The sequence below is a fragment of the Meles meles genome, chromosome X (genome assembly GCF_922984935.1).
Source record: "Meles meles chromosome X, mMelMel3.1 paternal haplotype, whole genome shotgun sequence".
In the NCBI taxonomy this organism is placed as follows: Eukaryota; Metazoa; Chordata; class Mammalia; order Carnivora; family Mustelidae; genus Meles; species Meles meles.
The window spans coordinates 75073152-75649867 of NC_060087.1; the positions used below are offsets into that span (position 1 = coordinate 75073152).

General features: G+C 36.4%; 1 protein-coding gene across 1 annotated transcript; it reads left to right on the plus strand.

Moving 5' to 3' along the window:
* The first annotated feature begins 5815 nt into the window (after positions 1-5815).
* Positions 5816-372444, plus strand: PCDH11X (protocadherin 11 X-linked). Its single transcript, XM_045996484.1, has 5 exons — positions 5816-5837; positions 6661-7244; positions 47152-49656; positions 360902-360982; positions 372328-372444. Exons 2-5 carry the CDS (start codon positions 6705-6707, stop codon positions 372442-372444), a joined length of 3243 nt encoding a protein of 1080 aa, XP_045852440.1. The 5' UTR covers positions 5816-5837; positions 6661-6704.
* The last annotated feature ends 204272 nt before the right edge of the window (positions 372445-576716 follow it).

A 576716-nucleotide genomic window follows, 5' to 3' on the forward strand; every position in this document is an offset into this window, starting at 1 on the left:
GGACATGATTCCTCCATTAAAAAACAAAGTTTGAACACAGAATATGGATTTACTGTACAAATTAAGGACAGATAAGAAGTAGTGTATAATGTAACACATAAGCAAGAATTAAATTTAAAGCCAGAATTCTGAATTATTGCTTTTCTACCTCAAATTAAATATATAAAAACTTGACCTGTGTATATCCCATTTATAGTTCAACTGTTTTACTTTTTTTCCCCCAAATTTTTCTTTAAATTCCAGTTAGTTGGGACACCTGGGTAGCTCAGTTGGTTGGGCAGCTGACTCCTGGTATCAGCTCAGGTCATGATCTAAGAGTCCTGGGATCCAACCCAGTGTCAGACTCTTCAGTGGGGAGTCTGCTTCTCTCCCTTTACCTCTGCCCCTCCCTGCACTCATACATGTTTGCACAAGCACTTTCTCTCTCTAAAACAGGTGAGTAAATCTTTAAAAAGTTAAAAAAAAAGAACTCTAGTTAGTTACTATGCCGTGCAATATTAGTTTCAGGAGTAGAATTTAATGATTCGCCACTTAACAGACAACAAACAGTGTTCATCTCAACAAATGTCTCCTTGATACCCACCATCAATTTAACCCATCCTCTCCAGCCACCTCCCTTCCAGTAACCCTCAGTTTATTCTCTACAGTTAAGAGTGTGTTTCCTGGTTTGCCTTTCTCTCTCTCTCTCTCTCTCTCTCTTTTTTCCATAGGTTCATCTGTTTTGTTTCTTAAATTCCACCTATTAATGAAATCATATGTTGTTTGTCATTCTCTAACTGACTTATTTTACTTAACTGTTTTCTTTTTTTTTTAAGATTTTATTTATTTATTTGACAAAGAGAGATCACAAGTAGGCAGAGAGGCAGGCAGAGAGAGTGAGAGGGAAGCAGGCTCCCCGCGGAGCAGAGAGCCCGATGCGGGGCTCGATCCCAGGACCCCGAGACCATGACCCGAGCCGAAGGCAGCGGCCCAAACCATTGAGCCACCCAGGCGCCCCCGCTTAACTGTTTTCTATCCATTTATTCCTTCATGTCATTTGGTTCATTTTGGTTTAGAGATGATAGCAAATAAAAATCAAATCAATTATATTAAAATAGATGTATGTGAATACAAATTAATGGAAGGAGAAGGGATTTTGTGCTGAACTTTTAGGCTGAGGCATCTGTTATTAGGCAATTGATGAACCAATAGTACAATTGTTTTTTTTTTTAAATATTTATTCATGAGGCGCCTGGGTGGCTCAGTGGGTTAAAGCCTCTGCCTTCTGCTCAGGTCATGATCCCAGGGTCCTGGGAACGAGCCCCACTTTGGGCTCTCTGCCCAGCAGGGAGCCTGCTTCCTCCATTCTCTCTCTGCCTGCCTCTCTGCCTACTTGTGATCTCTGTCTATCAAATACATAAATAAAAATCTTAAAAAAATAAAAATATTTATTCATTTATTTGAGAGAGAGAGCACACAAACAGGGGGAGGGGCAGAGGAAGAAGGAGCAAGAAAGAAGCAGGCTCCCCTCTGAGCACAGAGCCTGATGTGGGGTTCCATGCAGGGGTACAGTAGGGCTCAAACTCACAGCACTGAGATCATGACCTGAATCAAAATCAAGAAATGGATGCTCAACCACCTGAGCCACCAAGGTGCCCCAACAAGATTGGTTTTTAAAAAGTTTTATGTCATTTTCGCTTAGTGGTCTATGATATGTAGCTATTATTTGTGGATTTATATCACCCCAAAGTCATCTTACCAGGAAGATATTCTTTGTCTCCCTGGGTGAATAAATGAAGCTATTAAGGATGAATGTCATCTTCCTGTTCTTTGGAACAAATAGGTTGATAGCTACTATTCATTTTTGGATAACTAATATCTTACTTTGATTCATTTTACAGACTATAACTGAGATCCTTTTTTCAACCACCATTTCAAATATTCTGATGGTATATCTCATTTGCTTTGAACTGTTGATTTTATTGCATCTTGATTTTGATACATTAACAGGTGACACAAAAAATATACTAATCCATCACTTATTTTCTTTTCTGGTTAGACCTATAGTGTTTTAGTCATAAGAACACTTGCTGAAAGTAATCACTTATCCTTACATATCTAAACATCAAAATAGGCTTTTACAGCAAATTCCCAATGAAGTCACAAATTTATCCTATGAATTTTTAATCTTAAAACATGACCATCTAGAATATTTATAGAGTATGAAATTAATGTCTATTTAATATAAACATTTAATATATAAATTAATGTCTACAAATATTTATATATAGCATGCAGTTGTTATAAAATTGAGTAAAATAATTGACTTGAAATCAGAGCAATTAAAATGTTATAACAAATGAAAATATTCCTAACCTTGAATAAATGAAAATATTCCTCTTAACCTTGGTGAATATAAGATTTATTTATTATGAGAATATGATACTTACAGACCAAATATATTAAAATAATGGGTATTGAAATAATTATGATTAAGTTCACCCTAAGATGATATAGAAGGATATGTGATGATAAGCATTATATTTTTGCCTATAGAATATGTCTCTTGCTTTATTAATCTGCAAAGCCATTTTCTTATTTTTTAAGTCTTTATTCACTTGTTTGAGAGAGAGTGAGTGAGAGAGGACAAGCCAGAGGAGGGCCAAAGGAGAGTAAGAAATAGACCGGAGTGCTGGGCTGGGAGCCCTGATACAGTGCTCAATCCCAGGATGGTAGGATCATGACGTTAGCTGAAGGCAGACATTTATCAACTGAGCCACCCAGGCACACTAAAAGCCATTTTCTGAATAATCCCTGTTAGGGTGGCCAGTGACACAGGTGACAAAGAATTGCACATAGTAGAGCAACAATCAGAAGAGAATTTATTCATTCTCCAAGAGAGAAGAGAGGCCAGATTTCAAGAGAAATTTTGCCTGAATTTTCTGTTAGGCTGGGACTTTAAAGGGATTTAAAGGATGTGAAAAGTTTGCAGCTGTGCACGTGGAGGAGGGTGTAGGGAGAGGGGGTCAACTCTTGGCCAAGTAGAGCAGGAGGTGTCAGTTTCTTGGGGGACTTTGTCCAGGGTTCATCTGGGATGTGGATTGTGGTATGGCTAGAGAATATGTTCTGTAGTAGTGATATATTTTCTGAGAATGAAGAGTACAATGACCTGGAAAAAGCAAAGAATTATACCAAGTACAGATACCTGTTAGTTTTGTCTGTAAGCTTGGTTGGGGAGGGGTCTTTGAGTAGAATTCTTTAACTTCTTAAGTCATATATAAAAATCCAGAAAAAATTAATATGGAAAAGCAACCATCATAAATTTACTTATAAGTGCTGGTTAAGCATTGAGTATTAACACATTTGAAACTCTGATAGAGAATACTGCAACAACTGCTGTGAAGAGTTAGAGCAAATCAACAAAACATAAACATTATAAAGAAAGAAACAATATTAATGGGATCCACTTCTTGGAGAAGAGTAGACACAAATGTGAAAATTAGACCTGTACAAAAAATACAATAAATGAGTCCTTTCTGGAATAAAATTTAATAAAAATACTAACTTGATTAAATTACCATACTTTATTAAATTTTTTGTTTTGGCAGTTCAGGTTTCAGAATACATAGCCATGTCAAGCAAGACAGCCAAAGCACCTATTTCACTCTACTTGTAATCCAGTCCCTTTGAATGTGCTGAGTTTATTAGTTGCTCCAGTTTCTTTCTACAGATGTGGTTACTTCTTTTTTATTATTACTATGTTAAGTTAGCCACCATAGTACATCGTTAGTTTTTGATGTAGTGTTCAATGATTCATTAGTTGCATATAACACCCAGGGCTCATCACAACACAAACTTTGCTTAAGTTTGCATAGTACTTACAAAATCACCCAGACACTGAATTATTTTAGATGTCCTAGATTCATATTACATAGGACACAAGTATATTTGTGCATATTAACATATTAAGTATAAATGGGTTTTTTATATAGGGCCAACAATTCATAAGAGAATAAATCTTGAGAAAAGCTTTATATTATGTAATCCCAATGTTCATCATTGAGAAAATGGGCTAAAAATACCACAAGCAATAGTCATTTTGTATTGTTTGCTAGGATAGAGAATGTCTTCAGTATTAAACACAGGAAAATGGGTGAACTCATATATATATATACTTTTTTTTTACTTGGGTAATAATACTTCCTTAAAATGAGATGTTTCACTTTTATCTGGTTCATTTCTTGGTTCTATTCATGACCTAAACTATTTCAATTTTTGTGACAAGTACATTTATTCTATCACTGATTGCAAATAAGAAGGCTTCTTTTTTCTCACTTTTGTGTCTTCTGACCTGTCCATATGCATATTTTTAAAATGCAGATGCACAATTATACAGTGGGAAAATTATTTAATGCAATACATTGTCTGCCATAATCAGACCATAATATTTATAGCAAGTTATTTACATCATTTCATGAGTCTTCCTATTTTTAGAACTATTACTAGAATTTTTTAATGCTATCAATTACCAATAAATACTGAAAACTTCCTTAATTAGTTACCTTATTACTTACCTAATTTTAGTTACCTAAAATTCTATTTACCTAGAATTTTTTTTTCTGTAACGGATTTTTAACTGGCCATCTGTTGGCTAATCCTTTAAAAGTTTTGAATGCATTGATAGCTGCATTAATTCCTTTTTTAATTTGAATTCAAGTTAGTTAACATACAGTGTAGTATTGGTTTCAGGAACAGAATTTAGTGATGCATCACTTAACATATAACACCCAGTGCTAATCACAAGCGCCCTCCTTAATGCTCATCACCCATTTAGCCTATCGTCCCACCCATTCAATCCTTCCTCCCTCCCATCCACCCTCAGTTTGTTCTCTATAGCTAAGCGTCTCTTATGGACTGCCTCCCTTTCTGTTTTTATTTTATTTTATTTTTCATTTTCTTCCCCTATGTTCATCTGTTTTGTTTCTTAAGTTCTACATATGAGTGAAATCATAATGTCTTTCTCAGGCTGACTTAATTTCTATTAGAATAATACATAATGTCTTTCTCAGGCTGACTTATTTCTATTAGAATAATACACTCTAGTTCCATCCATGTCATTGCAATGCAAGATTTCATTCTTTTTGATGGCTGACTAATATTCAATTATATATATGTATACACCACATCTTCTTTATATATATAGGTATATATACCACTATATATATACCACATCTTCTTTACCCATTCATCAGTCAATGGACATTTGGGCTCTTTCCATAATTTGGCCATTGTCAATGATATTGTTATAAATATTGGGTGACTGTGCATTGTAGGGTCATTCTATTTTTAACATTTTGAAGAACCTCCATACTGTTCTCCAGAATGGCTCCACCAGTTCGTATTCCTACCCAAACTGCAAAAGTGTTTCCTTTTTCCTGAACCCTTGTGAACACCCGTTATTTCATGAGTTGTTAATTTTGGCCGTTCTGACTTGTGGTGTCTCATTGTGGTTTTGATTTGTAATTCCCTGATGATGAATGATGTTGAGCACATTTTCATGTGTCTGTTAGCCATCTGGATATTTCCTTGGAAAATTGTCTATCCATGTCTTCTACCCATTTCTTAACTGGATTATTTGTTTTTTTGGGGGTGTCAGTTTGCAAATATGAAAACCCATTTTAATGTGATCTACTTTATTTTTTATATTATTTTAAAAATATTTTATTTATTTATTTGACAGAGAGAGAGAGGAAAGCAGGCTGCCCGCTGAACAGAGAGCCCAATGCAGGGCTCGATCCTAGGACTCTGAGACCATAACCTGAGCGGAAGGCAGAGACTTAACCCACTGAGCCACCCAGGTGCCCCAATATCATCTACTTTCAATTTATAGACATAAATTCTCAAAGTTGGAATGTCTTCTAGTCCAGCTCTCCCAGTGAATGTTTTGGATGTCATCTACCTAATCATACATATGTAGACATAAACTGGTTATCTAGCTTCTTACTATCTCCTGAAAATTGTTTTTTTTCCCCCCAGAATGTTTTAATTCAGTTATTTATGTTGATCTGAAAGTAGCCTCACTGTAATTTTTACATATCCTTATTCCTCTCATCCAAAGAAAGAAAACTTTAGTCTTCTTTTCACATGGTATTCTTTCTCACGTTTAGGCATGTGTCATATCAGCCCCTTCCTTGCTCAAAGGAGTCTCCTTCTTTAATGCAAGAACACACTGAACACAAGAACTATTGTATAAAACATTGCCAATGTATTCTATTATTACCAATAGAAGAATTATATTTGAAAGCCATAATGAGTAATGATTATATTTTTTGATTAGTAACAAATATTCCTTACTTTACCTTAAGTATTGAATTAAGTGTTTTTAATCATGTTTATTAACTTTATCTATCTTGGTATGTTATGTCTTTTATATATTTTATCAATGGTGACCACTTTTACAAATACTGTGTATTTTAATTACTGTAAGTATGTTGTATAATTTACCTTCTATCTTAAAGAAAAATGCATAATATTATTTAAGAGTCAATTTTGCTAATATTTTAATTTAATGATTTTAAAACTGAGCATTTAGTTAACATACATTTAATGGTTGGTTGGCTTTAATAATTTCTTCTTCATCTTTCTCTCTCTCTCTCTCTTTTTTCCGTTTCTCTTTGACAGTTTTCTGTGGCTTGATACAGAGAACCATCACAATTGTGCCTGGTATGGACTTGTTGTCTGGGACGTATATATTTGCAGTCCTTTTAGCATGTGTGGTATTTCAGTCTGGCGCCCAGGAGAAAAACTACACTGTCCGAGAAGAAATGCCAGAAAACGTTCTGATAGGCGACTTGCTGAAAGACCTCAACCTGTCACTGATTCCAGACAAGACCTTAACATCTCCTATGCAGTTTAAGCTAGTGTACAAGACTGGTGATGTGCCTCTGATTCGAATTGAAGAAGGTACTGGTGAGATCTTTACTGCTGGAACTCGCATTGATCGTGAGAAATTGTGTTCTGGTATTGTGGTGGAAACCCGTTGCTTTTATGAAGTGGAAGTTGCCGTTTTGCCAGATGAAATATTTAGACTGGTTAAGATACGTTTTCTGATAGAAGACATAAATGATAATGCACCATTATTCCCAGCAACAGTAATCAACATATCAATTCCAGAGAACTCGGCTATAAACTCTCGATATGCTCTCCCGGCAGCCATTGATCCTGACATAGGAATAAACGGAGTTCAAAACTACCAGTTAATTAAGGTACATTTTTAAAACACTTTGTTCAAGATAATTCATTTTTAAAAAGCAAAAAAAAAAAAAAGGATCTTTGCATACTTCAAATTTTAAGCAAGCTATGACCCTATTTTATTAAAGTTTAAGCATAATGGGGCAGACTCATCAATGCAATTTTTGTGATTGTATGAAGTTTATGAATTTTTATTTTATTTATATTTATTTTCAAGAATTTGCTTATGTTTCCCTTAACAATCTATTAAGGGGTCAGATAAGGAGCTCAGCCCTGCTATTTACAATAAATAACCCTCCCAATACCTCACTTTTAATTTGTCTAGTCATCACTCTACCACAAGGTGGACATAAAGAAACAAATTTAAACATTAAGAATGAATACACAAATTTATCAGATTTACTCAGTGATCATCATAGATTGGAAGTTTTCTCTTGCCATTTGAAAAAAGTACCAAAAAATTTATTTGAGTGGTGAATAGAACATTTTTATTACTAATGTTTCTATACATATATAGAATAATTAATATTTTTCATAGTGATTTCAATTCAAGGCAATAACTTTAAGCATCTCTTGAGTCACTAGAATGAGATTTAATTTTAGTAAATGTGCTATTAATGTTAAATATTTTCATTTTGTTCTAATTCTTTGAAGACACAGAACACCCATTTGCTATAAAGGGTATGTAAGATCTTTAGCCAAAAAATTTCAGTTTATCTGAAGAACCTGTTTTGGTTTGATTTGGGTCTTGGGATTGAGATGGCAGAAGGCAGAAGAGGTGGAATAATTTTATTTGAAATATGTGCAGAGGGATCTTGTTTATCAAGTGAATGGACACACTTCTTTTTAATCACCTATATAATATATAGAATAGTAGAAACTCAGATTTGAATATAGGAAATAATTCAATGCACTTGAATTACCTTGGAAAATGTGTGAATGAACAAATATTCAGACTTAATATAGATTGGTTAAGGATTTTTGAAGTTCTATAAACATTTCCTGACTATTTGCTACCAGATTATTATGAAGAACATAATGGCCAATATTACAAAATATTCTAAGAACACATAAATATTTTGATGTATATAACCTGAAGGTTTTGTCCTGGAAGATGTATAATATTGGAAAACTACTCAGCTGATGTTGATATGTTGTAAAGACATATTTAGTTATAAATACATGCAGGAATAGAAGGTTATGTATTTCTTGAGCAAATTCAAGTGAAATGCCCACTAGTGTGTGACTATAAGAAATAAAAACAGAAAGGGAAGGAATAGACAATTCATAAATGGGAATTTTTTAGGTAAAATCCCTACAATGGTATCTTCTTATTTGATGAAATGTGAAAATATGCAGGATTCAGAAAGATATGGATCACAATTTTGTGCTTACTGTTGACTAGATATGTCACCTCCAGCTTAATTTTTCTGAATTTCAGTTTCTTCAATCATAATATGAGGATGTTAATATATATGTCACAAAGGCAGAATTAGGAGAATAAGCACCAAGTAGAAAGTAGGTAGACTTGCTGATGCTATTTAGAGATGCTTCAAAACATTTGACTTTTTTTTTTAGATATGTGAGATTTATCACTTTAAATTGTAAATTGTATAGCAGAGTACATACTATCCTAAAACAACACTGTCCAATGTAACTTTCTGCATTGACATACATTCTATAATCTGTGAATAACCAATATGGTAGCTATATGTGGTTCTTGAGTACATAAGATGGGGTTAGTGCTACCAAGTAACTGAATTTTTAATTTTATTTAATCTTAATTTTAATTGCCACAAGTGGTTAGTGGCTATCATATTAGCTAGCAGAGTCAAAACAAAGAAAAAGTTTATTTGGAATCTAAAAAATAACAGAGAAAATCAAAATGGGATGTTACCAAATTTAAATCTGTATTTGAAAATAAAAATAAGTATAGTGTCTCTACCAACCATCTATACAAATGTATTGTTTTGAAATGCAGGTTTCTATTATTCCAAAGAAATTATTTCTAAGAATAATTTTGTCATAGCTCCCTCAGGATAGCATAACAAATTTACATTTCTGATTTGTCTTGAAAGCTGCTTAAAACAAATAAACCAACTGACATAATTTTAGCTTTGTTAAAATCTGTTTTCATTTCAGTTTCTTTGAAATATTATCACCAAATAATAAGAAGTTTACAAGCTCACTAGAGGTTATTATATGAGTCTTAGAGATAGACATATTCTAAAATATCATTGTTTTAGAGTGTGTGATAAGGCAAAAGTGAGCTATGTGATCTACTTAAAGTATTGAAGCATTTGTGTAGCTCCATGGACAAATAACTGTCCTGTTTGTTAAAAATAATGAGTATGACAAGAAATAATGAATATGGGACACAAAACATAGCCCCAGGCATGCAGAGGGCTATGACAGGGATGACATTAACTGAGTATACTTTGATTTACAGAAGGGTCTTGTCATGAAAGTGGTATCTATGCTGAAAGGATGGGAAAATTAAGTTTTAAAAAAAGGAAAAGAAACCTGTTATGATTTATCCATAAACTTTAATAAATGTTGCAAGTAAGCCAACCATAATAATAACCTCTGTCCTGCAGAATAGGATGAAAATTTAATTAATATTAATTTGTTCTATTTTGTTGAATAGAAAAGACTAGCAAAATCACAGTTTATTCCAACTAGGGATATATAAAATGTATATGTAAAATTCAGATAACAAAGGAAAAGAAGAGGGAGATATAGGGACAAATTTTAGGGAAAAATAGGTCAATTTACACATGAAGGGGTCTTGTGACTGACAATTCTATATTAGTTAATTGAAAATAAAGGCAGTGGTGGAAAAGATTTATTAAATGTATCAAAAATGTATATAATTGGGGGCACCTGGGTGGCTCAGTGGGTTAAGCCTCTGCCTTTGGATCAGGTCATGATCCCAGGGTCCTGGGATCAAGCCCCACATCAGGCTCTCATCTCAGCAGGGAGCCTGCTTCCCCCTCTCTCTGCCTGTTGCTCTCCCTCCTTGTGATCTCTCTCTGTCAAATAAATAAACAAAATATTTTAAAAAATGTATATGATATTAAGTAACATAAAACTTAGAATATTTATCTTCAAAATTTAACATATAAATATTCTAACTTAATTTTGCTCTTTTGTGATATTACATATGATTTGTCATAAACAAGGAAAGCATTACTATTCCATATTTTGAATACTTTGAAAATGCATTTCAGAGTAATAATTTATTTTGCTTATGATCATAAGACTAGTAAGTAATAAAGTTAAGGACCAGAATAAGGTCTTCTGATTCTTAGAGTTAATTGACAAATAGGTAGGTAACCTTGAGGATGGGGATCACAACAAGTTCATGATATAAGAGGAAGGAAGAAGAAAAAAAGAGGCAAAGAATAAAAAGGAGAAAGTGGGAAATGAAAGAATAAAGTGATTACCAAATGATTCTGCTTAGTACAAAGAAAATTATGTTAAAACTTATCTATGTGACCTTGGCAAGGTTAATTTTCAACTTTTAAGAGATTAGGATTTTTTTTTTTTTTTTTGAGAGAGAGAGAAAGAGAAAGAGAGCGCCAGTGCACAAACAGATGGGGGGAAAGGGAGAAAGAATCTTAAGCAGGCTCCATGCTGGGCATGGAGTCCACATGGGGCTCCATCTCATGACCCTGAGATCACAATCTGAGCATAGTTTAAGAGTTAAATGCTTAACCAACTGAGCCACCTAGGTGCCCCAAGTTTACAGTACTTTCTAAAGAAATAAGATTCATTGAAAGTTTCTAATTTTGGTTGCCACTTAAAAAAATACCTAGAAGCAAAATCTTCACTTTTCCCTATGTTTCAAGTAAAGTCATGCTACAGTGAGAATTCGTCATATTTTTATATAATTTCCCTTAATTTGACTACCTATGCTTACATAAGCTCCTCAAGTAAGTGAAACCGTATGATAATTGACTCTCTCTGCTTGACTTATTTCACTCAACATAATCTCTTCCAGTCCCATCCATGTTGATCCAAAAGTTGGATATTCATCCTTTCTGATGAAGGCATAATACTCCATTGTATATATGGACCATATCTTCTTTATCCATTCGTCCATTGAACTACTTATGCTAAATATTTATAATTTTATATATATACACACACACACACACAAATGCATATATACATATATATCCTATTTTTGATACATATATACACACACATATATACATGTTACATGTATTATTTTATATATTATATATTATATATTATATTTATATATCTATGCATTATATATTTATAAATATATTTTATAGATATATATAACATCTATATAATATATGATATTATATATTAATAATGTATGATCATGTATTTTATATATAAAACCATATTCATATATTAGTAACATAAATATATGATATATGATATATGATGTGCAATATATTATATATTAATATAATTTTATGTATTTAAAATTCTATTTATATCATATATCATAATATATAATAATCATATATAATTAATATATAAATAATTAATGAATATAATATTGTCTACAATAAAATATTATTTATATTATATGTAATATATAAAAATATATTTATAATTTATTATAAATGTATTATTTTATTAAATGTTACTAAGTAATATATTGTAAAATATTTTGTTATATATTATATATGGTATATACAGGTATATAAACATCTGAATCTAATTGTGCAATTAGTAGTTGAGCCCTTGCAGTATTTGCAGCTGTTGGCCAGGAGTAGGATACTATAGTAGCTCTCTAACTTTCATCTTGTTATTGTGATCCCTGCTATTTATAAAGCTTTTTTTCACATTCTTAGTCTTGTTAAGAGGGAAGCCAATATTTTCACAAATAGAAATAAACTTCAAGTACCCATTATGATTCAAGATATGGATATAAACCACAAAGACCTACTTCTTCTGATGTTTGGAACTAAAGGTAAATTAGTTTGCCTAGTAATATTACATATCTCTTCATTTTCTTCTTCAGACTTCCATCTTCCTTCACATATGTCAGTAATATTTCTATGCTAGTCCAGTGACATGTGTTGATTGGTTTCCTTGAAGCAGGCATGACAATGTTTCAAAGGCTTGCAGTTTCTACTAACACATCATGAAGATCAAGCTTTTCTCAGATTAGTGATCCTGCTTGAAACCCTCACCAATTTTTCCCATTCCATAAAGCATCTTTGTCCTTTCAACCAATCATAAAATAAAAAAGAAAAAGAAAATTTAATCTTGGGCAGAGTCTTTTCACATAATCAAGATTTGGGCATTTATTTCTATTTTATTTAAAACCAGATATAAATATTTGGTCTTTATGTTTAAAGTTAAATGAGAATTCACTATCTTTCCTCTTGATCAAGAGTTTGGACTTATGAAGCTAAGTTTAGCGTGAGATTTGTTTTGAAGTCTGGGATTAGACAATCCAAATTGCGAAAATTTCATTTACAATTAGATTTAGTAATTTTGAATTAAAGTTCCAAGAATGAGGCATCCAATAATATATGCTGGGTACAAAAAGCAAACAAACTATTATTCTGAAGAAGCTCTTATTTCTTTATCTTATGTAACCTAGTTCAAAGTGGTGTGAAGTAAGTTATCAGGACCAATGAATGAAGATTCACTAATGTTCCTGCACGCAGAACATGCAAACTGTTATATAACAATGTGTTCATCTTAGAAAGCATAGTCATCATCACTAGCCATCAGGGAGATTCAAATTAAAACAACATTGAGATACCACCTGACACCAGTTAGAATGGCCAAAATTAGCAAGACAGGAAACAACGTGTGTTGGAGAGGATGTGGAGAAAGGGGAACCCTCTTACACTGTTGGTGGGAATGCAAGTTAGTGCAGCCACTTTGGAAAACAGTGTGGAGACTCCTGAAGAAATTAAGAATAGAGCTTCCCTATGACCCTGCAATTGCACTACTGGGTATTTACCCCGAGATACAGATGTAGTGAAAAGAAGGGCCATCTGTACCCCAATGTTTATAGCAGCAATGGCCATGGTTGCCAAACAGTGGGAAGAACCAAGATGCCCTTCAATGGATGAATGGATAAGGAAGATGTGGTACATATACACAATGGAGTATTATGCCTCCATCAGAAAGGATGAATACCCAACTTTTGTAGCAACATGGACAGGACTGGAAGAAATTATGCTGAGCGAAATAAGTCAAGCAGAGAGAGTCAAGTATCATATGGTCTCACTTATTTGTGGAGCATAACAAATAACATGGAGGACATGGGGAGATGGAGAGGAGAGATAGTTGAGGGAAACTGGAAAGGGAGATGAACCATGAGAGACTATGGACTCTGAAAAACAACCAGAGGATTTTGAAGGGGCGGGGGGGGGGGGGTGGAGTGGGAGGTTGAGGAACCAGGTGGTGGGTAATAGGGAGGGCACGTACTGCATGGAGCACTTGGTGTGATGCCAAAACAATGAACACTGTTATGCTGTAAATAAACAAATAAACGAATTAAAAAAAAAAGAAAGCATAGTTACTTCTAAGAGGATGAAAGGAGTTTGAATATAGTGATTTCCTAATTTTTCAATTATGAGATGAAATTTTAACTAGAAGTTTATCTTTTCAAAGCTAAAATAACTCAATTATATATTCTCTGATTTATATAATGTTTATATTATACCATTTTTGGTCTTCTCTAAAGAGCAAAAGAGATGACAAATCAAATGCTAATGACTACTAAGTTCCTGAAAACTGAGGGTTATTATCAAAATGCACCTTCAGTAGGGAGAAATGTAAACAATAAATCTCATTTTTTTCATAAATGGATCTTTATTAATGCTCAGTTCTTATTAAAATGAGAGTTTAGTGCTAGTAGGATTAATTGACATTTGCTAAATATATTTTTAATTTTTAAATTTCATTTTGATTCCAGTATAGTTAACATACAGTGTTATATTAGTTCCAGATGTACAATATAGTGATTCAACAATTCCATACATCACTTAGTGCTCATCATGATAAGTGTCTTCATTAATCCCTACCACCTACTTTACCCATACCTCCACCTACATCCCCTCTGGTAACCATGAGTTTGTTCTCTATAGTTGAATCTGTTTCTTGGTTTCTCTCTCACTCTATTTCTCTTGCTCATTTATTTTGCTTCTTAAATTGCACACATGACTGAAATCATAAGGTATTTGTTTTTCTTTGACATATTTCTTTTAGCATTATACTCTATGGTTCCATCCATGTTGTTGCAGATGGCACAATTTCATCTTTTTATAGCTGAATAGTATTCCATTTTCTCTCTATATACCACTTGTTCTTTATCCATTCATCTCTCCAGGGACACTTGGGCTGCTTCCATAATTTGGCTATTGTAAGTAGTGCTGCTATAAGTATTGGGTTCATATATGACTGTAAATTGTGGGGTTTTTTGTTTGCTTGCTTGTTTATTTCTTTGTTTGCATTTTGGAGGTAAATACCCAGTAGTGCAATTGCTGGATTGTGGGTAGATCTATTTTTAACTCTTTGTGGGAACTCCATACTGTTTTCTAGAGTGGCTCCACCAGTTTGCATTCCCACCAACAGTCCAAGGGAATTCATTTTTATCTACATCCTTGCCAACACTTGTTTCTCATGCTCTTCATTTTAGACATATTGATAAGTGTGAAGTGATATCTCATTGTAGTTTTGATTTGCATTTCCCCCATGATGAGTGATGTGGAACATCTTTTCATGTGTCTGTTGGCCATCTGTGTGCCTTCTTTGGAGAAATGTCTATTTTTATATTTTTCCAATTTTTTATTTGGATTATTTGCTTTTGGTGTTGAGTTTTTATAAATTCTTTGTATATTTTGGATACTAATACTTTATTGGACATATTATTTACAAAATATCTTCTCCCATTGTGTAGGCTGCCTTTTAGTTTTGTTGATTGTTTCCTCTGCTGTGAGGAAGATTTTTACTTTGATGTATTCCCAATAGTTAATTTGTTGTTTTTCTTTCCCCTTGCCTCAGGAGATATATCTAGAAAAATATTGCTACAGCTGATGTCAGAGACAATACTGCCTATGCTTTCTTTAAGAATTTTTATGTTTTCAGTGTTAACATTTAGGTCTATAATCAATTTTGGATTTATTTTTGTGTATGGTGTAAGAAAATTGTCCAGTTTCATTCTTTTGCATGTAGCTGACCAGTATTCCCAACACCATTTGTTAAAGAGATTGTGTTTTTTCCATTGGATATTATTTCCCGCTTTGTCAGTGATGAATTGAACATATAATTGTGGGTTACTTCTGGGTTTTCTATTTTGTTTTTTGATCTATGTGTCTATTTTTGTGCAAGTACCACACAGTTTTTATTACTACAGCTTTGAAGGATAACTTGGTCTGTAATTTTGATACCTACAGCTTTGTTTTTCTGTTTAAGATTGCTTTGGCTATTTGGGCTCTTTCATGGTTCGAAAGACATTTTAGGATTGTTTGTTCTAGCTCTATGAAAAAATGCTGTTGGTATATTGATAGGGGTTGCATTATTTTTGTCTCGTTTTATTTAAATTTCAGATAGTTCACCTACTGTGTAATATTAGGTTCAGATATAGAATTTAGTGATTGGACACAAGCCTAGAAAACCTGGTGCTCATCACAAGTGAACTCCTTAATCCCAATCATCTATTTAACCTATTCCCCCAATCTCTTTCCCTCTGGTAACCATCAGTTTGTTCTCTGTAGTTAAGGGTCTGTTTCTTGGTTATCCTCTTTGTTTTTTTTTTTTTTTAACCATATATTACTTTGTCCTGTTTCTTAAATTCTGCATACGGACTGAATTAAATTTTTAGATTGCTGTGAATAGTATAGGCATTTTACCAATAATTGTTCTTCCAATCCATGATCATGGGATGTCTTTCAATTCCTTTGTGTTGACTTAAATTCCTTTGATCAGTATTTTATAGTTTTCAGAGCACAGGTCATTTACCTCTTTGGTTAGTTTTATTCCTAGGTATCTTATTTTTGGTACAAATGTAAATGGGAATGTTTTCTTAATTTCTCTCTTCTTCATTATTTGTGTATAGAAATAAAACAGATTTCTGGACATTGATTTTGTATCCTGTGACTATACCGAATTCATTCATTACTTATAGTACTTTTCCTGTGGTCTTGGATTTTCTATATACAGTGTCATGTCATTGGCAGATGATGAAAGTTTCAATCCATCTTTACCTATTTCGATGACTTTTACTTCTTTTAGTTGTCTGATAAATATGGCTAGGACTTCCAGTAATATGTTGAACAAAAGTGGTATGAATGCACTTTCTTGTCTTGTTCCTGACCTTAGGGGGAAAGCTGTCAGTTTTTCCCCATTAAGTATGATATTGACTGTGGGTTTTTCATATATGGCCTTTATTACATTGAAATATATTTCCTCTAAAACTACTTTGTTAAAGATGTTTATCATGAATTGGTGTTGTAATTTTCTGTATGTTTTCCTGTCTCTATTGAAATGATCATATGGTTCTTATCTTTTCTCTTATTGATATGATGTACTACATTGATTAATTTGCAAATATTTAATCACTCTTGCATCCTGGGAATAAATCTAATTTTATTGTGGTGAATCATTGTTTAACATATTGTTGGATTTGTTTTACTAGTATTTTGTTGAGGACTTTTACATTTTTCTTTAACAGAGATATTAACCTGTACTTCTCTTTTTGTGTGGTTCCTTTATTTGTTTTTTTGGTGTCAGGGTGATACTGGTTTCATAAAATGAATTTGGAAGTTGTTTTTTTTTTTTAGAATAGTTTGAGAAGAATAAGTATTTGTTTGTTTATTTATTTATTTTTGTTACATAAATTAACCCATTTATTAAAGGTTAACAATGTTTCAAATGATGGAGCTTCTACTGGTCTTTCAACTTAGTCTTTTCAACAAATTGTGTTGGGAAAACTGGACAACAAAATGCAGAAGGATGTCATTGGACCCTTTCTTATGCCATACATGGAAATAATTTCAAAATGGATGAAAGACATTAATGTGAGACAGGAAATCATCAAAATCTTAGAGAAGACAGGCAGCAACCTCTTTGATCTTGGCCATAGCTTCTTCCAACTATACATGTCACCAGAGGCAAGGGAAACAAAAGCAAAAATGAACTATTTAGACTTCATCAAGTTTAAAAGCTTCTGCACAGGGAAGGAAACAATCAAGAAAACTAAAAGGCAACCTACACAATGGGAGAAGACGTTTGCAAATAACATATCTGATAGAAAGTTAGTATCCAAAATATATAAAAACTTATCAAACTCAACATCCAATAAACCAAATAATCTATTAAGAAATGGACAGAAGGCATGAATAGACATTTTTGGAAGAAGACACCCAGGTGGATAAAAGACACATGAAAATATGCTCAACATAACTCATCATCAGGGAAATTCAAATCAAAATCACAGTGAGATATTATCTCACACCTATCATAATAGCTAAAGAAATAAGACAAGAATCAACAGTGGTTGGCAAGGATATGGAGAAAGGGTAACCCTCTCGTACTGTTGGTGGGAATGCAAATTGCTGCAGCCACTCTGGAGAACAGTATGGATGTTCCTTAAAAATTTAAAAATAGAACTACCTTATAATCCAGCAATTGCACTACTAGGTATTTAACCAAAGGACACAAAAATACATATTTGAGGAATACATGCACTTTGATTTTTATAGCAGCATTATCAACAATAGCCAAACTGTGGAGAGAGCCCAAATGTCCACAGACTGCTGAATGGATAAAGAAGATCTGGTATGTATATACATAATGGAATATTACTCAGCCATCAAAATATGAAATCTTGGGGGGCCTTGATGGCTCAGTCAGTTAAGTGACATTTGGCTCAGGTCATGATCTTGGGATCCTGGGATTGAGCCCTGTGTTGGGCTCCCTGCTCAGCAGGGAGTCTGCTTCTTCCTCTCTTGCTTGTGTTCTCTCTCTCTCTAAAATTAATAAATAAAATCTTAAAAAAAGAAGAAATATTGCCATTGGCAATGATGTGCATGGAACTAGAATGTAGTATGTTAAGTGAAACAAGTCAGTCAGTGAAATACAAATAACCATATGGTCTCACGCATATGTAGAAATTTTTTTTAAATTTATTTATTTATTTTCAGTGTAACAGTACTCATTGTTTTTGCACCACACCCAGTGCTCCATGCAATATGTGCCCTCTCTATTACCCTCCACCTGGTTTCCCAACCTCCCACCCCCCACCCCTTCAAAACCCTCAGGTTGTTTTTCAGAGTCCATAGTCTCTCATGGTTCATCTCCCCATGTCCTCCATGTTCTTTGTTATGCTCCACAAATAAGTGAAACCATATGATACTTGACTCTCTCTGCTTGCCTTCTTTCACTCAACATAATCTCTTCTAGTCCCGTCCATGTTGCTACAAAAGTTGGGTATTCATTCTTTCTGATGGAGGCATAATACTCCATTGTGTATATGTACCACATCTTCCTTATCCATTCGTCCGTTGAAGGGCAGCTTGGTTCTTTCCACAGTTTGGTGACCGTGGTCATTGCTGCTATAAACATTGGGGTACAGATGGCTCTTCTTTTCACTACATCTGTATCTTTGGGGTAAATACCCAGCAGTGCAATTACAGGGTCATAGAAAAGCTCTATTTTTAATTTCTTGAGGAATCTCCACACTGTTCTCCAAAGTGGCTACACCAACTTGCATTCCCACCAACAGTGTAAGAGGGTTCCCCTTTCTCCACAACCTCTCCAACACACGTTGTTTCCTGTCTTTCTAATTTTGGCCATTATAACTGGCGTAAGGTGATATCTTAATGAGGTTTTAATTTGAATCTCCCTGATGGCTAGTGATGATGAACATTTTTTCATGTGTCTGATAGCCATTTGTATGTCCTCATTGGAGAAGTGTCTGTTCATATTTTCTGCCCATTTTTTGATATGATTATCTGTTTTGTGTGTGTTGAGTTTGAGGAGTTCTTTATATATCCTGGATATTAACCTTTTGTCTGTACTGTCATTTGCAAATATCTTCTCCCATTCCGTGGGTTGCCTTTTTGTTTTGTTGACTGTTTCCTTTGCTGTGCAGAAGCTTTTGATCTTGATGAAGTCCCAAAAGTTCATTTTTGCTTTTGTTTCCTTGGCCTTTGGAGACATATCTTGAAAGAACTTGCTGTGGCTAATATTGAAGTGGTTACTGCCTATGTTCTCCTCTAGGATTCTGATGGATTCCTGTCTCACGTTGAGGTCTTTTATCCATTTCGAGTTTGTCTTTGTGTACAGTGTAAGAGAATGGTCGAGTTTCATTCTTCTACATATAGCTGTCCAGTTTTCCCAGCACCATTTATTGAAAAGACTGTCTTTTTTCCATTGTATATTTTTTCCTGTTTTGTCGAAGATTATTTGACCATAGATTTGAGGGTCCATATCTGGGCTCTCCACTCTGTTCTACTGGTCTATGTGTCTGTTTTTATGCTAGTACCACGCTGTCTTGGTGATCATCAGAATTTAAGAGAGGAAACAGATGAATATATGGGAAAGGGAAATAGAAAATAAAGAGAGAGAGAGGAACAAACCATAAGAGATTCTTTTTTAAAAACATGTTTTAATTTAAATTCAATTAACTAATACACAATGTATGACTGGTTTCAGATTTACGGGTCTGTGATTCATCAGTCTTATATAATACCCAGTGCTCATGACTTCACATACCCTCCTTAATGTCCATAACTTAGTTACCATATTTCCACACCACCCTCCTCTTCAGCAATCCTCAGTTTGTTTCTTCTGATTAAGAGTCTCCTATGGTTTCTCTCCCTCTGTGGTTTCATCTTGTTTTATTTTCCCTCCCTTCCCCTATGATCTTCTGTTTTGTTTCTTAAATTCCACATATCAGTGAGATCATTTGATAATTTTCTTTCTCTGATTAACTTATTTCGCTCAGCACAATACCCTCTAGTTTCATCCACATCGTTGCAAATGACAATGTTAAATGTTTTGGATGGCTGAGAAGTATGATGACAATGACAATGTTTCATGTTTCTGATGACTGAGAAGTATTCCATTGTGTATATACACAATATATATAATTAATATATATTAATTATATTAATAATTAATTATAATAATTAACTGAATTAATTAAATTAATTAAATAAATAAATAAATCAAGTTAATTGATTAAATAATTATATAAATATAATAAATAGTTAAATAATTAATTAAATAATTATAATAATCAATAATAAATAATTAATAATATATAAATTAATATATATAATATATTTAATTAAAATTAAATTATATATATTTAAATATATATATAATTAAAATTATATATAATATATAATATAAAATTAAATTATATATATTTAAATATATATAATATATATTTATATATAAATATAATTAAATTAAATTATATAATTAAAATATATATATCTAATTAAATTAAATTAATTTAATTAATTAATTAAATAATTATATAAATATAATGAATAATTAAATAATTAATTAAATAATTATAATAATTAATAATTGATAATATATAAATTAATATATATTATATATATTATATATATATTATATATTATATATATATTACATCTCTTTTACACATTCATCTTCTGATAGACATCTGGGCTCTTTTCATAGCTTGGTTTTTGTGGACATTGCTGCAATAAACATTGTGGTGCAGGTGCCTTTTCATATCACTACATTTGTATCTTTAGGGTAAATACCTAGTAGTGCAATTTCTGGGTCTTAGGGCAGCTCTATTTTCAACTGTTTGAGGAACCTCCATACTGTTTTTCTCAGTGGCTGCACCAGATTGTACTCCCAAGGGCAGCATAGGAGAGTTCCCCTTTCTCTGCATTCTAACCAAATGTGTCATTTCCTGAATTGTTAATTTTAGCCATTCTGACTAGTATCTCATTGTGGTTTTGATTTGTATTTCCCTGATGCCAAGGGGTGTAGAGCATTTTTTCATGTGCCTCTTGGCCATGTGTATGTCTTCTAAATGCAAGACAGGAATCCATCAAAGTCTTAGAGGAGAACACTGGAAGCAACCTCTTCAACCTTAGCCCCAGCAACTTCTTGCGAGACGGGTCTCCAAAGGCAAGGGAAACAAAGGCACTTTGAACTACTGGAACTTCACCAATATAGAAAACTTTTGCACAACAGAGGAAACATTCAACTAAACCATAAGACAACTGACAGAATGGGAAAAGATATTTGCAAATGACATATCAGATAAAGGGCTGAGATGAACCATGAGAGACTATGGACTCTGAAAAACAACCAGAGGGTTTTGAAGGGGCGGGGGGGTGGGGTGGGAGGTTGAGGAACCAGGTGGTGGGTAATAGGGAGGGCACATACTGCATGGAGCACTGGGTGTGATGTCAAAACAATGAACACTGTTATGCTGTAAATAAACAAGTAAACAAATAAAAAAAACAATAAATACTGTCACACTGAAAAAAAATAAAAATTTAAAAAATATATTATTAAAAAAAAAAGATAAAGGGCTGGTATCCATATCCTTGAGATCTAATTTAATCGGGATTTTAATTTATGGAGGATATTCTCATGAACATTTCTCATCCTCCTGCTCATTTTGAGTACAGAGGTCCATTGTTTCAAGCTTCTCCAATGGAATGAAGTAAAATTCTGAATAGTAAAAAGCTGTTCTACTGAATATTGTCTTAGTTTTAACAGTAACTGACTCCTACTATCTTGGTCTAATTCCAGTCCTCTAAATTTAACATGTACTGAATCATTTCTGAGTGAGCAAAGTCTCAAGAGTTAAAAAATATGTTTAAAAAATAGGCAAAATGCCCAAAGAGCTTAATAACAGGCTTTATAGGGAATATATTTTACACTAATGATAGTAAGGAGGAAAAATATTATTTTCTAAAAATTTTTTTTGACTTGGTCATTCTTTTATTAACATGGGGTTATTTTCAATCTTCATAGTTTCAGAATAATTACAATTTCCAAATGTACTTTTAGTGTATTTTCACTCAGTACCTTTATTCATTTATGATATTTTATTTTTAACTAGGTCTACAATTATGGCAGTAATACATTTTGCCTTAATTTATCTGTAAAATATTTGTGAGACTGGAGCTAAAACCCTTGTAATGAAATAAATGGTAATTCCTATGCTAGACATGGTAATTACACAAGTTTTTCTATTATCTTAGTTCTCAAACTTATCTATTCTCCAGTTCCTCTCCAATATAATGGAGAGAATTAAAATTATCCTTTTAAAAAATGCAGGGCTGAGGCGCCTGGGTGGCTCAGTGGGTTAAAGCCTCTGCCTTTGGCTCAGGTCATGATCCCAGGGTCCTGGGATCCAGCCCCATATCCGGCTCTCTGTTCAGCAGGGAGCCTGCTTCCTCCTCTCTCTCTGCCTGCCTCTCTGCCTAGTTGTGATTTCTCTCTGTCAAATAAATAAAAATATTTTAAAAAATGCAGGGCTATTACAAAAATGATGAAATAAAAATAGGTAAAATTTCCTGAGTGCTTTAAAGAAAGTTATTCCATAAACAATAGTTATTTTTTGTTCTATACTTTAAGATTAATTGTGGTTTTCCCCAATTTTTCTAAAATTATGATTCACCTTCTTTAAAAAGCTTACTTTATAATCTGAACTTATTTTTCATACATATTTTACATATGTAAATATGTATAGCATCAATTCTCAATCAATGACATTGGCTTCACATTTATTTTTGTATCTAGTTCAATTTAAAACAAATTTCCATTTACCATCTTTAGCTCATCTCTTGAATCAAATGGCTCTCTTTCTTCATCTGTCTGGGCCTCCTCCTGGCTCTCCATATGAGTATTACATTGCTAATGTGATATTTCCTCATATACAGTTCAACCATCTGAAATTTCCTTTTTCCATTTCATTCATTTGCCATTAAAAAAAATAAAATGTCCTGTCCTGTCTCTTTTTTCATGATGAGAATTTTCTATTTTCTTATTTCTTTTCTTATAAGTCAATCATGATTCTTCTTGCATTGACTTCTGTTGAAGAGATATGCAATAACAAATTTGAATTTTTATTTTTAATTATTATAAATTAAATTGGTTTTAAATATCATTTTTCAAACAGGATATTTGCTAGAACAAGCCATTCATGGATGTTAGTATGTTTTTCTAGTTTATGAGGGGGTCAAGATATTCCCTGAGTACAGAAGTTTGCTGAAAAGCATCCATTTAAAATAGAGTACCCAGAGAAAAGGAGACCCTTGCTGTTAGTAATGAAAATAATTAAATAAATGATTAACTAAATAATAAATTGATGCCTTAAACAATTCAGGGATGCATAAATTAAAAAATGAAAACAATTTAATGGTTATATATAAATTAAAAAGTATAGAATTTTATAGATTGCTTTTATTTGAATATAGTGTTTGTTTAAGTCACTGAATGATTGTATAGATGAACATGATACTGCACATAGCTATCAAAATGTTAGAAAATACAATCATTATTGTTACAAATGGCCAAATATTCAATATTCATCATCATCATTAGTAGTTAATTTATTCAAATAAATTTAAGTATCATTCAATAAATATAAAATGAAGTCTAACTATGTTGATTGAATACACAAAAAATTTAAAATTCTGATGCTGATTATTACATCTTCTACTTCATTTAGTGGTGTCACACTGCTTTTTCTCTGAGGATTTAAGTATTTAGCAGATTTTGCTTGTTTCAGTAGGCACTTAAACCTTTTCATTTTCCTGTGAAAAAAGTGATTCCTAATGGATCAGCTACCAAAAGCCATACCATTTCCTTCACTTCTCAAATACATCACTATTCTAGATTCCAAGCCCAGTGTAGAACTCTCTAAATTGTAAAAGTAGTGATGATCATTCTATCATTTTTAAGTATTTTAAGGAAAACAATTTTAATGCTATAGAAATGCATTTTTTAACTAGAAGTATTCATGTACTGGGAAAAAATGAAAATTTCTTCATTGGGGATAACATATATGCCACTTAATTGGACAATTTTGGGCTGGATTGTACATATGCTGGCCTAGCTTATCCATCTGCAGGTTTTATGATTCTCACCATTTCTCTGAAGTCAATTTTTTTTTCCAGAAATCACACCGTGAATTTTTAGGCATATACAGGTGCTTGGAATTTTTTCTTTAGACCTTCAAGCAATGCTTAAGATCAAATATCTAAATGATATGATGTATGGATTTATATAAAGCTAGAAGTCTCATGTAGAAAACCAGTTTACATACAAAATAACTAGATTAATAAAACTGAGATGTTAATTAGTCTAATTCTTAGAAATCTGATTATTATTTATCTAATAGATATGATTTCTAGAACTATATTTGCTTAAACAAATATAATTATACATTGGCAATTTTAAATAATTTAGAGTAATATATAATTTTTCTCCACTTGCTTTTGTGGTTGTTTTGTAAATAGTAATATCATTTCAACTATGTATGGTCTTTTATAATGTAAATTAGTAGTGGTTTGAGGCAAGAAACGGACTCCTACCTGAGATAATGTTCTACATATCACACAAAAGAGTGGCTGGCCTTATTTGGGTGTTGATAGCTGTAAAAATAACATTTTAACAAAAAACCTATTGATATTGCAGGACAACTGTGGATTTGATGAAGCAATTACTTGTATATGTATTTTTTTTCCTCTAAAGACATCATGTCTTAAATTAGATAAAGCTGTAAGTAAACATAAACTGTTGCCTTGCATAACTTCAGGAGTTATTCCAAAGTATCTCCATGCTTCATTTGCCATGCAGTTCATTGACAATTTTTTCATCTGATGTGGCTCTTAAGCTTTCTAAAACTTGTGATTGCTTAAATGGATTAGTGATAGTTGATTCATTCATATTTGCAGTGCCACAATGAATTATGGGCAGTTCTTACTGACAACAGCTTTTGTGTGTTACTGTGATATTGGAAAATTTTTATTTTTTTTAATCAAAAATAACTGAATACATAACTCTATGTTTTTACACATGTTTAGAAATTTCTGTTTCAAAAATTGCTGGATTTGCTTTCCTAGTTGCAATTATCAGTGTTACTTTAAAAGATAACTGCTTAAATTAAGAAACAGAGTCTTAAGTATAGAGAACAAACTGATGGTTACCAGAGGGGACATAGGTCAGGGAATGGGTTAAATAGGTGATGGGGACTAAGGAATGCATTTGTGATGAGCACTGGGTGTTATATTGGGGGTTTTGAATCACTATAGTGCACACCTGAAACTCTGTGTAGAAATATTCTGCAAGAATACTTTTATCATTTTATATTTTCCTTCATTATACTGATTTAAGAATAATTTATACCATTAATACAGTATAAATTTCACTCTGTTGCTTCTCCATTCACTAACATTAAAATTATGATGTCACCAATAATTAATTAATTGTTTCCCATCATATGTTTTGGCTTTCTTCATGGATTTGCCTGGATTTTTCAGTCAGGATTTTGGAGACTGTGTGTGTGTGTGTGTGTGTGTGTGTGTGTGTGTATTTGCATACATACACACCCCCACATATATAAATATATACATGCACATATAAATATATTTTAAAAGTATAAATAAATATGGGCACTTAAGTCAACATTAGAATACATATCTACATATGTATGCCTACATTTTTATTTATCTGACATGTATAGAAATAATGTATATCCTCACACATCCTCTTTTTTAAAAACTTGTTAAAAATATTTATTTATTTAGGAGAGAGAGAGGCAGAGAGAGAGCATAAGCAGGGGAAGGGACAGAGGGAGAGAAATTCAAACAGACTCCCTGCTGAATGGGGAACTATTCATGACTTATGCCCATTTCTTAACTAGATTATTGGAGTTTTGGAGGGTGTTGAACTTGATAAGTTCTTTATAGATTTTGGGTACTAACCCTTTATCAGATATGTCACTTGCAAACATCTTCTCCCATTCTGTAAGTTGTCTATTAGGTTTGTTCACTTTTTTCTTCACTGTGCAGAAGTTTTTATCTTGATGAAGCCCAAATAGTTCATTTTTGCTTCTGTTGCCCTTGTCTCTGGGAAGATTTCTAGTAAGAACTTGCTAGGACTTAAATAAAAGAAGTTGTTGCCTGTGCTGTCTTCTAGGATTTTGATGGTTTCCTGTCTCACATTTAGGTCTTTCATCCATTTTGAATTTATTTCTGTGTATACTGTAAGAAAGTGGTCCAGTTTCATTTTTCTACATGTTGTTGTCCAAGTTTTCCCAACACAATTTGTTGAAAAGAGTGTCTTTTTATCCATTGGATGTTTTTCTTGCTTTGTTGAAGGTTAGTTGAGCACATAGTTATGGATCCATTTCTGGGTTTTCTCTTCTGTCATTGAACTATGTTTCTGTTTTTGTGCCAGTACCATATTGTCTTGATCATTACAGCTTTGCAATATACCTTTAAGAACAGAATTTTAATGCCTCCAAAGTTACTTTTCTTTTTCAAGATTTCTTTGGATAATTGGGATGAAATAAATAGGCAGACAAATTAGCAATGAAGAAGTCAAACTTTCTCTATTCACATATTACATGATACTTTGTGTAGAACACCTGAAAGACTCCATTCTGGAGTCTTGATAAGGATGGCATTGGATAGTATAAATATTTTAACAATATTTGTTCTTCCAGTCAATGAACGTGGATTTTTTTTTCAATTCTTTCTGTCCTCTTCAATTTCTTTTGTAAGTATTTTATAGTTTTCAGAATATAGATTTCTTACTTTTTTGGTGATGTTTACTCTTTAGGTGTCTTATATTTGGGGTACAATTGTAAATGAGATCAATTCTTTGTTTTTTGTTTTGTATTTTTTTTCCTGATTCATTACTGATGTATAGAAATTCAACAGATTTCTAGTGGCATCTGTGTGGCTAAGTCAGTTGAGCTTCCAGCTCTTGATTGTGGCCCAGGTCATGATCTCATGGGATGTGGGATAGAGCCGGGATTAGGTTCTATGCTCAGAAGGGAGTCTGCTTGAAATTTCTCTCCCTTTGCTCCCTTCCCCACAATTTCTCTCTTTCTCCCTAAAATAAATAATTAAATCTTTAAAAAAATTAAATGCAACAGATTTCTATATGCTGATTTTTTTTAAATCTTTTGATTTTACTGAAATCCTGTATTGGTTCTAACAATATTTTGGCAGTGTCTTTCAGGTGTTCTACATCAAGTGTTGTGTCATCTGTGAATAAGGAAAATTTGATTTTGTCATTGTTGATTTGGATGCCTTTTATTTCTTTTTTTTGTCTGATTACTGAAATTAGGACTTCCCTTACTACATTAAATAACAGTAGTGAGAGTAGACTTCCCTGTCTTGGTCTTAACTTTAGAGAGTTTTCCCCATTGAGGATTATATTAGCTGTTACTTATTCAAATATGGCCTTTATGATGTTGAGGTATGTCCCCTCTATCCCTACTCTGTTGAGGATTTTTATCAAGAATGGATACTGTACTTTGTCAAATGTTATTTCTGCTTCTATTGAGAGAATCATGTGGTTCTTATACTCTCATTTCTTTTTTTTTAAAGATTTTATTTATTTATTTGACAGACAGAGATCACAGGTAGGCAGAGAGGCAGGCAGAGAGAGAGGAGGAAGCAGGCTCCCTGCTGAACAGAGAGCCCAATATGGGGCTCAATCCCAGGACCCTGGGATCATGACCTGAGCCGAAGGCAGAGGCTTTAACCCACTGAGCCACCCAGGTGCCCCTATGCTCTCATTTCTTTTTTTTTTTTTTGACATTTCATCCAGAGCATTTTATTTCTCTTGAATGCACAAAGAGCTCAGACAGATCGTTGATGTTATCTGTTTTTTTTTCCCATTTTATTTATTTTTTCAGTGTAACAGTATTCATTCTTTTTGCACAACACCCAGTGCTCCATGCAAAACGTGCCCTCCCCATTACCCACCACCTGTTCCCCCAACCTCCCACCCTTGACCCTTCAAAACCCTCAGGTTGCCCCAACCTCCCACCCCTAACCCTTCAAAACCCTCAGGTTGTTTTTCAGAGTCCATAGTCTCTTATGGTTCGCCTCCCCTCCCCAATGTCCATAGCCCGCTCCCCCTCTCCCAATCCCACCTCCCCCCAGGAACCCCCAGTTTGTTTTGTGAGATTAAGAGTCATTTATGGTTTGTCTCCCTCCCAATCCCATCTTGTTTCATTTATTCTTCTCCTATCCCCCTACCCCCCCATGTTGCTTCTCCATGTCCTCATATCAGGGAGATCATATGATAGTTGTCTTTCTCCGATTGACTTATTTCACTAAGCATGATACGCTCTAGTTCCATCCACGTCGTCGCAAATGGCAAGATTTCATGCAAGCTGGTGCAACCACTCTGGAAAACAACATGGAGGTTCCTCAAAATGTTGAAAATAGAACTACCCTATGACCCAGCAATTGCACTACTGGGTATTTACCCTAAAGATACAAACATAGTGATCCGAAGGGGCACGTGTACCCGAATGTTTATAGCAGCAATGTCTACAATAGCCAGACTATGGAAAGAACCTAGATGTCCATCAACAGATGAATGGATAAAGAAGATGTGGTATATATACACAATGGAATACTATGCAGCCATCAAAAGAAATGAAATCTTGCCATATGCTCTCATTTCTTAATGGCATTGATTGATGTGTGAATATCGAACCTCACTTACAGCCCAGGAATAAATCCAACTTGATCATGATTCATAATTCTTTTAGTGTACTGCTGAATTCAATTTGCTAATATTTTGTTGAGAATATTTGTACCCACATTCATTAGGGATATTGTCCATTTTGTGGTTTTATCTGGGTGTGCTCTGGTTTGCTTGGTAAAAGAGGCTAGAGCTCATTTTCTGTAGAGCTAAAGCTTTGCAGGGCTCTACGGTCAGTAGATATAAATGTGCATGTGGATTCTGCTGATCTTCTGGGGGAGCAGCCAGCTGCAGCTTTGACTCTCAGGCACACTTGTCCTTACAAAAAAGAATCTGCTGAGCACAGAAATGGGCTTGCTGTAAGTGGCTTAAGCCTCAAATGTGGGCATTGTGCTGCTCACTGATGTATGTCCGTGCTGATGGGCAGGGGTAAAAATGGTGTCAGCCTGCTCTCTTATCCCTGCAGAGGCAAGCTGGCACTTGCTGATGTTCAGGAAACCCTCACAGAAAACTGTACAGTCTCCCCTCATTTATCTCAAGCTTTCCTCAAATCTCTGCCTTCACCCTGTCAGTGTCCAGACCATCTGCCCGTCTGGCTGAGTAGTGAACCTGTGTTTTATCTCAGGCTTGCTGGCTGGGTTTCAAAACTCCAAATTTTATAGACCCAGTGTGACAAGGACATAAACTGATCCTCTGTGGGAGGGTCTTGTCATGATGCGGTTGATACTGATTTGTCCTGGAAGCCCAGTTGAACATACATGTAAGGACTTGGAATTTATGGTTAGTGCAGCTAAAAGCTGGCATCCAGGTTAGGTGCCCTCAGCAGCTGCCTCTGCTCCTATTAAAAAACAGGGCATCTCAACAGTGCCTGCTGGCTTTTTTGTTCCTTCAAAGTTAGTGGCATCTCTCTCAAATTCACTCCAAGAGGAATTCTCTCAGTCCCAGGGCAATCCAGGGCATCTCCAGTCCATGCTATCCACTCCCAGGTCAAGGCCCTCTTTTCCACAGGAGCACCTCTATGTCCACCGGGCTCAACCCCAGTGATGCTGCAGACTTATAAAACTTCAGACTTTGAACTCTGCTGCTTGTAAAAACTTGCAATGATCAGTCCCTCTCATTTTCCCATCAGTGGTTTAGAGGAAGTGCTTTTCTTGTGCTATGAACTGTGTCTCTCTCTCTCTTCATTCCCTGATCAGGGCTCCCCCTCCCACCAGCACTGGTGTTTTCTTTCTTTCCCAAATCACATCTCTGTACCTCCTGTCTTGCACTGTGTGGCCTCTTTTCTCCCTTTAGCTTGGTTATTGTTCTCTCAGTCCTCAGATGGATTTCCTGGGTGTTTGGAATGATTTGATATTTATCTAGGTGTATTCTCAGGAGCAGGTAAGCATAGGGTCCTCTTACTACTCTGCCAACTTGCCTCCTCCTCTCTCTATTTCTGCTTTAACCTTTATTTTTTCCTTCCTTCTGGATTTGGGTTTTTTCACTGCTGTTTTTCTAGCTCCTTTAGGTGTAAGGTTAGGTTATTTGCTTGAGATTTCTCTTGCTTCTTGAAGTAGGCTTGTATTGCTATAACCTCACTCTTAGAACCACTTTTATTACACCTCAGAGGTCTTAGACCCTTGTGTTCTCATTTTCAGTTGTTTCCGTGAACTGTTTTATATCTTCATTTATTTCTTATAGATGCATTCTGTGTTTAGTAGCATGCTATTTAACTTTCATGTATTTGTGTTATTTTCTTATTTTTTCTTGTGATTGATTTCTAGTTTCATAGAAACTATGGTGAGAAAAGATGCATGGTTTGACTTTAGTCTTTTTGAATTCTTTTTTTTTTTTTTTTTTTTTTTTAGTTTAGTATACGTATGCATACACATGTATTCAAACCCACATGGGTGAAACAACGTTAGATGCCCGCTGTAAGCCCTCCTACAACAATGAGGACGGTAAAGCAGTGTTGACTGGGCAATTTGCTCCAACCTTCTGAGTGTTTCCAGCTGGTGATGTTGGAAACCCTCCATCTCCCCAGGCAGACCCTCACCTGCTGCTTCCCCACCTTCTCTCCTCCACTTAATTATTCTTTGAGACGTGTTTTGCAGTCTAATGTGTAATCCATTCTAAAGAATGTTCCATGTGAACTTGAAAAGAATATGTATTCTGTTCTGTCCTGATTGAATGTCTTGAATATATATGTTAAATCCATCTAGTCCAGTGTATCATGCAATGCCACTCTTTCCTTATGGAAACAAAATTGTTGGGTGAATTGTTTGTTGATGTAAGTGGGGTGTTAATCTCCTCTATTATAATTGTATTACTATTGATTAGTCCCTTTATGTTTGTTATTAAATGTTTTATGTATTTGGGTGCGCCCTTGTTGGGTATATAAGTATTTATAATTCTTATATTTTCCTGTTGGATTTTCTCTTTTGTTGTTATTATTATTAGTAGTAGTAGTGTATATACCCTTCTTTCTCTTTTTATAGTCTTTGTTTTAAAGTCTATTTTATTGTTATTTTTGCTTACTTTTAACATCCATTTGCATGATAAATGTTTCTCCATCTCCTCCCTTTCACTCTGTAGGCATCTTTAGGTCTGAAATGAGTCTGTGGTAGGAAGCATATAGATGGGTTTTGTTTTTTTTTTATCCAGTCAGTCCATCACTGTATGTCTTTTGATTGGAGCATTTAGTCCATTACATCTAAAGTCATTATTGATAGGTAAGTATTTATTGTCAATTTGTTACTTGTTTTGTGATTATTTCTATAATTTTTCTCTGATCCTTTGTTCTCTTGCTCTCTCATGTCTTGCTTGTTTTCTTTAGTGATATACTTCGATTCCTTTTTCTTTATTCTTTGCTTATCTATTACTGGTTCTGATTTGTGGTTACCATTATGTTTGTATATAACATCTTCTGCATATCATAGTTTAAGTTTATGGTTGATAGTTTGGACCCATTCTTTACTCCTCTCTTCCACATGTTTTAGATATATAGTGTCATGTTTTACATTCTTTTATTTTGTGAATTCCTTGACTGATTTTTATGGATAATCTTATTTTCATATTGTCAATTTTTTTTCATGTTTCTAACTGCAAGCATTTTATCAAAGGAAAAAGAAACCAGTTGCTCCTAATGTTGTATGTGATGAAGTAAACAAAAAAGAAATTTAAATAAGAAGAATCTTATGGGATGAATATCATTATTCTACTAAGAAGGCTGTGCTAAATTTCAAAAGATAATAGTTTAAAAATGAGGGTTTTGAAGGGTCAGGGGTGGGAGGTTGGGGGAACAGGTGGTGGGTAATGGGGAGGGCACGTTTTGCATGGAGCACTGGGTGTTGTGCAAAAACAATGAATACTGTTACGCTAAAAAATAAATAAAATGGGAAAAAAATGGAAAAAAAAATGTGTGATACCTTAAACCCTGTGCATGGGTTTATTTCTTCAAAAGAGAGTTAATGTTTTCTTAAACATGACTCTTTTTTCCCTAATACAGTTTTAAAATAAGGAGGAACATGGTGACTTCAAGGGTATTGTGAAATATATGACTAACAGCTCAGGTCCTTTTACATGGAATACATTTTTTATTGTTTTTCCCTTGACATTGGTACAAATGAAACCTGAAAGAAATGTTCTACAAATATTCCATACAATCTAAATATTACTACAATATTGCATATTTAGGAAACAGTTACTATTCTCTCCATTGGTTCTAGGTAGGCTATAGCAAACCAAGACATGTTTTTCGGAATTAAAGTACATTTATTGTAGTTCTCATTGTATTTGTATTGAGAATATTAAATTTCTTTGCCTATTGTTTTCTAAAATAGCCATATCTCTGTAATTTTAACAATTTGAACTATATCCTTGTATTTCTCTTGCTCAAATATGTGTCAGTAAGAGTAAGAAAAGGCTAAATTTTTAAATTAAGTTGGTTTGGATAAATCAAATAGGGGTAAAGCTCAGAAATAAAATTTTAGTCTTTCCCCTACATTCCTAAATCTACAGAGTAAACAGCTTTTTTTAGTCAGTTTTAGAATCCAGTCTATTTGGAACTACTTTTATTTATTTTTTAGGTTTTATTTTTAAGTTCTAACTTAAATTCCAGTTAGTTTTTTTTTATTGTTTGTTTGTTTTTTTTAAAGATTTTATTTATTTATTTGACAGATGGAGATCACAAGTAGGCAGAGAAGCAGGCAGAGAGAGAGAGGAGGAAGCAGGCTCCCTGCTGAGCAGAGAGCCGGATGCGGGGCTCCATCCCAGGATCCTGGGATCAGACCTGAGTCAAAGGCAGAGGCTTTAACCCACTGAGCCACCCAGGCGCCCCATTAAATTCCAGTTAGTTAACATAGCCGAGTAATATTAGTTTTAGGTGTTCAATTCGCGATTCAACACATACAATACCCAATGCTCATTACAAGTTCTCTCCCTAATCCCCATCACCTATTTAATCTCTGTCCCCACCTACCTCTCCTCTAACAATTATCAGTGTGTTCTCTATATTTAAGAGTCTTTTCTTGGTTTGCATTTCCCTCTTTTTTTCCCCTATGATTGTTTTGTTTCTTAAGTTCCACATATGAGTGAAATTATATGATATTTATCTTTCTCTGGCTGACTTATTTTGCTTAGCATAATGCTTTGTAGCTCCACCCATGTCACTGCAAATGGCAAGATTTCATTCTTTGTTATGGCTGAGTAATATTCCATTATATATACCTCATCTTCTTTATTCATTCATCAATGGACATGTGGGTTGTTTCCATAATTTGACTATTGTAGATAATGCTACTATAAATGTTGGGGTGCATGGCTCCCTTTGAATTATTATTGTTTTTTATATACCTTGTAGTATGATTGCTTGCTAATAAGATCGTTATATTTTTAACTTTTTTAGGAAACTCTATACTGTTTACCAGAGTGGCTGCACTAGTTTGCATTCCTACCAAAAGTGCAGAAGGGTCTTTGGAACTATTTTTAGTACTTGCTGACACTGTATGCATTTTCTGGGCAAGTACACCAGATTTAAAACTCTGGAAGTGCTGTGTTATTTATTACTTTTCAACATGCAATGAAGGGATGACTTGCAAACAAATGTGTCAAAAACGTTGAAGTTTCATACAATGATTTAGTTGCTTTTGGAAAAATAGACAATAGCTTTTGAGTTGGCAACAAATGTACTTTATTTTTTTTCCAAAAGCATGTATACTTTTCTTCTAAGTTTCTCTCTTTTAAGTTAAGCATGTATACTTCTCATTTAAGTTTCATTTCCAACACCAACCTTTTCTTCTTTGATTTTCTAAATCCCTGCTAAGAATTGAAGTCTCAGATGAAATTAACCTCTTGCTTTTTTCATCGTTTTTCATCCTGTGTTTGGAAACACTAAGCTTATTCTTGATTTTAGGAAGAAATATTTTTAACAAGTGAAACAAAGTCTTTTGCATTACATGAGGTTATTAAAAAGTCCACAATTTTGAAAAGATTTATTTATTCATTTTAGAGAGAGAGAGAGTGGGGCAGAGGGTCATGATTTGAGCTGAAATCTAGTTGGATGTTTAACCAACTGAGTCACATAGGCACCTCAATTTTTCTTTTTTAACTTGAACTGGAACGTGCTGTTTTGTGTACTTAAGGTCAGTGTCATTTAAGATATCAGAATCCAGAATCAACACACAATGTGTTTCATCCAATTTATATAATACGTAGTTTTTTTCGTTGAGATTTTGTTTTACTTTTTTTTTATGTACACATGTGTGTTTAAAAGATGTAGAGTTTTGTATTTTATAAATAATGCACTGGCCACTTAATGCACAGTATTTGTCATTTCTTCTAAAAATAAAGTATTACTAGTAGGTTGTAAATTGTTACCAGAGATTGACACTTTAGCCTGCTATAACCCTAAAAGAAAAAAGAGACTTGTTTTAGGGGTGCCTTGGTGGCTTGGTCAGTTAAGCAGCTGATTAGATTTCGGTTCAGGTCATGATCTCAGGATCTTGGAACTGAGTCCCGAGTCAGGTTCTATGCTCAGTGGGGAGCCTGCTTGAGGATTCTTTTTCTCCTTCTCCTTCTGTCCCTCCCCCCCATCTCTAAAAAACATAGTTGTTTTATAAAATAATTTTGAAGTTGTTTCTTGGAGAAGTTTATTGTTGACTTCAATTTTTTCTTTTATAATTTATTAAGACTTAAGTAAATTAATGAGAGAAACACATATGAATAATATTTAGTGCCACTAACAAAAGATGAGCACTTGGGAAAATTATCTGAGGTTTTCCTCAGGGAAATTTTGTCCCTGTAAACAAGGGCAAATATCTCCATGTGGGTTTGAAATTCAGGATACTACAAATCAAGTATACCAAACTTTTTACCTTTTTATGTACATAAGACATATCTCTGTTAAGTTTGTGAGGTTATGAATTAAAGATCCATGCATCTTTATTTGCCTTTTCACTTTTCCCACTATTCTCAAGTCATGGTCTAACATATGGCAAAAAGCTTATTTTTTTTTTTCATTTCTCACATGGGTTATGAATGTCAGTTGAATAACTGTCACCAAGGTAGCACTAATGATGGATCCATGTGTCATTTTTATTCCTCAAAGAGATAAGGCAGAGGAACCACCTTGGAATAGTCATCCAATAAGGATAGTGAGCTCAGGTTGACACCACACTTGGGCATCAAATTTAGATATCTAGCCAAACTTTGTTGAAATTTATGTCTTGCATGTGGGTAACTCCTCTTCAATTCCTTGGACAGTATGAAATTTAAACATGTAAATCAGCAAAGAATCCATAGATTTGTAAATATCTGGGGGAGGTTCACATGTCATCACCTAACTGAACATAGAATTTTGTTAAAGAAAAATATTATAACAACTTAGAAGAGTATAGTCCAACAAAACTTCATGCAATAATAGAAATGTATATCTGTGCTATCCAATGCATTAGCCACTACCCACATATAGATATGAAAACTTAAAATGTGGCTAGTGAGACTAAGGAACTGATATTTAGATTTTATCTAATTTTAATTAATTAAAATTTATATTTAAATACTTGTGCCTAATCACTGCCATACTGGACAGAACAGTTGTAGAAGACAGAAGGGAAATATGAACATTACCTATTATCTGGCATGTAAATCCTATTACCCCTTGAATTTGAAAAATATTTTAAGATTTGTGTCACCTCTCATAAAATATTTAAAAGACAATGAAGATGCTGTTGTTAGATTTTTCAGCCTATACAGCCTTGCCTTCATCTGTTTGAGAAAACAAAGGCCAATTCAAGATTCAGGCCAATGCATAAGATTAAACCCTGAACAAATAGCAAAAATTATAGAAATATAAATACATAAACTTAAAAATTAAAACTAGCATGTTCTTTTTCCCAGATATATTATAGTCATAAATTAGATAATTGGGTGTGAAACTAAAAGCTTAAGAGCATTTACTTGTTCTTTTTTACACTATAATATATATGTTAGTTTCTTCTTATATAACTCCTAATAATACTTTATATTCTCCCTCTATAGCTCTTAGTAAAAGTGTAATTATTCTTTTTTTTAAAATTGTAACAGTTTTTTATTTCATAATTAAATAATCCCTTTTCTTGATACAGAATATCTTTCTTTTTTATTTTTCAGCTTAACAGTATTTATTGTTTTTGCACAACACCCAGTGCTCCATGCAATACATGCCCTCCCTATTACCCACCACCTGGTTCCCAACCTCCCACCCCCCGCCCCTTCAAAACCCTCAGTTTCTTTTTCAGAGTCCATAGTCTCTCATGTTTCACCTCCCCTTCCAATCTCCCTCAACTTCCTTCTCCTCTCCACCTCCCAATATCCTCCATGTCACTTGTTATGCTCCACAAATAATTATTCTTTAATTAATATAAATGTTAGTATCAACAACATAATTATATGTTTAGATTGCCATCAATTTTTTTTCTCATCTGAAGTCAAAACTCTATTCTTATTACATTTGTAAAATATGTTTACTCACTACAATGTCCCCAGTGCCTACAAGAATGTTGTGACTGGGGGCACCTCTCTGTCTTCAGCTCAGGTCATGATCTCAGGGTCCTGGGATCAAGCCCTGCATCAGGCTCTCTGCTCAGCGGGGAGCCTGCTTCCCCCCCACCCCCGCCTGCCTCTCTGCCTACTTGTGATCTCTCTCTCTCTCTGTCAAATAAATAAATAAAATCTTTAAAAAACATAAAGAATGTTGTGACTGTATTAACCGCTGAATATTCCGTTTGTCAAGAATTAGCAAAAATTATGGGGCACCTGGGTAGCTCAGTTGGTTGGGCATCTGTCTTTGGCTCAGGTCATGATCCAGGGTCTTGGAATCAAGCCCGTTGTCAGGCTTCCTTCTCAGTGGGCAGCCTGCTTCTCCTTCTGCCCCACCCCCTTCCCCTGCTCATGCTTGCATGCTTGCTCTCCTTTTTTTCTGAAATAAATAAAATCTTAAAAAAAAAAAGAATTAGCAAAATATTATTAAGTGCCATGGATTTTTATGAAGTGCAATTTAGAAACTATTTTTCTACCCATAAATGAGACATTTTAGGTTTGATCCTCCCCAAAAGCCTTTTGAAATATCTTTACAAAAACAAAATTGTATTAATAGCTGTGTTTATTTAGATCAAATTATAATATGAAATATTGCATTTGCATTTGACATTATGGTCATAAAATTATTTTTTTCTTTAAGTATGCAAATGAAGAGTAGTTGATAATTTTGCACTTGTAATTACCCTTGCTAAACACTTTATTCAAAGGAAAAAGGAAATTATTTATTGGTTTATATGAATGAGATATTAATAAAGCACATATTACAGTTGCATGAATTTAAGTCAATAACCAATAAACATGGATTACTGAATTTGAAATTTTAAAAAAATATTTTATTTATTTGACAGAGAGAAATCACAACTAGGCAGAGAGGCAGGAAGAGAGGAGGAAACAGGCTCCCTGCAGAGAAGAGAGCCAGATGCGGGCTCAATCCCAGGACCCGGGCATCATGACCTGAGTTGAAGGCAGAGGCTTTAACCCACTGAGCCACTCACGCACCCCCTGAATTTGAATTTTTAAAATTCACATTGATGCAGATCAAGAGTAGAGGAAGATAACAGCAGAGTAGGAGGACCCAAATTGGTACTATTTCTGAAATGCCACCTTAAATTTAATAACAGATATCTGGGGCACCTGAGTGGCTCAGTGGGTTCAGCCTCTGCCTTCAGCTGAGGTCATGATCTCAGGGTCCTGGGATCGAGCCCCACATCGGGCTCTCTGCTCAGCAGGGAGCCTGCTTCCTCCTCTCCCTCTCTCTGCCTGCCTCTCTGCCTAATTGTGATCTTTGTCAAATAAATAAATAAAATCTTAAAAAAAAAAAGGTAGAACTGGCAAAGAGTACTAGGGCAAAGCTAAAGAGCCAAGGGGAACATTTGAAAGTAGTTACTTTAAAAAAAAATAACAGATATCTAATTCTTCTACCGAGATATATTATGTCTCCAGGTTTGAAATAAAAATGTATGTGAATCTCAGCAGAAAAAAAATCCCAAACTGCAGAATTATCTTCAAACAGTTCAAGAGGAAAAAGATAAATGTATATGAGTATAGTACAAGATCATGTATAGACAATTATAACACTTTGGTAATTTAAAAATATAAACATATAATCTCATCATATATTTTAGTGAGTGCATGTTAAATATTTTACAATTTTACACTAATTGCATTTCCTCCTTGGAGGCTAAAGAGGAAGCCAGAACCTGAGAAGACTTTTTAAAAAATTCCCATAATCTGACTCCAGGGACATGAAGAGAAAATCGCTGCTGTTTCAAGCTGTATTTTCCAATTTGACATATTGACATATAATTTTCAGTCCAATTGTGCTTGCTCAGTAAAAAATATAATAATAATAACAATAATAAAGTTAATTAAATAGCAATATGTTGTTAATTTCCAGGGAAATTGAATTTTTAACAACTGTTTCTGTAGGTAAAAAACAAGGAAACTTGGTGTATTTACCCAGGGCTTTATTCTTATCAGAGTTTGTGTATGTTCTCCCTCTACCAGAAGTTTTAAGTATTTTTCAATGTATGCTCTTGTCTTGGATGGATATTTTATACCTGATTGTTAATTTTGGGTTAAAAAAGCATCCTAGACAGCTAAAATCTATAGTATAATATGTTAATTCATTTAGAGTAACTATGATACATTGTTTTTTTATTTAAATTCAGTTAGGCAACATATAGGACATCACTAGTTTCAGATGTAATGTTCAATGATTCATCAGTTGCATATATTACCCACTGTTAATCGTATTATGTGCCCTCCTTAATGCCTGTCACTCAGTCACCCCATCCCCCTACCCACCTACCCTTCAGCAACTCTCAGTTTGTTTCCCAGAGTCAGGAGTCTCCCATGGTTTCTCTCCCTCCCTGATTTCTTCCCATTCAGTTTTCCCTCCCTTCCCCTATGATCCTCTGCATTATTTCTTATAGTCCACATATGAGTGAAGCCATATGATAATTGTCTTTCTCTGATTGACTTATTCCACTTAGCATAATACTCTCTAGTTCTATCCATGTCGATATAAAAGATAGGTATTCATCCTTTCTGGTGGCTGAATAATATTCCTTTATGTACATAAACCACATATTATTTATCCATTCATCTGTTGAAGGTCCTCTCAGCTACTTCTACAGTTTGGCTACTGTGGATATTGGTGCTATGAACATTGGGGTGCAGATGCACCTTCATTTCACTACATCTGTATCTTTGGGGTAAACATCCAGGTGGGCAATTGTTGGATCATAGGGGAACTCTTATGTTTAACTTCATGAGGACCATCCATACTCTTTTCCAGACTAGCTGTACCAGCTTGCATTCCCACCAACAGTTTGGGAAGGTTCCTTTTCTCCACATCCTTCCCAACATTTGTTGTTCCCTGTCTTATTAATTTTTGCGATTCTAACTGGTGTAAGGTGGTATCTCATTGTGGTTTTAATTTGTATTTTCCTGATGCCAAGTGATGTTGAGCATTTCTTCATGTTTCTGTTGGCCATTTGTATGTGTTCTTTGAAGAAATATCTGTTCACGTATTCTCTCCATTTCTTGACTGGATTATTTGTTTTTTGGCGGTTCAGTTTGATATATTCTTTATAGATCTTGGATACTAGCTCTTTATCTCACACGTCATTGGCAAATATCTTCAACCACTCAGCAGGTTGTTTTTTGTTGTTTGTTTGTTTGTTTTGCTGATTGTCCTTTGCTGTGCAGAAGCTTTTTTATCTGATTAAGTCCCAATAGTTCACTTTTGCTTTTTTCTCCCTTGCCTTTATAGGGGTGTCTTTCAAGAAGTTGTTAGAGTGAAGGTCAAAGAAGTTGCTGCCTGTATTCTCCTTTAGGATTTTGATGGATTCCAGTCTCGTATTTTGGTCTTTCATCCATTTTGAGTTTATGGTATGTGTGTGGTATAAGAGTTTGAGTGTATGGTATAAGAGTTTCATTTTTTCATTTTTCATTTCCAGTTTCATTTTTTTGAATGTGGCTGTCCAATTTCCCCAGCACCATTTATTGAAAAGACTTCTTTTTCCTTTGGATATTTTTTCCAGCTTTGTCGAACATTAGTTGACAATAGAGTTGAGGGTCAATTTCTAGGTTCTCTATTCTGTTCCATTGATCTATGTGTCTGTTTTTGTGCCAGCACCATGTTGTCTTAGTGATCACACCTTTGTAAGATAGCTTGAAGTCAGGCATTATGATGCCTCTAACTTTGGTTTTCTTTTTCAACATTCCTGTGGTTATTCAGGGTCTTTTCTGGTTCCATGTAAATTTTAGGATTGTTTGTTCCAGCTCTGTAAAAAATGTCAAAGCTATTTTAATAAGGATTGCATTGAATGTGTAGTTTGCTCTGGATAGATTGCTCTGGCATAGACATTTTAACAATATTTATTCTTTCAATCCATGAGCATCATCTCTTTGTGTCTTCCTCAATTTCTTTCATAAGCATTCTGCAGTTTTTAAAGTACAGATCCATTATCTCTTTGCTTAGGTTTATTCCTGAGTATCTTACAGTTTTGGTGCAATTACAAGTGGGATCAATTTCTTAATTTCTCTTTCTTCAGTTGAATTGTTATTGTACAGAAATGCAACTCATTTTCGTGCATTTTTTTTAACCTGCCATGTTGCTGAATTGCTGTATGAGTTCTAGCAATTTTAGGGTGGAGTCTCTTGGATTTTCCACATAAAGTATTATGTCACCCTTGAAGAGTGAGAGTTTGATTTCCTCTTTGCAGTCTTAAGTGCCTTTTATTTCTTTTTGTTGTCTGATTGGTGAGGTTATGACTTCTACTACTATATAACACTGGTGATATTTGACATTCCTGTCATGTTCCTGACCTAGGTGGAAAAGGTCTCAGGTTTTTCCCATTGAGAATGATATTCACTGTGGCTTTTCTTAGATGGATTTCATGATATTGGGGTATGCTCCCTCTATCCCTACTCTCTGAAAAGTTTCAGTCATGAAAGGATGTGTGTTTTGTCAAATGCCTTTTCTGCATCAATTGAGAGGATCTTATGACTCTTTTCTTTTATTAATATAATCTTTCATGCTGATTGATTTGTGAATGTTGAACCACTCTTGCATTCCAGGAATATATCTCATTTAGTCATGTTGAATAATCCTTTTAATGTATTGTAGGATCCTATTGCGTAGTATTTTTGTGAGAATTTTGACATCCATGTTCATCAGGGATATTTGTCTCCTAATTCTTCTTCTTGGCAGGTTTTTTGTTTGATTTGAAAACAAGGTAATGCTAGCCTCATGGAATGTGTTTTGAGGTTTTCCTTCCATTTCTATTTTTTGGAATAATTTCAGTAGACCAGGTCTTATTTCTTCTTTAAGTGTTTAGCAGAATTCCTCTGGGAAGCTATCTGGCCCTGGACTCTTTTTTGGGGGGCAGATGTTTCTGATTACTCCTTCAATTTCCTTTCTGGTTGTGCATCTGTTCTGTTTTCTATTTCCTCCTGTTTCAGTTTTGGCAGTTTATATGTTTCCAAGAATGTATCTATTTCTTTTCCAGATTGCCCAATTTGTTGGCATATTGTTACTCATAATATATTTCAATTATTGTATGTATTTCCTTGGTGTTAGTCATGATCTCACCTCTTTCATTCATGATTTTATTAATTTGGGTCCTTTCTCTTTTCTTTGGGAGAAGTCTGGCTAGAGATTTAGCTATCTTTTTCATTCTTTCAAAGAACGAGCTTCTAGTTTCATTGATCTGTTCTACTCTTCTTCTGGTTTCTAATTGATTTCTGCTCTAATGTTTATTATTTCTCTTCTGCTTAGTTTCAGTTTTTTTTTCCTGTTCTTTTTTGATCTCCTTTATGTGTGAGGTTAGCTTGCGTATTGAGGCTTTTCTAGTTTCTTGAAAAAGGCTTGCACTGCAATGTACTTCTCTCTTAGGACTGTCTTTGTTGTATCTCAAAGGTTTTGAATAGTTGTATCTTAATTTTCATTTGTTTACATGAATATTTTAAATTCCTCTTTAATTTATTGGTTGAGCCATTCATTCTTTATTAGGATGCTCTTTAACCTTCAAGCATTTAGTCCCTTCCAAGTTTCCTTTTGTGATTGAGTTCAAGTTTCAAAGCATTGTGGTCTGAGCATATGCAGGGAATAATTCCTTTCGGTACTGGCTGAGACCTGATTTGTGACCCAGTATGTGATCTTTTCTGGAGAAAGTTCCATGTGCACTTGAAAAGAATGAATATTCTGTTGTTTAAAGAGAGAATGTTCTGTATATATCTTTGAAGTCCATCTGGTCCAGTGCATCATTCAAAGACCTTGTTTCCTTGTTGATCTCATTAGATGATCTGTCCATTCCTGTGAGTGGGGTGTTGAAGTCCTCTACTATTTATGTATTATTATCACAGTGTTTCTTTACTTTGGTTGTTAAGTGATTTATATAACTGGCTGCTCCCATGTTAGTGGCATAAATATTTACAATTGTTAGAACTTGCTGGAAACACCCTTTCAGTATGATATAGTGTCCCTCTACATCTCTTACTACAGTCTTTTTTTTTTTAAAGATTTTATTTATTTATTTTTTTCCATTTTATTTATTTTTTTCAGCGTAACAGTATTCATTGTTTTTGCACAACACCCAGTGCTCCATGCAAAACGTGCCCTCCCTATTACCCACCACCTGTTCCCCCAACCTCCCACCCCTGACCCTTCAAAACCCTCAGGTTGTTTTTCAGAGTCCATAGTCTCTTATGGTTCGCCTCCCCTCCCCAATGTCCATAGCCCCCTCCCCCTCTCCCAATCCCACCTCCCCCCAGCAACCCCCAGTTTGTTTTGTGAGATTAAGAGTCATTTATGGTTTGTCTCCCTCCCAATCCCATCTTGTTTCATTTATTCTTCTCCTATCCCCCTAACCCCCTATGTTGCTTCTCCATGTCCTCATATCAGGGAGAGCATATGATAGTTGTCTTTCTCCGATTGACTTATTTCACTAAGCATGATATGCTCTAGTTCCATCCACGTCGTTGCAAATGGCAAGATTTCATTTCTTTTGATGGCTGCATAGTACAGTCTTTGGTTTAAAATCTAGTTTGTCTGATATGAGGTTTGCTATCCCCAGCTTTCTTTTTTTTAAGATTTTATTTATTTATTTGACATAGAAATAGCACAATTAAGTAGAGCGGCAGGCAGAGGGAGAGAGAGAAGTAGGCTCTCTGCTGAGCAGGGAGCCTGACGTGGGACTTGATCCCATGATCCTGCAATCATGACCTGAGCCGAAAGAAGCAGCTTAACCAACTGAGCCATCCAGGTGCCCCTATCCCCAGCTTTCTTTTAAGGTCTGTTAGTGTGGTAAATAGTTCTCCACCCCCTCATTTTCAGTCTGGAGGTGTCTTTAGGTATAAAATAAGTCTTTTGTAGACAATATATTGATGGGTCTTGCTTTTTTAAAAAGATTTTATTTATTTATTTGACAGACAGAGATCACAAGTAGGCTGAGAGGTAGGCAGCGAGAGAGGAGGAAGCAGGCTCCCTGTGGAGCAGAGAGTCCGATGCGGGTCTCGATACCAGGACCCTGGTATCATGACCTGAGCCGAAGGCAGAGGCTTTAATCCACTGAGCCACTTTGGGTCTTGCTTTTTTAATCTAATCTGATACCCTAAGCCTTTTGATAGGAGCATTCAGCCCATTTACATTCAGAGTAACTATTGGAATATATGAATTTAGTGTCATTGTATTGCCCATTATGTCCTTCTTTTTGTAGATTGTCTCTTTTTCTCTCTTATCTATGTTACTCTTAGGCTCTCTCTTTGCTTGCAAGATACCCCTTAATACTTCTTGTAGGGCTGGCTTAGTGGTCACATATTCTTTCAGTTTCTGTCTGTACTGGAAACTCTTTATCTCTCCTTCCATTCTGAGTGACAGCCTTGTTGGATAAAGTATTTCTGGCTTCATGTTCTTCTCATTTAGTACCCTTAATATATCATGTCAACCCTTTCTGGATTACCAGGTTTCTGTGGCTAGGTCTGATGTTAGTCGGATGTCCTTCCCTCTGTTAGTAAGAAACCTCTTATCTCAACTTGCTTTCAGGATTTTCTTTTTCTTTAAAATTTGTAAGCATCAGTATCATATGTCAGGGTGTTGATCTATTTTTATTGATGTTGGGAAGCATCTTCTCTACCTCTTGGACGTAAGTTCTTATTTCCTTCCCCAGATTAGGGAAGTTCTTAGCCATTATTTGTTCAAATATACCTTCTGGCCCTTTCTCTTTCTCTTTCTCTCTCTCTCTCTCTCCCCCTCCTTCCCTCTTTCCCTCTCCCTCTCTTTCTCTCTCTTTACTCTCAGGCACCCCAATAATTCTGGCATTGGTACATTTCATGGCATCATTAATTTCTCAAGGCCTTTCTTCATAGAATATATGTCATTTCTCTCTCTTTCCCTCAACTTCCTTCCTTTCCATAAGCCTGTCTTCTAGATCACTTACGCTCTCTTCTGCTTCATTCGCCCTAGCTGTTAGAACAACTAATTTGGACTGCATCTCAGTTAAATCATTTTTAATTTCTGCTTCATTAGATCTCATATGTGGTCTAAGAGATTATCTACTGTCTTTTTTTTTCAAGCCTCGGTATTAACTTTATTATTGTTATCCCAAATTCCATCTCTGATGTCTTACTTATATCCATATCAATAATGTCTGTGGCAGAGAACATTACCTCTTGTTCTTTCTTTCTTTTGTTGTGAATTCCTCCCTCTAGTCATTTTTCTCAGAGAAGAATGGAAGAGCGAGTCAGCAGAATCAAAAATATCAACCATGACCCAAGCAAAATACACACCAGAGAAATCTGAAGCAGTCAGAAACCAAAACAGATAAGCAAACTAAAACAACAAAAATGGGGGAGATATAATCTCACAGGGTGGACAAAACACACTGATCCACTTGTTCCTGAGTGAATTTTGGCCTTTGTGTTAGAATACACTAAATCCCAAAATTGCAAATAAAACAAAACTTACGTATTTACAAAATTAAATTGAATTAAATGAAAAAAGGCCAAAAATGAAACATAGATCTATAAAATGTAGATGTAAAAAATACATGTTAAAATCAACTTAAAAACAAACAGTTGATAAAATAAGGAACTAGTTGAAAAGGGAAAAAAGAAAAAACAGAAATGAAAATTTTGGACTGAAAGATGAATGAATCAGAAAAAAAACCTTGAATTCTATATATTATATTCCCCTGACTCTGGATTTTACAGTCTTTTGGAATTAGTAAACTAGTTATGCACCTGTTCTTCCAGTTGGTCTTCCGGGGGAGGTGTCTTTGCTTGTGTAGAGTTGCACTACCCCTTGTCTAGTCCTTGGCAGAGGACTAGATTCAATGTAAGCTGGTCTTCTGTGGGGCTTTTTTTCCCTGAAAAACTTCCACACCTCTTTAGATGATCAAAATAAAAATGGCCCTGGGCCAACCTTCAGCTCCAGAGCCAAAAGATCATGATTCTCCCTCTTCAGTAAATTCTCTGGGAACAATGGTCTTCACTTTCATGTGTACCAAATTCCTCAGACTCCTGTGTTGTGTGCCCACAGTGAGGCTCCTGGGGGGTGGGGAGAGTCTGAGGGTCTCATGTTATTGTCCTCCGTTGTGCCCTGGTGCTGACAGTGGTCATGGGATCATGCATGTGTCTGTTCCACCACTCCTGGGGGGATGGCTGAGTGTTGCCATACTGTCCTTTATGGGCCTACCACCCTGAGAATTGTTGCCCTGTTGTGGGCATACCGGTTCTCCCCCTCCTGGAGGATGATGAATGGTCTGCACTCTCCAGTTCTTTGCAGGGTGCCCAGGCATCGAGTAGTCACTTGATGGTCCTTGCTTGCAGTTTATGATGACCAGAGCTAGTAGTCCCCTCCTTGGCTCACTGACCATAACCAGGTTCCCCACTCCACTGCTTGGGAAATTTATCAGTTCTGGCATCCTCATGACTTCTAGGATCCTGAGACCACACTGACTGACCTAGAATTCTGCCCTTTTCATCCCCTGAGACCCTTTCATACAGGATGTCACTCACTGGAGCAGATTTCTAAGGGTTCTGAGTTTACTTTCTGGGGTTATATAACTTTCTGGTAGCCAGCTTATGGAGGTTTCCACTCCCCTCCACTTATCTCTGGATATCTACTCTCATATTCATGTCTCTGCACCCCCTTCCTTGCAAAAAAATAGTGGATTTTCTACTTGGAGAGTTCCAGATTTTTTTCTTACATATCAGGCTGAGTTAACAGGTGTTCAGAATGGTTTGATAGTTACCTAGCTAAACTCAAGGGTCCAAATGAAAGGAGGTCCCCTACTTACTGCCATCTCACCTCAGTTAATTCACTTATAATTTAAATCACCATGTGAAACACTGACAACTCTTTATACTTTTTCCTTTTGTAGACTTTAATACTTTATATAAGTGAGTTACACTTATCACCATAAAATGCCATGAACTGTAAAGCTCTCAGATCATCTTATAGAACAACTTTCTAATTTTACAAATGCATGGAGATGTTAAGCAACTTGCTAGTGGTCATAATACTAGTTACAGTCAGATTTAGAGCTTATAAATTGAGTTTTCTAACACCTATTTCTAGCTGATCCTATGTCACGTGGCTTCAATAGATTGAACACTGGTCTCATTACATAAGTTAAAATGTGTTTCTTATATGTTTTCCAGGGTCAAAGTATTTTTGGGCTTGATGTCATTGAAACACCAGAAGGAGACAAGATGCCACAGCTGATTGTTCAAAAGGAGTTAGATAGGGAAGAGAAGGACACATATATAATGAAAGTAAAGGTTGAAGATGGTGGCTTTCCTCAAAGATCTAGTACGGCTATTTTGCAAATAAGTGTTGCTGACACAAATGACAACAGCCCAGTCTTCAAGGAGGATGGGATTGAAGTCAGCATACCAGAAAATGCTCCTGTAGGTACTTCAGTGACACAACTCCATGCCACAGATGCTGACATAGGTGAAAATGCCAAGATTCATTTCTATTTCAGCAATCTAGTCTCCAATATTGCCAAGAGGTTATTTCACCTCAACACCACCACAGGACTTATCACAATCAAACAACCACTAGATAGGGAGGAATCACCAAACCACAAGTTACTGGTTTTGGCAAGTGATGGTGGATCAATGCCAGCAAGAGCAATGGTTCTAGTAAATGTCACAGATATCAATGATAATGCCCCATCAATTGACATAAGATACATCATTAATCCAATCAATGGCACTGTGGTTCTTTCAGAAAATGCTCCACTCAACACCAAAATTGCTCTCATAACTGTGACAGATAAAGATGCTGACCATAATGGCATGGTGACATGCTTCACAGATCATGAAGTCCCTTTCAGATTAAGGCCAGTATTCAGTAATCAGTTCCTCCTGGAGACTGCTGCATATCTTGATTATGAATCCACAAGAGAATATGCCATTAAATTACTAGCTGCAGATGCTGGCAAACCTCCTTTGAATCAATCATCCATGCTCCTTGTCAAAGTGAAAGATGAAAATGACAATGCTCCTGTTTTCACCCAGCCTTTCATAAGTCTTTCTCTTCCTGAGAATAACTCTCCTGGTACCAAGCTGACAAAAATAAGTGCAACAGATGCAGACAGTGGGCACAACGCTGAGATCAATTATCTGCTTGGTGTTGATGCTCCATCTGAATTCAGTCTGGATCATCATACAGGCATTCTGACTGCAGTGAGGAAACTGGATAGAGAAAAACAGGAAAAATATTCCTTCACAGTTCTGGCAAAAGATAATGGGATGCCATCCTTAATAACCAATGCCACAGTTTTAGTGACCATTCTTGATCAGAATGACAACAGTCCAATTTTTACTCACAATGAGTACAACTTCTATGTCCCAGAAAACCTTCCAAGACATGGCACAGTAGGACTGATCACTGTAACTGATCCAGATTATGAAGAAAATTCTGTAGTCACGCTCTCCATTTTAGATATGAATGATGACTTCACCATTGATCCACAGACTGGTGTCATCCAACCAAATATTTCATTTGACAGAGAAAAGCAAGAATCTTATACTTTCTATGTAAAGGCTGAGGATGGTGGTAAGATACCACATTCTTCAACTTCCAAAGTGACCATAAATGTGGTTGATGTCAATGACAACAAGCCAGTTTTCATTGTCCCTTCTTCCAACAACTCCTATGAATTGGTTCTACCGTCCACTAATCCAGGCACAGTGGTCTTCACGGTACTTGCTATTGACAATGATACTGGTATTAATGCAGACCTTCGTTACAGCATTGTAGGAGGAAACACAAAAGGTTTGTTTATAATTGACCAAACAACAGGCAACATTACGCTAAAGGAGAAATGTGTTGTTACAGACCTTGGTTTATACAGACTGATGGTTAAAGCTAAGGACTTAGGACAACCTGAATCTCTCTTCAGTGTTGTTATTGTTAATCTATTTGTGAATGAATCAGTGACCAATGCTACATGGATTCATGAACTGGTGCACAACAACATTGAAACACCAGTGACCCCAAATATTGAGACAACTGTTGCATCCTCACCAAGCAGTGACTATGTCAATATCATGGTTGCTATTATTGCTGGCACCATAACTGTCATCCTTGTTATTTTCATTACTGCTGTAGTAAGATGCCACCAATCACCACACCTTAAGGCTTCTCAGAAAAACAAGCGGAATTCTGAATGGGTTACTCCAAACCCAGAAAACAGGCAGATGATAATGATGATGATGAAAAAGAAGAAGAAAAAGAAGAAGAAGAAGCATGCCCCTAAGAACTTAGTGCTTAACTTTGTCACTATTGAAGAAATTAAGGCAGATGATGTTGACAATGATGGAAATAGTGTCACACTAGACCTTCCCATTGAGCTGGAAGAACAAACCGTGGGCAAGTACAATTGGGTCACTATACCTACTACCTTCAAACCTGACAGCCCTGATTTGGCCAGGCACTACAAATCTGCCTCTCCACAGCCTGCCTTCCAGATTCACCCCGAAACTCCCCTGAATTCGAAGCACCACATCATTCAGGAACTACCACTTGATAACACCTTTGTGGCCTGTGATTCCATCTCTAAATGTTCCTCCAGCAGTTCTGAACCTTACAGTGTTTCTGAGTGCAGCTATTCAGTGACAACCTTCAAAACTCCTGTGTCTGTACACACTAGACTGGTAGGTAATCCAAGTTTCTAACTAACCTTTCTAACTTTATTTTATTTTTTAAAATTATTTTCAGTTGACATAGAATTTTACAGAGTCTGTTGTATTGATTCCAACAATAAAAATGTTTACACTCTGCAGAAATATAAAAATAAATATATGTTTTCATCTTAAGTTTAGTAGAAAACCAGGGTAAAATGATTCCTGATGGTAGGAAAATTGGGTGCCAAATGATGACTATAATAAGGGCAATGTTGTCTGCAAATGGAAGTACAACACTTCTTGCTAAAGAATATACTGGAAAGACCCTAAAATAAAGGTTTTGGCACTGTCCTCAGTATCATTATGTGCATGATGATCAAAACAGGGCTAGCTAGATACATCACAGTAAAGCTTTTTAGAATCTGATAAGAAGGTCTTGATGCTTAATGGTGTTGAGAATTCCAGCTTCACTTGGGAAAATCCGTGTCTACTCAAGAAAATAAATTAACTTCAATGTACCCTCCCCACGCACTATGCTCCCAAACTGCCACAGTGGAATAAGAATATTATTTTTTTTAATATTTTATTTATCTGACAGAGAGAAATCACAACTAGGCAGGCAGAGAGAGAAGAGGAAGCAGGCTCCCCGTGGAGCAGAGAGCCCGATGTGGGGCTTGATCCCAGGACCCTGGGATCATGACCTGAGCCGAAGGCAGAGGCTTTAACCCACTGAGCCACCCAGGCGCCCCAAGAATGTTATTTTTAAGATTAAGAGCCCACCATTATTCTTTTTATAAAATCTTTATTTACACAATGTAACAAGAATGGAATTAGAAAAATAAAAGAATGTTACTCATTCTCATCTTCAAGCCAGAATACGAAATATATATGAGATTTCTATTTTGGACACCCAATTAAATATTTACATATTTGTGTAAGGTATTGAATGCCCTCCAGGAGAAATTCTTAAAAGATAATGACTTGGATAATGGAATCTGTTTGCTTTCTTTAATGGGCCTGAAGTTAAGTATGGGCACGTTAAGACCCAAGAAATCTATGTATAATAATTTAAAACGCAGCAAGCTTATGAAGAAAACAGCTTATACAGTGATTTTTATCTGTATTCTGTGAAAAAATGATTACAAATTTATTTAGAAATTCATAATAAATTAAATGGTTTAAGTATGGTTACTTCTTTAATAAAGTCAAGCAATATAATTTATCTACATCTTTTCTCTTGAAATTATATCACATGTTGATTTTATTGTTTTGTTTGTGCTACTTTCAAAAAAGATTTTCATCTCAGTTTCAGTGAATAAAGGCTTTTGAAAACCTATTCAGGCTTAATAAAAAGGTTGTAATGTTAAAGTCAAACTGGGTATCTTTTCACCTAAGTTTAGAAATACTAAAGAAATCTGGGGCGACTGGGTGACTCAGTCATTAAGCATCTGTCTTTGGCTCAGATCATGATCACAGGGTCCTGGAATCAAGCCCTGCATCAGGTTACCTGCTCAGCAGGAAGCCTGCTTCTCCCTTACTCACTTCCCCTGCTTGCATTCGTTCTCTCACTGTTTTCCTCTCTGTCAAATAAATAAATAAAATCTTTAAAAAAAGAAATACTAAAGAAATCGATCAGAATTCAAAATAACAATGAAAATAATAATTTACCATAATTTTTGAAATGGTTTTAAGAATTAAGGTCATTCAAGAATACACATATTTAAATTACACAGTAACAATAACCATTCTTTTTTTTAAGGTTTATTTATTTATTTGATGGATAGAGACCACAAGTAGGCAGAGAGGCAGGCGGGGTGGAGGGAAGCAGGCTCCCCGCTGAGCAGAGAGCCCAATGTGGGGCTCAGTACTAGGACCCTGGGATCATGACCCCAGCTGAAGGCAGAGGCTTTAACCCTCTGAGCCACCCAAGGTGCCCCAACAATAACCATTCTTAATCACGCAGTGGAAATAAGCTCCCACTCCAGTTGTGGGTGCATTTTTGTTACAATAAGTCCATAATTATGCTATTGCAGACAGTAAAATAGAACTTCTGTACCTATAGAAACTATTCTTTGTGGGCAGAGTTGTGTTACGCTTTGAATGAGTTTATAAGGTACAAGGTGTTAGATGCCTAACATCTCCTCAAGGTTTGTTTTTGTTTATATGTAATCATTCATAAAGGTATGTTATCATTTTCTAATTTTTACTGCTAATATTCTATTTATTGTAAATATTTATCAACAGGAAATTATCTTTTATGAACAATTTCTGTGTGTTGTGCATCTTGTGTGTGTGTTGTGTATCTTAATAGCACTTTCCCCTGGACTAAATTTATGGCTCACTTAAAAATGTATACAAGGGGGGGTGGTTTGTGAATTACATTAGCAGGTTATCATTTGTGTTAGATTGGCTCATGAAGTTTATTAAAAGAGCAAATTCTGGTGTCAGTGGTTTTTGAAGACATGGAGATGTTTTCCGGGTTATATTTATTTTACTTGAGAATGTGAACATATAGTAAGCAAGGCATAAAGGAAGAAAAAATTGAAATATTTTCCAAATATGCTCCTCTTTTTATTTTTATTTTTTTCATATTTTGTAATTCCTAAAAAGTCATATAAATCAATAACTTTTTCAACAATGACATTTTCTATTATTTAGCTAAGAGATCATTTCCTAAGCACATAACAAATAACTTTATGAGATAGGCAAAATATGAGAAGTAAATGTTAATTAGAATAAGTTCTTCATTATCCTTAGGTTTTTATTAGCTAAAAGGACCATCTTACAATCAATTAATTTTCAGATGATTTATTTTATATTTTCACATCTTAAAAATAGATAAATTATATATTTTCTATCATTGGTTCACATTATTAAATTACCACATATCTGCTGGACATGAATTGGTGAACTTAGGCAAATTAATATATTAAAAATTATTTTATTCTTATATTTTGTGCTACATCTGCAATATTCTTCATCCTTTCTATACATTCTTCAATTTCTGATTAATGCCAGGAGAGGCATCTTATATGTACTGATGTTGCAGAGTTGTAAAATAAGTGAGTACTGAAGAAGAATACATGTACTTAAAACTTTCAATATAGTAGTTGTGTTCTTTTTTTTTAATATTTATTTATTTATTTGACAGAGAGAGAGAGGTCACAAGTAGGCAGAGAGGCAGGCAGAGCGAGAGGGAGAAACAGGCTCCTCACTGAGCAGAGAGCCTGATGCGGGGCTCGATCCCAGGACCCTGAGATCATGACCTGAGCCGAAGGCAGAGGCTTAAACCACTGAGCCACCCAGGCGCCCCAGTTGTGTTCTTTTTGAAGAAACATCACACAAAAATGAGGAAAATGTCAACAAACACAACAAAAATTCATTGTTCCTTAAGGAAATTCTGACAATGAAATAAAATATTATTGTTAGCAGAAGGCACAAAACATTCCAACTGATTTTAAACAAAGTATGAAATACATTTTCAAAAGGAGACTTTGGGGTGATATTTACATTTAGCTCATTACTCACCTAAATAGAAAATGAAAGTAAAGAAATGAAATGGTTGTAGTAGGCTGTAATATATAAAGGTATTTATCAGAAATTTCATGTTTTCAACAGGGAATAAAATATTTTCTATAACTATTTTGACTCAGATATTCTGAAAAATGATAAAATATTCATGAAAAATATATCTATTTTGGGGTACCTGGATGGCTCCGTGGGTTAAAGCCTCTGTCTTCGGCTCAGGTCATGATCCCAGGGTCCAGGGCTAGAGCCCAACATCAGGCTCCCTGCTCAATGAGGAGTCTACTTCTCCCTCTCCCTCTGTCCCTTGCTCACTCTCTCTCTCTCTCTCTCTCTTTCAAATAAATAAATAAAATATTAAAAGAAGATAAATGTATCTCTTTTACAAAACCATTTATACCTTGGAAATATGATGGTCTTCTTCAGTATAAATTTTTACAAGTATTCTGGAAGGCATTTTGGTATATGTTGTAGGAAAAAGGAAAAATATGAAATTTAAAAGATCATTGTACAGTTTACCTTCAATTAACACTTTCAGAGCATGCAGATAGCATTTGGTTGGTATGACTAGTAAAACAAGAAGTATAACCATTTTAGAATCAGTTTTGATATTGTCATGTAAAAAAATACTGCCAAATCAAGTTTAGCTTAGGATACTTCTCCCATCAAAATACTGTGAAGACTATGCTTGAAAAATAGACGAGAATAAAAATGAGAGTACCATTTTATGAGGGCCTTCTATGTACAAGTCACTGTCTTAGACATGCATTGAAGTTACCTTATTTAAAAAAAAATTCTAACCAATTTCTGGTGATTGGAGTTTGTGTAGTTTTGCAGATTCAGAAGTGATGTAAAATGAATAGTGGAAGATTTATAAGCTAATTCATGGATGTAACCATGTGTAGGTATTATACGTGGTTTCAAAATGATAACAGGAGTCTGAGTTAGCCTGGAATAGGATTGACACTAAATATTAAATTCAATATTTTGATTTTATTATTCTATATTGTTTGGCAACTAAGACTCCTAGAATATAACCATCTCGTTTTGTTAACCTATTATTTTTCTTGTCCTGGACTGATTCAGGGCATGAACTATTGAAATCAGTGAGATACAAATTAATAGGAACAACATACTTCCATTCCTCTTCTAAAAACTCCAATAATTTGTGATTTCAAAATTTGGCTGAGATCATTGATTTTGTAACATGGATTTCCCATGATAAATGCAAGCAAAACAAAACAAAACAAAACAAAAAACCTTAAAAAGAATGTCTCATTGAACCTTACACTTACTTCAGCTGTAATCTTGCCATAAAAATTTAAAAACTGTGGAAGAAACAGTGTGGTTTAATAAAATAGTTTTGTCATGCTGTTTCTCCATTTATTTACTCTAAGTGTCAACAATTATAATTTAATGCAACACTGTCTTATTGTATAAACTTATGGTTATATATCAATCATTCAGCATGAAACTACTTGCCCTGTTTTATTGCTATAGAGTTTAAGCATCGTCTCTGGGAGTTTGGAAGTGAAGTTGAACTATCCAAGCTACCTTCTGAAAGTTACTCAGGACAAGAGAATTTTTAAAGACAAAAAAAAAAAAAGTTAATTTTTTTCCTGAAAAGATTCACTAATAGAGTACTGTTGAGAAAATAAGTATAATTGCCTATCACTATGCTTAAAAATTATTTTTGCTATAATCATGTTTCCTTTTTCTATAAATAGTGAAAAAATAAGTTCTTTCTCTTTCCATATATTAAAAGGAGAATGTAAAGTTCTTTGTATTCCTTGAAGTAGCTCCAGTCATATGAGAGGAAAAACAAGGATTTGGATAGGATATATAAAAAGATTTTATCATAATTGTGAAACTACCTAAGAAAATATAAACCACTAGAGATATATCTAAATAGTGACACATTTATTTTCTTTCTTTTAAAAAATATTTATTTATTTGACAGAGAAAGACACAGCGAGAGAGGGAACACAAGCAGGGGGAATGGGAGAGGGAGAAGCAGGCTTCCCACTAAGCAGGGAGCCTGATGTGGGGCTCCATCCCAGGACCCTGAGATCATGACCTGAACTGAGGGCAGACGCCTAATGACTCAGCTACCCAGGCACCCACTATTTTATTTCTCTGGCATCAGTTACCAAGAATATTTCATTGCTTTGAATAATTTGCTTTTTCAGAAAAACTCACTTTCTCAGAAGGTCAATTAATTTCCTAAACAAATCACTGAATGCCTCAAATTGGGTGTATATTTTATTTTATTGAGGAAAGAAGGACATGACCCAATTTATGTGGTATCTTATAAACAGTTTATGACTTACTGAAACTACTTAACATCATTTTTAAGTGATTTCTTCAGACAAAAAGGAGTATAAAGGACCTTTATAATTATGGCATAACATATGTTTCCTGGATTTTTTTTTAAAGATTTTATTTATTTATTTGACAGAGAGAGAGATCACAAGTAGGCAGAGAGGCAGGTAGAGAGAGAGGAGGAAGCAGGCTCCCTGCAGAGCAGAGAGCCCGATGCGGGGCTCGATCCCAGGACCCTGAGATCATGACCTGAGCCGAAGGCAGCGGCCTAATCCACTGAGCCACCCAGGCGCCCCTGTTTCCTGGATTTTTGTTCAAATGCTTCCTTGTGTGTCATTTTACCTTACAAAGTGGAAGTAGGATTTGGTTTATTATCTATGTACACAATGATGTTAAGATCCTTGACATGCTTGCTATGTGACATTTTTTAATTATTTATTTTTTCCAGTATTCCAAGATTCATTGTTTATGGACCACAGCCAGTGCTCCATTCAATACATGCCCTCCTTAATACCCACTGCCAGGCTCACCTATCCTTTCAACCTTTGCCCTTCCACAACCCTCAGTTTGTTTCTCAGAGTCCACGGTCTCTCACGTGGTCTCTCCCCCTCTGATTTGCCTCAATTCACTTTTCCTTTCCTTCTCCTAATGTCTTCCATGTTATTGCTTATGTTCCACAAGTAAGTGAAAGCATATGATAATTGAAGTTCCCTGCTTAACTTATTCCACTCAGTATAATTGCCTCAAGTCCCATCCATGTTGATACAAAAGTTGGGTATTCATCCTTTTTTTTAAAGATTTTATTTATTTGAAAGAGAGAGATCACAACTAGGCAGAGAGGCAAGCAGAGAGAGAGAGAGGAGGAGGAGGAGGAGGAGGAAGCAGGCTCCCTGCTGAGCAGAAAGCCCGATGTGGGACTTGATCCCAGGACTTGAAATCATGACCTGAGCTGAAGGCAGGGGCCTAATCCACTGAGCCACCCAGGTGCCCAGGTGTTCATCCTTTTTGATGGACATAATATTCCATTTGATATATAGACCATATCTTCTTTATTCATTCTTCTGTTGAAGGGTATCTTGGCTCTTTCCACAGTTTGGCGACTGTGGTCATTGTTGCTATTAACATTGGAGTACATATGGTCCTTCTTTTCACTACATCTGTATCTTTGGGATAAATACACAGTAGTGCAATTTCATGGTGATAGGGTAGCTCTGTTTGTAATTTCTTAAGGAATCTCCACACTGCTTTCAGAAGTGGGTGCACCAACTTGCATTCCCACCAACAGTGTTAGAGGGTTCCCCTTTCTCCACATCCTCTCTAACACTTTTTGTTTCTTATCCTGTTAATTTTGGCCATACTAACTGGTGTAAGGTGGTATCTCAATGTGGTTTTGATTTGAATCTCCCTGATGGCTAATGATGATGAATATTTTTTCATGGGTCTGTTAGCCATTTGTATGCCTTCTTTGGAGAACTGTCTGTTCATGTCTTCTGCCCATTTTTTGATGTGATTTGTGTTTTTTGAGTGTCGAGTTTGAGAAGTTCTTTATAGATCTTGGATATCAGCTCTTTGTCTGTGGTGTCATTTATGAATATCTTCTCCCATTCCGTGGGTTGCCTCTTTGTTTTGTTGACTGTTTTCCTTTTCTGTGCAGAAGCTTTTGATCTTAATGAAGTCCCAAAAGTTCATTTTCACTTTTGTTTCCTTTGCTTTTGGAGACATGTCTTGAAAGAAGTTGCTGTGGCTCATGTCAAGGATGTTACTGTCCATGTTATCTTCTAGGATTTTGATAGATTACTGCCTCATGTTGAGGTCTTTCATCCATTCTGAGTTTATCTTTGTGAATGGTGTAAGAGATTGGTTGAATTTCATTCTTCTATACATAACTGTCCAATTTTCCAAGCACCATTTATTGAAGAGACTGTCTTTTATCCATTGAATGTTTTTTCCTGCTTTGTGGAAGATTATTTGACCATAGAGTTGAGGGTCCATATCTGGACTCTCTACACTGTTCCACTGGCCTATATGTCTGTATTTGTGCCGGTACCATGATGTCTTGGTGATCACAGCTTTGGAATATAGCTTAAAATCAGGCTACATGATGCCTCCTGCTTTGTTATTCTTTTTTGACATTTCCTTAGCAATTCGGGGTGTTTTCTGGTTCCACACAAATTACAGGATTGTTTTTTCCAGCACTTTGAAAAATGCCAGTGGAATTTTGACCGGGAAGGCATTGAAAGTATAGATTGTTATGGGCAGCATAGACATTTAACAATGTTTAATATTCCGACCCATGAGGAATGAATTCTTTTCCATCTTTTTGTGTCTTCTTCAGTTTCTTTCATGAGTGTTCTGTAGTTTTTCGAGTACAGATCCTTTACTTGTTTGGTTAGGTTTATTCCAAGGTATCTTATGGTTCTTGTTGCTATAGTAAATGGAATTGATTCTCTAATTTCCCTTTCTATATTCTCATTGCTAGTGTATAAAAAAGCAATGATTTATGTGCATTGATTTTGTATCATGCTACATTACTGAATTGCTGTATGAGTTCTAGTAGTTTGGGGGTGGAGTCTATTGGGTTTTCCATATAATGTATCATGTGTTCAGTGAAGAGAGAGAGTTTGACTTCTTTTTTGTCTATTTGAATACTTTTTATTTCTTTTTGTTGTCTGATTGCTGTTGCTAGGACTTCTAGTACTATGTTGAACAACATTGGTGAGAGTGGACATCTTTGTGTTCCTGATTTCAAAGGGAAGGCTGTCAGCTTTTCCCCATTGAGGATGATATTCATTGTGGGTTTTTCATAGATAGATTTTATGAAGTTGAGGAATGTTCCCTCTATCCCTATACTTTGAAGCATTTTAATCAGGACTAGATGCTGTATCTTGTCAAATGTTTTTTTCTGCATCAATTGAGAGGACCATGTGGCTCTTCTCTCTTTTCTTATTGATTTGTTCTAGCACATTGATTGATTTGCAAATGTTGAACCACTCTTGCATCCCATGGATAAATCCCTCCTCATCATGGTGGATAATCTATTTAATGTACTGTTGGATTCTATTAGCTAGGATCTTGTTGAGAATCTTGGCATCCATATTCATCAGGAATATTGGTCTGAAATTTTCCTTTTTCCTTTTTGGGGTTTGGGGTTTGGGGATCAAGGTAATGCTGAGTTCATGGAAAAAGTCTGGAAGTTTTCCTTCTGTTTCTATTTTTTGATACAGCTTCAGGAGAAGTATTATTTCTTCTTTGAATGTTTGGTAGAATTCTCCAGGGAACCCATCAGGTCCTGGGCTCTTGTTTTTTGGGAGGTTTTTGATTATTGCTTCACACTCGTTACTAGTTTTTGGTCTATACAGGTTGTCAATTTCTTCTTGTTTCAGTCTTGGAAGTTTATAGATTTCCAAGAAGGCATCTATTTCTTCTAGGTTGCTTAACATATTGGTATATAACTGTTGATAATAATTTCTGATGACTGTTTCTAGTTCCTTGGTGTTAGTCGTGACCTCTCCCTTTTCATTCACAATTTTATTAATTTCTGTCCTCTCTCTTTTCCTTTGATTAGTTTGAGCAGTGGTTCACTGATCTTACTCTTTCAAAGAACCAGCTTCTATTTTTTTTTTTTGATGTGTTCTACTATATCTCTAGTTTCTAACTCATTGATCTCTGCTCTAATCTTATTTCCCTTCTTGTGCATGGGTTTGGCTTAATTTGTTGTTGATTTTCCAGTTCCTTAAGGTATAAAGAGAGTTGGTATATTCAGGATTTTTTTTTTTTTTTGAGTGAGCCTTGGATGGCTATGTATTTCCCCTTAGGACCACTTTTGCTCTATCCTGTAGGTTGTGTACCAATGTGTCTTCATTCTCATTGGTTTCCATGAATTGTTTAAGTTATTTGATTTCCTGGTTGATTGAAACATTCTTGAGCAGGATGGTCTTTAGCTTCCAAGTGTTTGCATTCCTTCCTATTTTTTCCTTATGTTTCAGTTCCAATTTCAAAACATTGTGATCTAAGAATATGCAGGGAATAATCTCAATCTTTTGGTATCGGTTGAATCCTGATTTGTGACCCAGTATGTGGTCTATTCTGGAGAAAGTTCCATGTGCCCTCGAGAAGAATAAGTATTCTTCTGTTTTAGGGTAGAATGTTCTGTATATATCTATGAGGTCCATCTGGTCCAATGTGTCATTGAAAGCTGCAGTTTCTTTATTGATTTTCTGATTAGATGATCTGTCTATTACTGAAAGTTGCATGTTAAGATCCCCTACAATTAATATGTTCACTTAGTATGTACAATTAATAACTCTTTATTTTGATTAACACTTGGCTTATATAATTGGCTGCTCTCATATTGGTGGGCATAAGTATTTACAATTGTTAGATCTTTTTGGTGGATAGAACCTTTAAGAATGATGTAGTATCCTTCTGTATCTCTGACTACAGCCTTAGTTTAAAATCTAATTTGTCTGATATGAGAATTGCTACCCCAGCTTTCTTTGGAGGCCCATTGGCATGAAAGGTGGTTCTCCATCCCTTCACTTTCAGTCTGGTTGTATCTTTAGGCTCCAAATGTGTCTCTTGTAGACAGCGTATAGACAGGTCTTGTCATTTTATCCAGTCTGCAACCCTATGCTCTTTTATGGGAGCATTTAGTCTGTTCACATTGAGAGTGATTATTGAAAGGTAAGTTTTTATTGACATCATGTTGCCTGAGAAGTCCTTAGTTTCTATAGATTGTTTCTGTAAATTTCTGTGCTATGTCACTCTTGGGTTCTTTCTTCTTTTATAGAACCCCGCTTAATATTTCTTGTAGTGCCAGCTTGGTGGTCGCATACTCTTTTAAACCTTGTTGGTCTTGGAAGTTCTTTATCTCTCCATCCATTTTGAATGTCAGCCTTGCTGGATAAAGTATTCTTGGCTGCATGTTCTTCTCATTTAGTGCTCTGTGCATGTCTTTCTCACCCTCTCTGGATTGCCAGCTTCCTGTGTACAGGTGTGACAGCATTCTGGTGGTCGTTTCTCTGTATGTAAGGAATCTCCTTCCCCCAGCTGCCCTTAAGACCTCTTGTCTAAAATTATGGTTTGTCAATTTCACAATTAAGTGTCTTGAGGTCTTTCTAGATTTGTTGATCTTGGGGGGTGTCCTTTCTGCCTCTAGGACACAAACACTTGTTCCATTACCCAGACTGGGAAAATTTTCATCCAGAATTTGTTCAACTCTATCTTCTAGACTTCTCCCTTTCTCCACCCTCTCAGGGATTCCAATAATTCTGACATTGGAGTGTTTCATGTCATCATTTATTTCTCTAATTCTGTTTTCAATGCTTCTATGCTGTTTGTTCCAAACCTCCTTTTGGTCCTTCTTTTCTATTGGTTTGTCTTCTGGATCACTAACTCAATCTTCTGCCTCAGTTACCCTAGCTGTTAGAGTATTTAGATTAGATTGGATCTCACTGATAGCATTTTTTAGTACTTCCAGATCAGACTCACTTTCGCCCTTAGAGTTTCTATGTTGCAACGAATGGTCTTCGCCAACTTAGCCATTGCCTGGATAATTGTTACCCTGAATTCGCTTTCAGACCTACTGTTTATGTCCATATCCAATAGTTCTGTGGCAGAGGGCACACTCTCTGAATTTTTCCTCTTTTGGGTGTTACTCCTCTTAGTCATTTTGGTACGAGGTGGTTTGGGGGATGTATAGCTGAATATATCAACCATGATCCAGGAAAGGTGCACCCTGGTAAATTTCAGAGCAATCAGAAGTCACCACCAAAAAGAAAGAAAAAGAAAAAAAAGAGAGAGAGAGAAAGAGAAAACCCACCAAAATAAGACCCTAATGTAAGATTTATAAGGTACATAAACAAAAATGAAAAAACAAAAGGACTGACAAAAGTAAAACACAAGAAAAAGAAAAAAAAAAGAAAGAAAAACCAACCAAAATGAACCCCAAGAATGACATTTATATAGTACGAAAACAAAAACAAATACACCAAAATACTAATGGAAGAATAGATGGGAAAGTGGTTATAAACCCTTGATATGGGTGAGGAAGATTTTTTCAGTTCTTACTGGGTTTATCTTGGAAAGTTAATATAGTAAATGTTTGATAGCTCCAAAGTATGCTCTTAACAATGTTTACCACTTCTCAAACACCTTTCTTCTGATTTTATTGGCTTCTTTTTGAAAGGAAACAATGTATCACAATTTGGGAATTAACTCATTGGAAAACTGATACCCAGAGTGGAAGCAGAAATTATAGAGGAGCTAAAGAAGGCAGAAAATCTCACGTCTGGGCTGTGTGAATAAGCAGCGTTTTACAAAGTGTTTGTGGGGTTTTGAAATAAAGCTGCTCATTATATTTCCATTAAAAAAAAGTTATTATGTAATATGTTGTATTAAACATCTAGTTGTAGTGGTAAGTAGGTTAAAAAAATAAAAGACAAAGAATTGTGAGAATGAATTTTAAAAACAAATCAAGATGTTGTATCTATGAAATGTACAGGTTTGGGGGCAGTACTGGAGGCTTAATATATTGTTTTACCCTGACCTTGGTGTTTTACAATTTTATGGGGACACTGTGGTTGTTGTCCTCTTGTTCTTTTGTCTTGTTTTCTGGGGGTAGGGCCTGTCACCTTGTTTTCCAGTCCATCTTGTTTGGGCTTAGTTGCCCTGCCCCCTCTCAAGGGGCTGGGCTCTGTGGAAACCAGTTTTTCAGGCTTTTGTTCTCTGGAGATTTTTGTTCTTTGGTGGCTTTTTGTGGCTTCTGAGAGGGTTAGAGCCAAGTGAACTGACCCAGTCCTCTGCCCCAGAGAGAAACCTCAGTCTGCTTCCCTCTGGATGATCCAGAACATACAGACACCCCCTCTGTAAACTCCCACAAGTGGTGCACACCGCCAGCCACTGTCTCAGTGGTCCCCAGACCCCCCCGCCCCCGTCTCTGCACCCCTGTGGCACTAAAACCATGAGTGATATTCATCCAGGAAGCCCAATTTCAGAGGCTGTCATTGTTGGGACTGCTGTCTGGAGTACAGGCCCAGGATGGTTAAACTCACACCCAGCGGTGGGAGTGGCGGTGCAGGTCACAGAAGGTTGCGGGTCCAGGGACCTCTAGCAGGGGCTGTGCTGGGCTCTCTCAGGTGTGAGCAGGGGTGCACCCAGCCCAAGCAGTGGTGCAAGCAGTGAAAATCTGCAGGCTCAGGGACCATGGACTGGAGCTCATGCTGGCCTCTCCCAGGCACTGGTAGGCCCCCACTGTGACCTTATTGGGACTTTGAGTTTAGGGCCTTGCCTGTTGCCCCTTAAGACCCTTTTTTTTTTTTTTTTTGCTTTTAACCAGACTCCAAATTAATGCTAGTCCCCAATCACAGGGCACTTTCATATTGGGGTATTATTTTTCAGTGGGTAACTTCTGGTGGTTCCATCCCCTTTTTGTTTATCCTCTGATATCAGTCTGCATATTCCCACTCCAATTTACCTCTCCACTGATGTCTTCTGTCCCCATAAAGATCCAGAAGTGTATACTCTTACATCTTAGGCTGATTTCATGGGTGTTCAGAGTGCTCTCATAGATATTTAAGAAGGGACTGGTTGAAACAAAGCCTCCTACTTCTCTGCCATCTTGCCCCTCCCTCAAAATACTTATTATACTTTTTTTTTTTGCTAAATCTTCATGTTATTTTCATTTAGTATGTCATATTTCATTATGATGAAACAAGTAAAAAGAAATTACACTATTTTTATCAGAAGCTGATTTTACATACATTACACTTTTATAAATTTAACTACTACATTTATAAAACTTGTTAACCTACCAAGAGTATAGGAATGGAGAAACCACTATTAAAATAATGAATTTTTTAAAAAAATACACTAAATTCTTAAGAAAAAAATATATTATTCAAAGTAGAAATTTTTTTTAAGATTTTTTATTTATTTGACAGACAAAGATCACAAGCAGGCAGAGAGGCAGGCAGAGAGAGAGGAGGAAGCAGGCTCCCCACTGAGCAGAGAGCCCGATGCGGGGCTTGATCCCAGGACCCTGGGATCATGACCTGAGCCGAAGGCAGAGGCCTTAACCCACTGAGCCACCCAGATGCCCCTAAAGTAGAAATTTTAAGAAGTGCTTTTACCTAACATTTGTGAATCATGATTTTTAATTAGTCAAATCTGTTCCATCACTTAATGAAGAGGGTCCAGACTTCCTTGTCTTGCATTTAATATCTTCCATGATCTGGCTCCAATCTGAAAATTTCAACTAATTTTTCAAGATTGCCTTATATCCTACAATATACAACCAAACTGTAATAGAGGCAGTCTGTAAAGTATATTTGTCTAGAGATAATTAGAATTTATCAACATTTCATCCTATAGAAATTATAGATTTATAATTTGATTCTATGATTACAATACCTAATTTGAACTAGAAAAAAAAAATTAGAGAAAGAGAGCATGAGTGAAGGGGCAGAGGGTGAGAAAGAGAGAATCTCAGGCAGACTCTTTGCTGAGCCCAGTGCAGGCTTGATCTCACTATCCTGAGATTACTACCTGAGCTGAAACCAAGAGTTGGATGGTTAATAAACTGCACCACTTAGACACACCTGAACTGTAAAATATTAAGAAATTTACAGAGAATGTTAAAGTTTTATGATAAAATCATTTGAAACAACACATTTATTTTATAATAATACTCTTCATAGACTATCAGTACATTACACAATGAAAAAAACTAAATCATTAAAATTATAAGAATCTTTCTTTTAGGAAGGATGTTTTTTAATATATACATTAAATTATAATTCTATAAAACATTCATAAGGTTGTATTAATCTGGTATATAGAATGAATAGTATCTAATTAGAAAGAGAATATTTTATGTATAAAACCCAATGTATTTTCTAGAATTCTTCAAGTTAATATATTTTCATCAGCAAACATATAAATTTTTGTGTTTGTAAACCATATAGAGAATGGAGATCCTTATTTAGAAAATTCTAGTGAGTTAAAGACCCAATAATTAGCTTCTTTTTGTTAGTATTGAATTCCAAATTGTTTACCTTGCTATCCTACTTTAAGATTTTTTTCCTTATTCTTTGATGTATTATCCAATGGTGGGACATAAATAATCAAATAACTATGTTTGTTCCTGAACTTCTCTTGCAAGGAGAAAGGATACTTATGGAATATATTATTGAGCAGAGAGCCTTGCCCTAGAAACCTGGCCTTCTGATGAAAGGAGAGTTACCTTTAAAATGTAGAATTAGGGCACCTGGGTGGCTCAGTTGTTTAAATGACTGCCTTCCACTCAGGTCATGATCCTGGAGTCCCTGGATCAAGTCCCGCATCAGGCTCCCTGCTTGGCAGGGAGTCTCCTTTTCCCTCTGACCCTCCCTCTTCTCATGCTCTCTCTTTCTCTCTCATTCTCTCTCTCAAATAAATAAATAAGATCTTAAAAAATGTTAAAATCTGGAATTAGATATATTCCTGTGTGCCTTGAAATACTTGACTAATTTTTAGACATATTTGAAGCTAAATTTGTTGATTCATTGACAGCTGTAATTAGAGTTAATCACCTCTCTAATAAGATTTCTTTGCCATTATTTCACTTACCTTTTTATCCAGTTGCTTTTGTTATGATATATTGCTTCTACATCTTAGTCAGCTGTTTGGCCTTCCCAAGGAAATTACTACTTAGCAAACAGTCAATCTCAAGTCTTTTTATAATGGGGTGTTTGTGTGTGTGTGTATGTTTATATACTTGTGCCCAAGGAGCCTGGGGTGAAGAGTTAAGGGAAGTGTCATAGTTATTATTCTTTTTTTTTTTTTAAAGCCAATTCCCTGTGGACATCTGAAAGAGTATATTTTTTTTGTAAAGATTTTATTTATTTATTTGACAGAGAGAGATCACAAGTAGGCAGAGAGGCAGGCAGAGAGAGTGAGAGGGAAGCAGGCTCCCTGCCAAGCAGAGAGCCCGATGCGGGGCTCGATCCCAGGACCATGAGATCATGACCTGAGCCGAAGGCAGCGGCTTAAACCACTGAGCCACCCAGGCGCCCCCATAGTTATTATTCTTATAATGATTACTATTACATAAAATATCAATGCACATCACTCCATGCTTGCTTTTAAGTTATAGGGTTGCATACATTAAAAGGGCATTAAATTTAGAACCTATTAGAATTTAGTTTACTTTGACTCTGCCACTACTAGCAAGGTGAATTTTGTCAAGTTTTTCAATCTCTTAAACTGAGCTTCCTTTCTTGAAAAGGAAAGTCCTCTTTAATATTTGCTCTAGTTTTTCACTGTATTATTTTGCTCTTGAAGAGAGATCACATATAAAAGTGTTTTGCTCTTACTGGGTGATAACACAAGCAGAATGTTATATATTGTTAATTGAAATATTGAAGTTGTGTTTCAAATGCTTATTGTAAGCATAATTTTCCAACATAAAGTATATACACTAATATTCCAAGAAGAATATAAGTTTATTTGGTACCTAAACACTGGAGGACAAGAGGAGAAAGATGTCTAATAGTGATAGATAATAATGAACTTGATGTAGATCAAAATGTAGTTGATCAAGAGGCATTCTACTGAGCCTGAAATGTGTTTGAGGAATAATGCTATGGAGATATTTACTGCAATTATTTTTCACATTTTGTGTTAATGGTGGATTTTCCCCTTGTAATCAAGTAAAGTTCTAGAAAGAAAGAAAGAAAGAAAGAAAGAAAGAAAGAAAGAAAAATTCTCACTTCAGGGCAGTAAACCTGAATATTCTTTTTGCTTTATTAAACCTCCTAGAATAGCAACACAATTTTTATGGATTCATATATAAGATTTTATTTTTTTAAATCTATTGAGGTATAATTGACATACAATATTATAGTTGTTTCAAGTATACAACATAGTGATTCAGAGTTTATATACATTGTGAAATGGTCGCCACATAGTCTAGTTACCATCTGTCACCTCACAAAGTTCATATAGTATTATTGACCATATTCCCCATACTGTACATTACAGCCCCATGACCTACTTATTTTATAGCTGGAAGTTTATACTTCCTTTTTTTTATTGTGTTATGTTAGTCACCGTAAAATACATCATTAGGTCTTGATGCAGCATTCCAAGATTTGTTGTTTATGTACAACACCCAGTGCTCCATGCAATATGTGCCCTACTTCTTAATCCCCTTCACCCATTTTGTATCCCCAGCCTCCCTCACCTCTGGCAACCACCAATCTGTTTTATTGAAGTCTGGATTTTGCTTTGTTTTGTTTTTAAGATTCCACATATAAGTGAAATCATGCATTATTTCTCTTTCTCTGACATATTCATAAGGTTTTGTATAATATGCTATGAGGTTTTCTTTTTAAATTTACCATGGCCACATGGCATATGCTATGAAGTATTCTTTTCAAATTTAACATGGTCACATGATAAATTATTTCTTTAAACATCTACTGATATTCTAGCTCTCTCTCTCTCTTTTCAAATATTAAGAAAAGTGCATGTACTAGCAGTAGTTCCTTCTGGGACACTGCGGATAGGCTATTACCCACAGAAAAGGATGCAAACCATTCTGGGAGACTGAAAAAAATAAAAGTCATAAAATTAGGGAATACAAAGGAACAGATTATTTTTTTCATTCATTAAAGATCTGTAATATTACAGTGCTCAGGTGCAGATAAAAACTACTTGGGTTACTCTGGTTTCTCTTCAGATCGCAAAAACTACTTGGGTTAGAATCAAGTTGGTTCAGTAAGAGATAGCACAATAAAAAAATGAATTGTTCTCTGCTGAGCCAGTCACTATCAACCTCCTGTTTAAAATGTTAGAGCAGACCTGTACCCCTGAAACAAATAATACATTATATGTTACTTTAAAAAAAAGAAAGTAACATACCTTGAGAAACACATTTGTGTCTTTAGCAATCATTCATTGAGCACAAGTGGTACCAGACCTTAAGCTCACAATCTAATATAAATAAAAATAATTTCAGTAAAAAAATAAATAAAAATTGTCAGAGCAGTCAGGGTCAGTTGGTATTCACCTGATGGCACTATCTTAATGTCACCCAGTCTTCAAATTATATTTGAAGTCTCAAAAAAAGATTATCATTGTTTTTAGAAATAATATTTGAATCAATAATTTGGGGACAGTAAAAGAGTGATGTGGGTTGATTCAAGTTTACAAGTTGTAGATAATTGTCCATTAAAACAATATATTAACACAACAGGTTGGTTAGAAATCACTGAGGCAGAGAGAATATTTGCATATATTTTCCTTTCATGTCTTCATCAAAACTTTTGGAAATTATTGTTTTCAATGAATTTTTGCTAGTTCACAGCCTCAAAAGCTTCCTAGGCATAATCTGAAATTGGCCATCATACATGGAGGGCAGGCAGAAACCTAAGAAAGAGGCAGGCAATTACAGATTTGTAGGTGAAAGCGTTAATAAGCAGAGAAACTTACATACAATGCATGTCTTTGGCAGCTGCAAGATTGTTGGGTCTGTTATCAAAGGAACGAGACTGAGACAAAGTGAGTGTTATGCAAAGCCTTATTCTATGCCAAGCATTAGAAGTTAGACTGACCAGCCCGGAGAACAAGGCTGAGACAAAGTGAAAGTTATGTGAAGTTTTATTCTATGCCAAGCATTAGAAGTCAGACTGACCAGCCAGGGCCACCTCCGAAGAGAGCAACACCCCCTTGGTCTTACAGGCTAGTTTTATAGGGCACAACCACAGACATCTACATATGTGGCTTTGTCTGATTGGATATCTCCTACCTGTCTGGCCTTATTTTAGGTGTGTGTTTTAGCAAGGGTTACCCGGAACCGATACCAGTAACTGTTGAGGCATTTATTAAACAACAAAATGGCTACCTAGGCAACATGGAGTTACTATGGCTAAGCAGGCTCAGCCAGGTCCTAGGGGTTTAACAGGTTTTAACGTGGAATTGGCCCCAACAAGTTGAGTAGATCTCTGCCTCTGTCTGCCCAATATTAAAAGTTTATATATCAAAAAATGGGCAGAAGATATGAACAGAAACTTCTCCAATGAAGACACACAAATGGCTATCAGATGCATGAAAAGATGTTCATCATCACTAGCCATCAGGGAGATTCAAATTAAAACTACATTGAGATACCACCTGACACCAGTTAGAATGGCCAAAATTAGCAAGACAGGAAACAACGTGTGTTGGAAAGGATGTGGAGAAAGGGGAACCCTCTTACACTGTTGGTGGGAATGCATGTTAGTGCAGCCACTTTGGAGAACAGTGTGGAGATTCCTCAAGAAATTAAGAATAGAGCTTCCCTATGACCCTGCAATTGCACTGCTGGGTATTTACCCCAAAGATACAGATGTAGTGAAAAGAAGGGCCATCTGTACCCCAATGTTTATTGCAGCAATGGCACGGTCACCAAACTGTGGAAAGAACCAAGATGCCCTTCAACGGATGAATGGATAAGGAAGATGTGGTCCATATACACAATGGAGTATTATGCTTCCATCAGAAAGGATGAATACCCAACTTTTGTAGCAACATGGACAGGACTGGAAGAAATTATGCTGAGCGAAATAAGTCAAGCAGAGAGAGTCAAGTATCATATGGTCTCACTTATTTGTGGAGCATAACAAAGAACACGGAGGACATGGGGAGATGGAGAGGAGAGGGAGTTGAGGGAAACTGGAAGGGGAGATGAACCATGAGAGACTGTGGACTCTGAAAAACAACCAGAGGGTTTTGAAGGGGAGGGGGGGTGGGAGGTTGAGGAACCAGGTGGTGGGTAATAGGGAGGGCACGTACTGCATGGAGCACTGGGTGTGGTGGAAAGACAATGAACACTGTTATGCTGAAAATAAACAAATAAAAATTTAAAAAAGTTTCTGAAAAAGTTTATATAGCAGTCTTATCTGGGCTCAGTTGAGTTCAAATGAACTCGACATCACATCACTATGTCAAGACTGTGTCCTTGGAGCAGCTCCTGTGAGCAGGGAAGGCAAGAAGAATGCACATTCCAAGGATAGAGGAGAGGGTAAGGAGCTCCTATTGCTTGGGTCAGGGCCTGCTCACAGGTCAGTTGGTGATCATGTCCTCTTGATGACCTCATCCATCAACTTTGCACTCCACAACCAGAGCCTGAAGATTGAGGTACTGAGAAAAATAGAACCGAGAAAAAGTAAACCTCAGGAAGAGAAACGAACATTGAAATGAAAAATAATTATAATGTTTGGGATTGATAAGTATAACTCATTATAAGAATTAAAGGAACCAAGTATAGTATGTTTCCTCTGAAACAACTTGATGGGCCAGTCCTTGTGATTGTCTTGAAGTAACTTTCAGGTGTTTTTCAAGTAAATAACTGATGGGAACTCAACTTGTTGAAAATGTGCTTAGTTACACATTCAACAAGGCTGAAGGACTATTGTGATTATTTTTGTCCTTTACAGAGTAAGTGTAACATAACACTAATAAAATCTTTTCTATGGAATAATTCATGTGCATCACCTTCTAAAGTTTAGCCTAAGGAATCAACATTGTCAAAAACATATTTTATTCCCTTCACTTAATTTCATTTGGCAGGACTCCCTTTTGACTTTGTAAGAACATTTATATTTTCCTCCAATGCATGTTAGAGCACAGAACAATTAAAAGAACATGTGAAATAACCATAGCTCTATAGCACTGTGCAAGCACTGGGGATATTTAGAAATGTTCTATGCAATAGTGAATAAAATAGGGATGTGCTATATTGTATCAGAAGCATTTTCTCTAGACCTCAAATAAATATCTTCTATATTAAATAATTCAAGTTTTTATTCTACATTCAGAAAACAATTGAAAACAAAAGCCAATGACTTTTTTTTTTACCTGATGAGAATTTATTTTGTATTTCTTATTAGTTTCATAGGCAGAATTTAGTGTTTCATCAGCTGCATATAACAGCCAGTGCTCATTACATCAAATGCCCTTCTTAATGCCTATTAGCCAATTATTCCTGCCTCTCCAGCAACCCTCAGTTTGTTTCCTAGAGTTCAGTGTCTCTTATGGTTTGAAGTTTTAAAAGCAATGAAGGGCAATGATGTTTTAAATGAAGCTTTGCACAGTCAATATACTTCTTTCAATTCTAGGAGTAAGAGTAAAGGCAAAGAAATCTGGCACTCTATTTAAAAAAATAAGGGTTTTGGTCTTTATTATTGTTATGATTTGCTTTGTGATGTTTTCTTGACAACTGAGACATTTTTACTGCATACATTATTTATATTTTTGTATGAAATAATATTGATGAAAATAAAAATATTTGTGGAAAAAAAATCCCTGAATATAGCTTGTTCTTTTCTTATTTTTTTCTCTCTCACTAACTATAATTTTGCTGTTACTATGTTCATAACTTGAAAGATTCTAAGTCTTAGAAAATCTTGGAATCATGTAGATTCTTTTTTCCTGCTTCTTAGCAGACTTATAATTTTAGGTAATCTTCAAATGAGAACAATATAGCCAATTACACTAATTATTCTGTAATTTTATAATCTGAATGCTTACAGAAAGCACACTCTTGGAAAAATCTAGATCTACAAATGCTTTTGGCTAAATGGATTTCCAGACAGAATCAAAATATTACTAAAAACTGCTAATAAAATTTGCTGCAGAATCTCCAGTGATGGTTGGCTTGTGGACGAATTTCCCATTTACAAACTTGCCCTCAGTATATCTCTCTTCTTAGAAACATTTAATCACCTTTCATTTTGAAGATGATAGCACATAATATCGCAGCCATTTTATAACTCAATGTTTTCTATCATACATAAATGCCTTTTATATTTTAGTCTGCATTTGTTTGGCATTACACATGCACATATAAAATTTCCATTTTTTAAAATGAGACTTTGTTCCATAATATAGTTAGTAGTTCTGAAATCAGTCAAGATCTATTACTACTAATTTTAGTAATGTTTTTGTAGTATATTACACATTTTAAATAATTCCAAAATTTGTTATAACTCAGTAATAATGGCTAACATGTGTATAACACTTAACTGAGTGCCACGTCCTGTTCTATTGACATATATTTTCTTATTAGGTAATTCTGTTTTACAGGTTAGGGAATGGAGACATAGCATGGTTAAATGACTTACTGAAGATGACATAGTTAGTAAATGGTAAGCCTTTTATTTAAACAAAGTCAATTCAGCTCTTAATTTTGGGACTATAGCAGCAATTCTTATGATACTTTAGATGACAGAATTTGGGGCTACTATTATAAATATCTTTCAGAAATTAAAAATATTTTAGCAGCATACAAACCAGCAAAAGCAAGTGTTGTAAAGTATCTCTCACTCTTAAACAACATTCAGAGGATCTATAATTCCACACAGACAAAAAACACTTTCTGAAAATTCTAAATCAAAAGAAACAGGTGCCTGAAATAATGAAAAAAATCCTATTTTGTATGCTTCCATGTAAAAAAGACCTATTTTATTATAAAGAATAATGTTTTCCCAAAGTTGTCCATGTCACAATTCCTGGAACCTGTGAATATGATATCTTACTTAGCAAAGGAGAATTAACTTACAGGTGGAATTAAGGTTGCTAACCAACTGATTTTATGGCAGATATCCTAAATTATCCAGGTGGTTCCAATGTAATCAATAAGTTCCTTAAATGTGCAAGAGAGGGACAAAGAGGCCATAGAGATGAGAGAAGTTAGAAATGCTGACTGGGGTGCCTGGGTGGCTCAGTGGGTTAAAGCCTCTGCCTTCGGCTCAGGTCATGATCCCAGGGTCCTGGGATCTGAGCCCCACATCGGGCTCTCTGCCCTGCAGGGAGCCTGCTTCCTCTTCTCTGCCTGTCTCTCTGCCTAGTTGTGATTTCTGTCTGTTAAATAAATAAATATATATATATATATATATAAAGAAATGCTGACTGCTGCAGGCTTTGAAGATGGAGGAAAAGGGCTGTATTCTAAGGGAATATGAGTGGCCTCTAAAAGAAGGAAAGGGGGCACCTGGGTGGCTCAGTGGGTTAAGCCGCTGCCTTCGGCTCAGGTCATGATCTCAGGGTCCTGGGATCGAGTCCCGCATCGGGCTCTCTGCTCAGCAGGGAGCCTGCTTCCCTCTCTCTCTCTCTGCCTGCCTCTCTATCTACTTGTGATCTCTGTCTGTCAAATAAATAAATAAATAAATAAATAATTAAAAAAAAATTAAAAGAAGGAAAGGGATTTTTTTCTAGAGCCTCCAAAAAGGAACAGTTATGCTGACACCTTGAGTTTAGCCAACAAGACTCATTTCAGACTTCTGAGCTCCAGAATTATAATATTTTTATTGTATTAAACCATTAGCCCAGTGACAATTTGTTACATCAATGATGAAAAATTAACACACACTCACACACATGCACACACACCACATATTTGTCCTGAATATCTGAATGTTCTTCAAAACAAGACAATATTTTTGGAAAATTCTCAGAAAAATAGTGATAATGTGGTCAAATATGATTCCAGGTTGTTTTCATTGGCAGTTACATTACATAACAAATTCACCATCTGTCAAAGACTTTATATATATTAATTTATTTAATTTTCACAATAAATATATGATATAGATTCTATTACCTTCCCATTATATATATGAGAAAACAGAAGAACAGAGAGTTCACATAATTTGCTGAAGATCTGAGAACCTGTAAGTGGTAAGGAAGGGATCCAGGCTTTTTGGTTCTAGAAGCCATGCTCTTAACCATTAAGCACACTGCTTTTCAAAGATGATTAAAATATTTTTTGAAGTCTTGTGATAAATCAGATATTGTAACCATGCACTATCAATGGCAGAGATTTTAGACTCACAAAACTAGAAGGGCTTTCTTGATTAATTCTTTCCTTTATTGATGAAGTATCCCAGGAAACCAGAGAACTTAGAGGACTTGTCGAAGCTCATGCCTCATAACTTTGATATCTTTCACAGCCTTTCTGAGAATTTACCCCATTGCAGATGATTGATGACAGCTAGGGAAGGCATGCAAAAACAGAAACAAAAACAAACAAAAAAAACCTACCGAGAATACTGAGAGAGGCAATATAACACCTGAAGAGTCCATTTTCAGGTCCATTTTCAGGTTCTGTTATGCTGCTTAAGCAGGTATTGGCTTAGTCATGAATAGGCTTCATAATTCACAAGGGTCTGAAGGAGAAAGAATTGTACTCAGAGCCCCATAGTTACTAGGGGAGTATTAATTATCTGTCCAGTGCAGTGTCAAAACAGATTTAGTTTAATTTATAGTCCAAATAACTGGCCAGATAAAAATACATTTATTTTTCTGTACCTATTTTTCAGTTAAAAGGTGGGCTTAGGAGAGGGGTAGGGGGTTATGGACATTGGGGAGGGTATGTGCTATGGTGAGTGCTGTGAAGTGTATAAACCTGGCGATTCACAGACCTGTACCCCTGGGGATAAAAATACATTATATTTTTATTAAGAAAAAAAAAGAAAGGATGAATACCCAACTTTTGTAGCAACATTCACGGGACTGGAAGTGATTATGCTGAGTGAAATAAGTCAAGTAGAGAGAGTCAAGTATCATATGGTTTCACTTATTTGTGGAGCATGACAAATGACATGGAGGACATTGGGAGATGGAGAGGAGAAGGAAGTTGAGGGAAATTGGAAGGGGAGGTGAACCATAAGAGACTATGGACTCTGAAAAACAGCCTGAGGGTTTTGAAGGGGCAGGGGGTGGGAGGTTGGGGGAACCAGGTGGTGGGTAATAGGGAGGGCACGTTTTGCATGGAGCACTGGGTGTTGTGCAAAAAGAATGAATACTGTTACACTGAAAAAATAAATAAAATGATGTTGCCCTGAAAAAAAAAAAAAAACAATGAATACTGTTATGCTGAAAAATAAATAAATAAAAATTTAAAAAAAGCTAAACACTTAGACTGGAAATTAAGTTTCAAGATTTATCTTAGTGATTGCCTTTATCTGTTCTCACTATGACAGCAGCCTATGAATATGTTCTTGACTGCTGCACTCAAACTTACCTCATTATGTTAATAAAATGAACAACCTAATCAAACTTGGCTTTTGTGGTTTAGATTCTTTGCAGGCCCCCATAGTAAGAATATAGCCTTCTATCATGTCGAGAAGCATCATTTAATCATATATATTATATAAGGAGTGGTTGTTTTCAATAGGGATGATGCCAAAAGTTCTATGATTACTTTTATCAAACACAAGGAGCTATACAATTAATTATTGTTAATCAAGAAACAAATTTGGAGCCTTAAATTGAATACAGATATTACTCTGAGAAGTTTGTGATATTTGCTGAACTTGAAATTTAACAGGCGTTTGCCCAGACAGCACACTTTCAGACACCCTCACACTGCAGTTCAACAATTAGTGGTTTGGTGTGTGAGCAAAATGTCTCTATAGCAGGAAATGAATTGGTGGCTCATCTTAGCTGACAATATAAATGCCATGGGTAAAAGGTCATAAAGAATGATACATGCTCTGAAAAAGACAGAGACATGTTGATTTCTTTTCAAGTATTGTACTCTGAATATCCTTGAAATTGGTATTAAGTAGCATATTACAACTTAGAGAATTCACCACTCCAGGATATAAAATTAATCAAATGCTAAAGGTAGATTAGGGGAACAAATGAATTGCATAAGCATGTGAGCATCAAAAAGTAATGAGTCAAGCATTTTTGATAAATGCATATGCATCAACTTTTATTTTAATTAAGTTAACCCTACATATAGAAGTCTTAGGGCATTTAAAAATGTTTTTATAGGCTTAGAGAACTTAAAAACCATTAACTGAATCTGATTAAATGATACCTAACATAAATGGTAATGAACGGTCTATTTTCTACACAGCTTAGTAAATTTGAATTAGAAAATGAAGTAATAAAATCAAATTCTGACAAAATCAGTTATGTTTAGCAATTTTTCTGAAAAATTAAATGACTCTCCCTCCATATATTTTATAAAATTATTTTAATCATTTTGATAATTGGTTTAAATTATTTTTTATATTCAGTGATAGCTAATATATTACATTTATAGTCCATATGATGGCCATGTATGTAATCTAAAAAGATGATCAACAAGGTTTATTAAATTCTTATTACATACTAGGTACTAATGTAAGCATTTGGATATATGTAACAAAAGAGCCCTATGAAATACATTTCTTTATATCCTGTTTTCTAGGTAAGGAAATGGAAGCCCAGAAACACTAAGTAAATTTCCCCAAATCACCAACCTAGGAAGTAATGGAGGTAGGATTCAAGCCCAGGCAGTCTGGCTAGAAAAATCCAGCTTTAAGTATTTTTATTGATTACCATGGCCACACTGATCAGCAAGAAGATAGCATTCTTACCAGTACACTTATAAAAGGATGAGACATGCTGTTAAAAATAGAAAATCTGGAGGAATTATAACTTAATTTCATAGTAGAGAACATGCAAAAGAAGTAAAATAGAAATTACTATGTTTAATAACTTCAGTTGTTGAAACAAATTCTAAGTTTATATGGAAAGATATTTTCATAGAGATTTAATTATTGTTAGAGAGTTTGATTCTCAGAAAACTGGTTAACACTACTTCTAGCAGTGTTATGCAAATTCATAATATGTTGGTGATTATGTGTTTTTCAGATATTTGGCAGGCTCATAAATTGTCTCCATTAAGATCAGTGCAGTGATTTATTCAATAACAGGATGTTAGAAATGACAGAAGGCAAGTTGAAATCCATAAGGTAGCAGAACTGATTAATAACATATTAATACAGCAATGCCTGGGTGGCTCAGTTGGTTAAGCATCTGCCTTTGGCTTGGGTCATGATCTTAGGGTTCTGCAATCAAGCCTTACATCAATCTCTCTGCTCATCCAGAAGTCTGTTTCTCCATCTCTCTCTCTGTGCTCTCTCCATCTCTCTCTTAAATAAATAAAATCATTTAATAATAATAATAATGTATTAATGCATACACATGATCTCTTAGAAGACATCCAGAAATTATAAAAAATAAGAGAAAGTAGATAAATAAGAGTAGTTTCTTCAGGTCAAAACACTCTTTTAAAAATATTTATTCATTTATTTAAGAGAGCGAGTGAGAGAGAGAGCAAATGGTGGGAGGAGAAGAGGGAGAGGGACAAGCAGACTCTACGCTGAGCATGGAGCCCAATATGAGGCTCCATCTTAGGACCCTGAGTTCATGACCTGAGCCAAAATCAAGAGTCAGACACTTAACACTCAACTGACTGAGCCACCCAGGTTCAAAAAATTTTGATAGATATAGGGAGAAATCCATTTTAAATATTAAAAATATAAAAAATATTCAATCCAGACAGTTCCCTGTAGTAATGGTGAATTGCTCTGTGTGTATGTGTGAAAGAGAGAGAGAGAGAGAGAGAGAGAGAGAGAGAGAGGTTAGTAAAGAATAAAAGAAAATCATTTTCTCTAAGGCACTATTGAGAGATATATAATTATACAATTCTATAACATGACAGATTAGAAAGCACAGGAGAGAAAGATAATTTGGGTATAAAGAGTGGGGGCAAAAAAAAAAAAAGATCTTCAAAGAGACCTTTTTCTACCTTGAACAGAAAAAAGGGAAACTTTGGGGTTCAACTTGTGGTCACTGAAAGTGAGAAGTAGGGTCAATAGCCCTTAGTTACCACATGTAACAGAACTGGTGTTCCTTTTTTTTAAAGATTTGGTTTATTAGACAGAGATCACAGGTAGGCAGAGGCAGGCAGAGGTGGGGGGAAGCAAACTCCCCACTAAGCAGAGAACCTGATGCGGGGCTCAATTCCAGGACCCTGAGATCATGATCTGAGCCGAAGGCAGAAGCTTAACCCACTGAGCCACACAGGTGCCCCAAAATTGTTGTTCCTGTCATGAACTCCAGCCCATTAAAATGCCCAACATAATGGTAACTATTCACTTTGGCTTGATGACTTAATTTATCCCTTGATGCTAACACCAGAGGGCATTTTGGATACGTTTTGAAGGTGGCCTAGTCTCTCTCTCTCATCTATTTTTTTTCTAGAGAGAAACTAGCTAAATATATAGGTATAGCTAGAGATTATATAGATATATAGATATAATAGGGAAACCTGTGTGGCCACTCCTATGGTTAGCCTTAAATAGACTTAGATCTCTAAATATGTAACATTTAAAAGTCCAATTAGTTCTAAAAGGAATATTCAGAAACAGTGCTCAGGAAAGGGGGCTCAGGTGAACTTAGGCTTTGGGGTTCATGTAACTAAATTTTTCATTTTCTTCTTCCCACAAAATTGTGTATGTGTAAGTGTGTGTGTGTGATTGTTTACTTTTGATTAACTCTCACAATAAACTAGCATGAAAGAAAAGATCTTCAAAACTTTTTCAACTTGTCCAAATAGCTTTTATATGATAAGATGCACTAAAACTATGTGTATATTGGGCTAACAGAAAAAAAAATGAGAAAGGCAGAGTTACTTATGATGAAAACTCTCTGCTAATATACTGGGAGTAATTAGTGGTAAGTATGAATGGAGTTTACACAGTTTTTCTTTCAGTTGAAGTCAGAATTTTCTAATAAAATGGAATGAAGAATCTAAGAAGATAGTGAGATTCTCAACACTGGACTTCACTGTTTTTATCTTTTTAAAGATTTTATTTATTTATTTGACAGAGAGACACAGCCAGATAGGTAACAAAATCAGGAGGAGTAGGAGAGGGCGAAACAGGCTTCCCAAGGAGCAGGGAACCCAATGTGGAACTTGATTCCAGGACCGTGCGCTCATGACCTAAGCAAAAGGCAAAGGCTTAAGGCCTGAGCCAACCAGGTGCCCCCAACACTGTACTTTAAAAACCAAAGGATTCACAGCCATTAACAGAGGATTCAGCTGAAGGAGTTCATAGTGGGATGTGCTGTATGAATTCTTTTTTATATATAAGATTTTATTTATCCATCAGAGAGAGAAAGAGAACACAAGCAGGGGAGTAGCAGGCAGAGGGAGAAGCAGGCTCCTCACTGAGCAAGGAGCCTGACATGGGACTTGATCACAGTACCCTGGGATCATAACCTGAGCTGAAAGCAGACCCTTAACTGATGAGCCACCCAGGAATCCTGAATTCTAAAGCCACTTTTACTTGTGTTTTTAAATTTTATGATTTACTTAAACATTTCCAGTTGCAAAAGAAAATATTTTGTTGTTGTTGTTGTCGTTGTTTGGTTTTGTTTTGTTGGTTTGTTGTTGTGTTGTTTTTCTATTTCTATTGATAAGGGTCTTTTATGATTTGTCTCCCTCTCTGTTTTTATCCTATTTTATTTTTCCTTCCCTACCCATATGTTCATCAGTTATGTTTTTTAAATTCCACATATGAGTGAAATTGTATGTGGATTTCTGTGGCTGACTTATTTTTTTAAAATTTTTTATTTATTTCTTATTTTTTTGTAAACATAATGTATTTTTATCCCCAGAGGTCCAGGTCTGTGAATCGCCAGATTTACACATTCACAGCACTCACCATAGCACATACCCTCCCCAATGTCCATAAACCCCCTCCCCCTTTCCCAACTCCCCTTCCCCCAGCAACCCTCCGTTTGTTTTGTGAAATTAAGAGTCACTTATGGTTTGTCTCCCTCCCAATCCCATCTTGTTTCATTTATTCTTCTCCTCTCCCCCTAACCCCCAATGTTGCATCTCCACATCCTCATATCAGGGAGATCATATGATAGTTGTCTTTTTCCGATTGACTTATTTCACTAAGCATGATACCCTCTAGTTCTATCCACGTTGTCACAAATGGCAAGATTTCATTTCTTTTGATGGCAGCATAGTATTCCATTGTGTATATATACCACTTCTTCTTTATCCATTCATCTGTTGATGGACATCTAGGTTCTTTCCATAGTTTGGCTATCGTAGACATTGCTGCTATAAACATTTGGGTGCATGTGCCCATTCAGATCACTACGTTTGTATCTTTATGGTAAATACCCAGTAGTGCAATTGCTGGGTCATAGGGTAGTTCTATTTTCAACATTTGAGGAACCTCCATGCTGTTTTCCAGAGTGGTTGCACCAGCTTGCAATCCCACCAATAGTGTAGGAGGGTTCCCCTTTCTCCGCATCCTCGCCAGCATCTGTCATTTCCTGACTTGTTAATTTTAGCCATTCTGACTGATGTGAGGTGATATCTCATTGTAGTTTTGATTTGTATTTCCCTGATGCCAAGTGATGTGGAGCACTTTTTCATGTGTCTGTTGGCCATCTGGATGTCTTCTTTGCAGAAATGTCTGTTCATGTCCTCTGCCCATTTCTTGATTGGATTGTTTGTTCTTTGGGTGTTGAGTTTGCTAAGTTCCTTATAAATTTTGGATACTAGCCCTTTATCTGATATGTCATTTGCAAATATCTTCTCCCATTCTGTTAGTTGTCTTTTGGTTTTGTTAACTGTTTCCTTTGCTGTGCAAAAGCTTTAGATCTTGATGAAGTCCCAATAGTTCATTTTTGCCCTTCCTTCCCTTGCCTTTGCGGATGTTCCTAGGAAGATGTTGCTGTGGCTGAGGTCGAAGAGGTTGCTGCTTGTGTTCTCCTCAAGGATTTTGATGGATTCCTTTCTCACATTGAGGTCCTTCATCCATTTGGAGTCTATTTTCATGTGTGGTGTAAGGAAGTGGTCCAATTTCATTTTTCTGCATGGGGCTGTCCAATTTTCCCAGCACCATTTGTTGAAGAGGCTGTCTTTTTTCCATTGGACATTCTTTCCTGCTTTGTTGAAGATTCGTTGACCATAGAGTTGAGGGTCCATTTCTGGGCTCTCTATTCTGTTCCATTGATCTACGTGTCTGTTTTTGTGCCAGTACCATGCTGTCTTGATGATGACAGCTTTGTAATAGAGCTTGACGTCCGGAATTGTGATGCCACCAGCTTTCTTTTTCAATATTCTTTGAGGCTTTCTTTTTCAATATTCTTTGGCTATTGGAGGTCTTTTCTGGTTCCATATAAATTTTAGGATTATTTGTCCCATTTCTTCGAAAAAAATGGATGGTATTTTGATAGGGATTGCATTAAATGTGTAGATGGCTTTAGGTAGCAAGGACATTTCCACAATATTTATTCTTCCAATCCAGGAGCATGGAACATTTTTCCATTTCTTTGTGTCTTCCTCAATTTCTTTCATGAGTACTTTATAGTGTTCTGAGTATAGATTCTTAGTCTCTTTGGTTAGGTTTATTCCTAGGTATCTTAGAGTTTTGGGTGCAATTGTAAATGGGATTGACTCCTTAATTTCTCTTTCTTCTGTCTTGTTTTTGGTGTAGAGAAATGCAACTGATTTCTGTGCATTGATTTCATATCCTGACACTTTATTGAATTCCTGTGCAAATTCTAGCAGTTTTGGAGTGGAGTCTTTGGGATTTCCACATATAGTATCATATCATCTGCAAAGAGTGATAGTTCAACATCTTCTTTGCCAATTTGGATGCCTTTAATTTCTTTTTGTTTTCTGATTGCTAAGGCTAGGACTTCTAGTACTATGTTGAATAACAGTGGTGATAATGGACATCCCTGCCATGTTCCTGACCTTAATGGAAAAGCTTTCAGTTTTTCTCCATTGAGAATGATATTTGCGGTGGGGTTTTCATAGATGGCTTTGATAATATTGAGGTATGTGCCCTCTATCCCTACACTTTGAAGAGTTTTGATCAGGAAGGGATGCTGTACTTTGTCAAATGCTTTTTCAGCATCTATTGAGAGTATCATATGGTTCTTGTTCTTTCTTTTATTAATGTGTTGTATCACATTGATTGATTTGTGGATGTTGAACCAACCCTGCAGCCCTGGGATAAATCCCACTTGATAGTGGTGAATAATCCTTTAATGTACTGTTGAATCCTATTGACTAGTATTTTAGTGCGAATTTTTGCATCTGTGTTCATCAAGGATATTGGTCTGTAGTTGTCTTTTTTGGTGGGATCCTTGTCTGGTTTTGAGATCAAGAAGATGCTGGCCTCATAAAATGAGTTTGGAAGTTTTCCTTCCATTTCTATTTTTTGGAACAGTTTCAGGAGAATAGGAATTAATTCTTCTTTACATGTTTGATAGAATTCCCCTGGGAAACTGTCTGGACCTGGGCTGTTGTTTATTTGGAGATTTTTGATGACTGTTTCAATCTCCTTACTGGTTTTGGGCCTGTTCAGGTTTTCTATTTCTTCCTGGTTCAGTTGTGGTAGTTTATATGTCCCTAGGAATGCATCCATTTCTTCCAAATTGTCAAATTTGTTGGCATAGAGTTGCTCATAGTATGTTCTTATAATTGTCTGTATTTCTTTGGTGTTAGTTGTGATCTCTCCTCTTTCATTCATGATTTTATTTATTTGGGTCCTTTCTCTTTTCTTTTTGATGAGTCTGGCTAGGGGTTTATCAACCTTATTGATTCTTTCAAAGAACCAGCTCCTAGTTTCGTTGATTTGTTCTATTGGTTTTTTTTTGGTTTCTATTTCATTGGTTTCTGCTCTGATCTTTATGATTTCTCTTCTCCTGCTGGGTTTAGGGTTTCTTTCTTGTTCTTTCTCCAGCTCCTTTATGTGTAGGGTTAGGTTGTGTACTTGAGACCTTTCTTGTTTCTTGAGAAAGGCTTGTACCGCTATATATTTTCCTCTTAGGACTGCCTTTGGTGTGTCCCCCAGATTTTGAATTGTTGTGTTTTCATTATCATATGTTTCCATGAATTTTTTCAATTCTTCTTTAATTTCCTGGTTGACCCATTCATTGTTTAGAAGGATGCTATTTAGTCTCCATGTATTTGGGTTCTTTCCAAATTTCCTCTTGTGATTGAGTTCTAGCTTCAGAGCATTGTGGTCTGAAAATATGCAGGGAATGATCCTAATCTTTTGATACTGGTTGAGACCTGATTTAGGACCCAGGTGTGATCTATTCTGGATAATGTTCCATGTGCACTAGAGGAGAATGTGTATTCTGTTGCTTTGGGTTGAAATGTTCTGAATATATCTGTGATGTCCATCTGGTCCAGTGTGTCATTTAAGGCCTTAATTTCCTTGTTGATCTTTTGCTTGGATGATCTGTCCATTTCAGTGAGGGGAGTGTTCAAGTCCCCTACTATTATTGTATTATTATTGATGTGTTTCTTTGATTTTGTTATTAATTGGTTTATATAGCTGGCTGCTCCCACGTTAGGGGCATATATATTTAAAATTGTTAGATCTTCTTGTTGGACAGACCCTTTGAGTATGATATAGTGTCCTTCCTCATCTCTTACTATAGTCTTTGGCTTAAAATCTAATTGATCTGATATAAGGATTGCCACCCCAGCTTTCTTCTGATGCCCAGTAGCATGGTAAATTGTTTTCCACCCCCTCACTTTAAATCTGGAGGTGTTTTTGCGTCTTAAATGAGTTTCTTGTAGGCAACATATAGATGGGTTTTGTTTTTTTATCCATTCTGATACCCTGTGTCTTTTGATTGGGGCATTTAGCCCATTAACATTCAGGGTAACTATGGAGAGATATGAATTTAGCGCCATTATATTGCCTGTAAGGTGACTGTTACTGTATATTGTCTCTGTACCTTTCTGATCTACTACTTTTAGGCTCTCTCTTTGCTTGGAGGACCCCTTTCAGTATTTCCTGTATAGCTGGTTTGGTGTTTGCAAATTCTTTCAGTTTTTGTTTGTCCTGGAAGCTTTTTATCTCTCTTTCTATTTTTAATGATAGCCTAGCTGGATAGAGTATTCTTGGCTGCATGTTTTTCTCATTGAGTTCTCTGAATATATCATGCCAGTTCTTTCTGGCCTGCCAGGTCTCTGTGGATAAGTCTGCTGCCAATCTAATATTTTTACCATTGTATGTTACAGACTTCTTTTCCCGGGCTGCTTTCAGGATTTTCTGTTTTTCACTAAGATCTGTAAATTTTACTATTAGGTGATGGGTGTGGACCTATTCTTGTTGATTTTGAGGGGGGTTCTCTGCAACTCCTGGATTTTTATGCTTGTTCCCTTTTCCATATTAGGGAAATTCTCTCTAATAATTCTCTCCAATATACCTTCTGCTCCCCTCTCTCTTTCTTCTTATTCTGGAATCCCAATTATTCTAATGTTGTTTCGTCTTATGCTGTCACTTATCTCTCAAATCCTCCCCTCATGGTCCAGTAGCTGTTTGTCCCTCTTTTGCTCAGCTTCTTTATTCTCTGTCATTTGGTCTTCTATATCACTAATTCTTTTTTCTGCCTCATTTACCCTAGCAGTGAGAGCCTCCATTTTTGATTGCACCTCATTAATAGCTTTTTTGATTTCAACTTGTTTAGATTTTAGTTCTTTAATTTCTCCAGAAAGGGCTTTTATATCTCCAGAGAGTGTTTCTTTAATATCTTCCATTCCTTTTTTGAGCCCGGCTAGAACCTTCAGAATCGTCATTCTGAACTCTAGATCTGACATATTACCAATGTCTGTGTTGATTAGGTCCCTAGCCTTCGGTACTGTGTCTTCTTCTTCTTCTTCTTTTTTTTTTTTTTTGTGGTGAATTTTTCTGCCTTCTCATTTTGTCCACATAAGAGGATATGAAGGAGCAAATAAAATGCTAAAAGGGTGGTAAAGAACCCAGAAAAATGCACTTTAACCAAATCAGAAGAGACCCCAAATATTGGGTGGGAGAAAGGGGATAAAAATAGTTTCAGAAAAAAAAAGAAAAAAATTTAAAAAAGAAAACAAATAAAGAAAAAATATATATATTAGATAAACCAGTCAAAAAACGTTAAAAAAGAAATGGGTAAAAGTTTAAAAACATTTAGCAGAAGAAGAAAAAAGAAAGAAAAAAAAACTGAGAAAAGGAAAAAAAATTGAATTAACCGCAGAATCATGGGGAAAAAGCCATGAGTTCCATGTTTTGCTTTCTCCTCCTCTGGAATTCCACTGCTGTCCTAGGTATTGAACCTGCTTTCCTTGGTAGATGAACTTTGTCCTGGCTGGATTTTTTGTTGATCTTCTGGGGATGGGGCCTGTTGTTGTAGTGACTCTCAAGTGTCTTTGCCCGAGTCGGAATTGCACCACCCTTACCGGGGGCCGGACTAAGTAATCCCCTCGGATTCGCTTTCGGGAGCTTTTCTTCCTGAATGCATCTGTAGAGTTCTGGAGGACGGGAATGAAAATGCCGGCCTCCCAGTCTCTGGCCCGAAGGAGCCGAGTGCCCAGGGCCCCACTCCTCAGTGCACCCCAGAGAACAGCGCCCAATCACTCTCGTATTCCCGGCCTCTGGCCATGCTCTGAGCTCACCCAGTCTGTGACCGGTTCAAGGTAACCCCGAGCTGAGAGCTCGGTCTTCCCCGTTCTAATACCTGTGAGCTCTGTGACACTCCGACACCCCTGATTCTTCTGTGACCCTGCGGGACCTGGGGCCACGCTGACCCTGCGTGGGCTTTACCCCAGTTTAACATCTGGAGCAATGTCCCTCAGTGGAACAGACTTTTAAAAGTCCTGATTTTGTGCTCCATTGCTCCGCCACTTGCAGGGAGCCAGCCCCTTCCCCCGAGGTCTATCTTCCCATCATTTTGGATTCACTTCTCCACCAGTCCTACCTTTCAGAAAGTGGTTGATTTTCTGTTTCCAGAATTGTTGTTCTTCTCTTCGATCTCCCATTGGATTTGTAGGTGTTTTCAATGTTTAGATAAGCTATCTAGCTTATCCTGCTACCTGATGTAGTCTCAGCCTGCTACTTCTCCGCCATCTTGACTCTGGCTGACTTATTTTGTTTAGCCTAATACACTCTAATTCCATCCACATCATTGCAAATGGCAATATTTCATTCTTTCTGATGGCTGAGTAGTATTCCATTCCATATATACCATATCTTCCTTATCCATTCATCTGTGGATGGACATCTGGGCTCTTTCCACACTTTGGCTATTGTGGACACTGCTGGTATAAACATTGGTGTGCATGTGCCCCTTTGAATCACTGTTACTGTATCCTTTAGATGAATACTTAGTAGTGCAATTGCTGGGTGGTGGGGTTGTACTATTTTTAGTTTTTTGAGGAATCTCCATACTGTTTTCCAGAATGGCCACACCAGTTTGCATTCCCACCAAAAGTGTAAGAGGGTTCCCTTTCTCTGCATCTTCAACAACATCTGTTGTCTCCTGAATTGTTTGTTTTAGCCATTCTGACGGGTGTGAAGTGCAATCTCATTGTGGTTTTGGTTTGTATTTCCCTGATGATTAATGATGTTGAGCATTGTCTACCTATTTCTTTACTGGAATTTGTGTTTTTTGAGTGTTGTTTGCTGAGTTCCTTTTTTTTAATTTAAATTGAATTGGCTAATATATAGTACATTATTTTCAGATGCAGTGTTCCATATTTCATCAGTTGCATATAGCACCCAGGGAGCCAATCATATTGCATGCCTTCCATTATGCTCATCATCCAATTATCCCAACCTCTCACCCACCTCCCCTTTGGCAATGCTCAGTTTGTTTCCTATATAGTTAAGAGCCTCTCATGGTTTTTCTCCCTCTCTGCTGACTTCCCATTCTGTTTACCTCCCTTCCCCTAAGATCCTCTGCATTGTTTCTTATAGTCCATATAACACTGAAACTATATGATAATTGTCTTTCACTTATTGACTTATTTCGCTAAGCATAATACCCTCCAGTTCCATCCACACCAAACTAAGTGGTAGTAATCATCCTTTCTGATAGCTGAGTAACATTCCATTGTGTGTGTGTGTGTGTGTGTGTGTGTGTGTGTGTGTGTGTGTGTGTCCATTCATTTGTTAATGGACATCTCAGCTCTTTCCACAGTTTGGCTATTGTGGACATTTCTGCTATAAACATTGGGGTGCAGGTGCCCCTTCAGATCATTTGTATTTGTGGGGTAAATACCTAGTAGTGCAATTGCTGGGTTGTAGACTAGCTCAATTTTTAACTTCTTGAGGAAACTCCATACCGTTTTCCAGAGTGGCTGTAACAGCTTGCATTCCCATCAAAAGTGTAAGAGGGTTTCCCTTTCTCCACACCCTCACCAGCATTTGTGCTTCCTGACTTCTTAATTTTAGTGATTCTGACTGCTGAGAGGTATCTCATTGACCTTGATATGTATTCCCCTGATAACAAGTGATGTGGAGCTTTTTTCCATGTGTCTGTTGGCTACTTGTATGTCTTTTATGGAGAAATGTCTGTTTATGTCTTCCACCTATTTCTTGACTGGATTATTTGTTTTTTGGGGTTTTGAGTTTAATAAGTTCTTTATGGATATTGGATATTAGCCCTTTATCTCATATGTCATTGGCAAATATCTTCTCCCATTCAGCGGGTTGCCTTTTAGTTTCGTCAACTGTTTCCTTTGCTGTGCAGATGCTTTTTATCCTTATGGTCTCAATAAGTCATCTTTGCTTTCATGATGCCACCAGGTTCAGTTTTGTTTTTCTTTTCTTGTTTAAAATCATTTATTTATTTATTTATGAGAGAGTGAGAGAGAACGAGTGGGGAGAGGGGCAGAGAGAGAGAGTGAAGCAGGCTCCCTGGTGAGCAGGAACCACCCCCCACCCCCCCCCGTCCCAGGACCCTGATATCATGACCTGAGCCAAAGGCAGACACTTAACCAAATGAACCACTCAGGTGCCCCTGGATTTTTTTTTTTCATTACTTCGGCTCTCCAGAGGTTTTTTTCTGGTTCTATATAAATTTTATAATTGTTTGTTCTAGCTTTGTGAAAAGTGGTAGTGGTATCTTGATAGGAATTGCATTTAATATGTAGATTATTTTGGGTAGTATAGGCACTTGAACAATATTTGTTCTTCCAATCCATGAGCATGGAATCTTTGTCCATTACTTTGGGTCTTCCTCAATTTCTTTCATAATGTTCTATAATTTTCATAGTATAGAACTTTTACTTCTTTGGTTAGGTCTATTCCTTGGCAACTTATGGTTTGGGGTGCGATTGTAAATAGGATCAATTTTTTGATTTCTCTCTGCTGCTTCATTGTTGGTGCATAGAAATGCAACAGATTTCTCTTTTTTTTGTTTATTTGTTTATTTACAGCATAACAGTGTTCATTGTTTTGGCATCACACCCAGTGCTCCATGCAGTACGTGCCCTCCCTATTACCCACCACCTGGTTCCTCAACCTCCCACCCCCCCCTTCAAAACCCTCTGGTTGTTTTTCAGAGTCCATAGTCTCTCATGGTTCAGCTCCCCTTCCAGTTTCCCTCAACTCCCTCTCCTCTCCATCTCCCAATGTCCTCCATGTTCTTTGTTATGCTCCACAAATAAGTGAGACCATATGATACTTGCTTCTCTCTGCTTGACTTATTTCGCTCAGCATAATTTCTTCCAGTCCCGTCCATGTTGCTACAAAAGTTGGGTATTCATCCTTTCTGATGGAGGCATAATACTCCATTGTGTATATGGACCACATCTTCCTTATCCATTCATCTGTTGAAGGGCATCTTGGTTCTTTCCACAGTTTGGCGACCGTAGCCATTGCTGCAATAAACATTGGGGTACAGATGGCCCTTCTTTTCACTACATCTGTATCTTTGGGGTAAATACCCAGCAGTGCAATTGCAGGGTCATAGGGAAGCTCTATTCTTAATTTCTTGAGGAATCTCCACACTGTTCTCCAAAGTGGCTGCACTAACTTGCATTTCCACCAACAGTGTAAGAGGGTTCCCCTTTCTCCACATCCTCTCCAACACACGTTGTTTCCTGTCTTGCTAATTTTGGCCATTCTAACTGGTGTCAGGTGGTATCTCAATGTGATTTTAATTTGAATCTCCCTGATGGCTAGTGATGATGAACATTTTTTCATGTGTCTGATAGCCATTTGTATGTCTTCATTGGAAAAGTGTCTGTTCATATCTTCTGACCATTTTTTTGATATGATTATCTGTTTTGTGTGTGTTGCGTTTGAGAAGTTCTTTATAGGTCCTGGATATCAACCTTTTGTCTGTACTGTCATTTGCAAATATCTTCTCCCATTCCGTGGGTTGCCTTTTTGTTTTGTTGACTGTTTCCTTTGCTGTGCAGAAGCTTTTGATCTTGATGAAGTCCCAAAAGTTCATTTTTGCTTTTGTTTCCTTGGCCTTTGGAGACATATCTTGAAAGAAGTTGCTGTGGCTGATATCGAAGAGGTTACTGCCTATGTTCTCCTCTAGGATTCTGATGGATTCCTGTCTCACGTTGAGGTCTTTTATCCATTTCGAGTTTATCTTTGTGTACGGTGTAAGAGAATGGTCGAGTTTCATTCTTCTACATATCGCTGTCCATTTTTCCCAGCACCATTTATTGAAGAGACTGTCTTTTTTCCATTGAATATTTTTTCCTGTTTTGTCGAAGATTATTTCACCATAGAGTTGAGGGTCCATATCTGGGCTCTCCCTCTGTTCCACTGGTCTATGTGTCTGTTTTTATGCCAGTACCACGCTGTCTTGGTGATCACAGCTTTGTAGTAAAGCTTGAAATCGGGTAACGTGATGCCACCAGTTTTGTTCTGGTTTTTCAACATTTCCTTAGCAATTAAGGATCTCTTCTGACTCCGTACAAATTTTAGCATTATTTGCTCCAGCTCTTTGAAAAATACCGGTGAAATTTTGATCGGAATGGCATTAAAAGTATAGATTGCTCTAGGCAGTATAGACATTTTAACAATGTTTATTCTTCCAATCCAAGAGCATGGAATGGTCTTCCATCTTTTTGTGTCTTCTTCAATTTCTTTCATGAGTGTTCTGTAGTTCCTTGAGTACAGATCCTTTACCTCTTTGGTTAGGTTTATTCGCAGGTATCTTATGGTTCTTGGGGCTATAGTAAATGGAATCGATTCTCTAATTTCCCTTTCTGTATTTTCATTGTTAGTGTATAAGAAAGCCACTGATTTCTGTACATTGACTTTGTCTCCTGCCACGTTACTGAATTGTTGTATGAGTTCTAGTAGTTTGGGGGTGGAGTCTTTGGGGTTTTCCATATAAAGAATCATGTCATCTGCGAGGAGAGAGAGTTTAACTTCTTCCTTGCCAATATGGATACCTTTTATTTCTCTTTGTTGTCTGATTGCCATTGCTAGAACTTCTAATATTATGTTGAACAAGAGTGGTGAGAGTGGGCATCCTTGTCGTGTTCCTGATCTCAATGGGAAGACTGCAAGCTTTTTCCCATTGAGGATGATATTTGCTGTGGGTCTTTCATAGATAGATTTTATGAAGTTCAGGAATGTTCCCTCAATCCCTATACTTTGAAGCGTTTTCATCAGGAACGGATGCTGGATTTTGTCAAATGCTTTTTCTGCATCCATTGAGAGGACCATGTGGTTCTTCTCTCTTTTCTTATTGATTTGCTCTATCACATTGATTGATTTGCGAATGTTGAACCAACCTTGCAACCCAGGGATGAATCCCACCTGGTCATGGTGGATAATCTTTTTAATGTGCTGCTGGATCCTGTTTGCTAGGATCTTGTTGAGAATCTTTGCATCCATATTCATCAGTGATATTGGTCTGAAATTCTCCTTTTTGGTAGGGTCTTTGCCTGGTTTGGGGATCAGGGTAATGCTGGCTTCATAAAAAGCGTCTGGAAGTTGTCCTTCTGCTTCAATTTTTTGGAACAGCTTCAGGAGAATTGGTGTTATTTCTTCTTTGAAAGTTTGGTAGAATTCCCCAGGGAATCTGTCAGGTCCTGGGCTCTGGTTTTTTGAGAGGTTTTTGATCACTGTTTCAATCTCGTTAGTAGATATTGGTCTATTCAGGTTGTCAACAGATTTCTATGCAATTTGATTTTGCTGAATTCATGTTATCAGGTCTAGCAATGTTTTGGTGGAGTCTTTTGTGTTTCCTATGTAGTGCATCATGTCATCTGTGAAGAATGAAAGTTCGACTTCTTCTTTGAGGATTTTGGGTATTTATTTCTTTTTTGTTGTTTGATTGTTGAGGTTAGGGCTTCCAGGACTATGTTGACCAACAGTTGTGAGAGTGGGCATCCCTGCTGTATTCCTGACCTTAGAAGGAACGTTCTGTTTTTCCTCATCAAGGATGATAATAGCTGTGGGCCTGTATGGCCTTTATGATGTTAATGTATGTTCCCCCAATCCCTACTTTGTTGAACGTGTTTGTTTGTTTTTTTGTTTTAATCAAGAAAGGATGTTTTACCTTGTCAAATGCTTTTTCTGCATCTATTGAGAGGACCACATGGTTCTTATCATTTCTTTTATTAATGTGGTCTGTCACATTGTTTGATTTGTGGGTGTTGGTCCATGCTTTCAAGACAGGAATAAATCCCACTTACTGGTGGTGAATAATCCTTGAAGAATAAGGTTGGGTGTTATATTTGAGACTTTTTTTTTCTTGAGGTAGGCCTATACTGCAATATACTTCACTCTTAGGCTTGCCTTTGCTGCATCCCAAGGGTTTTGAACAGTTGTGTTTTCATTTTCATTTGCTTCCATGTATTTTTTAAAATTTCCTCTTTAATTTCCTGGTTAACCCATTCATCCTTTAGTAGGATGTTCTTTAATCTCCATGTATTTGTGGTCCTTCCAAATTTTTGTTGTGGTTGACTTCAGGTTTCATAGCACTATTGTGTGAAAACAAGCACTGTATGATCTTAGTATTTTTGTACTGGTAGAGGCCTGATTTGTGACTATTTTAGAGAATGTTCATTCTGCTGTTTTATAAGGAAATCATCTCAATGTATCTGTGAAGTCCATTTGGTCCAGTGATTCATTCAGAGCCCTTGTTTCCTTGTTGAACTTTTTAGGTGATCTATCCATTGTTGTAAGTGACATGCTAAAGACCCTACTATTATTGTATTATCAATGAGTTTCTTAAAGTTTGTTATTAATTGATTTATATATTTGGCCACTTCCAGATTAGAGAAGAAAGTATTTACAATTGTTAGATCTCTCTGTTGGATAGACTTCTTTATTACGATACAGTGTCCTTCATTTTTGTTACAGTCTTTGGTTTAAAATCTAGTTTTTCTGTTGTGGCTTCTGGCTGGGTCAGTTGGTTGATTGTCTGACTCTTGATTTCACCTCAAGTCATAATCTCAGGATCCTGGAATTGAGCCTTGCACTGGGCTCTGGGCTTGGCAGGGAGACTGAATGAGGATTTCTCTCCATATCCTTCTGTCCCTTCCCCCCTTTCTTTCTCTCCCTTTCTCAATAAATAAATAAATCTTTGAAATAAATAAATAAAATATAATTTGTCTGATATGAGGATGGCCACTTTGGCTTTCTTTTGAATTCTAGTAGCATGATAAATGGTTCTCCATCTTCTCACTTTCAATCTGAAGGTGTCTTTGGGTCTAAAATGAGTTTCCTTTAGGCAACATATCAAGAGGACTTTTTCTTTTAATCCATTCTTATATCCTATGTTTTTTGATTGGAGCATTTTTTTCCATTTACATTCAAAGTAGTTATTGAAAGACATGAATTTAGTGCCATTGTATTACCTGTGAAATCACTGTTCCTGTAGATTATCTCTGTTCCTTTTTGGTCTTTGATACTTTTGGACTTTCTCTCCACACAAAGGATTCTCTTTAACATTTTTTGAAGGGCTGGTATAGTGTTCATAAGCTCCTTTAGTTTCAACTTGTCTTGGAAACCATGGCTCTGTCTATTCTGAATAACAGCCATGCTGGATAAAGTATTCTTGGCTGAATATTTTTCCTATTTAGCATGTTTATATACCATGCAAGTCCTTTACGGCCTGCCTAGTTTCTGTGAACTGGTCTGCTGCCAGCCTTATGTGTCAATCTTTGTAGATTCATGACTTTTTGTCCTGAGCTATTTTCAGGATCCTCTTTATCTTTATATTTTGTAGGTTTCAGTATAATATGTCATGGTATTGCCCTGTTTTGTTGATTTTAAGAGGAGTTCTCTGTGCCTTTTGCTGTTAAATGCCTGTTTCCTTTCCCAGATTAGGGATATTCTCAGCTATAATTTGTTTAAATAAACCTTCTGTCTGTTCTTTTTCCCCATTCTTCTTCTGGGACTCCTATCATATGGGTATTATTGTGCTTTATGTACTTGCTGAGTTGCCTATATTTACCTACATGATCTAATAGTTTTCTTTTCCTCTTCTTTTCAGCTTCATTATTTTCCATAATATTATTTTCTATACCACCTGTCCTCTCCTCTGCTTCTTAATTCCTCATAGTGATTATATCCTATCTGTTTTGCATTTCAGTTATAGCATTTTTTATTTCAGCCTGGCTATTTTTAGGTCTTTTATCCTTTGTCAAGGTTTTCTTTGCTTTTTTCAAGTCCAGCCAGTAGTCTTTCACCTGTTGATCTCAATTTTTGCTCAGATATACTGCTTATATTTGCTTTGAGAAAGTCCCTAACTGTGATATTTTCCTGAGCTTTCTTTTAGGGAGAATTCTTCCATCTTGTCATTTTGGCTAAGTTGCTATGTTTTGTGTGTTATGAGAACTTGTTACATTCCCTGCACCTCAGAATAAAGCTATATTTAAAAAAAAGTCATACACTGCCTAGGGCCTGGCACTTCCAGAGGTATTTCTGGTATATGGTGTGTGCACTCTGCTATTGTGTTTTGTCTGCTCTTTCCCACTGCCACTGGTCCATCTTCTACAGAGTTCCTATCTGTAGTGGGGAGTATTTAGACCTTTAATGAAGTGTGTTCTTATTTGTTTATTAAGATAAGCCTGGAAAAGCAAAGAGGAAAAAAAAAAACTTTATCTAATATAAGAGAATAGGATAATTGAATTTCTCTGTTTGACCTAAGTCAAACAGACTTTGACTTAGGTCAAACAGAGAAATTCAACTATCATATGATTTCACTTATTTGTGGAACATAAGGAATAACATCGAGGACATGAGAAGAAGGAAGGGAAAAATAAAGGGGGAAAAATCAGGGTGGAGAGGAACCATGAGAGACTACGGATTCTGGGAAACAAACTGAGGGTTTTAGAAGGGGGTGGGGGATGGGTGAGCTTGGTGGTGAGTTTTAAGAAGGGAATTGATGGCATGGAGTACTGGGTGTTATAGGCAAACAATGAATCATGGAGCACTCTATCAAAAACTAATGATGGAGGCGAACCATAAGAGACTATGGACTCTGAAAAACAACCTGAGGGTTTTGAAGGGTCAGGGGTGGGAGGTTGGGGGAAACAGGTGGTGGGTAATGGGGAGGGCACGTTTTGCATGGAGCACTGGGTGTTGTGCAAAAAGAATGAATACTGTTATGCTGAAAAAATAAATAAAATGGGAAAAAATGTGAAAAAAAAACCCAATGATGTACTGTATGGTGACTATCATAACACAATAAAAAATAAGAGAATAAGAATAGGAACAAAGAAACAAAATAAAAACCAGAAATAAAAGCCTGATTCTAAAGAATGAGAAGGAAAGAGGGAAATAAAGTATAAGGAAAAGAAAAAAAAAAGCCTGCTCTGAGAGGCTCCTGAGTGACTCAGTCATTAAGTGTCTGTCTTTGGCTCAGATCATGATCCCAGGATCCTAGTATGAGGCCCTGCATCTGGCTCCTTGCTCAGCAGGAAACCTGCTTCTCCCTCTCCCCATCCCCCTGCTTGTGTTCCTTCTCTTGCTGTCTCTCTGTCAAATAAATGAAATTATTTTAAGAACACTGATCTAAAATATAATAGAAGGAAACAAATAACTAAACCAATAAATGAACAAAAATTATAAACCAACACCAAAAAAAAGGGAAAAAATAAAAATTTAAAAAAAGAAAGAAAGAATACTTGGTCCTATTTCTACCAGAAGTGAAGCTGACACTTTGGAGCACTCTTTAATAAGTGCTCTTGGTTTATGCAGGGGGCCTGTGTTGATTTTCTGAGGGAGAGTCCTGTTAGACTGGCTCACAGAGTTGCACTTGTAACAATGCCTCTCCCAGGCACAGAAGGTGGGGTTTGGTATAAGAGACTCCACCTTCCATTGGAGGTGCTGTTATTCTTTCTGAATTCTGACTGTCCTGGTGGGTTAGGTTGTGGGGGGATTGAGGGAAGGGTGGCAGACGAGGACGATGATGTCATTCTGCCCTCTTGTTCAGCAGGCCCTCATAGAAAAGTGAACAATCTCCTGTGTCTTTGGCTTTTGTATGTTCCTGTCCTTAACTTGGTTATGTGCATGCCATTGGCACAGCCTGTGCCACAGATATCCTTCATTTTATCTCTGGTTGGTGGCTGGGATTCAAATCTCCAAATTTTAAAGGCCCTGTCGAAGTGCAGACCTGCTCTCCTCCCCCAGAGGAGAGCTTCTTGGCATACCTAGCACTGTCCTGTCCCAGAAAGGGAGTCACACAGTGTGCACACAGTGACTACAGTCTATTATGGCACACAACAAAAAGTTGTGACCAGTTATCTGCAATATGTGTGTCTCTGCTCTCTGTTTAGTTCTGTCCCAGAAAAGCAGCCACTCAGCGCACATATTGTGGCTTGAGTCTATTATAGCTCACAGTGATATTTGGTACCAGGTTATATGTTTGGTACACACCTTTGTCCCTGCTATTGAATGCTGCTCAATGGCTCCTAGTTGGTCTTTTGTCCTTAGAAAGGCAAAATGTCATTTTCCCAATGTACTTCAGGAAGGGTAGCAATCTCTACCAGTGTAACCAGGGGACCCCCTCACCATGGCTTATTGTGTGCACACTATTTGTTGTGCTCTCTCTCACTCTCTCCCTCTCCCTGACTTTGCTTTATGAAAAGGGTTCCTTTCCCTTTTCCTGTTCCTCCCTCCACCCAATTTGAGGTAATGAATCTTGCATCTGTGACATTATCTCCCTCCAATTATGTGATTTTTTTAAAAGATAATTATATTATGTGATTTTTTTTTAATCCTCAGATTGTATCCTTAGTTGTTCAAAATAGTTTGATTTGTTCTAGCCATATTTGAGGGATGAGGCAAGATCAGAGTCCCCTACTACTCCAACATCTTAACTCTTTCCTTGAAATAAAACATTTTAGATGTGAAATATACAGACTTGACTCAATGGTTAGATTCAGCAAAAGATGTTAGAAGAATATTTTACCTTGGTTGATGAATGCAATTGAATCTAACACAGAAGATATATTTTAGGTAGTTAAAAATCCTCCATTCAATAGGAAAATATGCTATTTTATTGCTTTATGGTGTCTGGGATCAAGAATGTCCTGTTTTCTTCAAAGTCTTTCTAACTGGACTAAGAAACAAATTGACATGAGAAATATTAACAGGAGAAAATAAAATTTAACAGCATACCTATGAGGAATCCACACACAAAAATTCCAAAGCCGGTCAGACAAAATGAAGTATATATGTCATCCTGAATTAAGAAGTGGGTAGGCATCTGGGACTTCAGAGGAAAGAAATACAATTTACAGGGCAAAAAGGAAAAGAACAGATGTTTAGTAATTAGATGTTTGCCCTGCCATGCTGATAGGTCACTCAGATAAAGTTTATCTCTGCTAATAATGCTTATTATGGGAAAGACTCCCCAATTTATATTCTTCTACATAGTTATTGGAGAGGAAAATATTTCTCTTTGCCCATAGGGCCTTGATAGCTTTCATCTCTGAATAGTCCGCATGCCAAAGGTGCCCATCTTGGGGCAGTCTGCTCTCAGCCTCTATAATGGTCTTGTTCCTGACCAAAGCTGAGTTGAACAAAAATTATAAATGTGAAACACTGTATGCAAAAAAATTTAAAAATAACATGTAGTTTTGCAATTTTTGGACAGAGAAATGAGAAGAAAGGGGAGAATTGGGGAAGGGTTATGAGGAGACAGACAAGGAGAGACATTAGAGAAAGGGAGTGAAAAATGGGGAAGGATGATAAAGATGAAGTTAAGAAACATGGGAAGTGAAAAAAGGAAGGTAGATAGGTTAAAAAAAAAAGAAAGAATAGGAAGTGGGAAAAAATGCTGGAAGAGACAGAGAGACAGTATCTACAGCAAGAGAGGAAAGAGGGAAAAGAGAGGCATAATGTGAGGATGGAGAAGAGAAGCACAGGTATGGAAAATTGTGTGGAGGAGAGCTACAGGGAGACAGAAAGTGAGAAAGACAATTTCTAGAATTAGTCCATACTGAAACAAACCCATTATTAAATATACCCCACTTAATAATGTAAAATCTTTTCATTAACATCATACAAGCATCCTGTGTTAAATTAATGATTTATTACAAGTAGCATTTCAAATAGGAGATTCAGGCTACTTGCACTCACTCTCCTTTTCCCCTTACAGATCGTACAGAAGTGGGTGAATGGATGCTAGAATTACACACCTGTTTTTTTTTTAATATTTTATTTATTTATTTTACAGAGAGAGATCACAGGTAGGCATGGGGCAGGCAGAGAGGAAAGGAAGCAGGCTCCCCACTGAGCAAAGAGCCCGATGTGGGGCTCAATCCCAGGATCCTGGGATCGTGACCTGAGATGAAGGCAGAAGCTTTAACCCACTGAGCCAGCCAGGCACCCCCATTATTTCATTTCTTGACTTCCTAAATATCACTGTTTTCATTTTAAGATTTTTTAAAAATTTTATTTTATTTTTTCAGTGTACCAAGATTCATTGTTTATGCATCACACCCAGTACTCCATGCAATATGTGCCCTCCTTAATACCCACCACCAGGTTCACCCATCCCCCCACTCCTTCCCCTCCCAAACCCTCAGTTTGTTTCTCAGAGTCCACAGTCTGTCATGGTTCATCTCCCTCTCTTATTTCCCCCAATTCACTTTTCCTTTCCTTCTCCTAATGTCTTCCATGTTATTCTCTATGCTCCACAAATAAGTGAAACCATGTGAAAATTGACTTTCTCTGCTTGACTTATTTCACTCACCATAACCTCCAGTCCCATCCATGTTGTTACAAAAGTTGGGTATTCATCTTTTCCAATGGTTGAGTAATATTCCATTGTGTATATGGACCACATCTTCTTTATCCATCCATCTATTGAAGGACATCTTGGCTCTTTCCACAGTTTGGCGATTGTAGCCATTGCTGCTATGAACATTGGGGTACAGATGACTCTTCTTTTCACTACATCTGTATCTTTGGTGTAAATACCCAGTAGTGCAATTACTGGGTCAAAGGGTAGATCTATTTTCAATTTTTTGAGGAATCTCTAAACTGTTTTCCAAAGTGGCTGCACCAACTTTCATCCCCACCAACAATGTAAGAGGGTTCCCCTTTCTCCACATCCTCTCTAACACTTGTTGTTCCTGTCCTGTTGATTTTGACCACTCTAACTGGTGTAAGGTAGTATCTAAATGTGGTTTTGATTTGAATTTCCCTGATGGCTAGTGATGATGGACATTTTTTCATGTGTCTGTTAGCCATTTGTATGTCTTCTTTGGAGAAGTGTCTGTTCATGTCTTCTGCACATTTTTTTGACGTGATTATCTGTTTTTGGGGGTATTGAGTTTGAGGAGTTCTTTATAGAACTTGGATATCACCCCTTTGTCTTTAGTGCCATTTGAATTATATAGTCATTTTGACCTTTGTCACTTCTATAGCATAGTTTTTTTGTTTATTTATTATGTTTTCTGCCCAGGTGCTTCATCTATTATGTGACTAAGGCTAGGCAATTTTCTGCATTGCTAGGACTAAACTAAAGTTTCAATATATTTTTTAATGACATTTTTTAATGACATTGACTTATCCCTATAAGTATATGCATATTTTTGTGTAAGTGATTAATCACTAAATTCTACTCCTGAAACATATATATATATATATATATATATATATATATATATCACTATATATTAAATAACCTGAATTTAAATAAAATATTGGGAAAAATAAAAGAAAAAGCAATGGGTTTAAACAGTTACTATGAAGATGCAATAGACTTGGGTAGCTCTTTGTAGTTTACTTTGCAGACCAGTTATAGAGTAGAAGAGAGAACATTTGCTGCTGAAAAAGACTACTTGAATTTGGAAACAAATATAAACAAAAATTGAGTGGTTGAAACTAATTTTTTTCCTCCCATATTTTTCTTCTTCTTCTTCTTCTTTTAATCACAAATTCATGGTGAAGGCAGGATAATACCAAGTTAAGGAAAATATTGATGTCGCTATGAGAATGGAAATAGAACTGAATTTAAATTTTCTTGGACATTTTTAAATAATTAATTTTTGTGTCAGACTCAAATGAATCAGTCTGAGAAGAAAAGGAAAAAAATGAGTCTCTGCATCTTGAGAAAAATAAAATTTGTTATTAGAAAATTGAAATAGTTAATTTATTTCACTGAGATAAGCAGTATATCCCCCAAGAATAGCTAACATACTCAGGTTCAATGTAGCATCAAATTTAATCTAATAAAGTGGCTGAGAATAGTTCAGTGTGGTTTGAATTAAATAGCTTTAAAGAGAGGATTAATGAAAATTTGTTCAGTAAGAAAGGACAAGTTACAAAACATTTTATAGAACTCAAGAAAAAAGAACAAAATGAAAGACATCTTATGTATGGGCAAATGTCCAAGAATAATTATATCACTACAGAAAAGTACCTAAAAGCAAACTGAAAACAGTAGTTGTTCCTGAGAAGATTTTAACTTTCTACTCTATATACTTTTGTGTTGTTTGATTTTTATTTATAAAGATAACATCTTAAGAAATAACTTGTATAATTTACTTTCTAAAGAATCTCAGTAAAATTCTTTTTTAAGGGAAAAAACAGTGTTATTCCCTATTTTGTTATGTAGATCCTGCCTGAATAAAGATCAGTTGTGATTATTGTGATAACTAAGTATTACATGAAATAGTCATTGAATGTTGTTATAAGGTTAATCCTTTGAAGAAAAAGTTTTAAAAATTATAGTCCCAGTAGAGGTGGATGGGAGACAGGCTAAATGGGTATTGGGTATTAAAGGGGGCACTTGTGATGATCACTGGGTGCTGTATGTAAGTGATGAATTGCTAAATGCTATTCCTGAAGACAATATTATGCTATATGTTAACAAACTAGAATTTAAATAAATCAAAAAATCAAAAGTAAATGAAACCTGATAGCTCTAACCTGAACCAGAAGTATTCATCTTCTAAAAATAGTTCTTGGACCCTGAGTTAGGCCATTCTTTCTTTCTGACTTGCACTTCACACATTTCTCCACCAATGACATGCAGCATTGTTTTCAAAGCAAAGAGTCAAGCTGAACCAAAACAGAAATGTTTTCTTGACCAATCACACCACATGTGAATCATGCCTCAACTGTGTTTAATGTTTCTTCTAGCTCTTTAATATATTTTCATGGATACCTTAGGAAAAACTTTGTAAAAAGTGACAAGTAGCAAAAGTAGGGATTTTATAGTTTATTGTGTGTTGCCTTGAGAAGTGTAAAAATGATAAAATTGCATTACTACTTACGTTATATTAAAAAATGAAGGAAAAAGGAAGAACAGTTGAAATCGGATACATTATTAATTTAGTAAATACCATTGTGTGTATGTTATTTTTGAAATTCTGTGCTAGGCTTTGGGTATATATAGAAAGCTAGATTTGTTCCATGTCCTCAGGAAACATATAGTATAGTGAAAAATCTTACAATTAATAAATGTGTAATAGTGAACTCTCCATTGCTATAACTGTGAGGTTAGTTAATGCTGTTGTTGTTGTTATTATTATTATTGTATCACCCTTCCCATTCAATCACTGAATGAGGAACCGAATAAGGGGAAAATGAAGGAGAATCAAGTTCCACCAAACTGATCAATATATAAGCTAATCCTTTCCTTTTAAATCCAACTTGGCTTGAACTTGTAAAAATCAAATATTCAACAGGGATTTACAGTTGTGGTTCCTAAGTTGTTCTGGAAGTCTATGATAATGCAAGATCTGGTAAAAAATCATAAGGGGCTACTTGGTGAGTCTTCCACTGACTACTGTTGTTGCAGAAAAATATAAAATAATTTCTAAAAATTCAATTCAGAAATTATATTTTTTGATCTATCACTTAACCATACATACTACCAATGAAGCCAATTTAATAAAATGAAGACTACATAAGAAATTAAGGTTCATAAAAAGATGTTGTAAGCTGTAGACAAAAAAAATAGTATCATAGAAAATTGACTGTAACATTTATAGAAAATATTTGTCATACAAATATCATGGACTATGTTCTTATTGCACTGTTAACATTTAATGGTACATTTCAAGTCTTCAATTTGAATTGACTATTAATCATTTGAATTAATTGCTGCATACTTATATGGAAGTTGTTTTTTCTCTTTTGGGGGGATACAAATATACATCTAGACTTCTATAAATCAGTGAAGCAATTTAAGCTTGACACTATTACAATATTATTTTTAACTGAAAATCTATGGCATAACTATCTTATTTTTACTATATTACCTTATTAAAAATGTTTAATAGATTTTTACTCATTAGAATTGTATCAATATGGAGATTTTCACTTTTTGAATATTCTGCTAGATTTTAATTTCAATAACTATATATTTATTCCTTTTAACTAGTTTAGCCTCTTTTAATATATGTGTGTGTTTTCTGATAATGCCTTCTTTGCTTTTAAAAAAATTTTTTTGTTAATTTCTAAATTGATTTAAAGATACTTCTTTTGATCTAGCTAATGATTCTCAAAAGCTCCTGGAGGTAACAACAGGACTATTGATGTTGCTGCATTTTTATGGTAAATTTTGAATATATAAATTATTTCCAAAGATGATTTGTCTATGGATCTTATTCTGCATGGATTGAACTTTCATTATTTATATATTTTTTAAATCATATCTTTATTTCCTCTTTTATACACATCAACATTTTAGAGAAATATATTAACATTTCCCATAATTACTTACTTTCTTTCACTTTAGTCTCATACATTTCTAAATTTTTGTTTTAGTTATTTTGCTAAGTAAAATATATAAAATTTAGAAGTATAGAATATTTCTACTTTATTGTCAGACATAAACTTATTTATGAAAATTGAGCAAGTCTTCACCAATTTATGCTAATGTCATATTCTTGACATTCTATGTCTTAAATTTTCTTGAAATTTTGTCAAAAATTCTTGGCATTCTTGTTTTTTGGGAGGTTTTTGATCACTGCTTCAATCTCCTTACTGGATATTGGTCTATTCAGGTTGTCAATTTCTTCCTGGTTCAATTTTGGGAGTTTGTAGTTTTCCAGGAATGCACACATTTCATCTAGGTTGCTTAGCTTATTGGCATATAACTGTTGGTAATAATTTCTGATGATTGTTTCTATTTCCTTGGTGTTAGTTGTGATCTCTCCCTTTTCATTCATAATTTTATTAATTTTGGCTTTCTCTCTTTTCTTTTGGATTAGTGTGGCCAATGGTTGATCGATCTTACTGATTCTTTCAAAAAACCAGCTCTAGTTTCATTGATACGTTCTACTGTATCTCTGGATTCTACCTCATTGATCTCTGCTCTAATCTTGATTATTTCCCTTCTTGCGTGTGGAGTTGGTTTGATTTGTTGTTGATTCTCCAGTTCTTTAAGGTGTAGAGACAGCTGGTGTATTCTGGATTTTTCAATTTTTTTGAGGGAGGCTTGGATGGCTATGTATTTCCCCCTTAGAACTGCCTTTGCTGTATCCCATAGGTTTTGGACCGAAGTGTCTTCATTCTCATTGGTTTCCATGAATTGTTTAAGTTCATCTTTGATTTTCTGGTTGATCCAAGCATTCTTAAGCAAGGTGGTCTTTAGCTTCCAGGTGTTTGAGTTCATTCTGAACTTTTCCTTGTGATTGAGCTCCAGTTTCAAAGCATTGTGATCTGAGAATATGCAGGGAATAATGCCAGTCTTTTGGTATCAGTTGAGTCCTGCTTTGTGACCCAGTATGTGGTCTATTCTGGAGCAGGTTCCATGTGCACTTGAGAAGAATGAGTATTCTGTTGTTTTAGGGTGGAAAGTTCTGTATACATCTATGAGGTCCATCTGGTCCAATGTTTCATTCAATGCTCTTATTTCTTTATTAATTTTCTGCTTCAATGATCTGTCTATTTCTGAGAGAGGCGTATTAAGATCTCCTACTATTATTGTATTCATATCAATATGACTCTTTATCTTGATTAATAGTTTTCTTATGTAATTGGGTGCTCCCATATTGGGGGCATAGATATTCACAATTGTTAGATCATCTTGGCGGATAGTCCCTTTAAGAATGATGTAGTGTCAAAAAAAAAGAAAAAAAAAAAAAAAAAAAAAAAAAAAAAAAAAAAAAAGAATGATGTAGTGTCCTTCTATATCTCTGACTACAGTCTTTAGTTTAAAATCTAATTTATCTGATAAGAGAATCGCTACCCCGGCCTTCTTTTAAGGCCCATTGGCATGAAAGATTCCAAAAAACAAGAGCCCAGGACCTGACGGATTCCCTGGGGAATTCTACCAAACTTTCAAAGAAGAAATAACACCAATTCTCCTGAAGCTGTTCCAAAAAATTGAAGCAGAAGGACAACTTCCAGACTCTTTTTATGAAGCCAGCATTACCCTGATCCCCAAACCAGGCAAAGACCCTACCAAAAAGGAGAATTTCAGACCAATATCACTGATGAATATGGATGCAAAGATTCTCAACAAGATCCTAGCAAACAGGATCCAGCAGCACATGAAAAAGATTATCCACCATGACCAGGTGGGATTCATCCCTGGGTTGCAAGTTTGGTTCAACATTCGCAAATCAATCAATGTGATAGAACAAATCAATAAGAAAAGAGAGAAGAAACACATGGTCCTCTCAATGGATGCAGAAAAAGCATTTGACAAAATCCAGCATCCGTTCCTGATGAAAACGCTTCAAAGTATAGGGATAGAAGGAACATTCCTGAACTTCATAAAATCTATCTATGAAAGACCCACAGCAAATATCATCCTCAATGGGAAAAAGCTTGCAGCCTTCCCGTTGAGATCAGGAACACGACAAGGATGCCCACTCTCACCACTCTTGTTCAACATAGTATTAGAAGTTCTAGCAACGGCAATCAGACAACAAAGAGAAATAAAAGGTATCCAAATTGGCAAGGAAGAAGTCATACTCTCTCTCTTTGCAGATGACATGATTCTTTATATGGAAAACCCCAAAGACTCCACCCCCAAACTACTAGAACTCATACAGCAATTCAGTAACGTGGCAGGATACAAAGTCAATGTACAGATATCAGTGGCTTTCTTATACACTAACAATGAAAATACAGAAAGGGAAATTAGAGAACCAATTCCATTAACTATAGCCCCAAGAACCATAAGATACCTGGGAATAAACCTAACCAAAGAGGTAAATGATCTGTACTCAAGGAACTACAGAACACTCATGAAAGAAATTGAAGAAGACACAAAAAGATGGAAGACCGTTCCATGCTCTTGGATTGGAAGAATAAACATTGTTAAAATGTCTATACTGCCTAGAGCAATCTATACTTTTAATGCCATTCCAATTAAAATTCCACCGGTATTTGTCAAAGAGCTGGAGCAAATAATCCTAAAATTTGTATGGAGTCAGAAGAGACCCCGAATTGCTAAGGAAATATTGAAAAATAAAAACAAAACTGGCGGCATCACCTTACCCGATTTCAAGCTTTACTACAAAGCTGTGATCACCAAGACAGCGTGGTACTGCCATAAAAACAGACAGATAGACCAGTGGAACAGAGTGGAGAGCCCAGATATGGACCTTCAACTCTATAGTGAAATAATCTTTGACAAAACAGGAAAATATATACAATGGAAAAAAGACAGTCTCTTCAATAAATGGTGCTGGGAAAACTGGACAGCGATATGTAGAAGAATGAAACTCGACCATTCTCTTACACCGTACACAAAGATAAACTCGAAATGCATAAAAGACCTCAACGTGAGACAGGAATCTATCAGAATCCTAGAGGAGAACATAGGCAGTAACCTCTTTGATATCAGCCACAGCAACTTCTTTCAAGATATGTCTCCAAAGGCCAAGGAAACAAAATCAAAAATGAACTTTTGGGACTTCATCAAGATCATAAGCTTCTGCACAGCAAAGGAAACAGTCAACAAAACAAAAAGGCAACCCACGGAATGGGAGAAGATATTTGCAAATGACAGTACAGACAGAAGGTTGATATCCAGGATCTATAAAGAACTTCTGAAACTCAACACACACAAAACAGATAATCATATCAAAAAATGGTCAGAAGATATGAACAGACACTTCTCCAATGAAGACAGACAAATGGCTATCAGACACATGAAAAATGTTCATCATCACTTGCCATCAGGGAGATTCAAATTAAAACCACATTGAGAGCTTAGAAAGGAATTTGCTTTTTGTCTGTAGTTTCCTTTTTCTAAATAATCTGTGACAATAAGGCAGAATAAAGTGGATATCTAATAAAGCTCAATATTCAAAACAAACAAACAAACAAACAAACAAAAAAACCACATTGAGATACCACCTGACACCAGTTAGAATGGCCAAAATTAGCAAGACAGGAAACAACGTGTGTTGGAGAGGATGTGGAGAAAGGGGAACCCTCTTACACTGTTGGTGGGAATGCAAGTTAGTGCAGCCACTTTGGAGAACAGTGTGGAGATTCCTCAAGAAATTAAGAATAGAGCTTCCCTATGACGCTGCAATTGCACTGCTGGGTATTTACCCCAAAGATACAGATGTAGTGAAAAGAAGGGCCATCTGTACCCCAATGTTTATTGCAGCAATGGCTACGGTCGCCAAACTGTGGAAAGAACCAAGATGCCCTTCAATGGATGAATGGATAAAGAAGATGTGGTACATATACACAATGGAGTATTATGCCTCCATCAGAAAGGATGAATACCCAATTTTTGTAGCAACATGGACGGGACTGGAAGAGATTATGCTGAGCGAAATAAGTCAAGCAGAGAGAGTCAAGTATCATATGGTCTCACTTATTTGTGGAGCATAACAAATAACATGGAGGACATGGGGAGATGGAGAGGAGAGGGAGTTGAGGGAAACTGGAAGGGGAGCTGAACCGTGAGAGACTATGGACTCTGAAAAACAACCAGAGGGTTTTGAAGGGGTGCGGGGGTGGGAGGTTGAGGAACCAGGTGGTGGGTAATAGGGACGGCACGTTCTGCATGGAGCACTGGGTGTGGTGGAAAGACAATGAACACTGTTATGCTGTAAATAAACAAATAAAAAAAATAAAATAAAAAAAATTAGACCTGGTATTGTCCCCCCCACACACAAAAAACCATAACAACAACAACAAAAAAACACACACACACAAACAAAAAATTTCTTGGCATTCTATGACTTAAATTTTCCCACCTCTGTGTTTATAAATCTACTTTTAAACATTAAAGTGAACATGTATCTAGAAAAAAAAATAAAGTGAACATGTATTTTTATAATCCTTTAATCCATAAGTCAAATGAATATTAAAACTTGACATATAAAAGATTAATACCATTTATTTCCACTTCTTCATTCCTCTTTAACGTCCCTATTTTATTTTGTACCTGCATTGTTTGGAAGAGGGTTTTAATTTTGCTGTCGCCAGGCAATGCAGGAGTATTTACTGCTGGGAACCACTGCTTAATTTCTTACTTTTGGCATCCTTAGACCGTATAAGTGGTATAAACTTATACCACAACTTGTCAAAAAACAGACCTGTGTTTATAAATTCTCAAGACAGACTTTTTTTTCTTAGCTAGATATCAGGCTAAGATAAGCACAGATTCTTGGAGTTTCGCTGCTCTGAAGGATTTTTTTTTTAATCCAATGTATATATAGGATATATAGTTATTTAGAGGTTTATATAGTTCTTTAGAGATTTTGGCTTTAATCAGGGATCTCCTTTACAACTCCCACGTCATGAGAACCTAAGACTTAAGTTCATGCCTTTTCCTTGCAATTGAATCACAAGCCCCTTAGTTTGAGGACCTATAAATCCCTCCTTCCCCAATACATAATCATCAGTGTTTTTGTTGCAGTTGTTCATTTGTTTCTCCTTTTTTGTCACTTAAGGATTGCTTTCTTTTTTTTTTTTTACTTGTGCTTTCAGTATTACATTTAAAGGGATGTTGTTATGCCTTATCCTATTATTCTGTGAATTTTTTACAGGGAATTTTCACATTATTTATTTTACCATATCACTATAAATGGAAGTCCACTGGGTTTATACACTTGAAAGTTCCATCTGTGATATGCAGGGGAAAACATGCTTAAAATCTATTTTGCCTTTATAGTGCCTTCTTTCTCCTTTCTTTCTTTCAAGAGGAAATAGCCTCCCCAACTGAACTTCTTGTTTCAAGTATTTATTTACTTTCTTGTTAGTTAACATATAGTGTAATATTCATTTAAGTTTGCTTATTTTTGTTTGTTTTTGTCTGGGGAAATTTTTTTTTTCCTATTCTGAATGACAGCCTTGCTGGTTAAAGTATTCTTGGCTGCATATTTTTCCCATTCAGCATTCTGAATATATCCTGCCAGTTTCTTTCAACCTGCCGAGTTCCTGTGGAGAGATCTTCTGTTAACCTTATTTGTCTTCCTTTGTAGGTTAGGGCTTTCTTTTCCCTTGCTGCATTCAGGATTTTTTCCTTATCTCTGTATTTTGTCAGTTCTACTACTGTATGTCTTGGTGTTGACCTGCTATATATATATATATATATATATATATATATATATATATATATAAAACAGAGAGGAAGAGCACACAAGCAGGGAAGCAGCAGGAAGAGATAGAAGAGATAGAGATAGAAGCAGGCACCCTTATGACAGGGAGCCCAATGTGGAGCTCCATCCCAGGACCCCAGGATCATGACCTGAGCTGAAGTTGGATGTTTAACCAACAGCCACCCAAGTGCCCCTGCTCTTGTTGATTGATGGGGGTTCTCTGTGCCTCCTGAACTTGGATGTCTGATTTCGTCTTCGGATTAGGGAAGTTTTCAGCTATAATTTACTCAAATAAACCTTCTGCACCCTTTTCCCTTTCTTCTTTTACCATGACTCCTATGATATGAATATTATTACACTTTATGGAGTTGCTGAGTTCCCTAAGTCAACATTGTGACCCAGTGCTATTCTTTCCTTCTTCTTTTCAGCTTCATTATTTTCCATAATTTTATCTCCTATTTCACTTATTTGTTCCTCTCTTTCTCCCATCCTTGTGGTCATTGCATGCAGTTTTGTATCTTGGTTATAGCATTTTTTTTTTTAATTTTGGCCTGGCATAGTTTTTAGGTATTTTATCTCTGTTGTAAAGGATTCCCTGGTGCCTTCTCTGCTTTTTTCAATCCTAGATGGTATCCCTATGATTGTTGTTTTAAATTCTAATTTAGGCATATTACTTATATCTGTTTTGATTAGATCCCTGGCCATGACCATTTTTTTTTTTCTTTTGGGATGAATTACTCCATCTTGACATTTTTTTCTGGGTCTCTTTCTTCTCTGTGTTAGGAAAACCTTTTATGTTTCCTGCTCTGGGAAATAATGGCTATGTTAAGAAGAGGTCATATACAGTCTAGGGTTTGATGCTTCAGGAGAAGGGTTTCTGGTGTATGCTCTGTGCTCTCTGCTCTTGTCGGCTGCTCTTTCCTTCAGGTTAGTCCTCTGCGGAGTTCCTCCTTGCTTGCAATGGGAAGTGTTTGGAACTTGTCCACTATATCGTGAGTTTTGACTAAGTGTGTTTTGTTCTGCTTGTTAAAAGGGCTGGATCCTACTTCCCTTAGAGATGAATCATTGCAGCACTCTATTGTCTGTAGACTTGGTTGATGCAGGAGGTTTGTGCTGATCTTGGGGGGGGGCACTGCTGCTCAGGCAGGAAAAAGCACCTGCAGAGCGCAAGTGGGCAGAGCTTGCTCTAACCAGTTCAAGCCTCCACTCTGGGCCCTGTGCTGCTCAATGAAGTATATCTGTGCTGATGGGTGGGGGTAAAAGTATTGCTAGCCAGCTCTCTCATCCATGGAGAGGGGAGTTCACACATGCTGCTCAGGAAGCCTTCACAGAAGAGCCAACAATTTCCTCTCATTTGTCCCAGGCTTCTGTCAGATCCCTGCCTTCATCCTATCTGTGCCTGAGTGGACTGCACACCTGTCAGCAGGGTGCTCCTGTGTTTTATCTCAGGCACACCGGTTTGGTTTCAAAACTCCAAACTTTATGGACCTGGTGTGACAAGAACCCATGCTGATCCTCTGGGGGAGGGTCCCACCATGATGTGGTTGGTACTGATTTGTCCCAGAAGCACAGTGATACAAACATGCAGGGGCTTGCAGTTTATGGTAAAATGCAGCAAAAAGCTTACATCCAGGTTAGGTGCCCTCAGCATCTGCCTTTTCTCCTATGTTAATGAACAGAACAGCTCAATGGTACCTGCTGGCTCTTTTGTCCCCTGAGAGGCAGTGGTACCTCTCCCAAATGCACTCCAAGAAGGGCAACTGTCTCTCCCAACATGGGCCAGGGGATCCTTAGAGCACACTGATCACTCCCAGGTCTCTGCCTTCCTTCTCCACAAAAACACCTCTACACCCACCAGGTACCATCTTGGCAAAGGAGCATGTGTCTGCAACTCAGGTCATGATCCCAGTATTCTGGGTTCAAGCCCCTTATCTGGCTTTCTGCTCAGTGGGTAGCCTGCTTCTCCCTCTCTTTCTGCCTACTCTTCTCCCTGCTTGTGTTCTATCTCTCTAACAAATAAATAAAATCTTTTAAAAAAATATTTATTTATTTGATAGAGAAAGATCACAGGTAGGCAGAGAGAGAGGAGAAAGCAGGCTCCCTGCCGAGCAGTGAGACAGATGTGGGGCTTGATCCAAGGATCCTGAGACAATGACCCAAGCCAAAGGTAGAGGCTTAACCCACTGAGCCAGCCAGGTGTCTCCAAATAAATAAAATCATAAAAAAAATATTGAGAGATCCACACTAAAAAAAAAGGAGAAACCATTTGAAACAAATTAAATATTGCCATAAAATGGTTTTTATTTGCATTTCAGAAATGCAGATGGTTTGTGATAAAAGCAAATTTTATGACTGAGCTTAGTAAATCATGTTTTATTCATAACCGGACAATTTCATACTGAAATAAATTATTGTACTCAGTCAACAAGTCATTTTGTTTTTCCTTAAAGTAAAGTTTCATTAATTTAATAAACCCATTTAAGAATTAAGTCCCAGTCAGTGGTTTTGGGGAGTGTTTTTCTTGTGCAATGTCTTGTGTCCTGCTCTCTCTCTGTCTCTCTGTCTCCCTCTCTTTCTCTCCTCTCTCCCTGGTCAGGGCTCCCTTCTCTCTGCAGCATGGACCATTCTTTTCTCTCCCAAATCACAGTTCTGTATCTCCTACTTTCCACGATGTGGCCTCATTTCTTCCTCCCATGTGGCAGCTTGTTCACATAATCCTCTAATTAATTTCCTGGGTGTTCAGAATGATCTCATATTTATCTAGCTATGTTCAAGCAATGAGGCAAACATAAGGTCCTCCTATTGCTCTGCCATCTTAACGCCCCCTCTCCCCTGTAGTTATCTGTTAAATACATTCTCCTTGCCTTCTTTCTTATTTTGTAAGTTCACATAATTATAATTTGAGAAGTAAAGTGTACTCATTATAAAAAATAGAAAAAAAATCTAACTTGAAATCCATTTTATAGGGAAGCTTAAATTTATTCAGAATAAAAAAATAAGCTAAAGTCTAAGTTAAATGCTAGTATAAAAATTTCTTTTAAAAATGCATCTTTTTTTTAAGAACTTGAAGAAATGTCTTGTGGAAAAGCATGTCTTTCACCAAATGGTTTCATGAAGCACAGATATTTTCCAACCTCCCACAAAGATGTATCTTACCACAGTGAGGACAACATATGCTTCTTCCCATACTTTCTTATCTGGCTCAATTCCTTAGGAATCTATTTCTTTCCATGATTAGCTCAAATAAGCTTATTTCAACAGAATTAACCTTAGCCTCTTCATGAAAATTAATTTGATGGGAGGAAGTAAGCAAGAAGTAAACCAACTTATCTAAAAATATTGGCAGCTCCAAATGCCACTGTTTCATTTGGTACCATTTTAAATTATGTCCACTACACACAAAAAAAAATCTAAGAATTCAAATTATTTTAGGAAAATAAGGTTAATATAAATTTAAGTTAATTGAGTCATATATGTGCCAGCTTTATGTGGAATTCTGTATGAATCAACAACTTTATAACACGTTATTGATATTATGATAATGTCAGTATGCAGCAATCGAATTATATGTACATGTATTAGTATTTTGTTACTTCCATGACAGATTATCACAAGTTTAGTGGATTAAAGCAACTCAAATATACTATCTTACAATTCTGAAGATTAGAAACCCAACAAAGTTTTCAGTGGACTAAAATCATGGTGGCAACAGATCCATATTCATTTCTGGAGGCTGTAGGGGAGAATCTGCTTCTTTGCTTTTACTAGATTTTAGTGGCCACTCACATTCCGTGGTTCATGGTCCTTTCCTCTATCTTCAAAGTGAAAATATTGCATCCCTTTCACCCTTGTTTTCCCCATATTTCCCTTTGACTGCATTCAGGAAAATCTGGAAAGGTTTTCTTCTTTTAAGAACTCAGGTGATTAGCCTAGGCCCATTTTCATAATCCAGAATAATTTCCTCAATTCAAAGAACTTAATCTGAATTGTATCTGCCAAGTTCCTTTTGTCATGTTAGGTAACATTATCACAGGTTCTAGGATTGAGGGAGTGGACATCAATGGGGGCCATCCTTCTGTCCTATCTCAATGTGTGGAATTAACGTCTTTCAACTATCTAAATGTTTGCCTAAGCAAATGAATTGGCAATATAATTACTCCAATTCAGTCAATAATATCATAAAATAATGTGATGGATATATTTTATATAGAACCAGACTTAAAAATGAAATCTATGTCACACAAAAAAGAAAGAGTTCAATATTTAGCAAGTATTTGTTGAGCACTTATTATATGCCAAACATTTGAGTTTTTAACCAAATAACATTAAGTTGGGTTTAACATTATTAGACTTGATGAGTGTCTACTGTTCACCATTTTATCTAGGTCACAAGGAATAAATCTAGAAAATGTTTAGATAAAAGATTTAAAATCTCACAGTTTAGTATGCTTTTAAGTTTATATTTATTAAAATAGTTATATATTAGTCATGTTATTCAATATGAATATTTTACATTATATAATGAAAAAGAAAAAAACTCATTTTTCACCAAATATTAAGAATTTTATAGTTAAAAACAATTTTTCATTTTAAGAAATAAAACTCTGAGGGGTGCCTTGGGTGGCTCAGTCAGTTAAGCATCTGCCTTCAACTCAGGTCATGATCCCAGGGTCCTGAGATCAAGCCCCACCTCTGGCTCTCTGCTCAACAGGTAGCCTGCTTCTCCTTCTCCTTCTGCCTACAGTTCCCCCTGCTTGTGCTCTCTCTATCTCTCTAACAAATAAATAAAATCTTTAAAAAAAGAAAATATTGAGAGATCCACAAGAAAAAAAAAAGGGAAACCATTTGAAACAAATTAAATATTACTGTAAATGGTTTTTATTTGCATTTCAAAAATGCAGATGGTTTGTGATAAAAGCCAATTTTATGACTTAGCTAATTAATCATTTTTTATACACAGCTGGACATTTCATACTGAAATAAAATATTGTACTCAGTCAACAAGTCATTTTGTTTTTCTTTAAGTAAAGTCTCATTAATTTAATAAGCCTCTTTAAGAATTTAGTTTCTACAGCATCCCTTCCTGAACAAAACTCTTCAAAGTGACAATAGACACATGAAAAAGTGCTCCACATTACTCAGCATCAGGGAAATACAAATCAAAACCACAATGAGTTACCACCTCACACCAGTCAGAATGGCTAAAATTAACAAGTCAGGAAATGACAGATGCTGGTGAGGATGCAGAGAAATGGGAGCCCTCCTACACTGTTGTTGGGAATGCAAACTGGTGCAACCAGTCTGGAAAACAGCATGGAGGTTCCTCAAAAAGTTGATAATAGGGGCGCCTGGGTGGTTCAGTGGGTTAAAGCCTCTGCCTTCGGCTCAGGTCATGATCCCAGGGTCCTGGGATCGAGCCCCACATCAGGCTCTCTGCTCGGTGGGGAGCCTGCTTCCTCCTCTCTCTCTCTGCCTGCCTCTCTGCCTGCTTGTGATCTCTCTGTCAAATAAATAAATAAAATCTTTAAAAAAAAAGTTGATAATAGAGCTACCCTACAAGCCAGCAATTGCACTACTGGGTATTTACCCTAAAGATACAAACATAGTGGTCTGAAAGGCCACGTGCACCTGAATGTTTATAGCAGCAGTGTCTACAATAGCCAAACTATGGAAAGATCCCAGATGTCCATCAACAGATGAACGGATAAGATGTGGTGTATATATATACAATGGAATACTATGCAGCCATCAAAAGAAATGAAATCTTGCCATTTGCCACGACATGGATGGAACTAGAGGGTGTTATGTTTAGCAAAATAAGTCATTCAGAGAAAGACAACTATCATATGATCTCCCTGATATGAGGAAGTGGAGATGAAATGTGGGGGGCTTGGGGGGGGAGGAAAAGAATAAATGAAATAAGATGGGATTGGGAAGGAGTCAAACCGTAAGAGACTCTTAATCTCACAAAATAAACAGGATTGCTGGGGGGAGGGGGATAGGGAGAGGGTAGTGGGGTTATGTACAGTGGAGAGGGTATGTGCTATGATAAGTGGTGTGAAGTGTGTAAACCTGGTGATTCACAGTACCTCTGGGGCTAATAATATATGTTTATAAAAAATTAAAAAAATATATATATATATAAAAGTAAAAAAAATAGAATTAAGTAGCTTTTATTCCTCTGAGGTTTAAAAAATGAAACATTGAAACAACCTTATGGTCCATAAAAAAACCTCTTACAATAGAAAAGATGTTTCCTTTGGAGGAAACCATGTCTTATTCATCTTTGTGTCCCCCATAGTTTGATGGTGATCCTGTTGTTTAATTTGTGATCTGTGAAAATATTAAAGCCATCTTTAAAACACAAGGGAAAGATCTGCTACTAGGATTTAGATAGCTGTTCAAAACACAAGAGAAGCTTATTTAGACACTGTTTCATCCTTATTTAGACACTCACACAACCTTCAGAGGGAGACTGCCCTCTATGATGCTCAGAGATCTTGAAATAGTCCATCCATCTTGGTTCCAGTGCTGCTTACTCTTCTCAAACTAAAAAAAAAAAAAAAAAAAAAAAAAAAAAAAAGGAAAAAGAGAAAAAAGAAAACAAGTACTCTCATGTATTTCCCAACATATCTTGTAAAAGAAAAAAAATAATTAATGCATGCTGTTAATCAATCTCAGGTGAGAGGTGGTGGCACAACACATAACTGCACTTTTGGGAAAAAAAGGTTGCATATTTAATCAGTTTGTCAAATTCTGATTTTTGTAATGCATATTAACATATTCAAAGTTCTCAGAAGTCTTAAAGAAAATAGACTTGATTGTGTTTACTCAGCTTCTGGAATCTGTAAAATTTTTTTTGGTAAATTTGGAAAATTTTATGAAATTATTTCTTCAGATAACTTTTCAGGCCTCTTCTTTCCATGTAGAATTCTAATGATATGAATACTAAATACTTTTTATAATCCTACAAGTCCTTGAGGCTCTGTTCACTTTTTTGCCATCTAATTTCCCACTGTTGTTCAAACTGAATATATTTAATTTATTTTTCTTCAAGTTCTCTGATTCTTTCTTCTGTCCCTTCCATTCTCATGTTGAAACCATCCACTGAGTTTTTTATTGTGGTTATTTTAGTTTTCAGTTCTAAAATTTCCATTTGACTCTTTCTTATATCTTCCTTTTTATTGTTTTGGGGTTGCTGTTTATTTGTTTGTTTTTGCCTGCGGCTTTCTATATCTTTGCAGAGAGGTCTTATTTTTTAATGGTCCAAGTGTGTCTGTTATTGCTTGTTAAAGGGATTTTATGATGACTGTTTGGCAATTCTTTTTAGATATTCTAACAATTCTGTCATCCTGATGTTGGTATTTGTTGACTGTTTTCTCATTCAAGTGGATATTTTCCTGCTTCTTAGTATGATGTGTGATTTTCAGTTGAAATATGAACATTTTCAGTATTATGTTATGAGATTCTGGATTTTATTTAAACTTTCTGTTTTAGCAAGCCTCATATGATACCAGTTCAATGGGAAAGGGGACACTGCTTCATTACTGCCAGGTAATGGAATGAGTCCTAATTCCCCACTCAGTTTCTATTGAGATCCAGTAGGTTCAAGGGCTTACTACTGGATTAGGTTAGGAGTCCCTTTTTTTCACTAGGTTTCAGCTGATACTACCCTAGTTAAAATAGGCACATTTGCCTTGTAACTGCTTGGTTTGTGGTCCTTCTTAAAACTGAGGGAGGCTGGCTTCATGGCTATTGTACAGTGCTGACAGATCTGACTTTTCACTAGGTCTTCTCTGACACCACTTACCACAGTAGGGAGAGAGAGACATCTTGTTATTTTCCGATGTGGGGGAAAAATCTAAATTCCCCACTATGCCTTCGTTGACACCTGAGGGGGAGACATGCAGGGGTGGGGAGGAGATACCTTGTTACAATTAGGTTGAGGTGGGAGCTCTGGCTCTTCCTTAGTTCCCCACTGATACCTCCTTAACTGGAAGGGGTAGCAATGACTGGTTACTGCTCCCCACAAAACATTCTCTGACATTACTCTGGGAAAATGACAGAGAGTTGTGTGAGGGTAGGAGGAGAGTAGTTAAAGCAATTTGTTAAAGACTGGCAAATCTGGAAGTCTAGGGTCTCCACTAGGCCGGTATGTGTAGGGATGGAGCCTTTTTTTTTCTCCCCTATAGTAAAAGGTGGAATGACGAGGTTATTGTGTACTATTGTCTTTTGCATTAGGCCATCCCTTTTCTGTACTTTTGGTTACTGACAGTAGGTTTTTGATGGGACTTTTTTGGTCTGTGTCTGTTGGCATTTCCAGGTCACCAACTGCATATATGAGGAGGAAAAACCAAAACAAAAGCCCAGGGATCTCACCACTATGTCCCGCCTTGGGTTCTGAGATCCTGCCACTAGTCTGCCCTCTGTCCACTTTTTGGACTCTTTATGTTTGGTTCATATATAATTCCAAGATTTTTTTTTGAAGTTAGCAGAAGGAATAAGGAAAGGTACACCTACTCCATTATTTATATCTATTTTTGTGATATGAGAAATTTTGATGCTTAGGGCCCAGATCCACTAATATACTGGTGATTTCAACATGGTGATATTTTAATTCTATCATTGCTTTACATTCATTACTGGGAACATTTTTATAAAGATGTGCTTCTCCTTACCTGTTTTTTGGTTGTCCAATGGTACAATTCATATTATTAAAAAAAAGTAAGTGAATGAGTCTTTAACTTTAATTACCAATTTCTAAGACAATGAATTGATTCTGTCATTCTGAAAGAGACACCAAGTGGAAAATTTTTATATCATTATGATTTTATAGATTTAAATATTTTTATGTGTTTCATTGCATTGTGATTCTTATTTTTATTGATGGTTAATAAAAATTGTCCAATTTGTTATTGTCCAATTTTTGGCTGGTGAGAGCTTTTTCAAGTTGGCTTTTGAGTCCTTTTGACAAGACCTTAATAATCTTGATAGATATTTGCTATCTGGTAAGATAAAATGATTGAGGATCACTGCCTCATACATTTCCTGCTGTTGATCTTGAATCTGCCACTATTCCAAGAGGGTCTTTTTTCTTTTAGTGGATAATGTTCTGAAACCATAATCGATATGCTCAGATCCTCATTGCTAAAGTTTGGATCATTTTTCTAGGACTTTACAGTGGACAAAGTTGTGAAATATGTTTGTGTGTGTGTATATGTGTGTGTACATGGACACACATAGTTAAAGATAAAACACAACATAAATTCATACTATTTTTTTCAAATTCATGTCCACACAATTTTTAATATAATGTCTTTTGTTTTACATCTGTAATTTCTTTCTTTTTCAAATTTTTTTAGTATAGTTGACACACAATGTTACATTAGTTTCAAATGCATAACAGAGTGATTCAGCAAGTTTATCAGAATAGTCTATGATTATCATTTGCTTCATCCAATATTACTCTTTCAATAATTTTGAATAATAATACCTATACTAACATGGGCAATATAATAATTGAAAAAAAAGTTAAAAAATATTTCTAGCTATTCCTCTTTATTGTGCATGATTTTTAAAATCACCTGGGTGGCTCAGTTGGTTAAGCATCTGCTTTCAGCTCAGGTCATGATCCTAAGGTCCCGGGATCAAGCCCCATGTTGGACTCTGCTCAGCGGGTAACCTGCTTCTCCCTCTCCCTCCACGTGCCACTCCTTCTGCTTGTGCTCATTCTCTCTCTCTGTCAAATAAATACATAAATAAATAAAACCTTAAAAATGAAAAAAAAATACTTGTACTATATTTACATTGGTATAGAACATATACTTGTTACATTCTCTTTTAGTCCGAATTCAGTCTTCATTCCATAATAGCTGCACATTTAATGCTTAGTAATAGTGTTTGTTATTTTTTTAAGCTTCTCTACTCATTTTCATTGTCTTAAGTTCATTCTCCAGTGGAATCTTGGATCATTCATGGAAGTAATAATCTGAGTTTTATTTTTTTTCATATTGGTCTTATTTTTTTGTAATTGAAAGCCATGTTTTGCAGGCTATAAAACCATCATATACTCCATTCTCTGCTGTCATCATTACTACTAAAAAAATTATGTAATGTTTCATTCCCTAATAAGTCATTCTCTTTGATGTGCCTAGAAAATTTTTCTCCTCTCCATAATTAATTATAGTAATTTTTAAAGAATATAGAGGTGCCTGGGTGGTTCAATTGGCTAAGCACTTGTATTTGCCTGGAGTCTTGATCTAGGAGTCCTGGAATCAAGCTGCATTTTGGGTTCCCTGCTCAGCCGGGAGTCTGCTTCTCCCTTTGCCTTCCCCACCTTGTGCTCTACCTCACTCTCATTATGAAAGAAATAAATACTTTTTTAAAAGAATATATACTGGAACTCATCATTCTGAGTTGATGCTTTGAGGCATGTAGTGTAGTGTAGTCCTTCAACATCTCAGTTTTTTTGTTCAGTTTTTATTTGTTCTGTAACTTTGGTTTGATTTTCTCCTTCAGTGACTCTTATTGGAGTATAATGTATATTCTTTTTTTTTTTAAAGATTTTATTTATTTGACAGACAGAAATCACAAGTAGACAGAGAGGCAGGCAGAGAGAGAAGAGAGAGGGGGAAGCAGGCTCCCCGCTGAGCAGAGAGCCCGATGCGGGGCTCGAGCCCAGGACCCTGGGATCATGACCTGAGCCGAAGGCAGAGTCTTTAACCCACTGAGCCACCCAGGTGCCCCTATAATGTATATTCTTTACCTGTTTCAATATTTAACACATTCTATAAAACCATTATCCCCTCTTTTTTAATTTCTTTTTTATTTATTAAGTCTTTTCTCTATTTGACTTTAATTACCTGTTTTTTTGTTTCTTCCAGTTTAGAAGGAAAATTTAATTAATTTTCTTTCATTTGTAATATTTCCTCAAGTCTTATCATCTCAGTTTTATAATTTTTAACTCCCTTTTATATTGTTCTCTCATATCTTGTACAATTATATTAATGTCTTTTAGCTCATTTTAAATTAATAAGTTATGGTTTTAATCCATTTTTATGAACTGTAGGATTGCTTTTCTGTTCCTTATCTTTTACTGTCTTGTAACTTTGTATGAGGTGTATCTTAATAATATTCAATTGTTCGTTCTTATGTAGAATCATTAGACTTCTTGAAATTTTAGATGGAGACAGTATACAGGGTAATTCATGGGAACCACTTTAATGTAGCTCTAACATCCTAGAGCTTCATTTTATTGTTGCTGTGTTAAAAAAATGGTGGTTTGCCTTCTGGAAACATAGAAAAATAATGAAGTAAGGCTGTTGAAAGCTCCAGAGTATATTGTAAGTTTATAAAAAGTAAAGTAAATTACAAACAGATGAGACTTTTAAATGCTATAATTTAAACAAATGCCCACTAGGGGGAAAATGTATGAGAAAAATCATTTGTATAAAGGAATATGAGATCTGTATTTATACACTAAGTATACCTTGATATAGGAAATTGTATCTTGTCTAATTTTAAAATGCTTAAATTATAAGCAGAAACCTACTTAAGAATGCCTTAAGAAAGTCCATTTAAACTTATGTCCTAGTGTTCCCAGAACATTCTACAAGAAAGAATTAGCTTTCCCTTTTCCTCTTTATCAGGATTACCAAAACAAAACAAAACAAACAAACAAACAAAAAAACTAACAATATAAGCAGAAATAATGGAATGTTTGCATTGTGTGTATGTGTGTGTGCGTGTGCGTGTCATTATTATGTATTTATGATTGCATCCAGTACATGAAGTGATATATCATATATGCTATTAACGTATAGTAGCCAAAAATTAGAAACAACTCAAATGTCTATCAACTGATGAATGGATAAACAAAATGAGGTTTAGGACTTATGTTAAGGGAGCTAAAATGTGACGTAGTAGGAGGACCCTAGTGACTTGTTCTTACACAAGAACACAGCTAGTTAACTATCAAATCATTCTGGATACCCAAGAAATCAACCTGAGGACTGATAGAAAAACTGCATAATTATGAGACAACAAACCACAATGAAAAAGTTAGGAAGTGCAGAGATGTGGTTTAGGTGCAGAGATGTGATCATGGGAGCTGCAGATAAGAGGGAGCCCTAGTCATAGAGAAAGGTGAGAGAAAGTGGAACACACAGGGATTAGCACAAGGAGAACATTTCCCCAAAGCCATTGGCTGGAAAAATAAGGACTGATTTTTGAGAGTTTTGCAACAAGGGTCTCAAATACTGGTTTTAGAGGTTTGTGGGCTTGGCTGAGGCAGAGAACAGAGGGTGCTGCCCTACTCCTGGAAAGAAGACAAGCAAACAACCCTGGGGCAAATGGTGCATCTGAGGATTGCCTAAGGTACACATAGTGAGACTGTTCCCTCTTCTTGGAGCACATCTGTGAAAGGTGGCCCTGCTTTAACAGGACAAAAAAAAAAAAAAAAAAGACGGTGGGTGCCATTTCTCCCCTCTGCCCCTCAGTATAGGTGCAGAGCCACCTGCTGAGGATGATTAACTTAGACAGTGATGTTTAACCTGCTTTGTTCCAAATTCCACACCCTTGTGCTTTGGCAGCACTGCCCTTCTGGGTCAAACCTGCATCAGTCCCAGAGCAGTGACTCCCCCCACCCCCGCCACACACACACACACCTCCAAAGACCAGCATGGGTTTCTGCCACACCAAATCCCTAAATTTCAGATTTTTAAAGTCAACCCACTTTACTGGGATAAAGCTCAAAGTGCACTGCACTGCTCCAGTCAGGCAAGCAACCCAGAGACATAAAATGTGAAAACAGTGATCTGAAAAACATTCAAGACACATGAGGAGAAATTATGCACTTTTCCAGGAGTGCTTCAATAAAAGCAGAACTCAGACTCCCATCTCTGAGGACAAAGGAGCTGACTAGTGCCATTTCACTCCCCCAACCTCCGGTATGAATCAATATCAGTAAATACTCAGTGCCAACACTGGATGCCTAACTAGCTTACACCTAGTCCTGCCACCGTGTGTCTTCTGGTACTTCTTTTCTCAGGTAAGTATGATTAAGAAGTGGTGCAGTGGGCCCTTTCCCCAAAAGAGAAGCAAAAACCCCTGTACACATCACATCTACTGCCAATAGAGTTCTGTAAGTTTTCAGTTCTAACGGAAATAACACAAGAGAGAGACAGAGAGAGAGAGAGAGTGCACAAGCAAGGGGAGAGGCAAAGGGAGCCACTGAGCAGGGAACCCAATGAAGGACTTGATCCCAGGACCCCGGGATCATGACATGAGCTGAAGGCAGACACTTAACCAACTGAGCCACCCAGGTGCCCCCACTTTAATATTTCTTACAGGTCTAATATAGTGGTCACAGTCTTCATTAGTTTTTGTTTAGGAGACTCTTTATCTTTCTTCCTATTTTGAATGATAGACTTGCTAGATAGAGTATTCTTGGTTGCAGAATTTTCCTATTCAGCCCAGTCAATTTAATTAATTAATTTAACTTAATTGCTTGTGTGTTCTCTCTCTCTCTCTGATAAATAAATAAATAAATAAATAAATAAATACGATCTAAAAAAAAAACAAAAAGAAGGAAATATTAGGGGCGCCTGGGTGGCTCAGTGGGTTAAAGCCTCTGCCTTCGGCTCAGGTCATGATCCCAGGGTCCTGGGATCGAGCCCCACATCGGGCTCTCTGCTTGGCGGGTAGCCTGCTTCCTCCTCTCTCTCTCTCTGCCTGCATCTCTGTCTACTTGTGATCTCTATCAGTCAAATAAATAAATAAATAAAAAATCTTTAAAAAAAAAGAAAAGAAGGAAATATTAAAGGGGACCCTTCAAGTGGGAAAGAAGGACCAAAAGCAACAAAAACTAAAAAGAACAGAGAAAATCTCCAGAAACAAGGAATAAAATGTCACTAAATGCATAAATACACTCAATAATAAATATCTATCAATAATTACTCTGAATGTAAATGGACTTAACACCTCACTCAAAGACACAGGGTGTCAGAATGGATTTTTTAAAAAGTTCCAGGTATATGTTGCCTACAAGAGACTTTTGAAAATTTAATTTAATTTAATTAATTTTTAAAAGTCTGAGAGAAAGAGAGAATGAGAGTATGAGAGTGAAGCGAGGGGCAGAGGGAGATCTTAACCTGACTCCAGGCCAAGCATGGAGTCTGACACAAGGATTAATCTCATAACCCCAAGATTATGACTTGAACTGAAATCAAGAGTCAGAGGTTTAACTGACTGAACCATCCAGGTGCCCCAAGAGATTCATTTTAGAACTAATGACACCTGCAAATTGAAAACAAAGGGATGGAGAAACAAATATCATGCAAATGGATGTCAAAAGAAAGCCAGAGTAGCAAAATTTATAAGAAAAAAGCTAGATTTTAGGGGCACATGGGTGGTTCAATCATTAAGCATCTGCCCAGTCATGATCCCTGGGTCCTGCGATTAAGCTCTGCATCAGGCTCCCTTCTCAGTGGGGAACCTGCTTTGCCCTCTCCTACTTCCCCTGCTTATGTTGTCCCTCTAGCTGTCTCTCTCTCTCTCTCTGTCAAACAAATAAATAAAATCTTTAAAAAGAAAAAAATAGATTTTAAACAAAAGACTGTAGCAAGTGATGAAGAAGGGCACTGTATCATAACAAAGGAGATTATCCAACAAGAACATCAATTATAAATAGTTATGCTCCCTAATAAAGAGCACCAAAATACATAAAACAATTAATAACAAATATAAAGGAACTCATTGGTAATAACACAGTAAAGTAGTGGACTTTGACTTCCCTCTTCCATCAACAGATCACTTAGGAAGAAAATATAAAATGAGACAATGGCTCTGAATGACACATTAAACAAGACTGACTTACCTAATATATTCAAAACATTCTATCCTAAAGAAGCAAAACACACATTCTTTTCAAGTACATATGGCATATTTGCCAGAATAGATCACATATGAGGTTACAAAATCCCCAATAAGTGCAAAAGGATTGAAATTTTACGTGCATCTTTTGGACCACAGCACTATGAAATTTGAAGTCAGCCACAAGAAAAAAATTTGGAAAGACTAAAAATACATGGAGTTAAATAACATGCTACTAAAGAATGAATTTGTCAACCAGGAAATTAAAGAAGGAATTAAAACATACATGGAGGGGCGCCTGGGTGGTTCAGTGGGTTAAGCCGCTGCCTTCGGCTCAGGTCATGATCTCAGGGTCCTGGGATCGAGTCCCACATTGGGCTCTCTGCTCAGTGGGGGAGCCTGCTTCCCTCTCTCTCTCTCTGCCTGCCTCTCTGTCTACTTGTGATCTCTCTCTGTCAAATAAATAAATAAATAAATCTTAAAAAAAAAAACATACATGGAAACAATGAAAGACAATGATCCAAAACCTTTAGGATGAGGAAAAGAAAAAGTCACAATGGGGAAGTATATAGCAATACAGGCCTACTTCAAGAAGCAAGAAAATCTCAAATAAACAACCTAATGTTACACCTAAAGGAGCTAGGAAGACCAAAAACCAACCAACCAACCAAACAAACAAAAAAACCTAAAGGCAGTGGAAGAAAAGAAATAATAAAGATTAGAGCGGATAACATAGACACAAACAAAAACAGTAGAACTGATTAATGAAACCATGAGCTGTTTTTTTTTAAAGTAATAAAATTGATAAAACCTCAGCCAGACTTATCAAAAATCAAAAAAGAAGAGAAAATGACCCCAATAAATCAAATCACAAATGAAAGAGGAGAAATAACAACAAACATCACAGAAATATAAACAATATAAGATAATACTATGAAAATATATAGAACCATAAATCAAACAATCTGGAAAAAATGGACAATTCCCTAGAAACATATAAACAACTAAAACTAAAACAGGAAGAAATAGAAAACTTGAACAGGTAGAAAACCAACATAGATATTGAATCAATATTCAAAATATGCACCCCCCCAAAAAAAAAGTCTGGGGTCAGATGGCTTAATAGGGGAATTTCACCAAATATTGAAAAAAAAGTTAAATCTATCCTGAAACTATTCCAAAACATAAGAATGGAAGGAAAACTTCCAAACTCATTCTAGGAGGCCAACATTATGCTGATTCCAAAATCAGACAAAATCAGACTCCACTACAGGGCAATATTCCTGATGAACATGAATGCAAATATTCTCAACAAAATAACTAGCAAATAAAACCCAACAGTATATTAAAAGAATCATTCACCTCAATCAAGTGGGATTTATTCCTGAGGTGCAACCATGGTTCAATATCCACAAATCAAGCACCACACTACACCACATAGTAAAATTAAGAACCTTCTGATCCTCTCCATGGATACAGAAGAAGCATTTGGCAAAGTAAAACATCCACTCATGTTAAAAATTCTCAAAACAATAGGGAAAGTGAGAACATATCTCAAGATAATAAAAGCCATATTTGGGAAGCCAACAATGAATATCATCCTCAAGGAGGAAAAACTGAGAACTTTTCCTCCGTAGTTAGGAGCAAGATAGTGATGTCCACTTTCACCACTGTTACTTAACCTAGCACTGGAAGTCCTAATCTCAGCAAACAGCAAGGAGAAATAAAAGGCATCCAGATCAGCAGTGAATAAGTTAATATTTCACTCTTGGCCAATGACATGATACTGTATGCAGAAAACCCTTTAAAAGACTCCACCAAAAAATTGCTAGAACTGATACATGAGTTCAGTAAAGTCACATAATACAAAATCAACATGAAGAAATGTGTTGCGTTTCTATACACCAATAATGAAGCAGCAGAAAGAGAGATCAAAGAATCATCCCATTTACAATTGCACAAAAAATCACATGATACCTAGAAATAAACCTATCCAAAGGGGTAAAATGTATGTACCCTGAAAACTATAAAACACTAATGAAAAAATGTAGATGACATAAAGAAATGGAAAAACATTTCATGCCTATGGATTGGAATAGCAAATATTGTTTAAATGTCTATATTCCTTAAAACAATATGCATGCTTAATGCATTTCCTATTCAGGTACCAGCAACATTTTTCACAGAGCTAGAAAAAACAACCCTAAAATTTATGTGGTGCCACAAAAGCCCCAAATAGCCAAAGCAATCTTGAAATAGAAAAGCAAAGCTGGAGACATCAAAATTCTGGACTTCAAGTTATATGATAAAGCTGTAGTGATTAGACACTGTGGTACTGCCACAAAAACAGGCACTTAGATCAATAGAACAGAATGGAAATCCCAGAAATGAACCCACAAGTATATGGTCAACTAATCTCAACAAAGCAGGAAAGAATATCCAATGGGAAAAAAAAAGAGTTTCTACAACAAACTGTGTTGGAAAAACTGGACAGCAACATGCAGAAGAATGAAATTGGACCACTTTCTTACACCATATACAAAAATAAATCCAAAATGTATAAAGACCTAAATATGAGACAGGAAACTATCAAAATCCTAGAACAGAAGACAGGTGCAATCTCTTTGACCTTGGCTGCAACAATTTCTTTCCAGACACATCTCCTGAGGCAAGGGAAGCAAAGGCAAAAATGAACTATTGGGGCTTCATCAAGATAAAAAGCTTCTGCACATCAAAGGAAGCAATCAACAAAATGAAAGGGCAACTTTTGGAATGGGAAAAATATATTTGCAAATGTTATATTTGATAAGGGTTAGTATGCAAAACATGTAAAGAATTTGTAAAACTCAATACCCAAAATATATATAATCCAATTAAGAAGTGAACAGAAGACATGAATAAGCATTTTTCATTGAAGACATATAGATGGCTAATCGACGTGAAAAGATGCTAAACATCACGGATTATCAAGGAAATAAAATTCAAAACTGGAATGAGTTATCACCTCACATCTCACACCTGTCAGAATGGCTAGAATCAACAACACAGGAAACAATAGGTATTGGCAAGGATGTAGAGAAGGGGAAACCCTCTTTAACTGTTAGGTGGGAATGCAAAGTCAAGAGCCAATCTGGAAAACAGTATGGAGGTTCTTCAAAAAAAGTGAAAAATAGGACTGCCTTATGATCCAGCAATTACACTACTAGGTATTTACCCGAAGGTTATGATTATTATCATAATAATGTTTCAAACTGTTTCAAAGTGATGCACACACCCTGGTGTCTATAGCAGGATATATCAACAGTAACCAAATTTTGGAAAAAACCCACATGTCCAACGACTGATGAATGGAATATATATATATATATATATATATATATGACAATATGTGACATATATATGACATATATATGACATATATAAGATATATATATATATACACACAATGAAGTATTAAAGAAGTGGGATATAAGAAGTGGGGTGTATATATATATATATATATATATATATATATATATTCAGCAGCCTTAAAAAAATGATGTCAGGGTGGGGGTGTATATATATATATGTATATATATATATATGTGTGTGTGTATATATATATATATATATATATATATATTCAGCAGCCTTAAAAAAATGATGTCAGGGCACCTCGGTGCCTCAGTCAGTTAAGCAGCTGCTTTTGGCTCACAATGATCATGATCTCAGGATCCTGGGTTCAAGTCCCTGCTCAGCAGGGAGTCTCCTTCTCCCTCTTCCTCTGCTTCTGCCGCTCTCCATGCTCATTCTCTCTTGCACACACTCTCTCTTTCTTATAAATAAATAAAATCTTTAAAAAAAGGAATGAAATCTTGACATTTGCAACTTTGTGCATGGAGCTACTGTGTTACACTACATGGTATGTTTGTCAGAGAAAGACAAATACCATGTGATTTCACTCATATGTGGAATTTAAGAAACAAAACAATCAAGCACAAAAAGAGAGAGAGAAATCAAGAAAAGACTTAACTATAGAGAACATCCCAGAAAGGAGATGGGGGAGATGGTTTAAACAGGTGATGGTATTAAGGAATGCAGTTGTGATGGGTACTGTGTTCTGTATGGAAGTGTTGAATCACTCACTGTATTTTACATTGAAAGTAATATTACAATGTATGTTAACTAATTGGAATTTTAATAAAAACTTAAAAAATATATTAGTTAATAGAACAAGTAAATAGATGTTAATACCTAAAATCTTACATGGAATTATAATTAATGTTGCTCATCACAAGTAAGAAATTATTATAAAAGTGATGTTACTGGTTTTTAATCAAGTTTTCCAGAATGGACAGAATCCAAAATGCCATTGTCTTCATAGCAGTTACCTTAAAATGTAATTTCAAGTCAAATATTGCTAAAATAGTGTAAGCAACAGAAGCCTCCTTTTGATTAATGAATGTAGTCTTTAAAGATAACTACTTCAAAATGCATTGTTAGAATATATATGTTCTGGTAGGTTCATAAAAATTAGATGAATTTGGGGCTTTTGGGTGACACAGTCTGTTAAGCATCCCAACTTTTGGTTTTGTTTTAGAGCATGATTTCATGGTCCTGAGATGGAGCCCCATATAGGGTTCTGCACTCAGCACAGAGTCTGCTTAAGACTCCCTCATCCTCTGCCCCTCCCTCCGCTAAAGTAAATAGGTAAATTAAAACAACTAGCTGTATTAATGTATAGCCATGCCTCATAAAGTATCTAACTGTGTTGTATGTTCAGAGGCATGCACCACATGTGCATGTATATATGCACACACACAGACAGATGTGCACATGCACAAACAGAATTTTATTTTCTACATTGTTGGAAATGACATGGAAAACCTTATAGCCTGCCTTACATTCCATTATACCTCATTTCATAATCTTATATGTGCAAGAAATAACTTATATGTTACTTGCATATTACATATGTGTATATATGTGCCCCAATGATAATTTCATTGCCATAGCAACATGATAACTATTTGTATGGACCAATCGGATTTAGCTTTCTTTTATCATTGTAATATGATTACCCAGAAGCTTATTGATCTGTATAAGAAAACTCCTAGTAAGTATCTAAATGTTCTCATACTAGAAAAATTTTCATTTACTAGCTGTACAGAAGCCAAATAATATAGAGCATAGGGGGACAAAACAATTTTCACTGATTGCTTCTAGTTGAAGGATAGAAAACATACAGAGTAATTTAAACAGCCAAAGGGATTGTGTTTGTCATGGTCAAGAAACACAGAACTATGTATCATAAATTGGGTTTATTAGATCTTGTGTAAGGTATAGTGAGAGGATCATGAAAGCAATACCATATCACTACTCTTTCTTCCATTCATTCATGAATTTTAGATCTATCAGTTTTGCTTAATGGTTAGTCCATACATGAAGAAAGCATTATAAAATCTATATAATCCTACAGCCTCAAAAACAAAATTAAGTATCTGACTCATATAAACCAAACTATAATATTCCTGAGGGAACTGATTTAACATTCAATGTTTCAGCCAGGATATAAGGTCTAAGTTACTGTATGAATGTGCATATGACCATTTCAATATCATTGAACTGCAAAGAAATCAACTTCCTCATATATTTTGCCATCTGAATTATATGTACTTAATATTTAATTTTTTTGCTTTAAAAATATAGACTTTCACCATTAACTTTAGTTTTTCTTTTACAATTTGTCATTAATGAGTTCTAACTGTGCTGTCTCTTTTACATTGAATTCCTTAATAGTTCTTCTACCAGCTTTCTCAGTATCTAGCTTTTTCCCTTCCAGTCTAAACATAGAGTTTCTAACTATTGTTATTTACTTATGTCACAATAAATAACATAATGCTCCCTGCACAGTGAGTGCCAACAAAACCTCATTAACTAATTAAGAGAAACAAAAGTAAATTTAAAATTTATTTCAAGATCATAATTATATGAGTACTACATCAAAAACTAAGGCTGTACTATATTTTGGCTAATTGCATTTAAATAAAAAAATAAAGATTATACAGTGAGAGAAGTCTGAAAATTGCCTAAAACTTCTTTAAGACTATCTGTGAGTTCCATTACACACCTCATATTCAGTACGATACTGATAACAAGGATTAGGGCAGACTTGAAAATTTGATCTTATTTTTAAGCTTCATCCTTGTGACTCTAAGTCAGACTTAGAGTTTATTAAACAAACATTTTTCACCACCTTCACTATTTCTATCCTGAATATATAGAAGCATTATTATCTCTTACATGAATGAGTTCAATAGTTTATAATTGTCTCATTACTTTCCACTTGCTTTCTGATACATATTCTCAACATAGAAGCCAGAGAGAGACTGTTAAGAAGGAAGACATATAATTTCTTTGTTCAAATCTCCAGTAGCTCACCTTCTCATTTAGAGTAAAATACAAAGTCCTTAGAAATAGTCTACAGAACTCTATAAAATATTCCCTCAGGTTATTTTCCTTTACTCAAACTAGCTTCTATTATTCTCTATGAATTAACATGTATGAGTTCCTTTCACATTTCTTTTTTAAAATCCCATGGAAGTGAAATAGTCATGATTTCTTTCTACTTGTCATCCTCTGAATAATTTCCCTAGGACTCAACAGATGTTAAACATTGGCATGAAGGAGGCCCAAAACACAGAAACAGAAACAAGATGCTTTTGCTTTTCTTCTGAGATTTTTTGATTAAACTACAAATTGTGCAAGGTTGGAAAGAAGACTCAATGAGTCATTGTGAGCAACCTACATACACTTTTGGTTTTGACATTTTCTTGTCTTTTTTGGAAGTTCAGAGGTTACCATTGAAAATTAATGCTTCAGTACTTGAAAGAGTTAGTGTAACTTCTAGAAGTGCTTATTACACTCCCTGAGTGTAGTTTATGCATCAGGAGACTCTGGTTTATTTTGATCGTAAAATGCACATCTGCCACAGAGCAGGATAAGGACAAGTGCTGATGAAAGGAAATTTCAGTGATTCTGTTCCTTAGGAAAGTACTATCGGAGCAAGTTTACTGATTACAAAGTGCTTAAAGATTATATTCAAAGTACAAAGTACAATGTGCATTTAATCATCCCTTCCCACAATATTTTATATGCTCTAATTCTCCCCCCATTACTTACAGCTGCCTTTCCTTCGCAGTTCACTCAGTCCACTCATCTCTGCTTCACTTTGGCAATCTAGTTGGGTAGTTAATATTTAAAATATGTGACATTGTTAGAAATTGGAGGAGATCCAGCATTTGTAATGGATATGATATTGTGAGGCTGCTGCTGTCATTCGGACTCTTTTGTCATAATTAGTTCAAATCCACCATATTTGAGGGATTACTATATATACTTCCTTGAAGTTACTGATTCAACTATAGGTAAGTTACTCTTTATACTTACTGTAACATATACTATTTAAAGAATCTTCTTTGCAAAGAGAGAAGAGAGAGTACATCTCAAAACTGTTATTGCTTGAAGTTAGGGGGCAAGAAGGCAGAGGAGTAGGGGACCCTATTTCAACTAGTCCCCTGAATTGAGCAAGATATCAACCAGAGCACTCTGAACACCCATGAAATCAGCCTGAGATGTAAGATTATACATTAGTGGATCTCTATGGTGACAGAGGATCATTAGTGGAGAAGTACAAAGGAGTTGGGAGTTCATGGACAGATATCAGAGGACAAAGTTGTTATTGCATTTAGGTAGCATTAAGTATTTTGGAAAATCAAAAGCTAACAGACACATGAAAAATTGTTCATCATCATTAGCCATCAGGGAAATTAAAATCAAAACCACACTGAGATACCACCTTACACCAGTTAGAACGGCAAAAATTAACAAGACAGGAAACAACAAATGTTAGAGAGGTTGTGGAGAAAGGGGAACCCTCTTACACTGTTGGTGGGAATGCAAGTTGGTACAGCTGCTTTGGAAAACAGTGTGGAGATTCCTCAAAAACTTGAAAATAGAGCTGTCCTGTGACCCTGCAATTGCACTACTGAGTATTTACCTCAAAGACATAGATGTTGTGATAAAAGGGCCATATGTACCCCCAGTGTTCATAGCAGCAATGGCCACAATCACTAAACTGTGGAAAGAGGGAAGATGTCCTCCAACAGAGGAATGGATAAAGAAGATGTGGTCCATATATACAATGGAATATTACCCAGCCATCAGAAAGGATGAATACCCAACTTGTATCAAAATGACTGGGACTGGAAGAGATTATGCTTAGTGAAATAAGTCAAGCAGAGAAAATCAATTATCATATGGATTCACTTACTTGTGAAACACAAGGAATAATATGAAGGACATTAGGAGAAGGAAAGGAAAAGTGAATTGGGGGAAATCGGAGGGGGAGATGAAGCATGAGATACTGTGGACTCTAAGAAACAAACTGAGGGTTTTAGAGGGGAGGGGATGGGGGAATGGGGAGCCTGGTGGGAGGTATTAAGTAAGGTATGTATTGCATGGAATACTGGATGTGGTACATAAACAATGAATTTTGGAACACTGAAAAAATAAAAAAAATCAAGAGAAGACTTTACATTTTCAAAAATGTTCCTTAAGGAACATTTAATTCATTATCTTTTTCACAACAAAACCTTATTTTGTCATCTATTAACATAAAAAGAAATCTTAATTGATTTGTTTGTCCATCTCACACTGGGGGTCTTAACTGATATTGGAAAAACCACGCCAATAAGATATAAATATATAAAATAGCTTTTAACCTTTAAGTATTTTGAAATACTAACTGAGATGTCACATGTTTTTACAATACTTTCCAGTGGGGTAAAGATTTTACCAAGGACTAAAGCATTTTGAAAATGACATAAACTGCATCACCTGGGTGACTCAGTCACTTAAGAATTCAACTCTTGATTTCAGCTCAGGTCATGATCTCAGGGTCATGAGATAGAGCCCCACACTGGGCTCCATGCTCAGTGCAGAGACTGCATAAGTTTCTGTCTCCCTGTTCCCTTCTGTCTCCCACTCCCACTTGCTCTCTCTAACAACAACAAAAGAAAATGGCACAGGGTGCATGGGTGGCTCAGTGGGTTAAAGCCTCTGTCTTCAGCTCAGGTCATGATCCCAGGGTCCTGGGATCGAACCCCCCATAGGGCTCTCTGCTCAGTGCGGAGTCTTCTTCTCCCTCTCTCTCTTGGCTGGTCTCTCTGCCTACTTGCGACCTCTGTCTGTCAAATAAATAAATAAATAAATAAATAAATAATTTAAAGATAAAAAAAAGAAAATGGCAAACATTTCCTTTCTCAATTGTTTCAGAATTTTGCCATTAAGGCAGAACTATGCTTTAGTATTTTGGATGTTTTAGGAGTTATTGCTTATGTTTTTGGTCATTTAAGTAAATGACACTTAGAAAAGTAGACCTGTTCATATAGTAGACTGCAATTTATAAAACTTAAGTAAAGCAATGTTCTAATACAACCACCTTATTAGTACTCTTCTATGAGTACTAAGACTTTCTATTTTAGTCTTGATATTTTGCTTTACAATAATCCAGGGCAAATCATAACAATGTAATTCAGTTATACAAACATGTGAGGTTTTGAATTCACTGTCCAAGACATCTGCTTCTTTCTAAATTTTCAAATTAAAAACAGGCAATGTAAGGTGATATAATTTGGTATTTATATCAGCAAGGGAGTAAATAATTCTATGTTTCATTTCTTGAACTTCTATTAATTTTAAAATACCATTTGTTTATTTACAGTTGCAAAAGGATAAATTAATACCACATAAATAACCAGTATTAGTTAAAAAACTCTTCACTTTTTGAAGGGTCAGGGGTGGGAGGTTGGGGGAACAGGTGGTGGGTAATGGGGAGGGCACGTTTTGCATGGAGCACTGGGTGTTGTGCAAAAAGAATGAATACTGTTACGCTGAAAAAATAAATAAAATGGAAAAAAAAAAAAACTCTTCACTTATTTTGATCTTAAAGTGGTTATTAATATATCATTTTAATAAATATGATGAAATTCTAAAGCAAAGAGTTTTTAAATAGTGTTCATTTCAATTAAAATATTAAGTGATATGAACATGAATACAGATATTTCCCATGTAATACCTGAAAATTTAATGTTTAAAATTAAGAAACACTGTAAATAACCTATAGTATCTTAAAATATTAAATTAAAATATACTGTGCAAGGTACTATCTTTTTCTTCACTGAAAAATCATAAATTTTGCCTTGAATAAATTATCAACGAAACATATTTACTTTTATTAAATACATGCATGAGTGAGAAATTAATTTTTATTAAAAGTATATATCTAAAGATTTCTGTATATGAAATATCATATGATTCAGATTTAAACACATGAATCTATTATTTCTGAGTATAAAAGACTTTGACAAATACTCTAATTTATTATTATTTTTTCTAATGACACCTACCATGGGCTTTTATAGAGACATACATACATCAATTTTCTATAATTGAACCACATTTTGTTATTGAGTGACCATTTCCACATTGAGATAACTCTTTGAAGAAAGACTGTGATTCAGGAAGCTATAAAATTGTTGCTCATTTCTTAAAAGATTTTATTTATTTGACAGAAAGAGAGAACACAAGTGAGGATTAGGAGCAGCAGGCAGAGGGTGGAGAAGCAGACTCCCCACTGAGCGTGGTACCTGAATGGGGCTTGATCCCAGATCTCTAGGATCATCTGAGCCAAATTTAGACGCTTATCCAACTGAGTCACACAGGCACCCTGTTGCTCATTTTTTGAGAACACATTTCAGTAATTTTTAAATTATTATGTATAGGAGACCTATATGGAATTGTGTTTTCTTCATATATTAGACATTTTTATATTACTATTGAAGAAAATTTTCTTTTGAAAATAATGATAATTGCATATTAATATATATGCAGTTAAAAAGTAATGGAGTGCAGTATTTTTCAGAAATTAACTATATCATCTTTGGTATATTGGCATGTAAGAATAAAAACATTTAAATATAGACATTTTTTTTCACTTTTTTTTATTTGTTTATTTACAGCATAACAGTGTTCATTGTTTTGGCATCACACCCAGTGCTCCATGCAGTACATGCCCTCCCTATTACCCACCACCTGGTTCCTCAACCTCCCACCCTCCCCCCCGCCCCTTCAAAACCCTCTGCTTGTTTTTCAGAGTCCATAGTCTCTCATGGTTCATGTCCCCTTTCAGTTTCCCTCAACTCCCTCTCCTCTCCATCTCCCCATGTCCTCCATGTTATTTGTTATGCTCCACAAATAAGTGAGACCATATGATACTTGACTCTCTCTGCTTGACTTATTTTGCTCAGCATAATCTCTTCCAGTCCCGTCCATGTTGCTACAAAAGTTGGGTATTCATCCTTTCTGATGGAGGCATAATACTCCATTGTGTATATGGACCACATCTTCCTTATCCATTCATCTGTTGAAGGGCATCTTGGTTCTTTCCACAGTTTGGCGACCGTAGCCATTGCTACAATAAACATTGGGGTAAAGATGGCTCTTCTTTTCACTACATCTGTATCTTTGGGGTAAATACCCAGCAGTGCAATTGCAGGGTCATAGGGAAGCTCTATTCTTAATTTCTTGAGGAATCTCCACACTGTTCTCCAAAGTGGCTGCACTAACTTGCATTCCCACCAACAGTGTAAGAGGGTTCCCCTTTCTCCACATCCTCTCCAACACACGTTGTTTCCTGTCTTGCTAATTTTGGCCATTCTAAGGGGTGTCAGGTGGTATCTCAATGTTGTTTTAATTTGAATCTCCCTGATGGCTAGTGATGATGAACATTTTTTTCATGTGTCTGATAGCCATTTGTATGTCTTCATTGGAGAAGTGTCTGTTCATATCTTCTGCCCATTTTTTGATATGATTATCTGTTTTGTGTGTGTTGCGTTTGAGAAGTTCTTTATAGATCCTGGATTTCAACCTTTTGTCTGTACTGTCATTTGCAAATATCTTCTCCCATTCCGTGGGTTGCCTTTTTGTTTTGTTGACTGTTTCATTTGCTGTGCAGAAGCTTTTGATCTTGATGAAGTCCCAAAAGTTCATTTTTGCTTTTGTTTCCTTGGCCTTTGGAGACATATCTTGAAAGAAGTTGCTGTGGCTGATATTGAAGAGGTTACTGCCTATGTTCTCCTCTAGGATTCTGATAGATTCCTGTCTCACGTTGAGGTCTTTTATGCATTTCGAGTTTATCTTTGTGTACGGTGTAAGAGAATGGTCGAGTTTCATTCTTCTACATATCACTGTCCAGTTTTCCCAGCACCATTTATTGAAGAGACTGTCTTTTTTCCATTGAATATTTTTTCCTGTTTTGTCGAAGATTATTTCACCATAGAGTTGAGGGTCCATATCTGGGCTCTCCACTCTGTTCCACTGGTCTATGTGTCTGTTTTTATGCCAGTACCACGCTGTCTTGGTGATCACAGCTTTGTAGTAAAGCTTGAAATCGGGTAACGTGATGCCGCCAGTTTTGTTTTGGTTTTTCAAAATTTCCTTAGCAATTCGGGGTCTCTTTGGATTCCATACACATTTTAGGATTATTTGCTCCAGCTCTTTGAAAAATACCGGTGGAATTTTGACTGGAATGGCATTAAAAGTATAGATTGCTCTAGGCAGTATAGACATTTTAACAATGTTTATTCTTCCAATCCAAGAGCATGGAACAGTCTTCCATCTTTTTGTGTCTTCTTCAATTTCTTTCATGAGTGTTCTATAGTTCCTCGAGTACAGGTCCTTTACCTCTTTGGTTAGGTTTATTCCCAGGTATCTTATGGTTCTTGGTGCTATAGTAAATGGAATCAATTCTCTAATTTCCCTTTCTGTATTTTCATTGTTAGTGTATAAGAAAGCCACTGATTTCTGTACATTGACTTTGTCTCCTGCCACGTTACTGAATTGCTGTATGAGTTCTAGTAGTTTGGGGGTGGAGTCTTTGGGGTTTTCCATATAAAGAATCATGTCATCAGTGAAGAGAGAGAGTTTGACATCTTCCTATCCAATTTGACATATCCAATTTGGATACCTTTTATTTCTCTTTGTTGTCTGATTGCCGTTGCTAGAACTTCTAATACTATGTTGAACAAGAGTGGTGAGAGTGGGCATCCTTGTCGTGTTCCTGATCTCAACGGGAAGGCTGCAAGCTTTTTCCCATTGAGGATGATATTTGCTGTGGGTCTTTCATAGATAGATTTTATGAAGTTCAGGAATGTTCCCTCTATCCCTATACTTTGAAGCGTTTTCATCAGGAATGGATGCTGGATTTTGTCAAATGCTTTTTCTGCATCCATTGAGAGGACCATGTGGTTCTTCTCTCTTTTCTTATTGATTTGTTCTATCACATTGATTGATTTGCGAATGTTGAACCAACCTTGCAACCCAGGGATGAATCCCCCCTGGTCATGGTGGATAATCTTTTGAATGTGCTGCTGGATCCTGTTTGCTAGGATCTTGTTGAGAATCGTAGCATCCATTTTCATCAGTGATATTGGTCTGAAATTCTTTTTGGTAGGGTCTTTGCCTGGTTTGGGGATCAGGGTAATGCTGGCTTCATAAAAAGAGTCTGGTAGTTGTCCTTCTGCTTCAATTTTTTGGAACAGCTTCAGGAGAATTGGTGTTATTTCTTCTTTAAAAGTTTGGTAGAATTCCCCAGGGAATCCATCAGGTCCTGGGCTCTTGTTTTTTGGGAGGATTTTGATCACTGCTTCAATCTCGTTACTAGATATCGGTATATTCAGGTTGTCAATTTCTTCCTGGTCCAATTTTGGGAGTTTGTAGTTTTCCAGGAATGCATCCATTTCATCTAGGTTGCTTAGCTTATTGGCATATAACTGTTGGTAATAATTTCTGATGATTGTTTCTATTTCCTTGGTGTTAGTTGTGATCTCTCCCTTTTCATTCATAATTTTATTTATTTTTTTTCCCATTTTATTTATTTTTTCAGCGTAACAGTATTCATTGTTTTTGCACAACACCCAGTGCTCCATGCAAAACGTGCCCTCCCCATTACCCACCACCTGTTCCACCAACCTCCCACCCCTGACCCTTCAAAACCCTCAGGTAGTTTTCCAGAGTTCATAGTCTCTTAGGGTCGCCTCCCCTTCCAAAATTTTTTTTTAATAAACATATAATGTATTTTTATCCCCAGGGGTACAGGTCTGTGAATCGCCAGGTTTACACACTTCACAACACTCACGATAGCACATACCCCAATGTCCATAGCCCCCTCCCCCTCTCCCAATCCCACCTCCCCCCAGCAACCCCCAGTTTGTTTTGTGAGATTAAGAGTCATTTATGGTTTGTCTCCCTCCCAATCCCATCTTGTTTCATTTATTCTTCTCCTATCCCCCTAACCCCCCATGTTGCTTCTCCATGTCCTCATATCAGGGAGATCATATGATAGTTGTCTTTCTCCGATTGACTTATTTCACTAAGCATGATACTCTCTAGTTCCATCCACGTCGTCGCAAATGGCAAGATTTCATTTCTTTTGATGGCTGCATAGTATTCCATTGTGTATATATACCACATCTTCCTTTCCATTCATCTTTTGATGGACATCTAGGTTCTTTCCATAGTTTGGCTATTGTAGACATTGCTGCTATAAACATTCGGGTACACGTGCCCCTTCGGATCACTATGTTTGTATCTTTATGGTAAATACCCAGTAGTGCAATTGCTGGGTCATAGGGTAGTTCTATTTTCTACATTTTGAGGAACCTCCATGCTGTTTTCCAGAGTGGTTGCACCAGCTTGCATTCCCACCAACAGTGTAGGAGGGTTCCTCTTTCTCCACATCCTCGCCACCATCTGTCATTTCCTGACTTGTTAATTTTAGCCATTCTGACTGGTGTGAATTTTATTAATTTGGGCTTTCTCTCTTTTCTTTTGGATTAGTGTGGCCAATGGTTTATTGATCTTATTGATTCTTTCAAAAAACCAGCTTCTAGTTTCATTGATATGTTCTACTGTATCTCTGGTTTCTACCTTATTGATCTCTGCTCTAATCTTGATTATTTCCCTTCTTGCATGTGGAGTTGGTTTGATTTGTTGTTGATTCTCCAGTTCTTTAAGGTGTAGAGACAGCGGTGTATTCTGGATTTTTCAATTTTTTTGAGGGAGGCTTGGATGGCTATGTATTTCCCCCTTAGAACCGCCTTTGCTGTATCCCATAGGTTTTGGACCGAAGTGTCTTCATTCTCATTGGTTTCCATGAATTGTTTAAGTTCATCTTTGATCTCCTGGTTGCTCCAAGCATTCTTAAGCAAGGTGGTCTTTAGCTTCCAGGTGTTTGAGTTCCTTCTGAACTTTTCCTTGTGCTTGAGTTCCAGTTTCAAAGCATAGTAATCTGAGAATATGCAGGGAATAATGCCAGTCTTTTGATATCGGTTGAGTCCTGCTTTGTGACCCAGTATGTGGTCTATTCTGGAGCAGATTCCATGTGCACTCGAGAAGAATGAGTATTCTGTTGTTTTAGGGTGGAATGTTCTGTATATGTCTATGAGGTCCATCTGGTCCAATGTTTCATTCAATGCTCTTATTTCTTTATTAATTTTCTGCTTCAATGATCTGTCTATTTCTGAGAGAGGCGTATTAAGATCTCCTACTATTATTGTATTCATATCAATATGACTCTTTATCTTGATTAATAGTTTTCTTAGGTAATTGGGTGCTCCCATATTGGGGGCATAGATATTCACAATTGTTAGATCATCTTGGCAGATAGTCCCTTTAAGAATAATGTAGTGTCCTTCTGTATCTCTGACTACAGTCTTTAGTTTAAAATCTAATTTATCTGATATGAGAATCGCTACCCTGGCCTTCTTTTGAGGCCCATTGGCATGAAAGATGCTTCTCCATCCCTTCACTTTCAGTCTGTGTGTATCCTTAGGCTCAAAATGGGTCTCTTGTAGACAACATATGGATGGGTCCTGTCATTTTATCCAATTTGCAGCCCTGTGTCATTTTATGGGCGCATTTAGGACATTCACATTGAGAGTGATTATTGAGAGTTAGGTTTTTATTGACATCGTGTTACCTTTGGAGTATTTCTGTCTGTAGATTGTTTCTATATTTCTGTTCAATGATATTCTTTGGATTTTTTCTCCTTTATAGGACCCCCCTTAATAAATCCTGCAGTGTCGGCTTGGTGGTTGCATAGTCTTTTAAGCCTTGCCAGTCTTGGAAACTCTTTATCTCTCCATGCATTTTAAATGTCAGTCTTTCCCTTTTTTTATTAATTTTTTCAGCGTAACAGTATTCATTCTTTTTGCACAACACCCAGTGCTCCATGCAAAACGTGCCCTCCCCATCACCCACCACCTGTTCCCCCAACCTCCCACCCCTGACCCTTCAAAACCCTCAGGTTGTTTTTCAGAGTCCATAGTCTCTTATGGTTCGCCTCCCCTCCCCAATGTCCATAGCCCGCTCCCCCTCTCCCAATCCCACCTCCCCCCAGCAACCCCCAGTTTGTTTTGTGAGATTAAGAGTCATTTATGGTTTGTCTCCCTCCCAATCCCATCTTGTTTCATTTATTCTTCTCCTATCCCCCAACCCCCCCATGTTGCTTCTCCATGTCCTCATATCAGGGAGATCATATGATAGTTGTCTTTCTCCGATTGACTTATTTCACTAAGCATGATATGCTCTAGTTCCATCCATGTCGTCGCAAATGGCAAGATTTCATTTCTTTTGATGGCTGCATAGTATTCCATTGTGTATATATACCACATCTTCTTGATCCATTCATCTGTTGATGGACATCTAGGTTCTTTCCATAGTCTGGCTATTGTAGACATTGCTGCTATAAACATTCGGGTACACGTGCCCCTTCGGATCACTATGTTTGTATCTTTAGGGTAAATACCCAGTAGTGCAATTGCTGGGTCATAGGGTAGTTCTATTTTCAACATTTTGAGGAACCTCCATGCTGTTTTCCAGAGTGGTTGGACCAGCTTGCATTCCCACCAACAGTGGAGGAGGGTTCCCCTTTCTCCACATCCTCTCCAGCATCTGTCATTTCCTGACTTGTTAATTTTAGCCATTCTGACTGGTGTGAGGTGATATCTCATTGTGGTTTTGATTTGTATTTCCCTGATGCCGAGGGAAAAAAAAAAAAAAAAAAAAGTAAGAAAGCTTCAGATACTAGTCCCAAATTTCAGTTTGACGTCCTATTACCACCTCAAGGAGCCGCCATAGGTGGAGAAATTAGGAAGAATCCAGTGTCTTCGAAATGTACAGCAACCATGAGACATTCCCAATTCAATCGTGCTCATATTAATTTAAAGAAATAATGAAATTCCAAAAAAAAAAAAAAATGTCAGTCTTGCTGGATAGAGTATTCTTGCTTGCATGTTCTTCTCATTTAGTACTCTGAATATATTTTGCCAGCCCTTCCTGGCTTGCCAGGTCTCTGTGGAAAGGTCTGACGTTATTCTAATGGGCTTTCCTCTGTATGTAAGGAGCTTCTTTGTCCTAGTTGCTTTTAAGAGGGTCTGTCGTGAAACATAATTCCTCATTTTAACTATAAGGTGTCGTGAGGACTTTCGAGACTCTAAAATCTTGGGAGAAAATCTCTCTGACTCTAGTACATGAACGTTGTTTCCATTCGTGAGATTGGGAAAATTTTCATAGACAACTTCTTCCACTATATCTTCTAGACTTATTTCTTTTTGCTCCCCTTCAGGGATTCCAATAATTCTGATTTTGGAACGTTTCATGGCATCATTTATTTCCCTGATTCTGTTTTCGTGGCTTCTGAGCTCTTTGTTCCAGTCTTTCTCCTGATCCTTTCTATCTGTTTGTCCTCCAGATCACTAATTCTATCTTCTGTCTCAGTTACCCTAGCTTTTAGAGAATTTAGATTAGATTGGAACTCATTGAGAGCATTTTGAACATCATCCCTGGTGGCTTTCAGTTCTGCCCTAACATTGTGAACATCATCCCTGGTGACTTTCAGTTCTGCCCTAATCAATTCTTTTTGGTCATCCATGGCTTTCTCCAACCTAGCTATTGCTTGGATAGTTGTTAGTCTGAATTCCTTTTCTGACATATTGTCTATGTCGATAGCCATTAGCTCTGTTGCAGAAGGTCCATCCTCTGTATTTTTCTTCTGTCAGGTATTTCTCCTCCTATTCATTTTGGTAAGAGATGACTGAGCAGATGCAGCTGGACTTATCGATCATGGTGCAGTCAAGGTGCAACCTGGAACTCTTCTGTGCAATCAGGGTTCCCCACCCAAATGAGAGAAAAAAGAAAAGAAAAAGAAATAGAGAGGAAGAAAGAAAAGAAAGGGAAAAGAAAAAAGGAAAATAAAAGAGAGAGAGAGAGAGAGAGAGAGGAAAAAAAGGAAGATAAAAGAGAAGGCTCAGTCCAAATGGGCCATAAGGTAAGATTTGTGAAGTATACAAACAAAAAGACTGATAAAAGTATATGACAAGAGAAAAAATATATATATAAGCAAAAAAAAAAAAAAAAAAAGGGAAGAACCTCATCAGAAAGAACCCCAAGTATAAGATTTATATATTATCAGGACAAACACAAATTCACAGAAACATTGACAGAAGGAAAAATTGGGAGAGTGGTTATAAATTCTCAGTGTGGGTGAGGAAGATTATCTTGATTCTTCCTGAATGTATCTTGATGTTTTTGTTAAGAGACTCAACTTTCCTAAGTTACAGGGGATTAGAAACTGGTTTGCCTATAGGGGTAGCATTGATTGGGGAAAGGGGATTACCTTGAAGTTTAACTCTATATGTATAGTAGAAAATAAAAATTAAAAAAGAATAAACTAGACTAAACTAAGTTAAAATTTAAAAGGCATTAAAAAAAATAGAAAACCAAAGAAAAACACGGGTGTATGTATCAAAAACTTCAGGTTAAAAGGTTATTAAAGAATTTGATGTACTGGACATCTCAGTGTGATGGTAAATAGGTTAAAAAATTATCCTTATGTATAAAAAAAAAGAACCAGAATATTGGTAAAGAGTTAAAAATAAGAGTTGTATTTATGAAGTAGTGGTGGTTGTTCTCTTGCAGTCTTTTTTTTTTCTTTTTTTTTTTTTTCTTCCTTCCTGGTTGGTTTTCTGGGGGAGGGGCCTGCCACCTGGGTTTTCAGACAATGATGTTCCCTGAGTTAGGTCCTCCTGCTCCCCTCAAGGGGGTGGGCTCTGAGGAAACTGCTTTTTTCAGGCTTTTGTTCTCTGGGGGTTTTTATGTTCTTTCATCTGTTTTCTCTCTCCTTGACAGCTTTTGATGGTTTTTGGAGTTTTAGAGGAGAGCTAACTGCACCCCGACCTCCCTCTCAGAGAGAAGCCTCGGATGTTCTGCAAGAGCTGCTGGCAGAGTCGGTTCTGAGTCACTGTCCCTGTGGATGCAGGAGCTCCTCCTTGTACCCAAAACCAGGGCAGCGGTGGCTGTCTAGGCAGCTCCAGACCGCCAGAGAGGTTCCGAGCAGAGATTGCACACTGAGATTTTCCCGCTGTCCCGGGCTGGGAATGTCTGTTTTTTCTGGATGCCAGAGCTCCAGGCTAGCGCCTATGAGCACCTCTCCCAAGGGAGGGTGTGGGATCGTGCATTTCAGGATTGCTGTCTGGCCAGGTTCCCAGCCCCTCACGGGAGCCAGACCCCACTCATTCTTGGGTGCGCTGGCGGGTCAGGTGCACTGGCAGCTCAGGGATGGAGACCTGATTTCTCCACCGCACTCTCTCTGGCTCAACACCAGGGGAGGCTCTCCTGGGTCTGGGGACTTTGGTCCCTGACCCTAACCACCCAGTTTCCTACTATTTCCCCCCGCGATCCCTTGCTCTCTGTTTTTTGAGTGCTTTCAACCAGACTCCAAGTTAATGCTGGTCCCCAGATGCAGGGCACTCTCATATTGGGGTATTACTTTCCAATGGGTCACCTCTGGTTGCTCCCTCCCCCTTTTGTTTATCTTCTGATATCAGTCCGATGCTCCCAGTCTGCTTTACCTGCCACTGGCGTCTTCTGCTCCTGTAGAGATCCAGACGTGTATAATTCTGATCTCAGGCTGATTTCATGGGTGGTCGGAGCTCTTTGGTAGGTAATCAGCTCACTTTAGGGTACAGGTTGAAACGGTGCCTCCTCCTACTTCCCCGCCATCTTGACTCCCCCTTTGTCAAATATTTTTATCTGCATCAATTGAAAAGATCATATGGTTATTGTCTTTTCTTTTATTAATGTGTTCTATCATGTTGATTTATTTGCAAATGTTGAACTATAGTTGTATCCCAGGAGTAAATCACACCTGGCCATGCTGAATAATCCTTTCAGTGTATTGTTGGATTCTATTGGCTAGGATCTTGTTGAGTTTTTTCACATGCATGTTCATCAGGGATAGTGGTCTGTAATTCTCCTTTATGATAAGGTCTTTGTATGGTTTTGGTATCAGGGTAATGCTGACCTCATAGGATGAGTTTGGAAATTTCCATCCATTTTTATTTTTGGGAACAGCTTCAGTGGAATAGTTATGATTTCTTCTTTAAGTGTTTGGCAGAATTCCTCTAGGGATCCATTTGGCCTTAGAATCTTGTTTTTGGGGAAGACTTTGATTACTACTTCAATTTCATTGCTGGTTATTCATCTGTTCAGATTGTCTGTTTCTTCCTGATTTAGTTTGGTAGATTATAATTTTCCAGTAATGTGTCCATTTCTTCTAGATTGCTTAATTTGTTTGCATATAGTTCCTTGTAATATGTTCTAATAATTTCCTCTATTTCCTTGACTTATTCATAGTATCTCTCCTTTCATTCATGGTTTTATTAATTTGTGTCCTTTCACTTTTCTTTTGGATAAGTCTGGCCAGAGGTTTATCGATCTTATTAATTATTTCAAAGAACCAGCTTCTAGTTTTGTTGATCTGTTCTACTGATTTGTTTTTGTTTTCTGGTTTCTACTTCATTGATATCTGCTCTAATCTTTATCATTTCTCTTCTCCTACTTTGTTTGGGATTTATTTGCTTTTCTTTCTCCAGATCCTTTAGGTGTAAGGTTATCTTGGGCATTTGGGATTTTTCTAATGTTTTGAGGGAGGCTTGGATGACTATGTATTTTCCTCCTAGGACCAACTTTGCAGTGTCCCATAAGTTTGAGGTTGATGTGTTTTCATTCTCACTAGTTTCAATGAATTGTTTGCATTCATCTTTAATTTCCTGGGTGACCCAGTCCTTTAGCAGAATGTTCTTTACGTTCCAAGCCTTTGAATTCTTTCCAAATTTCTTCTTATTGTTGAGTTCCAGTCTCACAGTATTGTGTTCTGAACATATGCAGGGGATAATCTCAATCTTTGGTATTGATTGAGACCTCATTTGTGACCCAGTATTTGGTCTATTATGGATAAAGTGTTATGTGCATTAGAGAAGAATGTGTATTGAAAGTGTTATGTGCATTAGAGAAGAATGTGTATTGTGCTGTTTCAGGATGGAAAGTTCTGTATACATCTACGAAGTCCATCTGGCCCAAAGTGTCATTAAAAGGTCTTGTTTCTTTGTTGATCTGCTTAGGTGACCTGTCCATTGTTGTGAGTGGAGTGTTGAGTTCTCTCCTATTAATGTGTTATTATCCATATGTTTATTTTAGCTTTTAATTGATTTATATAACTGGCTACTCCCATGTTGGGAGCATAAATATTTACAATTGTTAGGTCTTCTTGTTGGATATACCCTTTAAGTATGATATAGTGTCCCTCTACATCTCTTACTGTAGTCTTTGGTTTAAAATCTAATTGGTCTGATATGAGAATTTCTACCCCTGCTTTCTTTTGAGGTCTGTTGGCATGGTTAATTGTTATCCATACCTTAACTTTCAATCTGGAGGTGTCTTTAGGTTTGAAATGAGTCTCTTGTAGACAACATATGGATGGGTCCTACTTTTTTATCCAATCTGAGACCCTGTGTCTCTTGATGAGATCATTCAGTCCTTTTATGTTGAGAGTAACTATTGAAAGATATGAATTTAGTGCCATTGTATGGCCTGTCAAGTCCCTGTTTCTATAGTTTTTTGTTTGTTTTCTGGTCTATGTGACTCTTGAGGTTTCTCTTCACTTACAGAATCCCCCTTAATAATTCTTGCAGGGTTGGCTAGGTGGTCGCATATTCTTTCAGTTTCTGCTGTCTTGAAAGCTTTATCTCTCCAACTGTTCTGAATGACAGTTTTGTTAGGTAAAGTATTCGTGGCTGCATGTTCTTTTCATTTAGTACCCTGAATATGTCACAGAAGTCCTTTCTGGCTTGCCAGGTTTCTGTGAACAGGTTATTCTGATGTTCCTCCTTCCACACATAAGAAATCTCTTCCCCCTAGCTGCTCCCAAGATAGCTTCCTTGGCTCTAACATTTGCAAGCTTCAGTATTATATGTCTGGGTGTTGACTTATTTTTATTGATTTTGGGAGGCAAAGAGGTCTGCTCTTAGATACTAATGCTTGTTTCCTTCCCCAGATTAGGGAAGTTCTTAGCTGTGATTTGCTCAAATATACCTTCTAGTCTTCTCTGTTTCTCCATCCCCTTGGAGATCCCAATAATTTTGATATTGGAATATTTCGTGGCATCGTTGATCTCTCTAAGTCTATTTCCATATGCTTCTAGCTGCCTATCCCTATTCTGTCAGCTTCCTTCTTTTATAGTAGCTTATCTTCTAGAAGACTAATTTGTTCTTCCTTATTTACCCTGGCTGTAGAGTATCCAGTTTAGACTACATCTCCTTTATAACATTTTTAAGTTCAACTTGATTACATCTCATTTCTGCCCTTAAAGATTCTATATTGTCACTAGTGCTTTTTTCAAGCCTAGCTATTGACTTCATTATTGCTATCCTGAAGTCCATCTTTGATATCCCACTTTTATCCATATCTATTAGTTCTGTGGCTGAGAACATTGTTTCTGGTTCTTTTCTTTGTTGGGAGTTCCTCCACACCATTATCCAGTTGAGGGACATTTGAGCCAATGGAGAGTCTAAATTATCAACCATGACTCAAGCTAGATGCAGCCTAGCAAAATCCGGAGTGGTCAGATGCCACCACCAGGGGAAAAAAAAAACTGAAACACAATAGTAAAATTAAAAATTTTAAAATTTTAAAAAATAATAAAAAATAAAAATTAAAATTAAAAGGGGATGGAAAGAGGGATACAATATCTCAGTGTGGACTGAACAGAGTGTTGCACTTATTCCTGGTTGTATTTTGGGGTTTTTTTGTGTGTGTGTTAGAGGACCCTATGTCCCCAAATTACTAAGAACCTAGAGCTTGTATATATAAAAAGGTAATACTGAGCAGAGTGATACCATGCTAAAATAAAGCATATATCTACTAAAAAAATTAGGTGTGTAAAAATACAAGTTCAAAAAGTGACTCTAAGGGGCGCCTGGGTGGCTCAGTGGGTTAAAGCCTCTGCCATGATCTCAGGGTTCTAGGATAGAGTCCCACATCGGGCTCCCTGCTCAGTGGGGAGCCTGCTTCCACCTCTCTCTCTGCCTGCCTCTCTGCCTACTTGTGATCTCTGTCTGTCAAATAAATAAATTAAATCTTTTTAAAAAAGTGACTATGTAAAATGAGTTGGTAAAATAGACATCTATTTGAAATAAGAAGAAGGCATAAAGAAAAATACAGCAGGGGGGAATGGCATGAGAAGAGGAAAAAGAAAGAAAGAAAGAAAGAAAGAAGAATTATATCTGAAATATAAACAGGTCATGAGGCCACAACTAAAGCTCAATATATAATTTTACTCTGGCATTGGGATTTTACAGTCTTACAGGATCCAAAGGATTGTTATCTACCTGTTCTTCCAGCCTGTCTTCTGGGGGAGGGGCCTCCCTCACTTTTTTGCAGGTATCCCTGCTTGTTTGGAGTTGCCCCCACCCCATCATGGGGCTGGGCTCAGTGGAAACTTGTCCACTTTTTGGCTTTTTTTTTCCCCTGAGGCCTTTCTGCACCTCTTCAGGGGATCAGAGCAAAATGGCCACAGCCAAACCTCTGGCTTAGAGCAGAAAATTCACAGTCTATCCTCTTTAAAAAACTCTCCAGAACAAACAGTATCCACTTCTGCTTGTGCTGCTGAAAACCACAGCCTCCCAAGGTGCACACCCACAGCTACTCTCTCAGAAGTGTTTTTAGGGGGCCAGGACTATCTCTGCCCTTTGTGCTTCTAAAACTGCAAGTGGCCATGGGATCAAGCCCACATGAAATTCTGGAATCGGGTCTGAATTCTTCCCTAAACCCCTATCCTGGCCATTACTGCTCTGCAAGTTTTTGCCCAGTCGAGATCGCTGGTTCCAAATTTTTTCAGGCTGTTCAGGGGAGGAGTAGATATCGACCTGCCTAGTTCACAGTTTCTGGTAATCCTGGCTGACAGTCCCTCCCTGGCCTCGCTGACCATAACCTCCTTCCTGGCTCCAATACTCGGGCCCTCTACCATTTCAGAAATCTGCTTTTGCTCTGTGTTCCCTTGTAAGCAGAGACCACAATGCCCTACTTAGAATTCTGCCTTTTTTGTTTCCAAAGGCCCCTGCAGGGAGTGGTGTATCTTACTAAAGCAGATTTCTAAGGGTTCTGATTTTGCTCTCTGGTGTTATATCACTTTCCAGGCATCAACTTGTGGTGGCTCCCTCCCCTTCTCTTTATCTTCTGATATCTCCCACAGATTCACAACTCCACATGTACTACTTTGCCAAAAGCAGTCACTTTTCTGGTTGTAGAGATCCAGATATATATATTCTTACATTGCAAGCTGATTTCATGAGTGTTCAGAATGTTTTGATAGATATCCATCTGAATTCAGAAGACAGTTGAAACGGGGTTCCCTACTCCTGACCTAAAGCCATTTTTATCTATTTAGGTGGTCCATGGGAATGATAGATGCCCAACTCATGGGATTTTGTGGAACTCCAATGAAATACTTCATACGAAAGCTTTTGCTTCATAACGCAAAGCCTCTTTATTATTTCTTTTTAGAAATTAGCCAAAATGAAAGGAAATATGAATATCTACAAGGGGGTTTCTATGGGGTGCATTGGCATTCATAATTATATAACTTTTTGGTAGTTCCTGTGTTTTGAAATCAGATTGGAGAGTCAATCCTCTTTATAATGAGTTTTCTTTGTGTGTGTGTGTGTGTGTATATATATATATAATATATTATATGTATTGGATATAATATATATGAAGAGAAGCTGTATATATATATATATATATATATATATATAGCTATATATAGCAATATATACAATATATATAATATATATTATATACAATATGTATAGCTTCTCTTTATAGATAAGTAAACTTAATGAATATACTGGCACTCTTTAGAGAACAGGCATTTTGCTTATTATGTTGTGGATTCGATTCTAAGGCCAGCTATTTTGTCATTACAGTGGAAGTTATTTATTTTAATCACGATGATAGTAGATAATTTTGCAGCCACATATAATAAAAGTGCAAAGTCTATTAATCTGTTTTAATTCCTCTCATATCTATGCTGCTCTTCTCACTTCATTATTTATGTTGGATACTCAAGTTTTGGGAGATAACTTCTTAATGATCTATTTCCAATTCTCTCAGGCCTACTCATTGTCACTCAGTTCTCTAGAGCCTTGTGGCTAACGGAGATAATCACATTGCTAGAAGTTTTCAAATTAGGTAAAATATCTGCCTTTCCATTTTTACCTGTGAATACTAATGCCTAAAACAGAAGGGTACCTGGGTGGCTCAGTGAGTTAAGCATCTGACTTCAGCTCAGGTCATGATATCAGGATCCTGCGATCCAGCCCTGTGTCAGGCTCCCTGCTCAGTGGGGAGTCTACTTGTCTCTTTCCTTCTCCCACTGCCCCTCCCCCCAGTCATGCTCTCTCTCTAATAAATAAATAAGAAATCTTAAAAAAGAGAAAAGATTAGTGGTGAGACATGACATGTGTCTATATACAATTTTTCTCTTTTTTTTTTATTTGACAGACAGAGGTCACAAGTAGGCAGAGAGGCAGGCAGAGAGAGGGGAGGAAGCAGACTCCCCACTGAGCAGAGAGCCCAATGTGGGGCTCGATCCCAGGACCTTGAGATCATGACCTGAGCTGAAGACAGAGGCTTTAACCCACTGAGCCACCCAAGTGCCCCTACAATTTCTGAAATAAATCATGTAAACCTTCCCAAATGGGTAATTAAAGATTGCAAATGTTATGATTAAAATAAATTATATATGTATAGACTCATGTGAGTATGTGTTTAGTGTTCAAATAGTGTACCTAGTTAGTCTATAAAAACATACAGGTCGCAGTACTTACACAATGACCACAGCCAAGTTTTCATATACTTATAAATCATACCCTTACAAAACATTTGGATCAAGAGTTATTATATTTATTCATCATTATTGATATTATGTTTTATAATTTAAGTGTACTAATGCATGTTTGCTTATGCTTATGAATTCTGACCAGAATTCAAATTTACAGTTAAAAACACATAACTTTAAAAATATTCATATTCAAACTGTTTATTCTTTATTAATGCAGTATTTTCCCTGTGATTTATAATCTCCAGAAATTATAGTGAATAATTGAATTTGATTTCACAGTTCAAGGTACATATATATTCATCTCTTGTCAGAATTGTTTTCAGCATCATTAACAGTAGCAGGCTCTTGGAGGAATAAGGAATGTATATGCTCCTAAGTGTTTCTAAAAAAAAAATAATAAAACTTGAATGGTTGAATTGGGTTTTGTATCTAAATTAAACTGATTCTTTTAATATGATGTTGCTGTAGAGCTATTAAAAGCTACTAAAATATTGTTTTGCTGTGTCTAATAAACATTTGACTCTATGACATGAGTCTGTTAATTTTCTACTTCAAAGAAAAATGGCTGAGTTAGTGTTCCAAATAATATATAAACAGTAGAAATTTGATATACCCTTCATGACAATAAATATTGTATGATACACAACTTAAGCATAATAATGATATAACCTGTGTTTACATGGTACTTTACCATATATTTCAATATTTGGTTCTCAAAACCCTTGTGAATTATTTAAGGCAGGGATTACTAATTTCCACTTAAAAATGAGAAAATGGAAATTTGATGATATTTTACATTTTAAAATTTACATTTTAAATTTATTTAAATTCAATTAGTTGACCTATAGTGTATCATTAGTTTCAGAGGTAGATTTTAGTTATTCATCAGTTACTTACAAAACCCAGTGCTCATTACATCATGTGTCCTCCTTAATGCCCACCATCCAGTTACCCCATCCTCCCACCTGCCTCCCTCCAGCAACACTCATTTTATTTCCTATAGTTAAGAGTCTTTTATGGTTTGTCTCTCTCTCTGATTTCATCTTATTTTATTTTTCCCTCCATTCCCCTATGATCCTGTTTTGTTTCTTAAACTCCACATATGAGTAAAACCATATGATAATTGTCTTTCTCTGATTAAATTTTTATGACCCTCTCTGCTTGACATATTATGCTAAGTGAAATACTTCAATATTTTATTTATTAAAGATTTATAGGAGATGACAAGGTTTATACTACAATTTTTCCTTCATACTATTTTGTTTGTGCTTACAGCAGTGCTCATCAACTTTGGCTGTACACTGGGATTTCCTGGATATATTAAAAGATAATGATGGTACCTCAGTCATTCTAATGTACAGCCACAGTTAATAATCTAGTCACTGGAACAAGCCCCTATGATATTTCTTTGGTTGCTCTGGTGGGTTTAGAACAAAAAAAGAGAAACTATGGTACATGTACAGAGAAGGTACATACTCGCATTTCCTGGATTTGTATTGTTATAGTATTACAGGAAGGATAGTAGACACAATCAAAGACATGGATCCACCTGAGCTTTGATAATTATTTAACTTTTCTGAGCATTTGTCTCTATGTTTTTAATATCAGAAAGAATAAATAATTTTGCTGTGATAGAAATATAAAATAGGGGCACCAGTATGGCATCTACCTTTGGGTCAGGTCAGGATTCCAGGGTACTGGGATGGAGCCCCACATTGGACTTTCTGTTCAGTGGGGAACTAGCTTCTCTCTCTCTCTCTCTCTTCCTGTTGCTCCTCCTGCTTGTGATTTCTTTCTGTCAAATAAATAAATAAAATCTTAAAAAAAAGAAAATGTAAAATATTTCCTAAGATGCTGCTGGATTACCTAGTATTAATTATCAGATGATCTTTTAGAATAACTTAGAAAATATTTAGAAGAAAGGAACAACCTATGATGGATCATGTTACTTGGAAATAGTAAGTATGGGCTGATGCCTTACAAGGGCCATGGTTCCAGTTCTGGCTCCATCATTTGACATCCATGAATCATTCCCTTAATGTCTCTGGACCAATTTGGTTTTAAGAGTTAAAGTAATACCTGTTCTGCCTCTTTCAAGACTTTGTTCTTAGCATTAAATTCAATCATGTTTAAGAAAGTATATTCACATATCTATGTTAATATTATTACTACCAAGCAAGGCTTGAATATTCTAAGAACTATTGATCTCTACCTGTGTTTTTTCAGAGTCACCTGAATATTTGTTAAGAAAGAGAATATTTCTTAGTTCTCTTAAAATTGCTGCTGATGAACTTAATTCCATAATTGATGGATTTAATTTATTACACACTTGTGCAGAAAAAGTATAATCTGTAGTAAATAAGGTAAGGTTATTGCTTTTCAGAAAGCATATTGGAGTCAATTTATTCTAATATAATCCTTGTGATTATTTATAGTAGTCATTGTCCCATGGAAGAGAGCTTATTTTTCTAATGTTTATTAGTAAAATTGCTACTACAAAGCTGCCCCTGCTGTGAATCAAGCTGGTTTCCTAAGCATTACAAAAGTAAGATTTCTTTAGCCACCATTTATCTGTTCAGTTATTGAACCCACAAAGACAGCTTAAAATTATAGATGTTTAAGTTTTAATACTTCCTTTAAAATCAATTTCTTATACAAATAGTTTTAAAAGTAAGGTTATAGGGTCTGAGAAGACTAATGAACATATATAGATGTTTGAATGACATGAAGAATTGTTTTATATAGTCAGACATGCTTAAGGACAACACAATTTGAAAAATCCAATCCACCTTATTATTTATTTTCAAGTCCCAGATGTGCTTTGGCTTTTCAAAATATAGCCATTGATATGAGATAAATTATTAGAAATTTCTCAGAAATAAAATTTAGGCCATGCAGGAATGGTAATATAGGAACAGATAGACTGTCCACTGAGATCAGATAAGGTGACAGTGTTCTTAAAGAAAAGTATGTAACATCCTTACCTTTACTTTGAACCAAAACTGAAAATGAGGCAGACGTTTATCATTCAACATCTGATATAATCAGTAAAAACTGGAAAGCCAACTGATAAAAGAAATGATTATGAAACAGGCTATATTACCATATTTCATCCGCCTTACCTACTTTTTATTTCCCAAGTATGTACAAAGCAATAATAGAGGAACCTGGAGGTGATGGAAAGGAATGGACTTGTCTATGTGAACAAATGCAGGACAAATTGTGAAATCAGCAGGTACCTGATGGTTATTTTCAAGAAGTCAGTTTTTTTTAGGTGCAGTAGGAGCCTAGATGAGCTAGATAGTCTCATTAATGATGCAACAGTGAATCAAGATGTTTCAAGAAAGGTGGGAATGGTTTGTTTTGTAGAGAAAAACAGTTGGATAACTAGAATACTGGGAGGCTGCACTCATGCTGGAACTGCGGCTGTTGAGTATAATGAAATTAATCCAGCTAGGGAAGAGCAAGCTTTTTAAAAAAGATTTTATTTATCTATTGAGAGAGCAAGAGAGAAAAAGAATAAGCAGGGGCGAGGGGCAGAGGGAGAGGGAGAAGCAGACTCCCTGCTGAGCAGAAAGCCAAATCCCAGGGATTCAGTCCCAGGGCCCTGGGATCATGACCTGAGCCAAAGGCAGACACAACATGCTGAGCTACCCAGGCTCCCCAAAAGCAAACTTTAAAGCATATATGGGGCAATTTTAAGGTGCTATTTTCAAGTGCTTTGTGTATGTATAATAGAATACAATTTGATGTTCACTAGGTTCATTTATTTTATTTTCTTAATTTGAAACATTAACATCTGCTAATTTAAAGCTGCTTTATTTTCATTAGATATGTTTCTGAAGGCATAATCTATAATAATCTGAATAATAACTACCTGGGGGCATGTTAAAAGTATAATTTTGATCTAGGTGGTTTTGGATCCATAAGAAACATGTCTTTGATTCTTTTCCTTTTCCTTCTTTTTTGCCATTGTTCTACTTTATAATAATCTCTTTATCTTGTTAGGAATTGATTATAATAGTTTTTCCTGTAATGAAAGAAATTTTCCTGTAATGAATGAAATGAAATTTTAAGACAAACTATGATATTGGACATTGGAGAAGAACAGAAATGATGGCAATTATTCTGTATTCCAATAAAATGAAATCAAATGAGGCCAGATTAAAAGACATAATTTAGTTTCAAATAGAAAGTAAAGCTTGTGGTGGTAGAGTTTGCTCTTTTCAGGAAATTTAAATGAACTTATTTATGTCTGAAACTGAAGAGAAAACACAAATATCCATGTTTCCTATATATATATATTTAGTTAAAAAAAAAGAACTTTAGGGGACTCTGAATGGCTCAGTCACTTAATCATCCAACCCATGATGTCGGCTCAGGTCATGATGTCAGAGTTGTAAGATTTAGTCCTGCGTTGGGCTATGTGCTGGGTGTGGAGCCTGCTTAGAATTCTCTCTCTCACTCTCCCTCGGCCTCTATCTGCCCTCCACAAAAAATTCCCAAACCTTTAAATGCACTGGTGTATTTCTAATAGTAGAATTTTCTTTCTTGGTGTGTTTCAGTCCTTATTCTCTACTACCTGTAGATCTTTAGGTTATTTAAGCAAAATTTCTCCATTTATTTACCTACCTCAATTTAGTTTGTTGGAAAATAGATCTCTTTGCAGGAAAGCTATAAAGATGTATATCAAGGATGGAAACAATGCAAAAGATCATACATTCTATTTCTAAATAGCCAATATATTCTTTTCATATGATGCACCTTAGAGAATTTTTTTTTAATTTTTACTTCTAATTTTTTTATTTTTTTCAGCATAACAATATTCATTGTTTTTGCACAACACCCAGTGCTCCATGCAATACGTGCCCGCCCAATTATCCACCACCTTGTTCCCCCAACCTCCCACCCCCAACCCTTCAAAACCCTCAGGTTGTTTTTCAGAGTCCATAGTCTCTTATGGTTCGCCTCCCCTTCCAATTTTTTTTTTTTTTATAAACATATATTGTATTTTTATCCCCAGGGGTACAGGTCTATGAATCTCCAGGTTTACACACTTCACAGCACTCATGATAGCACATACCCTCCCCAATGTCCATAACCCCCTCCCCCTCTCCCAACCCCACCTCCCCCAGCAACCCCCAGTTTGTTTTGTGAGATTAAGAGTCATTTATGGTTTGTCTCCCTCCCAATACCATCTTGTTTCATTTATTCTTCTCCTATCCACCTAACCCCCCATGTTGCATCTCCATGTCCTCATATCAGGGAGATCATATGATAGTTGTCTTTCTCTGATTGACTTATTTCACTAAGCATGATACTCTCTAGTTCCATCCACGTCATCTCAAATGGCAAGATTTCATTTCTTTTGATGGCTGCATAGTATCCCATTGTGTATATATACCACACCTTCTTTATCCATTCATCTGTTGATGGACATCTAGGTTCTTTCCATAGTTTGGCTATTGTAGACATTGCTGCTAGAAACATTCGGATACACGTGCCCCTTCGGATCACTATGTTTGTATCTTTAGGGTAAATACCCAGTAGTGCAATTGCTGGATCATAGGGTAGTTCTTTTTTCAACTTTTTGAGGAACCTCCATGCTGTTTTCCAGAGTGGTTGCACCAGCTTGCATTCCCACCAACAATGGAGGAGGGTTCCCATTTCTCCGCATCCTCGCCAGCATCTGTCATTTCCTGACTTGTTAAGTTTAGCCATTCTGACTGGTGTGAAGTGATATCTCATTGTGGTTTTGATTTGTATTTCCCTGATGCCGAGCGACGTGGAGCACTTTTTCATGTGTCTGTTGGCCATCTGGATGTCTTCTTTGCAGAAATGTCTGCTCATGTCCTCTGCCCATTTCTTGATTGAATTGTTTGTTCTTTGGGTGTTGAGTTTGCTAAGTTCCTTATAAATTTTGGATACTAAGCCTTTATCTGATATGTCGTTTGCAAATATCTTCTTCCATTCTGTCAGTTGTCTTTTGGTTTTGTTAACTGTTTCCTTTGCTGTGCAAAAGCTTTTGATCTTGATGAAATCCCAATAGTTCATTTTTGCCCTTGCTTCCCTTGCCTTTGTGGATGTTCGTAGGAAGATGTTGCTGTGGCTGAGGTCAAAGAGGTTGCTGCCTGCATTCTCCTCAAAGATTTTGATGGAATCCTTCCTCACAATGAGGTCCTTCATCCATTTTGAGTCTATTTTCATGTGTGGTGTAAGGAAGTGGTCCAATTTCATTTTTCTGCATGGGGCTGTCCAATTTTTACAGCACCATTTATTGAAGAGGCTGTCTTTTTTCCATTGGACATTCTTTCCTGCTTTGTCGAAGATTAGTTGACCATGGAGTTGAGGATCTATTTCTGGGATCTCTATTCTGTTCCATTGATCTATGTGTCTGTTTTTGTGCCAGTACCATGCTGTCTTGATGATGACAGCTTTGGAATAGAGCTTGAAGTCTGGAACTGTGATGTCACCAACTTTGGCTTTCTTTTTCAATATTCCTTTGGCTATTCAAGGTCTTTTCTCGTTCCATATAAGTTTTAGGATTATTTGTTCCATTCCTTTGAAAAAAATGGATAGTATTTTGATAGCAATTGCATTAAATGTGTAGATTGCTTTAGGTAGCATAGACATTTTCACAATATTTATTCTTCCAATCCAGGAGCATGGAACATTTTTCCATTTCTTTGTGTCTTCCTCAATTTCTTTCATAAGTACTTTATAGTGTTCTGCATATAGATTCTTAGCCTCTTTGGTTAGATTTATTCCTAGGTATCTTATGTTTTGGGTGTAATTGCAAATGGGATTGACTCCTTAATTTCTCTTTCTTCTGTCTTGTTGTTGGTGTACAGAAATGCAACTGATTTCTGTGCATTGATTTTTTATCCTGACACTTTACTGAATTCCTGTATAAGTTCTAGCAGTTTTGGAGTGGAGTCTTTTGGGTTTTCCACATATAGTATCATATCATCTGTGAAGAGTGATAGTTTGACTTCTTCTTTGCTCATTTGGATGCCTTTAATTTCTTTTTGTTGTCTGATTGCTGAGGCTAGCATTTCTAGTACTATGTTGAATAGCAGTGGTGATAATGGACATCCCTGCCGTGTTCCTGACCTTAACGGAAAAGCTTTCAGTTTTTCTCCATTGAGAATGATATTTGCGGTGGGTTTTTCATAGATGGCTTTGATAATATTGAGGTATGTGCCCTCTATCCCTACACTTTGAAGAGTTTTGATCAGGAAGGGATGCTGTACTTTGTCAAATGCTTTTTCAGCATCTATTGAGAGTATCATATGGTTCTTGTTCTTTCTTTTATTAATGTGTTGTATCACATTGATTGATTTGTGGATGTTGAACCAACCCTGCAGCCCTGGGATAAATCCCACTTGATAGTGGTGAATAATCCTTTAATGTACTGTTGAATCCTATTGGCTAGTATTTTGGCGAGAATTTTTGCATTTGTGTTCATCAAGGATATTGGTCTGTAGTTCTCTTTTTTAGTGGAATCCTTGTCTGGTTTTGGGATCAATTTGATGCTTGCCTCATAAAATGAGTTTAAAAGTTTTCCTTCCATTTCTATTTTTTGGAACAGTTTCAGGAGAATAGGAATTAGTTCTTCTTTAAATGTTTGGTAGAATTCCCCTGGGAAGCCATCTGGCCCTGGGCTTTTGTTCGTTTGGAGATTTTTGATGACTGTTTCAATCTCCTTACTGGTTATGGGCCTGTTCAGGTTTTCTATTTCTTCCTGGTTCAGTTGTGGTAGTTTATATGTCTCTAGGAATGCATCCATTTCTTCCATATTGTCAAATTTGTTGGCGTAGAGTTGCTCATAGTATGTTCTTATAACTGTCTGTATTTCTTTGGTGTTAGTTGTGATCTCTCCTCTTTCATTCATGATTTTATTTATTTGGGTCCTTTCTCTTTTCTTTTTGATAAGTCTGGCCAGGGGTTTATCAATCTTATTGATTCTTTCAAAGAACCAGCTCCTAGTTTCATTGATTTTTTCTTTTTTTCTTTTTTTTTTTTTTTTGGTTTCTATTTCATTGATTTCTGCTCTGATCTTTATGATTTCTCTTCTCCTGCTGGGTTTAGGGTTTCTTTCTTGTTCTTTCTCCAGCTCCTTTACGTGTAGGTTTAGGTTGTGTACTTGAGACCTTTCTTGTTTCTTGAGAAAGGCTTGTACCGCTATATATTTTCCTCTCAGAACTGCCTTTGCTGTGTCCCACAGATTTGAACCGTTGTGTTTTCATTATCATTTGTTTCCATGAATTTTTTCAATTCTTCTTTAATTTCCTGGTTGACCCATTCATTCTTTAGAAGGATGCTGTTTAGTCTCCATGTATTTGGGTTCTTTCCAAATTTCCTCTTGTGATTGAGTTCTAGCTTCAGAGCATTATGGTCTGAAAATATGCAGGGAATGATCCTAATCTTTTGATACCGGTTGAGACCTGATTTGTGATCCAGGATGTGATCTATTCTGGAGAACGTTCCATGTGCACTAGAGAAGAATGTGTATTCTGTTTCTTTGGGATGAAATGTTCGGAATATATTTGTGATGTCCATCTGGCCCACTGTGTCTTTTAAGGCCTTTATTTCGTTGTTGATCTTTTGCTTGGATGATATGTCCATTTCAGTGAGGGGAGTGTTAAAGTCCCCTACTACTATTGTATTATTATTGATGTGTTTCTTTGATTTTGTTATTAATTGGTTGATATAGTTGGTGCTTCCATGTTAGGGGCCTAGATATTTAAAATTGTTAGGTCTTCTTGTTGGACAGACCCTTTGAGTATGATATAGTGTCCTTCCTCATTTCTTATTATAGTCTTTGGCTTAAAATCTAATTGATCTGATATAAGGATTGCCACCCCAGCTTTCTCCTTATGTCCATTATCATGGTACATTGTTTTCCACCCCCTCACATTAAATCTGGAGGTGTCTTCGCTTCTAAAATGAGTTTCTTGTAGGCAACATACTGATGGCTTTTGTTTTTTTTATCCATTCTGATACCCTGTGTCTTTTGATTGGGGCATTTAGCCCATTAACATTCAGGGTAACTATTGAGAGATATGAATTTAGTGCCATTAGTAGCCTGTAAGATGACTGTTACTGTATATTGTCTCTGTACCTTTCTGATCTACTACTTTTAGGCTCTCTCTTTGCTTAGAGGACCCCTTTCAATATTTCCTGTAGAGCTGGTTTGGTGTTTGCAAATTCTTTCAGTTTTTGTTTGTCCTGCAAGCTTTTTATCTCTCCTTCTATTTTCAATGATAGCCTAGCTGGATAGAGTATTCTTGGCTGCATGTTTTTCTCATTGAGTGCTCTGAATATATCATGCCAGCTCTTTCTGGCCTGCCAGGTCTCTGTGGATAAGTCTGCTGCCAATCTAATATTTTTACCATTGTATGTTACAGACTTCTTTTCCCGGGCTGCTTTCAGGATTTTCTCTTTGTCACTAAGACTTGTAAATTTTACTATTAGGTGACGGGTTGTGGACCTATTCTTGTTGACTTTGAGGGGGGTTCTCTGCATCTCCTGGATTTTGATGCTTGTTCCCTTTGCCATATTAGGGAAATTCTCTCCAATGATTCTCTCCAATAGACCTTCTGCTCCCCTCTCTCTTTCTTCTTCTTCTGGAATCCCAATTATTCTAATATTGTTTCATCTTATGTTGTCACTTATCTCTTGAATTCTCCCCTCGTGGTCCAGTAGCTGTTTGTCCCTCTTTTGCTCGGCTTCTTTATTCTCTGTCATTTGGTCTTCTATATCACTAATTCTTTCTTCTGCCTCATTTATCCTAGCAGTGAGAGCCTTCCTTTTTTTTTTCATTTTATTTATTTTTTCAGTGTAACAGTATTCATTCTTTTTGCACAACACCCAGTGAGAGCCTCCATTTTTTATTGCACCTCCTTAATAGCTTTTTTGATTTCTACTTGTTTAGATTTAGTTCTTTAATTTCTCCAGAAAGGACTTTTATATCTCCAGAGAGGGTTTCTCTAATATCTTCCATGCCTTTTTCGAGCCCGGTTAGAACGTTCAGAATCGTCATTCTGAACTCTTGATCTGACATATTACAAATGTCTGTGTTGATTAGGTCCCTAGCCTTCAGTACTGCCTCTTGTTCTTTTGTTTGTGGTGATTTTTTCCACCTTGTCATTTTGTCCAGATAAGAGGATATGAAGGATCAAATAAAATACTAAAAGGGTGGCAACGACCCCAGATAAATGCACTGTAACCAAATGAGAAGAGACCCCCAAATTGTGGGGGGGGGGGAGAACGGGGATAAAAAGAGGTTCAGTAAAAAAAAAATTAAAAAATAAAACAAATAAATATAAAAAAGAAAGAAAAATATATATATTTAGATAAACTACTCAAAAAATGTTAAAAAAGAAAAGGGTAAAAGTTTTAAAAAATTTAGCAGAAGAAGAAAAAAGAAAGAAAAAAAATTGAAAAAGAATAAAAACTTGAATTAACCGCAAGACTAAAGAATCATGGGGAGAAAGCCATGAGTTCTGTGCTTTGCTTTCCCCTCCTCTGGAATTCCGCTGCTGTCTTAGGAATTGAATCTGCTTTCCTTGATAGATGAACTTGGTCCTGGCTGGATATTTTGTTGATCTTCTGGGGGAGGGGCCTGTTGTAGTGACTCTCAAGTGTCTTTGCCCAAGGCGGGATTGCACTGCCCTTACCGGGGGCCGGACTAAGTAATCTGAGCTTCTGTTCCCTGAACGCTTTCCGTAGAGTTCTGGAGGAGGGGAATGAAAATGGTGGCCTCCTAGTCTCTGGCCTGGAGGAGCCAATAGCCCGGGGCCCCACTCCTCAATGCGCCCCCAGAGGACAGCACCCAATCACTCCCGTATCCCCAGCCTCTAGCCACGCTCCGAGCTCACCCAGCCCGTGACCAGTTCAAGGTAACCCCGAGCTGAGAGTTCTGTCCTCGGCTCTGTCTCTGTAGCCAGCTTCTCTGTTCTAATACCTGTGAGCTCTGCGACACTCCGACACCCCAGATCCTTCTGTGACCCTGCAGGACCTGGGCCCATGCTGACCCGGCATGGGCTCACCCCGGTTTAGCCTCTGGAGCAATGTCCCTCAGTGGAACAGACTTTTTTTTTTTCCTTTATTTATTTGACAGAGAGAGATCACGAGTAAGCAGAGAGGCAGGCAGAGAGAGAGGAGGAAGCAGGCTCCCTGCTGAGCAGAGAGCCCGATGTGGGGCTCAATCCCAGGACCCTGAGATCATGACCTGAGCTGAAGGCAGAGGCTCAACCCACTGAGCCACCAACGTGCCCCAGTGGAACAGACTTTTAAAAGTCCTGATTTTGTGCTCCATTTCTCCTCCGCTTCCCGGGAGCCGGCCCCTCCCCCTGTGGTCTATTTTCCTGTCATTTTAGATTCACTTCTCCGCCAGTCCTACCTTTCAGAAAGTGGTTGATTTTCTGTTTCTAGAATTGCTGTTCTTCTTCTCTTCGATCTCCCGTTGGATTTGTAGGTGTTTGCAGTGTTTAGATAAGCTATCTAGGTGATCTCCTGCTTCCTGATGTAGTCTCAGCCTGCTACTTCTCCACCATCTTGACTCCTGTATGAGAATATTTTTTTACATAATTTTTATTTTATAAGAAATCATCTATTTGGAAGGGAATTAATTTCAGCTAAAAATAATTATTTTATTTAGGAAACTTTACCTTTCTTTCCTCCTTTCTTTGTTTTCTTTTCTAATATTGCTACCCTAGGGTTGAAAGCAATTGTGTGTATATGATGTCACAGCTATGGAACTTACCCACACTATCAGCCATTCCTAATCCCGTCTCTCTATCTATCCACCCAAAATATAATTCTTATGGGTAAAAACCAATATAAGGAGTGAAACAAAACAAAGTTGTACCATATATGCATGGGGATACTTCTATTCATGGTAGTAATTTCACGGAGGTGTTATTTTCTTCTTCATGTAATGCTGGGAATTTCAGATTTCTTTATTTCCTTAGGTCAGTGAGTCTCAAACCTTTAGTGTTCAGAAAAATCACCTGAGAATCTTGCTAACATGTAGATTTAAAGACTCCATACCCATACACAGTAATTTGGTAGGTCAGAGATGATGTTCAGAAAATTACGTTGTAAACAGGAACCTCAGGACTTTTGACTGCAAATAGTTCTTGGGCTAGACTCTGAGAAGCACTGATTTAGGTTATGATTATACTGACCAAATATCTTGTTTGGGATTTCTACTCAAAAGCAAATCATGTTCACATCTGTGACAAATCAGTGCCATAGTGTTAATAAACTGTGTTTAAATGAAGCAAAAGGATAGAGTCTCAGTAAGTGATTCTGACTAGACCTCACTTTAAAAAGATGATGTGGGGGGCGCCTGGGTGGCTCAGTGGGTTAAGCCGCTGCCTTCGGCTCAGGTCATGATCTCGGGGTCCTGGGATCAAGTCCCGCATCGGGCTCTCTGCTCAGCCGGGAGCCTGCTTTCTCTCTCTCTCTCTGCCTGCCTCTCTATCTACTTGTGATCTCTCTCTGTCAAATAAATAAATAAATAATTCTTTAAAAAAAAGATGATGTGGTTCATATATACATTGGAATATTTCTCAGCCATCAGAAAGGATTAATAACTACCATTTGCATTGACATGGATAGAACTGTAGAGTATTATGCTAAGTGAAATAAATCAAGTAGGGAAAGACAAGCATCATATGTTTTCATCCATATGTGGAACATAAGGAATAGCACAGAGGACCATAGGGGAAGAAAGGGAAAACTGAAGGGGAAGAAATCAGAAAGGGAGACAAACCGTGAGAGACTCTGGATTCCAGGAACCAAACTGAGGATTACAGAAGAGCAGAAAATGGGAGTATGGGGAAGGCCAGGTGATGGGTATTAAGAAAGGCACATGCTGTGATGAGCACTGGGTGAATCGCTGAACAATATATCAAAAAACTAATGATGTACTTACTGTATGTTGGCTAACAGAACATAAATTAAAAAATAAAAATAAAGTTTGTATGTGTGTGTGTGTTATTCTTTGAGCAAACTTGACTTTTTTCAAGGGTATTTTAGTTTTATCAGACTTAAATATTAGTTTCTGCTCCAAGGTCATACTGCTTCTTCAAAAAAAATATTCATCCGGATCTATGAAATGGATTTGTAAGAACTGAAAGAGTTTCAACTAAATTCTTTTTTATCTGATTTAATCCTGACAAAAATTCAATGAGAACAATTATCACTTTCTCATTTCACAAATGAGTAAAATGAAATTTCAGTATGATCAGTTACCCTAAGACATGCATTTAATGAAAACAAATCCATACTTCAGATATAACCAATTTGGGTCGTGACTCTCTTTACACTATATTAGGCACTAGTTTACAAAGACCTAGTGGATAATATATACTTATTATGACCAGAAGCTGTGGGAAATGTCAGTGACTTCTTGTTGGTATGTCATTCTGCAATATGGAAATGAAGGAATGGTAAGACTTCAGTGAAATTAATTCACTTGAAACATATGCTGACACCATCCTTGTGATGCATCTATTTATCTGAATGGGCATAGGGGTGTTAGAGAGACTGGCTGGTGAAAGATGAAAAGAAGTCTGTGTAAGGAAATATATTAGCCTCTAGCCCAAACATTGTTCCAATGACAGCAGGTTTATGGTTTCTCAGAAGATCAGGCATGATTTTACCTCAGTTCTTTTTCTAAAATTTTTCCTGTTACTGAGAGAAAAACAATTAGAGATCATAGCAATCATTCATAATCATCACAATCAAATGAAGATAAGTCAAACTTAGAAATCATTTCTAGTACAATGTGTTAAGAAACCAATGTTTATCACCTAAAAAGAGAAGCAAGAGACTTAGCTATAGTTTTATTTTGTTTTGTTTTCAGGAATGTTGTCAGTGAGGTCTGTGGTCAATTAAGCAGTTCTTTTGTTAGGTTTTACTGAGATCAGACTTTATTGCTCACAATGCGGAACAGACATAGTAAAAGCGTTGGAAAAGGATCAGTGCCATAAAGTTGGAATTATACCAAAATGGAAAAAATAATTGAAGCCCCATAACTTTTGTGGAACTGAGGGTTCCCTCATCAATCATGTAAAATATTTGAACACTATTTCAGTAAAACCCAATTTGAGTCACTTATTTTTATCAACATTTGTTTTTTTTTTTTTTTTTTGGTTCCTGCCAGCTGACATGATATACAGGCTGAATACATAAGTACAACATGATTGGCATCTGCCCAGCTGGGTTTAGCAAAATTTCCAGAACCTCAGTTCTTATTTTTTTGCACTAAAAATGCACAAATACCTTTCTCTGTGCATGCCAATGATCTCCTAGATAGTAAGTTAGATATAGTGTATTAGAAGTATGTGCTGAAAATTCTTTGCGTGAAATGAACTTATTTGATAAAGAAAGCTCTTTTCACTTGAAATATTAGAAATAATTTCATAAAAATCCTTATGAGTTCTAAAACACTGATGTTCAATGAAATAGACTCATGAACTTTTATTTTTCTTGCTGGTATACGTTTCTACACACATCATTCATCCAACAACTTTGTAGAAAATCCATGCATTTTTTCCATAACCTTTATATGTTTATTGGACCATAGTAGCAATCAGTGCATACCTGTCACATAAATATAAGACAGCATAATCTGTTTGAATGAATGTCTGAATGAATTTTTGAATCACCATATGATTTGCAAAATTGTTTCTGCTTCATGGACTTCAATTTTTTTTCACTGAAAAATGAAGGCAGTTGACGTTCATGAAATTTATTTCCTTCTAGCCCAACCAATATAAAACTATATAATACCGAGATTAACATTCTTGAAATATTTGGAAGAAGGTATTTCTCATTGTTTCCATAACAGTTCTTATCCCTGTTGGCTGCTTATACTAAATGTTTCAAAAAGAAAAAGAAAGGAGGAAGGGAGGAAAGAAGGAAGGAAGGAAGGGAAGAAATGGAGATGTCAAGTAAAAACAACCTCAGTGTGTATGTGTGTGTGTGTGTGTGTGTGTGTGTATTATGTATATATATATATAAACATACATACACATATATATGTATGTATATATATACATACATACACATATATATGTATATATATATATACACACACATATATATGTATGTATATATATGTATATATAACATAAACTTCTAAAAAGTAAGAAACTTGGGAGTATTTCTGTGCTAGTTTCTTTTTTTTTAAAAGATTTTATTTATTTATTTGACAGACAGAGATCACAAGCAGGCAGAGAGAGAGGAGAAAGCAGGCTCCCTGCTGAGCAGAGAGCCCCATGTGGGGCTTGATCCCAGGACCCTGGGACCATGACCCGAACTGAAGGCAGAGGCCTTAACCCACTGAGCCACCCAGGCCCCCCATCTGTGCTAGTTTCTTGAGGGAATTTCAACTAAAGTAAAGAGCTAAATACTTCGAGCTTGCCCAATTCAGGAAGAGTTTTTTCTGTTAGGGCTTCAGACCTCCAAAGATGTAATTGAACAGTTTCACAGTTTTTCATTATAGTAGCTGACAAGATTAAATTTTTATGTATGATCATATTGAAGTTGTCATATCTGGAGTGCTTCAGTAGGGAAATGAGTGCCTTTTAAATAGTATTACTGTTCATATTAGTGTTATGCTTGTTCCTGGAAAGAGATTAAAGCAGTTTTTGCCTATAGACTCAATAGGTTATTAAAACTATTTTGGCTCTGGGAGCCCTTTCTGCCCATGGGTACTGTCCCCATGCTTTAATAAACCATCTTTTTTTTTTTGCACCAAAAATAAACAAACAAATAAAACTACTTTGTATTCATATGTTTTTTAATTTAATTTAATTTAATTTTTTTCAGTGTCCCCAAATTCATTGTTTGTGCACCACACCCAGTGCTCCATGCGATACGTGCCCTCCATAATAACCACCACCAGGCTTACCCAACCCCCCCAAACCCTCAGTTTGTTTCTCAGAGTCCACAGTCTCTCATGGTTTGTCTCCCCCTCTGATTTCCCCCAACTCACTTCTCTCCATCTCCTAGTGTCTTCTGTGTTATTCCTTATGCTCTACAAGTAAGTGAAAACAAATGAAAATTGCCTCTCTCTGCTTGACTTATTCACTCAGCATAATCTCTCCCAGTTCTGTCCATGTTGATACAAAAGTTGAGTAATGTATCCATATATTCAAAAAATATTCTCAAAATCTTTAAAAAGGTGGGGAGCGCCTGTGTGGCTCAGTGGGTTAAGCCTTTGCCTTCAGCTCAGGTCATGATCCCAGGGTCCTGGGATCGAGTTCCACATCCGGCTCTCTGCTCAGCAGGGAGCCTCCTTCCCCCACCTCTCTCTCTGTCTGCCTCTCTGCCTACTTGTGATCTCTTTCTCTGTCAAATAAATGAAAAAAATCTTTAAAAAAATTCTCATCTGATGCTTCAGCAGATATACACATATTGCTAAGCTTTCACCTTTATTTTAATTTCCGCAATAATTATAGTCAGTTGTGAATAAATCTGTCTTGTTATTTGCTGAAAACTGAACTTCAGGGCCTTTTTAAAAAATGAAGACACTAGGAGATTTGACACCTTTACAACATTCCAGTTTAAACATTGCAAAGATCCACTCACATTGCAAAATATTTATAAAATGTTTTACCTAATGTAATTAAATCCCAATAGTACAGAAAGCTTAAATCCTTTATTCTCCTCTTCATTTTTTTACTTGCACAGATAACACATGCGTTTTAGACACAATTTACTCTAGTTTTTGAAATTCAACATTAGATATGTATTTATAATTGTTTAGTTAGGCAAATTTTCTTGAGACGTGCTCATAATATTTGCAAAGGGTACCAGTTTCAGTTTGTTTTAATGTTGCTGCTGAATGGTTCTTAGGATTTTTGGCAGAATGAGTGCAGTTACAAAAGAATAGCAATACTGTCTTTAAAACATGGTACCACTCTCCAGATTAACACTACTTTACATTAAAGTTTTTGCTCAGCTGAGCAGCTGACTTGCTAATTCTTAGAGCTGTGCTAAGCTTTATTCATTTTTCCCCTAAACCTTTTTGCCAGAAATAGCTAGAGAAAATGAAAAGTTTCAAGGTCAGAGGAAATGAGATTCTATGGCTTCTTCATTGGTATTGTCATTCAATCTATTCTTGAATATTTATATTTCTTGAGCTCTTTCTCTGACTGTAGTTCTTTCATAATCTTGTACACACACAAACACACACACACACACACACAAACAGAAACGCACACACTACACACCTATATAGAACTAACATCACACACAAATAACTATTATAGATATCTATCTATATCTATGTAAAATACTTTTTTTATTGTCTAACTTTTGTGTTATGAGATCAAGGAATCTGTCTCTCCAGAAGCAAGAATACTGCTCAAAAAAACAGTTGATCTTCATTATTTGTGGCTTATGTATTTCAGAAGGCACTTACTCTCTGAAATTTATCTGTACCCCCAAAATCAATACTTCTGACATTTCACAATCATCTGCACATATGTAAAATTTGAGCTATCTTGTGAGCATATTCTGTTTCCTGCTGAAATCTCTCAGGCCCTGATCTGCCTTGTTTCAGCCCTAAGAATTGACCAGATGGGAATAGTAGGAGGGGGCAATGTAGTGGAGTGCAAGAAACTTTGACTCAGATCAGTTGATTTGGGTTTAAATCTTAACCATGATACTTACCTGTTAGTGAGGTACCCTCAAGGCAAGACATTTAACACATATGAATGCCATTTTTTTTCTTTTGTAAAACAGAATCTACCAGGAAGAATTACTTTTAGGTTTTAAGATTTATTGTTAATTTATTTTAGGTTTTAAGATTTATTTTTAGCTTATTTTAGGCTTTAAGATTTATTGTCATTGCTAGGGGAAATATATCTATCTATATCTATATCTATATCTATATTCTATCTATTGATCTACATGTTGGGGTCCTTTGTGGTCCCATATAAATTTTCGAATTGTGTGTTCTATCTCTGTGAAAAATGCTGGTGGTATTTTGATAAGGAATACATTAAATGTATAGATTGCTTTGAGTGATATACACATTTTAACAATATTTGTTTTTTCAATCCATGAACATGAAATGTTTTTCCATTTCTTTGTGTCATCTAAAATTCCTTTCATCAGTGTTTCATAGTTTTCAGAGTACAGATCATTTTCCTCTTTTGTTAGGTTTATTCCTAGATATCTTATGGGCTTTGGTCCAATTGCAGATGGTATTGATTCCTTCATTTCTCTTTCTGCTGCTTCATTAGTGTTGAGAAATTCAATGGATTTCTGCATGTTGATTTTGTATCCTGAGTGTTCACTGAATTTGTGTATCTCTTCTAACAACTTTTTGGTAGTCTTTGAATTTTCTATATGGAGTGTCATATCATCCACAAATAATGTACACATGACTTCTTCCTTGCCAATTTAGGTGTCTTTTATTTGTTTGTGTTTTCTAATATCTGTGGCTAGGACTCCCAGCACTGTGTTAAATAATGGTGATGAGAGTGGACATTCCTCTCTTCTTCATAACCATAGTGGAAAAGTTGTCAGTTTTTTCCCCATTGAGGATGATATTATCTGTGGGTTTTTCACATATAAACTTTATTACATTGAGCATGTTCCTGCTAACCCTACAATGTTGAGGGGTCTTTATCATGAATGGATGTTGTACTTTGTCAAATGTTTTTCTGCATCTATTTCAAGGATAATGTTTTTTAACCTTTCATTATTAATGTAACAGGCTGATTGATTTTGAATATTGAACCAGCCCTACAACCCAGGAATAAATCCCACATGATCATGTTGACTGATTTTTTAATGTAATATTGTATTTTATTTGCTAGTATTTTATTGAAGAATTTTGCATCTACAGTCATGAGGGTTGTTGGCCTATAGTTCTCCTTTTCAGTGGAGTCCATCTGGTTTTGGTATTAGGGGAATGTTAGGATTATATAATTAATTTGGAAATTTTCTTTCTATTTTTATTTTTTGGAATATGTTGAAAAGCATAGATATTAACCCTTCTTTTCACTGTTTGCTAGAATGTCTCTGTTAACTATCTGGCCCTAGACTTTGGTTTGTTGGGAGACTTTTGATTACTGACTCAATTGCTGGTTATTGGTCTATCCAAGTTTTCTATGTTTTCCTGCTTCAGTTTTGGTAGTTTACACATGTTTAGCTATTCATCCATTTCTTCAAGATTGCCCAGTTTGTTGGCATATACTTTTTCATAATATTCTCTTCTAATTGTTTGTATTTCCATGGTGCCAGTTGTTATTCATCCTCTCATTTGTGATCTTATTTATTGGGGTCCTTTCCCTTTTCTTTTTGATAAGTCAGGGTAGCAGTTTATCAATTTTATTTTATTTTTTTCGAAGAACAAGATGCTCGTTTCGTTCATCTGTTCTACTACTTTGGTTTGTTTTGTTTTGCATCTATACTACTTATAATTATTTCCTTTTTCAACTGACTTTAGGGTTCATTTTTTGTTCTTTTTCTAGCCCCTTTAAGTGTAATATTAGGTTATTTATTTTAGATTTTTCTTGCTTCCTAAGGTAGATATTGTTATATACTTCCCTCTATGATTGCTTTTGCTGCATCTTAAAGGTTTTGGATCATTATGTTTTTATTTTTGCTCATTTCCACGTTTAGTTTTCCTATTTCATATTTGACTTCCTAATTGACTCATTTATTCTTTAGGAACATGTTGTTTAACCTCCATATATTTGTGCTCTTTCCAAATATTTTCTTGTGTGGTTAACTTCAAGTTTCATAGTGTTGTGTTCAGAAAAGTTGCATGGTATGATTTTAATCTTTTTGTACTTGTTGAGCCCTGATTTGTGACCTAGCATGTGAGGTATTCTGGAGAATGCCCAAGTGCACTTGAAGGGAATGTATATTCTACCGCTTTAGGATGAAATATTCTGAATACATCTGTTATGTCCATCTGGTCCAATGTGTTATTCAAAGTCACTGTTTCCTTGTTAATTTTCTGCTTAGATGATCTGTCCATATATGTGAACAGGATGTTAAAGTTCCCTATTATTATTGTGTTATTATCAGTGACATCCTTATGTTTGTTATTCATTGTTTTACATATTTGTTTTCTCATATGTTGTGGGCATAAATATTTACAATTGGTACATCTTTTTATTACATAGTCCCCTTTATCATGATGTAGTGCCCTTCTACATTTCCTATTATAACCTTTGTTTTAAAGTCTAGTATATCTGATACAAATATTGCCACTCTGGCTATATTTAGACTTTCATTTCCCTGATAAATTCCCTCATCTTCAATCTGCAGATATCTTGACGTCTAAATTGAGTCTTTTGTAGGCAGCATATATATGGGTTGTATTTTAAAAATCAATTTTGATACCGTATATCTTTTGATTGGAACATTTAGTCCATTTACATTCAGAACAATTATTGATATATATGCATTTAGTGCTGTTTCATTATAGATTTGTTGTTATTTTCTGGAGATTTTTCTCTGTTCCTTCCTTGTTGTAGTCAATGCTAATTTTTCCTTTCCACTCAAAGAGTTCCCGTTAATATTTCCTGTAGTACCTAGTGGTCAGGACCTCCTTTAATTTGTGTTTTCTAGGAAATTCTTTTTCTCTTATACCATTCTGCTTCTGGATGGAGCTAGAGTATATTACGCTAAGTGAAATAACTCAGTCAGAGAAAGACAAATACCATAAGATTTCACTCATATGTAGAATTTAAGAAACAAAATAGATGAGTTTAAAAACTCCAGACTTTAGAGATACATTTTGGGCAGAGGCCTGTGCTTGGTTTCTGGTGGAGGGTCCAACCATTCTGGGACTGAGGCAAGTTGTGCCTCAGAAAAAGGCAGTTTTGCCAAAGTGCAGAAGTGTGGGACTTGGTCTAAGCAGGTTAGATAGCCAGTATTGGGGCTGAGCTGCTTCGGGCAGGTGGCTCTGTGTTTTTGCTGGGGGACAAAGGAGGGAAATGGCATCTACTGGCTCCTTTATCTCCGGAGAGGTGTGGCTGAATGCTACCTTTCAGGGACATGCTCTAAGAGTGAACAATCCTCATTGTGTGTGCCAGGCATTCTTCAGATGCCTGTTTCCACATTGTCTGCCCTTCAGGGTTGTTTTCCTGCCTTCTCTCCAGGAGCAGGGCAGCACCCTCAAGGCTCTATCTCAGACAAGGCTGCTGACATTTAAACTCCAGTCTTCATTACCCACTGGTTGCAAAAACTCATGAAAATCAGCACCTATCCTTTTCCCAGCCAATGGCTTTGGGGATATGTCCTCCTTGTGCATTCCCCTATGTGCTTCTCTCCTTCTTGCCTTTCTTCATGACCAGGGCTTCCTTCCCTCTCTAGTGCCTGTGATATGTTTTTCCCCCAAACCATGTCTCCATAGTTCCTACCTTTCTTAATGAGGTCCCTTCTTTCCATTTAGTTGTGGAGTGTGTTCTGTTAGTCCTCAGGTTGATTTCTTGGGTATGCAGAATGATTTGATAATTCTCTATTCCTGTTTGAGGGATGAGCAGAGGCTAGTGTACTCTTACTATGCTACCATTTTTGTACATCCCTATTTTTTTGTAATTTTAAATTTACTATGTTCTGATACCATGTCTAATGAAAACAATACAGTTATCATAATCTGTTTCACCCTACCTGTTAAAAGTAGTGCATTTTAACCTCAAAAGCTGTGCCTACCTTAAACTCTGTGTTCTTTTAAGAACAGTATAGAGCCTGGTGGTGGGTATTAAGGAGGCCCATATTGCATGGAGCACTAGGCGTGATGCATAAACAATGAATCTTGGAACACTGAAAAAATAATATAATTTTTAAAAGTAACAGTATAGAATAAACCTAAGAAATAATTTGAAGAAAACTTACAAAATTGAAACTTGAAGGAATTTTTGGGATTGAAAATGACTGTAAATATACTTTCTCTGCATTGTTTTAGACTTTAAGAAAAAAATAGCTCTTTGTCTCTTTTAAATATGAGAAGAATTTTCAAGTATATATTTATGTAAACTACAAACTAAGAAGTGTATGAATTTCAAGTACTGTTGTCACACACAGTACTATATTTATATCTGCATTAACAAAGATGGACCATCATTATTTTGTACTGCTAGGCATTACATTCATTTTAAATTCATAAGTCCTCTTTCTCAACCTCAAATTAAATTTTGTTTTTCTTGATGAATAATTTCAAAATCTGAATATATGACTATGGCTACTTCACAAAAGGCATCTTGCAGAGCAAAGGAGCATTTGTCAAAAAGTTGCCACTTGAATAACTGAATTTTAAATATAGTTTATTAGAACATTTTTGTTGTTATCCTTTTTGATTTTGATTTTTTAAAATTTTATTTAAATTCAAGTTAGTTAGTATACAGTGTAATAGTAGTTTTAGGTGTACAATTTGGCAATTCAACACTTATATACAACACCAAGTGCTCATCACAAGTGCACTCCTTAATCTCACCCATGCCTTATCTAGTAACCATCAATTTGTTCTCTATAGTTAAGAGTCTGTTTCTTGGTTTGTCTCTCTCTCTCTTTTCGCTGCATTTATTTGTTTTGTTTCTTAAATTCTTCATGTGAGTGAAATCATGGGATTTGTCTTTCTCTGACTAACTTGTTTCACTTAGCATAATATTCGCTAGCTCCATCCGTGTGATTGCAAATGACAAAATTTCATTCTTTTTATAGCTGAGTAATATTCAACTGTGTGTGTGTGTGTGTGTGTGTGTGTCTACACACACACATATATATGCATATATGTAGGAATACTATTCATAGTCATGATTTTTTAATTCAAACATATTCACACAAATGCATGAATTTCCTACATATTCATATATGTCTAAAAAGAAATTCATTACTTTTATGACTGAGTAATATTCAAATATATATGTTATATATAAAATATATAAAGAAAATATGGAATATATATTCTATATTTTCTTTGCATATTCATCAGTCAATGAACACTTGGACTGTTTCCATGATTTGACTATTGTAGGTAATGCTACTATAAAGTTTGGGGTGCATGTATCTCTTTTTCTAATCTTTGGATAAACATCTAGTAGTGTAAATCCTGTACCATAGGGAGTTCAATTTTCAACTTTTGGAGGAATCTCCATGCTGTTTTCCAGAATGGCTTCTCCAGTTTGTGTTCCCCGCAACAGTGAAAGAGGTTTGCTCTTTCTCCACATTCTCACCAACATCTCTCAATTCTTGTATTGCTGATTTTCCTCATTTTGAGTTTGTTTTTGTGTCTGGTGAAAGAATATGGTCTATTTTCATTCTTGTGCATATAACTGTCCAGTTTTCCCAACACCATTTGTTGAAGAGACTTTTTTTCCATTGCATATCCATTCCTCCTTTCCCAAAGATTAATTGACTATATAATTGTGGGCTTATTTCTGGGATTTCTGTTCTATTCCATTGACATATGTGTATATTTTTCTGACAGTAACTACTGTTTTTTTTTTTTTTTCAACAACAGACATTTATTGTCTCCCAGTGCTGGAGGCAGGAAGCCGAGATCAAGGTATCAGCAGGGTTGGTTTCTTCTGAGGCCTCTCTTCTTGGCTTTTAGATGGCCACCTTCTCCCTGTGCATATCACATGACCTTTCCTGTGTGTGTGTGTGTGTGTGTGTGTGTGTGTATCCTAATCTCCTATTTTCACAAGGACACTGGTCATATTGAATTACGGCTATTCACATGACCTCATTTAACCTGAATTATCTCTTTCAAAGATTCTATTTCCAAGTACGATCCAGTCTAGAGGCACAGGGGTTAGGATTTCAACATATGAATTATGGGGGACACGTTGTTAATTCAGCCCATACACGAAGGTCACAGCTCTCTAGGTGAGACTGTTAGGCCAGAAATCAAGACTGTGCCATAGAAACCTCCCCCAGCCTTCCCAGAGGGACATACACCCTTCAGAGGGAAGAACAGTGAGGACTCTATGATCATGGTATTTTCCCATGTAACATCTATAATCCTCACTGTGATCTTGCATCACAGACATTATTTTAATGATGAGGAATTGAGGCCCGAAGAGTCGAAATAACTTGGCCCAGGTCACACCTCCAGTAGATGGAGTTGGGATTTGAATCCAGGTCCGTGTGACAGCAGAGCACATGTCCTGCCATGTGACATTCCATCTTTTTTTGTTTGTTTGTTTATTAACAGCATAACAGTGTTCATTGTTTTGGCATCACACCCAGTGCTCCATGCAGTACTTGCCCTCCCTATTACCCACCACCTGGTTCCTCAATCTCCCACCCCTGCACCCCTTCAAAACCCTCTGGTTGTTTTTCAGAGTCCATAGTCTCTCATGGTTCAGCTCCCCTTCCAGTTTCCCTCAAATCCGTCTCCTCTCCATCTTCCCATGTCCTCCATGTTCTTTGTTATGCTCCACAAATAAGTGAGACCATATGATACTTGACTCTCTCTGTTTGACTTATTTTGCTCAGCATAATCTCTTCCAGTCCCGTCCATGTTGCTACAAAAGTTGGGTATTCATCCTTTCTGATGGAGGCATAATACTCCATTGTGTATATGGACCACATCTTCCTTATCCATTCATCCGTTGAAGGGCATCTTGGTTCTTTCCACAGTTTGGCGACCATAGCCATTGCTGCAATAAACATTGGGGTACAGATAGCCCTTCTTTTCACTACATCTGTATCTTTGGGGTAAATACCCAGCAGTGCAATTGCAGAGTCATAGGGAAGCTCTATTCTTAATTTCTTGAGGAATCTCCACACTGTTCTCCAAAGTGGCTGCACTAACTTGCATTCCCACCAACAGTGTAAGAGGGTTCCCCTTTCTCCACATCCTCTCCAGCACACGTTGTTTCCTGTCTTGCTAATTTTGGCCATTCTAAGTGGTGTCAGGTGGTATCTCAATGTGGTTTTAATTTGAATCTCCCTGATGCCTAGTGATGATGAACATTTTTCATGTGTCTGATAGCCATTTGTATGTCTTCTTTGGAGAAGTGTCTGTTCATAACTTATGCCCATTTTTTGATATGATTATCAGTTTTCTGTGTGTTGAGTTTGAGAAGTTCTTTATAGATCCTGGATATCAACCTTTTGTCTGTACTGTCATTTGCAAATATCTTCTCCCATTCCGTGGGTTGCCTTTTGGTTTTGTTGACTGTTTCCTTTGCTGTGCAGAAGCTTTTGATCTTGATGAAGTCCCAAAAGTTCATTTTTGCTTTTGTTTCCTTGGCCTTTGGAGACATATCTTGAAGGAAGTTGCTGTGGCTGATATCGAAGAGGTTACTGCCTATGTTCTCCTCTAGGATTCTGAAAGATTCCTGTCTCACGTTGAGGTCTTTTATCCATTTAGAGTTTATCCTTGTGTACGGTGTAAGAGAATGGTCGAGTTTCATTCTTCTACATATCGCTGTCCAGTTTTCCCAGCACCATTTATTGAAGAGACTGTCTTTTTTCCATTGAATATTTTTTTCCTGTTTTGTCGAAGATTATTTCACCATAGAGTTGAGGGTCCATATCTGGGCTCTCCTCTCTGTTCCACTGGTCTATGTGTCGGTTTTTATGCCAGTACCACGCTGTCTTGCTGAACAAAGCTTTGTAGTAAAGCTTGAAATTGGGTAACGTCATGCCGCCAGTTTTGTTTTGGTTTTTCAACATTTCCTTAGCAATTCAGGGTCTCTTCTGACTCCATACAAATTTTAGGATTATATGCTCCAGCTCTTTGAAAAATACCGGTGGAATTTTGATCGGAATGGCATTAAAAGTATAGATTGCTCTAGGCACTATAGACATTTTAACAATGTTTATTCTTCCAATCCAAGAGCATGGAACAGTCTTCCATCTTTTTGTGTCTTCTTCAATTTCTTTCATGAGTGTTCTGTAGTTCCTCGAGTACAGGTCCTTTACCTCTTTGGTTAGGTTTATGCCCAGGTATCTTATGGTTCTTGGTGCTATAGTCAATGGAATCGATTCTCTAATTTCCCTTTCTGTATTTTCATTGTTAGTGTATAAGAAAGCCACTGATTTCTGTACATTGACTTTGTATCCTGCCACGTTACTGAATTGCTGTATGAGTTCTAGTAGTTTGGGGATGGAGTCTTTGGGGTTTTCCATATAAAGAATCATGTCATCTGTGAAGAGAGAGAGTTTGACTTTTTCCTTGCCAATTTGGATACCTTTTCTTTCTCTTTGTTGTCTGATTGCCGTTGCTAGAACTTCTAATACTATGTTGAACAAGAGTGGTGAGAGTGGGCATCCTTGTCCTGTTCCTGATCTCAACGGGAAGGCTGCAAGCTTTTTCCCATTGAGGATGATATTTGCTGTGGGTCTTTCATAGATAGATTTTATGAAGTTCAGGAATGTTCCCTCTATCCCTATACTTTGAAGCGTTTTCATCAGGAACGGATGCTGGATTTTGTCAAATGCTTTTTCTGCATCCATTGAGAGGACCATGTGGTTCTTCTCTCTTCTCTTTTGATTTGTTCTATCACATTGATTGATTTGCGAATGTTGAACCAACCTTGCAACCCAGGGATGAATCCCACCTGGTCATGGTGGATAATCTTTTTAATGTGCTGCTGGATCCTGTTTGCTAGGATCTTGTTGAGAATCTTTGCATCCATTTTCATCAGTGATATTGGTCTGAAATTCTCCTTTTTGGTAGGGTCTTTGCCTGGTTTGGGGATCAGGGTAATGCTGGCTTCATAAAAAGAGTCTGGAAGTTGTCCTTCTGCTTCAATTTTTTGGAACAGCTTCAGGAGAATTGGTGTTATTTCTTCTTTGAAAGTTTGGTAGAATTCCCCAGGGAATCCGTCAGGTCCTGGGCTCTTGTTTTTTGGGAGGTTTTTGATCACTGCTTCAATCTCGTTACTAGATATTGGTCTATTCAGGTTGTCAATTTCTTCCTGGTCCAATTTTGGGAGTTTGTAGTTTTCCAGCAAAGCATCCATTTCATCTAGGTTGCTTAGCTTATTGGCATATAACTGTTGGTAATAATTTCTTTTTTTTTTTATTTTTGTTAAAAGATGTTTTTTATTTATTTGACAGAGAGAGATAATAAGTAGGCAGAGAGGCAGGCAGAGAGAGTGAGAGGGAAGCAAGCTCCCTGCAGAGCAGAGAGCCGGATGTGGGACTCGATCCAGTACCCTGAGATCATGACCTGAGCCGAAGGCAGCGGCTTAAACCACTGAGTCACCCAGGCGCCACTGTTAGTAACAATTTCTGATGATTGTTTCTATTTCCTTGGTGTTAGTTGTGATCTCTCCCTTTTCATTCATAATTTTATTAATTTGGGCTTTCTCTCTTTTCTTTTGGATTAGTGTGGCCAATGGTTGATCGATCTTATTTATTCTTTCAAAAACCAGCTTCTAGTTTCATTGATACATTCTACTGTATCTCTCATTTCTTCCTCATTGATCTCTGCTCTAATCTTGATTATTTCCCTTCTTGCATGTGGAGTTGGTTTGATTTGTTGTTGATTCTCCAGTTCTTTAAGGTGTAGAGACAGCTGGTGTATTCTGGATTTTTCAGTTTTTTTGAGGGAGGCTTGGATGGCTATGTATTTCTCCCATAGAACCACCTTTGCTGTATCCCATAGGTTTTGGACCGAAGTGTCTTCATTCTCATTGGTTTCCATGAATTGTTTAAGTTCATCTTTGATCTCCTGGTTGATCCAAGCATTCTTAAGCAAGGTGGTCTTTAGCTTCCAGGTGTTTGAGTTCCTTCTGAACTTTTCCTTGTACTTGAGTTCCAGTTTCAAAGCATAGTAATCTGAGAATATGCAGGGAATAATGTCAGTCTTTAGGTATCGGTTGAGTCCTGCTTTGTGACCCAATATGTGGTCTATTCTGGAGCAGGTTCCATGTGCACTTGAGAAGAATGAGTATTCTGTTGTTTTACGGTGGAATGTTCTGTATATGTCTATGAGGTCCATCTGGTCCAATATTTCATTCAATGCTCTTATTTCTTTATTAATTTTCTGCTTCGATGATCTATTTCTGAGAGAGGCGTATTAAGATCTCCTACTATTATTGTATTCATATCAATATGACTCTTTATCTTGATTAATAGTTTTCTTATGTAATTGGGTGCTCCCATATTGGGGGCATAGATATTCACAATTGATAGATCATCTTGGCGGATAGTCCCTTTAAGAATGATGTAGTGTCCTTCTGTATCTCTGACTACAGTCTTTAGTTTAAAATCTAATTTATCTGATATAGAATCGCTACCCTGGCATTCTTTTGAGGCCCATTGGCATGAAAGATGCTTCTCCATCCCTTCACTTTCATACTGGGTGTATCCTTAGGTTCAAAATGGGTCTCTTGTAGACAACATATGGATGGGTCCTGTTGTTTTTTCCAATCTGCAACCCTGTGTCGTTTTTTTTTTTTTTTAGATTTTATTTATTTATTTGACAGATAGAGATCACAAGTAGGGAGAGAGGCAGGCAGAGAGAGAGAGAGAGAGAGGAGGAAGCAGGCTCCCTGCCAAGCAGAGAGCCCGATGCGGGACTCGATCCCAGGACCCTGAGATCATGACCTGACCTGAAGGCAGCAGCTTAAACCACTGAGCCACCCAGGCGCCCCACCCTGTGTCATTTTATTGGTGCATTTAGGCCATTCACATTGAGAGTGATTATTGAGAGATAGGTTTTTATTGACATCGTGTTGCCTTTGAAGTCTTTCTGTCTGTAGATTGTTTCTATATTTCTGTTCAATCATATTCTTAGGATTTTTTCTCTTTTATAGGACCCCCCTTATTATTTCCTGCAGTGTCGGCTTGGTGGTTGCATAGTTTTTAAGCCTTGCCGGTCTTAGAAACTCTTTATCTCTCCATCCATTTTAAATGTCAGTCTTGCTGGATAGAGTATTCTTGGTTGCATGTTCTTCTCATTTAGTACTCTGAATATATTTTGCCAGCCCTTCCTGGCTTCCCAGGTCTCTGTGGAAGGGTCTGACGTTATTCTAATGGGCTTTCCTCTGTATGTAAGGAGCTTCTTTGTCCTAGCTGCTTTTAAGAGGTTCTGCTGTGAAACATAATTCTTCATTCTAACTATAAGGTGTCATGAGGACTTTCCAGACTCTAAAATCTTGGGAGGAAATCTCTCTGCCTCTAGTACATGAACGTTGTTTCCATTCGTGAGATTGGGAAAATTTTCATAGACAACTTCTTCCACTATATCTTCTAGACTTCTTTCTCCTCCCCTTCAGGGATTCCAATAATTCTGACGTTGGAATGTTTCATGGCATCGTTTATTTCCCTGATTCTGTTTTTGTGGCTTCTGAGCTGTTTGTTCCAGGCTTCCTCCTGATCCTTTCTCTCTATCTGTTTGTCCTCCAGATCACTAATTCTATCTTCTGTCTCAGTTACCCTAGCTTTTAGAGAATTTAGATTAGATTGGATTTCATTGAGAGCATTTTGAACATCATCCCTGGTGGCTTTCAGTTCTGCCCTAACATTGTGAACATCATCCCTGGTGGCTTTCAGTTCTGCCCTAATCAATTCTGTTTGGTCATCCATGGCTTTCTCCAACCTAGCTATTGCCTGGATAATTGTTAGTCTGAATTCCTTTTCTGACATATTGTCTATGTCGATAGCCATTAGCTCTGTTGCAGAAGTCCCGTCCTCTGTATTTTTCTTCTGTTGAGTATTCCTCCTCCTAGTCATTTTGGTAAGAGATGACTGAACAGATGCAGCTGGACTTATCGATTGTGGTGCAGTCAATGTGCACCCTGGAACGCTTCTGTGAAATCAGGGTTCCCCACCCAAATGAGAGAAAAAAGAAAAGAAAAAGAAATAGAGAAGAAGAAAGAAAAAAAGGGAAAAGAAAAAAGGAAAAAAAGAGAGAGAGAGAGAGAGAGACAGGAAAAAAAGGGAAGATAAAAGAGAAAGCTCAGCCCAAATGGGCCACAAGGTAAGATTTGTGAAGTATACAAACAAAAACAGACAAACAAAAAGACTGATAAAAATATATGACAAGAGAAAAAAATATATATAAGCAAAAAAAAAAGGGGGGGAAGAACCTCATCAGAAAGAACCCCAAGTATAAGATTTAGATATTATCAGGACAAACACAAATTCACAGAAACACTGACAGAAGGACATATTGGGAGAGTGATTATAAATTCTCAGTGTGGGTGAGGAAGGTTATCTTGATTCTTCCTGAAGGTATCTTGATGTTTTTTTAAGGGACTCAACTTTCCTAAGTTACAGGGGATTAGAAACTGGTTTGCCTATAGGGGTAGCATTGATTGGGGAAAGGGGATTACCTTGAAGTTTAACTCTATATGTATAGTAGAAAATAAAAATTAAAAAACTAGACTAAACTAAGTTAAAATTAAAAAAAGAATTAAAAAAATAGAAAACCAAAGAAAAACACGGGTGTATGTATCAAAAAGTTCAGGTTAGAAGGTTATTAAAGAATTTGATGTACTGGACATCTCAGTGTGGTGGTAAATAGGTTAAAAAATTTTCTGTATGTATAAAAACAAAGAACCAGAATATTGGTAAAGAGTTGAAAATAAAAGTTGTATTTATGAAGTAGTGGTGGTTGTTTTCTTGTAGTCTTTTTTTTTTTCTTCCTTCCTGGTTGGTTTTCTGGGGGAGGGGCCTGCCACGTGGGTTTTCAGACAATGATGTTCCCTGAGTTAGGTCCTCCGGCTCCCCTCAAGGGGGTGGGCTCTGAGGAAACTGTTTTTTTCAGGCTTTTGTTCTCTGGGGGTTTTTATGTTCTTTCATCTGCTTTCTCTCGCCTTGACAGCTTTTGATGGTTTTTGGAGGTTTAGAGGAGAGCAAACTGCACCCCGACCTCCTGCTCAGAGAGAAGCCTCAGAATGTTTTGCAAGAGCTGCTGGCAGAGTCGGTTCTGAGTCACTGTCCCTGGGGATGCAGGAGCTCCTCATACCCAAAACCAGGGCAGCGGTGGCTGTCTGGGCAGCTCCAGACCGCCAGAGAGGTTCCGAGCAGAGATTGCACACTGAGATTTTCCCACTGTCTCGGGCTGGGAATGTCTGGATTTTCTGGATGCCAGAGCTCCATGCTAGCGCCTATGAGCACCTCTCCCAAGGGAGGGTGTGGGATGCTCCCGTTTCAGGATTACCATCTGGCCAGGCTCCCAGCCCCTCACGGGAGCCAGACCCCACTCATTCTTGGGCGTGCTGGCATTCAGGCCCACTGGTGGCTCAGAGATGGAGACCTGATTTCTCCACCGCACTCTCTCTGGCTCAACAGCAGGGGAGGCTCTCCTGGGTCTGGGGACTTAGGTCCCTGACCCTAACTGCCCAGGTTCCCACTATTACTCCCCACGATCCTTTGCTCTTTGTTTTTTGAGTGCTTTCAACCAGACTCCAAGTTAATGCTGGTCCCCAGATGCCGGACACTCTCATGTTGGGGTATTACTTTCCAATGGGTCCCCTCTGGTGGCTCCCTCCCCCTTTTGTTTATCTTCTGATATCAGTTCGAAGCTCCCAGTCTGCTTTACCTGCCACTGGCGTCTTCTGCTCCTGTAGAGATCCAGACGTGTATAATTCTGATCTCAGGCTAATTTCATGGGTGGTCAGAGTTCTTTGGTAGGTAATCAGCTCACTTTAGCGTACGGGTTGAAATGGTGCCTCCTCCTACTTCCCCGCCATCTTGACTCCCCAGTAACTATTGTTTTAATACTACTGCTTAGTAATATAATTTGAAATCTAGAGTTCTTGTACCTCTAATTTTGTTTTTCATTTTCTATATTGTTTTGGCTATTGAGGTCTAGTGGTTCCACGTAAATTTTAGGACTTTTGTTGTTGCTGTTGTTGTTCTGTGAAAATTTCTGTTCATATTTTAATAGGAATTGCATTAAATGTAGAGTGCTTTGGGTAGTGTAGACATTTTAGTATTTGTTCTTCCAAATCATGAGCATGGGATATCTTTATATTTCTTTGTGTTATTTTATTTCTTTGTCTTATTTCTTTATCAGTATTTTGTAAATTTCAGAGTACAGATCTTTTACCTCTTTCACTAAGTATATTCTTTGATATTTCATTGATTTCAATGCAATTGTAAGTGGAATTTTTTTCTTAATTTCTCTTTCTTTTGTTTCATTATTAATGTATAAAAATACATTTCTGGATATTTATTATATTGGTTTGAGTCCTGCTGTTTTACTGGATTCATTTATCATTTATCAGTTCTAGTAGGTTTCTTTCTTTCTTTCTTTCTTTCTTTCTTTTTTTTTTTTGGAGTCTTTAAGGTTTTCTATATATAGTATCATGTCATCTGCAAATAGAGTTTTTTTGTTTGTTTGTTTTGTGTGATCTTAGTAATTTTATTATATATAAAGAAAAATGATACTAAAATAGCTAGAATAATTTGAAGGGGGAAAAAAGGGAAAGAATATGCAGCTGGACTGCCTCTCAGACTCAGTTACGGAATTAGCTGAATATTCTTTGTTGCTCCAAGACCCTCATATGATTATTGTTCCTCCAGTCCCCTTGTGTCCATAACATGTGAGAATTCAGAGCCTTCTCCCAATATTTCTGGGGTTTCCTGAAAGCTTACTTATTTCCCAGTTATTCATATGTTGATTATAACTTCTGTACTTTGATGCAGGGTAAACTTCAGCCTCATTAAAAAATATCACAGGAAATCCATTAATAACAAGACTTCTGTGAGTTTAACAGGTTCAACTGTACGCAGGTTTGGTGTTCTGTCTTTTTTTTTTTTCCATTTTATTTATTTTTTCAGCGTAACAGTATTCATTGTTTTTGCACAACACCCAGTGCTCCATGCAAAACGTGCCCTCTCTATTACCCACCACCTGTTCCCCCTACCTCCCACCCCTGACCCTTCAAAATCCTCAGGTTGTTTTTCAGAGTCCATAGTCTCTTATGGTTCGCCTCCCCTTCCAAATTTTTTTTTTTTAATAAACATATAATGTCTTTTTATCCCCAGGGGTACAGGTCTGTGAATTGCCAGGTTTACACACTTCACAGCACTCACCATAGCACATACCCTCCCCAATGTCCATAGCCCCCTCCCTCTCTCCCAATCCCACCTCCCCCCAGCAACCCCCAGTTTGTTTTGTGAGATTAAGAGTCATTTATGGTTTTTCTCCCTCCCAATCCCATCTTGTTTCATTTATTCTTCTCCTATCCCCCTAAACCCCATGTTGCTTCTCCATGTCCTCATATCAGGGAGATCATATGATAGTTGTCTTTCTCCGATTGACTTATTTCACTAAGCATGATACCCTCTAGTTCCATCCACGTCGTTGCAAATGGCAAGATTTCATTTCTTTTGATGGCTGCATAATATTCCATTGTGTATATATACCACATCTTCTTGATCCATTCATCTGTTGATGGACATCTAGGTTCTTTCCATAGTTTGGCTATTGTAGACATTGCTGCTATAAACATTCGGGTACACGTGCCCCTTCGGATCACTATGTTTGTATCTTTATGGTAAATACCCAGTAGTGCAATTGCTGGGTCATAGGGTAGTTCTATTTTCAACATTTTGAGGAACCTCCATGCTGTTTTCCAGAGTGGTTGCACCAGCTTGCATTCCCACCAACAGTGTAGGAGGGTTGATTTTATATCCTGACACTTTACTGAATTCCTGTACAAGTTCTAGCAGTTTTGGAGTGGAGTCTTTTGGGTTTTCCACATATAGTATCATATCATCTGCGAAGAGTGATAGTTTGACTTCTTCTTTACCAATTTGGATGCCTTTAATTTCTTTTTGTTGTCTGATTGCTGAGGCTAGGACTTCTAGTACTATGTTGAATAGCAGTGGTGATAATGGACATCCCTGCCGTGTTCCTGACCTTAGCGGAAAAGCTTTCAGTTTTTCTCCATTGAGAATGATATTTGCGGTGGGTTTTTCATAGATGGCTTTGATAATATTGAGGTATGTGCCCTCTATCCCTACACTTTGAAGAGTTTTGATCAGGAAGGGACGCTGTACTTTGTCAAATGCTTTTCAGCATCTATTGAGAGTATCATATGGTTCTTGTTCTTTCTTTTATTAATATGTTCTATCACATTGATTGATTTGTGGATGTTGAACCAACCCTGTAGCCCTGGAATAAATCCCAATTGATCGTGGTGAATAATCCTTTCAATGTACTGTTGAATCCTATTGGCTAGTATTTTGGCGAGAATTTTTGCGTCTGTGTTCATCAAGGATATTGGTCTGTAGTTCTCTTTTTTGGTGGGATCCTTGTCTGGTTTTGGGATCAAGGTGATGCTGGCCTCATAAAGTGAGTTTGGTAGTTTTCCTTCCATTTCTATTTTTTGGAACAGTTTCAGGAGAATAGGAATTAGTTCTTCTTTAAATGTTTGGTAGAATTCCCCTGGGAAGCCATCTGGCCCTGGGCTTTTGTTTGTTTGGAGATTTTTGATGACTGTTTCAATCTCCTTACTGGTTATGGGCCTGTTCAGGTTTTCTATTTCTTCCTGGTTCAGTTGTGGTAGTTTATATGTCTCTAGGAATGCATCCATTTCTTCCAGATTGTCAAATTTGTTGGCGTAGAGTTGCTCATAGTATGTTCTTATAATTGTCTGTATTTCTTTGGTATTAGTTGTGATCTCTCCTCTTTCATTCATGATTTTATTTATTTGGGTCCTTTCTCTTTTCTTTTTGATGAGTCTCGCCAGGGGTTTATCAATCTTATTGATTCTTTCAAAGAACCAGCTCCTAGTTTCATTGATTTTTTCTATTGTTTTTTTGGTTTCTATTTCATTGATTTCAGCTCTGATCTTTATGATTTCTCTTCTCCTGCTGGGTGTAGGGTTTCTTTCTTGTTCTTTCTCCAGCTCCTTTACGTGTTGGGTTAGGTTGTGTACTTGAGACCTTTCTTGTTTCTTGAGAAAGGCTTATACCACTATATATTTTCCTCTCAGGACTGTCTTTGCTGTGTCCCACAGATTTTGAACTGTTGTGTTTTCATTATCATTTGTTTCCATGAATTTTTTCAATTCTTCTTCAATTTCCTGGTTGACCCATTCATTCTTTAGAAGGATGCTCTTTAGTCTCCATGTATTTGGGTTCTTTCCAAATTTCCTCTTGTGATTGAGTTCTAGCTTCAGAGCATTGTGGTCTGAATATATGCAGGGAATGATCCCAATCTTTTGATACCTGTTGAGACCTGATTTGTGACCCAGGATGTGATCTATTCTGGAGAAGGTTCCATGTACACCAGAGTAGAATGTGTATTCTGTTGCTTTGGGATGAAATGTTCTGAATATATCTGTGATGTCCATCTGGTCCAGTGTGTCATTTAAGGCCTTAATTTCCTTGTTGATCCTTTGCTGGGATGATCTGTCCATTTCAGTGAGGGGAGTGTTCAAGTCCCCTTCTATTATTGTATTATTATTGATGTGTTTCTTTGATTTTGTTATTAATTGGTTGATATAGTTGGCTGCTCCCACGCTAGGGGCATAGATATTTAAAATTGTTAGGTTTTCTTGTTGGACAGACCCTTTGAGTAGGATATAGTGTCCTTCCTCATCTCTTATTATAGTCTTTGGCTTAAAATCTAATTGATCTGATATAAGGATTGCCACCCCAGCTTTCTTCTGATGCCCATTAGCTTGGTACATTGTTTTCCACCCCCTCACTTTAAATCTGGAGGTGTCTTCGCGTCTAAAATGAGTTTCTTGTAGGCAACATACTGATGGGTTTTGTTTTTTTATCCATTCTGATACCCTGTGTCTTTTGATTGGAGCATTTAGCCCATTAACATTCAGGGTAACTATTGAGAGATATGAATTTAGTGCCATTATTAGTCTGTAAGGTGACTGTTACTGTATATTGTCTCTGTACCTTTCTGATCTACTAATTTTAGGCTCTCTCTTTGCTTAGAGGACCCCTTTCAATATTTCCTGTTGAGCTGGTTTGTTGTTTGCAAATTCTTTCAGTTTTTGTTTGTCCTGGAAGCTTTTTATCTCTCCTTCTATTTTCAATGATAGCCTAGCTGGATAGAGTATTCTTGGCTGCATGTTTTTCTCGTTGAGTGCTCTGAATATATCATGCCAGCTGTTCCTGGCCTGCCAGGTCTCTGTGCATAAGTCTGCTGCCAATCTAATATTTTTACCTTTGTATGTTACAGATTTCTTTTCTCGGGCTGCTTTCAGGATTTTCTCTTTGTCACTAAGACTTGTAAATTTTACTATTAGGTGACGGGTTGTGGACCTATTCTTGTTGACTTTGAGGGGGGTTCTCTGCATCTCCTGGATTTTGATGCTTGTTCCCTTTGCCATATTAGGGAAATTCTCTCCAATAATTCTCTCCAATAGACCTTCTGCTCCCCTCTCTCTTTCTTCTTCTTCTGGAATCCCAATTATTCTAATGTTGTTTCATCTTATGGTGTCACTTATCTCTCGAATTCTCCCCTCATGGTCCAGTAGCTGTTTGTCCCTCTTTTGTTCAGCTTCTTTATTCTCTTTCATTTGGTCTTCTGTATCACTAATTCTTTCTTCTGCCTCATTTATTCTAGCAGTGAGAGCCTCCATTTTTGATTGCACCTCATTAATAGCTTTTTTGATTTCAACTTGGTTAGATTTTAGTTCTTTTATTTCTCCAGAAAGGGCTTTAATATCTCCAGAGAGGGTTTCTCTAATATCTTCCATGCCTTTTTCGAGCCCGGCTAGAATGTTCAGAATCATCATTCTGAACTCTTGATCTGACATATTACCAAGGTCTGTGTTGATTAGGTCCCTAGCCTTCGGTACTGTGTCTTGTTCTTTTGTTTGTGGTGATTTTTTCCGCCTTGTCATTTTGTCCAGATAAGAGGATATGAAGGAGCAAATAAAATACTAAAAGGGTGGCAAAGACCCCAGATAAATGCGCTGTAACGAAATGAGAAGAGACCCCCAAATTGTGGGGGGGAGAAAGGGGATAAAAAGAGGTTCAGAAAAAAAAGAAAAAAATTTAGAAAATAAAACAAATAAAGAAAAAATATAAAAAAGAAAGAAAAAATATATATATTTAGATAAACTAGTCAAAAAACGTTAAAAAAGAAAAGGGTAAAAGTTTTAAAAAATTTAGCAGAAGAAGAAAAAAGAAAAAGGAAAAAAAATTGAAAAAAGAAAAAAAAATTGAAGTAGCTGCAAGACTAAAGAATCATGGGGAGAAAGCCATGAGTTCCGTGCTTTGCTTTCTCCTCCTCTGGAATTGCGCTGCTGTCTTAGGAATTGAACCTACTTTCCTTGATAGATGAACTTCGTCCTGACTGGATATTTTGTTGATCTTCTGGGGGAGGGGCCTGTTGTAGTGACTCTCAAGTGTCTTTGCCCGAGGCGGGATTGCACCGCCCTTACCGGCAGCCGGACTAAGTAATCGGCTCGGGTTCGCTTTTGGGAGTTTCTGTTCCCTGAACGCTTTCAGTAGAGTTCCAGAGGACGGGAGTGAAAATGGCGGCCTCCTAGTCTCCGTCCCGGAAGAGCGGAGAGCCCGGGGCCCCACTCCTCAGTGCGCCCCCAGAGGACAGCACCCAATCACTCCCGTATCCCCAGCCTCTAGCCACGCTCCGAGCTCACCCAGCCCGTGACCAGTTCAAGGTAACCCCGAGCTGAGAGTTCAGTCCTCGGCTCTGTCTCTGCAGCTGGCTTCTCTGTTCTAATACCTGCAAGCTCTGCGACACTCTGACACCCCCAATCCTTCTGTGACCCTGCGGGACCTGGGGCCACGCTGACCCCGTGTGGGCTTCACCCTGGTTTAGCCTCTGGAGCAATGCCCCTCAGTGGAACAGACTTTTAAAAGTCCTGATTTTGTGCTCCATTCCTCCGCCGCTTGCTGGGAGCCGGCCCCTCCCCACGGGGTCTATCTTCCCGTCGTTTTAGATTCACTTCTCCGCCAGTCCTACCTTTCAGAAAGTGGTTGATTTTCTGTTTCTAGTGTTGCTGTTCTTCTTCTCTTCGATCTCCCGTTGGATTTGTAGGTGTTTGCAATGTTTAGATAAGCTATCAAGCTGATCTCCTGCTACCTGATGTAGTCTCAGCCTGCTACTTCTCCGCCATCTTCTGGTGTTCTGCAAATAGAGTTTTATTTCTTCCTTACAAATATGGATGCTTTTAATTTCTTTTTTATTTTATTTCTTTTTATTTTTTAAAAAATATTATATTTTTTAAATTTAAATTTTAGGTAGTTAACATACAGTGAAATATTAGTTTCTGGAATAGAATTCAGTGATTGATCACTTACATGTATACTCAGTGCTAATCACAAATGCTCTCCTTAATACCCATAATCCATCTAGCCCATCCCCTACCTACCCCCCTCCATCAACCATTAGTTTTGTTTTTTTTTTTTTAAAGATTTTATTTATTTATTTGTCAGAGAGAGAGACAGGGAAAGATCACAAGTAGGCAGAGGCAGAGGGAGAAGCAGGCTCCCAGCCAAGCAAAGAGCCCGATATGGTACTCAATCCCAGGACGCTAGGATCATGACCTGAGCCAAAGGCAGTCGCTCAACCAACTGTTTTTTCCTATCATTAAGAATCTCTTATGGCTTATTTACTTTTTTCGTTTTTTTTTTTTCTTTTCCCCCTTCTCATACTTTCATCTGTTTTCTTTCTTAAATTCCACATATAAATGAGATCATATGGTATTTGTCTTTCTCTGACTGATTTATTTCACTTAGCATAATGCACTCTAGCTCCATCCATGTCATTGCAAATGGCAAGGTATCATTATTGTTGATGGCTGAGTAATATTCCAACACACACACACACACACACACACACACACACACACACACACATTTTCTTTATCCATTCATCATTTGATGGACATTTGGGCTCTCTTCATAGTTTGACTATTGCTGATAAGGCTGCTATAAACATCAGAGTGCATGTAACACTTCAATTTTTTTTTTTTTTTGTATTTTTGTATCTTTTGGGTAAATACCTAGTCGTGCAACTGCTGGGTCATAGGTTAGTTCTTTTTTTAACATTTTAAAGAACCTCAGAGTGGCTACACCAGTTTGCATTCCTACCAACAGTGTACGAAGATTCCACTTTCTCTGCATCCTTGTCAACACCTGCTGTTTCTTGAGTTGCTTATTTTATACATCCTTACAGGTGTGAGATGGTATCTCACATTGTCTAATTGCTGTGTCTAGGACCTCCAGCATTATGTTGAATACAAGAGGTGAAAGTGAACATCCTTGTCTTGTTTCCCACCTTAGGGAAAAAGCTTTTAGAGTCCCACCATTAAATACGATTTGGTTGTGGATTGCGCATATAAGGTCTCTATCATTTTGAGATGTGGACCCTCTAAACCTATTTTGTTGAGAGTTTTTATCACAAATAGATGTTGGACTTTGTCAAGTGCAGTTTCTGCATCTACTGAAATGATCATATGGTTGTGTATACTTCTGTTATTAATGTAACCTATTACACTGTTTGTTTTGTGAATAGTGACCCATCCTTGCATGATGGGAATAAATCACACTTGATCATGGTGAATTATTTTTTAATGTATTGCTGGAATCAGTTTGATAATATTTTCTTCAGGACTTTTGGATCTGTATTCATGAGAGAATGTGGCATGTAGTTCCCTTTCTTTCTTGTGTCTTTATCTGGTTTGGGTCTAAGAGTGGTACTGGCTTTGTAGAATGAATCTGAAAGTTTTCTTTCTTCTTCTGTTTTTTAAAAATTATTTCACAAGAACAGGTATTAACTCTTCTTTTAATGTTAGTAGACTATTGGTGGGAATGCAAGTTGGTGCAGCCACTTTGGAAAACAGTGTGGATATTCCTCAAAAAATTGAAAATAGAGCTACCTCATGACCCTGCAATTTTACTACTGGGTATTTACCTCAAAGATCTAGATGTAGTGAAAAGAAGAGTGATATGTTTATAGCAGCAATAGCCACAATCACCAAACTGTGGGAAGAGACAAGATCCCCTTCAACAGACGAATGGATAAAGAAGATGCAGTCCAAATACACAATGGAATATTATGCAGCAATCAGAAAGGATTAATACTCATCTTTTGCATCAACATGGATGGGACTGCAGGAGATTATGTTAAGTGAAATAAATCAAGCAGAAGAAGTCAAGTCTCATATGGTTTCACTTACTTGTGGAACATAAAGAATGGCATGGCGGACATTAGGAGAAGGAAGGGAAAAATGAAGAGGCATGGAATTGGAGGGGGAGAAGAATGATGAGAGACCGTGGACTCTGATAAAATAACTGAGGGTTTTAGAGAGAAGGGAATGGGGGGATGGGTTGGCCAGTGGTGGGTATTAAGGAGGGCATGAATTGCATGGAGTGCTGGATGTTATACATAAACAGTGAATCTTGGAATACTACCTCAAAAACTAATGACGTTTATGGACTTTGCGGAGGGTATGTGCTATGGTGAGTGCTTTGAAGTGTGTAAACCTGGCGATTCACAGACCTGTATCTCTGGGGCTAATAATACATTGTTTATTAAAAATTAAAAAAAAACTAATGACATACTGTATGGTGACTAACATAACATAATAAAAAATAATAATAACAAAAATAAATAAAATAAATGTTAGGTAGAACTCACCTGTGATACTATCTGGTCATGGAATTTTGTTTATTGGGAGATTTTTTGATTACTTATTCAATTTCTTTGCTTGTGATTTGTCTGTTCATTTTTTTTTATGTCTTACTGCTTTAGTTTTGGTAAGTTATATATTTCTAGTAATTTATCAATTTCTTCTAAATTGGTAAAAAAGAATGAAAACTTTTACTATTCACAGATGACATGATCTTTCTACATATGGAAAACCCAAAAGAGTCTACCAAAAACTACCAGAACTGATAAGTAAATTCAGTAGAATTGCAAGAGACAAAATCAGTGTGCAGAAATCTGTTGTATTCTTATACACTCATAATAAAGCAGCAAAAAGTGAAATCAAGAAAACAATCCTTTTTCCAACTGCACCAATACTAACAATATATCTAAGAATAAACTTAACCACAGAAGTGAAAGCCTATACTCTGAAAACTATAAAACATTGATGAGAGAAATTGAAGATGAAACAAAGAAATGGAAAAATGTTCCATGCTCATGAACTGGAAAAACAAAAAAGATTAAAATGTCTATACTATGTAAAGAAATCTATACACTTAATGCAATCTCTATCAAAATATCAACATTTTTTTTTTTACAGAACTGGAACAAACAATTCAGAATTTTTTATGGAATCACAGAAGACTCTAAAGAGCCAAAGCAAACTTAAAAAACAAAAACAAAACCAAAACAAAAAACAAAAAAACCTGGCAGCATCACAATATCAACATTCTGGAATTCAAATTATACTGCAAAATTTTGGTAATCAAAAGAGTATAGCTCTGGCACAGAAATATACGCATAGATCAATGGAACAGAATAGAAAACCCAGATAGCCACAATTATATGGTCAACTAATCTTCCATAAAGCAGGAAAGAATATGCAATGGGGGAGGGAACAGTCCCTTCACAAGTGGTTTTGGTAAAAATGGACAGGTACATTCAAAAGAATGAAACTGGTCCACTTTCTTATACCATACAAAAAAATAAACTCAGAATGGATTAAAGACCTAAATGTGAGCACTGAAACCATAAAAATAGTGAAGGGACCACAGACAGTAATGTCTCTGACATTGGCCATATCATTTTTCTAGATATGTCTTCTAAAGCAAGGGAAATAAAAGCAGAAATAAACAAATGGGACTACATCAAAATAAAAAGTTTCTACATATCAAAGGGGGCAATCAACCAAATGAAAAGAAAGAATGGGAGAAATTATTTGTAAATGAAATATCGAATAGAAGTCTAGAATCCAAAATATATAAAGAAATTATACAACTCAACACCCCAAAAACAAATAATCCAATTAAAAATGAGCAGAAGACGTGAACAGACAGTTCTCCAAGAAGACATCTAGATGGTCAACAGAGACATGAAAAGACACTGAACATAAGTCATCATCAGGGAAATGCAAATCAAAACTACAATGCAAAATAAGTCAGTCAGAGAAAGACAAATACCATATGATTTCCTTCATGTGTGGAATTTTGGTTACCAAAGGGGAGGTAAGTGGGAAAAGTACAGGAATTATGGAGTGCACTTATTGTGATGAGCACTGGCCCATGCATGTAATTGTATGTTGTATACCTGAAAGTTTATAACACTGTATGTTAACAACAACAACAACAACAAAGCACAATGATAACCATTATATCACTGTTTTATTTTTATTTTTTAAACTTTATTTTATTTTTTCACTGTTCCAAGATTCATTGTTTATGCATCACACCCAGTTTTAGATTAAGTATTTGCTATTTCTCTTTTAAGCAATTTTCCTGTTTTCAGTACTGCAATCCTGTGTTCTGGGAAACATTAACACCTCATATATTTCTGCTCATTTAGTCAGTCCTTGAATTATCTCACAATCATTTTAAGTAAGTTGGAAATGACCTAAGAAGGGAAATTACTTTTGCTTATTACAGTTCCCCAAAATTATGCATTAAGACTCAAATACACTTTCAATTTATCAACCAGTATGTGACTGGAGGATCTAGCAAACATCTAGGAAATAGCATATAAATCCAAATAAGAAAGTCAAAGTAAAGTGATAGTAACTTTCTGAATTTTCCTAGTGCAGTGTGATTGAATGGAAAATTTTCCAATAAGTTATTACATTATTTTAATGTCCTAATTTAATCAGAATTGGGATTTCTTTCCCTCTAACTCCTTGGGAGTATTTATTTTTGGCATATCCATTACACTTGGAGATTTTTGTGGTATCCCATAAAATACTATCATCTTAAAGGTAATACATTCATATATTAGTTTCCTAGTAATATTTTCACATTGTTATGCTCAGATACCAGAAGAGAAGAAATTGCCAAAACAAAAGAAAACTTAAGAACGGTTGTTTTCCTAGAGGGCAGAAGAATGGAGAATGAAATAATCCTTGGTATAAGGAGGCCTCTCTTCTGAACATCTGAAGAGAATTTTTTGTTAAAGGCAATGTACAATTCTTTCAGATATTTACAGTATGTTATAATGTTCATCAGAAGCATAGAAGTATCACTTTTCTAATTTTACATCTTTAATATAAAATATTTGCAAACAGTGATACAACTATACACATAATATTGTAGAAAATAACAGGCTTTAATGTAGAAATAATTACTGGTTCCATTCATTAAATTGAAGAATATATGTTTTTCCTAAATAATTAATAATTTAGGTATTATATATTTCAATTTCTTTTTTAAGTTATACATTTCTATTTTTTTAAATTTTTCATTAAGTTTTTATTTAAATTCCAGTTAGCATGCAGTTTAATATTCATTTTAGGTGTAAGATTTAGTGATTAGTCACTTACATACAACACCTAGTGCCCATCACAACATGTGCATTCCTTAATGCCCATCACCTATTTAATGAATTATCCTGGTCACTTCTCCTACAGTAACCCTCAATTTTTTTCTATACTTAAGAGTCTTTGTCTCTTTTTTTCCCCTGCCTATGTTCATCTGTTTTATTTCTTAAATTCCACATATGAGAGAAATCATATATTTGTCTTTCTCTGAATTACTCATTTCACTTAGCATAATACTCTCTAGCTCCAACCACATGGTTAAAAATGCCAAGATTCCATTCTTTGTTATGGCTGAGTAATATTCCATTGTATACATATATACCACGTCTATATCGATTCTTCAGTCAATGAACATTTGGACTCTTTCCATAACTTGGCTATTGTTGATAATACTGCTATAAGTATTGGAAGTCATATATCACTTCAAATCAGTATTTTTGTATTCTTTGGGAAAATGCCTAGTAGTGCAATTACTGGATCATATAGTAGTTCCATTTTTCACTTTGAGAGGAACCTGCATATTGTTTTCCAGAGTGGCCACACCAGTTTTCAGTCCCACCAAGAGTGTAAAAGAGTTCCCCTTTCTCCATATCATTGCTAATTACCTGTTGTTTCCTGTGTTGTTGATTTTACCCATTCTGACAGGGTCAGATGATATCTCATCATAGTTTTGATATGTATTTCTCTATGATGAGTAATGTTGAGCATCTTTTCATGTGTCTGTTAGCCATCTCCATGTCCTATTTGGAAAAAAAAAAGTCTATTCTTATCTTCTGCCCATTCTTTAACTAGATTATTTATTTTCTGGGTATTCCATTTCTCAAATCTTTTATATGCAAATATGTTCTCCTATTCTGTAGGTTACCTTTTAGCTTTGTTGATTATTTTCTTCACAGTGCAGAAGACTTTTATTTTGATATAATCCAAATACTCTATTTTTGCTTTTGTCTCCCTCACATCAGCAATTGTATCTAGTAAGAAGTTTTTACTCCTGAGGTCAAGGAGGTTACTGCCTGTGTTCTCCTCTAGGATTATGATAGACTCATCTCACATTTAGGTCTTTCATTCATTTTGAATTTATGTTTCTTTACAGTGTATGAAAGTGGGCCAGTTTCATTCTCTTGTGTGTTGCCGTCCAGTTTTTCCAACACCATTTGTTGAAAAGGCTGTCTTTTTTCCCACTAGATATTCTTTCCTGATTTGTGGAGGATTACCTGACCATATAGCTGGGGGTTCATTTCTGGGTTTTCTATTCTGTTATATTCACCTATGTGTCTGTTTTTCTGCCAGTAATATACTGCTTGATCACTACAGCTTTGTGATATAACTTGAAGTGCAGAAGTGTGATGTTCCCAGCTTTGCTTTCCATTTTCAAGGTTGCTTTGTCTATTCAGGGTTTTTTTTTGTGTTTCCATACAAATTTGAGCATTGTTTGTTCTAGCTCTGTGAATAATGTTGGTGGTATTTTGATAGGGATTGCATTACATGTGTAGAGTGCTTTGGGTAACATAGACATTTAAACAATATTTATTGTTCCAATTGATGAGTATGGAATGTTTTTCCATTTCGTCTCATTTTCAGTTTCTTTCATTACTGCCTTATAGTTTTCAGAGTACATTTTTTTTACCTTTGTTTAGTTTATTCCTAAGTATCTTTCTTTTTTTCCTTCATTCCCTTTTCTACTGCTTCATTATTAGTGTATAGAAATGCAACAGATTTCTGCATGTTGAATTCTATCCTGTGACTATACTGAATTCATGTATCAGTTCTACCTATTTCTGGTGGAGTATTTCAGGGTATTTATATAGGTATTTATATAGAGTTGCATGTCATCTGCAAAGAGTTGAAGTTTGACTTCTTCCTTGCTGATATGGACACCTTTTATTTCTTTTAGTTGTTTGATTGCTGAGGCTAGAACTTCCAGCACTATGTTAAATAACAATGATGAGAGTGGACATCCTTTCTTGTCCCTGACTGTAGAGGAAAAGCTCTCTGTTTTTCTCCACTGAGGGTGGTATTATCCATGGGATTTTAGCATAGGGTCTTCATTATGTTCAGGTATGTTCTTCCTATCCCTACTTTGTTGAGGATTTTTATCATGAATGCATGCTGTACCTTGTCAAATTCATTTTCTGCATCTACTGAGGGGATCATATGGTTCTATCCTTTCTTTTATTAATGGGGTGTATAATGTTGAAGGATTTGTGGATTTTGAACCAGCCCTGCAGGACAATAAATCCCAGTTTGTAGTGGTGAATAATTCTTTTAATGTATTGTTGGATCTGATCAACTAGTATCTTGTTGAGAACTTTTGTGTCCATGTTCATCAGGGATATTTGTCTGTAATTCTCCTTTTTAGTGAGGTCTTTGGTTTGGGGATCAAGGTAAGGCTGGCCTCATAAAATGAGTTGGAAAATTGTCCTTCCATTTCTATTTTTTTTAATAGTTTGATAAGAATAGGTATTAACTCTTCTTTCAATGTTTGGTAGAATTCCTCTGTGATGCCATCTGGCCCTGAAAGGTTTTTTTTTTTGGGTGGGGGGATGTTGGATGATTGAGTGAATTTCTTTGCTCATTTTGGTCTCAGAAAGCTTTGTGTTTTCTCGTTTCAGTTTTGGTAGAATTTTTTTCTTTATCACTATATTTTACAAATTTAACTACAATATGTATTGTTTTTTGTATGCTTTTGTTAATTTTGTCGGGAGTTCTCTGTGCCACCTGAATTTGGATGTCTGTTTCCTTCCCCAGATTAACAAGCAGGAAAAAAAAAATCTTTTTTTTTTCCAAATTGTCTAATTTGTTGCCATTTCATTTTCAAAATATTCTCTTACAATTATATTTATGTGGTGTTGGTTATTATTTCTCCTCTCTCATTATTATTTTATTTGTTGGTGTCCTTTGTCTTTTCTTCTTGATAGGTCTGGCTAGTGGCTTATCAATTTTATTAATTTTTTCAAAGAACAAGCTCCTGGATTTATTGATCTATTGTATTGGTTTTTGTTTTGTTTTTTAGTTCCTATATCATTTATTTTTGTTCTATCTTTATTATTTTTCTTCTGCTGTTGCTTTTAGGCTTTGTTTGTTGTTCTATTTCTACCTCCTTTAGGTATAAGGTTAGGTTGTTTACTTGAGATTTTTCTTGCCTCCTGACATAGGCCTCTATTGCTATATAGTTCCCTCTTATAAACACTTTTTCTGCATCCCAAATGTTTTGTGCCAGTGTGTTTTCCTTTTCATATGTTCCCATGTACTTTATTTTAAAATTTCTTTTTGATTTCCTGGTTGACCCATTCATTGTTTAGCAGCATATTGTCTAACCTCCATGTATTTGTGGTATTTCTTATTTGTTTTTTCTTGTGGTTGACTTAAAATTTTATAGAGTTGTGGTCTGAAAATATACATAATATGATCTCAGTCTTTGTACCTGTTGAGGCCTGATTTGTGACCTACTATGTTATGTATTCTGGAGAATGTTCCTTGTGCACCTGAAAAAAAAATGTGTATTTTACTGCTTTAGGATGAAAACTTCTGAATGTATCTTTAAAGTCCAACCAGTTTAGTGTGTCCTTCAAAACCATTAGTTCCTTGCTGATTTTCTCCTTAGATGATCTGTCCATTGATGTCAATGAGGTGTTAAAGCCCTACTGTTATTTTATTATTATCAGTGAGTTCCTTTTTGTTTGTTTATTAATTGCTTTGTATATTTCTGTTCTTCCATGTTGGGGACATAAATATTTATAATTCTTAGATCTTCTTATTTGATAGTTACCTTTATTATATTATGGTGACCTATTCATCTGTTACACTCTTTGTTTTAGTCTGGTATGTCTGATATAAGCATTGATACTCTGGCTTTATTTTGCCCTCCATTTTCGTAACAGATATTTCTCCATCTCCTCACTTTTAATCTGCATGTGTCTTGAGGTTTACAATGAGTCTCTTGTAGGCAGTATACAGGTGAGTCTTGTGTTTTTTTTTTTTTTTTTATGTTTGTTTCCCATTCTGACACCATGTATCTTTTCATTGGGGCATTTAGGCCAGTCATTTTGCTACTTGTTTTGTCATTGTCTCTGGAGACTTTATCTGTTTCTTTCTCATTTTTGCCCCTTTTGGTTTTTCTTTACCACTCAAAAAGTCCCCTTTCATATTTCTTGTAGGGATGGTTTAGTCATCATGATCTCCCTTAGTTTTTGTTTGTCTGGGGAACTCTTTGTTTGAGTTTGATAGCATTGCGGATCGAGTACTCTTGGTTATAGATTTTTTTTTCTTTCTATTCACCACATTGAATATATCATGCCAATCCCTTATGGCTTGCTAATTTTCTGTGGAAAGATCTGCATCTAGCCTGTGGATCTTCCCTGGTAAGTTAGGGACTAATTTTGTTTTGCCACTTTTAGAATTTTTTTTATCACTATATTTCACAAATTTAACTACAGTATGTATTATTTTTCACATGTTTTATGTTAATTTTTTTGGAAGTTCTCTGTGCCACTTGAATTTGAATGCCTGTTTCCTTCCCCAGATTAGGAAAGTTTTCAGCACTTTTTTCCTTAAATAAATCTTCTACCACCCTTTCTCTCTTTTCTTCTTCTTCTGTAAGTCTTATGATATGAATGTCATTACATTTAATGGAGTCACTGATTTCCTGAATTGTACCCTTGTGATCCATAATTCTCCTTTTTCTCTTTTGTTCATCGCCATTATTTTTCATTATTCTATCTTCTATGTCACTTATTCATTCTTCTGCTTCTTTCATCTTTGTGGTTATTATAGCCAATTTGTTTTGAATCTCATTTATTTGATTTTTCATTTCCACCTGATTGTTTTTTAACTCTTTTATTTCTATGATAAGGTTAATTTAATTCCCAAACAGCCTATCTGGGCAGATGTTAAGTCATTTTGGCATCATATGGTCATATGCAATTATATGGTAGTATTATTACATTGTTTAATATTTTGTGTTCTTTTGACTTTAACTTATGGAGAACATCTAAAATAAAAGGTCACATCTTACATTCCTTTGGGAAAATAAAGTAATATCTACCTTATGTAGTTTTCCCAAGTTTTTTCCATCTTGTTTAGAAAAAGATGTAGCATAAACATGTGGAAGTAGGCGATTTGAAGTTTTATTAAATGAATTGACAAACTGTTCAAGACCGATACAGCATTTTAATGTTGTTGTTATAAGTCTTTTGCAATTTGTTCACATTTTTCATGATCAGCATCTCCATTATACCATTCGTGACATCACATAGGTACTCCACTTATTTATCATACTCTCTAATTTGAACCACATTTTGAAAGAATGAACTATGTTCATAAGGAAATGAATGTATTGCATTGCTATGAGCCATAGATGTAAAAATGCCAAGATTTATCCTTGCCTATATAAAAAGGTATACAGAAAACTGAATATTTTCAGATACAGCTTAGATACATTGCCACCTTTTTATTGAGGACGTAAGTTAATGAAAATGAAAAATTTCAAAGATTTCTGAATAATGAAAATATTTTAATAAAAAGGGGTTTATAGGAGCAACTGGGTGGCTCAGTGGATTAAGCCTCTGCCTTCAGCTCAGGTCATGATCTCAGGGTCCTGGAATGGAGCAGGGAGCTTGCTTCCCTCTCTCTCTCTGCTTGCCTTTCTGCCTACTTGTGATCTCTGTCTGTTAAATAAATAAATAAAATCCTTTAAAAAAAGTGTATAAAAACTCCTTGAAAGGATTGTTTCCAAATAGTCTTAAGAGTTTTAAGTTTCTAATCTCATGAGTAGTGTATGCAACTTTTACAAACCCCTTGAAAAATGCCTGCTTTGATATTGATACTCCAGCTTTAGCTTCAAAGGTAATTGTCCTCGATTTTAAAACAGTGGGGTAAAATGATACTGACGTGAATATTAATAAAAATGAAAATTGTAAAATAGTTAATCGAATGAGTCACATGGTAGTGTAAACTAGGCCTTCAACTTTTTCAAAAGTTAGCATTAGTGAGAAATGGAGACAGACTTGAGACAGACTAGAAAACCCTGAAGTAAGAAACACAGAGCAAGTTTTTTTTAACTGTTAATATGTTTGCATTAACAGGGCAAACTATGACATTTGTGATATCAATAATTACCAAGACATGGTAAAGGAATAGACAAAATAATCAGAAATGATATTGCCAGACAAATGGAGGTCTGGTAATTGTTTGCAGTATTTAACTTGCAAGTATAATGATTGTTGAAGGTTGAGGTTTATAAAAACAGTTCATCATATCTTTCAAATAAAGGTCTTTTTTTTGCTATTATTCCTCAGTTGACTGGAATAGTAAGCACTGCACCTAAAATTGTGCCCAAGGTAATCCATGTCTATCAGCTGGTTAACCTTGTGATGTTCCACTAAAAAGCTCCAGGTTCTTTCAAAATGCATAATTCATGAACTTCATCTTGTTTAGCATTGATCAGCACTATTGTTGAATAAACTGACATAAATAGTAATACTTTACTGAGGTTTTTGCTTTTTCTTTTGTTTTCTGGATTCAATAAAGTGCTTCAGGGATTTTAAGTTCTTAAAACAGGAAGCCAGTTTAGAAGACTGTAGAGTTATGAATCTAACTATAATAATAACAGAAGGTTGTGAAGTTCATCCTTAACAACTGTTTGTATATTCCATTTAAACTCCCAGGATGGGCTCTAGTATAGATTTGTTCTCAGACTTCATGTCTTCTCTGTTGTCAGATATGTCTCTCTTTGCATTTTCAACTCTATACATAATTATTCTCAAATATAGGTAGATTGATGTGATTATATAATTGATCAATATGTAAGCAGACAAGAAAATACAATTTAAGTCATCCAGGAACTGAGAAGATAATGCAATGAAGACACCAGTCTTTCTCTAAGGAGTCAAATTTAGATAATAGTGATCTCCATTAACTGGAGAAAGTGAATGTTGTGTGTCAAGGAGAAAGGTTTTCACCTTTAGATGTTGAAGAGCGAATTATGTTCTTCCAGCATAATTTGCAGTTTTAAAACCAGGTAACCATTTTATCAAGAGGAAAGCAATATTATGAGATAATGTGGGGTACCTGGGTGCCTCAGTCAGTTAAGTGTCTTCCTTCAGCTCAGGTCATAGTCCCAGGGTCCTGGGATCAAGCCCCATCTTGGGCTCCCTGATCAGCAGGGAGTCTACTTCTCCATCTGCTCATCCCTCACTCGTGCTATCTCTCTGTCAAATAAAAAAAATCTTCAAAAAATTTTGATATAATGTTCTGTACAGTTTTAGCTATGAAAAATTTATTACTATGTCAGTATAAACTGAATCATCTTTGGATAGATCAACATGGGGCTTATATAACTGTAAAAATAGATAATATTTTATCAAAACTTTCCATTAATGAATATTTTAAATATATCTAAAGTAAGTAGCAATAAATTTAACAATTATTACAGAATATATTTCTAATTGATAATTGAAATAGAAATTTGATTTTGAACCATAATTTCTTTAAAAAATCCTCTGATGCCCTACAATGTGCAAGTGTTACTTAGATTTAATTGCTTATATCTAACTCTGAGGATAGGTAGCTACTTTTGAGAACTAGCTCACTTTCATCTTCATAAAGAAATATACAAAAGATCAGGGTATGGAAATATGTCTTAGGTCTCCCTTATTTTATACCTTTGGACAATTTTGAGATTCCTAAATGCCAACTGCAATATCATCCCCATTACTAGGCTGTCTACCAATTGGATGATCATACTTTACAATTTTCCTAGCGCCTAGTAATTCAGCAGTTAAGGCAGTTTGATTTTGTCAACAAAATTCACCAGGACAGTATGTTGTGTCATTACAAATAATCTGTGGCTCTGGAAAGAAAAAGTTCAATGTTTTTGAAATTATGTTTGGAGAGCATTTTGAAGTAAGTATCATAGTAATTTGTAAAATCTAGAGATTACAAATATTAAAATGCTCATTTGATTTGTTTGCTTACAATGCCACACACACATGTGCACACACATTATTACCAACACTTAAATACTTTAAAGGTAGTATATCTAAAAGTGAAGATTTTTCATTGTAGTATATATGGTTACATTTTCAATATCACCTAATGAACACAGGGTAACAAGAATTTGTGAGGATTTCATTCTAGTAAAAATGCAAGGTAAAATCATAAATATGTACTTAAAAGTCACTTTACTTAAAAGCTGGTATCTTTTCAATTCCTTCCTCACCCCCATGGCATTCTCACCACAGAAACATCCAGATTGTCATTAGTGTTCTGATAAAAACTAATGATTTTGCTCTTCCATTGCCTAAAATTTTTTTTTCAGGTTTTTCCTGTATTTCATAGTCTCTCTTTGCCTCTTTGCCTGCACTTTTCTTCTCTGGTTACTTTCATAAAAGCTTGTATTATATAGCCATAGAACTCTACTATTAGTACAAAATATGTTTTTATTCTCTAATAATAATTTATTTACTTCAGAGTATTCTAAGTTGTTGTTGAAAAGTATATACCCAAATAAGTTATGCCTTTTTATGTATATTTAATAATCTTAAAAATTATTTTTTTAAAAAATTAACATAGTCTCTTATGGTTCGCCTCCCTCTCCAATTATTTTTTTTTTATAAACATATAATGTATTTTTATCCCCAGGGGTACAGGTCTGTGAATCGCCAGGTTTACACACTTCACAGCACTCACCATAGCACATACCCTCCCCAATGTCCATAACCCCCTCCCCCTCTCCCAACCCCACCTCCCCGCAGCAACCCCCAGTTTGTTTTGTGAGATTAAGAGTCATTTATGGTTTGTCTCCCTCCCAATCCCATCTTGTTTCATTTATTCTTCTCCTATCCCCCTAACCCCCCATGTTGCTTCTCCATGTCCTCATATCAGGGAGATCATACACAGTAGAATTTTTTGCATATAAAAGACAGTATTATATTTTATATATATATATATATATATATATATATATATATATATATACATATAATGTATTATTAGTCCCAGGGGTACATGTCTGTGAATCGCCAGGTTTACACACTTCACAGTTCTCACCATAGAACATACCCTCCCCAATATCCATAACCCCACCACTCTCTGTCGACCCCCATCCTCCCAGCAACCCTCAGTTTTTTGTGAGATTAAGAGTCTCTTGTGGTTTATCTCCCTCCCGATCCCCTCTTGTTTCATTTATTCTTTTCTTACCATCCAAACCACCCATACTGTATCTCCACTTCCTCATATCAGGAAGATCATATGAGAGTTGTCTTTACCGATTGACTTATTTAGCTAAGCCTAATACCCTCTAGTTCCATCCATGTGATCACAAATGGCAAGATTTCATTTCTTTTGGTGGCTGCATAGTATTCCATTGTATATATATACCACTTCTTCTTTATCCATTCATCTGTTGATAGACATCTAGGTTCTTTCCATAGTTTGGCTTTTGTGGACATTGCTGCTATAAAAATCCGGGTGCTTGTGCCCCTTCAGATCACTATGGTTGTATCTTTAAGGTAAATACCCATAGTGCAATTGCTGGGTCATAAGGTAGCTCTATTTTGAACTTGTTGAGGAACCTCCATGTTGTTTTCCAGAGTGGTTGCACCAGCTTGCATTCCCAGCAATGGTGTAGGAGGGTTCTGGTTTCTCCACATCCTCGCCAGCATCTGTCATTACATGACTTGTTAATTTTAGCCATTCTGACTGGTATGAGGTCATACCTCACTGTGGTTTTGATTTGTATTTTCCTGATGCCAAGAGATTCGGAGCATTTTTTCATGTGTCTGTTAGCCATGGGGATGTCTTCTTAGCAGAAATGTCTATTCATGTCCTCTGCCCATTTCTTTCTTTTTTAAATTTAATTAATTTATTTTTTTCAGCGTAACAGTATTCATTGTTTTTGCACAACACCCAGTGCTCCATGCAATACGTGCCCTCCCTATTACCCACCACCTGTTCCCCCAACCTCCCACCCCCGACCCTTCAAAACCCTCAGGTTTCTTGATTGGATTATTTGTTCTTTGGCTGTGGAGTTTGCTAAGCTCTTTATAGGTTTTGGATACTAGCCCCTTGTCTGATATGTCATTTGAAAATATCTTCTCCCATTCTGTCAGTTGTCTTTTGGACTTGTTAACTGTTTCCTTTGCTGTGCAAAAGCTTTTGATCTTGATGAAATCGCATAGGTCATTTTTGCCCTTGCTTCCCTTGCCTTTGGCGATGTTCCTAGGAAGAAGTTGTTGCAGCTGAGTTGAAGAGGTTGCTGCCTGTGTTCTCCTCAAGGATTTTGATGGATTCCTTTCTCACATTGAGGTACTTCAACCATTTTGAGACTATGTTCATGTGTGGTGTAAGTAAATGGTCCAATTTCATTTTTCTACATGTGGCTGTCCAATTTTTCCAACACCATTTGTTGAAGAGGCTGTCTTTTTTTCCATTGGACATTCTTTCCTGCTCTGTCAAAGATTAGTTGACCATAGAGTTGAGGGTCTATTTCTGGGCTCTCTATTCTGTTCCATTGATCTATGTGTCTGTTTTTGTGCCAGTACCATGCTGTCTTGATGATGACAGCTTTGTAATAGAGCTTGAAGTCTGGAATTGTGATACCACCAACTTTGGCTTTCTTTATCAATATTCCTTTGGCTATTTGAGGTCTTTTCTGGTTCCATATAAATTTTAGGATTCTTTGTTCCATTTCTCTGAAAAAAAAATTGATGGTATTTTGATAGGGATTGCATTAAATGTGTAGATTGCTTTAGGTAGCATAGACATTTTCACAATATTTATTCTTCCAATCCATGAGAATGGAACATTTTTCCATTTTTTGTGTCTTCCTCAATTTCTTTCATGAGTACTTGATAGTTTTCTGAGTATAGATTCTTTGCCTCTTTGGTTAGGTTTATTCCTAGGTATCTTATGGTTGTGGGTGCAATTGTAAATGGAATTTCCTCCTTAATTTCTCTTTCTTCTGTTTTGTTGTTGGTATAAAGAAATGCAACTGATTTCTGTGCTTTGATTTCATATCCTGACACTTTACTGAATTATTATATAAGTTCTAGCAGTTTTGGAGTGGAGTCTTTTGGGTTTTCCACATATAGTATCATATCATCTGCAAAGAGTGAGAGTTTGACTTCTTTGCCAACTTGGATGTGTTTAATTTCTTTTTGTTGTCTGATTACTGATTACTGAGGCTAGGACTTCTAGTACTATGTTGAATAGCAGTGGTGATAATGGAGATCCCTGCTGTGTTCCTGACCTTAGCGGAAAAGCTCTCAGTTTTTCTCCATTAACAATAATATTTGCAGTGGGTTTTTCATAGGTGGCTTTGATAATATTGAGGTTTGTGCCCTCTATACTTACACTTTGAAGAGTTTTGATCAGGAAGGGATGCTGTATGAATGCTTTTTCAGCATCTTTTGAGAGTATCATGTGGTTCTTGTCCTTTCTTTTATTAATGTGTTTTATCACATTGATTGATTTGTGGATGTTGAACCAACCTTGCAGCCCTGGAAAAATTTCCACTTGGTCGTGCTGAACAATCCTTTTAATGGACTGTTGCGTCCTCTTGGCTAGAATTTTGGTGAGAATTTTCACAACTGTGTTCATCAAGTATACGGGTCTGTAATTCTCTTTTTTGATTGGATCCTTTTCTGGTTTTGGGATCAACATGATCCTGACCTCATAAAATGAGTTCTGAAGTTTTCCTTCCATTTATAATTTTTGGAACAGTTTCAGGAGAATAGGAATTAATTCTTCTTTAAATGTTTGGTAGAATTCCCCTGGGAAGCTGTCTGGCCCTGGGTTTTTGTTTGTTTGGAGATTTTTGATGACTGTTTCAATCTCCTTACTGGTTATGGGTCTGTTCAGGATTTCTATTTTTTCCTGGTTTTGTTGTGGTAGTTTATATGTCTCTAGGAATGCACCCATTTCTTCCAAATTGTCAAATTTGTTGGTGTAGTGTTGCTCATAGTATGTTCTTATAATTGTTTGTATTTCTTTGGTGTTGGTTGTGATCTCTCCTCTTTCATTCATGATTTTATTTATTTGGGTCCTTTCTCTTTTCTTTTTGATGAGTCTGGCCAGGGGTTTATCAATCTTGTTAATTCTTTCAAAGAACCAGTTCCTAGTTTCGTTGATTTGTTCTATTTTTTAAAATTTCTATTTCATTGATTTCTGCTCTGATCTTTATGATTTTTCTTCTCCTGCTGGGTTTATGTTTTCTTTCTTGTTCTTTCTCCAGCTCCTTTAGGTGTAGGGTTAGGTTGTGTATTTAAGACCTTACTTGTTTCTTGAGAAAGGTTTGTATCACTATATATTTTCCTCTTAGGACTGTCTTTGTTGTGTCCCACAGATTTTGAACCATTGTGTTTACAGTATCATTTGTTTCCATGATTTTTTTTTCAATTCTTCTTTAATTTCTTGGTTGACCCATTCATTCTTTAGAAGTATGCAGTTTAGTCTCCATGTATTTGGGTTCTTTCCAAATTTCCTCTTGTGATTGAGTTCTAGCTTCAGAGCATTGTGGTCTGAAAAGATGCAGGAAATGATCCCAATCTTTAGGTACCAGTGGAGACCTCATTTATGACCCAGGATGTGATCTACTCTGGAGAATGTTCCATGTGCACTAGAGAAGAATGTGTATTCTGCTGCTTTGGGATGAAATGTTCTGAATATATCTGTGATGTCCATCTGGTCCAGTGTGTCATTTAAGGCCTTTATTTCCTTGTTGATCTTTTGCTTGGATGATCTGTCCATTTCAGTGAGGGGAGTGTTCAAGTCCCCTACTATTATTGTATTATTATTGATGTGCTTGATTTTGTTATTAATTGGTTGATATAGTTGGCTGCTCCCACGCTAGGGGCATAGATATTTAAAATTGCTTGATCTTCTTGTTGGACAGACCCTTTGAATAGGTTATAGTGTCCTTCCTCATCTCTTATTATAGTCTTTGGCTTAAAATCTAATTGATCTGATATAAGGATTGCCACCCTAGCTTTCTCCTTATGTCCATTATCATGGTACATTGTTTTCCACCCCCTCACTTTAAATCTGGAGGTGTCTTTGGGTTTCTTGTGAGTTTCTTGTTGGCAGCATATTGATGGGTTTTGTTTTTTTATCCATTCTGATACCCTGTGTCTTTTGACTGCGGCATTTAGCCCATTAACATTCAGGGTAACTATTGAGAGATATGAATGTAGTGCCATTGTATTGCCTGTAAGGTGACTGTTACTGTATATTGTCTCTGTTCCTTTCTTATCTACTACTTTTAGAGTCTCTCTTTGCTTAGAGGACCTCTTTCAATATTTCCTGCAGACCTGGTTTGGGGTTTGCATATTCTTTCAGTTTTTGTTTGTCCTGGAAGCTTTTTATCTCTCCTTCTATTTTCAATGATAGCCTAGCTGGAGATAGTATTCTCTCTCTCTCTCTTTTTTTTTGTGGTGAGTTTTTCCACCTTGTCATTTTGTCCAGATAAGAATGTATGAAGGAGCAAATAAAATACAAAAAGGGTGGCAAAGATCACAGGAAAATGTACTTTAGCAAATCAGAAGAGACTGCAAATTTTGGTGGGGGCCAGGGAGAAAGGGGATAAAAAGAAGTTCAGAGAAAAATATATATAAAAAAAAAATAAAGAAAAAAAATATATATAGGACTGGTGACTATAACAGGGTGCCTAGAACAGGGTCACCTACTTAATTTGGGGAGTATTTTGGTCTCTTAGAAGAAACTACCTCTCAAATTTTTAAAGAATGAAAAACATATATAAAGGTAAACACAATGAAGGGATGGAATATGCCTATAAAGATGAAATTTTTTTTTTAATTTTTAAAAAAGGAGTTGATAAAATAAGTTGGTTGGGAGAATAAAGAAAAAGAAAGTGGAGAGAATTTGCTCAGGTTGGAGACTAGAACAAGTCAGGAGCTAGATTTAGGGTATATTTTGATCTATTAGAAGAAGTTGTTCCCCAAATTTTTAGAAGAAAATCCCTATGTGTGTACGAAAAATAAAGTTAAATACAATGAAGGACAAAATATGACTATAAGAATGAAGGTTCAAAAATGACTATTATTATTTTTTTATGAAAGATGTTAAGATAAACTATTTTAAAAAGTTACAAGAAGCAAGGGTAAAAGTTAAAAAAATAAGCAGAAGAAATAAAATAGAATAAAAAAAATTAATTAACTGCAAAACTAAAGAATCATGGGGAGAAAGCCAAGAATTCCCTGCTTTGCTTTCTCCTCCTCTGGAATTCTGTTGTTCTTCTTGGTAAGTGAACTTGGTCTTGGCTGGATTTCTTGTTGATCTTCTGGGGGAGGGGCCTGTTGTAGTGATTCTCAAATGTCTTTTCCTGAGACAGGATTGCACCACCCTTACCAGGGGCCAGGCTAATTAATCGGCTTGGGTTCTCTTTAGGGAGCTTTTGTTCCCTGAATGCTTTCTGTAGAGTTCTGGAGGATGGGAATGAAAAATGGCGGCCTCCCAATCTCAAGCCTGGAGGAGCCAACAGCTCGGGGCCCCACTCCTCCATGCACCCTCAGAGAAAAGTGCTCAATCACTCCCATCTCCCTGGCCTCTGGCTGCACTCTGAGCTCACCCAGCCTATGACCAAGCATCTCTGTCTCTGGCACACAGCTCCACCTGGAGTCTCCAAACACTGCAGACCCCTGAGTTCTTCCAGGGGGTGTCCCCTGGATCTTGTGGGGATCCCACTAACAGAGCAGTTCCCTGTGCCACAGATTACAGCTCAAGGTAACCCCAAGTTGAGAGCTCATTCCTGGTCTCTGTCTCTGTAGGCAGCTTCCCTGCTCTAATACCTGTGAGCTTTGCGACACTCAGATACCCCAGATCCTTCTGTGACCCTGCAGGACCTGGGGTCACACTGACCCCACGTGGTCTTCACCCTGATTTAGCCTCTGGAGCATTGTCCCTCAGTGGAGCAGATTTTTAAAAGTCCTGATTTTGTTCTCCATTGTTCCACTCCTTGCCACAAGCTGTCCCCTCCCCCTGTGGTCTATCTTCCCTTCGCTTTGGATTCACTTCTCCACCAGTCCTACCTTTCAGAAAGTGGTCAATTTTCTGTTCCTAGTATTGTTGCTCTTCTTCTCTTCAATCTCTTGTTGGATTTGTAGGTGTTTGCAATGGTTTGATAAGCTATCTAGCTGATCTCCTGCTACCTGATGTTGTCTCAGCCTGCTATTTCTCCACCATCTTGATTCCCACACAATAATTTTTGTGAGGTTTCTGATCTAGAAGTAAACTCTTTTTCATGTAGTGATCTCTCTAGTCCTAAACTAAGCCTGATTCAAAGTTTAGAACTTAAAATCTTAATCAAGTCATCATTTGGAAGTTCCTCTATTTCAGTTTGAAATTTAAATGATACATAATATAAAAAGATGTACTTTTTAAACCTTGTGCCCTACACATCCAAGATAAGTGAATTTGTGATTTTAATGATTAAATTTGTACACATTGTGAAATTGCTAATGGATATTGACAAACCAGAAATCTTTATATTGGGAAATCTTTATTTTTCCTGGACAATCTTTGAAATATTCTTCAAATGGCTATAGAGTTGACTCAGCATTAATTTGCTATTCAATTTCTTGGACAAAGAGGATCATTGAATGCTTTTAGGCTGACCATTGTGTGTATCTCTTTTCAATAAAAAATAAATTTTGACAAATTCTTGAAAATAATGTTACAATTAAAAAGAACTGTAAAATTGTAAATAATAGGGTTAGTCACTAACATGTCATTGAAGAAGGCATAAAGGATAAGGTATTTTCCTTACATGCATTTTGTTTAAAGAACAGTAAGTTAGAATGGAAATGTTGTTTAGTATATTCTATAATGTAAGCCAGTTGCTAGAAGATTGATGTTCTTTCAGGTTTAAAATAAGCAAAGGAGTGTCACCTCACTCATTAATTGGAGAAGTGGAAGTCCATTCTAATTATGTATATATACATGCAATGTGTGTGTGTGTGTGTGTGTGTGTATTCTACATAGTATACACACACATATACACCATTATGAGCTAATACACAAGATAAAGGTAATTGAACTCATGAGACATTATATCCACTTGCTCTTACAGACACTATAAGAGAGGACTGAATGAGCTGCTAAGCTTACTCAGTTTAGAAAACTCAGAGTGATGTCTCATGTGTGTGTGTACAGATTGCATTAATATATGGGAGATGCTGGAATTAATATGGAAAATGAACTTCTTAGACCTGCCAAACAAGTCAATCACTATTAGACAAAGATATTTGTCTTTTGATAATATATTAATATGAAAGTGTAAAATATTGATGATGTCACTACCATATTTCTTTGATTATTTAAAGATTTTATTTATTTATTTGACAGAGAATGATCACAAGTAGGCAGAGAGAGACAGAGAGAGGAGGAAGCAGGCTCCCTGCTGAGCAGAGAGCCCAATGCAGGACTCCATCCCAGGACCCTGAGATCATGACCTGAACTGAAGGCAGAGGTTTAACCCACTGGGCCACCCAGGCACCCCATATTTCTTTAATTTTAATTATTTTCTTCTCTCTGACTAACAAAAAGGCAAAATAAAGAAGTCCTTGGGGCAGAAGCAAGGAAGTACTTTTCACTGCATGATTTCTCCCAACAACAATTATTTTTAATTTCTTTTAACATCTCTAATAATGGTGTATATTCTTGTGAAAAAATTCATTATTTAGCAGAATTCATACTCAATTAATATACAAAGCGACAGATTATAAATATATAGTTAAAATAGTTAAGCAGAACTGCACAGAATTTTAAGACTTCTATCTTCATTTTATTTATGTATGTGCTCTTTCTCCTTCAATATATGATATATATTCAAATATATTTATGTATGAATATTTAATCATTTATTGTATATTTAATTGCATATTTATTCATATGTTTCTAAATTTATATGTATAGTACATATATTCAATAAAATCTACTCTAAAGAATGAATGTTTAATAAAATAATAAGTTAGCTGATGTCTCATTTATCCTAAGGATTTTTTTGCACTTGCACCAGCCATTTTCTGATGTACACTAATCAAAATAGTGAAAAGCTACATTCTATGGTGTGAGGTTTTGATCAGAGCTTGAGCACAAGAACACACTTAGGTGAATTTTGATTCAATTCCAATGATAAATAAGTTCTCAATAAATGTGCTACCAAGGTAGACAGGTAGAACTAATATAATAAATAATTATCATGTATCTTCATTTCTCTTTTATTTTCATTAAATATTATAAATTATTATTTAAACAAACATATAATTAAACTGAAACATCATGTTTGAATCTGCTCATGATATTTTTTAACCTTGGACCAATAACTAAAATCTTATCCATGGTTGCACCACAGGCACAACTATGGAATTGTTCTTAAGAATACCAGATATCAACTGAGCAGGTGTCCTTGTCCACTGAATCTCCAAATGGACACTTCCGTTTAGCCATTGCAAATGAATATGGATCTGTGTGTTCCTAAGGGTGTAAGGCCATGCTATATCAGCTATATCAAGGAAACTATCTGGTAATTCATACCTATTTCTTTATATTGTACATTTACTGTATTTATTTTTTTATTTTATTCTATTCATTCAGTGTTCAAGATTCACTGATTATGCACGACAACCAGTGCTCCATGCAACATGTGACCTCCTTAATACCCACCACCAGGCTTACCCAAACCCCACCCCCTCCCTTCCAAAACTTTCAGTTTGTTTTTCAGACTCCACAGTCTCTCATGGTTTATCACCCCCTCCGATTCCTCCCAGCTCCCTTCTCCTTTCCAACTCACAATGTCCTCCATGTTATTCCTTATGCTCCACAAGTAAACGAAACCATATGATAATTGACTCTCTCTGCTTCACTTATTTCACTCAGCATAATATCCTCCAGTCCTGTCCATGTTGATATAAAAGTTGGGTATTCATCCATGCTGATGGAGGCATAATATTCCATTGTATATATGAACCGTATCTTCTTTATCTATTCATCTGTTGAAGGGCATCTTGTTTCTTTCCACAGTTTGGTGACTGTTGCCATTGCTGCTATGAACACCGGGGTACAGATAGCCCTTCATTTTACTACATCTATATCATTGGGATAAATCCCCAGTGGTGCAAGTGCAGGGTCATATAGTAGCTCTATTTTTAATTTCTTAAGGAATCTCCACACTGTTCTCCAAAATGGCTACACCAACTTCCATTCTTACCAACAGTGTAAGAGGGTTCCCCTTTCTCCACATCCTCTCCAACACATGTTGACTATTTCATTAATTTTGGCCATGCTAAATGGTGTAAGGTGGTATCTCAATGTGGTTTTGATTTGAATCTCCCTAACAGCTAATGATGATGAACACTTTTTCAAGTGTCCATTAGCCATTTGTATGTCTTCTTTGGAGAAGTGTCTGTTCATGGCTTCTGCCCATTTTTTGATGTGATTATCTCTTTTTTTGAGTGTTGAGTTTGAGGAATTCTTTATAGATTTTGGATATCAGTCCTTTTACTGTAGTGTCTTTTGCAAATATCTTTTCTTATTCTGGGCACTACCTCTTTGTTTTGTTCACTGTTTCCTTTGCTGTGCAGAAGTTTTGATCTTGATGAAGTCCCAAAAGTTTATTTTCGCTTTTGTTTCCATTGCTTTTGGAGACATATCTTGAAATACGTTGCTGTGGCCAATATCAAAGAAGTTACTGCCTATGTTCTCCACTAAGATTTTGAGAGATTCCTGCCTCACTTTGAGGTCTTTTATCCATTTCGAGTTTATCTTTGTATAAGGTGTAAAAAGAATGGTCAAATTTCATTTTTCTATATATAGCTGTCCAATTTTCACAGCACCATTAATTGAGGAGACTGTCTTTTTTCCACTGGATATTTTTTCCTCCTTTGTCAAAGATTAGTTGACCATAGAGTTGAGGGTCCATATCTAGGCTCTCGACTCTGTTCCATTGGTCTATGCATCTGTTTTTATGCCAGTACCATGCTACCTTGGTATCACAGCTTTGTAGTAAAGTTGGAAATCAGGTAATATGATGTTCCCAGTTTTGTTTTTCTTTTTTCAAAATTTCCTTAGCAATTCAGGGTCTCTTCTGATTCCACATAAATCTTAGGATTGTTTATTTCAGCACTTTGAAAAATGCCTGTGGAATTTTGATCAGGATGGCATTGAAAGTATAGACTACTCAAGGCAATGTGGACATTTTGACAATGTTCACTCTTCCGATCCATGAGTATGGAATGCTTTTCTATCTTTTTGCATCTTCTTCAGTTTCATTCATGAGTGTTCTGTAGTTCCTTGAATACAGATCCTTTATCACTTTGGTTAGTTTATTCCCAGGTATCTTATGGTTCTTGGTGCTATAGTAAATGGAATTGATTCTCTAATTTCCCTTTCTGTATTTTCATTGTTAGTGTATAAGAAAGCCACTGATAGCTGTACATTGACTTGTATCCTGCCATGTTACTGAATTGCTATATGAGTTCTAGAAATTCGGGGGTGGAGTCTTTTGGTTTTTCCATATAAAGTATCATGTCATCTGTGAAGAGAGAGAGTTTGACTACTTCACTGCCAATTTGGATACCTTTTATTTCTCTTTGTATTCTGATTGCCATTGCTAGGACTTCTAATACTATGTTGAACAAGAGTGGTGAGAGTGGGCATCCTTGACATGTTCCTGATCTCAACGGGAAGACTGTGAGCTTTTTTCCATTGAGGATGATAGTTGCTGTAGGTTTTTCATAGATAAATTTTATGGAGTTTAGGAATGTTCCCTCTATCCCTATACTTTGAAGCGTTTTCATCAGGAACGGATGCTGGATTTTGTCAAATGTTTTTTCTGCATCAATTGAGAGGACCATGTGGTACTTCTCTCTTCTCTTATTGATTTATTCTATCACATTGATTGATTTGTGAACGTTGAACCATCCTTGTAACCCAGGGATGAATCCCACCTGGTCATGGTGGATAATCTTCTTAATGTTCTGTTGGATCCTGTTTGCTAGGATCTTGTTGAGAATCTTAGCATCCATATTAATCAGGGATATTGTTTTGAAATTCTTCTTTTTGGTAGGGTCTTTGCCTGGTTTGGGGATCAGGGTAATGCTGGCTTCATAAAAAGAGACTGGAAGTTTTCCTTCTGCTTCAATGTTTTGGAACAGCTTCAGGAGAATAGGTGTTATTTCTTCTTGGAATGTCTGGTAGAATTCCCCAGGGATTCTGTCAGGTCCTGGGCTCTTGTTTTTTGGGAGGTTTTTGATCACTGCTTCAATCTTGTTACTAGATATAAGTCTATTCAGGTTGGCAATTTCTTCCTGGTTCAATTTTGGAAGTTTTCCGGAATGCATCCATTTCATCTAGGTTGCTTAACTTATTGGCATATAAATGTTGATAATGATTTCTGATGATTGTTTCTACTTCCTTGATGTTAGTTGTGATCTCTCCCTTTTCATTCATAATTTTATTAATTTGGGCTTTCTCTCTTTTCTTTTGGATTAGTGTGGCCAATAGTTTATCGATCTTATTGATTCTTTCAAAAAACCAGCTTCTAGTTTCATTGATACATTCTACTGTATCTCTAGTTTTTATCTCATTGATCTCTGCTCTAATCTTGATTATTTCCCTTCTTGTGTGTGGAGTTGGTTTAATTTGTTGTTGATTCTCCAGTTCCTTAAGGTGCAGAGACAGCTGGTGTATTCTGGATTTTTCAATTTTTTTTGAAGGAGGCTTGGATAGCTTAGGACCCTTAGGACCCTTAGGACTGCCTTTGCTGTATCCCTTAGGTTCTGGATGGAAGTGTCTTCATTCTCATTGGTTTCCATGAATTGTTTATGTTCTTCTTTGATGTCCTGGTTGATCCAAGCATTCTTATGCAAGGTGGTCTTTAGCTTCCAGATGTTGGAGTTCCTTCCAAACTTTTCCTTGTGTTTGAGCTCCTGTTTCAAAGCATTGTGATCTGAGAATATGCAGGGAATAATCTCAGTCTTTTGGTTTTGGTTGAGCCCTGATTTGTGACCCAGTATTTGGTCTATTCTGGAGAAGGTTTCATGTGCACTTGATAAGAATGAATATTCTGTTGTTTTAGGGTGGAATGTGCTGTATATATCTATGAGGTCACTCTGGTCCAATGTGTCATTCAGTGTTCTTGTTTCTTTATTGATTTTCTGCTTTAATGATCTGTCTATTACTGAGTGAGGCATGTTAGAATGAAGTTCAGGAATGTTCCCTCTATCCGTATACTTTGAATCATTTTAATCAGGAATGGATGCTGGATTTTGTCAAATGCTTTTTCTGCATCAATTGAGAGGACCATGTGGTTCTTCTCTCTTCTCTTATTGATTTGTTCTATCACATTGATTAATAATGTATTCATATCAATATGTATTCATATCAATATGACTCTTTATCTTGATTAATAGTTTTCTTATGTAATTGGCTGCTCCCATATTGGTGGCAGAGATATTTACAATTGTTAGATCATCCTGGTGTATAGTCCCTTTAAGAATTGGGTAGTGTCCTTCTGTATCTCTGACTACAGTGTTTAGTTTAAAATCTAATTTATCTGATATGAGAATCGCTATCCTGTCCTTCTTTTGAGGCCCATTGGCATGAAAGATGCTTCTCCTTCCCTTCACTTTCAGTCTGGGTGTATTCTTATGTTCAAAATGTGTCTCTTGTAGACAATACATGGATGGGTCCTGTCGTTTTATCCAATCTGCAACTCTGTGTCATTTTATGGGCACATTTAGGCCATTCACATTGAGAGTGATTATTGATAGATATGTTTTTATTGACATCGTGTTACCTTTGAGGTCTTTCTTTCTATAGATTGTCTCTATATTTCTGTTCAATGCTATTCTTAGGATTTTTCCTCTTTTATAGAACCCCCTTAATATTTCCTGCAGTGTCAGCTTGGTGGTTGCATACTCTTTTAAGCCTTGCCAGTCTTGGAAACTCTTTATCTCTCCATCTATTTTGAATATCAGTCTTGCTGGATAAAGTATTCTTGGCTGCATGTTCTTCTCATTTAGTGCCCTGAATATATCTTGCCAGCCCTTTCTGGCTTGCCAGGCTTCTGTGGACAGGTCAGACGTTATTCTGATGGGCTTTCCTCTGTATATAAGGAGCCTCTTGTCCTAGCGGCATCAAGAGATTGTATCTACAATTATGATTTCTCAATTTTACTTTTAGGTGCCTTGACTTTTTTTTTTTTTTAATCTATAATCTTGGGGGGAGAGCATTCTACCTCTACTACATGAACGCTGTTTCCATTTGCGAGATTGGAAAAAATTTCATTGAGAATTTGTTCCACTATATCTTCTAGACTTCTTTCTTTCTCCTCCCCTTCAGGCATTCCAATAATTCTGATATTGGAACGTTTCATGGCGTCATTTATTTCCCTAATTCTGTTTTCGTGGTTTCTACGCTGTTTCTTCCAGGCTTCCTCCTTGTCCTTTCTCTCTATTTGTTCTCCAGATCACTAATTCTATCTTCTTTCTCAGTTACCCTAGTTTTTAGAGAATTTAGATTAGATTGGAACTCATTGAGAACATTGTAAACATCATCCCTGGTGGCTTTCTGTTCTGTCCTAATCAATTCCATTTTGTCATCCATGGCTTTCTCCAACCTAGCCATATTTTCTAATTTTATTTTACTAGCCCTGGCATGCCATTAAGTAATTTAGGTATTTATAAACATATGTCAAATTAGCAGGGTGGCAGTGCTATCAGCACACATTTTTCTTAATTGCTGTGTAATTTGCTACATGATGCTTTTCTAATCTCATGGATATCTTTAGGAATAATTAAATATTAGGGGAAATATCATTCCTTTATTCAAACAAGAATGACATCATTTTTTAAGTGATTTTGCTTTCTCACTCACATTTATTTTTAAATATTTAGGAACTAAAGAAACCTGAACATTAGCTTTCGAGTAGACATTATATAAATAGAAAAAAATATTTTCTCAACTTAACTTGTATACTTTCAATTTTTAAATATAAAGGGCAAGACAATGATAATCTACAACTTTATTTTCTACCTTGTTTCCTTCCATAAGAAAACTTTTTTTTAAATTTACAGAATGTCAAATTGATAGACTAATAATGAAATGAAAGTGAAAGCCTTTTTTTGGGGGGGGTGAACTAGATAACTCCATTTTTAATTGTTTTAAGTTAGTGACCATAAAATATAGTTTTTTTATTTCCTATATATTTCATTATTTTTTGATGTACTGTTCTAAAATTCATTGTTTATGTACGATACCCAGTGATCCATGCAATACATGCTCTCCTTAATACCCGACATCAGGCTCATACATTGCCCCACCTCCTCCCCTCTAAAATCCTCAGTTTGTTTCTTGGAGTCCACAGTCTCTCAGGGGTCATCTCCCCCTCAAATTTATCCCAACTCCCTTCTCCTTGCCATCTCCCCATGTCCTCCATGGTATTTCTTATGCTCCACAAATAAGCTAAACCATATGATAATTCACTCTCTCTGCTTGACTTATTTCACTCAGAATAATCTCCTCCAATCTCATCCATGTTGATGCAAAAGTTGGGTTTTCATCCTTTCTGATGGCTGAGTAATATTCCTTTGTATATATGGACCACAGCTTCTTTATCCATTCATCTGTTGAGGGCATCTTGGCTATTTCCATTGTTTGGCTATTGTGGACACTGCTGCTATGAACATTGGGGCACAGATGGCCCTTCTTTTCACTACATTTGTATCTTTGGGGCAAATACCCAGTAGTGCAATTGCAGGATAAGAGGGTAGCTCTATTTTTAATTTCTTAAGGAATCTCCACATTGTTTTCCAAAGTGGCTGCACCAACTTGCATTCCCACCAACAGTGTAAGAGGGTGCCCCTTTCTCCATATCCTCTCCAGCACTTGTTGTTTCCTGTCTTGTTAATTTTGGACATTCTAACTGGTGTGAGGTGGTATCTTAATGTGGTTTTGATTTGAATTTCCCTGGTAGATAATTATGATGAACATTCTTTTCTGCTAGCCATTGCATGTCTTTATTGGAGAAGTATCTGTTCATGCCTTCTGCCCCCCCTTTTTTTCACATGATTATCTGTTTCTTGAGTGTTGAGTTTGTGAACTTTATAGATCTTGGATATCAGCCCTTTGTCCACAGTGTCATTTGCAAATGTCTTCTCCCATTCTGTGGGTTGCCTTTTTGTTCTGTTGACTATTTCCTTGCGGTGCAGAAGGTTTTTATCTTGATGAAGTCCCAAATTTAATTTTTTGCTTTTGTTTCCCTTGCCTTTGGATATGTGTCTTGAAAGAAGTTGCTGTGGCAGGTGTCAAAGAGGTGACTGCCTATGTTCTTCTCTAGGATTTTGATGGATTCCTGTCTCACATTACAGTCTTTCTTCCATTTCAAGTTTATCTTTGTGTATGGTGTAAGAGAATGATTCAGTTCCATTCTTCTGTACATAGCTGTCCCAACATCATTAATTGAAAAGACTGTCTTTTTTCCACTGGATATTTTTTCTTGCTTTGTCAAAGATTGACTATAGAGTTCAGGGTCCACAGCTGGGCTCTCTAAACTCTTCCATTGGTCTATGTGTCTGTATTTGTGCCAGTACTATGCTGTCTTGGTGATCATGGGTTTGTAATAAAGCCTGAAATCTGGCAACGTGATACCCCGGCTTTGTTTTTCTTTTTCAGCATTTTCTTAGTGATTCGGGGTCTTTTCTCTTTCCATAAAAAAATTTAGGATTGTTTGCTCCAGCATTTTGAAAAAAAGCCACTGGTATTTTGATCAGGATGAATGCTTGTTAGAATTCCCTGGGGAATCTGGTATGTCCTGGACTCTTGTTTTTTCAGAACCTTTTGGTCACTGCTTCTATCTCATTATTAGATATTGGTCTATTCAGGTTGTCAATTTCTTTCTGTTTCAGTCTTGGAAATTTATAGGCTTCTGGAAATCCATTTCTTCTAGGTTGTTTAACTTATTGGCATATAGCTGTTGATAATAATTTCTTTTTTAAAAATTTTATTTTATGTTTTTCAGTGTTCCAAGTTTCATTGTTTATGCACCACACCCAGTGCTCTATGCAGTACATGCCCTCCTTAATACCCACCACCAGGCTCACCTAAACCCCCACCTCCCTCCCCTCCCAAACCCTCAGTTTGTTTCTCAGAGTCCACAGTCTCTCATAGGTCATGTTCCCTCTGATTTCCCCCAAATCACTTCTCTTCTTCTCTCAATGTCCTCCATGTTATTCCTTATGTTCCACAAGTAAGTGAAACCATATGATAATTGATTCTCTCTGCTTGACTTATTTCACTCAGCATAATCTCCACCAGTTCCATCCATGTAGGTACAAAAGTTGGATATACATCCTTTCTAATAGGGGAATAATATTCTATTGTATATATGGAGCAGATTTTCTTTATCCACTTATTTGTTGAAGGGCATCTTGGCTCTTTCCACAGTTTGGTGATTGTGGCCATTGATGCTATGAACATTGGGGTACATATGTTCCTTCTGTTCACTATGTATCTATCTTTGGGGTAAATACCCATTAGTGCAATTGCAGGGTCATAGGGAAGGCCTATTTTTCTTTCTTTTTTTTTTTTAAGAATTTATTGATTTGACAGAGAGTGAGAGAAGGAAAGAGAGCAGAAGCAGGGGAGCAGCACAGGGATAAGGGGAAGCAGGCTCCCTGCTCAGCAGAGTACCCAATGTGGGACTCGATCCCAGGACCCTGAGATCATGACCTGAGCCAAAGGCAGAGGCTTAACCCACCGAACCACCCAGGTGTCCCAGGGAAGTTCTATTTTTAATTTCTTAAGGAATCTCCACTCTGTTCTCCAAAGTGGATGAACCAATGTGCATTCTCACCAACAGTGTAAAACGGTTCCTCTTTCTCCACATCCTCTCTGACACTTGTTGACTGGCTTGTTAATTTTGGCCATTAAACTGGTGTAGGGTGGTATCTCAATGTAGTTTTGATTTGAATCTCCCTGATGGCTAATGATGATGAATGTTTTTTCATGTGTCTGTTAGCCATTTGTATGTCTTCATTGGAGAATTGTCTGTTCATATCTTCTGCCCATTTTTTGACATAATTATCTGCTTTGTGTGGGTGTTGAGTTTGAGGAGCTTTTTATAGATCTTGGATATCAGCCCTTTGTCTGTATTTTCATTTGCGAATATCTTCTCCCATTCCTTGGGTTGCCTCTTTGTTTTGTTGACTGTTTCCTTTGTTGTGCAGAAGCTTTTGATTTGATGAAGTCCCAAAAGTTCATTTTCTCTTTTGTTTCCTTTGCCTTTGGAGACATGTCGTGAAAGAATCTGCTGTGGTTAATGTCGAAGAGGTTACTGCCTATATTCTCCTCTAGGATTTTATAGATTCCTTCCTCACATAGAGGTCTTTTATCCATTTTGAGCTTATCTTTGTGAATGGTATAAGAGAATGGTCAAGTTTCATTCTTCTATACATAGCTGTCCAATTTTCCCAGCACCATTTATTGAAGAGACTGTCTTTTTTCCACTGTATATTTTCCACTGTATATTTTTTCCTGCTTTGTTGAAGTTTATTTGACCATGGTGTTGCAGGTCCATATCTGAGCTCTCTACTCTGTTCCACTGGTCTATGTGTTTGTTTTTGTACCAGTACTATGCTATCTTGGTGATCTCAGCTTTGTAATAAAGCTTGAAATTAGGAATTATTTTGATAATAATTTCTGATGATTGTTTCTATTTCCTTGATGTTAGTCGTGATACCTCCCTTTTCATTCATAATTTCATTAATTTGGGTCCACTCTCTTTTCTTTTGGATAAGTCTGGCCAGTGGTTTATAGATCTTATTAATTCTTTCAAAGAACAAGCTTTTAGTTCCATTGAAGTGTTCTACTTTCTCTCTGGTTTCTTATTCATTGATCTCTGTTCTAATCATAATTATTTCCCTTCTTTTGTGTAGGTTAGGCTTAATTTGTTGTTGATTCTCCAGTTCTTAAAGGCATAAGGAGAATTTTTGTACTTGGGATTTTCTATTTTTTTTGAAGATTTTATTTATTTACTTGACAGAAAGAGATCACAAGCAGGCAGAGAGGCAGGCAGAGAGAGAGAGGGAAGCAGGCTCCCTGCTGAGCAGAGAGCCCAATGCGGGACTTGATCCCAGGACCCTGAGGTCATGACCTGAGCCAAAGGCAGCGGCTTAGCCCACTGAGCCACCCAGGTGCCCCTCTATTTTTTTTTTTTTTTTTTGAGTGAGGTTTGGATGGCTATGTATTTCTCCATTACGACCGGCTTTGCCTTATAGGTTTTGGACTTATGTGTCTTCATTCTCATTGGTGTCCATGAATTGTTTAAGTTCTTCTTTGATTTTCTGGTTAATCTAAACATTCTTGAGCGGGATGGTCTTTAGCTTCCAAGTGTTTGAATTTCTTCCAGACTTTTTCTTGTGATTGAGTTCCAGTTTCAAAGCACTGTGGTCTGAGAACATGCAGGGAATAATCTCAGCATTTTTGTATCAGTTGAGACCTAATTTGTGACCCAGTATGTGGTCAGATCTGGAGAAAGTTCCATGTACACACAAAAAGAATGTGTATTCTGTTGTTTTAGGGTGTAATAGTCTGTATATATCTATGAGGTCCATCCTGTCCAATGTGTCATTCAAAGCTTTTGTTTCTTTGTTGATTTTCTGCTTAGATAATCTTTTGCTGGAAATGGTGTGTGAAGATCCCCTACAATTAAAAAAAACTGTTTTTATTAACAGTTGTCCTATGTAGTTGGCTACTCCCACGTTGGGGACATAGTATTTACAATTGTTAGATCTTCTGGTGGATAGACCCTTTCAGAATGATGTAGTGTCCTTCTTTATCTCTGACTACAGTCTTTAGCTTAAAATCTAATTTATATTTTATGAGAATTGCCACACCAGCTTTCTTTTGAGGCCCATTGGCATAAAAGATTGTTTTCCAACCCCTCACTTTCAGTCTGGATGCATTTTTAGGTTCAAAATGCATTTATTGTAGGCAGCATATAGATGGATCATGCTTTTTACCCAGCCTGCAACCCTGTGCCATATTGATTCTCCAGTTCTTTAAGGTATAGAGAATACACCAGCTGTCTCTAAACCCTGTGCCATATTATGGGAGTATTTAGGCCATTCATGTTGAGAGTTATTACTGAAAGTTATGTGGATTTTTTGTCATCATGTTGCCTGTGAGAAACTTGTTTGTATATATTGTCTCTGTAAATTTCTGATCTATATCACCATTAGGGTCTTTCTTCTTTTATTTAACCCCCAATCCCTTAATATTTCTTGTAGTGTTGTCTTGGTGTTCACATATTCTTTTAGACTTTGCTGGTCTTGGAAGCTCTTTATTTCTCCATTCATTGTGAATGTCAGCCTTGACAGATAAAGTAGTCTTGGCTACATGTTATTCTCATTTAGTTTCCTGAATATGTTTTACCAGCCCTTTTTGGCTTGCCAGGTTTCTGTGGACAGGTCTGATGTTATCATGATGGATTTTCCTCTGTATGTAAGGAATCTCTTTCCCAAGGTGCCCTTAAGACATCTTTGAATTTATGATTTGTGAATTTCACAATCATGTGACTGGAGGACGTTCTACTCTCATTAATCTTGGGGGGTGTCCTCTCGGCCTCTAGGATACAAACATTTTTTCCATTCCCCAGATTAAGGAAATTCTCATCTAGGATTTGTTTAACTATATAATCTAGTCCTCTTTGTCTCTCCATCCCCTCAGGAATCACAATAATTCTGACATTGGAATATTTCATGACATCATTTATTTCCCTAATTCTGTTGTCATGGCTTCTAAGCTGTTTGTTCCATACCTCCTCCTGATCCCTCTTTTTCTATCAACTTTTCTTCTAGATCACTAATTCAAGCTTCTGCCTCTTTTACCCTAGCTGTTAGTATTTGGATTAGATTGGATCTCATTGATAGCAGTTTTAAGTTCTGCCAGATCAGCTCTCACTTCTGCCCTTATAGATTCTATGTTGCCACTAATGGTCTTCTCCAACCCAGCCATTGTCTGGTTAACTGTTATCCTGAATTCTATTGCTGACATATTGTTTATGTCCATATCCAATAGTTCTGTGGCAGAGGTCACAGTATCAGAATTTTTCCTCTGTTGGGTGTTCCTCCTTCTATTCGTTTTGGTGGGAGGTGATTGAGGGGATGTATAGCTGAAAATATCAACCATGATCCAGGCAAGGTGCACTCTGGAAAGTTTTGGAGCAATCAGAAGTCACCACCAAAAAGAAAGAAAAAAAAGGGAAAACCCAGCCAAAAGGAGACTCACAAGTAAGATTTATAAAGTACAAAAACAAAAACCAACAGCCAAAAAAACCAACAAAAGAAAAAGAAAGAGAAAGAAAGAAAAACCCTGTCAAAATAAATGGTAAGAATAAGATTTATAAAGTACAAAAACAAAAATAAACACAGAGAAACACTGACAAAAAAATAAGATGAAGGTGGTTATAAACCCTCAATGTGGGCAAGAAGAATTATTTCAGTTCTTCCTGGGTGCATCTTGTTATATATTTTAAGGGACTTAAATTTCCGGAGATACAGGAAATTAAATTAAAACTGGTGTATATATATAGGGGTAGTATTGAATGGGAAAAAAGCACTACCTTGAAGCTTATATCTCTCTATATATTTTTAAAAATAGAAAAGAAACACCAGCATATGTATGAAAAATTTCAAATTAAAAAGTTATTATGGAATATGATGTATTAAATATCTAGTTGAAATGGTAAGTACATAGAAAAATAAAAGAAAATTATGAGTATGAATTTTAAAAAGACAAAATTGCATCTATGAAATATACAGTTTTTGTGATAATACCTGGAGCTAAATATATTGTTTTCCCCTGATGGTGGGGTTTTCCAGTTTTATGGTGACCCTGTGGTTGTTGTCCTTTTGCTGTTTTGGCTTGTCTTCTGGAGGAGGGTCCTGCTGCATTGTTTTCCAGTCAGTCTTGCATGGGCTGAGTCACCCTGGCCCCTATCCAGGGGCTAGGCTCTAGAAAACGGTTTTTTAGGCTTTTGTTCTCTGGAGTTTTTTGTTTTTTGATGGCTTTTTAAGCCTTTTTGGAAGGTCAGAGCAAAGTAAACTGTCTACACCCAGTCTTCTGCCCCAGAGAGTAACCTCAGTCTGCTCCCCTCTGAATGGTCCAGAACACACAGACTCCCCTGCTGCAAACTCCATTGAAAACTGCAACCTCCCACAGGCAGGCATATCCCCAGCCATTGTCTCAGTGGTCACCAAAGGCCCCTGCTTATCTCTGTACCCCATGCCACTAAAACCACGAGTTATACTGGTTCAGACAAGTCCTGAGGCTGCTATTCCCAGGACTACTGTCTTGAGCCCATGCCCATGCAGGGTGTGCTCAGCCCTGGCGGTGGTACATGCAGCAGATGGCTGCAGACCCAGGGACTGGCAAACTGCAGCTCTTGCTGGGTTCTACCAGGAGTGGGTGATCACTGGCTATGGCAGCCCTGGAACTGTGGGCTTAGTTCTGTTCCTGTAGTTGCCCAATCCCACCAATTACCCCTTAAGTACCTTTGTTCTTTCCGAGTGTTGTTAACCAGTTTCCAAGCTAATTTTAGTCCTAGCACAGGGAACTTTCATATTGGGGTATTACTTTCCAAAGGGACACTTCTGGTGGCTCCCTCCCCCTTCTGTTTATCCTCCAATATCAGTCCAAGCCCTCCCACTCCTCTGTACCTCTCCATTGATAATCTTGTGCCACCAAAGAGATCCAGAAGTATAAAATCTTACATCTCAGACTAATTTCACGAGTGTTCAGAGGGTTCTGGTATATATTTAGCCCAATTCAGGAGACAGTTGAAATAGGGTCTCCTACTCCTCTGCCATTTGTCCCTCCCCAGGTGAAAGACAATATATGACCTCAATTCTTCAAAGGGTAAATGAATATAAAAGAAGAAGTTCTTTCTTGAAAAACCAAATCTAATTAGAATTTTACCACAACATTATTCTCATGCCTGAAATAAGCATAATGGTACCATTGCAGAAACAATTTTTGAAATCATTTAGCTGGTTGATATTCTTCAGTCTGCTTGTAACTAGTTTCAGAATGGCCTCTATAAGAAGTCTCTAGATCATAATTCTCTGTATTTCCTTTGTATTTAACATGCTTATTATATTTGTGAAATTGTTAGAAATTCCTCCACAAAGAAAAGGAATAAAGAGAATTAACAAACGTCACATTAAATGGTGGTATAATGAGAATAAAGACCTATAGGTACTCTTGAGCTCTTAATGATTATATTTAAGAAAATTATAATCTCAAAATATTTCCATTCATTCAACTTATGCTTTAACCTGTTGGACAGCCTATGGTTTCTGCAATGTGAAAAACTGTGTCCTGCATCCCTGTTGGGGAGAAAGTTTATTCTCACCTGAAATTCTTTTGCTTTATTTGCAGTCCTTATTCCTGCATATGGACATCTGTAATTTTTCTTTAATGTTAAATTTACTTTCTCTACCAAACATTCTCCTTTGATTTTCTTGACCCAGATGAATATTCCTTCCATTCTCTTATCTACCACAGCATGTTATTGTTGTTATTCAGTCTGTCATAATCCACCAATTTTTATATATTAGACCATAAACTCATTGTGAGCAGGAACCACACAATGTATTATTGTCACATCTACTTAAATTTTAAATATCATTTTCCTCATTCCTCAGTGCTAAGTCACCATCTACTTTTCCTCTATGATCTCTCTCTTGGTGTTATCATTTCTTACTATGTTAAACGATGTCTATATATTGATAAATCTTCTTAATCTGTAAACATGTATCTCTAACTGCCTACTTTATATCTATACTGGATAAGTCACAGGTATCTTAAATTTTAGCTGCCTTTTTGTTTTTGTTTTTGTTTTTTTATTTAAATTTAATTTTTTATTTGTTTATTTGCAGCATAACAGTGTTCATTGTTTTGGCATCACACCCAGTGCTCCATGCAGTACGTGGCCTCCCTATTACCAACCACCTGGTTCCTCAACTTCCCACACCCCCCCACCCCTTCAAAACCCTCTGGTTGTTTTTCAGAGTCCATAGTCTCCCATGGTTCATCTCCCCTTCCAGTTTCCCTCAACTCCCTCTCCTCTCCATCTCCCCATGTCCTCCATGTTATTTGTTATGCTCCACAAATAAGTGAGACCATATGATACTTGACTCTCTCTGCTTGACTTATTTCGCTCAGCATAATTTCTTCCAGTCCTGTCCATGTTGCTACAAAAGTTGGGTATTCATCCTTTCTGATGGAGGCATAATACTCCATTGTGTATATGGACCACATCTTCCTTATCCATTCATCCGTTGAAGGGCATCTTGGTTCTTTCCACAGTTTGGCGACCGTAGCCATTGCTGCAATAAACATTGGGGTACAGATGGCTCTTCTTTTCACAACATCTGTATCTTTGGGGTAAATACCCAGCAGTGCAATTGCAGGGTCATAGGGAAGCTCTATTCTTAATTTCTTCAGGAATCTCCACACTGTTCTCCAAAGTGGCTGCACTAACTTGCATTCCCACCAACAGTGTAAGAGGGTTCCCCTTTCTCCACATCCTCTCCAACACACGTTGTTTCCTGTCTTGCTAATTTTGGCCATTCTAACTGGTGTCAGGTGGTATCTCAATGTGGTTTTAATTTGAATCTCCCTGATGGCTAGTGATGATGAACATTTTTTTCATGTGTCTGATAGCCATTTGTATGTCTTCTTTGGAGAAGTGTCTGTTCATATCTTCTGCCCATTTTTTGATATGATTATCTGTTTTGTGTGTGTTGAGTTTGAGAAGTTCTTTATAGATCCTGGATATCAACCTTTTGTCTGTACTGTCATTTGCAAATATCTTCTCCCATTCCGTGGGTTGCCTTTTTGTTTTGTTGACTGTTTCCTTTGCTGTGCAGAAGCTTTTGATCTTGATGAAGTCCCAAAAGTTCCTTTTCGCTTTTGTTTCCTTGGCCTTTGGAGACATATCTTGAAAGAAGTTGCTGTGGCTGATATCGAAGAGGTTACTGCCTATGTTCTCCTCTAGGATTCTGATAGATTCCTGTCTCACGTTGAGGTCTTTTATCTGCCTTTTTGTGCACCAAACCTAGTTCTTTCTTTGTCTTCCTTATATCAATAAATAGTATGAACATCAGCTCAGTTTATCTCTTAATTTCCCCTGCCTGGCCTCCAATCAGTCCAACAACAATCCCTATTGATTATGCTTCAAAACTCTTACTCATCAACCTCTTACCATTTGCAGTGTTTCCACATTAAACCATCCACTACACACTATATTGTACTAGTCTCCTAGACAGTCTCTCCAACTACAATTCTCATATCTTTTCTTTTCATGGTAACTAAAGTGATGTTGAAAAATATAAATTAGATTATTATGATTTTCCAGTGCATTTAGAATAAGTGCCAAATCTTTACCATAAGCTACAGTACCCTACATGATTTGACACTTGTCTATGTCATTAACCTTTTTTCATTCCTTTTTCCTTCTTGCTTAGTATATATTTCAGACATGCTGGTCACCTTTTTAAATTAAATTAAATCTCTGTTCTGCTTTCTGCCTAAGACACTGATGCATCCTCCATTCCTCTGATACTTCAACTTTCAGCAACCTCGGAAATGCTGTCCATAGCACAACAATCTATTAATAAGATTTGGTCTTGGGGTGCCTGGGTGGCTCAGTGGGTTAAAGCCTCTGCCTTCAGATCTGGTCATGATCTCAGGGTCCTGGGATCAAGCCCCACATCAGGATCTCTGCTCAGCAGGAATCCTGCTTCCTCCCCTCTCTCTGCCTGCCTCTCTGCCTACTTGTGATCTCTGTCTGTCAAATAAATAAATAAATAAAATCTTTTAAAAAAAAGACTTGGTTTTTATACCTCATTCTTCTTTCCCCCTCTAGTGCATGTATCACAAATTGTAGCTAAAATATATTTCATGGGTTACAAACTACAGTGCTATAGGGGCCAACCAGGTAAATACATGGGTAAATTAACCTATTATAAAGCTGTATGAGGTATGAAAAGGACTCTGTATAACTGGAGATGACACTCTGCATCTAAATGGGACAACAGCTATTTGGTTCCAGGACATTTGGATGTAGTTGGAAATATTATAAGGTCTTCAATAAAATGTAGGATTCTAAATGTTTATGTAAATGTTTATGTAAATACTGCATATTTAAAAAATATTTTATTTATTTATTTGACAGGCAGAGATCACAAGTAGGCAGAGAAGCAGGCAGAGAGAGGGGAGGAAGCAGGGTCCCCATTGAGTGGGGTCAATGGTCCCCATTGAGCCCTGATGCGGGGCTCGATCCCAGGACCCTGGGATCATGACCCGAGCCAAAGGCAAAGGCTTTAACCCACTGAGCCACCCAAGCATCCCAATGTTGCATATTTTTAATGTGATAAAACAATATTTGTGGAAGAGTGTGTAGACTAAACCAAACATGTCTGCTGCCAATATCCAGCCCTGTGCCTAAAGTTTGTGAACTCTCATTTATTCATTCATTTGTTTGCTGTTGTTGTTGTTGTTGTTGTTTGCTTTTGGCCCATCTTATCTTCTAGACTGTACACTCTTTGTGGGTCAGGAGACATGTCTGTCTTCATAATTGTATCTTCAGTGCCTAATCAGTACCTGGCACATAGTATGAACTGAGTAAATATTTAGTGCATGAGCAAATGAATACATTTGGATTTTATGTGTATACTATTTAATCATGTTTCATGACTGAATAAATACAAAATGGAATTTAATATTGAATTATTTGGAAATAAAAATGCAGTAGAAGCAGGCAACATTTAGTATCATGATACACTATAGACAGTTCCAATCACATATAAAAATATATTAACATGATAATGTTTATAAATATGATATATCCAACATAAGCAATATTTTGCCTTTTCAGTCAAAACAGTGGAGTTAGTAAAATTAAAATGGTATATACATAAAAGAATCATATTACTTATATGTATTTTACATTCCTATAAAATCTTAAAAAGTTGGTATTGTCACAAACATACTGTTCTGTATTTAAACACAAAAGAAAGTTGCTTGTCATTATTATGCAAAGTGTAAGTATAGGTAACAGGACTGGTTTTGACGACTTAGTTATTGAATTCTGTTTCATTGCGTTATAGGTGTAGAGCAGCAGGCAGCAGTGATTCTACACTTGATCTTAGCCAAAAGGCTGAGAAGCGATCAGCAGGCAGCAGTGATTATTGCAAGAGTCTTATAGTAGAGTTTTTTTTGAAATGAACAAAGCTATTATTAACCTAATAATATATGCTTATTCTTTACAAAGGGTGTTATAATAGACTAATATTTATTTATTAAGAATTTCGTCATTTAGGGGCACCTGGGTGGCTCAGTGGGTTAAGCCGCTGCCTTCGGCTCAGGTCATGATCTCGGGATCCTGGGATCGAGTCCTGCATCTGGCTCTCTGCTCAGCAGGGAGCCTGCTTCCCTCTCTCTCTCTCTGCCTGCCTCTCTATCTACTTGTGATCTCTCTCTGTCAAATAAATAAATAAAAAATCTTTAAAAAAAAAAGAATTTCATCATTTAAAAAAAGTGATTACATCCTTTATGTATGTATGTATGTATCTATGTATGTATTATGTTGTTAGTCACCATACATTACATCACTAGTTTTCAATGCAGTGTACCAAGATTCATTGTTTTTGCCTAACACCCAGTGCTCCATGCAGTATGTGCCCTCCTTAATACCTAACACCAGGCTCACCCATCCTCCCTCTCCTCTCCCCTCTTAAACCCTCAGTTTAAGATTTATTTATTTGAAAGAGAGAAAGACAAAGGAGAGAAAATAGAGGAGGGACAAAGGGTGGAAGACAGAATCCTCAAGCAGAACCACCACTGGGCATGGAGCCTCACAGGGCTTCAATCCCAGGACCCTGATGCTCCCTGACCTTTCTGAATTCATTCAAGAAATCACCAATGTAATCCTTAACAATTAAAGAGGAATAGTGTGTCTGTGTATATATATATATATATATATATATATATATATATATATACACCTTCATAAAGTGATTCATAAAAAGGTTCATGCATAACTAAAAACAATAATAGCTGTTTTCTAAGCATCCTTGTGCTTTTAATCTATTCTTTCAAAAAACATCTTATATTTCACTAAATATATTCATGATAATCTCAGATTTTGATATTGAACATTGAAAATATAAACATTTCCTCTTTTGATTTAGGAATAGAATTTTTGCAATAATGAAGGTGTGTGTGTGTGTGTGTGTGTGTGTGTGTGTGCTCTGTTAGGTTTCAAGGGAAAAATGTAAAGTGTGGAAGACTGTAAATAAAAAAAAATATATTAAAACTGATGCTTTATGGGATGCCTAAGTAGTTCAGTCATTAAGCATCTGCCTTCGGCTCAGGTCATGATCCCAGGGTCCTGGGATAGAGTCCCACATTGGGCTCCCTACTTGGTGAGTCTGCTTCTCCCTCTGCCTATGGCTCCACCTGTTTGTATTCTCACTCTCTCTGACAAATAAATAGATTTTTTAAGAGGAATATATTTTTTTCTGCTTTTGTTGGGACTAGGTTTTTAAAAAAGTTTTACTGTTAACGATGTCAATACTTCAAACGAGGGAGGCTGAATTTTGTTGCCAAGTAGCAAGATTTTTGTTAAGTACTCCTTTGATTCATTCTAATTCAAGATAAGACTTTATTTTATTTTTTATTTAAACTTTTCTTAACAGGTATATCTGTTACAGAAATATTAATAATTGTTTGAAAACTATGTGTATGTATAACAAATGAAAACTTTTCAAGATGGAGTGATAAAATGAGATATATAGGTCTAATTAATTATTACTTCTAAGAAGCACATGTATTTTATCCAGTATATTCATTGTCAAAACTCTAAAACTCTTATTATTAAAGTGTATACTTATTAAACTATATGTTATAAATGTAATAAGTCTTTATAATATGCCATTTAATTAATTAGTGTTCCCATTTTTCTCTAATATAGAAGTTAATGCCAAGAGCCTTATTTAAATTGCAAGAATTTTGAATCTTCCTCTTCCTGGATTCATTTATTCTATTCCTCCCACAGTTGAATTGGATTGATTACCTTTATTGTATTTGGTAATAATTATGGTATAATTTTATTTTAATAATGAAACACCATTCTTAAGTCCTTTTTAGAATAAGATAAGATTTCAATAAATAATTTAAATTTAAATTGCAGGAAGGCTGCAAGTTTTTCCCATTGAGGATGATATTTGCTATGGGTCTTTCATAGATAGAAATTTATGAATTAATTTTTATAGATAGAATTTATGAAGTTCAGGAATGTTCCCTCTATCCCTATACTTTGAAGTGTTTTCATCAGGAATGGATGCTGGATTTTGTCAAATGGTTTTTCTGCATCAATTGAGAGGACCATGTGGTTCTTCTCTCTTCTCTTATTGATTTGTTCTATCATACTGATTGATTTGCGACTGTTGAACCAACCTTGTAACCCCGGGATGAATCCCACCTGGTCATGGTGGATAATCTTTTTAATGTGCTGCTGGATCCTGTTTGCTAGGATCTTGTTGAGAATCCTTGCATCCATATTCATCAGTGATATTGGTCTGAAAGTCTCCTTTTTGGTAGGGTCTTTGCATGGTTTGGGGATCAGGGTAATGCTGGCTTCATAAAAAGAGACTGGAAGTTTTCCTTCTGTTTCAATTTTTTGGAACAGCTTCAGGAGAATAGGTGTTATTTCTTCTTGAAATGTCTGGTAGAATTCCCCAGGGATTCTGTCAGGTCCTGGGCTCTTGTTTTTTGGGAGGTTTTTGATCACTGCTTCAATCTCGTTACTAGATATCGGTCTACTCAGGTTGTCAATTTCTTCCTGGTTCAATTTTGGGAGTTTGTAGTTTTCCAGGAATGCATCCATTTCATCTTGGTTGCTTAGCTTATTGGAATATAACTGTTGGTAATAATTTCTGATGATTGTTTCTATATCCTTGGTGTTAGTTGTGATCTCTCCCTTTTCATTCATAATTTTATTAATTTGGGCTTTCTCTCTTTTCTTTTGGATTAGTGTGGCAAATGGTTGGTCAATCTTATTGATTCTTTCAAAAAACCAGCTTCTAGTTTCATTGATACATTCTACTGTATCTCTAGTCTCTACCTCATTGATCTCTGCTCTAATCTTGATTATTTCCCTTCTTGCATGTGGAGTTGGTTTGATTTGTTGTTGATTCTCCAGTTCTTTAGGGTTTAGAGAAAGCTGGTGTATTCTGGATTTTTAAATTTTTTTTGAGGGAGGCTTGGATGGCTATGTATTTCCCCCTTAGAACTGCCTTTGCTGTATCCCATAGGTTTTGGACCGAAGTGTCTTCATTCTCATTGGTTTCCATGAATTGTTGAAGTTCATCTTTGATCTCCTGGTTAATCCAAGCATTCTTAAGCAAGGTGGTCTTTAGCTTCCAGGTGTTTGAGTTCCTTCTGAACTTTTCTTGTGATTGAGTTCCAGTTTCAAAGCATTGTGATCTGAGAATATGCAGGGAATAATGTCAGTCTTTTGGTTTTGGTTGAGTCCTGCTTTGTGACCCAGTATGTGGTCTATTCTGGAGAAGGTTCCATGTGCACTTGAGAAGAATGAGTATTCTGTTGTTTTAGGGTGGAATGTTCTGTATATGTCTATGAGGTCCATCTGGTCCAATGTTTCATTCAATGCTCTTATTTCTTTATTAATTTTCTGCTTCAATGATCTGTCTATTTCTGAGAGAGGCGTATTAAGATCTCCTACTATTATTGTATTCATATCAATATGACTCTTTATCTTGATTAATAGTTTTCTTATGAAATTGGGTGCTCCCATATTGGGGGCATAGATATTCACAATTGTTAGATCATCTTGGCGGAAAGTCCCTTTAAGAATGATGTAGTGTCCTTCTGTATCTCGGAATACAGTCTTTAGTTTAAAATCTAATTTATCTGATATAGAATCGCTACCCTGGCCTTCTTTTGAGGCCCATTGGCATGAATGATGCTTCTCCATCCCTTCACTTTCATACTGGGTGTATCCTTAGGTTCAAAATAGGTCTCTTGTAGACAACATATGGATGGGTCCTGTCGTTTTATCCAATCTGCAACCCTGTGTCATTTTATGGGCGCATTTAGGCCATTCACATTGAGAGTGATTATTGAGAGATAGGTTTTTATTGACATCGTGTTGCCTTTGAAGTCTTTCTGTCTGTAGATTGTTTCTATATTTCTGTTTAATCATATTCTTAGGATTTTTTCTCTTTTATAGGACCCCCCTTATTATTTCCTGCAGTGTCGGCTTGGTGGTTGCATAGTTTTTAAGCCTTGCCGGTCTTAGAAACTCTTTATCTCTCCATCCATTTTAAATGTCAGTCTTGCTGGATAGAGTATTCTTGGTTGCATGTTCTTCTCATTTAGTACTCTGAATATATTTTGCCAGCCCTTCCTGGCTTGCCAGGTCTCTGTGGAAAGGTCTGACGTTATTCTAATCGGCTTTCCTCTGTATGTAAGGAGCTTCTTTGTCCTAGCTGCTTTTAAGAGGGTCTGTCGTGAAACATAATTCCTCATTTTAACTATAAGATGTCGTGAGGACTTTCGAGAATCTAAAATCTTGGGAGGAAATCTCTCTGCCTCTAGTACATGAACGTTGTTTCCATTCGTGAGATTGGGAAAATTTTCATAGACAACTTCTTCCACTATATCTTCTAGACTTCTTTCTTTCTCCTCCCCTTCAGGGATTCCAATAATTCTGACATTGGAACGTTTCATGGCACACTTATTTCCCTGATTCTGTTTTCATGGCTTCTGAGCTGTTTGTTCCAGGCTTCCTCCTGATCCTTTCTCTCTATCTGTTTGTCCTCCAGATCACTAATTCTATCTTCTGTCTCAGTTACCCTAGCTTTTAGAGAATTTAGATTAGATTGGATTTCATTGAGAGCATTTTGAACATCATCCCTGGTCGCTTTCAGTTCTGCCCTAACATTGTGAACATCATCCCTGGTGGCTTTCAGTTCTGCCCTAATCAATTCTGTTTGGTCATCCATGGCTTTCTCCAACCTAGCTATTGCCTGGATAACTGTTAGTCTGAATTCCTTTTCTGACATATTGTCTATGTCGATAGCCATTAGCTCTGTTGCAGAACGTCCATCCTCTGTATTTTTCTTCTGTTGGGTATTCCTCCTCCTAGTCATTTTGGTAAGAGATGACTGAACAGATGCAGCTGGACTTATCGATTGCGGTGCAGTCAAGGTGCAGCCTGGAACGCTTCTGTGCAATCAGGGTTCCCCACCCAAATGAGAGAAAAAAGAAAAGAAAAAGAAATAGAGAGGAAGAAAGAAAAAAAAGGGAAAAGAAAAAAAGAGAGAGAGAGAGGAAAAAAAGGGAAGATAAAAGAGAAAGCTCAGCCCAAATTGGCCACATGGTAAGATTTATGAAGTATACAAACAAAAACAGACAAACAAAAAGAGTGATAAAAGTATATGACAAGAGAAAAATATATATATATATATAAGCAAAAAAGGGAAGAACCTCATCAGAAAGAACCCCAAGTATAAGATTTATATATTATCAGGACAAACACAAATTCACAGAAACACTGAGAGAAGGAAAAATTCGGAGAGTGGTTATAAATTCTCATTGTGGGCTAGGAAGGTTATTTTGATTCTTCCTGAATGTATCTTAATGTTTTTGTTAAGGGACTCAACTTTCCTAAGTTACAGGGGGATTAGAAACTGGTTTGCCTATAGGGGTAGCATTGATTGGGGAAAGGGGATTACCTTGAAGTTTAACTCTATATGTATAGTAGAAAATAAAAATTAAAAAAGAATAAACTAGACTAAACTAAGTTAAAATAAAAAAAGAATTAAAAAAATAGAAAAGCAAAAGAAAACCACGGGTGTATGTATCAAAAAGTTCAGGTTATTAAAGAATTTGATGTACTGGACATCTCTGTGTGGTGGTAAATAGGTTAAAAAATTATCTATGTATAAAAAAAAAAGAACTAGTATATTGGTAGAGAGTTAAAAATAAAAGTTGTATTTATGAAGTAGTGGTGGTTGTTCTCTTGTAGTCTTCTTTTTTTTTCCTTCCTTCCTGGTTGGTTTTCTGGGGGAGGGGCCTGCCACGTGGGTTATCAGACAATGATATTCCCTGAGTTAGGTCCTCCGGCTCCCCTCAAGGGGGTGGGCTCTGAGGAAATTGTTTTTTTTAGCCTTTTGTTCTCTGGGGGTTTTTATGTTCTTTCATATGTTTTCTCTCACCTTGACAGCTTTTGATGGTTTTTGAAGTTTTAGAGGAGAGCAAACTGCACCCCGACCTCCCTCTCAGAGAGAAGCCTCAGAATGTTTTGCAAGAGCTGCTGGCAGAGTTGGTCCTGAGTCACTGTCCCTGGGGGTGCAGGAGCTCCTCGTTGTACCCAATACCAGTGCTGCGGCGGCTTCTGGGCAGCTCCAGACTGCCAGAGAGGTTCCGAGCAGAGATCGCACACTGAGATTTTCCCGCTGTACCAGGCTGGGAATGTCTGGGTTTTCTGGATGCCAGAGCTCCAGGCTAGCACCTATGAGCACCTCTCCCAAGGGAGGGTGTGGGACACGTGCGTTTCAGGATTGCTGTCTGGCCAGGCTCCCAGCGCCTCACGGGAGCCAGACCCCACTGGTTCTCTGGCACACTGGCGGGTCAGGTGCACTGGCAGCTCAGGGATGGAGACCTGATTTTTCCGCCGCACTCTCTCTGGCTCAGCGCCAGGGGAGGCTGTCCTGGGTCTGGGGACTTAGGTCCCTGACCCTAACAGTCCAGATTCCCACTATTTCCCCCCACGATCCTTTGCTCTTTGTTTTTTGAGTGCTTTCAACCAGACTCCAAGTTATGCTGGTCCCCAGACACAGGGCACTCTCGTATTGGGGTATTACTTTCCAATGGGTCACCTCTGGTGGCTCCCTCCCCCTTTTGTTTATCTTCCAATATCAGTCCGATGCTCCCAGTCTGCTTTACCTGCCACTGGTGTCTTCTGCTCCTGTAGAGATCCAGACGTGTTTAATGCTGATCTCAGGCTGATTTCATGGTGATCGGAATTCTTTGGTAGGTAATCAGCTCACTTTAGGGTACAGGTTGAAACGGTGCCTCCTCCTACTTCCCTGCCATCTTGACTCCTCCTCTCTCAGTATTTTTTAAGATAATTCCTGTTTTATTAGAAAATATGTCTTCACAAATTAAGTAATGAAACACAAAGGCAGATTTTCTGTCAAAATTCAATTTACATGTTCCAGTGCAATGATTTGCTATAAATAGAATTTTTTTTGCCAATGATATAATCAGTTTAGAAGCCATTAATGTTCCAAAATTCATACCTATGAGCACAAGCATAATACATTATAGCTATTATAGTTATAATTTTTGGAATTGATTGCCAGATATCCAGAAAATAAATTAATAATATTAATGAATTCTCCTCATTTTTTATCCAGTTCTTCTATAGAAATGAAAGCCCTAAATAGTGCATATTCTACTTACTCCCTTAACATCATCCTTTTTTTTAAGATTTTTTAAAATTTTATTTATTTATTTGACAGACAGAGATCACAAGTAGGCAGAGAGGCAGGCAGAGAGAGAGAGGGGGAAGCAGGCTCCCTGCTGTGCGGAGAGCCTGATACGGGGCTCAATCCCAAGACCCTGAGATCATGACCTGAGCTGAAGGCAGAGGCCTTAACCCACTGAGCCACCCAGGTGCCCCCCCTTTTTTAAGATTTTATTTATTTATTTAACAGAGAGAGATCACAAGTAGGCAGAAAGGCAGGCAGAGAGAGAGGAGGAAGCAGGCCTCCCGCTGAGCAGAGAGTCTTGGGGCTGGATCCAGGACCCTGAGATCATGACCTGAGCCAAAGGCACAGGATTTAACCCACTGAGCCACGCAGGCGCCCCTTAATATCATCCTTTAAGATAATTTTTTACTGTTAGAATGTAACCATTTTGAGTAATATACTCCATACACATTTATAAACATTTTCAAATTTAAGGTCCAGTTTTCCTGACCTTGCTTGTCTACATCTCTAGAAAAATATATATGTGATATAATGTTATGAAATTTAGAAAAAAAATTGTGCATTGGTAATCTATTCATTAAATAAAAATGTTTTATATTGCCAAGATTTTCCCTTTGTGTTATTATGACAAGCCATTTTGCATATTTACTTCTATTTCCATTTCTTAAAAAAAAAAAATCCCTCAACTACCCATTTAGTCTAAGCCACATTTTAATATCTTCCTACTAGATCAGTGGACAAGTTGTTATCAGCTTACATCCTTTAAGAAAGTTTCTTATTATCAAATCAGCTTTTATATTATTAAAGAAAAAAATAAGCTTTTCTTTTTTAAAGATTTTATTCATTTACTTGATAGACAGAGAGCACAAGCAGGCAGAGAGTCAGGCAGAGAGAGAGGAGGAAGCAGGCTCCCCGCTAAGCAGAGAGCCCGATGCAGGGCTCGATCCCAGGACCCTGGGATCATGACCTGAGCGGAAGGCAGAGGCTTTAACCCACTGAGCCACCCAGGTGCCCCCCAAATAAGCTTTTTTATTGGGATACTTAACTTTTATATCTGTATCATGTTAATTATGATTAGCACATCCAGTGCTCTGTCATCAGAATATGTATTTTATGTTGATAAAATTATATTACATCATTATTTTTTAATATAGTCAACATTCTTCTTGTGTTGCAGTAGGTGCAGTGACCTAGAAGAATAATGTTACATCATTTAGTACACAGAGTCCCTGCTGCTACCTGTAGAGTATAATTATCTGTAGAAACATGTAGAACAAAAATATATCTGCTTATTTGGATGGTATGCTGGAATGCAGTCTCCTATCTTAATGTGAAGAGCTTCCCTTGTTTTATTAAAAAAATAAAAAATAGTTCATTACGACTAGAATAATATCTACCTCGTTTACTCCTAAATCTATAAAGGCAAGCAGAATACCTGATACGTGATAGGTATTCCTAACATTTATTGAATGAATGAAGACTGCATGGTTTCCACAGAGATTTAGGAAAATAAATGTTTCAAAAGTATCACTTGTTGCACATGTAAATCTGGAAGTAGTTTTGGAGCTGGAGAAATTGAGATCACTTTCAGTTTTTCAGAGCTAAAACAGTTATGGTGTTTGAGCATCAAGTTATAGTATTTTCCATGTTTTCATGAATTTTATGGGAAAAAAATAAGTTATGGGTATAAAAAACATTACCACTTAATAGAATGCCTTCATAGTATTGAAAAAATACATACCTTGAATCACAAATATATTTGAGTTTACCTTACTGAATCATTGTCCAGGTGAGATGATTTTCTAATACCTTATATCACACCATATAAAATTAAAAGTTTTATTCCATTAATTTATGATTAATATTTGTTGAGTTTAAATACATGCACAAATAATTTATCTGAATTCTTATTCTTAAGGGAAGGCTAATTTTTTTTTAGTAAGACTAAAATTTTTATGGATTTCAATACCTGATATTATAAGAAGCTGTGATTTTTTGCTATTTACTTTGATAATAGTTGTATTTTTATTAGAAACCACATAACTTAGGATGCAAGGACAATATGAGTGGTTTGTGTATATAAAATGGACTGACTGGGGCGCCTGGGTGGCTCAGTGGGTTAAAGCCTCTGCCTTCAGCTCAGGTCATGATCTCAGGGTCCTGGGATCGAGCCCCGCATTGGGCTCTCTGCTCAGCGGGAAGCCTGCTTCCTCCTCTCTCTCTGCCTGCCTCTCTGCCTGCTTGTGATTTCTGTCTGTCAAATCAATAAAATATTTAAAAAAAAATGGACTGACTGTTTCAGAGGGGAACATAATACACACTTGAGAAATGTGTGTTTTCTTTAAAATAGAGCTAATTGGTATAATGCTATGTTTCCAAAAAAGAGAAAAGAAAGAGAAAGGAAACAAATGTGTTCTCAGAGGAAGAGATGGTTCTAGATATTAAAAAGTAATAAATATTTAGAAATAAAAATAAAATACCTGAAAGTGTTTCTGTTATATTAAAAGAAGACAGCCTGCTTGGATTTTGTCCCACATATTTCCATGAACTAATGAAACGGAATATTTCATGTATTTTATAGTTTAATTTTATTTTGGTCTTCTCTGAGCCCTGAGTTCATTATCCTGTATCTGTCCCTTTCTTCAATGTAACATAACTTAAAAGGAGATTAGCATCATTCATCATCTTATCACATTAAATTTGTCACAATGATAACTAATTAAGTGCAATATTTCCATTGGATACCTATTCTATTCAATAAAAAATAATTTCTTCAAGTTTCAGTTCTTAGCTACATGAACAATGATAATTTTGTGCAGTAAAAGATCCTATGTGAAAGGTTTAAATGTTTTTTGGCAAAAAAGTCATTAAATCTCACAAATATTGTGTTTTATTATACCAATAATAGGGATAGGATATGCTCCTCAAGTGTTTGTGCAAGAATAGTGTTTTTGGGAGTGGGGCAAGATTGTGGGGAAGTAGGAGATGCTGTTTCAACTGGTCCCCTAAAGTGAGCTGATGATCTACCAGAACACTCTGAATATCCATGAAATCAGTCTGAGATGTAGGATTATATACTCCTAGATCTCTGCAGGGGGCAGAAGACACCCGTGGACAGAAGCATTCTAGGGTGCAACTTGTCTGGATCAAGGTTGATACATTCAGCTACACATACCCTCAGCCATCTCTCACCAAAATGACTAGGAGGAGGAATTCCCAACAAAGGAAAAATGCAGAGGCAGTGCCCTTCCATCAGAGCTATTGGATATGGACATAAACAGTATGTCGGAAAGAGAATTCAGGCTAACCATCATCCAGGCAATGGCTAGGTTGGAGAAAAACATTAATTACAAAATGGAATGAATTAGGGCAGAAGTGAAAGCCACTATAGAAGAAGTTAAAAATGCTATCAATGAGTTCCAATCTAATCTGAATTATCTAACAGCTAGGGTAATTGAGGCAGAGGATAGAATTAGTGATTTAGAGGACAAACTGGTAGAGAAAAAGGATTGGGAGGAGGCCTGAAACAAACAGTTTAGAATCCATGAAAGCAGAATTAGGGAAATAAATGACACCATGAAATGTTCCAACATCAGAATTATTGGAATCCCTGAGGGGGAAGAGAAAGAAAGAAGACTAGAGGATATATTTGAACAAATTCTCCATGAAAATTTTGCCAGTCAGGATAATGGAACCAGCGTTCCTGTCCTAGAGGCAGAAAGTTCTCCCCCTGAGACCATAGAATCTAGAAAGACCTTGAGGGACCTGATTGTGAAAATGATGAATCATAATTTTAGACAGGAGCTCTTGAAATCAGCTAGAGGTAAAAGATTCCTTATGTACAGAAGAAAGTCCGTCAGAATAACGTCAGACCTATCCACAGAAACCTGGCAAGCCAGAAAGGGCTGGCATAAGTATTCAGGGTGCTAAATGAAAAGAACATGCAGCCAAGAATACCTTATCACAAGGCTGACATTCAAAATGGATGGAGAGATAAAGAGCTTGCAAGACTGGTAAGGTTTAAAAGAGTATGTGACCACCAATTCCACGCTACAAGAAATATTAAGGGAGGTTCTATAAGAGAAGAAAGAACCCAAGAGTGTCATAGAACAGTAAATTATGGATATAATCTATAGAAAAAAGGACTTCACAGGCAACATAATGACAATAAAAACGTATAACCACAATAAAACAATAAAAATAAAACAATAAAAACAATAACCACTTTCAACATGAATGGCCTAAACGCTCTCATGAAGTGGCACAGGGTTGCAGATTGGATAAAATGACAAGATCCATCCATATGTTGTTTACAAGAGTCCCATTTTGAACCAAATTATACATCCAGACTGCAAGTGAAATTGAATGCATTCCTGGAAAACTATAAACTTCCAAAACTGAAATAGGAAGAAATTGACAACCTGAATAGACCAATATCTACTAATGATATTGAAGCAGTGATCAAAAACCTCCCCCAAAACAGAGCCCAGGACCTGATGGATTCCCTGGGGAATTCTACCAAACGTTCAAAGAAGAAATAATACCTATTCTCCTGAAGCTGTTTGAAAAAATTGAAGCAGAAGATAAAGTCCCACACTCTTTTTATGAAGCCAGCATTACTTTGACCCCAAACCAGGCAAAGACCCCACCAAAAAGGAGATTTTCAGACCAATATCCCTGAAGAATATGAATGCCAAGATTCTCAACAAGATCCAAGCTAATAGGATACAGCAGCACATTAACAAGATCATCCACCATGTCCAGGTGGGATTTTTCCATGGGATGCAGGGGTGGTTCAACATTTGCAAATCAATCAATGTGATAGAACAAATCAATAAGAAAAGAGAGAAAAACCACATGGTATCCTCAATCGATGCTGAAAAAGCATTTGACAACATACAATATCTGTTCCTGATTAAAACACATCACAGTATAGGGATAGAGGGAACATTCCTCAACTTCATAAAATCTGTCTATGAATAACCCACAGCAAATATAATCCTCAATGGGGAAAAGCTGACACCCTTCCCTTTGAGATCAGAGCAACAAGGATGCCCACTCTCACCACTCTTGTTCAACATAGTATTAGAAGTCCTAGCAACAGCAAACAGACAAGAAAGAGAAATAAAAGGTATTCAAATTGCCAATGGAGAAGTCAAACTCTCTTTGCAGATGACATGATACTTTATTTTGAAATCCCAAAAGACTCCACCCCCAAACTACTAGAACTCATTCAGCAATTCAGTAATGTGGTAGGATACAAAGTCAATGTACAGAAATCAGTGGCTTTCTTATACACTAACAATGAAAATACAGAAAGGGAAATTAGAGAATTGATTCCCTTTACTATAGTACCAAGAACCGTAAGATACCTGGGAATAAACCTAACTAAAGTGGTAAATTATCTGTATTCACGGAACTACAGAACACTTACGAAAGATATTGAAGAAGACACAAAAAGATGGAAGAACATTACGTGTTCATGGATCAGAAGAATAAACATTGTTAAAATGTCTATACTGCCTAAAGCAATCTATAATTTCATTGTCATTCTGACCAAGATTCCACTTGGTGCAGCCACTTTCAAAAGCAGTGTGGAGATTAGGAAATTAAAATATAGGAAATTAAAAATAGAGCTACCACATGACCCTGCAATTACACTACTGGTTATTTCTCCCCAAAATACAGGTGTATTGAAAATAAGGGCCATCTGTACCCCAATGTTCCTAGCAGCAATAGCCACAGTTGCCAAACTGGAAAGAAACAAGATGTCCTTCAATAGACGAATGGATAAAGAAGATATGGTCCATATACACTATGGAGTATTATTCCTCCATCAGACAGGATGAATACCCAACATTTGTATCAACATGGACAGGGCTGGAAGAAATTATGCTGAGTGAAATTAATCAAGCAGAGAGAGTCAATTATCATATGGCTTCACTTATTTGTGGAGCATAAAGAATAACACAGAGGACACGGAGAGATGGAAAGTAGAAGGGAGTTGGGGGAAATCGGAGGGGGAGATGAACCATGAGAGACTGTGGACTCAGAAACAAACAGGGTTTTGTAGGGGAGCGGGATGAGTGGTTTGGTGAGCCTGGTGGTGGGTATTATGGAGGGCATGTATTGCATGGAGCACTGAGTGTGGAGCATTAACAATGAGTTCTGGAACACTGAAAAGAAATTAAAAATAAATAATTTTTTTTAAAAAAGAAGTAAAAATAAAAAAGAATAGTATTTTTGTTTCAATATAAATTTCATTTAAACACTGCCCAAGGAAATTATCACATTACTCTTAAAATAGTATACTAATAAAAGAATTGTACCTCCTAAAATGATCTTATGGTTTTCATCTGTTCTCTTATTGATGTGACATATTACACTGATTGCTTTTTAAATATTGAGACACTCTTACACTCTGGTAATAAATCTTACTGATCACAGTGAATGATTTTTTAATGCATTGTTGGATTTGGTTTGCTAATATTTTATTGATATTTTTTGCTTCTATGTTCATCAGAGTTATTGGCCTGCAGTTTTTCATTTGTTTGTTTGTTTTTGGTAATGTTTGTATCTGGTTTTATTATTGGATCAATGCAGGCCTCATAGAATGAATTTAGAAGTAATTCTTCCTCTTCTACTTTTTAGAATGGTTTGAAAATAGGTATTAACACTGCTTTAAATGTTTGGCAGAATTCACCTATGAAGCCATCTGGTCCTGTATTTTTCTTTGTTGGGAGTTCTTTGATTATTGATTCAATTTCATTAGATGGTGAAAAATTATTTGACAAAGTGTAATATCCATTCATGAAAAAAAACCCTCAACAAAATTGGTTTAGAGTGAACATGCCCCAACATAATAAATGCTATGTATGAAAAACCCACAGCTAATATAATCCTCAATGGGAAAAAAAGAGAATTTCCCCCTTAAAGCCAGGAAGAAGGCAAGGCTATCCATTCTTTCAACTTTTATTAAGCATTGTACTGGAAGTGGTAACCACAACAGTTAGACAACAAAAAGAAATAAAAGGCATCCAAATTAGAAAGGATGATGTATAACTCACTGTTTGCAGATTACATGATACCATATATATAAAACCTGAAAGACTCCACTGAAAAACGTTATGACTGATAAATGATTTACGTAAGGTCACAAGGTACAAAATCAATGTACAGAAATATATACATGAAAAATGAAGTAGCAGAAAGAGAAATTAATAAAGCAATATACAGATTTAATGCAATCCCTATCAAATACCAAGAGCATGTTTCACAGAAATAGAATAAAGAATCTTAAAATTTGTATGGAACCACAAAAGATTTCCAATTAGGCAAAAGAATAAAAAGAAAAAAAAAAGCCTGTGGTATCACAGTTCCAGATGTCAAGTTATACTACAAGATGATAGTAATCAAAACAGTATGGTACTGGTACAAAAATAGACACATGGATTAATGGAATGAGATAGAAAGCCTAGAAAAAATCCGTAATTATGTGGTCAACTAATCTACAAAACTGGCAAGAATATGCAATGGGAAAAAGTCTCTTCAACAAAAAGTGTTGGGAAAACTGGACAGCTACATGCCATAAGTGAAACTGGACCACTTTCTTACACCATACACAAAAATGAAATAAAAATAAATTACGGACCTAGATGTCAGACTCAAAACCATCAAAATCACAAAAGAGAGCACAGGCAGTAGCTTCTCTATGTCAGCTCTAGCAATATGTTTTTAAGTGTGTCTCCTGAGGCAAGGGAAACAAAAGCAAAAATTAACTATCAGGGATACATTGAAATAAAACTTCTGCACAGCAAAGGAAACAATCAACAAAACTAAAAAACAACCTACTGAATGGGGGAAATGACATATCTGATAAAAGGTTAATACCCAAATTTTATATATATATATACACACATATATATAATATATATAATATATAATTATATATATAAATATTTTATATATATAATTATATATAATATATATAAATTGTATATATATATGTATATATATATATAAAAGAATGGATACAACTCAACAACCAAACAATTAAAAATCTAATTAACATGGGCAGAAGGCAGGAATAGACATTTCTCCAAAGAAGACACCCAGATGACCAACAAACACATGAAAAGATGCTCAACATCTCTCATTAACATCACTCATGTTCAGGGAAATGCAAATCAAAACTACAGTGAGATGCCACCTCACACCTGTCCAAATAGCTAAAATCAAAAACACAAGAAACAACAAATGTTGGGAAGAATGTGAAGAAAAAGCAACCCCCTTGCACAATTGGTGGAATGCAAACTGGTGCAGCCACTGTGAAAAACAGAAGGAGTTTCCTCAAAAAATTAAAATAGAAGTACACTATGATCCAGTAATCACGCTACTGGGTATTTACCCAAAGAATACAAAAAAGTAATTCAAAAGGTACATGTGTCCCTATGCTCACAGTGACATTGCTTATAATAACCAAATTATGGAAGCAGCCCAAGTGTCCATAAACAGATGAGTGGATAAAGAAGCTGTAGTAGATGATAGATGATAGATAGATAGATAAATAGATAGATAGATGATAGATGATAGAAAGAAAGAAATGTAGATACATATTTACTACAGTATATACAGGAATATCATTCAGCCATAAAAAAGAATGAAATCTTGCTTTTTGCAACAACAAAATGGAGCCAGAATATATAATGCTAAGTGAAATAAATCAGAAAAGAAATACTGTATGATTTCACTCCTATATGGAATAGAAGTGAAATCCTATTTCACTATGCATTCCTATTCACTATTTCACCTATTCCTATTCACTATTTCACCTATTGTATATCCTTCTAGGAGTGAAATATGGTGATCAAAGGAAGAAAACAAATGAATAAAGGAAGAAAAAAGAGAGAGAGAAACCAAGAAACAGACTCTTAAATATAAAGAAAAAAAAAACAGTTATGAGAGGGGAGATGGGAGGATGGGTGAAATAGGTGCTAGGAATTAAACAGTTCACTTATCATGATGAGCACTGAGTAATGTCTAGAATTGTTGGATCACCATTTTGTACCTGAAACTAATATAACTCTGTATATTAACTATACTGGAATTAAAATTTAATAAAAAACAATAAAAAAAAACAAGTTGTACTTACTCCATACTTCAGATTTTATTTCTGTGTTTATGATGTACGTGTGTGTGTGTGTGTGTGTGTGTTTGTGTGTGTATGTGTATAGTGGAATACATTAAGTGAATTGAAGGATCAGTCTTTTGTGTATGGTAATTAAAAAGAGTTAGGGGCGCCTGGGTGACTCAGTGGTTTAAGTCGCTGCCTTCGGCTCAGGTCATGATCTGAGGGTCCTGGGATCGAGTCCCGCATCGGGCTCTCTGCTCGGCAGGGAGCCTGCTTCCCTCTCACTCTCTCTGCCTGCCTCTCTGCCTACTTGTGATCTCTCTCTGTCAAATAAATAAATAAAATCTTTTTAAAAATTATAAAAAAAGAGTTATAATCTTGCTGAAGAAAATCTTGGCTGTCAGTCTTTGGTAATGAGAAAGGAATAATGGAGTCAAGAACATACATAACTGTAATTTGAAGATGCAAAAATATCATTAGGTATAAATAAAAATTTAGGGGCATTGACAAGTTGCTCACTTGTAATTATTCAGTCAATAATGGTTTTCTTTTATAAATTGTAAGCATGTGGCAAAGAAGTCTTATATGTTCAAATTAAGACACTGGCATGCTAATTAGCCTTTGCTATTTAGCAAATTAGCATTTGCTCTTAAGTGCTATTCATTAGCAAAGCAAAGAAATGAAAGTCAAAAATCTTGTTATGGGTATTGTAGATGACATCTGTGCAAAGATTTGAAAAAAAATGGAGTAAACCATGTGACGATCTGGGTTAAACTGATTCTATGCAGAAGGAACAAAATTATAAAGTTACCAAAAAAAATTATAAAGTTACCAGATGTATGCCTAATGTAGATAGCAAGATCAGCATATCTGGAGCCAACTGTGAAAAAAAAATCAACTGAGTAAATTTGAATATCGATTTAATGATTCATGAGTCAAACAACATCTCATCTGGCAAGTAGAGGGGAATTCCAAAGGGCCACAAGAAGTGCAAAGTTTTTAAAGACAGGACAAGGAAGTCACAAACAGAGAAAAAGAATTATTTTGGTTGAGGTAACCTTTCAGGGGCATGAGTCTTGTTAGGTGGATTATGTCATCTTCCTTTGCGGGATGAAGAGAGCCCATGTGACAAGTTACCTTATTGTTGCTGATCAGAAAATTCCTGACAGACCTGTCAAGACTACAGTTCTGGGGAAGGGTGAATGTGTGATTAGGTTAGGTGGTAAACCCTAGTTTGGTAATGTGGTCTAGCATAAGTTACTCCATTTGTCACTGCTTGTAGTTTTCTTCTTAACAGAACCTAGCAAGGAGACAAGGAATGGGAGATAAGGGCAGAGAGACAGCAAGAGTCAGCAACTGTTTTTGGACAGTCAGCTTTAATGTTTTCAAACGGTTAGGAAAAAAGAAAGGAAGGAAGGATGGAAGGAAGGAAGGAAGGAAAGAAGGAAGAAAGGGAGGAAGGAAGGAAGGAAGGGAGAAAGAGAAAGAAAAAGAAAGAAAGAGAGAGAGAATAAAGAAAAATAACATTACTTCACACATGAAAATCTTAAGAGATTCAAATTTCAGTTCCATAAATAAACTTATATGGCATACAGTCATGTTCACTCACTTATGTACTGCCTGTGGCTGCTCTTGTCCCCACTGGGGCAAAACTGAGCAGCTGTAACATGTACCTGAGAGCCCTGGTAAGCCTGAAATATTCAGTCTGCCTCTTTACAAAAACTGTTTGCTAACCTATCTCTGTTATAGAGCCTTGTAGGTCATTTTAGAGACTTCAATTTTTTAACAGAGTGAATAAGAAACCTGTAGATTGCTTATTCAGTCTGCCTCTTTACAAAAACTGTTTGCTAACCTATCCCTGTTATAGAGCCTTGCAGGTCATTTTATTTTTTTTATTTTTTTTCCCTTTTTATTAATTTTTTCAGCGTAACAGTATTCATACTTTTTGCACAACACCCAGTGCTCCATGCAAAACGTGCCCTCCCCATCACCCACCACCTGTTCCCCCAACCTCCCACCCCTGACCCTTCAAAACCCTCAGGTTGTTTTTCAGAGTCCATAGTCTCTTATGGTTCGCCTCCCCTCCCCAATGTCCATAGCCCGCTCCCCCTCTCCCAATCCCACCTCCCCCCAGCAACCCCCAGTTTGTTTTGTGAGATTAAGAGTCATTTATGGTTTGTCTCCCTCCCAATCCCATCTTGTTTCATTTATTCTTCTCCTATCCCCCTACCCCCCCATGTTGCTTCTCCATGACCTCATATCAGGGAGATCATATGATAGTTGTCTTTCTCCGATTGACTTATTTCACTAAGCATGATACGCTCTAGTTCCATCCACGTCGTCGCAAATGGCAAGATTTCATTTCTTTTGATGGCTGCATAGTATTCCATTGTGTATATATACCACATCTTCTTGATCCATTCATCTGTTGATGGACATCTAGGTTCTTTCCACAATAGCCAGACTATGGCAGGTCATTTTAGAGCCTTCAATATTTTAACAGAGTGAAGGAAGAAACCTGTAGATTGTTTTTGAGCAAAGGAATGTTATCAGTTCATTTCCTTGTTAAACCAGGATCCCTTTATCTGTTACCTGCTATATTAATAAATTGGGGCATGAGGAATAGCTTTCTATTTTCATTTTTCCTAAAAATGTTTACTTTCATAACAGAAAAGTGGATCTTTTTAAAAATTATTTGTTTATTTACAGCATAACAGTGTTCATTGTTTTGGCATCACACCCAGTGCTCCATGCAGTACGTGCCCTCCCTATTACCCACCACCTGGTTCCTCAACCTCCCACCCCCCCCGCCCCTTCAAAACCCTCTTGTTGTTTTTCAGAGCCCATAGTCTCTCATGGTTCATCTCCCTTTCCAGTTTCTCTCAACTCCCTCTCCTCTCTATCTCCCCATGTCCTCCAGGTTATTTGTTATGCTCCACAAATAAGTGAGACCATATGATACTTGACTCTCTCTGCTTGACTTATTTTGCTCAGCATAATTTCTTCCAGTCCCGTCCATGTTGCTACAAAAGTTGGGTATTCATCCTTTCTGATGGAGGCATAATACTCCATTGTGTATATGGACCACATCTTCCTTATCCATTCATCCGTTGAAGGGCATCTTGGTTCTTTCCACAGTTTGGCGACCGTAGCCATTGCTGCAATAAACATTGGGGTACAGATGGCCCTTCTTTTCACTACATCTGTATCTTTGGGGTAAATACCCAGCAGTGCAATTGCAGGGTCATAGGGAAGCTCTATTCTTAATTTCTTGAGGAATCTCCACACTGTTCTCCAAAGTGGCTGCACTAACTTGCACTCCCACCAACAGTGTAAGAGGGTTCCCCTTTCTCCACATCCCCTCCAACACACGTTGTTTCTTGTCTTGCTAATTTTGGCCATTCTAATTGGTGTCAGGTGGTATCTCAATGTGGTTTTAATTGGAATCTCCCTGATGGCTAGGGATGATGAACATTTTTTCATGTGTCTGATAGCCATTTGTATGTCTTCGTTGGAGAAGTGTCTGTTCATATCTTCTGCCCATTTTTTGATATGATTATCTGTTTTGTGTGTGTTGAGTGTGAGAAGTTCTTTATAGATCCTGGATATCAACCTTTGTCTGTACTGTCATTTGCATATTCTCCAATCACAATGCTTTGAAACTGGAACTCAAGCACAAGGAAAAGTTCAGAAGGAACTCAAACACCTGGAAGCTAAAGACCACCTTGCTTAAGAATGCTTGGAGCAACCAGGAGATCAAAGACGAACTTAAACAATTCATGGAAACCAATGAGAATGAAGACACTTTGGTCCAAAACCTATGGGATACAGCAAAGGCAGTTCTAAGGGGGAAATACATAGCCATCCAAGCCTCCCTCAAAAACATTGAAAAATCCAGAATACACCAGCTGTCTCTACACCTTAAAGAACTGGAGAATCAACAACAAATCAAACCAACTCCACATGCAAGAAGGGAAATAATCAAGATTAGAGCAGAGATCAATGAGGTAGAAACGAGAGATACAGTAGAACGTATCAATGAAACTAGAAGCTGGTTTTTTGAAAGAATCAGTAAGATCGATAAACCATTGGCCACACTAATCCAAAAGAAAAGAGAGAAAGCCCAAATTAATAAAATTATGAATGAAAAGGGAGAGATCACAACTAACACCAAGGAAATAGAAACAATCATCAGAAATTATTACCAACAGTTCTATGCCAATAAGCTAAGCAACCTAGATGAAATGGATGCATTCCTGGAAAGCTACAAACTCCCAAAATTGAACCAGGAAGAAATTGACAACCTGAATAGACCAATATCTAGTAACGAGATTGAAGCAGTGATCAAAAACCTCCCAAAAAACAAGAGCCCAGGACCTGACGGATTCCCTGGGGAATTCTACCAAACTTTCAAAGAAGAAATAACACCAATTCTCCTGAAGCTGTTCCAAAAAATTGAAGCAGAAGGACAATTTCCAGACTCTTTTTATGAAGCCAGCATTACCCTGATCCCCAAACCAGGCAAAGACCCTACCAAAAAGGAGAATTTCAGACCAATATCACTGATGAATATGGATGCAAAGATTCTCAACAAGATCCTAGCAAAGAGGATCCAGCAGCACATTCAAAAGATTATCCACCATGACAAGGTGGGATTCATCCCTGGGTTGCAAGGTTGGTTCAACATTCAAAAATCAATCAATGTGATAGAACAAATTAAAAGAGAAGAGAGAAGAACCACATGGTCCTCTCAATGGATGCAGAAAAAGCATTTGACAAAATCCAGCATCCGTTCCTGATGAAAACGCTTCAAAGAATAGGGATAGAGGGAACATTCCTGAACTTCATAAAATCTATCTATGAAAGACCCACAGCAAATATCATCCTCAATGGGAAAAAGCTTGCAGCCTTCCCGTTGAGATCAGGAACACGACAAGGATGCCCACTCTCACCACTCTTGTTCAACATTGTATTAGAATTTCTAGCAACGGCAATCAGACAACAAAGAGGAATAAAATTATCCAAATTGGCAAGGAAGAAGTCAAACTCTCTCTCTTCGCAGATGACATGATTCTTTATATGGAAAACCCAAAAGTGGATCTTTTAATAGTTTTTTCTCTTCCTTGTACTGGTCTATTTTCTTATATGATAAGCAAATATATATATGGACATCTATGTACACACACAATACTAGTGCATGTGTGTGTATATAAAGTATAATTATACAATAACAAATTGACTTTTGTTAAACTGTAGAATGAAGGAAACATTTTCTTTCTTTTTTTGGGGGGGATCCTTGGAGAGTTTGCAATTCAGGTTAAAGAATATCAATCTGCAGCAGCAAACATCAAATTCAAGAGACTTTCATGTTTGCAAATTATGTAGTCCCGAGTTCCAGCAGGCAATGAAGAATACAGTCATCTCATAAGATATTTCCATATATGCTTGAGTATATGAAGTCTTTTTTTAGTAACAGATTTATTGTGGTAAAAATCACACACCACACAATTTACCCATTTAGTGTACCATCCAATGGTTATTCTATTCATAGAGTTGTGCAACCATCATCACAATTTTAGAATGTGTTCTTCACTCCCAAAAGAAACAGAATAACATTAGCAGTAATCCTTCCATCCCCTCATCCATCTGCAGGGCACTACTAATTTACTTTCTGTCTCAATAAACTTCCCTATATTTAATTTCATATAAATGAATTAATATATGTAGCGATCTTTTGTTACTGACTTCTTTCACTTAGTATAATGTTTTAATGGATTTTTAGTGGCATGCCATGTTATAAAAACAGACACACCTTCAGTTTCATTTTAACATCATAATCTATTTTCATTTCCATAAATTGTTGCACTATTGGCACTTGGGAAGTATTCCTTAAAATGTGCATTGCAAATATACTATCAAATGTGGCATATAATAAACTCTGAATTTTGAATGGGTCTAGAATATCAAATCACACTGTAATTGTTAGTTCTTCCACTAGTCTTGGCTTAAAGAATTGCCCAATATATCAGAACCCTGAAATTAAATGAGCACTTACTATAATTATAATAAGTAACAGGCAATAATTTTTCGTATGTCTCAGATACAAATATCTAGTTTAATATTAATCTAATTAGTTTTAATCATATGAGTAATGTATTTAACACCATTTATGTGCAAAAATAATTATTCTGGGATTCCAATTTTCTTACATGATTCAGTGTACAAATTGAAAAATTATGGTAACACCTATCATCAACATTAATTTCTTCACTGGACAGAGTAGAATGATCAATCTGGATGCAAATATTTTGGCTAATTGTTAATGGCAGTATCAGGGCATATGCCCTTCAAAATGCATTTACATAAAGATTATTTTCACCTTTCCTCTTTGATTGATAAGGTAGATAGAGCAAATATTTTTTTTTTATTTTACATGAAAATTCAGCTTGCTTTTTTTTTCTCCTGCAAATTGGTGACATCAAGATCATCTACAGATAATATTTGGTACTTTTTAAAAACAAAGTCAATTTTAGTTTAAAAAAAAAAGCTTTCATCAGGATGAATGTAGTTGCAGGTACATGTACCTTAGTCAAATGAAAACCTGTAGTTTTTCCTATGAACTCTTTATCTATGAGACAAGAATAAGAAACTTTTATCAGAAAGGTCATCTATGCACTGTGTGAAACTGTAAGTTTCACAAACTTATGGTTAATTGATTGTTAATAATTAACACAATGTACAAACTAGCATTTATTGTGGCATCACTCAAGAAGGAATATGATATATACCTATTGGGTATTGGGGTACCTGGGTGGTTCAGTCAGTCAGGTATCTTACTCTTGTTTTTAGCTCAGGTCATGATCTCAGGGTCATGAGATGGAGCATTGCCTGGAGCCCACACTGGGCTCCATGCTCAGTGGGGAGTCTGCTGGAGATCCTTTCTTTCCTTTTCTCTCTGCCCTTCCCCCTGCTCATGTGTTCTCTCTCTCTCTCAAATAAATAAGTCTTAAAAAATAAAATAAAATGCTATTAAAGTGTCTATGACCTATTAACAAAGTAGGACAATTTATCTATATCATCCCTAGTTATAGCTATTCTTATTTGTTGATACCTACTGCATTTATAGGATCACTTTTTAAGAAAGTATTTAAAATTGTAGACTATCCATGCCCTTCTATTCCTTTCATATTTTCATTGACTTTGGGGAGAAAAATGTGAAAAAATTAACATCCAGGATTAATGCATACTGACCTAATATATATTGAATAGAAAATAACTTTTAAAATACAAATAAAAATACAAACTATTTTTAACATTTCTAAATGTCTTCAAAAATAGAATTTCAAAATGCATAGAACAATGTATATGTGTGTACAGAAAAAAACTATGTAAGTGTGCATCCATATGTGTGTGACTGGTGTGTATATACGTACATTTATATACTTATTGTACACATGCATCTAATAAACAGGAGGAGTTTGAGTTCAATTATTCCAAAATATTTTTTATCATTATTAATTTTTAGTTAAGCCTCTAGCTGATTTTATTTTTTTTAAGATTTTATTTATTTATTTGAAAGAAGACACAGTGAGAGAGGGAACACAAGCAGGGGGAGTGGGAGAGGGAGAAGCAGGCTTCCTGCTGAGCAGGGAGCCCAATGCAGGGCTTGATGCCAGGACCCTGGCATCATGACCTGAGCTGAAGGCAGACGCTTAAAAACTGAGCCACCCAGGCCCCCATCTAAGTAGATTTTAAATTTAATATCTGTTCAAATGCATTACTTGTTTTCTTTTTACAACTTTTTTTTTAAGTTATGCTGTATTATATATAGTATGGCTATCTTTAAGTTAGGTTATTTGTATTACACTTCACTACTTCTACATATTATTTAAGAGGGAAACACTAAAAGAGATATTTTTCAAAACTTTTATATAATTTACCCAAGAACAGTGAGTGAAATAAACAGTATATAAAAATACAAATTATGGTGGTTCTTTTTCATCACTTTTTCCTAATCTTTATTTTATTTTTCTAATCTTTAAATGAAGTTCCTTCCATACATTTTATTGTGTTAAAAATACCCAATCATGAAACTAGAAAAATCTTGAGAAGTCAAAATAAAAACACCTTACATATAAGTTTGTAGAACAAATGGCATTTTTTCCAAATTGTTTTTCCTGTGAATTTATACTCCTCCTATCTCCCTCATGAACAAGGTTTATAAAAGCAATCAACTCTGTGCTGTCAAGTCTGGTTTCCTAAAAATATTTATTTAGTGTTAGGATATACATAGCTTGTGATTCATCTCCTCCCTCAGCATTCATTTTAAGAGATACCCAGGAAGATTTACATGAAATAAAGCTATATTAATAAATATGTATTTTGCCTTTACACTTACAGAGAAAAGTTTGATGGGTACATAAGTGAAGATAAAATAATGATTTACATGTATAATATATATTTTTATTCATTATTATTCTATCATTAATTTTACCTGGAAATGGGACATTATCATTCCGTTTCTGTCTGTATACATTACCATGCTGTACAGAATTATTACAGTTATTATTCAAAGAGGGGGGAAATTGGTGGATAGTAGAAAACCACACAGACTTAACTTAGTCCATTTTTCATAACACTTCTCAAACAACTAAACTGAATTAATAGAAATTTGATATGAATGGCATGCAAGATTTCATTGGTAATCTGTAATTTGAATATTACATAGATCTTTTTATCCTGGATCCCATTTTTCATTATTTATGCCATTTACCAAAGTGTTAACATCGGAAATTGTAGGCCACATTAATATGGAACCACAACTTGACTGTTAGATCAAATTGGAATATGATTAATTAGTTTCTTTAAAAAAATAAGGGAATACTGTTAAGAGATTACCACATATTAATTTGAGCCAGGTAAAAACATTTTAAGATGTTTTAATTTTAAAACATTTTAAGATGTTTTAATTTTAAAAAGCAAAGCTATAGGCTACAATAAAGATGAAGCTTTTTGTTTCCCATTTAAAATTCCATATTGTTTATAAGATGTATGATGCAAAAAAGACCATTTAAACCCAATGTTGGTATTTATTCATTTATTTATTTATCTAATTATTTATGAGGTAAAGTGGAGGAGGGGACAAAAGAAAAAGGAAAGAGAGAAAATATTAAGCAGGCTCCATACCCATCTCAGAGCTCAGTGTGGGGCTCCATATCAGGACTGAGATCATGACCTAAGCCAAAATCAACAGACTGAGCCACCCAGGTGACAACCTCATGCTGATTTTCAAATGACATTTTTTTTTCTCACCAAAACTGCATTACCATTTTTTTACTTAAAATAAATAGATGTGTTTTAGTTAAAAAATTAGCAAAGTTTATTTTTAATAATTTTAGTACATTATTTCTACAATATACTCATTATATATATAGTACCCTGGAACACCAAATTATAGCAGAGATACGTATTTGAAGGGACCCTAACAAAACTGATTTTGAATAATAGCTCTATATTTAAGAATATGTTTCCATTCGCTTATTATTTTAACATTCGATCTATTCTAACTATATGCAAGTTTTAAGATGTGCCTTTTCACTCCATAAAGTTCTGCATCATTATCATTCTGTTTGTGGCCTTGTTTTGGCACATCTTATCTGAAAAAGCAGATATATATAGTTTATAAAATTTTATGTTGAACACAAGTTGCATAAGTTTAGCTGAATGAATTTTAGAGATTGTTTCAATTTCACCAGATAACAATGCTCCTCTGTCCTACTACTGCTGTGTACATGAGGTGTTTCTGATAACCAAATGGTTTAGTTCTTTGTTCATTGAATGCAGAGATAGGGATTGAATGAGTCTATTCCAATGACTGAGAAAAACAAAGCACTGTTTGGCAAATCAGTGCAGTTTTGTACTTTAACATTTTAGACAATATCACAGAACACTTGACTTCAGATTTACTCATCTCCTGTTTTACATTTATGTATAGTCAGCCATCTTAATGTCATTACTACAAGGCTTTCATAGATCACATTCTTTAGCTCTGTATTTTTCTTTATTCTTCATTAAATCAGTGGAGAGAGATGAAGCAATAGCATCCACATGTGTTAGAAATGTAAGCACTGATAAGTTTTTACATATGACTTTGGCTAATTGATTTAAACTTCTAACCTTTGAATTAGAGCTACAAAATTGCTTGTTGTACTACAAAATCTAAGTGATATGGAGTCATTGGATTATATATAAGCATCAGGAAATTGTCAAAGGCTGCTACCATTTTACCCAACAGTTATTCTGCTAAGCACTACAGATTCAAGTGTTTCTGTAGTAACTTGAATATTTATTAATCCAAATATCTACAGCTGTTATTTTTTTATTACTTATTTTTCTTTTATTATGGGCAGGAAACTATGGAAGAGAATTTAGGATTCATGAATATCCTCTGACACTGCAAGTAAAAGGAACATTTTTTCAAAGGCAAAGTTTTAGCAAAGGCTCTTACATCAAATAAGCTGTCTTTGCTTTATAAAATATGTGTGTAGAGAGTAATAAATTATTTTTTTAAAAAGATATAATTGTGGTTAGATTTTTATAGTATGCATTTTAATTAGAAATAGCAGATTGAAACTCCTTTCCAATACTGTGAATTGTAATGGTACCAAAATCCTTAGTGTCTATCATTGTCTGACATGAGCATGTATTTAAAATGTATAAATAAATAGATAAATGACATGGTCTTATTCATTTAAACTATTACAGAATTCATTAATTTTCTTGGTAAATTGAGACTTGAGTGTCAAATTTGATTTTTGTATAGCTTCAGAATTCTCCTGTCCCATTGGGTTTTTCTTTTTCTTTTTTTCCTTTATTTTTAAAGATTTATTTATTTATTTATTTGATGAGAGAGAGAGACAGAGAGAGAGGGAACACAAGCAGGGGTAGTGAGAGAGGGAGAAGCAGACTCCCTGGCTCAATCCCAGGACTCGGGAATCATGACCTGAGCTGAAGGCAGATGCTTAACGAGCCACCCAGGCACCCCCCCCCCCAATTGGGCTTTTGAGTACACTTCATGATGACTTAATAATGCTATTTTTTGGCAGTTTTATAATCTCTTGAAAGATGGTTCAGTTCCACAGGGCTAAATGTTTTTCAAATAAAAGGTCAAGGTGTTCCAAAGTTTTTAGTTTTTTTTTTTTTTTGTATGTATAATATAATCATTCAGAGAGTACAGAAACATTAAATTGTTGCAATGCTTCTGGACTTGCAAATCTACTTTGCACTCAACAAAAAACCCCTGAATATTTTTAACATCAAAATGAGACCTAGAAAACATTCAATAGAATTTCCATGAATATTTTTTCATAAAATTATGCTTAGAGGGTGTTTTGGTATACTCTTTTACTCCTGCCTATGACAAAGACTAGGACAATAAAAACTAAACTGTTACTTTGAAATTTAGTTTTGACAACTGAGAATTCCTGAAGACATTCCAGTCAGGCACAATTTTCCCAACCACCCTGGGAATATATTTACTGGAAAAGTCTTTGGCTGCATGCAACTGCTTTCTTTTGGGAATGGTGGGGACAATATACAGCCCTTATACATGGGCAACTTGCGCTATAATATAAACCCAAAGAATTTTGCAAATAGATGTAAGAGTGTATGATATTGAGGTACATTTTGATTTTTCCTAAATCAAAAAAAGATAACTATCAGTCAACTATATATTCTTATTAATTAAAATTGAGAAGCAAGAAAATGAGGTTTAGAATGAAAATTTTTAAAAAATCAGAAGAAACAAATTCGAGAATGAGATATTGATTTGTTTTAGGTCTAAAGTAATTATCTTTCAAATGCAAGTACAACATGACAAATTAAGTTCCCTTATTTGATCACAATCTCTAATTACAATTTCTGAGTGAATTTATATTATGTCTTTAGATGTTTTTTGAAACTTTTTCAAATTTCATTCCTGGGGTCTTCTTTCATATATCACTGCAATGTATATATGAAAGTAAGACTTTGTTGTTCATTATCTCTGCAATGGTCTATGACATTAATGAAGATTGGACCTCGCATTAGAACTAAACCAGCTCTACAATGTTAATGTCTATTTTCTGTCCAGATATAGATATTACATGTTTATATTTGGGTATATTTATGTACAAATTTATATACATATACAAATTTATATATGTAAATATGCAAAATGGGATAGACATACTACATTTATATCAGAGAAATATTAGCACAATAAGATTATGTTCATACTATTCATAAAGTTCAGACAATCCATTCTGTTCCAAAATTATTTGTTGCAATGAGAAATGGAAAATTCTTTTTTTTCTTTTCCTATGTATTTATTTGTTCATTTATTTATTTATTTTTATGTTTCAAGTTTTTTTTATAAATGTTTCTCTTGTTTTTTTTTTAAAGATTTTATTTATTTATTTGACAGACAGATCACAGGTAGGCAGAGAGGCAGCCAGAGAGAGAGGATGGGACGCAGGCTCCCTGCTGAGCAGACAGCCTGATGTGGGGCTCGATCCCAGGACCCTGGGATCATGACCTGAGCCGAAGGCAGAGGCTTTAACCCACTGAGCCACCCAGGTGCCCCTCAAGTTTTTATTTAAATTCTAGTTAGTGTAATATAGTGTGATATTAGGTTCAGGAGTAGAATGTAGTGATTATCACTTACATATAACAACCATGCTCATCGCAACTTGTACCCTCTTTAATATCCATCACCCTTCCAACCAATCCCACCACCCAGCTCCCCTTTGGCAATCATCAGTTTGTTCTCTATAATGGACTCTGTTTTCTTTTTTTTAAATATTTTATTTATTTGACAGAGAGAAATCACAACTAGACAGAGAGGCAGGCAGAGAGAGAGGAGGAAGCAGGCTCCCCACGGAGCAGAGATCCCGATGTGGGGCTCGATCCCAGGACCCTGGGATCATGACCTGAGCTGAAGGCAGAGGCTTTAACCTACTGAGCCACCCAGGTGCAACACAAGTTTTTATTTAAATTCTAGTTAGTGTAATATAGTGTGACATTAGGTTCAGGAGTAGAATGTAGTGATTATCACTTACATATAACAACCATGCTCATCACAACTTGTACCCTCTTTAATATCCATCACCCTTCCAACCAATCCCACCACCCAGCTCCCCTTTGGCAATCATCAGTTTGTTCTCCATAATGGACTCTGTTTCTTGCATTGCCTCTCCTTTTTTCCCTCCATGATTCTTTGTTTTCTTTACTAAATTCAACATAGAAGTGAAGCCATATGCTCTTTCTCTGACTTGTTTAACTTAGCATAGTATTCTGTAGCTCCATTTACTTCCTTGCAAATGACAAGATTTTAGTCATTTTAATAACTGATTAATATTCCATTATAAATTCATCAGTCGATGGACATTTGAGCTCTTTCATAATTAGGCTATTGCAGGTAATGCTGCTATAAACATCTGGGTGCATGTATCCCTTCAAATTATTATTGTTGTATTTTGGGGGTAAATGCCTAGTAGTGCAAAGCTGCATTTTAAAGTGGTTCTATTTTTAAACTTTTGAAGAACCTCCATACTGTTATCTACACTGGCTACACCAGTTTGCATTCCCACCAACAGTGTTATGGGGTTCCCCTTTCTCCACATCCTTGCCAACAACTGCTGATGTTTGTCTTATTGACTTTAGCCATTATGATAGGTATGAGGTAATATCTTATTGTGGTTTTGAATTGCAATTCCCTGATGATGTGTCTTTTCATGTGTCTGTGCAGCATCTATAGATCTTCGTGGAAAAAATGTTTTTCATGTCTTCTTCTTATTTTTTAATTGCTGTATTTGTTTTGGGGAAGGTGAGTTTTTTAAGGATATTATTTATTTATTTATTTATTTATTTATTTATTTATTTATTTATAAACATATAATGTATTTTTATCCCCAGGGGTACAGGTCTGTGAATTTCCAGGTTTGCAAACTTCACAGCACTCACCATAGCACATACTCTTCCAAATGTCCATAACCCCACTCCCCCTCGCCCAACACCCCCTCCCTCCAGCAACCCTCAGTTTGATTTGTGCGATTAAGAGTCACTTATGGTTTGTCTCCCTCCCGATCCCATCTTCTTCATTTATTTTTCTCCTACTCCCCTAACCCCCCATGTTGCATCTCCACGTCGTCATATCAGGGACATCATATGATAGTTGCCTTTCTCTGATTGACTTATTTCACTAAGCATGATAACCTCTAGTTCCATCCACATCATCACAAATGGCAAGATTTCCTTTGTTTTGATAGCTGCATAGTATTCCATTGTGTATATATACCACTTCTTCTTTATCCATTCATCTGTTGATGGACATCTAGGTTCTTTCTATAGTATGGCTATCGTAGACATTGCTGCTATAAACATTCGGGTGCATGTGCCCCTTTGGATCACGACGTTTGTATCTTTAGGGTAAATACCCAGTAGTGCAATTGCTGGGTCATAGGGTAGTTCTATTTTCAACATTTTGAGGAACCTCCATGCTGTTTTCCAGAGTGGTTGCACCAGGTTGCATTCCCACCAACAGTGTAGGAGGGTTGCCCTTTCTCCGCATCCTCGCCAGCATCTGTCATTTCCTGACTTGTTAATTTTAGCCATTCTGACTGGTGTGAGGTGATATCTCATTGTGGTTTTGATTTGTATTTCTCTGATGCTGAGTGATGTGGAGCACTTTTTCATGTGTCTGTTGGCCATCTGGATGTCTTCTTTTCAGAAATATCTGTTCATGTTTTCTGTCCATTTCTTGATTGGGTTATTTGTTCATTGGGTGTTGAGTTTGCTAAGTTCCTTATAAATTTTAGATACTAGCCCTTTATCTGATATGTTGTTTACAAATATCTTCTCCCATTCTGTCAGTTGTCTTTTGGTTTTGTTAACTGTTTCCTTTGCTGTGCAAAAGCTTTTGATCTTGATGAAATCCCAATAGTTCATTTGTGCCCTTGCTTCCCTTGTCTTTGCCGATGTTCCTAGGAAGATGTTGCTGCGGCTGAGGTCGAAGAGGTTGCTGCCTGGATTCTCCTCAAGGATTTTGATGGATTCCTTTCTCACATTGAGGTCCTTCATCCATTGGGAGTCTATTTTTGTGTGTGGTGTAAGCAAGTGGTCCAATTTCATTTTTTTGCATGGGGCTGTCCAATATTCCCAACACCATTTGTTGAAGAAGCTGTATTTTTTCCATTGGACATTCTTTCCTGCTTTGTCGAAGATTAGTTGACCATAGAGTTGAGGGTCTATTTCTGGGCTCTCTATTCTGTTCCATTGATCTATGTGTCTGTTTTTGTGCCAGTACCATGCTGTCTTGATGATGACAGCTTTGTAATAGAGCTTGAAGTCCGGAATTGTGATGCCACCCACTTTGGCTTTCTTTTTCAATATTCCTTTGGCTATTCGAGGTCTTTTCTGGTTCCATATAAATTTTAGGATTATTTGTTCCATTTCTTTGAGAAAATGGATGGTATTTTGATAGGGATTGCATTAAATGTGTAGATTGCTTTAGGTAGCATAGACATTTTCACAATATTTATTCTTCCAATCTAGGAGCATGGAACATTTTTCCATTTACTTGTGTCTTCCTCAATTTCTTTCATGAGTACTTAATAGTTTTCTGCATATAGATTCTTAGCCTCTTTGGTTAGGTTTATTCCTCAGTATCTTATAGTTTTGTGTACAATTGTAAATGGGATTGACTCCTTAATTTCTATTTCTTCTGTCTTGTTGTTGGTGTAGAGAAATGCAACTGATTTCTGTGCATTGATTTTATATCCTGACACTTTACTGAATTCCTGTACAAGTTCTAGCAGTTTTGGAGTGGAGTCTTTTGGGTTTTCCACATATAGTATCATATCATCTGTGAAGAGTGATAGTTTGACTTCTTCTTTGCCAATTTGGATGCCTTTAATTTCTTTTTGTTGTCTGATTGCTGAGGCTAGGACTTCTAGTACTATGTTGAATAACAGTGGTGATAATGGACATCTCTACCGTGTTCCTGACCTTAGGGAAAAGCTTTCAGTTTTTCTCCATTGAGAATGATATTTGCGGTGGGTTTTTCATAGATGGCTTTGATAATACTGAGGTATGTGCCCTCTATCCCTACACTTTGAAGAGTTTTGATCAGGAAGGGATGCTGTACTTTGTCAAATGCTTTTTCAGCATCTATTGAGAGTATCATATGGTTCTTGTTCTTGCTTTTATTAATGTGTTGTTTCACATTGATTGATTTGCGGATATTGAAACAGCCTTGCAGCCCTGGAATAAATCCCACTTGATCGTGGTGAATAATCCTTTTAATGTACTGTTGAATCCTAGTGGCTAGTATTTTGGCGAGAATTTTTGCGTCTGTGTTCATCAAGGATATTGGTCTGTAGTTCTCTTTTTTGGTGGGATCCTTGTCTGGTTTTGGGATCAAGGTGATGCTGGCCTCATCAAATGAGTTTGGAAGTTTTCCTTCCATTTCTATTTTTTGGAACAGTTTCAGGAGAATAGGAATTAGTTCTTCTTTAAATGTTTGGTAGAATTCCCCTGGGAAGCCATCTGGCTGTGGGCTTTTGCTTCTTTGGAGATTTTTGATGACTGTTTCAATCTCCTTACTGGTTATGGTTCTGTTTTCTCTTCTATGGGTAGGTTTTCTATTTCTTCCTGCTTCAGTTGTGGTAATTTATATGTCTCTAGGAATGCATACATTTCTTCCAGATTGTCAAATTGGTTGGTGTAGAGATGTTCATAGTATGTTATTATAATTGTCTGTATTTCTTTTTTGTTAGTTGTAATCTCTTCTCTTTCATTCATGATTTTATTTATTTGGGTCCTTTCCCTTTTCTTTTTGATAAGTCTGGCCAGGGGTTTATCAATCTTATTAATTCTTTCAAGGAACCAGCTCCTAGGGGCGCCTGGGTGGCTCAGTGGGTTAAAGCCTCTGCCTTCATCTCAGGTCATGGTCCCAGGGTCCTGGGATCAAGCCCCACATCGGGCCCTCTGCTCAGCAGGGAACCTGCATCCTCCTCTCTCTCTGCCTGCCTGTCTGCCTGCTTGAGATCTCTGTCTGTCAAATAAAAAAAATAATAAAATCTTAAAAAAAAAAGAACCAGCTCCTAGTTTCGTTGATTTGTTCTATTGTTTTTTGTTTGTTTGTTTGTTTGTTTGTTTTTTGTTTCTATTTCATTGATTTCTGCTCTGATGTTTATGATTTCTCTTCTGCTGGGTTTAAGGTTTCTTTCTTGTTTTTTCTCCAGCTCCTTTAGTTGTAGGGTTATGTTGTGTACTTGAGACCTTTCATGTTTTTGGGAAAGGTTTGTACTGCTATATATTTTCCTCTCAGGACTGCCTTTGCTGTGTCCCACAGATTTTGAACTATTGTGTTTTCATTATCATTTGTTTCCATAATTTTTTTTTCAATTATTCTTTTATTTTCTGGTTGACCCATTCATTCTTTAGAAGGATGCTGTTTAGTCTCCATGCATTTGGATTCTTTCCAAATTTCCTCTTGTGATTGAGTTCTAGCTTCAGAGGATTATGGTCTGAAAATATGCAGGGAATGATCCCAATCATTTGATACATTTGAGACCTGATTTGTGACCCAGGATATTATCTACTCTAGAGAATATTCCATGTGCACTAGAGAAGAATGTGTATTCTGTTGCTTTGGGATGAAATGTTTTGAATATATCTGTGATGTCCATCTTGTCCAGTGTGTCTTTTAAGGCCTTTATTTCCTTGTTGATCTTTTGCTTGGATGATCTGTCCATTTCAGTGAGGGGAGTGTTAAAGTCCCTTACTATTATTGTATTATTATTGATGTGTTTCTTTGATTTTGTTATTAATTGGTTTATATAGTTGGCTGCTCCCATGTTAGGGGCATAGATATTTAAAATTGTTTGATCTTCTTGTTGGACAGACCCTTGAGTATGATATAGTGTCCTTCCTCATCTCTTGCTATAGTCTTTGGCTTAAAATCTAATTGATCTGATATAAGGATTGCCACCCAGCTTTCTTCTGATGTGCATTAGCATGGTAAATTGTTTTCCACCCCCTCACTTTAAATATGGAGGTGTCTTCGTGTCTAAAATGAGTTTCTTGTAGGCAACATATAGATGGGTTTTGTTTTTTTATCCATTCTGCAAAGACCCCAGGAAAATGCACTGTAACCAAATCAGAAGAGACCCCTAATCGTGAGGGGGAGAAAGGGGATAAAAAGAGGTTTAGAAAAAAAGGAAACAATTTAAAAAAAGCAAATAAAGAAAAATATAAAAAAGAAAATTATATATATTAGATAAACTAGCTAAAACCGTTAAAAAAACAAAGGTAAAAGTTAAAAAAAATTAGCAGAAGAAAAAAAATTGGAAAAATTTAATTAACTGCAAGACTAAAGAATCATGGGGAGAAAGCCATGAGTTCCGTGTTTTGCTTTCTCCTCCTCTGGTATTCCGTTGCTGTCCTTGGTATTGATCCTGCTCTCCTTGGTAGGTGACCTTGGTCCTGGCTGGATTTCTTGTTGATCTTCTAGGGGAGGGGCCTGTTGTAGTGATTCTCAAGTGTCTTTGCCGGAGGTGGAATTGCACCGCCCTTACCAGTGGCTGGGCTAAATAATCTCCTCGGTTCGCTTTCAGGAGCTTTTGTTCCCTGAATGCTTTCCATAGAGTTCTGGAGGACAGGAATGAAAATGGCAGCCTCCCAGTCTCTGGCCCGGAGAAGCCGAGAGGCCAGGGCCCCAGTCCTCAGTTTGCCCCCAGAGAACTGCGCCCAATCACTCCCGTATCCCCGGCCTCTGGCCGCACTCCAAGCTCACCCAGCCTGCGACCAGTTCAAGGTAACACCGAGCTGAGAGCTCACTCCTTGACTCTGTCTCTGTAGCCAGCTTCCCAGTTCTAATACCTGCAAGCTCTGTGACACTCCAACACCCCCGATCCTTTAGTGACCCTGCGGGACCTGGGGCCACGCTAAACCCGTGTGGGATTCACCCCGGTTTAGCCTCTGGAGCAATGCCCCTCAGTGGAACAGACTTTTAAAAGTCTTGATTTTGTGCTCCATTGCTCTGCCACTTGCAGGGAGCCAGCCCCTTCCCCCGCGATCTATCTTCCTGTCATTTTGGATTCACTTCTCCACCAGTCCTACCTTTCAGAAAGTGGTTGATTTTCTGTTTCTAGAATTGCTGTTCTTCTCTTCAATCTCCCGTTGGATTTGTAGGTGTTTGCAGTGTTTAGATAAGCTATCTAGGTGATCTCCTGCTTCCTGATGTAGTCTCAGCCTGCTACTTCTCCGCCATCTTGACTCCTCCCCTTAAGTTTTTTATATATTTTGGACTAACCCTTTATCAGATATGTCATTTGAAAATATCTTCTCTAATTCCATAGGATGCTTTTTAGTTTCAGTGATTGTTTCCTTTGATGTGCAGAAGGTTTTTGTTTAGATGTACTCCCAATAGTTTATTTTTACCTTTGTTTCCCTTACTTTGGGAGACATGTCTACTAAAGTGTTGCTAAGGCCACGGTCAAAGTAGATGCTGCCAGTGTTTTTCCTCTAGAATTTTAATGGATTCCTGTCTCATATTTAAATCTTCCATCCATTTTGAATTTATTTTTATGTATAATGCAAGAAAGAAGTCTAGTTTCATTCTTTTGCATGTTGCTACCCAGTGTTCCCAAAACCATTTGTTGAGGAGATTTCCTCCCCACCCCATTTGATATTCTTTCTTGCTTTGTTAAAGATTAACTGACCATAGAGTTGGGGGTTATTTTTGTGTTTTTTATTCTGTTCTGTTGATCTATGTGTCTACTTTTGTGCCAGTACCATACTCTCTTGATGACTACAGCTTTGTAATATAACATGAAATCTGGAACTGTGATCCCTCTAGTTTTGCTTTTCTTTTTCAAGATTGCTTTGGCTATCATAGTTTTTTTTTTGTGGCCCCAAACACATTTTAGGATTTTTTTTCTACCTCTGTAAAAAATGCTGTTGGTATTTTGATAGGGATTGCTTTAAATGTGTAGATTGCTTTGGCAATATTGGCATTATTTATACTATTTGTTGTTACAATCCATGAACATGGAATGTGCTTCCATTTCTTTTTTTCATCTTCAATTTCTTTCATTAGTGTTCTATAGTTTTCAGAGTATAGATCTTTTACCTCTTTGGTTAGGATTATTCCTAGGTATCTTACAGTTTTTGATACAATTGTGAATGGGATTGATTCCTTGATTTTTCTTTCTGCCTCTTCATTACTTATGTATAGAAATGCAACAGGTTCCTGTAGATTGATTTTGTATCCTGTAGATTGCTGAATTCATGTATCAGTTTTAGTAATTTCTTGATGGAGTCTTTCAGACTTTCTACATAGGGAATCATGTCATCTGAAATTAGTGAACGTTTCACTTCTCCCTTGCTAATTTGGATGCATTTTATATCTTTATTTTTATCTGATTACTGTGGTTAGGAATTATTATACTATGTTTAATAACATGGTAAGAGTGGACAACCCTATCTTCTTCTTGACCATAGATGAAAAACTCTCAGCTTTTCCACACTGAAGATGAAAGTAGCTGTGGATTTTTCATAATGGCCTTTATTATGTTCAGGTGTGTTCCCTCTAAACCTACTTTCTTGAGAGTTTTTACCATGAATGGATGATGTACTTTGTCCTATTTCTCTGCATCTATTGAAAGGATGGTATTGTCCTTATTTTTTCGTTTATTCATGTGGTATATCATGTTGATTGCTTTGTAAATATTGAGATACACTTGAAGCCCAGGAATAATCTCACATGATCATAGTGAACAATTATTTTAATATGGTATTGGTTTCATTTTGCTAGTATTTTTGTGTGTGTGAGTTTTTTCATCGTATTCATCAGGTATACTGGCCTGTACTTCTCTTATTTAGTGGTTTTATCTGCTTTTGGTATTGGGGAAAATGTTAGCATTATTGAATGGATTTGGAAGTTTTCCTACCCTATTTTTTTTGGAGTAGATTGAGATTACATATTAACCCTTCTTTCTATGTTTGGTAGATTCACTTGTGAAGCCATCTAGCCCTGGACTTTTGTTTGTTGGAAGTTTTTGATTACTGCTTCAATATCTTCACTGGTTACCAGTCTGTCCAAATTTTCTATTTCTTCCTTTTTCAATTTTGATAGTTTATATGTGTCTAGGAATTTATCCATTTCTACCATGACATCCAATTTATTGATATATATTTTTTTTCATAATATTCAGTTGTAATTTTTTATATCTCTGTGATGTAGGGCTTTTTCAAATTAGGTATTATTTTTTACTTACCACTTCCTTTATTTTTAATTTTTTATTATGTTCAGTTAGCCACTATGTAATGCATCATTAATTTTTGATGTAGTGTTCAATTATTCATTAGTTGCATATAACACCCAATGCTCATCGCAACATGTTCAATGTTGGTTGTTATTTCTCCTCTCTCATTTGCAATTTTATTTATTGTGGTCCTTTTTAAAAAAATCTTTTTGATGAATCTGGCTAGGGGTTTATCAGTTTTATTAATTTTGTCAAAAATATATTTTTTATTTCTTCTTTGATTTCCTGGTAGACTCATTTACTGTTTAGTAATGTGTTGTTTAACCTGCATGTACTTGTAATATTTCCAGGTTTTTTCTTGTGGTTGACATAACATTTGATAACATTGAGGTCAGAAAAGATCCATCATATAGATCTCAATCTTTTGTACTTCTTGAAGTCTGATTTGTGACCTAGTATGTTATCTATTCTGGAGATTGTCCCATGTGCTCTTGAAAAGAATGTATGTTTTGCCGTTTTAGGTAGAGATTTTCTAAATATATCTATTAAGTCTGTCTGGTCTATTTTGTCATTCAAAGCCACTGTTTCCTTACTGCTTTCTGTTTAGATGATCTGTCCATTGGTGTAAGTGGGATGGAAAAGTACTCTACTATTATATTATTATCAATGAGTTTCTTTATGTTTGTTATTAATTGTTTTATATAGTTGGTTTCTAAATGTTGGGGGCATAAATATTTACAATTGTTATATCTTCTTATTGGATTGTCCCTTTATTATGATATAGTGCCCTAATCCATCTCTTGTTACAGTGTTTAGTTTAAAATTTAGTTTGTATGATATAAATATTATTGCTCCAGTTTTCTTTTGACATTCTTTTGCATTACAGGTTCTTCTGCATCCCCTCACTTTCAATATGCAGTTGTCTTTAGGTCTAAAATGAGTCACTTGTAGGTGGCATGTAGATGGATCTTGTTTTGTTTTGTTTTAATCCATTCTGGCACACTATGCCTTTTGATATTTAATCTATTTTCATTTAGAGTAATTGTAGATAGATATGTCTTTAGTGCCATTTATTAATTGATTTGTTGTTTCTGGAGATTATCTGTGTTCGTTTCTTGTTTTTGTCACTTTTGCTCTTTCATTTCTGCTCAAAGAGTCCCTTTTAATATTACTTGGCTTAGTGGTCGCTAACTCCTTTAGCTTTTTGTTTGCTGGAGAAGTCTTCATCTCTCCTCTTCTGAATGATAGGCTTGCTGGATACAGTATTCTTGGCTGGGCATTTTTCCCACTCAGCACTTTGAATATATCATGCCACTCTCTTCTGGCTTGCCAGAAGAGCTAGAAGCTAGCCTTATGGGTCTTCCTTTGTAAGTTAAGGAATTCTTTTAGTCTTGATGCTCTTAACATATTTTCTTTATCACTATATTTTGTGAATTTAACTATAATATGTCTTGGCGTTGGTCTGCCTTTACTGATTTTAATGGAAATTCTCTGTGCCTCCTGGATCTGAATATCTGTTTCTTTCCCAATATTATGGAATTTTTCAGCTATGATTTTTTCAAATAAAATTTCTACCCCCTTTTCTCTTTCTTCTTCTACAGCTCCTGTAATACAAATATTATTCTGTTTGCTGGAGTCACTGAATTCCCTAAATCTAGGCTCACATCCCAGAATTCTTCTTTCTCACTTTTTTCAGCTTCATTAATTTTCATTACTTTGTCTTTAAGTCACTAATTCTTTCCTCTGCATCATGCAACTTTGTGTTCATTGCATCAGTCCTATTTAGAATCTCAATAATTGCATTTTTCTTTTTTGACTGTTTTTTAATTTTATTTTTTTATTAACATATAATGTATTATTAGGCCCAGGGGTACAGGTCTGTGAATTGCCAGGTTTACGCACTTCACAGAATTCACCATAGCACATACCCACCCCAATATCCATAAACCAACCACCCTCTACCTCCCCACCTCCCCCACCTCCCCCAGCAACCCTCAGCTTGTGTAGTGAGATTCAGTCTCTTATGTTTTGTCTCCCTCACAATCCCATCTTGTATCATTTTTTCCTTCCCTACCCCCAAAACTCCCCATATTTCTTCTCAAATACTTCATATCAGGAAGATCATATGATATCTGTCTTTCTCTGATTGATGTATTTCACTCAGCATAATACCCTCTAGTTCCATCCACATCATTGCAAAAGAAAAGAATTTGTTTCTTTTGATGGCTGCATAGTATTCTGTTGTGTGTGTGTATGTGATATATATGTCACTCTTTTTTAACCATTCATCTGTTGATGGACATCTAAGTTCTTTCCATAGTTTAATTACTGTGGACATTGCTGCTATAAACAATCGAGTGCATGTGACCCTTCGGATCATGACGTTTGTGTCTTTAGGGTAAATATCCAGTAGTGCAATTGCTGGGTCATAGGGTAGCTCTATTTTCAACACTTTGAGGAACCTCCATGCTGTTTTCCAGAGTGGTTGAACCAGCTTGCATTCCCATCAAGAGTGTAGGAGGGTCCCCCTTTCTCCACATCCTCGCCAGCATCTGTCATTTCCTGACTTGTTAATTTTAGCCATTCTGACTGGTGTGAGGTGATATCTCATTGTGGTTTTGATTTGTATTTCCCTGATGCCAAGTGATGTGAAGCACTTTTTCAAATGTCTGTTGGCCATCTGGATGTCTTCTTTGCAGAAATATCTGTTCATGTCTTCTGTCCATTTCTTTTTCTTTTTTTTTTTTAAATAAGCTAAAAAATTTATTAAAATAATCCAAGATATTAAAAAAATAAATCGGGTCCCCAAAGCATAGTTTGAGGAGATGCCTTTTTTTTTTCATTTTATTTATTTTTTCAGTGTAACAGTATTCATTCTTTTTGCACAACACCCAGTGCTCCATGCAAAACGTGCCCTCCCCATTACCCACCACCTGTTCCCCCAACCTCCCACCCCTGACCCTTCAAAACCCTCAGGTTGCCCCAACCTCCCACCCCTGACTCCACTCCAAAACTGCTAGAACTTGTACAGGAATTCAGTAAAGTGTCAGGATATAAAATCAATGCACAGAAATCAGTTGCATTTCTGTACACCAACAACAAGACTGAAGAAAGAGAAATTAAGGAGTCAATCCCATTTACAATTGTACCCAAAACTATAAGATACCTAGGAATAAACCTAACCAAAGAGACTAAGAATCTATACACAGAAAATTATAAAGTACTCATGAAAGAAATTGAGGAAGACACAAAAAAATGGAAAAATGTTCCATGCTCCTGGATTGGAAGAATAAATATTGTGAAAATGTCTATGCTACCTAAAGCAATCTACACATTTAATGCAATCCCTATCAAAATACCATCCATTTTTTTCAAAGAAATGGAACAAATAATCCTAAAATTTATATGGAACCAGAAAAGACCTCGAATAGCCAAAGGAATATTGAAAAAGAAAGCCAAAGTGGGTGGCATCACAATTCTGGACTTCAAGCTCTATTACAAAGCTGTCATCATCAAGACAGCATGGTACTGGCACAAAAACAGACACATAGATCAGTGGAACAGAATAGAGAGCCCAGAAATCGACCCTCAACTCTATGGTCAACTAATCTTCGACAAAGCAGGAAAGAATGTCCAATGGAAAAAAGACAGCCTCTTCAATAAATGGTGCTGGGAAAATTGGACAGCCACATGCAGAAAAATGAAATTGGACCACTTCCTTACACCACACACGAAAATAGACTCCAAATGGATGAAGGACCTCAATGTGAGAAAGGAATCCATCCAAATCCTTGAGGAGAATGCAGGCAGCAACCTCTTCGACCTCAGCCGTAGCAACATCTTCCTAGGAACAACGGCAAAGGCAAGGGAAGCAAGGGCAAAAATGAACTATTGGGATTTCATCAAGATCAAAAGCTTTTGCACAGCAAAGGAAACAGTTAACAAAACCAAAAGACAACTGACAGAATGGGAGAAGATATTTGCAAACGACATATCAGATAAAGGGCTAGTATCCAAAATCTATAAGGAACTTAGCAAACTCAACACCCAAAGAACAAACAATCCAATCAAGAAATGGGCAGAGGACATGAACAGACATTTCTGCAAAGAAGACATCCAGATGGCCAACAGACACATGAAAAAGTGCTCCACGTCACTCGGCATCAGGGAAATACAAATCAAAACCACAATGAGATATCACCTCACACCAGTCAGAATGGCTAAAATTAACAAGTCAGGAAATGACAGATGCTGGCGAGGATGTGGAGAAAGGGGAACCCTCCTCCACTGTTGGTGGGAATGCAAGCTGGTGCAACCACTCTGGAAAACAGCATGGAGGTTCCTCAAAATGTTGAAAATAGAACTACCCTATGACCCAGCAATTGCACTACTGGGTATTTACCCTAAAGATACAAACATAGTGATCCGAAGGGGCACGTGTACCCGAATGTTTATAGCAGCAATGTCTACAATAGCCAGACTATGGAAAGAACCTAGATGTCCATCAACAGATGAATGGATAAAGAAGATGTGGTATATATACACAATGGAATACTATGCAGCCATCAAAAGAAATGAAATCTTGCCATTTGCCACGACGTGGATGGAACTAGAGGGTATCATGCTTAGTGAAATAAGTCAATCGGAGAAAGAACTATCATATGATCTCCCTGATATGAGGACATGGAGAAGCAACATGGGGGGGTAGGGGGATAGGAGAAGAGTAAATGAAACAAGATGGGATTGGGAGGGACACAAACCATAAATGACTCTTAATCTCACAAAACAAACTGGGGGTTGCTGGGGGGAGGTGGGATTGGGAGAGGGGGAGCGGGTTCTGTCCATTTCTTGATTGGATTCTTTGTTCTTTGGGTGTTGAGTTTGCTAAGCTCTTTATAGATTTTGGATACTAGCCCTTTATTTGATATGTCATTTGCAAATATCTTCTCTCATTCTGTCAGTTTTCTTTTGGTTTTGTCTACTCTTTCCTTTGCTGTGCAGGAGCTTTTGATCTTGATGAAGTCCCATTAGTTCATTTTTGACCTTCTTTCCCTTGCCATTGGTGGTGCTTCTAGGAAGAAGTTGCTGTGGCTGAGGTCAAAGAGGTTGCTGCCTGTGTTCTCCTCAAGGATTTTGATGGATTCCTTTCTCACACCTTCATCCATTTGGAGTCTATTTTCGTGTATGGTGTGAGGAAGTGGTCCAGTTTCATTTTTCTGCATGTGGCTGTCAATTTTCCCAATACCATTTGTTGAAGAGGCTTTTTTTCCATTGGACTTTCTTTCGTGCTTTGTCAAAGATTAGTTGACCATAGAGTTGAGGGTCTATTTCTGGGCTTTCTATTATTTTTATTTTTTTAAAGATTTTATTTTTATTTATTTATTTGACAGAGATCACAAGTAGGCAAAGAGGCAGGCAGAGAGAGAAGGGGAAGCAGGCTCCCTGCTGAGCAGAGAGTCCCATGTGGGGCTTGATCCCAGGACCCTGGGATCATGACCTGAATCAAAGGCAGAGGCTTTAACCCACTGAGCCACCCAGGCGCCCCTGGGCTCTCTATTCTGTTCCATTGATCTATCTATCTGTTTTTGTGCCAGTACCATACCGTCTTGATGATGACAGCTTTGTAATAGAGCTTAAAGCCTGGAATTGTGATGCCACCAACTTTGGATTTCTTTTTCAACATTCCTCTGGCTATTCGAGGTCTTTTCTGGTTCCATAGGATTATTATTAGGATTATTTGTTCCATTTCTTTGAAAAAAATGGATGGGATTTTGATAGGATTACATTAAATGTGTAGATTGCTCTAGATAGCATAGACATTTTCACAATATTTGTTCTTCCAATCCATGAGCGTGGAACTTTTTTTTATTCTTTGTGTCTTCCTCAATTTCTTTCATGAGTACTTTATAATTTTCTGAGTACAGATTCTTTGCCTCTTTGGTTAGGTTTATTCTAGGTGTTATATGGCATTGGGTGCAATTATAAATGGGATTTCCTGCTTAATTTCTCTTTCTGCTGTCTTGTTGTTGTTGTATAGAAATGCAACGGGTTTCTGTGCATTGATTTTATATCCTGACACTTTGCTAAATTATTGTACAAGTTCTAGCAGATTTGGAGTGGAGTCCTTTGGGTTTTCCACATAATGTATCATATCATCTGCAAAGAGTGAGAGTTTTATTTCTCCTTTGCCAATTTGGATGCCTCTAATTTTTGTTGTTGTTGTTGTTGTTGTTGTTGTTGTTGTTGTTGTCTGGGAAGAATAGGACTTCTTATACTATGTTGAATATCAGTGGTGATAATGGCCACCCCTGCCATTTCCCTGACCTTAATAGAAAAGCTCTCAGTTTTTCTCCATTAAGAATGATATTTGCTTTGGGTATTTCATAGATGACTTTGATGATATTGAGGTATGTACCCCCTATCCCTACACTTTAAGAATTTTGATCAAGAAAGGGTGCTATACTTTCTCAAATACATTTCATCATCTATTGAGAATATCATATAGTTCTTGTTCTTACTTTTATTAATGTATTGTATTACATTGACTGATTTGTTGATGTTGAACCAATCTTGAATTCCAGGAATAAATCCCACTTGGTCGTGGTGAATAATCCTTTTAATGAACTGTTGGATCCTACTGGCTAGTATTTTGGTGAGAATTTTCACATTTGTATTCATCAAGGATATTGGTCTGTAATTCTGTTTTTTGATGGGGTCTTTGTCTGGTTTTGGGACCAAGGTAATTCTGGTCTCATAAACTGAGTTTGGCAGTTTTCCTTCCATTTCCATTTTTTGGAAGAGTTTCAGGAGAATAGGTATTAATTCTTCTTTAAATGGTTAGCAGAATTCCCCTAGGAAACTGTCTGGCTCTGGGCTCTTGTTTGTTGGAAGATTTTTGATGACTGCTTCAATATTCTTCTGGTTATGAGTCTGTTGAGGTTTTTTATTTCTTCCTGGTTCAGTTTTCATAGTTTATACATCCCTAAGAATGCATCCATTTCTCCAGATTGTCAAATTTGCTGGCATATTGTTGCTCATCATATGTTGTTATAATTGTTTGTATTCTTTTGGTGTTGTTTGTGATCTCTCCTTTCTCATTCATGATTTTATTTATTTGGGTCCTTTCTCTTTTCTTTTTCGTTGGTCTAGCCAGGGGTTTATCAGTCTTATTATTTTTTTCAAAGAACCAGCTCCTAGTTTCATTGATTTGTTCTATTGGTTTTGTTGTTGTTGTTTTGTTGTTTGTTTGTCTGTTTTTGGTTTCTATTTCATTGATATCTGCTCTGATCTTTATGATTTCTCTTCTTTTTCTGGATTTAAGGTTTCTTTGGTGTTCTTTCTCTAGCTCCTTTAGGTGTAGGGTTAGGTTGTGTATTTGAGACCTTTCTTGTTTCTTGAGAAAGGCTTGTATCACTATATATTTTTATCTCAGGACTGCCTTTTCTCTGTCCCGCAGATTTTGAACAGCTGTATTTTCATTTTCATTTGTTTCCATGGTTTTTTTTCAATTCTCCTTTTGTTTTCTGAATGACCCATTCATTCTTTAGTAGGATGCTTTTTAACCTTCATGTATTTGAGTTCTTTCCAAATTTCCTCTTGTGATTAAGTTCTAGCTTCAGAGTGTTGTAGTCTGAAAAGATGCAGGAAATGATCCCAATATTTTGGTAGTGGTTGAGATCTGACTTGTGACCCAGGATGTGATCTATTCTGGAGAATGTTCCATGTGTACTAGAGAAGAATGTGTATTCTGTTGCTTTGGGATGGAATGTTCTGAATACATCTGTGATGTCCACCTGGTGCAGTGTGTCATTTAAGGCCTTTATTTCCTTGTTGATCTTTTGCTTGGATGATCTTTCCATTTCGTTGAGGGAGGTATTAACGTCCCCTACTATTATTGTATTATTGCTGATGTGTTTCTTTAATTTTGTTATTAATCAGTTTATATAGTTGGCTGCTCCCATGTTAGGGGCATAGATATCTAAAATTGTTAGATCTTGGGGTGCCTGGGTGGCTCAGTAGGTTAAAGCCTCTGCCTTCAGCTCAGGTCATGATCCCGGTGTCCTGGAATTGAGCCACGCTTCAGGCTTTTTGCTCAGCAAGGAGCTTGCTTCCTCCTCTCACTTTGCCTGCCTCTCTGCCTACTTGTGATCTCTTTCTGTCAAATAAATAAATAAAATATTTTAAAAATTGTTAGATCTTCTTGTTAGGCAGACCCTTTGAGTATGATATAGTGTCCTTCCTCATCTCTTATTATAGTCTTTGGCTTAAAATTGATCTGAAATAAGGTTTGCTACCCCAGCTTTCTTTTGATGTCCATTTGCATGGTAAATTGTTTTCCACCCCCTCACTTTAAATCTGGAGGTATCTTTGGGACTAAAATTGGTTTCTTATAGACAGCATACTGATGGGTTCTATTTTTTTTTGTTTGTTTGTTTGTTGGTTGGTTGGTTTGTATTTTGTTTGTATTTTGTTTGTTTTTGTTTTTTATCCATTCTGATGTGCTGTGTCTTTTGATTGAGGCATTAAATCCATTTACATTCAGTATTAAAATATATGAATTTAATGCCATTGTATTGCCTGTAAGGTGACTGTTACTGTATATAGTCTCTGTTCCTTTCTGGTCTACTATTTTTAGGCTCTCTCATTGCTTAGAGGACCATTTTCAATATTTCCTGCAGAGCTGGTTTGGTGTTTACAAATTCTTTCAGTTTTGTTTGTCCTGGAAGCTTTTTATCTCTCCTTCTATTTTCAGCAATAGCCTAGGTGGATATAGTATTCTTGCCTGCATGGGATTTTTTGTTTTGTTTTGTTTTGTTTTAATTCTCATTTAGTGCTCTGAATATATAATGCCAGTTCTTTCTGGCCTGCCAGGTCTCTGTGGATAAGTCTGCTGCCAATATAATATTTTTACCATTGTATATTACAGACTTCTTGTCTGGGACTACTTTCAGGATTTTCTCTTTGTCACGAAGACTTGTAACTTTTACTATTAAATGACAGAGTGTGGACTTATTCTTATTGATTTGGTAGGGGGATTCTCTGTGCATCCTTGATTTTGATGTTTTTTTTTTTCCTTTTGCCATATTAGGAAAATTCTCTACAATAATTCATGCCAATACATCCTCTGTCCCCCCCCCCTTCTTCTGGAATCCCAATTATTGTAATATTGCTTCTTCTTATCGTATCACTTACCTCTCGAATTCTCCCCTCATGGTCCAGTAGTTGTTTGTCTTTCTTTTGCTCTTTAGTCTTTTTGCTTCTTTATTCTTCATCATTTTGTCTTCTATATCACTGATTCTCTCTTCTGCCTCATTTATCCTAGCAGTAAGAACCTCCATTTTTGGTTGCATCTTATTAATAGCTTTTATGATTTCAGCTTGGTTAGATTTTAGTTTTTTTTATTTCTCTAGAAAGGACTTTTATTTCTCCAGACAGCTTTCTCTAATATCTTCCATGCCTTTTTCGAGCCTAGCTAGCACCTTGAAAATCATCATTCTGAACTCAAGATCTGACATATTACCAATATCTGTATTGATTAGGTCCCTAGCCTTCAGTCCTACCTCTTATTCTTTTTTATGTGGTGACTTTTTCCACCTTGTCATTTTATCCAGATAAAAATATATGAATGAGAGAATAAAATACTGAAGAGTGGCAAAGACCCCAGAAAAATGTGCATAAACCATATCAGAAAATATCCCAAATTGTGGGGGAGAAGAAAAGGGGTAAAAAAAAAGTTAAAAAAAAAAGTTAAAAAAATGCATATATATATATGGTGATTTTGGGTGTATTTTGGTCTCTTGGAGGAAACTACCTCTCAAAATTTTAAAGAAGGTAATATATATATATACACACACACACACACACACACACACACACACACAAAATAAGGGTAAACATGAGGAAGGGATGGAATATGAGTGTAAAGATGAAAATTAAAAAAAAAAAACTTCTAAAAAAGGAGTTGATAATATAAATTGGTTGGGAAAAGAAAGAAAAGGGCTCACCCAGGCTGGATACTAGAATAAAGCCCTGTGCTAGATTTAGGTTATACTTTGATCTATTAGAAAATGTTGTATCCAAATTTTTTTAAAAGGAATAAAAACCCTATATGTATACAAAAAATAAAGTTAGATACAATAAAGGATAAAATATGACTGTAATAATGAAGGTTCAAAAACTTTTTTAAGTTATTGTTAAGATAAACTAGTTTAAAAATGTTAAAAGAGGAAAGAGGAAAGTTAAAAAATAGAATAAGAAAAAAAAAATAAAATAAAATAAATTAACTTTGCAAGATGAAAGAATCATGGGGAGAAAGCCATGAATTCCATGCTTTGCTTTTCCCTCCTCTGGAGTTCCATTGTTCTCCTTGATCAGTGAGCTTGTTCTTGGCTGGGTGTGCTTGCTGATCTTCTGGGTGGAGGGGCCTGTTGTAGTGATTCTCAATTGTCTTTGCCGGAGGCAGAATTGCAGTTCTTTGCCAGAGGCTGGGCCAAGTAATCTGCTTGGGTTTGCTCTAGGGAGCTTTTGTTCCCTGAAGGCTTTCCATGGAGCTCTGGAGAACAGGAATGAAAATGGCAGCCTCCCAATCTTTGGCCCGGAGGAGCAGAGAGCTTGGAGCCCCACTCCTCAGTGCACCCTTGGGGAAAAACGCTCAATCTCTCCCATCTCCCTGGCCCCCAGCTGCACTCCAAGCTCACCCAGCCTGTGACCAAATGTTTCTGTCTCTGGCATACAGCCCTGTTTGGAGTCTTCAAACCCAGCAGATTCCTGCCTCCAGAGAAGGAAGGTGAGTCTCCCCTGATCTGCCACTTGTGGTGTCCCTGCTCAAAGATCAGTGGTCTGACTGTGTCATGGAACACAGTTTAAGGTAACCCCAAGTTGAAAGCTCAATCCTTCCTTGGCTCTTCTTTGTAACTGACTTTCCCACTCTGATACCTGTGAGCTCTGCTACACTCAGACACCCCTCATCCTTTTCTGACCCTGCAGGACCTGAGACCACACTGTCCCTGCAGGGCACACCCCCGCTTAGCATCTGGAGCAATGTCCCTCAGTGGAACAGACTTTTAAAAGTTCTGATTTTGTGCTCCTTTGCTCCACCGCTTGCCAGGAGCTGGTCCCTTCCCCTGCGGTCTATCCTCCTGTCACTTTGGATTCACTTCTATGCAGGTCCTACCTTTTAGAAAGTCTTTCTAGAATTGCTGCTCTTCTTCTGTTCAATCTCCTGTTGGATTTGTAAGTGTTCAGAATGGTTTGATAACTATCTAACTGAACTCATGGGACCTGATGTCATCTCAACTGCTACTCCTCTACCATCTTGACTCCTCACCCCTTGAATTTTTTTTAACTCTTTTATCCCTGTAGTAAGGACTCCCTGAAGTCTGCCATTCTTTTCTCAAACCAGTGAGTATCCTCTGATTGTTGCTTTAAATTCTCTATTAGGTATGCTAATTATATGTTTTTCTTAGATCTCTGGTTGTGATCTTATTGTGTTCTTTCATTTGGGATGAATTCCTCCATCCTGACATTTTTACAAATTCTCTGCCTTCTATATGTTACAAGCCCCATTATATTTCCTGCCCCTGAGAGTATTAGCTTTATGAACAAGAGATCAAGAATGAGGCAAGTGTTAGCCAGGTATTACCTGGTCTCCTTGTTAAATGTGACCTGATACTAGACCCTTTAAAACTGAAGCCCTGCAGAACTCTCTGGTTGGGTGATGGGGTGTCTTCAGGGGTTTCTGCTGGTCTTCTGGGGTAAGTGACCACCACACTGGTACTGAGGCAATCTTGACTGATGGGGAAGTCCCACCAGAGCACAGGCATGGGGGACTTGTTGTAAGCAGGTTAGGAAGTTAGTGTGGGCACTGTGCTGCTTATAGCAGGTGGCTTTGTGTTTATGTTGGTGGAGGGGGAGTGAAATGGCTCATGCCAGTTCCTTTGTCAATGAGAGGCATCTCCCTAAATGTTGTCTCTCAGGGAGGCATTTGAAAAAGAGCAACTATTCCTGCCTCTTCTCCATGTGACTGAGGGAATTTTAAGGTCACTGTTTCCATATTGTTCACCTTCTCTCCAGGAGTATAGTAATATCCTCAGGGCTCTATTCCAGCCAATCCAGCTGATCCTTAAAACTCCAGGCTTCAGGGGTTCCTGGGTGGCTCAGTGGGTTAAAGAATCTGCCTTCGGCTCAGGTCATGATCTCGGAGTCCTGGGATCGAGCCCCGTATCGGGCTCTCCACTCAGCAGGGAGTCTGCTTCCCTTCCTCTCTCTCTCTGCCTGCCTCTCTGCCTACTTGTGATCTCTGTCAAATAAATAAAATCTTTAAAAAAGAAAAAAAAAAACTCCAGGCTTCAAGCCCCACTAGTTGCAAGAATTCAGGAAAATCTGCCCCTTTTCTTTTCTTAGCCAGTGGACTTGGAGAAATGTTCTTATTGTGCATTCCTTTGTATGATCTTATCTCTCTTGAGTTTCTCTGACCATGGCTCCCTTCCCTCTGTAGCACCTGTGATCCATTTCTCCCCTAAACCATGTCACTATATTTTCTACCTTCTTTGATGGGGCTTCTTCTCCTTTTAGTTGTGGAATTTGTTCTGTCAGACTTCAAGTTGGTTTCTGAGATCTTCAGAATAATTTGATAGTTATCTAGTTGTGTTCAAGGAAAGAGAGGAGCCTATGGTCCACTTACTCTGCCACAATCTTAGCTGCCCCCCTCTGAGCCAAACATCTTAAAAAAATCACAAAAAAATCCCAGTATTTTTTTCATAAAATGTATTTATCAAAGTATAACTGAAGTACAATGAACTGCATATCTAAATTAGAAAATTGATCAGTTTTGATATATATGAAAACATTGTCACAGTCACAGTATTTAACATAGTCATCATATCCAAACGTTACCACAAACCCTCTTGTAATATGCTACTCTTTCCCTCTACCTTGTCCTGAGAAATAGTCATCTGCTTTCTCTCACTATATTTTAGTTTGTATTTCCAAGATGTTTATATGAGTGGAATCATACAAATTTGTTTTTAATATCATGACATTTTTAAATTTTATCCATGTTATAGCATGTACTTCATTCCTTCTTATTGCTGAATAATATTCCATTGTATGGTTAAACTACATTTTATTAATACATTCCTCTCTTAGTGAATATTTTTATTTCCAATTTTAAATGAATAAATCCATGAACATATTATATATTTTATTTATTTAGATCTCACTTAATTTCCCCTAAAAATATTGTGCCACTTTTGTTTTGTTTTGTTTTATTTTGTCATTTTCAATGTAGAAAGCCTAGGAAACATTTTTAGATTTATTCCTAATGTGTTTTATGTTGTTTTGTATTGCCATATATATTTTTAATTTCATGTTTCAATTATTTTGTTAATTTATAAGAATACCACTGAAAGTGTGTGTGTGTGCATGTGTGTGTGTGTCTAGTATTTTCTAACCTCACTAAATTTATTTATTAATTCTAATAATTGATTTGTAAGTTTCCTAAGATGTTATATAATAGCAATCCTATCATTTGCACATAAGGACAATTCTACTTCTCTCTCTGGTCCTTATTCTTCCATTTGGTTCATTTGTTTTTACATTATTCTTGTTGCTATATTTTCCAGAACATGTTGAATAAAACTAACAATAGAAGGCCTCCTTGCCTTATTCTCAAAGGAAAATCATGCAATGTATCACTTTTAATTATAATATTACCTGTAACTTTTTTCTTTATTTTTTTTGCAATTTAAGGTATCTACTAACTCTAGTTTGCTTATAGTTTTATTTCTAATATGAATGTGCATTGAATTTTATTAAATGATTTTTCTGTATTTACCAAAGTAATGTTTTTCCTTAATTTTGTTATATAGTGTATTATATTTATTTTTTTAGTATAATTGAGTTTTGAAACCAAAGATATCTATCTATAACCTATCTTAATCCTATTATAACAAGTGAATAACAAAATTTCACTTCAGTATTTATTAAGAGTATCATTACATTTATTTATTTCATCATATTTGTAGAAATGACTTGAAAAATAAGGATTTTTACCTTTACAAGTAAATATTAAAGTTCACTTATATATTATGGATTTTATTAAACCATTAAATTTTTATAGCACTACTATGAAAAATTGACAAAATTTACATATGGCAACAACTTACCATGTGTTTTTAACATCATAGATCTAAAATTTCAGCATAAGATACTACAATGTATAGGAAGAAATAAGATAAGTATATAGGCAATAAAAACATCATGTATTGGGGCGCCTGGGTGGCTCAGTGGTTTAAGCCGCTGCCTTCAGTTCAGGTCATGATCTCAGGGTCCTGGGATCGAGTCCCACACTGGGCTCTCTGCTCGGCAGGGAGCCTGCTTCTCTCTCACTCTCTCTGCCTACTTATGATCTCTGTCAAATAAATAAATAAAATCTTAAAAAACAAAACAAAACAAAAAACAAAACAAAAAAAACCCGTCATGTTATTTGTGTAGATGTGCTCTAAACCTTCTCCTATATTTCTTTGGCACCTGTATCTTTTGACTCAGGCATTATAATTTTGGGGGGGGTGTTATATCATACTAACAGATGTGTTGATTGTGTAGACCTGCCAGTGAAGCAGAATATACTTAAAATCAAGTTGTGCTTCTCATTAAGAGGATTTCGCTGTAATATGGAAGTGCCTTTACACACATCAATGTGCACATTTTTATATTTGAATACTTCTAATATTGAAGTCAAGAAAAAGTCATATTATGCCAGAAACTGATTAAAATATCAACTGTTTTGTTTTTAATATTAGTCAGATGGTCTAGTAAAAATAATTTAGTATTATATACTTTTCAATTATAGTTCAAAGTACGAGATTCTTCCCCCAAAGTGTACATAGAAAAACATAAGTATTTGCTTCTTTACCTTCAGTTGCAATTCACAAACTGTTCATGATGACTTGAAATGCTTTAATACTTCAAATGGTGGGAGGAAAGTCTTAAAGACAATGCGATTATTTTTTTTTTAAATTTTACTTTAATCCCAGGGTGTTTAGCGTAAATCATTATATTAGTTTCAGGTGCACAATATAGTGATTCAACAATTCCATATATTACTCACTGCTCATCAAGGTAATTGTACTCTTAATCTCCTTCACCTATTTATCCACACACCCTTCAAGCTCCCTTCCAGTAGCCATCTGTTTATTCTCTATACTTAAGCATCTGGTTTTTGGTTTGTCTCTTTCTTTTCCTTTGCTTTTTGTTTTGTTCCTTAAATTCCACATATGAGTGAAGTCATATGGTATTTATCTCTCTGACTGACTTATTTCACTTAGCATTATATTCTGTGCATCCATCCATATTGTTACAAATGACAAGGTTTCATTTTTTATGGCTGAATAATATCCCATTTTATATACAGAACACAATGTCTTTATCCATTCACCGATCAGTGGACACTTAGGTTGCTTCCATACTTTGGTTATTGTAAATAATACCAGAATAAGTACAGGGTGCATACATCTCTTTGAATTAGTGTTTTCATGTTCTTTGGGAAAATATTCAGTAGTGTGATTATAGGATCATAAGGTAGATCTACTTTTAATTTTTTGAGGAACCTCCATATTGTTTTTCACAGTGGCTGCACCAAATTGCATTCCCACCAAAATTTCAAGAGGGTTCCTTTTCTCCACATCCTTGCCAATACTTGTTTAATCCGTTGTTGTTATTGTTGCTGTTGTTGTTATTTTTATTTTAACCATTTGAAAGGAGTGAGGTGATATCTCATTATAGTTTTGACTTTTATTTCCCTCATGATGAATGATGTACAGTACCTTTTCATGTGTCTGTTTGTCATTGTGATACCTTCTTTGGCTAAATGACTATGTTTTCAGTTTTTATTGCATTATTTGGGAGTTTTTTGGTCTTGAATTGTATAAGTTCTTCATATATTTTAGATACTAACCCTTCATTACATCTGTCATTTGCAAATATATTCTCCAATTTAGTAGGCTGTATTTTATTTTGCTGGTTGCTTCTTTCACTGTACAGATGGTTTTTATTTTGATGTAGTACCAATAGTTCATTTTTGCTTTTGTTTCTCTTGTCTCAGTAAGTATATCTAGAAAGAAGTGGCTATGGCCAATACCAGAGAAATTACTGTTTGTACTCTCTTCTAGGATTTTTACAGTTTCAGTGCTCACATTTAGATTTTTAATCCATTTTGAGTTTATTTTTGTGGAATAAGAAAGTTGTCCCATTTCAGTCTTTGGCACGTAGTTGTCCACTTTTCCCAATACCATTTGTTGAAGAGACGTTTTTCCCATTGATTATTCCTACCTACTTTATCAAAAATTAATTACACATATAATTGTGGGTTTGTTTATGGTCTATCTGTTCTGTTCTATCAATCTATGTGTCAACTTTTATGCTACTAACATATTGCAATATAACTTGAAGATTGGAATTGTCATACCTCTGATTTTGTTTTTCTTTATCAAGATTGCTTTGGCTAGCTGGAGTCTTTTGTGATTCCATACAAATGTTAGGATTTTTTTTTCTAGTTCTGTGAAAAAATCCCATTAGTATTTTAATATGAATTGCATTAAATGTGAAGACTGCTTTGTATATTACAGACATTTTAACAATATTTGTTCTTCCAAAACATGAGCACAGAATGCCTTTCCATTTCTTTGTGTCTTCTTCAATTTCCTTCATCAGTATTTAATTGTTTTCAGAGTACAGGTTTTCATATATTTGGTTAAGTTTATTCTTAGGTACTTTATTATTTTTGGTGTAATTGTAAATGAGATTATTTTCTTAATTTCTCTTCCTGCTGTTTCATTATTAGTGTACAGAAATGCTATGGATTTTTGTACATTGATTTTGTATCCAGTGACCTTATTTAATTCATTTGCCAGTTTTAGTAGTTTTTTAATGCAGTCTGTTAGGTTTTCTACATAGGGTAAAATGTCATCTGCAAATAGTGATAGTCTTACTTCTTCCTTACTGTTTTGAATGCTGCATATTTTTAATTAATTAATTATTTTTATTATTTTGTTGCTAGCCAACATATAGTATACCATTAGTTTTTGATGTAGTGTTCAATGATTCATTAGTTGCATATGACACCCAGTGTTCATCACAATACGTGCTCTCCTTACTACCCATCACCTTGCTACTCATACTCTTATCCCCGTCCCTTCTGTAACCCTCAGTTTGTTTCCCAGAGTCCAGATTTCTCATGCTTTGTCTCTCTGATTTCCTCCCATTCAGTTTTCCCTCTGTTCCCCTAAGATCATCTGTTCTATTCCTTATGTTCCACATATGAATGAAACCATATCATAATTTTATATCTCTGCTTGACTTACTTCACTTACCAAAATCCCCTCCAGTTCCATCCATGTCAATGCAAATGGTAGGTATTCATACTTTCTGATAGCTGAGTTATATATTTCATTGTATATAAGGACCACATCTTTATTCATAAGTCTGTTGAAGGGCATCTCACCTTCTTCCATAGTTTGGCTATTGTGTACAGTGCTGGTATGAACATTGGGATGTATATGTCCCTTCTTTTCACTACATCTGTATCTTTGGGGTAAATACCCAGTAGTGGAATTGCTGGGTCATAGGGTAACTCCAGTTTTATTTTTTTGAGGAACCTCCACACTGTTTTCCAAAGTGACTGTACCAACTTGCATTCCCACCAACAGTGTAACAGGGTTCCCATTTTCCACAATTTCTCCAACATCTGTTGTTTCTTGTCTTGTTGATTTTTGCCATGTTAACTGGTGTAAGGTGGTATCACAATATGGTTTTGAATTTGTATTTCTCTGATGACTAATCATGTTGAATATTTTTTCATGTGTCTCTTAGCTATTTGTATTTCTTCTTTGGAGACCTTTCTATTCATGCACTCTGCCCATTTTTTGACTTGCATATTTGTTTTTTGGGTGTATGTTTGAGAAGTTCTTTATAGATCTTGGATACCAGCTCTTTATCTGTAGTTTCATTTGCACATATCTTTCCCCATTCCTTGGATTCTCTCTTTGTTTTGATGACTGTTGTTTCCTTTGCTGTGCAGAAGTTTTTAATCTTGATGAAATCCCAAACCTTCATTTTTACTTTTGTTTCCCTTGCCTTTGGAGACACATTTTGAAAGAAGTTGCTGTGCCTGATGTTGAAAAGGTTACTACCTCTGTTCTCCTCTAGGATTTTGATGGATTCCTGTTTCACGTTGTGGTCTTTCATCCATTTAGAATTTATCTTTGTGCATGGTTTAAGAGAATGTAAAGTTTCATTCTTCTCTATACAGATGTCCAATTTTCCCAGCACCATTTACTAAAGAGACTCTTTCTTCCATTGGATATTTTCTTCCTGCTTTGTTGAAGATTCGTTGACCATAGAGTTGTGGGTCCATTTCTGGGTTTTCTGTTCTGTTCTATTGACCTATGTGTCTGTTTTTATGCCAATACAATGCTGTCTTGGTGATCACAACTTTGTAATATAGCTCGAAATCAGGCAACGTTGATACCTCCAGCTTTGTTTTTCTTTTTCAACATTTCCTTGGTGATTTGGGGTCTTTTCCGGACCCATACAAATTTTAAGATTGCTTCTTCCAGCACTTTGAAAAATACCATTGGTATTTTGATCGGGATGGAACTGAATGTATAGATTGCTCAGGGAAGCTTAGATATTTTAACAATGTTTATTCTTCTGATCCATGAGCATGGAATGTTTTTCCATCTTTTTGTGTCTTCTTCAATTTCATTCATAAGTGTTTTGTCTAGAGTTTTCTAGAGTATAGATCCTCTACCTCTTTGGTTAGGTTGATTCATAGGTATCTTATAGGTTTTGGTGCTATTGTAAATGGAATCGATTCCCTAATTTCTCTTTCTACAGTTACATTGTCAGTGTATAGGAAAGCAACTGATTTCTGTGCATTGATTTTGTATCCTGCCACATTACTGAATTGCTATATGAACTCCAATAATTTGGGGGTGGAGTCTCTTGGGTTTTCCACAAAAAGTATCATGTCATCTGTGAGGAGAGAGTTTGACTTCTTTGTCAATTTGAATACTTTTTTCCTTTTTGTTTTCTGATTGCTATTGCTAAGATTTCCAGTACTATGCTGAACAATAGTGGCAAGAATGGGAATCCTTGTCATGGTCCTGATATTAAGGGAAAGGCTCTCAGCTTATTCTCATTGAGGACAATATTCACTGTGGGCTTTTCATAGATGGCTTTTATGAAATTGAGGAATATTCCCTCTATCCCTACAGTCTGAAGAGTTGTAATCCAGAAAAGATGTTGTATTTTGTCAAATGCTTTTTCTGCATCAACTGAGAGGACCATGCAGTTCTCTCTTCTCTTATTTATGTGCTGTATCACATTGATTTATTTGCAAATGTTGAACCACCCTTGCAATCCAAGGGATAAATCACATCTGGTTATGATGGATAGGACTTTTCGTACTATTGGGTGCTATTAGCTAGGACCTTGTTGAGAATTTTGGCATCCATATTCATCAGGGATATTCGTCTGAAATTCTCCTTTTTGGTGGGGTCTTTGCCTGGTTTGGGGATAATGCTGGCCTCATAGATTGAGGTTGGGTGTTGTCCTTCTGTTTCTATTTTTCAAACAGGATAAGGAAAATAGGTATTATTTCTTCTCTGAATGTTTGGCAGAATTCCTCAGAGAATCCATCAGTCCCTGGTCTCTTGTTTTTTGGGGAAGTTTTTGATCACTGCTTCAATCCTGTTATGGTAGTTGATCTATTTTCCTGTTGTCAATTTCTTCCTGTTCCAGGAAGCATCAGTTTCTTCAGGGTTGCTTAATCTATTAGCATATAGCTGTTGATTATAATTTCTGATGGTTATTTCTATTTCCTTGGTGTTAGTCGTGATTTCTCCCTTTTCACTCATTATTTTATAGTTTGTGTCCTTTCTCTTTTCTTTTAGATAAGGGTTTATTGATTTTATTAATTCTTTCAAGAACCATCTTGTAGTTTCATTGATCTACTCTACTGTATTTCTGGCCTCTAATTGATCTCTGCTCTAATCTTAATTATTTCTCTTCTAATGCATGGTTGAGACTTTATTTGTTTTTTTTTAAAAGATTTTATTTATTTATTTGACAGAGAGAGATCACAAGTAGGCAGAGAGGCAAGCAGAGAGAGTGAGAGGGAAGCAGGCTCCCTGCCGAGCAGAGAGCCCGATGCGGGACTCGATCCCAGGACCCTGAGATCATGACCTGAGCCGAAGGCAGTGGCCTAAACCACTGAGCCACCCAGGCGCCCCTAGACTTTATTTGATGTTCTTTCTCCAGTCCTTTAAGGTGCAACGTTAATTTGTGCAGTCGGAATTTTTCTTTTCTTTCTTTCTTTCTTTTCTTTTTTTTTTTTTTGAGTGAGCCTTGGATGGCTATCTATCTCCCCCTTTAGACTGACTTTGGAGTATCCCATAGGTTTTGGACAGAAGTGTTATCATTCTCCTTGATTTCTGTGAATTATTTAAGTTCTTCTTTGATTTCCTGGTTGAACAAAAAATTCTTAAGCAGGATGGTTTTAGCTTCCAAGTGTTTGAATTTCTTCAGTTTTTTTCTTGAGATTGAGTTCCAGTTTCAGTTAATTATGGTCTGAGAATATGCAGGGAATAATCTCAATCTCTTGGCATCAGCTGAGACTTAATTTGTGAGCCAGTATTTGGTCTACTCTGGAGAAAGGTCCATGTGCATTCAAGAAGAAAGAGTATACTGTTGTTTTGAGGAGGAATGTTCTGTATATATTTATGAGGTCCATCTTATCTGTCATTGAAAGCTCTTATTTAGAGGTGCCTGGGTCGCTCAGTGGGTTAAGCCTCTGCCTTCAGTTCAGGTCATGATCTCAGGGTCCTGGGATCAAGCCCCACATTGGACTCTGCTCAGCAGGGAGCCTGCTTCCCCCTCTCTTTCTGCCTGCCTCTCTGCCTACTTGTGATCTCTCTCTCTGTCAAATAAATAAATAAAATCTTTTAAAAATTAAAAAAAAGATAGCTCTTGTTCGTTGATTTTCTGCTTAGATGATCTGTCTATTGCTGAGAGTACAGTGTTGAATTATCCTACTATTGGTGTATTGTTTTCAGTATGTCTCTCTATTTTGGTTAACTGTGGCATATATACTTGACTGCTCCCATGCTGGGAGCATAGTTATTTACAATTGTTAAATCATCTTGTTGGATAGACCCTTTCAGCATGATATAATGTCTTTTTGCTATGAGAATTGCTACCCCAGCTTTCTTTTGAGGTCCCTTGGCATGAAAAATGTTTCTCCATTCCTTCACATCTAGTCTAGATGTATCTTTAGGTTCAAAACGAGTCTTCTGTAGACAGCTTATGGATGGGTCATGCCTTTTATCTAATCTGCAACCATGTGCCATTTCATGGGAGCATTTAGGACATTCACATTGAAAGTGTTTATTTAAAGATATGATTTTATTGTCATCAGGTTGCCTGTGAAATCCTTTTTCCTATAGAATGTCTCTGTAGTGCTGTGAAGTGTATAAACCTGGTTATTCACAGATCTGCCCCCTGGGGCTAATAATACATTCTAAGTTTATAAAAAATAAAAAAAAATAATAAAAAAATCTCTGTAAATTTCTGATCTATATCACTCTTGGAATCTTTCTCCTTTTATAGAACCCCCCTTAGTATTTCTTGCAGGATGGACTTGGTGGTCATATATTCTTTTATTCTGCCAACCTTCGGAGCTCATTGTCTCTCCAACCATTCTGAATTACAGCCTTGCTGGAAAAAGTATCCTTGGGTGCATGTTCTTCTCACTTAGTACCCTGAGTATGTCTTGCCATCCCTTTCTGGATTGCCAGGTTTCTGTGGACAGGTCTGATGCTATTCTGATGTTCCTCCCTCTGTACATAAGAAAAATCTTCACCCTTGCCACCTTCAAGATTGTTTCCTTGGCGCTAAGATTTGCAAATTGCACTATTATATGCTGTGGCACTGGTCTGTTCCCATTGATCTTGGGAAGGGTCCTCTCTGTCTCTGGGAAAGGAATGCCTCTTTCCTTTCCCAGATTAGGGAATTTCTCAGCTACGATTTCTCAAGTGTATTTTCTAGATCTCTCTCTCTCTCTCTCTCTCTCTCTCTCTCTCTCTCTCTCTCCAACTCCTCAGGTCCTCAGGGATCCAAATAATTCTGATAGTGGAATGTTTCATTGCATCACTAATCTCTCTTTTTGATTCCTTGGGTTTTAGTTTGTTTTTCCCATGCCATCTCAATTTCCTTCCTTTTAAAAAAGATTTTATTTATTTATTTGACAGAGAGAGAGAGAGAGATCACAAGTGGACAGAGAGGCAGGCAGAGGGAGAGGGGCAACCAGGCTCCCTGCTGAGCAGAGAGACTGGTGTGGGCTACATCCCAGGACCTTGAGATCATGACCTGAACCAAAGGCAGAGGCTTAAACCACTGAGTCACCCAGGTGCCCCATTTCCTTTCTTTTCTATCATCTTATCCTCTATCTCAATAATTCATTCTTCTGTCTTGTTTACCCTGGCAGTCAAAGTATCCAGTTTAAACTGCATTTCATTCATAACATTTTTAAGTTCTGCCTGATTAGATATCATGTCTGCTCTTGGAGAGCCTATATTGTTATTAATATTTTTTTCAAGCCTAGATATATTGACTTGATAATTGTTACTCTGAAGTCAACTTCTGACATCTTGGTTATATCTATAACCATTATTTCTGTGGCAGAGACCACAGTCTCTGAATCTTTCTTTTGTTGGGTGTTTCTCCTCTTAGTCATTCTGTTGAGGGGTACTTGAGGGAATGTAGAGAATCCAGGTTATTGACCACAATCCCAGCAAGATGCACCTGTTTTAAAGGGACCTTAGTGTTGTTGACCTCTTGTTCTTCCAGCCTGTCTTCTGAGGGATAGACCTGTCATGCTGTTACTCAGGCAACCCTCTTTGGGCAGAGTTGCTCTGCTTTGTGTGTTTGTGTGGGATGGGCTCCATGAAAACCAGTTTGGGGCAGGGGCTTTGGTTCTCTGGTGGCTTTCCCTGGTGGCTTTCTGCATCTTTTCAGAGAGTCAGAGCAGAACTGGCCTCATCTAAACTCTGCTTTGGACCAGAGACATTACAATCTAACCTTCACTGAACTCTCCAGGCTATACTGTCTCCATTTCTGTATGTGCTGCTAAAAACTGAAGTGTCCTGAGTTGTTCACCCCACAACAGAAGTCCCAGTCCTGGCTTCCAGGTCTGGGCATATCTCTGCCCTTTGTGTTTCTAAAACCACAAACAAATCCCAGTTTGCATGTGTACCTTTGCAGCTCTAGGTTTCAGTCTGGAGGGCTGACCTTAAGTCTTTTCCCCACTGCTACCATTCTGTGTGCAAGTCTGTGCCTAGTCCACAGCACAGGAGGTTTTTGCCTTTCCAGCACAAGATCATGGATGCTCCCTCTCCCTTCCATTTATCTTCTGATATCTGCCTGCATAATCACAGCTCCCTAGTTCACACCTCGAGACCAACTCCCAGAGATACCCTATTTGTAGAGATCCAGATATATATTCAAACATTTTAGGCTGATTTTATGGGTGTTCATAATGGCCTGGCAGATACCCAGCTCAATTCAGGGGACTGATTGAAATAGGGTTCCTTACTCCTCTACCATCTTACCATCTTTTCTCCTCCCTAAACTATTCTTTCTCTTTTTTTTTTTTTGTAATTTCTTTTCAGCATAACAGAATTCATTGTTTTTGCACCACACCCAGTGCTCCATGCAATGCATGCCCTCCATAATACCCTCCACCTGGCTCTCCCAACCTCCCACCCCTCACCCCATCAAAACCTTCAGGTTGTTTTTCAGAGTCCATAGTCTCTAATGGTTCATCTCCCCCTCCAATTTCCTTCAACTACTAGAACTCATGCAGCAATTCAGTAACATGGCAGGATACAAAGTCATTGTACAGAAATCAATGACTTTCTTACACACTAACAATGAAAATACAGAAAGGGAAATTAGAGAATTGATTCTAGAATGATAAGATACCTGGGAATAAACATAACCAAAGAGGTAAAGGATCTGTACTTGATGAACTACAGAACACCCATGAAAGAAATTGAGGAAGACACAAAAAGATGGAAGACCATTCCATGCTCTTGGATCAGAAGAATAAACATTTTTAAAATGTCTATACTGCCTAGAGCAATGTATAATTTTAAAGCCATTCTGATCAAAATTACACTGGATTTTTCAAAGAGCTGGAGCAAATAATCCTAAAATTGGTATGGAATAAGAAGAGACCCCAAATCGCTAAGGAAATGTTGAAAAACAAAAATAAACCCGGCGGCATCACGTTACCTGATTTCAAGCTTTACTACAAAGCTGTGATTACTAAGACAGCATGGTTCTGGCATAAAAACAGACACATAGACCAGTGGAACAGAGTAGAGAGCCCAGATATGAGCCCTCGACTCTATGGTCAAATAATCTTTGACAAAGCAGGAAAAAATATACAGTGGAAAAAATACAATCTCTTCAATAAATGGTGCTGGGAAAATTGGACAGCTATATGTAGAAGAATGAAACGCGACCATTCTCTTACACCGTACATAAAGATAAACTCAAAATGGATAAAAGACCTCAATGTGAGACAGGAATCCATTAGAATCCTAGAGGAGAACATAGGCAGTAACCTCTTCAATATCAGCCACTGCAACTTCTTTCAAGATATGTCTCCAAAGGCCAAGGAAACAAAAGCGAAAATGAACTTTTGGGACTTCATCAAGATCAAAAGCTTCTGCACAGCAAAGGAAACAGTCAACAAAACAAAGAGGCAACCCACGGAATGGGAGAAGATATTTGCACATGACAGTACAGACAAAAGGTTGATATCCAGGATCTATAAAGAACTCTTCAAACTCAACATACACAAAACAGATAATCATATCAAAAAATGGGCAGAAGATATGAACAGACACTTCTCCAATGAAGACATACAAATGGCTATCAGACATATGAAAAAATGTTCATCATCATTAGCCATCAGGGAGATTCCAATTAAAACCACATTGAGATACCACCTTACACCTATTAGAATGGCCAAAATTAGCAAGACAGGAAACAAGGTGTGTTGGAGAGGATGTGGAGAAAGGGGAACCCTCTTACAGTGTTGGTGGGAATGCAAATTGGTGCAGCCATTTTGGAGAAGAGTGTGGAGATTCCTCAAGAAATTAAAAATAGAGCCTCCCTATGACCCTGCAATTGCACTGCTGGGTATTTACCCCAAAGATACAGATGCAGTGAAAAGAACGGCCATCTGCACCCCAATGTTTATAGCAGCAATGGCCATGGTTGTCAACTGTGGAAAAAACCAAGATGCCCTTCAACAGAGGAATGTATATGGAAGATGTAGTCCATATACACGATGGAGTATTATGCCTCCATCAGAAAGGATGAATACCCAACTTTTGTAGCAACATGGACAGGACTGGAAGAGATTATGCTGAGTGAAATAAGTCAAGCAGAGAGAGTCAGTTATCATAAACTTATTTCTATGCTGTATCTCCACAAGTTCTTTCTCATGGTTTCTCTATAAGAGGGGGAGTCATCTTCTTATAAAACTCTGGGCTCTCAGAGTTGAGCCCCTAATTTCCTCACTTCTATAACTTAATTCTCAGTGGTCATAAAACTTCATGTAATTTGGTCCCTCTAGTTTTCAAGGCAAATATGTTTGGTATTGGTCTTCCCCATGTGAGCTCCCCAGTGTGATAGTCTGTTCCTTTCCCTTCTCCATGTCATGGTTCCCTCCTGCTTACACATGGCTCTGTCCATTTTGCTTCTCACTGTATCTCTGTCCTTCTTCCCATTTTCCATATGGCTTCTTCTCTACATTTAGTAGTGGACTTTGTTCTGAGAGACTTCAGGTCATTTTCTGGGTTATTTACACTGATGTGAGTGTCATCTAGTTGTATCCATAGGTGAGGTGACTTTGGGTCCTTTTACTCTTAAATCATGCCCCCCAGAGACAATGTGCTTTAGAATTACACTTTAAACTTTTATTTCAAGAGACATTGCTTATTTAAAATAAATGATTTTTTTTTCTAGTTCTGTGTATATACATACCCACACAACAATAACAGGGTAATCTTACAAAGCTCACTTCATAATGACAGGTCTTCATCATGATTCATGATCAAAATTATAAAAAAAGTAAATATCTCTGCATTATTTCGGTATTAACAATAATGTTACTACGAAGGAGATACAGTGAAATTCTTTTGAGAATATATTTTCCCCAAGAGGATGTCCTTGGAGGACACATTATAATCTATGTCACAAAGTCTGATGTTTGACTTGCAAGATAATACATCTGTAAAGTTTCTATATATGAAATCATTGTTTTCACTTCTAATAAATAAAATCCATTTGGAATACAATGCCCTTCCTATCATAGAATGTGATGCAATCTTATATGATGTATAAACAAGAAAGGTAATCCTATAAAACAGAGCTTCATTATCTTTTTTAATGCAGATTGAAAATAATTGCTTTTGAGTTATTTGTTGTGGTTTATTTTTATTAAATTTATTATTTAGATAATGTAAAAGTGAGTTCAAGTAAAATTAGAGATATATTAAAGTCTCAGACATTTATCTTGTAGATGATCATTGTATCTAGACAATAGGGGCATTTTTCATAGTGTTTATATCTTTACTTATATTGCAAATTGTGTATTATTATTATTTAAATTATTTCATTAACTCACTACAACTGGGAGGTTCAGAAGTAAGAAATATATTGGATAGTGAGCATACAAAGACTACAGTTATTTTACTACTAAATAAAATCAAGAATTTTGTAAAAGTTATATTGTTTTTTGTTTTTTTTTTTTCTAAGACCAGAATTAAATTTTAATTTGCAAACCCTAGTGTGCATTTGTGACGGCCCTTGGTTTGTTACCTTGTGGACTGCAGGTCCGCATTACAAAAGGCCCAGACCCATACACGGGAGCAGAATAACAAGCCTCGTGGTGATTGGGAAGCCCAGCAGCTGGTCCCCGAGGAAGCTCCAGTGGATGCTGATAGGGTCACTGTCCCAGCAGCCACACATTCGCACAGTAACGGGCAACCAACTTCTCGTCCTCCAATCATCGGGAGTTCTTTCCTTAAGTTATATTGTTTTAATACCAACATTTATATTTTTTTAAGATTTACTTGTCTATTAGAAAGAGACAGAGAGGGGCACCTGGGTGGCTCAGTGGGTTAAGCTGCTGCCTTCAGCTCAGGTCATGATCTCAGCATCCTTGGATCGAGCCCACATCTGGCTCTCTGCTCAAATAAATAAATAAAATCTTTAAAAAAAGAAAGAGACATAGAAAGGGAAAGAGAGAGCGAGCATGTGGGGTAAGGAGGAGCAGGAGTAGGAGCAAAAGAATAGAATCTTTTCTTTTTTAATCCCTTATTTAAATTCAATTTAGTTAACATATACAGTATTATTAGTTTGGGGGTAGATTTTAGTGACTCAATTACATCAAGTACCCTCCTTAATGTCCATCACCTGTTTATCCCTTCCTCTGAACCATCCCCCCTCCAGCAACCTTCAATTTGTTTCCTAGAGTTCAATGTCTCTTATGGGTTGCCTCCCTCTATGTTTTTAACTTATTTTATTTTACCTTCCCTTTCCCTCTGTTCATTAGTTTTGTTTCCTAAATTCCACATATGATTGAAATCATATGGTGTGTGTCTTTCTCTGCCTGACTTATTTGGCTTACCATAAAAGCCTCTACTTCTATCCAAGTCATTGCACAATGGCAAGTTTCATTCTTTTTGATGACTAATATTCCATTGTGTATATGTACCACATCTTCTTTATCCATATTGATGGACATCTGGGCTTTTCCCATATTTTGGCTACTGTGGATATTTCTGCTTTAAACACTGGGGTGCATGTGCCACTTCAAATCACTATGTGTGTATCCTTTGAATAAATATCTAATAGTGCATTTGCTGAGTCATAGGATAGGTATATTTTTAAAATTTTTGAGGAACCTCCATACTATTTTCCAGGGTGGCTGTACCAGGTTGCATTTCCACCAACAGTGTAAGAGGGTTCCCCTTTCTCTGCAACCTCACCAACATCTATTATTTCCTGAGTTGTTACTTTAGCCATTCTGACCACGGTAAGGTGGTATCACACTGTGGTTTTGATTTACCTGATGCCAAGCGTTGTTGAACATCTTTTCATATGTCTGTTAGCCATTTGTATGTCTTCTTTAGAGAAATATCTGTCCATGTCTTCTGCCTATTGACTAGATTTTTGGGGCTTGAGGTGTTGATTTTAATAGGTTCTTTATAGATTTTTGATATTAGCCCTTTATCTGATAGGGCATTTGCAAATATCTTCTACCATTCCATAGGATGCATTTTAGTTTTGTAGATTGTTTCATTTGCTATGCAAAAGCTTTTTTATCTTGATGAAGTTCCAATAATTCATTTTTGCTTTTGTTTCCATTGCCTATGGAGATCTGTCTAAAAAGAAGTTGCTATACCCTAGGTCAAAGAGGTTTCTACCTATGTTCTACTCTAGGATTTTGATGGTTTACTGCCTCAATTTTAGGTCTTTCATCCATTTTGAATTTATTCTTGCATATGGTGTAAGAAAGTGGTCCAGTTTCATTCTTCTGCATAAGGCGGTCCAATTTTCCCAACACCATTTGTTGAAGAGACTGGTTTTTCCATTGGATATTTCTACCTGTTTTGTCATTGATAGGTTGACTGCGGATTGAGGGCCCATTTTTGGGTTCTCCATTCTGTTCCACTGATTTATGTGTCTGTTTTTGTACCAGTACTATACTGCCTTGGTGATGACAGTTTTATAATACAACTTGAAGTCTGTAATTCTGATGTTTCCAGATTTAGTTTTCTTTTTCAACATTCCTTTGAGTATCCAGGGTCTTTTCTCATTCCATACAAATTTTAGGATTTTTTTCCAGCTTTGTGAAAAATATTAATGGTATTTTGATAAGGATTGCTTTGAATGTGTAGATTACTTTGGGTAGCATAGATATTTCTTTAAAATATTTATTTGAGAGACAGACAGACGTTGACAACATGAGTGTGGAAGAGGTTGAGGGAAGAAAACTCAAGCAGACTCCCCACTGAGTGCAGAGCTAGATGACAGACCCAGTCCCATGACACATGAGATCATGATCTGAGCCAAAATCAAGAGCTAAACACTTAACCAACTGAGAAACCCAGGACTCCCAAGTAGCACAGACTTTTAAAAATAATTTTCCCACCCAGGCACATGGGATGTTTTTCCATTTGTTTGTGTCCTCCTAAATTTATTTCATAAGTGTCCTATTGTTTTCAAAGTACATATCTTCTAACTATTTGGTTAGGCTTATTCCTAGGTATCTTGTGGTTTTGGTGCAAATGTAAATGGGATTGATTCCTTTATTTCTTTTTTTTTTTGTTGCTTCATTATTGGTGTTTAGAAATGCAACAGATATCTGTACATTGATTTTGTACCCTGTGATTTTGCTTAATTTGCCTATCATTGTACCAAATTTTAGGTGAATTATTTTGGGTTTTTTACCTACAGTGTCATGTCATCTAGGTTCCTCAAAAACTTAAAAACAGAACTACCCTACAAGCCAACAATTGAAAACTAGGTACTTATCCAAAGGATACACAAATACTGATTTAAAGAGGCACAAACAGTCCAGTGTTTTTAGCAACACTAAGAACAATAGCTAAATTATGGAAGGAGCCTAAATGTACATCAAATAATGAATGGTTAAAGAAGTGGTATAAATATACAATAAAATATTACTCATCCATCAAAAAGAATGAAATCTTGTCGTTTTCAATGTTGTAAACGGATCTAGTGTGTATTAGACTCCCAAATGAAATAAGTCACTCTGAGAAAGCAGATACTATATTCTTTCACTCAAACATGGAGTTTAAGAAACAAAACAGATGAACATAAGAGATGGGAAGGAAAAATAAAATATGATAAAAACAGAGAGAGGGGCACATGGGTAGTTCTGTGAGTTAAAGCCTTTGGCTTGGGTCATGATCCCAGGGTCCTGGGATTGAGCCCCACATCAGTGGGGCCCTGCTCCCTCCTCTCTCTCTGCCTGCCTCTCTCCATACTTGTGATCTCTCTCTGTCAGATAAACAAATAAAATCTTAAAAATAAATCAGAGAGGAAAGGACACCATTAGATTCTATTAACTATAGGGAACAAACTGAAGGATGCTGGAAGGGAAGCAAATGGGCAGATGGGCTAAATTGGTGATGGGCATTAAGAAGGGCACTTGTGATGAACACTGTATTTATATGCAGGTGATGAATCACTAAATTCTATTCTAGAGAGCAACACTACACACTATGTGAACTAACTTGAATTTAAATAAAATATTAAAAGAAGAAAAGAAAGAAAAAGATGGTAAGCATCATTTATCATTAGCAAATTACAAATCAAAACTACTAAGAGATACTGCCACACACCAGTCAGACTGGCCAAAATTAAAAGCACAAGATACCACATGTATTGGGAAGGATGTGGAGGAAGGGAATGCTCTTACACTATTGGTGAGATCAAAACTGGTGCAACCACTTTGGAGAACAGTAAGAAGCTTTCTTAAAGTGCTAAAAATAGAACTACCTTATTATCCAGCAATTGCACTATTAGGTATTTCCCCAAAGAATACAAAAATACTAAATCAAATGGATACATACCTCATTATGTTTACAGCAGCATTATCTACAATAGCCAAACTATGGGAACAGTCCATATTTCCATTGACTCTTGAATGGATAAAGAAGATTTAGTATAGATATACAATAAGGTATTACTCAGCCATAAAAAAGGGACATAATCTTACCATTTACAATGACATGGAGCTAGAAGGTATTATACTAAGAGAATTAAACCAGTTAGAGAAAGACAAATATATAATTGCACTGAAAGGTAGAATTTAAGAATAAAACAAATGAGACCAGAGAGAGAGAGAGAGAGATGGAAACCAAGAATCAGACTCTTAACTATAGAGAATAAACCGAAGGTTACCAGAGGGAAGGTGAGTGGGAGGATGAGTTAAATAGATGATAGGTTATAAGGAGTGTGTTTGCTCTGATGAGCAACAGACGTTGTATGGAAATGTTGAAATCACCATTTCTAGTTAACTAACTGGAAATTAAATAAAACCTTAAAGAAATAGAATAGAAGAAATAGTCAAATATCAATCAATCAATAAATAAAAAGGAAATAGTCAAATATCGATCAATCAATACATAAAAAGGAAGACAGATAAAAATAATAAAATAAAATGAGGTAATTTGTGGATTATGTTTTTTTCTGTTAAGTTATATTTACATTAAAATAAATAAATAATTGTTGATTGTCTCAGTTCTTTTTTGTCCTTTTTTCTGATATTGGTGTCATAACCAGCATCTACCAGAAGTTTAATTTTATACAATTTTTACATATGTTATTCTTGATAAGTTCGTATTTGCATCATACAAATTTTCTTCTAGAATTTTGGTATGTTCATTTTAAGAATATAAATAAATATTTTAATAGTATCAATAATACTCATTTCTTATAATAGAGAAAATAATTACTTATATGTTGAAACCCAGTTCACCATTGGTTTTCTGTTCTGGGTTAGGAAACTTTTAATAGTTTTTAATTTTTAAATCCTAACATGACTGGACTTCACACAAAAATGTATTTTATGCATAGTTGACTTTATCTTATTTATCTTTGTGATCATTAATTGGATTTTAAGACTCCTCACATAGCATGCATTCTAATATTTTCTCTAGAATAGATAATTTTTATATTTAGTGAACTACATTCACTTTATTTGCCTTCATTTTTTTAAACTGAATGCCTCTGAGATTTCAAGGATAAAATCAAGAATACATTATAGATAGGATTTAATATTTTATGAATTTTGTAACTTTTACCAAAGTACCATGTTAATAACCGAAGTTTTGTTTTTCTACCATAAATATTTAAAAGTACAGAAACTTTAGAAGGTCCCTAAACCAAACAATATACAAGAATATAGAAAATAATGATTGGTTACAGTTTGGAAACCCTAATTTGTTCATTGATGCATAGGCTTAATTTTTCAGCCTGTTTTACTTTTGGATGTGTGTTTATGAGACTGTGTTTGTTGTTGTTGTTGTTGTTGTTTTCTCATATGAGACACTGTAAAAGACTCAACAGGTGTTTAGTGGAGAGAAAAAAAAACTTCATAGGAAGAACACATGTATGAATTATTGGTTTGTATAGAATAAATTCATCACATTATCTTTTTTTAATGTTTCATAGTTTAATTGGTAACAGTCTATATAATTTAGTGTTATAAACTCCATAGAAGGGGTTTTTTTGCTCAGAAGAATAAAAGACAAAAATGTCTGTATGTTCTTTGGTGTAAAGAGAAATTATCCATAACAAATACAAAGGGATTTAGTAGAGGACTTAATCTTAAAAGCAAAAAAGATGGCAATTTAGGAGATTGGTTTTCATATTACATGTCAAAATAATCAAAAATTTCAGTTATTTCACAGTTTTATGAAATTATCATCTAGACAGACTGAATCATCTTGACCCAAAGAGGAAATTTTATTAACTGAATTATATTGCCATCTTTACAATCTTCTAAAACTTAACCTAGTAATAAGTAGTGTTTTATAAATTTAACTTAACAAATTTATAGGAAAATATTTTTAAATTAGAATTATCTGGTTTTCAACTATCCTTCATCCTTCATCTTGCAGAAAACTAGAAAATATGTATGGAACTCTCTTTTGTTTAATTTGATATTCTAATGAACATTATTGCTGCTTTTAAAATTGTTTGTTGTTTTGTTTTGTTTTGGCTTATGAACCTGAACTTTATTATTGAGTCAGAATGTTAGAAAATTACAGTTTAGTTCATATAAAGAGGGGAAAGTGGAAAATTGGCAACAGAGGAATATACCACCATTTTAAAATAGTGATATTCTGAAAAGTCAAAGATAATTACTTTTTCTTCATTTGTCTTACTAAATTTAACTAATTATATTTTGCTGTGTATTATTTCATTGGAAATGGTCTGAGGGGGGCGCCTGGGTGGTTCAGTCAGTTAAACATCCTGCTTTTGATCTCAGCTTAGGTATTGAAGTCAGGGTTGTGAGCTCAAGCCCTGCATTGTGTTACACGCTGGGAATGGATCCTAATTTAAAGAAGAAGGAGAAGGAGGAGAAGGAGAAGAAGAAGAAGAAGAAGAAGAAGAAGAAGAAGAAGAAGACGAAGAAGAAGAAGAAGAAGAAGAAGAAGAAGAAGAAGAAGAAGAAGAAGAAGAAGAAGAAGACGAAGAAGAAGAAGAAGAAGAAGAAGAAGAAGAAGAAGAAGAAGAAGAAGAAGAAGAAGAAGAAGAAGGAGGAGTAGGAGGAGGAGGAGGAGGAGGAGAAGGAGAAGGAGAAGGAGGAGAAGGAGAAGGAGAGGAGAAGAAGAAGAAGAAGAAGACGAAGACAAAGACGAAGACGAAGAAGAAGAAGAAGAAGAAGAAGAAGAAGAAGAAGAAGAAGAAGAAGAAGAAGAAGAAGGAGGAGGAGGAGGAGGAGAAGGAGGAGGAGGGGGAGGAAGAGGGGGGAGGAAGGAGGAAGAGGAGGAGGAAGATGAATAAAATAAATGGTCTGATATATAACAAGAATGAATGATGTATTTATGAATGCTCTCGAATGCAAACTTTGGAAGGGAGTATATAAGTCCATAAGAAAGCAGTGAAAATGTAAATAAGATTGGAAATAAAAACAAGCTAAAAATAAATACTAATATATTTCACCACAAAGAATTCTTGATTTAAATGAAAAAGTGGCATTATTAACTTTGATGCAAGAACTTTGTTCATAGTATGATAAATAATCCTCATGATGGCATTTTAGGATTAAGTCACTGACCTAATAAAAATAAATAATTGTGTTTTTTAAAGATTTTATTTATTTATTTGACAGAGAGATCACAAGTAGGCAGAGAGGTAGTTCGTGGGGGGGAGTGGAAGCAGGCTCCCCACTGAGCAGAGAGCCCGATGTGGGGCTCAATCCCAGGACCCTAAGATCATTACCTGAGCCAAAGACACACTGAGCCACCATGAAAAAAATAAATAATGTTAAAGTATCATATATAGATTTAACGAAGAGTTGCTGATATACTCTATGAACACATTGAGGACTAAATGTAAGATCTTTGTAACTTAAAGATACTCTGGTAAGTGGCAATCTTTATGTGTATTTTAAATTATGAAAATAAGTTAAAAATCACAATTTCCTTTTCTATTTGATTGATACTGTTGACCATGAACATGGACACCTTAAACAAAGTAGCCTCTGCAATACTTCTAATGTATTCTCAAATCATCTCTACTGAATTTTGATCTGTGAATGAAACATTTGTCATTATAACATCTAATCTTTTTTTTTCGCTACTACATATGTAATGCCCCACTTAAATAGAATTAGGCAGCAGAAGTGAAAGAGATTCAGTTCAAGAGGCTATTGGCTTTGTTGTAAATTGCCATGGATGTACAATAATTATATACAACGCTAGAATGCCTCTGAAGTTCCATAATTATGACCAGTAATGTATACTATTGAGTATAAAGCAATTTAGAACTGGTCCATTGTTCAGATTTGAGTAGCTATGTAAACAATAAGTGCTTTGGTAATGTGTCTGTGTTCTATTTAAATCCTTAAGGACAGCTTTCCAGCTAATGAAAAATCAGATTTGCATTTTCACATTTCCAACACTTCCTATTATAAATGCATCTGCCTTATCAAGAAATGATTTTCTTGGAATTCCTGAAAGAACTATGAAACTATTAGTAGGTACACAGAATTTGCAAAGAGGATTTGGACAAAAAGGAGAAACTAATAATGATATATAATTTACATTATGAAAAAGATTGGGGGCACTGAGTAGCTCAATCAGTTTAGAGTCAAACTCTCGATTTGAGTTCAGATTGTCATCTCATGAGATATGGCATCAACCAAGTTAGGGTCCCTGCTCAGTGGAGAGTCTGAAGATTCTCTCCCTTTGCCCCTCCCACTACTCACTTGCTCTCTTTTTCTCTTTCTCTCTCTCTACTTAATATAAATAAATAAATCTTAAAAAAGATAAAAGCTTTAATGCTCAATATTGGTCCATGGATGTTTATCTAACTCTTTGAGTTAGTATATCGATAGGATTTATGAATGATATCATTTTTATTGCATAAACTTATGAAAATGCTTTAAGTAAGGTGTAGCTAAATATAATATATAGTAATATTAATACATAAAATTTGGTTTCCAATTATTTATTTATCACCTATTTTTCTTATTGAAGTCCTGAATTTAAACATTGTATTCTTTATTTCATCATACAATTATGAAATGCATTTTCAGTAAGCTAACAGAAAAAAATGATCATTTGGATATATTAGTACTTATGAGATTAAGTGCTCAGAAAATACATACACTTGACTTTTACTTTTAATATAATTCTTGTATCAGTCTTATTTTCATAATGTAGACAGTCTTATTATTGTAAAATGATATACTTCTTTTTTTTTTACTGCCTGCTTTTTTTTTTTCCATTTTATTTATTTTTTCAGCGTAACAGTATTCATTCTTTTTGCACAACACCCAGTGCTCCATGCAAAACGTGCCCTCCCCATTACCCACCACCTGTTCCCCCCACCTCCCACCCTTGACCCTTCAAAACCCTCAGGTTGCCCCAACCTCCCACCCCTGACCCTTCAAAACCCTCAGGTTGTTTTTCAGAGTCCATAGTCTCTTATGGTTCGCCTCCCCTCCCCAATGTCCATAGCCCGCTCCCCCTCTCCCAATCCCACCTCCCCCCAGCAACCCCCAGTTTGTTTTGTGAGATTAAGAATCATTTATGGTTTGTCTCCCTCCCAATCCCATCTTGTTTCATTTACTCTTCTCCTATCTCCCTACCCCCCCCATGTTGCTTCTCCATGTCCTCATATCAGGGAGATCATATGATAGTTGTCTTTCTCCGATTGACTTATTTCACTAAGCATGATACGCTCTAGTTCCATCCACGTCGTCGCAAATGGCAAGATTTCATTTCTTTTGATGGCTGCATAGTATTCCATTGTGTATATATACCACATCTTCTTTATCCATTCATCTGTTGATGGACATCTAGGTTCTTTCCATAGTCTGGCTATTGTAGACATTGCTGCTATAAACATTCGGGTACACGTGCCCCTTCGGATCACTATGTTTGTATCTTTAGGGTAAATACCCAGTAGTGCAATTGCTGGGTCATAGGGTAGTTCTATTTTCAACATTTTGAGGAACCTCCATGCTGTTTTCCAGAGTGGTTGCACCAGCTTGCATTCCCACCAACAGTGGAGGAGGGTTCCCCTTTCTCCACATCCTCGCCAGCATCTGTCATTTCCTGACTTGTTAATTTTAGCCATTCTGACTGGTGTGAGGTGATATCTCATTGTGGTTTTGATTTGTATTTCCCTGATGCCGAGTGACGTGGAGCACTTTTTCATGTGTCTGTTGGCCATCTGGATGTCTTCTTTGCAGAAATGTCTGCTCATGTCCTCTGCCCATTTCTTGATTGGATTGTTTGTTCTTTGGGTGTTGAGTTTGCTAAGTTCCTTATAGATTTTGGATACTAGCCCTTTATCTGATATGTCGTTTGCAAATATCTTCTCCCATTCTGTCAGTTGTCTTTTGGTTTTGTTAACTGTTTCCTTGGCTGTGCAAAAGCTTTTGATCTTGATGAAATCCCAATAGTTCATTTTTGCCCTTGCTTCCCTTGCCTTTGCCGTTGTTCCTAGGAAGATGTTGCTGCGGCTGAGGTCGAAGAGGTTGCTGCCTGCATTCTCCTCAAGGATTTTGATGGATTCCTTTCTCACATTGAGGTCCTTCATCCAATTTGATTTTGGTTTATTTATTTATTTTTATGGTGCTGATGATAAGTAACAATTTTGAATATAGTTATGAATATGGCTTTTTAAAATAATGATCATTTTATTGTCCAAAATTCTTTGCCTTTGAATATTAGAAAATAGTTTCTAATATTATAAACCCTTTATTTAAAATATGGATTTTCTACAGACCTCAAAATCCCATACGTTGTATAATATTTCACATGGAGCTTTTGTTAATATTTCTCACCTCAATCATCTGAACACTATTCATATTTCAAAACAAATTGTCTAAGCAGAAGTTTTTAAATATCAAAACCTTTTTTACCCAAAAAGACTTTGTTGTAACATTTCTCTTATAAGAAATTCATTTGACAAAAAAGGCAGTTAATTTAGTTAACAACAACAGGAAATGTCACTAATGGCTTTAAATTGATGATTCTGTTCATTATCATATTGGCAATTCTCCTTACTATGAATATTAAAATGATCACGTTCCTTTCATCTAAACCAGCACCTGCATTTCTCCTTACTAAAATATCCTAAACTAAATTATACACTGTAGTTTCACGTGCTAATTTTCATTTCCATTTTTTTCAATTTGAAGTACTATATTAATATTTAAGGTAAGTATAAAAATATTCCCTAAAAATTATAACGCTAGAAATTATATTGCTGACAGGGAATTACCTCTGAAGAACTTTTTAAAAAATTCTTTATTCTTTTCAGTTAGCAAACATATAGTACATCATTAGTTTTTGATGTAGTGTTCATCACAAAATGTGCCCTCCTTAATACTAATCAAATGGCTACCCCATTCCACCACCCTCTCCCTTCTGTAACTCTCAGTTTGTTCCCAGGGTCCAGAGTCTCTCATGGTTTGTTTCCTTCTCTGATTTCTTCCCATTCAGTTTTCCCTCCCTTCCTCTATTGTCCTCACTGCTCTTCCTTATGTTCCGCATATGAGTGAAACCTTATATAATTGTCTTTCTCTGTTTGACTTCTTTTAATTAGCATAATCCCTTCCAGTTCCATCCATGTTGATGAAAACGGTGGATATTCATCCTTTCTGATGGCTGAGTAATAATCCATTGTGTATATGAACAACATCTTCTTTACTCATTCATCTGTTGAAGGGCATCTTGGTTCATTCCACAGAATGGCTACTGAGGACATTGCTGCTATGAATGTTGGTGTGCATGTGCCCCTTCTTTTCACTGCATCTCTATCTTTGTGGTAAATACCTAGCAGTGCAATTTCTGGGTCATATAATAGTTCTATTTTTTAACATCTTGAGGAACCTCCATACTGTTTTCTAGAGTGGCTGTACCAGCTTGTATTCCCATCAACAGTGTAAGAGGGTTCCCCTTTTTCCACATCCTCTCCAACACTTGTTTTCTGCCTTGTTAATTTTTGCATTCTAACTGGTATAAGGTAGTATCTTATTGTGGTTTTGATTTGTATTTCCCTGATGACTAATGATGTTCAACATTTTTTCATGTGTCTGTTAGCTATCTGTATGTCTTCTTTGGAGAAGTGTCTGTTCATACTACTGTACATTATTTTGACAGGATTATTTGAGAAGTTCTTTATAGATCTTGGATACCAGTCCTTTATCTGAAAGTCATTTGCGAATATCTTCTCCCATTCTGTGGGTTGACTTTTAGTTTTGTTGACTGTTTCCTTTGCTGTGCAAAAGCTTTTATCTTGATGAAGCTCCAAAAGTTCATTTTTGCTCTTGTTTCTCTTGCATTTGGAGACATTCCTTGAAACAAGTTGCTGTGGCTGATGGTAAAGAGGTTACTGCCTATGTTCTCTAGGATTTTGATGGATTCCCTTCTCAAATTGAGGCCTTTTCATCCATTTTGAGTATACCGCTGTGCATGGTGTAAAAGAATGGTCCAGTTTCATTCTTCTGCATGTGTTTGTCCAATTTTTACAGTGTCATTTCCTGAAGGATTGTCTTCTTTTTTTTAAAGATTTTATTTATTTATTTGACAGAGAGAGATCACAAGTAGGCAGAGAGGCAGGCAGAGAGAGTGAGAGGGAAGCAGGCTCCCTGCCAAGCAGAGAGCCCAATGCGGGACTCAATCCCAGGACCCTGAGATCATGATCTGGGCCGAAGGCAGTGGCTTAAACCACTGAGCCACCCAGGCCCTCAGGATTGTCTTCTTAACATTGGATTTTTTTTTCCTGATTTATCAAAGATTAGTTGACCACAGAGTTGAGGGTCAATTTCTGTGGTGTCTCTTGTATTCTACTGATCTTTATGTCTGGTTTTGTGCCAATACCATTCTGTCTTGATGATTACAGTTTTTTTTTTTTTTTTCATGTAGTTTGAAGTCAAGCATGTAGATTGCTCTGGGTAGCATAAACATTTTAATTGTATTTATTCTTCCAATCTATGAGCGTGGAATGCTTTTCCATTTCTTTTTGTCTTCCTCAATTTCTTTTGTAAGTGTTCTCTAGTAGTTAGAGGACAGATCCTTTACCTCTTTTGTTAGGCTTATTCCTAGGTATCTTACAGGTTTGGGTGCAATTATAAATGTAATTATGCCTCAATTTCTCCTTCTTCTGTCTCATTGTTAGTGCATAGAAATGCACCTGATTTCTGTTTATTGACTTTATATTCTGTCATGTTGCTGAATTGTTGTATGAGTTCTAGTAATTTGGGGATGAAGTCTTTGGGTTTTCCACAGTATCATGTCATCTGCAAAGAGTGAGAATTTGACTTCTTTGCCAATTTGAATATTCTTTCTTTCTTTCTTTCTTTTTTCTTTCTTGTCTGTTTTCTGAGTCTAGGACATGTAGTACAGTGTTGAACAACAGTGGTGAGAGTAGACATCTCTGCCATGTTTCTGACCTTAGGGTGAAAGTTCTCAGTTTTTCCCCAACATAGAATGGTATTCACTGTGGATTTTTCCTCGATGTCTTTTATTGATGTACATTCCCTCTATTGTACATTGTACATTGTGAATAGTTTTTACCAAGAAAGAATTCTGTATTTTTTTCAAATATTTTTTTCTGCATCACATGAGAAGATCATATAGTTCTTTCCCCCTTTTTTTAGTATTTTATTCCAGTGAACAACACTTGCTACCTAGGAATAAATCCCATTGGTCATGGTGAATAATCCTTCTAATATACAGTTGGAACCTATTGGCCAAGATCTTGTTGAGAATTTTGTAATCCATGTCCATCAGGAATACTGACCAGTAATTCTTCTTTTTGATGGGGTCTTTGTATGGTTTTGTGTTCAAGGAAATGCTTGCCTCATATAATGAGTTTTAAATTTTTCCTTCCATTTCTATTTTTTTAAAAAAGCTTCAGAAGAATAGGTATTAGTTCTTCTTTAAATGTTTGGTAGAATTCTCTGGTGAAGCTATCTGTCCCTGGACTATTGTATGTTAGGAGATTTTTTGATTACTGCTTCAGTTTCCTTCTGATTATGTGTCTGTTTAGGTTTTTCTAATTTTTCCTGTTTCAGGTTTGGTAGTTTATATGTTTCCAGGAATGCATCCATTTCTTCTGGATTTCCAAATTTGTTGGCATATATTTGCTTATACTGTGTTGTTAAAATTGTATTTCTTTGGTGTTGGTCATGATCTCTTCTATCTCTTCTACCTCTTCATTCATGATTTTATTAATTTGGGCCTTTCCCTTTTCTTTTGGAAAAGTCTATCTAGGGTGTTTTTGTTTTTGTTTTAAATTCTTTTAACAAACTGGCTTCTAGTTTTGTTGATTTGTTCTACTGCACTTTTGGTTTCTATTTCTTTGATTTCTGCACCAATCATTATTCTTTCTATTCTTCTACTGGGTTTAGGCTTTATTTGCTGTTCTTTCTTCTGCTCCTTTAGACATAAGATGAGATTTGCTTTTGCGACTTTTCTAATATTTTGAGAAAGGCTTTTTGCTAAGTATTTCCCTCTTAGGACCACTTTTGCTGCATCCCAAAGATTTTGAACAGTTGTGTTCTCATTTTCATTTGTTTCCGTGATTTTTTAAATATTTCTTTAATTTCCTGGTTGACCCATTCATTCTTTAGTAAGATGCTATTTAACCTCCATGTATTTGAGTTCTTGCCAAATTTCCTCTTGTGATTCAATTCAACTTTCAAAGTATTGTGGTCTGAAAATATGCAGAGAAAAGTCCCAGTTTCTTGGTACCATTTGAGACCTGATTTGGGACCCAATATATCGTCTCTTCTGGAGAATGTTCCATACGCACTTGAGAAGAATGTGTGTTCTATTGCTTTAGGATGGAATGCTCTGCTCTGTATATACCTGTGGAATCTATATGGTCCAGTGTGTCATTCAAAGTCCTTGTTTCCTTACTAGTATTATGCTTTGATGATCTGTCCATTGCTGTCAATGGAGTGTTGGAGTCCCCTACTATTATTGTATTATTATCAGTGTTTTTCTTAAATTTTGTTATTAATTGGTTTATATAATTGGCTGTTCCCAAGTTAGGAGCATACATATTTATAATTGTTAGATTTTCTTATTGGATAGATCCTCTAAGTATGACATAGTGTCCCTCTTCATCCTTTCTTACAGTCTTCAGTTTAAAATTTAATTCGTCTTATAAGAGGATTGTCACGTCAGCTTTCCTTTAATATCCATTAGCGTGATAATTTTTTCTCCACCCCCTCACTTTTGATTTGGAGGTGCGGTTGGATATAAAATGAATCTCTTGTAGACAGCATATTGATGGGCCTTGCTTTTTAATCCAATATGATACACTGTGCCTTTTGATTGGATCATTTAGCCCATTTACAGTCAGAGTAACTGTTGAAAGATATGAATTTAGTGCCATTGTATTACCTGTAAAGTCCTTGTTCTGTAGATTGATTTTTTTCTTGTCTATTTTATTTTTGGACTCTCTCTTTGTTTACAGGATCCTCTTTAGTGTTTCTTGTAGGCTGGTTTAGTGATCACAGAGTCTCTTAGTTTCTATTGGTCCTGGAAGCTCTTTATCTTTCCTTCCATTTTGAATGACCAGCTTGCTGCATGAGGTATTCTGGGCTGTATGTCTTTCTCATTTAGTACTCTGAATATATCATTCCAGCCCTTTCTGGCCTGCCAAGTCTCTGTAGTTAGGTCTGCTACCAGTCTAATGTTCCTACTCTTGTAGGTTAAGGAGTTCTTATTTCAAGCTGCTTTCAGGATTTTGTCTTTATCTCTGAAATTTGCAAGCTTCCCTATTATATATTGAGGTGTTGATCTATTTTTATTGATTTTGGGGGGATTCTCTGTACCTCTGGGACTTGAATGCCTGTTTACTTCCCTGATTATTTTTCCTCTGAGATCCAAATAATTCTAATATTGTTTCACTTTATGGTATTGTTGATTTTTCTAAGCCTCCCTTCATGGTCCATTAGTTTTTTTTTGGTTTTTTTTTTTTTTTTGGTTTTGGTTTTCTCATTTCCACACCTTCCTTCCTTTCTATCATTTTGTCTTCTATGTCAGTGACTCTATCATATGCCTCATTTACCCTAGCTGTTAGAGCATTCTTTTCAGACTGCATCTTGTTTAAAGCATTTTTAATTTTGGCCTAATTAGATTTTATTTCTGCAATAAGAGATTCTCTAGTTATTTTTATGCTTTTTTAAAAAGCCCAGGTAGTGGGGCACCTGGGTGGCTCAGTGGGTTAAAGCCTCTGCCTTCGGCTCAGGTCATGATCCCAGGGTCCTGAGATAGAGCCCCACATCGGGATCTCTGCTTGTCAGGGAGTCTGCTTCCTCCTCTCTCTCTGCCTGCCTCTCTGCCTACTTGTGATCTTTGTCTGTCAAATAAATAAATAAAATCTTTAAAAAAAAAGCCCAGGTAGTAACCTTATAGTCTTTATTCTGAATTCAATTTCTAACTTTTTACTAATACTCATATTGATTAGATCTAGGGCCGAGTGCATTATCTCTGGTTTTTCCTTTGCTGTGAATTTCTCCTTCTAATCATTCTGTCCAAAAAAATAATAGATGAATGAGAGAACAGAATCAAAAATACGGAACACAATCTCAACAAAATACACAATAGACAAATATGAGGAAATCAAAAACCAAAAAAGGAAAAAAAAAGTTGGGGAAGAGAATTTAATCGCCCAAATGTACAAAACAGGGTGAGCTATTTGGTCCTTGGTATATTTTTGTCAGTTTGTTTTAGAAGACTATAGGTTCCAAATTTTATTTTATTTTATTAAAGATTTTATTTACAAAAGAAAGAAAGAAAAAATGTGTGTGTGTGTGTGTGTGTGTGTGTGTGTGTGTGTATAATTGAATACAGTGAAAGGTAGCCAAAAATGAAGAATATATCTATAAAATGAGAATGTAAAATGAAAATTTTAAAAAAGGCTTAAAAACAGAGATTTGATCAAATGAGAAACTAGTTGAAATGAGGTAATAAAAGAAAAAAAAGAAAAACTTAAACTGAAAGACTAAAGATGCAAGAAAAAAATCCTTACATTCTATATATTGTTTTCCTCTAGTGCAGGAGTTTTTCAGTTCTGAGTGATCTGTAAATTTGGTATTTGACTGATGTTCCCTGCTGGTCCTCCATGGGAGGGGCCTGTTGCGCTGATTCTCAGGTGTTTTTGCCTGGGAAGAATTGCACTGCCCCTTGTCAGGGGGCTGGGCTCAGTGTAAGTTGCTTTAGGTTGCTCTATGTGACTTTTACTCCCTGACATCTTTCCAGCCCACTTTGGAGAATGAAAAACAAAACACAAAAATATCAGGAAACCTATCTCCAGTCACAGAGTGCAATAATTGCAGCCCTCGGCCTTAGTGCACCTTCAGGGAAAAGTAGTCAAGCATCTTTTTATGTGTTAAACTCCAAAGACTACTGAGGTGCACACCCACACCAATCCTCCCATGGGTTTGGTCAGTGAGGTATCTCACCAGTTCCTCACTACTCTCTGGACCCCTGCCATGGGCGTGGTTGCCTGATCAAGTATGCCCCTGCACTGCTCCTCCTATGGGAAGGGTTTTCCTCTTTCCTGGACCCCAGATCCAAGAACATTTGCCAGATCATGTGCACACTGGGCCGCTCCTCCTGGAGGAGGGAGGCGGGTCTCCCAGCAGTTCTGCTACTTGTGAGGCCCCTGCTTGGATAGCTGTCACCTGATCATGCTCTGATTCATGGATTATGGCAACTCCTAGCTGAAAGCCCCCGTTTGGGCTCACTGATCACAACCAGCTTCCCGTTTGGATGCCTGGGAACCCTGCCCATCTCAGGCACCCTCACTCCTTCTTTGACTCCAGGGATCCTGAGACCACACTTTCCCACCTATGATTATGCCCTCTTCACCACCTGGACACCTTTCAAGCAGGGATGTCCCTCACAGGAAAAGACTTTTGAAAGTTCTGATTTTGAGCTCTGTTGCTTTATCATTTTCCAGTAGCCAGCTTAAGGAGGCTCCTTCTTTTATCCTGCAGTTTATCTTCCAAAATATCCCCTCAAATTCACTTCTATGCACCTTCTACCTTGCAAAAGTGGTCACTTTTCTATTTGTAGAATTGCAGTTCTTTTCTTAAATCTCAGGTTGAATTCACAGGTGTTCAGAATGGTTGATAGATATCTAGCTGAATTCAAGGGGCCAGATGAAATGGCAGTGCGCTATTCTTTCACCTTTCCTAGTTCTCCCATATCTTTTTATTCAAGACTGTTCTGGCTATTCTAGGTTCTATGTATTCTCATATGATTTTTAGGATCACCTTCTCTCAAAATTATACAGTTAGAATTATAATAGTTTTTACATTGAACGTGTAGATCGGTTTGAGTAGTTTTGTCATTTCAACAATACTAAGTGTTCTTAACTATGAACACAAATATTTTGTGTCCATTTATTTCAAACTTATCTAATTCATTTCAACAATGTTTTCAATTTCTACTATACAAGTGTTGTGCTTCTTTGCTATATTTATTCCTAAGTATTTTATAATTTAAATCTTATTATAAATTAAATTATTCTTTTAATGTTATTTTTGGATTGCCTTTGTTACTGTATAGAAATTCACTTAGGATTTTCTATATATAAGACCCAGTCATCTTCACACAGAAGTGGTAGTTCTTCTTCCTTCTAAGCCAAATGTTTTTTATTTCTTTTTCTTACCTAATTGTTCTACCTAGAATTTCCAGTGTAATGTTAAATGTTAAAAGATATGTATATATTTTATCTTAGGAAGAAAGTATTTGATCTTTCATCATTAAGTATGATATTAGCTGTGCTTATTTCATTCTTGACCTTTATCAGGTTGAGGATGTTCCCTTATAATTCTTATTTATAGTTTTTTTCACTTTTTTAAATTTCTTTTCAGTGTAACAGTATTCATTGTTTTTGCACTATGCCCAGTGCTCCATGCAATACATCAACAAATTGTATTAGCTTCTTTGTGATTTTAGTTTAAAAAAACTTGACTTCAGATTACTAGTGAACCTATATGTCCCATTGCCCAAAATTCTCCAGAAGAGAAACAAAACAAAACAAAACCTTGTAAGCATAATGCTTAATCCATGCACATCTCAGCACACAGTTACAACTCTTTAAATAGAATACTTAAGTAGAATACTGATCTGAGCAGAGGATATATTCCAACAAAAAATATTTTTGTTGTATTATATTCCAACAAAAATCAATTGCTTAGAAAAACCAAGAGATTGTTCTGAAATGAATGTAGATTTCTGCTTAAAATGAAGGAGTCCTGAGACATCTGGGTGGCTCAATCAGTTAAACATCAGCCTTCAGCTCAGGTCATGACCCCAGGGTCCTGAATTGAGTCCCACATTGGGCTTTTTGTTCAGCAGGGAATCTTCTTCTCCCTGAGCCTGCCACTCCCTGTTTGTGTGTGCTCTCTCTTTCTCTCTCTCTGTCCCTCTGTCTCACATAAATTAATTAATAAATAAAATCTTTTTAAAATGAAGGTTTCTTATAATTATATGTTTGGAAATATTCCAGTCATTGTGTTACTGTACTGAAACCTGTCCGTGCACCTGATGCACAGTTAGCCAATGTCTGACACTGGTTTTGAAGCAAATAAAGCTTTATTATCAGGAGAAGGAACAGGATCATTCCCAAAGCTGCCTTGTCCTGCCAAATCTAGGGTTACCTTACATATGTTTGGGGAAGGAAATAAACACGTGAAAGGAAGGTCAGAAGTTTCTTTAAACCATAAGGGAGGGTTGAAACTATCTGGAGGTATTCATTCTCCCAGACATTGAGGCATCATTTGGAACCTGGTATGATTAGTTAAATCATATAATTTCAAAGCAAATGTTACCATCCAGTTCCCACAAGGTTTCTACAATAAGTGGGTAAATAAGGAGTAAGGATTGAAAAAGACAGTTATCATTGATCATACATGAGGTTAAGAGCTGTATAAAACATAATTAAGGAACAAAGCAGAATGTGGAGCTAATAATACAACTAATAAAACTGTAGTTCTGCGTAGGCTTTCAAAACAGGTATATGTACCAGGATATTAGCCTCAAATGGACATAGCATGATTATTGCAAAAGTATTTAATGCAACTGTCTTTATAATTATAGTCACCAAATTCATTTCTAAGATTGTTTTCTGTAAAATATCCAAGCAATTAACACATTTATGTTTGAATTATCCAGGACATTGTTTCAGTATATTAAAATTAAAAATTTTCAACATTTCCTTAACAATTCAGGGTCTCTTCTGATTCCATACAAATTTTAGGATTATTTGCTCCAGCTCTTTGAAAAATACTGGTGGAATTTTGATCGGAATGGCATTAAAAGTGTAGATTGCTCTAGGCAGTATAGACATTTTAACCATGTTTATTCTTCCGATCCAAGAGCATGGAATGGTCTTCCATCTTTGTGTGTCGTCTTCAATGTCTTTCATGAGTGTTTTGTAGTTCCTTGAATACAGATCCTTTACCTCTTTGGTTAGGTTTATTCCCAGGTATCTTATGGTTCTTGGTGCTATAGTAAATGGAATTGATTCTCTAATTTCCCTTTCTGTATTTTCATTGTTAGTGTATAAGAACACTGATTTCTGTACATTGACTTTGTATCCTGCCATGTTACTGAATTGCTGTATGAGTTCTAGTAGTTTGGGGGTGGAGTCTTGTGGGTTTTCCATATAAAGAATCATCTCATCTGTAAAGAGAGAGAGTTTGACTTCTTCCTTGCCAATTTGGATACCTTTTATTTCTCATTGTTGTCTGATTGTTGTTGCTAGGATTTCTAGTACTATGTTGAACAAGAGTGGTGAGAGTGGGCATCCTTGTCATGTTCCTGATCTCAACGGGAAGGCTGCGAACTATTTCCCATTGAGGATGATAATTGCTGTGGGTCTTTCATAGATAGATTTTATGGAGTTCAGGAATGTTCCCTCTATCACTATACTTTGAAGCATTTTAATCAGGAACAGATGCTGGATTTTGTCAAATGCTTTTTCTGCATCAATTGAGAGGACCATGTGGTTCTTCTCTCTTCTCTTACTGATTTGTTCTATTACATTGATTGATTTGTGGATGTTGAACCATCCTTGTAAACTGGTGGCATCACATTACCTGATTTCAAGCTTTACTACAAAGTTTGATCACCAAGACAGCATGGTACTGGCATAAAAACAGACACAAAGACCAGTGGAACAGAGTAGCGAGCCCAGATATGGACCCTCAAATCTATGGTCACATAATCTTCAACCAAGCAGAAAAAAAATATACAGTGGAAAAAAGACAGTCTCTTCAATAAATGGTGCTGGGAAAATTGGACAGCTATATGTAGGAGAATGAAACTTGATGATTCTCTTTCACTGTACACAAAGATAAACTCAAAATGGATAAAAGACCTCAACATGAGACAGGAATCCATCAGAATCCTAGAGGAGAACATAGGCAGTAACCTCTTTGATATCAGCTACAACAACCAGAATAAATCATTAGCCTTTCTTTCTTTCTGGGGGTCCTAAAACATAAAGCAATGTAGGATATTGATTTTGAGATTAGATTGCTTAGATGACAAATCCTGAAAGTCTAGGACTTACTGCAGGTAGGTCTGTACTGCCTTTAGTGCTAAAGGTCTGCTTAACCAATGAAAAGCCCCTACTCTGTGATTCTCTAAAGAAGATGAAAAGAACAACTCATTTTTTTTGTTTTAAAATATCATTATTTAAATTTATTTTTGTAACTTCTAAATTTGTTATAAGCAGATAATGGTATAATCAGACAAGATGAATAATATCATTTAGTCCCTCTTTGAAAATAAGCAGCCATAATTAATCATGTCACACATTATTGATGACTTCAATATATACAAGACAAGTAGACTCATAAAAAATATAGAGACAGAAATTTCCTACTTAATTGGCATACATGATTTTTCCCAGGAAGTCTGACTTTAAAATCTTTGACCTCCAAAATCATTTGTAATTCTATCTTTACAAATGTGGCAAAAACCAGAAATCAGGAAAACGATTGATTAACTAAATGAGATGCTTTTGTAAAATGAGAATAAAGATCAAATCCTACCTATTAAGGAAAAGAGTAGATACAACAATTCACAGAATCTTGGAAGGGAATTGGGGCAAAAGAAACGCTACTTTTATTGTTAGTGTCATGAGTGTTCCTAAAAACAATAGACTATATGTGATTAAAAATAATAACATAAGGAGATAACAAACTCATAAAAGTCAGCTTTAAATAAGCAAACAGGGATAGAAGAGCAAAACATGAAAATGTTCTTGGTTGTCTTGGAGGAAAATGCAATGGTTTTACTAGAGCCTCTATTTTTAAAAAAATATTTTATTTATTTATTTATTTATTTATTTATTTATTTATTTATTTGACAGATAGAGCTCACAAGTAGGCAGAGAAGCAGGCAAGGGGGTGGCAAGCAGGATCCCTGTTGAGCAGAGTCTAATGCAGGGCTCGATCCCAGTACCCTGAGATCATGACCTGACCTGAAGCCAGAGGCTTAACCCACTGAGCCACCCAGATGCCCCAACTAGAGCCTTTCTTGAATTTAAGTTCACATTACTAGAACGGAGGCTACCAAAGTGACATTTGCACTGCTTGATGATGATATTGATCATGATGGCTATCAAAAATGTCTAACATTAATGCATCATCATGAGTTTACTTTTTATTAATTTGCAGGTATCAATGGATCAATATGAGAAATGAAATTGATATGAGAAACAGAGAATCAAATGAGCTAAGTCATAGCTGGAAATGTAGATTTGAGATAATTGCATTCTGACATGAACAGAGTGTTTTTAAAAACTGTTTAATAATTCTGTATAATGAATGTATAAGTCTGTATACCATTCATCCTTCACTTATATTTCTGAGGACTTTTGGATACAGAGAGTTAAAACAAATGTTATTACTTGATTTTATGATCCAGATAGAACCTTAACCAAATTTCGCTCTATAAAGTATGCAAAATTATAACTTTATAGCTCCTTGTACTTAAGTAATTAAAAATCATAGTTTTCCAGCAGCTATTAAGTGTGCTTAACCACATCAGAATAACCTCCAAGAAACTTAGTTTTAGCATAAAAGCATATAAAATATAAAACTCTAATAAGTGGCCTAATGGGTCTATCAGAGTAATATGTTCAGAACCTTTAGTTAAAAATTTCTAACTTCTAAAAGAGGTATGAGTGATACCTAAAAAATTACTTCTAATTGAAGGTATTTTCCCCTGAAAAAGATGCACACTCATAAAAAAATATACATGTATTTCCTAAGTGGTGACATAGTTCTGTGGTAACCTAAAATCCTCAAAATAAGAGCTATACAAACTACAACTCTATGAAGATAAATTATTTAGATTGGTTGCCTCTTTTAGAAAAATATTATAATTTTTCTATTTCACAAAATAACTGTCTTAAAACCACAGAAGTTAGTGGCAAAAATAAAACCTGAACCCAAACTCCCTGGTTTGTTGTTGCTGTTGTTGTTTTTTACATTCTCTTTTTCACTGTAATACATTTCCAAGTAACAACTGGAATAAAGCAAAATGAACAAGAACAACTGATGTACTTGTTCGTCACTGGGATGTCTCCTTCGTTCCCCAAAATTCAGGATGTATCTAGTAACTGACTTCTCATATTGGGTCTGAAGAAAATGAGTAGATTTGAAGATACTTTTAATCTTTATTATTCATCAGAATGGATTTCAGTAAAGCTTTAAAATCCTCACTAAAAATTCTACAAGAGGGGCATCTGGGTGGCTCAGTGGAATAAGGCCTCTGCCTTTGGCTCAGGTCATGATCCCAGAGTCCTGGGATCGAGCCCCGCATCGGGCTCTCTGCTCTGCGGGGAGCCTGCTTCCTCCTCTCTCTCTGCCTGCCTCTCTGGCTAGTTGTGATTTCTCTCTGTCAAATAAATAAAATAAAATAAATTCTACAAGAATTTAATGGCTTAGTTAAATCATAAGCCTGCAGATATTTTCAGGCAATGGGCTGAGTTGCTTGAAAAGTAAAGCTTTCTTAATCTTCCAAGTTTAACTTTCTTCTATCCCTATAACATATGTCAATGCATACATTCATTCAAAGTGCAATATAGTAGGGAATATTGTTTCAAGAATGAGTTCATATTCAAATTCAATTTCGAAAGTTAAACTTCATATCCTTGCTTATAAAACCATATGCAGTTCTGTAATTCAGGATGTCTACCACTTCTATGTGAGAATGAAAAAAAAAGAGAAAAATAAATAAATACATGGAGATATTTTAATAACCCTACCTTGGTTAATAGCTTATGCCTTGCTTTTTAATGTTCTCTAGGGCATATACCACAGGCCATTAGAACAAGATTCTGTATTTATTTGTTTATTTATTTATTTATTTTTGGTGTGTGTTTCTGGGGGCATAGTCCTCACTGTAATTAATGTTTTTTTTTTAAACTGTAAACTGTAAATCCAGTGATCCTTAATTCAAACTTAGTTTGAGGCTTGGTGCACTCTCTTTACATTCCTTTGAGGGTGTGGGGTTCTTATATACGGGATGAGCCTAGTTATTAAAGAGCAGAGGTTAAAAGCTCAGCAGATAGAGAGCAGCACATTATGACTTCATTACAAAAGCTTCTTTGTGGCTAGAATTGAGAATTGAGATGATCTATAATCCTTTCACCATGGATGTGGCTTATTTCCCAACAGGCACTTAAATGGAGAATAATTCAGTTGATGATGGAGCCATTTTTAAATTGGCCATTTTAAGTCCAATAAATTTTTACACTTTGAGCTTGTCCATATAAATTTTGGAAACATATGTTGATGTTTTTAACGTACTGGAATATGAATAAACACAATAGTCACTTATTTCATTGAATTCATGAATTTCAGTGCAACATCCAAACAAAACCAAATGATTTAGTTGAAGCAATTTGTTGTACATATTTTTAAATGGTGTGAGAATTTTGTTTTCATAATCACTTGAAGAACTCTTACTTATGGCTACACGTAGTTATATAGATTTATATACATATAAATATATTTATAAATGACATACATAATAATATATAAATATGTTATTATAAATATATATATACACACAATTTATAGAATTTTCTATATTCGCCGGTACTGAATATTTGTTTTGGTTTTATTTACTTAAACATTTCTAACCAGTTATCACCACCACCCATTTTTTAATCTATGAATATCTTCATTTGTTTCAGAGAAAGATTTAAGCCATTGATAAATGACTTGTGAGAGAAATTTAGTTTATTTTTCCATGATTTTAAAGATAGAAATTTACAAGTGTAGAAGCAATGGCATTTTTCCAGAAATAATTTAAAAGCTAATTTGTAAACAGTAGGAATCCCAGGTAGAATGAAAGCACTTAAATTCTTGTTACAATTCTGAAGGACCTCAGTGACTATCAAAATAATGAAAATTGAAGAATAATGTCTGAATTTTGTAGTTTGTCTTAACAGACAGCAGTGAAAATTTTTTCAGTAAACTAAAATGGCTGTAGATGTTCAATTAATGTATGTTATTTGTATTCATTCTTTTTTCTTCAGGTATTCTAAAACCATAGAATTGAATTTAGTGGCAGACATATCTCAAGAATTAAAAAAAAATAATTTGGCATCCATATTCTTGTGATATTATTCTACATTACTTGAAAGAGTGGACTACTGTATCTCTCCAAACTTTAGACATTTTGAAAGTGGCAAAATATTATAATGAATTTGTGTAATTTGGAAAACATATTTGAAGATGCATCATCTCTAAATTGTTTACCTTGCTTAAAATTCATCAGATAATTGTGCAGCCTTTTTACTTCCCATGTTCTGTATTCTTTTGTTTCTATGTTCTAGAACTTAATAATTCACATATATTAAGGTTCATGTTAATTTACCAAAGACTAGGAAGAATATCCCTTGTATAGAAACACATTTCCCAAATTTAAGAAGTTTTCATCTACTGATTTAAATAATACATTTTACCATTTACTGTACATCAAACAAAATCCACTCTTATGAAGAATTAAAGTTTTAAAGGAAAGAATTTTTTGGTTCAAATCTTAATCAGAGACTATTTTAAGATTAAGTGAAATACTTTATAAAAATTAGAGAAGGGCATTTTTCACTGCCACCATTAATATTACCTAAACACATAATTTCAGAAAAAAATGTTTTCAAATAATAACTCTACTGTTTTTTCTCCCATCAACTTTTCCCCTCATGTATGTTAATGCATACATTTATGAAACTAATTCTTTGAGACCACTAGTTTCCTAATCAAGAACAATTCTTGGGGCGCCTGGGTGGCTCAGTGGGTTAAAGCCTCTGCCTTCGGCTCAGGTCATGATCTTGGGGTCCTGGGATCAAGCCCCGCATCAGGCTCTCTGCTCAGCAGGGATCCTGCTTCCTCCTCTCTCTCTCTGCCTGCCTCTCTGCCTACTTGTGACCTCTGTCTGTCAAATAAATAAATAAAATCTTTAAAAAAAAAAAGAATAATTCTCATTGTTATCCCACATGTACATAGAAGGTACAATGAAACAATTTAACTCATTGATGCAAAAAGATTACATTCCCTAAAATTTGCAACTAATAGAAATAAATAAATAGAATAATAGAAATAAAGATTTAATTTTGGAATATTTGAATTATTACTTGTTTTCCACTGCATTTTGCACTTGGAAGCAAGAAAACATGAACAATTTAAAGCAAATGAATATTAACAATTACAGTATGTCATTTTTTGTGAAGGCTTTAAAGACATAAAGGCATCAAAGTTCATTTTTCAAAAGGCAGAATACTTCCAGGATCCCTCTTTCCAGAAGTATGTTTGCTTTTCTTTCCTTTTGTTTTATATATCCATCTCTAACAGCAACACAAACACTTAAAATTTTAACCCATCTGAATTTCAAAAAAAAAATAGAAAAATCATATTACCAATGACAATAAGAACATGCATATAAAAATACAAGTTTAAACTATTCAACCATATATTGGAAAGATATGGAGAAAGAAAGCAAAATAAAAATGTTCGGTTTCGGGGCACCTGTGTGGCTCAGTGGGTTAAGCCTCTGCCTTCAGCCCAGGTCGTGATCTCAGGGTCCTGGGATTGAGCCCCACATCGGGCTCTCTGCTCAGCGGGGAGCCTCCTTCCTCCTCTCTCCCTGCCTGCCTCTCTGCTTACTTGTGATCTCTATCTCTGTCAAATAAATAAATTTAAAAAAATGTTCGGTTTCATTGAAAAAGCTCTGGTATTTAAAAAAGTCACAGATTCCCATCAAGAAATTGCTAATTACTTTGTATATAGTTCATGTAATGAAATAGGCAGTGTTAAAAATGAATTCTATGTTTCTATCATGGTATTCTTTTGAGATTATTCTATGGTTATAGAAATCTGAAAAATGTTTGAAGTTTGACAGGCATCTTATTGCCCCTCCAATAGGTGTTTCACCTACAACTCCACTGAAGCAGCTATAGCAAGGTCAATACTTACCTCTGTGTTGCTATATCCAATGACCATTTTGAAATTTTTATCTTTCTTTATCTCCCTGCAGCACTTGAATTAGTTGACCACTCACTTAAACTTGAATTACTTTCTTCAATTTTCTTCCTGGACCCCACTCTGTATTGCTACTCTAACTCCAAAGACATTCATTCTGTGTCTTGGCTCAAACTTCCTCATCTTTCCAGCTTCTAAATACTTCTTTGGCCAGGGTTCAGCCTTCAAACCCTGTCTCTTTCCTACTTAGTCCCACTCTCTTGTTGAGCTCATGTTGTCTTGTGGCTTTAAAAATACTTACATGCTGATGACTTCCAAATTAATATCCCTAGATCATACTTCTCCTCTAAACTCCAGAGTCTTCACCTGGATGTCTAATGGCATTTCTAACTTAATATGCCCAAGACTCAACTCCTGATTTCCTCCAAATTTCCTGTCCCTGAGGCTTTGCTATCTCAGGTGCCCCTGCAGAAGTTTTAGGATCACTCTTGATTCCTCTGTTTCTATCATGCCACATATCCTACCTTCAACAATTCATAGGGGCTCTACCTTTAAAATATATAGAATCGAGCAAGTTTTTACAACCTCACTTCTCCCATTCTTCTCCAAGCCACCATTGTAGCACTCATAGATTATTAAAGTGGCTTTCTAACAGGTGTTCCTAACATCTATTAATGTCCTTTAATCTATTTACATGACTTCTATAGAAATCCTTAATCTGAGTCAAGTCAGATCACATTTATTCTCTGTTCAAAATATTTCAATTTCTTACCATCTCAATTAGAATAGGTGTCATATAAAATGACTGAAAGACCCTTTATAATCAGATAGATCTTGCACTTCTTCTTTAATCTCTATGGTTCTATCTTTCTTGATCATTCTACTGTAGCCACACTGGCCTCCTTGATATTCTTTAGTCACTTAAAGCATACCAAACATGTTTCTGGAAGTTTTATTTGCCAGGGATTCTCTTTCCCCAGATATCCATATGTCTCGCTTTTTTATTTTTATTTTTTTGAATCTCCTTTAGGTCTCTCCTTAAAATCAGTTACTTAATGAGAACTTCCTTTTTAGCTCTATGTAAAATAGTCACTACAGTCTCCAGGAATTTATATCCCTTTGGTTTGTATTAATAGTTTTCCCACAGTAAGGATCACTGTATAATAGACTACATATTTTATTATTTTGTTAATTATCTTTTACATCTCTTATAGAATGTAATCTCCATGAGGACAGAGATTCTGATGGTTTTATTCATACCTATGTCTCCAGTATGTGGATCAGTGCATAGAACAGAGTTGGTGCTCATCAAATATTTATTGAATAAATGAGTGAATGAAGGTCCATCTGAAGTATCCTTGTCTTTTCTGTCCTGCATAGTTCACTGGTGATCTATTCTCATGAGATTTTATATTTTTTAAGCTCTGGTTGTAGATTCTGCAAAAGCCACTGAGTTTTCTGAGGTCATGATATATCAACACTAGTTGGTATTTTCAAGTTGTTGCTGTCATTTGAAGTATTTTATGTTTACCTATTTTATATATTTCAGAATGTCCATGATTTCTATTTAATTAAACCCTTCATAGATATATTAGTTTCCTATTGCTATTAAAATGTATACCACAATACTTGATGTTTAAAACAACAACAAAAAATCATTTTACAATTCTGAAGGACAGAAGTCCAAAAATAATTCCTATGAGACAAAATCAAGGGGTTGGCAGAAATGCATTCTTTCTGGAGGCTTTGGTGTGAATTCATTTTCTTGTCTTTCCAGCTTCTAAAAGTTGCCAGCATTATCTGCCTCAGGGCCACATCAATTTGACTTCTGCTTTTCTCTTTATTTCTTTTTTTCTGACTCTCTTTCCTCCATTTTTTGCTCATCAGGATCCTTGTGATTACATTGCACCCACCTGGATAATCCAGGATAGTTTATCCACATCAAGATCCTTGATTCAATCACATCTGCAATTTAGCATATTCAGAAATTCCATGTTTACTATGTAGCTATTTTTGAGGTGTCATTATTCTACCTACTATGCATGGCTAAATTTTTAATGAAATGTCTTTAAAGTGATGACTTTAAAGTGATGATGTTTAAAGAAACACCATCGAGATCTAAGCAAATAATAAAAAAATTCCCGAGGTAATATATGGATCCTAATATGAAAAAATAGACATAAAATTATTTTTGTTTTATTTATAATCTTCCCAATACTGTTAAAAGAATAGATACTGCAAACTAGTCTGCAAATTCAGGTTTTTATCTTAGCAAAGAAAGAAATGCAAGCACTTTAAAATTTTGGTTTATAATGTTACCAGCTCCTGAGATACCTGGATGTCTCAGTGAGTTAAGCATCCAACTTGAGATTGCAGTTAAGGTCATCATCTCAGAGATGATCTCAGAGATGATTATGAGATCAAGCCCCATGTCAGGCTCCATGTTCAGTGTGGAATCTGCTTGTGATTCTCTCTGTCCCTCTCCCTCTGCCCATCCCCTCACTTTCTCTCTCTCTCTCTCTCTCACTCAATCCAATAAATAAATAAAAAAATCTTTAAAATGTTACCAGGTCTTTATTAAATAATATAACCGGATTGTTTCTAGTCTGGGATAAATGTTCAAGATACTTTTAGTTGCTCTAAATCTTGGCTAATCCTGAATATAAACATGGAGGTATTTTTCTTCTCTGTGTTATCATGGATTTGAAACTCCTCTGTATTGATTTTTTAGTCTGTAAAAATAGGAAGCTAATGATGAGGACTTGGAAGAACTGCCTAGGGAGAGTGAAACATATGTGACAATGAGTTGCAAAAATTTCTTCAAAAGCCCAGGAATCCAAACATCTAATTGCGATGATTCTCATCTTCTTCCAAGAGTGAGATTTGTACTCATATTTACTCTTTGGAGAGAGCAGGAATTCCTATGATCTATGCACCAGAAGTTGAGAAAGCTGTGGTTGGGTATCGTATATAAAGTGATTGGGTAAATGATGAGGAAGGACTGTGAGGAACTATCTTCACAATTTCTCTTGCCTATCTCTTTCTTATTTGTAGGCTTACTATGGGACTTAGGCCTGTCCCAGCCTTAACATTTCTAATTATTGCATTTACTCCATTGGATCAATACATTGGTCTCACAAGTGAAAAATCAGCCTGGGGAAAACTGGCATAATAAGACCTGAATATTTTAATACATATAAAGAAAACAAAGCAGTAAAATCTATTCAGACTTGCTGAGGGAGAATATCTCTAAATATGGTACTAAAATGAAGGAAATTCTATGGCAGCAATTCAAAGGCAGCTTTTCCAGCTATTTTTGTCATGATTTGAAGAAAATGGTATAATTAAAAGTACAGAGAGAAGATTGCATAAGAGGGAGAAATCTCATCATTTCATTTATTTGTTATATTTGGCCATGAAAGAGGGCAGATGAGATAAGAATTAAAAGTTTTCTGAAGAATCTTAAAGTACTTAAGAAAGTAAGTTGATTGAAGCATCTTTGGAAGCTTCTATTATTTCAGATAACTTAATATGACATCCACATTTATTAAGTTTATGTACAAAAAGGATCTCAAAGATGATTTCAAAGGCACTGTTTTTATGACATTACAAGAGAGAAACTTGAGCAATGAAAAATTTTTTCTGGGGCACCTGGGTGGCTCAATCATTAAGTATCTGCCTTTGGCTCAGGTCATGATTCCAGGTTCCTGGGATCAAGCCCTGCATCAGGCTCTCTGCTCAGCAGGAAGCCTGCTTCTCCCTCTCCCACTCCCCCCAATGCTTGTGTTCCCACTCTTGTTGTGTCTCTATCAAGTAAATAAATAAAATCTTTTTAAAAAGGGAAAAAAATCTTTCCTTGCAGTAATAGTTTTTTAATGTAATCACATATTTCTGTGATTTTTCACCATGATTATATATGCTTGGTATATAATTTATCAAAGTTAAATTTAGCTAAATTTACTTCCATAAATACAAGCAATTTTAATCTAACAATGAGATTAAGATTCTTTTATTAAAAAATTACATATTTGAGAGAGAAAGAGCATGAGCAGAGGGAGGGGGAGAAGGAGAGTAAGAGGAACAAACAGACTCCCTACTAAGCAAGAAGCTTGACATGAAGCTTCATCTAGGACCTTGAAATCATGACCTGAGCCAAAGTCAGATACTTAACTGACTGAGCCACCTAGCTGCCCCAAGTCTAAGATTCTTAAATGTAGTATTTATATATTAAATTATCTTGAAAGTAATGTTTATATTTTAAATTATCTTAGCACTTAGCGTAAATGTACAATTTACCTTAGGGTTCTATAGAATGGTATTGGAGAACATCATATCTCTAACAAATAAATTACTAATACCAGTTACTATTCTAGGGGATAATGTAACTATGATTTTTCTTTTATTTTCTTCTCTTTTTAATGCAAATAATCTTGACTTCAAAGGCAAAACTCATTTGCGTTTTTGTATTTTTTTTCTGTATGTTAACTCTTTTTTTAAATTTTTTAAAATTTCTTTTCAGTGTAACAGTATTCATTGTTTTTGCACCACACCCACTGCTCCATGCAATATGTGCCCTCCCCAATACCCACCACCTGGTTCCCCCAACCTCCCAACACCTGCCCCTTCAAAACCCTCAGGTTCTTTTTCAGTATCCATAGTCTCTCATTGGTCCACCTCCCCTTTCAATTTCCCTCAACTCCCTTCTCCTCTCCATCTCCCCATATCCTCCATGTTATTTGTTATGCTCCACAAATAAGTGAAACTGTATGATAATTGGCTCTCTCTGCTTGACTTATTTCACTCAGCATAATCTCTTCCAGTCCAGTCCATGCTGATACAAAAGTTGCATATTCATCCTTTCTGATGGAGGCATAATACTCCATAGTGTATATGGACTACATCTTCCTTATCCATTCCTCTGTTGAAGGTCATCTTGGTACTTTCCACAGTTTGGCGACTGTGGCCATTGCTGCTATAAACATTGGGGTACAGATGGCCCTTCTTTTCACTACGTCTGTATCTTTGGGGTAAATACCCAGTAGTACAATTGCAGGGTCATAGGGAAGCTCTATTTTTAATTTCTTGAGGAATTTCCACACTGTTCTCCAAAGTGGTTGCACCAACTTGGATTCCCACCAACAGTGTAAGAGGGTTCCCCTTTCTCCACATCCTCTCCAACAAACGTTGTTTCCTGTCTTGTTAATTTTGGCCATTCTAACTGGTGTAAGGTGATATCTCAATGTGGTTTTAATTGGAATCTCCCTAATGGCTAAATGATGAACATTTTTTCATGTGTCTGATAGCCATTTGTATGTCCTCATTGGAGAAGTGTCTGTTCATATCTTCTGCCCAATTTTTGATATGATTATCAGTTTTCTGTATGTTGAGTTTGAGAAGTTCTTTATAGATCCTGGATATCAACCTTTTGTCTGTACTATCATTTGCAAATATCTTCTCCCATTCCGTGAGTTGCCTCTTTGTTTTGTTGACTGTTTCCTTTGCTGTGCAGAAGCTTTTGATCTTGATGAAGTCCCAAAAGTTCATTTTCGCTTTTGTTTCCTTGGTCTTTGGAGACATATCTTGAAAGAAGTTGCTGTGGCTGATATCGAAGAGGTTACTGCCTATGTTCTCCTCTAGGATTCTGATAGATTCCTGTCTCACGTTGAGGTCTTTTATCCATTTCGAGTTTATCTTTGTGTATGGTGTAAGAGAATGGTCGAGTTTCATTCTTCTACATATCGCTGTCCAGTTTTCCCAGCACCAATTATTGAAGAGACTGTCTTTTTTCCACTGTATATTTTCTCCTGCTTTGTCGAAGATTATTTGATCATAGAGTTGAGGGTCCATATCTGGACTCTCTATTCTGTTCCATGGGTTTATGTGTCTGTTTTGATGCCAGTAATATGCTGTCTTGGTGGTCACAACTTTGTAGTAAAGTGTGAAGCCAGATAACGTGATGTCGCCAGTTTTATTTTCGTTTTTCAAAATTTCCTTAGCGATTCGGGGTCTCTTCTGATTCCATACAAATGTTAGGATTATTTGCTCCAGTTCTTTGAAAAATACCGGTAGAATTTTGATTGGAATGGCATTAAAAGTGTAGATTGCTCTAGGCAGTATAGACATTTTAACAATGTTTATTCCTCAATTCAGGAGCATGGAATGGTCTTCCATCTTTGTGTGTCTTCTTCAATTTCTTTCATGAGTATTCTGTAGTTCCTTGAGTACAGATCCTTTATCTCTTTGGTGAGGTTTATTCCCAGGTATCTTATGGTTCTTAGTGCTATAGTAAATGGAATCGGTTCTCTAATTTCCCTTTCTGTATTTTCATTGTTAGTGTATAAGAAAGCTACCAATTTCTGTACATTGACTTTGTATCCTACCACATTACTGGATTGCTGCATGAGTTCTAGTAGTTTGGGGGTGGAGTCCTTGGGGTTTTCCATATAAAGAATCATGTCATCTGTGAAGAGAGAGAGTTTGACTTCTTCCTTGCCAATTTGGATACCTTTTATTTCTCTTTATTGTCTGATTGCTGTTGTTAGGATTTCTAGTACTGTGTTGAACAAGAGTGGTGATAGTGGGCATCCTTGCCGTGTTCCTGATCTCAGCGGGAAGGCTGTCAGCTGTTTCCCATTGAGGATGATATTTGCTGTGGGTCTTTCATAGATAGATTTTATGGAGTTCAGGAATGTTCCCTCTATCACTATACTTTGAAGCATTTTAATTAGGAACGGATGCTGGATTTTGTCAAATGCTTTTTCTGCATCAATTGAGAGGACCATGTGGTTCTTCTCTCTTCTCTTATTGATTTGTTCTATCACATTGATTGATTTGTGAGTGTTGAACATCCTTAAAACCCAGGGATGAATCCCACCTGGTCATGGTGGATAATCTTTTTCATGTGCTGTTAGATCCTGTTTGCTAGGCTCTTGTTGAGAATCCTTGCATCCATATTTCATCAGTGATATTGGTCTGAAATTCTCCTTTTTGGTAGGGTCTTTGCCTGGTTTGGGGATCAGGGTCATGCTGGCTTCATAAAAAGAGACTGGAAGTTTTCCTTCTGTTTCAATTTTTTGAAACAGCTTCAGGAGAATTGGTGTTATTTCTTCTTTGAAAGTTTGGTAGAATTCCCCAGGGAATCCATCAGGACCTGGGCTCTTCTTTTTTTTTTTTAATTTTTTATTTATTTTTTCAGCGTAACAGTATTCATTGTTTTTGCACAACACCCAGTGCTCCATGCAAAACGTGCCCTCCCTATTACCCACCACCTGTTCCCCCAACCTCCCACCCCTGACCCTTCAAAACCCTCCGGTTGTTTTTCAGAGTCCGTAGTCTCTTATGGTTCGCCTCCCCTTCCAATTTTTTTTTATAAACATATAATGTATTTTTATCCCCAGGGGGCTCTTCTTTTTTGGGAGGTTTTTGATCACTGCTTCAATCTCATTACTAGATATCGGTCTATTCAGGTTGTCAATTTCTTCCTGGTTCAATTTTGGGAGTTTATAATTTTCCAGGAATGCATCCATTTCATCTAGGTTGCTTAGCTTATTGGCATATAACTGTTGATAATAATTTCTGATGATTGTTTCTACTTCCTTGGTGTTAGTTGTGATCTCTCCCTTTTCATTCATAATTTTATTAATTTGGGCTTTCTCTCTTTTCTTTTGGATTAGTGTGGCCAATGGTTGATCAATATTATTGATTCTTTCAAAAAACAAGCTTCTAGTTTCATTGATATGTTCTACTGTATCTCTGGTTTCTACCTCATTGATAACTGCTCTAATCTTGATTATTTCCCTTTTTGCGTGTGGAGTTGGTTTGATTTGTGGTTGATTCTCCAGCTCTTTAAGGTGTAGAGACATCTGGTGTATTCTGGATTTTTCCATTTTTTTTTTTTTTTTGAGGGAGGCTTGGTTGGCTATGTATTTCCCGCTTAGAACCGCCTTTGCTGTATCCCATACGTTTTTGGACTGAAGTGTCTTCATTCTCATTGATTTCCATGAATTGTTTAAGTTCGTCTTTGATCTCCTGGTTGCTCCAAGCATTCTTAAGCAAGGTGGTCTTTAGCTTCCAGGTGTTTGAGTTCCTTCTGAACTTTTCCTTGTGATTGAGTTCCAGTTTCAAAGCATTATGATCTTAGAATATGCAGGGAATAATGTCAGTCTTTTGGTATTGGTTGAGTCCTGCTTTGTGACCCAGTATGTGGTCTATTCTGGAGAAGGTTCCATGTGCACTTGAGAAGAATGAGTATTCTGTTGTTTTAGGGTGGAATGTCCTGTATGTATCTATGAGGTCCATCTGGTCCAATGTTTCATTCAATGCTCTTGTTTCTTTATTGATTTTCTGCTTTGATGATCTGTCTATTACTGAGAGAGGCATGTTAAGATCTCCTACTATTAATGTATTCATATCAATATGACTCTTTTTCTTGATTAATAGTTTTCTTATGTAATTGGGTACTCCCATATTGGGGGCATAGATATTTACAATTGTTAGATTATCTTGGTGGATAGTTCCTTTAAGAATTAGGTAGTGTCCTTCTGTATCTCTAACTAAAATGTTTAGTTTAAAATCTAATTTTTCTGATATGAGAATCGCTATCCTGGCCTTCTTTTGAGGCCCATTGGCATGAAAGATGCTTCTCCTTCCCTTCACTTTCAGTCTGGGTGTATTATTATATTCAGAATGGGTCTCTTGTAGACAATATATGGATGGGTCCTGTCTTTTTATCCAATCTGCAACTCTGTGTCATTTTGTGGGCACATCTAGGCCATGTGGGTTTTCAGACAATGTTCCCTGAGTTTCCTCCTACCCCCCTCAAGGGGGTGGGCTCTGAGGAATCCGGTTTTTCAGGCTTTTGTTCTTTGGAGGTTTTTATGTTTGTTCATTTCTTTTCTCTCGCCTTGACAGCTTTTGATGGTTTTTGGAGGTTTAGAGGAAAGCAGTCTGCACCCTGGCCTCCCTCTCAGAGAGAAGCCTCAGTCTGTTCCCTTCTGGGTCTCCAGAGCAGCTTAAGTTCCCCCTTGGCTGCTGGCAGAGCAGGTTCTGAGGCGCGGTCCCTGAGGACACAGGAACTCCTGCTTGTATCCAAAACCATGACAGAGGCAGCTATCTGGACAGCTCCAGACCTCCAGAGAGGTTCCAAGCAGCGATAGCACGCTGAGATTTTCCCACTGGCCCGAGCTGGGAGTACCTGGTCTTTCTGGGTCCTAGAGCACAGGGCTGGCACCTTCGCGCACCTCGCTAGCGGGAGGATGTGGGGGCGTGCATCTCAGCCTCGGATAGTTTTGCATGGGTCTAAGAGTGCTGTGCTGGCACCTTCAAGCACCTCTCTCAGGGGAGGGTGTGGGGCGCACGCGTCTCAGGCTCTGAGAGCATGGCACGGGGCTTGTGTGGAGAGTGCAAAAGGCTGTGCTTCTGCTGGCTGTTAGGCTCCCAGCCCCTCACGGGAGCCGGACCCCAAGTGTCCTCAGGTGCGCTGGTGGCTCAGGGTCCAAGACCTGGTTTCTCTGCCGCACTCTTTCTGGCTCAGTGCCAGGGGTGGCTGTCCTGGGTCCCCGGACTTAAGCCCCTTTCCCTAATTCCCCGATTCCCACAATTTTCCCCCATGATCCTTTGCTCTGAGTGCTTTCAACAAGACTCCAAGTTGATGCTGGTCCGCAGACTCAGGGCACTCTCGTATTGGTGTCTTATTTTCCAATGGGTTACCTCTGGTGGCTCCCTCTCCCTTTTGTTTATCTTCTGATATCAGTCTAATGTTTCCACTCTGCTTTACCTGCCCACTGGCATCTTCTGCTCCCATAGAGATCCAGACATGTGTAATTCTGATCTCAGGCTGATTTCATGGGTGATCGGAGTTCTTTAGTAGGTAATCAGCTCACTTTAGTGTACAGATTGAAACAGCACCTCCTCCTAATTCCCCGCCATCTTGTCCCCCCCCATTTTTGTATTCTTCACAAAAAATCTAACATTTTTTTAAAAATTCTTCTTCCCTGCTTTTTCTACTTTTGGCCCCAACTATATTGAAAACCGTTATGTTTCTTCCATATTTTCTTATTTTATTTATTTAACACATATATATTAAATTCCCTCTATATGCCAGAAATTGGTCAAGGCACATATATAAAGAAAACATATTTAATCCTTCTTGTCATAAACTTGGCATTCTAGTTCTCAGAAACTGAGAAATAACAAGTAGATAAATAGGGAGAAGACAGAATTGTAGAGTAATAGTAGGACCCTAGGCTTGCCATGTCCTTCACACATAGCTAGATAAATATCAAATCATTCTGAATACCCAAGAAATAGTTCTGAGGACTGACAGGAAAAAACTGCAGAACTAGAGGGAAAGAAGAGGCCACGTAGTGGAAGGCATGAGGTTCAGAGACATGGTTTGGAAGAGAAACATATCATAGCTGCTGTGGAGGAGAGGGAGCCCAGGTCATGCATAAAGATGAAAGAGAGAGAAAGAGGAGCACACAGGGGATCACACAAGGGAGCATGTTCCCAAAGCCATTGACTAAGAAAATGTGAGGGACTGATTTTCCTGATATTTTTTTCAACCAGCAGAGCTCAGATGCTGGAGTTTTAGAGGTCCAATTCATGGTTTGTATAGAGCCATGAGGATGCTGCAGTGATCCTGTAGAGAAAACAGGCAGGTAACCTGAACGGAGATGGCATGATCTGAGGATCTATTGAAATGCACAGATAAAGATGCCTCCCCATTCTTAGAGAGGATCTGAGAAAAGTGGCGTTGTCTCCCTGGGACAAAGTTGCTGTCAGGCATCATTTCCCTCCCTTGCTCCTCAGCATAGATGCAGAGACACCTGCTGAGGCTAATATGGACAACTTAGTGTCCTTTCCTTCAAATTCCACACTGCTGCATTCTGGTACAACTGCTTCTCTGGGTCAAACCTTCATCAGTCCCAACATGGGAAGCATCCTCCTCCAGAAGAACAGTGCAGGTCCCTGCCACACTAGGTCCCCAAAGTTTGGAGTTTAAAAATTCAGCTGGGGCGCCTGGGTGGCTCAGTGGGTTAAGCCTCTGCCTTCAGCTCAGGTCATGATCTCAGGGTCCTGGGATCGAGTCCCGCATTGGGCTCTCTGCTCAGCAGGGAGACTGTTTCCCTCTCTCTCTCTCTGCCTGTCTCTCTCCCTACTTGTGATCTCTGTCAAATGAATAAATAAAATCTTTAAAAAAAAATTCAGCTGGCCTGCCTGGGATAGAACCCAAAATACACTGTCTTTCTTCAGGCAGACAAGCAACCCAGATACAAAGAGTTTAACCAGGAGAATTTATTTACTATTCTGGGAGTGTGTCCCTGACAGCAATGAGCATAAAATCTCTTCTCAGGGTAAAATGAGCTGGCAGACGCCATTTCTTTCCCTTGTCCCTCACCACAAACTAATGAGGAAATAGCACAGAGCCAACACTGGCTGCCTGAATTACTAACACCAAGGCCTAACACACTGGACTCTGCTTGTCCTGCTTTTCTTGGGCAGGAGTGCCTGATAACCAGGGAAACAGCACAAGAAGACCAGCACAACACTCCCCACACATGCACCATGGCTACTGACCATATAATTCTGCAATAATTCAGCTCTCGTGTAAATAGCATCAGGTCTCTTTTAGTAAACAGATCAGATCATATCTTGTTAAAACTCACCACACTCTGCATAAGGCCCAAACATTCCAGGCAAGGAGAAACTGTGAAGAGAACTGAGCTGAGGGACAGAGCAGCCAAAACACAAAAGCAGGATGAAAGGAGAATTCACCTCAAACACTTCCTGAAAGGCCAGACCCTGGAAATTATAAGATCTCTTGTCATAAAGCCATGACACTCATAAGCAGGAAGCATAAAAGGTTTTTCCAACATACGAAAGAACACAGAGGTCTAGACAAAATTCCAAGATGGAAGAATTCAATACAAAAAGAAGAACAAAATAAAGTGATGGTCAGACATCTTACTTAAGCAGATTTAAGCAATATGCCTGAACCGGAATTCAAAACAACAATCATAAGGATACTATATGGGATAGAGAAAAGCATAGAAGACACCAGGAAGTCCCTGATTGCAGAGATAAAATACCAAAAATCTAGTCAGACTTAAATGAAAAAATGCTATCCCTATGATTCAAAACCATCTGGCTGTAATGACCACTAGGATGGAAGAAGCAGAAGAATCAATAAGTGATATAGATGATCAAACTATGGAGTGCCTGGATGGCTCAGAGGGTTAAGCCTTTGCCTTCAGCTCAGGTCATGACCTCGATGTCCTGAGATTGAGCCCCATATCAGGCTCTCTGCTCAGTGGGGAGCCTGCTTTCCCTCTCTCTCTGCCTGTCTCTTTGCCTACTTGTGATCTCTCTCTCTCTCTCTCCATCTCTCTTTGTCAAATAAGTAAATAAAAACTTTAAAAAAGACCAAATTTTGAAAAATAATGAAGCTGAAAAAGAGGGAAAGAAAAATCATGGATCATGAATGTAGACTTAGGGAACTCAGTGACACCTTAAAGCATAATAACATTTGTATCATAGGGTTTCTAGAGGAAGAAAAGAGGGGAAAGGGGAGCAGAAGTTTATTTGACAAATTACAGCTGAAAACTTCCCAAATCTGGGAAAGGAAACAGGCATCCAAATCTATGAGACACAGAGAACTCTTATCAAAATCAACAAAAGTAGGCCGACATCAAGACATATTGTAGTTAAATTTACAAAATACAGAGATAACAAAAGAATACTAAAATCAGCAAGAAAAAAGAAGTCCCCAACTTACAAGGGAAGACAAATAAGGTTAATAACAGAATCTCCACAGAAATTTGCCAAGCTAGAAGAAAGTATCATGATATATTCAACATGCTGAATGGGGAAAATCTGCAACCAAGAACACTGTATCCAGTAGGGCTATCATTCAGAGTAAAAGAAAAGATAAAGAGATTCCCAAACAACAAATAAAGGAGGTTGTGATCAGTAAACATGCTCTGCAAGAAAAAATAAATGGGAATCTTTGAGTAGGAAAGAAACAACAAAAGTGACACCCTAGAAAGGAACAGAGAAAAATCTCCAGAAACAACACACAAAAAAGTAATAAAATGGCACCAAATACATATTTAACAGTATTAACTCTGAATGTAAATGGATTAAATGCTCTAATCAACAGACATAGGATGTTAGAATGGATGAAAAAAAAAAAAAAAAACAAGACAAAACGATGCCTGGGTGGCTCAGTGGGTTAATGCCTCTGCCTTCAGCACAGGTCATGATCTCAGTGTCTTTGGGATCGAGCCCCGGATCGGGCTCTCTGCTCAGTGTGCAGTCTGCTTTTCCCTCTCTCTCTCTGCCTGCCTCTCTGCCAACTTGTGATGTCTGTCTGTCAAATAAATAAATAAAACCTTAAAGAAAAAAAAAACACTGTAGGGGCGCCTGGGTGGCTCAGTGGGTTAAAGCCTCTGCCTTCAGCTCAGGTCATGATCTCAGGGTCCTGGGATCGAGCCCTACATTGGGCTCTCTGCTCAGCAGGGAGCCTGCTTCCTGCTCTCTCTGCCTGCCTCTCTGCTTACTTGTCATCTCTGTCAAATAAATAAATAAAATCTTTAAAAGAAAACACACTGTAACAAGTCATGAAGAAGACCACAGTATTGTAATAAAGAGATCTATCCAACAGGAAGATCTAACAATTGCAAATATTTATGGCCCCAACATAGGAGAAAACAAATATATAAAACAATTAATAACAAAAATAAAGGAAATGATTGATAATAAGACAAAAAATGTAAGTTACTTTAACACCCAACTTACATCAATGGACAGATCATCTAAGTAGAATATCAGGAAGGAAACAATGGATTTGAATGATATATTGGACCAAATAGATTTAGCAGATAAATTCAGAAAATTTTATCCTAAAGCACCAGTAAAGATATACTTTTCCATGACACATAGGACGTTCTCCAGAATAGATCACATACAAGGTCACAAATCATGCTGCAAAATGAACAAAATGATTGAGATCATACCACGCATCTTTTCTGACTACAATGCTATGAAACTCGAGATCAACCATAAGAAAAATATTGGAAAGACCTCAAATGCATGGAGCATTAAAAAAAAAATCCTACTAAAGAATAAATAGGTCAACAAGGAAATTAAAGAATATATATATATATATATATATATATATTTCATATATATAGATATATGAAAATATGCCAATCTAAAACCTTTGCTGTGTGGCAAAAACAGTCATAAGAGGGAAATATATAGCAATACAGGCTTACCTCAAGGACAATCTGAAACACACAAGCTAACCTTACACTGAAAGGAGCTAGAAAAAGAATAATAAATTAAGCCTAAAGCCAGCAGAAGAATAGAAATCATAAAGATTAGAATAGAAATAAATGATACAGAAACTAAAAAATAGTAGAACATACGAATGAAACCAGGAGCTGGATTTTTGGCAATATTAATAAAAGTGATAGACCCCTAGCCAGACTTATAAAAAAGAAAAGAGAAAGGACTCAAATAAAATAATGAATGAGAGAGTAGTAATCATAACCAACACCATAGAAATAAAAGCAATTATGAGAATATTATGAAAAAATATATGCCAATAAATTGGGCAATCTGGAAGAAATGGATAAATTCCTAGAAACATATAAACCACCAAAACTGAAACAGGAAGAAATAGCAAACTTGAACATACACATGACCAGCAAAGAAATCAAATCAGTAATCAAATTCACCCAAAAGGGATGCCTAGGTGGCTCAAAGGGTTGGGCTCGGAGGGTTATCAGGCACTCCTGCCCAAGGAAATTGGGCTCAGGTCATATTCCCAGGGTCTTGGGATTGAGCCCTCCCTCAGGCTCCCTGCTCAGTGGAGAGTCTGCTTCTTTCTATCCCTCTGTCCCCTCATTCTCTCTCTCTCTCTCTCTCTCTCTCTCTCTCTCTCTCTCTCTCTCTTTCTCTCTCTCTCTCCCTCCCTCTCTCTCTCTTCTTTTTCTTCTTCTCAAATAAATAAAATGTTAAAAAAATCTCCCAGCAAACAAAAGTCCGGGCCAGATGCTTTCCCAGTGGAATTCTAGCAAACATCGAAAGAAGAGTTAATATCAATTCTTCTCAAACTTTTCCAAAAAATAGAAAAGTAACTTCCAAACTCATTCTATGATACCATTATTCCAAAACAGATACTGAATCCACATAAAAAGACCTACAGACCAATATCCTTGTTGAATGTGAATGCAAAAATTCTCAATAAAATACAAACAAATAGAATCCAATGGTTCATTGAAGGAATCATTCAACATGATCAAGCAAGATTTATTCCTAGGCTCCAACTGTGGTTCAATATTTACAAATCAATCAACATGATACAGGACAATAGTAAAGGAAAAGATAAGAGTCATATGATTCTTTCAATACATGCAGAAAAGGCATTTGACAAAGTACAATACCCATTCTTGAGTAAAACCCTTAACAAAGTAGGGATAGAGGGAATCTACCTCAACATCAAAAAGGCCATACAGGAAAAACCCACATCTACTATCATCCTCAATAGGGGAAAACTGAGAGTTTTTCCTCTATGCTCAAGAACAAAACAGGGATTTTCCCTCTTACCTCTGTTATTTAACATATAAGTGGAAGTCCTATGGGGTGCCTATGGGTGGCTCAGTGGGTTAAAGCCTCTCCCTTTAGCTCAAATCATGATCCCAGGGTCCTGGGATCAAGTCCCACATCAGTTTCTCTGCTCAGCAGGGAGCCTGCTTCCCCCTCTCTCTGCCTGCCTTTTTGCCTACTTGTGATCTCTGCCAAATAAATAAATAAAATCTTAAAAAAAAGAAATGGAAGTCCTAGCTACACCATTCAGAAAACAGTAATAAATAAAAGACATCTAAATCACAAGGAAGGAGTTAAACATATTATTTGAAAACATGAAACCCTATGTAGAAAACCTGAAAGGCTACATCAAAAAATTGATAAAACTGATACACAAATTCAGTAAGTTGCAAGATACACAGTCAATGTACAGATATCTATTTCAATACACCAACAATGAAGCAGCAGAAAGGGAAACCAAGGAATTGATCCCATTTACAATTGCACCAAAAACCATAGGAACACCAAGGAATAAACCTAAACAAAGAGGTAAAATATCTGTACTCTGAAAATTATAAAACATTGATGAAATAAACTAAAGCTGACACAATGAAATGGAGAAACATTCCATGTCCATGGACAGGAAGAGCACTTATTTTTAAATGTCTATACTACCCCCCAAAAATCTATCCATTTATGCAGTCCCTATTAAAATACTACCAGCATTTTTCACAGAGCTAGAATAAAGAAACCTAAAATGTGTATGGAATCACAAAAGACCCTAAGTAGCCAAACCAGTCTTGAAAAAGAAAAGCAAAGCTAGAAGCTTCACAATTCTGGACCTCAAACTATATTACACACCTGCAGTCATTAAGACAGTATTGTACTGGCACAAAAACAGACACAAGGAATCCATCAAAATCCTTGAGGAGAATGCAGGCAGCAACCTCTTCGACCTCAGCCATAGCAACATCTTCCTAGGAACAACGGCAAAGGCAAGGGAAGCAAGGGCAAAAATGAACTATTGGGATTTCATCAAGATCAAAAGCTTTTGCACAGCAAAGGAAACAGTTAACAAAACCAAAAGACAACTGACAGAATGGGAGAAGATATTTGCAAACGACATATCAGATAAAGGGCTAGTATCCAAAATCTATAAGGAACTTAGCAAACTCAACACCCAAAGAACAAACAATCCAATCAAGAAATGGGCAGAGGACATGAACAGACATTTCTGCAAAGAAGACATCCAGATGGCCAACAGACACATGAAAAAGTGCTCCACGTCACTCGGCATCAGGGAAATACAAATCAAAACCACAATGAGATATCACCTCACACCAGTCAGAATGGCTAAAATTAACAAGTCAGGAAATGACAGATGCTGGCGAGGATGTGGAGAAAGGGGAACCCTCCTCCACTGTTGGTGGGAATGCAAGCTGGTGCAACCACTCTGGAAAACAGCATGGAGGTTCCTCAAAATGTTGAAAATAGAACTACCCTATGACCCAGCAATTGCACTACTGGGTATTTACCCTAAAGATACAAACATAGTGATCCGAAGGGGCACGTGTACCCGAATGTTTATAGCAGCAATGTCTACAATAGCCAGACTATGGAAAGAACCTAGATGTCCATCAACAGATGAATGGATAAAGAAGGTGTGGTATATATACACAATGGAATACTATGCAGCCATCAAAAGAAATGAAATCATGCCATTTGCGACAAGGTGGATGGAACTAGAGCGTATCATGCTTAGTGAAATAAGTCAATCGGAGAAAGACAACTATCATATGATCTCCCTGATATGAGGACATGGAGAAGCAACATGGGGGGGTAGGGGGATAGGAGAAGAGTAAATGAAACAAGATGGGATTGGGAGGGAGACAAACCATAAATGACTCTTAATCTCACAAAACAAACTGGGGGTTGCTGGGGGGAGGTGGGATTGGGAGAGGGGGAGCGGGCTATGGACATTGGGGAGGAGAGGCGAACCATAAGAGACTATGGACTCTGAAAAACAACCTGAGGGTTTTGAAGGGTCAGGGGTGGGAGGTTGGGGCAACCTGAGGGTTTTGAAGGGTCAGGGGTGGGAGGTTGGGGGAACAGGTGGTGGGTAATGGGGAGGGCACGTTTTGCATGGAGCACTGGATGTTGTGCAAAAAGAATGAATACTGTTACACTGAAAAAATAAATAAAATGAAAAAAAAAGAAAAAAAAAACAGACACACAGATCAATGAAACAGAAGAGAAACCTAGAAATGGACCCACAAAATATATCGTCAGCTGATCTTCAACAAAGCAGGAAATAATATCCAATGGAAAAAAAGACAGTGTCTTCAACAAATGGTGTTGAGAAAACTGGAGAGCAACATGCAAATGAATGAAACTGGACTATTTTCATTATTTTTTTTAGTATTTTATTTATTTATTTTGGAGAAAGATAGCACTGGGGAGGGGGACAGAGAGAGAGAGAATCTCAAGCAGACTCCAACTGACCACTGAACATGACTCAGGGCTTAATCTCACAACTCTGAGATTATGATCTGGGCCAAAATCAAGAGTAGGTCGATTAAATGACTGAGCCACCCAGGCGCCCTAGAAACTGGACAACTTTTGTTCACCATAAACAAAAATAAAATCAAAATGGGTGAAAGACCTAAATGTAACATAGGAAACCATTGAAATCCTATAGGAGAACACAGGTAGCAACCTCTTTGACATTAGCTGTTGTAACTCATTATTAGCTATATCACCTGAAGCAAGGGAACTGAAAGCAAAAATGATCTATTGGGATTTAATTGAGATAAAAAGTTTCTGCACAGTGAGGGAAACAATCAGCAAAGCTAAAAAATAATCTCTGGAATAGGATAAGATATTTGAAAATGCCATATCTGATGAAAGGTTGGTATCTAAAATCTACAAGGAAGTTATCAAAACTTATCACCTCCCAAAAACCAAATGATCCAGTTAAAAAATGGGGAGATATAATGAATAGACACGCTTCCAAAGAAGACACACAGATGGCCAGAAGACATATAAAAAGATGCTCAGCATCACTCATTAGGGAAACACAAATCAAAACTACAATGAGGTATCACCTCACTCCTGTCAGAATGACTAAAATTAACAACACAGGTGTCATATGATTTCACTCATATGTGGAATTTAATAAACAAAAAAAACATATGAACATAGGGGAAGAGGGAGAAAAGGAGAAAGAAATAGAGAGAAACAAACCATGAAGACTCTTAACTATAGAGAACAAACAGCATTGGGTGGGAGATGGGCTAAATGGGTGATGGGTATTAAGGAGCACATTTGCTGTGATGAGCACTGGTGGTAGATGTAAGTGATTAATAACTAAGTTCTACAAATTTACCATATATTTTAACTAACTAAAATTTAAATAAAAACTTGAAAAATAAATAAATAATAATAATTTCTACTAAGTTAATTTAATGGGATAGTATGTGTCCCGCCAAAAGATATGTCCAAGTTCAATACTATCTGTAAGTATGACCTTACTTGATAAAGAGTTTTTGCCGACATAATAAGGTTAAGAATCTCTAGATGAGGTCACTGTGGATATACAAATGATGTCAAAATCCTTTGTAGTCTTTATAAGAAGAGCAGAAGACAGAGACACACAAGAAATGAAATCTTGCCATTTGCGACGACGTGGATGGAACTAGAGCGTATCATGCTTAGTGAAATAAGTCAATCGGAGAAAGACAACTATCATATGATCTCCCTGATATGAGGACATGGAGAAGCAACATGGGGGGGTAGGGGGATAGGAGAAGAATAAATGAAACAAGATGGGATTGGGAGGGAGACAAACCATAAATGACTCTTAATCTCACAAAACAAACTGGGGGTTGCTGGGGGGAGGTGGGATTGGGAGAGGGGGAGCGGGCTATGGACATTGGGGAGGGGAGGCGAACCATAAGAGACTATGGACTCTGAAAAACAACCTGAGGGTTTTGAAGGGTCAGGGGTGGGAGGTTGGGGGAACAGGTGGTGGGTGATGGGGAGGGCACATTTTGCATGGAGCACTGGGTGTTGTGCAAAAAGAATGAATACTGTTACGCTGAAAAAAAAATAATATCAACAGAAAAAAAAAAAAAAGAAGACAGAGACACACAAAAAAGTCATATGAAGGGAGGTATACACTTGATTTATACAGCCTCAAGACAAGAAATGCACATGTTACAGGTAACCACCAGAAGCTAGGAGTGTGGAGGCATGGAACAGATTCTCTCTCAGAGCCTTCAGGGGGGACTAATTCTGTTGAATTCTTCAGCTTTAGAAAACTAACACAGTAACATAGTTAAGATGCTGAGATGTATTACTGAATAAAATAGAGAAGATATTTTGATGTCACAATATAGATATTGTGAGGACATTCTAAGAAATAGCAAATTTAAATATGTAAGTATATGATATTTGGTCAAACTTTAGGAAAAAGTAAGGGATTGAGCCATGTAACATCTAGAGGAAGACATTTTCAAATGCAAAGAACAAGGGGCAAGAACACAGCTATGCATTACAGAACAGCTAAGATGACAGTATGTGAGTGTGTGTGTGTACTTGTGTGTGTGTGTGTGTTGGGAGAGGACTTATAATACTACGAGTAAGGACAGACAGAAATATAACCAGTAACATAGCCTGAGGCTGTCACATTGGGTGTCTTGTAGGTGATGTTATACACAATGAGATATGAATTGTTAGGTCATGCAAAGAGAAATGATGTGTTATAATTTAAGTGCATATTACAATAGTATCTGGTTTCTTCATTAAATCTATAAGAAACTAAAATAAAATGTCTTATGTCCAAATGCTGATTGTCTAGCAAAGTGATTATACTCGCTTTGGACTCACATGAAATAGATGGTAGCATTTATTGAATATTGATGGTATATGTCAAGTGCTATTCTAGCTGTTGTGCATACAGATCTGTTTAATCCTCACACCAATATGATGAGAGAGGTATTTTCATTCTCTTTTTAAGAATGAAGAAATTGAGATTCAAGTAAGTTAACTAACCTCTTCATGGTTTTAAAACAAGATAGCTTGAACAAGTGGTGTTTGAATTGAGGTCTGTGTGACTCTAAAGTATGTGTTTATAAATTATGTTATTTTTTAACCAATATAGTGAAATTATTTATTAAAAATACTTACTACAAATAAAAGGCCAAACTGGTTGATATTTAAAACCTAGAATACAAGGGTGCCTGGGTTGCTCAGTTGGTTAAGCATCTGACCCTTGATTTTGGTTCAGGTCCTGATTTCTGGATCACAAAATTGACCCCATAAGGGTCTCCATGTTGGGCATAGAACCTACTTAGCTTTCTCTCTCTCCCTATTCCTTTGCCCCCCCCAACATGCTCATCTGCACTCATACATTCTCTCTAAATGACAAAAACAAACAACAACAACAACAATAAAATTTAGAATGCAATCTGTTGGTCTTGTACTGGAAGAGTGCTTATGTTCTTAGATTGTTTGAAAACCTCTATATGATGCATTATTTAATCATATTAGACTTAGAGTGAAGTAACCAGTTTAAGAAACAAGCTTAAAACCTTTGTTATTGATTTAGTTTATTTCTGCAATCACATACACAGCCAACATTGGCAATCATTTACATTTTCCCTTGACTTCAAAGGTATTTCAACATTTCTGTCTTTCTCTTTGATATTGAAATTATCCTTATTTATGGATATAATGAATCAGAATTGATTTTAAAATAAAATTCCACACTTTAAAACACTTAAACACTTTTAAAATAAAATTGCACATTTCCGAAGTGGGTGGCTGCACCAACTTGCATTCCCACAAACAGTGTAAGAGGGTTCACCTTTCTTCATATCTTCTCCAACACTTGTTTTCAATTCCTTAACAAATTAAAAATAGAGCTACCTTATGATCCCTCAATTGCACTACTGGGTATTTACCCCAAAGATACAGATGTAGTGAAAAGAAGGGCCATCTGTACCCCAATGTTCATGGCAGCAATGGCCACAATTGCCAAAATGTGGAAAGAGCCAAGATGCCCTTCAACAGAAGAATGGATAAAGAAGATATGGTCCATGTCAAAAAATGGGAAGAAGACATGAACAGACACTTCTCCAATGAAGACATACAAAGGGCTATCAGACACGTGAAAAAATGTTCGTCATCACTAGCCATCAAGGAGATTCCAATTAAAACCACATTGAGATACCACTTTACACCTGTTAAAATGGCTAAAATTAGCAAGACAGGAAGCAACATGTGTTGGAGAGGATGTGGAGAAAGGGGAATCCTCTTACACTGTTGGTGGGAATGCAAGTTGGTGCAACCACTTTGGAGAACAGTGTGGAGATTCCTTAAGAAATTAAAAATAGAGCTTCCCCATGACCCTGCAATTGCACTACTGGGTATTTACCCCAAAGATACAGATGTAGTGAAAAGAAGGGCCATCTGTACCCCAATGTTCATAGCAGCAATGGCCATGGTCGCTAAACTGTGGAAAGAACCTAGATACCCTTCAGCGGATGAATGGATAAGGAAGATGTGGTCCATATACACTACGGAGTATTATGCCTTCATCAAAAAGGATGAATACCCAACTTTTGTATCAACATGGACAGGACTGGGAGATATTATGCTGAGTGAAATTCAAGCAGAGAGAGTCAAGTATCATATAGTTTTGCTTATTTGTGGAGCATAAGAAATAACACAGAGGACATGGGAGATGGGGAGGAGAAGGGAGTTGAGGGAAATTGGAGGAGGAGATGAACCATGAGAGACTATGGACTCTGAAAAACAATCTGAGGGTTATGAAAGGGCAGGGGTGGGAGGTTGGGTGAGCCTGGTGGTGGGTATTATGGAGGGCACATATTGCATGGAGCATTGGGTGTGGTGCATAAACAATGAGTTCTGTTACACTGAAAAGAAATCGAATTAAAAATGAATAAAAATACATAAATAAAATACTAAACAAAAATTTTTTAAAAAGAAGATATGGTCCATATACAATGGAATATTATCCTTCCATCAGAAATGATGAATACCCAACTTTTGTATCAACATGGACGAGACTGGAGGAGATTATGCTGAGTGAAATAGGTCAAGCAGAGAGAGTCAATTATCCTATGTTTTCACTTACTTGTTTTCGCGGCCAGCACGACAAATCGACCAGGAACGTGAGGGTAAGAGGATGGTGAAAAGAAGAAGTCCAGAGACAAAGAGATGGGGGCAGGAGGGACACTGAGGAGGATGTCCAACAGTGCCGAGTTTATTAGGGGCATTATGGCCATATATATAGTAGTTTTACAATAAGAGAAGCAATACACCCATGTCTAGTTAAACAACCACATATTCCTGTAATCAGTTCCCCTAATGAATCTTGTAAATGATTACACATAGACTTCATGACTCCAAAAGGTTGGAGCTAAGACATTGTTTCAATATCGATTCAAGAAGTAACAACAATCCCGAGAGTAACTTACAAGTTTGTGCTGGGACAGCAAGGACCAGTTAAGGATTTACAACCCTGTCCGAATTGTATTTAAAGCTAACTGCATGTGGGAAGTCATGTAGGCGAGCGCACAACACATAGCACAGACCCTTTCTCAGTGCAGCTCAACTCCATTATCTTGTCTTTAATCAGCCAGTTAGACAATAGAGGAGACACAAGTCAGGGCCTGGTTTGGTTCTCAGCTCGAGCCTTATTGCAGCCTCCCACACTTGTGGAGCTTAAGTAATAACATGGAGAATGTTGGAAGGCAAGGAAAAGTAAATTGGGGGAAGTCGGAGGGGATGATGAACCATGAGAGACTGTGGACTCTGAGAAGCAAACTGAGAGTTTTGGAGGGGACGTGGATAGGGAGTTAGGTGAGCCTGGTGGTGGGTATTAAGGAGGTAATGTATTGCATGGAGCACGGGGTGTGATGCATATACAATAAATCTTGGAACACTAAAAAAACAAAATAAAATTTTAAAAAATTCCAATGAGTTAAATGAATAAATGAATAAATAAATAAATATTTCATCGCATTTGTTGGGAGATTAAGAATAATAATCATAAAGTTTTTGATTTATAAAATATTCACTTTTCAAAAATATAGATAATTTGTCTTTGTTTTTACCCACTTTAACTACTCCTTAAAAATCACTTGCTATAAAATATGCTATAAAATAAACTGAAGACATTTTAATCTACCTTCTTAAATTAGGAAATCTAATATAAAGAGACATAGTCATCATGTTGGTGTTTTTTGATGCTTTTGTTTTTTATTATTATGATAATATAATATGCAAATCTATCTCAATGCCTGAATGCAAAAATAGCCAGTGTTAATTTTTCTATGCTTTACAAATTAAACTTTAGTTTAAAAATTTCATTTTCATATTTGCTTGTTATTCATTTTGCTTTGGTCAAAGTAAACTTGTTCTAATTAAGCTGATGTGGACTTTATTTTGTTTTTGTTGTTTACAGTAGAATATTGCCCATATCTTCAACTACCTCCCTAACTTCAATAGATAATTGCTCAGAATATGGGTGCAGTTATATAGTTCATATCTTTTATTGCCCATATTTTTCCAGTCTTATTTCAGAAACCTAACTTCTTTTCTTCTTATTTATTTATTTTTCCCTTCTTCATTAATAATTTTACTTTTATTTTTATTTTTTATTTAGACTCTAGTAAATTAAGATATACTGTAATATTGCTTTCAGGAGTAGAATTCAGTGATTTGACACTTACATGTAACACCCAGGGCTCATGACAACAAGAGCCTCCTTAATACCCATCACTCATTTATCCCCACATCCGCCCAACTCCCCTCCATCAACCTTCAGTTTTGTTCTCTATAATTAAGGGTCTATCATGGTTTCTGTCCCTCTATTTTTTTCCCTTGCCTATGTTCATCTGTTTTGTTTCTTAAATTACACATATGTGAAAACATATGGTATATTTCTTTCTTTTACTGACATATTTCACTTAACATAATACACTCTGCCACTTCCTAATGGTGCTCAGCAGAAGAATGAGGCACAAATAATTCATTACAAGAGAATGGGAGCAGGGGACAATAGTATTTTCTACTGTCACCTGAAAAAACTCCTCAGTCTCATATTTATTGGAAAGTAGTTAACAAACAATAAAAAAGTCAGAGTAGGTTACACATTGACCATGAGTCTTGTAGATAAGTAAGAAGAAAGGCAAAATATGTCTGGTAACTTAGTACACGACATATAGTGAGCAAGCCCAAACAAAAGGATTGCCTGAATAACTGCAGGTGCTCTCTGGTGGAAGGGAAGATAACAGAAAAACAAAGCAGGTGGCATTCAGCCCTAAGCGAGTTGGGCATCCCCAGCTGCTCGGCTTTAAGGGTGTATATGGTCCTCTCCCCCAGAGACCTATTGCCAGTACATGTTTTTCATGAGGCTATATCTAAGCATGCTTGGTAACTAGTATAATTTCTCATGGGTTATATTTTAAGCACTATGTTGTTCTAAGGGATGGTTACACCCTGGCACCATCCAAATGGCAAGATTTCATTCCTTTTTTATGGCTGAATAATTTCCATTGTAAATATATATATATATATATATACTGTGAATATATAACACACACAACACAACACAATGCTTCTTCTTTATCCACACATCAGTTGATGGACATTTGGGCTCTTTCCATAATTGGCTTTTGTTGATAATGCTCCTATAAACATTGGGATGCTTGTGCCACCACCAATCTGTTTTTTGTTGTTGTTGTTGTTGTTGTTTTGTTTGTTTTGTCTTTTTTTTGTATCTTTTGGGTAAATACCTAATGGTGCAATTGCTGGGTCATAAGGTAGTATTATTTTAATTTTTTGAGGAACATCCATACTGTTTTCTAGAGTAGTTGTATGAATATACGTGCCCACCAACAGTGTAAAACCATTCTCCTTTCTCCACATCCATGTCATCATCTATTCTTTTAATTTTTTATTTATTTTTTCAGTGTAACAGTATTCATTGTTTTTGCACAACAACCAGTTCTCCATGCAAAATGTGCCCTCCCTATTACCCACCACCTGTTCCCCCAACCTCCCACCCCTCAACATCTATTCTTTCTTGTGTTGTTAATTTTAGCTATTCTGACAAATATAAGATGGCATTTGTGGTTTTAATTTTATTTCCCAGATGATGAGCAATGTTGAGCATATTTTTGTGCATTTGTTGGCCATCTAGGTATCTTTGGGAAAATGTCTGTTTATGTGTTCTGTCCATTTCTTCACTGGATTGTTTGTGTTGGGTTGTTGAATTTTATTATTTCTTTATAGATTTTTGATATCCGAGCTGTCATTTGCAAACATCTTTTCCCATTCCTTAAGTTGTCTTAGTTTTCTTGTTTCCTTCACTGTGCAGAAGATTTTTATCTTGATTAATTCCCAGTAGTTCACTTTTCCTCTTGATTCCCTTGCTTCAGGAGATGTATCTAATAAGAAGCTGCTGTGACTGAGGTCAAAGAAGATGCTGCCTGTGTTATCCTCTAGCATTTTGATGGATTCCTGTCTCACATTTATTCATTTATTCACATTTATTCATTCATCCATTTTGAATTTATTTTTCTGTGTGGTCTAAGATATAGATACAGTTTCATTCTTCTTCATGTTGTTGTGAAATTTTCCCAACACTATTTGTTGAAGAGATTTTTGTTTGTTTGTTTGTTTGTGTTTGTGTTTGTTTTGCATTGGATATATTTTCCTGCTTTGTTCCTGTCATCAGATTAGCTGATGATATGTGGGCTTTCTCTTCTGTTCCACTGAGATGTGTGTCTGTCTTTGTGCCAGTATCATACCATCTTGATGACTTCAGCTTTGTAATATAGCTTGAAATCCAGAATTGTGAAGTTTACAGTTCTGCTTTTCTTTTTCAAGTTTGTTTTGGCTATTCTGGGTTTTCTGTGGTTCCATGCAAATTTTTGGATTGTTTGTTCTATTGTTATCCTTACTTAGGAAACCTTAGAGATTTTCCCATGGTCAGGTATAACACAAGGATGTCAACTCTCCCCATTGCTATTTAACATGGCATTGGAAGTCCTAGTTTCAGCAATCATACAACAAAAAGAAATAAAAGTATCCAAATTAGCATGGAAAAAGTCAAAGTTTCACTCTTTGCAGATGACATGATACTCTATGTAGCAAACATAAATGATTCCACCAAAAAATTCCTAAAACCTATTCATAAATTCTGCAAAGTCACAGGATACTAAATCAATGTACAGAAACCTGTTGCATTTCTATACACCAATTATGAAACAGCAGAAAGAGAAATAAAGGAATTTATCCCATTTACAATCACATTAAAAACCACAAAATACATAAGAATAAATCTAACCAAAGTAAAAGATCTGTGCTCTGAAAACTATAAAATACTTATAAAAGAAGTTAAAAATAACACAGAGAACTGGAAAAACTTCCCATGCTCATGGATTGAAGAAAATAATTTGTTAAAATGTCTATACTGACAAAGGCAAACTACACATTTAATGCTATCCCTATCAAAATATCACTAATTCTATTTATTATATATATTTCCATTCTTACTTATTTAAATTACTCTCTATTTCAGATAATTAGCTGATTGATGTAGACAGTAGATTAGTTCAGATCAAAATATTTCTGTAGCATATCATTCAATATTCCTAAAAGGATCTCTTTAGGAATGAGAAATGTCATCATTCTATGCAGGGCTTTAACATAATCATAATTCGTATTTTGTAGTTTTTTACAAGAGAAAATTCAGTTTACTTATATCTCACTCTAACATTTTTTTTACTATATAAATAATCTTTAACTCAATTCATTACTGGCTTATTGACATCAACTCAGGAATTGCAGATATGTATATTTAGCAAGGAATACTGATGAATGTTTTAAATATAGTTAATTGGTATGTTTTGTGCTGAATACTAATTATAATTAATACCTTAAATAGAGTATCAATATGGATTGTTATTAAGTTTTAATATTGAATTTATATTTACAAAGCTCAGTTCTCAGAGTAGCAATGAGGGCCCCCATTTGGCCATGCTTATGTTGACAAATACTTCAATATAAGTAGCATCATTGAAAAACATAGATATATAGAAGACCAAATGACAGAGAATAAAGAAGCTGAGCAAAAGAGGGACAAACAGCTACTGGACCACGAGGGGAGAATTATAGAGATAACTGACACCATACGATGAAAAAAACATTAGAATAATTGAATTACAGAAGAAGAAGAGAGAGGGGAGCAGAAGGTATATCGCAGAGAATTATTGGAGAGAATTTCCCTAATATGGTAAAGGGAAAAAAAAAACATCAAAATCCAGGAGATGAAAAGAACACCCCTCAAAATCAATAAATGTAAGTCAAACCCTGTCACCTGATAGTAAATATTACAAGTCTTAGTGACAAAGAGAAAATGCTAAAAGCAGCCCAGGAAAAGAAGTCTGTAAGATACAATGGTAAAAATATTAAATTGACAGCAGACTTATCCACAGAGACCTGGAAGGCCAGAAAGAGCTGGCATGATATATTCAGAGCACTAAATGAGAAAAACATGCAGCCAAGAATACTATATCTAGCTAGGCTATCATTGAAAATAGAAGGAGATATAAAAAGTCTCCAGAACAAACAAAAACTGAAAGAATTTGCAAACACCAAACCAGGTCTGCAGGAAATATTGAAAGGGGTCCTCTAAGCAAAGAGAGACCCTAAAAGTAGTAGATCAGAAAGGAACAGAAATAAAATACAGTAACAGTCACCTTACAGGCAATACAATGGCACTAAATTCATATCTCTGAATAGTTACCCTGAATGTTAATGGGCTAAATGCCCCAGTAAAAGACACAGGGTATCATAATGGATAAAAAAACAAAACCCATCAATATGTTGCCTACAAGAAACTCATTTTAGACATGAAAACACCTCCAGATTTAAAGTGAGGGTGTGGAAAACAATTTACCATGCTAATGGACATCAGAAGAAAGCTGGGGTGGCAATCCTTATATCAGATCAATTAGATTTTAAGCCAAAGACTATAATAAGAGATGACGAAGGACACTATATCATACCCAAGGGTCTGTCCAACAAGAAGATCAAACAATTTTAAATATCTATGCCCCTAACGTGGGAGCAGCCAACTATATAAACCAATTAATACAAAATGAAAGAAACACATCAACAGTAATACGATAATAGTTGTGAACTTTAACACTCCCCTCACTGAAATGGACAGATCATCCAAGCAAAAGATCAACAAGGAAATAAAGGCCTTAAATGACACACTGGACCAGATGGACATCACAGATATATTCAGATCATTTCATACCAAAGCAACAGAATACACATTCTTCTCTAGTGCACATGGAACATTCTCCAGAGTAGATCACATCCTGAGACACAAATCAGGTCTCAACCAGTATCAAAAGATTGGGATCCTTCTCTACATATTTTCAGACCACAATGCTCTGAAGCTAGAACTCAATCACAAGAGGAAATTTGGAAAGAACCCAAATACATGGAGACTAAACAGCATCCTTCTAAAGAATGAATGGGTCAACCAGGAAATTGAAGAAGAATTGAAAAAATTCAGGGAAACAAATGGTAATGAAAAAACAACAGTTCAAAATCTGTGGGACACAGCAAAGGCAGTCCTGAGAGGAAAATATATAGCAGTATAGGCCTTTCTCAAGAAACAAGGAAGGTCTCAAATACACAACATAACACTACACCTAAAGGAGCTGGAGAGAGAACAACAAAGAAAGCCTAAACCCAGCAGGAGAAGAGAAATCATAAAGATCAGAGCAGAAATCAATGAAATAGAAACAAACCAATGAAACTAGGAGCTGGTTCTTTGAAAGAATTAATAAGATTGATCAACCCCTAGCCAGACTTACCAAAAAGAAAAGAGAAAGGACCCAAATAAATAAAATCATGAATGAAAGAGGAGAGATCACAACCAACACCAAAAAAATACAAACAATTATAAGAACATACTATGAGCAACTCTACGCCAACAAATTTGACAATTTGGAAGAAATGGGTGCATTCCTAGAGACATATAAACTACCACAACAAAACCAGGAAGAAATAGAAATCCTGAACAGACCCATAACCAGTAAGGAGATTGAAACAGTCTTCAAAAATTGCCAAACAAATGAAAGCACAGGGCCAGACGGCTTCCCAGGGGAATTCTACCAAACATTTAAAGAAGAACTAATTCCTATTCCCCTGAAACTTTTCCAAAAAATAGAAATGGATGGAAAACTTCCAAACTCATTTTATGAGGCCACCATCACCGGATCCCAAAACCAGACAAGGATCCCATTAAAAAAGAGAATTCCACGGGGTGCATGGGTGGCTCAGTGGGTTAAGCCACTGCCTTCAGCTCAGGTCATGATCTCAGGGTTCTGAGATCGGGTCCCACATCGGGCTCTCTGCTCAGCGGGGAGCCTGCTTCTTCCTCTCTCTCTGCCTGCCTCTCTGCCTACTTGTGATCTCTCTCTGTCAAATAAATAAATAAAATCTTAAAAAAAAAGAGAGAGAGAGAGAATTACAGACCAATATCCTAGATGAGCACAGATGCAAAAATTCTCACCAAAATACTGGCCAATAGGATTCACCAGTACACTAAAAGGATTATTCAGCATGACCAAGTGGGATTTATTCCAGGGCTGCAAGGTTGTTTCAACATCCGCAAATCAATCAATGTGATACAACACATTGATAAAAGAAAGAATAAGAACCATATGATACTCTCAATAGATGCTGAAAAAGCATTTGACAAAGTACAGCATCCCTTCCTGATCAAAACTCTTCAAAGTGTAAGGATAGAGGGCACATACCTCAATATTATCAAAGCCATCTATGAAAAACCCACCGCAAATATCATTCTCAATGGAGAAAAACTGAAAGCTTTTCCGCTAAGGTCAGGAACATGGCAGGGATGTCCATTATCACCACTGCTATTCAACATAGTACTAGGAGTCCTAGCTTTAGCAATCAGACAACAAAAAGAAATTGAAGGCATCCAAATTGGCAAAGAAGAAGTCAAACTCTCACTCTTTGCAATGATATGATACTATGTGGATACTATGTGAAAAACATAAAAGCCTCCACTCCAAAACTGCTAGAACTTGTACAGGAATTCAGTAAAGTGTAAGGATATAAAATCAATGCACAGAAATCAGTTGCATTTCTTTACATCAACTACAAGACAGAAGAAAGAGTAATTAAGGACTCAATCCCATTTACAGTGGCACCCAAAACCATAAGATACCTTGGAATGAACCTAACCAAACAGGCTAAGAATCTATACAAAGAAAAATACAAAGTACTCATGAAAGAAATTGAGGAAGACACAAAGAAGTGGAAAAATGTTCCATGCTCACAGATTGGAAGAATAAATATTGTGAAAATGCTATGCTATCTAAAGCAATCTACACATTTATTGCAATCCCTACCAAAATCCCACCCATTTTTTTCAAAGAAATGGAACAAATAAACCTAAAAATTTTATGGAACCAGGAAAGACCTCGAATAGCCAAAGGAATATTGAAAAAGAAAGCCAAAGTTGGTGGTATTACAATTCCAGACTTCAAGCTCTAGTTCAAGTTACAAAGCTGTCATCATCAAGACAGCATGGCACTGGCAAAAAAACAGACACATAGATCAATGAAACAGAATAGAGAGCCCAGAAATCGACCCTCAACTCTATGGTCAACTAATCTTCAACAAAGCAGGAAAGAATGTCCAATGGAAAAAAGACAGACTCTTCAATAAATGGTGTTGGGAAAATTGGATGGCCACATGCAGAAAAATGAAATTGGACTATTTGATTACACCACACATGAAAATTGACTCCAAATGGATGAAAGACCTCAATGTGAGAAAGGAATCCATCAAAATCCTTGAGGAGAACACAGGCAGGAACCTCTTCGAACTCGCCGCAGCAACGTCTTCCTAGGAACATCGCCAAAGGCAAGGGAAGCAAGGGCAAAAATGACCTATGGGATTTCATCAAGGTCAAAGCTTTTGCACAGCAAAGGAAACAGTTAACAAAACCAAAAGACAAGTGACAGAATGGGAGAAGATACTTGCAAACGACATATCAGATAAAGGGCTAGTGTCCAAAATCTATAAAGAACTTAGCAACCTCAACACCCAAAGAACAAATAATCCAATCAAGAAATGGGCAGAAGACATGAACAGACATTTCTGCAAAGAAGACATCCAGATGGCCAACAGACACAGGAAAAAGTGCTCCACGTCACTCGGCATCAGAGAAATACAAATCCAAACCACAATGAGATATCACCTCACACCAGTCAGAATGGCTAAAATTAACAAGTCAGGAAATGACAGATGCTGGCGAGAATTTGGAGAAAGGGGAGCCCTCCTACACTCTTGGTGGGAATGCAAGCTGGTGCAACCACTCTGGAAAACAGCATGAAGGTTCCTCAAAAAGTTGAAAAAAGAACTACCCTATGACCCAGCAATAGCACTACTGGGTATTTACCCCAAAAATACAAATGTAGTGATCTGAAGGGGCATGTGCACTTGAATGTTTCTAGCAGCAATGTCTACAATAGCCAAACTATGGAAAGAACCTAGATGTCCATCAACAGATGAATGGATAAAGAAGAAGTGGTATATATACACAATGGAATACTATGCAGCCATCAAAACAAAGGAAATCTTTCCCTTTGCAACGACGTGGATGGAACTAGAGGGTATCATGCTTAGTGAAATAAGTCAATCGGAGAAAGACAACTATCATATGATCTCCCTGATATGAGGAAGTGGAGATGCAACCTGGAGGGTTAGGGGGATAGGAGAAGACTAAATGAAACAAGATGGGATCGGGAGGAAGGCAAACCATAAGTGACTCTTAATCTCACAAAACAAACTGAGGATTGTTGGGGGGAGGGGGTCTGGAGAAGGGGGTGGAATTATGGACATTGGGGAGGGTATGTGCTATGGTGAGTGCTGTGACGTGTGTAAACCTGGCGATTCATAGACCTGTACCCCTGGGGATAAAAATACATTATATCTTTTTAAAAAAAAATAAAAAATAAATTAAATTTTTTTTTAAAAAGCATTGTTCTTCTATGGATAACTTCTCTGCAAAGAGTGATAGCTTTATCTTTTTTCACATCATTATGTTTCTTGGAGAAATATCCTGCTGTGCTACATCATAATAACATGTAATCTCCCTGCTCAATTTAGTTGAGATTATGGAGACTCTGCTGATAGTAGCTGTTCTTTAAAGGCTGATCTATAATTTTGTAGAATAACCCTAGCCAAATATCAAGAGGTTTTATAAGATAAATACAACCATTAAAACTCTTAAATGAGGGACACCTGGGTGGCTCAGTTGGTTAAGCAGCTGCTTTCGGCTCGGGTCATGATCCCAGCGTCCTGGGATCGAGTCCCACATGGGGCTCCTTGCTCGGCAGGGAGCCTGCTTCTCCCTCTGCCTCTGCCTGCCAGTGCTCACTCTCTCTCTCTCTCTCTGACAAATAATAAAATCTTTAAAAAAAAAAAACTCTTAAATGAATATTAGTTTCAAGTTTTATAATCTAGAACCAAACCATCTGGCAAATCTCATATCAGGTTTTGTTAAGCTTCTGAGCTAGCTAAGTGTTAATTCATCCCTTTCTATAGCATTTGTCCTTCTTTAAACACACATAAATACTTTTAACTTAGTGATGATTGATGATTAAGCTAGAGGTCAAATTAAGTGCCCAATATTTTTTATTTTTCTTCCTGGTGATTTATTACCCTTGAAGACAATTTAAAAATAGCTGATTGCTTTTGGCATAAACTTTGGAATCTTCATGGATAAATGAATGTTTCTCCCAAATTAATCTGCTATTTTTTTAGATTTTTATTTTTTTATTTTTTATTTGTTTATTTCTTTTCAGTGTACCAGAATTCATTGTTTATGTACCACACCCAGTGCTCCATGCAATATGTGCCCTCCGTAATACCCACTATCAGGTTCACCCAACCTCCCACCCCTCGCCCCTTCAAATCCCTAAGGTTGTTTTTCAGAGTCCATAGTCTCTCATGGTTTGTCTCCCCCTCTAATTTACCCCAACTCCCTTCTCCTCTCCATTTCCCCATGTCCTCCGTGTTATTTCTTATGCTCCACAAATAAGTGAAACCATATGATAATTGACTCTCTGTGCTTGACTTATTTCACTCAGCATAATCTCCTCCAGTGCCATCCATGTTGATACAAAAGTTGGGTATTCATCCTTTCTGATGGAGGCATAATACTTCATAAGGAAGATGTGGTCCATATGCACTATGGAGTATTATGCTTCCATCAGAAAAGATGAATACCCAACTTTTGTATCAACATGGATGGGACTGGAAGAGATTATGCTGAGTGAAATAATCCGCTATTTTTGTTGCATTTACCTTAGGTCTTACTACATCCAGGAAAGAACAGTATATTCTTTTGATCCTAAACCATTTCAGAGAGACTCATACCAGTCTGGAAAATATTGTACAAGCCTATGGAATAACTCAACACTCTTTTCCTTAAGACCACATCTTTTTAGTTTTAATGATAGCAGTTATCCTAGAAAACAAATATGCAGTTTTAAAATAAATTTTAGTTTATATTAACCTATGTTAAATCATTTTTGCACCTTTCCATCCACCACTATCAATGTTTTTTTTGCTAGTATAAGTCCATGTCTCTTGACACCAATTTGAAATTAAAAAACAAAAACAAACAAAACACATACAAACATTAAAGGAGGATTATCTGTAAGACATAAATGTTCCAGATTCACAATGTCCTCTCTGTTCCAGAATGTTGATAAACATAGGTTTGCATGTCCCTTTAATTCTGGCAAATGTGACCTGATTATCCTGCGGACAGGAAACCTTAGTAAGTTGTATATTTTCTGGCATCACCTTATCTCAAACATAACAAAACAAAACAAAACAAAATAAAAACGTGGTTTACATTATTTTGTTAGTTTATATGGGAACATTTTACTCTGTATAACTTATTAGGAAATGTTATATTTGTCATATTTCTTCAAGCACGTAAGCTGTATAATATTTTTAGAAAATACTTTTAAGAATACTTGAAATCATTAATGAATGCTGAATATCAAAATCTGTTTAAATTTATTTATCTCCTTGTTTTCATCTGAAAAAATATGTATTTTCAAATAAATTTACATGCATTCAATAACATTTAGTGAATTCATTTTAAAACTTTCAATAATCAATTTTATTTATCTATTAAAGTCTATTTTATTTATCTTTATGCATTCATAGAAATGGTTAATATTAATTCTCAAATCTCGATGATTTCTGTAATTCTTCACTTTTATAAACCAACTTTTTTTTTGGAATGCCAACTATATTCACAAATAATTTATTTTATGTTATTAAGAAGAATTTATGTGTAATGGAAAGAGGTTTCTCCCAATTAGACATTATGTAAAAATTGTAAAAGTAAAGAATAACTAATGTCTGCCTTCTATGTTGCTTCCACCCTCAACCATCACATTATTGTGCTATCTATTGCAGCAGTTGGTATTTTTTTTAATTTTTCAGATATACAAACACATTTTGTAAGTAATTGGAATTCATAGTTTCAAAAATGTGGAGGTGCAAGGAGAGGGGGGAACCATGTAGTGGATGGCTGTTCATGGCTTCGACTTCATTTTATTAAAGAAGATATATCCATAATAGTTCAAGTGAGGAGAATAATTATAAGGTGTCAGACACTTTAATAGCTCAGTATTATACAATAGTTCTAAGAGGCTTTTATATTATATTCATTTCACAGATAATGAAACAGAGTCATCTTTAATTTCACAGAGTTCACAAAACAAGTAAAATGTAGAGCCAGATGCAGATTCCAAACTCCTGCCTTTTCCACTTTTGCACCACATTGCTGAGTAGATTTTAATCTCTTTTAAACCTATCTTTTCCTCCTTAGTGTTACCACTTCTGTTAATTTTAAGACAGAAAGGCTTGACAGAAGGACCTTAAGAAACATTAGGGAGAGTAAGAATCAACTAGGGTTTTTCCTATTTCAGGAAATCTCTAGAGTGTATTCATTGCAATTGAAATATGTGCTTTGTAATTTATTATGAAAATTAAGGTGTTTCCCCCCAAGAGTTTTAACGTATATTGTGGGTAAAAATAAACATCAAATTACACTTCAAATTTGTGAACTTTACCATAGTTCTGATGGATATTATTTCCATAGTAAGAATCTTGATTTCTTATAAGGAAGAAGTGAGAATGAGGCTATTTTTATAAAAGTAATCATTACAAGGATTACCAACATACTTATATGTCTTTAGGCAAATATTGTGGTGAGTATTAACTAGGACTCTCCAAAATATGTTTCATATGATGCTTTGAAAAGGCCGTTTTTTTTTTCTCCTTAACATGTCAATATGTCAACTGTATGGCAATAAAATAAAAATTATCTTTCAGTTAAACTCACATATAGTCTTTAGTAGCTGAAATTAAGTGATGACGATGACAATTTAGAATGTCACGTTTCTGCAATATCTGACATTCCTGGGGTGTGAATGATTACTGTGAAAATGGAAGCATACTTAATATTTCCAGTAGAAAACATGTTACATATGAGAAAGGAAAGTAATTGTTGAATACAATGAAATTTCTCTGGATTCTCTTTTTCCCATATTTTGAAACAATATGTAATACTGAGACTGTAGTCAGAAATATCATGATCTTATTCTAGCTATGATTTCCTCACCATTAGTTTTGAGTGGCAATAAAATTTCCAAGTGGGAAAATAAATGATATAATCCATATTTGTCCTTAAAATGATCACTGAATGAGTCTGAGTTTGCCTCATCCAGTAGTTTCAGCATTAGTCAAGTTAAGCAATGAAGTTAACATATTAAGTCATTAAGCTCAGATTCTGTGTGTGACACAGTCAGGAAAATATTTGAGAACAGTTAGAAGGTCCTGCCAGATTTAAAAGTTTCAATTACATTATGTTGTCTTTTCTCTTTTTTATGGCAAGGATTTTTTTTAAAGCTTTTATTTATTTATTTGGCAGATAGAGATCACAAGTAGGCAGAGAGGCAGGCAGAGAGAGAGAGAGGAGGAAGCAGGTTCCCTGCTGAGCAGAGAGCCCAATGCGGGGCTCAATCCCAGAACCCTGGGATCATGATCTGAGCCGAAGGCAGAGGCTTTAACCCACTGAGCCACCCAGGTGCTCCTGGCAAGGCTTTTATATATTGGGAACTGAATTTTACTTTTTTTAAAACTCATCTGTAACAGTTTCTTATTTTCCTTAAAAGCTAAATATGTTGGAAACTGGAAATATGTTCCCATTTATCACAAAAGATACAACATTGTACATATTTTGAGCTATAATTCACATTTCTGTGAATGGAAATTTGGCTGGAAAATCCCTTACTTCTTGCCCCAAACAAAAATTTGAGGTAGATTTCATATAATTAAGGGAATTTACTCTGAGTCAATGCTCCTTATAAGCCAGTCTCTTCTCACAGTCATAAATAAAATCATTCAAACAGAATATAGACAGTTTTTAAACCATGAAATTTCTAGATTCTGAAAGGTGAAATAATATAAATGAACATCTTTTATTTCATATATGTCTATTTTATTAGGCCAACAAGGCATCATTGGTGAAATAAGGTATTTTTGCTTAAAGGATTTAATATATTTTAAAACTACATTAAATTCCCTTCCAATGGAGTAGTTATAAAGTACTTTACCATTTCCTTGACAGCTTGACATCTGATTCCAAAAAAAGGAAAATGCAATTTGGTTCAGTACGTGGTGCATGTAAGGAAACAGAAATGTAGATGTGCACTCTATTTTTCAGGTATCATCAATGCACTATATTTCATTTCCTTAAAGAACTCAAGCTTATCAGAAAAGTATGAAATCTTGCCAATTGCAGCAACATGGATGGAACTAGAGAGGATTATATTAAGTAAAATGTCAGTAAGAGAAAGACAAATACCATATGATTTCAGGCATATGTGGAATTTAAGAAACAAACAAACAAACAAACAAACAAACAGATGAACAGAGGGGAAGGGAAGGAAAAATAAGATGAAAACTGAGAGGGAGCCAAAGCATAAGAGATTCTTAACTATGGTAAATAAACAGGGTTGATGGAGGGGACATGTGTGGGGAAATATGGTAATTGGGTGATGGGCATTGAAGAAGGCACTTTAAGTAATGGGCACTGGGTGTTATATGCAACAAATGAATTACTACATTCTACCTCTGAACTAATAATACAGCATATATTAACAAAATTTAATTTAAATTAAAAATTAAAAGAAAGTCAGGCATAAATTTATTTGAGCATGATTATTTCCTAGAATTGTCATTTCTCCTACTTACATTGTGATTAATCCTCAGCAGTTCTTTATATTGAAGCTCTTTTATTAGATGATTTCCTTGCTATTAGTTTTGTAACTAATTTGGGATTTGTTGGAAGAGGAAGTAATGGGAAGAGCATTGTCAGGGATGGGAGTATTATTTTACTCCTAAGTTGTCATTTTTATCCAAAACAAAATTCAATAAATTTTCCTAATATTTGAATATTGAAGTATCTTACAAAACAGAGATGTTTAATTGCCAAATATAAGTGGGCACAAAATATCCATATAATTAAACATTTAACAACCTAAAATACCATCTTTACCTAATTCAGTGGACATTTGAGTATGGCGTTATATATTTGAGGACAGACCAGACAGACAAAAATGCTTACGATTGACAGAAAATGTTTAAACCAGATTCTTAAAATGTGCATGGGAAATGTAACCCTAAGAGACTTGGTTTAAAAATATAATTAAATCTGAAATCTTAGCACAAATCTTCTTAGAAAGTTCTGTACCACAGTATTTTGCTTAAGTATATTTGAATATCTACATTGCTTACTGTATGGCTATAAAATCACCAGCTATCTTTGCAAACCCATCAAGAGTATATGATTAATTCACTTTCTAATACACTTGCCCCACCATGCAGCTATAACTCTATAACACTCCAGCCATAGTAACCACATTCTGGGGTTTCCTGTCTTGGACCATATTGCTTTCTATGAAACCAACAGTATGAAACAACAGCAAAATTCTTCCTCACTCTCTCCATCTAACATTTACCAGACTTATTTTATAGATGTGCCCATTAATCACAGTTTTTAGTCTGTGTTTCCTTTTCCTCTAGATCAGGGGTCAGCAAACTTTTTCTGTAAAGGGCCAGAATAGATATTTATATAATATGAGAAAACAAATTTCCACAAAATTTCAATTGATGATATTCAAATGTCAATTATGTATAATTGTAATATAGTTCTCCTCATGAGATAAGTGGATTTGTATATCTGATTTCTGGAAATGTCTTTCCATATAGTTACTGCCAAATACTGATATCAATCTATAGCATGTAGTTTTATTTCAACATATATATTTCTTAGAAGGTATGTAAAGTATTATATTATATTCTTTTCTTCATACTTTTAGCATGCCACCATGTTGAATATTAATGATTTCTTATTTGTCAGAGATAGGGCACAAGTAGGAGGAGTAGCAGACAGAGGGAGAAGCAGGCTCCCCACCAAGCAAGGAGCCCTATTTGGGACTTTGTCCCAAGACCCAAAGATCATGATCTGCGCCAAAGCAGACACTTAAATGACTGAGCCACCCAGGCATCCCACATATTAATAATCTTTAATTGAACGTTAGGTAAAAGCCCTTCAGTTGCATATTTTTCTACAGAGCTGGAGTATATAATGTAACTTGACATTACTTGATCAAACAATTGCAGTTGTCATCAAAATTACATTATTGCAATATAGGTCTTACATATAAGTACTGTATTATCTCATAATTTTAGCTAGATTTGTTAAGAGACATTATCAAGTTTGCAGCAAAAAATAATTTCCAAAGTAATTCAGTGTTTGATAATAGTGGTCAAGAGTGCTTCTAATTGGGCAAAATTTCAGTGCTGCCTTAATCTCAAAAACAAACAAACAAACACACAAAATAACAAACAAACAAACAAAACTCAGTAAAACTTTGCCAGTGCCAAACCATCCAACAGCTTGTGTGGTAGGACAAGTCAGGATATTTGACTTGTATATTTGACAAAAGTTCACATAATAACAATAGTTCCACTAACAATAGTAAATGCAGCTCACTATTGACCTTACACATGATAAACTCATTTTCCATGAAGTACCTGCTGATGTTTAATACAATAAAAAACTATAGGCTTTGAATGCCTCATATTTTCCCAAGCCTTATAAATTCGCCCAACTGAACTTTTTTCTATGCCACATATATTTTACTCGCCATTAGCTATAAGACTTCTTAGCAGATGCCACTTCAAGTTTTTCTGAATTAATGTTTTCTCAGCTTCACTGGAATTATTTTTGCCAGTTCTATCCCACACAGACTATTCATTGATAGAGGCTAATTCTTTAGTCACTCCAAACTTAGCATTGTTTCCTCAAGTAACTAACAACTAAATATTGTTGGTAATATCTGTTAACTCAAGAAGATAAGAAAAACCACTTGAATTATCTATCCTTACCTTATTTTTAAAATTAAGTATTGATATTGTTTTTAATGTTCTCAACTTTGGAGTAACTCTACTTGTTGAAGTGTTTGTCTCAAGTTTCCTTTCTCTAGATAAATTTATTTGGCTATTGTAAACAAATGCAACTTAATTAGCTCCCCATTAATAAGTATTGTTCTCTGCTTGGCTAACAAATAAGACTTTTAGAAACTTACCTTTTTTAAGATTTTATTTATTTATTTGACACACAGAGAGAGATCACAAATAGGCAGAGAGGCAGGCAGAGGGGGAGGGGGAAGCAGGGTCCCCATTGAGCAGAGAGCCCAATGCGGGCCTTGATCCCAGGACCCTGAGATCATGACCTGAGCTGAAGACAGAGGCTTAACCCATTGAGCCACACAGGCGCCCCAGAAACTTACTTTGATCACAGTCTAATTTTCATTTTTTTTTTAATTTTGTGAAGAAATTCTGCTGTGATGAGATGCTCCATTTTAACTGTTTAATTCTTTTGACTGTTGCTTTCTTGTGAGTTGGAATATTGTGATGAGTGATCAGTCTGGTAATATATGTGTGTATTGAATTCTTTTTGTCACAATCATAGTGCAATTGCATAAAAAACCTGATTTGCCATTTAATTAGATAACAAAATAATTCCTGCTTAGCTGGGCTTTAGAAGTATATGTTCCAAGTCTGATTGTCTCTTCTTTTCTTGATTTGACATAATGGTCATGCCCAAGTAATATGAGTAAATAGTCACATTAAGGTGATATGTGGGGCACTTGAAACTATGGAGAAGGAAAAATAATTTTCCCTCTCTGCTTGTAGGTTCTCAGTTGAGACTTCCTGTATAAAAGGCAAATTAACAGGAGAAAAACAAACAGAAGTTTAATAACATGCACGCTTCCTGTATACATGGAGAATACTCAGAAAAACTGAGTCAACTTTCTGAAGTGGCCCATGACATTGCCCTAAGTCCATCTTCAGTTAAAGACAAAATATATGGGGTGTGTGTGTGTGTGAAACAGTTAAGAAAGGTTACCAGGAAGAGCACATTAAACAAGTAAACCATCTGTTATGTTTAAGTTTGTTGCCTTCTCCATTGATGAGTTTTTAAAAATTTAGTCACCCTTCTCTTCCAGGAACAGAGAAGGAAACATCCTTATAAATGGAGATTTTCCTTATAAATATAGTGTTTCTTATGAAACACTTCTACTCAGTTATTCAGAACTTTTCTTAAGTCTTCTTTTTCTTAAATAATCTTTATGCCAAAGAGACACATTTTGGGGTGACAAAATCTGCTCTCCTTCAAAACACTGTCAAGTAATTATGGTATCACTGCAATTTGTAGCACACCAGCAGTATGAAGTTCTGAGAGTGTGAAAAAAGATCTCAGTTATACTACTCAACTCTGTTATTATAGCATGAAAGTTATCAAGATTCACTGAGTTTTCTCAGCTTCTTGAAAAAATTTTTCACTTTCATAGATCAAGTGATAAATTTTTACCAAATCCTTTACCATATAGACTAAAACAAAATATACAAAAAGTGTGTATAGTATGCATTCATTATTTTAAAAACAGAAAACTTACTCTTTGTATCCTGAAGAAAATTCAATGAATAAAAACATCATCTTTTTCAAAACCTTCATAATTATTCTTGTTTGGTAGGTTAGTATCTTCATATTGGTTCAGAAATTTCTTGGCACTTACTAAATATATTTATATATTAGGCAGCAAATTTGCAATGTGCTGGCAAACAGGATAAGTTTTAATTTCAGATTATGATGGATTCATAAATACAAGCTGTTGAAGACATTGAGTTATAAAGCACTTGAGCAAAAATCCCTCCAGCTTAAATTTCGTCAATTTAAATATTTCAAATTGTCCTCTACATTTCCATTTATGTATTTAATTGAACACTTAAAAGTAAAACTGAAATTTAAGTTCCATGAGAATTCTTTTCTCTTTCCATTCCTAGAGCCTAGAGTTTTGACTGCCGTATTACAACTCCTCAATGACTATGATGTGTACAGGGATTTAGCGAGGAACTGTTTTATTTACTCATATTTCATGCATGTGTGCAATGCACTGCATTTTTTCACTTTTAACAAACCACTGAAAAAGTACTTGTATTTCTTTTCTCCTTCTAAAGCCAATGAAGGAGGTTGTACAATCTCATACCCCAATGAAAGAGTCAACAACTGTGGAGATCTGGATTCATCCCGAACCACAGGTATGAAAGGAAACACTTGATATTTTTCAGTTTCCTATAATTGATTTTTATGAACATAAAAGGCATAGTCTTAAGTTATGTTTCTCAATATGTGTCCCATGAAGGTTCTTTAGATGTTTTGTGCCAGACTCTAGTGTAAAAATATGACAGGAAATACATGTTTCTTCCTAGTGTTGTTTGCTAATAATAGTGGAGTTAATTTATTTGTTGAATAAGATACAAGCATTCCTCAAAAAGTATCTTCTAAATGACTGGCTCCTCCACCTATTTTTAAGTCTACTTCTGAAATCATGGATTGAAAAAAAAATCACAACTGCTGTTTTATCTTATGATTTAATATAGGGAAATTTGTTTTTATGCTAAAGGCAAATTTTAGCAAAACCTCACTAAAATAACTTCAGGTGGAAACAACATTGATTTTTTAAATTCAAGTTACAAGGTACTTTAAAAAAAGAAAAAACTTCTCATTTCAATCATAACAGCTCAAAACTTGACTAATGAATCTAATTCCACTTTTTTGCTGAGTAGAGACCCTTAAGGGGGCTTCAAAATTGGAGTGAGCAGACCAATATCTAGACATTTTTACACTATTTGTTATTTTGTGATTGGTTAACTTACTGTTTTTAGTAAAGTAAAAGTTCTGAATCTGACCCTTTGGGTGCCAAATTAATAACCATAAATTGAACCCTACCTAGTTATTTTAATATGCTTTTCATTTTTTTACAAAACATATACATTTAGAAAATGTAGAAAAATAATGCTTAAGTACAATGTTAAGAAAAAATGTAATTGTTGCAGGATCATTGAGCATGACAGCCAAGAAAGAATTCTTGAGATGTTTTACAATGCAACTTAGTAAGTTTATTCAAGTATCATAATGACAGGACCCATGGGCCAAAAGACCTGAATTTTTGCTGTGTGAAGCTTGTGGTTATCTGCATAGTGCTTGAGTGGGAGGGTACATGCCAGGAGTATTAGATCATAAATGTCTTCTTCAAATTTCCACTCATAAAACGACTTTTCCAAGATTTCTCTGGTCTTTATCTTTCAGTCCAATATTAGCTATCAATGAGATATACAGGCGTCATGAGACCCATTAAGAATGTAACACCCAGCACTTATTTGATCCTTATCAAAACTATGTAAGTTACAGGTCTTCTGGGCTAAAGGTGAACATTTTTTTGCTGCTATCCTCCATCATAATGAAAAGAAAATAAGATCTGTTTATTATTTATTATTTCATGTGTTTCTGAAATTCATGAAATGCATGTGTTCTATAAAAATAACATTCTACAATATTTCACAAAGTTAATTTATGTTCTTGGGGAAGAGTTACAGAGTTAATTTATTCACTGTGAGAAAAAAAATGATTAGTCAAATAAAGGAACATTACAAGCAGGGAACTATCCAAATTGTTACAAGTTTTAAATTACTCAAGTCTGACATAGTGAGGTTTTGCCAAATGTAAAAGTGATTTTCAAGCCTTGCACCTCTGATTTAATCCCAAGAAAATTGATAAGGATGTGTAATATAGGTAATATGATCTACATTTGTACCCTCAGTTAAGAACCTATTGCAGTCCTTTAAACCTTGAAGATATTTGTTATACATAATTGTTCTGTATTATTAGAAAGTGTTTTTAAGAAGTTAAAAAAAGAAACTTTTGTAGTCTTCAGAAGAGCAGTTTTGAGGAAAAGCACATAATTTTTAAAAATGTACTTTAAGTTGCAAAAATCTGAACAACTGGTGTGACATAGGGTATGACAGGGATAAATAAAAGTCAGATGGAATTAGACCTTATTATGTAACACTCTTTATCTATAAATAAGAAGATGCTCTATCATATATATGATAAAGCATCTATATAACTATTTTTATTGCATTCTACTAAATGGAGTACAATGTAATTAACTGTGCTAATTCTTTGCCAGTTACTACTGTTTTCACTTAGAAATTCACTTAGCAATTAAAATCTTTTTAGAGACACAATAATTCCTTATATAGGGGGTGTTTTTTTTTAAGATTTTATTTATTCATTTGACAGATAGAGATCACAAGTAGGCAGAGAAGCAGGCAGAGAGAGGAGGAAGCAGGCTCCCTGCTGAGCAGAGAGCCCGATGTGGGGCTAGATCCCAGGACCCTGGGATCGTAACCTGAGCCGAAGGCAGAGGCCTTAATCCACTGAGCCACCCAGGTGCCCCTAGGGGGTGCTTTTTGCTTGAAACTGTTTTAGTTAGGTAAGTCTTTTAAGTACCTGACAGCCTTGAGTATCTTTACACTCTGAGACTTCAGTTAAAAATAAAAATATGTGGGGTGCCTGGGTGGCTCAGTGGGTTAAGCCTCTGCCTTCGGCCCAGGTCATGATCTCAGGGTCCTGGGATCGAACCCCACATTGGGCTATCTGCTCAACAGGGTGCCTGCTTTCCCCTCTCTCTCTGCCTGCCTCTCTATCTACTTATGATCTCTTTCTCTCTCTGTGTCAAATAAATAAAATCTTAAAAAAATAAAATAAAATAAAAATATGTCATAGAGTGTTGGATTAAAATGTTTAGTATTACTATTCATTTGAAACAGATAGGGACTTCTCAACATTATTTTTGATAAATATCATGCATGCCTTTATAAAGATTGAAGAAAATATTTGAATCATGAAAAAGCTGCTATGGTTCATTATGAAGTATTTCATTTAATAAGACATTTATTTAAAATATTTAAAAAGCAAAGATCAAGGAAAGAATATCCAATAGTAAAAAGACAGTCTCTTCAACAAATGCTGCTAGGAAAACTGGACAGCAATATGCAGAAGAATAAAATTGGATCATTTTATTAAACCATACACAAAAATAAACTCAAAATGGATGAAAGACCTAAATGGGAAACAGGAAACCATTAAAATCCTAGAGTAAAACACAGGCAGTAAGCTCTTTGACATCAGCCTTAGCAACTTCTTACTAGATACATCTCCTGAGGCAAGGGAAACTAAAGCAAAAATAAACTATTGGGACTTCATCAAGATAAAAATGTTCACACACCAAAGGAAACAATCAACAAAACTAAAAGGCAATCTTCAGAATGGGAAAAGATCATATAGCTAATAAAGTGTTAGTAACCAAAAATTTTAAAGAACTTATCAAACTGAAGAACTCAAGACCCCAAAACCAAATAACCCAGTTAAAAAAATGGGTAGAAAAGAGAGGAAGCAAGATGGTGGAGGAGTAGAAAACCCAGTTTCAACTGGTCCTTTGAACTTAGCTTTGATATCTATCAGACTGGAAGATAAACAGAAAGGGGAGGAAGCATCCATAAACTGGCTCCTGAAATGTGATATAACACCACTAGGCAAAATCAGAATCCTTAGAATTCTGCTCTAGTGAGAGACACCCCTCTCTGAAAGAGGCTCTAGAAATAAAAAGATGGAATTCTGGGTAGGACATTGTGGTCTCAGGATCCAAAGAGCCACAGAACGAATTTGGGGTGACTTAAGCATAGAGTGCCCTAGTGCTGAAACAGGTTATGGTGTGTGAGCCCAGGAGCAGACTCTGCTCAGATCACCATAAACCATGAGCCAGGCTGGTCACTAATCACTCTTTTCCTGAACAGCTTGGAAAAGAATAGAATCCAGGAACAGGTGGAAAACCCAGCTTGATCCAAACTGTGAGATTATAGTCCCTCTTCCTCTCCCACCCACCCTATTTTTTTTTTAAATTTTATTCTTGTTTTTCATTTTGGCTTTGTTTTTCTGTAGTGGCTTCTGAACACTCTGGATTTGGCTAGGGTACATCTTGCTTGGGTCATGGTTGATATTTTGGATTCTGTTTATTTGCCCAGCCATTATTCTCTGGACAGAATGACAAGAAGGAGGAATTCACATAAAAAAAATCAGAGACAGTGTTCTCTGTCATAGAGATAATTGATACGGATATAAGTAAGATTGAGAGATAGAATTCAGGACAGCAGTCATAAAGTAAATAAAAAGGCTTGAAAAAAGCATTAGTGACAACACAGAAACTCTAAGGGCAGAAATGATATGTAATCAGGCCAAACTTAAAAATACCATGAATGAGATGCAGTCTAAACTAGATACTCCACCAGCTAGGGTCATTGAGGCAGAAGGGAGAATAAGTGATCTATAACATAAGCTGATGTAAAGGAAGGAAGTTGAGGAAAACATAGACAGGCAGCTAGTAGCCCATGAAAAAAGGACTGGAAAGAATAATGATGTCATAAAATATTCCCCCCTTGGAATTTTTGGGATTCACAAAAGGGCAGAATGAATGAGAGGGTTAGAAGGTATATCTAAGCAAATCATAGCTGAGAAGTTCCCAAATCTGGGAAAGGAAACAAGCACTCATGTCCAAAAGGCAGAGAAGATCCATCCCAAAATCAATAAAAATAAATCAACATCCTGATATATAATGATGAATCCTGCAAATCATATAGCCAAAGAAACTATTCTGAGAGTAGCTAGGGAGAGAAGGTTCCTTACATATGAAAGGAGGAACATGAGAATAACATCAGATCTATCCACAGAAACCTGGCAAGCCAGAAAGGGCACAGGACATTTAGGCTACTAAATGAGAAGAATATGCAGCAAATAATACTTTACCTAACAAACCTGTCATTCAGAACATATGGAGAGCTTCCATAACAGGCAGAAACTGAAAGGATATGTGACCACCAAGACAGCCCTGCAAGAATGTTAAGGAAGATTCTGTAAATGAAGAGAGAACCCAAGAGTAACATAAACCAGAAAGTAACTGAGGAAATCTACAGAAACGGGGAATTTATAGTCAATACAATGACACTACTTTCATATATTTCAATAATTACTCTGATTATAAATGGACTGAATGTTCCCAGAAAAAAACACATAGTTTCAGATTGGATAAAGAAGCAGGACCCATCCTTATGTTGTCTAAAAGAGAATCATTTTGAACATAAAGACACCTCCAGATGGAAAGTGAAGGGATGGAGAAATATTTACTGTGCCAATGGATCTCAAAAGTAAGATAGGGTTGCAATCTTCATATCAGACTAGATTAGATTAGATTAGATTTTAAACCAAAGACTGTAATAAGAGATGTAGAGGGACAATATATCATACTTAAAGGGTCTATCCTACAAGACGATCTAACAAATTTAAATATCTATGCCCAACATGGGAGCAGCCAATTATATAAAGCAATTAATAACCAAAATAAAGAAACATATGGATAATAATATATTAAGAGAAGGAGACCTCAACACTCCACTCTCAGCAATGGACAGATCATCTAAGTAGAACATCAACAAAGAAATAAGAGCTTTGAATGACACATTGGACCAGATGGACTTTGTATATATATATGTGTGTGTGTGTGTGTGTGTGTGTGTATATAATCTTCTATGCTAAAACAACAGAATAGTCATTCTTCTTGAGGGCACGTGGAACTTTCTCCAGGTAGACCACATACTGGATCACAAATTAGGTCTCAACTGATACCAAAACACTGAGATTATTCTCTGCCTATTTTCAGACCACAGTGCTTTGAAGCTGGAACTCAACCACAAGAAGAAATATGGAAAGAACTCAAACGCCTGAAACCTAAAGAGCATTCTGCTAAAGAATGAAAGTGTCTCAACTAATGAATTGTTGAAAACGACGTGGAAAACTAATGATATACTATATGTTGGCTAACAGAACAACAACAACAACAACACCAATACTAATACTAATAATAATAATAAAGAATGAATAGGTCAACCAGGAAATTAAAGAACCCGTTGAAACCATGAAAATGAAAACAAATCAGCTCAAAACATATGGGATACTACAAAGGCAGTCCTAAGAGAGAACTACATAGTATTCCAAGTCTCTCTCAAAAAATTAGATAAAGGCCAAGTGTGCAAGCTAACTGTACACCTAAATGACCTGGAGAAAGAACAGAAAATATAGCTTAAACCAAGAAGGAGAAGAGAAATAACAAAGATTAGAGTATAAATCAATAATATAGAGAGCAGAAGAACAGTAGAACAGATCAACAAAACTAGAAGCTGGTTCTTTAAATTATTAATAATAGTGATAAACTGCTGGACAGTCTTACCCAAAAGAAAAGGGAAGGGACCCAAATTAGTACAATCATGAGTGAAAGAAGAGAGATCATGAATAACACCAAGGAAATAGAAACAATTATTAGAACATATCACCAGCAACTATATGCCAACAAATTATACAGCCTGGAAAAAATTAATGAGTTCCTGCAAATTTATAAACTACCAAGACTGAAACAGGAAGAAATAGAAAACAATAAAATTGAAACAGTAATCAAAAAACTCCCAAAAAATAAGAGTCCAGGGCTAGACGGTTTCCCAGAGGAATTCTACCAAATATTCAAAGAAGAAATAATTTCAATTCTACTGAAGATGTCTCAAAAAATAGAAATGGATGGAAAACTTCCAAACACATTCTATAAGACCAGGATTACGCTGATCCCAAAACCATGAAAAGACCCCATAAAAAAACGAGAATTACAGACAAATTACCATGATGAACATAGATGCCAAAATACTCAACAAGATCCTAGCCAATAGGATACAACAGTACATTAAAAAGATTAAATGCCATGAGCAGGTGGGATTTAGCCCTGGGATGCAAGGGTGATTCAGCATTCACAAATCAATCAATGTGATAGATCACATGAACAAAAGAAGGAACAAGAAACATATGATTCTCTCAATTGATGCAGAAGAAGCATTTGACACAATACAGCATCCTTTCTTGATTAAAACTCTTCAAAGTATAGGGATATAAGGAACATATATCAATATCATAAAATCAATCTATGAATAGCCCACAGTGAATATCATTCACAATGGCAAAAAACTAAGAGCTTTCCCTCAAGGTCAGGAACACAACAGGACTGCCCACTCTCGTTATGATTGTTCAACATAGTAGTAGAAATCCTAGCCTCAGCAATCAGATAACAAAAGGAAATAAAAAGTATTCCAATTGGAAAAGAAGTCAAACTTTCTCTCTTTGCAGATGACATGATATTTTTACTTGGAAAACCCAAAAGACTCCACCCCCATATTACTAAAACTCATACAGCAATTCAGTAATATGGCAGGATACAAAATTAATGCACAAAAATCAGTTGCATTTATATATACTAACAATGTGACAGAAGAATTAGAAATTAAGGCATTGATTCTATTTACAATAGTGCCCCAAACCATAAGATACCTAGGAATAAACCTAACCAAAGAGGTAAAAGATCTATACTCTAGAAATGACAGAAAACTTATGAAAGAAATGGAGGAAGACATAAAGATATGAAAAATTATTCCATGGTCATAGATTGGCAGATTAAACATTGTGAAAATGTTTATAGTGCCTCGAGTAATATACACTTCCAATGCAATCCCTATCAAAATACTACTGACATTATTCACAGAGTTGGAATAAACAATCCTAAAATTTGTATGGAACCAAAAAAGACCCCAAATCATTGGGGGATTGTTGAACAAGAAAACCAAAGCTGGCAGCATCACAATGCCTGACTTCAAGCTATATATCAAAGCTATGAGCATCAGGAAAACTTGGTATTGACACAAAAATAGACCCAAAGAGCCTTGGAACAGAATGAAGACCCCAGAAATGGACTCTCAACTGAATGATCAACTAAGGTTTGACAAAGCAAGAAAGAATATCCAATGGGGGAAAAAAAACCCACAATCTCTTCAGTATATGGTGCTGGGGATATTAGACAGCAACATGCAGGAGAATTAAACTGGGCCATTCTCTTACACCACACACAAAGATAAACTCAAAATGCATGAACAACCTCAATGTGAGACAGGAATCCATCAAAATCTTAGAGAAGAACAAAGACAATAACCTCTTGACCATCAGCCACAGCAACTTCTTTCAAGAAACATCTCCAAGGGCAAGGGAAGCAAAAGCAAAAATGAACTTTGAGGACCTCATCAAGATAAAAAGCTTCTGCACAGCAAAGGAAAATGCCAACCAAATTAAGAGGCGACCCATGGAATGGAAGAAGGTATTTTCAAATAACATTACACTTAGAGGGATGGTATTCATTGGCTATAAATTACTTCTCAAAATCAACACCCCCAAAAATAAATAAATAAATAAATATAACCCAGTCAAGAAATGGGCAAAAGACATGAAAAGACACTTCTCCAAAGAAGACATACAAATGGCTAACAGACACATGAAAAAAATTTCACCATCATTAGCCATCAGAGAAATACAAATCAAAACGACAATTAGATACCATGTCACACCACTTAGAATGGCAAAAATTAAAAAGGCAGGGACAAAAAAGTGTTGGCAAGGATGCAGAAAAAGGGTAACCCTCTTTTTTTTTTAAGATTTTTTTTTCATTTAACAGAGAGAGAGAGATCACAAGTAGGCAGAGAGGCAGGCAGAGAGAGAGGGAGAGACAGACTCCCTGCCAAGCAGAGAGCCCAATGCAGGGCTGAATCCCAGATCCCTGAGACCATGACCTGAGCTGAAGGCCAAGGCTTAACCTCTGAGCCACCCAGGCACAAGTAGAACTCTCTTGCACTGTTGATGGGAATGCAAGCTGGTACATCCATTCTGGGAAAACTGTATGGAGGTTCCTTAAGATGTTAAAAATAGAGCTACCCTTACAACCCAGCAATCACACTAGATATTTACCCCAAAGGTACAGATGTAGTGAAAAGAATGGGTAAATGCAACCCAATGTTCATAGCAGCAATGTCCACAATAGCCATCCTGTGGAAGGAGATGGGATACCCTTCAACAGATGAATGGATGAAGATATGATTTATATATACAATGGACTATTACTCAGCCATCAGAAAGAATTAATACCTACAATTTTCATCAATATGGATGGAATTGGAGGGGGTTACATTAAGTGAAATAAGATACATAAGTGAAGCAGAGAAAGACAATTATCAAATGTTTTCATTCATCAGTGGAATATAAGGAATAGCACAGAGGATCATAGGGGAAGAGAGTGAAAACTGAATGGAAGGAAATCAGAAAGGGAGAGAAACCATGAGAGACTCTGGACTCTGGGAAACAAACTGAAAGTTACAGAAAGAAGGGAGTGGGGAAATGGGGTAACCTGGTGGTGGGTATTAAGGAGACCACGTGTTGTAATTATCACTGAGTATTATATACAACTAATAAATATTTGAACACTACATCAAAAACTAATGATGTATTATATGTTGGCTAATTGAACACCACCACCACCACCACCACCATCATCATCACCACCACCATAAAAGTGGGCAGAATATGTGAATATATATTATTCCAAAGAAGACATAGAGATATCTAATAGACACAGGAAAAGATGCTCAACATCAGTCATCAGTAGGAAAATACAAATCAAAACCATGAGAAATGATCTCACACCTGTCAGAATGGATAAAATTAACACAGAAAAGAACTAAATTTATAAAGTCTTCTGAGATCTAAATTTCTCACCTCTAGTAATAAGGATATTTCTTTACCTCTTTGTACAGGAAGGATACATTTCACATGGGAGATTTCTTTCCTTCTTTCATGGGAACAGAAGAGGTTCTGAGTGTCTTTCCTGCATAGGCTGTATCTTAATTAACTTATCGTTAAAATAATCAGTATGCTAAAATTTTGAGGGCAGTTTGCAGGTGGTCCTTACATAGCTGTCATCTTAGCATCTGTGTAGAACTTCTGGTAAATAGCTACTCAAAAATAGTAATTGACCAGTTCTGCACATGCCATATACATACACCACTTAATATGGAATTATTTTTTTAATAATGAAGCATTTTATAATGATTTTTTCCCCCTTGCATAGTAAATTCTCTTGTGCACCTTCTCTGTCTTTGGTTCTTAATAATTACTATGCTCAGTGAACTAAAACTAAATAATATTCTGTCAAAAAATCAAAACAAGGGGCGCCTGGGTGGCTCAGCGGGTTAAAGCCTCTGCCTTCAGCTCAGGTCATGATCCCAGCATCCTGGGATAGAGCCCTGCATCAGGCTCTTTGCTTGGCTGGGAGCCTGCTTCCTCCTCTCTCTCTGCCTGCCTCTCTGCCTGCTTGTAACCTCTATCTGTCAAAAAAATGAATCTTTAAAAAAATCAAAACAAAATAAAAACTAGTATATTTTAGGGGTCTTTTCATGGTTTTCTATGATTTTCAATAGCCAACTACCTTTCTTGTGAAAAAAATATTCTACTTAGATGACAGCCTGAGTATGAATATAAACATTAATTTGGCTCCCACTGTACTTCATTGAATACAGCTATATTGTGATTGTTGGTGTGGAAATGTTGGCCAAGAAAGAATTGAGATGTCTTTGGTATAAAAAGGTTTTTTATTATGCACAGGAATAGGACCCATGGGCAGAAAGAGATGCCCTGGGATTGTGAGGAGCAACTGATTATATACTTTGGATTGCAGGGAGATAAAGACAAAGGAAGTTTCCAAAAGGACTTTTCATGAAGACTCACAGGATCCCAGAGGGCTAACTGTTGTCAAGCTAAGGTTGTTCTTCCCTCTAGCAAGGCATTAACAATACGATTGGGAGTTCTGGGACACCTAGATGTCTCAGTCAGTTAATTATTTGACTCTTGATTTCCACTTGGGTCATGATCTCAGGGTTGTGAGGTCAAGCCATGTGTCAGGCTTTGCGCTGAGTGTGGAGTCTACTTAATATTCTCTCTCTCCCTCTCCCTCTGCCCCCACCCTCACTATACATATATATACACACACACACATATGCATATATATATATATATATATATATATATAAAATTCCTAGAGGAATATCATACTCTACCTGTCTCAAGTATTTGTCAATGGATTGCAGGTTTTAAGGAAATTTAACTTTATCTGTATTTCTTTCTTTCTTTGCTCCCCAGATCAATCATGACTTACATTTATTGAGAAATATGTAGCTAGGTGCAGTAGTTCTAGGCAACTGCTGTAGAATAAATAAGAGGGGAGAAAGGATCCTACTGCTTGGCATTAGTTCCCCAGATCTTAAGGCTCACAGCTAGTAACTCATCTCTCCCACAAAGAACATAAATGACTTCTGGCACAGAAAGTAAATAAAATAGAACAAACACTATGAGATGAAACAAAAGAATTAAAAATAGAACAAATTTTTACTTTGAAAAGATGGTGGAAGTCATATGTGACAATGGTATTTGTATTTTTTATTGAACAAAATGTATATAAACTTATTCTGTACCAAGTAGTCTTTTAAACAATTAAAATGTTAACTCACTGAATTCTCACTACAAACCTATCACAATTATTAAACCTGTTGTTGTTGTTATTATTAACTCTTTTTTATAGATGAAGGAGCTGGGATACAGAGATGTTTTAGCAAACACCAAAGATAGGAGGCAAAATCCCTGGATCTGGCTCCAAAACTACTCTTCTCACCTTTATGATATGAAGAGCACACATTGAGATACCACCTGACACCAGTTGGCATGGCCAAAATTAGCAAGACAGGAAACAATGTGTGTTGGAGAGGATGTGGAGAAAGGGGAACCCTCTTACACTGTTGGTGGGAATGCAAGTTAGTGTAGCCACTTTGGAGAACAGTGTGGAGATTCCTGAAGAAATTAAGAATAGAGCTTCCCTATGACCCTGCAATTGCCCTGCTGGGTATTTACCCCAAAGATACAGATGTAGTGAAAAGAAGGGCCATCTGTACCCCAATGTTTATTGCAGCAATGGCTACGGTCACCAAACTGTGGAAAGAACCAAGATGCCCTTCAACGGATGAATGGATAAGGAAGATGTGGTCCATATACACAATGGAGTATTATGCCTCCATCAGAAAGGATGAATACCCAACTTTTGTAGCAACATGGACGGGACTGGAAGAGATTATGCTGAGCGAAATAAGTCAAGCAGAGAGAGTCAAGTATCATATGGTCTCACTTATTTGTGGAGCATAACAAATAACATGGAGGACATGGGGAGATGGAGAGGAGAGGGAGTTGAGGGAAACCGGAAGGGGAGATGAACCATGAGAGACTATGGGCTCTGAAAAACAACCAGAGGGTTTTGAAGGGGCGGGGGGGGTGGGAGGTTGAGGAACCAGGTGGTGGGTAATAGGGAGGGCACGTACTGCATGGAGCACTGGGTGTGATGCCAAAACAATGAACACTGTTATGCTGTAAATAAACAAATAAAAAAAGAATGAATAATGAAAGTAGAAGGTGGTCCTTGGGACAAGAAATTTTTTTAAAATGTATTCTTTATTTTTCAGAGAGACAGGGAGAGAGAGAGAGAGAGAGAGAGAGAGAGAGAACCAGGCAGAGGGAGAAGCAGGCTCCCTACTGAATAAGGAGTCTGATGTGGGACTCGATTCCAGGACCCCATGATCTTGACCCCAGCCAAAGGCAGACACTGAACTGACTGAGCTACGCAGGCATTCCAGACAAGAAATATTTTTAAAGGAGTCCGGATCTACTGTTGAAATAATATAATTTTCTATTTAGCTAGAACACCTGTAACATAATTGCATATGACAAAGTAAGATGATCCCTTTATGATGTTGGAGTGAAAATAAAATAACTCTTAATCTCACAAAACAAACTGGGGGTTGCTGGGGGGAGGTGGGATTGGGAGAGGGGGAGGGGCTATGGACATTGGGGAGGGGAGGCGAACCATGGGAGACTGTGGACTCTGAGAAACAACCTGAGGGTTTTGAAGGGTCAGGGGTGGGAGGTTGGGGGAAAAGGTGGTGGGTAATAGGGAGGGCACATTTTGCATGGAGCACTGGGTGTTGTGCAAAAACAATGAATACTGTTACGCTGAAAAAAATAAATAAAATGGAAAAAAAATTAAAAAAAAAGAACTAGAAAAAAAATAACAATAAGACATATGGACCATAAAGAATATGAGGTATTAAAGGATCATAAAAATGCAATTTTAGAAATATTAAATCTACTATGATACGCCTTAATGAAAATATTTCTGCAGAATGAGAAAGACTATTTAACAGTGATAGGATACTAAAATTCCCAAAGTTTTAAAGAATTACTGCACAGTCTGTTGCAGTAATTAATTTAATGAAGGAATTGCTACACTAAGCTTATATCTTACCACTGCATGGTTAAAAAAAATCCACTAGGATTTGGCTAATCAGTATTCATAAAGTAAAATAGGCTCTTATAATTCTTTTATATTCTAAATGGCTTACAATTACTGACAAGGTAAGTCATATACAAGTTTGGGATTTTTGTTTTGATTTGTTCTTGAAGTAAAACAACCCCAAAGGAAAGTTTAGATACTTAGATTAATGGTCAATAGTATTATGTTTTCCTCTCTCAAAGGAAAAAAAAAGTAGGTAATTTAAGAAAACTATCTTCCTAGACTGTATAATTGAAACATCAAATATTACAATCCACTTAGGCAGCAGTTTGTATTGATTTCAATATGTGTCTACTCAGTAGGGCCACTTACAATGTTTCTTCATTAAAAGTGGAAGTATCTCCACATCCTCTCCAACACTTGCTTGCTGTCCTGTTACTTTTGGCCATTCTAACTGGTGTAAGGTGATATCTCAGTGTGGTTTTAATTTTAATTTCCCTGATGGCTAATGATGATGAACTTTCTTTCATGTGTCTGTTATCCATTTGTATGTTTTCTGTGGAGAAGTTTCTGTATTAAGGAGGGCACGTATTGCATGGAGCACTGGGTGTGGTGCATAAACAATGAATCTTGGAACACTGAAAAAATAAAATAAAATGAAGATGTTAAAAAATAAATGAATAAATAAATAACTAAATTAATTAATTGAAATAAAACAGTGAAAGTATCAAAAAATTATCACTACTGAGGTTATAAAACCACATAATAGTTTCCAAGGTGTACACACCATTACCTGCCTTTAGTTCCCAGCTTCAGTTTCACATCAGATAATTTTGAAAATACTTGTAAGATACACACATATTAATTTTTTAACTATGTACTTCATAATTCCTGACTTTCTCAAAGGACAAAGCATTTATCTTCTACCTGGAAATTCAGGATGTGTTTCATTGTTGTTGTTATTGTTTGTTATGATTAACCTGTGTTGAAGGGAAAAGTGCATGTTGTATGGGAATGTAAACAAACTATTATCATGGAAGGATCTCAGGTCAGAATTTTTCCAAAGCTTAATCTGAGAACTTTTGAAGGCTATTTTCATCTTTAAAGTTTATGTTGTGGAAAGCCTCAAAACATCAAGTTAATCTTAGATGTAACTTTTTATACTGTGAGAAATGTTGGGAAAGAAGACCTTCCTCTGCCCTATAGTCCTTTAGCTAAACATAGAATTAAATTGACATGAGACAGATTAACAGGAAAGAATAAAATGTAACAGGAATATGTAATCATCATGCTATGTGTTCTATCACAATTATTTCCTTTTCCTCAGTCCTTATAGTAGTTTTGTTGAGGTATAGCTAGTAATATCCCCTTTTCTTCATTGAAGAAACTGAGGCTCAGAGAGGTTAAATGTTATGCCTAATGTTACACAGTTTGCAATTTAGTTAGGGGCACCCACACTTAAACATTCTGATTCTAAAGTCCATGATTTTTTCCCAACTATACATTGCCTCCTATTCTTACTATATAAATAGAGAATGCCTCTTTAGCATACATTCATCCCAACTATGACCTGACATGCCACTGACTCCCATGGCATGTTAGTGAATCTCAGCAACATAGCAGTTGGTGCCATACTCACATATAAAAAGTTTGTGAACACCCACAACAAATTAATATACTTTGGAACAGATGGGGACCATTCTTCTGGAGCTCTTAGACTACAAAATACTGGCAACCAATTTTGAAAATAAACTATGATGTTAATATCTAGAGGTTATTAGGCTTTAAAGTGACAAAAAATATATTGTCTAAATACTATTTGATACAATAGCAATTCACATAAATAAAATATAGATTCTAAGTTTTCAAAATACAAGAAATCAGTGATGAATATGTCTTTATTATATAATTTATTTATTTATTTATTTATTTTTAAGACTTTATTTATTTGACAGAGATCACAAGTAGGCAGAGAGGCAGGCAGAGAGAGAGAGGAAGGGAAGCAGGCTCCCCGCTGAGTGGAGAGCCCGATGCGGGGCTCAATTCCAGGACTCTGAGATCATGACCTGAACCGAAGGCAGAGGCTTTAACCCACTGAGCCACCCAGGCGCCCCATAAATTATTTATTTTTTAAAGGTTTTGTTTATTTATAAGAGAGAGAGAGAGTGTGTGAGCATGAGCAAGGAGGGGAAAGCGCAGAGGGATAAGAGTGCCCCCAAGCAAGAAGCCTCACACAAGGCTCCATCCCAGGACCCTGAGATCATTATCTTAGCCCAAGGCATATTCTTAACTGACTGAAACACCAGGTGCTCCTAAATTATTTCTTTGCATAAAGTTTTTTTTTAAATTTTTTTTTCCATTTTATTTATTTTTTCAGCATAACTGTATTCATTGTTTTTGCACAACACCCAGTGCTCCATGCAAAACGTACCCTCCCTATTACCCACCACCTGTTCCCCCAACCTCCCACCCCTGACCCTTCAAAACCCTCAGGTTGTTTTTCAGAGTCCATAGTCTCTTATGGTTCGCCTCCCCTTCCAAATTTTTTTTTTTAATAAACATATAATGTATTTTTATCCCCAGGGGTACAGGTCTGTGAATCACCAGGTTTACACACTTCACAGCACTCACGATAGCACATTCTTTGCATAAAGTTTTGATTGTTACTCATCAAACTACACATGAGTCCTATAGCAATGTCTTACACCCAAGCAAAGGAAATTATTCGTAATCACAGATGAAATATTTTTAATGACACTGAAGTCAAAGGGCTAAAAGCCAATCCCTTGATTTATCGTATGGGATCACAAGTAAAGCATATTGGAAATTAAATGTAAGGTATATGAGAGAGACAAAAACTTCAGGATTAGATGGGACCAGAATGTGGGGAGCCATTTAGGATGAAAATAATATCCTTAAAGGAGAGTTGCCAGCAGAGCAAGCTATAATGCCCAAGAGGGGAAATGTTAAATTTGAACTAATTCTTAGCAGCCAAAATTCCCAAACTGGTGGTGGAAGAGATTCTGTAGAAAATATATTTAAGTAGTGCTGATATTCATGGTCAGACAGCCATATTATTGGGTTCTCTTTTTACTAAGTTTCGAGTCAATGACTATCCCTATGTGAAGCTTGGGTCCAATGACACAGTATTTTAAATGTTTTCCATATCTGTAACAGGGGGATATTTATATCATTCTCATAGAGTTTTTATGAGGGTTGACACAATAATTCTAAAGCAAGAACAAAGTAAATGTTCAGTAAGTGCATATCTAATTACTTTTCTCCCCTCCAATCCCATCTAAGAGTTAAAAGGTAAAACAAGAAAGAGGGAAAAATTCCAGGCAAATGCGCTGGGTAAGTGAAATTGGTATTAGGAAACATGGATGTTCAGATGCCCATGACCCATCCTAGCCCATTAAGTTCTGCACTTAGTGAGATGTCTGGACATCTTAAAATACTCCCAGTTATGGTAGAGATCAGTTCAGGTGAGAAGTAAAGTTTGCTTTCACCTCCTGTAGTTCACTGGGCTAAAAATCTTCTGAAGTATCTGTGAAGGAAAACTAGATAAATGCCACAGACATCATATGTTCTTGCCTCTTGATTTTGGTAGGAAATATCCCAAAGGAAAAAAAAAAATCTAGTTGATTCAAGTTTCTATATCAGTCTCTCAGATCAATATGATGTTATATGCTACAAATACTTCATTTCAACTACTCTAAAACTATTATAAGCAAATGAAAGTAAAGAAATTATCTCGGAGGAAGTACTGCTGAGTTTGCTTATATCAATAGTAGAAAATAGATAGTCTCTAGTTTCTTTGATATGCCTGCTGATGTAATCTAGAGGTAAATTTAAAACTAGTAGAAATAGGGGCACCTAGGTGGCTCAGTTGGTTAAGCATCTGCCTCTGGCTCAAGTCATGATTCCAGGGTCCTGGGATCAAGTCCCACATTGGCCTCTCTGCTCAGTGGGGAATATGCTTCTCCCTCTCCCTCTGCCTGCTGTTCCCCTAGCTTGTGCTCTCTCTTGCTACTTTTCTCTCTGTGTGTCAAATAAATAAAATATTTTAAAAATATTAAAAATAAAAGTAAACCTTATTAAAATCTGATCTATAGGTCTATTCTATGACCAAATGATTAGACCAATTTTTGGTTTCCAACATAATTACGGGGCAAACTGTGTATGTGTGCGTGTGTGTATATATATATATATATATATATATATATATATATATATACACACACACCTTGGCAGTCCATAGCCTTTCTCTATGATATGGAACTCTTTTTTGTTGTTGTTACCAAAAGTTATTTTTTAAAAGAAAGTACAGCAACAGAAGTTGGGGTTTTTTTTAGTTCTCTTTTTATAAACTTGATTTTATTTATTTTGTTATGTTATGTTAGTCACCATACAGTATATCATTAGTTTTTGATGGAGTGTTCCATGATTCTTTGTGTATAACACCCAGTGCTCCATGTAATACATGCCCTCCTTAATACCCATCACCAGGCTCCCCTATCCCTCCACCCGCTTCCCCTCTAAGACCCTCAGTTTGTTTCCTGGAGTCCACAGTCTTTCATGGTTTGTCTTCCACTCTGATTTCACCCTCTTCATTTTTCCCTTCCATCTCCTAATATCCTTTGTATTATTCCTATGTTCCACAAATAGGTAAAATTATATAATTGCCTTTCTCTGCTTGACTTACTTCACTCAGCATAATCTTCTCCAGTTCCATCCATGTTGATGCAAATGTTGGGTATTTATTTTTTCTGATGGCACAGTAATATCCCATTGTATATATGGACCACATCTTCATTATCCACCCATCTGTTGAAGGTCATCTTGGCTTCTTCCACAGTTTGGTTATCATGGACATTGCTGTTATGAACATCGGGGTGCATGTGGCCCTTCTTTTAGCTACATCATTATCTTTGGAGTAAACACTCTGTACTGCAACTGCTGAGTTATAAGGTAGCTCTAGTTTTATCTTTTTGAGGAACCTCCACACTGTTTTCCAAAGTGGTTTCACCAACTTGCATTCCCACCAACAGTATAAGAAGTTTCCCCTTTATCCACGACCTCTCCAACATTTGCTGTTTTTTGCCTTGTCAATTTTTGCTATTCTAACTGAAGTAAGGTGGTATCTCAATGTGGTTTTGATTTGAATTGCCCTGATGGCTAATGATGTTGAATATTTTTTCATGTGTCTGTTAGCCATTTGTGTGTCTTTGTTACAGAAGTATCTGTTAATGTCTTCTGCCCATTTTTTGACAGGGTTATTTGTGAGTTTTTTTGGAGGGGTGGTGTTGAGTTTGAGAAGTTCTTTATAGATTTTGGATACCAGCCCTTTATCTGTAGTGTTATTTGCAAATACCTCCTCCCTGGTATTTCCCTGGGTTGCCTTTTAATTATTTTTTGTTGTTGTTTTTGTTTGTTTGTTTGTTTTGACTGTTTCCTTTGCTGTGCAGAAGGTTTTTATCTTGACGAAGTCCAAATAGTTCATTTTCACTTTTATTTCCCTTGTCTTTTGGAGACATGTCTTGAAAGAAGTTGCTGTGGCTGATGTCAAAGAGGTTACTGCCTAAGTTCTCCTGTAGACTTTTGATGGATTCTTGTCTCACATTGAGGTCTTCCATCCATTTATTTATTTTTCAAAAGATTTTATTTGTTTTTTTTTTTTTATTTGACAGAGAGAGAGAGAGAAAGACAGCGAGAGAGGGAACACAAGCAGGGAGAGTGGGAGAGGGAGAAACAGGCTTCCCGCTGAGCAGAGAGCCTGATGCAGGGCTCAATCAATCCTAGGACCCGGGATCATGACCTAAGGTGAAGGCAGATGCTTAATGACTGAGCCACCAAGGTGCACCTCTTTCATCCATTTAGAGTTTATCTTTGTGTATGGTGTAAGAGAATGGTTGAGTTTCATTCTGCATATAGTTGTCCAATTTTCCCAGCACACTTTATTGAGCAGAAGACTTTCTAAACATATTGAAACTCTCACAAGTTTTCTGCAAATATCTTTGCTCAGGTTTGAATTATTCTAGAAAGAATTCACAAGAGTGTTTTCCCAAATTTATTTCATCTGAATATTCTTTATAATAAGGCTGCAAAAACCACATCACTTGGATTACTACTGTAAAACTCTATCTCCTCTCCCCTCTCCAAGATTTCTCTTTATCAGTCCATTCTCAAATAACTACTCTATTTTTCATACTAAATTCCAACACTGATTATGGATGGTTCTACCTTTACTGCTTTAAAAAATCTTCAGCTATTTCCCATTACATATTTTTAAGTTTAGTTACAATCACATCTCTTCATGTTTTGGCCCACACTTTCTGATCTTTCTACACTTTTCTTTCTGGTTACTTGATTAATACATACCTATGTTCCAATCAAACTAGACTCTTCGCTCTTCCTGCAATTTTCTTATTCTCCCCTGCCAGTTTATTTGTATGTAATTCTTTATTTTGAACAATGCTCCACCTTTATCACCATCCATGCTCAACCAATGGCATAGTACTCACCTTTTACAGTACCATGTGAAATACTTTTCAATCCACCCAACTGGCTATTAGCTCTCCATTCTTTGAGGTGCCATAGCTCTGTAGCCATACTTCTTGAAGCTAATATCACACAGACTAACATGTCAAATATTTGTGTCCATGTGTTATTCTTTGACTATAATGTTAACTCTTTGAAATCAAAGGTGGTTTTCAATTCAAGACTCCATACCTAGTACATTATCTTGCATTCACTAAATATTCTTCATTTCTTCAGTGCCAGGCACTATATTCTTCTCTTGCCTAAGCACTTTTATTTGTCTACACTCTTGAAGATGTAATATATCATGTTGGGTAAGAGATTGCACTTTGGAGTTAGATAACTCTGAATTTAAATACCAGCATTGCCACTGACTACCTTTGTAATCTGTGCCAAACTCCTTAATAGGTTTGTGTTTTATTTTTATCATTTGTCATGACAATAATAATATAAATCCATCATTAGGCATTGATGTAGATTACATATAGAACCTATACAAAGTCCTTAGTATGATGTCTGGTACATCATAAATATTTAATAAATGTTAATTACTTTATATATAAATATATTCTTATTTAATATATATGTTGTTTCACCTATTGAGCTGTACATCACAAATCAGATTTTTAAAATAATTTAATGCAGTTTAATTTATTCCTTTACTCATTTTTTCTCAAAAAAGGGCCATACTACCCTGTTTAAAACAATATTAATTCACAAGAGGTGTCCATTTTTTTAAATTTTAAAGTCTCTGAAGAGCAAGATTACTTAGTCTCTAAAATAACCTAATTCATGAAACTCTGCCATTCTTTGACAAAGGGTCAAATGGAAGGACTTAATAGAACAAGAGTTCCAGGAATCAAAGATGACTGTTTTACTTTCCATCTGTCATCATTGCTGCTCATAAGAAATATACAGTGTTCTTGGTACATGAGGCTAAATCTGAAATATTATAAAAAATAACTCTGCTGCTGGGATCCTCAATAATTGACATCCTAATTAAAGCTAGTTTTTAAAAAAATAACTACTTTGCTCAAAACTATCAAGTGATCTCTTAAAATACTTGCAAGGAGAATTTTGGGAGTGAGTTATTTTAAAGTATCTGTTAATATGTGAGTTACATTTATGTTCTATGTATTTACAAAAAAATAGGAATCTGCTTGGTAGGCATAAAAAGTGAAGATACACAGAAAAGAGATATGACGACCTGCCTTAACCTTCTAATTTCCATGTTAAATGACCTCTTGAGAGATAACCCTGAAGGTCTCCAAAGTCATTTTTTTTCAGCTTTATTGATATGTAATTGACATATAACATTGTATAAGTTTAAGGTGTCCATTGTCTCTAGAAAAATTGGTTAATATAGGGAAGAGTACAAGTATGTTGATGCAAGAAATAAGGACTGCAACAAGTCTGCCTCCATGGTTAAATTACTTCCACCATTGACCATAGGGCTTCCTGAAGAAGTATCTAAGTAAGGAGTGTTGTGAGCTAAGGCAAAATGAATACTTAGTTACACAACTGTGTTGACTTTTTTTGAGGTAGTGATGCTTTTTTAGGCTTATTTCTCTTGAAGGCAACACTGAGGTCACTTAATAAGAATAACATGTGTTCTTGCTACTTTAGTGATAGTAGTAGAGAATGTTTATGGGAGAAGGATGATATAAAGGTATTTCACACTTTTAATACTTGAAGATATCTAACACATGCACTTGTACAAGAAGATAGTTGAATAAACAGAAACTGCAGCAACCTTTTAAAAGTTGTACTTTACCATAGAACATACTCTTTAGGCATCACTTACATTTGTTCTGTCTAAAATAATTATGTCATACCAAACTGGGTATGCTCTGAGAAGTCTGTGAGTGTCCTTCATCAACACAGTTACCATTCTTCCTTTTCTCTCTTGCATCACTTTTAAGAGTTTGGCATTGTTGCAAATATGCAGCATAGGAACATATTGGGATTCTGTTGATTTTTTTTGCTATTACAAGAAATTTTAAAAGTTCTAATGTTAGTTTGTCAAAATCAAATTTCTCTTTTAATATTCTAATGAAAATTTGAGTGGTTGTGCTTCTGAGGTAATATAATTTACACCTGTACAAAATTAATTTTGCTCTAAATGAAAGTAAATAAATTACTTGTACCATGTGTCCCACCCCCTATCCTTGCTCTAATATTTCCAGAATTTGTATTATTTCTATCTTCATTTATTGTCACTGAGCAAAAGACTTAAAAATTATTGAGTGCTTAGCTTGTGCTATATTCTGAAGCAAATAATAGAATTATAACCATAAAAAAACTCAGGAAGATGGCAGAGAAATAAAGGACTGTCTGGTCTCCAGAATTCAGCTAGATAGTAATCAAATCATTCTGTACACCAGCAAAACCAATCAGAGATCTGAAAAAAGAAATGTGACCATTTTTTGGAAGGTAGGAGGTACAGAGACTTGAATACATGGTTATATATCAGAGGATGCCATGGAGGGGAAGAAACTGGCTAAATGAGGGTACCACAAACCATTATAAGCAGTGGAGTACAAAATTGGAACATTCAAAAGTCTGATACAGTGTGGATGTTCCTGGTTTAAAGGTGCTCAGGGGTGAATTGGGATAGAATCCCAGGCAAGACAGCATTTTCCCAGGATCCCATAGGTCAGAAGAAGAGTGGGTGTGCCTGAGTGCAGCAGAGTTCCCATAGGAGTAGGGAAGCTGACTGAAAACATCAAGTTTAAGTGTAGGTTTTCTATTTTGTGTTGCCATAAATTGTGAATTGTTGCAAAGTCCTGAAACTGCTCTCCTAGCATGGGTTTCAGCAAAGGACAGATGTATGGTGAGACTCTGTCCCTCCCCTGAGAGGAGCAGTTCAGGTTTGCATGACAGGAGTATCTGAAAGTTGGAATATCAAAACTCGTTCATGTGCCTGAGATAAAAATGTTCAGTCACAAGGTGGGTGAGCATAGATTTCATGTGGAAACCAGGGAGAAAATAGTGATTGACTGCTTTTTGAAGAGTGGAGGATGTGAACTTACAGCCCCAGGACTAGAAAGTGGGACACCATCATTTTCATCCCACCCATCAGTGCTGAAAGAAAGAACAGGAGATAATTCTCACTGCCAGTGTTTTAATCAACATAGATATAAGTAAGATGACTGAACTAGAATTTAAAACAATTATATAAATACTAGCTGGGGCTGAGAAAAGCATAGAAAACACTAGAAAATCCCTTACCCTAGAAATAAAATAACTAAAATCTAGCCAGTCTGAAATTAAAAATACTATTACTGAGATGTAATCCCAAATGGAGGCTCTAAATGTGATGATAGCAAGGCAGAAGAGAAAGACAATGATATAAATAATAAAATGATTGAAAATAAAGAATCTGAAAAGAAGAGAGAAACACAACAACTAGATCATAAACAGAGACCTAAAGAAATCAGCAATTCCATAAAGCAAAATAATATCCAGAAAATTGGGGTCTCAGAACATGAAGAGTGGGAGAGAGGGTCAGAAGGTATATTTGAACAAATTATAGCTTAGAACATCCCTAATCTGAGGAAGAAAACAGGTATTCAAGCCCAGGAGGCACAAAGAACCCCCTCAAAATCAATAAAAAGAGATCAACAACTTGACATATAATAGTGAAGCTTGCAAATTTCAAAGATAAAAAGAAAATCTTGAAAGTGGCTTGGGACAAAAAGTCCTTCACCCACAAGAATAGAAACATAAGGCTATCATTAGGCCTGTCCACAGAAACCTGGCAGGCCAGAAACAACTGGTATGATATATTCAGTGTGTTATATGAGAAAAATATGAAGCCAAGAATACTATATCCAAGAAGGCTGTCATTCAGAATTAAAAGAGAAATAAATAGTTTCTAGGACAAAAACAAAAATGAAACAAAAACCAAACAAACAAACAAACAAAAACAACTAAAGGAATTTGTGAACACTAAAGCAGCCCTATAAGAAATATTAATGGGAATCTCTTGAATGGATACAGAGCCGAAAAGTAACAAACACCAGAAAGGAACAGAGACGATCTGCAGAAACAGTGACTAAACAGGTAATATAAAGGTATTGAATTCATATCTTTCAATAATTACTCTAAATTTAAATGGACAAAATCCTCCAATCAAAAGGCATAGGGTATCAGAATGGATTTTAAAAAGACCCATCTGTAATACTGCCTACAAAAGACACTCATGTTAGAAACAAAACACATGCAGATTAAAGTGAGTGGGTAGAGAACTATTTATCATGCTAATAGATGTCAAAAGACACACATCTAAAGGAACACAAATAAATGCAGGTTAAAGAGAATCCTACTAAAGAATTAGTGGGTCAACTAGGAAACAGAAGAATTTAGAAAATACATGGAAGGGGCACCTGGGTGGCTCAGTGGGTGAAGACTCTGCCTTTGGCTCAGGTCATGATCTCAGGGTCCTAGGATCGAGCCCTGCATCAGACTCTCTGCTAAGCAGGGAGCCTACTTACCCCTCTCTCTGCCTGCCTCTCTGCCTACTTGTGATTTCTCTCTCTGTCAAATAAATAAATAAAATCTTTAAAAAAATACTGGAAGGGAATGAAAATAGACACAATAGTCGAGAAGCTTTGGGATACAGCAAAGGGGTCCTAAGAGGGAAGTATATAGCAATATAGGCCTTCCTCATCAAATAAGAAAAGTCTCAAATACACAACTCAACCTTATTCTTAAAGAAGCTAGAAAAAGAACAACAAATACAGTACAAATTCAGCCAGAGAAGAGAAATAATAAAGATTAGAGCACAAAAACAATGATATTAAAAAAAAGTAAACCAGATCAACAAAACCAAGAGCTGTTTCCTTTAAAGAATTCATGAGAGTGATAAATCCCTAGCCGTATTTACTGAGAAGAAAATAGAAAAGAACAAAACAAATAAAATCATGAATGAAAGAGTAGAGATGAGGAACACCACCAAAGAAATACAAACAAAGGAGAATATTATGGGCAATTATATGGCAACAAATTAGGTAATCTGGAAGAAATCAATGCATTCCTTATAGATCTTAAATACTAGCCCTTTATCTGGTAAGACATTTGCCAATATCTTTTCCCTTCCTTTACATTGTTTTTGGTTTTGTGAACTGTTTCATTTGGTGTACAAAAGCATTTTATCTTGATGAAGTCTCAATGGTTCATTTTTACTTTTGCTTCCCTGAACTTTGGAAACATGTTTAGCAAGAAGTTGATTTGACCAAGGTCAAAGAGCTTGCTGCCTGTGCTCTCCTCTAGGATTTTGATGGATCCCTGTCTCATATTTAGACCTTTAATCCATTTTGAGTTTTTGTTTGTTTGTTTTTTTGTATATTGTAAGAAAGTGGTCAAAACAGAGGATCATAGAGGAAGGGAAGGAAAAATAAAATAAGATAAAATCAGAGAGGGAGAAAAACCATAACAGACTCAAATAGAGGAAACAAACAGGATTAGTGGAAGGCAGATGGGTGGGAGGGATAAGGTAACTGGGTGATGGACATAAAGGAGGGTACTTAATGTCATGAGCACTGGGTGTTACATGCAACTGAAGAATCACTGAACTCTACCTCTGAAACTAATAATATATTATATGTTAATTAACTACATTTAAATAAAATAAATTAGAAAAAAATGGATGCTTTCCTAGAAACATATAAACTAACAGAACTAAAATAAGAAGAAATGTAAAACCTGAACAAACCCATAACCAGCAAAGAAATTGAATCAGTAATCAAAAATCTCCCAGCAAACAAGAGTCCAGGCCCAGATGGCCTCCCAAAAGAATTTTATTAAACATTAAAGAAGAATTAACACATATTCTCCTGAAATTGTTTCAAAAAATAGAAATGGAAGGAAAACTTCCATATGAGGCCAGCATTACCTTGATCCTAAAACCAAAGACCCCACCAAAAAGGAGACCAACAAGAATGCCAAGATTCTCACCAAGATACTAGCAAAGAAGATCCAAATAAAAGGGTTATTGACCACTACCAAGTGGGATTTATTTCTGGGCTACAGGGATGGTTCGACATACACAAATCAATCAATGTGATACACTACATTAATAAAAGAAATAACAAGAACCATAGGATCCTCTCAATAGATATAGAAAAATATTTAACAAAATATAGCATTTTGTGATAACAACTCTCTATACTGTAGAGATAGAAAGAACATACCTCAATATGATAAAAGCCATATACAAAAACCCACAGAAAATATCATCCTTCATGGGGAAAAACAGAATATTTCCTCTAAGTTTAGCCACAGGATAAGGATGTCCACATTCAACATTGCTGTTCAACATAGTACTAGAAGTCCTAGCCCCAATAATCAGACAACAGCAACAACAACAACAAATAAAAGGCATACAAATTTGCAAAGAAGAAGTCAAACTTTCACTTTTCACATACATGATTTTTAGAGAACCCAAATGCTCCACAAAAAAAAAAAAAAAATTCTGGAACTGGTACAGGAATTCAGCATTCATAGGATACAAAATCAATGCACAGAAGTCAGTTGCATTTCTATACACAGAAAACCAGAAGGACTGAATTCCCTGAGCTTGTATAACCAGCAGGACTGTAAATGTGGAGCATTACAAGTTGAGGCAAAAGAGAAATCAAGGAATCTATCCCATTTATAACTGCACCAAAACCCATAAGATACCTAGGAATAAACCTAACCAAAGAGGTAAGAGATCTGTACTCTGAAAATGATAGAACAGTTAAGAAAGAAATTGAGGAAGACAGAATGAAATGGGGAAAAAAAAAATCCATGCTCATGGGTTAGAAGAGCAAATACTGTTAAGATGTCTATGCTACACAAAGCCATCTACACATTCAATACATTCCCTACCAAAATACCATCATTATCCACATAGCTGGAACAAATAATCCTAAAATTTGTATGTAACCAGAAATGACCCCACATAACCAAAATAATCTTGAAGAAGAAAACCAAAGCTGATGACATCAAAGTGCCAGACTTCAAGTTGTATTACAAAACTGTAATCATCATGACAGTATGGTACTGGTACAAAAACAGACACATAGATCAGTGGAACATAACAGAGAATCCAGAAATGAACCTTCAACTCTAGAGTCAACCAATCTTCAACAAATCAGGAAAGAATATTCAATGGAAAAAAAGACATTGTATTCAACAAACAGTTTTGGGAAAATTCTACAGCCACATGCAGTAAAATAAGTCAGTCAAAGAAAGACAAATACCATATGATTTTACTCATATCTGGAATTTAAGAAACAATGCTGCTATAAACATTCGGGTAACAAAATAGATGAATACAATGGAAGGGAAGCAAAAATAAAACAAGATGAAAACAGAGATAGAGGCAAACCATTAAAGATGCTGAATTATAGGAATGAAACTGTCTGTTGCTGAATGGGAGGTGGGTTGTTGGAAGGGTTAATTAGGTAATGGGCATTAAGGAGGTCACTTGATGTAATGAGCACTGGGTGTTATATGCAACAGATGAATCACTAAATTCTGTCTCTGAGACTAATAAAACAAATTCAGGTCCTGCCTTCCATTAGCTCAATCTAGTAAAAAAAAAATGCCAACTACCAATTATAAACTCAGATATAAATAGATTCTAAATGTTTGAATGGATAACATGCAAAAAAGTGATTGTCTGGATGTGAGAGGTGGTACAAGATGTGGGAATAGGAGGACCCAAAGCTCACTTTGTCTTGCCTTTACAGCTAGGTATTACTCACATCTGATTCAATATACCTGAAAGCAACTCCAAAGGCTTGCAGAACAAACTCCACACATAATATAGAGAAGAAGGTGCATTTGAGACATTAGGAAGGGCAGAAATAGTGATGTGGAGCCTCACACAGGAGGGAGAAAGCTGCAGTCATAGAGAGGGAAAACACCGGGCTTACACAGGAAAAATGATTCTCTGTAATGCCTGGTTTTGAAAACCAGAAGGACTGAATTCCCTGAGCTTGTATAACCAGCAGGACTGTAAATGTGGAGCATTACAAGTCAGCTGAGTGAGCCCAGAGAGCAAAAAATGATAGCTGGGTCCCTATCCATAATGAGACAACAGCCCTAGGAGAAGCAACATAGAAGTCACAACTTGCTCAATGTGAGATTTGTTTATACTGTTTGCATATTTTGTCAGAGAATTTCTCTGGAACCAAAGGGGTGGCAGAGACATTTTTCTCACCTGCCCCCACTCATAAACACAGAGACACCTTCCAGATCCAGCACTACTCAGACATCAGGTACCTGACCCGCTAGCAGTATGACCCAACGACAAGTTATCCCACTCCCAACCTGCTGCCCTCTGTCCTGTGCTCAGCACGTATTTTGTTAACTCTGTGCATGACTTGTCCAGGTTTGGCCTCAAGCCATGATACCAGACCCCACAGCCACACTGCTTACGGTGATCCTGCCTAGAACTAGTGGCTCAAAGCAAATTTTACTAATGCTTCATGAGCCCCACACAGGCATTGTGTGGCCCAGCCACTGCCCTCCATACCCAGCTGCCTACACAAGCAAACATGCTTCATTCAGTTCCCAAGCACAAAGATACCACCTGCCCCTGGTCACAGCCACACTTCAGGGGATTAGCCAAAGCCTAGTGGCACAGTGCAAATTTTTCTAAAACTGACACCCAATCCACAACATTTCTGCTGTGAAGTCCCATCACAGCAAGCCTGCCTAGGTCTCACTAACATCATAGGGAGCAAGCACAGTCTACAAGCAAACAGTCAGAGCAGATATCTAAACTGAAAAGTAAAGCAACTTAAACACAAGATCAGGATGCAAGTAACAGACATAGAAGACTCCCCTAAAGTGCCAGCTCCTGGTGCAGAGGGGACACTGCAATGGACAGCACTACAGGATGTCTTCTTCAATAAGCCACAATTTTCTAGAACAGAAGATGTAGCTGATGTTCCTAACACAGAGAAATGACACAGGGAGGTAAACAACATGAAGGGACAGAGAAATATGACCCAAATGAAATAACAGGACAAAATCACAGCAGGAAATCTATGCAAAACAGAAATAAGCAATATATTTGATACAGAATTGAAAGTAATGATCATAAAGGAACTCACTTGACTTCAGAAAAGGGTGGAGGATATCAGTGAGGCTCTTGACAAAAAGACAAAAAAATGTATCAGAGATGAAGAACTCAATAAATGATATTAAAACTACAACAGATGGAATAAACAGTAGGCTATCAGAAGGGGAGGAATGTATCAGTGACCTGAAGAATAGAGTAATGGAAAGCAATCAACCCAAACAGGTGAGAGGCAAACAAATACCACTCAGTGGGAATGGACTTAGAGAACTCAATGAGTCCATCAAGCATAATAACATTCACATTATAGGGATGCCAGAAGGAAAAGAGACAGAAAAAGGAGAATAAAATGTATTTTAAGAAATAATAGCTAAAAACTTTCCAAATCTATAAAAGGAAACAAAGATCCAGATGCAGGAGGCACAGAGATACCCCAATGAATTCAATCCAATAAGGTCCATGCTAAGACATATAGTAATTACAATGGAAAAAAAAAGATAAACAGAGAATTTTAAAGGTTTAAAGACTAGGGCGCCTGGGTGGCTCAGTCGGTTAAGTGGCTGCCTTCAGCTCAGATCATGATCCCAAGGTCCTGGGATCAAGCCCCACATTAGGCTCCCTGCTCGGTAGGGTGTCTGCTTCTCCCTCTCCTGCTTCTCCTGCTTGTTTTCTCCCCCTCGGTGTCTCTCTCTGTCAAATAAATAAATAAAATCCTAAAAAGAAAAGCTTTAAAGAATAAAGAAAGTTACATATAAAGGAAACCTCATAAGGCTATCAACTGCTTGCTCAGCAGACACATTACAAGCCTGATGAAAGTGACATGATGTATTCAAAAAATTTCCAGCCAAAAATACTTTATCCACAAAGCTATCATTCAGAATGGAAGGATAGATAAAGAGTTTTCAGAACAAATAAAAGGTAAAAGAATTCATGAACCCTAAAACAGACCTATGGGAAATGATAAAGTGGACTCTGTGACCAGAAAACAAAAAAACATAAGAGTAAGAAAAATATGAAGCACAAAAGCAAAAACAAACATAAGTATATCTGTAAAAATCAGTCAAAAGAAGCACAACATAAAAAGCTATAAAGAATGATACCAGATATCTGAACTGTGGAAAGGAGAAGCATAAAGAATGAATTCAAAATTAAGCACCCATCAGTTGAACAGAGACTGCTATATGCAGAAGATATTATATATAAAATGAATGGAAATGACAGATTAAAAAACAGTAATAAATATGCAAAAATAAAGAGAAAGGAACCCAGGTATGTTACTAAAGAAATCCTGCAAACTGTGAAAGAAAGAAAAGAACAGGTCAGAGAAAACCTACAAAAGCAACCACAAAACAAATAACAAAATGGCAACAAATACATATCTGCCCATAATGCTTTCAATGTAAATGAACTAAATGTTTCATTCAAAAGACATAGGGAGACAGGATATATAAAAAATACCCACGTATATGTTGCCTACAAGAAACTCATTTTGGACCTAAAAACACCAGCATAATGAAAGTGAAAGGATGGAGAAACATCTATCATGAAAATGGTGGTGAAAAGAAAGCCAGGAAAGCAATAGTTATAGAAAACAAAATGGGCTTTAAAACAAAGTGCATAAAAAGAGATGAAGAAAAACAACAAGAGGGTTTTGAAGGGGCGGGGCGGGGGGGGTGGGAGGTTGAGGAACCAGGTGGTAGGTAATAGGGAGGGCACGTACTGCATGGAGCACTGGGTGTGGTGCAAAAACAATGAACACTGTTACGCTGAAAATAAACAAAAAAAAATTCTAATATATATATATATATATATATATATATATATATATATACCAAATATTTAAATGACATCATGTCAATAAAGTGTGTATTATATGAATTAAAAAAAAGAGATGAAGAAGAACACTATTTAATAATGAAAGGGACTATCAAATAGGAAGATATAACAACTGTAAACATATATGTACCCAACACGAGAGTACTCAAATACATAAAACTGTTAATAACAAACATAAATGAAACAATCAAAAGTAATATAATAATAGTAAGGGACTTTAAAACCTCACATCAATGGAGAGATCATTCAAACAGAAAATAAATAAGGAAAATAGGGTCTTTCAATGATACACTGGATTGAATGGATTTAGTAGATAGTTTCAGAACAATTCATCCTAAAATAGGATGAATACTCATGGACCATGCTCCACAATAGATCACACATTATATCACAAAACAGTTCCTTATTTGAGAAAGAGAATGAGTAAAAAGGAGCACAAGCAGGGTGAAGGGCAGAGGGAGAAGCAGACACTCCACTGAGCAGGGATCCCAATATGTGACTCAATCCCATGACTCTGGGAACATGACCTGAGCTGAAGGCAGACGCTTGACCAACTGATGCACCCAGGTGTCCCAAAACAATGATTAAAAAAATTTTTAAAAAAATCAAAATCATACCTTGCATCTTTTCTGATTATAGCACTATAAAATTATAAATAAAGAAGTAGGAAAAATCTAGAAAAAGCACAAATACATGGAGGTTAAATAACATTCTACTAAACAATGAATGAGTCAACCAAGAAATCAAAGAAGAAATAAAATTACATGGAAATAAATGAAATTAAAAATTGTTCAAAATTTGGGCGATGAAGCAAAAGTGGTTTTAAGTGGTAGCTTTATAACAATACAGGCCTGCCTCAAGAAGAAACAAACAAACAAACAAACAAACAAAAACTCAAATGAATAACACAAATTTATACCTAAAGGAGCTACAAAAAGAAATAAAAATGCAAAATCAGCAGAATTAAGGAACTAATAAAGATTAGAGTAGAGTGTCTCAGTCGGTTAGGGGTCTGCCTTCAGCTCAGGTCATAATCCCAGCATTATGGGATTGAGCCCCACTTTGTGCTCTCTGGTCAGCAGAGAACCTGCTTCTCCCTCTCCCTCTGACTGCCACTCTGTCTAATTGTGTTCTCTCTCTGTCAAATAAGTAAATAAAATCTTAAAAAGATTAGAGCAGAAATAAATACATACAACCTAAAAAGCAACAGAACATATCAAGAAACCAGAAGTTGATTCAATAAAAACATCTACAAATTGATAAACCTCCAATTAAACTCTCCAGAAAAACAGAAACAAACATAAAAAATGAGAGAAGACTCAAATAAACAAAATCACTAATGAAAGATGAGACATAAAAAACACCACCAGAGAAATATAAACAATTGTAATAGAATGTTATAAAAAACTATATGCAAACAAATTACACTACCTAAAACCTAGAAAAACATACTCACTAAAACTGAAACAAGAAAATAGAAAATTTGAACAGAACAATTAGCAAAAAGATTGAGTAAGAAATCAGAATCCCCTAACAAAGAAAAGTCAAAGACCAGATAGCTTCACAGGCAAATTCTGCCAAATACTTAAAAGTTAATACAGATTCAAACAATTCAAAAATTGAAAAAGAAAATTTCCAACTTCATTCAAATAGGCCAGTATCAGTATGAGGTCAGTATCACTCGATACCAAAACCAGATGAAGAAACCACATAAAAGGAGAAATACAGGGGCGCTTGGGTGGCTCAGTGAGTTAAAGCCTTTGCCTTGGCTCAGGTCATGATCTCAGGGTCCTGGGATCGAGTCCCGCATCGGGCTCTCTGTTCAGCGGGGAGCCTACTTCCCCCTCTCTCTCTGCCTACCTCTCTGCTTGTGATCTCTCTCTCTATCAAATAAATAAATTTTAAAAAAGGGGAAATACAGAGCAATATTGTTGACGAGCATAGTTATAAAAATCCTCAATAACGTACTTAGCAATATATATATATATATATATATATATATATATATATATAAAATCATTCACCACCATCAGGTGGGATTTATTTTGGGAACACAAGTGTGGTTTGATATATGCAAATCAAGCATGGTACATCCAATCAATAAGACAAATGACAAGAACCATATGATCATCTCAATAGATGAAAAAACAGTATTTGACACAGTGCAACATCCATTTGTGATAAAGAACCTCAACAAAATAGGGTTAGAAGGAACATACCTCAACATAATATATTATACCCATATATGAAAAATTCACAGGTAATGTCATACTCAATGTGGGAAAACTGACAGCTTTCCACTATAGTCAGGAACAAGAGAACAAGAGAACAATGTCCACTCTCACCACTTTTATTCAACATCATACTGGAAGTCTGAGCCAGAACAAGGAAAACAAAAAGAAATTAAACCATCCAACTTGGTAGGGAAAAAGTAAAACTTTTCTTTATTTGCAGGCGATATGATACTATATATAGAAAACCCTAAAGAGATCACCAAAAGATTAATAGAACTGATAAATGAATTTAGTAGAGTTAAAGGATACAAAATCAATATGCAGAAATCTGTTGCATTTCTATACACTAATGACGAAGTAGCAGAAAGACAAATTAAGAAAACAACATTTATAATTGCACAAAAATGGTAATATATCTAGGAATAAACTTAACCAAAGAGATGAAAGGCCTATACTCTGAAAACTATAAAACATTGATGAAAGAAGTTGAAGACAACACAATGAGATGGAAATACATTCCATGCTCATGGATGGAAAGGAAAAAATATATATATTGTTAAAATGTCTATACTACAAAAAGCAATCTACATATTTAATACAATGTTTCTCAAAATATCATCAGCATTTGTCACAGAACTAAAACAACACTAAAATTTACTTGGAACCACAAAAGACACTGAAGAGCCAAAGGAATCTTGAAAAAGAAAAACAAAGCTGGCGTCATCACATTTACAGACTTCAAGTTATATTACACAATTGTGGTAATCAAAACAGTATTGTACTGGCACAAAAATAGACACTTAGATCAATGAAACAGAATAGAAAGCACAGAAATGACCACAGAATTACATGGTCAATTAATTTTCAACAAAGTATGAAACAATATTCAATGGGGAAAAAGACTGTGTTTTCAATGAATGGTGTTTGGGAAAACTGATCAACTAAATGCAAAAGAATGAAATTAGAGCACTTTCTTACACCATACATAAAAATAAATTCAAAATGGACTAAAGACCTTAATTTAAATCCTGAGGCCATAAAAATCCTAGAAGAGAGCACAGGAAATGACTTCTTTGACATCAGGTTTAGCAATTTATTTCTAGATATGTCTCCTAAGGCAAGGGAAACAAAAGCAAAAATAAGCTGTTGGGAGTTCATCAAAATAAAAAAAAATGCAGTGAAGGAAACAACAAAACCAAAAGGCAACCTACTGAATGGGAAAAGATATTTGCAAATGACATATTTTAGAAAGGGTTAGTATGCAATATATATAAAGAACTTATCAAACTCTACACCCCAAAAAAGAATAATCCAATTAAAAATGGGTGAAAGACATGACTAGATAGGCAACCTACTGAATGGGAAAAGATATTTGCAAATGACATATTTTAGAAAGGGTTAGTATGCAATATATATAAAGAACTTATCAAACTCTACACCCAAAAAAGAATAATCCAATTAAAAATGGGTGAAAGACATGACTAGATATTTTTCTAATTGAAGATATCCAGAAAATGGACAACAGACACATACAAACATGCTGAACATCACTGATTATCAGGGGAATGCAAATCGAAACTACAATGAGGTATAACCTCACCCTTGTCAGAATGGGTAACACACACACACACACACACACACACAAGAAATAAGTGTTAGCAAGGATGTGAAGAAAAAGGACTCTCTTGAAATGTTGGTAGGAATATAAACTGGTATATCCAATCTAGAAAACAATAAAAACTAAAACTAAAAACTAAAAATAGAACTACCTTGTGATCCAGTAACCACACTACTGGGTATTTACCAAACAACTATAAAACTACTAATTCAAACATATACATGTGGCCTTATGTTTATGGCAGCATTATTGACAATAGCCAAATTATGGAAGCAACCCAAGTGTCCATTAATAGATAATAGATAGATGGATAAGGAAGATTTAATATATATAAATATATATTATATATATAAGATTTAATATATATAGTATATATATTAAATATATATAAGATTTAATATATAATTTAATATACAAATATATATACATATATATGATATATATCATGTGATATATAATATATAAGGAAGGATGGATGGATAAGGAAGATTTTATATATGTATATATACATATATACATGTATGTATTATATAATACATGTATTATATAATACATACATGTATACATATGTGTACATATATAATATAGTAATATAATATAGTATATATAGTATATATACACAGACATATATATATCTATATATATAAGATATATATCATAAATATCATCTATAAGATATATATCATATGTAAGGAAGGATGGATAAGGATATATATACACACACACACACATGCACATATATATATAAGTATACACACATACATGTATGTATATATGTATACGTATATATACATACATGTGTATATAATACATACATATATATAATACATACATTATACACACATATTATACATATATACATATACATTATACATACATTATATATACATATGTATATAATACATACATGTATATATGTACACACATATTATACATATATACATATACATTATACATACATTATATATACATATGTATATAATACATACATGTATATATGTACACATATAGGTTTAGCAATTTATTTCTAGATATGTCTCCTGAGGCAAGGGAAACAAAAGCAAAAATAAGCTGTTGGGAGTTCATCAAAATAAAAAAAAAATGCAGTGAAGGAAACAACAAAACCAAAAGGCAACATATGTACACATATGTATACATGTATAATATATGTTATATATAGATATATATTAAAACTTCCTTATCCATCCATCCTTCCTTATATATGATGTATATATTTAATATATACATATTATATATATACATAAAATCTTCCTTATCCATCCATCCTTCCTTACATATGATATATATCTTATATATCATATATATATATGATATATATCTTATAGATGATATTTATGATATATATCTTATATATAAAGATATATAAGTGTATATATATATACACACAGATATATAAGTGTATATATATATACATGTATATATATATACACATATATCTTTATATATAAGATATAAAATAATATATAATATATAATATATAAGTTAAAATAAAATATAATATATAAAATATCTTATATATAAGATATAAAATATCTTATATTTTAGTATATATAAGATATAAATATCTTATATTTTTAGTATATATAAGATATAAAATATCTTCAATTTTTAGTATGTATATATTAAATATTCCTTATATATATCTTGTATTTTAGTATATATAAGATATAAATATCTTATATTTTTAGTATATATAAGATATAAATATCTTATATTTTTAGTATATATAAGATATAAAATATCTTCAATTTTTAGTATGTATATATTAAGTATTCCTTATATATCATATATATATGATGAAATCTTGTCATTTATTTTTTTAACATGTTAAAGAAATTTATTTCAATATTATCTATCTATCTATATATATATTTTTATTTGTTTATTTTCAGCATAACAGTGTTCATTGTTTTTGCACCACACCCAGTGCTCCATGCAGTACGTGCCCTCCCTATTACCCACCACCTGGTTCCTCAACCTCCCACCTCCCCGCCCCTTCAAAACCCTCTGGTTGTTTTTCAGAGTCCATAGTCTCTCATGGTTCATCTCTCCTTCCAGTTTCCCTCAACTCCCTCTCCTCTCCATCTCCCCATGTCCTCCGTGTTCTTTGTGACATGGATGGATCTAGAGATTATAATGCTAAACAAATTAAGTCAGTCAGAGAAAGACAAATACAATATTATTTCACTCATATGTGGAACTTAAGAAACTTAAGAAACAAATCAATCCAACGAATCAAATTAACAACGGAAAAAAGAGACAGTGAGACAAACCAAGAAACAGATTCTAAACTATAGAGAACAAACTGATAGTTACCAGAGGGGAGGAGGATCAAAAGATGGGTGAAACAGGCAATGAGGATTAAGGAATATACTACTTGTGATAAGCACTATGTAATGTATAGAACTATTGAATGACTATATTGTACACCTGAAACTAATATAACACTATATGTTAATTTCACTGGAATACAATGAAATGAAATGAAATGAAATAACATATCATAAACCCATTTGGATGACTACTATCAAGAAAAAAATAGAATATAATAATTTCTGTTACAGATGTGGAAAAATTGGAAAATGTGTGCATTTTGTTGGGATTAATTTAAAAGGAGATTGACATTGTGGACCATAGTATTGTGTATCCTCAAAAAAATAAATAAATAACGTGTGTCTGGGTGGCTTGGTTGGGTGTTTGACTCTTGGTTTTGACTCAGGTCATGATCTCAGGATCCTGTAATTGAAACCCAAATCAGGATCTGCTCTCAGTGGGGAGTTTGCTTGAGGATTCTTTCCATGCCTTTTGCCCCTCCTCACTAAAATAAATAAGAAAGTTTTTTAAAATAAAATAAAATAAAGTAAAAATAATATAAAATCACCATATGATCCAGCAATTCCACTTTTAGATACATACTCAAAAGAACTGGGAGCAGGATTAACTCAAAGTGTTATTTATACATTCATGTTTATAGTAGCATTATCCACAACAGGTAAATCATGGAAATCACCCAAATTTCCATTGGATAAATAGATCAGCAGTATGTGATATGAAAATACAATAGAATATTATTCAATCTTGAGAAGGAAGAAAATTCTGACACATTCTACAACATGGATTAACCTTGAGGATATTATTGTATGTGAATTAGAACAGTTACAAAATGGCAAATTCTGTATGATTCTACATTTATAAGTTAGCTAGAGTTGGCAAATTTAGAGACAGAAAGTAGAATGGTAGTTGACAAGCATTGAGGAAAAGGGGAGAATACAGATTTACCATTTAATGGGTATAGAGTTGCAGATTTGTAAGATGAAAAGATACTGCTCTGCAAGATGTGAAGAGTATGTATTGTGATGGTTGCATAACAATATGAGTATTTATTACTATTAACTGTACACTAAAAACAATTAGATGGTAAATTTTAGGCTGTGTATTTTACAATTAAAATATTTTATTAAAAATTGCAAACTTTAAAAATGAGAAAAATAGTAATTTCATTTAACTGGGAATAGAAATCAGGAAAGATTTCTGGTTGGTCATGGCATTTGAGCTGAAATTCAAAGATTAGAATGGTGAGGGTAGGGTTATGATCAATGATTTATTTGTTAAAATTGAAAAAGGAAAAAAATCACAGAGCTTTGTGGTGCCTGGGTGACTCAGACAGTTAAGTGGTTGCTTTTGGCACTCATCGTTATCTCAGGGTCCTGGGATAGAGCCCTGCATCAGGCTCCCTGCTCAGTGGGGAGTTTCTTTCTCCAACTTCTCTCCCTAAATATAGTAAGCCCCATTTAACAGAGTTGTGTGAATATCAACAGAAAAAAAAATATATTGAGATATAATTACTTTGAGAACTTCCATTTGAAGGAATAAATACATAAAAGACACAGATGGAAGATCAAAAACCATTTTTGATTTTCAGGTACTAAAATGCTAGTTGAACCCCAAACTCAAAACAAAACAAACAAACAAACAAAAAAACCTTTTGGGAATATTAAATGCACACACACACACACACACATACACACACACAACTCCTAGAGGTACAGAGTTTCAAAGGATAATATAAAAATAAGAGAATTAGACATAGAATCTAAAATTTCTTATAAAAACTCAAACATTTTATATATAGACCATGTTTGGAAACACCCATAACTGACACTACTTTTCAGTCATTTGGCATACACAATGCCTGAGAAATTTGAGGGCCAACTTGTTTCTTTGGGGCTTTAGCACCCTCAATATAGTCAACTAACATTGTGCATACTAAGCCTCAGAGCAAGTAATTTTGAAAGTTATTTTACATATGGGACACGGATTTATCAGAAAGGACTTCTTCAATTTCTCTTTCCTCCTTTCTAAGTACTTCAAAATGAGAAGCTAATGGTTTAAGTCCTGCTCCAATAAGAGATTCAGAGACTGCTTTTGAACTACCAAAAAGGAAAAAAAAAATCAACAAAACCTGGTATTGAGTCAGGGAGACCACGGGGTATCTCTAAATTCTGACCATCTCATTCCGTCTATATGCAAATTTGAAAGAATTGATTCTGCATTTGCTCCCTCTCCACTGAATTCAGTTTCACTTGCAGGAAGCAGTAAACATACCCAAGGCCTAAAAACACAGACGTTGTAAATATGCATACCCTAGTTTGAATCTTATTTCAGTTCTTACTAATTATAGAAAAATGGACAAACTAGTTTATTCTCTAAGTTTTGGTTTTCTATTCAGTACGATGGAGATGATACTATTGTACCTGGTGCTTAGGGCTGTTGGAAAGATTAAATTCAATAATGTATGTCAAACAATTGGGCCAGTATCAGGACATTAGCTAAGCTCTAAAACAGCACCTACTGTTACTCCTTGATTTTTTTTTTTTTTTACATGTAAGAAGGGATATTATCTGAACTGTTTTCCCTCTTTATCTTTGAGTACTGGCAATACCCGCCCCCCCTTTTTTTTCTCACTGAAAAATGGTGAGGATGCCTGGGTGTCTCAGTCAGTTAAGCATGTGACTCTTGATATCAGCTTGTATCTTGAACTCAGGTTGTGTGTTCAAGCCCTGCGTTGGGCTCCACACTGGACATAGGACCTACTTAAAAAACAAAAGAACAGGGGTGCCTGGGTGGCTCAGTGGGTTAAAGCCTCTGCCTTCGGCTCGGGTCATGATCCCAGAGTCCTGGGATCAAGCCCCGCATTGGGCTCTCTGCTCTGTGGGGAGCCTGCTTCCTCCTTTCTCTCTGCGTGCCTCTCTGCCTAGTTGTGATTTCTCTCTGTCAAATAAATAAAATATTAAAAAAAAAAAAAAAGAACAGGGCACCTGGGTGGCTCAGTGGGTTAAGCTCCAACTTTTGATTTTGGTTCAGGTCATGATCTCAGGGTCATGAGATGGAGCCCCATTTTGGGCTCTGCACTCAGAGGAGAATCTGTTTTAGATTCTCTCTCTCTCTTTTTCTGCCCTACCCACCCCATGCTCACACTCTCTTTCTAAAATAAATAAATTAATCTTTTAAAAAATGGTGATTGACTCCTTCACTGTGTGAGAACTTATCAATCCTCATAGACATCTCACTCATGGAAATTAATAAAATATTTAGGTATTCATTGTATAGGCTAAGGGATCTATTAATATTCAAAGGCCACTTTTTTAAAAAAATTAAGTATAATTGACATATAGCATTATATTAATTTTAGTTGTATAAACATATTGATTCAATTATTCTACACATTACTCCATGCTCATAATAAGTGTAGTCACCACCTGTCACCACGCAATGTTATTACAATATTATTGATTATATTCCCCATGCTGTACTTTTCACCTTGTTCTTCCTACAAATCTATGCCTTGGATAGGAAGAAAAGAGTCACTTAAAAATCACAAATCTAAGGCACCTGTTTTGTGCCTGGTGGATCAGTTGTTTAAGCATCTGATTTCAGCTCAGGTTATGATTTCAGGGTCCTGAGATCAAGCCCCATGTTGGGCTCTCCACTCACTGGTGAGTCTACTTGTCCCTCTGTCCCTCCCCCAACTCATGCTTAATCTCTCTCTCTCTCTCTCATACAAATAAATGAATACAATCTTCTTAAAAATCACAAATCTGATTTAAATAAATGCTAAATTGTGCATTGGGGACTCAGTTGCTATGTGAGTTAAAGACTGGTGGAACTGATGTGTGCTATAATACCAAGTAAACTACTAGAATATCAGAATTACTTTTAAAATGAGATTTGAGCTGTACCTTCAATAATGAATACAATTTCGATGGAAGAAAAAGAATAGGGAAAATATTTTATTAGGCTGTAAGTGGAGGAATTGTCAATAGTGTGAGCAAAGCCAAAGTAGGGGAAACAAAAATGATACTTGTGGGCATGGGAGTAGCAATCAAATTATAAGGACAACATGAAGTAGCCATCAGGTCTCCCCTCATTTTGCCAAAGTCTCATTTTTCTTCTCAGGTAATTCCCAATTCTCAGACAACTCCCAAAGATGACTGAGTAGTGGAATTGCTTTGCACAGAAGAGTTTAAATTTGTTTTTGTTCCTGCTAAGTGATTTTGAAATATAAATACTAATGCCTAGAGATTTGTTCTTTCAGTTCACTGTGTGATTACATAAAGGAGCCATTAATAATGTCAGAATGCATTAACAGCCTTGAGAGGAGAAAAACTCTAGACTTGAAACTTTCATGACAGTACTTGAAATAAATTGTTAGCTAATATCAGAGGAGTGGCAGAGTTGACATGAGTTTTTCTCTAGGTATAGTTAGATCATAACTTTTCTAATTTTATTAAGTTGTTAGCCTCTTTATTCAGTCTATTGACAAGTCTAAAATAAAATTTTAATATTTATTCTGGATAAATTGAAATTGAAAAAGAAGGTAGGCTGTAAGTAAGTTTATGTATTTCTTAGAGCATGACCTCAGTTACCATGTAACCTAGGCCCTGATACAGTCAGTGACTGAAATTATGTGTTTTAGGTTTACAATCTCACTTTACTGAAAAATAAGTTTCTGGCCACCCTAGGAAAGGACTTGTAAAAAAAAATTCCTAATTATATACAACTTATAATACCTTATAAAATGCATTAAAACAACTTTCAAGTTGGGGCACCTGGGCAACTCAGTCACTTAAACAACCAGTTCTTGGTTTTGGCTCAGGTTATGAGATCAAGCTCTGCATGGGGCTCTGCACTCAGCATAGTGTCTTACTTGAGACTCTTTCCCTCTGCCCCTTTCCCTTCTCTCTCCCAAATAAAGATATCTTTAAAAAAATTTTTCAAAATAAAAATTACAGAAATGTTGATGACTTTATTGATTTGATTTAGTGTACTGTGGAGTGCACTAGGTAATTAAAGTCAATGTAGGACAGTCACTGGAGATTTGGATAATTTTGAAATAATATTATATCCTATCTTTGTATGGCAAACTCCTGGTCATATCCTGAAATATAGTTATGCTAACAATATTTAAAAAACACTTTTAAGTATAAGGAAAATTGTTTTATAAGATTATCTATGTGCAGAAAACATGAGCTTTTTTTTCTTGTATACCAGATAAGTAAAAACATAAAAACTTAAGACTGTTTGACTATGTATACCTACAATGGCCCCTGAAACTCAAGTTGTTCTTTCATTCTCTTATTATTTATTTTTGTATATCTAAATTTTGTCCTAAAGAATTTCTATGATATGAACATAGATATCTCTCCTGTTGTACTACAAATGCATTTTTCTGCCCCCAAATCCTGTTGCTTTGAAAAATATGGATGTTGCTATAGTGACTGATTGAGTTGATGTGCAGGGAACTTATTCATTTGCTTTTCAGTAATGAAGAAACAACAGGAAGTTGCTGAAAACTTACCTGAGATGTTTACAAATATTCTGCCACTGTCAGCAAATACTCCAGAGAAACTATACATTACAGGGACATTCTATGATGATTTTTTTTTGCTAGTTTTACAAGAGAAATGGCTGTGTAGAAAGGCCATGAAATACATTAATTACTCTTTCAGAGATTTATTTTCAATCTGTCACAACTATAGAATATAGTCTGGAGGTTCAGAATGTGGCAACAAGGAGTAGCAGTAAAATCACTGCAGTTCTTCATGAATATCTGCAAGTATAAAAAGCATTTTTAGGGGGGAGTCAAGATGGCGGGGAAGTAGGAGGAGGCACCATTTCAACCTGTACCCTAAAGTGAGCTGATTACCTACCAAAGAACTCCGACCACCCATGAAATCAGCCTGAGATCAGAATTATACACGTCTGGATCTCTACAGGAGCAGAAGACACCAGTGGCAGGTAAAGCAGACTGGGAACGTCTGACTGATATCGGAAGATAAACAAAAGGGGGAGGGAGACACCAGAGGTGACCAATCAGAAAGTAACACCCCAACACGAGAGTGCTCTGCATCTGGGGACCAGCATTAACTTGGAGTCTGGTTGAAAGCACTCAAAAAACAAACAGCAAAGGATTGCGGGGGGTAATAGCGGGAACCTGGGCAGTTAGGGTCAGGGACCTAAGTCCCCAGACCCAGGACAGCCTCCCCTGGCGCGGAGCCAGAGAGAGTGCTGCGGAGAAATCAGGTCTCCGTCCCTGAGCGGCCAGTGCACCTGAAAGCCAGCGCGCCCGAGAACGAGTGGGGTCTGGCTCCCCTGAGGGGCTGGGAGCCTGGCCAGACGGCAATCCTGAAACGCGCGCGTCCCACACCCTCCCTTGGGATAGGTGCTCATAGGCGCTAGCCTGGAGCTCTGGCAGCCGGAAAAACCAGACATTCCCAGCCCGGGACAGCGGGAAAATCTCAGTGTGCAATCTCTGCTCCGAACCTCTCTGGAGGTCCGGAGCTGCCTAGACAGCCACCGCTGCCCTGGTTTTGGGTACAACGAGGAGCTCCTGCATCCCCAGGGACAGTGCCTCAGAACCGACTCTGCCAGCAGCTTTTGCAAAACAGTCTGAGGCTTCTCTCTGAGAGGGAGGTCGGGGTGCTGTTTGCTCTCCTCTAAACCTCCAAAAACCATCAAAAGCTGTCAAGGCGAGAGAAAGCAGATGAAAGAACATAAAAACCCCCAGAGAACAAAAGGCTGAAAAAAACAGTTTCCTGAAAAAGAAAAAAAAAAAAAGAGCTCACCACCTTGAGGGGAGTGGGAGGACCTAACTCAGGGAACATCATTGTCTGAAAACCCACGTGGCAGGCCCCTCCCCCAGAAAACCAACCAGGAAGGAAGAAAAAAAAAAAAAAAAGACTACAAGAGAACAATCACCACTACTTCATAAATACAACTTTTATTTTTAACTCTTTACCAATATTCTGGTTCCATTTTTTTAATACATACAGATATTTTTTTAACCTATTTACCATCACACCGAGATGTCCAGTATATCAAATTCTTTAATAACCTTCTAACCTGAACTTTTTGATACATACACCCGTGTTTTTCTTTTGTTTTTCTATTTTTTTAATTCTTTTTAAATTTTAACTTAGTTTAGTCTAGTTTATTCTTTTTTAATTTTTATTTTCTACTATACATATAGAGTTAAACTTCAAGGTAATCCCCTCTCCCCAATCAATGCTACCCCTATAGGCAAACCAGTTTCTAATCCCCCTGTAACTTAGGAAAGTTGAGTCCCTTAACAAAAACATCAAGATACCTTCAGGAAGAATCAAAATAACCTTCCTCACCCACACTGAGAATCTATAACCATTCTCCCAATTTTTCCTTCTGTCAGTGTTTCTGTGAATTTGTGTTTGTCCTGATAATATATAAACCTTATACTTGGGGTTCTTTCTGATGAGGTTCTTCCCTTTTTTTTTTTTTTTTGCTTATATATACATATTTTTTTCTCTTGTCATATACTTTTATCACTCTTTTTGTCTGTCTGTTTTTGTTTGTATACTCCACAAATCTTACCTTGTGGCCCATTTGGGCTGAGCCTTCTCTTTTATCTTCCCTTTTTTTCCTATCTCTCTCTCTCTTTTTTTTTTCCTTTTTTCTTTCCCCCCTTTTTTTTCTTTCTTCTTCTCTATTTCTTTTTCTTCTCGTTTTTCTCTCATTTGGGTGGGGAATCCTGATTGCACAGAAGCGTTCCAGGGTGCACATTGACTGCACCACAATCGATAAGTCCAGCTGCATCTGTTTAGTCATCTCTTACCAAAATGACTAGGAGGAGGAATACCCAACAGAAGAAAAATACAGAGGATGGGCCTTCTGCAACAGAGCTAATGGCAATCGACATAGACAATATGTCAGAAAAGGAATTCAGACTAACAATTATCCAGGCAATAGCTAGGTTGGAGAAAGCCATGGATGACCAAAGAGAATTGATTAGGGCAGAACTGAAAGCCACCAGGGATGATGTTCACAATGTTAGGGCAGAACTGAAAGCCACCAGGGATGATGTTCAAAATGCTCTCAATGAGTTCCAGTCCAATCTAAATTCTCTAAAAGCTAGGGTAACTGAGACAGAAGATAGAATTAGTGATCTGGAGGACAAACAGATAGAGAGAAAGGATCAGGAGGAAGCCTGGAACAAACAGCTCAGAAGCCACGAAAACAGAATCAGGGAAATAAACGATGCCATGAAACGTTCCAACGTCAGAATTATTGGAATCCCTGAAGGGGAAGAAAAAGAAAGAAGTCTAGAAGATATAGTGGAAGAAGTTGTCTATGAAAATTTTCCCAATCTCACGAATGGAAACAAAGTTCATGTACTAGAGGCAGAAAGATTTCCTCCCAAGATTTTAGATTCTCGAAAGTCCTCACGGCACCTTATCGTTAGAATGGGGAATTTTGTTTCAAGAGAGACCCTCTTAAAAGCAGCTAGGACAAAGAAGCTTCTTACATACAGAGGAAAGCCCGTTAGAATAACGTCAGACCTTTCCACAGAGACCTGGAAAGCCAGGAAGGGCTGGCAAAATATATTCAGAGTACTAAGTGAGAAGAACATGCAACCAAGAATACTCTATCCAGCAAGACTGACATTTAAAATGGATGGAGAGATAAAGAGTTTCCAAGACTGGCAAGGCTTAAAAGACTATGCAACCACCAAGCCGACACTGCAGGAAATATTAAGGGGGGTCCTATAAAAGAAAAAAAATCCTAAGAATATCACTGAACAGAAATATAGGAACAATCTACAGACAGAAAGACTTCAAAGGCAACACGATGTCAATAAAAACCTATCTCTCAATAATCACTCTCAATGTGAATGGCCTAAATGTGCCCATAAAATGACACAGGGTTGCAGATTGGATAAAACGACAGGACCCATCCATATGTTGTCTACAAGAGACCCATTTTGAACCTAAGGATACACCCAGACTGAAAGTGAAGGGATGGAGAAGCATCTTTCATGCCAATGGGCTTCAAAAGAAGGCCGGAGTAGCGATTCTCATATCAGATAAATTAGACTTTAAACTAAAGATTGTATTCAGAGATACAGAAGGACACTACATAATTCTTAAAGGGACTATCCGCCAAGACGATCTAACAATTGTGAATATCTATGCCCCCAATATGGGAGCACCCAATTACATAAGAAAACTATTAATCAAGATAAAGAGTCATATTGATACGAATACAATAATAGTAGGAGATCTTAATACGCCTCTCTCAGAAATAGACAGATCATCGAAGCAGAAAATTAATAAAGAAATAAGACCATTGAATGAAACATTGGACCAGATGGACCTCATCGACGTATACAGAACATTCCACTCTAAAACAACAGAATATTCATTCTTCTCAAGTGCACATGGAACCTTCTCCAGAATAGACCACATACTGGGTCACAAAGCAGGACTCAACCGATACCAAAAGACTGACATTATTCCCTGCATATTCTCCGATCACAATGCTTTGAAACTGGAGCTCAATCACAAGGAAAAGTTCAGAAGGAACTCAAACACCTGGAAGCTAAAGACCACCTTGCTTAAGAATGCTTGGATCAACCAGGAGATCAAAGACGAACTTAAACAATTCATGGAAACCAATGAGAATGAAGACACCTCAGTCCAAAACCTATGGGATACAGCAAAGGCGGTTCTAAGGGGGAAATACATAGCCATCCAAGCCTCCCTCAAAAACATTGAAAAATCCAGACTACACCAGCTGTCTCTACACCTTAAAGAACTGGAGAATCAACAACAAATCAAACCAGCTCCACATGCAAGAAGGGAAATAATCAAGATTAGAGCAGAGATCAATGAGGTAGAAACGAGAGATACAGTAGAACGTATCAATGAAACTAGAAGCTGGTTTTTTGAAAGAATCAATAAGATCGATAAACCATTGGCCACACTAATCCAAAAGAAAAGAGAGAAAGCCCAAATTAATAAAATTATGAATGAAAAGGGAGAGATCACAACTAACACCAAGGAAATAGAAACAATCATCAGAAATTATTACCAACAGTTCTATGCCAATAAGCTAAGCAACCTAGATGAAATGGATGCATTCCTGGAAAGCTACAAACTCCCAAAATTGAACCAGGAAGAAATTGACAACCTGAATAGACCAATATCTGGTAACGAGATTGAAGCAGTGATCAAAAACCTCCCAAAAAACAAGAGCCCAGGACCTGACGGATTCCCTGGGGAATTCTACCAAACTTTCAAAGAAGAAATAACACCAATTCTCCTGAAGCTGTTCCAAAAAATTGAAGCAGAAGGAAAACTTCCAGACTCTTTTTATGAAGCCAGCATTACCCTGATCCCCAAACCAGGCAAAGACCCTACCAAAAAGGAGAATTTCAGACCAATACCACTGATGAATATGGATGGAAAGATTCTCAACAAGATCCTAGCAAACAGGATCCAGCAGCACATTAAAAAGATTATGCACCATGACCAGGTGGGATTCATCCCTGGGTTGCAAGGTTGGTTCAACATTCGCAAATCAATCAGTGTGATAGAACACGTCAATAAGAGAAGAGAGAAGAACCACATGGTCCTCTCAATGGATGCAGAAAAAGCATTTGACAAAATCCAGCATCCGTTCCTGATGAAAACGCTTCAAAGTATAGGGATAGAGGGAACATTCCTGAACTTCATAAAATCTATCTATGAAAGACCCACAGCAAGTATCATCTTCAATGGGAAAAAGCTTGCAGCCTTCCCGTTGAGATCAGGAACACGACAAGGATGCCCACTCTCACCACTCTTGTTCAACATAGTATTAGAAATTCTAGCAACGGCAATCAGACAACAAAGAGAAATAAAAGGTATCCAAATTGGCAAGGAAGAAGTCAAACTCTCTCTCTTCGCAGATGACATGATTCTTTATATGGAAAACCCCAAAGACTCCACCCCCAAACTACTAGAACTCATACAGCAATTCAGTAACATGGCAGGATACAAAGTCAATGTACAGAAATCAGTGGCTTTCTTATACACCAACAATGAAAATATAGAAAGGGAAATTAGAGAATTGATTCCATTTACTATAGCACCAAGAACCATAAGATACCTGGGCATAAACCTAACCAAAGAAGTAAAGGACCTGTACTCGAGGAACTACAGAACACTCATGAAAGAAATTGAAGAAGACACAAAAAGATGGAAGACTGTTCCATGCTCTTGGATTGGAAGAATAAACATTGTTAAAATGTCTATAGTGCCTAGAGCAATCTATACTTTTAATGCCATTCCGATTAAAATTCCACCGATATTTTTCAAAGAGCTGGAGCAAATAATCCTAAAATTTGTATGGAGCCAGAAGAGACCCCGAATTGCTAAGGAAATGTTGAAAAACAAAAACAAAACTGGCGGCATCACGTTACCCGATTTCAAGCTTTACTACAAAGCTGTGATCACCAAGACAGCGTGGTACTGGCATAAAAACAGACACATAGACCAGTGGAACAGAGTGGAGAGCCCAGATATGGACCCTCAACTCTATGGTCAAATAATCTTCGACAAAACAGGAAAAAATATTCAATGGAAAAAAGACAGTCTCTTCAATAAATGGTGCTGGGAAAACTGGACAGCGATATGTAGAAGAATGAAACTCGACCATTCTCTTACACTGTACACAAAGATAAACTCGAAATGGATAAAAGACCTCAACGTGAGACAGGAATCTATCAGAATCCTAGAGGAGAACATAGGCAGTAACCTCTTCGATATCAGCCACAGCAACTTCTTTCAAGATATGTCTCCAAAGGCCAAGGAAACAGAAGCAAAAATGAACTTTTGGGACTTCATCAAGATCAAAAGCTTCTGCACAGCAAAGGAAACATCAACAAAACCAAGAGGCAACCCACGGAATGGGAGAAGATATTTGTAAATGACAGTACAGACAAAAGGTTGATATCCAGGATCTATAAAGAACTTCTCAAACTCAACACACACAAAACAGATAATCATATCAAAAAATGGGCAGAAGATATGAACAGACACTTCTCCAATGAAGACATACAAATGGCTATCAGACACATGAAAAAATGTTCATCATCACTAGCCATCAGGGAGATTCAAATTAAAACCACATTGAGATACCACCTGACACCAATTAGAATGGCCAAAATTAGCAAGGCAAGAAACAACGTGTGTTGGAGAGGATGTGGAGAAAGGGGAACCCTCTTACACTGTTGGTGGGAATGCAAGTTAGTGCAGCCACTTTGGAGAACAGTGTGGAGATTCCTGAAGAAATTAAAAATAGAGCTTCCCTATGACCCTGCAATTGCACTGCTGGGTATTTACCCCAAAGATACAGATGTAGTGAAAAGAAGGGCCATTTGTACCCCAATGTTTATTGTAGCAATGGCTACGGTCGCCAAACTGTGGAAAGAACCAAGATGCCCTTCAACGGATGAATGGATAAGGAAGATGTGGTCCATATACACAATGGAGTATTATGCCTCCATCAGAAAGGACGAATACCCAACTTTTGTAGCAACATGGACGGGACTGGAAGAGATTATGCTGAGCAAAATAAGTCAAGCAGAGAGAGTCAAGTATCATATGGTCTCACTTATTTGTGGAGCATAACAAATAACATGGAGGACATGGGGAGATGGAGAGGAGAGGGAGTTGAGGGAAACTGGAAGGGGAGATGAACCATGAGAGACTATGGACTCTGAAAAACAACCAGAGTGTTTTGAAGGGGCGGGGGGGGGGGGTGGGAGGTTGAGGAACCAGGTGGTGGGTAATAGGGAGGGCACGTACTGCATGGAGCACTGGGTGGGATGCCAAAACAATGAACACTGTTATGCTGTAAATAAACAAATAAAAATTAAAAAAAATAAACAAAAAGCATTTTTAGCAGTTTTTAGTATACAAGTATAGTGTTTTTAGCAGTTTTCAATAAATTTTTCACTTCTCATAGAGGATTTATTTATGTATCACAGACAGCTTTATCCTAAGTAGAAATAGTAAGAAGATTCTAATGGGCTTCATTAAGTCTGTCTCAATTAAAGAAATACACTTTATTTTTTCAGTTTGTTTTCAAAAATGAACCTGTTAGAATACGGAGTTGACCACCCCTCAATTAGACAGAGAACACTCTCGATAATGCAAGTCACACAGCAAGGTTTATTTCCAGATAGCTGGGGTCCAAGTATCTGCCCGGTGCAGCAGGTTTCAACAAGGACCCCGAGTTCTCGGAGCCAAGGGTTTATATAGCATTTTCAAGGCACTTTTTCATAGTTACATACATATCTTGTGCCAAACTTTGACAGTTTAACTTTGTTTAACTTTTTGCCACCCCGGCATCACCCTGGTGCCATCCTGGTGGTTAAGTGAGATTTAGGTTTAGAAGAAATTTAACTTGATTTACATTTCCTTCTGCCTCAGCCTCCTTCCGTTTTATGGTGGGGAGGGTGAGATTAGGGCTTAAGGAACTGAGTTATTTGTCTCTTGAAATTGGGATATTGAGAAGAGAGCTTTGTTGTAAATCAGTAGGGCATTTGTAAACTGAGGGAGACTCCTGTCTTGTAGGATTATGATTTCTGCAAGTTAACTATTTGTTTGTTATTAACATCTGGTTCCTGTGGCACCACTGCCTAACTGCCCTGGTGGTATATGATTAAGTTGGATTTTTTTTTCCTTTCTTTAAAATTTATTTTCAGCATAATAGTACTCATTGTTTTTGCACCATACCCAGTGCTCCATGCAGTATGTGCCCTCCCTATTACCCACCACCTGGTTCCTCAACCACCCACTCCCCCTCACCCCATCAAAATCCTCTGGTTGTTTTTCAGAGTCCATAGTCTCTCATGGTTCATCTCCCCTTCCAGTTTCCCTCAACTTCCTTCTCCTCTCCATCTCCCCATGTCCTCCATGTTCTTTGTTATGCTCCACAAATAAGTGAGACCATATGACACTTGACTCTCTCTGCTTGACTTATTTCGCTCAGCAAATATCTCTTCCAGTCCCGTCCATGTTGCTACAAAAGTTGGGTATTCGTCCTTTCTGACGGAGGCATAATACTCCATCATGTATATGGACCACATCTTCCTTATGCATTCGTCCATTGAAGGGCATCTTGGTTCTTTCCACAGCGACTGTGGAAATTGCTGCTATAAACATTAGGGTACAGATGGCTCTTCTTTTCACTACATCTGTATCTTTGGGGTAAATGCCCAGCAGTGCAATTTCAGGGTCATAGGGAACCTCTACTCTTAATTTCTTGAAGAATCTCCGCACTGTTATCCAAAGTAGATGCACCAACTTGCATTCCCACCAACAGTGTAAGAGGGTTCCCCTTTCTCCACATCCTCTCCAACACACCTTGTTTCCTGTCTTGCTAATTTTGGCCATTCTAACTGGTGTCAGGTGGTATCTCAATGTGGTTTTTATTGGAATCTCCCTGATGGCTAGTGATGATGAACATTTTTTTCATGTGTCTGAGAGCCATTTGTATGTCTTCATTGGAGAAATGTCTGTTCATATCTTCTGCCCATTTTTTTGATATGATTATCTCTTTTGTGTGTGCTGAGTGTGAGGAGTTCTTTATAGATCCTGGATATCAACCTTTTGTCTGTACTGTCATTTGCAAATAACTTCTCCCATTCCGTGGGTTGCCTTTTGTTTTCTTGACGGTTTCCTTTGCTGTGCAGAAGATTTTGATCTTGATGAAGTCCCAAAAGTTCATTTTCACTTTTATTTCCTTTCCCTTTGGAGATATATCTTGAAAGAAGTTGCTGTGGATGATATCAAAGTGGTTACTGCCTATGTTCTCCTCTAGGATTCTGATGGATTCCTGTCTCACGTTGAGGTCTTTTATCCATTTCAAGTTTATCTTTGTCTACAGTGTAAGAGAATGGTCGAGATTCATTCTTCTACATATAGCTGTCCAATTTTCCCAGCACCATTTATTGAAGACACTGTCTTTTTTCCACTGTATATTTTTTCCTGTTTTGTCGAAGATTATTTGACCATAGATTTTAGTGTCCATATCTGGGCTCTCTAATCTGTTCCACTGGTCTATGTGTCTGTTTTGATGCCAGTACCATGCTGTGTTGGTGATCAGAGCTTTGTAGTAAAGCTTGAAATTGGGTAGCGTGATGCCACCAGTTTTGTTTTTGTTTTTCAACATTTCCTTAGCAATTCAGAGTCTCTTCTGATTCCATACCAATTTTAGGATTCTTTGTTCCAGCTCTTTGAAAAATACCAGTGGAATTTTGATTGGAATGGCATTAAAAGCATAGATTGCTCTAGGCAGTATAGACATTTTAACAATGTTTATTCTTCCAATCAAAAAGCATCTTATTGTGTCTTTTTCAATTTCTTTCATGAGTGTTCTGTAGTTCCTCGAGTACAGGTCCTTTACCTCTTTGGTTAGGTTTATTCCCAGGTATCTTATGGTTCTTGGTGCTATAGTGAATGGAATTGATTCTCTAATTTCCCTCTCTGTATTTTCATTGTTAGTGTATAAGAAAGCCACTGATTTCTGTATATTGACTTTGTATCCTGCCACGTTACTGAATTGCTGTATGAGTTCTAGTAGTTTGGGGGTGGAGTAGTTGGGGTTTTCCATATAAATAACCATGTCATCTGCGAAGAGAGAGAGTTTGATTTCTTCATTGCCAATTTGGATAACTTTTATTTCTCTTTGTTTTCTGCATGCCGTTGCTAGGACTTCTAATACTATGTTGAACAAGAGTGGTGAGAGTGGGCATCCTTGTCGTGTTCCTGATCTCAACGGGAAGGCTGCAAGCCTTTTCCCATTGAGGATGATATTTGCTGTGGGTCTTTCATAGATAGATTTTATGAAGTTCAGGAATGTTCCCTCCATCCCTATACTTTGAAGCATTTTAATAAGGAACAGATGCTGGATTTTGTCAAATGCTTTTTCTGCATCCATTGAGAGGACCATGTGGTTCTTCTCTCTTCTCTTATTGATTTGTTCTATCACATTGATTGATTTGCGAATGTTGAACCAACCTTGTAAGCCAGTGATGAATCCCACCTAGTCATGCTGGATAATCTTTTTAATGTGCTGCTGGATCCTGTTTGCTAGGAGCTTGTTGAGAATCTTAGCATCCATATTCATCAGTGATATTGGTCTGAAATTCTCCTTTTTGGTAGGGTCTTTGCCTGGCTTGGGGATCAGGGTAATGCTGGCTTCATAAAAAGAGTCTGGAAGTTTTCCTTCTGCTTCAATTTTTTGGAACAGCTTCAGGAGAATTGGTGTTATTGCTTCTTTGAAAGTTTGGGAGAATCCCACAGGGAATCCATCAGGTCCTGGGAGGTTTTTGATCACTGCTTCAATCTCGTTACTAGATATTGATCTATCCAGGTTGTCAATTTCTTCTTGGTTCAATTTTGGGAGTTTATAGTTTTCCAGGAATGCATCTATTTCATCTAGGTTGCTTAGCTTATTGGCATATAACTGTTGGTACTAATTTCTTATAATAGTTTCTATTTCCTTGGTGTTAGTTGTGATCTCTCCCTTTTCATTCATAATTTTATTAATTTGGGCTTTCTCTCTTTTCTTTTGGATTAGTGTGGCCAATGGTTGATCAATCTTATTGATTCTTTCAAAGAACCAGCTTCTAGTTTCATTGATATATTCTACTGTATCTCTGGTTTCTACCTCATTGATATCTGATCTAATCTTGATTATTTCCCTTCTTGTGTTTGGAGGTGGTTTGATTTGTTGTTGATTCTCCAGTTCTTTAAGGTGTAGAGACAGCTGGTGTATTCTGGATTTTTCCATTTTTTGAGGGAGGCTTGGATGGCTATGTATTTCTCCCTTAGAACCACCTTTGCTGTATCCCATGGGTTTTGGACTGAGGTGTCTTCATTCTCATTGGTTTCCATGAATTGTTTAAGTTCATCTTTGATCTCCTGGTTGATCCAGGCATTCTTAAGCAGGGTGGTCTTTAGCTTCCAGGTGTTTGAGTTCCTTCTGAACTTTTCCTTGTGATTGAGCTCCAGTTTCAAAGCATTGTGATCGGAGAATATGCAGGGAATAATGTCAGTCTTTTGGTATCGGTTGAGTCCTGCTTTGTGACCCAGTATGTGGTCTATTCTGGAGAAGGTTCCATGTGCACTTGAGAAGAATGAGTATTCTGTTGTTTTAGGGTGGAATATTCTGTATATGTCTATGAGGTCCATCTGGTCCAATGTTTCATTCAATGCTCTTGTTTATTTATTTTCTGCTTCGATGATCTGTCTATTTCTGATAGAGACATATTATGATCTCCTCCTATTAATGTATACATATCAATATGACTCTTTGTCTTGATTAATGCTTTTCTTATGTAATTGGGTACTCCCATATTGGTGGCATAGATATTTACAATTGTTAGATCATCTTGGTGGATAGACCCTTTAAGAATTATGTAGTGTCTTTCTGTATCTCTGACTACAGTCTTTAGTTTAAAATCTAATTTATCTGATATGAGAATCGCTACCCTGGCCTTCTTTTGAGGCCCATTGGCATGAATGATGCTTCTCCAACCCTTCACTTTCATACTGGGTGTATCCTTAGGTTCAAAATGGGTCTCTTGTAGACAACATATGGATGGGTCCTGTCGTTTTATCCAATCTGCAACCCTGTGTCATTTTCTGGGCTCATTTATGCCATTCACATTGAGAGTGATTATTGATAGATACGTTTTGATTGACATTGTGTTACCTTTGAAGTCTTTCTGTCTGTAGATTGTTTCTATATTTCTGTTCAATGATATTCTTAGGATTTTTTCTCTTTTATAGGACACCCCTTAATATTTCCTGCAGTGTTGGCTTGGTGGTTGCATAGTCTTTTAAGCCTTGCCGGTCTTGGAAGCTTTTTATCTCTCCATCCATTTGGAATGTCAGTCTTGCTGGATAGAGTATTCTTCGCTGCATGTTCTTCTCACTTAGTACTCTGAATATATTTTGCCAGCCCTTCCTGGCTTGCCAGGTCTCTGTGGAAAGGTCTGATGTTATTCTAATGGACTTCCTCTGTATGTAAGGAGCTTCTTTGTCCTAGCTGCTTTTCAGAGGGTCTGTCTTGAATCATAATTTCTCATTTTAACTATGAGGTGTTGCAAGGACTTTTGAGAATCTAAAATCTTGGGGGGAACCTCTCTGCCTCTAGTACATGAACGTTGTTTCCATTCATGAGATTGGGAAAATTTTCATAGACAACTTCTTCCACTATATCTTCTAGACTTCTTTCTTTTTCCTCCCCTTCAGGGATTCCAATAATTCTGACGTTGGAACGTTTCATGGCATCATTTATTTCCCTGATTCTGTTTTCGTGGCTTCTGAGCTGTTTGTTCCAGGCTTCCTCCTGATCCTTTCTCTCTATCTGTTTGTCCTCCAGATCACCAATTCTATCTTCTGTCTCAGTTACCCTAGCTTTTAGAGAATTTAGATTAGATTGGAACTCATTGAGAGCATTTTGAACATCATCCCTGGTGGCTTTCAGTTCTGCCCTAACATTGTGAACATCATCCCTGGTGGCTTTCAACTCTGCCCTAATCAATTACATTTGCTCATCCATGGCTTTCTCCAACCTAGCTATTGCCTGGATAATTGTTAGTCTGAATTCCTTTTCCAACATATTGTCTATGTCAATAGCCATTAGCTCTGTCGCAGAAGGTCCATCCTCTGTATTTTTCTTCTGTTTGTTATTCCTCCTCCTAGTCATTTTGGTAAGAGGTGACTGAACGGATGCAGCTGGATTTATCGATTGTGGTGCAGTCTAGGTGCTCCCTGGAACGTTTCTGTGCAATCAGGGTTCCCCACCCAAGTGAGAGAAAAAAGAGAAGGAAAAAAAAAGAGAGAGAGAGAGACAGGAAAAAAAAGGGAAGATAAAAGAGAAGGCTCAGCCCAAATGTGCCACAAGATAAGATTTATGAAATATACAAACAAAAAGACATAAACAAAAAGACTGATAAAATATATGAGAAGAGAAAAAAATGTATATATATAAGCAAAAAAAAAAAAAAAAGAAGGACCTTGTTAGAACGAACCCCACGTATAAGATTTATATACTATCAGGACAGACACAAACATACAGAAACACTGGCAGAAGGAAAAATTGGGAGAATGGTTATAAATTCTCAGTGTGGGGGGCACCTGGGTGGCCCAGTGAGTTAAAGCCTCTGCCTTCAGCTTGGGTCATGGTCCGGGTTCCTGGGATTGAGTCCCACATCGGGCTTTCTGCTCTGCGTGGAGTCTGCTTCCTCCTCTCTCTCTGCCTGCCTCTCTGCTTACTTGTGATCTCTGTCAAATAAATAAATAAAATATTTTTTAAAAAATTCTCAGTGTGGGCGAAGAAGGTTATTTTGATTCTTCCTGGATGTATCTTGATGTTTTTGTTAAGGGACTCAACTTTCCTAAGATACAGGGGATTAAAAATTAGTTTGCCTATAGAGGTAGTATTGACTGGGGAAAGGGGATTACCTTGAAGTTTAACTCTATAGTAGAAAATAAAATTTAAAAAAAAAATAAACTAGTCTAAACCAAGTTAAAATTAAAAAAAATTAAAAAAATAGAAAAGCAAAAGAAAAACATGGGTGTATATATCAAAAAGTTCAGGTTAGAAGGTTATTAAGGAATTTGATGTACTGGACATCTCAGTGTAATGGTAAATAGGTTAAAAATTATCTGTATGTATTAAAAAAAAGTACCAGAATATTGTTAAAGCATTAAAAATATAAGTTGTATTTATGAAGTAGTGGTGGTTGTTCTCTTGTAGTCTTTTTTTTTTTTCTTCCTTCCTGGTTGGTTTTCTGGGGGAGGGGCCTGCCACATGGGTTTTCCGACAATGATGTTCCCTGAGTTAGGTCCTCCCACCCTCCTCAAGGGGGTGGGCTCTGAAGAAACCCGTTTTTCTCAGGCTTTTGCTCTCTGGAGGTTTTTATGTTCTTTCATCTGTTTTCTCTCGTCTTGACAACTTTTGATGGTTTTTGGAGGTTTGTTTAGAGGAGAGCAAACTGCACCCAGACCTCCCTCTCAGAGAGAAGCCTCAGAATGTTCTGCAGAGCTGCTGGCAGAGTATGTTCCAAGTCAAGGTCCCTGGGGATGCAGGATCTCCTCATTGTACCCAATACCAGGGTAGTTGCGGCTGTCTGGGCAGCTCCAGACTGCCAGAGAGGTTCCAAGCAGCCATCGCACACTGAGATTTTCCTGCTGTCCCTGGCTGGGAATGTCTGGTTTTCCCAGATGCCAGAGCTCCAGGCTAACACCTATGAGCACCTCTCCCAGGGGAGGGTGTGAGAGGCACGCCTTTCAGGATTGCTGTCTGGCCAGGCTCCCAGCCCCTCACGGGAGCCGGACCCCACTCTTTCTCGTGCGTGCTGGTGGCTCAGGCATGCTGGTGGCTCAGGGACCGAGACCTGATTTCTCTGCTGCACTCTCTCTGGCTCAGCACAAGGAGAGGCTGTCCTGGGTCCGGGGACTTAGGCCCCTGTCCCTAACTGCTGTGATTCCCACTATTCCCCCCATGATCCTTTGCTCTTTTTTTTGAGTGCTTTCAACCAGACTCCAAGTTAATGCTGGTCCCCAGATGCACAGCACTCTCATATTGGGGTATTATTTTCCAATCGGTCACCTCTGGTGGCTCCCTCGCCCTTTTATCTTCTGATATCATTCCAACGTTCCCACTCTGCATTACCTGCCACTGGCATCTTCTGATCCTGTAGAGATCCAGACGTGTATAATTCTGATCTCAGGCTGATTTCATGGGTGATCAGAGTTCTTTGGAAGGTAATCTGCTCACTTTAGGGTACAGGTTGAAAAGGCGCCTCCTCCTACTCCCCCCCCATCTTGACTCCCCCGATTAAGTTGTTTTTTTCAGGTTTTAGATAGTTCCTCTTATCTCAAGTCACGTACATAGTGTCAGCCCATTAGGGACACTCAGTAAAATGGCTTCCCAGCCTTCAGGATGGCCATTCTTATGCTAACCCACCCTTACAGTACCCATCTTGAGTTACCAGAAGGGAATTAGAAATAAAAGCTTTTTCATTGATCACAAACTAAAAAAATAAACTCCTAGGGAAAATCTTCAGTCATTTTAAAAAAATTTAATTATTTTATGTAATATTTATTAATCTATAGTTGAAGATCTAAGGAATAATTACCAGATTATCCAAAAGGAAGGGCATCCCCGAATTTTTCTGTTATTTTTTAAAATTATGTTAAGCAATTTAAAAGTCAGTAGAAAGCTAAGTGGGTGAAGTGAAGAAATTCCATTCTGGTATAAGAAAATGAAGTGCTAGGAAAATCATTGTTTGTATTAGGCCTCCAGGGCCTTTCATATGTTTGTATTTAGTTTTTGCAACTGTGTTGCTATAATGATAAACAGATACAGTTCAATATCTGATTTATGTTCTTCAGTCATTAATATTTGAATGAGAATCTTACAAACAAAAAGATTCATCTGGTATATGAATGTTTATGTAACATAAATGATAACTAGGCATATATCAATTTATAGTTCTTATTGACACAGGAAAGCAAGATGCAGTTCTCCACAAGGATGCCACTTGGCCATGGTAAGTCACAATCCATAATGCTGTATTGTTAGGCAAATATTCATGGAAGGGGGTACATGGAAAATTTCTTTTTTTTAATATTTTATTTATTTGACAGAGAGAAATCACAACTAGGCACAGAGGCAGGCAGAGAGAGAGGAGGAAGCAGGGTCCCTGCAGAGCAGAGAGCCCAATGTGGGGCTCAATCCCAGGACTCTGAGATCATGACCCTAGCCGAAGGCAGAGGCTTTAACCCACTGAGCCACCCAGGCGCTCCACAATTTCTTGAGCTCATTGTTAGGGAAGGAAATGGATATCCATATCCAGGATCCACAGTGAACTCCCATCAAAATCAACAGAAGACCAACTCAGACATTGTTATTAAATTGGTAAAATATAGTGATAAAGAAAAAAAATTAAAGCAGCATGACAAAAGAAGACAATAACTTACAAGGTAAATCCCATGAGGTTATTAGGTGATTCTTAAGCAGAAACTGTGCAGGCCAGAAAAAAAAAAAAAAAAAAGCATGGTATATTCAAAATGCTGAAAAAGAAAAATAGGCAGCCAAGACTACTCTATCCAAAAAGACTATCATTCGGAATAGGAGAGATAGAGTTTCTAAGACACACAAAACTAAAGGAGTTCATGACCACCAAACCAGTCCTACAAGAAAGGGGACTCCTTAAGTGGACAGGAAAGACTATAAGTGATTATGAAAAGTGAAAAACACATAAATAGTAAAAATAAATATTTCTATAAAAATCAGTCAAGGGATTCAAAAAATAAAAGGACATAAAATATGACACCATATACTTAAAATGTGGAAGGTGGAAAGGATTAAAGAATGGGTTCAAACTTAAGTGACCATCAACTTAATATAGATTACTATATGCAGAAGATGTTATATACTTAACCTAATGGTAAGCACAAATCAAAAACTAGTAATAGATATGTAAAGGATAAAGGAAAAGGAATCCAATTATATCACTGAAGAAAGCCAGGAAACCATGAACGAGAGCAAGATAAGAAAGGCTTATAGAAAGCCTACAAAAACAACCACAAAACAAGTAACAAAATGGCAATAAATACATATCTGTTGATAATTACATTGAATGTAAATGAACTAAATGCTCTCATCAAAAGACGACACTTACCATGATGAGCACTGAGTAACATATAGAATTGTTGAATCACTATATTGTAAATCCAAAACTGTATATTAACAATCTTAGAATTAAAAATTTAAAAAAATAAATTAAAAAAAGAATTGGTGCACTAAAAGACAATAATTTCCTTAACCACGTGTTGTTTGAATTGTAAATGACAAAATTTCCTTATATGTTATGTATCTTCAAAATGTATTTTAATTCATTAGGGAAGAAGCTTCAGAAGCTTGACTTTTTTTTTTTTATTGAAAGTCCACATGGGGGCGCCTGGGTGGATCAGTGGGTTAAGCCTTGGCCTTCTGCTCAGGTCATGATCTCAGGGTGCTGGGATTGAGCCCTACATAGGCACTGGCTCTCTGTTCAACAGGGAACCTGCTTCCCCCTCTCTCTCTGGGTGCCTCTCTGCTTATTTGTGAACTCTCTGTCAAATAAATAAATAAAATCTTTTAAAAATGTCCACATGAATACTAGAACAAAACAAAATAAAACAAAAAAATAGAAGCACAGAATATCTTCATTCTTTTTTATATCCATATTACATTCCATGAGTCCAGAAGCTTCCTTATACAGATGATTCTTGGTTGTGTTCTTTTATTTTCAGAGAAACTCTGAGACTTCCTCAGATTTTGCACTGTTTGTTTTGGTTTGAATTCCAGCTGAGGTCCAAGTTATGATTGCAGTGACAATGTAATTATAATGAATTATGTTAAGGGTTTTGACAAAATAGAGCTGCTTAATCTTAATACTAATCTTTTCTAATAAATATAGTATAGTGTGAATGATAATATGAAACAAAATATAAATAAACTCAAAAGTATGTTTTACTTCCAATAAAGTGTTCTAATTTTGCTTTTGTACCGGGTATAACCCCTCAAAATTTTCTGCAGAAGAACATAGTTATTTTTTATCATTATTGTAGAAAATGACAAAATTGGTTTGCAACTCTAAGGCTTACATAAAGACAGCAGGGAAAACTTCCACCATTCAAAGTAGTATTTATATTTCTTCTTCTATAACATGGAGAAAAAGTTAAAGATCCAATCTGGAAGCCTATGTATGGAATCATGTTGAGAGAAATTAGCCTTTAAGTTGCTTGAACTACATCTCAAAATCAAATGATTACTAATCAAACAATATCTTGCAATGCATCCCAGAATTGGCTTGTATCCCTCATGTACAGTTAAGTGCAAGATTTTGTTTTTCTTCATAAAAGAAACTTGTCAACTCAGGACTGATTTTTTTTAAAGAAATACAGACAATATTGGTTAGATGAACTAACCAAATTCCACTGCATTACCATATACTGATATTTCCATGAAAAGTAGCTCTTGTGTTACTTCCTTAACCAGTTCCTCTCATGACTCACTAACATATTTTCCAGTTGTTCAAATATCATCTGACTGCTCTGACAGCCCACTAAAATGATGAAAGAATGGGTTAGTGATAGGAAAGTCATATATCAGATACAGAAGAAACAATTTTCTTTTTTTTTCCATTTTATTTATTTTTTCAGCGTAACAGTACTCATTGTTTTTGCACAACACCCAGTGCTCCATGCAAAACGTGCCCTCCCCATTACCCACGACCTGTTCCCCCAACCTCCCAACCCGACCCTTCAAAACCCTCAGGTTGTTTTTCAGAGTCCATAGTCTCTTATGGTTCACCTCCCCTTCCAAATATTTTTTTTTAATAAACATATAATGTATTTTTATCCCCAGGGGTACAGGTCTGTGAATCGCCAGGTTTACACACTTCACAGCACTCACGATAGCACTTACCCTCCCCAATGTCCATAGCCCCCTCCCCCTCTCCCAACCCCACCTTCCCCCAGCAACACCCAGTTTGTTTTGTGAGATTAAGAGTCATTTATGGTTTGTCTCCCTCCCAATCCCATCTTGTTTCATTTATTCTTCTCCTATGCCCCTACCCCCCCCATGTTGCTTCTCCATGTCCTCATATCAGGGAGATCATATGATAGTTGTCTTTCTCTGATTGACTTATTTCACTAAGCATGATACGCTCTAGTTCCATCCATGTCGTTGCAAATGGCATGATTTCATTTCTTTTGATGGCTGCATAGTATTCCATTGTGTATATATACCACATCTTCTTTATCCATTCATCTGTTGATGGACATCTAGGTTCTTTCCATAGTTTGGCTATTGTAGACATTGCTGCTAGAAACATTCGGGTACACGTGCCCCTTCAGATCACTATGTTTGTATCTTTAGGGTAAATACCCAGTAGTGCAATTGCTGGGTCATAGGGTAGTTCTATTTTCAACATTTTGAGGAACCTCCATGCTGCTTTCCAGAGTGGTTGCACCAGCTTGCATTCCCACCAACAGTGGAGGAGGGTTCCCCTTTCTCCACATCCTCGCCAGCATCTGTCATTTCCTGACTTGTTAATTTTAGCCATTCTGACTGGTGTGAGGTGATATCTCATTGTGGTTTTGATTTGTATTTCCCTGATGCCGAGTGACGTGGAGCACTTTTTCATGTGTCTGTTGGCCATCTGGATGTCTTCTTTGCAGAAATGTCTGTTCATGTCCTCTGCCTATTATCTATAAGGAACTTAGCAAACTCAACACCCAAAGAACAAACAATCCAATCAAGAAACAATTTTCTTAACGCTAAAAGTAACTTCCTAAGGAGCTTTTAAAAATTGAGCAACAAAGAAGAGAAACCTGAAATATATTGGCAGGATGATGTTGGTGATGCTGTCCATTCATACTGTGTCATTTTATATAAAGGTCTAGAAAACCAATTTTTAAAAATTTGTAATGGAAATATCATAGCTAAGATAAATTATTTTATTTGGTTAATATGTTAGTACTGTTTAATAAGCCTATATGAGAAGATCAATTTCCACAACATTGAATTTATTAGAAATTGTCTACAATTTCTAAATGAAATACTGATCAGACAACTTAATACTCACTGAGATTTTTAATGAAAGAATCTATCTATTTTTATCTTCTCTACTGAAAACAATTATGGCTGGTTGAACTATTTTTTTCCAGATAAATGACAATTTTAAATCCAAAGTAGAGACTGTGGGATTCCTTTCCATATATGTTAAAATGTGTGGGGGGGGGGACACCTGGGTGACTCTGTAAGTTAAGTGTCTGCCTTCAGCTCAGGTCATGATCTTGGGGTCCTGGAATCAAGCCCCGCATGGGGCTCCCTGATCAGTGGGGAGTCTGTTTGTCCCTCTCCCTCTGCCCCTCACCCCTACTCATGTTCTCTCTCTCTCTCTCTCTCTGTTCTCTCTCTCAAATAAATAAATAAAATCTTTAAAAAAGTCTTGCCATGATATATCTTTGAGATTGGAATCCATGTGAAAGGACACTCTAATTTCATTTTTTCCTCAAATGTAAATTTTTAAAAAATTTTATTATTTTCTGTTAGTCACCATACAGTACATCATTAGTTTCTGATGTAGTGTTCCATGAGTCATTGTTTGCATATAACACCCAGTGCTCCAGGCAATACATGCCCTCCTCAATACCCATCACCAGGCTAACCTATTCCCCCCATCCCCTTCCCCTCCAAAACCCTCAGTTTGTTTCCCAGAGTCCATAGTTTTTCATGGTTTATCTCTCCCCCTGATTTCTCCCCCTTGATTTTGTCCTTCCTTCTTCTAAAGTCCTCCATGCTATTCCCTATGTTCCTCAAATAAATAAAACTATATGATAATTGTCTTTCTCTACTTGACTGATTTCACTTAGCATAATCCTCTCCAGTTCTATCCATGTAGATGCAAATGGTGATGTCCATCCTTTCTGATGACTGAGTAATACTCCATTGTATATATGAACCACATCTTCTTTATCCATTTCCTTTTTAACCAATTCAAAAAATCTGAATTTTGTATGTAGAGATCAATCAATATTCCATTGCTTCATTTCACTTATATCAATAGTGAATAGGTAACTTTCACAAAGAGCATACTACTCAATCTTAACATTGTGAATAAATTCACTCAAGATGATTTTGGGAACCTGTAGGTTAGAGTTCTTTCATAGGCAATCATACTTAAGTAGATTTTTAATGAAATTAAAATATAAAGGATAGCATAGCATGTTTAAATCACTCATTTATTACTTTGCTTTTTTAAAGATTTTATCAAATTCCAGTTACTTAACATAGAGTGTAATATTAGTCCCAGGTGTACAATTTAGTTATTCAACACTTCATACAACACTGAATTCTCATCACACGTGTACTCCTTAATCTTCATCACCTATTTAACACATCTTCCCACCCACCTCCTCTCTGATAACCATCAGTTTCTTCTCTAGTTAAGTCTGTTTCTTGTTTGATTCTCTTGCTTTCTTCCCCTTTGCTCATTTGTTTTGTTCTTCAAATTTCACATATGAGTGAAATCATATGGTATTTGTCTTTCTCTGACTGACTTATTTTGCTTAGCATAATACACTATAGCTCCAACCATGTCATTATAAATGGCAAGATTCCATTTTTTTATGGCTGAATAATATCCTATTATAAACATATACCACATCTTCCTTATCTATTCATTAGTCAATGGACACTTGGACTATTTCTATCATTTGGCTAATGTAGATAATGGTGCTATAAACATCAAAGTGCATATATCCTTTGAATTAATATTTATGTAATATTTGGATAAATAGTAGTGTAACTGATGGCTCATAGGGTAGTTCTATTTTTAAAATTTTTGAGGAACTCCCATACTGTATTCCAGAATGGCTGCCCCAATTTATATCCCCAAAAACATTGCAAGCATGTTCTCTTTCTCCACATCCTCACTAACACTTGTTTTTTCTTCTATTGGTGATTTTAGCCATTCTGACAGGTGTAAGGGGATATTTCATTGTACATTTGATTTGCATTTCCCTGACTATGAATGATGTTGAGCATCATGACACATTTCATGTGTCTGTTGGCCATCTGTTTATTTGCTATGGAAATAATGTCTGTTCATGTGTTCTGCCCATTTATAATTGTATTATTGGTTTTTTGGGGGTGTTTATTTCAATCAGGTTTTTTTTTTTAATGTATTTCGGTTGCTAACCTTTTATTGCACCTGTCATTTGCAAATTCCTTCTCCCATCCCTTAGTTTATCTTTTAGTTTTGCGGATTCTTTCCTTCATTGTGCAGATTTTTATTTTGATGAAATCTCAATAATTTATTTTTGCTTGCATATGGAGACATACCTAGTAAGACGTTGCAAAAGCCAATGTCAAAGGGGTTAGTGCCTATGTTCTCTTCTGGGATTTTTTGTGGTTTCAGGTCTCACACTGAGGTCTTTAAGACACATTGAATTTATTTCTGTGCATGGTGTAAGAAACTGATCCAGTTCCATTCTTTCCTATGTTTCTTTCCAGTTTCTCTAGCACCATATGTTGAAGGGACATCCTTCTTCCCATTGGATATTCTTTTGTGCTTTCTTAAAGATTGACTGACCATATACTTGTGGGTTCATTTCTGGGATTTGTATTCATACCTCAATAGGAGATAGGAATCTTTGTGTCTATTTTTGTGCAACTATCATGCTATTTTGATGATTAAAATGTGTTAATATAAGGTGAAGTTTGGAATTATAATGCCTTCAGGTTTCCTTTTCCTTTTCAAGGATTTTTTGGGTATTCTGTGGTTCCATATAAATTTTAAGATTGTTTAATTTTGTGACAAAAGCTGTTGGTATTTTGATAGGAATAACATTACGTATTTAGACTGCATTATAAAGTATAGATATTTTACAATACTTTTTCTTTCAATCCGTGAGCATGTTAAGTTTTTCTATTTCTTTCTGTCATCTTCATTTTCCATCATCAGTGATTTATAGTTCAGAGAATACAGCTCTTGTACCTGTTTGGTTAGGTTTACTCCTAGCTATCTTGTTGTTTTGGTGCAATTTTAAATAGGATTGATTCCTTATTATATTTTTCTGCTGCTTCAATATTAGTATATAAAATGTAACAGATTTCTATACATTTATTTTGTTTCTTTGACTTTACTGAATTTGTATAATAGTTTTAGAAGTTTTTTGGTGGAGTCTTTCTGATCTTCTATATAGAGTATCATGTTGAATGCAAGTAGTGAAAGTTTGACATCTTCCTTGCTGATTTTGATACCTTCTCTCTCTCTCTCTCTCTCTGTGTGTATGTGTGTGTGTGTGTGTGTGTGTGAGTGCGTCTGTGTGTTGTCTGACTGCTGTGACTAACACTTCCAGTACTGTTAAATAGCAGTAATGAGAGAAACACCTGTATCTTTTACCTGACCATAGTGGAAAAGCTCCCAGTTTTTTCCCATTTATATGATATTAGCTGTGGGTTTTTTATATATGGCCTTTATAATGTTGAGGTAAATCCCTTCCATCCCTACTTTCTTGATGATTTTTATCATGTATGGATGTTGTCTTTTGTCAAACTCCTTTTCTGCATCTATTGAAATGGTTATATGGTTCTTATCCTTTCTTTTATCAGTGGGTATTTTCACATTGATTGATTTATATTGAACCACTCTTGCAGCCCAGGAATAAATCCCACTGATCATGGTGAATTATTTTTTAAAGATTTTATTTATTCATCGGAGAAAGAGCAAGAGAGAGAGAGAGAGAACACACAACTGGGGGGAGAGGCAGAGGACAAGAGAGAGAAAATCTCAAGTAGACTCCCTGATGAATGTGGAACCTGATGTGGGGCTTGATCCCAGGACTCTGAGATCATGACCCAAGCCAAAGTCAGACTGTTAACTAACTGAGACACCAAGACAAACTTGGTGAGTGATTCTATTTAATATATTGTTGAATTTAGTTTGCTAGAACTTTTTAAAAAAGATTTTATTTATTTATTTGACAGAGAGAGACCACAAGTAGGCAGAGAGGCAGGCAGAGAGAGAGATAGGGAGGGAAGCAGGCTTCCTGCTGAGCAGAGAGCCCGATGCGGGACTCGATCCCAGGACACTAAGATCATGACCTGAGCCAAAGGCAGCAGCTTAACCCACTGAGCCACCCAGGTGCCCCTTGCTAGAACTTTTTAAAAAAGATTTTATTTATTTATTTGACAGAGAGAGAGAGAGAGAGAGAGAGAGAGATGGGAAAGCAAACTCCTTGCCTAGCAGAGAGTCCAATGTGGGGCTCAATCCCAGGACCCTGAGACCATAACCTGAGCTGAAGGCAGAGGCTTAACCCACTGAGCCACTCAGGTGCTCCTAATTTGCTAGAATTTTAATGAAAAAAATTTGCATCTATGTTCATCAGGGATACTAGCAGGTAGTTTTGGCTTTTAATGGAGTCTTTAGTGGGTTTTTGGTATCAGGCCTGGCATCAGAATGAATTTGGAAGTTTTCCTTCCAATTCAATTTCTTCTGGAACATTTTGATTAGAACATATATTATCTCTTTTTTAAATGTTTACTAAATTTCACCTGTGAAGCCATCTGGCCCTGGGATTTTGCTTATTGGCAGGTTTTTTGTTTGTTTGTTTTTTATTACTGAAGCAATTCCTTTGTTGTTTATCAACCTAAGTTTTCTATTTCTTCCTGTTTTAGTTTTGGTAGTTTATATGTTTCTATGAGTTTATCTATTTCTTCCTGGTTTTGCAGTCTGTAAGTGTATAGCTGCTCATAACAGTCTTTTATAACTGCTTGTAATTCTGTGGTGCTGGTTGTTATTTCTCCTCTCTCATCTGTGATTTTATTAATTTGGGTTTTCTCTTTTATTTTGATAAGTATACCTGGAAGTTTATCAATTTTATTAACTTTTTTTTCAAAGAACCAGCTCCTGATTTTATTGATCAGTTCTTTTGGGTTCAATATCTTTTATTTCTGATCAAATATTGATTATTTCCTTAATTCTATTGGTTTTAGGTTTCATTTGTTATTTTTTATTGTGTTATGTTAGTCACCACACAATACATCATTAGATTTTTATGTAGTATTACAAGACTCATTGTTTAAATATAACACACAGTGCTCCATGCAATACATACCCTCCTTAATACCCACCACAAGGCTCACCCATCCCTCCACCCCCTCCCCTCTAAAACCCTCAGCATGTTTCTGAGTCCATAGTCTCTCATGGTTCATCTCCCCCTCTGATTTCCTCCAGTTCACTTTTCCCTTCCTTCTCCTAATGTCGTCCATGTTATTCCTTATGTTTCACAAGTAAGTGAAACCATGTAATAATTGGCTTTCTCTGCTTGACTTATTTCACTCAGCATCTCCTCCAGTCCCATCCATATTGATGCAAAAGTCAGGTATTCATCCTTTCTGGTGGCTAAGTAATATTCCATTGTATATATGGACCACATTTTCTTTATCTTTTTTTTCCATTGAAGGGTATCTCAGCTAATTCCACAGTTTGGCTACTGTGAATATTGCTACTATTTACATTGGAGTGAATGTGGCCCTTCTTTTCACTACATCTGTATCTTTCAGGTAAATTCCAAATAGTGCAATTGCTGGATCATAGGGTAGCTCTATTTTTAATTTTTTGAGGAACCTCCACACTGTTTTCCAAATTGGCTGCACCAACTTTCATTCCCACCAACAGTGTAACAGGGTTCCCCTTTCTCTACATCCTCTCCAAAGCTTGTTGTTTTGTGCTTTGTTAATTTTTGCCATTCTAACTGGTATAAGGTAGTATCTCAATATCATTTTGATTTGAATTTCACTGATGGCTAATGATGATGAATATTTTTTTCATGTGTCTGTTAGCCATTTGTATGTCTTCTTTGGAGAAGGGTCTGCTCATGTCTTCTGCCCATTTTTTTGAATTATCTGTTTTTTAGGTGTTGGGTTTGAGACGATATTTATAGATCTTGGATATCAACCCATAGTCTGTAGTGTCACTTGCAAATATCTTCTGCCATTCTGGGGTTACCTCTTTGTTTTTTGACTCTTTCATTTGCTGTGGAGAATCTTTTTATCTTGATGAAGTCCCAAAAGTTCATCTTTGCTTTTTTTCCCTTGCCATTGAAGACATGTCTTGAAAGAAATTGCTGTGGCTAATGTTGAAGAGGTTACTGCCTATGTTCTCCTCTCCTCACACTGAGGACTTTAATCCATTTTGAGTTTATCTTTATGTAAGGGAATGTCGAGTTTCATTCTTCTATACAAAGCTGTCCAATTTTTCCAGCACCACTCATTGAAGACACTGTCATTTTTCCACTGGATATTTTTTCCTGCTTTGTCGAAGATTATTTGACCATAGAGGTGAGGGATCTATATCTGGACTCTCTACTCTGTTCTATTGGTCTATGTGTCTGTCTTTGTTCCAGTACCATGATGTCTTGTTGATCACAGCTTTGTAATAAAGCTTGAAATCAGGCAATGTGATGCCCCCAGCTTTGTTTTTCTTTTCCAACATTTCCTTGGCAATTCCATGTCTTTTCTGGTTCCATACAAATTTTAGGATTGTTTGTTCCAGCCCTTTGAGAAATGCCATTGATATGTTGATTGGGCTGGTGTTAAAAGTATAGATTGCTTTGGGCAGTATAGACATTTTAACAATGTTTATTCTTCAGATCCATGAGCATGGAATGTTTTCCATCTTTTTGTGTCTTCTTCCATTTCTTTCATGAGTGTTCTGTAATTCCCCAAGTATAGACACTTCACGTCTTTAGTTAGGTTTATTCCAAGCTATCTTATGTTTTTTGGTGCAACTGTAAATGGAATCTATGCTCTAATTTCCCTTTATACAGTTTCATTGTCAATGTGTAGAAAAGTAACTGATTCCTGCCACATTATTGAATTGCTGTATGAGTTCTAGTAATTTGGGGGTGGCGTTTTTTGGATTTTCCACACAAGTATCATGTCATCTGTGAAGAGAGAGTGTTTGACTTCTTTTTTACCAATCTGAACACCTTTTATTTCTTTTTGTTGTCTTATTGCTGTTGTTAAGACTTCTAGTACTTTATTGAATAACAGTGGTGAGAATGGACATCGTTTTTGTGTTACTGATCTTAATGGGAAGGCTGTCAGCTTTTCCCCATTGAGAATGATATTCATTGTGGGTTTTTCATAGACAGATTTTATGAAGTTGAGGAATGTTCCCTCTATCCTTATACTCTGAAGAGTTTTATTCAAGAAAGGATGCTGTATTTTGTCAAATGCATTTTCTGCATCGATTGAGAGGACCATGTGGTTCTTCTGTCCTCTCTTACTGATTTGTCCTAGAACATTGATTCATTTGTGAATGGTGAACAACTCCTGCATCCCAGGTATAAATTCCTCCTGGTCATGGTAGATAATCTTTTTAATGTATTATTGGATCCTATTAGCTTGGATCTTGTTGAGAATGTTGACATCTATGTTCATCTGGGTTATTGGTCTGAAATTCTCCTTTTGATGGGGACTTTGCCTGGTTTGTGGATCAAGGTAATGCTGGCTTCATAGGCAGAGTCTGGAAGTTTTCCTTCGGTTTCTATTTTTTTAAACAGCTTCAGGAGAATAGGTATTATTTCTTTGAATGTTTGGTAGAATTCTCCAGGGAATCCATCAAGTCCTGAACTTTTGTTTATTGGGAGGTTTTTTATCACTGCTCTGATCTTGGTGCCCCTGTGCCTCCAAAACCGTGAGCAATACTGGTCTGGGCAAGCCGCAGCCTGGTGGCTGCAGTTCCCAGAACCACTGACCTGAACCCACCCCAGGTGTGCTCAGCCCCAGCAACAGTGAAGACAACGGAGGTGGCTGTGGTGGTCACGGTAGCCACCAGCCCCAAGGACCAAGGACTGTAGCCTGTGCTGAGTGTGCTCAGGTGTGTACAGGTGCTGGCTCTGGGTGGGCACTGGCTGCAACCTTCCTGGGACCATGGGCTTGGGTCTGTGCCTGCAACCTCCTGACCCCAGAAGTTGTCCCTTAAGTCTCTTTGTTCTCTTTGAGTGCTGTTATTAGTCTTTTCCTGACTCACAGCCAAGGGTATGCAAATTATTACTTGTCTCCAAGTGCAGACACTTTTGCATTGGGGTGTTATTTTCCAATGACTCCCTTCTCAGAGCTGCCTTCCATTTCTGTTTATCTTCTGACATCTGTCTGGGCACTACCAACTCCTCTATACCTCTCCACTGATGATCCTCTGCCCCTGTAGAGATCCAGAAGTATGTAATCTTACATCTCAGGATGATTTCATGAGTGTTAAAGAGTGCTCTGATAGATATCTAGCTCAATTCAGGGCACTGGTTGAAATAGGGTCTCCTACTCCTCTGCCACCTTGTGCCTCACTCCCATTTATTATTCTTTTACTAGTTCCTTTCAGTACAAAGTTAAGTAGTTTGAGATTTTTCTTTCTTCGTGAAGTAGGCCTGTATTGCTACACACTTCCCTCTTAAGACCTCTTTTGCTACATCTCAAAGGTTTTGATCAGTCATGTTTTCACTTTCATTCGTTTCCATGGTATTTTTTTTTAATTTCTTCTTTAGGTTCCTGGTTGATCAATTCATTTGTTAGTAACATGTTGTTTAACATCCATGTGCCTGTGGTCGTTCCAAATTTTTTCTTGTGGTTGACTTTTAGTTCAAGAGTGTTGGGGCACCTGGGTGACTCAGTGGGTTAAAGCCTCTGCCTTTGGCTCAAGTCATGATCCCAGGGTCCTGGGATCGAGCCCCGCATTGGGATCTCTGCTCAGCAGGGAGCCTGCTTCTTCCGCTCTCTGTCTGCCTGCCTCTCTGCCTACTTGTAATCTCTGTCTGTTAAATAAAAAAAAAAATCTTAAAAGAGTGTTGTGTTCAGAAGAGATGCATAGTATGACTTCATTTTTTTTTCTATTTGTTAATACCTGATTCATGAGCCAACATAATGATCTATTCTGAAGAATGTTGCAGGTGCACTTGAAAACTATGTGTATTCTGCTGTTTTAAGAAGAATGTTCTGAATATATTTGTTAAGTAGATCTGTTCCTGTGTATCATTCAAAGCCATTGTTTCCTTCTTGATTTTCTGTTTAGATGACCTGTCCATTGATGTAAGTGTGGTATTAAAGTTCCATACTATTACTGTACTATATGACCTGTCCATTGACGTAAGTGTGGTATTAAAGTTCCATACTATTACTGTACTATTATCTAACATTTCCTTTATGTTTGTTATTAATTGCCTTTTTTTATATTTGGTGTTCCCATGTTGAATGCATAAAGATTTCCCATTGTTATGTCTTTTTCTTAGATTGTTCTTTTTATTTTTATATAGTGTCCTTTGTTTCTTGTTACATATTTGCTTTAAATATAGTTTGTCTGGTATATGTATTGTGATTCCTGCATTCTTTTTTAAAATATTTTTTTATATATTTATTTGACAGACAGAGATCACAAGTAGGCAGAGAGGGGGGCAGAGAGACAGGAAGAAGCAAGCTCCCTGCTGAGCAGAGAGCCTGATATGGGGCTCAATCCTATTGTCCTGGATTCATGACCTGGGCTGAAGGCAGAGGCTTTAACTCACTGAACCACCCAGGCACCCCTATATCTGCATTCTTTTGAAGTACAGATATAAGAGAGATATTTCTCCACTCCCTTACTATCAATATGCAGGTGTCTTTAGATCTCAAATGAGTTTCTTGTAGCCTGTAGATAGATGTATCTTGTTTTCATATCCACTCTGATGCCCTATGTTTTTTGATTGGAGCATTTAATCCATTTACATTCAAAGCACCAGGCCCTGGGCACTACATAACCGTTTCTTCAAAAGCCATTTCTTTAAGGAGCAGGAAACATTATGGCTTTTTTTCTAAAACAGAGAAGAAGACAGAGACTTAGAAAAAAATGCCAAATCTGAGGAATTTATCTCAAATGAGAGAATGTGATAAGTCCATGGCCATAGATCTAAGACAAACAAATACAAGTAATATGTGTAATAGAGAATATAAGGCAACTATCAGAAGTATACTCACGGTGCTTGAGAAATAAATAGATGATATCAGTGAGACCCTTACCATAGACATAAAAGAGTTAAAGAAGTATCAGAGATGAAGAGTGCCACAAATGAGATTAGAAATATGCCTCGTGTAATGAACGGCAGGATAGAAGAAACCGAAGAATGAATTAGTGACCTAAAAGACCAAGTAATACTAAGTAATGAATCTGAATAAATGAGAAAAATAATTATGCAACAAGAGAAGACATTGGGAATCAAGTGACTCCATCATATATAATAGCATTTGAATTATAAGAAGAAGAAAGAGAAAAGGGGAAAATTGTTTAAAATGATACCTGAAAACTATGTTAATCTGGGAAGAATACTGACATCCAGCCAGATCTAAGAGACATTGAGAATTCCCATCAAAATCAACAAAACTGGCAAACAACAATACATTTTTAAATTTTTTTAATTGAGAAAGATTGAGCGAGTTGGAAGAAGGGCAGAGGGAGGGAATCATCAAGCAGCCTCTCTGCTGAGCACAGAGTCTGATGGAGGCTCAACCTCATGACCCATTAGGTCATGACCTGAGCTGAAAACAAGAGTTGGATGCTTAACCAACTGAGCCACCCAGGCTCCCCAACAACAAGACATACTTAATTAAATTGCAAAATATAGCAATAAAGAAAAAAAATCTTAAAAGCAATGAGACAAAAGAAGTCCTTAGCTTATAAGGGAGACCTATAAGACAAGGTGGAGTTTTTTCAACAGAAACTTGCCAAGTCAGAAAGGAGTAATATTATATATTCAATGTGCTAAATGGGAAAAACATACAAAAAATACTCTATCCTGTAAGACTGTCATTCAGAATTGAAGGAGAGAGAAAAAGTTTTCCTGACAGGGATGCCTGGGTGGCTCAGTCAGTTAAGTGTCTGCCTTCAGCTCAAGTCATGATCCCAGAGTCCTGGAATCGAACCCCATATCAGGCTCCCTGCTCGGCAGGGAGTTTGTTTCTCTCTCTCCCTCTACTACATTCTCTGTTCTTCTCCCTGCTCATGCTCTCTCTCTCTCTCTCTCACTCTCTCTCAAGTAAATAAATAAAATCTTAAAAAAAAAGTTTTCCCAGACAAACAAAAACTAAAGGAATTCATGACCATGAAACCAGCCCTACAAGACATATTAAAGTGTACTCTTGGATAGAAAGAAGAAACCAAAAGTGACAAAGAAAAAAAGGGAAGAGAGAAAATCTCCAGAAACATTGACACAACTAGTCAAATGGCTGTAAATACAAATCTATCAATAATTTATCTGAATGTAAATGAACTAAATGCTATAATAAAAAGAAATATGGTGTCAGGATGGATTAAAAAAAAATAGAACTATCTATTTGGATCTATTTGGTACCTACCAGAGACTCATTTTAGACCCAGAGACACCTGAAGATTGAAAGTGAGGAGATAGAGAAAAATTTGTCATGCAAATAGACATCGAAAAAAAGCTGGAATACTAATACTTATAGCAGAAAACTAGATTTTAAAACAATGACTGTGAATATGAGATGAAGAAGGGCACTATATCATAATAAAGGGGACTACCAACAAGAAGATCTAACAATTTTATGTATTTATGCCCCAAACATGGAAACACCCAAATATATAAAACAATATATAAAACAATTAATAACAGGATTGCCTGGGTGGCTCAATCAGTTAAGCACCTGCCTTCTGCTCAGGGCATGATCTCAGGGTCCTGGAATCAAGCCCAGCATCAGGCTCCTTGCTCAACAGGGAGCCAGTTTCTCCCTCTCCTTCTGCCACCCCCACTACCTGTGGTCTCTTGCTCTCTCTTTTTCAAATAAATAAACACAATCTTAAAAAAAACAAACATAATGGAGTCATTGATAATAACACACAAATAGTAAGGGATTTAACTCCTCACTTACATCAATGGACAGATCATCTAAGCAGATATCAAAAAGGAAATAATGGCTTTGAATGACATGCTGGAGTAGTCTGGTTTAACAGATTGCATCCTAAAGCAACAGAATACACATTCTTTTCAAGAGCACATGGGGCATTATTCAGAATACAATCACATACTTGATCACAAATCAGGCATCAACAAGTACACAAAGATTAAAATCATACCATGCATCTTTTCTGACCACATCATTCTGAAACTAGAAGTCAACCAAAAGAAAAAGTTTGGGAAGACCACAAATAAATTCAGGTTAAACAACTTGCTACTAAAGCATGAATGAGTCAACAAGGAAGTCAAGGAAATTAAAAAAATATATACATACATACATACATGGAAACAAATGAAAATGAAAACACAATGGTCCAACACTTTTGGGATATAGCAGAAGCTGTCTTAAGAGGGAAGTATATATCAATATAAGTCTACCTTAAGAAGCAAGAAAAATAAACAACTTAACCTTGCACCTAAAGTAGGTAGGAAAATAACAATAAATGAAGCCTAACTCTAACAGAAGAGAAATAATCAATATTAGAGCAGAAATAAATTCTATAGAAAATAAAACAAACTGACAAACAAACAAACAAAAAAACACATTAGAACAGATCACAGAGACCAGGAGCTAGGTCTCCAACAAAATTTATAAAATTGATAAACTCTTAGCCAGACTAATGAAATGAAAAATAAAAAGACTCCAATAAATTTAATCACAAATGAAAGCAGAGAAATAAAAATGAATACCACAGAAATACAAGCAATTATTAAAAATGTTATGAACAACTATATGCCAACAAGTTGGCATAATGCACAACTGGGAACAAATGGATAACTTACTATAAACATATAAACTGCCAAAACTGAAACATAAAGAAAAAGAAAACTTGAACAGACTGATAACCAATAATTGAATCGGTAATCAAAAATCTTAACAGCAAACAAAATCCAGGATCAGATGGCTTCACATGTGAATTCTACCAAATATTTAAAGAAGAGATAATACCTATTCTTCTCAAAATATTCCAAAAAATTAAAAAGAAGGGGAAACTCCCTAATTCATTCTGAGGCCAGAAATACCCTGATACCAAAACCAGACAAAGACTCCATTAAAAAAGAGAACTACAGGTCAATATTCCTGATGCACATGGATGCAAAAATTCTCAATAAAATACAAACACATCAAATCCAACAGTACATTAACAAATATCATTCACTATGATCAAGTGGGATTTATTTCTGTGCTGCAAGCTTGGTTCAATAGTCTCAAATCAATCAGTGTGATAAAAGAAAGGATAAGAATCATATGATCATTCAAATATTGCAGAAAAAGCATTGGACAAAATACAACATCCATTCATGATAAAGACCCTCAACAAAGTAGGGTTAGAGGGAACATACTTCAAAATAGTAAAGGCCAAATGTGAAAAAATCACAGCTATTATTACCCTCCATGGGGAAAAAACTGACAGCTTTTCCTCTAAGGTCATGAGCAAGACAGGGATATCCATTCTCACCACCATGTTACTTAATACAGTTTGGAAGGTCTTGCCACAGCAACCAAAAACACAAAGAAATAAAGGACATCCAAGTCAGCAAGCAAGAAGTGAAACTTTTGCTATTTGCATCAGTCTTTGAGGTGACATGATACCCTATACAGAAAACCTGAAGACTCCACCAAAAAATTGATAGAACTGATAAGCAAATTCAGTAAAGTGGCAGTATACAAAATCAAAATACAGAAATCTTTTGCATTTCTACACACCAATAATGGAGCAGAAAGATAAATCATGAAGTCAATTCTATATATAATTGCATATAAACCAATAAGATACATAGGAATTAACTTCACCAAAGAAGTAAAAGGTCTGTATTCTGAAAACTATAAAACATTGAACAAAGAAATTGAAGAAGGTAAAAACAAATGTAAAACTATTTTATGTTCTTGTATTGGAAGAAAAGAATGTTAAAATGTCTGTACTATCCAAAGCACTCTACACATTTAATGCAATCCCTATTGAAATACCACCAGCACTCTCCTACAGCTAGAACAAACAATCCTAAAATTTGCATGAAAAATTTGCATGAAAAAATGAAAACCCGAAGTAACCCCAAAAGAAAACCCCAAAACAATCTTGAAAAAGAAAAGCAAAGGTAGAGGCATCAAAATACCAGACTTCAAGTTATATTACAAAACTATAATGATCCAGACAATATGGTACTGGCACAAAAACAGACATAGATCAATGGAACCTAATAGAAACCCCAGAAATGGTCCCACAACTATATGGCCAATTAATCTTTGACAAAGCAGAAAAGAATATCCAATGAGAAAAATACAGTGTATTCAAAAAATAGTGTTAGGAAAACTGGACAGCAACAAGTACAGGAGTTAAACTGGACCAGTGTTTTACACCATACAGAAAAATAAATTCAAAATGAATGAAAGACCTGTGAGACAGGAAACCACCAAAATCCTAGAGGAGAACACAGATAGTAATCTCTTTGACAGCAGTTGTAGCAACTTATTACTATGTCTCCTGAGGCAAGGGAAATGAAAGTACAAACAAACCATTGAGATTACCTAAAAATAAAAAACTTCATCACAGCAAAGAAAACAGCAAAACTAAAGGCAAATTTTGGGATGGGAGAAGATATTTGCAAGGGATATATCTGATAAAGGATAGTATCTAAAATCTGTAAAAACTTATAACACTTAACACCCAAAAAAAAAATCCAATTAAAAAATGGACAGGAGACACTTCTTCCAAGGAAGAAATACAGATGGGCCAATAGACACAGGAGAAGATGCTCAATATCACTTATTATCAGAGAAATTCAAATCAAAAGTGCAATGAGATAGCACCCCTCACATGTTGTAATGGCTAAAATAAATAAGAAACAACAGGTGTTCACAAGGTTGTGAAGAAAGTGGATCCCTCTTGCCCTGCTTGTGCAAATGTAAAACTGGTATAACCATTCTGGAAAACAGTAGGAGGTTGTTCACAATGTCAAAAATAGAATTACCCTACAATCCAGCTATTATTCTACTACGTGTCTATACAAGGAATACAAAAATAGTAGTTCAACATGGTTTATGTACCCTGCAGTTTATAACATGATTATTTATAAGAGGCAAATTATGGAAATAGACCAAGTGCCCATTGACTGATGAACAGATATAAAGGGGAGGTATAAAAACATATATGGTGGTATATATGGATTAATAACCATATAGATGTATATTCAATATTTGCTTATTTATTTATTTACTGGAATATTACTCAGCCATTAAAAAAGAATTAAATCTTGTTATTTGCAATTATGTGGATGGAGCTAGAGAGAACAAACTGATGGTTACCAGAAGATAGGTGGGTTTTAAAGAGGTAATGGAGATTAAGAAGGGCACATGTTGTGATGAGTACTAGGTGTTGTATGGAAGTGTTGAATCACTCTGTTGTACACCTTAAACCAACATTTTTTCTATATTTTAACTATCTGGAATTTAAATTAAAAACATAAAAGAAAGCAATCAAAATCCCAAGGGAAGAAATAAAGTTATTCTCTTAAATTCTTAAAAAAGGAAAAAAAATCAGAGCCATGCACTTGTTTCAAATGGGAATCATTTATGTTTGCTATATTCATGGTAAATTCTACTTTCAATTTTAACACCTAAGCATGAAAATTCACTTAGGAGTACTGATACAGAGGAACTGCAATTGAAATGATACATTTTGGGACAACTTGGTGGCTCAGTTGGTTAAGTCTTCAGCTCAGGTCATGATCCCTGGGTCCTGGAATCAAGTCTTACATCAGGCTCCTTGCTCAGTGGGGAGACTGCTTCTCCTTCTGCTTACTTCTCCCCCTGCTTGTGTGTACTCTCTCTCTCTCTCTGACAAAAATAAAAATCTTAAAAAAAGGAAATGATACTTTTTTAAAAGATTTTGTTTATTTATTTGACAGCAGAGATCACAAGCAGCCAGAGAGGGAGGCAGAGAGTGTGAGGGAGAAGCAGGCTCCCTGCTGAGCAGAGATCCTGATGCAGGGCTCGATCCCAGGACCTAGTATCATGAACTGAGCAGAAAGCAGAGGCTTAACCCACTGAGCCACCCAGGTGCCCCAAAATGATACTTTTTTTGTCTGTGAGACTTTAAAATATCTTCACTGAATCATGCAGTGCTGTATTACTGAGAGTATACATTACTCTCTTTCCAGGAAACTAGGGAGATTGATGAACCCAGCTTTAGCTTATACCTTCACTGACATAAATTTCTGATTGAACATTGTAATGTAACTCAGAGCACTTCTTTCTACTTTCTACTCTGTTTTTTTTTAATTAATGTCAGCAAAAATCTTAAACCTATGAATAAAAAGTTAGTTTGTATGTAAATTTTAATTGAAATTGTCATTTTTTAAAGATTTTTATTTATTTATTTGACAGAAAGAGAGAGAGAGATCACAAGTAGGCAGAGAGGAAGGCAGAGAGAGAGGGGGAAGCAAGCTCCCTGCTGAGCAGAGAGCCCGATGCGGGGCAGGATCCCAGGCCCCTGGGATCATGACCTGAGCCGAAGGCAGAGGCTTAACCCACTGAGCCACCCAGGCGCCCTGAAATTGTCATTTTTAAGATTTTTTCTTCAGAGAGGGAGAGAGAAAGAGAAGACAGAAAGAGAATCTTAAGCAGGCTCCATACCCAGCACAGATCTAGCATGGGGCTCAATCTCACCACCCTGAGATCATGACATGAGCTGCAGTCAATAGTTGAGTGCCGAGTTGAGTGAGCCAAGGTGCCCCTGTGTGTAAATTTTTAATGTTAAGTTTCTCTACCTAGGAAGATGGCACCTTAGTATCTATTCATGTGTTGATACACAGAAGCTGATATTGAAATACTAATGATAAAGTTGCACTGACTTTAATGTTAGGAATTTAAATATAAATGAAAATAGTGGTTCAAATAAATTCCATCATATTTTGAACAGAGTTATTATAAATTAAGGTCACCTTGCAAAAACTAATAAAGAAGACTTGTTGGCTCCAATGTTTATTGAGGTAGAACATAAATGAGTACAGTTCTAAAAAACAGAGAGACGTATCATTTTCTTAAAAGCTACTAAATAAAAATAGAATAGAATGAATGCATCATCAGAGAAATGATAGGTAGTGACTTATGAAAGACAATATATTCTTCTCCCATCTTCCCATGATGAGACATTTCGAGTTTCTTGGTGAGGTCTTATTTCATTTTCCACTTTTTATTTTCTTTCATCACTTCTCTAAAACAACTGAGCATTTAAAAAAAATCCAGCTACTAAGAACTAAAAATTTGTTAAAATTATAAAAAGTGGACATATCTGTTGGTGAAAATCTGTTACACCAGAGACAGTGTTTACAGCCAATATATTTTGTCCCAGACATGGCAACTTACTGGCTCCGAAAGATTTTGCTTCTCCTTTGTTACTCTCTTTTAAACTCAAGAAGGCTTTGTTTTTTAAATTGTAACTTTTATTGAGATAATTCTAGATTTGCATGAAGTTGTAAGGAATAATAGAGAGATTCCCTGTATCCTTTACTTATGTTCTCCTAATCTGACAACATTATAATATTATATTAAAACCAGGATATCAACATTGATACAATCCACCAATTTCATTTTGATTTTACTAGATTTAAATACACTCATTTAGGTGTGTGTATTTACTTCTGTACAACCTTATCATGTGCATATATTTATGTATCCACCAACACAGTAAAGATAGCAAACAGTTCTATCACCAAACCTTCCCTCCTGTTGCCTTTTCATAAGCACACTCATCTCCATCACAAGACTTCTTTCCATGCCTGATGTCTGGCAACCACTAATCTGTCCCAACTTCTATAATTTTGTGATTTTAAGAATATATATAAATCAAGTCTTAGTTTATAACCTTTTGGAATTGGCTTTATCACTCAGCATAATTCACTGCAATTTCACCCAAGTCGTCACATGTATCAACTGATTGTTCCTTATTATTGCTGAATAGTATCCCATGGTATGGATATGCCACTTATTCTTTTAAAACCATTCACTTTTTGGAAATGTGCATGAGCTATTTCCAATTTGGGGCTATTATAAATAAAGCTGCTCTGAACATTAGTGTTCAAGTTCTGGCATGGAAGAGTTTAAATTTCTCTGAAATAAATGTCCAAAAGTGTAATTACTAGGTCATATGTTTAGCTTTATAAGAAACTGCCAAACTGTTTTCCACAGTGTCTATATTATTTTTATTCTCATCAGCAATAAATTAGTGATTTCATTTCCCTGAAATTTCTCCTATATTTGGTGTTGTGCCTATTTTTTTTATTGTAGCCATTCTGACAGATCCATAGTGATATCTCATTGTGATTTAAATTTATATTTCCCTGGTGGTTAATTGCTATGGTCTGAATATTTGTGTTTCCCCAATACCCATATATTGAAATTTTCCCCCCCAAAAGGTGTTGGTATTAGGAGGCAAAATCACAAGGGTAGAGCTCTCATAAATGGAATTAGTATCTTTATAAAATAATCCCAAGAAAACTCACTTTCCCTTTTCACCATGTGAAGACACAGCAAGAGGGTACCTTTTGTGGACCAGGGGATAGTCCCTCACCACCTACTGAATAAGCTAGGGTCTTGAATTTGGACTCCCCAGCCTCCAGAACTGTGAAAAATAAATGTTTGCTGTTTATAAGCCACTTAGTTAGTGGTATTTGTTTAATTACAGCCCAGATGGACTGAGACTTAATGCTGAAATATCTTTTCATTTGCCATATGTGTATCTTCTCCAGTGAAATGGCTCTTCATAACTTTTGTTCATGTTCTAAGTGGAATATTTATGCTTTTTTTACTGTTGTGTTTTGAGAGTTCTATAGATATTGTAGATAGATTATTTTTTCAGATGCATGAATTCCAAATATATTTTCCCAAACTGTATTTGTATTTTTATTCCCTTCATGTGGTCATTTAAAGCAAACATTGTTAATTTTGATGAAATATAATTACTCTAGATGGCCTTTAAGGATTGTGCTTTTGTGTGAAGTCTAAGAGCACTTTGCCTTGACTTAAATATGGAATTTTTTCTTTCATATTTTTTCTGTAATTTTTATAATTTTATATCTGATATTTAAATTCATGATCTACTTTGAATTAGTTTCCCAATAGAATGTGAGGTCACATTTAGGTCAATATTTTTTTCATTTTTTAAAGATTTTATTTACTTATTTGAGAGAGAACAAAAGCAATGGGAAGTACAAAGGGAGAGGGGAAAGCAGACAACCCACTGAGGAAGGCTTGATCCCAGAATGCTCAGATCATGAACTGAGCTGAAGGCAAGTTGTTAACCAACTGAACCACCCAAGTGCCTTAGTATAACAAAATAATTTTACAAAACATAATAACAAATAACAAAATAATAATTTTAATGACAGATGTCCAGTTGCTCCAGGAATATTTATCAAAAAGGATACTTTGCCTTCATTGAGTTACCTTTGTACCTTACTTACATGTCTATTTCTAGGCTATCTACTATGTTCCAGTGATCTGTTTCTAATCCTTTGTCATTGCATCACTGTCTTGATTACCACAGCTATATGACAGGCCTTAATATCAGATAGACTGATTCTTCCCATTTTATTTCATTGTATCTATGTCTCCAAAAGCCTTTCTGGAAGATTCATTAAACTTTTAGTTTAGGGGAGAGTTCACAGGTTTACTCTATCTAAGTCTGCTAAGATGCTTCTCCAGTATGCTTCTCCACTTAGGTCTTTTTTTGATTTATTTCATCAGCCATTTGTACTTTTAGAGATTATTTATTTATTTATTTGACAGAGAGAGAGAGAGAGAGAGAGAGAAATCACAAGTAGTCAGAGAGGCAGGCAGAGAGAGAGGGGGAAGCAGAATCCCTGCTGAGCAGAGAACACTATGTGGGGCTCAATCCCAGGACCCTAAGATCATGACCCAAGCCAAAGGCAGAGGCTTAACCCACTGAGCCACCCAGGTGCCCCAGCCATTTGTATTTTTAAGCATTGAGACGTTGTGTTTTGGCCAGTATATACTGGCCAAAACATGTATAGATAGATAGATAGATAGATAGATAGATAGATAGATAGATATAGATATAGATAGATATATATAGATATGTATGTATTTCATTATCTTTAGAGAAACTATGACATTTTATTTTTAATATTGGTTTACACTTGCTTATTTAAGTATACAGAAATGTAATTGATTTTCTGGATTCATCTTATGACTGATGATATTGCTAAACTCACTTATTTGTTCTGGGAGTTTGCTTTTTTGGTTTGTTTGTTTTTGGTACACTCCTTGGGAATTTCTAGGTAGATAGTCAGGTGATCCACAAATAAAGATAGTTTTATTGTTTTTTGTCCCCTCCCCTCCAGGGTTAGGGCTTCCAGTACTATCGAGTGAGAATGCTGAGAGTGGTCATGTTTATCTTATAACCTATTATTGGAGAATAACATTCAGTCTTTCCTAATTAAATAAGATATTGATAATTTTTTGGTAGATGGTCTTTAAATTGTAGAGATAGTACTCTCCCATTCTTAACCTACTGTGAGTTTTTATCATGAGTGGATATTGATTTTCTTTCAAATGCATTTTCTGCATCAATTGACAACACCATTTGATTTTTCTCTTTAGCCTGTTTATATGGCAGATTACATTGTGTCTCCAATGTTGATCAAGGCCTGCATACCTGGAATGCTTTGAATCATAGTTTAATTTTTTTTCTATATATTGTTGAATTTGATTTGCTAATATTTTGTTTACAATTTTTGCTTCTATATTCATGGGAGATACTGGTCACCAGTTTTTTATAATGTCTTTGCCTAGTGTTAATATCTGGGTAATAATAAATTTATAAATAAATTGGGAAGCATGCCACTTCTTTTGCTTGGCGTATAATTGTAATCAACTCTTATGTAGGTGTTTGGCAGAATTCTCCAGAATTCTAATCATTCTACTATAATTTCCCTCCTTCTCTTGATTCTTGTTTTAATATATTCATCCATTCCAAGGAAATGTACTTACATTGGATTTTGCTTATTTTAGCCATGACCTTATTTGTAGAAACAGTGGGGCAGCTCTAATCTTTCAATGTTGGTATGTTACCCCTTGGAAACCTCTTTGTGGTGAACAAAAAACTCAGAATGATAACTCACCTAGGAACAGAATGCCATTATGATAAAACTTATGGAGATTACCAAAGAGGACTGACTGAAGTTCACTTTTTGCTCTTTCTTGAAACAAAAGGAAATAACTAAAGTTACTATAGCAGTCAAAAAAATAGTCTTGCTGCCCCCAAGGGTAAATTTGGCTTCATCTGAATTTAAACCAGATTTTGTTTGACAATTTCTAATGATTTATTTTTGTTCCAGTTTATTGTATCAAGCTTTGTTCCTGTAGCCCATTTTTAAGTTTTGTTAATTATCTGTACAGTACCAGCTATAAGAGTTTTGATTTCTGTCCTTTGCTTTCAATTATTAATTCCTAACTAAGTGATGAATGTGAATAAAAGGTGGCTGTTCTAGTTCTTAACCACTTATTAATATGGGCCCTTGGCTCATTGAGACTTCAGACATAGAGCTAAAGGAATTAATACCAAATTTTCTATTAATCACTGCATCCTCATTTCTGATAAGTTCCCTCTCTAACAATAGATCTAATCATTTTAAGATGAGCCACAATTTGATTAATATGATTAAGAGTTCACCATTTAGGCCAATATTCTGATCCCATGAGCCCGAAATAGAAACCTACTTCACTACTGATTAAACATTCAGGGCCATGCATTAAGTCATGTGGCTCTGGAGATTTATAAATGTGTAAAGCCCTTAATAAAATTAGCTTTTTACTTTTGGGCCACATACATTAGCTGATTAAGTTATTGGACTTTTTTTTTTTAAACCTAGAACTTTATATGACTCAGGCAAACTAGATCAGAATTACAGTTTCTTATAATTCATTTTCATGAGGTAACAATTCACATGGGACCCCAAAGCAAAAGTTTTTCCTCTCACAATCTTTTGTTACCACTCAAGGCAATCTTGTTACATACCAGCAATTAATTCATCATCTCTAAGTATTTTTTTAAGATTTTATTTATTTATTTGACAGAGAAAGAGATCACAAGTAGGCAGAGAGGCAGACAGAGGGAGAGGGGGAAGCAGGCTCCCTGCTGAGCAGAAAGCCTGATGTGGGGCTCTATCCCGGGACCCCAAGACCATGACTTGAGCCAAAGGCAGAGTCTTAACCCACTGAGCAAACCAGGTGCCCCAAATATTTTTTAGTAGCTGGTTTTGTCAGTAGAAAGTAAGATTCTTCCTTAGCTATCACAGTGTTCTGAAGGTTTTACACAGTGTGTGGTTAAGATAGTGATGGCAATAATAACAATAATAGTATATGTTGAGAGCTGTAAGGGCCTATTTAGCCAGAGTGATTTCACCTCGGTTGAACAGCTATTTTGTTGTTTATGCAGTAAAACTTAAACTGACCCTGCCCCCCCAGAGGAACTTACTTAGAAACAAGTCTGGGAAACCAGTAAAATATGGCCGAACAGCCCCTGATAAAAGAGCCCATATACCAGGACGTATTAGGTCAGGGAGAGATAACAGAGCCCAGATGCAAGGATGAGTCAGACCCGGTGGAGACATCCAATCAGTAAAGCACACATACTATCTCCCCGACTACCAAAGAATGTGGGCCCCACCTTTTGGGTGCCTTTTGGGAGCCAATTTTGACCAAGGTGATAGGCTAGATCAAATAGCTACTATGGGGTGAATTTTAATTCAATTGGCCACCCATGTGTGACCTAGCATGACTGTGCAGCTTTCTCTGTATGTTGCAATCTCATTGGCCACCTGTATGTGGCCAGGCTCAACCACATGGCCTTTGCTCTATTAAAAATTAGTCCGTGAGGCTGAGAGGGGTCGCCTTCTCTGTAAGAGGCGGCCCCGTCTGGTCGGTTTGGTTCTCGATGCTTGGCGTGAGCGAAATAAAGCTTTGTTTTACCTTTGCTTTGTATTGGTCTCATCCTTTTGTCCACAGACCCTTCACAGCTTACTGTATGATACTGTATTAAGTGCTTTACTGGTAGACTCAATTAATTCTCACAGACACTCTATCATATAGCTGCTCTTTTTGCAATCAATACTTTACAAATAGACTGAATTTTTAGAATAGTTAAGCAACTTGCCCAAGGTCAAATAATAAGTGGTGGAGCTGAGTTTTGAGTCAGGCAGTCTACTTTCAGAGCCCATAATTTTAAGTATTAAGCCTGTCACATAGTAGATAAGTAGATGTTCACTGAATATTTGTTAAATGATAAAATTCCATAGTTAAAGTTCCCAAAGAATTACAACTCTCTTATTCTCCAAGAAATACTAAAAATAAATAACCAATAATAAAAATAAAAATGTTCTGAATACAGACCTCTGCTGAGAATAAACTCAGCTAGAGATAAATGGAGCCATCTGCCATTTTATGTTAAATTGGAAGCTGAAAATAATGTAAATGTGGTAAATAAAAAAAAGAAAGAAAATCTACATGATAGTAGTAATGAAAAATGTACATGCTGAAAATATTTTAGATACTCTAAGAGCTAAATACTGGGAAAACTCCTGAGGTGGCGAACGAGCCTCTGGGGAATGAAAAACCTTTTAAAATAAAGCTAAGGCCCTATCCTATGCAGTTTTATAGTAAGTCTTTAATAATTCATGACTTCATGGATCGCTCAGGAGTGCTTTTATTTCTGTGTTATAGATACTTAGCAGCATTGCAGAATTGGAATTGAACTGTGGTAAATATTGAATATTAAGTTGTGCCTTTAATTAATGTTCACTATATATCTGCCACACCTATATCTAAATGATTAGAAATTATTCTCTGGGAGATAAAATTATACAAGGACACTTTTGTTTTAAAGACTTTGGAAAAAGAGAAATAGAGTAGGACCAGGGAGGAGAGGCAGAGAGAGACTGAGAAGCAGGCTCCCGCTGAGCAGGGATCCTGATGCAGCACTCCATCCTAGGATTCTGGAATCAAGATCTGAGCTAAAGGCAGAGGGCTAATCAACTGAGCCACCCAAGTGCTGCTAAGGATTCTTCTGGTGTAGTTTTGAAGCAGTGTTGTTATTGTTGGGGTCCAGAGCTGATGGCTAAGGGAAATTCTTGAGATGTCTTTGGTGCAAAAAAGTGGTTTTATTAAAGCAGGGACAGGACCTGTGGGGAGAGAGCTGCTGTGCTGGGATTGTGGGGAATGACTGGTGAGAGACTTTTTTATGTTAAAGACTCAGGGGATACTTGAGGCCTTGCTATTGTCAAGCTAAGGTTGTTTTCCCTCTAGCAAAGCATTAATGATAAGACAGTTGAGAGTTTCCTAGAGGAAACTTTATACTCTGCCTATTTCAAGTATTTGTCAATGAGCAGCAGGTTATAAGGACATTTAATTTTATTTACATTCCATTCTGCCTTTGTTTCCCACATCGATTTTATTAACGAAGAAAAAGCTGCCAAATGTTTTTTATATCAAAAGTATTGTAAGTATTTATATTCTTTTTTTTAAAGATTTTATTTATTTATTTGACACAGAGAGAGAGATCATAGGTAGGCAGGGAGGCAGACAGAGAGAGGAGGAAGCAGGCTCTCCGAGGAGCAGAGAGCCAGACGTGGGGCTCGATCCCAGGACCCTGGGATCATGACCTGAGCTGGAGGCAGAGGCTTTAACCAACCGAGCCACCCAGGCACCCCAGTATTTATATTCTTGTCCTTTATAAAGACTATAATCTCTAAGGTCAAACATAACTATTTCTTTTTTTTAAGATTTTATTTATTTATTTGACAGAAAGAGAGAGCACAAGCAGGGAGAGAAGCAGGCAGAAGGAGAAGGAGGCTCCCTGCTGGGCAAAGAGCTGGATGCAGGGCTCCATCCCAGGACCATGGTGATGAAGTTTTAGAATGTAAGTGAGATTCAGTGGGGTGAGACCCAGAGCCTATGACCAAGAAAGAATTCTTGAGGCATCTTTGGTGCAAAATGGTAGTTTATTAAAACACAGGGACAGGATCCATGGGCAGAAAGAGCTGCTGCCCTGGGACTGTGAAGAGTGGTCCATTATATACTTGCAAGTTGGGAGGGAGTCAGGGATGGTGTAAGTCTCTAAGGAATTTTGAAAGCAAAGTTTCCAGGATCTTGAAGGGCTAGCTAAAGTTGGGAAAAACGTTATTCATTACCAATAATAAAAACCATTGTTATGAGACCCTTCAGATGTATATCAGTGGGCCATATGCTTGGGAATGATTGTCAACAGGTATCCTTGGAGGGTTTAGAGATAAAGGAAGTTTTCAAAGGAATTGTTAGTGTAGACTTATAGGATCCATGTTGGGGTAAGGGTGGACAGGCTAGGATTGCCCTTTGCCCTTTGCCCTTTGCAAAGCCTTAAGGTGGAGGTAGTTGAGTCCCTAGAGGAAAATCACTCTGCCTGTTTCAAGGGCTTGTCAGTGGGTAAGGAAATTTAATACCTTTTCTTCTGCCTCTGTTTCCCACACCACTGTGATCATGACCTGAGCTAAAGGAACACTCTTGACAAAATGAGCCACCCAGTTGCAAAGATAACTATTTCTATCTTGGCAATCAGTTTATCCTCAGTAAGTAGCCTGGTGAATGAATGAATGAATGTATAAGTTAGATATGGTGTAGGTAAGAAACTCATTTTAGACGTGAAAACACTTCCAGATTTAAAGTGAGGGGTGGAAAACAATTTACCATGCTAATGGGCATCAGAAGAAAGCTGGGGTGGCAATCCTTATATCAGATCAATTGGACTTTAAGCCAAAGACTATAATAAGAGATGAGGAAGGACACTATATCCTACTCAAAAGGTCTGTCCAACAAGAAGATCAAACAATTTTAAATATCTATGTCCCTAACGTGGGAGCAGCCAACTATATAAAGCAATTAATAACAAAATCAAAGAAACACATCAATAATAATACAATAATAGTAGGGGACTTGAACACTCCCCTCACTGAAATGGACAGATCATCCAAGCAAAAGATCAACAAGGAAATTAAGGCCTTAAATGACACACTGGACCAGATGGACATCACAGATATATTCAGAACATTTCATCCCAAAGCAACAGAATACACATTCTTCTCTAGTGCACATGGAACATTCTCCAGAATAGATCACACCCTGGGTCACAAATCAGGTCTCAACCGGTATCAAAAGATTGGGATCATTCCCTGCATATTTTCAGACCACAATGCTCTGAAGCTAGAACTCAATCACAAGAGGAAAGCTGGAAACAACCCAAATACATGGAGACTAAACAGCATCCTTCTAAAGAATGAATGGGTCAACCAGGAAATTGAAGAAGAATTGAAAAAATTCATGGAAACAAATGATAATGAAAACACAATGGTTCAAAATCTGTGGGACACAGCAAAGGCAGTCCTGAGAGGAAAATATATAGCGGTACAAGCCTTTCTCAAGAAACAAGAAAGGTCTCAAGTACACAACCTAACCCTACACCTAAAGGAGCTGGAGAAAGAACAAGAAAGAAACCCTAAATCCAGCAGGAGAAGAGAAATCATAAAGATCAGAGCAGAAATCAATGAAATAGAAACAAACAAACAAAAAAAAAACAATAGAACAAATCAATGAAACTAGGAGGTGGTTCTTTGAAAGAATCAATAAGATTGATAAACCACTTATCAAACTATTCAAACCCAGACTTATCAAAAACAAAAGAGAAAGGACCCAAATAAACAAAACCATGAATGATAGAGGAGAGATCACAAATAACACCAAAGAAATACAGACAATTATAAGAACATACATGAGCAACTCTACGCCAACAAATTTGACAATCTGGAAGAAATGGATGCATTCCTAGAGACATATAAACTACCACAACTCAACCAGGAAGAAATAGAAAACCTGAACAGGCCCATAACCAGTAAGGAGATTGAAACAGTCATCAAAAATCTCCAAACAAAAGCCCAGGGCCAGACGGCTTCCCAGGGGAATTCAACCAAACACTGAAAGAAGAAATAATTCCTATTCTCCTGAAATTGTTCCAAAAAATAGAAATGGAAGGAAAACTTTTAAACTCATTTTATGAGGCAAGCATCACCTTGATCCCAAAACCAGACAAGGATCCCATCATAAAAAAGAACTACAGACCAATATCCTTGAACACAGATGCAAAAATTCTCACCAAAATACTAGCCACTAGGATTCAACAGTACATTAAAAGGATTATTCACCACGATCAAGTGGGATTTATTCCAGGGCTGCAGTGTTGGTTCAACATCCACAAATCAATCAATGTGATAGAACACATTAATAAAAGAAAGAACAAGAACCATATGATACTCTCAATAGATGCTGAAAAAGCATTTGACAAAGTAGAGCATCCCTTCCTGATCAAAACTCTTCAAAGTGTAGGGATAGAGGGCACATACCTCAATATTATCAAAGCCATCTATGAAAAACCCACTGCAAATATCATTCTCAATGGAAAAAAAATGAAAGCTTTTCCGTTAAGGTCAGGAACATGGCAGGGATGTCCATTATCACCACTGCTATTCAACATAGTACTAGAAGTCCTAGCCTCAGCAATCAGACAACAAAAAGAAATTAAAGGCATCCAAATTGGTAAAGAAGAAGTCAAAATATCACTCTTCACAGATGATATGATACTATGTGTAGAAAACCCAAAAGACTCCACTCCAAAACTGCTAGAACTTGTACAGGAATTCAGTAAAGTGTCAGGATATAAAATCAATGCACAGAAATCAGTTGCATTTCTGTACACCAACCACAAGACAGAAGAAAGAGAAATTAAGGAGTCAATCCCATTTACAATTGCACCCAAAACTATAAGATACCTAGGAACAAACCTAACCAAAGAGGCTAAGAATCTATATGCAGAAAACTATAAAGTACTCATGAAAGAAATTGAGGAAGACACACACAAAAAAAAATGTTCCATGCTCCTAGATTGGAAGAATAAATATTGTGATTATGTCCATGCTACCTAAAGCAATCTACACATTTAATGCAATCCCTATCAAAATACCTTCCATTTTTTTCAAAGAAATGGGACAAATAATCCTAAAATTTATATGGAACCAGAAAAGACCTCGAATAGCCAAAGGAATATTGAAAAAGAAAGCCAAAGTTGGTGGCATCACAATTCCAGACTTCAAGCTCTATTACAAAGCTTTCATCATCAAGACAGCACGGCACTGGCACAAAAACAGACCCATAGATCAATGGAACAGAATAGAGAGCCCAGAAATAGACCCTCAACTCTATGGTCAACGAATCTTCGACAAAGCAGGAAAGAATATCCAATGGAAAAAGACAGCCTCTTCAATAAATGGTGCTGGGAAAATTGGACAGCCACATGCAGAAAAATGAAATTGGACCACTTCCTTACACCACACACGAAAATAGACTCAAAATGGATGAAGGACCTCAATGTGAGAAAGGAATCCATCAAAATCCTTGAGGAGAACACAGGAAGCAACCTCTTCGACCTCAGCCACAGCAACATCTTCCTAGGAACATTGGCAAAGGCAACGGAAGCAAGGGCACAAATGAACTATTGGGATTTCATCAAGATCAAAAGCTTTTGCACAGCAAAGGAAACAGTTAACAAAACCAAAAGACAACTGACAGAATGGGAGAAGATATTTGCAAATGACATATCAGATAAAGGGCTAGTATCGAAAATCTATAAGGAACTTAGCAAACTCAACACCCAAAGAACAAACAATCCAATCAAGAAATGGGCAGAGGACATGAGCAGACATTTCTGCAAAGAAGACATCCAGATGACCAACGGACACATGAAAAAGTGCTCAACGTCACTCGGCATCAGGGAAATACAAATCAAAACCACAATGAGATATCACCTCACACCAATCAGAATGGCTAAAATTAACAAGTCAGGAAATGACAGATGCTGGCGATGTTGTGGAGAAAGGGCAACCCTCCTACACTGTTGGTGGGAATGCAAGCTGGTGCAACCACTCTGGAAAACAGCATGGAGGTTCCTCAAAAAGTTGAAAATGGAACTACCCTATGACCCAGCAATTGCACTACTGGGTATTTACCCTAAAGATACAAACATAGTGATCTGAAGGGGCACGTGTACCCGAGTGTTTATAGCAGCAATGTCTACAATAGCCAAACTATGGAAAGAACCTAGATGTCCATCAACAGATGAATGGAGAAAGAAGAAGTGGTATATATACACAATGGAATACTATGCAGCCATCAAAAGAAATGAAATCTTGCCATTTGCAACGATGTGGATGGAACTAGAGGGTATCATGCTTAGTGAAATAAGTCAATCGGAGAAAGACAACTATCATATGATCTACCTGATATTAGGATGTGGAGATGCAACATGGGGGGTTAGGGGGATAGGAGAAGAATCAATGAAACAAGATGGGATTGGGAGGGAGACCAACCATTAATGACTCTTAATCTCACAAAACAAACTGGGGGTTGCTGGGGGGAGGTGGGGTTGGGAGAGGGTGAGGGGGTTATGGAAATTGGCAGGGTGTGTGCTATGGAGAGTGCTGTGAAGTGTGTAAACCTGGCGATTCACAGACCTGTACCCCTGGGGATAAAAATACATTATATGTTTATAAAAAAAAAAAAAAGAAAGAAAAGAAAGGATGAATACCCAACTTTTGTAGCAACATGGACGGGACTGGAAGTGATTTTGCTGAGTGACGTAAGTCAAGCAGAGAGAGTTAAGTATCATATGGTTTCACTTATTTGTGGAGCCTAACAAATGACATGGAGGACATTGGGAGATGGAGAGGAGAAGGAAGTTGAGGGAAATTGGAAGGGGAAGCCAACCATAAGAGACTTTGGACTCTGAAAAACAACCTGATGGTTTTGAAGGGGCAGGGTGGGAGGTTGGATGAACCAAGTGGTGGGTAATAGGGAGGGCATGTATTGAATGGAGCACTGGGTGTTGTGCAAAAACAACAACAACAACAACAACAAAAAATACTGTTACGCTAAAAAAATAAATTAATTAATTAAATATTAAAAAAAAGGAATGGTGTAGGAAACAACGATTTATTCTAGGCTGTATTTTCCCAGTATTATCATACTGCATACTATCTTACCCCGTAGCGGAGCTAGATTGTGTATCCTTGGTCTTTTCTCCACACATAATATGTTTTCTTTACCTACAGTGCTTCTGAATTAACCAGATGGAAACTGGACAGAGAACTAAAGTGTTTTAATTGGAAAATTGTTCAATATTTAAATTTAGTAGTTTGCCTACATTATGAAAAATAAACTAATACTAAAGACTCCAGATTCTGGAGTTGACCATGCTACTTGCATATGTAAAAATAAATATTCTAATAGCTAATATAAATGTAACTGGAAATTTTTGAGAGAAAATTAATTTAGAGAGATCTAGTTGGTAAATACAATGTAATTGCCTAATAGTAAAATTATTGCAAATGGATCCTTTGTAGAAATATATCTGGATGCTTTTTCTCTAGAATTGATAATCATTAAGAAATAAGTACTATAGGAGATATATAATATTTATCTATTCAATGTGGGAGTGCTAGGTTCTAGTCAGAGAATTTATCTAAATTCTAGTCAGAGAATTTATCTCCCAGACAAAGAAGAGTGAGTAAAGTATTAGAAGTTTATTAAGCAAGGATACAGAAAAAGCTCTCAGGAGTGAGAGGGGTACTGACCTGGTTGCCACTGAGGGCCTTTATGGTAGCAGGTCTTTTACAGAAAGCTAACCAGGGAACTTAATCATTTTAACATCTCTATTGATGTGATAACACCTTCAATGGCTTAAATCCTTTTTGGGGTCCTGTTATTCTTTGTTGGTCACAGGTGATTATCATAAAAAAGACACCCACCCCACATGCCCAGGGCAGAGTGGTCCAGTTTGTTCCCTTATCTCCAGTTTCCCCATACCTCCACATTTTTGGAATATTTGTGATGCTGATCACATAGCACCCTATCTATCTCCCCCTACTTAGCCCTACCTGTCCCTTACTCATACTCAGAATTATTCATGCATATTTGAAACATTATTCATTACCTAATTTATTTATTGCTAGATATCAGGACACATACTCATAGACTCATAATAGTGTATTTATTTTTGTGCATATTTAAGAAATACAACAATCCTGAGTGAAAATATTTACTTCCTGATTTACAGTTTATGCAATTTTGGCACATGGTATAAATCTTTATAACTCAATTTCCATGCATGTGAAATAAGAATAAATGTATTTAGAATGATAAACTATATCAAGGATTAATTCAGAAAAAATGTATACCAAATACTTAAGAGTGTCTGATTAATAGGACTTTTACAAATAGCAAATGTCAAAAATATTTGGAAGATCAGAAGAAAGAACAAAAGGAGAATCAGGACAGAGGATTTTATTTGACTTTCAAAATAATATCTAAATGTAGAAGGGATATGAATTGTTATTGTCATCTCCATTTTACAGAACAATAAACTGAAATTTAAAGAGGTCAAAGTGATGTAGGAAACAAAGGGAGAAGAGAAATTATTAAATTTCCTTAATACCTACAACCCATTGACAAGCTCTTGAAACAGGTAGAGTGACATTCCTCTAGAGACTCAACTGCCTAGATGTTAATACTTTGCTAAGGGCAAAAGACAATCCTAGCCTGAACCCGCCTCCATGACCCCTGCAACAGGATCCTATACTTCTACTTTAACATAAAAACTCCTTTGGAAGTTTCCTTTATCTGTATCTCCCAGGATAAATGTTAGAAATCTTTCTATATTGACTGTTGGCTCCAGACCTCACCCCACCAAACTTCACCTACATTCAAATCTACAATAGTCTCACTCTTGAGAGCTTTTTCTATATACTTGCTTAATAAAACTCTATGGCTTTACTTGCTCTTCTTTGTCTAGGAGATTCATTCTTTGACTCCATGAGACAAGAAACTCACTCTCCTTCTTCAATTCTGGAAAAAAGTGCACTAAAATATAAAATATGTTGTTTTATTTTATAATTTATCAAACCAAAATACATTGAAAGATTACTGACCACAAATCAGTGCATTTTGTATAATGTGTAAATTTCTGGAGGGGTGGGAAGATTATAGGTAAATGTGGTACAATGGAAAGACTATCTGATTTTGAATAGGTTCTAAATTTAAGTTTTAGTCCCAGATTACTAATTCAATTTTGAAACATTTAACAAAAGCTTATTTGGTACTATGTGATGTAGGAAAGACATTAGGGTTCTAAGATGATGGCCAAGAAAGAATTCTTGAGACATCTTTGGTGCACAAAGGTGATTTTGTTAAAGCATGAAGACAGGACCTATGGGCCGAAAGAGCTTCACCAGGGTAATGAGGAATGTCCGATTATATACTTTCAAGTTGGGAGGGAGTTAAGGATAGTGTAAGTCTCTAAGGAATTTTGGAAGAAAGGTTTCCAGGACCTTGAGGGGATTAGCTATTACTGGGAAAAAGTCATTTATAAAACATCAGTCATGAGAGCTTTCAGATGTATATTGGTGGGCCATATGTTTGGGCCATATCTTGGGTTGTTTAGAGATAAAAGTTTCCAAAGGAATTTTTTTTATGTTAAAGTAGATTTACAGGATCTTGGGGGTGTGAGTGGGGGGGAAGGGGTTCAGACTAGGATTGCCTTTTGGCATTAATGAAGTATTAACATCTAGGCAGTTGAGTCCCTAGAGGAATGTCACTGTGCCTGTTTTAAGGACTTGTCAGTAAGTTCTAGGTAGTAAGGATTTTTAATAATGTTTCTTCTGCCTTTGTTTCACACATCAGTGTGGATTAATGTAAGACTATCCTTTTTAATATTCGCTAGCTGATCTATTTTAAGCTTTTCTCAATAGAAATTCTCAAATAAAGGCAAAAATAGACAGTGCTTTTTTTCTAAAGATTTTACTTATTTATTTGACAGAGAGAGAGATCACAAGTAGGCAGAGAGGCAGGCAGAGATAGAGGGGGAATAAGGCTCCCCACTGAGCAAAGAGCCAGAAGTGGGACTCCATCCCAGGACCCTGAGGTCATGACCTGAGCCGAAGGCAGAGGCTTAACCCACTGAGCCACCCAGGCGCCCTGACAGTGCTTTTAATTAAAATACAAAATTTAGGAAAATAAACACATTCTGAAGTTTTTTTTTTTCATTGCAGCAGTGAGGAGGAGCTCATCTCAGAATGATGACTAGTCTTAAATATTGATTAAATCATTAACTTTTCAATAATTCATTAATTTACAAAGATAGACATAATTAACATTTATAACTTCACTTGGCTCCCTAAGGATTTTAATGCTTTTGGATTGCTCAGTTATTTATGAATGATAAACATCTAACTAAAAATCTGTTGTGTTATTACAAGTAAATTTTATGGAGCAAGTATAAAAAGATCTATTGTGATGTTGAAAATAAATAATATTTTAATGTTATATTCTTAGATATGGATAAGGTTTTTTTGTTGTTGTTGTTGTTTTTCATTTTTTTTAAATTAATTTATTTATTTTTATTTGCTTATTTACAGCATAACAGTGTTCATTGTTTTGGCATCACACCCAGTGCTCCATGCAGTACGTGCCCTCCCTATTACCCACCACCTGGATCCTCAACCTCCCACCCCACCACACCCCCTCCCGCCGCCCCTTCATAACCCTCTGGTTGTTTTTCAGAGACCATAGTCTCTCATAATTCATCTCCCCTTCCAGTTTCATTCAACTCCCTCTCCTCTCCATCTCCCCATGTCCTCCATGTTATTTGTTATGCTCCACAAATAAGTGAGACCATATGATACATGAATCTCTCTGCTTGACTTATTTCGCTCAGCATAATTTCTTCCAGTCCTGTCCATGTTTCTACAAAAGTTGGGTATTCGTCCTTTCTGATAGAGGCATAATACTCCATTGTGTATATGGACCACATCTTCCTTATCCATTCATCCGTTGAAGGGCATCTTGGTTCTTTCCACAGTTTGGCGACCGTAGCCATTGCTGCAATAAACATTGGGGAATAAATGGCCCTTCTTTTCACTACATCTGTATCTTTGGGGTAAATACCCAGCAGTGCAATTGCAGGGTCATAGGGAAGCTCTATTTTTAATTTCTTGAGGAATCTCCACACTGTTCTCCAAAGCGGCTGCACCAACTTGCATTCCCACCAACAGTGTAAGAAGGTTCCCCATTCTCCACATCCTCTCCAGCACACGTTGTTTCCTGTCTTGCTAATTTTGGCCATTCTAACTGGTGTTAGGTGGCATCTCAATGTGGTTTTAATTTGAATCTCCCTGATGGCTAGTGATGATGAACATTTTTTCATGTGTCTGATAGCCATTTGTATGTCTTCGTTGGAGAAGTGTCTATTCACATCTTCTGCCCATTTTTTGATATGATTATCTGTTTTGTGTGTGTTGAGTTTAAGAAGTTCTTTATAGATCCTGGATATCAACCTTTTGTCTGTACTGTCATTTACAAATATCTTCTCCCATTCCGTGGGTTGCCTCTTTGTTTTGTTGACTGTTTCCTTTGCTGTGCAGAAGCTTTTGATCTTGAAGAAGTCCCAAAAGTTCATTTTTGCTTTTGTTTCCTTGGCCTTTGGAGACTTATCTTGAAAGAAGTTGCTGTGGCTGATATCGAAGAGGTTACTGCCTATGTTCTCCTCTAGGATTCTGATAGATTCCTGTCTCACGTTGAGGTCTTTTATCCATTTCGAGTTTATCTTTGTGAAAGGTGTAAGAGAATGGCCGAGTTTCATTCTTCTATATATCGCTGTCCAGTTTTCCCAGCAACATTTATTGAAGAAAATGTCTTTTTTCAATTAAATATTTTTTCCTGTTTTGTCGAAGATTATTTGACCATAGAGTTGAGGGTCCATATCTGGGCTCTCCACTCTGTTCCACTGGTCTATGTGTCTGTTTTTATGCCAGTACCACGCTGTCTTGGTGATCACAGCTTTGTAGTAAAGCTTGAAATCGGGTAACGTGATGCCGCCAGTTTTGTTTTTGTTTTTCAACATTTCCTTAGCAATTCAGGGTCTCTTCTGACTCCATACAAATTTTAGGATTATTTGCTCCAGCTCTTTGAAAAATATCGGTGAAATTTTGATCAGAATGGCATTAAGAGTATAGATTGCTCTAGGCAGTATAGACATTTTAACAATGTTTATTCTTCCAATCCAAGAGCATGGAACAGTCTTCCATCTTTTTGTGTCTTCTTCAATTTCTTCCATGAGTGTTCTGTAGTTCCTCGAGTACAGGTCCTTTACTTCTTTGGTTAGGTTTATGCCCAGGTATCTTACGGTTCTTGGTGCTATAGGAAATGGAATCGATTCTCTAATTTCCCTTTCTGTATTTTCATTGTTAGTGTATAAGAAAGCCACTGATTTCTGTACATTGACTTTGTATCCTGCCACTTTACTGAATTGCTGTATGAGTTCTAGTAGTTTGGGGGTGGAGTAGTTGGGGTTTTCCATATAAAGAATCTTGTCATCTGCGAAGAGAGAGAGTTTGACTTCTTCCTTGCCAATTTGGATACCTTTTATTTCTCTTTGTTGTCTGATTGCCGTTGCTAGAACTTCTAATACTATGTTGAACAAGAGTGGTGAGAGTGGGCATCCTTGTCGTGTTCCTGATCTCAACGGGAAGGCTGCAAGCTTTTTCCCATTGAGGATGATATTTGCTGTGGGTCTTTCATAGATAGATTTTATGAAGTTCAGGAATGTTCCCTCTATCCCTATACTTTGAAGCGTTTTCATCAGGAACGGATGCTGGATTTTGTCAAATGCTTTTTCTGCATCCATTGAGAGGACCATGTGGTTCTTCTCTCTTCTCTTATTGATGTGTTCTATCACACTGATTGATTTGCGAATGTTGAACCAACCTTGCAACCCAGGGATGAATCCCACCTGGTCATGGTGGATAATCTTTTTAATGTGCTGCTGGATCCTGTTTGCTAGGATCTTGTTGAGAATCTTTGCATCCATATTCATCAGTGATATTGGTCTGAAATTCTCCTTTTTGGTAGGGTCTTTGCCTGGTTTGGGGATCAGGGTAATGCTGGCTTCATAAAAAGAGTCTGGAAGTTTTCCTTCTGCTTCAATTTTTTGGAACAGCTTCAGGAGAATTGGTGTTATTTCTTCTTTGAAAGTTTGGTAGAATTCCCCAGGGAATCCGTCAGGTCCTGGGCTCTTGTTTTTTGGGAGGTTTTTGATCACTGCTTCAATCTCATTACTAGATATCGGTCTATTCAGGTTGTTTTCTTCCTGGTTTTCTTCCTGGTTCAATTTTGGGAGTTTGTAGCTTTCCAGGAATGCATCCATTTCATCTAGGTTGCTTAGCTTATTGGCATAGAACTGTTGGTAATAATTTCTGATGATTGTTTCTATTTCCTTGGTGTTAGTTGTGATCTCTCCCTTTTCATTCATAATTTTATTAATTTGGGCTTTCTCTCTTTTCTTTTGGATTAGCGTGGTCAATGGTTGATCGATCTTATTAATTCTTTCAAAAAACCAGCTTCTAGTTTCATTGATACGTTCTACTGTATCTCTCGTTTCTACCTCATTGATCTCTGCTCTAATCTTGATTATTTCCCTTCTTGCATGTGGAGTTGGTTTGATTTTTTGTTAATTCTCCAGTTCTTTAAGGTGTAGAGACAGCTGGTATATTTTGGATTTTTCAATGTTTTTGAGGGAGGCTTGGATGGCTATGTATTTCCCCCTTAGAACCGCCTTTGCTGTATCCCATAGGTTTTGGACCGAGGTATCTTCATTCTCATTGGTTTCCATGAATTGTTTAAGTTCTTCTTTGATCTCCTGGTTGATCCAAGCATTCTTAAGCAAGGTGGTCTTTAGCTTCCAGGTGTTTGAGTTCCTTCTGAACTTTTCCTTGTGATTGAGCTCCAGTTTCAAAGCATCGTGATTGGAGAATATGCAGGGAATAATGTCAGTCTTTTGGTATCGGTTGAGTCCTGCTTTGTGACCCAGTATGTGGTCTATTCTGGAGAAGGTTCCATGTGCACTTGAGAAGAATGAGTATTCTGTTGTTTTAGGGTGGAATGTTTTGTATATGTCTATGAGGTCCATCTGGTCCAATGTTTCATTCAATGCTCTTATTTCTTTATTAATTTTCTGCTTCGATGAACTGTCTATTTCTGAGAGAGGCATATTAAGATCTCCTACTATTATTGTATTCATATCAATATGGCTCTTTATCTTGATTAATAGTTTTCTTACGTAATTGGGTGCTCCCATATTGGGGGCATAGATATTCAAAATTGTTAGATCGTCTTGGCGGATAGTCCCTTTAAGAATTATGTAGTGTCCTTCTGTATCTCTGACTACAGTCTTTAGTTTAAAATCTAATTTTTCTGATATGAGAATTGCTACTCCAGCCTTCTTTTGAGGCCCATTGGCATGAAAGATGCTTCTCCATCCCTTCACTTTCAGTCTGGGTGTATCCTTAGGTTCAAAATGGGTCTCTTGTAGACAACATATGGATGGGTCCTGTCGTTTTATCCAATCTGCAACCCTGTGTCGTTTTATGGGCGCATTTAGGCCATTCACATTGAGAGTGATTATTGAGAGATAGGTTTTTATTGACATCGTGTTGCCTTTGAAGTCTTTCTGTCTATAGATTGTTTCTATATTTCTGTTCGATGATATTCTTAGGATTTTTTCTCTTTTATAGGACCCCCCTTAATATTTCCTGCAGTGTTGGCTTGGTGGTTGCATAGTCTTTTAAGCCTTGCCGGTCTTGGAAACTCTTTATCTCTCCATCCATTTTAAATGTCAGTCTTGCTGGATAGAGTATTCTTGGTTGCATGTTCTTCTCATTTAGTACTCTGAATATATTTTGCCAGCCCTTTCTGGCTTGCCAGGTCTCTGTGGAAAGGTCTGACGTTATTCTAATGGGCTTTCCTCTGTATGTAAGAAGCTTCTTTGTCCTAGCTGCTTTTAAGAGGGTCTCTCTTGAAACATAATTCCCCATTTTAACTATAAGGTGCTGTGAGGACTTTCGAGAATCTAAAATCTTGGGAGGAGATCTTTCTGCCTCTAGTACATGAACATTGTTTCCATTCGTGAGATTGGGAAAATTTTCATAGACAACTTCTTCCACTACATCTTCTAGACTTCTTTCTTTTTCTTCCCCTTCAGGGATTCCAATAATTCTGACGTTGGAACGTTTCATGGCATCATTTATTTCCCTGATTCTGTTTTTGTGGCTTCTGAGCTTTTTGTTCCAGGCTTCCTCCTGATCCTTTCTCTCTATCTGTTTGTCCTCCAGATCACTAATTCTATATTCTGTCTCAGTTACCCTAGCTTTTAGAGAATTTAGATTGGACTGGAACTCATTGAGAGCATTTTGAACATCATCCCTGGTGGCTTTCAGTTCTGCCCTAACATTGTGAACATCATCCCTGGTGGCTTTCAGTTCTGCCCGAATCAATTCTGTTTGGTCATCCATGGCTTTCTCCAACCTAGCTATTGCCTGGATAATTGTTAGTCTGAATTCCTTTTCTGACATATTGTCTATGTCGATAGCCATTAGTTCTGTTGCAAAAGGCCCATCCTCTGTATTTTTCTTCTGTTGGGTATTCCTCCTCCTAGTCATTTTGGTAAGAGATGACTAAACAGATGCAGCTGGACTTATCGATTGTGGTGCAGTCAATGTGCACCCTGGAACGCTTCTGTGCAATCAGGATTTCCCACCCAAATGAGAGAAAAAAGAAAAGAAAAAGAAATAGAGAAGAAGAAAGAAAAAAAAAGGGAAAGAAAAAAGGAAGAAAAAAAAGAGAGAGAGAGAGATAGGAAAAAAAGGGAAGATACAAGAGAAGGCTCAGTCCAAATGGGACACAAGGTAAGATTTGTGGAGTATACAAACAAAAACAGACAGACAAAAAGATTGATAAAATATATGACAAGAGAAAAAAATATGTATATATAAGCAAAAAAAGGGAAAAACCTCCTCAGAAAGAACCCCAAGTATAAGATTTATATATTGTCAGGACAGACACAAATTCACAGAAACACTGACAGAAGGAAAAATTGGGAGAATGGTTATAGATTCTCAGTGTGGGTGAGGAAGGTTATTTTGATTCTTCCTGAAGGTATCTTGATGTTTTTGTTAAGGGACTCAACTTTCCTAAGTTACAGGGGGATTAGAAACTGGTTTGCCTATAGGGGTAGCATTGATTGGGGAAAGGGGGTTACCTTGAAGTTTAACTCTATATGTATAGTAGAAAATAAAAATTAAAAAAAGAATAAACTAGACTAAACTAAGTTAAAATTAAAAAAGAATTAAAAAAAATAGAAAAACAAAAGAAAAACATGGGTGTATGTATCAAAAATTTCAGGTTAGAAGGTTATTAAAGAATTTGATGTACTGGACATCTCAGTGTGATGGTAAATAGGTTAAAAAATTATCTGTATGTATAAAAAAAAAGAACCAGAATATTGGTAAAGAGTTAAAAATAAAAGTTGTATTTATGAAGTAGTGGTGGTTGTTCTCTTGTAGTCTTTTTTTTTTTTTTTCCTTCCTTCCTGGTTGGTTTTCTGGGGGAGGGGCCTGCCACGTGGGTTTTCAGACAATGATGTTCCCTGAGTTAGGTCCTCCAGCTCCCCTCAAGGGGGTGAGCTCTTTTTTTTTCAGGAAACTGTTTTTTTTTTTCAGCCTTTTGTTCTCTGGGGGTTTTTATGTTCTTTCATCTGCTTTCTCTCGCCTTGACAGCTTTTGATGGTTTTTGGAGGTTTAGAGGAGAGCAAACAGCACCCCAACCTCCCTCTCAAAGAGATGCCTCAGACTGTTTTGCAAAAGCTGCTGGCAGAGTTGGTTCTGGGTCACTGTCCCTGGGGATGTAGGAGCTCCTCGTTGTGCCCAAAACCAGGGCAGCGGTGGCTGTCTAGGCAGCTCCAGACCGCCAGAGAGGTTCCGAGCAGAGATCACGCACTGAGATTTTCCCGCTGTCCCGGGCTGGGAATGTCTGGTTTTTCCTGCTGCCAGAGCTCCAGGCTAGCGCCTATGAGCACCTATCCCAAGGGAAGGTGTGGGACGCGCACATTTCAGGATTGCCGTCAGGCCAGGCTCCCAGCCCCTCACGGGAGACAGACCCCACTCGTTCTCGGGCGCGCTGGTGTTCAGGTGCACTCGCGGCTCAGGGACGGAGACCTGATTTCTCCGCCGCACTCTCTCTGGCTCCGCGCCAGGGGAGGCTGTCCTGGGTCCGGGGACTTAGGTCCCTGACCCTAACCGCCCAGGTTCCCACTATTACCCCCCCCCACCGCGATCCTTTGCTGTTTGTTTTTTGAGTGCTTTCAACCAGACTCCAAGTTAATGCTGGTCCCCAGACGCAGAGCACTCTCGTGTTGGGGTGTTACTTTCCAATCGGTCACCTCTGGTGGCTCCCTCCCCCTTTTGTTTATCTTCCGATATCAGTCCGATGCTCCCAGTCTGCTTTACCTGCCACTGGCGTCTTCTGCTCCAGTAGAGATCCAGACGTGTATAATTCTGATCTCAGGCTGATTTCATGGGTGGTCGGAGTTCTTTGGTAGGTAATCAGCTCACTTTAGGGTACAGGTTGAAATGGTGCCTCCTCTTACTTCCCCGCCATCTTGCTCAAAGGTCTGGATAAGGTTTTTTATTATTTTTTATTTGTTCTGGTTTGGTTTGGTTTTGTCCATGTGATATTTTCTGTTGGAAAGCTGAATTATCATTCATAATGAATAGCATCAAGAATTAACATTCATAGTGAAGAGAGATGTAAATTCCAATTATTTAAGGTATTAAATCCAAAGACATTTTCTTGAAAGATTACTGAAGTCATCATTCTAAGTCAATCCCTTCACAAATAGAATTTTTATACTGAGCCATTGAAGGCTGAATTTGATCAACACAAGAACAGTGTGAATATCTTAGGGCAAACATAAATACCCAAAATTGAAGGAAAAAAAGGGTGCACTTTGATTTTCTTGGATAATAAAATTGTGCTTATGTGTGGATACTTGCCTCAATGCCCATTTTGGAAACTCAAGTTATATTAAAATGGCAGGAAAAATGTATTTTCTTAGTTTGAGAATAAGTTATTGGATTAAAAATGTGGAGCATGTTCTATGTTAATTCTATCTGTCTTTGAATTTACCCCAAAATCAACCCTGCCTCTACCCTAATTTTTTATGAGTCTTTGTATTCAACAAGTTCTCAAAGAAACTTTTGCATATCTGTTAATATGACAGGAAACAGATAAAATTTAAGGAAAAAGGATGTTTAGGAGCAAAATTAGCTAGAAATATAGACATTTGATCCATTTATGATATAGTATATTCACCCTCTACAAAGAAGAATGAATCTAAATGACTAATGTCCTAAATGTTTTTGGAGTCTTAAAACTAATTTAACTTGTCTTCTGAGTTTGAATGGGGAAAAAAAGCTTTAAATGAGAGTGAACAAAGTAACAAAACATTTTAAGTATAATGAGAAAGAAAAGAACACGATTCAGTCAAATAGAATCAAATTAAGGTGCTCCTAAGAACCACCAAAGTTAATATTTAAGGATAGTACACAAGGCCATTTAGATATTTCTTATGTTTATTCCTAATTTATGAATTCCAACCAACCCAGTTCTAGTTTATTTAAGAATTATATTCATGCTTGAGATAAAAGCATTTACATTAAAAATGTATGAAAAATAAGTACAGCAAATAAGAGAATATCTGGTTAGAAGGATGTCTTTTCTTTGCCAAAGCCTACATAAGCTAAGTATATAACTGAAATTTTTATACTGATTGAAGAACTTTATATGGCTCTTCATATTGGTACATGAGATTTACAATATTGCTATATACTTTTACAAGGCCACTGAAGAGTACAGCAGTTGAAAATAGTTTCAGCAGAACAAAACTGCTTACTATTGCACTCAGAATAGTGACATTAAAAAATGTATTTCCATCGCTTCTCAGCCTTTTGGCTAAGATCAAGTGTAAAAAATGTATTTCTAATAATAAATTAGAGCTGATTTTTGTATTTGTTTTTGTTGTGTTTTTTTTTCTTTGCTTCCTTTGCCTCCATTTTATCCTAAATCAGTGGAAATCCGGGAAAAAAGAAGGAAAGGTAAGATTGTAAATTTCAAAGAAAATTGATTTCAAAATATATTGTACTATTTTTTTTCTTAACTGTCTTAAGTCACAGTATTTACTCCATGGCCTTAAAACTGTAAGTATTTAAGATGACATATATTCTGATTCTGCCTTAAAAGAGTTCCAAGCTGAGCTGTCTCCAGATTTTGTATCACTTACACAGTTTTGGATGCAATTTTCAAGTCATTTCATTTTATTTTACTTTTCATCAACACTTTTCTTTTCCCACTGTGCCAAAACAACATACTACTGAAAGAATAACTTTGTGAATGTTCTGTTAATACAGTTATGTTATGATTTATTTTATCAATAAAAGGGACTATTTTGATGTCAATTCACAATTTGGCTTTCACAGCAAAAGTTAGTGAATATGAAGCATGATGTTGTCTGATAGGATCACAAGGAAAGTACCATAACTAAACTAAACATTGATAATCAGCAAATTGATGTTCAGGGTTTTAGGATGTCATGTTTCAGGTGAAAATTTTAAGTTCTACTCATATATATATGTGTGTGTGTGTGTATATATATATGATAGACTACATATAGACTACATACATATATATGATAGACTATTCATATGTAAATAGTCTATCATTCTAGAAAAATATTTTCAGTTATTAAGAAAAGAACTCATTCATATTGTTAAATTTTAATTACCTCATTAGTTAAGCTATACCACCACTAAAATGAAATGTTCTCTGATATTTCTTTCCTAGAATATATACAGTGGTTTCCTCACCATGTTTTGGGGTTGAAAGAAATGGGTTTTCCTTGGGGTTTTTTGCTTGTTTGTTTGTTATTAAGATTTTAGTTATTTATTTGAATAAAGCAAGAAAGAGAACACAAGCAGGGAGGAGAAGGTGAAGGAGGCTCCCTGCTGAGCAGGGAACCCAATGCAGGGCTTGAATCCAGGACCCCAGAAACATGACCTGAACTGAAGGTAGATGCTTAACCAGCTGAGCCACCCAGGCACCCTCCCTGAGCTTCTGATGGAAGATGTTTTGGAAATCAAATTCAGCAAGTCTAAAAAACTATCCATATTAGAACCAAAATGTTACCATAATTGTATGCTTGGTTAAATGGGAGTATAATTTTTAAGATGAATTTATCCTATTCTAGTCTAAGGGACCAAATTTTATGTTTGAAAAGGAACTTGCCAAAGGATGGTCTAGGCTATGTCAAAAATGATGTTAGTCCTGGATGTCTTTATCAAGTGTGAGAATTACCTAAAAATAAATCCTGTCTAGAATGTCAAAATAATGTTTACTAATGTTTGAGAGATAAACTAAAGTTTATCTCTCAAAGTTAGAGAATTTTCAGTGAACATACATATCTGACAGTTTTCAAATGCCTGACTGAACTAATTATCACTGTGGATTTTTAATGATTTCTTTTTGAGAGTCAGCTCTTCCCAGAGGTGAAAGATCATAGAAGAGTTCTCAAATTAAAAGGAGGGAAGTAAGGGTAGTAAAATGTTACTAACTATATAAAAGGAATAAGAGAGAGGGAGAGAGACAGAGAAGCTCTACAGATATTAAGTATTCTAACTTTCTCGACCATTCTGTAGCTTTAAAAATGAACCTGTCCTATTATCTAAAGTTGAAATTTTGAAGAACAGAAATACTGGTAAGTTTTTTTTTTTCTAGTGTAGCTATCTTACAAATAGGAAAATGTCTTGATTTAAAAAAAAATAGGACTCTGCATACAGAACTCTGGAGTGAAGTCATTTTCCTGTTTAGGAAAATTAGAACTCTACATACAGAGCTCTGGAGTGAACTCATTTCCTGTTTAGAAGACAACTGGGTGATTAAATTCTAACATAAAACACTTCAATTAGATATTAAAACATAATATAATAATAATATAAAGATCAAAGGAAAGTGTTATTTTCATTGAAAGATATTTCTTTTCATCAAGTGAAAGCAAATCTGGATTTAGGGAGACAATTTATTCAGAATAGGGACAAGACTCCGATCTCTGAAATCTACAAGGTTCATAAAATCCAGCAGGAAAATGAATGTTTTTGTTTTTGTTGTTGTTGTTAAGGGTAAGCAGACTAAAGCAGAATACTTTAAGAAGAAACTGGCCAAGCAAGATAAACAAACAGTTGTGTCTACACACAAAAAAAAAAAAAAAGAAAGAAAAAAAAAGTCTCACTGTTGTCAGATGATTCCCAGGAGACCCTGCAAAGGAGATGTGTAGCACTTTATTAGTGCTTGCTTATTGCTTAAGGGCAAGCAGGCATCAGGGGCTTGTAGGAAAGCAGAGAGATAACCTGACTGAAGTTTGGTCAAGGCAAAGCAGAGAATAAGGAAGGGACAAGTATGAACACTTGGTTATTTTTCATTTACCTTTCTATTTACCAAAGTAAATACCAAAAAACAAACAAAAAAACAAAAACAACTTACTAGTAATGTGCTCTGTTTCTTACTCCTAACAATGACCCTATGTTCTTTCACATTAAAAAAAATAGTACAGAGCTTAAATGACTCGTCTATGTTTACAGAGTTCACAAGTAGAAGATCCATGGTTTGAGCTCAGGCAATCATGTTCAGAATAGCTCTTTTAAAAGAGAAAAAAAGATAAACTTCAAATCATAAAACAAATACTTATTTTATCTCAAAATACTTGTCTTTTTCTATTTTAGTAGTTATATTGAATATATTTAATGTCATAAGATGTTTTTGGAAGAATAACAAAATTTCTCCTATCAAATATGATGATGCTACAGACCTGTCATTGAGCAGTTTTCACTAGCTTTTACACATTGTATACATAGTCTTATATTATATAGTTAACATATAGAGATTAATATAATATAATATAATAAACCATGGAGATTAGATCTGTCCTCTGATGCCCTTTATTTTTGGTTCATTGCTTTTATGTATATGTTTGAAGGTGATTTTGGATGCTAAATACAAGAAGCTTTAAACCTTAAATATATTAAGTGTCAAAATTTCATCAACTTTGGATTTATTGTAAATGTTTACATAAAAAGTTAAATTTATCTCTTAAATTCCTGAACCTTACCTGTTTAGATTTTTAAAATATAAATTATAAAATACACCATTTATGTTCAGTTTAATTCAAAGTAAGTGACAAAATATATGGATCTTGCATTTGTTAAAAAATAGGGCAAAAGATTATCTTAGCTACAAATGAATATTGTATCTAGGCTAAGTTAATGCTTTAATGTCTTTTAGATTCTAAATCTTCAAAGGGCCTACAATTTCTCAATGACTTCCCCATATATTTAATTTAAATGACTTCAGTGGCCTAATCAAACAGGATCTATTTTCAGCTTCCAAACCAGAGGTTTAAGTTATAGACACTTTTTTCTACCTCCCTGCTAAAAGATTATATTTCACAAAGAAGTTAGTGGCATTAAAAGAGCAAAACAAAAGCAAATGCCACACTCCATGGTTCATCCATTCTTTAACAACTTGGTATTTAGCTGGCTAGTAAAAAATTAAGGGAAAAACATATTTCAAGACTAAGCCACCTGTGATTGAGTAAATTAGTGTAAGTAATGTTCATATTCAACTAAAATAGAGAAATACATTTTTTTTAAATCTGGAAAATAGTTTTAAAAATCTTGTTTAAACACAAGCTGGTTCCCTTAGCTCTAACCTGAAAATTACCATGGAGACATTTTTCTTAAAAATCCCTCACCCTTTGGCTAAGCCTGCATCTAAGTTGCCCTCAGCAGCTATGCTCATTAAGGAGTATGTCCACCAAAGTGCTAAACTGAGGATGGCAGAAATGGAATTGACTGAGGTTCTCAAAGGAGTTTATTTATATTCTGTTTTATTTGCCTGAGGTGAATTTATAAAGTGGCTTCTTTCAGGCTAAGTTAGTGGGTATCAGAAAGAGTAGCTATAGTAGCAAAGGAACTAACTTCCATTTTTTGTCATTGGCCTGTCTTCATCCAGATTTCTGTTATTTGTGTGATTATTTGTTCCAAAGCTACATGAAGAGGGAGTCAATGAGAATATTTGAATGAACATATTTTAAAGTGTCCATTTTACTCGTGTACCCAAGGTACTTCTTCATCCATTACCCTATTCAATGATGCAGAAATGTTTGGAAGTTCTTTCATCAAAAATTCCCCTAAATGTATAATTTAGGAGTTTGAATATAGAATTTCTCAAACTCTCAAAAATTTTGAGATATTTTAAAAGGTTATGGCCAAATGAAACTAATTCAAAGGACATGTTTCTTTCTTTTTTTTTTTTTAAAGATTTTATTTATTTGACAGATAGAGATCACAAGTAGGGAGAGACGCAGGCAGAGAGAGAGAGAGGAGGAAGCAGGCTCCCCGCCAAGCAGAGAGCCCAACGTGGGGCTCAATCCCAGGACCCTGGGATCATGACCTGAGCGAAAGGCAGAGGCTTTAACCCACTGAGCCACCCAGGCGCCCCAAAGGACATGTTTCTGAAGAGATTTATTCACAGCTTGTTTTTAGTGAAGAATTATTTTCATACATTATTTTTGGGAGCATCATGACTTAGTAAATTCATTAGGGTAGACCTACATAAATTGTGAATGCCATTTTTTCTATACTAAACAGTTTTCTTATCAAACATTCAGTTTAATGTTAGTAAGGTTATAAGCAAATTAAGTCAACTAAGAGCTCTAATTTAGTATTACCACCTACAAGGAAATACATTGTCTTCCTTCTACATATATTCTGTAGATAGCCTTCAGAGAAATAGTCCTACAAATACACTGTGAGGGCTTTTCCTGTGTTTAAACAGCTTCTTATTTTGCTTTAGAATAAATTATTTAACTCATTGGGTAGTGAAAAAAATTGGTCAGTGGTAGAAAGTCACAGATAACTTGAAGGACACCTGTCCATCAAGCTTTCTGGATGTTCTTTCCCATCCTTATTCAAGACTTCTTCTGGCACTTGACATTCAGTGTTACAACTGTCAATGTAGCTACCACCACAGATCAGTGTCTGCTTTGTCTTACAAGTTTTTGTTCTGTAGATTTTTTTTTCTTGCTGTTTTTATTGTTCCTTCATCCCTTATATGTACAGATATATACATTCCCTGGATCTTCTTTCCTTGATTATAAGGACTCCATCATATTGAACATAGTCTTCCTTTTTTATGATTATAACTTTATTATCTGCCTTGTGTTATTCTATCTGGTTAACTTGAGTGTTCCTTCATTAGGTCTTCTAGTTTCTCAGTCCTTCTCCATTTTACCCACTTTATGAAATTTGTTCCTGGTTACATTTATCTGCCCAGCTCATCATTGCTATCATTGGCTTTTCATTCTTGACTTCTTCAATCTGTTTATAGTGCCAATTTACATCTATAATACCCTTACATATTGTATTCTCCACAAGGCATTGAACATTGTTTTTTTTGGGGGGGAAGGAGTAAAAAATTGTACAGAATATTAAACTTACTAGACATCTGAAGCATTATGCTTCTGATGTGGCTCTAAGTATTATTCAGAATTCTTTTTTATTCTCATCTCATTAACTTTCTATCCCAGACATTGAATGATTGTCCCAAACCTTTTCAAACATCTTCAAATTCCTTTCACAATTTCCAACCCTGAATTATTAACAAGTGACCTTAAGCCTTACTCTCCTAAAATAGAAACCATCTTTGTAACCATAATATATTTCCATGTTCCCTTCTAGTCTCTCATTTTTTTTCTTTCTTAATTATGATAATATCCAGCTTTTTTTTTGATGTCCTGAAAAATGTATCATCTATTTATGGAGAGTAAAAATTTTCCCCTCCGCATCTTGTCAAACATTTCAGTCTTTGACATCTCTGACTAGCTCAACTCAGGGCAGGGAAAAAATGGTATTTTTGTATTTTGTGGAGATGAGAAGCTCTTTAGAATATGGATATGTGTTTATATATACTAAGGGAGAATCCATGCATGGGCCAAGGGTTTGAATCAACAATGCTAACTGAATTTCTACTGTCTAGAAAGACAACCTTAAAAGTCTAGGACTCTGAGGGTAACAGGCCTCCAAGGACCACTGAATGTGTTAAAGTCACTTCAGGGAAGACTTCTAGACCATAGGTAGATTCTGCTTGAAGTGCTTTCTTACTCCATTTTCAAGAGCCCACCTGCCTGACCACTTGACTGGAACTTTTCATTTTATTTATTTATTTAGTTAGTTAGTTAATTTGAGAGAGAGGAGAGAGTGAGAGAGAAAGCATGAGTGCGGTGCTGAGAGGAGAAGCAGTTTCCCCACTGAACAGAGGAGAGTATTGGCCTTTTTAAGAGTGTGTCCCTTAGAGTCAGTATTCACAGAATATTTCCCTGGGAACAAAGTTGTTGGATGACATCATTTCCCTTTCCCACCCCTCAGTATAAACATTGAGCCACCTGCAGGAAACAGCACAGTGCCAACACTGGCTGCAAAACTTGCTTACACTAAGCCCTTCACCCCTGCACTCACTTGGAACTGTCCTTCTCATTCAAGCTTATCTCAGTCACAGTGCATCAGACCCCTGACCCAGACTAGCACAAACCACTAAACATAGCACATATTCCACCCAGAGTGTTTCTCAGGGCTTCAGTTCTGATGCAGGTGGTGAGAGGTCTCATTTCACAAACAGACCAGAGCACACTTAGCTAAAACTTGCCACCTTCAGGCCAGGGACCAAACACTGCTCAATACAGGCAAGGAGAGCCTCTGTAGACAACTAGCTTGAAAGATGGAGTGGCCAGAACATAATAGCTGACTGCATACAGCATACAATGGAGACAAACACTGAAGCACCAGTTCCTGGTCACTGTAGGATCTCTACTTCATAAGACAATTACTTTCAGGAGCAGATGACATAACTGGCTTTTATAACATGGAAAAAAAGACAAAAACTTAGACATAATGTGAACACAGAGGAATTAATCCAAAATGAAAGAAAAAGATAAGGTCACAGCTAGAAATGTAAATAAAAGTAATATAAGTAACATGTCTGATGGATAATTTAAAACAACTATCATAGAAAAACTCACTGCACTTGAAAAAAGAATAGAAAATACCAGTCAGACCCTTATAATAGAGAAAAAAAAGAGTTGAAAAAAATGACTTGGAGCTGAAAAAGCACAACAAATGAGATGAGAAAAATGCTTGATTCAATGAAGAGCTGCCTGGAAGAACCAGAGGAATGAATTAGTGATGTAAAACTCAAAGTAATGGAAAGAAATGAAACTGAATAAAAGAGAGAAAGTATTATGGAACATAAGAATAGACATAAGGAACTCAATGACTTCATCGAATGTTGTAACATTCTTACTATAGGAGTCCCAGAGGAAGAAGAGAGAGAAAAGGGAGTAGAAAATATATTTGAAGAAATAATAGTTGAAAGTGTCCCTAATTGGGAGAAGGAAACAGATATCCAGATCCAGGAAACACAGAGAACTCCTATCAAAATAAACAAAGGGAGAAGAACACAAAGACATATTGTAATTATATTTTCATAATATTGTGATAAAAAATGTTAAAAGCAGGAAGAGAAAAGAAGCCCTTAACTTAAAAGGGAAAATCCATAAGGCTAGCAGATTTTTCAACAGAAACATGGCAAGACAGAAGGGAGTGGCGTGTTATATTCAAAGTGTTGAATGGGAGCAATCTGCAGCCAGAATGATCTTTCCAGCAAGACTATGATTACGAAGAGAAGACATAGAGTTTCCAAACAAATAAAACCTAAAGGAGTTTGTGACCACTAAAGCAGTCCTGCAAGAAATACTAAAGGGGAATCTTTGAGTAGAAAAGACAGACAAAAAGTGACAAAGACAAGAAAGGAAAAGAGGAAATCTTCAGAAACAATGATAAAACAAGTAACAAAATACCATTAAATACATATATATTAATTATTTGAACTTTAAAAGCTCCAGTCAACAGATATGGGGAGTCAGAATAGATAAGAAAAACAAAACAATGTCTGTCTATGTGCTGCCTAACATAGACTAATTTTAGACCTAAAGATATGTGCAGATTGAAAGTGTGGGGATGAAAAAGTATGTATCACTCAAATGGATTTCAAAAGAAAGATGGAGTAGCACTAAATACATCAGACAAATGAGATTTTAAAATGAAGACTGTAATAAGAGATAAAGAAGATCACTATATTATAATAAGGGGAAAAATTCAATAAGAAGGTGTAACAATTGTAATTATTTACACACCTAACATGAGAGCACCCAAATACATAAAACAATTTATAACAAACATAAAGGAAATAAGTGATAATAATACAATAATAGTAGGGAACTTTAATGCCTCGTTGGCATTAAAGATCAATTATCTAAACAGAAATTAAACAAGGAATAATGGCTTTGAGTGACATACTGGACCAGGTGGACTTAACAGTAATATTCAGAACATTCCATCCTGGAACAGCAGGATACACATTCTTTTTAAGTACATATACAATATTCTCCAAAATAGATCACATTTTAGGTTACAAAATAAGCCTCAACAAATACTTATAGATTAAAATCAAATCATGCAACTTTTCTGGTTAGAAATCTGTGAAATGAGAAGTCAACCACAAGAAAAAATATCTGGAAAGACCACAAATGCATGGACTTTAAACAACATGCTACTATACAATGAATGGTCAACCAATATATATATATATATATATTCTCTCATATATACATATATATGTATATATATATTATCTCTATATACACATATTCATATACATATACATATATACATATATATTCTCTCTCTATATATATATACATATATACATATATATATCTTGAAGACTGAGATCATGACACTTCTAGCTTTTTTCTTCTTTTTCAAGATTACTTTGGTTATTTGAGATCTTTTATGGTTCCATAAAAATTTTAGAATTACTTATTTTAGTTCTGTGAAAATTACTATTGATATTTTCATAGAAATTGCATTGCCTTTTTAGGTTAATTTGAATCATATTGACACTTTGACAATATTAATTCTTCCAGTCTATGAGCGTGCTGCATCTTTCCATTTGTTTGTATCATCATTAATTTCTTTCATCAATGTCATTTTTCAGTTTTCTCAACATGATTTACTGAAGAGACTCTTTTCCCACTGCATATTCATGTTATCATCATCTTTTTTTCTATCAAACAGCATTTATATTATAAAGTTAAAAGGTTTTCTTCTGAACACACACAATCTCCAATAGAGATTTCAGCTGTATCAGATATTGAGACATTTATAAAGAAAAATTGAAATTTTAATGTCTCAAAACTTGTGACCATTTGGTTAGATTCATTATCTTTGGCATACTTCCATACTAATGTTGATATTAGAGATTTAATCATTCAAGATGTCTTATAAGTTTATTTTAAAATATTTTATTTATTCATTTGACAGAGAACACAAGCAAGGGGAATGGCATACAGAGGGAGAGGGAGAAGCAGTCTCTCCATCATGCAAGGGAGCCTGATGCAGGGCTCAATCCCAGGACCCTGAGATCCTGACCTGAGCCAAAGGCAGGTGGTTAACTGACTGAGCCACCCAGGCATCTCTAGATGTCTTAAAAATTTCTTTAACTTATGCCAGATACATTAGTTGAAACCTAGTAAATATTTAACAAAAAATTGTCATTTATTGAACAAACGTATATGGAATTATTTTTATGTATCAGACTCTGTGTGTGTTGATGAAAATATCTAAAGGAATAAGAAAGGCTCTCTGATCTCTAAGAGCCCATTATGTAACAATAATAACAGACACATAAACCAAAAATTCAATTTTATTGAATTTACTTATTATTTTTACAATAATAACCTATTACAGAATATTTTTCTTAAATATAACTAACCAATTACATATACTTACGTGTTTAACCAGGCTTATTCATTTAGAGGTAAGGGTGTCCATAAATTCACTAACCCTTCTTTAAAATATAATTAATTCTTGTTTATCTTCTGCTTTGGAGCACTTACATTATGGCCTTCTTTTAGTTTATGTTAGTCATATAAGCCATTAATTTTTAATTTTTTTCAAATAGCATCTCCCTTCTCATAATATTTTACTCCTCTTGGCCTAAATTATTTATCTGATACCTTCAACTGCATTTTTAATACTTATGAATGAGAGCTATTGTTACCCAAATACACTTTAAACATTGATATAAGAGTTGAAGTTTTCTCCTTGAAGTGCATGGTGCTTCAAACAGTGTATCTCTTAACTAACATGAGATTACCACACTTATTTTCATAAAAGCAAGACGTTTAGTAGCAAATCTCAAATATTGACCTTCAGTCTTTTACTGAGTAATGGGTTGTGAATGCAATTCTGTAAATCTTTGGCAATAATGAAACAGTCTTTGAGATATCTATTTCATATTCTGTGATAAAGGTGATAAGTAGGAATTATTTGTTGTATAACTCTTGGACAAATTGTATGTCATTCTTATTGATAATAAGATAGCATCCCTGTAATGACTTTGTAAAGTGTCTGGGTGTTAAATTAACTTTAAATATTTGAGATTAACCATAAAAATTGCAATAGCTATTGCAAAAGAGGAAAATCCATTATAAAAGTAGACAAAGAAGCCACATCCAATAGGAAAAAAAAAATCACAATTCATAGCAGAAACCAAGAAATTTATTAAACAAATATTCTTAGTGGGCAAGATTTTTGACTTTTGATGGATTTTATTAAAAAAACTAGATAGCAAGTGTCCAGCCACTGTTTTCTTTTCTTTATACTTGTCAGTTAATACGGCTCATTGCACAGTAAATTTCAAGTGAGGAGGGAGTTTCTGTAGTGTTTTTCAATTTGGGCTGCATGTTAGAATCACCTAGAGACCTTTGAAAACTTGTCAGTACCCAGTTTGCATCCCAGACCAATTACATCAGCATCTCTGTGGTAGGCTCCAGGAACTGGTATCTTTTTAAACTCTCTAGATATTTCAAATTCATAACCATATAACTGTTGGTAATAATTTCTGATGATTGTTTCTATTTCCTTGGTGTTAGTTGTGATGTCTCCCTTTTCATTCATAATTTTATTAATTTGGGCTTTCTCTCTTTTCTTTTGGATTAGTGTGGCCAATGGTTTATCGATCTTATTGATTCTTTCAAAAAACCAGCTTCTAGTTTCATTGATATGTTCTACTGTATCTCTGGTTTCTACCTCATTGATCTCTGCTCTAATCTTGATTATTTCCATTCTTGCATGTGGAGTTGGTTTGATTTGTTGTAACCAAATTTGAAAATAACTTTATTCAATTCTTCCTGGCTTTTATTTAGATTAAGTAAATTTTATTTATTTCTGTGTCCAAACCTCTCTATATAAAATCCAAAATTTCATTGAGACAAAAAAATTGGATCAGTTGGTCTTTTTATGAATTTTATTAAAATAGTGCCATAATTTTATTATGACATAAGATACAGTTCCCATGCTAATATAAGACCAGTAGACCCAGAAAGGGCAAGGAATGATCAGTAACCTATTTGACAATGAGATCAATCAATCCTACTAAAAATATGCGTGTTTGACTGTGAATGATATAAAACCTTCCAAAAATGGCTTCAATATGTTCATACAATTCCTATTTAATACAGCCCATTTAGACTGTTTTCCCAATCTTACAATTTAGTAATACTTAAAAGTTTCTATGATAATTTTAACAGATTTGATTTCAAGTCTATATATTAAGAATAGTAATGTGACCATTCATACTGATTCAAATAACAAACATATTTTTATTTTATTGAATGAAGTATTGAAGTATTGCTTTATGACACTCTCTCAAGTGAAAATCAAGTTAAAATCAAGGTAATAGTTTATTAAATATACTCCTTTGAAATTTGTTTTAATTTTTAAGATTTTATTTATTTATCTGAGAGAGAAAGCGCATGAGATGGGGGAGGATTAGAGGGAGAAGCAGACTCCCTACTGAGCAGGGGCCCAATGCAGGACTTGATCCTGGGACTCCAGGATCATGATCTGAGCCTAAAGCAGTCACTTAACCAAATGAGCCTCCCAGGTTCCCTGAAATTTATAAACACATAATAGCTGAATAGCAGTTTCATTCTTCCTGGTGCTATATTATAGTACTGCTAGACAAAAGTTTTATGAGATGGGAAATCTTGCAAGAAAATTACAAATGTAAGAGGTATACAGCTAAAAGTGACCTCAAATAGATGTTGGGAGTGAATTAAAAGTAATGGTAACAAGATAAGTATGTAGGAAATGGATGGCAAGGTAATATTGGACATAGAAGAGATAAATCTGTGTAAACTGATGATATATGTGAGTACTCTGATCCATTTACAAAATTTGCAAAAATCCAAGGTTATATAGCTCTTACCTAAAGAGTGTGAACTGTGAATCCTTGATCTTTTACTCTGGACTCATTACACAAGTGGCTGTTATCAAGGCTTCTGTTCAAATATGAATGAAACCCCACAAATCCTTGATGTATTTTTTGTTTTTGTTTGTTTGTTTTTAGGTATATATGGGGATTTGAAAAATTCATTAAAGAACTCTTTAAAATACGTGTAATTATCTGCCTGGCATATACTATTTAATGTACAAAATATCTTTGCATGATTTGTAATATCTTAAAATATTTAATAGTTAAGTATAAATATTTTATTAATAAAATATTAATATTTTAATATATTCATTATAAATTGAGATGTTACAATATTGTATTAATAATACTTTTTCTGGCATAGAATGTTACTGCTATTTCAGTATCACTGTTGACATTTTAATACAAATCACCAGAAATTCAGCTTCACTGGGACACATTATACCAACCACTAACCATGTTCAAGTTAATATTTAGTGCAGGTTATTCTCATCAACAGTATCAGGAAAGAGCATTCATTTTCTTTTATATTTTAATGTGTTTTTGCTTAAGTTTATTTTACCATATGTTTTCACTACAAATAAGGATACTAAATAGATTGAAACTACATTTTCCATAAGTTATTTCCCACCAAATAATATGTCAATAAAAGATGTTGAAATACTACTTAGCCATCAGAAAGGATGAATACCCAGCTTTTGCATCAACATGAATGGGACTGGAGGAGATTATACTAAGTGAAATAAGTCAAAGAGAGAAAGTTAATTATCATACGGTTTCAGTTACTTGTGGAACATAAGGGATAGCATGGAGGACATTAGCAGAAGGAAGGGAAAAGTGAACTGGGGGAAATCAGAGGTGGGGGGATGACCCATGAGAGACTGTGGACTCCAAGAACCAAACAGGGTTTTGGAGGAGAGGGAGATGGAGGGATGGGTTAACACAGAGATGGGTATTAAGGAGGTCACATATTGCATGGAGCATTGGTTATTATATGCAAACAATGAATCATGGAACACTACATCAAAAACTAATGATGTACTGTATACTGACTAACATAGCATAATAAAAACAATTAAAATTTTACAAAAGAAATTAAAAAAGAAAAAAAATCTTTTGCAGGTGATGCATATGTATATTACCTTGACTGTGGTGATGATCTCATGGTATATTATGTCAAAACTTATCATAATGTGTAATTTAAATATGTGCAGTTTCTAATATGTCAACTGAACTTCAAAAAGACATATGCTTTGTTTGTTGTATATATTTTATTAATTTTCTTAATCTACTCAGTATTTAACAAATCAATTCAAAAGTAAAACAGAAGACATTGAAGTAATTCATAATTAAAGAGGAACAAAATAATTTCTTCTTTTCAGTTAAAAAGACCAAAAATTGTCTTTAATTTTCAGAGAAATACAAGATGTATGTAAAGAAACAAAATACAAAAAAAATCTAAATCTTACATTCTAAAATACATTGTAAAAATCTTACATTCTAAGTGTAATCTTACATTCTAAAAATATTCTGAGGCAGAGTATTTTGTAACTGTGAACATGACAAAGGACACCTGGAAAGTTGCAGGCCAAGAGGTTGTGTCCCTTCTCAAAGACACTGCAATGATTTCTAAAAGGATATACCTATTTAGGAATTTAGATGACAAAGCCAAATAAACATCAGATATACCTATATCTATATCTACATCTCTATCTCTATCTCTATCTCTATATCTAATCTATATCATTTATAACTCTATCTATATCCATGTATCTATCCAGATACCTATCTATGGTTAGCCAAATAGATAGATGTGTGTGTGTGTGTGTGTGTGTGTGTGTGTGTGTGTGTGCGTGAGTGTGTATTACATATGTAACTTTTAGGTTAATAATAGCCTAGATTTTGACATTTTTCTGGCAAAGCATACCTGAACAAAAACAAATATAATTTGAATACAATTGCAACTTGTTCTAAATTTTTTTAATTTAAATTCAATTTTGTTAACAGATATAGTATTATTAGATTCAGGGGTAGAATTTATTGATTCATGAGTTCCATGTAATACCCAGTTCTAACTACATCAAGTTCTCAACTTAATGCCCATCACTATTATCCAATCCCCCTACCCAGCTCCCCTCTAGCAACCCCTATAGATATTTTTGATACTTAAGAATCTCTTACAGCTTTCCTCCCTCTCCATTTTTTTCATTTCTTCTTTTAATTTAATTTTATTTTTTCAGTGTTCCAAGATTCATTATTTATGCACCACACCCAGTGCTCCATGCACTATATGCCCTCCTTAATACCCACCACCAAGTTCACCTAACCCCACACCTCCCTCCACTCCCAAACCGTCAGTTTGTTTCTCAGACTCCACAGTCCTTTATGGTTCTTCTCCCCCCTGATATCCCCCAGTTCACTTTCCTTTACCTTCTCCCAATGTCTTCCATGTTATTCCTTATGCTTCACAAATAAATGAAACCAAATAATTGACTCTTTCTGCTTGACTTATTTCCCTCAGCATAATCTCCTTCAGTCCCATCCATGTTGATACAAATGTTCAATATTCATCCTTTCTGATAGAGACATAATATTCCATTGTATATATAGATCATATCTTCTTTATCCATTCATCTGTTGAAGGGCATCCTGGCTCTTTCCACAGTTTGGCAACTGTTGCCATTGCTGCCATGGACATTGGGGTACAGATGTTCCTTCTTTCACTACATCTGTATCTTTGGGATAAATACCCTTGGTACTTTCCACAGTTTGGCAATTGTGGCCATTCCTGCCATGAACATTGGGGTACATATGGCCCTTCTTTTCACTACATCTGTATATTTGGGGTAAATACCTAGTTGAGCAATTGCAGGGTCATAGGATAGCTCTATTTTTGATTTCTTAAGGAATCTCCACACTGTTTTCCAAAGTGGCTGCACCAACTTGCATTCCCACCAACAGTGTAAGAGTGTTCCCCTTTCTCCATATCCTCTCCAACACATGTTGATTACTGGCTTCTTTATGTTGACCATTCTAATTGGTGTAAGGTGGTATCTCAATCTTCCTGATGGCTAGTGATGATGAACACTTTGTCATGTGTCTGTTAGCCATTTGTATGTCTTCTTTGAAGTGTCTGTTCATGTCTTATGCATATTTTTTGATGTGATTATGTGTTTCTTGAGTGTTGAGTTTGAAGAGTTCTTTATAGATCTTGGATATCAACACTTTGTCTAAAGTGCCATTTCAAATATCTTCTCCCATTCTGTGACTTGCCTCTTTGTTTTGTTGACTGTTTCCTTTACTGTGCAGATTCTTTTTATCTTGATGAAGTCCCAAAAGTTCATTTTAGCTTTTTTTTCCTTTGGCTTTGGAGACATGTCTCGAAAGAAGTTGGGGCAATGCTGAAGACGTTAGAGCCTATGTTCTCCTCTGGGATTTTGATGGATGCCTGACTTGAGGTCTTTTATCCACTTTGAGTTTATTTTTGTGTATGCGGTAAGAGAATGGTCAAGATTAAGTCTTCTATACATAGCTGTCCAAGTTTCCCAACACCCTTTATTGAAGATACTCTCTTTCTTTCATTAGATATTTTTTCCTGCTTTGTCAAAGATTATTTGAACATAGAGTAGAGGGCCCATATCTCGGCACTCTACTCTGTTCCACTGGTCTATATGTCTGTTTTTGTGCCAATACCATTCTGTCTTGGTGATCACAGCTTTGTAGTATAGCTGGAAATCAGGCTACGTGATATGCCCAGTTTTGTTTCTCCTTTTCAACATGTCCTTAGCAATTTGGGGTATTTTCTGGTTCCATACAAATTTTAGGATTGTTTGTTCCAGCACACTGAAAAATCCCAGTGGAATTTTGATCAGGATAGTATTAAAAGTATAGATTACTCTTGGCAGTATGGACATTTAAAGAATCTTTATTCTTCCAATCCTTGAGCATGGAATGTTCTTCCATCTTTGTTTTCTTCAATTTCTTTCATAAGTGTTCTGAAGTTCCTTGAGTACAGATCTTTTACCGCTTTGGTTAGGTTTATTCCCAGGTTTCTTTTTTTTTTAAATTTTTTTTTATTTATTTGACAGAGAGAGAGAGCACAAGTAGGCAGAGAGGCAGGCAGAGAGAGAGGAGGAAGCAGGCTCCCTGCGGAGCAGAGAGCCCGATGCGGGGCTTGATCTCAGGACCCTGAGATCATGACCTGAGCTGAAGGCAGTGGCTTAATCCACTGAGCCACCCAGGTGCCCCTATTCCCAGGTTTCTTATAGTTCTTTGTGCTATAGTAAATGGAATCAAGTCTCTAATTCCCCTTTCTATATATTCATTGTTATTCCATAAGAAAGCAACTGATATCTGTGCATTGATTTTGTATGCTGCCACATTACTGAATTGTTGTATGAGCTCTAGTAGTTTTGGGGTGGAGTATTTTCGGTTTTCCATATAAAGTATCATGTCATCTGTGAAGAGGGAGAGTTTGACTTCTTCTTTGCCAATTTGAATACCTTTTCTTTTTGTACTCTGATTGATGTTACTAGGACTTCTAGTCTATGTTGAACAATAGTGGCAAGAGAGAATATCCTTGTGTTCCTCACTTCAAAGGGAAGGTTGTCAGCTTTTCTCCACTGAGAATCATATTCGCTATGGGTTTTTCATGCATAGATTTTATGAAGTTGAGGAATGTTTCCTCTATCCCTATAGTTTTAAGGGTTTTAATCAGGAATGGATGCTGTATCTTGTCTAATATTTTCTGGATCCATTGAGAGGAACATGTGTTTCTTCTCTCTTCTTCTGCTGATTTATTCTATCACATTGATTAATTTGCTAATGTTGAACCATGCTTGCATCCCAAGGATAAATCCTACCTGGTCATGGTGAATAATCTTTTCAATGTACTGTTGGATCTTGTTTAGAATCTTGGCATCCATATTCATCAGGGATATTGGTCTGAAATTTTCCTTTTTGATGGGGTCTTTACCTAGTTTGGGGATCAAGGTAATGCTGGGTTCATGGAAAATGTCTGGAAGTTTTCCTTCTGTTTCTATTTTTTGAAACAGCTTCAGGAGAATGAGTATTATTTCTTCTTTGAATGTGTGGTAGAATTCCCCAGGTAATCCATCAGGTCCTGGGCTCTTCTTTTTGGGGAGGATTTTGATCACTAATTCAATCTCATTGCTAGATATTGGTGTATTCAGGTTGTCAATTTCTTTCTGTTTCAGTCTTGGAAGTTTATAGGTTTCCAGGAATGCATCCATTTCTTCTCTGCTCTAATCTTGATTATTTCCCTTATGTGTGTGGGGCTGGCTTAATTTGTTGTTGATTTTCCAGTTCTTTAAGGTGTAAAGAGAGCTGGTGTATTCTGGATTTTTCAAGTTTTTTTGAGGGAGGCTTGGTTGGCTATGTATTTCCCCCTTACAATTGCCTTTGCCATATCCCATAGGTTTTGGACTGATGGGTCTTCATTCTCATTGGTTTCCATGAATTGTTTAAGTTCTTCTTCGATTTCCTTGTTGATACAAACATTCTTCACAAGCTGTTCTTTAGCCTCCAAGTGTTTGATTTCCTTCCAAACTTTTTCTTGTGGTTGAGTTCCAGTTTCAAATCACTGTGGGCTGAGAATATGCAGGGAATATGAGCCCTGATTTGTGACCTAGGATGTGTTCTAATCTGGAGAAGGTTCCTTGTGCACTCAAGAAGAATTAGTATTCTGTTGTTTTAGGGTGGATTGTTCTGTATATATCTATGAGGTCCATCTGGTCCAAAATGTCATTCAAAGCTCTTGTTTCTTTATTGATTTTCTGCTTGGATGATATGTCTATTACTGTGAGTGGTGTGTTAAGATCCTCTACAATCAATGTATTCAAATCAATATGTCTCTTTATTTTGATTAACAGTTGGCTTATGTAGTCAGCTGCTCCCATACTGGGGTCATAAATATGTACAGTGGTTAGACCTTCTTGGTAGATAGACCCTTTAATAATGATGTAGTGACCTTCTTTATCTCTGACTACAGTCTTTAGCTTCAAATCTAATTTATCTGATATGAGAATTGCTACCCCAGCTTTCTTTTGAAACCCACTGGCATGAAAGATGCTGCTCTAACCATTCACATTCAGTCTGGATATATTTTTAGGTTCCAAATGTGGTTTTTTTAGACAGCATATGGATGGGTTGTCATTTTATCCAGTCTGCAACCCTGTGCTGTTTTATGGGATCATTTAGGTCTTTCACATTGAGAATGATTATTGAAAGATAAGTTATTATTGGCATCATGTTGCTGTGAAGTCCTTGTTTCTATAGATTGTTTCTGTAAATATTTGTTCTATGTCACTCTTGGGTTCTTTCTTTTTTTATAGAACCCCCTTAATATTTCTTGTAGTGTAAAGTTGGTGGCCACATACTCTTTTAGACCTTTCCAGGCTTGGAAGCTCTTTATATCTCCATCCATTTTGAAAATGGATAAAGTGTGGGAGGCCACGATAAGGCTTGAGACGAGGACCAAACCAGGCCCTGACTTGTGTCTCCTTTAAAGTCCGAATAGCCTAACAAAAGGCTTAGGATGGAAAAGTTGAATAGCACTGAGAAAGGGTCTGTGCTATGTGTTGTGTGCTCACCAATGTGACTTCCCACATGTTTACTAGTTAGATGAGAGCAATTTGGTCGGGGTCATAATCTCTTAACTGGTCCTTGCTGTTCCAGCACAGCTCATGAATCACTCTCAGGTTTTACTTCTTGTATTAATGCGGAACAATTGTACTAACATCAGCCATTGCCTACAGGTGTTTATCTGAAGTGGGCAAAACAGGCCTGGTCTGGAGGGTTTTTGTGCATGTAGCAAAGTCTTTTGTAACCAGCTGAAGATAGTTAATGTTGGCTATATAATGCCTCACTGCCCTGAATAAAGTCGGCACTGTTGGACATCCTCCTCAGTGCTCCTTCTGCCCCCATCTCTTTATCTCTCAAGTCTTTTTCTTTCACCATCCTCTTACCCTCACGTTTCCTGGTCAATTTATCACGCTGGCTGTGACAATAAAGTATTCTTGGCTGCAGGTTCTTCTCATTTAGTACCCTGAATATGTCTTTCCAGGCCTTTCTGGCTTGCCAGGTTTCTGTGGACATGTCTGGCGTTATTCTGATGGACCTTCCTCTGTATGAAAGGAATTTTTCCCCCTAGTTGCCCTCAGAACCTCTTGTCTAAAATGATGATTTATGAATTTCATAATAATTGTCTTGAGGTCTTTCTAGATTCATTGATCTTGGTGGGTGTCCTTTCTGTCTCTAGGACAGGAACACTTGTTCCATTCTCCAGATTGGGGAAATTTTCATCTGAAATTTGTTCAACTGTCTCTTCTTGGCTTCTCTCTTTCTCCATCTACTCAGGGATCCCAATAATTCCGGCGTTGGAATGTTTCATGGTGTCATTTATTTCCTTAATTTGTTTTCATGGCTTCTAAGCTGTTTTTTTCCAGGCCTTCTCCTGATACTTCTTTCCTATCAGTTTGTCCTCTAGATCACCAGATCTATCTTCTGCCTTAGTTACCCTAGCTGTTAGAGTCTTTAAATTGGATTGCATCTCATTGATAGTATTTTTAACTTCTGTCAGATTAGCTCTCACCTCTGCCCTTAGAGATTGTGTGTTGTCACTTATGGTTTTCTCCAACCTAGCCATTGGCTGGATAATTGTTACCCTGAATTCTTTCACCAACATACTCTTTATGTCCATATCCAATAATTCTATGGTAGAGGGCACAGTCTCTGAATTTTTAATCTGGTGCATGTTCCTCTTCTAGTCATTTTGGTGAGAGGTGGTTGAGGGGATGTATAGCTGAATATACCAATCATGATCCAGGCAAGGTACACCCTGGAAAGTCTCAGAGCAATCAGAAGTCACCACCAAAAAGAAAGAAAAAAGAAAAGGAGAGAAAAAGAGGGGGAAAAAAGAGAGAGAGAGAGAAACCCTTCCAAATTGAGCCCCAAGTAATATTTATAAGGTACACAAACAAAAATGAACTAACAAAAGACCGACAAAAGTAAATGACAAGAAAAAAAAAAGAAAAACCCAAAGCATACCCTAAGAATAAGATTTATATAATAACAGAACAGAAACAAATACACAGAAACACTGAGAGAAGAATAAGTTGGGAGGGTGGTTATAAATCCTTGATGTGGGCAAGGAAAGTTATTTTGGTAATTCTCGGGTGTATCTTGATAACTTTGTTAAATAACTCAACTTTCCAGAGACACAGGGAAACTAAAACTGGTTTATACATAGGGGAAGTATTGAATAGGGAAGAAGGATTACCTTGAAGCTTATATCTATATGCATATTAAAATGAAAGAAAAAAAAAGAAACACAGGTATATATATGAAAAAAATCAAGGGGCACCTGGGTGGCTCAGTGGGTTAAGCCGCTGCCTTCGGCTCAGGTCATGATCTCGGGGTCCTGGGATCGAGTCCTGCGTTGGGCTCTCTGCTCAGCAGGGAGTCTGCTCCCCCCCCACCTCCCTCTCTATCTACTTGTGATCTCTCTCTGTCAAATAAATAAATAAAATCTTAAAAAAAAAAGAAAAAATCAAGTTAAAAAGTTATTATGGGGGTGCCAGGGTGGGTCAGTCATTAAGTGTCTGCCTTTGGTTCATGTTATGATCCCAGGGTGCTGGGATGAAGTTCTGCATTGGTCTCCCTGCTTGCAGGAAGCCTGTTTCTCCCTTCTCCCCTCTACCCCTTCTTGTGTTCCCTCTCTCAGTGTGTGTGTCTCTCTCTCTCTGTCAAATAAATAAATAAATAAATCTTTAAAACAACAAAAAAAGTTATTATGGAATATGTTGTATTAAACCTCTAGTTGCAATCATAAGTAGGTTAAAAAATTAAAAGAACAAGAATCATGAGAACAAATTAAAAAGAAAAGTTGTATCTATGAAATGTGCTATCATGAGCGCTGTGAAGTGTGTAAACCTGGCGATTCACAGACCTGTACCTCTGGGGATAAAAATACATTATATGTTTATTAAAAAAAAAATTTGGAAGGGGAGGCGAACCATAAGAGACTATGGACTCTGAAAAACAACCTGAGTATTGAAGGGTCAGGGGTGGGAGGTTGGGGGAACAGGTGGTGGGTAATGGGGAGGGCACGTTTTGCATGGAGCACTGGGTGTTGTGCAAAAAGAATGAATACTGTTACGCTGAAAAAATAAATAAAATGGAAAAAAAATATTAAAAAAAAAAAAAGACACCAGAGCTAAGTGAGTGACAGATCCAGTATTTAAACTCTGGTCATTCTGGTTGCAAAACTCCTTCTTTTCAGCACTCTGCTGTGTTCTCTTGAAAGCTTTTTAATAAAGAACCTGTCGTCAGGTTGAAGACACGAAAAAAATAAATAAATAAATAAATACTTGCTGGTAAAAAAAAAAAAAAAAGAAATATAGAGGTTTTAGGGCAATACTGGGAGTTTAATATATTGTTTTCCCCTGATGTTGGGGTTTTATACTTTATATGGGGACCCTGTGATGGTTGTCCTCTTGTTCTTTGGCTTGTCTTCTGGGGGAAGGGCCTGCTGCATTGTTTTCTGCCAGTCTTGTTTGGGTTTCATTTCCTTGAAGGTTATCAAGAGGCTGGGCTCTGTAGAAATCAGTTTTTCAGGCTTTTGTTCTCTGGAGGTTTTTGTTCTTTAGTGGCTTTTTGCAGCATTTTAGAGAGTCTGAGCAAGGAATTTGTCTGGACTCAGACCTCTGTCTCAGAGAGAAGCCTCACTGCTCCCCTCTAGGTGGTCCAGAACACACAGACTCCCCCTCTGCAAACTCTGCTGAACTGTGCAAACTCCCATGGGGGGTATGCAGCCCCAGCCACCAATCCAGTGGTCACCAGAGGTCACCGCTTGTCTCTACACCCCCTTGCCACTAAAAACTTGAGCAATATTGGTCCAGGGTGCCAGCTTCCAGTGGCTGCCTCTGCTGGGACTGCTGTCTAGAGTCTAGGACCATGCTAGGTATGCTCAGACCCCATGGTTGTGTAGGTCTCAGAAGACTAGTCAGAAGGATCCTGGCCAGAGAACACACCAGGTTCTCTCAATCATGGTCTGGGAGTGCTCAGACCTCTGGGCTGGTTGTAGAAGGCTGCAGTCCTACAGACCACTGGCTGGCACCCACACCAGTTCTCTCAGGTGTGGGTGGGAGTGTGCCCAGCCCCAGCTGTGGTATAAGCAATAGAAAGCCATCAGCTTAGGGTCTGGAGGCTCTGCTGGACTCTCTCTGGCATGGGTGGTCACTGGCAGTTACCCTCCTGGGAATATGGGCTTGGGCCCCTGCCTGTGACTGCCCAATTCCACCAGTGTCCCCTTAAGATCTTTTGCTCTTATTTAGTGCTTTTAACCAGACTCCAAGTTAACGCTGGTCCCCAACCACAGGGCACTTACATATTGGGGTATTACTTTCCAGTGGGTCACTTCTGGTGGCTCCCTCCCCCTTCTGTTTATCCTCTAATGTCAGTCCGAGTTTTCCCACTCTACCTCTCCACTGATGTCTCTGCCCCTGTAGAGATCCTGGAGTGTCTAATCTTACATCTCAAGCTGATTTCATGGATCTTCAGAGTGTTGTGGTAGATATTTAGCTACCTTTAAAGTACTGCTTGAAACAGGATCTACTACTTCTCTGCCATCTTGCTCTTCCCACCTCCCTCTCTATTTGTTCTTATTTTATTTTTCTTCATTTCCCCTATGTTCATCTGTTTTGTTTCTTAAATTCTGCATATGAATGAAATCATATGATTTTTTCTTTGCATGATTGACATACTCTGCATAGCACTATACCCTCTAGTTCCATCTGTGTCGTTTCAAATGGCAAGATTCCATTCTTTTTGATGACTCAGTAATATTCCATTAGATATGTATATAGTATGTATGTGTATGTATACACACCACCTCTGTATGTATATAAAAATATATACATACACATACATATATAAACACATTATATCTCTTTTTTATCCATTTATCTATCGATGGACATTTGGATTCTTCCTATATTTCAGCTATTGTGGACATGCTGTTATAAATTTTGGGGAGCAGCTGCCCCTTTGATTCACTATGATTGTATCCCTTGGATAAATATTTAGTAATACAATTGCTGGGTCATAAGGTGGTTTTATTTTTACCTCTTGGAGTATCCATCATAATTCTTTCCACAGTGGCTGCAACATTCTGCCTTCCCATTAACAGTGTAAGAGGGTTCTCCTTTCTCTGCATCCTCACCAACATTTGTTGTTCCCTTAGCTGATATATTTTAGCCATTCTGATTGGTGTTAGGTAGTATCTCATTGTTGTTTTGATTTTTTTCCCTGACGCCAAGAGAGATGTTCAGCATTTTTTCATGTTTCCATGGCCATTTATATGAATTCATTAGAGAAATGTCTGTTCATGTCCTCTGCCTATTTCTTGACTGGATTTTTGTTTTTTGGGGTAATGAGTTTGATAAGTTCTTTATAGGTTTTGGATTCTAACCCTTTACCTGATAAGACATTTGCAAATGTCTTCTTCCATCCTGTAGGTTGCCTTTTAGTTTTGTTGACTGTTTCCTTTCCCATGCAAAAGATTTTTATCTTGATGAAGTCTCAATTGTTCATTTTTGCTTTTGTTTCCCTTGCCTTTGGATATATCTCTAACAAGAAGTTGCAATGTCAGAGGTCAAGGACGTTGTTGCCTGCCTTCTTCTCTAGGATTTTGATGAATTCCTATCTCATATTTAGGCATATCATTCATTTTTAATTTATTTTTTTGTATGGTGTAAGAAAGTGGTACAGTTTAATTCTTCTGCATGTGGCTGTCCAATTTTCCATTTGTTGGAAAGACATTATTTTTCCATTGAATATTCTTTCCTTCTTTGTTGAAGATTAGTTGGCCATAGAGTTGAAGTTTCATTTCTGGGTTCTCTAGTCTGTCCATTGATCCACATATCTGTTTTTGCACTGTTAACCTACTGTCTTGATTATTACAGCTTTATAAACAGCTTGAAGTCTGAAAATGTGATGTCACTAGCTTTGATTTTCTTTTTCAGCTTTCTCCTGACTATACTGGGGTATTTTCTAGTTCTGTACAAAACAGAATTGTTTGTTCCAGCTATGTGAAATTTGCTGGTGATATTCTGATAAGGATTATAATAAATGTGTAGAATTTTTTGGGAAGCATAGATGTTTTAACAATATCTGTTTTTCCAATCCATGAGCATGGGGTGTTTTTCCACTTATTTCTTTCTCAATTTCTTTATTTCTATAGTTTTCAGAGTACCAATACTTTACCTCTTTGGTTAGTTTTATTCCTAAGTATCTCATGTTTGTGTGTGTGTGTGTGTGTGTGTGTGCAATTGTAAATGGGATGTAATCCTTGATTTCTCTTTCTTCTGCTTCATTATTAGTGTGAAATGTAACTGATTTCTATGTATTGGTTTTATATCCTGTGATTTTGCTGAATTCCAGTATCAGTTCTAGCAATTTTTTAATTCAACTCTTGGGTTTTCTACATGGAGTATTATGTCCTCTGCAATGAATGAGAATTTGACTTCTTCTTTTCTGATTTGGATGACTTTTATTTGTTTTCCTTGTCTGATAGTTGACTATAGAACTTCTAGTACAATGTTGAACAATGGCGGGCATGGACATTCTTGTCTTGTTCCTGACCTGAGGGGAAAAACTCTCAGTTTTTCCCCATTGAGGATATTTGCTGTGGGTCTTTCATATATGGCTTTTATGATATTGAGGTATGTTCTCCTTATCCTTTTTGAAGAGTTTTAATGAAGAAAGGATGCTCTATTTTGTCAAATGAGTTTTCTACATCTATTGAGAGGATAATATGGTTCTTGCCCTTTCTTTTATTAATATGGTGTATCACATTGTTTTATTTCTGCATGTTGAACCACACTTGGTACCCAGGAATATATCCCACTTTGTCATGGTGAATGATCCGTTTAATGTACTGTTGGATCCTATTAACTAGTGTCTCAGTGAGAATTGTTGCATTCATCTCCATCAAGGATACTGGTTTGTAATTCTCCTTTGAATTAAGGTCTTGTCTGGTTTTGAGATCAAGGTGTTGCTGGCCTCATAGAAAGAGTTTGAAAGTTTTCCTTCCATTTTTATTTTTTGGGACAGTTTCAGAAAAAATAGTTATTAATTCTTTTTTCAGTGTTTGGTAGAATTCCACTAGGCAGACATCTGGCCCTGGATTCTTGTTTGTTGGGAGATTTTTGATTACTATTTCAATTTCCTTGCTGGTTATGGGTCTGTTCAGGTTTTCTATTTCTTTCTATTTTACTTTTGGTAGTTTATACACTTCTAGGAATGCATCCTTTCTTCCAGATTCCCTAATTTTTGCTCATAATCTTCTCTTATAATTGTATGTGTTTCTTCCATGTTCATGTGATTTCTCCTTATCATTCATTGTTTTATTCATTTACCCCCTTCCTCTTTTCTTTTTGATAAATTTGGCTAGTGGTTTATCCATGTTCCTAATTATTTCAAAGAGCCAGCTCCTAGATTCATTGATGTGTTCTATTGTTTAGTTTTGCTTTTTTCTATATCATTGATTTCTGCTCCATCTTTATTATTTCTCTTCTCTACTGGATTTAGGTTTTATTGGTGTGTTATTCCCAGCTCCTTAGGTGTACAGTTGAGTACAGTTGAGAATAATTGAGTTGTGTATTTGAGACTTTTTTTTATTTGTCAAGGAAGTCCTGTAAAATTCCCTTCAGTACCAACTTTGTTGCATCCCAAAGGTTTTGAACTGACGAGTTTCCATTTATATTTACTTCCATGTATTTTTTTAAAATTCTTTAACTTCCTTATTGACACATTCATTCCTCAGTAAGATGTTCTTTAGCCTCCATGTATGTGTTTTCCTGAATTTTTGTCTTGTAGTTGACTTCAAGCTTTATAACATTGTGGTCTGAAAATATGCATGGTAGGATCTCAATATTTTTGTAATGTTTGAGATCTCATTTGTGATAGACTATGTAACCTGTTCTGGAGAATATTCCATGTGCCCTGAAGAAGAATATGTATTCTGCTTCTTTAGGATGTAATGTTCTGAATTGATCTGCTAAGTCCATCTAGTCCAGTGTGTCATTCAAAGCCCTTTATTTCTTGTTGATCCGCTAAAATGATCTGTCCATTGCTCTTAGTGGGCTATTAAAGTCCCCTACTATTATTGTATTATTATCAATGAGTTTATTTAGTTTTCTTATTATTTGGTTTATAAATTTTACTGGTAGGAAAATAACCAGCCATTCAGTACATACACTTACTTAAGAATAATCCAAGATTTATTTCCACCCCATAAAGTCACCATTACAGTCACTCTATTGTTTTCATTTGTATTCCAGAGCTTCCTTGAAGTGCTATAGATGAACAAATTATGACATGGTCATTAATGTAATAGCTGTTTTAAGTCTCACAGTATTCATCTTCAACATGAAAAATGAAATTATTCTTCTCTTCAAGAGATGTAGGGAGTAGTTTTCATAAAATAGTTAATTTTCTAAATATAAGATTAGAAAAATATATCTCTATTTTGAATATCCCTATATTATGAATCTGAGCAGAAAATTGCTGTCAGAGGATTCATCCATTAAAAAAATAAAGAACAAATGAGTTAAATCCAATTTCCAAAATTTATTACAAAGGATCCATAAACTGTTAATTTTGTATAATTATTTTATGTTCTGTTTTATCTGGAAGTGTCGCAAGTTGAAGAATGCAAACTTAAGTAAGAATCATTAAAGTAACCATAAGAAAGTTTCTTTTTTTCATTAAAAGTTAAATTTTTAGAAGGCTTAAAAAATCCTTAAAAATTAAATGTTAACTTAAATATATTTAATGGAGATTTTATAAAATGATAGACAACCTAGTTAATCACATATGTACAAATATGGAGCCTCATAAATTCACTGATTAAATACTATATTGTATTTTATGATATTTGCCTTCTATGAATTATAAAAATAGGTGAACATTGTTTCAGATTATAAACTTTGAAACTGTGAGTTGAGAAAGAAATCAAATCCCCATTATTGCATTAAACTTCAGGATTTTTTTAAAGATTTTATTTATTCATTTGCCAGACAGAGATCACAAGTAGGCAGAGAAGCAGGCAGAGAGAGAGGAAGGGAAGCAGGCTCCCCGCTGAGCAGAGGGCCCAATGTGGGGCTCAATCCCAGGACCCTGGGACCATGAACTGAGCTGAAGGCAGAGACTTTAACCCACTGAGCCACCCAGGCGCCCCTAAACTTCAGGATATTTTAAAATGATATAGAGCCATTGATGATCATTTTGACATAGAAATTTTAATTACCAAAACAACATACCATAATCTCCACTAAAGCCATCTTGATTTTATTGAACCTAATATTAACAAGAGAGTTTATTAATATGACTGCTCCATTTTGAAACCTCAAAGGAGTGCTTGTGATAATGTCAAATAGAGCTGTTTTTCAGGAACAGGGTGCTGTCTCTAGTGTTGTATTTTTGTGCACTGAGGAAAGAACAAAAAACAGTTGTCCACTAAAACAGTCCTTCCAAACCCATTCATTCTATCTTATTTATCCCTAAGAGGATTTGACTTATGAGTGTTGAGAGGGATAGGTGAATACATAGAACAATTACAGATTCATTCTAGGGCATTTATTTGGAAAGGTTTTTAGTTAAGTTACTAGTATAGGTTTCCTAGGATGGGATAATATCTTTCTAAATTAAATTACCTCGTACTACTCTGTGCAGATAAGCAACTAAAAACAAACCTGTTTCTCTTACATCATAAAGTATATATATAATCTCCACTATTCACTGGCAATTTTCATTCATTTGGGATGTATGATCCCATGTTTAACCAGCACATGTAAAATCCTAGATTCATTTACTTTTGTCAACAGTAATTGTGTTCTTACTTATTGATTCCATTATTTAGGTCTAATTCTTTAAGAATTCAATGGTAAACAAATACATATATACACACACACATATACACACTAGACATATGCATATATTATGAGTGCATTATATTTAAATATATGTGCATTATATATGTGAAATATATTACTTGTATGTAATAGAAAATAGTATGTTTAACCATTATGCTTTATTATGGAAGCACTTATGCTCAACTGGAATATTTTATATGGTTATTTTCTCTACCTATGTATTAAATATTATCCTGAATTTAAATTATATACAATAGCTAATTATAGAAAAATGTCTGCATTATAATGTTTCTAGAATTTTTAAAATGCTAATGTTACAGACCTTGCATTTTCAAAAGTCTTGTGAATATAAATGCTTATGTTTTAATTTATATATAATAATTTATATAAACAAATATTAATAATTTTGGAATTAAATAAGATTTAACTTGTAATTATGAGCTTATGGTTTATTTGAGAGACAACAGTCAAATTCAGCATTGCAGGACTGACAAAATTTGTTCACTGTGTGTTCAATTTCGAAGAAAGGGACAGGGAGGTCTTTGGGGCTACTTTTCATTTAATTTAATTTTATGTAAATTCAATTAATTAGCATATACTGTATTCATCAGATCCACACAATAGCCAGTGCTCATTACAGCAAATGCCATCCTTAATGCCCATCACTCTGTTATCCCATCCTACCCACCTCTCCTCCAGCAAACCTTGGGTTGTTTCCCATAGTTTAGAGTCTCTAATGTTTTGTCTTCCTCTCTGCTTTCATCTTATTTTATTTTTCCATCCCTTCCCCTATGATCCCCTGTTTTGTTTCTTAAATTCCACATATGAATGAAATCATATGATAATTTTCTTTCTCCAATTGACTTCTTTTGCTTAGCGTAATACCCTCTGTTCCATCCATGTCATTACAAATGGTAAGATTTCAATTTCTGATGGCTGAGTACTACTATTCCATTGTATATGCATACTACCTCTTTATCCATTTATTTGTCAGTGGACATCTTGGTTCTTTCCATAGTATGACTTCTGTGGATATTGCTGCTATAAACATTGGGATGCAGGTGCCCCTTCAGATCACCATGTTTGTATTCATTTGGTAAATACCTAGAACTGCAATTGGTAGGTCATAGGGTAGCTCTATTTTTAACGTCTTGCAGAACCTCCATACTGTTTTACAGAGTGGCTCTACCAGCTTGTATTCCCGCCAAGTATAAGAGGGTTCTCCTTTCTCTGCATCCTCTCCAACATTTGTTTTTCCCACTTGTTAATTTTAGCAATTCTGACTGGTGGGAAGTGATATCTCATTGTAGTTTTGATTTGTATTTCCCTGCTGCCAAGTAATATTGAACATTTTTTTCCTAAGTATCTGTTGGTCATCTGTATATCTTCTTTGTAGATACGTCTGCTTGTACCTTCTGCCCATTTCTTGACTGGGTTATTTGTTGTTTTCAGTGTTGAACTTGATAAATTCTTTATAGATCTTGGCTACTAGTCCTTTATCTGATAAGACATTTGCAAATATCTTTTCCCATTCTTTAGGTTATCTTTTGGTTTTGTCAACTATTTTCTTTGCTCTGCAAAAGCTTTTTGTCTTGATGAAGTCCGAATAGCTCATTTGCTTTTGATTCCCTTGCCTTTGAAGATGTGTGCAATAGGAAGTTGCCGCAACTGAGGTCAAAGAGGTTGTTGTGTGTGTTCTTTAGGATTTTGATGGATTCTTATCTCACAGTTAGGTTTTTTATCTATCTTTCAGTCTAGTTTTGTCTGTGGTGTAAGGAAATGGTCCAGTTTCATTCTTCTGCATGTTGCTAATTTTCCCATCACCATTTGTTGTTGTGTTTTTTACATTAAGTGTTCCTTCCTGCTTTCTCCAAGATTAGTTGACCAAGGGGTTGAGGGCTCTCTATTTTACTCCATTGATCTGTCTGCTTTTGTGCCAGTACCATACTGTCCTTATAGTTACAGCTTTGTAATATAGCTTGAAGTCTGGCATTGTGGTGCTTCCAGCTTTGGTTTTCTTCTGCCTATTCAGGGTCTTTTCTGGTTCCATACAAATATTAGGATTATTTATTCTAGCTCTGTGAAAAATGTTGATGCAATTTTGATAGTGATTGCACTAAATGTGTGGATTACTCTGGGTAGTGTAGACATTGTAACAATATTTGTTTTTCCCATCCATGAGCATGGAATGCTTTTCCATTTCATTGTCTCCTCCTAAATGTCTTTTGTAAGTATTCTATAGTTTTCAGAGTACAGATTATTTACCTCTTTGGTTAGGTTTATTCCTAGGTATCTTATGGTTATTGGTGCAATGGTCAATGGGATTGATTCCTTAATTTTCTTTCTTCTGTCTCACTGTTTATTGTATAGAAATGCAGTTGATTTCTCTTCACTGATTTTATATCCTGCTACACTTGCTGAATTGCTATATGAGATCTAGAGTTTTGGTGTGAAGTCTTTTAGGCTTTCCACATAAAATATGCTGTCATCTGTGAAGAATGAGAGTTTGAGTTCTTCTTTGCCAGTTTGAATGCCTTTTATTTCTTTTTGTTGTCTGATTCCTGAGGCTTGGACTTCTAATAATTGTTGAACAACCAGTGGCAAGATTGAACATCCCTGTCATATTCCTGACTTTAGGGGAAAACCTCTGTTTTTCCCCATTGAGAATGATATTTACTGTGGGCTTTTTGTATACAGCTTTTATGATATCGAGGTATGTTTCCTCTATACCTACACTGTGAAGAGTTTTATTCAAAAGGAGATATTGTATTTTGTCAAATGCTTCTTCTGCACCAAATGAGAGGATCATATGGTTCTTGTCCCCTATTTTATTAACATAATGTATTAAATTGATTGATTTACAAATGTTGAACCACACTTGCAACCCAAGAATAAATCCTGCTTGTTTGTGGTGAATAATAATCTTTTTAATGTACTGTTGGATCCTATTGGTTAGCATCTTGGTGAGATATTTGAATTCATGTTCATCAGAGATATTGGTCTGTAATTTTCCTTTTTGGTGGCATCATTGTCTGGTGTGGGGGCAAGGTGATGCTGGCCTCATAAAATAGGCCTACAAGTTTTATTTCCATTTCTATTTTTTAAAACAATTTCATAAATATAAGTATTAACTATTCCTTATATGTTTGGTAGAATTCTCCTGGGAGACCATAAAAGGTCTCGTTTATTGGGAGATTTTTGATTACTGCTTCAATTTCCTTGCTGGTTATGTGGTCTGTTCAGGTTTTCTATATCTCCATGTTTCACTTTTGGTAATTTATATGTTTCTAGGAATGCATCCATTTCTTCCAGATTGACCCGTTTGTTCACATATAATTTCTCTTAATATGTTCTTATAAGTGTTTCCATTTTTTTCTCTGTTGGTTGTGATCTCTCCTTTTTCATTTGTGATTTTTATTTATTTGGGTCCTTTCTCTTTTTGGTAAGTCTGACTAGGAGCTTATTGATTTTACTAATTCTTTTAAAGAAATAGCGTCTTGTTTCATTGGTGTGTTCTACTGTTCTTTTGGTTTCTATTTCATTGTTTTCAGTTCCAGTCTTTATTATTTATCTTCTTCTGCTGGAATTGGGTTTTATTTGCTATACTTTCTCCAGCACCTTTAGGTGTTAAGGGCAGCTTGTATATTTGAGACTTTTCTTGCTTCAAGATAATGGCTTATATTGTTATATACTTCCCTCTTAGGACCACTTTGCTGCATCCCCAAGGTTCTGAACACTTCTGTTTTCATTTTCATTTGCTTTTATGTTTTTTTTTTAAATTTTTTAGTTTCCTGGTCAACCTATTCATTCTTTGGTAGGATGTTCTTTAACTTCCATGTATTTGTGTTCCTTTCAAATTTTCTTTTGTTATTGAATTCAAGTTTTAAAATGTGTTCTTAAAATATGCAGTGGCCTAAAAATACGCAAAATATAATCCCAATATTTTGCTACCTTTAGAGATGTGATTTGTGATGCAGTACATGATTTATTCTGGAGAATGCTCCATGTGCACATGAGAAGAAAGTGTATTCTGTTGCTTTAGGCTGAAATGCTCTGAATATATCTGTGAAGTCTATCTGTTCTAATGGGTCATTCAAAGCCCTTGTTTCCTTGTTGATCTTCTGCTTATATGATCTGTCCAGTGCTCTGAGTGGGGTGTTAAAATCCTCTACTATTATTGTATCATTATCAATGTGTTTCTTTAGATTTTTGTTATTAATTGGTTTATTTAACTGACTGCTCCCATGTTGGAATAAATATTTATAATTTTTGGTTCTTCTTGCTGGCTAAACCCTTTAATCATGACATAGTGCCCCTTGTCACCTCTTACAAGTCTTTGGTTTAAAATGTAATTTATCTGATATAAGGATTTCAACTTTAGCTTTCTTTTGATGTCCATTTGCATGATAAATGGTTCTCCATCCCCTTACTTTCAATCTGTAGTTGTTTTTGGGTCTAAAATGAATCTCTGCTAGACAGCATAGCAATGCGTCTTGTTTTGTTTGTTTGTTTGGTTGGTTGGTTTGGTTTGGTTTTTTGTTTGTTTGTTTAATCCAATCTGATATCTGTGTCCTTAGATTAGAGCTTTTAGCGCATTTACACTCAGAATAACTATTGAAAGATATGAATTTTGTGCCATTGTATTACCTGTAATGTCTGTTTCTATAGATTGTCTCTGTTCCTTTATGGTCTTTGTTACTTTTGTCTCTCTCTGATCAAAGGTTCCACTTAAATATATTTTGTAGGCATGGTTTAGTGATAACAAAATCTTGTAGTTTCTTTGTTCTCCAAACTCTTTATCTCTCCTTCCATTCTAAATGACAGTCTTGATGAATGAAGTATTCTTGCCTGCATATTTTTCTCATTTAGCACCTTGAATATGTCATGTCAGTCTTTTCTGGTCTGCCGGGTCTCTCTGGACAGGTCTGCTGTCAGCCTTATTTTTCTACCTTCGTAGGTTAAGGACCTCTTGCTCTGGCTTCTTTTAGTATTTTCTCTTTGTGTCTGGAATTTGTAAATTCACAATTATATGTGGGGTGTTGACCTAATTTTATTGATTTTTAGGGGTGTCCTCTGTGCCTCCTGAACTTGTATGTGTGTTCCCTTCCCCAAATGAAGGCTGTTCTAAGCTATAATTTGTTCAAATAAACCTTCTGCCCCTCTCTATTATTCAAATTATTCTCTATTATTTGAATATTATTCTCTATTATTCGAATATTGTTGCACTTTATAGTATCACTGGTTTCTCAAATTCTCCCCTCATGATCTGGTAGTTGTTTTTACTTACTTCCTCAGCTTCCTTACCTTCCATCACTTTGTCTTCTGTATCAGTGACTCTGCTGCCTCATTTATCCTCACTGTCAGAGCCTTCATTTTTTTTTACTGCATCTCAGTAATTGCAATTTTTATTTCAACCTGATTAGATTTTAGTTCATTTATTTCTACATTAAAGCATACCCTATATCCTTTACGTTTTTTTTTTTTTTTGGTCTAGCTAGTATCTTTATAATCATTGTTTTGAATTCTAGTCCTTATATCTTATATCTTACCCATATCCCTATTGTTTAATCTATGGCAGAGAGTACTACCTCTGGCCCTTTCTTTTGTTGTTAATTTCTCCTTCTCGTCATTTTGTCCAAAAAAGAAAGGAAGAAAGAAAGAGAAAGAAAAAAAAAAGAAAAACAGCAAAAACAGCAACCATAATATCAACAGCAACAATGATAGTTTCAGGAAGTAATCCTGGTGTATGCTATGTACACTATGCTATTATGTTTTGGCTGAACTCCACAGAGTTCCTACCTGTTTGTAGTTGGGAGTGTTTGGTCCTTTCAGTAAGTATGCTTTGATTTGTTTGTGAGGTTAAGCCAGAAGCTGATGTTTTGGAGCTTTCTTTAATCAGTGGACTTGGTATATGCTGGGGTTTGTGTTGGTCTTCTGAGGGAGAAACCTGCTGTTCCTGCCAGGTCGGGGGTGGGGTTTAGTGCAGGGGACTTTAGCCTCCACTTGAGGTGCTGTGCTTCTCTCTGGAGTCTGACTGTGCTGGTGGGTTGGAGAAGGGAGCAGTGATGGAAGGTGTAGAATATGATGTCACATCACTCTCTTGTCCCTGCTGATCAAAACTCCCATCACTTGCTATGCAGGAGGCTATCTTAGAAAAGGTAGGAGTCTCATGTGACCTTGGCCCTCATCATTTCCCTGCCCTAACATATCTGTGTCCAGGTCGTCCACATGCTTAGAGTCACAGATCTCTCATATTTTATCTCTGGCCAGTGGCTTGGATTAAAAACTTCAAGTTGTTTTTTTGTTTTGTTTTGTTTTGTTTTTACAAATTTTATTTATTTGTCAGAGAGAGAGATAGAGAGGGCAAACACAGGCAGACAGAGTATCAGGCAGAGGCAGAGGGAGAATCAGGTTACCTGCCAACAAAGGAGCCTGATGTGGGACTTGATCCAAGGATGCTAGGATCATGACCTGAGCTGAAGGCAGCCGCTCAACCAACTGAGCCACCCAGGCATCCCCAAATTCCAAGTTTTAAAGAGCCTGGTAATGGGTGCTCACATTCCCATCCCCTGGCAGGGAGGCTTGGGATGTGCCCAACACTATTCCTTCCCTGAAATGTCATTTCTTAGTGTGCACACAGAGACTAGATTTTATTATAATGCTTAGTGAAAAAGTGGAGCAAAGTTATCCATCTGCCCTCAGATTAGTCCCCTACTCCCATTTGTCTCAGAAAAGTTGTTGAATAGGCTTGAATCTAATGTGGCAGACAGTGAAAAGCAGTGGCCAGGTTATCTGCAAGGTGCTCCAGTCTCTGTGCTCAGCTCAGCTCAGCCCTTGAAAATCGGCCACTTGACACACACACACACACACACACACACACACACACACACACACACACAGGTTTAAGCCTATTGTGGCTCATAGCAAGAATCAGAAGCCAGGTTATTTGTAATCTGTTCCTATCTCTGTGCCCTGCTCATTCAACACCAGGAAAGTGGTCAATCATCACGTGCACAGAGGTGTAAGCCTATTGTAGCTCACACTGAAAAGTTATGATGTTTTCTATCCTCTGGAGGTTCCTCTGACTTGCTGCTGGGCTCTACTCAATGGCTCTTTGGCCATCCTTTTGTCTTTGGAGAAGTTGAATATGCTTTTCCAAATGTCCTCTAGGATGGGGAGCAACTCTCCCTGAGCAACTCAGGGGTCTCTTTGCCATGGCTTATTGTACAGTCACAACCCACTGAGTTGTTTCAAACTTTCTCCCTCTTCCTGATTTTACTTGGGGAGCTAGGCTTCCTCCCTTTCCCTTCCAAGTGTCTTCTTAGTCCCCCAATTCAGGGGCAGGAAGGACTCGCCTTTGCCAAATTCTCTCATTACAACTGTGCAGATTGTTTCTGTTCTCCTCCAGTCCTCTTCCAAGTTGTTCAAAATAGTTGAAAGTTGATCTACTTGGATTGAAGGATGAATCAAGTTCAGGGTTCCCCTACTACTCTGCCATCTTGGAACTCCCCTGGGGCTGCATTTATAATGACACTAACCTCATATTTGAGGTCCCCACCCTCATGATATAATCATCTCTTAAAAGCCCCAATCCAAATATAATAATGTCAGGGATTATATTTCAGCATACAAGTTTTGAGGGTACATATTCATTATATAGTAATGGTCTTCAAATATTTTCATATCTCCATTTGAAAAGAATGACTGACAGCCAAGACTAAATTTGTGAAAGTGTTCATTTTGACATGAAAATCTCTTAGTATATAATTGTATGTGATTTTCATATGTATAAATTTCTTAAGCAATTATCTCTAAATTGTATCTTTCATACTGCTCATTGTTAGTCATTTGGATTGATCTATTGTTATATAGTAAATTATACTTAATCTTTGGAGCATAAAACAAAAACCAACTATACTTTACATGTTCTAGGTCAGGAATTTGGATAATTCACAGAAGAGATTATCTCTGCTCCACAATGACTGGTTCCTCTGGGGTTGTTCAAATATCTGAAGATGGCTAGGATGGCTCATATAAGGCTATAAGCTGTAATCTTCAGAATAAATTCTTCACATACTTATCTGGCACCTGAACCAGAGTGATTGGAACACTTGGGCCTTCCTGGGTATTGTACTTTGCTTCTATGCAGTCTTTCCACATGACCAGCTTGAGGTCCTCACAATATATAAGTCTCCCAGTAGTCATACTTCTTTCAGTGCAGCTGATTTTCTGTAGTGTGAGTATTCCAGTGGAAGAAGGCAGAAACCTCAAGGTTTGGTTCTCTAGGGCCCACCCATATTCAGTGCAGTAGAGAATTATATCAAAATCTTAATACTAAGAGATGAGGTCCATTAGGAGGGCTATCTTTGGAGATTAGCTACTACATATGGGAATGTTGAAAACAAAAATATCACTACATCTTGTTGAGTGGAGTTAGCACCCTCGCTAGATGTGATGAATCCTTGTTTTGAAAACAGATGCTTCATCTTCATATTTTGGCATTTACTTATTTTTTATATTCTCCTGTAATTACAATAAAATTCTTATAATTTGATTTATAAATCCCATCAGTTGTTATTCATTCCATGCAATTATTTTTATTTTTTACAGGATACAATCTAATTAAATTAATTCTAATAGAGGGGTGCCTGGGTGGCACAATTTTTTAGGCATCTAACTCTTGGTTTTGGCTCAGGCAATGATCACAGGATCACGAGATTGAACCTCATGTTGGGCTCCATGCTCAGTACAGAGTCTGCTTGAGATTCACTCTCCCTCTATCCCTCTAGCTCATGCTCTCTCTCTGTCTCTCTCCCTCTCCCCCCCCTCTCTCTCTTTCTCTAAAACAAAATATAATAAAATCTGCAAAGAAATTAATTACTTAATTCCAACACAGAATTTTGTCTCTAAAATTCTTTCTTTATTTTTTTATTTCTTTTCATCGTAACAGTATTCACTGTTTTTTTGCACCACACCCAGTGCTCATTGCAAAACGTGCCCTCCCTATTACCCACCAACTGGTTCCACCAAACTCCCAACCCTCACCACTTCAAAACCCTCAGGTTGTTTTTCAGAGTTCATAGTCTCTCATGGTTCATCTCCCCTTCCAATTTCCCTCAACTCCCTTCTCCTCTCCATCTCCCCATGTCCTCCATGTTATTTGTTATGCTCCATGAATAAGTGAAACCACATGATAATTGACTCTCTCTGCCTGACTTATTTCACTCAGCATAATCTCCTCCAGTCCCATCCATATTGATACAAAGTTGGGTATTCATCCATTCTAATGGAGGCATAATACTCCATAGTTTTATGGACCACATCGTCCTTATCCATTCGTCCTTTAAAGGGCATCTTGGTTCTTCCCACAGTTTGGCGACCGTGGCCATTGCTGCTATGAACATTGGGGTACAGATGGCCCTTCATTTCACTACATCTGTATCTTTGGGGTAAATACCCAGCAATGCAATTGCAGGATCATAGGGAAGCTCTATTTTTAATTTCTTTTTTTTAAAGATTTTATTTATTTATTTGACAGAGAAAGATCACAAGTAGGCAGAGAGGCAGGCAGAGAGAGTGAGAGGAAAGCAGGTTCCCTGCTGAGCAGAGAGCCCGATGCAGGACTCGATCCCAGGACCCTGAGATCATGACCTGAGCCAAAGGCAGTGGCTTAAACCACTGAGCCACCCAGGCGCCCCTATTTTTAATTTCTTGAGGAATCTCCACACTGTTCTCCAAAGTGGCTGCACCAACTTGCATTCCCACCAACAGTGTAAGAGGGTTCCCCTTTCTCCACATCCTCTCCAACATACGTTGTTTCCTGTCTTGCTAATTTTGGACATTCTAACTTGTGTTAGGTGGTATCTCAATGTGGTTTTAATTTGAATCTCCCTGATGGCTAGTGATGATGAACATTTTTTCATGTGTCTGATGGCCATTTGTATGTCTTCGTTGGAGAAGTGTCTGTTCGTATCTTCTGCCCATTTTTTGATATGATTATCTGTTTTGTGTGTGTTGAGTTTGAGGAGTTCTTTATAGATCCTGGATATCAACCTTTTGACTGTACTGTCATTTGCAAATATCTTCTCCCATTCTGTGGGTTGCCTCTTTGTTTTGTTGACTGTTTCCTTTGCTGTGCAGAAGCTTTTCATCTTGATGAAGTCCCAAAAGTTCATTTTTGTTTTTGTTGCCTTGCCTTTGGAGACATATCTTGAAAGAAGTTGCTGTGGCCAATGTTTAAGGGGTTACTGCCTATGTTCGCCTCTAGGATTCTGATGGACACCTGCCTCACATTGAGGTCTTCTATCCATTTCGAGTTTATCTTTGTGTATGGTGTAAGAGAATGGTCGAGTTTCATTCTTCTACATATAGCTGTCCAATTTTCCCAGCACCATTTAAGAAGAGACTGTCTTTTTCCACTGTATATTTTTTCCTGTTATGTCTAAGATTATTTGACCATAGAGTTGATGGTCCATATCTTGGCTCTCTACTCTGTTCCACTGGTCTATGTGTCTGTTTTTATGCCAGTACCATGCTGTCTTGGTGATCACAGCTTTGTAGTAAAGCTTGAAATCAGATAACGTGATGCCACCACTTTTGTTTTCATTTTTCAACATTTCCTTAGCAATTCGGGGTCTCTTCTGATTCCATACAAATTTTAGGATTATTTGCTCCAGCTCTTTGAAAAATACCGGTGGAATTTTGATCAGAATAGCATTAAAAGTATAGATTGCTCTAGGCAGTATAGACATTTTAACAATGTTTATTCTTCTGATCCAAGGGCACGGAATGGTCTTCCATTGTTTTGTACCTGCTTCAGTTTCTTTCATTGGTGTTCTGTAGTTCCTTGAGTACAGATCCTTTAACTCTTTGGTTAGGTTTATTCCCAAGTATCTTATGGTTCTTGGTGCTATAGGAAATGGAATCGATTCTCTAATTTCCCTTTCTGTGTTTTCATTGTTAGTGTATAAGAAAGCCACTGATTTCTGTATATTGACTTTGTATCCTGCCATGTTACTGAATTACTGTATGAGTTCTAGTAGTTTGGGGGTGGAGTCTTTTGGGTTTTCCATATAAAGAATCGTGTCATTTGCAAAGAGAGAGAGTTTGACTTCTTCCTTGCCAATTTGGATACCTTTTATTTCTCTTTGTTGTCTGATTGCCATTGCTAGGACTTCGAATACTATGTGGAACAAGAGTGGTGAGAGTGGTCATCCTTGTCGTGTTCCTGATCTCAACGGGAAGGCTGTGAGATTTTTCCCATTGAGGATGATAATTGCTGTGGGTCTTTCATAGATAGATTTTATGGAGTTCAGGAATGTTCCCTCTATCGCTATACTTTGAAGCATTTTAATCAGGAAGGGATGCTGGATTTTGTCAAATGCTTTTTCTGCATCAGTTGAGAGGACCATGTGGTTCTTCTCTCTTCTCTTTTGATTTGTTCTATCACATTTATTGATTTGTGAATGTTGAACCAACCTTGCAACCCAAGGATGAATCCCACCTGGTCATGGTGGATAATCTTTTTAATATGCTGTTGGATCATGTTTGCTAGGATCTTGTTGAGAAACTTAGCATACATATTCATCAGTGATATGGTCTGAAATTATTTTTGGTAGGGTCTTTGCCTGGTTTGGGTATCAGGGTAATGCTGGCTTCATAAAATGAGTCTGGAAGTTTTCCTTCTGCTTCAATTTTTTGAAACAGCTTCCCGAGAATTGGAGTTATTTCTTCTTTGAAAGTTTGGTAGAATTCCCCAGGGAATCCATCAGGTCCTGGGCTTTTGTTTTTTGGGAGGTTTTTGAACACTGCTTCAATCTTCTTACTGGATATCGGTCTATTCAGGTTGTCAATTTCTTCCTGGTTCAATTTTGGGAGTTTATAGTTTTCCAGGATTGCATCCATTTCATCTAGGTTGCTTAGCTTATTTGCATATAACTGTTGATAATAACTTCTGGTGATTGTTTCTACTTCCTTGTTGTTAGGTGTGATCTCTCCCTTTTCATTCATAATTTTATTAATTCGGGATTTCTCTCTTTTCTTTTGGATTAGTGTGGCCAATGGTTGATCGATCTTATTGATTCTTTCAAAAAACCATCTTCTAGTTTCATTGGTATGTTCTACTGTATCACTTGTTTCTACCTCATTTATCTCTGCTCTAATCTTGATTATTTCCCTTCTTGCATGTGGAGTTGGTTTGATTTGTTGTTGATTCTCCAGTTCTTTAAGGTGTAGGGACAGCTGGTGTACTCTGGATTTTTCCATTTTTTTAAGGGAGGCTTGGATGGCTATGTATTTCCCCCTTAGAACCGCCTTTGCTGTATCCCATAGGTTTTGGACTGAAGTGTCTTCATTCTCATTGGTTTCCATGAATTGTTTAAGTTCTTCTTTGATCTCCTGGTTGATCCAAGCATTCTTAAGCAAGGTGGTCTTTAGCTTCCAGGTGTTTGAGTTCCTTCTGAACTTTTCCTTGTGATTGAGTTCCAGTTTCAAAGCATCGTGATTGGAGAATATGCAGGGAATAATGTCAGTCTTTTGGTATCGGTTGAGTCCTGCTTTGTGACCCAGTATGTGGTCTATTCTGGAGAAGGTTCCATGTGCACTTGACAAGAATGAGTATTCTGTTGTTTTAGGGTGGAATTTTCTGTATATATCTATGAGGTCCATCTGGTCCAATGTTTAAATCAATGCTATTGTTTCTTTTTTGATTTTCTACTTCGATGATCTGTCTATTACTGGGAGAGGTGTGTTAAGATCTCCTACTATTATTGTATTCATATCAATATGAGTCTTTATCTTGATTAATACTTTTCTTATGTAATTGGGTACTCCCATATTGGGGGCATAGATATTTACAATTGTTAGATCATCTTGGTGGATAGTCCCTTTAAGAATTATGTAATGACCTTCTGTATCTCTGATTACAGTCTTTAGTTTAAAATCTAATTTATCTGATATGAGAATCGCTACCCCGGCCTTCTTTTGAGGCCCATTGTCATGAAAGATGCTTCTCCATCCCTTCACTTTCAGTTTGGGTGTATCTTTAGGCTCAAAATGGGTCTCCTGTAGGCAACATATGGATGGGTCCTGTCATTTTATCCAATCGGCAACCCTGTGTCATTTTATGGGCACATTTAGGTCATTCACATTGAGAGTGATCATTGATAAATACATTTTTATTGACATCGTGTTACCTTTGAAGTCTTTCTTTCTGTAGATTGTCTCTATATTTCTGTTCAATTATATTCTAAGGATTTTTTCTCTTTTATAGAACCCCCCTTAATATTTCCTGCAGTGTCAGCTTGGTGGTTGCATAGTCTTTTAAGCCTTGCCGGTCTTGGAAACTCTTTATCTCTCCATCCATTTTGAATGTCAGTCATGCTGGATAAAGTATTCTTGGCTGCATGTTCTTCTCATTTAGTGCCCTTAATATACCTTGACAGCCCTTTCTGGCTTGCCAGGTCTCTGTAGACAGGTCTCACGTTATTCTGATGGGCTTTCCTCTGTATGTATGGAGCCTCTTTGTTCTAGGAGCTTTCAAGTTGGTCTGAGTACAGTTATAATTCTTCATTATTACTATCAGGTGTCCTGAGGACTTTCAAGAATTTATTATCTTGGGGGGAAACCTTTCTGCATCTAGTACATGAATGCTGGTTCCATTCGTGAGAGTGGGAAAATTTTCATAGAGACCTTGTTCCACTATATCTTCTAGACTTCTTTCTTTTTCCTCCCCTTCAGGGATTCCAATAATTCTGACGTTGGAACATTTCATGGCATCATTTATTTCCCTGATTCTGTTTTCGTGGCTTCTGAGCTGTTTGTTCCAGGCTTCCTCCTGATCCTTTCTCTCTATCTGTTTGTCCTCCAGATCACTAATTCTATCTTCTGTCTCAGTTACCCTAGCTTTTAGAGAATTTAGGTTAAATTGGAACTCATTGAAAGCATTTTGAACATCATCCTGGTGGCTTTCAGTTCTGCCCTAATCAATTCTGTTTGGTCAACCATAGCTTTCTCCAACCTAGCTATTGCTGGATAATTGTTAGCTGGAATTCCCTTTCTGACATATTGTCTATGTCGATAGCCATTAGCTCTGTTGTAAAAGTCCCATCCTCTGTATTTTTCTTCTGTTGGGCATTCCTCCTCCTAGTCATTTTGGTGAGAGATGACTGATCAGATGTAGCTGGATGTGTCAACCGTGGTGCAGTCAGTGTGCACCCTGGAACACCTCTGAGCAATCAGGATCCCCCACCCAAATGAGAGAAAAAAAAAAAAGAAAAAGAAAAACAAAAGAAGAAAAGAGAGAGAGAGACAGGAAAAAAAGGAAGATAAAAGAGAAGGCTCAGCCCAAATGGGCCACAAGGTAAGATTTATGAAGTATACAAACAAAAACAGACAAACAAAAAGACTGATAAAAGTATATGACAAGGGCGCCTGGGTGGCTCAGTGGGTTAAGCCGCTGCCTTCGGTTCAGGTCATGATCTCAGGGTCCTGGGATCGAGTCCCGCATCGGGCTCTCTGCTTAGCAGCGAGCCTGCTTCCCTTTCTCTCTCTCTCTGCCTGCCTCTCTGTCTACTTGTGATCTCTCTCTGTCAAATAAATAAATAAATAATCTTAAAAAAAAAGTATATGACAAGTGAAAAAAATATGTATATATATAAAAGCAAAAAAAAAAAAAAGGAAGAACCTTATCAAAAAGAACCCCTTGTATAAGATTTATATACTATCAGGACAAACACAAATACAGAGAAACAAAGGTGGAAGGAAAAGTTGGGAGAGTGGTTATAAATTCTCAGTGTGGGCGAGGAAGTTTATTTTGATTCCTCTTAGTGTATCTTGATATCTTTGTCAAAGGACTCAACTTTCCTAAAATAAAGGGGGATTAAAAATGGGTTTACCTATAGGGTTAGCTTTGATTTGGGAAAGGAGATTACCTTGAAGTTTAACTCTATATTAGTATTAGAAAATAAAAAGTTAAAAAAAGAATAAACTAGACTAAATGAAAGTAAATTTTTTAAAAAAAATTTAAAAATAGAAAAACAAAAGAAAAACACAGGTGCATGTATCAAAAAGTTTCATGTTAGAAGGTTATTATGGAATTTGATGTACTGGATATCTCACTGTGATGGTAAATAGGTTAAAAAATAATCTCTATTAAAAAAATGTTCCCAGAATAGTGGGAACAAGTTAAAAATAAAAGTTGTATCTATGAAGTAGTGGCATTTGTTCTCTTGTCATCTTTTTTTTTTTTTTTTCTTTCCTGGTTGGTTTTCTGGGGGAGGGGCCTGCCACGTGGGTTTTCAGTCAATGATGTTCCCTGAGTTAAGTCCTCCTGCCCCCCTCAAGGGGGTGGGCTCTGAGGAGACCAGTGTTTTCAGGCTTTTGTTCTCTGGAGGTTTTTATATTTGTTCATTAGTTTTCTCTCGCCTTGACAACTTTTGATGGTTTTTGGAGGTTTAGAGGAAAGCAAACTGCACCCCGACCTCCCTCTCAGAGAGAAGCCTCAGCCTGCTCGCCTGTGGGTGTTGGAGAGTGCATCAATTTCCCCTTGGCCGCTGGCAGAATGGGTTCTGAGTTGCGGTCCCTGGGGATGCAGGATCTTCTGTTTGTGTCCAAAACCACGGCAGCAGAGAGGTTCCAAGCAGAGATCGCACACTGAGATTTTCCTGCTGGCCTGGGCTGTGAGTTCCTGGTCTTTCCATGTCAGAGAGCTCCTGGCTGGCGCCTGTGTGCACTCTCCCAGGGGAGTGTGTGGGGCGTGTGCCTCTCAGGCTCTGATAGCGTGGCACAGGTCTAAGAGCGAGCGCCGGGCTGCCTGCACCTCTCTCAAGGGAGGGTGTGGGGCACGCGTGTCTCAGGCTCTGATGGCAGGCCAGGCATTCTACCATCTGGCGAGTCTCCCAGCCCCTCACAAGAGCTGGACCCCACGTGTTCTCGGGCACGCTGGCAGCTCAGGGACCAAGACCTGGTTTCTCCACCACACTCTCTCTGGCTCAGTGCCAGAGGAGGCTGGCCTGGGTCCGGGGACTTAAGCCCTTGTCCCTAGCCGCCCCAATTCCCACAAATTCCCCCCACTGTCCTTTGCTCTTTTTGAGTGCTTTCAACCAGACTCAAAGTTAATGCTGGTCCCCAGTCACAGGGCATTCTCGTATTGGGGTATTACTTTCCAATTGGTAGCCTCTGGTGACTCCCTCCCCCTTTTGTTTATCTTCCGATATCAGTCCAATGTTCCCACTCTGCTTTACCTACCCACTGGCATCTTCTGCCCCTGTAGAGATCCAGACGTGTGCAATTCTGCTCTCAGGCTGATTTCATGAGTGATCGGAGTTCTTTGGTAGGTAATCAGCTCACTGTAGGGTACAGGTTGATATGGCGCCTCCTCCTATTTCCCCGCCATCTTGTCGTTCTCTCTAAAATTCTTGAAAAAGATGATTTGTTCTTTCAATTTTCTAAACCTACAAGATTGAATATATTTGTGCTATTATTTACTGCTTTAGCCCACCAAAGTCTTATAGGTATAGCAGTATAGTTTTGCTATATTTATCCATACTTATTTTCAGAAATGAATTACTGTCAAATTATGGTTAAATAAATCAATGTTTGGATATTGATCAGAATTTCTAACGTGCTCAAATATCTAAAAAGGTTGACAGCTTCTCACTTTAGAACAAATTGGCTTTCATGCATCTGGATGTACCATGTTTTATAAAGAAGTAAAAGCAACTCTACTGTCCAGTGAAGCACGTTTGAACACAGGCTGACTCATTGCAAAAGCCTGACAGCTTTTACAATTCAAGATCATGTTAATGTTGCTACTCTGGATATCAGAAATAATGCATTTTCTAAATTGGATATATTGAGCAATTTTTCAGATCATAACTGGATCCCTAAAATTTCCTTTCTTCCTTTCAGTCCCAGCGGCATGTCACATTTTACTTACCAGAAAGCTCCCAGGAAAGCACTGGTGATGGTGGACTAGGAGACAATGATGTGGGGATTCCTAGCACATCCCATGCCCTGCACTTTAGCTATCCTCAGGAGCAGTGCTTTGATCATACTGCACCCAATAACCGCACTGAAGGGGATGGCAACTCTGATCCTGAATCCTGTAAGTGATATCTATCTAGTCCTGCAGGATAAATAAGCTTATTGTGCTTGTTAGTTGAAAAATTGTGGCTATAAGACACTGGCCATTTAATGTTAATATGTGTAGTAACAAATTTTTAAAAGGTAAAAATACCGAATTAAGTGGGTAGTATATATGCAGCAATTTATAACATATGAAATGTGTGACAATATCTACTTTGAAAGTTATCATGAAATTTAAAATAGTCATTTTCTTTACGCATAGATAGGATTTTAAAGTTTATATATGTATAGATATGCATATATGTATGTAACTAGCCACCTTATTTTATGGTATTTATTTAATTTGAGTACTTAAAATTATTTTTGTAATTCATATGAATGATTTTTAGATTTTTTTTCATTTTTAGTAGAGATAATAACCATAGGCACTTTTTTTTTAAGATTTTATTTGACAGATAGAGATCACAAATAGGCAGAGAGGCAGGCAGAGAGAGAGGAGGAAGCAGGCCCCCCGCTGAGCAGAGGGCCGGATTCAGGGCTCGATCCTAGGACCCTGGGATCATGACCTGAGCTGAAGGCAGAGGCCTTAACCCACTGAGCCTCCCAGTCGCCCCCTATAGGCACTTTTTAATTAACTACATTACTCACCATTGAGGATGATAATACCCGTGGTTTTTTTTTTTTTTTCATATATGGCCTTTATTATGTTATATAACAAAGAAACTTATTAAAAGTGGTAGAAGCACATTATTTCACTTTAAATGAATTTCTATTACCTTAATATGGCATACTAATTGTATTCTCAACAAAGCACATGTGTGTGCTTTGATTAAAAACAAACAAAAAAAGAGCAGATCAAAGTGTGCCACAACAAAATAATCTCTTCTGACTGACAGAGATGCTAAGGTACTTTCATTGTTCCAGAGGAAACTCTATAACTCTGAAACAGTGCATAATTATGGATTTAATGATATTTAGTAGATACTAATAAACTGTGGAATTTTAGTTCATAATACCACAAATAGGAATGTAAGCTGTTAGAGGAAATAAATGCTATCCCTAAGCAAGCAAATTATTTTACACAGTTCCCATTTCATATTTTGAAATGCATTGCATCCTGAATCTACTTTCTTTGCTAATGAATTTCCCAAAATAGTAAATAGTTCTGAAAATTCTTTGTACATTCACAAAAAGATAGAAATAAAACATCTCTGAATAAGATTTGCCCCCAAATTTGCTAGAGGTAATTATTGATGCTCCTTTATTTTTTTATTTAAGTTTATTTTATTTAATTTATTCATTTTTATTATGTTCAATTAGCCAACCTATAGTGCATCATTAATTTTTGATGTAGTGTTCAACATTTCATTAGTTGTGGATAACACCCAATGTTCATCACAACATGTTCCCCCCTTAATACCCATCACCCAACTACCCCATCTCTCCACCCCCCTCCATTCTGAAACCCTAAGTTTGTTTCCTGGAGTCCAGAGTCTTTCATGGTTTGTCTCCCACTCTGATTTCTTCCTATTCAGTTTTCCCTCTCTTCCCCTATGGACTTCAGTGGTATTCCTTATATTCCACATATGAGTGAAACCATATGATAATTGTGTTTCTCTGCTTGACTTATTTCACTTAGCATAATCTCCTCCAGTTCCAACCATGTGGGTATTCATCCTTTCTGATGGCTGAGTAATATTCCATTGCATATATGTACCACATATTTATTCATTCATCATTTTATTTTATTTTATTTTATTTTATTTTATTTTATTTGTCCATTCATCTGTAGGACATCTTGGCTCCTTCCACAGTTTGGCTATTGCAGACATTGCTGCTCTGAACATTGGGGTTCATGTGTCCCTCTTGCACTGTTGGTAGGAATGGAAGTTGGTACAGCTACTTTGGAGAACAGTATAGAGGTTCCTCAAGATGTTAAAAACAGAGCTACCCTATGACCCAGCAATTGCACTACTAGGTATTTACCTAAAGATAAGAATGTAGTGAAAAAAATGGCATTTTAATCCTTTAAAATGCAGTTCCCAGGTTGATAAAAATCTGCTGATTAGATAATAAAATTGATATCTATACTTTTGCCTCTTTTGCCAAGAATATTAAATATCCTTTTTAAGTTAAAGAAAAAACAATCAAACTGAATCCAATTATTTCTCTTTCAGAAGACAAGTTTAATAAAACATCCTGTCTCATTCCATTTGAAACACTTTTGAATTTTTCAATTTTACAGTTGCAATCTCCTGACTTTAGCCTTTGGTAAAACAAGTAGAACTTGAACAAATACTGTAAAGGCTGAGAAATTTATGTTCAAATTTTAGAAAAAGAGTTTACTTATTTATTTTCTTAAGAAATCTCTACATCCAAAGTGGGTCTTAAATTCACACACTTGAGATCAGGAATTGCATATTCTACTGACAAAGCCAGCTGGACAACCCCTAAGCTCAAGTTTTAGACATTAAAACAGCTGTAACATTTTCAGATAGATTGACTTCACATGTGAAATGACTATATCCAATGAAGAGGTTTAAAAAATGCAGATGACAAAACTATTGCAGTTGAAGACAATTATAATACTGATTAAACTGAGTTTGTTTCCCATTCATTTAGGATATTCTCTGAAAATTAATTGATTTATAGCCGATAAGCTGAAGATTGATTTGAATCTCCTTAGAAATACTCTATTTCACCATTTCTACTCCAAAGAAACATAGATGTTCTGGACTTATGGAATGAATGGAAGACATGAGTGAGAATTTTAACACAGAGATAAGGAACAACATAGCAGAAATAAAGGGCTCAACAACTAAACCAGAAACATACCTGATGGACTGAACAGTAGGCTAAAAGAAATAAAGAAATAAAATCGTGACCTAGAAGACAGAGTAATAGTAAATAATTAAGCTGGACAAAAGAGAAAAGAGAATTATACAAAAAGAGAATAGACTTAGGGAATGCTGTGACTCCATCAAATATAATAAAAATAATATTAAAGGAGTCCCAGAAGAAATGAGAGAAAAGGAGGCAGAGAATTTATTTGAAGAGATAATAGCTGAAAAATTCCCTAATCTGGGGAAGGAAACAGATATTTATATCGATGTCTATATCTATATCTATCTATATCTGTATCTATCTATCTATATATCTATCTCCAGGAAGAACAAAGAGCCTCCACCAAAATCAACAAAATTGGCACCAACCAAAACATATTATACTTAGCAAAATATAGTGATAAAAAATAATTTTTAAAGCAACAAGACAAGACAGCAATATACAAGAGAGGACCCATATAGTTAGCAGGGGATTTTTCAGCAGAACATTTGTAATCCAGAGGGGAATGGCACAACATGGTCAAAGTGCTGAATGAGAGAAATCTACAGCCAAGAATACTTTATCCAGCAAGACTATCATTCAGAATAGAAAGAATGACAAAGAGCTTCCCAGACAAACAAAAATTAAAGGTGTTTTTTAACCAATGAACCAGCCCTGCAAGAAATATTAAAAGGGACTTTGTGAAAGCAAAGGAGAAACCAAAAGTGACAGTATAAAGGCAGAAAACACAAAAGCAGTAAAAATGAATATTTATGTAAAAAAACAACAACAACACAGTCAAGTTTGGGTGCTTGGGTGGCTCAGTCGGTTAAGTATCTAACTCTTGGTTTTAGCTCAGATCATGATCTCAAGGTCATAAGACTGAGCCCCATATTGTGTTACACACTGGGTGGGGATCCTGCTTATGATTTTCTCTCTCATGTTCTCTATTTCCCCTTCTTTAAATCATTCAAGGGTTTTCCACATATAGTATCATATCATCTGTGAAGAGTGATAGTTTGACTTCTTCTTTACCAATTTGGATGCCTTTAATTTCTTTTTGTTGTCTGATTGCTGAGGCTAGGACTTCTAGGACTATGTTGAATAGCAGTGGTGATAATGGACATCCCTGCCGTGTTCCTGACCTTAACGGAAAAGCTTTCAGTTTTTCTCCATTGAGAATGATATTTGCGGTGGGTTTTTCATAGATGGCTTTGATAATATTGAGGTATGTGCCCTCTATCCCCACACTTTGAAGAGTTTTGATCAGGAAGGGATGCTGTACTTTGTCAAATGCTTTTTCAGCATCTATTGAGAGTATCATATGGTTCTTGTTCTTTCTTTTATTAATGTGTTCTATCACATTGATTGATTTGTGGATGTTGAACCAACCCTGCAGCCCTGGAATAAATCCCACTTGATCGTGGTGAAGACATCCAGATGGCCAACAGACACATGAAAAAGTGCTCCACGTCACTCGGCATCAGGGAAATACAAATCAAAACCACAATGAGATATCACCACACACCAGTCAGAATGGCTAAAATTAACAAGTCAGGAAATGACAGATGCTGGCGAGGATGTGGAGAAAGGGGAACCCTCCTACACTGTTGGTGGGAATGCAAGCTGGTGCAACCACTCTGGAAAACAGCATGGAGGTTCCTCAAAATGTTGAAAATAGAACTACCCTATGACCCAGCAATTGCACTACTGGGTATTTACCCTAAAGATACAAACATAGTGATCTGAAGGGGCACGTGTACCCGAATGTTTATAGCAGCAATGTCTACAATAGCCAGACTATGGAAAGAACCTAGATGTCCATCAACAGATGAATGGATAAAGAAGAGGTGGTATATATACACAATGGAATACTATGCAGCCATCAAAAGAAATGAAATCTTGCCATTTGCGATGACGTGGATGGAACTAGAGCGTATCATGCTTAGTGAAATAAGTCAATAGGAGAAAGACAACTATCATATGATCTCCCTGATATGAGGACATGGAGAAGCAACATGGGGGGGTAGGGGGATAGGAGAAGAATCAATGAAACAAGATGGGATTGGGAGGGAGACAAACCATAAATGACTCTTAATCTCACAAAACAAACTGGGGGTTGCTGGGGGGAGGTGGGATTGGGAGAGGGGGAGCGGGCTATGGACATTGGGGAGGGGAGGCAAACCATAAGAGACTATGGACTCTGAAAAACAACCTGAGGGTTTTAAGGGTCAGGGGTGGGAGGTTGGGGCAACCTGAGGGTTTTGAAGGGTCAGGGGTGGGAGGTTGGGGGAACAGGTGGTGGGTAATGGGGAGGGCACGTTTTGCATGGAGCACTGGGTGTTGTGCAAAAAGAATGAATACTGTTACGCTGAAAAAATAAATAAAATGGAAAAAAAATCATTCAAGGAATTTAAAAGATAAAACGATGTAAAAAAGTGTCACCAAATATCTAAAATGTGGGGAAGAGTAAGAACAGATACACAATTAAAAGTCCATCAATTTAATACAAACTACTACGTGCACAAGAAGTTATATAGCAACCCAACTTCAACTATATAACAAAACCACTATACAAAGAAGAAAGAGAAATAAATCCAAATATCTCCTTAAAGAAAATCAGCAAGGGATACCTGGGTGGTTCAGTCATTAATAGTCCAACTCTTGGTTTCAGCTAAGGTCAAGATCTCATGTGTTGTATGATCAAGCCCTGTGTTGGGCTCCACACTCAGCATGGAGCCTGATTGAGGATTCTTTCCCTCTGCCCCTCCCCAACTTGTGTGCGCTCTCACTCTCTCTCACTCTCTACCTCTCAAATAAACAGATAAATCTTTAAATCAGCAAAACCTGAAAGACAGAAAGAAAAGGAGGTTCAGAGCAAAACAAATACTAAAATGACAATAAGTCTATCAATAATTGCTTTAAATGTAAATGGATGAAATGCTACAATGAAAAGACATAGGGTGACAGGGTGGATAAAAACAAGTCTATATGTTGCCTACATGAGATTCATTTTAGACCTAAAGACACATGGATATTGAAAGTGAGAGGATGGAGAAACATCTATCCCAGTAAAACACTTGCATAACTGCACAAGTGTTTGTAGTTCATGGCAAAGTACAGCAAAAAGCCTTCCTTCATGCTGGCTGACCTCAGCACGTGTCTCTGCTTGTATGCTAATGACTTGGGCAGCTTAGTTGTGTCTGCTGCTTCTTTAATTCCCTGAGAGGGAGTGCTCCTTCTCCCAAATGCACTCCAAGAAGGGGAATTTTATCTCCCAGCATGACCCAGGAAATCCTCAGAGCACACTGTCTATTCCTGGGCCATTGCCCTCCTTCTTCACTGGAATAATACTATACCTGCCAGGCTCCATGCTGGTGATGGTGTTGATTTATAAAACTTCAGATTTTCACCTCTGCTGCTTATAAAATCTTGCAATACTTGAGGAGTCAAGATGGAAGAGGAGTTGGTGTCTGAGATGACATCAGGTAGCAGGAGACCAGCTGGACAGTTTATCAAACCATTCTGAACAACTACAGATCCAACAGGAGATTGAAGAGAAGAAGAGCAACAATTCTAGAAACAGAAAATCGACCACTTTTTGAAAGGTAGGACCTGCAGAGAAGTGAATCCGAAGTGAAGGAAGACAGACCATGTGGGGAAAGGCCGGCTTCCGGCAAGCAGCGAAGCAACGGAGCACAAAATCATAACTTTTAAAAGTCTGCTCCACTGAGGGACTTCGCTCCAGAGGCTAAGTGGGGGTGGAGCCCTTGTGGGGACAGCGTGGTCTCAGGTGCCGTGGAATCATAGAAGGTTCAGAGGTGTCTGAGTATCCCAGAGCTCACAGGTATTAGAGTAGGGAAGCTGGCTACAGAGATGCAGCTGAGGAGTGAGCTCTCAACTTGGAGTTAGCTTAAGCTGTGATCCGTGGCATATTCAGGCTACTGCTTTCTGAGCAGGGACCCCACAAGTGGCAGATCCGGGGAGATCCCTCCCCCCCGGAAGAGCAGCAGGGATCTGCTGGGTTCATACACTCCAGGCAAGGCTGTGTGCCAGAGACAGATATGCTCCATCATAGGCTGGGTGAGCTCAGAGTGTGGCTGGAGGCCAGGGCGATGGGAGTGATTAAGTGTTTTTCACCAAGGGCACACTGAGGAGTGGGGCCCCAAGCTCTGGGCTCCTCCGGGCAAGAGATTGGGAGGCTGCCCTTTTCATTCCCATCCCCCAGAACTCTATGGAAAGTGTTCAGGGAACAAAAGCTCCCAAGAGAAAACCCAAGCATATTACATAGCCCAGCCCCTGGCAAGGGCGGAGCAATTCTGCCTCGGACAAAGACACTTGAGAATCACTACAACAGGCCCCTCCACCCAGAAGATCAGAAAGAACATCCAGCTAAGACCAAGATCTGAACAAGGAGAACAGAGGAATTCCAGAGGAAGGGGAAAGCAAAGCATGGAATTCATGGCTTTCTCCCTATGATTCTTTAGTCTTGCAAAGTTAATTAATTTCTTTTAATTTTATTTTTTTTCTTATTCTAATATTTTTTAACTTCTACTCTTTCCTCTTTTAACATTTTTAATTAGTTTATCTTAACAATACCCTTTTTAAAAAAATCTTTTTGAACCTATATTATTGTAGTCATATTTTATTCTTCATTGTATCTAATTTTAATTTTTATACACATAGGGTTTTTTCTTCTTAAAAAAAAATTGGGATACAACTTCTTCTAAGAGATCAACATATTCCCTAAATCTAGCACAGGGCTTTGTTGTAGTCTTCAGCCTGAGCAAATTCTCTCCACTTTCTATTTCTTTCTTTTGCCAACCAACTTATCTTATCAACTCCTTTTTTAGAATTGATTTAATTTTCATCTTTACAGCCATATTCCACCCCTTCATCTTGTTTACCCTTATTTTTGTGTGTATATATATATATTTTTTTCTTTCTTTCTTTAAGTTTTGACAGGTAGTTTCTTCTATGAGACCAAAATACTCCCAAAATTAAGTGGATAGCTCTGTTCTATTCACCAGTCTAATATATACTTTTTCGGTTTTTTCTTTTTTTTTCTAATTTTTTTTGAACTTCTTTTTACCTACTTTCTTCCCCCCATGATTTGGGGTCTCTTCTGATGTGGTTAACACAAATTTTTCGGCAGTCTTTGCCACCCATTTAGTATTTTCGTCGCTCATTCATATATTCTTATCTGGATAAAATGACAGAAAAAACTCACCATACACACACACACACACACACACATACACACACACAAAGAACAAGAGGCAGTACTGAAGGCTAGGGACCTAATCAATATGGACGTTGGTATTATCTCAGATCTAGAGTTCAGAATGACAATTCTCAAGGTGCTAGCTGAGCTTGAAAAAGGCATGGAAGATATTAGAGAAATGCTGTCTGGAGAAATAAAAGCCCTTTCGGGGGAAATAAAAGAACTAAAATCTATCCAAGTTGAAATAAAAAAAAAAGCTATTGATGAGGTGCAATAAAAAATGGAGCCACTTACTGCTAGGATAAATGAGGCAGAAGAGAGAATTAGCAATATAGAAGACCAAATGACAGAGAATAAAGAAGCTGAGCAAAAGAGAGACAAACAACTACTGGACCACAAGGGGAGAATTCGAGAGATAAGTGATACCATAAGATGAAATATTAGAATACTTGGGATTCCAGAAGAAGAAGAGAGAGGGGAGCAGAAGGTTTTTTGGAGAGAACTACTGTAGATATATTCAGAGCACTAAATGAGAAAAACATGGAGCCAAGAATACTATATACATCTAGACTATCATTGAAAATGTAAGGAGAGATAAGAAGCTTTCAGGACAAACAAAAACTAAAACAATTTGTAAACACGAAACCAGCTCTACAGGAAATATTGAAAGGGGTCCTCTAACCAAAGTGAGAGCCTAAAAGTAGTAGACCAGAAAGGAACAAAGAAAATATACAGTAACAGTCACCTCACAGGCAATACAATGGCACTAAATTCTTATCTCTCAATAGTTACCCTGAATGTAAATGGGCTAAAATGTTCCAATCAAAAGACACAGGGTATCAGAATGGATTAAAAAATATCAATATGCTATCTAAAAGAAACTCATTTTACACCCAAAGAGACCTCCGGGTTTAAAGTGACAGGGTGGAAAACAATTTACCACACTCATGGACATCAAAAGGAAGCTGGCGTGGCAATCCTTATATCAGATCAATTAGATTTTAAGCCAAAGACAATAATAAGAGATGAGGAAGGACACTATATCATACTCAAAGGGTCTGTCCAACAAGGAGTTCTAACAATTTTAAATATCTATGCCCCTAACATGGGAGCAGCCAACTATATAAAGCAATTAATAAAAAAAATCAAAGAAACACATCAAAAATAACACAATAATAGTAGGGAACTTTAACACCCCCTCACTGAAATGGACAGATCATCCAAGCAAAAGATCAACAAGGAAATAAAGGCATTAAATGACACACTGGACCAGATGGACATCACAGATGTATACAGAACATTCCATCCCAAAGCAACAGAATACACATTCTTCTCTAGTGCACATGGAATTTTCTCCAGAATAGATCACATCCTGGGTCACAAATCAGGTCCCAACTGGTACCAAAAGATTGGGATCATTCCCTGCCTTTTTTCAGACCACAATGCTCTGAAGCTAGAACTCAATCACAAGAGGAAATTTGGAGAGAACCCAAATACATGGAGATTAAAGAGCATCCTTCTAAGGAATGAATGGGTCAACCAGGAAAATAAAGAAGAATTGAAAAAAATTCATGGAAACAAGTGATAATGAAAACACAATTGTTCAAAAATCTGTGGGACACAGCAAAGGCAATCCTGAGAGGAAAGTATATAGCGATGCAAACCTTTCTCAAGAAACAAGAAAGGTCTCAAATACACAACCTAACCCTACACCTAAAGGAGCTGAAGGAAGAACAGCAAAGAAATCCTAAACCTAGCAGAAGAGAAATCATAAAGATCAGAGCATAAATCAATGAAATAGACACCATCCTACTAACCAAACTAACAAAAACAATAGAACAAATCAATAAAACTAGGAGGTGGTTCTTTGAAAGAATTAATAAGATTGATAAATCCCTGGCCAGTCTTATCAAAAAGAAAAGAGAAAGGACCAAAATATATAAAACCATGAATGAAAGAGGAGAGATCACAGCCAACACCAAGGATATACAATTATATGAACGTGTTATGAGCAAACTATACACCAGCAAATTTGACAATCTGGAAGAAATGGATGCATTCCTAGAGACATATAACTACCATACCTGAACCAGGAAGAAATATAATACCTGAACAGACCCATAACAGGTAGGGAGATTGAAACAGTCATCAAAAATCTCCCAGCAAACAATAGCCCAGGGCCAGATGGCTTCCCAGAGGAATTCTACCAAACATTTAAAGAAGAATTAATTCCAATCCTCCTGAAACTGTTCCAAAAACTAGAAATAGAAGAGTAACTTCCAAACTCATTTTATAAGGCCAGCATTACCTTGATCCCAAAACCAGATTAAGATCCCATCAAAAAAGAAAATTACAGACCAATATCCCTGATGAACACAGATGCAAAAATTGTCCCCAAAATACTAGCCAATAGGATCCAACAGTACATTAAAAGGATTATCCACCACGACGAAGTGGGATTTATTCCATGGCTATAAGTTTGGTTCAAAATCCACAAATCAGTTTGACACAATACATTAATAAAAGAAAGAAAAAGAAGCATATGATACTTTCAGTAGACGCTGAAAAAGCATTTGACAAAGCACAGCACCCTTTCTTGACCAAACTCTTCAAAGTGTAGGGATAGAAGGTACATACCTCAATATCATCAAAGCCATCTATGAAAAACCCTCAACGTCATCATTCTCAATGGAGAAAAACTGAGAGCTTTTCCACTAAGGTCAGGAACATGGCAGGGATGTCCACTATCACCACTGCTATTCAACATAGTACTAGAAGTCCTAGTCTCAGCAATCAGACAACAAAAATAAATTAAAGGCATCCAAATTGGCAAAGAAGAAGTCAAACTCTCGGTCTTTGGAGATGATATGATACATTATGTGTAAAAGCCAAAGGACTCCACTCCAAATCTGATAGAACTTGTAAAGGAATTCAGTAAAGTGTCAGGATATGAAATCAATGCACAGAATTCAGTTGCATTTCTTTACACCAACAACAAGACAGAAGAAAGAGAATTTAAGGAGGAAATCCCATTTACAATTGCACCCAAAACCATACAATACCTAAGAGTAAATCTAACCAAGGAGGCATAGAATCTCTACTCAGAAAACTATAAAGCACTCATGAAAGAAATTGAGGAAGACACAAAGAAATGGAAAAATGTTCCATGCTCCTGGATTGGAAGAATAAATATTGTGAAAATGTCTATGCTACCTAAAGCAATCTACACATTTAATGCAATCTTTATCAAAATCCCATCCATTTTTTTTTCAAAGAAATGGAACAAATAATCCTAAAATTTTTATGGAACCAGAAAAGACCTCGAATAGCCAGAAGAATGTTGCAAAAGAAAGCCAAAGTTGGTGGCATCACAATTCCAGACTTTGACCTCTATTACAAAGCTGTCATCATCAAGATGGTATGCTACTGGCACAAAAACAGACACATAGATCAATGGAAGAGAATACAGAGCCCAGAAATAAGCCCTCGACTCTATGGTCAACTAAACTTTGACAAAGTAGGAAACAATATCCAATGTAATAAAGACAGTCTCTTCAACAAATGGTGTTGGAAAAATTGGACAGCCACATGTAGAAAAATGAAATTGGACCATTTCGTTACACCACACATGAAAATAGCCTCAAAATTGATGAAGGACCTCAATGTGAGAAAGGAATCCATCAAAATCCTTGAGGAGAGCACAGACAGCAACCTCTTTGACCTCAGCCACAACAACTTCTTAGGAACATCACCAGAATGAACTGTTGGGACTTCATCAAGATCAAAATCTTTTGCACAGCAAAGGAAAGAGTTAATAAATCCAAAAGACACCTGACAGAATGGGAGAAGATATTTGCAAATGACATATCAGATAAAGGGCTAGTATCCAAAATATATAAAGAACTTATCAAACTCAACAGCCAAAGAACAAGTAATCCAATCAAGAAATGGGCAGAGGACATGAACAGACATTTCTGCAAAGAAGACATCCAGATGGCCAACAGACACATGAAAAAGTGCTCCACATCACTTGGCATCAGAGAACTACAAATCAAAACCACAATGAGATACCACCTCACACCAGTCAGAATGGCTAAAATTAACAAGTCAGGAAATGACAGATGCTGGCAAGAATGCAGAGAAAGGGGAGCCCTTCTACACTGTTGGTGGGAATGCAAGCTGGTGCAACCACTCTGGAAAGCAGCGTGGAGGTTCCTCAGAAACTTGAAAACTGAGCTACCCTATGAACCAGCAATTGTACTCCGGGGTTTTACCCTAAAGTTACAAATGTAGTGAACTTAAGGGGCATGTGCACCTGAATATTTATAGCAGCAATGCCCTCAGTATCCAAGCTATGGAAAGAACCTAGATGTCCATCAACAGATGAATGGATAAAGAAGAAGTGGTGTATATATATACAATGGAATACTATGCAGCCATCACAAGAAATGAAATATTGCCATTTGCGACAATGTGGATGGAACTAGAGGGTGTTATGCTTAGCGAAATATGTCAATCAGAGAAAGATAACTATCATATGATCTCCCGGATATGAGAAAGTTGAGAGACAATGTGGGGGTCTTGGGGGTTAGGAAAGGAATAAATAAAACAAGATGTGATTTGAAGATAGACAAACCTTAGAGACTCTTAATCTTACAAAGCAAACTGAGAGTTCCTGGGGGGAGGGTGCTAGGGAGAGGGTGGTTGGGTTATGGACATTGGGGAAGGTACGTGCTATGGTGAGTGCTGTGAATTGTGTAAACCTGGCGATTAACATACCTGTACTAATACATTATATGTTAATTTAAAAAAATTAAATAATTTAAAAATAAATATAATCATGCAATAATCAGCCCCTCTTATTTTCCCAGCCAGTGCTTTTAGGGAAGTGCTTTTATGTGTGTGTGTGTGTGTATGTGTGTGTGTGTGTGTGTGTACTATTCCCTGTATGCTGCTTTATCTTACACCATCTCTCCCCTGCCCACACATGATCAGGGCTCCCTCCTCTGTGCAGCACCTGGGATTCTTTTCTCCTCCAAATCACATCACTGCCCTTCCTGTCTTTCATGTTTCCTCTTTTCTCCCTCTAATTATGCAGTTTGGTCTTTCAGTCCTCTGATTTCATGAATGTTCAGAATGACTTGGTAATTATTTAGTTGTGTTTGAGGGACAAGGCAAGCATAAGGTCCTCCTAGTACCCTGCCATCTTAACTCCTCCTAGTACCTATATTATTTTAGAGAGGGAAAATGGTTTCATTTTCTGACCATTTCATGTCATGAGTTTGTGTCTCTTAAGAATTAGTACTGAAAATTTTATGCAGAGTCTGCTTATTGTGCTGAATTTTAAAGAAAAATTATCCATGTTTGACTTCAATGATTTATAAACCAATTTTCATTTTTCAGCTTAAGAGCTAAACACCTCCTAGGATATGTTTTTTAAATGTATTGTTTTTTTTTTCCATTATTGTCATGTCATCTTTTTTGCTTCTTTTATTCATACTTCTTTACCCTTAGAAATGAGTCTGGATCAATTTTATTTTTTCTGTTATTTTCAGTTACCAAATTAGAAAAGATTTTGATAAATAAGGTTTATCACACATTAAAATTGCAGTCTTAAAATAAAAACATGTACTTTAGCTCTCTGCATAAAGCAGCCTTTCTTTTGCACACCATATTATTTGAAAATTCTACATTTAATAATTACCAGAGTTGACTATTAATTTCAGCAATAAGTTAGAAAAGTGTGTGTGTGTGTGTGTGTGTGTGTGTGTGTGTGTGTGTCTGTGTGTCTGTGTGTCTGTGTGTGAGATAATTATCATGGAAGTATAACGATTTTATGAAGAGTGGAGTATTAATGGAATTTTATTTAGAAGATTGATTCCACCCAAATTGTCTTGTGAAAGTAGAGAAAGGGGAGCCCTCCTACACTGTTGGTGGGAATGCAAACTGGTGCAACCACCCTGGAAAACAGCATGGAGGTTCCTCAAAAAGTTGATAACAGAGCTCCCCTATGACCCAGCAATTTCACTACTTTTGGTAATTGTCCAGATCAACATATATCCAAGTGTTTGTAAACATATAATTATTTTGTTCAGAAAACAGACTTTTTTAGTTATCCCAGGTCAAACATGATCTTAGTGTTTTCAAGGAAGTCCATAATGCAAGCCTAAATTTATTTTCCTGGGACATAATGTTAATGATCTCTAATCTCCAATACTCTAATTATGAGAAATGAATTTTAGCTGTAATAATAGTTATATTATAAAGCGTCTTAACCCAGATAAGAATAATGCTATTGGGTCATCCTCAAATTAGTGTCTGTTGATTTTTGTTTTATCCCGTTATTTTTTTCCACCTCAGATTTGGAAGCAGAGCAAGCTGTTAAGTCAAAACCAAAGTGTTTGTTTGTTTGTTTGTTTGTTTTAATACTCCATTTTCCGTAGTAATTTCCATCAGGAAATTTCAATAGAGGACTCTACTTTGTTATCACAGGTAAGAAACTAGAAAATCTACTGAGATCTTTCAAAATATTGAGTTAAACAATACATTCCTTATAGGGAAAGAACTAATCACTACTCCATAGGTTAACATATAGCACAGGCTTGGTCTGATTTTAGAAAAAAAATATATTATGAGAGAGATTTTATGGGTTATAAATCATCTACCATACTTATCTCTGTTGTCACATTCTCTGAAAAATGAAGTTGAAAGTATATTACAATATATTGCAGATTACATTTGTTTAGTTAAATTAATATAACATGTTGGGAATAAGACACAATATTTATTGTATTTAACTTTATGAAACTCTCTTTCTAGCTTTCATCCCTGGACTAAAGAAAGGTAAAGACAGGTACAGTAGAAATCAAGATAAACCTTAATTATGATGTATATTTCATTTTAAAATGAATTGCTAATTTGTGTTTGTTCTAAGAAGTTTTGGCCTTTTCAGTTATGATAAAACATTGCAATTTCAATTGTTTCAAACACATTTTTAGTATGCTTAACATGAACTGATGTCTAAAAGAGATATTCAGTCAGTTTGGTATCTTGTATAACTGAAACTGGGTATTTTTTCCAAAGTATGTGTAATTACTAATTAGATAGAAAAATTAACATGACCTTATGGTTATTTTTTGACTTACTTTAATTACTTTCAAAGTACCTCCAGGTTTAATTATTCATTTCTCTTCTCTTACAGTTTAAGCATAGTCAACATTTTGTCTGAGGAGGCATTCAAGATATAAATCTACCTTTCTATAATCTTCTTCAGATAGATTATAAATTTCATATTTTGTTTCCATACTTAACAAAGTAATTATTTACATGCTTTGTGAACTTATAAATATTATGCATTTTCTTTGCCAAGTTATAGTGTATGATTACATGTGAATTCCTATGAGTTTAGGTTAACAGAAACAAATTTCTTTAATTATAGAGTATAAACAATCAGTTCAAATGCATATTGTTTTATTGTGCTGATAAATTTTTAAAATGCTCCAGGATATTCTGAATGCTCCAAAATTATTTGAACTCTGGATATACACACCTATTTTTTTTATCATCTACTTCACATTTGAAGATGGACCTGACATGTTGTTCCACTGTTATTTAAAACAATGATTTATTTCACTTTTATGCTCTTATTTTAAATTGTAGTTTACAGTCTTTTGATATTTTGACCAAATGGAAATCTCACTAAAAAAAAATAAATCTTCCTTCTATACTGCCTAAAGCAATCAATACTTGCAATGCCATCCTAATCAAAATTACACTGGGATTTTTCAGAGAGCTGGAACCAACAATCCTAAAATTTGTATGGAATCAGAAGAGACCCCAATTGCTAAGGAAATGTAGAAAAAGAAAAAACAAAACTGGGGACATCATGTTGCTTGATTTCATGATTTACTACAAAGCTGTGATCACCAAGACAGCGTGGTACTGGCACAAAAACAGACACATAGACCAGTGGAACAGAGAAGAGAGCCCAGATATGGACCCTCATCTTTGTGGTCAACTAATCTTCAATAAAGCAGGAAAAAATATACGGTGGAAAAAAGACAAGTCTTTTCAATAAATGGTGCTGGGAAAATTAGACAGCTATGTGTAGAAGAAAGAAATTCGACCATTCTCTTACACCATACACAACGATAAACTCAAAATGGATAAAAGACCTCAATGTGAGACAGGAATCCATCAGAATCCTAGAGGAGAACATAGGCAGTAACCTCTTCGATCAGCCACAGCAACTTCTTTCAAGATATGTCTCCAAAGGCAAAGGAAACAAAAGCGAAAATGAACTTTTGGGACATCATCAAGATCAAAAGCTTCTGCACAGCAAAGGAAACAGTCAACAAAACAAAAAGGCAACCCACGGAATGGGAGAAGATATTTTCTTTTTTTTTTCTTTTTTTTTTTTAAAGATTTTATTTATTGATTTGACAGAGAGAGATCACAAGTAGGCAGAGAGGCAGGCAGAGAGAGAGAGAGAGGGAAGCAGGCTCCCTGCTGAGCAGAGAGCCTGATGCGGGGCCCGATCCCAGGACCCTGAGATCATGACCTGAGCCGAAGGCAGCGGCTTAACCCACTGAGCCACCCAGGTGCCCCGGGAGAAGATATTTTCAAATGACAATACAGACAAAGGGTTGAAGAACTCCTCAAACTCAACACACACAAAACAGATAATCATATAAAAAAAAATGGGCAGAAGATATGAACAGACACTTCCCCAATGAAGACATACAAATGGCTAACAGACACATGAAAAAATGTTCATCTTCACTAGCCATAAGGGAGATTCAAATCAAAACCAGATTGAGATACCACCTTACACCAGTTAGAATGGCCAAAATTAAGAAGACAGTAAACAACAAGTGTTGAAGAGGATGTGGAGAAAGGGAACCCTCTTACACTGTTGGTAGGGATGCAAGTTGGTGCAGCCACTTTGGAAAACAGTGTGGCGATTCCTTAAGAAATTAAAAATAGTTACCTATGACCTTGCAACAATTGGGTATTTACCCCAAAGATACAGATGCAGTGAAAAGAAGGGCCATCTAAACCCCAATGTTCATAGCAGCAGTGGCCACAGTTTCTAAACTGTGGAAAGAACCAAGATGTCCTTCAGTGGACAAATGGATAAAGAAGATGTGGTCCATATATACTATGGAGTATTATGCCTCCATCAGAAAGGATGAATACCCCACTTTTGTATCAACATGCATGGGACTATAAGAGATTATACTGAGTGAAATAAACCAAGCAGAGAGAGTCAATTATCATATGGTTTCACTTATTTTGGAGCATAAGGAAAAACACAGAAGACATGGTGAAATGGAGAGGAGAAGTGAGTTGGGGGAAATTGGAGGGGGAGATGAACCATGAGAGACTGTGGACTCTGAGGAACTAACTGAGGGTTTTGGAGGGGAGGGGGTTGGGAGGGTTGTTTGAGCCTGGTGGTGAGTTTCTGGAGGGCACATATTGCATGGAGAACTGGGTGTGGTGTATAAACAATGAATTTTGGAACACTGAAAAGAAATTTGAAAAATAAATAAAAATTTTTAAAAAAGTAAATAAAATCTTTAAAGACACACACACAAAAAATAAATCTTCTTGAAATCAGTCATAAAAATCTAAATTGTTATATAAAGAACCTCACCATTAATCTTTAATCTTGACATATCTATACTAGCAGCATATTTCTTTGTTCATTTGTTTTTTCTGTACTTTAACTGTTTTTAATGTTTTGACCTTTTTATATTGTGTTGCAGCAGTTCTTGTGTGAGCTTGAGTATGCGATGTTAATGGATTAATTTAAGTGAAACTGGATGCATTGCATGTGTTTCATTTTGTTTCTTCCCTTTTTATTAGTTTTTAGGAATTCCCTGATAAATACTGTTCAGGAGTTACAGCTATCTAATAGTTGGGGGAATGTGTTTGTGGTTGTGAAACAAAGTGCAAGTGTTATTATTATTATTATCATTATTATTATGAAAGTATAATTGAGATAGAGTGCTATATTATTTTGAGGCACACAACATAGTGATTCAATAATTCTATATAAGACTCAGCACTTACCATAAGTATAATCACCATGTGTTCCCATTTAATATTATTGACTATATTCTCTATGTTGTATTTTTCATCTTTGTGACATATTAATTTTATAATTAAATGCTTGTATCTCTTAATCCCATTTATCTATGACTCCCATCCCCCCACTCCCCCTCTGGCAACTTCAATTTGTCTTCTGTACTTTAGAGCGTGTTTTTGTGATTTTTTTTGTTCATTTGTTTTGTTTTTAGATTTCACATATAAGTGAAATTACATGGTATTTCCCATTCCCTGTCTCTTAGTTCCCTTATGATACTTTCTAGGTCCATTTATTTTAATGCAAATTGCAGTATCTCACTTTTTTATGTCTAAGTAATATTTGTTTTTATACATATACTATGTCTTTACTCTTCACCTATTGATGGACACTTAGGTTGTTAACATATCATAGCTATTATCAATAATGCAAAAATAAACAGAAGGATGCTTGTATTCTTTCAAATCAGTGTATTTGTTTTCTTTGTTTAAATACCCAATAGTGGAATTACTGGGTCATATGATATTTCTATTTTTAATTTTTGAAGAACTGCATAGTTTTTGCCACAGTGGCTGTACCAGCATACATTCCCATCAACAGTGCACAAGGGTTTCTTTTTCTCCACGTCATCAACATTTGTTGTTCTTGTGTTTTTTTTTATTTTATCTGTTTTTAGAAGTGTGAAGTGATATCTCATTGTGTGCCAATATATATATTCCCACCAAAAGTGCACAAGGGTTGACTTCCTCTGCATCTTTATCAACACTTATCATTTCTTGTATTTTTCATGCTAGCCATTCTGACAGGCATGAGGTGGTATCTCATTGTAGTTTTCATTAGAATATTCCTGATTATTAGTGATGTGGAGCAACTTTTCATGTGTCTGTTAGTAATCCATATGTCTTTTGTGAAAATATATCTATTCAGGTACTCTGCTCATTTTGTAATATGGTTGTTTAGTTTTGGTGTTAAGTTGTATAGATTCTTTATATGTTTTGGATGTTAACCCCTTATTAGATATATCATTCACAAATATGTTCTCCCATTCAGTAGGCTGAATTTTCATTTTGTTCATAGTTTCCTTTGCTTTTCAAGACCTTTTTGTTTGGGTGTTGTCCCAAGACCTAATTTTTGCTTTTTTTTTCTTAACTGGAGGAAATCTGTCCATAAAATGTTGCTGAGGTATATTTCCAGGAGATTATTGCATACATTTTCTTTTAGGAGTTTTATGACATCAGGTCTCATATTTAGGCCTTTAAGCCAGTTTGAATTTATTTTTGTGTATGGTGTAATAAAGTGGTCCATTTTCATTCTTTTGCATATAGTTGTCCAATTTTCCCAAACCATCAATTGAAAAGACTATCTTTTCCCCCATTAAATCTCCTTCCTTGCTTTGTCATAGATTGAATGACCATATATATGTGGTTATATTTCTGGGATTTCTATCCTGTTTTAATGATCTGTGTGTCCATTTTTGTACTAGTGCTCTACTATTTGATTACTATAGCCTTTTAGTGCATCTTGAAATTGAACTGGTAACTCCAGCCTTGTTCTTTTTTCAAGCTTACTTCTGTGGTTTTATACAAATTTTAGGATTATTTGTACTAGTTTTTTGAATAATGTTATTGGTACTATGATAGTGATTACAATGAATCTGTAAATTGCTCTGTCTAGTTTGGACCTTTTGACAATATTAATTTTCCTAACCCATGAATATGGCATGGATTTCCATTCATTTGTGTTGTCTTCAATTTCTTTCATCAATATCTTATAGTTTTTAGAGTATGAGTCTTTAACTTCCTTGGTTGAATTTATTCCTAGCTTTTTTTTGGTGCAATTCCAAACGTGATTATTCTCTTAATATCTTTTTTAAAAAATATTTTATTTATTTATTTGACAGAGAGAGGTCACAAGTAGGCAGAGAGGCAGGCAGAGAGAGAGGGAGAAACAGGTTCCCCACTGAGCAGAGAGCCTGATGCGGGGTTCGATCCCAGGACCCTGAGATCATGACCCGAGCTGAAGGCAGAGGCTTAAACCACTGAGCCACCCAGGCGCCCCTCTCTTAATATCTTATTGTGCTATTTCATTATTAGTGTATGGAAATGCAAAATATTTCTGTATATTAATTTTGTATTCTGTAACTTTACTGAACTCATTTATCAGTTCGAATAGTTTTTTGGTGGAATCTGTTGTTATATATATAAAACCGTATATCATGCATCATGTCATCTATAAACAGCACAGTTTTACTTTTTCTTTGCCAGTTTGGATACTTTTTAATTTCTTTTTCTTGTCTGATCACCATAGCTATGACTTCCAGTACTATGTGGAATATAGTGCTGAGAGTGGACATCCTTACCTTGTTCCTGATCTTGTTCCTGATCTTAGAAGAAAAGCTTTCATTATTTCACCATTGAGTATGATGTTTGCTGTGGGTTCTTAAGATCTGACCTCTTTAATATTGATATGTATTCTCTATGAATCTACTTTGTTGCACAAATGTATTTTGTTAATGTTTTCTACATATATTGAAATGATCTTATGGTTTTTATCCTTCCTTTCATTTATGTTATGTATCCTATTAACTGATGTGTCAACATTGAAACACTTTTCATCTCTGAAATCATTTCCACTTGAGCATGGTAAATGATCCTTTTAATGTATTTTAAATTTGGTTTCCTAATGTTTTTGTAAGGGGTTTTTGGGATCTATGTTCATCCAAGATATTGGCCTGTAGTTCTCTTTTTCTATCATATCTTTATCTGATTTTGGCATCAGGGAAATGGCCTTATAGAATGAATTTGGATGTTTTCCTTCCTTTTCTACTTTTTGGAATAGTTTGAGAGAAAAAGTATTAACTCTTCTTTAAATGTTTGATGGAATATACCTGTGAAGCTATCTCATCCTGCACTATTTTGTTTGTTAGGAGTTTTTTGATTATTGATTAAATTTCATTACTCAAAGTCAGTCCATCCAAATTTTATATTTCTTTGTGATTCAGTTTTAGAAGATTGTGTGATTTTTGTATGAATTTATCCATTTTTTCTAGGTTGCCCAGTTTATTGGCATATAATTTTTCATAATATTCTCTTATAATCCTTCATACTTCTATGGTGTCACTTGTTATTTCTCCTCCTTGATTTCTGATTGAAGTATTTGAGCCTTCTCTCTTTTTTCTGATGAGTCAGACTAAAGATTTATCAATTTGCTTATCTTTTCAAAGAGCCAGGTCTTTTTTTCATTGACCTTTTCTACTGTGTTTTTCATTTGTTTGTTTGTTTGTTTTATTTTGTTTTGGTTTTGTTTTGTTTTTTTGCTGTTGCCATCTCTATTTCATTTATTGTCACTCTAATCTTTATAATTTTCCCACTTCTAGGAGCTTTGGGGTTTGCTCTTTTTCTGACGCTTTTAGGTGTAAAGTTGTTTATTGGATACTTTTGTTGCTGTTTGGGTTAAGCATGTATTGCTACCAACTTCCTTCTAAGAACTGTATTTGCTGCATCCCAAAGATTTTGTACTGTTATGTTTCCTTTTTTACTTATCCATGTATTTTAAAAATTTCCTCTTTGATTTTTTTTCATTGATCACATAGTTGTTTAGTATCACATGGTTTAGCCTTCACATGTATGCTTTTTTCCTGATTTTTTTTTTTGTAATTGATTTCTAGTTTCATACTGTTGTGGTCAGAAAAATAAATGCGTGATATAATTTTAATCTTAAATGTGAAAACTTGTTTGTAACCTAACATGTAACCTCTCCTGAAGAATGTGCCCAGTGCAGTTCAATAGGAGGTGTATTCTGCTACTTTTACATGGAATGTTTTATATATCTATATCTATCTATATCTATATCTATATCTATCTATCTATCTATCTATCTATCTATCTATCTATCTATCTATATATGTTAGGTTGATTTGGTCTAATGTGTCATTCAGAGCCATGGTTTCCTTGTTGATTTTCTGTCTGGATGACCCATCTTTGATGTAAGTGGGTGTTATAGTTCCTACTATTATTGTATTACTTTCAAATTCCTTTTTTATGTTTTTCAATATTTGTTTTATGTGTTCAGGTGTTCCGATTTTTAGTGCATAAATATTTATAATTGATTTCTTTACTATTATATAGGATCTTATATCTTATAGTATCGTTCTTTGTCTCTTGCTATACTTTTTGTTTTAACATCTATTTTAAGTATTGCTACCCAGCTTTTTTATTTTTCCTCTTCCATCTTCATGGTACATCATTTTCTATCCTTGTTCTTTCAGTCTGTACAGATTAAGGCTGAAGTAAGTCTCTTGCAATATTTAGGTAAATTTTGTTTCTTTTTTCTTAATTAATTATTTTTTTATCCATTCAGTCACCTATGTCTATAGATTGGAGCTTTTAGTCTATCCACATTTAAATTAATTATTGCTGAGTATGTACTTATTGTCATTTTGGTAATTGTTTTCTGGTTGTTTCTTGTAGTTCTGATGTTTCTTCTCTTGCTGTCTTTGATGTAGTTTAATGACTTTCTTTTTTTTTTAAGATTTTATTTATTTATTTGACAGATAGAGATCACAAGTAGGAAGAGAGGCAGGCATAGAGAGAGAAAGAGGAGGAAGCAGGCTCCCCGCCAAGCAGAGAGCCCAATGCGGGGCTCGATCCCAGGACACTGGGATCATGACCTGAGCGAAAGGCAGAGGCTTAACCCACTGAGCCACACAGGCGCCCCATTTAATGGCTTTGTTTAGTGTTACACTTGGATTCCTTTTTCTTTTTTGTTTTTGGTTCTATTATAAGTTTTTGACTTGTGGTTATCATCAGGTTCATATATAACATCTTAAACATATAGCAGTCCATATTAAGTTCATGTTCACTTAAGTTCAAACCCATTCTAAAAGCATTAATTTTTTTAATCTCTTCTGTTTTATGTATGTGAGGTCTTATTTTATTTTTTTAATTTTATGCATCCCTTACCTAATTTTGGTAGATATAATTGATTTTAACTACTTGTGTTTTAACCTCTATACTGGCTTATAAATGATCAATCTACTACCTTTTCTTTTTTTTTTTTAAATTTTTTATTTATTTATTTATTTATTTATTTTATTTGCTTATTTACAGCATAACAGTGTTCATTGTTTTGGCATCACACCCAGTGCTCCATGCAGTACGTGCCCTCCCTATTACCCACCACCTGGTTCCTCAACCTCCCACCCCCCCCCCCTCCTGCCGCCCCTTCATAACCCTCTGGTTGTTTTTCAGAGTCCATAGTCTCTTATGGTTCATCTCCCCTTCCAGTTTCCCTCAACTCCCTCTCCTCTCCATCTCCCCATGTCCTCCATGTTCTTTGTTATGCTCCACAAATAAGTGAGACCATATGATACTTGACTCTCTCTGCTTGACTTATTTCGCTCATCATAATTTCTTCCAGTCCCGTCTATGTTGCTACAAAAGTTGGGTATTCGTCCTTTCTGATGGAGGCATAATACTCCATTGTGTATATGGACCACATCTTCCTTATCCATTCATCCGTTGAAGGGCATCTTGGTTCTTTCCACAGTTTGGCGACCGTAGCCATTGCTGCAATAAACATTGGGGTACAAATGGCCCTTCTTTTCACTACATCTGTATCTTTAGGGTAAATACCCAGCAGTGCAAATGCAGGGTCATAGGGAAGCTCTATTTTTAATTTCTTCAGGAATCTCCACACTGTTCTCCAAAGTGGCTGCACTAACTTACATTCCCACCAACAGTGTAAGAGGGTTCCCCTTTCTCCACATCCTCTTCAGCACACGTTGTTGCCTGTCTTGCTAATTTTGGCCATTCTAACTGGTGTTAGGTGGTATCTCAATGTGGTTTTAATTTGAATCTCCCTGATGGCTAGTGATGATGAACATTTTTTCATGTGTCTGATAGCCATTTGTATGTCTTCATTGGAGAAGTGTCTGTTCATATCTTCTGCCCATTTTTTGATATGATTATCTGTTTTGTGTGTGTTGAGTTTGAGAAGTTCTTTGTAGATCCTGGATATCAACCTTTAGTCTGTACTGTCATTTACAAATATCTTCTCCCATTCCGTGGGTTGCCTCTTTGTTTTGTTGACTGTTTCCTTTGCTGTGCAGAAGCTTTTGATCTTGAAGAAGTCCCAAAAGTTCATTTTTGCTTTTGTTTCCTTGGCCTTTGGAGACATATCTTGAAAGAAGTTGCTGTGGCTGATATCGAAGAGGTTACTGCCTATGTTCTCCTCTAGGATTCTGATAGATTCCTGTCTCATATTGAGGTCTTTTATCCATTTCGAGTTTATCTTTGTGAACGGTGTAAGAGAATGGTCGAGTTTCATTCTTCTACATATCGCTGTCCAGTTTTCCCAGCACCATTTATTGAAGAGACTGTCTTTTTTCCATTGAATATGTTTTCCTGTTTTGTCGAAGATTATTTCACCATAGAGTTGAGGGTCCATATCTGGGCTCTCCACTCTGTTCCACTGGTCTATGTGTCTGTTTTTATGCCAGTACCACGCTGTCTTGGTGATCACAGCTTTGTAGTAAAGCTTGAAATCGGGTAATGTGATGCCGCCAGTTTTGTTTTTGTTTTTCAACATTTCCTTAGCAATTCGGGGTCTCTTCTGGCTCCATACAAATTTTAGGATTACTTGCTCCAGCTCTTTGAAAAATACCGGTGGAATTTTGATCGGAATGGCATTAAAAGTATAGATTGCTCTAGGCAGTATAGATATTTTAACAATGTTTATTCTTCCAATCCAAGAGCATGGAACAGTCTTCCATCTTTTTGTGTCTTATTTCTTTCATGAGTGTTCTGTAGTTCCTCGAGTACAGGTCCTTTACTTCTTTGGTTAGGTTTATGCCCAGGTATCTTATGGTTCTTGGTGCTATAGGAAATGGAATCGATTCTCTAATTTCCCTTTCTGTATTTTCATTGTTAGTGTCTAAGAAAGCCACTGATTCTGTACATTGACTTTGTATCTTGCCACGTTACTGAATTGCTGTATGAGTTCTAGTAGTTTGGGGGTGGAGTCTTTGGGGTTTTCCATATAAAGAATCATGTCATCTGCGAAGAGAGAGAGTTTGACTTCTTCCTTGCCAATTTGGATACCTTTTATTTCTCTTTGTTGTCTGATTGCCGTTGCTAGAACTTCTAATACTATGTTGAACAAGAGTGGTGAGAGTGGGCATCCTTGTCGTGTTCCTGATCTCAACGGGAAGGCTGCAAGCTTTTTCCCATTGAGGATGATATTTGCTGTGGGTCTTTCATAGATAGATTTTATGAAGTTCAGGAATGTTCCCTCTATCCCTATACTTTGAAGCGTTTTCATAAGGAACGGATGCTGGATTTTGTCAAATGCTTTTTCTGCATCCATTGAGAGGACCATGTGGTTCTTCTCTCTTCTCTTATTGATGTGTTCTATCACACTGATTGATTTGCGAATGTTGAACCAACCTTGCAACCCAGGGATGAATCCCACCTGGTCATGGAGGATAATCTTTTTAATGTGCTGCTGGATCCTGTTTGCTAGGATCTTGTTGAGAATCTTTGCATCCATATTCATCAGTGATATTGGTCTGAAATTCTCCTTTTTAGAGAATTTTTTTTGGGGATCAGGGTAATGCTGGCTTCATAAAAAGAGTCTGGAAGTTTTCCTTCTGCTTCAATTTTTTGGAACAGCTTCAGGAGAATTGGTGTTATTTCTTCTTTGAAAGTTTGGTAGAATTCCCCAGGGAATCCGTCAGGTCCTGGGCTCTTGTTTTTTGGGAGGTTTTTGATCACTGCTTCAATCTCATTACTAGATATTGGTCTATTCAGGTTGTCAATTTTTTCCTGGTTCAATTTTGGGAGTTTGTAGCTTTCCAGGAATGCATCCATTTCATCTAGGTTGCTTAGCTTATTGGCATAGAACTGTTGGTAATAATTTCTGATGATTGTTTCTATTTCCTTGGTGTTAGTTGTGATCTCTCCCTTTTCATTCATAATTTTATTAATTTGGGCTTTCTCTCTTTTCTTTTGGATTAGTGTGGCCAATGGTTTATCAATCTTATTGATTCTCTCAAAAAACCAGCTTCTAGTTTCATTGATACGTTCTACTGTATCTCTCATTTCTACCTCATTGATCTCTGCTCTAATCTTGATTATTTCCCTTCTTGCATGTGGAGTTGGTTTGATTTGTTGTTGATTCTCCAGTTCTTTAAGGTGTAGAGACAGCTGGTGTATTCTGGATTTTTCAATGTTTTTGAGGGAGGCTTGGATGGCTATGTATTTCCCCCTTAGAACCACCTTGGCTGTATCCCATAGGTTTTGGACCGAGGTGTCTTCATTCTCATTGGTTTCCATGAATTGTTTAAGTTCATCTTTGATCTCCTGGTTGATCCAAGCATTCTTAAGCAAGGTGGTCTTTAGCTTCCAGGTGTTTGAGTTCCTTCTGAACTTTTCCTTGTGATTGACCTCCAGTTTCAAAGCATTGTGATCGGAGAATATGCAGGGAATAATGTCAGTCTTTTGGTATTGGTTGAGTCCAGCTTTGTGACCCAGTATGTGGTCTATTCTGGAGAAGGTTCCATGTGCACTTGAGAAGAATGAGTATTCTGTTGTTTTAGGGTGGAATGTTCTGTATATGTCTATGAGGTCCATCTGGTCCAATGTTTCATTCAATGCTCTTATTTCTTTATTAATTTTCTGCTTCGATGATCTGTCTATTTCTGAGAGAGGCGTATTAAGGTCTCCTACTATTATTGTATTCGTATCAATATGACTCTTTATCTTGATTAATAGTTTTCTTATGTAATTGGGTGCTCCCATATTGGGGGCATAGATATTCACAAATGTTAGATCGTCTTGGTGGATAGTACCTTTAAGAATTATGTAGTGTCCTTCTGTATCTCTGACTACAGTCTTTAGTTTAAAATCTAATTTATCTGATATGAGAATTGCTACTCCGGCCTTCTTTTGAGGCCCATTGGCATGAAAGATGCTTCTCCATCCCTTCACTTTCAGTCTGGGTGTATCCTTAGGTTCAAAATGGGTCTCTTGTAGACAACATATGGATGGGTCCTGTCGTTTTATCCAATCTGCAACCCTGTGTCGTTTTATGGGCGCATTTAGGCCATTCACATTGAGAGTGATTATTGACATCGTGTTGCCTTTGAAGTCTTTCTGTCTATGGATTGTTTCTATATTTCTGTTCAATGATATTCTTAGGATTTTTTCTCTTTTATAGGACCCCCCTTAATATTTCTTGCAGTGTCGGCTTGGTGGTTGCATAGTCTTTTAAGCCTTGCTGGTCTTGGAAACTCTTTATCTCTCCATCCATTTTAAATGTCAGTCTTGCTGGATAGAGTATTCTTGGTTGCATGTTCTTCTCATTTAGTACTCTGAATATATTTTGCCAGCCCTTCCTGGCTTGCCAGGTCTCTGTGGAAAGGTCTGACGTTATTCTAATGGGCTTTCCTCTGTATGTAAGAAGCTTCTTAGTCCTAGCTGCTTTTAAGAGGGTCTCTCTTGAAACATAATTCCCCATTTTAACTATAAGGTGCCGTGAGGACTTTTGAGAATCTAAAATCTTGGGAGGAAATCTTTCTGCCTCTAGTACATGAACATTGTTTCCATTCGTGAGATTGGGAAAATTTTCATAGACAACTTCTTCCACTATATCTTCTAGACTTCTTTCTTTTTCTTCCCCTTCAGGGATTCCAATAATTCTGACGTTGGAACGTTTCATGGCATCATTTATTTCCCTGATTCTGTTTTCGTGGCTTCTGAGCTTTTTGTTCCAGGCTTCCTCCTGATCCTTTCTCTCTATCTGTTTGTCCTCCAGATCACTAATTCTATCTTCTGTCTCAGTTACCCTAGCTTTTAGAGAGTTTAGATTGGATTGGAACTCATTGAGAGCATTTTGAACATCATCCCTGGTGGCTTTCAGTTCTGCCCTAATATTGTGAACATCATCCCTGGTGGCTTTCAGTTCTGCCCTAATCAATTCTGTTTGGTCATCCATGGCTTTCTCCAACCTAGCTATTGCCTGGATAATTGTTAGTCTGAATTCCTTTTCTGACATATTGTCTATGTCGATTGCCATTAGCTCTGTTGCAGAAGGTCCATCCTCTGTATTTTTCTTCTGTTGGGTATTCCTCCTCCTAGTCATTTTGGTAAGAGATGACTAAACAGATGCAGCTGGACTTATCGATTGTGGTGCAGTCAATGTGCACCCTCGAACGCTTCTGTGCAATCAGGATTCCCCACCCAAATGAGAGAAAAAAGAAAAGAAAAAGAAATAGAGAAGAAGAAAGAAAAAAAAGGGGGAAAGGAAAAAGGAAAAAAAAAGAGAGAGAGAGATAGGGAAAAAAGGGAAGATACAAGAGAAGGCTCAGCCCAAATGGGCCACAAGGTAAGATTTGTGGAGTATACAAACAAAAACAGACAGACAAAAAGAGTGATAAAAGTATATGACAAGAGAAAAAAATATGTATATATAAGCAAAAAAAAGGGAAAAACCTCCTCAGAAAGAACCCCAAGTATAAGATTTATATATTTTCAGGACAGACACAAATTCACAGAAACACTGACAGAAGGAAAAATTGGGAGAATGGTTATAGATTCTCAGTGTGGGTGAGGAAGGTTATTTTGATTCTTCCTGAAGGTATCTTGATGTTTTTCTTAAGGGACTCAACTTTCCTAAGTTACAGGGGGATTAGAAACTGGTTTGCCTATAGGGCTAGCATTGATTGGGGAAAGGGGATTACCTTGAAGTTTAACTCTATATGTATAGTAGAAAATAAAAATTAAAAAAGGAATAAACTAGACTAAACTAAGTTAAAATTAAAAAAGAATTAAAAAAATAGAAAAACAAAAGAAAAACACGGGTGTATGTATCAAAAAGTTCAGGTTAGAAGGTTATTAAAGAATTTGATGTACTGGACATCTCAGTGTGATGGTAAATAGGTTAAAAAATTATGTGTATGTATAAAAAAAAAAAAGAACCAGAATATTGGCAAAGAGTTAAAAATAAAAGTTGTATTTATGAAGTAGTGGTGGTTGTTCTCTTGTAGTCTTTTTTTTTTTTTTCCTTCCTTCCTGGTTGGTTTTCTGGGGGAGGGGCCTGCCACGTGGGTTTTCAGACAATGATGTTCCCTGAGTTAGGTCCTCCCACTCTCCTCAAGGGGGTGAGCTCTTTTTTTTTCAGGAAACTTTTTTTTTTTTTCAGCCTTTTGTTTTCTGGGGGTTTTTATGTTCTTTCATCTGCTTTCTCTCGCCTTGACAGCTTTTGATGGTTTTTGGAGGTTTAGAGGAGAGCAAACAGCACCCCAACCTCCCTCTCAAAGAGATGCCTCAGACTGTTTTGCAAAAGCTGCTGGCAGAGTTGGTTCTGGGTCACTGTCCCTGGGGATGTAGGAGCTCCTCGTTGTGCCCAAAACCAGGGCAGCGGTGGCTGTCTAGGCAGCTCCAGACCGCCAGAGAGGTTCCGAGCAGAGATCGCGCACTGAGATTTTCCCGCTGTCCCAGGCTGGGAATGTCTGGTTTTTCCTGCTGCCAGAGCTCCAGGCTAGCGCCTATGAGCACCTATCCCAAGGGAGGGTGTGGGACGCGCACGTTTCAGGATTGCCGTCAGGCCAGGCTCCCAGCCCCTCACGGGAGACAGACCCCACTCGTTCTCAGGCGCGCTGGTGTTCAGGTGCACTCGCGGCTCAGGGACGGAGACCTGATTTCTCTGCCGCACTCTCTCTGGCTCCGCGCCAGGGGAGGCTGTCCTGGGTCCGGGGACTTAGGTCCCTGACCCTAACCGCCCAGGTTCCCACTATTACCTCCCCCACCGCGATCCTTTGCTGTTTGTTTTTTGAGTGCTTTCAACCAGACTCCAAGTTAATGCTGGTCCCCAGACGCAGAGCACTCTCGTGTTGGGGTGTTACTTTCCAATCGGTCACCTCTGGTGGCTCCCTCCCCCTTTTGTTTATCTTCCGATATCAGTCCGATGCTCCCAGTCTGCTTTACCTGCCACTGGCGTCTTCTGCTCCAGTAGAGATCCAGACGTGTATAATTCTGATCTCAGGCTGATTTCATGGGTGGTCGGAGTTCTTTGGTAGGTAATCAGCTCACTTTGGGGTACAGGTTGAAATGGTGCCTCCTCCTACTTCCCCGCCATCTTGACTCCAGGCAATCTACTACCTTTTCTATATGTTTGCTTTTACCTGTGATTTTTTTTTCCATTTATAATTTATTTCTAGTTATTGCCTTTTCTAAAGGTGAAAATTAAATCTTGTTTGGGAAACATTTTTTTTTCTCCTTTTATGGGTGATAAATTTTCTGAGTAGATCATTCTTGGTTGCATTTTTTTTTTCTTACAGCACTTTGAATATATTATGCCATTTCCTTCTGCCCTGAGGCTTCTGCTAAAAAATTAACTGATAGACTTATGGGGTTTTTCTTTTAAGGAATGTTTTATTTTCTCTTGCTGCTTTTAAAATTCTGTCTATCATTACTTTTTGTCATTTGAATATTATTGTCTTGGTATAGGCTTCCCTGGGTTTATATTACTAAGGTATCTTTTTGCTTCCTGGACCTGGGTGTCTGTTTTCTTCTCCAGTTTAGAGAGGTTTCTGGTTATTATTTCTTGAAATAATATTTCTGTCCCCTTCTCTTTTTCTTGATGTGTCCTTGGGATGCTGTAAGCTCAGGAACCTCTTATTCTCTCATATTCTTTCTTCATAATTCCAGATGTTTTGATCATAACATTATGTGGTATAATGGAAAGAGCATTTGAATGTGAACCAGATAATTTTTATTTTAATGACAGTTCTACATCTGACTAGATGTGCACATTTGGCCAAGTTACTTAAACTCAGAGACCATATTTTTTTCTCACACTTTAAAAATTATAGTGATCATATTTATACTTGCCATTCATATAGAAGTCATGCTTCTGAAATGTAATATAATAATGAACAAAAACACAACAGTTAACATTTGAGTGTGTACTATGTTGTAGATACTCTCTCTTACAATCTGCAAATGTTTTTATTTTAATACTTACAATACTTCTATGTATAAGTTTTATTTTCTTTATTTTTGAAAAAGTGGAAACTGAGGCAAAGTTAGGTTAAATCATACAGGAATTTGTTTGATAGTTTCTAAAGTACTATACCCATGTAATAAATTACTATTATTTAGATTTTTGAACTTTCATCAGTACACCAATGAGCCATAATCATTGCAATTAAACTTCTATTTTAAATATTGCTCTAATTGCTTATTTATTTCATGTATTCATAATGTAGCTGGGTGCTTGCTCCAAGCTGCACTGAAACACCATAGAACCTTTTATATTTATAAAAGGTTATATTTTATAATTTTCATACCATATTTTATATATCCACTGTCCATTAGCAATGTATTTGAATAGACTTGATATTATTTATCTCATTCAATACAATTTCTTAAGCATGTTTTGTATGAGTAAATGTTATCATATAAGAGGGAAAAATCCCTCTATGACACTAATCATAAATTTATGAGACTAAGATTATTTTATTATTATTCAACTGGTCTATTAAAGGCCGACTGTTTAAAAGGGATGAAATTGAGTTATTTTCTTAAATACAAAAATATGTAGGATTTTTTCCTTCATAGTAAATTAGATCAATGTGTACAAGTTCTTAGTAGTAAAAGAAACACGTCTTTTAAAAAATATTTAATTTATTTGACAGAGAGAGAGCATAAGCAGGGGAATAGCAGGCAGAGGGGAGGGGAGAAGCAGGCTCCCCGACAGAGCAGGGACCCCAATGTGGATCTTGATCCCAGGTCCTTGGGATTATGACCTGAGCCAAGCTGAAGGCAGACGCTTAACCAACTGAGCCACCGAGGCACACTAATTTGTTTTATTATATTTGATTGCAAGTGTATTTTCCTTTTTGTGGACATGTTTTAATTCAAGACTGAGCTTCAGGTATACTATATTAATTATGCTTTCCATTTTCATGGAAGCTTATCATTTGAGAAGTAGAATGTCAACCGGTTTGTTTACCTGCAGTCCTTTGTCTGCTTTCCACAGTAATGCTCAGCTACCCAAGCTGATTTTTAACATAACCATACAGTGTTTTAATAGACAGTCCTTACCTTTCTGGCTCTCAGATAACTCTCAAGGATCTGTTTTTGAGCTAATTTCCCATATTTATTGTTAGTGCTAAATAATTGGTTGTAATTTAGGAATTCATTGCTTTAGACTTGAGATGTTGAATTTGAATCAGAAACTGTTTAGGGATGAATGTGGGAGATGGGGAAGCAGGGTCAAGTAGATGTTCCTAAGAGAGACTAGAAAAATGGATAATCTCTCAGTCAAATTAATCATCTCACCTATCTTCATCTGAGTAGCTAGTTAAGAAGAGTTTGTGAACATAAAATATAATTCATTCTTATGCATGATAGATATGGAACTTTTCATGTCAATTAATAGGGAAATAATGTCTTCTCACACTTTTATTTTATGGCTGGGAGTTAATGAAAATGCATTTATAACATTTTAAATGACAAATTTATTCCGCTGACCATAATATTAATCCCTTTATGTTAATCTAACAGTTCCCTAAATTCTCAGGCCAAAGGACAAAATCAAAATGCAGTTTTGTTAGTTTTCTGTTAGATTACTAACAGTAGGCTCTAGAATAATATAGAACAATATTTGTGAAAGGAATTAAGTTTCATCAGGGCATTTGGATATTTTAACATTGAAAATTACCTTCTTCAGGTAATATGTAACAATTTCATTTCACCAAATTCATAATATATTATATACTGACACATGAACTAGAAAAAATGTGATTTTTATAAAATTGTATTCCTTTTTAATGTTTTTTTCCATAATGAAAGGGGAAAAAAAGAAACAAAATTTGTTATTTATCACACAAAATTCGACTAGGACAGAAAAATCTCTGTATCTCTCTGAGGCTATATAGTATTATTAAAGCTAGAAAACGGGTGTGGCACTGCAGTGTTCTCATCGTGATAAAAATGGCATAACTTTGAAACATTAATCTGTGAAAAAATATTCTTTTCAGTTTCATACTACTTTCCTTTTTAAAAATCCATGTAGGTGAAATAAATGGCATTACTAAGTGACATATTCATTGCTTGCTGATAAACATTGTTTACTTGTTTAAATGAACCATAAACGTTGAAAAGGTTATGAATACTTATTTCTGCTACAACTAATTAGAATAGTAATCTTTATTTCATAAGGTATAATGTTAATATGATTAATAATATTTTTGTCTTTCATTTGGCTCCATATGAATGATGTAATAAAAATAAAATACTGCATTTCTTTACTTCCATTTTTAGATCACACAACAAAATCTAGGTCCATAATGAGGGAAATTTTTTGCTTGAAATAAACTTTGAAATATTTTGGGATACACACAAAAATTGACTATTGAACCAGCAATTTTCTTATTAGGAAAATTGTCAATCTTAGCCCAGACATCTTAAATTTCAAGTGATTTATTATGATTGATTTTGATCAGCACTGTCAAATGGAAATAAAGTAAAATGTGTAATTATAAGTTGTCAAGGACACATTTAAAAAAAGCAAAAATGAACAGGTGAAATTAATTTTATTGGTATGTTTCATTTACAGTAGTGTATCCAAACTATCATCATTCCAACATGTAATCAATATATAATTAACATATTTTGTACTCTTTTCATATTGACTTTAAATTTGATATGTATTTTATAGGTACAGTACATCTATTTCAATTCCAACTATCTATATTTTATATATTCAATAAGTATGTGTGGCTGGTGGCTACTGTATCAGCACAGCTTTAGACCCTTCTCAAAGAAGAATTAACTGCTGAGTTTGGGCTGCAGATAAAAACAGTTTGGTATACATTGGTTTGATATTATAACACTGAAGAAAAACAAAAAAATCCTCTGAAGCCCTTGAATTTATACTTGCTCATCTGAGAACATTTTCTCCCTGGCTGACCTAACTTCAAAGAAAAAAAAAAAACATTTGGGAAACATACTCAGGTTGATTTTTACTGCGAGTGGGGGAAAAATGTTAAATGTGAAACAGAAAAGGGCTGTATAGCTCAAAGTCAACACTTTTTTTTAAATCTTTTATTCATTTATTTATTTATCAGAGAGAAAGAGAGAGAGAAAGAGAGAGAGAGAGTGAGCCAGGCAGACAGAGTGGCAGGCAGAGGCAGAGGGAGAAGCAGGTCCCTGCCGAGCAAGGAGCCCAATGTGGACTCGATCCCCAGACACTGGGATCAAAGTCAACACTTTTGATTGCAGAATTTGTGTCCTATATTTGAGGCTCTTAAGAACCACAATTCATTGCAGTTTGATTTCTTTGAAAATCTTTTTTTTTAATATTTTATTTATTTTATTTGACAGAGAGAGAGGTTACAAGTAGGCAGAGAGGCAGGCAGAGAGAGAGGGAGAAACAGGCTCCCCACTGAGCAGAGAGCCTGATGTGGGGCTTGATCCCAGGACCCTGAGATCATGACCTGAGCCAAAGGCAGAGGCTTAAACCACTGAGCCACCCAGGCGTCCCGATTTCTTTGAAATTCTTGAGTAGTTTCATAAGTACTCACCAATAAAGAACACTGATAGGCACCAGTTAATATAGAGGCTATACAGGAATAGATGATTTTAGAAAGTGTATTATATATAGTGTTTTATTCTAGTCAATATGAAATACTACCAGAATTGGGGCCAGTAGACTGAAAAGTTTCTTCCTTTCAGCTCATATAAAATATAAGACTTCAATTTCAGATTAATAAAATAATTTATTATGTTAATGTGAATGTAAGAATGTGAATCTCCAAAGGTATATAATATCTTAAATATAAAATATTGATATAGTATATGTGTATATGTGGTATTCATGGTGCTTATGCTCACAGGATGTATTTCTTAGACTTAAGGTATAACAAAAATTTGTAATAGTGCTGTGTACCACAGATAATTCAAAACATCAATTTCTTCCCTTGATAATCACTTATTAGTGATCCAAAATATTGCTAAACTAAAAATAAAAAAAAACCCTTACAAAGTAATGATATACCATGTTCATTTAAGAAGGCAACATTCACCTAATTGATAAATGTTTTATATTATTAACTAAAATCATATGAATTATATGATTACTTACTGGTAAATATGTGGAATAGAGTATTTAGCTATTATTAAGAATCCAAATGAAATTTAGAAAATATATTTTCACCGTTTGCAGCTTGGATAAAGTGACTATTGGATGTTTTATGCAGTTTGAATTTATACCAGGTTAACAAAGTTGTGTTTTCTTTACTGTGACTGTTTATTGTTATTCTCCAAATATAATAATATCCTAGAAGATTAGAGGAAAAAATAGGGAATGTTAGAGAACCCTCACTAAACATTTTCCAAATATGTTTTCTGGGGCCATTTTAATCTTTTTTCTAATATATTTAAGATATATAGGGTGTGCTTGGGTGACTCAGTTGGTTAAGCATATGACTCTTGGTTTCAGTTCAGTTCCTGATCTCATGGCTCATGAGATTGAACCTCACATTGGCCTCTACATTCAGAGGCAGTCTGCTTGGATATTCTCTCCCTCTGCTCCTTCCCCAACTCTCTCTTTCCCTTTATCTCTATCATGTCTCTCAAATAAACATATATATATATATATACACACATATATATACATGTATATATGTATATACACATGTATACATGAGTATATACATATATACATGCATATATATACACATATATATATACATGTATATATGTATATATTCATGTATACATGTGTATATACATATATACATGTATATATATACACACATATATATACATGTATATATGTATATATGCATGTATACATGTGTATATACATATGTATACATGTATATATATGTATATATGTTTATTTGAGAGACATGATAGAGATAAAGACATGTATATATGTATATACATATATATATAAAGAGTATTTTAGAATGTAACAAAAATAAGAGGAATTCTTGTCAGCAAATGTCAGAATATGTAAAGCTTTAACAATAAAAAGATGGTAGCTGTGCATAAATTGATAGATCAATGTACTAAAATAGTACTGAAACTGAACATTAACTGTATATTAACTGAAGTTAATATACAGTTCAAATATAATCAAAACCAGAGATAAAGATATAGTGCTGAGAAATTTTTCAAAGTATTTGGAAAATAATCTTTGCTCCAAACTACAGATCCAAGAAAGTTATAGTAGATATGACTATAAACCTGAGGTCATACAATTTATAAGAAAATATAAGTGGATATTAACCAATAAAAGAAATATGCCTCATTCACATTTTTATTCTTTAATATCTGTATAATTAGTTGTAAAGCTAGTCCCAAACAATTCTAATAAAATATTTATTTGGATTCACTTACTGAAATTAACTTTTATAGTACACTATAGAAATTTCTGTTACTTCTGGTTAGTTTTACCAAAAGTTTCAATTCTAAAATGGTTCTTTGTCATTAATTTAGACAGCTCTTGAAAGGAAGGATGATTATAGCAGGCAAGGTGTATAACATTAAGCAATAGTTATTTTGGTTTTAGTATTGATGATAATAATAACAATAATCACCAAGTTTTAATAAGAAGGTGTAAAACATTACTCATTACTCATATTTCAAAACAACAAATGAAGTGAGTCAATTTCAAAAGGTGGATTATTTTTAAATAGAGGTTGCATAATTTCTTCTAATAATATTTGATCAAATTGGCTTGCATTTGTACATGTAACCCTGTTGTTTCTTTAATGCTAATATAGCTTGAACATAGAGTTTTCTAAAAGCCTTGCACAATCCTCTTTTTCTCCCTAACACTATCTTATAAAGACCTCTTGACAACTCTCTTTCCCTTTAGCTTCATTTTATTCAAAATCTTTGTTGGGGACATGGAACATGCCAGGCACTATACTGAGTTCTCTTCCTTCGTGCTCTAATTGTTCTCCAATAGGCAAGAGGTAACAGGAGAAAAAGTTAGTAGTATATACATAGCTATGGGTGGAAGTAAGATAGAGGTAGAGATAAGTTTTTTATTAATAGCTGGAAATAAGATTTTTAATTTTAATGTTTCATATTTTAGGTAAAAAGATTTGCCGTACTCTAACCTTGTTTCAGGAAAACAGAGAGAGAAATCTTGAATGGGTTTATAGAAAAAAAAAACTATATCATAATTTTTAACACTTTCCCAAAATATTCAAAACCAGGATGTATCAGCCCAAGAGTCTGCCTGAGTGGATCACTTGAGAATGTATTCTTGCATGCCTGGTAAAAGATTGAATTTCAGTTTTTTTAAAAATGTATTTATTTGAAATAGAACACCAGCAGGAGAAGCACAGGGAAAGGGAGAGAGAATCTCAAGCAGACTCTGTAAAGTGTGGAACCCCATGCAGTCCTTGATCCCAGGACCCAGAGATCATAACCTGAGCCAAAACCAAGAGTCAGACACTCAGCCAACTGTGCCATTCTGGTACCCTGGACTGCATTTCAGTTTTAAAACCAAAATGGTGTATGAGTAGCTCTAACAAAGGAGTGTACTTGTGATGAACTCCTGATGTTGTATGTAAGTGTTGAATCACTAAATTGTACACCTGAAACTAATATTGCACTGTATGTTAACTGCTCATTTAAATAAAAATCTTTAAAAGTAGATAAATTAAAAATAAAGAATGATACTACTGAAATTTCATTTAAAACTATATGTACCCAGGTGGTTTAGTTGGTTGAGAATCTGACTCGATTTCAGTGCCAGTCATGATATCAGGGTCCTGGGATCCAACTCTATGTCAGACTCTATGCCCAGTTTGGAGTCTGCTCATCCCTCATGTTCTTCTTCTCCTCCCATTCAGGCTCTTTCTCTATCTCAAATAAACAATAAAAATTAAAAAGAAAAAAAACCTTAAAATTGTATAAACAAAACTACTTTTTAAATTATGTATACTTTGCATATTCTTCCATATTTTTCAATCCCCTAAAATTATCAGTGTTGAGAATCAGGTAATAGAACTACTTAAATGTATAATCTAATTGTCAAGCATAAAAGCATTTTCTTCCTTTGGTTGTCAGTAATTGCTCTGTCTAATTTAATTTATTTTCGAGGTTAGTGCTATGACCCTAAACTTAATATTTTACTTAATAATTACTTTATATTCAACAAAACAAGGGTACTATGAAGGAAAAATTGTACTATCATTATTTAATCCACATGTTCTCTTAGGTTTTCCAGCTAAAAATCTGAATTTCCAATTTTTATACACTTTTTTCTATTATAATGATGATTTTTATTGACAATCTAATGGAAACTCAAAAATCAACGCAACAGTTGCTTACTTTTATGACTTAACAGATATTATCCATTTAAGTGGTACTTTCTTCAAAAGACTCTACCAGAAATTTCATAGCTTTTCTACTAAATAATTTAAAAATCCAACATTCAAGGATTTGTTGCATTGTTATGGGATTTAGTTGTAGTGTGAATTGCAATTTCTTAATTTTTTCTATTTTACCTTGAGTAAACTGTTGTAAAATTTTCACATTGGAAGCTTAGCAGAACAATGATCTGTTGATTAAGTGTTTTTATTGAGATATAATTCACATAACATATGATTTAGTTTTAGAGTGTTAAATTCAGTTCTTTTAATTTATTTATAAATTCGTGCAACCTTCATTACTATTGAAATCCGCAGTAATTTTATCATCCACAGAAAATCATATAACTATTACCAGTCACTCCCTAATCTTCCATATTCTTATTCTTTCAACCAATATTCTCAATTCTGTCTTTATAGATTTGCGTGTATAAGAAACTTCATGAAGTTGAGTCACATGTTATGTAGTCTTTTGCATCCATCTTCTCTTACATGGTGTAGTTTTCAAGATTCATCCATATTATAGCATACATCAACACTTTGTTCAATTCTATGGTTGAATAATATGTCATTGTATGATATGACACATTCTGTTTATCCATCAGATGATAAACATCAGTTTTTAATCATTAGTTCACAGGCAATTTGGTGTTTCCAACTGTTAGCTCTTATAAAAAACGCTGCAGTGAACATTGGTGTATAAGTTTTGTGTGGACAAAAGTTTTCTATTCTCTTGTGTGTAAACTCAAGAATAGAATTTCGAGTTCATAAGGTAATATTGTGTTTAATATTTTAAGAAAGTGTCACACCATTTTTCAAGTAACTATACTATTTAACATTCCCAGCAGCAATGTAGGAGAGTGTTGATTGGTTCTATTTCTTTTTTTCTTTCATTCTTTTCTTTAAATATAGTCATGGTTTATTAGACCGTTTGTAAATAGTCACAGACATGTGTTTGAATGACAGCAGTAACATACTCATTTTCTCGTTTTGTTTTAGCTTCAAGTTTTTAATATAAATTCAGTTAGTTAACATACAGTGTAGTATTAGTTTAAGGTGTGGAATTTAGTGAATCATTATTTACATACAAAACCCAGTGCTAATCACCACCAACACTCTGCTTAATGCACATCACTCATTTAAACCAACCCTCTGCCTTCTTCCCATCCAGCACCATCTATTTGTACTCTACACTTAAAAGGGTCTGTTTTATGGTTTGCCTCTCTTTCTTTTTTAATCACTACTTTCATTTTTTGATTCATAATTCCACAAATGAGTAAAATCATATGGTATTTGTCTTTCTCTGAATGACTTATTTTGCTTAGCAAATTACTCTCTTGTTCCATCCATGTCATTTCAAATGGCAAGATTTCATTATTTTTTATGGCACTGTAATATCCATTATATATATATATCCATTATGCATATAATTATAATACATATTCTAATATATTTATATATTTTATAATTATATTCTATATAATTTTAATATAATTATATATTTTTATAATTATATATATATAAAACACCTCTTCTTTAACTGTTTGTCAGCATATGGACATATGGGAAAATTCCATAATTTGGCTATTATTGATAATGTTGCTATAAGCATCTGGGTGGATGTATCCCTTTCAATCTGTGTTTTTGTATCCTTCAGTAAATACCTAATAGTACAATTGCTGTACTGCAGGGCAGATCTATATTTAACTCTTTGAGCAACCTCCATACTGTTTTCCAGAGTGTCTACACCAGTGTGCATTCCCACAAGAGTGTAATAGGGTTCTCTTTTTGCCACATCATGGCAACCTCTGTTGTTTCCCATTTGTTAATTTTAGGCATTCTGCCAGGTGTGAGGTAATATCTCATTGTAGTTTTGATTTGCATTTCCCTGATGATGAATGATGTTGAGCATTTCATGTGTCTGTTAGCTACTTGTATCTCCTCTTTGGAAAAATATCTATTCATGTATTTTGCCCATTTTTTTGTTTGTTTTTGTTTTTGTTTTTGATTATTTGTTTATTTACAGCATAACAGTGTTCATTGTCTTGGCATCACACCCAGGGCTCCATGCAGTACGTGCCCTCCCTATTACCCACCACCTGGTTCCTCAACCTCCCACTGCCCCCGCCACTTCAAAACCCTCTGGTTGTTTTTCAGAGTCCATAGTCTCTCATGGTTCATCTCCCCTTCCAGTTTCCCTCAACTCCCTCTCCTCTCCATCTCCCCATGTCCTCCATGTTATTTGTTATGCTCCACAAATAAGTGAGACCATATGATACTTGACTCTCTCTGCTTGACTTATTTCGCTAAGCATAATCTCTTCCAGTCCCGTCCATGTTGCTACAAAAGTTGGGTATTCATCCTTTCTGATGGAGGCATAATACTCCATTGTGTATATGGACCACATCTTCCTTCTCCATTCATCCGTTGAAGGGCATCTTGGTTCTTTCCACAGTTTGGCGACCGTAGCCATTGCTGCAATAAACATTGGGGTACAGATGGCCCTTCTTTCACTACATCTGTATCTTTGGGGTAAATACCCAGCAGTGCAAATGCAGGGTCATAGAGAAGCTCTATTCTTAATTTCTTGAGGAATCGCCACACTGTTCTCCAAAGTGGCTGCACTAACTTGCATTTCCACCAACAGTGTAAGAGGGTTCCCCTTTCTCCACATCCTCTCCAACACACGTTGTTTCCTGTCTTGCTAATTTTGGCCATTCTAACATTTTGGCCATGTCAGGTGGTATCTCAATGTTGTTTTAATTTGAATCTCCCTGATGGCTAGTGATGATGAACATTTTTTCATGTGTCTGATGGCCATTTGTATGTCTTCATTGGAGAAATGTCTGTTCATATCTTCTGCCCATTTTTTGATATGATTATCTGTTTTGGTGTGTGGAGTTTGAGAAGTTCTTTATAAATCCTGGATATCAAGCTTTTGTCTGTACTGTCATTTGCAAATATCTTCTCCCATTCCGTGGGTTGCCTTTTGATTTTGTTGACTGTTTCCTTTGCTGTGCAGAAGCTTTTGATCTTGATGAAGTCCCAAAAGTTCATTTTTGCTTTTGTTTCCTTGGCCTTTGGAGACATATCTTGAAAGAAGTTGCTGTGGCTGATATCGAAGAGGTTACTGCCTATGTTCTCCTCTAGGATTCTGATAGCTTCCTGTCTCACGTTGAGGTCTTTTATCCATTTAGAGTTTGTCTTTGTGTACAGTGTAAGAGAATGGTCGAGTTTCATTCTTCTACATATCGCTGTCCAGTTTTCCCAGCACCATTTATTGAAGAGACTGTCTTTTTTCCATTGAATATTTTTTCCTGTTTTGTCGAAGATTATTTCACCATAGAGTTGAGGGTCCATATCTGGGCTATCCACTCTGTTCCATTGGTCTATGTGTCTGTTTTTATGCCAGTACCATGCTGTCTTGGTGATCACAGCTTTGTAGTAAAGCTTGCAATCGGGTAACGTGATGCCGCCAGTTTTGTTTTTCTTTTTCAACATTTCCTTAGCAATTCGGGGTCTCTTCTGATTCCATACAAATTTTAGAATTATTTGCTCCAGCTCTTTGAGAAATACTGCTGGAATTTTGATCAGAATAGCATTAAAAGTATAGACTGCTCTAGGCAGTATAGACATTTTAACAATGTTTATTCTTCCAGTCGAAGAGCATGGAACAGTCTTCCATTTTTTGTGTCTTCTCCAATTTCTTTCATGAGTGTTCTGTAGTTCCTCGAGTACAGGTCCTTTACCTCTTTGGTTAGGTTTATTCCCAGGTATCTACTGGTTCTTGGTGCTATGGTCAATGGATTCGATTCTCTAATTTCCCTTTCTGTATTTTCATTGTTAGTGTCTAAGAAAGCCACTGATTTCTGTACATTGACTTTGTATCCTGCCACGTTACTGAATTGCTGTATGAGTTCTAGTAGTTTGGGGGTGGAATCTTTGGGGTTTTCCATATAAAGAATCATGTCATCTGTGAAGAGAGAGAGTTTGAATTCTTCATTGCCAATTTGGATACCTTTTATTCCTCTTTGTTGTCTGATTGCCGTTGCTAGAACTTCTAATACTATGTTGAACAAGGGTGGTGAGAGTGGGCATCCTTGTCGTGTTCCTGATATCAACGGGAAGGCTGCAAGCCTTTTCCCATTGAGGATGATAATTGCTGTGGGTCTTTCATAGATAAATTTTATGAAGTTCAGGAATGTTCCCTCTATCCCTATACTTTGAAGCATTTTCATCAGGAACGGATGCTGGATTTTGTCAAATGCTTTTTCTGCATCCATTGAGAGGACCATGTGGTTCTTCTCTCTTCTCTTATTGATTTGTTTGATCACATTGATTGATTTGTGAATGTTGAACCAACCTTGCAACCCAGGGATGAATCCCACCTGGTCATGGAGGATAATCTTTTTAATGTGCTGCTGGATCCTGTTTGCTAGGATCTTGTTGAGAATCTTTGCATCCATATTCATCAGTGATATTGGTCTGAAAATCTCCTTTTTGGTAGGGTCTTTGCCTGGTTTGGGGATCAGGGTAATGTTGGCTTCATAAAAAGAGACTGGAAGTTTTCCTTCTGTTTCAATTTTTTGGAACAGCTTCAGGAGAATTGGTGTTATTTCTTCTTTGAAAGTTTGGTAGAATTCCCCAGGGAATCCGTCAGGTCCTGGGCTCTTGTTTTTTTGGGAGGTTTTTGATCACTGCCTCAATCTCGTTAGTAGATATTGGTCTATTCAGGTTGTCAATTTCTTCCTGGTTCAATATTGGGAGTTTGTAGCTTTCCAGGAATGCATCCATTTCATCTAGGTTGCTTAGCTTATTGGCATATACCTGTTGGTAATAATTTCTGATGATTGTTTCTATTTCCTTGGTGTTAGTTGTGATCTCTCCCTTTTCATTCATAATTTTATTAATTTGGGCTTTCTCTCTTTTCTGTTGGATTAGTGTGGCCAATGGTTGATCAATCTTATTGATTCTTTCAAAAAACAAGCTTCTAGTTTCATTGAAACGTTCTACTGTATCTCTCGTTTCTACCTCATTGATCTCTGCTCTAATCTTGATTATTTACCTTCTTGCATGTGGAGTTGGTTTGATTTGTTTTTGATTCTCCAGTTCTTTAAGGTGTAGAGACAGCTGGTGTATTTTGGATTTTTCAATGTTTTTGAGGGAGGCTTGGATGGCTATGTATTTCCCCCTTAGAACCACCTTGGCTGTATCCCATAGGTTTTGGACCGAAGTGTCTTCATTCTCATTGGTTTCCATGAATTGTTTAAGTTCTTCTTTGATCTCCTGGTTGATCCAAGCATTCTTAAGCAAGGTGGTCTTTAGCTTCCAGGTGTTTGAGTTCCTTCTGAACTTTTCCTTGTGATTGAGTTCCAGTTTCTAAGCACTGTGATCTGAGATTATGCAGGGAATAATGTCGGTCTTTTGGTATCGGTTGAGTCCTGCTTTGTGACCCAGTATGTGGTCTATTCTGGAGAAGGTTCCATGTGCACTTGAGAAGAATGAGTATTCTGTTGTTTTAGGTTGGAATGTTATGTATATGTCTATGAGGTCCATCTGGTCCAATGTTTCATTCAATGCTCTTATTTCTTTATTAATTTTCTGCTTCAATGATCTGTCTATTTCTGAGAGAGGCATACTAAGATCTCCTACTATTATTGTATTCATATCAATATGACTCTTTATCTCGATTAATAGTTTTCTTATGTAATTGGGTGCTCCCATATTGGGGGCATAGATATTCACAATTGTTAAATCATCCTGGTGGATAGTCCCTTTAAGAATTATGTAGTGTCCTTCTGTATCTCTGACTACAGTCTTTAGTTTAAAATCTAATTTATCTGATATGAGAATGGCTACCCTGGCCTTCTTTTGAGGCCCATTGGCATGAAAGATGTTTCTCCATCCCTTCACTTTCAGTCTGGGTGTATCCTTAGGTTCAAAATGGGTCTCTTGTAGACAACATATGGATGGGTCCTGCCGTTTTATCCAATCTGCAACCCTGTGTCATTTTATGGGCGCATTTAGGCCATTCACATTGAGAGTGATTATTGAGAGATAGTTTTTTATTGACATCGTGTTGCCTTTGAAGTCTTCTGTCTGTAGATTGTTTCTATATTTCTGTTCAATGATATTCTTAGGATTTTTTCTCTTTTATAGGACCCCCCTTAATATTTCCTGCAGTGTCGGCTTGGTGGTTTCACAGTCTTTTGAGCCTTGCCGGTCTTGGAAACTCTTTATCTCTCCATCCATTTTAAATGTCAGTCTTGCTGGATAGAGTATTCTTGGTTGCATGTTCTTCTCATTTAGTACTCTGAATATATTTTGCCAGCCCTTCCTGGCTTGCCAGGTCTCTGTGGAAAGGTCTGACGTTATTCTAATGGGTTTTCCTCTGTATGTAAGGAGCCTCTTTGTCCTAGCTGCTTTTAAGAGGGTCTCTCTTGAAACATAATTCCTCATTCTAACTATAAGGTGTCGTGAGGACTTTTGAGAATCTAAAATCTTGGGGTGGGGGGACCTCTCTGCCTCTAGTACATGAACGTTGTTTCCATTCGTGAGATTGGGAAAATTTTCATAGACAACTTCTTCCACTATATCTTCTAGACTTCTTTCTTTTTCCTCCCCTTTAGGGATTCCAATAATTCTGACGTTGGAATATTTCATGGCATCGTTTATTTCCCTGATTCTGTTTTCGTGGCTTCTGAGCTGTTTGTTCCAGGCTTCCTCTTGATCCTTTCTCTCTATCTGTTTGTCCTCCAGATCACTAATTCTATCTTCTTTCTCAGTTACCCTAGCTTTTAGAGAATTTAGATTAGATTGGAACTCATTGAGAGCATTTTGAACATCATCCCTGGTGGCTTTCAGTTCTGCCCTAACATTGTGAACATCATCCCTTGTGGCTTTCAGTTCTGCCCTAATCAATTCTGTTTGGTCATCCATGGCTTTCTCCAACCTAGCTATTGCCTGGATAATTGTTAGTCTGAATTCCTTTTCTGACATATTGTCTATGTCGATAGCCATTAGCTCTGTTGCAGAAGGCCCATCCTCTGTATTTTTCTTCTGTTGGGTATTCCTCCTCCTAGTCATTTTGGTAAGAGATGACTGAACAGATGCAGCTGGACGTATCAATTGTGGTGCAGTCAAGGTGCACCCTGGAACGCTTCTGTGCAATCAGGTTTCCCCACCCAAATGAGAGAAAAAGGAAAAGAAAAAGAAATAGAGAAAAAGAAAGAAAAAAAAGGGGGAAGAAAAAAGGAAAAAAAAAGAGAGAGAGAGAGAGAGATAGGGAAAAAAGGGAATATAAAAGAAAAGGCTCAGCCCATATGGGCCACAAGGTAAGATTTATGAAGTATACAAACAAAACCAGACAAACAAAACGACTGATAAAAGTATACAAGAGAAAAAAAAATATATATATATAAGCAGAAAAAAGGGAAGAATCTCATCAGAAAGAACCCCAAGTATAAGATGTATATATTATCAGGACAAACACAAATTCACAGAAACACTGACAGAAGGAAAAATTGGGAGAGTGGTTATAAATTCTCAGTGTGAGTGAGGAAGTTTATTTTGATTCTTCCTGAATGTATCTTGATGTTTTTGTTAAGGGACTCAACTTTCCTAAGTTACAGGGGGATTAGAAACTGGTTTGCCTATAGGGGTAGCATTGATTGGGGAAAGGCGGATTACCTTGAAGTTTAACTCTATATGTATAGTAGAAAGTAAAAATTAAAAAAGAATAAACTAGACTAAACTAAGTTAAAATTAAAAAAGAATTAAAAAAATAGAAAAGGGAAAGAAAAACACGGGTGTATGTATCAAAAAGTTCAAGTTAGAAGGTTATTGAAGAATTTGATGTATTGGACATCTCAGTGTGGTGGTAAATAGGTTAAAAATTATCTGTATGTATAAAAAAAAAGAACCAGAATATTGGTAAAGAGTTAAAAATAAAAGTTGTATTTATGAAGTAGTGGTGGTTTTTCTCTTGTAGTCTTCTTCTTTTTTTTTTTTCTTCCTTCCTGGTTGGTTTTCTGCGGGAGGGGCCTGCCACGTGGGTTTTCAGACAATGATGTTCCCTGAGTTAGGTCCTCCAGCTCCCCTCAATGGGGTGAGCTCTGAGGAAACTGTTTTTTTCAGGCTTTTGTTCTCTGGGGGTTTTTATGTTCTTTCTTCTGCTTTCTCTCGCCTTGACAGCTTTTGATGGTTTTTGGAGGTTTAGAGGAGAGCAACCTGCACCACGACCTCCCTCTCAGAGAGAAGCCTCAGAATGTTTTGCAAAAGCTGTTGAGGATTAGTTGACCATATGGTTGTGCATCTATTTCTAGGATTTCAATTCTGCTCTGTTGATCAATATGTCTATTTTTGTGCATGTACCATACCATCTTGATCACTACAGCTTTGTAGTATAACTAGAAATCTGGAATTGTGATGTCTTTAGCTTTTCTTTTCTTTTTAAAGATTGCTTTGGCAGTTCGGGGTCTTTTCTTGTTCCATAGAAATTTCAGGGTAGTTTGTTCCAGCTCTGTGAAAAAATGATGGTGGTATTTTGATAGGGATTGAATTAAGTATGTAGATTGATTTGGATTGTAGAGACATTTGAACAATATTTGTTCTTCCATCCCATGAGCATGGATTTTTTTTCCATTTATTTTTGTCATTTTGATTTCTTTTATCAATGTTTTATAATTTTCAGAGTACAGATCTTTTACCTCTTTGGTTAGGTTTATTCCTAGGTATCTTATGGGTTTTGGTGCAATTGCAAATGTCTTCAATTCCTTGATTTCTCTTCCTTCTCTTTTATTATTGGAATATAGACATGCAACAAATTTATGTACATTGATCCTATAATCTGAAACTTTAATGTATTTGTGGGTCAGTTCTGGCAAATTCTTTGTGGAGTCTTTCAGGTTTTCTACATAGAGTCTTATGTCATATGCAAATAGTAACCATTTGATTTCTCCCTTGACAATCTGAATGCCTTTTATTCCTTTTTGTTGTCTGATTGCTGAGGATAGGACTTTCAGTACTATGTTAAATAACAATGGTGAGAATGGTCATCCCTATCTTGTTCCTGACCATAGAGGAACAGCTCAGTTTTTCTCCATTGAAGTTGATATTAACTGGGGATTTCATATATGATCCTTATGATGTTGAGGTATGTTCTCTCTATCCCTAATTTGTTGAGGGTTTTTATCAATAATGGATGCTCTACTTTGTCAAATGATTTCTCTGTTTCTATTGAAAGGATCATATTGTTCTTATTCTTTGTTTTATCAATGTGGTCTTACATATTGATTCATTTGTGAATATTAAACCACCATTCCAACTGTAGAATAAATCCCTCTTGATTGTTATAAATGATTCTTGTGATAAATGATATACTATTGTTTGATTTGGTAGTTTTTTGTTGAAACTTTTTGCATCCATGTTCATCAGGGATATTGGTCTGTAATCTGTTTTTCAGTGGGGTCTTCTAGTTTTAGAATCAAGGTAACACTGGCCTTCCAAAATGAGTTTGGAAGTTTTCCTTCTATTTTGATTTTTGGGAATATTTTGAGAAGAATAGTTATTTTAGTGTTTGCTAGAATTCCCCTGTGAAGCTATCTGGATCTGGACTTTGTTTATCAAAAGTTTTGCGATTACTGATGCTTGTATTGCTAAATACTTTTCTCTTAGGACCACTTTTGTTGTATCCCAAAGGTTTTGGACCACCTTGTTATTATTTTCATTTGTTTCCATGTATTTCTTTTATTTTTATTCTTTTTTGGATGTTCTTTTATTTAAGATTTTATTTATCTATTGAATGAGAGGCAGTGAGTATGAGCAGAGAGGAGGGGCAAAGGGAGAGGCAGAAGACTCCTCACTAAGTGGGAAACCTGGTGTGGGCTTGTTCCTAGGACCCTAAGATCATGACCTGAGCCAGAGAAAGATGCTTAACCAACTGAGCCACTGAAGCAACCCTAGGAAGAGATTCTTTAACATCCATGTATTTGTGGTCTTCCCCAAATTTGTGTGTGTGTGCTTGATTTCAAGTTTCATAGCATTGTGATTGGAAAATATGTATGGTATGATTTCCATCTTTTTGTACTTTTTGAGACCTGATTTTTGACCTACTATGTGATGTATTCTGGAGAATGGCTCATGATCACTTGAAAAGAATATATATTCTGCAGCTTTAGGATAAAATATTCTGAATATATATGTTTAATCCATCTGGCTCAGTGTTTCATTTAAATCCATTGCCTCCTGTTTGTTTCTCTACTTAGATGATCTGTCCTTTAATGTAAGTGGGTTGTTAAAGTCCCCTTGAAGAATTGTATTATTAACAATGAGTTCCTTTATGTTTGCTATTGTTTTATATAGTTGGGTGCTCCCACGCTGGTGGCATAAATATTTAAATTTATCACATCGTCTTAATGAATAGACTCCCTTATTATGATATATTACCTTCTTCATCTCTTGTTACAATATTTGGCTTGAAATATATTTTCTCTGATTTAATTATTGCTACTCCAGCTTTCTTCTGACATCCTTTTGGATGATAAATGTTTTTTCCATCACTTCACCTTCAATCTTCAGGTGTCTTGAGATCTAAAATGAGTCTTTTATGGGCAGCATATAGATGGGTCTTGTTTATTTATCCATTCTGACACCATATATCTTTTGATTGGGGCATTAAGTCCATTTACATTCAGAATAATTATTGATAGATATTAATTTAGTACCATTTTATTACTTGTTTGACATTGCTTCTGGAGATTTTTCCTGTTCCTTTCTTGTGATTTTTGCTTTAGGTTTTTCTTTCCCACTCAAAGAGTCCCCTTTAATATTTCTTGCAGGGCTGGTTTAGTGATAATAAAATTCCTTTAGTTTATGTTTGTCTGGGAAACTTTATCTCTCCTTCTATTCTAAATGATAGTCCTGCTGGATAGAGTACTCTTGGCAGCATATTTTTTTCCCATTCAGGAGAGTTGAATATATCATGCCACTGTCTTCTTGCCTGTTAAATTTCTGTAGAGAGGTCTTCTGCTAATCTTATTGGTCTTCCCTTGTAAGTGAGGGACCCCATTTACTTTCTCTTTTTAGGATTTTTTAAAATATATTTTGCAAACTTAATTATGATATATCTTGGTGTTGGCCTGCCTTTATTTATTTATTTTTTTTTAGTTCACTGGGAGTTCTCTGTGCCTCCTGGATTTGCATGTCTGTTTCCTTCTCCAGACTAGGGAAGTTTTAAGCCATAATTTCTCATATAAACTTTCTGCCCATTTCCCTCTCTCTTCCTCTTCAGGAACTCTTATGATATGAATGTTACTATGCTTTATGGAATTACTGAGTTCCGTGAGTCTATACTTTTAATCCAATATTTTTTCTTTCCCTCTTTTATTCAACTTCATTATTTTCCATAATTTTATCTTCCCTATCACTGATTCATTCCTCTGTTTCCATCCTTGTGGTTATTACATATGTCAGTTTCAAATTTTGATTATTGTATTTTTCATTTTTTTTTTAAATTATTTATTTATTTGACAGAGAGGGACAGCAAGAGAAAGAACACAAGAAGGGGGAATGGGAGAGGGAGAACCATGCTTCCACGGAGCAGGGAGCCCAATGCAGGGCATGATCCCAAGACCCTGGGATCATGACCTGAGCAGAAGACAGACACTTAACTACTGAGCCACACAAGGCACCACAGTTATTTTATTTTTCATTTCAGCCTGACTATTTTTTGTCTTTTGTTTGTGTGGTAAGGGACTTCCTGGTGTCTTCTTTGCTTTTTTAATAAGCCTAGCTAGTATCCTTATGATTGTTGCTTTAAATTCTGGATCAGGCATATTACTTAAATATGTTTCAATTAGATCCTTTTCCATAACCTTTTCTTGTGCTCTCTTTCTGTATGAATTCCTCCATCTTGGCTTGTTTTCTAGGTCTCTGTCATCTTCTCTGGTAGGAAAGTCTGTTATATTTCCTGATCCTGAAATTAATGGTTTTATAAAGAAGAGGTTATATAATAGGCAAGGCCTCATGTTTTGGAGAGTGTCTCTGGTGTATGTTGTGTGCACTCAGATGCTGTGTTTGCCTGCTCTTTCCTGCAGGTCAGTCCTCTCCAGAGGTTCTCCTTGCCTGCAGTGGGGAGTTCTTTGAACTGTGGCCAAAGTTTGGTGAGTTTTAATTAAGTGTGCTATGGTCTGATTGTTAAATTGGTCAGATCCTATTTCCACTAGAGTTGAAGATTTGCAGAACTCTATGGTCTGCAGACATGGTGCCTGCAGGGATTTGTGCTGGTATTCTGGGGAAGGGACTATTGTACTGGTTCTCAGACACACTTGCCTGTAGAAAGAAGCACCAGTAGACCACAGGGGGATGGGGCTTTGTGGAAGTGTTTAGGTCTCTAATTTTGATGCTGTGCTGCTTATTGAAGTTAGTCTGTTCTTAAGGAAAGGGAAAGGAAATGGGACCAGCCTGCTCCCAACTCCCTGGGGAGGGGAGTTTGAGACTGCCACTGTCCAGGAAGCACTCCCAGAAGAGCAAACAATCTTCCCTTTTGTTTTCAAGCATCATTCAGATTGTTGCCTTCACAGCTTGTCCCAGTCACCTGCTTGCCTAGCTACACTTTGCACCTTGGGCTCTATCCCAGGCAAGATGGCTGAGTTTTAAAGCTTTAGACTTTTGGAATGTGGTGTGAAGAGTACCGATGCTGGTCCTCTGGGGAGGGTCTTGCCACATTGGAACTGATGCAGGTTGTCCCAGAAGGATAATTGCACCAAAGCACCAGAGTGTGGTATTTGGGGTAAAGCACAGCAGAATACCATTGTCCAGGTTGGCCATCATCAGCAGCTATCCCTGCAGCTATGGTAAGGGGTATGGAAGGAAAAAAATGTTCACTGGCTTTTTTGCCTCCAGAGAGGCAATGCCACCTCTCCCAGATAAATTCCAAGAAGCAGGAACTGTCTCTCTCAGGGTGGCCCATTGGATCCTCAGATCGCTTGTCCTCTGCTCCCAGGCTGTCTGCCCTCTTTCTCCACAGGAGCACTTTAGCTGCCATAGGGTTCCACACAATCCACACCACAGATCTCTAAAACTCCAGTCTTTGAGCCCCACTTTTTGTAAAATCTCATGAAAAATCAGCCACTCTCATTTTCCGAGTCAATGATGTTAGGGAAATATTTCCTTGTGGGATCACTTGTGCCTTTCTCTCTCCATCCTGCCTCTCTCTGTAACCAGGGCTTACTCTGGCAACATCACCTGAGATTTGTTTCTTCCCCAAACTATGTCTCTGTACCTCCTACCTACTACAATATGGTTTCTTCTCTCCCTCTAGTTGTATAGATTTTTCTCTCAGCACTTGGATTGATTTCTTGGGTATTCAGAGTTTTTTGATATTTATATGGCTGTTTTCTAGGGAGAAGGCAAGCAGAGGGTCCTCCTATTATTCCACCATCTTAGGTCCTCCCTGCTTAAGGGTTCCAGTTTTTCAAATTTTCAGCAATATTTGTTAATATCTGTGGTTTTAATTTTAACCATAATAGTGGGTATGAAGTGTTATCCCATTGTTCTTTTGATGTACATTTCTATAATGATTAATGATGCTAAAAAGCTTTCCATGTGTTTCTTGGTCATTTTATATCTTCTTTGGAGAAAAGTTTGAATACATTGCTCATTTTCCATTGGTATTTTTGTCTTTATATTATTGAGCTTTAAGAGTTTTTTTTTTCTTGCTGCTAGTTATGTATAAGATGTGTGATCTACAAAAAATTCCCTTCATTTTGTAAGTTGTCTTTTCATTTTCTTGATAGGGACTTTTGAAGCACAAAAGTTCTTATTTTGATTGTCCTACTTGTCTACTTTTGGTTTGGATGTTTATGCTTTATGTCTTTTATCAAGAAATAACTATCCAACACATGGTCTTTAAGATTTGCATCCTTGTTTTCTTGTACACATTTTATAGTTTTAGCTCTTAGATTTATATCTTTGATTCATTTTGAGCTAATGTTGTATGTGGCATGAAATACAGATCCAACTGTATTTCTCTGCATGTGGAAATGAAGTTGTTTCAACAGCGTTTGTAAAAAAACAAAAACAAAACAAAACAAAAACAAAAAAAAATTATCCCTTATCCCTGAACTGTCTTGGCACCCATGTCAAAAATTGACCGAAATGAATGGGTTTATTTGTGGACTTTCAATTGTTGTCCGTTAATTTTTGTCTATCCTCATGATTGTACCATTGTCTTGGCTATTATTATTTTGTGTTAAGTTTTGAAATCAGAAATCCTGATTCCTTCAAATTTCTTTTTCCCGTTCAAGATAGTTTAGGTTAATATGGATCTCTTAAATTCTCATAAGAATATTAGGAGTAACTAGTCAATATCTTAAAATAATAACGTAAGATTACAATAACAATTATCTTTGAACTGTATAAAAATTTAGGGAGTATTGTCCTCTTAATAATAACTGTTCCAATCCATGAACACAAATATCTTTCAATTTATTTAGATTTTCTTTAATTTCTTTATTTACACAATTGTTTTATAGTTTTAGTATACAAATTTTGCAATTCTTTAAATATATTTCAAAATATTTAAAAAATGTGAATAGTAATGTTTATGTTTTTTCACTTTTTTAAAATTTCTTTTCAGTGTAACAGTATTCATTGTTTTTGCACCACACCCAGTGCTCCATGCAATACGTGCCCTCTGTATTACCCACCACCTTGGTTCCCCAACCTCCCATCCCCTGCCCCTTCAAAACCCTCAGGTTGTTTTTCAGAGTCCATAGTCTCTCATGGTTCATCTCCCCTTCTAATTTCCCTCAACTCCCTTCTCCTCTCCATCACCCCATGTCCTCCATGTTATTTGTTATGCTCCACAAATAAGTGAAACCATATGATACTTGACTCTCTCTGCTTGACTTATTTCACTCAGCATAATCTCTTCCAGTCCCATCCATGTTGCTACAAAAGTTGGGTATTCATCCTTTCTGATGGAGGCATAATACTCCATCATGTATATGGATCACGTCTTCCTTACCCATTTGTCCATTGAAGGGCATCTTGGTTCTTTCCACAGTTTGGCGACCGTGGCCATTGCTGCTATAAACATTGGGGTACAGATGGCTCTTCTTTTCACTACATCTGTATCTTTGGGGTAAATACCCAGCAATGCAATTGTAGGGTCATAGGGAAGTTCTATTTTTAATTTCTTGAGGAATCTCCACACTGTTCTCCAGAGTGGCTGCACCAACTTGCGTTCCCACCAACAGTGTACGAGGGTTCTCCTTTCTCTGCATCCTCTCCAACACACGTTGTTGCCAATTTTGGCCATTCTAACTGGTGTCAGGTGGTATCTCAATGTGGTTTTAATTTGAATCTCCCTGATGGCTAGTGATGATGAACATTTTTTCATGTGTCTGAGAGCCATTTGTATGTCCTCATTGGAGAAGTGTCTGTTCATATCTTCTGCCCATTTTTTGATATGATTATCTGTTTTGTGTGTGTTGAGTTTGTGGAGTTCTTTATAGATCCTGGATATCAACCTTTTGTCTGTACTGTCATTTGCAAATATCTTCTACCATTCTGTGGTTTGCCTTTTTGTTTTGTTGACTGTTTCCTTTGATGTGCAGAAGCTTTTAACATGAATTTTTAAATTATTCATGGATGGTGAATTAAAATTTGATTTTTCTATATTGATTTTTTTCTCCTGCAATCTTGCTAAACTGCTTATCAACTTTTATAGTTTTTAAGTGTACTTCTTTAGATTCTCTGTATACAAGATAATCTCATCTGTGGATAAAGATACTTTTATTTCTTACCTTCCATATGGGCGTATTTTATGTCTTTTTCTTGCCTAATATTATTCATTGTCTAGTAACATTGTTTGCCTCGTGTTAGTGGAATTATTTCCTCATTACTCTTTTATATTTTAAGGGCAGAATATACCCAGTGTAGTTTTTTTAAGCCTTTATTAAAATTCTTGTTAGTTAACATACAGTATAATATTTGTTTCATGTGTAGAATTTAGTAATTCATCACTTCCATACAATACCTAGTATTACATCTCTCTTTTAATTAGTCTGCATGATTTCTACTTTTTTAGCCTTTTACTTTCATCCTGTATCTATTTATGAATCTAAAGTTTTTCTCTTATGGACAGCACATAGTTGAATCATTTTACAGTTTATTCTGCCAGTCTATATCTTTTGATTGATGCTTTTAATCTGTTTATGTTTAATTAATTACTGAGTTAGGACCTACTTTTTAAATTTCTGTATTTGTTTTATACATGTCTCATGCCTTTTTTTGTTCCTTTATTCCTCCATTGCTGTCCTCTTTATTGTTAAATATTATTTTCCAGTGCATCATTTTAATTCTTTTATTTCTTTTATTGTATTTTTGAACCATTTTCTTAATTGTTAGCCTAGGGATTACAAATAACAATTTGACTTAAAATCTAGTTCTGATTAATAGAAACAGAATTTAAATACTATACAAAACATTTACCTCTACATAATTCTATTCTCTCCCTTCCATTTTGCTGTTATGGCATAGAAATTATTTCTTTATGCATTGTGTATCAATGAAAGTTTTAAAATTATTGCTTTATGAAGCTTTATTTAAAATCAGGTAGGAGAAAAAGTTACAAATGGAAAAATAAATTATGCTTTTATAATTATCTATGTATTTATTTTACTAGTGTTTTTTTCTTCAGTATGGATTTATGTTATTTTCTTTTCTTTTTTTATTTTAAATTTTAAATTTTTAAATAAATATATAAAGTATTTTTATTCCCTGGGGTACAGGTCTGTGAATTACCAGGTTTACACATTTCACAGCACAAATCATACCCTCTCCAATGTCCATATCCCTACCACCCTCTCCTGTCCTCACTCCCCCTAGCAACCCTCAGTCTGTTTTTTGAGATTGAGTCTTTTATAGTGTGTCTCTCTCCCGATTCCATCTTCTTTCATTTTTTTTCTTTTCCTACCCCCCCCCAAACCCCCATGTTACATCTCCACTTCCTCATATCAGGGATATCATATGATAGTTGTCTTTCTCTGATTGACTTATTTTGCTAAGCGTAAACCCTCTACATCCATCCGCATCATCACAAATGGCAAGATTTCATATTTTTTTGATGGCTGCATAGTATTACATTGTGTATATATAGTACATCTTCTTTATCCATTCATCTGTTGATGGACATCTAGGTTCTTTCCATAGTTTAGCTATTGTGGACATTGCTGCTATAAACATTTGGGTACACATGCCCCTTTGGAGCACCACGCTTGTATCTTTAGGATATATACCCAGTAGTGCAATTTCTGGGTCATAGGGTAGCTCTATTGTCAGTTTTTTGAGGAACATCCACACTGTTTTCCAGAGTGGTTGCACCAGCTTGCATTCCCACCAACAGCATAGGAGGGTTCCCTTTCTCTGCATCTTCGCCAGCACCTGTCATTTCCTGACTTGTTAATTTTAGTCATTCTGACTGGTGTGAAGTGATATCTCATTGTGGTTTTGATTTGTATTTCCCTGATGCCAAGAGATGTGGAGCATTTTTTCCTGTGTCTGTTGGCCATCTGGATATCTTCTTTGCAGAAATTTCTGTTCATGTCCTCTGCCTATTTCTTGATTGGATTATTTGTTCATTGGGTGTGAGTTTGCTAAGCTCTTTATAGATTTTGTATACTAGCCCTTTATCTGATATGTTGTTTGCAAATATCTTCTCCCATTCTGTCAGTTGTCTTTTGGTTTTGTTAACTGTTTCCTTTGCTGTGCAAAAGCTTTTGATCTTGATGAAATCCCAATAGTTCATTTTTGCCCTTGCTTCCCTTGCCTTTGGCGATGTTCCTAGGAAGAATTGCTGTGGCTGCGGTCGAAGAGGTTGCTTCCTGTGTTCTCCTCAAGGATTTTGATGGATTCCTTTCTCACATTGATGTCCTTCATCCGTTTTGAGGCTATTTTTTTTTGAGGCTATTTTCATGTGTGGTGTAAGGAAATAGTCCAATTTCATTTTTCTGCATGTGGCTGAACAATTTTCCCAGCATCATTTGTTGAAGAGGCTGTCATTTTTCCATTGGACATTCCTTCCCTCTTTGTTGAAGATTAGTTGACCATAGAGATGGGGGTCTATTTTGGGGCTCTCTATTCTGTTACATTGATCTATGTGTCAGTTTTTGTGCCAGTACCATACTGTCTTGATGATGACAGTCCTGTAAGAGAGCTTGAAGTCTGGAATTATGATGCCACCAACTTTGGCTTTCTTTTTCAATATTCCTTCACCTATTTGATGTCTTTTCTGGTTCCATATAAATTTTAAGAATATTTGTTCCATTTCTTTGAAAAAAAATGGATGGGATTTTGGTAGGGATTGCATTAAATGTGTAGATTGCTTTAGATAGCATAGACATTTTCACAATATTTGTTCTTCCAATCCAGGAGCATGGAACATTTTTCTATTTCTTTGTGTCTTCCTCAATTTCTTTCTTGAGTACTTTATAGTTTTCTGAGTATAGATTCATTGCCTCTTTGGTTAGGTTTATTCCTAGGTATCTTATGGTTTTGGGTGCAATTGTAAATGGGATTTCTTGCTTAATTTCTCTTTCTGCTGTCTTGATGTTGGTGTAGAGAAATACAACTGATTTCTGTGTATTGATTTCATATCCTGACACTTTACTGAATTCCTGTAGAAGTTATAGCAGTTTTGGAGTGGAGGATTTTGGGTTTTCCACATATAGTATCATATCATCTGCAAAGAGTAATAGTTTGACTTCTTATTTGCTGATTTGGATGTCTTTATTTTATTTTTTTTGTCTGATTGCTGAAGCTAGGACTTCTAGTGTTATGTTGAATAGCAGTGGTGATAATGGACATCCCTGCCATGTTCCTGACCTTAGCGGATAAGCTTTCAGTTTTTCACCATTGAGAATGATATCTGTGGTGGGTTTTTCATAGATGGCTTTGATAATATTGACGTATGTGCCCTCTATCCCTGCATTTTGAAGAGTTTTGGTCAGGAACGAATGCTGTACTTTGTCAAATGCTTTTTCAGCATCTCTTGAGAGTATCATGTGGTTCTTGTTCTTTTTTTTTTTTTATTAATGCATTGTATCACATTGATTGATTTGTGGATGTTGAACCAACCATGCAGCCCTGGAATAAATCCCACTTGGTCGTAGTGAATAATCTTTTTAATGTACTGTTGGATTCTATTGGCTAGTATTTTGATGAGAATTTTTGCATCTGTGTTCACCAAGGATATTGGTCTGTAATTTTCTTTTTTGATTGGATCCTTATCTGGTTTTGGGATCAAGGTGATGCTGGCTTCATAAAATGAGTTTGGAAGTTTTCCTTCCATTTCTATTTTTTTAAACAGTTTCAGGAGAATAGGAATTAATTCTTCTTTAAATGTTTGGAAGAATTCCCCTGGGAAGCCGTCTGGCCCTGGGCTTTTGTTTGTTTGGAGATTTTTGACGACTATTTCAATCTCCTTATTGGTTATGGGTCTGTTCAGGTTTTCTATTTCTTCCTGGTTCAGTTGTGGTATTTTACATGTCTCTAGAAATGTATCCATTTCTTCCAGATTGTCAAATTTGTTGGTGTAGAGTTGTTCATAGTATGTTCTTATAATTGTCTATATTTCTTTGATGTTAGTTGTGATCTCTCCTCTTTCATTCATGATTTTATTTATTTGGGTCCTTTCTCTTTTCTTTTTGATTACTCCGGCCAGGGGTTTATCCATCTTATTAATTCTTTCAAAGAACCAGCTCCTAGGTTTATTGATTTGTTCTATTGTTTTTTTTTTTTTTTTTTTTTGGTTTCTATTTTATTGATTTCTGCTCTGATCTTTATGATTTCTCTTCTCCTGCTGGGTTTAGGCTTTCTTTGTTGTTCTCTCTCCAGTTCCTTTAGGTGTAGGGTTAGGTTGTGTATTTCAGAACTTTCTTGTTTCTTGAGAAAGGCATATACTGCTATATATTTTCCTCTCAGGACTGCCTTTGTTGCGTCCCACAGATTTTGAACCATTGTGTTTTCATTATCATTTGCTTCTGTGAAATTTTTCACTTCTTCTTTAATTTCCTGGTTGACCCATTCATTCTTTAGAAGGATGCTCTTTAGTCTCCACGTATTTGGGTTCATTCCAGCTTTCCTCTTGTGATTGAGTTCTAGCTTCAAAGCATTGTGGTCTGAAAATATTCAGGGAATGATCCCAGTCTTTTGATATGGGTTGAGACTTGATCTATGACCCAGAATGTGGTCTATTCTGGAGAATATTCCATGGGCACTAGAGAAGAATGTGTATTATGTTGCCTTGTGATGGAATGTTCTGAATATATCTGTGATGTCCGTCTGGTCCAGTGTGTCATTTAAGGCCTTTATTTCCTTTGTTGATCTTTTGCTTGGATGATCTGTCCATTTCAGTGAGGGGAGTGTTAAAGTCCCTTACTATTATTGTATTATTTTTGATGTGTTTCTTTGACTTTGTTATTAATTTGATTATATAGCTGGCTGCTCCCACATTAGGGGCATAGATATTTAAAATTGTTAGGTCTTCTTGCTGGACAGACCCTTTGAGTATGATATAGTGTCCTTGCTCATCTCTTATTATTGTCTTTGTCTTAAAATCTAATTGATCTAATATAAGGATTGCTTTCTTCTGGTGTCTCTTAGCATGGCACATTGTTTTCCACCCCCTCAATTTAAACCTGGGGGTGTCTTCAGGTCTCAAATGAGTTTCTTGTAGGCAGCATATTGATAGGTTTTGTTTTTTTATCCAATCTGATACCATGTGTCTTTTGATTGGGGCATTTAGCCCATTAACCTTCAGGGTAACTATTGAGAGATATGAATTTGGTGCCATTGTATTGCCTATAAGGTGACTGTTAGTGTATATTGTCTCTGTTCCTTTCTGATCTACTACTTTTAGGCTTTCTCTTTGCTTAGAGGACCCCTTTCAATATTTCATGCAGACCTGGTTTGGTGTTTGCAAATTCTTTCAGTTTTTGTTTGTCCTGGAAGCTTTTGATCTCTCCTTCTATTTTCAATGATAGCCTAGCTGGATAGAGTATTCTTGGCTGCATGTTTTTCTTCATTAGTGCTCTGAATATATCATGCCAGTTCTTTCTGGCCTACCAGGTCTCTGTGAATAAGTCTGCTGCCAATCTAATGTTTCTACCCTTGTATGTTACAGACTTCTTTTCCTGGGACAAAGGATTTTCTCTTTATCACTAAGACTTGTATATTTTACTATCACGTGACAGGGTGTAGATCTATATTTATTGATTTTGAGAGGTGTTCTTTGCATCTCCTGGATTTTGGTGTTTGTTCCCTTTGCCATATTAGGGAACTTCTCTCCAATAATTCTCTGCAATATACTTTCTGCTTCCCTCTCTCTTTCTTCTTCTGGAATCCCAATTATTCTAATGTTGTGTCGTCTTATAGTCACTTATCTCTTGAATTCTTTCCTCTTGGTCCAGTATTTGTTTGTCTCTCTTTTGCTCAGCTTCTTTATTCTCTGCCATTTGGTCTTCTATATCATTAATTCTTTATTCTGCATCATTTATGCTAGCAGTAAGAGACTCCATTTTTTATTGAAGCTCATTAATAGCTTTTTTTATTTCAACTTGGTTAGATTTTAGTTCCTTTATTTCTCCAGAACGGGCTTTTATCTCTCTAGAGAGGGTTTCTCTAATATCTTCCATGCCTTTTTCAAGCCTGGCTAGAACCTTGAGAATCATCATTCTGAACTCTAGATCTGTCATATTACCAATGCCTATATTGATTAGGTCCCTAGCCTTTGGTACTGCCTCTTGTTCTTCTTTTTGTGGTGAGTTTTTCTGCCTTGTCATTTTGTCCAGATAAGTATATATATAGAAAGAAATAAAATGTTAAAAGGGTGGCAAAGACCCCAGGGAAATCATGAGAAGGGAGAAAGGGGATAAACAAGAAAAAAAAAAGGAAAAAATATTTTAAAAAGAAAATATATGTATACATATTAGACTGGCGACTAGAACAAGGTCACCCACTTAATTTTGGGAGTATTTTGGTCTCTTAGTGGGAACAACCTCCCAAAATTTTAAAGGATGAAAAACATATATAAGGGTATGCACAATGGAGAGCTGGAATAGGCCTATAAAGATGAGAAACTTTTTTTTTTCATTTCTTAAAAATGAGTTGATAATGCAGATTGCTTGGGAAAATAAAGAAAAAGAAAGTGGAGAAAATTTGCTCGGGCTGGAGACTAGAACAATCCTGGAGCTAGATTTAGGGTATATTTTGATCTATTAGGAAAAGTTGTACTCCAAACTTTTTAGAAGAAAAAACCCCTATGTATATACAAAAAATAAAGATAGATACAATGGAGGATAAAATATGACTATAATAATGAAGATTCAAAAAAGATTATTATTTTTTTTGGTACGGTATTGTAAAGATAAACTAGTTAAAAAAATTAAAAGAGTACATGGTAAAAGTTAAAAAAAATTAGCAGAAGAAAAAAGAAAAAAAAATAACTGCAAGACTAAAGAATCATGGGGAGAAATCCATGAATTCCTTGCTTTGCTTTCTCCTTCTCTGGAATTCTGCTGTTCTCCTTGGTGAGTGTAGTTGGTCTTGGCTGGGTTTCTGTTGATCTTATGGGGGAGGGGCCTGTTGTAGTTTTTCTCAAGTGTCTTTGCCCAAGGTGGAATTGCCCCGCCCTTATCAGGAGCCAGGCTAAGTAATCCGCTGGGATTTGCTTTCAGGAGCTTTTGTTCCCTGAACGCTTTCCATAGAGTTCCAGAGGGTGGGAATGATAATGGCAGCCTCCCAATCTCCGCCTAGAAGAGCCAAGAATTCAGGGTCCCACTCCTCAGTTCGCCCTCAGAGAAAAGCACCCAATTTCTCCCGTCTCTCTGGCCTCTGTTCACGTTCGGAGAAAAGTGCTCAGTTGCTCGTGCTTGGAGAAAAGCACCCAGTCTCTCGTGCTTGGAGAAAAGTGCTCAGTCACTTCTGTCTCTGTGGCCATTGGCCATGCTCCAAGCTCACCCAGCCTGTGCCCAGTTCAAGGTAACCCCAAGTAGAGAGCTCACTCCATAGAGTTCTGGAGGACGGGAATGAAAATGGCGACCTCCCAATCTCCAGCCAGGAGAAGCTGAGAGCTCGGGGCCCCACTCCTCAGTGTGCCCTCAGAGACAAGCACTCAATCACTCCTGTATCCCTGGACTCTGGCTGCGCTCCGAGCTCACCCAGCCTGTGCCTGGTTCAAGGTAACCCCGAGTTGAGAGCTCGCTCCTCGGCTCTGTCTCTGTAGCCAGCTTCCCCGCTCTAATACCTGTGAGCTCTGCAACACTCAAGACACCCCCAATCCTTCTGTGACCCTGCAGGACCTGGGACCATGCTGACTCTGCATAGGCTTCACCCCGGTTTAGCCTCTGGAGCGATGTCCCTCAGTGGAGCAGACTTTTAAAAGTCCTGATTTAGTGCTCCGTTGCTCTGCCGCTTGCCAGGTGCTGGCCCCTCCCCCCGTGGTCTATCTTCCCATCGCCTCAGACTCACTTTCTCCGCAGGTCCTACCTTTCAGAAAGTGATTGATTTTCTGTTTCTAGAATTGTTTTTCTTTTCTTCGATTTTCCATTGGATTTGTAGCTGTTTGCAATGGTTAGGTAAGCTATCGAGCTGATCTCTTGCAACCTGATGTCGTCTCAGCCTCCTACTTCTCCTCCATCCTGACTCCTCCCCCGGATTTATGTTATTTTCTAATGCCCACTTATTTCAGTCTGACGACATCACTTTATTATTTTTTTGTAGGGCTGATTTTGTAGCAATGGAATTTCTCACTTTGTTTAAAAAATCTGGGAATGTCTTAATTTCTTATTCATTGTTGAATGGTAGTTTAATGAGGTAAAGTATTCTTGAAGGTTTTTTTTTTTCAACCATTTGAATGTATTATCCCACTGTCCTCTGGACTTCATAGGTTCTGATGGGAAATTAGTGTAAATATTACTAAATATTCTTTGTAAGAATGAGTCCATTTCACTTGCTACTTTCAAGTTAGCTCTACCTATTTCAAGAGTTTGATTATGTTGTGTATGGGTGTTTATCCAAGTATACTGAGATTCTAAAATGTGTGCATTAATGTATTTTACCCAGTTTGGGGGTGGTTTTGGCGATTGTTTCTTTGAATATTATTTTTTCCCCTTTCAATCTTTCCTCTAGATTTAAGACTCCCATTATTCATATATTTATCCGTCTGGTGGTGTGCCACAGGTGTCTGAAACTCTGCTCATCGTTTTTTGTTGTTTTTACTTTAATTCCAGTTATTTAACATACAGTATTATATTAGTTTTAAGTGTACAATACAATAATTTAACACTTTTTAATCTCATCCTATGCTCATCACAAGTGCACTCCTTAACCCTTGTCACATATTTAACACATCCTCAAACCCACCACACCTCTGGTAACCATCAGTTTGTTCTCTTTAGTTGAGAATGTCTTTCTTGGTTTGCCTCTATCACTCTTTTTACTCCCCTTGGTTCATTTATTTATTTTCTTAATTAAACATATTAGTGAGATCTTATGGTATCTGTCTTTCTCTGGCTGACTTATTTTGTTTAACGTAATATTCTCTCACTCACAACATGTTGCAAATGGCAAGGTTTCAATCTTTTTTTATGGATGACTAATATTCCATAGTATATATAAATACCATATATTTTTTATTCATCAGTCAATGGACACTTGGGCCACTTCCATATCTTTCCTCTTTTATAAACATAGTGGTGCACATACCCTATGAATTACAGTATTCATATCCTTTGGGAACATACCCAGAAGTGTGAATGCAGGATATTTTATCTTTAACTTTTTGAGGAACCTTCATATTATTTTCCTTAACAGTTACACCACTTTGCATTCTGACCAACAGTGCAAGAGGGCTTCTTTTCCTCCATATCCTTGGCAACACCTATTGTTTCTTGTGTTGTTGATTTTATCTATTCTGACAGGTTTTTTGTGATACTTCATTGTAGTTTTGATTTACATTTCCCTGATTATAATTGATGTTGAGCATATTTTTGTGTGTCTGTTGGCCACCTGGATGTCATTAGAGAAATGTCTGTTCATGACTACTGATCACTTTTAAATTAGATTATTTGTTTTTTGGGTTTTGAGTAGTGCAATTTCTTTATGTATTTTGGATACTAACCCTTTATCAGATATGCCATTTGTAAATATCTTCTTCCATTCAGTACCTTGTCTTTTAGTTTTGTTGACTATTTTCTTTGCTGTGCAGAAGATTTTATTTTGATGTCATCACAGAACATTATTTTTATTTTTGTTTCTCTTGCCTCAGGAGACATCTAGAAAACAGTTGTTATGGCTCATGTCAAAGAAGTCACTGGCTGTGTTTTGCTCAAGATTTTTGTGGTTTCATGTCTCACATTTAGGCCTTTCATCCATTTTTAATTTATTTTTGTGTATGGTGTATGCAGGTGGTCTAGTTTCATTCTTTTGCATGTATCTGTACAGTTGTCCCAACACTTGTTGTAAAGACTGTTTCCCTCAATGGATATTCTTTCCTTTGTCAAAAAATAATTGAACATATAATTGTGGGATTATTTCTGGGTTTCTATTTTCCTCTAGGGATACATTGGTCTATTTTTGATCCAGTACCATGTTGTTTTTGCTACTACAGCTTTGTGGTATAACTAGAAGTCCAGAATTGTGATGTCTTCAGGCTTGTTTTTGCTTTTCAAGATTGTTTCTGCTAGTCAGGGACTTTTGTGGTTCCACACAAATTTTAGGATTATTTGTTCCAGTTCTGTGAGTGATGCTGTTTGTATTTTGATAGGGATTGCCATTTACTCTGTAGATTGCTTTGGGTAGTACAGATATTTTAACAATATTTGTTCTTCTTATCAATGACCATGGAATGTCTTTCCATTTCTTTGTGTGGTCTCCAACTTTTTTCTTTTGCTTTTAAAGATTTTATTTATTTATTTGAAAGAGAGAGAGAGAGGTCACAAGCTGGAGGGAAGGGTAGAGGTAGAAGTAAACTCCACACTGAGCAGAGATTCTGATGTGGGACTTGATCCCAGGACTCTGAGATCATGAACAGAGCTGAAGGCAGATGCTTAACCAACTGAGCTACCCAGGGTTCCCTTCAACTTCTTTCATCAATGTTTCATAGTTTTCACTTCTTCAGTTACGTTTATTCCTGATATTACTTTTGATGCAATTGTAAATTGGATTGTTTTCTTAATTTCTTTCTGCTGCTTTATCATTGACTAGAAATGCAATGGATATTTATAGATTAATTTTGTATCCCATGAATTTACTGAATTCATTTATCTACTCTAGCAGGTTTTTTTGGTGGAGTCTTCTGGGTATTCTATATATAGTATCATGTCATGTGAAAATAGTTTCAGTTTGAATTATCCCTTACCTATTTGGATGCCTTTTTTTTTTCTTCTGGTCTGATTTCTGTGACTAAGATTTACAATACAATATTGAAAAAGCAATGTTTAGAGTAGATATGCTTATCATGTTCCTGACCTGAAGGGAAAAGCCCTCAGTTTTCCCCCATTGAGGATGATGTTCACTGTGGGTTTTTCATACATGATCTTTATTATGTTGATGTATTTTCTCTCTAACCCTACTTTGTTGAAAGTCTTTATCATGAATGTCTGTTGTATTTTGTGAAATGCTATTTTGCATCTATTGAAAGGATCATATGGCTCTTATCCTTGCTTTTACTAATGTGGTCTATCACATTGATTGATTTGCAGATATTACATCTCCCTTGAAGCCCAGGAATAAATCCCACTTGATTGCAGTGAATGATTCTTTTAATGTACTGTTGGATTCAGTTTGTTAATATTTTATTGAGAATTTTTGCAACTTTCAGACATTTTGATCTGCAATACTTTTCTAGTGCAATCTATTCGATTTTGGTATCATGGTCATGTTGGCCCCCTACAATGAATTTAGACGTTCTCATTTTCTCTTTTTTGGAACCATTTGAGAATAAGTTCTAACTCTTCTTTAATGTTTGGTTGAATTCACCTATAAGGTCATCTGACGCTGGACTCTTGATTATTGGGGTATTTTTTCATTAATGATTCAATTTCTCTGTTTTTTTTTTAGGTTTGTTGTCATTTTCCTTGTCTTCCTGTTTCAGTTTTGTAGTTTGTATGTTTCTAGGAATTTATCTATTTTTCCAGGTTGTCAATTCTTTTTTCTCATAGTTTTTCATAATATTAACTTACTATTATTTTTGTTTCCTTGGTATTGCTATTCTCCACTTTCACTTGTGATTTTAGTTTATTTGAGTCTCTCTCCCT

Excerpts from the sequence above, each read along its gene's own strand:
- PCDH11X (XM_045996484.1), top strand. The coding sequence starts at position 6,705 with ATGGACTTGTTGTCTGGGACGTATATATTTGCAGTCCTTTTAGCATGT. Across the intron at positions 49,657-360,901 it reads TGTCTGTACACACTAGACTG|CCAATGAAGGAGGTTGTACA; the intron begins GTAGGTAATCCA and ends CTCCTTCTAAAG. Across the intron at positions 360,983-372,327 it reads GGATTCATCCCGAACCACAG|ATGAAGGAGCTGGGATACAG; the intron begins GTATGAAAGGAA and ends TCTTTTTTATAG.